We start from the raw sequence: 433,461 nt of genomic DNA on the forward strand, positions 1-433,461 counted from the left end.
TTGCCAAGGAAGATGTAGGTCTGTAAATATTGGGTTTAAACTGTGATGGCTTCCTAGAAGTAATGCATTTTGCATTTTAATAAATACATACATAAATACAATCGTAATCGTAGTACATAGTCAGTTATATTTTTATTATTCTTGCTCTTCGCTTTAAATGCAGCCGAAAACAGATACTTTTCTCCACTCTTCGCTCGATCGCAAATGATTGTTATTAATGTTCATTGTTGGTTATAAATTTTTGCTATAATTAAAAGGTTTGTTTATATGCATTGGTTTTGTTTACTACAATTGGCTATATAATTTCGTCATTTTGCAAGCATTCAATGTTCTTTTTTTTTGTTTACTCCACGCTCAAAAATGTGTGTTTAAAACTCCAAATTTCACATCCGGAAATATCAAAAGAGCGGAATTAAAAAACAAAAAAAAACAGGGATGAGCTACGGTTCGACGATCTGCTATTTGCTGCCACTTAATTATGCTTCTTATATACTTACACGGTAAACATATTATATATTTATTCATATATGCATGTATAAGCGAATTGCCATTTATCGAATCTCTTGCCGAGTCCTTTCCTTACGTTAATATCGTATGTCCTACGAGTGTGTGGAAACTTTAATCTTAGCTCCAAGATCATGGAGTGCTCAATGGAGAGTGGGTGTGTTTACGTAAAAGCAGGTGCTGAGTTTCTTTCTTGCCCTGGCAGGTGCTGATACAAACGACGTTTAGCCGACGTTGACAAAGCCTTGCAAGCGCCGGATCTCTCACTATTTATCTGGTAAGTAACACTAAATGAACGCGGTTATGTTTCGTACATATGCAACTATGAGTCTGCCACATTTCCACCAAAATTTCCCACTCCGATTACTTGCGTTTTGGCCACACGTTCCTGTGTCTCCACCGAATCCATCCAACGGCTATGAACTCCTACGACCCTAAGATCCTACGATGCCAAGAGAATAAGATCCACAGATCCTGAGATCCTACGATTCAAAGATTCCATGTCGCTTGGATCCTAGGCTCCTAAGATCCCAAGATCCTAATTTCCTACGATCCTGAGATCCCCACATCCTAAGACCTTAAGATCCAGCGATCCTGTATCCTTCGATCCTGCCATCCTTTGATCCTGAGGGCCCTGGACTCGCAGCTAGCAGATGGACAGTTGCCTTCCTCGTTCGTACTCTCATTCATTTCAAAAACTTATCACATAAATTTTAATATATTTTTTGTTTGGGCGGAATTCTTAGCGTGTGTTGTGTGTCGCGAAAGCAGAGAAGGACATGTGTATGAGTGGATCTAGTTCTGCTGCGAAAGGCCAAAATAGACGGATTACTGGCTATAACTGAGGTCACCCATCCGTGCAAACGACAGTGATAACAAAGGCGAAATCGTGGCTGGCTGGGCTGTGCTGATTGACCGAAAAAAGGGGGAAAAATAACATGAGCCTGCGATGGGTGAGTATGTTCTCTGTTTTTCTTTTTTTTTTTGATTTTTTTTCTACTGCTGGCATCAGCGGTTTGCCAATTTGCGTGCGATGCGCCTTCAACTATGCTACAGTTTCGTCCTGCTCTCTCGTCCTGGCTCCTTTTAGTTATCCTTGATGGCGTGATGTGTGAGAGTGTGAGTGAGTTTTGCTGCTTCTGCTGTTTGCTATTCGTAGTTCTATTCAAAAACGCTTACTTGGCTACTGCACATTTATGTTTCTGTTTTTGGGGTTTTTCGCTGCTGCGTTCGCTTTTACTTCCACTTTTCTCGGGTTTGTTTGCAATCATAATAATAATAATAATATTAATTTTCTGTTATAACGCTAGCTCGCTGATTGGATGATGCGCCAGGGCCCAGGGCTATCGCCATCGGTTGCCCCAGCTGCTGGAGGAGCTGTGGGTTCGCTTAGAAGACCAGCATCTGATCGGCACTGCCCTCCGCGCTGTCCTCGTCATCGGCGCCCTCGTCCTCGTCGTCGGATGTGAGCGATGCGGCGTTATTAACCACGGACTCTGTTTGGATTGAACATGAAATTAGAATGTGTGCTCGGATTTATGTGGCCACTTTCCCCCGATTCCGCCATTTCCCCGCCACTAATCTAACCCATCGCCATCGCCATTGCCATGCATGTCTAATGGCGGTGAGCCGCAGAGCGTCCTTCTTCGTTATTTTTGTGCAGGAAGAACGGAAACCCCTTTGCAGCCATTTCATGTGTTATGCATGGCGTATGTGCGATATTAATAGGAAAACTCAATTACCGATCCCCTGGCAAATGTCCGCGCTGTTGGTCAGCACAACTTGTCCGTGTGCTCCTGACAACTTTAACAACCTTAAGTGCTCGGTTAAATCAGCTCGGCCGGAAAACCGGAATACCGGTTATACAGGCAGTATAGGCCAAGTAAACGGGACGGCAGAGATAAGCAGATTACGTATACGCACCGGAGTGCGAGGTGTTCTCGATGCCGTTAGGCGGCAACGCATAACTCAGCACTGGGCCATAAAAGCTGGCTTAAAGGCTGATATTTCAATCCGGTTGGATGGGCCAGGACTCAGGTGGGCTAACCGTGGGTGGGCCCGACACAGTTCGATTGCCACGAAAATCGGTTAAGGAAGCAAGAGTATCCAGCTGGACTATTTCATCCAAGGGGATTCCGCATTAATTGGCAGCGGCTACCAATTGCAGTGAATGCAAAACCACTGAGCATTTATTCCGCATAATCGGTGGTCTTAGTGCTCTGCATTAGGGTGTATCGGTTTGAAAGTAATATTTAAATATATGAATGTGGTTCTTTTGATTAAATTTGATGTTTTCTTTTATTTTGGACCTCAACTTTAAGCCTTCTGCTTTAAATAGCCTTTTGTTGTGAGTCTTTTGCTAAATGGTTTGGTCGGATTGCTAGAGAACTGTGTGTGAACTGTGTTTCTCTCCAGAAACATCAGTTGTGTGCAAACAGAGGTCCAAGTGCGGCAACTGACCAGCTTAACCCATTTCCACTGTTTCTCCCCCGCTGATTATGGCCTTTTGAAAGTTTGCGGGCCCTTTGTTATGACCCCCGCCAAATGGTTGGGTTAAGTGTTTGCATCCTGCTCCCGTATCCTGCCCCTCATCGCAAGCGAATCCGAAATCCCATCTCGCCAGGTACTCACCGCAATTGGGTTTGCCGCGTGTGCGTGTGTTGGCGAACTCCACTCCGTGCTTGTCCACGCACCAGCAAACTCCCACGGAATTGTGGCACTGGGTGGGCTTGTAGAATCCCTGGATGTCGCAGTCCGGTGCGTAGGCTCCTAATTAGTTAACAAACGCCGGAGAGAAAGAGAAAAGCGCAACGTTTTAGTGGGGCAACTTGATGGGGCACAAATGGGTGGGTTAGTTTTTAGATTTGGTGAGAAGCGGCACAAGCAAGTTGTTGCTGGATCTATTTTGTTTCGGGTTTCGGGTTTTTTGGGGTTTCGGGTCGTGTGGCGGGCGAACAAAGTAAGAAATTATATAGTTGGTATATATATATAGTACTGTATAGAGGGGGTCTTCCAAAAAGGCAAACACAGAAAGCATTGGACAGTGGCGGTTTCTACAGCGGGGAGCAAGAAAAGGGGGTTCAGAGGTTACGGAAAAGTTCTGTGTGGCTGTTAAAAGTGTTAAATTTGCTGGCTTAAAAGTTGAAGATATAGAAAAAACGGGGTAGCGAGCACAAAACGAAAGTTGGCAACGAAAGCGGCGCGAAAAAAAAAGGTTACTTCTGTTAACTGCTGTGTGTCAGTGTGTGTGTGTGTGTTAGGGTGTTTGTTCACAAAAGTGTATAAGTGTAAGTGTGTCAGGGTTTCTATTTAGCTGTCAGGCGCTTAATTATAGTTTGAAAAAGGTTTCCAACGCGTGTAAAATAGGAGCAAAGAGTGTCAGACAAACAAACACTAAGCGGGCAACAAAGCGCCGTCCGAAAGAGATGGCAGATAGCACGACAGAAAGAGACGGAAACAGAGGCAGCGATAGAGATGGCAATAGAGGCGGCTGAGTGAAAGTGAAAGTAACGAAAACCCAATGAAACCAAATTACTCTTCGCGCGATTACTATCGCTTTACGTTTGGTTTCTCGTTTTCGGTCTTTGGGTTTCTTTCAATTTGATTTCAATGTAATTTTTTTTTCTTTTTTTGTTTGTTTACTATAGGTTGATGTTTGTTCGGGGGTAGAGGGGATATACATAAATAAGGCCCAGGACCCCAGCACAACTCATACGAATATAGAGAGAACATAGAAGTATTAGTGTTATGTAGCCAGAGAAATGTCCACCTGTACCTATCTCACCTGCAAAGTCGCCGGCGATTCTCCGGCGCACAGCGGCACATGGGCGATCCGTCTTCTCGAAGCACCGGCACCATTCCCGTGTGTTGATCGAGCTATCCGTGTCCAAGTCGCAGGTGTCGATGAACGGCTTGATGCAGCGCTCGTTCTGGTCGTGCTCCAGGTCGTACATCTCCTGCAGCGACAGCTGTCCGTCGTTGTTCAAATCCAGGTGGCCGAACATCCACTTGGCCTCCGTCTTGCAGGCGGGCGGGAAGTGGGCCTTCGACTTTTGGCTGTGCTGGCGCCGCTTCTTGCTGTCCGCCATGATCACCGAGAACCAGTCCAGCAGCCGGTTGCCAATCGCCGTCAGTTGCTGCGGCTTGCACTCCGCCGATTTCGAGGGATAGGCTGTGGCAACAAAAGGATGCATCCATGTATCATGAATATTATAAATGTATTTATGAAATTAGAGTTAGCTATTCACTTCAGACCCGCTCAAGTCTGCCAACTTGGAATAGCTTAAATATTTGATAATACCACAAATCAAAGCCAAACTGCAAGTGCCAGCCAAAATGTGCTCTACATAGATACACTCTGTGTTAATTGGCAATGTCTCACCATTCAAGTTGCTGTTCTTATTGAACTTCTGCTGCTGCTTCTCGACCACCTCGTTGTAGTTGCGCATCTTGTGCTTGTCCTCCTGGTACTTGGAGTCCTGCCAATTGCCAAATAATTCGATATGTGAGCTGATGCCACTGGATATTCCGGCTAACCCACTCACCTTCTTGTAGGCCGTGTACTTGAGGTACTTGTAGTGCTTGTTGTCATATTTGATCTCCTCGGGCGTGAAAGTGTACTGGGCATTGATGTGGTTGTTGTGCCGGTTATTGTCCTCTTTGTCCTGCAATACCAATACCAAAATGAAGCTATGTTGCATGTCTATAGTATGTGTATGTTTGCCATTAACTTACATTCATGATCGTGTTGAAGTCGTTGTTGTTGCCGCCCATTATGTTGCCGCTGTTCATCATGATGTTGTTGTTGTTGCTGTCCTTGTAGGCCTGCTGCTGCTGCTGTTGTTGCTGCTGCTGCTGCTGGTCCAGGCTGATCTTCTTGTTGTACTTGTTGTTGTAGCCCGAGATGCGCTGCAGCCGCTTTCCGTCGACAATCTCTGCGAAAAGCGTGGGCAAAATGGCGGTCAGAAAATCGCTGGAGCAGACCAACTTTTTGCAGCACCAAACAAGGCATATTTTTGCTTTATTTTCCGGCCAACACAAAATTGAAAATTAACGTGGCTGGTTGACTGACTGAGTGGTTTTTCGGGCCCCCTTTTGTGCAATGGGCGGTGGAACAATGGCGTCGGCTACTTGTTAGCCGGCCTATTAAATATTTAACAAGTGATGTGCCGGGGCGGAAATATATTTAAAGCCAAAAGCCATTGTTTGGTAATTGGAATTTTTAATTGCCAAGAGTATGAGCAGGAGGAGGAGGAGGAGGAAGGAATGCTAAATCCCCTCGAACAAATCGCGTTTAGCCGCTGGCTCAGTTTTTGCAGCATACTTTCATGGGCAAACAACTGGCGGCGAGTAAGACTGTCACAAAATATGCATGCAATTTATTTTGTAGTCACGGGTGGTGGGAGGTCCTTCGTTTTTCGTCGTCCTGCGACTCTGGCCGACTGCCAGGCTGGAGCTCATTATGCGGAGCATTTGATTCTGCTCCCAGGAAGGCCGTACTATTTGTCTTAGTCCGTTTGTTATGGCCGTGGAATGGAGGATATGGGATAGACTCACCCTTGCAGGGACAGAATCCTTTGCAGGCGATCCGTATGGACGTCGAATGTATGCAATTGTGATAATCCAATCTGCATAGTGATGAGTAGGTCCTGTTGTCGGCTCCGCACAGGAACGTCGGCTTGGCCACAGGACACGGCTTGCAGTTGCTACAAGGAAGAATGAGGGAAAAAAATCAGACGAAACAGGAGCGCAGTTAGAATGCCGTCTGAAATCAGAAAAGTAAAACTCAAGGGGCGCAACGACAACAAATAGATGACATGCAAAATTAATTTTTATGCAAATGAAGTCTGTGTTCTTCCCCTCTTTCTACATTTTTTTTATATTTTTTTTTTTGTTGTAGTGCCTTTGTCCACACATCCCTCCGCAAACTCCGGCGGACAACTTGTTGGTCAGGTGAGCGGAGGAAGGAGGAGCTTGCTTATACATTTATTTAAATATTTATTTAAAATGCGCTGCACGCACGCCCAGGCAAACAGTCGAGCCATGAGATTGGCCAGAGGATTGGGGCAAGGACGAAAGGCGCAGGACGAAAGTTTATTTAATAATTTGAGCAAATATTTAAACTGCCAGCGAACTCAAACGAAAAGGACTTGGGCAAGGCATATAATTTAGCGTTTCGTATATATGACTCCATTTCAGCAATGAATGTGTACGTGACCCATTAGAAGGGGGATATTATCATTATCCCTGTGATTCGTGAAATTCATACCCTTTTAATTGACATGACCCTTAATCTGGTGTCAATCAATCATCTCTTAAACTCTAAAGAACAGCTCAACCCTTCCTTCAATTTAGCGATTCTTTCTTTTTCCACTTAATAAATAAAACCAACAAAACGATTACTCCAATTAATGGTTGCTACTGTCAGAAGCCATCCATTCAATAAAAAAGGCTTCCGCGTGAATTTTTTATCCTTTTCGATGTCACTTTAATTGGCCTGCCACGGGTTCGCTGCCACTCTCTTTCCCTATATCATAATTTTATTCATATATATATATATATATTCATATATATTGGTATATATATGTATTCTCCCTTGTTTGGGCTCTGTTGTTTGAACTTTTTTGTTTGGCTTCAAATAAAATTTGCACATTTATTTTTGGTTGTACAACGCCGACTGCAGATGAATGGAAAGCAATTTGCCTAATTGCCCCAATTTGGCATTCTTAATTAGTGGATTTCGTCGGGTTTTCAGTTTTATAATTTAAGGAAATATTAATTGAAAATTGGCCAATTATTCGGGTCAAGCTCGGCTTTGCAACACTTTTGGCTCGACACTTTTCCTTTGAGCCTGCCACTTGTGTGCATTTGCTAAATAAATTTCATCAAGACTTGACTAAAAAATTGTTTAGTAGAAAAATAATTTAGAATTCAATAAAATATAAGCATATAAAGCTTCACATGCATCTGCATATGTGCCTCTTAAGTTGGCCAATTCCATTGCAGAGCCAATGTAAACGAACCAATGGCCAAAACCAAAGTAAATATATTCTCGGATATGCATATCCTTTACTTCCCGTTGTGTGTGCAAGTAAGTGTGTGTTTGTGTGTGTGTTTTCACTGCTTTTAATTAAAAATTCTCTCGCATGTTCTCTTGCACGCTTCCGGTTCGCTTTTGTTTGCCCTTCTTCGCCGGATTGTTTATACAAATTTAATGAAAATTCTTAGGACCAACAGTAAATAGTGAGCCGAATAAATTTGATAATGCGATCCTTGGCCAATGACAACGCCAACGTCGTTGTCCCGATGACGATGACTATGCCGATGGCGATGGCATCTTGCCCAGCATCTGCGGTTGCTTTGACCAAATTGCCCATCAAATGCCGCCTCCGTGTCTCTGTGAAAAATGTGTAAATTTTTACTCAAATATTTGCTTTCAATTTTGCAACCGAATTTTCGGCGTCCTGTTGGTCTTCCTTTGAGCGGTTGCTCCACCTGCTAAAATGGCTGGAGCCGACAGCTTCATGAGCACAGACCACAAAACAGCTCAGTGGTTTCGAATAACTGACAGGAACAGGCCATCACATCCGCACCCATACACACCCCCACACTAACACACACATAGCTGAGTTGTGGCAGCTTCAGGTGCGATCTGAACCATGGTATGTGCCCCATCCGAGCGGAATCTTTGAATCCTTTTGTAGGGAGTTTCATACAGAAGGCAGCTAAAGCCAATTAAGCATCGTCGTATTTTTAAAGATAGTACATTAAAAATATATTATGATTATGGATTAGTACTTTATCTTTAGTAGTTCTAACTCATCTCCTAACTAAGGAAAAAAAACCAAGGGAGTGTAAATACTTCAGATAATATTCTTCAACGAGTCATTACAATACATAACTATTTTTATAAATAGTAATAGTAATAGTAATATATTTCAAGGCAGATGCCCCCTTTATTCTCACATTTTAGCCACTGTGCGATGGCATATTGTTGCAACAAACAATGAGCGTCTCACACATGAGTTATGGCCCGAACTCGGTCTCCATCTCCAGCCAGCTGGGTGGGTGGGTTTTTCGGGGGACATTGGGTATTGTGGAGGTTGCCTCGCATTTTGGTCTATTAGAAGTGCCCCCCCTATGACGATGACGACCCTTTTACTGGGGCAGGTCTTTTGTTTGAGTTGCGCCTGAATGGGAAAGACGAGAACTGGAACAGCTCCTGCTGCCACGATGAGTGGCAAGTGCTCTGGCTGTGGCTATATGGGTATATGGCTATGGCTCAAACTATTGATTTTGCCAACGGCTTCGTGACACATTCATATTTCATGCCATTGACATAGATACACATGTGGGTATGCAAAGCGTCGAATATACATATACATATTCGTGAAAGCAAATTTGAAAAGGAAAATTCGTAAACATAAAAGTAGAGGGAAAATATGTCAAAAGCCATTGTTAATGTCATCGCTGGGAGCTGGGGTGCCAAATGGAGAATGTGGTCGGGCGCGTGATTTGCCTATAGATTGATTTTTACACTCAAACACCCACCACTCGCAGTTGTTTGCCAAGTGGATTTTAATTCAATTACAGGCGCCTGGGGAAACACACAAAAAACCAGCATGAAAGCATGAAATCCAACGCCTTACTAGTACAATTTTTTCGAAATTTTCCCGATAATTCAGTTTTCATTTCAGATGTCAAAGGTTCCAAATGAAAACTTTGCGTCATTCCAATATATACATACATTTTCTGAAAATGTCGGGCATAAAATTGAACTTTTTGCAAACAAAAACACAACCGATAAACTGGACGAACATAAACAAGAAGCGAAAACATTTTTATAACACTCGGATGAAGGATGCATTTCAAAGGATTTCGATGTGGCCCAAAAGTCCAAGAAGTTGGCTAGTGGTTGCACTTTTGGGGTAAACAAAATTGGAGGAACTTTGCAGTTTTAAATGGTACTCACAAAAAAACATTTTCATTATAGCCTTAAAACGTACACATTTACTAATTTAATAGGAAGAAGATAATTACAAAATGAAATATCATTAAATGCGTAAAAAAAAGGTAATTTAGTTTTTTTTATTAAAACATTTATACGTATTTATTTTTTCACCTGAAGTTCATGGAAATATTAGCAATAAAAGCCTTGCAAATGTGCGAGAAATATTATGAAATATTACCCAATATTTTTCAAAAGGAAATCGACTGTTTGTTGCCAACAACTTCCGCTCACAACCCTTTTCCCGTGAAAACCCAGGCCAATCAAGCCTTGACACCGACTCGACTTTGACTTCATTTTCCGGACTCTGCCGCTGGCACACCTGATCCAGCTCCGGCTTCTGCTCCCACTCCGTCGCCCAAGGCACTGCCCCTTTTGGGGCCCATTCTTGGAGGCACTGCTCGCGTGCCAGTCCACAATTTGGGTTAGGGTCAAAGCGATAACACGGAACAAGTCAAGGGATCCGACGACGGCACGCGTCAAAGGGTAAAGGCCGTAAAGCTGTCGTTGCGGCCCATTGAACCATTCAGCCAGAAGTGTGCCACCAGCTACATCCAAACATCCAAACAACCAAACAGCCAAACACCAAAAAAGCCAACGACGATAACAACGCAAAAACAGGCCAAAGGCTGCGTGCTAAAAATTGTAGCACTGTGAATTTATTGCGGAATTTTTATACACGATAAAACAATTTGTTATTAGCATGGCGACCGTGGAAATCAGGCGGATTTCGGAGCACGGGTGGCCCGGATGCCAAAGGTGACCCTCTGCCCCGCGTCGCCATCACATCAACCCTTTTTGTGGACGCGAATTTGCCTAATGAAATGTAAAATCCCACTCAAAGGCAGGCACAAAAAGATCGACACAAAAGTTAAACACTCGAATGTGCAGAGCGAGAAATAAATTGTTTGGAACATATCTTAAATGTTAAGTCATGAACTGAGATAGGGAAATGAACTGGGGTCACAATAAACAGTATTATATTATATTTCCAAGTGTACTCACTCCAATTCCTCGTCGTCGTCCTGCTGAATAACGGAAGGTCCTGCAGCAGGCTGGGATTGCTGCTGCTGCTTATCGCCAGCGGCGATACTGTTCTCGTAGAAGACATCATCCTCCTTGGACTCGTCGTCGTCGCCCAGACTCAGGCTCTTATCTTCGTCGTCGGTCTCCTCATTTCCCTGGACACTGGCCTGGACATTGTTGGTGCCTGTGGGACTGGAGTTGCTGCTGCCGCCATCGCTGCTGTTATCCTCGTCGTCATTGTTGATGTCCTCCGCGTCCTGGCTGTCCTGGTTGTCCTGCTGGTTGACACGCCGCTTGGCCTCCTCCTCCAAATACTTGGCCTTGGTGATTATCTCATCACTGGAATGTGTAATGGTTTAAGTTTAGATGGCCTTCGGCTCGGAACGCGCAATTTAATTGGCTCATCGGGACGAAAAATGAAAGCGACCCCATCTCACTTACCGATTCTTGTGGAGCTCCTTCTTCGACACGCAAACGGCACTGAACTCGTCCTCCAGCAGGCAGATTTCACGCTTCTTGCAGTTCAGCGGTCGGCAAAGGTCACCTGCAGGCGTGCGAACATAATTTATTAATAGGTCATACCATATTGTGCATATACACGTATGTATATATAGTTCTCATGTGACAACTTAATTGACCGAAGCCAGGGGCCAAATGGTGCGCAAATCCTTTGCTTGGCTTGGCTTGGCTTTGCTTTGCTCTACTCACTCGAGGGATCGTGTATCCAGCGCTTGTGCTCGCCCAGATTCTTGTTGCTCTGCGTGTTTTTGTTTATCTGGAAGAGCGAGAGAGAGGAAAGAAGGAACAATAAATTGTATGCGAAACATTTGCTAGTTTAATTTTGTTATTTAAATGCATAAAAAATGCAAAGCGCACACAAGCCAAACGGAACTGAACTGAACTGACGTCTGTCAAAATGCACACATGCACACAAACGCAAACCATTCAGACTCACTGAGCCATCCACACACTCACTCGCACACACACACACACACACAGCAAGCACACGGGGCGTATGCGTAATGGCAGTTCAAATGGACTTTTAGGACACAATGCTATTGCTTACAGCACTGCAGGGGGAAAGTTGCAAAGCAAACAGTATCGAGTCATAGGAGAAAAATAGTTACGTGATGGGAGGGTTTCACATGTGTGTGTGCCTTTCTAATGATGATCAATAGTTCATCTGTTATGACAACAAATGGAGCCGACTGGCATGGGATTCACAGATTAAAGCATGCAAAAAATTCAAATCCATCTCGAATAAAACATAAATTGCGTTGTATAATACGAAGAGGCCTCTCTGCCTGCCATAGAAATTCATGTCCAAATGAACATATGCAAATCGGATTGCAAGCTAAAAAAAATGGCATATTCTTGACTTGCTTAGTTATGCGACACTTTGCAGATTTATTTTAATTTAATTCAATTCAGCACGCAGCTTAAGCAGTGTGTGTGTGCACGTGTGGGTGTATGTCAAAGCACACACACCATTACACTGGACCTTGTGAGGCGAACCGAAATGTTATTAAGTGCAATGGTGCGTATGCATAATATTTAACTTGTCTATAAAATTTATATTCCACTAACAGCAGCTGCGACAAGAACAACAACAGCGGCTACAGCTGCAAAATAGGCAGTGAAAAATGGCAAAAATAAGTGGAAAAAAACACAACGCGCACTTGACAGTTTAGCCCTGGCGTTTGCCACTGGCCGTTTTATTTGGGCTTCACTGTAGCGGCGGAAACTGCAATCGCCGCTGTCAGTTGGCTTAATGAAAGCGACAGGAGCGGCAGAAACTGAACTGAAACAGCTGAAAGCTTCCAACATGTCCGGCTGGCACACACATTCTGCCCAGATGCACCCAAACACACACAAATACACACACACTAGCCACCGATTCGAGCGCGAAATCGCTCAAGTGCGAAGTGGCAATTGCGGGACACACATCTACTGCCAACAAAACGCCCAGCTCCGCCCTCCAAAGACCACGCCCCAAACTCCGCCCAGCCAGCCCAGCGCCCTTCGCCCAACTGTAATGCAATAAACTCGTCCAGGACGTGGACGCAGGCAATTTGCATGCGTTAAAACGCAATTTGTGCGCGTTTCCTGGCCGCGGCCGCAACGTTACTCTGCCCCGGTTACACCAACCTGCCTCATCACCCATTCCATTCTGCTGGCCGAGATGCCTCTTCCCAGCCACTCTGGTCCACAGCCCTTGCCCACACGTCCTCCGGCACGTTCCGCTGGGTCTCTTCAACGCAACGGGATCTCCTGCAGCTTTAATACGCCCGCCCTTGATTGCACGGCCTAAATGCACTGAGAAAAATCAGGTAAATGCTGCCGCAAGAACTAAGCAGTGTTTAATCAAATTCAATAGTACCTGTATTGGTTGCCTTTAACTTTATTTGCATTTGATTGTGAGAAGGAAAGCTTCCGTGTACTAATTCATATTTACTTAAGTAACTATCTACGATTTTTCTGTCTGTATGGACATGTGGATCTGCGGCTGGTTCCGCTGATTGGCCTGGCCGGCAATCTGTGCGGCCAGCTTCTGTGTCGCTCTGTTTGTTGGCTTTAATTGCGCTGTGTTTGCTGCGGTGGTGCTGGTGGTTCTGGTGGTGCTAGTGGTGCTGTAGGAGCTGGTGGTGCTGAAATCGGTGGTTTCGTATGCCGGGTGGTGCCGCTATCCCCTCTCGTTGACCATGCGATTGACCTTATTGTGGCTTTTCTACGGGGTCGCGTGATAAACTTGCACACACAGCTGCGTTGTGCAAAAGGCAGCACGGTGACAGGAGCCACCAGCATGGCATTTTAAAAATGCCCCACTGAACTGGGTCAAAGCACCAGCTGCAAGTGAAACATAATGCAACACAGCCAGCCGGGCGGATAAGTCAAGCACCAGCCACAGATGCACCACCCACGGGGCAAGCAACCAGCACCACCCACAAAGTTTGCCAGCCGTTTAACCTCTTTGCCAGATTTCTGGCTGTTTAAGTGGCTGAGCTTATTAAAGCCCATTTAATTGGTGGTGCTCTCCAGCGGCGCCTTCCAGCGAAAACTTGACCCTAATTTGGGTGGCAGTTCCCCCGGAGAAATGGGAGAACTAGGACTTGAGTGGGAGTCCTGCGAGTGGAGCACTCCCTTTTTGCACTGAGGGAAACATTTTGCGCGGCTTGCTGGGAGAAAGATAAAGGCGGCATTGTTACTGACGCCATTTTTGTGTTGTTGCCACCACTGCAGCCAGCTGCATTGTTCCGACCAGCTGCCACGCCCCTTTAGACCCTGGTGGTCGCCCCCCTTTTCGCCGCATTGTGGCAATCTGTCAAGCTTTAAATTGAATTTACGACTTTGTTTTCGTTGCGGGCTTATTTCATCTTCTTTTGTTTTCTTGTAGCCGCTGCCTCTGCAATTTCTAGCGATTTCTTTATTGTTTTTTTCTCCTATTTTTTATTATTTGCTAAGGGAAGAATAACAAACATTTTAGTGGTTGCTTGGGCTTGCTGCTTTTCCAGCTGCGCGGGATTTCGGTTGCATTATGTAAATGTAATTTTTAAGTTGGGTGTGCCCCCGAAATCGATATCCTTTCCACCGTACGTATGTATGTACATCTCCGTTTGACGGCTTAAGCCCGGACCCAAATCCTTTGTGCTCCATTTAACTTGCACTCATGCATTAATTCAAACCGATTCCAGCCCGAATCGATCGATGGCCATATATTTTCTATCCCCTGGCACATAACTCATTGCGGCATTCGGCAATCAGCGCGGCCCAAAAGGAGCAAGAATTCGCATTAAAACGCAAATTTCGCCTTTTTGCAGCCGAATCTGAATTGGAATTGGAATTGGGATTGCAACTGGGCGTTGCTCGTACCAAAATTGTTGTAAATTATTCAGCGGACATCGAATGACTGGCAATGATGCGGTGATGCTCAACCTCCTCCAGTTCCATCTCCTCCGATCAGCCATCTCCCTGCTCAATCAATAAAATATGAACGTGGTCGGGACTGCGGGAATCTGCGGCAATTATGTTGTGTGCAAGAGATCAGGGTTGAACGAGCCACTGTATCCATTGATATGCTAAATGCAGGCCACCGAAAAATTACCAACTGACTGACTGACTGACTGACTTCGCTCCTAAATTATGCACTTCACTTGAAAAATGCATTAGCCCGTTCACCCAGTCGCCCGGTTGCCCGGATTTATGTGTCCGCCTGGATACGGGTGTATATATGTACATGTATGTATACAGTGGGGTACGTGGCTTGTGTGTCCCCAATCCGGCCGAGCTATTATCTATGCTGAGTCAGATGGGGGACTGAGCACATAAATTGCACATTTTCGTGCACACAAAATGGTAAATCAATTCCTATTACTATTACAGCCCAGCGGATGGCTATAAGCCGCCTGTCCGGACTTTGGGCTGGCACATTTCCGTAGCCGGATCCGGCTGTTCCCTGGCAGGCAGCGGGCCGAATCCATCAATATATAGCTGTGGCCAAAACTTTTGAAGTGGCCTAAGCCAAGTGCAGATGGAGCGGACTTTGCGCACGGAAATTGCATTCTTTGGCTGGGCGAAAAGTGTCACCAGGAGTCAGGAAAAAATCCGCCTGGCTTTGCAATCAGCATTGTGATTTGGGTACTGGGAATGGGCAAGTTAATTGCTCATATGTCCCATTCTGCTCCAATGAAATGGACTTATTAGTTATGGGCGAGTCATTAAAAGCGCTGTCACTGCCGCTGTCACATGCATAAATTACACCATAATCTCATTTTAATGGTTAATTAAATTACCATAACGGTCAGCTGTCAAAACTGATGTCGCACCGATTTCTGGGAGGAAAATTGGAAAATTGCAACAGCAATAAAAAGAATTATGCGATTCGTGCATTAAATAAACCATGGCAAGCAGCATTTTGCACGGAGCATCAGGCTTCAGGTTTCTGGTTTCTCTTTTCATGTTTCATGGCGGCAGGACAATAAACCCGGGGCCACCTGGAATGGAACGTGATCCCCGGAAAGGCCTAGCCTGCCCGTTATGTTTATGCATCATAAATGCATTTTGCAGCTGGCAGCCAACCGCAGTGCAGTCATAATACATTTGCAACAGCAGCAGCAGCAGCGAGGCTGCAACAAATTGGAACTAGTGCAAGGACTACGGCGCCATCCTGGCCAACAAAGGCCACTAAAATGTGCTTACCTATGTGGAAGAGATACACTCGGTTACATGGTTGCAATTCCTATTTATAAACAAAGGGCAGACCAAGTCGAGCACTCTTAAACAAAAAAAGAAAAGCCACACTCTGGAGGATTGTTTGGTGGCGGAGTGGTAACCATCTGATTGCTGGCATTTTTTATGTCCTGCATTTGGTAACCGGAAACGTGCATCTGTGGTTGTGGCTCAGAGATTGGAACAAGTTTATTACAAATCCCGGCACATAAACACGGCCCAAGGTGAGTGAGAGATCCTGGTGCCCGATAAAGGTGGAAAGTTATGCCCGGGATGCTGAAGGGATTCCGGATATGAAGGAAGCCAACGGGTCTAAATGCATTACGGAAAATCGATTATGTGCCATTCGGCAGCTGCAACTGCTTCTGCATTCTGCTCCTCTTCTGTGGCCATTAATCAGTCAGTCAGGCATTACTTGGCCAGAAATAGGAACTCAACTGAACCGGACTCACTGTGTTATGCGGGCAGAGCCACGCCCCTCCTCTCGCCTCCCCATCCCTTGCCCTGACCTAATGGGGGCAGTTAAAAGCTTTCAACTCCCAGTGAGCAATGTGCTCCGGCCACGCCACAAAGGCCACAGATATGGCACTGAATGCAGTCGACGATGAGCGTTAAATGCTCGCTTCGTAAACGCCAATCCTTTAATAAGCCGGCCACGCCCAGTCACACGCTCCCGCCCCCAAAGTGGCGTGCATTTTCACCGATTGAATAGTTCAATCAATTAGTTAATTGCAGTTCTGCTCGACCGGAGTGCACTGCACAAATCGAGGCACTTAGCAGCGGTCATTAGCAGGGCGAGTCCAGAGTCCTTCTGCGGATCCCCATTCCGGATATGAATGTGGGTGTGATGTGATTGCCAGGAAGGAGCCGAGTTTGCCAGCTGCCAGTTTGCCAGCTTACCAGTTGGCCAGTTTGCAGCTATTCAAGCTGGCCAGGAAACCAGATAGCTGGAAATGACACTGGCCAACTCCGAATCCGACGGTCTGACTCACGTGGTTTGTGGGGAGATGGGGAGAGTTCAATGGTCAAGACATTAGGAAATCCTTTTCATTTAAATAAATACCATGGAAATTTTATATATCTGATTTTATATAATGATAAAATAAAGTCACTAAGCTAGATATTCTGCAATTTGCTTAGTTTCCTTCTCTCTAAAATAGTTTAATTCTTTCATGAATACCACATTTTAGCCACGGTACTTAAAGAATTTAAAATTAATTTCAGCTTTGCTACATATTGCAACTTTTGTTGATTTAAGCGTGCTGTTTTTTTTTCGCTGTGCAGTTACAATTAAAAATCCTTTAGCTTTGGCAGGGAAAAGCTGGCAAACTGGCACTGCAATTCATTGCCACACATCACGACCAGCTGTCCGCCTTTCGAGGAGAAAGTGCAAAAGCGGGAGTGGCAGACAAGAAATTGTCAACCCATCCAACCCAACCCACTGCCCCCCACAGCCAGCAGCAGCAGGAGCAGCTAGCACACAGAGACCCCGAATGAAGTAGCGGAAAATGAAGTTTTTCCGAGTTACATCAGCAACTCCCAGACAGAGCAAACAAAAACTTAGCAAATTGCAATTCATCGCTCACGCAAAAGGGGCTAAACTGGTGGTGGTGGTGCTGTTCGCTGTGCCGCGCTCTTAATAGAAAATAAAAGCAAGGCAAAAATCATGTTTTATTTTCCGCTTTACCCGCTCTCCACGCGCCCGACATTCCCATTCCCACTGCCATTCCCTTTCCCATTTTCATTACAAGCCATTCAGACGGCGCACCCTGGATTTTCCTGGCAGCCATTACAGCCCAGCAAAATGGCGGCGGCACCCGGAAGTCGGCTGTTGCTCCTGCCCTCTCTGTCTATCCGCTGTGTGTGACTCTCGCTCGCACTCCCTTGCCCACTTTCTTATCCTGTCGAACTGCGCTGATGAGAAATGACAGGCAATAACGCCGTTAGCCGTGCTCCATCTGCATTTATCATAACTTTTGTGTGTTCCTTGCTTTGATGGCGCTGCTTTGGCCCGCGGTTATTGTTGCTGTTTGTGTTGTTGTTCGTGTCGTTGGGTTTTGTAATCTCTGTTCCCTGTAATTGCCCAGTGCGCTCTGCCTGTTGCCTCCTTATCAGTCTTACCACGCTTAGCTCTTCGTATTCATAGAGATTCAGCACTTCCCGGCGGCTTCAGCGCTCGTAAGTATGCAATGATTTCTGGCTCGTCTGTTTTCCTTTCCACTAGTTAGACTGCACTTTCAACAAGGAACATAACACTACTTTGGACCATAAATAATGCTTAATCTAAGCCTCTTAGACTTTAATGGCAGCAGTCATATGACTGAGTTACTTGCCACTTGACTTATTATGACTTATTGTGCCCTTTAGATTATACATCTATTTATTCGCACAAAATGCATAAAACAGAAGTTATAGGAAGTTATAATCATTTATTATTTGCATGCTTCTATTATTTAACCATTACTTTTAAGTAAGCGTAATAGTTTACTGCTCCTGAATCGAAATAAATTAAATATTCAATCGAGTAGTTTCTCAGCATACTGAATTTGCTTGTAATCTCCAACTGGGCCACACTTTCCATGCTGTGCAGTTCAGTACCAATTTTGAATGTAATGTAATTTATGCAGCAGCAAAGCCGATTATTTGCACCGGTCCAAAATGCATGCGAACAAAATTGTAATATATACACCCACAAACGAACAGCTAAATAAATATTTGATTTGCTTTATTGCATCTGGCTATTGGTAGCTGCATAATTGAACGACGAATGCGATTAATTGGCAAAGCAAACAGCATTCGAGGCCATCGAATTATGGGAATGCTAGGCTTAACAATCAAAATTAAAGCCGGGGGATTTTTAATGCGAGTACGTGTAATAATTATCCTTAACGAAGCGATAAATGTCGATCAATTAAATTATGACTGCTAATTAAGTAAGCATACAATTTTTACCGACGCACTTGCATTGCAGCAGCTTTATGGTTGTGCATCCAATTTGCAGGCCGAGTGGTCCACAATTTTGATGACATTCGCACAAGTTGTGAATAAAAACCGTTTCGAGTGCTTTCGCCTTGTGCAGGCAGTAAGCAGCACGCATACGCACTGTTGGCCAGCACTTTTTGTATATCGATGTCGACTGTGAGTGCAGTTTGCTAAAGTGCTTGCCAAGAGCTGAGCTCCTTTTTTCGTTCCACCTAATGCCTGGCGCACACACACACACACAAATTGAACCTCTCCAGGCGATGCAAACGCATGCCCTCCGGATTGTCCTTGAGCTGTCAGTCCGCCAGCAACCCAATTCCCATTCCATATTTCCATACTACCGAAACTTTGCCATGGGCTCTGAAAAAAGCTCGAACAAAAGAAAATGTTCGCTCTGGGCCGAGGGATATGGTAAATGGTAAATGGCAGAGGAGGATTATATCAGTTCTCTCGCTTTTTTTTTGTTCAGGTAATGCGCCCATAACGGATTAGGAGATATCCTCGGGCTTCCATTTCTGCAGTTCTGCAGGTTTTGGCTGCTCAACGCAAACAGTTTCCGGCGTTGCCCGGATAATTGTTACAATATACAAAATTTTCATTTAGTTTATTTGCCCAGCGACAACATGTCAGCTCAGCAGCAACATCGGCAAACAACAAACAGGCGCGCCCCCAAGTCACCATGGGCGAAAAGTGAATAATTTGGCATCAGATAAGTAGATTCGTGTTTTACTCGACTAAGAATGATCTACTTTAGCCTCTGTACAGACCCATAGACTCTATTCAAGTGACATTACTTTCGAATTATGCCGAAAACTTGCCATTTTTGGCCCATTGTGCAGCTGAACGAGTGTTTGTGCGCAGGAAACTTGTGTATTTATTTGACTTATGTGACGCTGTAAATGGGGGGAGCACGAGTTTGTACGACTGTGGGACTTGGATGTTATTTAAAATGCAGACATGTGTAGCCTGTAGTTGCTGCTATTGCTGCTGGTGCGCCATTAAAATCCCAGCAACATTGTTAATGAACTTTTAATGACTTTTTGTGAGTACACACACTAAAACAATATCAACTTTGGCCTAGCAGGGCGTGTATGCGACACAAATCAGAGGGCTTTGGTTTTGTGTATTTTTTCTCCCCAACTCCCTTTTTTTCTGTATGGAAACAAGCGTGAAATCTAAATGCGAAACAAACTTTTGACACACTACTGGGACAACAGACGCAGTGCAGCAGGAACACTATTAATATGCGAAATTTGAATTGGATTCGAGTGGCTGAAAGGCCCGAGGAGGTGCAACTTGTTTACCCGGAAGCCCACTGGGCGTGTGGGTGCCAACGTGTGCAGTGCATCTTGATTAACAAATCAACTGGAATTGGAATGCGATTGCATGCGATTCATCAGTAATCGGAAATCTTGGCTGCGGGCCAAATGGGGCCACCATCAATCCAGCCATCCAGCAATCCTGCAGTCCTGTTGCCCCCAAAGCAATGCGAAGCACTTTCGCCTCCATTTAAGGCAAATAAATCCATCAGCCAGGGGGAATCCCAAGTAAATGAGCCTTAAAGTGGGTTCACATGTACTGGAAAGTGATGGTAGATTGTTCACCAGTGCATGGAGTGGAATCCCTACCAATTTGGATGGCACAGAAATAGATTTCCACTCATTGTGCTATGAGCTGCAAAATTCAGTTTAATTTATAAATAATGCAGTGCAAGATAGAATTTACTATTAAGGGATGTCTCTTATGATTATTAAATTTATTAAATTCATCAAATTTGTTTCTCTTATAGAAATGTGGAGACATGAATATTATTATTGGCGGAAGCAATTGTAAACTGCAAGTCATATGTACTGAAATGTAGATAAGCCACCTTAAAAGTAAACAAATGCTTCTGATAAAACAGTTTATAGGCAAAACCGCATGATAAGAAATTAGGTTTAATTCCTGCTCGGATTTATTATCATGCCCTCTCTTTCGCTCGCTTATCGCTGATATTTAAACGCGCGCTTCTCACCACGATCGCACAGTCGACGAGGAGCCAGTGTTGCGAAAGGTGTGTTGTGCGTCTGCTCTCCGCAGTGGTGAACTACCGATCAGCTGATTGCAGCAAACAATTTAATTGATTTGTTATCAGCCGGCTAATTATTTACATTTTATAGAGTGCAAAATGAGTACCGCCAAGTGGGAGAACAACGAGGAGATTAAGATCTTTCGCGAATACCTTCGCATACCAACGGTGCATCCAAATGTGGATTACAGTGAGTTCCAATGGGCGTATATCTTTATGAGGCTACGATAAGAGTACCCTGATCTTTATGACCTTGCTATAAAATGTGTCTGCTATTTATAGCCGCCTGCACGGAATTCTTGAAACGCCAGGCTGCCAGCTTGGACCTGCCCGTGGAGGTTATCTATCCGGCGAACGAGCAGAATCCCGTGGTGGTGCTGAAATGGCAGGGTTCCCAGCCGGAACTGCCCTCCATCATCCTCAATTCGCACACGGATGTGGTGCCCGTCTTTGAGGAGAAGTGGACACACGGTCCCTTCAGCGCGGATCTGGATGCAGAGGGTCGCATCTTCGCCCGCGGATCGCAGGACATGAAGTGCGTGGGCACCCAATATCTGGGAGCAGTGCGAGCCCTTAAGGCCAGTGGCTATCAACCCAAGAGGACCATCTATCTGACTTATGTCCCAGACGAGGAGGTTGGTGGCCACCTGGGCATGCGGGAGCTGGTGAAGAGCGACTACTTTAAGAAGCTAAATGTGGGATTCAGTTTCGACGAGGGTATCTCCAGTGCGGATGAAACCTACGCTCTGTACTACGCTGAACGGACTCTTTGGCGTGAGTAGGCTCCCGCATACAAACAATTTAAGCTAGTCATGTTTTCCTGCAGATCTTCGATTCAAATTCAGTGGAACTGCTGGTCACGGATCGCTGTTACTTCCGAATACTGCTGGCGAGAAGCTGAACTATGTGGTAGGCAAAATGATGGAGTTCCGCAAATCGCAAGTGCAAAAACTGGCTGACGACTCATCCCTCGAAATTGGCGATGTGACCACTGTGAATCTCACCCAACTGAGGGGCGGCGTCCAGAGCAATGTGGTTCCCCCACTGCTGGAAGCTGTGTTTGATATCCGCATTGCCGTCACCGTGGACATCCCTGCCTTTGAGAAGCAGATTCGCGACTGGTGCGAGGAGGCTGGCGGCGGCATCGAGCTGGAGTTCGAGATGAAAAACCCCTTTGTGGAGCCAACAAAGATTGACTCGTCGAATGCCTACTGGCTGGCCTTTAAGAAGACTCTCGATGACCTGTAAGGATGAGAAGCTCTGACAAAAGGCATGGCTCTGATATCCTTTCTCGTTGTTTCTTTCAGTGGCCTCAAGACACGGGTTCGAGTTTTCCCCGGCGCCACGGACAGTCGTTATATTCGGTACGCAGGCATTCCAGCTCTAGGATTCTCGCCCATTAACAACACGCCCATCCTGCTGCACGACCACGATGAATTCCTGAAAGCCGATACCTATTTGCACGGCATTGAGGTGTACAAGAAGCTCATTCCCGCCGTTGCTGATGCTTAGCGAACTCAATTCAATTATGATATAATGCATTTAATGCTTCCTTGTCGATGTTTATTGTAATAACTTTACACAAGCAGGCTTATAAAAACCCACTTAAATAAACAATGTATGAATAAATAAGCCAGTCCGTGTTCCATTAGTGGTGAGCAAAAAAGAGGAAATTTAAATTTAAATGAATAAGTTTACGGTTTACTTCATGGCTTTGCTAGATAACATTAAGCTCTTAGCGCAAAGATGAAAACCCGCAAATTGCGGGCTCTTCTAATCAAGTAGCTTAAAGTCAACAACTGATAATGCCATTAAGTCAATCCACACTCAGACTTCAAACCAAACAATACGGTGGATTACAAGTCAGTACCTTTAGAACCGCGGAGCATTCAACTCAAAATGTGCACTTGCCCGGAACAATGGAAGAACGACGAGGAAATAATCATTTTCCAGGAGTATTTGCGCATTCCCTCGGTGCATCCAGATGTGGACTACAGTAAGGATTTGTTTTTTCGCTCCTTGGATTTTGTTATCCCTATTTCCCCTGCAGCTGCGTGCGTGGAGTTCCTAAAACGCCAGGCTAGCAACCTTAATCTTCCCGTGGACGTGGTGTATCCGGTTGTGCCTTCGAAACCGGTGGTGATTATGAAGTGGCTGGGCAAGCATCCCGAGCTGAAATCCATTATATTGAACTCGCACATGGACGTGGTGCCCGTGTTTCCCGAAAAGTGGACCCATGAGCCGTTTGGTGCCCACATAGACGCCCAAGGCCGGATTTATGCACGCGGTGCCCAGGACATGAAGTCTGTGGGATGTCAGTACATGGCTGCAGTCCGCGCACTCAAAGCCAGTGGCTATCAGCCAAAAAGGACCGTATATTTGACTTTTGTGCCCGACGAGGAAACTGGCGGACACATGGGCATGGCTGAATTCGTGAAAGGTGATTACTTCAAAGCCATGAATGTGGGCTTTAGCCTGGACGAGGGCATCGCCAGTGAAGATGACACTTATCCTGTATTTTACGCCGAGCGTACATTGTGGCGTAAGTCTTCCATTTGCATGAGGAGCAATATATTCTGATTCATTGTATACCCCTGCAGAACTTCGATTTAAATTCAGTGGCACTTCAGGCCATGGATCGCTGCTGCACAAGAGCACGGCTGGCGAAAAGTTTCACCATGTGATGGATAAGCTGATGAAGTTCCGAGAAACCCAGGTCAAGCTACTGGCCGAGGACTCCACTTTGCAGTCCGGTGATGTAACCACTTTGAACCTGACCCAACTCAACGGTGGCGTCCAAAGCAATGTGGTTCCCCCCGTACTGGAAGGCACTTTCGATATTCGCATAGCCATCAACCAGAATGCCGATGCAATGGAGCACCAGATTCGTGAGTGGTGCAACGAAGTCGGCGGTGGAGTGGAACTGGATTTCACGCTGAAGTGCCCCTCGGTGGTGACCAAGTTAGACGACTCCAATCCCTACTGGCTGGGCTTCAAAAAGGGACTGGATGAACTGTAGGTAAACAGAGATTGTGTAGTTTTCACTTCATAACTTGTTGAAATTTGGCAGAGGTTTGCGCACCCATACAAGAGTTTTCCCCGGCGCCACCGATAGCTTCTACGTCCGGCAGGTGGGGATTCCCGCTCTGGGATTTTCACCCATCAACAACACCCCGGTGCTGCTGCACAATCATGATGAATATTTGGGCGCCGACACCTATCTGCACGGAATTCAGGTGTACAGGAAGCTCATCCCCTCGATTGCTGATTCATAAAATGTTCAAGCGTAGTTCCACTCATACCATAAATGGAAATCAATATGCTACAAATGGTCTTATCGCTTATGAGTAATGTTTTTGGCTCGATGAGTGTAGGACCAAAATTAAATGTTTAAATGGTGTGACTACTTCAAATCATATCTACTTCACACACTGATAACAGGAATTTCAGACGAGAATTTGTTGTCATGGACTTTGCCCTCATGTAATATCCAACAAATCGTCACAACTATTGATATCGTTCTCAAAAACCAACATTCACGTAAAGGGGTTGTATTTTATATATACATCATAATTAGAAATAATTACACTAATATGTACTCTATTATCCTATCTAACCAAATACAAATTATAATAACCTATTTTTTCACAGACCATAATCGACGATGGTTGAGTTTTATTGGTATTATGTGAACTTTATCAAATTGGGCTACCGTTTGCTATCAGACATTTATTTTGGTAGAGTTTTGTACAAGAATATGCGCTGTTATCAATTCTATAACAACCGAGTTTGATAACAAACTCATTATTTGATAATAATTCGCAGCCAAGGCCACAAAACCAAAATCAGCCAACACAAAAATTTCGGTATAAGTTCATTTTTTGCCAACTAGCCGACATTCGAGTTTGGTGACTGGCAGCGAAAACATATCCACAAAATGAGCACCGAAAAGTGGGAGGACAACGAGGAAATCAAAATATTCCGCGAATATTTGCGCATTGCTACAGTGCAACCAAATGTGGATTACAGTAAGGATACCCAAAGGAATTCCCAGAAGAGCACAACTCACGTACATCTTAACTTCTAGCCGAATGCGTGGAGTTCCTGAAGAGGCAGGCCCACAGCCTGGATCTTCCCGTGGATGTCATTTATCCAGTGGAGAAGAAGCCCGTGGTGATCATCAAGTGGTTGGGCACCGAACCGGAGCTGCCCTCCGTCATACTGAACTCACACATGGATGTGGTGCCCGTGTTCCGTGACAAGTGGACCCACGATCCCTTCGCTGCCGATATCGATGAGGAGGGCAGGATCTTTGCGCGCGGTACTCAGGACATGAAGTCGGTGGGCACGGGATATCTGGGTGCCATCCGCCTGCTTAAGGCCAGTGGTGTCCAGCCCAAGCGCAACTTCTTCGTGACCTTTGTACCCGATGAGGAGATCGGCGGCGAGCTGGGCATGCAGGAGTTCGTCAAAACGGAATACTACAGCAACATGAATGTGGGTTTCAGTCTGGACGAGGGCGGCACCAGTGAAATAGATCTGTTCTATGTCTTCTATGCGGAGCGTATGCGATGGGGTAAGTAGTCCTTGAGCCCCAACTAGGACTAGAACTTGAACTATATCCCCTTTTTGGCAGGTCTTAAGCTGAACTTCAGTGGAACCTCTGGACACGGCTCCATGTTGCTGCCCAGCACTGCCGGCGTAAAACTGAACTATGTGCTCAACAAGCTGACGGAGTTCCGCGAATCGCAAGTTCAGCGGCTGGCCAGCGATCAGACAATCAACATCGGTGATGTGACTACCATCAATCTCACCCAGCTGAGCGGCGGAGTCCAGAGCAACGTGGTGCCTCCTCATTTCGAGGCTGTCTTCGATATGCGTCTGTCCATCACCCTGGATGTGGTTGCCTTTGAGAAACAGATCCACGATTGGTGCGAGGAGGCAGGTGGCGGCATCGAGATCTCCTTCGACGAGAAGGAACCCTACGTGGCACCCACAAAGATCGACGACTCCAATCCATTCTGGCTGGCCTTCAAGGCTGCCACCGATGAGCTGTAAGTCTAAATCGAATGTCCTATAATGCCTGTTCCTAATACGATTATTATGTTTACAGTGGCCTTAAGATCTACCCCATTGTCTGCCCCGGTGCCACCGACAGCAGGAACATTCGAGCTCAGGGCATTCCAGCCTTGGGATTCTCACCCATCAAAAATACCACCATGCGCATCCATGATCACGATGAGTTCTTGGGCGCCGAAACTTATTTGAAGGGCATTCAAATATACAAGAAGATTTTGGGCAACCTGGCCAATGTCTGAAAACTAAATCGAAATAATACATGAAAACCTTATCAAAATAAAGATTGATGATTTTGTTATAAGTTAGTACAAAACTTCCTGGCCTTTTATCTTATCTTAACGAATACTTTAATCAACTTGTATCTGAAGAATACAAGTTGCTATCCTTGCGACGGCAAGCAGATAATGAATGTATCTATATTTTGCTATATCATTTATAGATAGCAAGTTGGAAGACTCGGAAGCCCATTAAGTCCAAAATAATCACTTATTTTTTTCAAAGCGAAGGTTATCAATCAAAGCTTCGTCATTTTAATTGAATTTGTCATACTTTTACGATATGATGAAGATATTGATATTGATAATTGATTGCATAGATAATACTTAATGAACTACTTTCTGTTTAGTAAAGTTACTTATTCGGATAATAGACGTGTGGTTTTTGCAGATAAGCGCGTTACTATCGCAACCACATTCACTTTTGATAAGCATTTAAATTCCTTGACCATAAACATGAAAACAAACAGTGTGATTATAAAAGCGCAGACGATCTTTGTTGCAGCTCAGTTGCTGATGACAGAAGAGTGTCGAAATGAGCTCGGAAAAGTGGGAAAACAATGAGGAAATCAAGATTTTCCGGGAATACTTGCGTATACCCACGGTGCATCCAGATGTTGACTACAGTGAGGACTTAATTTATATTAATTCTTTAAAGTATCTGTTATAACTTTAAATGTCTAGCTGCCTGTGTGGAGTTCCTGAAACGTCAGGCTAGCTCCCTAAATCTTCCTGTTGAAGTGGTTTATCCTGCTGTTCAAACGAAGCCCGTTGTGATCATCAAATGGGAAGGAAGTCAGCCCGAACTATCGTCCATTGTCCTCAACTCCCACTCGGATGTGGTGCCAGTTTTTCGGGAGAAGTGGACCCATGAACCCTTCTCCGCTGATATTGATGAAGAGGGCAGAATCTTTGCACGGGGTACTCAGGACATGAAATCGGTGGGCACTCAGTATCTAGGAGCGATTCGCCTGCTGAAAGCTAGTGGCTTCCAACCAAAAAGGACTTTGTATGTAACCTTTGTTCCCGACGAAGAGACTGGTGGCCAGCTGGGCATGGCGGAGTTTGTTAAGACGGATTACTACAAGAAAATGAACGTGGGATTCAGTCTGGACGAAGGCGGCACCAGTGAAAGTGACGTTCATCATTTGTTCTATGCCGAACGTTTGCGATGGGGTAAGTTCCTCTAGGATGATGATGATGGATTTGGGACATTACCGTTTCGCTTTATGCAGGACTCAAACTGAAAGTCAGTGGAACTTCTGGTCATGGTTCCCTTTTGCTGCCCAACACGGCAGGAGTAAAACTGAATTATCTGGTCAACAAACTGACTGAATTCCGCACCTCGCAAGTGGAGAACCTTGCGAGGGATTCCAGCCTCAGCAAGGGCGATGTGACCACCGTGAATCTTACCCAGTTAAGTGGCGGAGTCCAGAGCAATGTGGTTCCGCCGCTGTTCGAGGCGGTCTTCGACATACGGATTGCCATTACTGTGGATGTGGTTGCCTTTGAGAAACAGATTCGTGACTGGTGCGAGGAGGCTGGTGGCGGCATTGAAATTGATTTCTTCCAGAAGGAACCTTATGTGGGACCCACCAAGCTGGACAATTCCAATCCCTACTGGTTAGCTGTCAAGGCCGCAATCGATGAACTGTAAGTACCTACTTAATAGTAACTATAATAGCTAATCGAAATCCTCCTGTGTTTTAGTGGATTGAAGGTTCATCCCATTGTTTGTCCTGGCGCCACCGACAGTCGTTTCATTCGAGAGAAGGGTACCCCGGCCATTGGATTCTCACCCATTATAAACACCACCATGCGGATCCATGACCACGACGAGTTTCTGCAGGCTGATGTGTATCTTAATGGCATTGATGTGTACAAGAAGATTATTCGCAATCTGGCTCAAGTCTAAACAAAATGTTTGAACTCCATGGATCGTTGTTATAATAAAGATGGGCTAATTACTTAATTGTGCCTCTTATCTTCATTTTAAAGAGTAATCTTATCAAACGAAATAGGTTCAAGAGTTCGGGGGGGAATTTTCTTGAAATGGGTTATGTATTTAACAAAAATGGTAAACTGATATTCGCAAATCCAGAACACCTGGGAGCTGGAGAGCAATCTCAACCGTGAGGATCTCATCCAGAAATAAAAGCCGATCCAAAAGTGATCATTACAAGTCCATTTCAATTTGAAATTCCGTGTTTATCTCAATATTGGTTGTTGATTCTTTGACCTTTGCTTCCTGATCAAGATATAAATCATTCTGATGGAAATTCCGTAGCAGATTATCAATTATACTGCTTGTTGTCACTACGTCGACTGCCATCCAAAGTGACTTGCAATTTATTCCGAATTGGAAGAGATCTGCCGCTCTTTGATAACGATTTTGTTATCATATACGCATAATCACTTTTGTGGAACGATCCAAATGCATATAAAGACGGCGGATGCCTTTAGCTGCTTATTTCTACTTTATCACCCTAACGTTTCATATTCAAGATGAGTGCCGAAAAATGGGAAAAGAACGAGGAAATTCAAATATTCCGGGAGTATTTGCGAATTCCATCTGTACACCCAAATATTGACTATAGTAAGGTCCTTATTTTAATATGTCCTTAAATGCATTAGCACTTTAAATTTTCAGCTGCTTGTGTGGAGTTTATTAAGCGTCAGGCAGATTCACTCAATCTCCCCGTGGAAGTAGTTTATCCAGCTGTTAAATCAAAACCTGTGGTGATCATTAAATGGGAAGGAAGCCAGCCAAAGTTGCCCTCAATCATTGTGAGCTCGCACATGGATGTGGTTCCTGTATTCCCGGAAATGTGGACCCATGAACCCTTCTCCGCCGACATCGATGAGGAGGGCAGGATCTTTGCACGAGGTGCTCAGGACATGAAATCGGTGGGCACTCAGTATCTCGGAGCTATTCGCCAGCTGAAGGCTGATAGCTTTCAGCCGAAGAGGACGCTTTATGTGACCTTTGTGCCTGACGAGGAGATTGGAGGCATCCATGGTATGGCAGCGTTCGTTGAAACTGACTTTTACAAACAAATGAATGTGGGATTCTGCTTGGACGAGGGTGGAACCAGTGCTTCTAATGTTCATCACTTGTTCTACGCCGAGCGTATACGATGGAGTGAGTAGCCCGTTCAGCTTTCACATCAGTTGATTGAACTTCCCATTATTCAGTTCTCAAATTGAAAGTTGCTGGAACCGCCGGTCATGGTTCTCTATTGTTGCCCGATACAGCCGGAGTTAAGTTGAACTATGTGTTGAACAAGCTGACGGAGTTCCGTGAATCGCAAATCCAGCGACTGAAAAACGACCAAAGTCTGAGCATCGGGGATGTGACCACGGTGAATCTCACCCAGTTGAGTGGCGGAGTGCAGAGCAATGTGGTTCCACCGCTTTTTGAGGCCATTTTCGACATGCGTCTAGCCATAACCCTGGATTTGGGTGCCTTCGAGCGACAAATTCGGGATTGGTGCGAGGAGGCAGGTGGCGGCATTGACATCGAGTTCCCACTGAAAGAGGCCTATGTGGCGCCCACCAGGCTGGATGCCTCAAACCCGTATTGGTTAGCTTTGAAAGCCGCACTGGATGAACTGTGAGTATATGTCAGATCCAACAGAGAATCTTTAATAATGTATCCTTTTTCAGAGAGCTGAAAGTTAAGCCGATAGTATGTTTTGCAGTCACCGATTGTCGTTTTATTCGAAAGCAGGGAACTCCAGCAATTGGTTTCTCACCCATCATAAACACTACAGTACTTATCCATGACCATGATGAATTTTTGAGGGCTGATGATTATTTGAATGGCATACAAGTGTACAAGAAGATTATTCCTAATCTCACTGAAGTCTTGTCAATGTCATCTCTCTGTCCAATAAAACTGTGTTGATATACCGAAATTTTAATGTTCTTAATTTAACATTTATTAGTCAAGCAATTCAGGTAATGTTGAGTGTACATAAAGATAAATCTGTCGTAACAATACACCTTGTTTAACCAAACACTTTAACGATATTAACACCGCCTTGGCTTTGATAAGCTTCTGAGGTAACAGATAAAAATGTAAAACCAAGTACGAAACCAACCCAGTTGCCATCAAATTTGTACTTCACCTTGGGGAAAATTGCATCATTGCTTTGTCTAGACGAAGGAGTGGTTGCTTCCAATAAGAACCAGCTAAACGGACCCTTCGGGCTGGGTAATATCTACTTAGTGCATAGATTGGAATTTCCTCCCAAATGGGCAACCAAACTGGTGTCTCTACTTCACAAAGGACTAAAAGTTCAAGCCTGTGTTTGTCCTGTCATGTGACAACTTTGGATCCCTGCCCTCGGGTTCGTCTCCATCAACTCAACTATACACTGATACTACTGGTGCTCGACCACAACGAGTGTGTCCGTCCAGGCGGTCTCCCTAAAACGAACTCATTTCGGCTTCATCCAGTGGCGTCGCATCGCGCATACGCCCCGTTTGCCCGCCGAACTAAGGGCTGTCATCGATGTGACAGCCAACGTATAGCGAGTTTGCGAGACACAACTGGCAAGCGGACGAGACAGGTGGTAGTGAGTTTTGTCAGTTAGTCAAACAAAATAAATTTTAAAGCCCCCATCACCTGGGAGCGCAGCGAGGGGTCGGGGTTAAGTTAAACTGCTGCATGTCAGTCTCTGCAAATTGTCAGTTGGGCAGCACTTCGGAATGTCTGACATGTGAGTGGTGCCAAGGGCAATAAATTATGCTGGGGCCGCAGAATGAATAATGGCAACATGCTCACGAAAGGACCCTCTCGTATCATACCCACTCCCCACCACATGCTGCACCCCTGCTTTTTGGCCATTTGTGTCCTGGCTGCAACTGTGACCCGTGCGTGCCGATTAGACATGTTAATGCATGTGTCAGGGCAATGAAATATGTATTGAAGGCAGTCCTGGGGGAGATGACCCCATCCTTGTCCTTTTGTGTGACCACCGCCCGGAATTATGACAATTTATCAGGCGAATGTCAGTTTTGAGGGGGGCTTAGGTGGCGGCTGGGCGGGTGTGCATTCCAAATGCTTTCCACGCAATTAACACTGACCATTAGTGGCGCCAGTTTGGCATAATGAGTGCAGTCGACGAGGTCCAGCCCTTTAACGCTCGCGTTACCGCTGGCAACTTAATGCATATCATTTTTACTTTTAATGAGCCGGTGGCAGTTGGCAGCACAGCGCAACTCACCTTCGTCCGTAGTCCTTCGTCCTTTCAACCATTTTTATTTTCTATTTTCGTCCTCCATCGCCTGCTGTCTGGTCCTCGCAGAGTGCACTTAATGCAGCAAGTTTTCGCAGCCCACCTGCCACGGACCACTTGAGAGCAAGTTCTGGGTTCCTGGTTCTGGTTTTTGGGTATCGCAGCTTCGAAGCTCTGGGCTCACACTCTTTTTCGCCGCTTTCTACTTTGCATTTTAAATTTCCGCCAACTTCCATAGGGTTTGTGCGGAGTGGAGGGGGGGCGAGCGGAAAGTTTGGCAACTTTTACATTTCAATTTTAATTTCTTTGGCCCACACTCGATGCAAACCTTAAGCCGAACCTGAGCGAAATTCTTAATGGCCCACTCACACTAATTAGGGCATCCAGAAGTTTCAGAGCCTTTAAAGATCTCCTCATGTTCTTGTTCTTTTCTTCGCGGCAAGTGCTTCACATTTGCATTTATTTCGGCAGCAGCCTCGATTTTTTTTTTTATTGCCATCCGAAGTTTATGACGAATAAAACCCAACAATCACAATGAAAAACTCGTTCCTAATTAAATTCAATTTACTTGTGACTGCTGCGGCTCGATGTCCCGAAATGGCAGGCTCTCAACATTATGGCCGTGCAATTAAAATCGCAGACTAAACGAGCTAAGGCGGGTATCTGTATTGTGTGTCTTTCTTCCAAACAGCAGGAGATACAATAAAAGCAATGTTTTCTAATATGCAATTAAATAAAACGTACATTGAACAGCCATTACATATTAATACTGCAATAAGTTAAATGCATTTTGGTAGTTGGTTTCATTTCTAAGATATTTGAGTGCCTATTTTTTCGACCTGAGCTGTATGGCTATATCCTATATGTACAACATATATTTCGCTGGGGACAGCAAAGTGTTCTAATGCGACACAAAGGAAATTGCCGCCGCCTTGTTTCCCAATGTTGCCACAGCTGCACAGTGGACCACACAGGTGACCGTTGCCGCATGAAAATTAATTTTAAATGAAGAAAAAAAGAGTGGAGGATATATAAGGCGCTCCAAGTGGAGTTTAATATGCCGTAGATCAAAGTCAGGCCGTAAACGAGATCCCATTTTCCACACACACCAACACACAGATATCCTGCCATTGTGACGCTCCAGAAGGAAGAAAGAGAACGAGCATCCGCATCCTGTGGCTGGGATAATAAACGTGGTTTAGGAGTTAGGACCACGTCCTGTAGCGACAGCAGCTGACTGAAAAGTGTCATTAAGGCGCAGGCACGCCCACACGCACTCACACGCTTAATAAAGTCAATTGAAGTCTGTGTGTGTGTGTGTGCGTGTGGCAAATAATTTATTTTGTCGTTAAGCTTAACTCCAGCCATTGCGGAAAAAAGAGAGGCAAACTAATTAACTTGTTTAGCGCCAAAGCTGCGCAATTTCTACGCTCGCAGCTTAAGCTTAAGCGCCACTGCCGCCCAACTAATGAGCTCCTGTGCGCCACACAGCCATATCTATATATATATACTATACTATATACTAGAATACAGTACAGCACTCGGTTGTGTGGGTGCGACATTAGGAGAGCGGGTTTTCCCGGCAAAATTCTTCTTAAAAGTTGCGCCTGATTAAGCCCTTGCGGCTGCATGGGTGAAAGTGGGTTTTTGGCTCTTGGGAGTCAAGCGTCTAGTTTTGCCACACGGTCTCTTCAGCCAAATGCCAACTTCCACTTGTGGAAATTTATTCAACTACTAGTAGTTGCTGGAACTGCAGTTGGGCGACTAATTGTTTATAATTTGTCTTCAAATTGCACAAAATAACTTAAATTTTTAAAAGAAAATTGTGATATATAAGTGTGTAGTGTATAATACTTTACTACAAAATGAGTAACAAAGTGAAATTTGTTGGGTAGTAAAATGTGTTAGAATTTAGTTCTTCGTACTTCTGGTTTATTTAACTCGGAAAGGTAATGCAAACTAGTAACAATCGTTAGAGACGAGCAATGTGGTAAGTATTTGTATTTGTTACCCGTCAAATGGTCCTTCCTTCGAAAGCAGGAATTTCGACAGCAGCATCTTTTCTTTCGTGGCAGAGCAAACTTTATTGCATACGCCAGGGCGCAATATGAGCCCGTTGCGGAAATGGCGTTGCAAGTTAAGCCAAAGGGGGCAGGCGAGGCAACAGAAACAGAACCCGAAACAGAAACAGCTCACAACATGCAAAAGCAGTGCAAACTTGGCTTTCTGCGTCCCTCGGCTGCGCTTCAACGCTTCGCGACTCGACGTCGTCGTCGTCGTCGGCCAGCAATTGCAATTTCATTTCCGTTCGCTGGCATTTTATTCCCTTTTTTGGCCGTGTTTGCAGTCGCCGTTTCGTTTATTTTCGTTATTTTCGAGAATAAGTATTTTCGACTGCTGTTTCAGCGGCAGCCTCGGCTTCAGTTTCTGTTTTTGTTTGGTCTTGTTTTTCATACTTGGCTGCTGCACAGACTTTCGCGCAGATACGTTGAAATTCTTGCATAAACTTTGTGCCGAGTAGCTATCTAATTGAAACGGAGCAAAGGAATGCAGTTCCCCAGTTGCACGGCTTGGAGTTGCACTTGCCGCGTGGTAACAAAGTGCAACAGGAAGTGGGAGCGGCGGCAGCTGCAATTGAATTGGCCACGAATATGCAAAATGAAGCTAAAATAAAAATTTAATATTCCCTTCCTGTGTGATTGGACTGAAGCTGAGTGTGGCACTGTTTTTTTTTCTCGCAACAAAAAATAAAACCAATAAAAGCAGAAAAACAAAAACAAGGAAGCAGTGCCTTCAGCTCGGCTTGCTGCCAACAGAAAGTCAATCAGCCAAGATTCTGTTCAGGCTGTCAAAGTTTAGACCCTGTTTTTCCACTTGTCATTGTCTGTTTCCGGTTTTCTAAGGCTCCTCGGCCCAGCCAGCTAATTGCAACTTGAATGGAAAACTTTTGGCCCGCCCGTGTGCCATTCAGTATGGGCTTTATTTTCATAGCCGTTTCACTAACAGTGTTTGCTTTTTTAGCCCCAAAGGCAGCAGTTCGTCATTGGCAAGCGCTGCGTATACGCAATATTATTTTTACAACTGTCAGCAGTTAGCCTGCAAAAACTTTGCCAAGAGCCAACTTTGCGGAGCGAGTATAAACTTTCGTTGACAATTTGTCAGGGATTTTTGACTATTTCGCAGGAACTCGAGACTCCAGTCCCGAGAAACTCAATGCTGACTTGGCGGCAGAGACAATTTTCTGAATTTGATAACTGGCGGAAAAACTTTGGGCTGAGCTTTTAGTTTTTAAGTTTTTTAAGAACATAATATCCGTCTTGGCCTCAATTTTCGCCGTTCACGTAGCCCGCCGCCTAATTGCATAATTTGTATGCGGGATTTTGCGGCTGACTGCAATTTTGTTGGAATAAAAAGTTTTATGCACTTCATGTCCCCGTAGTCGACGTTTCGTATTTGGCATTGTGTTTTGCTTTTGTGCCGTAAATTATTATCGCCTGTATCCCTCTGCCTGCTTTTGGGCCAAAGGATGTAACATCCTGCTCAGCTCTTCGTTACCAACTTGCCAACTGTTATTATCTGTCTCCCTGCTCGTTCGTACATTCACGGCTCCTTACTCGCTCGCTCTCTCTCTCTCTTTCTTTGTGTCTTTCTCTCTCGCCAGGATCCTAAATTCCGTGTGTGTGTGTGTGTGAGTGAGAGTTATCGCATACAAGCTATAAACTCACAGTCGAAGTAGCGAACGTTATAATTTATTTATGGTAATGCGTGCGCACACACACACACGCTGAAAATGTCTCTGGCAGAAAGTTTTATGTGCGCCATACCTCAGGACAGGACCTCGCACCACACCCAAAAAGTCGTTTCGTTTAACGTCCATGCCGAATCCCTTTATCTCGCTTTTAATTTTTCCGTGGCACCTTGCAGCTGAAATATTAAATCAACCTTTTTTTCCTCGCAAGATTCTCGGCTTTTTGGCACCGGAAAAATCCGCAAGCGCGACGCGACATGAGTTTCATTTTGGCCATGTCAAATGCCAATCACAACATGAAGAGAAATTTAATATAGCAAATTGTAATGTCAGGAATGTTCGTCAACAAAGTCAATATCAAGATGAGTTCTTTGTGCAAATTTGTGTAAGGGCAAGGGCAAACCAAAGCCAATGGCCGACGGCAGAAAGTCTGCGAGAAATGAGTGAAAAGCAAGGTCGCCAGCATCACGCATTACGTATACGCTGTGTGGGCCCGCAGGATATCTTTTGACTTCGTTTTTCGAGTGGAAAGCATTTTCATTTTAATACTTTTCATTGCGAAAGCTTATTGAATTTGCGAAAAACCAACCAAAATCAACGACAAAGTGAATTTTACAGGACCAACTAAGCTTTAAATGGGGAAGAAAGGACATAGTCAATTTTATAGTAAGTTCTTGCTGTTCAGACACTGAAATTACATCTAATTTTGTTACTGGAAGCCCCTATGGCGCACCACTTAGTTATACACTTTGAGGACATTTTTTGCTAGGCTTTTGTGTCAACCGCAGACAAACAATTAATATGCATAATTTGTAACGGTTTTCTTCGTCTCGAAATCTCAGCGAGACGGCTGTCAGCAAACCCACGCCGAGTCCTTGAATCCTGGGGCCATAAATAATGACAGCTGAACAGGCTGGCTGACGACACTCAACCGACCGCCAGACCATGCGACATACCATTTGACATGTGCTTAGCTGCCATAAAGCCCCACCAATGCCTCTGCTCCCCGATTGGGTTTGTGCCGAATATCTGGCCATTGTTTCGACTCGTAATTGATAGGCCAGGCGACAGATTCGCATCTTCAACTTGGTTTCGGGTATGGGACAAGCAGGCGGGCAGCCTCACCTCTCGAAAACTCATTAGTTGCAATATGTGGCCAGATATCGTAACTGGACCAACTCGTTCGGCCATCATCCTGCAGCTATTAATTAAAATTGCACAATTCTGTCTCAGGCATCCTTGGCTCTATGACTCTATGGCTCCATGGCTCCTTCGTTTCATGGCTATGAAAATGTAATATTTGCCCGGCAGTAAATACAGATGTTGCTGGAGCAAACAAGAACTGACAACCACACACACATACTAACACACGAGCAGAAAGCTCGTCTTACATAATCAGTTAAGTGGCACACACATATGTACGAGGATCTCAATGGCCGGTTGTAGTAGTTTCCTGCTGCAAATCCTCCAGCTGTTTGGGGCCTGCCACACAACAATATGAAAGTGAAAAATGAGTTTGCTCAAGTTTAGCTCCCTTCTCCACCGTTCGGTGGAAAAATATTTTAGTTTCGCCTTAGCTGACATCGAAGTTTTGTTGTCTCAAAACCAATTTGTCTTATTGGTGGGGTTCGCAGAGCAAGATTTATGAAACATGGTGCTCTGCTGCAGAAGAAACCATGTGGAGTAGCTCTTGGGCGGAACAAATACGTTTGCCCCGAATTCGAGTTAAGCGGTTAATTAGCGTTGATCAAAGGAAAAAACCAGACTCGCATCCTGCGGCCGTTCTATCGCATTACGTGTTCATGATTGCTCATTACAGGCGCAGAAAAGAGGTGAGCTTTTAATACCATAAATGATTCAAAAAACAAAAAACTATTATGCAAGTTAACAATTATCGGTCATTTAAAAGGGCAAGATAAACAGGGTATTAATCAATTGTTAATCTCCATGGTTTATAAATCACAATTTGTATGGGAGAAGAGTAATTGTATGCTAATTCCTCAGTTATAACAATTGATATTTAATTTTTTTTGTGTGTGTAAGCGATTGCAGTACTCTTTAACCTTAGCTGCCAGCCATTTGCCATTCGCAGGCAGTCCTTGTATTCGCTCGCACACATGCAGGCAATTTGCTAATGTGTACGTGCAGCAGGAGTCCGACTCCTGCCACAAAGAAATTAAGGAAGGGGTTGCGATTGGCAAGGACGCAGGCCACAATGCGATAAGGGAGACCATAAAGCAGACGAGAGCGGAATGCACAACAAGCCTGTTAAGTGGGCGTGGATGTGGGCGTGGGCCGGTGAATAAACGAGTAAAGTGAGTAAAGTTTGCAGCGGATTCATAAGTTTTCCTGCTCGTTTCGGTCGATTTTTTTCTTTTTTTTGGTTGGTTGAGAACAGGGAAATTGGTATGTCTAGTTCGAGTCATATTTTCTTCAGAGCAGTAGCTGTGTCACTCCTGGGAAATTTTGCATCGCACAAAAGGCAAGAAAATTGCTGGCTGCAGACATTTTTTGGAGCTGCCAGTTGCTCTGTTCCCTTGCTGTTTTTTCGGTTTGCTGGCATGCAATATGCAAATCTCTTTAGCCGGGCAACCGTGGGAATGGTCCTGCAAATTGCAATGCTAATGAAAGCCCAACGAAACGAAGTGCCCACCGAATGAGAACTTGTAGTCCGCACCTGAACTGAACTGTACTACTGAACTGCGCTAAGCGCCGGCTGAGAGCTCCTCCATTTGGACCGATTCCGGGCACCCTAAATAGGTGCTAATGCCGGGCCCAAATAGCCAGACAGCCGAATACTTATGTCGTTAGCTTTTACAGCCGTTTTTATAACTCCTCGGGCCATGATGTCCCTGCTGGCACACACACACACCACCACACAAACTGGCACCCAGAGATCCTATTTAGCATGATGCAAAGTTTCGCCTGCGTGCTGGCAATTTATGCAACAGTTTGACAACATAAAAGTTTATTACATAACTTGCACTACACACGGGTGGGTCAAACGGATGCTGAGACCAGACATTATCCATCTAGTGCCCATAAAAATGGATTTTAAGCCACTGACCAGAGGGAGGTGTTGGATCTACAAGTAAAGCTGTAATTTTGCCACATTCTGATTTAGTTTTTTCCCCCGTTTGTTGTTTTCCTGTTGGGCACAGGAGAGGTGTGTCTGCGAATTATATGTATGTAGTACAGTGTCTGCAGCACTAAGTGGCGCTTATACAAAATTATGCATATCAACTTTATGCGCCTGGCAGCTATTTCACACACACACAACAGCTGAGATGTTTGCACACAGAGCAGTGCAAAGGGAGCTATGTTTTGCATACATTACGCATACGCAGTGTGTGCGTCCATTGTGTGAGATACGATGCTAAAGTCTAAGGCCCCGGGCCGCAGCTTATTTCCAGTTTATTCCCCATTTTATTGGCATTTTATTTTATGCTGCAGCTACACAATTTCCCAGCGCTCAAATCGCAAAATGCACAATGCAAAGATTTATTCTGTGCTGACAAACAGAGCATCATTTGCTGGTAATCGATGGATGAGAGCAACTGACTTTCAGACTCCAGAGCCAGTTCTGTGGAATTTGTCTGGCTGATTATCCATATGGATGATGGGCTGGAGAACTATGAATGAGTGCGGATTATTGCTTGGTCGACAGGCAGGCGGACGGAAATGTGCGCAAATCAAGCGAATTCCAAGCTTGCTAAGCTAATTTATTATCATTTTTACGACTAATGCAAGGCTTACAAAACGAATCCGAATTGGACCGGGAAATGGAAATGTATACCATGCATAAATCATAACGAAATTCTATGGCATCCTTCGGCCAATCTTCCAGACTGCCTGTGTATCTGTGAGCCATCGCCTTTTTTGCCTGATTAACGTCAACTGTTTATGGTTATTTATTTTGCTTTCATACTTTCAGGCCATTTCCTACTGGCGGGGATTACTTCCGCCTTCTGCCAGATAAGCAAGCAAATTACCCTGGGATACGAAAAATATGATTTCATTTATTTATACGCCTGTTTCGGCAAGGTTTCCCCGAGGATGTTTGCCTAAATCTTAGGCTCAAAACGATTCCTGACCCACAATTTGTCTTGAACTCGTGGCAAGTAAACTCTGACTTTTGCCACAAACTTTTCAATTAAAAAGAAAATCGAGGGGGCTAACAAAACTCCTCAGCCGTTTGTCGAAAATTTCAGTGTCGCAGAAATCTGTGAAATTTGCATGCCACCCAAAAATGTGCAGACAATTCGGTTATATAAACTTTTCAAATAATTTATTCCATTTTGCAAATACTTGAGAAGCCAGAAGTTGGTGAAATAAAAAGTCTAATTTATTGCGAGAAAATGAAAATGTGCGATTAGACCATATAAAAACTAAGCGCGTGGAGTAAAAAATGGCAGCACAACGAGATTTTGAGGACATCAAAGTGAAATTTATGCGAAAACAAAAGCTGAGACTGTAAATTGCTGGGTTCTTTGTATGGGTGACACGCACGAAAAACACAAATACAAGGACACATGTGTGGATTCGTTTTGGAAACTGTTTAAAATTCTGCGTATGTGGTGCCTGCCAAAAAATTTGGAATGCCTTGTTTCGTGAGTTTTTTCTTCCTTCTTTTGCTATGGAAACTTTTGCGATTCGCAATAATTTAGCTTGAAGGCCGCTAGACTGAGTGTATATGTGCGTGTGTGTGTGTGCCAGGGAACACACACTTGCTCAGCAGACTATTAGCACATACACACACTCACACACACAAACGCATTTGGTGAGCACAAAAGGCATGGCAAGGGGTTGGGGGACGGAAACGCAGGAAAATAAAACCAAAATGGCAAACAAAACAAACACAGCACAACACACAAAACGAAATAGAAGAAGGAAAAATAAAGGAAAAAAAGGAGGGGAAGACAGATTCTAGGAATTCTACCGAAAATTGAACACCCTACACCTTGGTAGCTCAAATTTGTGCGAAGAACGTATTCAATTTCCTTCAGATGAAGAATAGACTTATTAACCAGCCTAAAAGTATGCAGTGAAGTGGAGATCGTATTTTGTTGGGGAAAATGTTATTGCATACTTTAAGACACCTTGAGAAAGCAATTTCAACTTCACAGATATAAGTGATCAAATATCAGCTTAAAGAGTACAATTACTAAAAAATTTAGCAAGCTCATAAGAAAGTTACAAACTAAGCACCAATATTCAAATACCCACTTGAAGTGTATGGCAAAGAAACTAGTCCAAAGCGAAGAAAAGCTGGAGAGAAAGCAAAGCAAATAATACAGGCAAATGGGCGAGAAAACAAAGCGACGACGTTGCGTCTGTGACTAACAGTCATCGATGAGCGGGCGGTTGGGGTGGTTTCTGGGCGGGATTGGGTGGTATTTGGGTGGCTTTTGGCTGGGTGGGCGGGTCTTGTGGTGCGTGTGGGCAGAGCGACTGAAAGCAGCTTAGCGCTTACTTCATAGTTTACGCGCAACCAAACGACAACAGAAATGCCAAAAGCTATTGATTTTCCCATGTTGCCTGGCACTCGTCGTACACATGGTATCTTGCAGTGGGCCTGCTTTTGGATATCGGCTCCGATATCCGGGACAGGTGCGTGCTAAAGACCCGAACAAGAAGCGAGTCACCGATAGCCCGGCTCAGCCGGGTCAGCTCCTCGGAGACGGAAGCCCAGGGCCCACTCTACTCTATATGGCTACTGCAAATCGGATTTGCGTGAGTAATTGGCACGTCGCATTCTCTTTTTCGGGCCAGGGAAAACGTAGAGCCGTAAAAAACAAACAACACGACCGGAAGTTGTTGGTGTGAAACCTCAGCAACGACGACCTGCGACAAAAAGTTGGGCAAATAAAAGCGCAATTGCGTTATATATGTCTTCGAACACATCGAAAAAAATGGGCTTTTTTTCTGCTCATAATATCTATGATTTCATCCATTTAAGGCGATCAGATTTAATTGTAAACAATTAACCAATTTGTATTTAAGCGTGTTTATTCACATGGGTTTCCTGTAGTTTCGAGACATAGATTTTCATGTTCAGGGCTATAGATACTCTTCAATACTCTTCAAGAGGTATTAAAGCGCCTAATATCAGTGGACATCAAGTTGGAATTTATGAGTTTTTCTCGGTGCATTCCGCACACTTGCGCCTCGGAGCTTTGGCAAATGTCAGCAGTCAGCTTAAGGCGTATTAAGTAGGAGACAGACAGGAAGAGTGGCAAACTGGGAGGCGGAGACGAATCCGAGACTCAGACGGGGAATCCGAGACGTTGCGAAGCGGAGACAGTGAATCAATGGGGGGCTGGATAGCCGTAAAGCCATTTGGAACTTACCTCATCGATAAACTCGAAATCGCCGCCCGTCTCGCCGACGTACTTCTTCTTGTTTCTGGCCTCGGTGCTGCCAATCAGGCTGGATGACATCAACACCAGCGCCAGACAAGCGCTGGCAATCAGCGGCGAGTGCTTCATGGTCGACGTCCGGGAACGGGAACGGGAACAGGAACAGGAGATGTCAGCGGTGGCTATGGAGGAAGTGCTTCAAGCGATGCGCCCGCTCTCGCTAGTCCAAATCGCTGGTGCGATGTCCTGTGGAAAACTACAGACGCCTCCGGTTTTACGCACTCACGCACACTCACTGCCGCTATCCACGCACACACAATCTCACGCAGCAACTATGCTAAGCTATGAACGACAATGAGTTGGCTCTGGGATCCAGTTTCTGTTTCTGTTTGAGAATCTGTTTCTGTGCTTGCTCTTGCAATCGCAGGCGCCTCCGCGGATGAAGTGCAGCCTGGTCACGAAACACTGGGGAACTGAAGGCGACGCGGCCGAAACGTAAACTGAGCGCCTACGAGACGAGCTGCTAAGTGACAGCCACCATTGGAATTTTGCGACACCAGCTCCCGAGGGCTAAGAGCGCGGAAGGATGCGCTAAGAGAGTCACTGGAAGGCCTGGACAACAGCAGGGTTGTCACATCGCATTTGGCGAAAGTGAATCATTTGAATCAAGTTTCAAAATAGTTTAGAATCAAAGTAATAACACATATTAAACTAACTATTACTTTTTAATATTTTTAAACACCTTAAAGTAAATTCCATACTGGTCGTTTCTTCCAGTGTAACCCACTGCGTATGCGCAATGTGTGCTCGCTCTCACTTGGCCACCATCCCCTTGCCGTTGGCGCAACAACTGCCAGGCCCTTCCAGAATGCCACCACCAACAAGGCGGACAGCGACTAGAAATGCCTTAAAATCGATTTTTGTGGACTCTCTTAGGGCCGCCAACATGGCCAGTGCTCTGGAATGCGGATTCGCAATGCTCTTAGGCGATAATTGCTGGAGCCAAGGCAGCGGGTCGTGAACCTGCCACTGGCGCCCAATGCGACTTCGCATCCCAAATGGACTTGAGTCCTTGCTTTTTTGCCGAGTGTCGATGGCTGTTGATTTTTATGTATTGGCGCTTGGCACACTTGGACCAGGCCAGCGCGGCTGCTGTTGGCCGGGAAACCCCAAAACCATTTAACGCGTCAGCATCAGCATCGGAGCGTCTCAAAGGCTGGCCAACGCTGGCGCGGCCCTGTAGTTGTTGCGGAATCCCAGCCACGTTGTAGCCGGAATGGGGACCCGTAGGCTCTGTCAGTTTCAAATTAATAGCCACGCACACACACACACTCACTCTGTGCCGCTGTGGGGTGTGCATTTATTATGTGAGTGAGCCTGTGCTTGCCTTCTTTCGTCCTCGTCGCCGTCGCCATTTCCGCGCTGCTCCTCCGTCGTTTCTCTATTATAATGGCATCATTGACTTGTGCTTTGATGGCTGCTTTGGCCAGGACAGGGCATCGGTTGGCCCTCCACCCTAGTGTGTGTATGTGTGTGGGGGCTGGAGGTCCACCTTCACTTGATCCCCATTTGGGCACGGACGGCTGGCGCCGGTTGCTGCCTTTTTTGAATATTCGGCTCACACTTGCTGCTACTGCTGCCGCCTTCAGGTCCGCCCTTTTGCACTAGGGACGCGTTACTTGCCGGAATTTGTTGGCGACCATGGAGCCTTAAACTCCGCTTGGCTGGTCACCGAAAGAGGCGGCGATTCTGTTGTAAAATTTTCATTTTATTGGATTTCCAAATGATTTTCAATCAACAAGTCCATGTTATGCAATATGTAGTATGTGCACAGTTATTGTTATTGTTTCGCAGGCATTGCGATTGCTAATCAAATTGATTTTCACACATTTGTTCAATGACTCGATAAAATGGCTTTCGACTACACGCTACTAGCAGGACCTGTGCTCCATGTCACGGCTTAAAAGCTAAACATTGTACAATAGATACATGACACCGCTTTTAACGTGACTGCATAAAGCACATGCTTTGATTATTAACATAAAACAAAAACTGTATGGTAATGTGGTGGATTAATAATTATTTTTTGGTTAGTTACAAGTCTTAAACGCTTTCTAAACGAATGGAAATGCCTGGAATTGATTGTTAGTTTCGGCTGGGAAGAATCGAACCCTAAACGTAATTTATATATGTATTTTGCGACGAGCAGCAGCTGCTTTTTTTTTTTTGTTCACTGGGCGCCTAATGTTTGCTAGTTCGTAATTTTCTCTAGATTCTACATAAAAATATATATCTCGTATAAAAACGTGAATACTATTAGCTGTGCTGCTGCCGACACTTCTTTTTGGCCGCATTCATGTTATGGCTAATAAAAAATTGCTCTTATGCCAGAGATTTCGTTTACGTTTTACAAATGCACTTTAAGAGATTCCATGCGACTGACAATACGACGACGCAATTCGGCATATCTGCAGAAAAGTAATACATTTAATGCAAAGTCTTGGAATGTAAATTATTTAATAGAACCCACCGTTCCTTTATTTTGGCCACTTCGCGGGCCACTTCCTGATCGTAGCGCTCCAGTATAGCACGGCACTCGGGCAAAGATAAATTCAAAAATTGAGCAACTTCATTACTGAAACGCAGTAAAAGAATCGTAAGCAAACTTCAATGGAAAAGGAGTGTGATAACTTGCCTGATTTCATCAGTTTTGCGAGAATCCACTAAAAATATACGAGCCACATCCTCATGAGGTCCCAAAGTGACGCGCGTTATCAAAGGATATTCGTCGTCCTTGAGGCGCTTCTGTTCACCATTGTCGCGAACAATGAAGAGTGAAAAGTTGCCCGGCGAACTGTCCACCTTGTATTTCTCCAGCACCAAGTTAATGACCTCAGTGGTGGTCACCATCGAGGAGACCCACACTGACATTTGAGAACCATAGGGCGGCGTGAAAAACGACGTCTCCCGATTGTAGTAGTGACCATTGATAGAGCACCGACGTTTCAGCTTGGTACGAGAACTATTGATAAAGAAACTGGAATTACAACCCAATTTCTTCATAAAAAGTTTAAATAGCTTACCGACGATTGCCACTTCGTCGCTTGATGGCAGAAGCTCCTGTGCGTGGAGGTCTTCTCAGCACGACTCCATCTTCCGTCACATGCAACCCAGCCGATCCATCTCCGTCTGGACCATCAACGCCCTCGCTTGCAGTATACAAATCCTCGGTTTGCGTAAGCTCATCGCCGGCCGCTGCACCACTGGTTATGGATGGAGCATCGGCCCGACTTGACTCACCTTCGCTGGCAGCAGCCACATTCTCTTTGGGATAACAGTCCATCTGGATTTGTATGTACCGCGGTGGTATGTCGCTGCGTCTAATGGTGGCCAAACGTTGGGGACGCAGCGTGGCCTCGTCGTCGTCATCGCTGTCGGAGTACACAAAACAGCTGGGTCCCGATTTGGAGCGGTTGATGCCCTTTTCGAACAACTGCCGCCCCTGCTGATATGGCTTCTTTTGATCCCTGCTGGTTACTGTGGCCGATCCACTCTTTTGTAAGGCGTACTGACGCTGTGCGGAGTGGGGAGAGCCCACACTACTGCGCAGATTCATGGTGTCGTTGATTAAAGTGGGATCTATTGAGCGCAACGCATGCTCACAATTAAAGCTTTTGCTCATCGCTGAATTCTCGCCGTAGAGCTTAAGGGAGTCGTGAATGCGAGAGGGATCAATAGGTTGATTACGCTTAAGGGTGCCATCATTGGGCTCCGTAAAGGAGTTGGCCCCATTTACATAGTCCTGGTGCACACTACGTTTAAAGTCCTCAAAATCAATGGGCTTCAGGGTAGCGTCATCGCAAGTCTCGAAATTATCCAGGGAGGTCTCAGTAGTAGACACCGTTGTGGTATTCTGCGTATTGGTGTTGGCGGTCAACGAGCCCGTGGCGGTCATAAAATCATCCGTGCTGCTGGTGTTTGTTGATGCCGATTGAGTCGAGCTCGATTCAGTGGTTGTAGTGGTCTCCGTGGATGTTTTGCTAGGCGAACTATCGCTGGAGGATTGCGACGATGGCAGTTTTACAGGCATGGTTTCATAAATGCGATCCTTGTCGTTGTGACGTCTCTTTACCTGCAGCAAATCGTCTATGTCGTCCCAATCCAGTTTCTCCAGACGGTCCAACTTCGAAGGCAGTGTGCTGGACACACAACTTGTGCTGGCCGTAGGAGCCTCCACCAGGGTGCCAGATGAGTCCGTCGTGGTCGTATCCTCGTCGTCGTTGCAAACATTACCATTGGTCTGCTCTTTGCCGTTGGCTGTGGTGTTGGCCGAGGCATCTTCTGGAGTTGTGGGCAGCTCGGAGATCTCGTTCAGGCTACAGGAGTCGAAGGTCATGCTCTCGGATAGAGAAACATCCGTGGATAATTGATCAACCTCGGCTGTGGTGGTGGTGGGCGGAGCCACCGATTCGCTAGCTTCGTTTTCCTTATCCGAACTGCTTTCCTGTGGGAACAATTGCATGAATTACGTCGTGTTATGTTATAGATTCAATTACATTGGCAGCCTTGGACACACGGCAAGAGTTCCTCTTGCGCACTAAGATGCGCTGATCATCGTCCTCCTTGAGATGAATCACTCCCTGCACGCCCCAGTAAACTCGAAGCGCGCCTTCCAGCACCAACCGGTTGTTGACCTCGCGGCTGCGTATCTCCAGGCTTTTGTTGTCGTAGAATTGGTTGTAGACCTGCCCATTAAAAGGGAATTTGGTGAGTCATGAGATATGGATATGTCTGCGTATTGCGTGCTGCACCTTAAGCTTGGACTCCAGGTGATCACGTGGGAGTGGCGGGCCATTGGCCTGAGCTCCGGTTGGCTTCTGGGCTCCCTTCACCCCGTAACTTTTGTGCGATTCCACCCGGGTGCCGTGGCCAAACAACTGCGGTCCAAACAGGGCGCCATAACAGGGCACATGGCAGTAGGGCACACTTTTGTGCTGAAAGGAAAATAATGGGTTTATCTTGATCACATGATCGTCTGACTAACAGGTGATCCTCCTACCTCAGCATGCTGGCCGGGATTCAAGCGTTTGCCGCATTCCTCGCAGCGCAAACATTCCGGATGCCAATCGTAGCCGATCGATTGTTTACGTTCCGCTGTGCGGGGCATAAATAAATATAATTTACAAGTTATTTACGGATCGCCGTGCGCTCGTGTGTGGGTGCATTACCGAAGTAAACGGGTTTGCCGCACTTGTGGCACTTCCACATTCTGGATTCCAAACAGGTCGGGGTCTTATGTTTCCTCCGGGAATGGGCGTGTTTCACTCCTCCTCCTCTCCTTCTCCGATTTTAGAGAGTTGTGACGTAAAGCCGTCGAGTTGTATGCAAATGAGGCGATTTAAAGCGGACACGAAACGCAAATAGAACGCTGGACAAGGGGTAAACACATGAGGCGGGGGGCGTGAGACTCTGATCGGTCAGTCGGTCAGCTGCGCTGGTAGCCGTGCGAAACTCATAGTTTTATAAATGAAACTGGCACTGGGCACTCCCACACTTGGTGCACGGGGCAGGTGCATCGGGTTTCGGTGCGTTCTTGTGTGGATAATTGCACTTAAACCAAAACAGCACCAGCAGAAAGAGAACAGAACAATGAAATGAAAAATGGCACTTGTGCAGCACTGGCCGCGGAATCTTGTCGCAAAAGGCGGGCACCCTGAAATCACCAGCGGTGCTGTCAGCTGATCCGTTTTGTAGCTAGACATAGCTTGGCAATTGGTATCTTCAAACAAATTTGGTTGTTTTAGGGTTTTAAAAACTTCATCATTTGTACTTTAAATACAACTACATTAATTATGTTTGAAAAACAAATCTATTTTATGGTGTATCTTCTTTTAGTGAATTTAAGTTTCTATTTAACTACTTCTTAGCTTCAAAAGTTCCCAACACTGATAATCAGTGCTGACCATGTCAAAATGCGTTTTTTTATGTTTTTGAATTGAAATCTTCCTAACCAATGTGGTTTTCAAACGAAAATCAGCACAAACAGAACACTGAACATTAAATTTAACAACATAAATTTGAAATATATTCCGAAATCAGCACAAACAAATAAGCCCGCCAAAGTGTGTGACCATTTGCAGCTGCTAGATTTGTTTTCGCTGCGAGTGCGGGCACACCGATCTGCTCGAGTAGAAAGTGAGACGTTTTAATTTGTTGTCTCTGCGCGCTGTGTAAATTTGGTTAATTCGGCCCCGAATCGCGTAAATTGGCGAGTTTCGCTAATTAGGGCCAGTGCTCAACGTGTGTGGCCGTCGATTGCCAAGGATGCGACTCATCCCCTTATCTCCGGCTGAACGCAATTAGCTTCTCCCAGAGCCGCCCTTCGAAAATCGCGCATCGAAATCCCCACTTCAGCCAGGAAAGCGAAGCAAAGCAAAGCAGAGCAGCAGCAGCAACAGGCCAACAAAGATTCACGGGCCTCAATTAGCGTAGCGAAATAGCCAGCAGTGCAGTCCAGTTGCTGCGTGCGTGGTGGCCAAAATGCGCGCCACCATCGAGTTCGAGGAGTGCCTGAAGGATTCTCCCAGATTCAGGTGGATATAAGCTGCAGCCCCGCCCCCACTGAATGCCCATCCTCTGCCGCTTTTGGCCTGAGATTCGAATTGATTCATGTAGCGTGACTGGTTACTATCCAAAACCAGATGCAGCCCATCACCGCCCCACCTGCTCCACCTGAAAACGCGGCTTAATCATCCATCGAACAAACTTTGTCCCGTCAGCAGTGTGGAATGTGCCTGCCTGCCCCTTTATTTCCGCAATTAAATTGCCGATGCTCTCGTCTCCGTCCGCGAACGCTTCAATGCCCGCCGCTGATTGATAAGATTTCACCCAAATTGCCGCTTCTCCACTAATCGTGTCCAAAGACAAAAGCTTTCCCTCGTAAAACGGTGCACAAACGCGGCGATAACTTGTTTGCCCAGCAGCCCCATCACATCTTCCCCACTTTTTAGCACCTGCAGCAGCTTCTCTTGAAAGAAAACAGGAAATCAAGACTATCTTGGGTTCTCCTGCACTTCGGTTCTTTTATCAACTGTAGAAGTGCCAACACGACCTTGGCGATTCGAAACAAAAGTGCACTAGAATAAATTATGTGAATCATATTGTATATGTGAACTTTTCTGCCATGCATATAACAAATAAGGAATCTAAGGATAAGGATCTGTAAAGTAGGGCATTTGTATTCAGAACTAGGCATATATTATCGAAATAATAATGAAATAGAGAAATTGTATGCACGCTTTAAAACTAGAATAAACTAGTTTCCAGTTTTTAGTATAATTAATTAAACGATATAATTTTTATCAAAAACTTTAACTAATTGCGCATTTGGCTCAAACGTTTGAATGACGAACACATATTTGAAGATATATGAAGCTTTCGAAAGCAATTTGTTTAAAATAAAAACTGTATACGATAGCAATATTATCATAGAATAGACTTTTCAAAGCCACTCTCAGAATGAATAGACAGACCTCCATTTAAAATTACCATGTAGCTAGCCTCTGGAACGAGTACGTCCAAGAAAATAAACACAAAGTTAAAACAAAAGCAATGCCCGACAAATCGATGGATGACACAGGGGAAAAAGACGAGAAAAACCCGAAGAAGACGCAACAGAGTGATACAAAAACTTGTCCCCGGAGATGGGGTATCCTCCTCCTCCACTTTGTGGCGACTCGTCTTCAATTGGAAGAGCAAACAGCGCTTTAATAAGTCCGCATAAATTAAAAGTGTCAACATAAACAGAGGCTGAGTGAGAGTGTCGGATCATCCGCTGCCCCCGCGATAACTACTTTGATTAAGCTGGCTGATTATGTTTACTCTGCTCAGCCAGTCAAAGACGATTTTAATCATCAGCTCACTCACAACCCGATGCCCATATTTTGTTTACATCTCGACGATATTGTGCTAACGTTTTCGATTTGTTTTTTTGCTTTTCGCCCCGCAGACAATTTGTTTCCAAGGAGGAGAGCGACATCGAGCACTTGGAGCAGCGCTTGGAGAAAATCATCAAGCTGTGCAATGTGGCCGTGGACTCGGGCAAGGAGTATGTCAAGAACCAGAGGTAAACAACACACTGCGTCATTATCCTAGCTTATGCATATTCATTGGCATCGATTCTCCATATTTACGTCTTTTTAGCGCCTTTGCCATGTCCCTGTGGGATCTACAGCAGCACTTTCTCGACAACAAGAACGCGCACAACGCGCTGGGCAAGCTGATTCACTGCTTCCAGGTGAGCGCTTCAGTGGGATCCTGTATGGGCTATATAAACCTCGTGTCCTGTTTGTTTTCCAGGAGATGAACAAGTTCCACACCATTCTTTTGGATCAGGCTAGTCGCACGGTGCTTAAAAATCTCAGTGTGTTCGTGAAGGACGACATTAACCAGGTGAAGGACTACAAGGGACATTTTCTCAAGGTTTCCGAAGGCTATGACAATGCGCTGATTAAAAACGCTCAGGTAAGTTGGACTTAGACAGTAAAGGAGATATGATTCCTGTAGCCTTATCCTTGATTTCTGCATTGCAGGCCAGCAAAAACCGACCGCAGGAGATGCAGGAGGCTGCCAATATCCTTTCTGCCTCCAAATCGTGCTTCCAACACACCGCTCTGGATTATGTCAACTATATAACGCTAGCGCAGGCTCGCAAGGTCCCATCAATACTATCCACGGTAAGGAAAGGGCAAGGTGCCAATAAAGTATTGCTTATCGGCGTTCGACTGCCATGAATGAAGTGCTTCACTTCCACTAAGTAAATAACTTTCAGTGGTTTGTTATTGCTATGACGTCACTGTTGTGATATCAACATGAGCATGTATGGGTTTCATATCTAAAACCAATGATCAGCATGTTGAGTCAGTCGGTGCGCTGGCCAATTCGCTCAGTTGTCTATCGGGAGTGCGCGGAGCTGGATTGCCGCTGTCGGAGAAGGCTGGAGAACAATAGCCGCTATTCTTTGCATTTGGCACGTTTTCATGCTGGTCTCCTCTGCTCTTTTTTTCGGCAGCTGTTGGATTACTATCAGGCGTGCGTGACCTATTACCACCAGGGTTTCGATCTGTGCAACGACTTCGACGAGTTCTTCAAGAATATCAGCGAGGATTTGAACGCTCTGCGCGGTGACTATCAGCAGCTGGAGAAGGCCATGCAGAATCGCCATATGAGCGTGAATCGCTACTGCGACTCGAACACCAACAGCACATCCAACAAGATCGAGGGCTACCTATTCAAGAAGAAGTCCAAGGGCTTCAAAACCTGGTGCCGACGATGGTTCTACCTTAGCGACAACCAGCTCGTATATAGGTGGGTGCACGCTCCCTTACAACTGCTATTCACGTAGTCCATCCAGATACATACGTATGCCATCCCATCTGCTTGCTTAGTTAATCAATCGTCTTCTTTTCGTTTGCAACTTTTGATTTTTGTGATGTTTTTGTTGTGTGGTGTAATGTGATGTGTTGTGGCCGTACGCTGAAGTGATTTGGATTCGCATTGCAGAAAACGCAGCAACGAGGACTCGTTCTCGGTCATGGAGGAGGATCTGCGCATCTGCAGCGTGCGCCCGGTGAACGAGGGTGACCGCCGTTTCTGCTTCGAGGTCATCTCGCCGACCAAGTGAGTATTTCATGTTTGATTTGTCATTTGTCAGACAAAGGAATTCATTTGTTCCCCTTTTTTCTTTAGATCTCACATCCTGCAGGCTGACTCCGCTGACATGCTTTCCCTGTGGATTTCCGCGCTACAGCACAGCATCGGTGCTGCCATCCAGCATGACTCCACGCATCACTCGCGACCACAATCGACGAACGCACCCAACAATTCGCTGCCCGCAAAGCGTAGAATGTATGTTTGAATCACTCGTATTATCCAGTTTTATAATATTTCCCATTTCTCAGCCACTGGGAAGAGTTCCTGAAAATACCGGGCAACGCATACTGCTGCGATTGCAGGAGCCCCGAACCACGCTGGGCCTCCATCAACCTGGGCATCACACTGTGCATCGAGTGCTCCGGTGTGCACAGGAGCCTGGGCGTGCACTACAGCAAGGTGCGCTCCCTGACGCTGGATGCCTGGGAGTCGGAGAACGTGAAAGTAATGATGGAACTCGGCAACGAAGTAGTTAACCGCATCTATGAAGCACGCATCGGCGATGACTGTGGGCTCAAAAAGCCCACGGAGCAGTGCGAGATTGGAGTGCGCGAGGCTTGGATCAAGGCAAAGTACGTGGAGCGGCGGTTCGTGTGCGGTATGCCCAAACCGCAGGAGCTGCTGGCCAGCGAGACAGCCGAAGTGCTCAGCATAGACAGTGGTGGCGTGGTAGAGGACGGCGAGAGTGGAGGCAGTGGAATCGCTAAGCGAGCCACTCTGTCGCTGGGCGGCACTCGAAAGTGGGCGGTGAAGAAACTTCGACGAAGGCAGAAGCAGCGCCCGATCCCAAAAACGTTGAGCGATGATCCGAGCATCTATAACACAGCCAAGACCGGCGACGAGTTGGAAGATGACGATGATGATGAATCCATCAACATTCCCTCGATGTCACTGAGCATTTCGCGCGACGATTTGCTTGTGATCGGCGATGACCTGGCTCTTGACAGATTAGAGACTCCCGGCATTCTAGGCAGCGATCAAGAGAGCACCGATGGCGAATCGGATGCGGAGTCGCCAGAGGAACTGCCCTTCTCGCAGCTGGACGCCAACCAATTGCTGTACATGGCTTCGGTGGTGCACAATCTACCAGTGATGTGCATGGCCTTCGCGCTGGGTGCCGACAAGATGTGGAAAAATCCCCAGGACCGGCAACGATCGTTTCTGCACCAGGCCGTGATCTCCGGCTCCGTGATGGCCTGCGAGTTTTTGCTACTAAACGGAGCCGCCATCGATGCTGTGGACGAGATGGGCTACAGCGCCCTGCACATATCTACGGCCAAGGGCCACATCGCCCAGGTTTATTTGCTATTGAAGCATAAAGCTGCTTACGACCTCTCCTCCAGTGACGGAAAGAAGGCTCTGGACATTGCAGTGGACCAGGAAAACGCCGACATTGTAACGCTGTGAGTAGCATAGCCTAGCTTCAATCCGGCAAATACATAACCATCCTTGTTTCAGACTCCGATTGACACAACTGAATGACGAGATTGGACCCAACGACGAGTACAATGGCGAAGATGAGACGTACAAGAACGTGATGAAGGACTTCTCCAAGTTACCAGCCAGCCAGACGCGCGTTCTGCGCCAGCGGCACGACTCAAATACACTCGAATCGCAGCGCAGCTCGCTCACAAACTCCGACTAGCAGTGGCAGAAGGGACGCAAGAGTTAGGACCTTACTGGATATTATGGAATATTATGTTCCGACTATTAGGCTAGCGTGATATTGGATTGTTATTGGCTTTATAACGCATTAACCAGGAATGTTAAACGGTTTCGACCTCTAAGGATGTCGTTGCGGGCTTGTTTCCCTTGGTAATCTCATTTGAAAAGCGCTTCCGATTATACAAGAAAATATTATTCATTGCATTTGGCATTCGAATGGCAGGCACGACCGTTCGTTTTCTCTTAGGCGCATTTCGAATCCGTTTTTGGCGATTAGCTTAAGTTTAAAGTATTCGTAGAGCAGTTGAGTTTATTAAAAATACGTATATTTGCCTATAAAATTGTACATCGTCTTATGTGGTATTTATTAAACGATATTGTAAAATGTACGTCTAGCTATATGGTATCTTGTTACAGAGCTGTTCCAAATGTTCCGATTTGTATTTGTTTGCTAAACTGTTTAACGCTGCATGTTTCTAAATGTTTTGGTGCCAACTGTTGTGAGCACTCTAAGTTCGCGAATAAAGTTGTAAAATATTCAGATCAAACAATGTTGGTCTCTTTAGGTGTAACATTGTGTTCCAACCTTCGGTGTATTGGTCAAACATGTCCAGGGACTATTCTAGGCCACAGCTTGAAACTCGTTCGTCTCGGATATGTAGTCTGTGAGCTTGTTCTTCACCTTGTGCATCGTGGTCACATGTCTCTGGACTGCACTGCGATCGTTAAACTGACGGCCGCACTGTTTGCAGGAGAACATGACGCCAGCGTGGGTGACCAGGTGGCGGCTTAGGCCCGAAACATGATTGAAGCTACGATGACACAGATGACACTTGTGCGTCCGAGAGTTGCCCATGTGCACGCGGCCAATGTGCTGCTGCAGGTTGGACTTCTGTGCGAAGCAGCTGGAGCATTGGGGGCACTGATGGCGCTTTACACCCGTATGGGTGTCCATGTGACGCTTGAGCACTTCGCGCTGGGAGAAGGACAGTTCGCACTCGCTGCACTTGAAGGGTTTCAGGCCAGTGTGAATGATCATGTGGCGTTTGAGGGAGCTGGCGCACGACAGTTGCAGTGCGCAGCTGGGACACTTGAGCGTGCCGCCCTTCCCACTTTTCAGTCCCTTAATGTGGGTGTTGTGGTGGCGCGTCAGAAGTTTCTGCGTAGGAAATGCCACCGGGCACAAATGGCACTGAAACGACTTCACCGTGTCCGTAATTCGCCCGGTTTTCGGTTGAGGACAACTGGACTCCTGCTTGAACACCAACTCACTCGACCTCTTTCGTTTGAGGGGCGTCTGCTCATCTCTATCGTTCTGTTCTTTTTCCTACAGATAATAAGATTCAAATTAAATTTGAGTTCCATTTAAAATCACACGGTTAGTTACCACTATAATGACATTTTCGTGGAAGCTGAACACCTGTTGCTCCTGAGATATTTCTTCGCCCAAGTTAAACACGACCACGTCTTCGATTTCCTCTGGCTTTTCGCCACTGAACTGAATTTCGCCGTCTTCCTTGACTAAGCAAAGAGTTTAATGAAATAAGAATTTATTCACTTTTTTGCCAATTATACCCACTTACTGTTATAGGAGGTGATTCCGTTGTCCTGGTCAAATTCGGGGGTGGAGTCCTGGTTTTGATCCTCTGAGCTGGCAGAGTTTATGATGTAGATCTCTCCATTGTCTGTGTGCACTACATCGCCTGATCCAACCATGTTGATATCCCTGAAGTCTTCACCGCTTTCCGCTGGCACTTCCTCGTCCAGTTCAAGGCCATCTATGTTTACATCGCCATTATTTGCGGGGTCGGTATTGCAGCCCAATATGAATTCCTCTTCTTTTGCATCCTTCGTGGCCTCTGTCACCTTTTGATTGTCGACGACCAAGCTGGGGTGTCGCTTTGGAAGAGCTTTAATTTTTGACCTAGAAGGGGATGCATCTTCCTTGACTTGCGGCTTGGACTCTGGCTCAGACCCATCCAAAGACTCCCACCGACCGGCCTTTTTCTCGGTGAGATACACCTCCAATTCGCCCAACAGCATGGCCAGCTGCTCCTTTCTGATGTCCTCGCTCACCTCGATTCGCAGGTCATCCCTAACCTGGCTCCGCACCTCCTCGGCCAACTCTTTGCGAACCTCACAGCGCACCTCCTCCGCTAATTCCTTGCGCAGTTCGGTGGTCAGTTTCGCTCGAAGTTCTAGACGAGATTTGACCAGCCGTTTGTGCATTTCCGCCGCCTGTTCTTCCTTAAAATCTTCTCGCCACTTTTCGTCCTCCAGCTTGCGCACTTTGTCCTGCACCTGGATGAAGGTGATTGAGTCCTCGAACTCCAGCTCGTCCTCGTCATAATCGTCCGGATCCTTGGAGAAGACGCGGCTTCGCTTCCCGAGACCCAGAAGTCGGATATGCTTGCGAAGCTTCTTCTCCGCCCACTGGCAGCGCTGCCGGAAGAGGAATGACTTCTCCAGCTGGTAGCGGCACTCCTGGCAGATCCTCTTCGGCAGAGTATCCGTCGCCTTGGCGTCCACTGCGACGCAGGCCATCAGGCGCACGGGAATCGAGAGCTGGGTGTCGTCCTCATCGAAGATCGCGTACGCATCCTGGTGCTCCTTCAGGCAAAGGCGGCACAGGGTCGCCAAATCGGGATACGACGGCTGTGCGTCCATGAAGGCGTCTATTTTTGGTTAATCAACGTATTTACTCGGTGGCGTCTCTGCATCGCAAGCAATGTGACCGCAGACAGGATCGCAAAAAATACCTCCTTTCGAAACTAAAGCAATACTGTCACACTGTTCGTAAATAAGCAATTTGAAATATAAATTGTAACGCCTTTAATTTGATTACAAAACATATAATACGGCTATTCTTGTTTTATTAATGAAAGGTTTAAAGGTATTTATTGATATACACGCCAAAAATCACCTTTAAGGGTATTTTAAAGGAGTTATATTTATAAAAATCCAATGCATAACGTACGGCATATGCATATTTAAAGTTTTATAGAATACGAAGACAATTCAAATAGGTGATGTTTTGGTCAAATTAGCCTTAACGATTATACGTGCACAAAAAAAAGGTACTGTTCTTATAATTTAGAGGGTTAAACTAAATTAGTGACGCAGTGACTCATAGAACACTTCCAAAACATATTGTTGTAAATTCGTTGAAGGCCTTTTTCTGGCTACGTCACGGTGCTATTTAGCTTATCCGCTCCTCTGAGACGACAGCGCACACAACTATTGAAATCGGCGTACGAACTGGGGCATCTTTTCTTGAAGGAACTGTGCTTCCGGCACAGGTTCTCGGTTTTCTGTTTGGGGCTCATAAGGCGCACTTTCTTTCGACACGGCGATGGGGTTTTTACATCCTTTAAGGCAGTTGTGTTGGCACCTAGAAAGGTTTCCTTGCTAAAGTCGTTGCGCAGATGACTCAGCTGCGGGTCGTTCATGTTGATCTCAACCATGGGCACGGCAACTAGTGGCGTTGCAGCTGGCTGCCTGCTGGCTTCTGGTTCATCGTCTGTTAAATAAGTGGTACGTTTTGATAGATATATAAGTCGTGGAATTGCGAAGGAAGTGGGCTGATCATACCCAGTAGCTCCACCACGCTGTTATCGGTCTGCTCCCTTAGCTCCTCGCCAATGTCTGCTTCGTAAAAGCCAGCGGACTGTTCGACAGGCAGCGGACTGCTTGAGTTCATCTTCATCTCGTAGGTCACCTCGTTGCGTTTGCGGACAAAGTAGCGTTCCAGTTCGACGAACACGTCGTCCAGAACGCTCAGACGCAACTGCTGCTTGGCCTCGGGTATGATGACCTCCTCGAGTTCCGCCCGCAGCTCCAGCTCGATATCCGCCCGCACAGCTTGCTTGCAAGTGCTGAGCAGCTCCTTTTTATACGCGTCGATCTCGCTGCTAATGAGCTGGGCGGCCTGCTGGCGCCACTGGGCATTGTTCTCCGAGCAGGCAGTGGGCGTGCATCCTTCCACATCGCACAGCGAGCCCCGCTCCTCCTCCACTTCGCTCAGCTGCGACTTGACACCCTGTAGTTGCAACGCCTTGTGGCGTCTCAATTTGCGATCGGCTGCGAGGCAGCGTCGTCGGAAGCAGTGCATCTCCTCCAGTCGCAGCCGGCACATGGTGCATATGTGCTGCGGCAGACCGTCGCCGGGCTCAATCTCCAGTGATGTGCAGACCATTATCCGCAGAGCAGTTGATCCATTTGCACCGAAAACCGCAAAGTTGGCTTCCTTCGACAAGCACAGGCGACAAACATTCATGTTGAATTTGGAGGCAAATCGGAGCGTGCAGCCGGACACCCGATTAGGCACGATTCGGAATAATGGATAATCTAGCAATCTTTCCAAGCAGCCAGTTTAGAACATGAAACATAAAACCATTTCAAGAAAAACAAACTGAAATTGGGAACGTAGCAAACATCAACAAGCTTAGCCGATGTGTTATCGATGTTTTTGGTGTGGCCATGCGGTTGAGCGAATGCATTTTAGTATTTAAAGGCTGACGGCTCTGCCATTGATGTGGCCGTATTTCAGCAAGCCACTTGGCGGGAGAATTTCAAATATTTAAAATTTTACAAAGATACTATAGCGCTCATTTGAACAACCTGAAATATAACAACAACACACATTCATTTATCAAACAATTTCTTTATATTTCATTAAATATTAAGTATAAATACGCAGTTAACTATTAAGTATTATATACACAATTACAATAAGATATTCAGTCACTATAATGCTTCTTCTATATACAAAGTACGATTTATATTATATCAAAGGGCTTGAACTCGCCGCCGCACCTCAATAAATTATGCAATTCAATTCCATGATAATATACAGTAACAGTCATCTGTGTTCTCCGGGAGTGTGCCGATTGATTTTCTCAGGATGATTTAGGATCTGCGCCGAGGATTGCCTACTTACAGCTAAAATGTTTGCAAAAACAATAAGTCAAGGACATTTAACAGTGTTTTCATTTCGTTTCGCATCGTTTTGATTTCATACTCATTTGCTCTTTGCTTTATCGCTTGGGTGGGGTGTTTTGTGTGTGGGTTTTTGATTTTTTGTGGTAAATAAATAGTATCGATCGATTATTAACGATATTCAACATTGAAATACATCAATCATTAGGCATATACATAACTACAGGATATAATACAATACAGGATCGTTGGGATCAGGATCGGTCTTCCTGGATTCCATCTCAATCGTGGCGCCAGCTCTGCGGCAGCACGTAGTCCTTGACCTTGTAGAGCGCGTTGGCATACCAATGGATGCCATTCTGCTGCTGCGCCGAGCTCACCGCCTTCGGCGAACTGTGCAACTGCTCCTTGGCGGGCAGCCACGCCTCCAGCGTGGACAGCAGGCGCATGGGAGCCAGTCCCCAGTGGGCCAGCGACTGGCTGTTGATCACCGCATAGCAACTGGCGGCCACCGAGTTGACCACAATGGTGCCCTCGCGGGTCAGCGGCGCCACCACGCCCTTACTGCGCACACTGCCCACTTTGACGACTCGCTGGGGCCTCAGCTCGCCCGTCTCCACATCCCGTACGAGCACCTGGTTCTTCTCCTCGATGCGATCGGCAAACACAAACGTGAGCTTCTGGCTCTCCGGCTGCCAAACGCTAACCAAGTGAGCCGGCGTCACTGTGAGCACAGCTCCACCGTCCGTGTGCAGCTGCACAAAGTTCTGCATCTGCTCGAGGTTGCGGTCCATGAAGAGGATCACTTCGCTGTAGACGGCCTGTCCGTTGGCGGTCATGCTCAGGACACGGTCTCCGATGGAGAGCTCGCCGAGCGGCTTCCGGACTCCACTCTCCAGCAGCGCTGTGCTCTCCGGCGTGAAGCAGCCGTGCACGTGGGAACTGATCGACGAATCTGCAAGTAGGAGAGGAAAGGATTCGGTTAGAAAATCGGATTTTAAATATTAATAAGGTACTATTAAATATTCCTAGAAAGTTCTAATAAATATTCATATCCAGAGTGGTTACATGATCACTTTAAAGGCTTGCATGGGTGTTCATGTATTTTACACAATCTAAAATCTGATCTGCAGATTGCTTGTTTGGTTACTGAGGGCCGCCCAGGTAATGGCATTAGTTTGCTAATCTAATTTGGCGTTAAGCATCCAATTGCCAAGCCCAACAAGTCAAAAAGGTTTTCACAGATCCGGGGCTGGCCCGTTGCAGCCCAATGTGAAACAATGGGCACGAAAGGACTGAAAGGACTGCCTTTTGCGGCTCGCCAACAAGCCAGCAACCTAATGCGATCGTTGAACAGAGATCCGAGATCGGAGATCAGCAATCTGCGATCTGCCAGGCATATCAATAACAAGCGGCCGACGTGTTTTTGTTTCGGCTTGCACAAAAATTGTGATCTTGTTTTCCCTGCAAGATTAGCCGTGGGATCAGCATCAGCCGCATGCGAAGCCGAACTCGAGCCAAAGCCGCTTAGAAAACCCAGGGAAAAAATGCAAAGGAATAAAATGAGAAGAAACAAAAAGGGGGATGTGCCAGGTAGCAGCTTGTGGTTTGTTTTCCCAACCTTTTTGGCAACCTGTTGGCAATTACCGAACATGCTGCAACCCACCTAAACAATAATCGAAGTGCAGGCCACATTAATCATCATTAATGGGTATCGGATTGCAGGGCCCAGGCCCACCCAGATGCATCTGGAATATATATCGGGATGCACTTTATAGAACTTTCTCTGGGGGCCTTCACACTCCACACTCGAAGCGCCGATGCTGCTTGTAAAATTCAAATTAAAAATTCCAGACCAAATGCGACCACTAACCGCGCGCTTTATTATAATGAGCGGCCATAAAGTGGCCTTGTTGCCGATGCCGCTGATGCCGCTGCCGCTGCTGCTGCTGCTGCATGGAATTCCAAAGAAAATGCACCTTCCCAGTGGCCAGCCCGAAATTCCCATTGATGCATTTTGGTAAACAGAGACAGGCGGACACACAAAAGTGTAGAAACAATAAAAATCGGATTAAATACATATGGCTGGCGGTCTATAAAACCCATAATCGATGTGGATGGACGAAAGGGGAATGGGATCGGAATGGGAGTTGGAATCGGAATCTAAATCGGGCCCAAAAGAACACACGAAATGGACAAAAGATTCTGGGGAGATGGAGAGAAGGAAGCGCGGTAGTAACAAGAAAAATTGGTGTGAAATCTACCTTCTACCAAAACACGGCACTGAAACCGAAACAGAAACAGAAACCAAAAAAATAAAAAATAAAAACGAGGGACAAGAAAAATCTCAGGCCGTCTTCGTTGTTGGCGGTGAGTGGAAAGTGAAGAACTTGAAGGGTCATAAATTAATAAACCATTAAAGTGGTTAAAATTATCGTTATTTTATCTTTGTTGTGAAGACTAAACTGATAAATTATTACAAAACAGAGGACAGCCGAGCTGGTGCTGTTGTTGTTGTTGTTGTTGTTGCCTTGGTGACTGATCGTTTGGACAGCATTAACATGAACATGCAACAACAGCAACAACAACAACACGCGCTTGGGGGCTTTAATGCGCGCGCGCGACACACCAGCAACAACAACAACAAAAGACAGCAGCAGCATTGGTAAGAGCGAAACAAAAAAAAAACTGAAAAAAAAATTAGTGTCGACAAAAAGGTTTACAGCCATTACTCTTCGTCGTCGTGCTGCTGCTGTTGTTGCTTTTGCTTTTGCTGTTGCTGCTGCTGCTGCCGTTTGGGCCCCTGCAAACGAAAGACTTAGGCAGCGAACTCGAGGCGCAGCGAATGCTGTGCCAAAACTGTCATAAGCCCGTGGTTTATGTGCAGCGGCCTATCAGCAATCAATCGCCCCGTAATTTATTGATAGCTAGCAGCAGCACTAGCACCACTAGCACCACTGGCAACACATGGCATTCAGGACCCGCTGGACCACACACATACACATGTTGCCGGACGGGCAATGGGATGACCTGCTTGCCACTTGTTGTGCGTCGGCTGACCTTTTGATATTGCCCAAGGAGAGCGAGTTGGAGTGGGGGAGGATGACAGCAGGATCAAGGCTCATAGCCTGGCGGCTCCTTTCATAAGCAATTAGAATCAATGAGCAAGGACACTCGGCTCCGTTTCCTTTCCCTCGCCCTTTTGTCCTGCCGCAATCTTTATGGGCCGCCACCAAAAGTCACAATATTGTGACTCGACTGCGTGTGTGGGAAAGAGGCGTGGCATCTTGTAATTGTAGATGGAAATTAAATGAACAACTGACAGCCGGTCGCACCCAAAGTGTCTATCTGTCCGTATGTGTGGGAAACTTGAAAGGGAAAATCCCTCTAGAGCCGCTAAAGAAATGCAAAAAACATGAAGGAAATGAAGTATGAAAGAGGAACCGAAGAGAGAGAGCAAATCTTGGCAAGAAAACTTAATTGTCTTGGCCCGTTTTGGTTGGCTGATCGGGCCAAAAGCATTTTCTTCTCGGTCTTTGGGGCAGTTTCGTTATGTTTCGGGGAAAACTGGTTGCTGGCCATAATGGCAGCTCACGGATACACACTTCGACGGCCAGGCTTGTCTTAACTGATGATGCTAACTTGCTGGCCGTTCGGTGTATTTTGTTGTTGTTGTTTTTTCCTCTTTTTTTCAATTAGGCTCGCGCTCAGGTTTTAGCCCGGCATTTAATTCATCTTTGCCTCTTTGCCAGTTTGCCAGTTTGCCTGTTGCCCGTTTGCCTGCTTCTCCAACCGTCTTGGCCAGTTTGTGCTGCCTGAGAAACGCTTTGGGTGTCGTATCATCAATTCGTTTAATTTGACAGGCGCAAACCTAAACATGTCAAAACAACAGCCATGCGGTTAGTAGTGGTGGTTGCCGCCTCTGGAGCCGACTTTTCGGGTTCCAGCCCAGTCCACAGTCCTCAGTCCTCCGTCCCCAGTTCCCAGTTCCCAGTCCTCGTACCCTCAGACCATCCACATGCACAGTCCGGTTTTCGGACTTTGTTGCCGTTTTTCTTCCTCTTTCGGATCTTGAGAGTCGTGTCTTTTGACTGGCACTGGTACTGGGCACTGCAGCCGTGGCCAATTCGGCGGATGCGAAGTGCAGGGCGAGCTGCGAGCGGCTGAAATTTGCCAACGCCTGTCAGCTTAGCGATCGCCAGTACGAAACATGCGAAATTACGCTTGTTAGTGTCACTTCTGGCTAACTGACCAGGCCCACCCATCACCCAGCACCTCGGCCAGCACTTTTTACTTCCTACGGACTGCACTAGCTTACAACAATCTTAAGTTTTAGGGGAACTTAATTTAAACTATACTATAACATTATGAGTCATAGTTTGATAATATTCATGATTCATGCTTTTGATATTTACCCTGCCTAAAATGTTACCTAACTTATGCATAAGCCGTAAAACCGGAAAACTACGAGTATTCATTATGAAAAATGACCAAATAATGAATATAAAAACAGCGATTAAGTAAACTATGTATGTGGATAATTACCTGACTTGACGGAGCAGTAGATGTGGCGCCTGCTGACGTAGGAGACCCAATCGAATCCGGCCTCGACGGCCAGGCGGGCGAGCATGCCGTACTTGGACTGGTCGCGATCGGAGGTGGCGATGGTCACCGCTCGGCCCTCGTAGTGGAGCGACTCCTGGCCGTGGTGGTAGTCCTCGTCCCAGCTCTCGGTGACCAGCAGCCGGATGCCGGGCCATTCGTTCATCACCGAGTAGGCCAGCACGTTCAGCTTCTCCTTGCAGCGCTGCAAAAGGGGGCAGAGAACGGAGAGATCGATTAGGTATTGTTAATAGCCAGACGCCATGTTTTAAGTCACGCAGCACGCACGAGGGAGCGGGATGGCTACACTGCTGTCGGCGGGGGCGTGGCATGCGGGCGTTCATTTCGGTGGCCCAAAGGGCCCAATGCGTTCATTTTGCCCACTTAGTGCACTCAACAAAATCATTGAGCATGTTGATGTGGAGATGATGTAATTTTTTAGACAAGTAGTGAGGGAATATTATCAATCAAATTCTCTATGAAAATCATCAACTTTATAATTAACAAGACAAAAAAATAACTAGCTAGAGGATGTACTATTTTTTCCGAGTGCTTCTACCTTTTTCGCTCTGTGAGTCTGCCCTTTTTGGCCGCATCCTTTGAACCTGTTGCTGCAACCTCAACAAACAGGCGATCTTGTTTGCCCAGTTCCCTTTTGGCCAAAGGCTTATTTGCCCATGCTTACGCGCAGTTCAAACACTGACCCTCGACGATGGCGATGGCGATGGTGACCCTAACCCACGCTCGCAGATAGACCTTTTATTTTCTCCCTTTTCACTCTTTGTTTTTCCTGTCGATAATATGAAAATGCTTACGCTTTGTTTGCCAATGTGGTGGGTGCTCATCCGTTTGTCGGCTCGTTTTCATTTGATTTTTTTAGTGGATAGAACTGGCCGGCCGGGAGAAATGCCAGCCAAGCAGAAAAGGATTCGAGCAAGTCTATGCAAATATTTGAGATCCCAAAATTCAAAATTCGAAATACGAAAAGGAAAAAAAAGAAACGTGTAGACTCAGGCGGGGCAACAAGAGAGTGTCTTAAAGATTGAGCCAGCCACAAAATCAATTATCAACGGACTGAGTCCGGGGGTGACAGGATGTTGCCTTTGTGGGCAAACAGAATGCGAGCCGTAAAATCAATTTGCGACACGAAGATCCTTTTCTTCTTTTTTTACTCGATGGCAAACCAAACCACAGCGATCAGTTGCAGTTGCCTTTTCGGGCTTATGTTTTGATGAGGTGTGGATCTGTAGCGGTCACTGTTTGCTATTATTTGGCCAAAACAGGACTGCCAAATTTGTCACACAGTCGTGGCCCTGTGGCAAATTGCGGTGGCAGGCCGCATTCCGAGAAGAGTTCAATGATATTTGCCCAACGCGCTGCAACTTTGCTTTATTAAAAGGCTTAACCAGTCGAGAGTTGAGACTTAAGAGGCGAGAGCCAAGTCGTGCTAATGAGCACAAAAGCGTAACGACAAACAGAGGATCGCTGCCAACGAGTGTGTATATCCATAGCCATGGAGCCATGGTTGGGGTAAAGACAAACGCTTTTGTCTTAAGCACTGCCAACGATGTTTACCCAACATGCTAATGCATTGAGCTCGAATTCGAATCGATGCGCTGGACGCGCAATGTACAAACAACGGCCCGTCTCAGATCTCGGATCTGGGATCTGGGAACTGGGTTCGGGGATCTCTCGAGACTGGGATCTCGCCTCGCAGATCCCATATTCCACTGCACTCCGCCCAACTTCGTTTGCCGACGGGTGCGTAAGGTAAACATTTACGGATACACGGCGTCGGCGGCCCAAAAAGATGGCTAAATAATGTGTGTGCCTTGTAAGTGGCCGTTAGACAACAGCGTCAAGTGTAAATAAGCCCGTGCCCTGGCAACTCGGTGTATCGGAAAATCCCAATACCCATATTAATACCTATGCCCATAGCCATACCCATACCATCTCCCCCTAGGAAAGCTGCATTAATTAGACATTCAACAAGGTGTGAACTTTGCCTTTTCTTCAGCCATTACCCCGAAAAAGGGGAAAAAACTCAGATCCCCGAAAAATCCGACCACGCCCCATTGTGCATTTTTGTTTATATGCGTGGATGGGGGGAGCAACTGCATTTGATTTTGGCTATTTCGGTTTCTGGTTTTTTATTCCTCACCCATTTTATTCGCCTCTGATGCGTTTTTAATGGACGCGCGACTGCAGTTTTATTGATTTAAATTGTCTGACTGGCTGGCTGCCAATTTGACGCTCTTAATGGTCGGGCGAAATTATTATGGCACGAAGATTATTAGGCACTCATCATCATTAGCCAAGTCAGGACGCGAGTTGGCCGAGTCAGTTCGAGTTAATAGCCCGCTCTCGACCAGAGACAAGTTCGGGGGCTTTGTTTGTTTTGCCCATCCCAAACCCAAGTCCACCATACCAGGCCATACCATACCATACCATATACCATCTCCCATCTGTGGGCTTTTTTGCGAGGGTCTCGGATTACTTGTCTTGGGTACCCCAGGGAAACCGACGATTAGGAAACGACACAATTTAACGACATAATTCAAGTGCGCATTAAGTTACGGCTGCCAGGGGAGTCACCCCTTTTTTTATACACATATATACAGCATATATGTGCATATATATGCAGATGCACGTGCTCTATGGTGTAAGCAGATATGGCATATCCTTTGATTCCCGGCACTGATTGAGATCGCAGAGGAAGCGAAAACTTACAACTGAGGAAGCGACACAGGATATAGTCGAAAAAATACGAGTTGAAACACTGAAGAAATCACGTCACCCACCTAAACGATGCACACATACGTTCTATATGCGATATGTGTGTCAACGGGGTCTGAGGTGGGCCACTTGAGGGCCGGCACTTAGGTGGCAACTTAGGGTTTCTCAGTTTCTGGAGTTTGGAGTCTTGAATCCCAGAATCCCTTGCCATCAGTCAGCGGGCCTTTTAGCGCCCTGTGTGGCCCACTCGAGCGCACAGTTTTCCACACTTAATTGGCAAACTGTTATGGATCCCCTGATTGATTCAAGTGCAATGCCAATCCGCAGCTCCAGCTGGAATCTGTTTATTTGTGTTGCCAATCTATTCACAGCTCGTCATCGCTTCATTAGAATTAGCGGCGGTCTTTGATTTGTTTACGATGCGCTGGCAGCGCAATTATTACAGCGCAAAAATCAATCGGCCAGCAGAAAAATCTGAAGTTTTAATTAATTGGAAACGAATGGCACTGTGTTTACGGAATCTGAGGAAATCATCTGGGGTCCGAGGTCTGCTCCTGTCTGTTTGTTTTATAAATGGCAGAGCATAAAGAAGTTGAAACCTTTATTGGATTAATGGGGGATTAAGGGTGCTGTATCGCGGCTAATTGAATTTTTACCACTTTGAAAGATGGCATATAGCAGTGGTTAAAGTCAACTGGCAGATAAGCCAAGTTTCGCAAGTAATTGAATTTCCCACTGTTAAAAGTGCAAATTAAAATTTCCCATTTACTAGACCTTAAATCCACTCGCCACAAAAAAAACCCAAACGCATTACAAATGCTCGTAAATCACGCGTCAAATAAATGTCCATAAGGGGAAGGCGTCATTTTATTGTTATTAATTAAATGCTATTAATTTGCAGAAATCGTAAATTAAATCTCAGCTGTGGCCTATTGCCCGCTGCCCCACCTGCCTGCCACATTTAATGTCCCCCCGGCGATCAGCAAAAGTCATTTGGAGCTCGAGCTTGGAGCTGGCAGTTGGCGGTTGGAGTAGCCAAGAGTCAGGTAAGAGCCGAGTTCGGGCCGGGTCTTAAATGATAAGCGCCATAATCCCTGATGTGTGATTAACTTTGATGATGAGTTATGAGCCGCACACTGGCACCGCTGGAGCAGCGGACAGCGGGCAGCGGGCAGCGAGGGGGTGGCGGCTGCCTTGGGGTCTTCCATTCGATCCCCGGATCCCCTGGATCTGGGATGACTTGCAGGAATGGATGCGGAGCAGAAGAGGAGCCATGTGAAATGTGAGTCACTCGCCCAGCAGTAATGTGATAGCCGCGACGCGATCTCTGATCGCGATCTTCTTATTCTCTCCCGGCGCAAGTTCATAAAAGTTTTATGCAAATAAAGCAAAAGCCAGAGAACCAAAAAGGCAAATATCGATGGCATTTTGGGGCAACAAATCCTTGAACATTCGCGCCTGAGTGCCCTCGTAAAAGTATCAAATTGATTAATAATAATAATATAAAAGCATCTCGCACAAAAGCAAAACAAACAAACAAACAGTGCGAATCCGCATCGGCGATATATACATATACAACATATATGGGCTTTATATGGAGGGGCTCTTTTTTTGGAGGAGACGATTTGTCCACTTTGCCTGACTGATGTTTGTTTGATAAGTTTGATTACTTTGTTGGCCGCAGGAATGTTCCCACGAAATTGGCTGATGTTTGCTTATCGCAGCATTTGACGTGATTTGATTTGAGTTCCTTTTCTTTTTTTTGGCAAAGGGAAAATGAAACTGAAGCTCTGACATCATCCCACCCAGCGATTTGTGTTCTTTCTCTTAGGTTTTAGTTCTTTTTTATGTCATAATAGGATCAATTTTGAGTCATAATGCTCTATTAGAATGGCTCGGCTGAGGGCTTACTTTGATTTGATTTGAGTGGAGTTGATTTGATGGTGATGTGCATGTCTGGAAGATCAGGGATGGAGGAGCTGGGGTCTGGAGTTTGAGGACTGGCACTGCTGCATGCATGTCAATAATCATATCGGATTACCCATTGGCTTTGCCCTCAGCCCCATTGTTGCTACAATTTATGAAATTTTAGAACTTATGCTGCGGCTTTTGACGCATTCTTTTGTCCACATCCATATCCATCTGTCCGCTGCGGTTTCTGCTGCTCTGCTGCTCGTCTAATCCCGTGGCATTCCAGATTCAACTTCAGATACCGCAGATACATCAGTTCAGGCTGAAGAAAAGTGTTGCCCTAGACACATTCGCCGGTAATTACCTGAGCCAATGACTTGTCATAAGCTCCCAGCACTTTACGATGCATTTGTTCGTTTCGGTTAGGAGCTGCATTGTATGCCGCGACTGCTGAAATTTCGCAATTTGTTTATGCAACCGGCGGGAAGCGGAGGGAAGTGCAACACACCCATAGTCAGGGCCACGCAGCTAGCAGTCCGTCTTTCGAGCCTTTTAAATGGCCACAACGAATTGTTTAGCAGCTGAAATTCACGCACAGCGGCCAGTCACTCGGTCTGATAGCCAGATCCAAATCCACATAAAATGCGTTTTAGTTGCGCTCTGCTGGCACTCCACGGTGCTCCTTGCAGCTCCTTGAGGAATGGGAAAGATCTCAATGTCATCGGATATAGACACTACGACTTCGGTAGCGGAACAGTTGCCGTTGTAAATATTTGTCCCGCGAACAACAGGATTTTTATGTGCGCCGAGTGTCCTTGGCCGTTTAGTCAATCGCCCGAAGGACCTTGGCCTTCGGTGTGTCACTGCGATTGTGCTGCCGTGCGAGCAACTGTTAATTGTTCGCCAGTTTCTGGAAAGGCTGCAATACCTTTTGATTGCATATCAAATTCAAGGTAACATCTGAAATGGCAGCAACCATTTAGAATCCCCCGATGGGCGCGTGGCAGTTGCCAAATGCCATTTGGAATTGGTTTTCAAGTGAAACTCTAGCCGGCGAACAACTGGTTCGATAATACGATTTTACTTCACAGTACAGTAAAATCAGATTTTAAGGTTCTAAGGAGAAACTCTAACCGCTGACTAATAAATCAACAAATCGAAAGTCATGCTAAACCCTTTAAATCAACTATATTAGTCGGATGGCAGGCGTAATCTGTCTTCCCACAATTCTGATTATTGGTTTGTTGTTCAATAGCACCAAATCGCCCAAGGAAAATGGAAGTCCGCCATAAAAGCCATAATAGCTCGTTTATGGCGCTAATCAATAACAAGGCTATTTTTACACATCGACACTTAAAATTTCATTAAAGTAACACGAAGATAAGCTGGTGGTGCGCCCATGGGAAGCGTGCCGATTATATATATCAGCAACTTCAATGTCGGCCCTCTTAGGGGGTCTTGACTGTGCTGATCCGACTTCTGGCCGCAATGCAACCACCCCACTCATTGCTGGCTAATTGGAAATGTTGTCGCTGGTGCTTGAATTGAGCACTTGTTTTAGCTGTTTCGCACTTTGAAACCCAACCACCGCTCATCCCCCCCACCAACTGGTTGGTCATCCCACCGCCACCCACTCCACTTTCACTGCCCCTGCCCCTTTTTTTATGGCGATAAGATACTGCTGTTCTTTGCCGTAGCTGGTGTCTTAGCACACATTTTGTTCTGGCACCGATATAGCACAACTAGCAACCTATAAGTACTTGCACCTAAAGTAATTTTCACATTTTTTAGAATGAACCACAAGAGAAGCGGCAAGCGATGCAATTTCTTTCAGTGCCAGCATGTAGCTACACATGTTGGCAAATATAGAGTCACCATCTGGGGGGATAGGTAACCGTGTGTATTGGCGAACGGGCTACTTGGCTGCAGTCCGCTTATCAGACAATCGCCGGCGATAAGCGGCAAATGCTCGCGTGCCTCCACTTTTGGGGCGCGGACAGGTGGGCGGTGGGCGGGGTTTGGCTGAGTAAAACCTGATAAATACCGGGACTTGTAATCTCCCCTATTCGATACCCTGTTTGTTGTTCAGCGCGAAATCGAAAACGCATTTGCGAAGCGTACACACACAATGTTGAGTAAACTATGTATTTGCAATGATGATCCGGGGATCGATTGGGATCGAGGTTGTTGAACGCGCTGGCGCGGTTTGTTTGGATTTCGGGCCGCTTTGCAGCTTTATGGCTTAGTTCGATGGAATTCAGGCGCTATCTACCGTTCTGCCGTCGAGTATCGGGCTTCCTGTTTTTTTGCACTTGCGAAACAAGTGCAGTGCGGCGATAAGATGCATAATTAATCATATAAATGGCCAATGCTCAAAACTAATGCGATATTTCAGCCCAGTTTTATGGCCGCCACCGCCACCATAAAGTTGGTGAAATAGCCAATGCTCGATCAAGTCAATGATTGGGCACTTTTCCGCCACGTAGCGTTTATCAATGGGAACTGAGTGGCACAATCTCGTGCCATCGGGCGATCGCTAGATACGGGCTATAAAACAGCGCCAGCGATAAGCGATCGCTAATTTGACAATTGAATTTGGTGACCACGACGGGTGGCAAAATGTGTGTGCAGTGCGCAATGAGCACGGAATTAGCCTAGCCGCAAATCGGAACCCAGCTGTCTGATATAGAAGACGAATCCGGAACAATATGAGCAATCAAATGTCATCTAAATGGTGTGTGTTTGACTTCCCTACCTCAGATTTAGCATACACTCATTGTGTTACCATATCAAAGTAGGCTTACTTCTATCACAAAATAATACCTAGATCAAATATTAAGTGTACTATTTAAGGCAATACAAGTTCCGTTTTGGTATTGTTATCTCACATGAATTTTCCTAGAATTAGTAATTTATTTGGCGTAAGACTGGGTTTTTACTACATTTCCGTTGGTAACAATGCTAAATGTTTAAAGCATGTTTTGCTTAATCATGACTAGATTAGTCAGTCAATATTTTGAAGTTTACAAATTATTTTCAAGTCACTATGTCACAATGATTCCGATAAGCGAAACTTTCCCAATGATGTATTACAAATTTTGCTACTAGCAAGGGGTTGGGGTTTTCCTTACCTTGCTCATCAAGCGATCCGCTCCGGTGCCTTCCTCGTCGCGGAAAAGTATGTCCCTGTTGTAGTTGGGCACGAGGTCCTTGAATTTGGGCGAGTCCCGACGGATCACACCCTCCAGAGGTCCGGAGGCGCTGTTCGTGTACTCGGATAGATTGGGAATCGTCTGCTTGAGGACCAGCGGGTACAGGTTGCGCGCCCTATGACGACCCAGTCCTCGGCCAGGACCGCAGCTGTGAGCCGGGCTAAACATCATTGGCAAGACGATCAGCAGCAGGGCCACCAGAGAGGTCAGCCTGCTGAGGCAACGCTGCGTATGCGCAATGTGGCGCATCGTTTGCGTTTCTGGGCTTGCGGAGATGGAGCTCGCTGTGGATTTGGAGCTGCAGTTGGAACTGTGGCATTTGGCATCCAGGGAGAGACAGGTGACACTGGCGGCACTGGCCCAAGGCACTGAGCTGTGGTTATCCATGATTTATCTAAGACTCGTTGTTTGCTGTTTCTCTTGATTGGATTTTGTATCTCCTTATTTTTTTTTTTTTGGTTATTTAGCACTTCACTTTTGGCACACAGACACGCTTATTTGGCGACACGTTTGTTATTTAGATTTATGGTATTATTTGGATTTAACCTGGCTAAATCGAAATACTTGAGTCGGCGGAATCGCAGATCCTAACTGACTTAACTGTTCTCCGCTGAACTGGCAGTTAGCTCTCGGATCGGACAACCGTTGCGCTCGCACTGTGATTGACAAATGACATTTCCGAGCGGAGTATCGTGCGCGCAGAGTGTTCGAGTGCGAGTACGAGTACGGCGGCGAATACGAATGCGAGCATGAGTACGAGTACGAGGGTGCTTTCAAGAACCCTAGGCCTTTCAGCTCACACAAACACGCACACTACCGCCTCGAGTTCATTCCGAGTTGTGATTGTGTGCGCAGGCCACTCGACGATCGATCGGCTGTGGTGTTCATTTTTATGCTGCCTTGTCGCGAGGAAAGTGGGAGCGGGACAACCGGATGATGCAGCATACTCACAAGACTGGTTTGCAAGTGTTAGTGCCTGAGTCTTCGGCTCCTTATGTACCAGCGATGTTGGCAACAGATGTTGGATGGCATGCATGGCATAGTGTGCTGCGGTCCATTATGGCCATGGATGAAAGTGTGTGCCTGTTGCCAATTGGATGTGTGATGGTGTGCGTTGCTGGCGGAGAAGAGCTGCAGCATCCCATCCTCGACTGCAACTGCAATTTCTCTTAACACTTGCACTACTCGACCCGACTCGACTCGACTCTTGTGGCTTGTTAGCCGCTTCTGGCCCTGCAACTCCTCCATCTCAGCCAACTACGGCACTCATTGTTCACTTTTTTCCGTTGCCTTTCTTCGTTTTGTTGTTCGTTTCGCTTTATTGCTTGTAAATTAATAATGTTCCGGTTTTTTGTGTATTGTGTGACTCCTGGGCAGCCTTATATATATATATACATATATATTGTATATGGTATGGTATGTGGAGTACATATGGGTTCAATGCTGCTTCCGTTTGCCAGTCTTCACGGCACGGAAAGAGTGCTTAAGACTCTAAAGTAGTTTATGATCATCGAAGGCTCCGAGCTTATGTCACCCAGTGAGTCATTCGTATGCCCCTCAGGAAGTGGTCATGTTCCGATTAGATATCGCCTTAGGACCTGCAAATTACTGGTTAATTCAACGAAGGAAATTAATCTCCGCCAGAGGTTCCGTTCAACGCCATGTCAATAATCGCAAATATGTCTATATATATTGCAAAAACCGATAACGATTTTGGCAAATACAATTTGCAATTAGGTACCTTATATTTATGCACAGCAAATAACTAAGTTGCGGATTGATGCCGCTCTCTGGAAATCAATAAATTTCCAGTTTTATCTCTGTTGACATCGGCTAATAAAGAATTCCCCACAGCTGGGAAATCTCCAATTTAACTTTAGCTTTTTCGCACATCCAGAACGTATATCTGTGGCAAGCGCTAATCTTTTGTTTTGGCTCTTTTTCCAGACCTTATTTTTTTTGCGGTTGCACCAGGTCTATTTGCACTGTCACTTGGCAAGCGCGAATCGTGGAATACGCCCGTCAATGTGTGCCCAAGAAATTGTCACTTTCCAACGGGGTAGAACCAAGGGCCAAGGTGCACCTGCCCATGTAACGGATTCCATGGCGGGAAGGTGCACATCATTATTCTTTTTTTGGTAACGCTCTGGAATGCAAAGCATAGCATAATAATTTCGACAAAAACCGAAATGAATCGAAGTAAAAAAAAAACGAATCGAAAGAGGAGAAATACAATAGCTGGTCGTGGCGGCAAAAGATATAAGAGAAGGCAAAACGCCATCAACAAGATACACGGAACCAAATTAAAGATGAAGAAGCTGAAGTGGGAGGGGGTATGGGCTATACGAGTCTTGGATGCTGGGGCATCGGGCATCCGAGTGTCTGTGTGTGTCGGTGTGCGAGAGTCTATGTGGCTGCCACATAAATTTCTGGCTTCTTTGTGTGCGCACCGAACTCATTACGTTCGTCGCTGTGTGTATCTGTGTGAGTTTCGAAAAGCCCGTGTGTGTCTTTGGGCCTCCGCATCTGTATATCTGTATCTGTGTCTGTGGGGCGGAGCTGCTTAAGGCGCTCATTTGTGAATGAACACACAACACACCGTGAACAAGCCAGATACAGATGCGAAGACCATCCCGGGCCCATGGGCAGACAACAATCGCTCCAGCACTTAATGAGCATGAATAAATGGCATCGCAGACCGTGGAGCAAGCGAGACGGCCAGCGGGCCTCATAATCACGATCATATAGATCGCGCTCTTAGCCGAAACGGCTCACAAAAAAATACAGAAAAGAGCTAAACAAAAAAAAGCACACACTAAATAAATAAACTAACAAAAATGCCTTTCCAGGCCCTTCGAGATAAAAAGCCGCAGATTAGTTTCTGTAATTAGATTTGGTCCAGCATTGATTTATGTGAATATTAATGGGGCGACAGCTATAAGTCGAAATTGAATTTTAATGGCAACCTGTAATGCTGTAATAGGAATTCTTAATGTCAAAACATTAAAGAAAAATGTTTTTTTTTTATGGGTATTTATCTCTTTCTTTTAAGTTAAGTTAAGTCATCTACCAAGTTAAGATTAATATTTTCCCTCAAATAGACGAACCGGAAATATCCAGACCATTCGCTGGCCAACTGGAATGCTCGAGAGCCCAGCAAGCTGCTCCTTTCTACCAACTCCGCATGGAATCCATGGACAGATGCCAAAGAGCAGATGGAACGCCATTTTCTGTGCGCCATGGCGCGTCCGCATCCAACGGCGTCTCCGTCTGCTTTTAATTTCTTTTAATGGAAGTTGTTAACATGGCTGCTGCTGCCTCGTCCGGATCACCTCGATCTCCACCTCCACCGTCCTCGTCGATCCCTTCCTGCTGGTCTGGGGCTGATTTTCGGCTTGGATCCCACCATTCCCACCAACGCCATGGGTTGCGGCTGATTTGCTCTTTTTCTTCTCTTACTTTTCGTTGGTGTTTCGATCATAAAACTTCGATATGAAACTTGAATTTTTGTTTCTTTTTTAATGCGCTTCCCCGTGGTGTGGGTATGTGGCTTATGTAATGCGGATTGGGGTGAATGAAGGGGGAAAAGCCATATTGTAACTATTTAATTTAAAATATAAAACAACCATCTTGGCTGTAAGTAATTTAAGTTACTTTAAGGGAAATAACATGTTAGTAGGTTAGTAGTTTCGTAACTGAAAAGCAAACTAAACTTTTGTTATATAGAGTATCTAAAATCCAATTTCGATTGTGACTCTCCAACTATGCCGCTCTCGCTTGGGGTTCATTGAATTTTAGAAGTGCTTTATGATCACTGAGCTAGCTGTGGCTGCTGCTGGCAAGTTTGTTGCCAAAGTCTTTTGTTTTGGCTGCACAAGTCGCGCGGCTCTGGCATTAGAGAGAACCATGAGCGGCCACATAATTAACAAATAATAATGGCCATAACGCGTGCTTTGGCCCCGTCGCACCGGTTTGCTCGGTTATCTGCTGTGAAGGTCGCGGTAATTTAATAACTGATACCAACTAATATTTACGAGAATATTAATATTGTTTATAGCCAAATTTTAATGGCAGCTAAAATGGTTCGTATACTCATAACAGCAGCAAACTAAAAACGATCGAAACAGCCACAGTTCTCATATCAAGTCAATGCTGATTTCGATTTGATTCCGAGAATCAGGCACTCAATCATGCTGCGAGTTGTGGGACTCTTGTGTTGTGACTGCGGCGGTTGCTTTCGGCCTGCCTCATAGCGTGCGACAAATGCCACTAACGGTTTGAGGTCTCTAATGGATGTTGACATTTACGGCTACCAGGGATTGGGTCGTGGAAGGGAAAGGGGAAGGGGAAGGGGAAGTGACTGTGTCCAGGCTGTTTAATTCACATAAATCTAAGTGAAATGCCATTGGGGAATTGCTGCCGAGATAGAAATTAGGCAAATGGATGGATGTGCCTCCGGTATTCTGGTGAATTTGCCACCACAAAGGCACGAACAGCCACTGAATGGTTTCAGTCCAGGAGCAAAATGAGCAGAGGCAGGGGCAGTTTCAGTGGCAGGGGCAAGGGCCGGGGGCTTGTAACATAAACATTCACAGCCAGCGTCCAAGTAACTGGGCATAAAAAGGGTCTCATCCCAAGTGTCTCGGTGTGTGCGTGTATACAAACATTTGTCAACCGGGCTCCTTTTGATCCTGACCGGCACGAGAGTCAAAAAGTCGTAAGCGGCATAGTTATCATTGTGCAGTGGGTCCATTGTGCTATCAGCTGGCAGCGATCGATGCGGTTTAAACAGCAGTCGAACGGCCGAGCAGTCGAGAACACGGTGAGTAAGCAATGCCCGTTGGCCCAAAGGAGGGCCGAACAGGAAAGGCATTTCGGCCACATGCGGCGCGTATTTGGCCAACAGTTTTTGCACGAGACAAACCACAAAAATGCAGCTAAATGTGCGGAATGTTTCTGCCAAATCAGTACACAAATCAAATGTCGGCAGATATGGAAACATATGTCACTTATTCGGTGGAAAAAAAAATTGAACTATGATAACTGACATCATTTTCTGGGAATAAGATTGGTGACATACCATACGGTAATCAACTTTTTATAAAACTACAAAAACATCATATATTGCAACGATTAAACTTATTTTAACTTGTTTAAGTTGTTAAATACTAATCTTATGTATATATAATCTTAGATTACTTAAAAGAAAGTAACGTTTTTGTTTATTAAAGGGTATAGCCCACTTCGACCTAAGGGCCCGCACTTCTCATTCGTTGTTAACAAATTGGACTGCATCATAGAAGGAATAGCGATCCCATCGAGCTTCACCCATGCTCACCACAAACCAAGCGGCAGCACTTACTTAAAATATTAAACAACGCTGAGCCGTTGTTGCCCTCTCGAACATCGAGCATCGAGCATCTGTAGATCCACAATCGAGGCGAGCGGTGTTGGAGGAGCTGCATAGATCCAGTCCAGACGCAGACGAGTCACATGGATGCCCTCTCAAGTGGCCGTGCAGGCGACAGCCCAACAGTCCACAGGGGGATTTTCTTGAGGGGCAATGGGCTCTCGTATTTAAATGTGTATCATGGCGGTGGTCAAGTGAAGCGCATGCGTTGATGGACTTGAATTATATGCGACTTAAGCTCTCCGGCTGCTGTTGTTGCATCGGCATCCTCGGCAGCCAGTGCCATAAAAATTAAAAGTCATTATGGCCTGGAACAGCATTTAAGCCGTGGCAAGGCGAGTGTCTTTCTGAATGTGGGGAAACGACGGCGACGCAGGCCGTGGCACATTCCCACAGTCCCAGAGTCCCAGACTCAGTGAAAGATCCCGGGCTGGGATGGGATCGGTTCGGATCGGAACGGAACGGCTCGAGTGTCGCTGGGCTGTCAGAAAGTGCCATGAGACGGCAGCCACATGAGTCCACTTGGAGTGGGTTAATATTTGTTTGCTTTATCATTTTGAATTGACAGCAAAGTGGCGCTTGTTGCTCTTGTTGTTGTTGTTCTTTTTGTTGTTAGTATCGTTGTTGTTGTTGGACGGACACAGCGGGCGGGCCGCGTCGAAGGCTCAAGTTGTTTGTTGTCTGCGCGCCGATTATGGAAAGTTGATGACCAGCAACAGCACGTAAAACACCATCATAGCTGAAACATCGAAAGCTGTTCCTTCTCAAGTGCCTAAGGGGTCTTAGAAAATTGCACATTTTTATCTTCGCAGGGTTTTCAATTTCGAAATGCCAATACAGACAGCCGCCAACCAGCCATACAGTACTCCCTTTTTGTTATGCGCCGCTCGTGGCCAAATGCCGCCCGGCCACAAAAACCGCACGCGGAATGCAGAGACCGCCGGCAGCCAGGGGTTAAAGGGAGGGCCGGAGGGCGGGGACCGGCGAGCAACACTTCGTTAAGTTGGGGCCAGCATCAACATCAACGCCTGTGCCGGTTAAATAGATTTTCGATACTCTATTTAAGTGGTATGTACACTTTAGTGGGTTGCTAAGTCTACTTAATGCTTAAATTGATTATGAAGTTTCCTACTATTATTGTGCTCAGCATCCTTCATATCTATTTGACCTTTTCAATTACTATAATTAGTATTAATTTAGGCCCCAAACTACACTTTCAAAGGGTGTCCATCACTTCGTTGTCCCACTAATAAGCCAGTCCCCTTGTCATTCGATTTCGGGGTCGCCTTGCGCACTCCATCGCTTGGCTTTGATCTGCGGATGTTGCAGGCAGGACGGCAGGCAGTCAGTCAGTCAGTCCGGGCCCAGAGGTAGTCACACGAGCCCCATTCCGTCTCGTCCGGTCCCTTTTGCCCTCCTTCCAACACAAGCCATCCCGACCAACTGCAGCAAATTGAAAATTGATTTTTGAGCAGAGCTTGGCGCGCCAAGTTCGCTGCCTAAGTCTTTCGTTTCGTTCCGACTCTTTTGGATGAGTCAAAGTACACGCCGTGAAATTCCCACATAAATTGCGCGCGTTGTCAAATTAAAAATGCCTAATGAGCTGATCTCGGACCCAGTCGCGATGCAAAAGAGCTGAAAAATGCATTAGAAGCAGCAGGGATCGGATCGGATCGGATCGTAGGTCCTATATATACACCCTTACTCCTCCGGTCGGCGGCGGCGAAATGTATCGTGTTACAAATCACGGCGGGGGAAGCGATGGCAGCGGCAGGAGAACAAGTTTCGAGTGGAAATGCGTGTAGCGTGCAGCGTGCGAAACACTGCAGAACATGGACACGAATCGGGATCGAGGCGAAAGCCTGACGCTGATGCAGATCTCCTCCCCGTGCTGCCCTTGTAAATGTCCATCTAAAAATAGTTGGGGCAATGGTGGTGGTGGCGCGGGTCGGAGGCATGGATTTGCCAGCATGAAAAATGGCAACACTTTTGCGCTCATAAAACCTATTTATAAGCCAGCCAGCCAGCTACCAGCCAAGTTGGGTCACATCATCTGCACATCCACCGATATGCCCGCCAGTTTGCACTGCAGTGTGCTCCAATGCTGCTCGGCGCAGGCGCAAGCGCGTGAGATCGCCACGCAAGATCAGAAGGCAGAGCAGAGGATGGAGGTGGAGGTGGCAGGAATGGTAAGGATGGCAGGCAGCAGGCAGCAGGAGCCCATGGAGCCACGGTCCAGTCCAGTTTGAGGCCGGGACCACACAAATACAGGCACGCGTTCGCTGACAGAATAAAAATTGTTGCGCTTGTGTTTAACGCGCGAACGCGGCGATATCGCAGCAACAGCAACGGCAGCATCCTACCTTGTTTCAAACTGGCTCCCTGGACCTCGGTGGCTCAGGTTAAAGTGGCAGTGGCAGAGATGAGATGATGCACTGAAAAAAACAAAGTTGTAAGGGGAGACCACCCAGAATGTATGGATTAACTAAGCTGCTAACAAAATAATATGGTTATAAAATATGTAATAAAGTGTAAAAGCATTTTGCAAATATTTAAGGATATCTTCGCAGATAAAGATACTTATTTTTGAAGAGAAGCTGCTTGAAATCGAATGCGTTGATTGATTTTTTATCAGTGCAAGGGCAGGGCAGGCAGGCAGCCGGGGCATTGTCGGCTTGCTTAGCTATCACTGAACGATTATCGTGCATTTTAAAATTCTTACGAGTTTTGTGCTGCTGATGCCGATGTTGCGCGCTGCCTTTACCTTTTATATTGCCCTTTTCTCTGCTGCTCTTTGTTGTGGCTGTGTGGCTGGGCCAGATTGAAATCACGCATGGGAACCAAGCGCCTTGGCTTTGTCTTGTCTGCAGACTGCAAATAAAAAAAATCAAAAAAAAAAAAAAAATGGGAAGAGAACTGGGCAAAAATTGCGGCATTCTCATCAGCAAATTAGGAAAGGAAGGCGGAGATGGGGAAGTTGCTTTAAACACGGTTTTATTAATCATTCTTTTAAATAGTAATTTGTATTTATCAATTTGTTAATTGCATAGTTTACATAGTAGTAACTCTCCATAGCAAATGCCTATATAGAAACTCCTGCTGTCCGCTCGATTATTGCCAACACTTAGGTTCGTAAATATATATAGAGGTGTGTACATTCGGATTGAGGCAGATGCTTTTGTTGCTTTTGTGGTCGCCTTGGACAAACATTTGTTCTCGATTTCGAAATACATAACTAAATTGCTACACAATTTGCTTGATAATAATTTGATAATGCTATCCGTAGGTAATATGTAATATGTGTACATAAATATTCAAATATTTGTGTTCATATCCTCTGTGGGGCATAACTAGTTCAATAATTGATTTGTTAAGGTTGCATTCTCTACAATGTGGAAGGGTGTTTTTGAATCCGAGTCTATTGTTTGTATCTTTTGTCATTTCAAAACATTACAATACTAATTTTCTTGATTCTGTCTCTCTCTAAATATACTCGTATATAATTATTCACTCTTGACAATAACTTTAGCAATAACACACAACATTGCCCGGTGAGGCGAGGAAATAAAGCGAGTCTCTACAAAATGGAAATAATGAAGCAAAATATCATCGTTTAGCAAATATTGTTTTTGGTCTTTTAGTTTTACAACATTAGGGGATGTACTTTAATTTATACAGCAAGTGATAAAATTGATTGCTATGACCGCGTTTCCGCGCCAATAAATCCCCGATAAGAAATTGTATAAGCCAAGAGCTTTATTGCATCTGACCAGTATCGGCGCATCGGTATTAATATCATTCGACCCCATATAATCGGAGGTAAACAAAGAAAACATATATAAGCTTAAACTGAACTGATCAAAACTGAAGTAAGATTTAGCCGAGACATGAACCGCAAATTAGGCATACAATTTTCATAGATATTCTATATATGGATTAATATATTTGTCATATTTTCTATAGCCTAGGCTAGTTGTAAGTTGTAACTTATACAGAGCTGATGAATTTGTTCGAATCTAGTTCAGCGGTTATTTCTAGTAAAAGTTTCAAATTCTGCTTATTTCATTTAGGTCTTGACACACATTTGTAGTATTCTAGAAAAAAAAACTAAATTATTTAAATTGATTCCACTTAGTTCGTCGAGTTTTCACTTATTGTGTGTGTCTGTGTGGGCTTGGTTCGCACAAAACTGCATAAATCCATTTGATTCATAATTGTTGTAGACAAGTTTAAAATACTAGACAGTACTTTCGGTTGCAAATTGCTCGGTCTCCGCGATTTCATATTTAAAATTCCTGTTCGGTGTTCAGAGTTGTCATGTTTTTGTTTTTTTTTTTTGTTGCCATGCTTGTTAAACCTTCAGTTACAGTTTTCTACAATTTGTTAATTTATTATGAATTAACTAGTTGAAACAATTGGTAGCAAACATTTGTTCTTAGTTCTAGAGCTAGAGAAGTAATTGCCTTTGCTTTTGTTACTCGTTTGTATTTCCATTGGTAAATTTTCACTTGAGAACTCTATAAGCTAGCTACTAATTCAATTTGATAATTTAGACATTTATTTACTTGTTCTTTTTTTGTATCCTTAAGGTTTTGATGTTTTTGTGGTCTACGTGTTTTTTTTTTTTGACAATTTGTTAAGTATGCTATGTGTGTCCATATCTCTTCCACTACCAAAATCGTTCTTCTCTTGCCTTTTGTTTTCTAAATGGAGCTGGAGCTGTACAACATATTCTTTGTCGTCATTGTTGTTGTACATAAAGTCAAGTTGGTTTACAATTTGATTTGTTTTATTGCTGTTTACTGTCGCGAGCTTGCATTTATATATATAAATATTATTTTGTATTTTTTTTGTTCTTTTTTTGTTTTTTATATATTTCTGGATCACATATTCAAGTAGTTTCAAAATCACATAAAAATCACTCTTACAGTAGCGTATACAAAATACATGTGTCATCTATAAATATATATGTATGTAACGTACATATACTTTTCGATCTGGTTTCTGTTTGATTCTTCACAGTTGAGATGGCGTGAAATGGATTTCTTGACATGTTGTAAAATTGCTTTGCATTGGTTTTTGCTGGAATGGGGTTGAAAAACGCGTAGGTCGCTAGACATCCCATGTATATCGTGGAGATTCATAAAGTAAATTAGCAAATCTTTCAAACTGTGCCCGGTGATGAGAGTCAGGGATATTCTGAGAGAGGTATGCATTCAGTTTTCAGTTTAGTTTGGTACTACACACAATAGATTTGCGACTCAACAGCTCCATTATAAAACCAATTTTCTCATTGTTTGTTCTCGTGATTTTTAGTTTTTTTGTGTACACTTGTATCATAAACTATTAAAGCATTTATAAGTTAACACACAATTGTTTATTGTTATATTTATTAATTATTTGTATTCCTTGCTGATTTGGCTTCTACAAAACACAGTACAAACACACACAGAGATAAGAGCCTTTGCGCTGCCTTTCCTAGTTAGCTTTGTAATAATATAATTCAGTTTTTCATTTGTATATATTCATAGTGTTGCTTTTGTTTCCAATAAATGCCTAAGTTCATATTTCATGTTCATATTCAATTCATTCCCAGAACAGTTTCATTTTGATTACATCTTTATCAATTCAACTCAACTAGCTAACAACACGTTTCAGTTTCATTCAACATTGTCCAATTGATTACGTTTGATAATTTTAATTCGCAGAAAAATACAATGGTTTTTGAAGACGGTTTTACATTTTCATTAAACTCTGTTCATTTCGCTGTATCGAGTTACTTTTATTGTTTATGCTTTCTACATCGCACTCATCGAATCTGCGTTCAAATTTTCCATAAATATATATCTATTCATATTCGTTCTTGTACCATCAGCCAAATGCTGGATTTTATATGACTTAAATACTACGTTTTGACATTGACGATTCATTTTTTTTTGCTTTTACTAAATTGGAAGCGTCCAGTTGAGACTATGAAAGTAAAATGAAAATTGAAGTCAGCTGCAAAGTAAGTACTTAAAGCACTATTCAAATCACAAAGTAACCTAATAGATTATATACGTAAGTTGATAATTTTGTGACTGGTTAATTGGCATTGGCTTACATGAGCTGCACCAAAGCCTAAATAAAAGCAAAGTGTCTTAATACATTCAACTTGGTTTTCAAAAAGACAAAATGAACTTTCGATAAGGAAAAGCGTTGTCGCATTTAGTTACTTCTCGTTTCAACATCTATAATTACTTTTTGTGCATTTGGAAAAGGAAAATAAAAGCTGAGTACTGACTAAGATTGATTTGCCGTCAGTTACATTGATTTTATGACCATTGTCTTGGCTTTTAGTTGTAGTTTGCATTCACAAGTTTGAAACACATACATAAAAAATACAGTTTGAAAAGTTTCGGCTTATATAAAATCACTGGTGGTATTTGTTTGTTTGTGGTTGTTTTCTGCTCTTCTATGCGACAATATATTGTTAAATTTGTTGGTTTCTATAAATTTGTTAATAGTCAATTGCTAAAAGTGTCTAGAAAAATTAATATATTTTATATTTATATATCTTTCATCCAATTACATCTTGTATGTAATTGTTTAGTTTTCATAATTTCTTATGTAATACTAGTGAAAAGTACAATATGACTGAAAGTTTAGCATATTTAAATACAAATATAGAGATACACAAATATATGTGGTTAAAAAAAAAAAATAAATGAGACATTGCAAATTCGTGCAGTAGATTAGATTATATGTATGCCTAAACACTGAATATTAAACAAAATTAAAAAAGGTGGTTACATAAAGCATAGTACAAAATCAATTTAAAATGTTTTTTCCTGTATTCGATTCGATTTGAGAAAAAATAAACAAAAATAAAATTACATACTTATTCGTTTAGAGCTGCTAGCTAATTCAATTAATAGTTTGTGCCTAGTAATTGCTAATATTCATGACGATAATTTGCATATTTTGCGTAGATTGAAAACATAAATTATATATTCCCTGCCACATGCACAAGTAGTAGGCATGTGTCAAATCCTAACTGTTCAAAAGTTTCAACGTTTCGCTTAAGACTAAAGTTTGCTTTGTGAGTACCACATTGTCATGCTGTTCGCGGTCTTGATCCCCATGATCCATTCATATACCATCGGAATCCCCTTTCCCTTTCCTATCCGATTTTCAGCCAAAGGGCCACTTGTGGTCCTGTTGCTGATAAAACATGTTCTAGGTGTGGGTGGTTATTACCGGCACCTGACAGTAGGGACACTCGGTGACCGATTCAGCGCATGTATTGCAGATAGACAGGTGGTTGCACGGCTCCAGAGTAACCGTACGATTGTTCTCCTCGCACTTCATGCACTTCTTGGCATTTTCTAGATATAATACTTTGTCGACCTCCTCCAAGTCGGTGCGCAGCTTGGCCTAAAATGGTAGCAGGTTAAATCCATTGAATTGGGAAATTAATTAAGTGACTAACCTGCAATTGCTTCAATTTCTGTATGGACAAGTCCCGAAGCTCTGCTGGCAAATTTAGCTGTATCTGTGCTAGGTCATAACGTTCCTTCCACTCCTGCGCCTCCTGCTTGGCCTTGTCCCGATGCAGCTCCGCGATCTTTAGCTTGCATGACATGTCCTCGAAGCGTCCGTTCAACTTGTGAATTTGCGCATTCTTCGTGAGCAGTTCATTGGTGATGCGACCCAAGTCGGTGTTGTTTTGCGACTGCAGAGATTGAAGGCTGAACGCATTCTTGGCCGTATTAAGAGTGTTCTCGAACAGACTATTTCCCACTGAGCTGCTGTTGATGTCGTCGCGTATGGTATTCAATTCGGATATCCTCACCGAAGGACTAATCGACAAGCCATCGCCAAAGCCAGGCGATATGATGCGCGACGGAAAGAAGAGACTGCTATCGTTCTGGGTGGCCGTAAGGGAATTGCTGAGTTTGTTTGAGCCGCCATAGTTGAAGGCGTCCACGTTGAAGAGATTGGCATGGTTGGTGGGACTGTAGGTGAGCGAGCTGCTGGGAATGTTGACGGCGAAGCCACCTGAGTTAAAATCTGTGCAAATGGAATTAGCTTTACCAATTAGTTTGCACTCGTAGCCCATTGATGACTTACCGTTAATTGAGTTACTTAGAGTCGTATTAGGAATGTTAATTGGCGCCGAGGAACGTGTTAATAAGCTAGTATTGGCCAGACTCGCCGACAATGAGTTCTCGCGCGGATCGTCCATTGAGCAAGCTGCTTGCAAAGAGTGAAGACAAAAAATTATTGATTTTCGGTTAGGCAAGTGGGTAAGGCATTTGCTATCTAAGCGCTGACATTCTTTGTCTACAACCAACACGGAGAACTGATTTCTAGTGTATAACTTAGGCGTACGCATGTCAGGACTATGGGATACTCACTGTCCAGGGGTCGTGAGAAACTTAAAATTTTGCTGAAATTTGTTGTGTTTTCCAAAGCGTCTACCAACATTTTATTGGTGCTATTACCATCAATGTTCAACAACTAAGAGAACAAAACGAAAAGAAAAACATCGAGGAGAGCAGGACACATGATTAAATGGCTTATTGAAAGTGTTAAGCAGTTAGTTGATGATGGTTAGCTGGATTAGAGCGGCAAACGATGTGTGGTAGTACGTTTGGGTTTAGGCGATGCAAATCGATGGCGTTATTTGGATGAGTGTTATTGCTTCGGTAATACGTACATTATCGACCCCTTGAAACGCATCCTGAGCTTTTAAATCAGGAAAGGCATTGGAAATAAGCTCGATTAGGGATACCGTGTGATCCCGCTTCTTCTCGTCAATTGAGCATGCTTTATTTGGATTGGGAGTAGTTACATGGACAAGCAACACCGAGCGGCAAAGCAAACATTTTTTGATGCACATGTTTTCAAAGGATTTGAATGATAGTTGGAAACAGATTTGCGGTTTGATGGATGAGGCGAGTAAAAGACAAACATAACGTTAGAACTGTAATATCATAACTTGGCCCTAAACAAATCCCTACAACTGGTTGTGGAGCACAGCGCCTAGGCTGAGTCCTATCTATTAGCTCATCGAATCCTCTATACTTACGTTCCACATGGGCAAAGGCGCAGAAGACGCTGCGCGGACAGTATCCGGCCTGCTGGACATCGTTGCACTTGGTCGACTTGTAGATCTCCGGGTGGAACTGCTGCTCGGTGCGTGTGTGGCAGTACTGGCAGTTATCGCCGGCCTCGCAGTTGCCCGGTTCTCCCCATTCCTCGCCGTGCTTGACATTGGGGCAAGGAGTGGACCTAAAAAAATGGTACATTGTGGTTTCAAACTGACTTTAAGATTAATTCAAGGGTAAATCTTACCTGTACTTGTATTTTCTGGGCGAGCGACGTTTGTCCTTGCTATTGTGGTACTGTGGACAAGCGTATCCTTGGCGGCACAGGCGCGGTGGGCGCTTGCAGGGCTCTGTCTTGTAGTTGGCCAGCACGTAGTTGGTGTCCTGCCACTTGGGATCCTCGTTCATCAAATTGCGCTCCTTGTCCAGGGCATTCAGAGCATTAGTGCTGTCCAGTGTGGTCTCTGCGTTCTGCAGGGTCTCCAGCTCTTTGATGTCATAAACCGGTGGGCGCTGGTCCTGCATGCCATGGGCGAAAGCGCAGTGTAGTCCATTCTTGACGCAGTATCCACGGCTGTCGGTGTCGTGGACGCACATGCATGTCTTGTAGTAGCGCAGATGGTATCGCCTTTCGGTGTCGCCAGCAGTGCGGTGTAAGTAGGGGCATCTAAACGGGAAGAAAGGGAGTTTTAGTGACGTCAAAGCAGGCGACAAACCCAAGTGAATGGACTGTTTGATACCCATTAATTAAAAAGAAGAGAAAGAAAAAACAACAGAGTTGTAAATTTGCATGGGAAGAATCATCATTTTAATACATGATTTAGTTTAGTCTTTTAATAAGTAAAAGGAATTCATCTTTCTCAACTAAAACCGCTTTCTTTTCACTTTCTACGAACTTTGAACTAATGATTACAGTATACCCGTTTATACCCTGTAAGGAGACTACAACACTAAATGGATTGAATGGGGGTCGGGGTCAGAGGTCGGACCTCGAGTCTGGGTCATAAAAACAGATATTGTTGTTGTCTCTCACAAAGCGTAATTGCGTTTTACTTTTAGCCCGTTCTTACACTTCGCAGAGCTTTTCTCCAAAGCTCGCCAGCCACAATAACTGTACATTTCGAAGCTGCCGGGGGAAAATCAAAATAAACGAAGAAGAAAACACGCAAAAGCGAAACGCAATAAAAACAATGACGCACACACTTGTAGCGATGCCGTTCGTCTGCGCGTGTGTGTGTTTGTGCTTGCCTGTGTGTGTGTTAGCGTCTGTGCATGTACAGAGGTGGTCAAAAGTATTTACACAACGAGCTTTTTTTTCAATTGTTGACAAATTGAAAAAAAAGCTCGTTGTGTAAATACTTTTGACCACCTCTGTATACATGCGACAAGAGAGCAACAACCACCACAAAACGGATGCTGATAAGAATTTGCTAGCCCACTTGAGCTGGAATCACTTTCACTTTTGCACGGTGGTGACCTCGCCTGCACACACACATACACATGCACAGAGATACAGCCAGCAGTACGCCCACATACGCACTTACAATTTCACTTTTAGCTTACCAGGCCCCTGCCACCGCCCCCACCTCTCCCCCCTGCATACAACCGCACTATGGTTTTTGTTTGTAAACACGAAGACAAGAGATACACACACATCGCGAAGGAAGGAGAGCGCAAAGAGGAAACAAAAAAAATACTACGTCGTTCGCTATTGCTGTCTCATCCATCCTCCGCCACTGCAATCGTCCGTCCCAGCGAGTTCACGGGCCATCGGAAACTATGAATTTCACAACATTTCTACTCACTCGTCGCCCTCGGGACATATCCCAGTGGTCTCGTCGTATTTGGTGCAATAGTTATCCGCACTGTAGTTGAAGGTGCCATCGCGTTTTCGCACTGGACGACGCCGACGCTGGTTTTGAAAATGCCAATTGAAACAGACGAAGGGGCGATGCTGGTTGCACTTGTGCTGCAAAAACGACTGGCACTGCTCCACGCGGAACTCCTTCAGGTAGCTGAAACGGTTGGCGGAAAGGTTGCACGTCACTTTAACTATCGTTTGTATTATTTTGCATCTATTTACGTGTAGTGATTTGGCTTTTCCTGCTGCGAGGAAAGCAGCAGCTTGTTCGTTTCATTTGCCAACATCGTTGTTAGTGATGTGCAAAAAACATCGGTGCGTCGGGCATCCATGGCCTTAAGTCGATTATTATCGATAATTTTCGTGGGCGTCGTTGATATCGATTGGTTAGCAAGTGCACACACCGCAGTTGGTGGGTGGTTAGCCGGGACGCAAGCAAACTAAATTTGGCGCCAAAATTAATGCGAAATTGTTATGCTTTGTTTTATTTAAAACTACGCCCATTTAAGAATTATAACAGAAAGGAAGGAAAAACATTTCACAGCGAAGAAGGAAAGTAAATACGTTTTTAGTCCAAGGGTATGGGAATGAAGGCGTTGATTCTGTCCGTCTGTCGCTGCGCTATGCACTCGCTGATCCAGACGATATTGCGGACCTCCAACTGTTTAAGCTTGATGAACGAGTAGAAGATCCCGAAGTGGTACTGCTGCAGGAAGGTCTGCACATTCTTCTTGGCCTCCATCATGAGAAAGCGGTCCTCCAGCGTAATCATGCCGTCCGAGTCGCGCTCCAAGTTGTCGAACATTTTGCCATAGCCATCGAACACATTGCACACATCCCTTATTTTATCAGTTTCATTCAAATTGGACATGGAGGCCAAGGCTATCTTGGGCAGGTAGCCACAGGTGGGGAACATCTTTAGACGATCCTTCGGACTGCGTGTTTGTTGGGCATTATCAGTGAATGAATTTTATAGCTACACCGATATATATACCTGATATCACTACCAATAGCGTTCACGGCTATTGTGATGGTCCGACGATCCGCCTCGAAGGACAACAGATTGGTCATCACGTTGGCGGTGTTGCCGCCCAGTTGGCTGCAATAGGCGTAGAATTTCTCCAGATAAGCGCGGTACAGATGGGCTCGCACAATCTCCACGTCGAGGTAACGCAGTGACTCCATGGGCAAATCGCGTGGCACAAAACGCGCAATGGGCGTATCAATTAGAACAGCGTCGAAGAGCTCCGCGGAGTTCGAGGCCACTTCGATGGCGCCCAGTTGGTCGAACTCGCCCAGCGGATGGCACATTCTTAGCAGACGCTTCATGGATCGATGGTTGTTCAGGCCAGCGACCAGAAGCGCCACGTTGTCGATCATAAACGGATATCGTATAAACTCCATGAAGGTGGTCAGCGGCTCCGTCGAATGACTGCGTATGTAGTAGTACTGCTGCAGCAGACGGTCCCTAAGGCACCTCTCGATCCTCTCAACGGACGGCGCTGATTGTTCGCCGCCGAAGATGAGACCGTAATCCGTGCCCTGGATGCTGATCATCACGTCCTCGAGGGATTCGCACTGGGTCAGATTTAGATAGTCCGAGTGCTTCAGCATGCCGTTCTTGAATCCACGCGTTAGGGCCTCCAGGTAGCCGTACTCCGTATTGAATATCATCGACATTTTGGCTTATTATTTTTTTAGAGCTATTACTAATAAGGAATTCAGACACCAGGCAACTTTTGAGTGAGAGCAGAAATCGATCTATGAAACATGCAGTGATAGGTATTTCTCGGACAAACTGATTCTTATGTAAATACTAAGAATTCTAGGTGCTAAAATAATAATTATTTAGCTATAAATATGTATGCTACGATAATAGCATTATAATTTGAATTTTGGCTAGCGTCATCTACCGGATTATGCGCTGTAGTTCACCTTAAGCACGCTAGACGGCGCAACCGATGTTGTAAGGCTGCCATTCGTTTATCCTTTTTGACAATATGGCAGCGCTCTAACGGCTTATAAATTTTAAATTTAAATTTGAAAGGATGTTATTTGTTTGATTATTTAAGATGTGCATCCAATTAGATTATTTTAGTAATAAGAAAACGCACCTAGTTAGAGCTTGCTTTTTGAATTTCAGATAGCTATTTTTCGGCCTATTCTCGCGCATTTTCCGCACATGCGCCTGGAGGATGCTGGACGGAAATTACCTGTTGCTCTTGGCCATTTGTTTACTTGCTGCTTGCTGTTTGTTTACTCAGTCAACTAGCTGCGCTCGTGCCAATAGCATTCCAACTGCAAGTTGTTACAATATACTCGGCCATTCATCTAGAACAAATAAACAAATTTCTCGCGTGGCCTTTGTTTTTGATATTTCTTTGCCTTGTTAGTGTCGCCGCGTGTGCATCGCATAAATGTGGCAATAAAGCGACATTTATTATTGCCACCGAAGCATTTAATTGCCCATCACAGGGGGGTGTCAATGCGAGTAAAGACACCTCCTCACGTTGCATTATCATCAAATTGAACTAATTCCTTCTGGCAGATGAAAAATGGAACTGTCACCAAAGAAATTCTGCCTTCTGGAGTTGTGAATGTGCTGGAAAAAAATGGTAAGAGTTGAAGTATTGAACTTGAATCATGAGATCCACCTGTTGCCTTTCAACGTTGTCAAAGACTTTAAAGATATTTGGACAAAGTCATGGCAGCTGACAAAACTTGGCCGATATGGGCAATAAATAAGATCACGTTGTTCGGTTCAAAGTTGGCATTGGCCATGTCGAGGGCTCGTCACTACCGCAAACTTTCCATGCGGAAAGTCTTAGGCTGCAGTCGTTCTTTGTCCAACGACAAAAAATCCCTGGACATGTGCCCGTCAAGAAGTCCGAATCGCGGGATGGACAAGTGACGGCTGAAATGCGCTTCCAACTCATATTGCTTTCAGCCAAAAACAGAAATCATCGCGTGGGTAGCATTTTTGCATTGGCGATTTTCACGGAAATATGTCAGCCACATGATGAAAGCAGGAAGTGTTTCAGATATATACAAAATCATTGTGGGAGGAGAAAGTATTGTGATGTATTTGGTATAACTAAGATAGTCGAAAGGTAGAGATACAATTATTTTACAGCGATATTTTGGCGCTTTTGGCCGTGGCACTCTTTGCATAGATGGCTCGGTAGATGTAGAAGCCAACTGCTGCATGAACGGCAACTACGGTGCAAATGGCCGAAATAATATCGGCATTGATGTGGGCATAGCTCTTGAGCACCACGAATTTCAGGGCAAAGAAGGTGGCTATGGGAAAGCCAATGATCAGGCAGCAGTAGGACATCAGCAGCAGGACAATGAACACGGATCCATGAAACTGGGTGTTTGGCGGCACCAGAACTTCCCACTCCAGCTTCTCCATGCTCGAAATCTCCTGAACGAAGATCAGGCGCAGGATATAGCCCGTGGCCAGGACATGCATCACAATCACAGTGGCTAGGCCAGATCCAATGCCCACATTGTAATCGCTGTTCCCATAGAGCGGCTCCATTATCAAGAACTTGAAGATGACGAAGATCACCACGGGAAAAAGGAGGAAGACGGTCAGGAAGAGCAGCAGCCGCTGCATTCGCTCGACGAGATATTCGGCTCGCCTTTTCTGGGAGGGAATTTAGCGGACTTGGAATAAGGATTTCGATTCGCCTACCTTGACATTGGAATCCTTTTCTGCATCGTTCAGGTCCGTTGTGGAGCATGGAGCGGGGCAATGTCTAACCGCCTTTCCACTGGGATAAATCTTGCGCAGCTTGGCAATCATTTTGTCTATATTATATTTGACTTGGGATAATCAACTCAATGCCTACTTAAATTATTGTCTAGGATACAGATAGTCAGCTAATAATAGCACACATATTTTAATTCAATAAACTTTAATCATTTTATTAACAAATATGATGGGCATACAAAAACAAGCCCAAGAGTCATTTTGGGGCTTTAAGAGATCAGCAAACATCCAATTTTAGCTGGACATAAAGATTGCCACCACGCGAGGCAGAAATATCTGGTCGCATGACTGGGGCGACATGACTATATAGTAATTAGTCTAAACCCAACCACACCAGTAGCCAGAAAAAGAACTGCGTCAGATTAGATATGTGCAATTAGCCAGACGGTGGAATTCGGGGAGAGCTATCTGACCGATAAAGCCCTCCAATCAACGTCGTGATTTTTATAGACACACTTGACTGAAAAACCGCGCCCTCGATTTATAGCCAAAGATTATTTGTGGGTCAGCTGACTGCAAGGGGATCGGTTGTTTCCCCAGCGAAATTAATTTGCGGGCAATTCATAAATTTAGAATACTACAAATCAATCGTTGGAATTTTCATTGACATTCACGATTCGGTTGTCAATTTTTCACAATTATATTGCGCATTTCATTGGGTGTGTATTTTTTTAGAGATATGAGCAAATTTTGAGGTCACTAAAAATTATTGTGAAAGATTAACATTCGTTTCAAAATTCCAGTTATTTCTCAGTTATTCATAAGAAAAGCATTTAATAAAGATTTAACAAGCACACAATTACCATACATCTTTGACGTTACAATCGCTTTAAATTATTAATCTTATCTAACTTTGCCCGCACGTTACTCATACGCAACGTTGGCCCATTGATTTGAATGTAGAGCAGACTTCCTGGCTAAAAATAAAGCAATAGAAGGGGAATTTTGTGAATACGCTTATCCAATATTTTTAACTGCTATATCTGTGAATCATGCAAATTTTAGACCAGCCTCTGTTATCACTCAAAAGCCAGCTGCTCTATAAATAATTCCGAGCGATAAAGAGACGCCATATTTGTGTTTTGGTTATTCGTATGTTGGTTATTCGATCAGTTTGGCCTGATGCCGTTGCCAAGGGCTACCGCGGCATCCGAAAATAGCCAGCTTTGGTCTTGTTCTAGCCATTCTATATGGTCCGCCAGAGAACTGGCCACCATCCAAATGGCCAACAGCTGCTAGAACAGCGGGAATGGCGTGAAAATAATGCAAATAATGAATATAATGAGAATTATGCCAAGTTCGCGATGGGAATCGGGTCAATATACCATCCACATCCACTTCGACAGGTTGACAAGTGGGTCTCGGGTAGCTCATTAGTGTGGGTATGCTGGTCATGCAAATTGCACGACAACTAATGGCGCAACTATTTGCAATTCAACTCCCGCGGGGTACTCCGCTCGCCCAAACCCCAATCCTTCCGGTTCCATTCGAAGAGTGTCCTTGGAGCGAACCGAAGCTGCTGTACTTATGTACGCATGCATATCATCGGCTTGCAGCTCAGTTGTACGCACATGTGTACGGCAATTATGGTAATTGCCTTGTCTGGGCATCCGCTTCCGTTTGTTTGCTTGCCTCCAAAGCCACCCAACCCAACCACCCATCCTGCCTGACCTTGACTGCAGTTTCCCCCAACGCTGCTGGTTTGAGAGGCAATTGGACTCGCTTTAACCTTGACAAACACGTTGTCCGTCACTTGAGAGTTGACCAAGTTTTATTGGTTTCCTTTGAGTGCAGCTGGTGAAAGTTTCCCCCTTGATGCGTTTCCAGGAAAATGCCAGAGAATTCTATGCTTTTGTGGCCTTCGATTCCCAATTATAAGTCGCTGGCCAGGGGCGCTTTTATCGGAATCTCTTAAATGCTGCGCATACTGTTTATATTGTAATTCAGTTGTTGGTGCTGCCATTAGCCATTATCCGATTTGCATACAAGGGAATTGTTCGAATGGGCGATGCAAGGAATGTAGAGGGATTTAAGTGGATTTAAATTCACATCCATCAGCCAGGAGGAGCGGCGGTCAAAGACACGAGGTGGGTTTAACGCACTGTCTGTCTCCCTCGAATCACGGGTATCCTTCGGTGTATCCTTCGCATGTTGCGGCAGGTCGGTTACATCAGTTTCGGGCAATCAACGCAGATTTATTTCCACGCCCTGGGAGCACTCAACTTTGAACCGAATTCGACTGTAAACTATTTGCTGACCTCTGCTCCTGACCCTGGAAAATCTTGCAGTTTTCCCCAGAAAATGCCGGTCAACAGTCGAGCTCGAAATAACTTTGGTGACATGTGATGGATTATTGCCTGTCCCCACTTTGATTGCCATTGTTCTCCGTCCGGGGTCAAAGTGGGCCGTAAAACAACAGGATGGCCTCCCCTAATGAGTGTGTGTTAATGAGCTGAAGAGGACAATAGATGGCTGAAATTGCTGCCGGGTTCAACTTCCTACGAGGAATGGCTGAGCACATCAAGTAAAAACGGTCATAAATAAGATAAACTAACTTAATTAAAGATACCAACGAATAACGAATGGCTAGCCATAAAGCTAGCCAAGCTGTTATATTATCTTCACTTTATGGGTAGTCACTTCCATTTTAAATATTTATTTTATATATTTATATTTGATTTTTTATAGCAGTTAGGTGCTCCTTGTATAATCATCTAATATTGCCTTTTCCTGGCTAATAGAACCCCGTTTTAGATAAACCATCCCAAACTGTCGCAGTCTAATGTCTAGACTTGACCAAATACATCCAGCTTAACCCAAGTCGCAGGTGGATACCACCCCACATAGTAGCTATAGTTATATGGAACCCCTTTTGGAGCAGATAAGTCACTGTCGTAAATTTGTGGCCGCACTGGTTGCTAATATTTGCGCACGAATCCGTCAGCGAAAGTAGCGCTGAGTCAACAGGAGTCATGCGCCGGCCAAGATCCAGATTCGAATACAGATACAGATACAGGTGAAGGTGCAGATACAGATACTGCTCCAGATACAGCTACCAGATACGGCTAGGACTGTGACAGCGAAAAACCCCAGTACGGTCGCGAGACAGAATTTATGGATAGCTTTGTTGACCAGCGTGACAGGGAAGCCATCAGATGTCTCCACACTGGAGTTTTGCCATAAGCTAAAACAGCGCCGATGTCATAATCGTTTAAACATTTCCTGAGCTTATCCTCCCATTTCAGCTGATTATATTTATATTCATTCGTGAATGGAACTCTGAGCGAACTGGGCGCCTTGTGCCACTAACATTTCAAAGTCAGCTATAGTAGATTTTCACATCATAAAAGTGCACTAAGATCTTAATGCCACCCACTTGATGGCTAATTAACATTAAAGTGACCGCTAAGTCACAAGGGGAAATTGCACACTCCAGATAAGTTTCGGATTAGGCGACTTGTGATTTGGGCCGGTCTGGCGCCCATTGGCAGCTAATTAGGCACAGTTCGTCGACTCATAGGGACTGGCCATTAACGTCACACAATATCAGCTACTATCAGCTGATATCAGTCGAAAGGACTTGAGATTCGAAGACTAAAGGGTAATAAACGAAAGTACCTTCGACGGAAGTTGCTAATCGGACACAAGACTTTGTCTTTGATTGCAGAACTTTGTAACGTTATAAACTCATTTTATTTAAAGTCATTAATTTCTTATTACTAAATATAAAAGTATTATCAAAATCTATTGCCTACTTCAAGGCGAAACATAATTTATATGCTTAGTATAGAATATAAACAAATATGTTTCCCCACAACAAAAATGTATCACGATTTTTTGTGCGCAATTAATTTTGTTGGCTTAGTCTTTTGTTTGGCCAATAAATCTTTCGACTTCTCAGGGAGTAAGAAGTCTTTCAAAAGCGCAAGCTATTTATATACTTTTATTTATTTCTGGCCGAGGTGAGCCTTGTGCGATTTCCTTGCAGCTGCGGCACGTACCGACTGCAGAAGGATTTTCTTCGTGGCTCCAAATGCATCCTAGGTCACTTCTGCCCAGGTTGGCATGCAAATGGCGGTTAGCCCACTTTCGTCCTGCCACTGTGTCATGCAATCCTGGAGTTCACTGCCCGGCCAGAGGTCATCCAAGGACGTCAGCAGGTTGACCCCCGACCCAAACCACTTTTCCATGCTGGGCACGCAATGACATTGACATGCGTTGGTGAACTTCCCCCAGCTCCACCCTTAATCAAGCAGATCCGCTCTACGTGCCCGTAATTATTTATTGGCCAGTGGCAAATGCAGTTAGCCAAGGCCTGAATGCACCTGCAACTTGGCTAAAAATAAACGCAATAGGTCCTCGCAACTGGGTCGTTGGTGCATATGCCACACTTGGCCATTTAGAACGGAACAACATGAAAATCGAGAGGCTCGTGTCGAGGGATTACTTTAAATTGGAAGGACCTAAGGGAGGACTCTCATGCTCACATTATCCCCAAGCACAGCCACGTGTGCCAGCCACGTGTGTCTGTCGCCGCTCATGCAAATAATTCAATCTAGCTGATGGTTTCGTTCGAGAGCGATTTGCCAAAACAACAGCTCATGAATTTCAACGCCCTTTAATCACGACCTTGGGAAATAAGAAGATGCAGGCGAATAGATGTACAAGATTTACACAGCAAGAATTGGGTGTTAATTGTTGCAACAAAGATAAGCTTTCAATTCATATTAAATATGCTTAAATATGTCATTATGATTTAGCAATGTAATATGATTTGCTACGACTTTTAAGTACTATTCAAAACCCATTTCTTATTTAATTTGTTTACAATTCTTTGCACAATATAATTTAATGCCCAGTGTGCAGAGTCACAAATGGAATACCCAGATCTTGGAGGAGTCGAGACTTTAGATGGAATACCTAATTGGCACACTTGAAACTGGTTCGTGTTCTTTGGCCTCCCACACACACACACACACACACAGGCACATGAAATACTGATTTTGCGGCTGTAAGTGTCCCTTCCCTTTCTTCGCAATTATATAACAAGATTTATAACTAAGGCAATTGAGCATTTATTCACCGCAATGTGCCAGTTATTAGACGGGGCAGTTTCAGTGGCATTCCAAAAAAAAATGTATATATACACATATAATCTCGTGCGTGGGATTCAATTCCATAAACGCATATGAATGAAAAAATTTGGGGTAAATATATCAAGCAATTGACGTCAGAGGTCATCCATGCATTAGGATGCAGCCCGAAATGGATTTCGTGGTTTAGTAACTAAATATAAATAAAGCCGCTTTCAAGGAATTTCGGCATCTATATTTGTAAAGGGTTAAAAACCCAAAAATGCACAGAGACAAAATAACATTAAGTTGTGTTGCAATGGGTAAATATTATCCAAAGTGTTGCGTTTAATTTGTTTTCATTGCATTGCACTTGCCGTAACAAAAAGTCATTATTCTGTTTAAATTTCCATTTGCTTTTCGAAAATTTCATTGTGTTTACCGCAAAGCGTTAATGATCTCTGAGCCACGTGCTGTGTGAGCCAAAATTGGTCGTAAATCAAATACTATAGGACTAACAAGTACCATTCTATTGGGCTAAATTAGGCACGGCCAAATTATTACATTACACTCGACCCAAGCCCGAAATTGCAAACGTGATTCTCCGGACACCTATTCAATTACCCATTTATCGTAATGGCCGCTTTACATCTGCAGTGAGCACTTTGAATAGATAGCCAAAGTGAATACACAATGATTCACTGGCTATTTCCATTCGTATTCATACCCATTGTGGGCATGTGACACCGTGCACTTTGCACTGATTGTGTTTGCATTCGCTCAACTTGGAGCACAATTGCACAGGTGTAAGAGTGTTCAGATACATTTACATCCTACAGATGCTCACTTGAGGCGAACAAAAAAAAACATGGGAAAACCCAAGCGTTTTTACAAGAAAGAAAATGTAATATGTAATAGTTGTGTAGAAATGGTTGTTGTGGTATATGAAAATCATTATAAATTTATATGAAAAATTTAAAATGATTCATTAAACTAGTTAAGTATCATACTATCTAGTCCTGCTTAAAATAGCGAATGAAAGGTTAAACCCGAGAAAAAGGTGCTGGCTAAAGTGATGGATTTATGATGTAAATTGTGTGCGACACCATCAGCTGACATTGTTTTATCACTGGGCCATATATCACGAAGAACTTCGCCAAGGGGGTGTTACTATGGTCGAAACCATTGTTGTCAATTTACGATACTGTTACTGCTGCCATTTGATTGATTGGCAGCAGGCAGGGGCTCACGAAAGGGGATTGAACTAAGTTCAAGCTACTTTACTTTTTAGCAGTTTTTACTAATTAGCAATATTCAAAAATATTCCAAAATATCCTTAATCTATAAACCCCCTTTAAGAAATCCGGACTACGCCCCTGTTGCCGATGGGAATCTCCTTTTGCGCACTTCCAGCAAAGCAGACATCCTTAATTCCCTCAAACGTGCTTTAAAGGATTCCCCAACAGGTGGCGCCACACCGCCCACTTCACCACCGCTTTCTCTGTGAAACTTCTGCCGGCAATCACATGGCGCCAACATCTGTTCGGCAGCAGCGCAGCGACAGCGCCGCCGGCGACCTTATGACAGATTTGGCAATGCTGTAAAGCAAAGCAAAGGCACGCCGGCAGCGCCAAAAGCAACAGCAACAAGCAGGCAAACGCCGACGCAGCAGCGACGCCTCGTTTGGCCAACACGATAAAACAAAACAACACAAAAAAAAAAACAACAGAATTGTGTGTGCTAGATGACGCTACCGGTTGCTCGTGTTTGTTGTAGTTGTTCCTGCTGCTGCTGCTGCGACTGTTACTGCTGCTGCGGCGGCGGCTGCTGCTGCTGCGGCGTCTGTTGTTGCTGCTCGCTTTTGGATAATAAAACGGGCAACGCGCACTCGAGCGCCAAGTCAATTTGCGAACGCCGCTCGCTCACAACGGTGGCGCAAAAAACAAAAGCAAAGCAATAATAATTTGAATAAAAACAAACGGTAATAGCTCTTCTTCAGTTACTAACCCTCTCCCACCCACCGCCCATCCCGCTCGCACTTTTGTTCCCACGTTCTGCGCGTGCGTGCGCGAGCAGAGCAGAGCAAACGAGACGAGTCCGAAATCAGAAATCCGAAATCCAAAACCAAAACCAAAATAAGTCGCCAGTCTCCAACGCGTCTCGTCCACGGCAGGTCCACTTTGAAAATCGCGCGTTTCGCGGTTGGCAGTTCGAAATTTCCAAAAGTTTCGAACGAAAGTCGCGGGCGTATTGTGGTTACTCAAGAATTCGCGTGAAATTTGGAAAAAACCAAATAACTGTGTGGGTTTAGTTTTGAAAAATTAATTAGAAAACATATATCCAATTTTCTGGGGAAACTCTCGAGTGAAAACGGTTTGTGTGTTGTCATTGTTATTATTTTATGTGTTTCCCGTTTATGGTCGCTCGCACCAGAGAACCCCAAAATAAAATGTTGACTTCATATAATTTGCATAAAAAAAAAACTAAAAAAAAAAAATAAACGCTTAGCGCTGAAATATGAAATTATGGAAATATTCCAACAAAAACATACAACAAATTATCGCTCATACATTTTATGAGCTTAAGCTCCGGTCGCCATCGCATTTGGCTAAAAATTTATAAACAATACGAGACAGTATAATTTGAAATTGTTTATTAAATTCAAGAAATTGCAAGTCAAAATTGTTCTAAGCATTTTTGAACGCAGTTGGGAAAACAGCAGGATAATCAGTGCAAACAAAATATGAAATATAAATATAGAGAAATATTAAGGTATAAATTACTTGAAGTGAACTCAATGATTCATAGAAAAATTAAGGTATAAATTACTTGAAGTGAATTTGTGCTTAGATTAAGCAAATATTTATGCTGATTACTTTATGAATGTGTCATGAGCTCAAACTGATTAAACAGTACATACATAACTAAGTGATAAAAGTATTTCTTTTAAATATTATTTGAAGCTTATCAAAAACATATATGAAATGTGCGAAACATGAGTTATTATATATAGTTTCAAAAGTTTGTGTGCAAAATTTTTTAGCTAATTTCTTTTTGGATAGTAACAGATGTGAATAGTTTTATGTTATGTTAAACTCATAAACTTATTATGACCCTCTGCAAAAAATGTTAACACTCAAAATATTCTGTTAAAAAATAGATTGATTTAGTAGAATTTTATAGGACCACAAAATCGCAAGTTGGTCCCCATTCGAGATGAGCACCACAAGACGCGACGATAATAATGATAACGATAATGAATGAAAACCGCAGTTTGTACAATTCACGAGTTTTCTAACCACAAAATGAATCTAACCCGCATATGAATCTAACCCGCATTCGTGTTCCATTTCGGTTGCAGAGAACAACGTGGCCGCCAGCAAAGAACCATCCATGATTGGCTCGCACTTTTCCAGACTGCAAAAGAAACGCGCCCTCAACAGCTATTCAAATTTTCCCTTATAACGAATAATTCTCCCCCAAGTCGGCGACTAATCGAGATATATACCAAAGATATCGCAGTGCAGCCAGTTAGTTTAAACATTTAGCCGTAACTAGTCAATGCCAAAAATGATAGTGGATAAATCGGAACTGGTGGGCGAGAATGCCTGGGCAAAGCTACTGCCCGAGGAGAAGGAGAAGGCCATCATAGTGAAGATGAGCAACAGTAGTAGCAATAACAACGACTCCAAGGAGACGACGCCCCTCAATGTGGATCAACTGGTGGCAGCCAGCAATCCGGCAGTTGCCAGCGAGCAGAGCGCCGTCTGCCTGGAGGATACCTACAAGCGTACCTCAACCTATGCCTCCAACATCAATTCCACCGGCGGCGAGTCCAGCGGCAGTGGAACTCAACTTTCCCGCAAGGAGTCCATCTTGGGCAGCTTCCATCGGCAAATCCGGCGATCCATAAAAGCGGTTAGCGAATCGCCCGGCCCACTAACGAGGTGAGTGAGATAAGATCTTTCATGTTTTGACCAACATGGCGTATGAGTAATATTCCATTACTCATACGCCCCGTTGAGTGCTATGTTATAAAACAAGGGGGTTTCTTTCACTTGCTCTTGGTAACAAGAGCTACGCTATTTTGACGCCAATACTAAGAGGTATTTTTACTAGCAAACTTCATTAGCGAACAATGAAATTTTTATTTTATCTGCCACATTTTTCCCAATATTTATTTGCTTTCTTTTAATCCCAAAATATTTTGAACTCAAGCGTCTAACAATGAAATGAAATGTTTTTGAGTATTTCGTCGTGGTTTATTTGTAGTTATCCTTTGTGGATTAAACGCCTCATTTATCTGTGTAAATTTGTTGTGTAACTGATTCCAAGAAGCTCTTTGTGATGCAAAATCATAGCAATGCTCTAAATAAGTAAGCTATCGGCAATATTTAGAATTTAACTGGAAATTTCCAAGAACTTGCAGTCGTGCAAGACCACAAATTCGAATATATCCACTTAATCGGTGCCCACACACCTCGATGGCAATGTGTTGTCGGTAAACAAACAGCATTTGCTGCACTTCCCCCTGACTGCATTTTGTGGCCTTTTACTCAAGACTCTTTTTCATATGTTACTCTGATATGCAAATGGAGGTGACGTCTGTTGGTCAGTTTAGAATGGAGAACTGAGAACGGAGAACCGAGAATCGAGTCACTAGAGCGAGATAAACCTTTTGACTTGATTGCCTGAAATGACAAAATTGAATTATTTTGATTTGAGCACCGACAGTGGGTGGACAATTAAATATTATTTCCGCCTGTTGATTCTGGCTCAGCGTGTGATTTAGATCCAGATATATGTACATACATGTGTGGAGATACTGATTCAGATGCTGGCTGCCTTAATTGGGAATAGAGACTCGGCGGTACCCGTGCCGAAATGAACGCCCCTGACATTACGCATGTGTCTGTTTACCGAGCATTAATGCCGCGGCAAACTCCGCGCTGTTTATAAGAACGTTCTCCCAGAGAACCGATAACCGAGTGCCCAGAGTCAACGACTTGCACCTGCCCCTGCCTTGACATAAATTTGCATAATGCGCCGCCGCGGAGCCTCGAATTCTCGATTTTCGGTTTGGCAATCCACTAATTCACTTGCACATAAGTTAATTAAAAACGTGTTAACTGCTCGGCGGCCGGCCGCTGTTGGCTTACACTAATTTTCTGGCATTTGGCCAGAATCAAGAATCCGCGGGAATTTCCTGTGTGGATGCCGAGAATTATGCTTGCTACTCACGGACACACCGCCCATAAATAGATATTGAGTGCTTTCGATGCTGATATATTGTGCCCTGCGGCACAATTCGACACACTTTCTTTTGAAGAGCGCAATCTTTGTCAGCGGCGCACGGTGCGTATGATTGATTTTTGCCTCATTTCCGCCAACAATTGATTTGGCCAATATTGGCCAATAGTAGTCGCCGATCGTGCGCCACTCGAGCCTGTCCGAGCGAATATAGCCGATTGCTCACGATTCAGGGAAATTAATTATTTTTATTATGATAGATCCATTCGATAAGTCGATGTGGAATCACCGCTCAACGACCCGATGATTGTGACCACTTGGCAGTGGGTTGGGCAAGATTCGAACGGTCAATTATCGCACATACGTTGTAAATTGATTTGTGGAAAGAACTGGAATTATTTAATCGTTTTACAAGCGGTACTAAGTACAGACATTTAACATTTAGGTGTTGGCAACCCGCTACAATTAGCAAAATGAGGGGTAACTTGAACAATCATTATTTTGCCTAACACACAGACTGTACTTTGACAATATTGCTAACATGTTTTTTCATGATGACCGCAAACTTGTGCAATTTACCACGTGCAATTTATTATCTTAAATTTCTATAATCTTTAACTAGCTAGTATTTCAATTCATTTGATTAACTTTTGGTGCTTTTGGGTCTAAAAACTTAAGAACCATGTCATGTTGTTTTTAATACTTTACAGCAGACTATTTAAAAAGTGTTTGAAGTGGAATGATGGGTTGGCTGATGAATTGATCCATATTTGACATTTCCATCATGTGATGGAAAGAATAGTTACATTTTCTGAAAAATTTACTAAGCCTCAAGACGTAACTGCTGTCTGAATGGGAATACTATGAAATGATAACTGCTCAAAGGATTACCATTCACAATCAGCACTACTTGATCCTTGAGCTTAACTGAAGAGAGTAAGAGTGTGCTTGATGGCTTGATCCATCTGTTAACTTGTCCATGAGTCCATCAGGTGATTATGAAGCCTACAAGTTGGTCGTGTGCAAAGTCGTACCGCTGATATCAAATATCAGGGCAATCGAGAGCCGACAATAAATTAGTCGCAATGCAAACGTAACTTTTCAACGGGATGTCCGTCAGGAGTCACATGCACCACGGAATCTATTTTGGGTGATACGGAGATACGGATTCTTTTCCATTGGCCGCTAATCACCTAATGAATTGTGATTGAATAAGCAGATTATCGCATATCGTGGCTAATATACAAATATGTGTATAGAGACGTGCAGATATTAGTATTTCACTGTCTGATGGTATGCATAAATATTTACACACATGTCCACATTGATGACACTAATGAAACTGCAGTTATAAATTGAGTTTTATGCGCGCTAATTGGCGAAAATCTTTAAACTTGATTTGCACTCGTACTCGGCTTGCTTTGCCCGCCAGTTTCCGACTTATGAATATTGTTTAAGTGTCTTTTGTCTCTGGCGATTTATTAAAACGATCGGCTGTCAGGCGATGTAACTGTTTATGGACACGCGGCGAATTCGGGACATTAATTGCCTGATTTAAGGGCGAATTAAAGTGGTACAGAGAGAGAAAAGTATAATAATAGCTTATCTGAATTTCAAAAACTCGAAATATCCCATATTTATATTATAAAGGATATAATTTATCAGATATAGATCCAAAATATCAAGAAAATGATGTTATGCGAATATAGTAATTAGATTCTGAGTTCTTGTTTTTCTCTGTGCATAAGGAGAGTTCTTCCTGTTTCGCTCTCCTCTTCCCCTCTTGCGCACTCCTTCCCTTAATCTCTCACAACAAAAGAAATTAACTGAATTTATCAGCTGTTGTATTTCATGCTTGAGAGTGTTTGCCAACGGGGCGTATGTGTGATTTTAGCAACGCGCGGTTGTCACTCTGTGTGTTTGCTTTGCCTTTGCTTTTGCCGCTGCTTTTGCTCTGCTGCGGCTGTGCTGCCGCATTGCTGCTATCGCGTCTTCCACTTTAAACTCAAAATAATAAAAAGCAACAAAGCTGTCAACCGAACGTTTCAGTTTGAGTTCAGCCGTCTTCGCAGAAAGTTATACACCTGCGCCGCGCTCTCGCTCGCTCTCCATCGCTGTCCTCTCTCTCACTCTCTCGTTGCAAGATCCCCAAAAGAGAGGCAGCACGGAGCTACTTAAAACGCATTTCGTGCCACAATTGGCCCAGTGGCAGCAAAGACACCGTTAGAAACAGTTCTGTCATCGCTAACAGTTCACCGTTAGCCACAAAGTGTCACTTTTAACAAAAAACTAACTGTGCAACCGCTCTCTGCAGCGATTCGTTCGGAAAACAAATTATGCTCGCCTTTGTTTACTTCAAAATAAAAACCATATTTGCCTTTCCCACCACAAAAAGAACGCATTTGTGATAAAGAGCACCCAACAAAAAAAAGGGAGAGAAGCACCTCATAAATATCGAAAATACATAAAAAAGTTCGCAAAAATAAAAACCCGCAACCGAAACCTGCCTCACACACGAGTTTATCCAACGATAACGTCATCCGCTTTGCCGACAGTATTAAAGTTAATCTGAAAAGTGCTCGAATCTTTTGTTTTCAATCGTCATAATTGTAATAGCAACTACAACTATAAAACCAAATTATAAATAATAATACCAACAACAAAGTGTAGCCAAGGTTGCCGCGAACTGTTTCGTTTCGTTGTTGTTTTGCCCGGTGGAGGAGCTGTCAACTCAACATCTCTGCCGACGTCGCTGTTGCCGTTACATTTCAGTTGCTGCCATCGCATAAAAACCAAACAGAGATCCCCAAACGGCGACAGAAACAGCAAATTTACATAGCAATATACACGTTACACAACGCAGCAGCGCGTGCCAGTGCAAAATCCCGAAAACCCGTAGCCAAATCGGAATCGGAATCCTTGAGTCCATACAAAACACCACGAAATTCCTTTTGGCCAAAATGAAGCGTCTGATGACCTGGGAGCGCGATCTGGTGGATGCCATGTATGAGTAAGTTGGTAGTGCCACAAGTACACTCACCAAAAAATATACACATTAATATAAGAATAGTTTGTACAAAGGGGCAATCTTTAGGTTTGCAGCATATCGTTTTAGGCTTTAATTTTAGTATATTTTAAATGGTGACCAATTACTATGAATAGTTTAAGATGACTAATCTGTTAGTCACTGAAATATTGCCACATATGTATCAGTTCGAAGTAAAAACCACTTCGTTTTTGCTCCGTGTAAAATCCTGGCTTAAATGCCCCCAGCTAAACGATTTCATTTATCGCATGCGGCTTTTAAGTTTATGGACGGGTTTCCAAATGCATTGTTTGCAAGCGAGAAGAAGCAGCACGTGCTAGCCGCCACAAGAGAAAAACATAACAAATGGCAGCAAAACTAGTTTGTTTTCATTGAACTCGCGAGCAGAGTGAACTTGTGACAGAGAGCAAGGCGACGCATCGTGCACATGGGTATGAGATATAGTGTGTGGCATATAGGGTACAGTACGAACAAAAAAAACCAAAACAAAACAAAACAAGGCGTATATAATGAGCATGGCATGGCAACCGAACTCTTATAATGAAATGCTGCATCAGCTGCTGCTGTCGGCGTATAAGAGTGGCACATGTGTTTGAGATCCATCTACCCCCCAACCCCAAGGGAACTCTCTCTCTCGGCATCCCTCTATCTCTCTCCTACACAGGAAGCCGGGTGACGTGACCCTGTCTGCCTCACATCAATCTACACAGAGAGAAAAAGAAGCAAATTGAAGTTAGGTTGTTTGTATGTTACTAATAATTTATCACCTTAATCGTATCATAAATGTTTTATTTAAACTATCTGTTTATATGTTCAATATAGGTTGCTATATGACCTACTAACTAGTTCATCAGCTCATCTCCATTTTTCTTCCTGTGTAAGTGCTGCCTGTGGAATTTAAACGCCGGCATTTACCTTTATGAATAAAATGGAGGCCGGGTGAGAAATGCTTAACGTGCATTTACTTACCAATTTGGCGATATGCCACAGACACAGACCCAAAAAAAAAATAAACACACTTGGGGCTTGCCAAAGGATTTTTACCTGCTTAAAGCCTTAAGATATTCGAGTTCGCTGCACGCTTCTTTGTTTGCTCAATTTATAAAGCTTCAAGTCTATTTGTGTTGGCCGAAATTTATAACTATTAGGTCTTAACCGCCAAAGATAAACAACATTAAAAAAGATACCAGGAAATTGCTTATCTGGGGATTTTAGGGTGTTACCGCGAAGAAGGTCAAGACTTAGGGCGTTATGCAAATTTTATTTAAATAAATATTTGACTGTAGATTTCCTTTAATGAGCAACAGCTTTGATAGGTAGAGCAATTAACAGTTACAACGATCTCCTGGAAAAAAGAAGATAAACAATTTGAATAGACTGTACTTGAAGTAAATACAAGTACGCCTTTGCGAAAACTCTGTTTTTGGAGTAAAAGTAAAAGTCGGCAGCGTTGCGTTTTAACTCCCTGCCATAAATTGGCAATAAATGTTCCACCAGTTTCGGAACTTTCAACAATAAAACCCACTTTCCAGTGCCATAACTGATGATCGCGTCGCACCTTTTGCGCAGACTGTACACCGAGCATTTTTGGGATGCAGAAAGCGTGTAATCATTAGCTTAACAAGCGGCGCATGCTGATGGTTTCTAGCCATTTTTTTTTTTGGGATTTCTTGGGCAACATTTTCGAAGTAAGCTGCTGACAAGCGGGTTCCGTTTGTCACATGGCCATAATATTTACACAGTTTATTTCTTGTGTACTCTCTTCTTGGCATTATTTACAAGTGTGCCGCCGCAGGCCACAAGTACGGCAGATAAACGGAACTGCGAATGATAAGGCCCCTCCCCGCCGAATGTCCGCCAATTAGCACGTGGAATCGAGGTTGTATCTTTGGCGTTGGATTCGGAATTTTTACACAACTCGAGTTGTGCCAAATGACTCACTTGAGACACGCTTGCCGACCATGACAGCCGGAGATGCCGATACACAGCCGATACTTTTCCAGTTAATGATGAATATTTCACCGATAACTTCAAATGCAAATATCCGCCGGGTTCGCATTTCGCGCTAATATTTACACTGAGACATCTGTTTGGTATTTACTGTGAGCGGAGGAAGGAAAGGAGTGCTTAATTTCTTTATTTGCACACTAATTGAGATCGCAATTCAAGGTGGAAACTTACTAGACGCCATCGGCGGCAATATCTTAACAAAATGCGGTTGATAAATAGACTTGCTAATTGGTTGCTCAATTTATTTGCTCTGGTTTACCGATGAAGACACACGATCCCGGCGTGACTACAAAGCTAATAATATCCCAGCGGGCGCTAAAATTAATGTTTTCGTTTAAGATTTAGCTGGGGAAATTCTGCAGATAATGAGGCTTATAAACGTTTAGCGATCGATTGCGAGCCACGAGATTATTATTGGTTTTTCATATCAAATTGTGGCGTGACTGATCAGAAACATTTTATCATTTTATCATTTTATCATATTTTATCATATAAAAAAGTACAAAGATCTTCGACCAGACTTTGCATGGATTAAGTTTATCTTTTCAGTTTAGTTCAGTTCTAGTTTCAAGGTATTATAAACTCAAGAAAGCCTTTCGAGGTTAAGTCAGTGAACTTTCCAGTCCCACAAGGTTCGGCCTATCTCAACTCATAACTAAGTCACTTGGACTTATATGATCTTTCCATAAGTTTATGAAATCTTCTGCTGACTACTTGCTACCAAAAATAGCCGAACTTCGTTTGGACTGTCAACCGTTTAGTCATAGTTATGGTCGCCACTAAATAAGACCGGCCATATTTATAAGATTGTATATCTTTACACCGATATCAACACTTGACTACAAATGCTGCGATTACTGGCAAAATGCGTCACATCCTTGACGTCACTGGATAGTGGTTAATAACCAGTGGAAGTGGCTTGGAGAATCTTAGTTGGCGCTCTTTCCCTGTAAGAAATTACTCATGGGTCTTATGGGCTCAGACGGGTTCTTTCCGTTTCGGTCAGCAATATTTTCCTTTTTGGCTGGGCTATTTTTTGTTATTGTTTTTATTTTTTCGGCTGTGATTAGATAGATGACAGTGGGCACTCGAGATAGCAGACCAACTTTAAAAAGAGCTAGCTGTTTTAGCCCAAAATTGGTTCATTCAACTTTCGAACGATCTGTATTGGTATTTCCCATGCGGGAAATTCTGGCTATTTTCGAACGAGCAAAGTGCGAGGCGGTGGCAGAACGAACCGGTTCATGGGGGATAAGTCGGAGCGTATTCTATATGCCATATATATCTGGCACTGGCGATCCTGCGTCTTCTGCGTTTCCAAATTAAATCGCCCCAACTAAGAAAAACAAATTCACATCATCGAATTGACGCACAATATTGAAATAATTATATATTATATGTGAGCATAATGCAAATATGTGATCAATTGGGATCCATCAGGTGTGGCATGTGTCAATCGCGGGCAAACACCGTTAATGAGGCAAACAGATAGCCACGTGTGGCTGTGTATTGGTGCGGGGTATCTGATAAATAGGAACTGGCATTCCAATTGTTTATAGATACCAGGCATACATGCATGTGTAATTAGGTGAAATGAGTAAATGAGGCGGCGGTCCAACAACAAAAAATACAATCCGCTGTCAGTGAGCGTAGAACATGTACATACATATATCGACGAGGGGGGGCGGGGGAGCGGTGCGGACAGCGGGACGACTAATATCAACACTGAATTTTGTTTGCAGCGACGAGGGCGAATTTCAATTTGCTCGTCGAGCAGTTGGCAAAAAGTTGTTCGATCGCACAGTTCACACAACCGATACAAAACGTTAAAAAAAAGAACTAAGAACTATACAACAAAAAGCGCAAAAGGCGTGAAATTCTACGCGACATACAAGTTAATTAACCGGCTGAAAAGTGGCGCAATTTGAAAGTTTGACAAACGAGATCATTGCAACTCGCTCGAAATGCTGAGATCTCGCTACTGTGATTTACTAGCCTCTTCGGCACGTCGTCGTCTTCGGCTGAAATATTGCCTGTGCTTTATTTTTATAACAATGACAAACTAGAGCAAGAGAAAACCCTTGATTGTGTTTTTTATATTCGCTAAAAAAAAAAAAGCAGAGCAACAGCACAGACACTCAATTAATCGCAACCAACAGTATTGCCTTGTTCGCTCGAACAAGTCGCGTGATCCCAGGACAATCCATCCATCAAAGGCACCAAGATGTCTGAGCTGCGTCGCAGTTTAAGTCGACTCTCGATGATCGTCTACAGAGCCACCCATTCCAGCGAACAGTCGTGGCGGGAGGAGCTTCTCAGGTAAATCCCAGGTGGACAAGATCGATCATCGAATCGGGGTATCAATCGAAAGATGATCATTTAGCTGCTTGGAGTGTTAATCAAAGTGAGAGTGAAATTTGGGAACTCTGAGAGATCATTGATCTTCAAGCTATTACAGGGTAGAAAGGCTTGTTGTACTGCTTATAGTTATTATTTGATTGATAATTAATTACTAATTCTATATCCATATTCTGGTAAAATCCAGTTAGCACACCGGTTCTACAGAGACCTATGCACTCCACAGATCACATTCCATAACTTTACTTGGTTTTATAATGGCTTACGTGTTCACCCTTGAAGGTTATTTAAACAGCTGAACTCGCCACGATCTCCGTACTATACATAAGAACATGTGTACAGCTGCACATAGATACAGATACATATGTATCTATACTATATATGCATCTGCGCAATCGGATCTATAATGTTTAATCGAATGCGGCATAAATATTTGCCCGAAAGGCGTTTCCATTCGATTCTGGGCGTTATGCCCATTATATTCATTATATATATGTTTTTTCTGATCAAAGTTCATATAAAATATAGAAAAGGATGTTTTCTTCGCCACCAATCCTTTGTTTTTTCCTCTTTGGTAAGCAATGTTCACGAATTCGCTGAGTGGCCAAATTGTCTGTTGACATCTTATGTATATTTATATGCAAATTCATAATTATACTTTTCACTTTTGCCATTTGAAATTTGGCAAAGCGAAAGAATTCAGCAGAACTGCAGGTACAGTACGTTTTGTAAACGTAAATCATTGTCAAATAAATCTATCTACGTTATCGTAACGTTAAAGCATTAAATAGATTAGTTGGAAAATTGAATCATCATTAGTTAAGGTTATAGGGGCTTCCGGAATAAGTTTGTTTTCAACACGGCTTTTTACTACGAAACGTGCTGTAAATTTGTCTGACTGTCTCAGCATGATTTATGGACAGCAATTGCAGGCAGTTGTCTGTATGCACTATATATACTCTAAAGTACTCCACTGAATGCATTTCCTCTGGGCCAGAAAGCGATCCAAGCCAGATCAATGACGTCAGCTGCTGTTGCTATACGAGCTCAACAATTCAGTTTCGATTATGATCATGACCATGGTCAACTTATTTGCACCTTCGATATATAAAACTGCATTAGCAGATGGCCCAATTGCATTAGCCCGTCAAACAATTTGTTGGCCATTAGCCAGGTGATTGAACAACTATTTGAAATGCTATTTAAGCAACCTAAAAGGGGCTTCACCTCCAGCCCTCCCACCTTTCGGCGAGTTCATCTTGTCCAAGGTTAGTTCTGTTTTGACGTCTTTGTTTCAATTGCCTCGATTAGCGCACAGGCTGAGCTTTAATTGCGGGCCTTAACCCAAGGAGCGCTTATCTGGCCTCCAGTTAGTTAGATTCCCCCTGAATATAATACACCTTTGATGGCTCGTCATTTTCCCACTCACTTCCCTATCTCGGAAATCTTGAATACGAGCTGATATCATATTAGTTCATATGTGTCGCCTGTTCCATTGAACTTGTTTTGCACACTTTACTCCCTGGTCGTCAACCGGTTATTGCATTTGGCAAACCAAAATAAAAGTCACAAAAAAAAGCGATTATAAACAAAATAATAACAATAACAATAACAATGGTGGGGCACTCGGTCTGAGCCGGTTTATTTGCATGAGCAAAACATCAGATTTAAACTAACGAACTCTAATGGCACTGTTGTCGCCCGGAGATTTCTACGAATTTTGGCTGAGTTTCACCTGGCAGGTAACATTGTTCTGAGAATTTCTCTCACATTTATGTTTTTATCGATTTTATTTAATTTTAATGAGGTTGTACATGTACATGTTAAATCTCTCACATTTCGATGACTCATAGCGACAGCGTTTTTTTATTTTAATACGAACTTTTAAGCAATCTAAAGCATTCAAAATAATAAGTATTTATTGTTTAGAGATTATGTTTGTTATTGGCCATTTAAATGATTCAGATAGATTTCTTATCAGCACGATGGAATAATATTTACTATAAGCTAATAGTAAGCACTGGTCGTATTGCGTCTAACAATTAACATAATAATTAGTAACGAAGTCTATAAAATAATAATCTTTGAAATATTTATGAGTCTTGTTTACAAACTAAAATATCGTCCAAATATTTGTTCAAATATTTAAGTTCATAGGTTTTTTTTTTGTTTAAAAATTCAAAATCCGATTTAAATACACATACAAATCGGTAATGATAGATGGATGACATGCAAACAACCATTCCGAAACCAATCGTCTCAACCAGCTCAATTAGTTTCCGATTCCATCGTGCCATTAGTTCCTCCTTATCGCCACCTCTCACCCTGGAATTAAAATGGATTTTACCTCCTCCGTTCTACACTCAAGCTCCACTTGGAACAATTGATAATCGCTTTAAAGCTCAGTTCCCCAAAGAGAGTGGGCAGATTTGCATGTATGTACTATGTACATTTGTATATTCTAGTGGATTTCAGTGCACAAAGCAGAAGCAGAGCGGACTGATAAACTGAGTAAATGAGACGAATACGAAATATGTATAAATGGACATGTAAATATCAAAGTAAAGGAAAGTGAAACGCAAACTGCAAAAGTCAGCTGCTTGGGGAAGAGTGCCTTACAGTTAGCGATTACTACAAAATACAGTTAGAGCCGATCGTCCAGAGCTCGCCAAATGGTCCACTCAGTACTAATTCGACTACGGTCTCTTAATAATCATTCCATGTGGCTCCAGTGGATCCCTGGTACTCGTAGTATCAGCAACTTATTAAACATAAAGTGCTCGGTCAAGTGATCGCGGGGATCTTGCGAATATACCTGGTGTACTCGCAGTATCAGCAACTGATAATCGCCAAAGTTTCCATGGTTATAACTAAAATCCTGCACAAATTCCAGGGTATTAAAAGTGATCGTGGCGGATGCGTAACCCTGGTACCCGAAATCTCATCAATTGATCATCGCCAAATGCTCCTCATGCTGCTTTTTTTTATCGGTCTTGTGTTTGTAGTGTGCTTCTCGAGCATATTGCTCCAAGCTATGATTTGGTAAATAAATCAGACATTCGCATAATACCCCGCACTACTGATAACTATAGATTTGTATTATCGGTGAGAGCGACAAGCATCAGTAGTTTTTTGTCTTCTGACTTCCTGTTGTTGCCATCCTTTATCAATCCGAACAAAGGCCGGCTATAATGGACTGATATGATATATTTTTGCATTGTGCTGAACTGAACTTCTTCTTATTGTTATAGAGGGTGTGTTCCACAATTAAAACATCCAGGGTTTTTATATTATTTTCCTTACATATTATCAAATAAGTTACTACGTTAAAAATAAGTGCAATTGACTATATATAGAATACCTTACATCGATAAGGAATTGTTCACCAGACACAAATAAGTGGTCTCTTATCAAAAATGCAAATAGACTAGGTACGCAAATATAGCTTTTGTGAGCCCCTTTGAAGATTGTGTAAATGCCTCCGCAGTGGATAAGAGCCATCCGCTGCACTTGAAAGTGAAATGCCCAATCGAAGCCTTACCCAATAGATCATCCCTAGCATCTATTTCCGTGCCACACTAATGTGTCAATCTATCTACATCTTGTTGTTCCGTTTCAGGTACCGGCAGACACGCTTCAGTTCGCGGCGTGTTCGAAAACGTGTGGTCTTCAAGCACGGCGAGTGCAACGTTGTGCAGGGAAATGTGGCCAAGAGACGGCGTCGCTATCTGCAGGTGAGCGGTGGGCGATGGGCGGCGGTTGTTACGGGGCGTGGCAGTGCGTGGCTATATCTAGTTGCCGGCCCACTTGCGTTCGATTTGTGGGGTATATTTAGACTTCCTTCGCGGGTTTGCATAACGCCAGTCACCGCGAGACTTGGGCGACAATTATGTAAATTGATTTGTGCTTCGCACGCGGAATTCCAAAATTAAATATATGTCGAAAGTATACAAAGAATTTATGGAACATAACCATCTAGTATAATATATTATATACCTAAAGCAAATGTTGTTTGTTTTCATCCAACTTCCAACTTTCCATACTAACCTTTAACCCTTTTTCCTTTTCCAGGACATCTTCACCACCCTGGTCGACGCCCAGTGGCGCTGGACGCTGCTCGTCTTCGCCGCCAGCTTCGTGTTCTCGTGGGCCTTCTTTGGATTCATCTGGTGGATCATCGCCTATGCACACAATGATCTGGAGTACACCAATCTCAAGAACCAGTCACCCGATCTGGTGGCCAACATGACGCACACGGTGTGCGTAACACAGGTCTCCAATATGATGTCCGCCTTCCTGTACTCGGTGGAAACCCAGACGACGATAGGCTATGGTAATCGCTATGTGACGGAGGAGTGCCCGGAGGCGATATTCACGATGTGTATCCAGTGCATCACGGGTGTCTTCATCCAGGCGTTCATGGTGGGCATTGTGTTTGCCAAGCTGTCGCGTCCCAAGAAGCGTGCCCAGACGCTGCTCTTCTCGCGCAATGCTGTGATCTGCCACCGGGATGGAGTTCCATGCCTGATGTTCCGTGTGGGAGACATGCGCAAGTCGCACATCATCGAGGCCCATGTGCGGGCCCAGATCATCCGCAAGAAGGTGACGAAGGAGGGCGAGGTGCTGCCCTTCTACCAGCAGGAGTTGCACATCGGAGCCGATGGTGGAGAGGATCGGCTGATGTTCATCTGGCCCACGACCATAGTGCACAAGATTGATAGGAACAGTCCACTGTACATGCTCTCCGCCTCCGATATGCTAAAGGAACGCTTCGAAGTGGTGGTTATGCTTGGTGCGTTTTATCATATTCACTTCCTAGAAATGTAAACTAATAGCTTATCGATTTCAGAGGGTGTCATTGAGTCCACAGGCATGACCACACAGGCCAGAAGCAGCTACTTGCCCTCGGAGGTGCTGTGGGGCCATCGCTTCGTGAATGTGGTGTCCTTCCGCAAGGAGACCGGCGAGTACGAGGTGGACTACACGCTATTCAACAACACCTACGACGTGGACACTCCGCTGTGCAGCGCCAAGCAGCTGGACGAGCTTAAGTCGGAGTACTCGAAGAGCGCCAAGTGTGTGAATGCACCCTTTGCGGATCGCACGCTCTCGGCCAGCTTGTTCCAGCGCATTGCCTCCGCCGCCTCGGTGGATCATCTGGATCCGGCGAGCGACGAATCGCTGGACTCTGGCCGCCTGCAGATACGCTCCCATTCCATACCCAACGGCGTGCTGGCCAGCGAGCTGGAGCCGCTGAATAACAACAAGCATGGCGCTTCGTTCACCATGGGTGGCCTGACCATCACGACAACGGCGCCCAGCATCCCCAACCTATCCAGTATTAACGAGAAGACCAACTCCGGAAATTCCATAAACAGCAGCAACTACAGCAATAACAATAGCCTGAGCACGCTGACCGGAGGAGGAAGTGCTGCCAGCGGACCCGGAGGAGGCATCACCATTGTGGCCGGTTCTGGTGGTGGAGGAGGAGGCGGTGGTAGACACAAGTCGAATCCCCGCCGTCTTAGCATCAAGCAGGATCAGCTGCCCATCGATTCCATTTGTTGATATTATTAATTGAGTGGCTTCCCCGCCCTGTCCGTCAGTTATCTGATGTTGTATTCTAGTTAAGCATAGGCTCCCACTATACATAATTCTAACTCAAACTAAGCTAAGCGAAATTCCATGGAGAGCTCATCTGTCATAGCCATAGAGCTGCTGCAGCTGTGAACGCCCCTCAAAAATCCCCCTTTCCTGCTGAAGTGGAGACAATCTGATTGTTACCCACCTACTCTACTCTACTTACTACTAACCCTGAAACGATTGTACATGTATATGTCTAGGCTAAGCTGATGAATGATTCACGTTGTTAGCTTTACTTGTGTTGAATTTACTATAGTTAAGTTACAAATTGATATTAACGCAAAGTAAGATGTGAGACCCAGAAACCAAAATGCTGCAACTTAGACAACTAGATAAATCTTTAAACGGCTCACTTAACATGAAATTTATGCGAAGACGCAGCGGAATTGAAAATTCCCTTTAAACCGATTATTCTATAATATTACTCACTTCAATGAGATAGAGAATGTACATTTTAATCCATATACTGTTTCAAAAACAAAAGCTTCAATTATCATAAAGAGTGGACAATAAAATTGTATGCGTATGTGAGAGTGATTGATAAATGAATTTTAATTTTAAGCTTCGCCCAGATTGTGCAAATGAAAGACGGTGAATATAACCATAAGATGGAATGAAAAGAATCTAACCGATGCGTTTTATTTGGGATATTCAGGGTAGTGCATAATATCAATCAAATGAAAGACAGTTCATATATTTTTGTAGTGTTTTTTCTTTAATTTTGACGTTCTTTGTTTAGCTGAGGAAAAGTTTATCATTTTTAAAGCATACAAATTTCTCATATGAAACATACACAAATATATAGCGACATACAAGTACAGGGATTGGTCAAAGGTGCTCAGAGATCCTTGGAAGCTGTTGATAGCACAACAAGGACATTCTTGGTATCTAAACACTCCTCATACCAAAATTTATGTTAATAGAATACGCGAAGGGTTTGTTTTTATGTATTTTTTATGTCCGTAGGCGTAGTAGTACAATAGTAGGTAATAATTAGTTCAATTTCAATTTACAACAAATAATCTTTTTATTAAAGTTGCGCTTTTTTATTGAATTTCGTACTTTTCGATTTCGACTTGCAACAATCGATTTTCAAATGTGCGCGAAATTCATTACAACAATTAAAATACATATGCCTATATTAACAATATATTTATGTTTTGTTTTCGTATGGGATTTCCTTAAGTTGATATCGTATCTGTAGCTGTGGCTTAGTTTAAAGTTTAACTCTTTATGCTGTAGGACATTTTTAAGAATATTAAATATTAATATCTCTTAATCGCTTATCTACTAAACCGTTTCAAGGACAGTTAACGGGACGCTCTAGCAAGAGCAATTATTTTTGTTTAAATTTTTTCGATTCTTTCCCTTTTTTTTTAGTATTTTCTTTAGTTTCTTTGAGGTGTGTTAGCACACTCATTGTTGCTTTAGCCTAGCGCTGGTTGATTAAATGTTAGCTACGTTTAAATTATGTATTTACAGATGCTGTGTGCTATAGCTCGAAAGTGAGGCTAATTTGTGTTATTTTTTGTGTATGGGATTTTGATAAATGCCTTATGAGTTTAGAACGATTTACAACTATTCACCGCTGTGGTAGATCTTTCACTAGATTATAGCTTACAAGTATATGTCATACGCCCGTAATTCATGAAATGTCCAGCAATATTTCCAACCTTTACAATCGTTTTGTGTGTGTGTGTATTTCCTATCGTCTATTTTATACATTTTTCTTTTCATCCATCTTTGTGTTTTCATATTTTACAAGCTAATGTTATAGAGATGTAAACGGTTTCACCATCAAATATTGTTGGACGACGTGACGATGAGAAATGGATGAGTGGGATTGGTTCTGAATGTGAGTTGTTTACTGATTTACAAATTCATGTGAAGCATATTTAATTACATTCTTTCGGATCTGTTTTTGCACGTTTTTCTGTCAGCTTGCCCTTCGGGGCGCAAAGATTTCGGAGTAAAAGAGCTGTTTTATCACAAGTTTTGTTTTTCATTAATTGCAATTAAGTAAAAGGCTTCGCATGCGCTGTCCAGAAGGGACAACAGCATGCAAGACGAACTTGGACGAGTCCAAATAATCAATTAATTAAAAAATAAATAACAATCATGCTGACTAAATGAGTAAACCATTAATGGGAGGATTGGTGCGATAAATGAAACAGCTCCAATGGGCAGATTAGCAGCAGGTGCATCAGATGTTGCCAGCAACATGAGGCATCTAAAACAAGAAGTAGAATATCCAAATCGCCGCTCAGTAGTACAGATAACTGTTATTCATCATGTCGTAGCGGTAATCAAACTGTTGCTGTTGCTGCTGCTCGGATCGATGCTGCTGCCCGCGCTGGAAACTAGTGAACCAACTCTTAGTTGCGGCAATTCGCAACAGGTACTTTCATTCCTTGCGGTGCTGCTGTTGCTGCTGACCTCCCGGCTGCTGTTGCTGCGACTGCAGATGATGCTGCTGTTGCAGGTGTGGAGGCAGCCTCGACTGCTGTTGCTGCTGCTGCGACATCCCACCGACCACATGTTGCGCCTGCATTCCGTGGCTCTGATGGCTATGCATCGGAGCCTGAGTGGGCACGTGGCCATTCAGACTTCCTCCACTGGCCGACGAAACAGCATTTGAGGCAGCCGTAGCCGTGTTGTTACCCTCGGACTTTTCCCGGGGCAGCAAGTAGACAGAGCCATCGGCAGCCTGTTGCAAACTGTAGTCCGCCGGCGAGCAGGGATTTCCCTCGGGATCCCGTAGGTACTGCAAGATAAAGAAATTAATTAGTTTATTAATATTAAGTCTGTGCATTTCCGCATTTGAGTGACACCTACCTGGAAGACATGACGATGCAGCATGGCAAACTTGTTCGAGATGCGCTTGCGTTCGCTCTCCAAATGATCCCGGTCCTGGTTGAGTTGGGTCTTGCGCTTAACCACCGCATTCACCTCGTCCTCGAGAGTCAGGATCTGGTCCAATTTGCGTTTCCTGCAATTCTGGGCAGCGACCTTGTTCTTTCCACGCCGACGAATGTCGCGAATCAGCGACAACTGGTTCTCGCTAAGGTCGTACTTCGACAAGCGCTCGTTGAACTCGTCCATGGGCAGGTTGATGATGTCCGGCACTGAAATGGGTATGTTCAGGGATCGGGCGCGCTTTTCATCGCGTGTCAGATGCTCTTCCTCCAGGCTGCTGCTGTTTCCGCCAACACTGCTGCTGTTGCCGGCACTCGTTCCCTTCGATGCGGTTTTAGTGGCAACCAGAGGCTTCTTATCGCGTGCCTGGGGTCTGGGAAGGGATCCACTTCCCTGGGGTAGCGAGTAGGTATGATTTAGTTGCACCAAATTCTGCGAAGTCCTGGGCGATGGTCGTACTGTATAGTCGCCGGAAAAGGCGCTGCCACTGGCTCCCATGCCGTAAGCCTGATGATGATGATAGTCCTTGGATAAAGCGGGCCCCATCGCTCCTGGCTCACTGATTCCACCGCTGGCCATTCCCGAGGAGGCGTATCCAGCATCGTACTCGTACTTGATACTCTGCGATTGGACTGCAGTCGCGGCTGCTGGTGGAGCTGTTGGTGGCAGAGCCGAAGGTGTCTGCTTATGGGGATCCCTCTTGCCGTACAGTTGATGCTTCTTCTGCGCCACCGGCGGCTGACGTGTGGCGGTGCTAAGCCGCGAATTGTTGTTGTAGCTGAAGTCGTAGGGGCCTCCATACTTGCCCTGATGGTAATCCTGGGCGGAGTCACTGCCCTCACCCCACTCGCCGTCGGAGAGGGACGGCACTCGCTCGGAACCCATCGAACTGACAGCACTGTCGCTGGACGCGTCCAAGCGATCCGCACCGCCCTGTGCTCCTGCACCGCCGCTGGCCAAGAGATCGGCGGTCATTCCTGTTGCTCCAGCTCCCACGGCCGAGCCACTCATTGGGCCCACACCGCCGGACGCTCCGTTGGCCTGGTTACCGTGCGGATTTCCCGCCCCAAGTTGTGCCGAGCTACCGGAGCCGTTGCTAACATGTCCACTGCTGGGCAAGCCCAGAACCGAGGAGTTGTTGCTAGTGCTGTTGTCAACCATGCGACAGAAGCCTGCAATGAAAGATAGTAGGTTAGTTAGTAGAGTACATTAATGGATCAGTAGTTAAACCTTAGTATAATCACTTACTACTACTTGAACCCAAGTATATATTTTAGGTGTTATCAGCTGACAAGTTTTCCATTGAACTTCATATTGTGCGATGGAAATATTTACACTTGCAAATGCAATATTATTTTAAACTATCTTCCCAATTGATCGAAAACGAACTAGTTTCCCAACTGGTGCTACTGCTTTCGGCCTGACCCACTTCAAGTAGACGGTCTTGATTGGGGAGGATCGCCCTTATCGCAAGAAACGTCTTGAGTCACTCGCAGCTTCGATTATTCAGCACAAATTTACGACTAGCATTCAGTTTCGCTGTTCGAAGTGAGGAGAAATACTAAAAACTGTGCAGTCATTTTCCATATTTCACTGGACTTATCTTATCTCGGTCGATAAGGAATGAGTGTGTGCGTGTGTGGGGAAGAGCTCGTGTGCGTCTCCCAGTTATTTTTTGCTGTTTCGCAAATACCTGGCCACCTTTCCACATCGTTCTGGCCCCGCCGCCTGCTGATAAGAAGGAGTCAGATCTGCTGCCCCCTGTGTATCTAATCACAGTCTAAACGGAGAACAAACGACACGGCCAAGGGGCATATTTTTTGGTTTTCTGGTCTAACCAAAAACACATAATCTCCATGTGCAATCTGGCATTATTGCGCGCCTGCAGTTAATTAGACAAATCAATTCGTAAGCTGATTGGGACAAGCTCTCGTGTATTTATACCCTCTGTGGGCAAGGTCAAAGCTTAAACCATAAACATTGATGACTTGACAAAATGCGATACTTTGTATGAGCACGTATACGATTACGGGGCACTCTCTTTATAACGAAAGCTCTGTTTTATGAACCTTTAACAACGTACAAACTTTATTTTTAGACATAATGTTTATAATGCTCTTTGCTTCCAGTTTCTCATATGCAATATCAACTTGATCAAAATAATATTTTCCTACTGAAGCTAGTCGTATAAATAACAGTAATGCTCGTATTTATGGGTTCTCCATATCGATAGTGCACTGTAACTGTGCAGGAGAGTTATCAGCGACGAACTGAGCGCAAGACATAACGGAAACCATAAAGATAACCGTTAAAGCCAGTGACACGTTTCATGATGTGCAGAAAAAAAAAGCTTAATAACAATATGAAAATCCAAATTGAGACCGTCTTTGTTTCGTTAGGACGTAACCCACTTACGTTATAATTTTTATGCCGATCTCAAGAACGTGAACTCCACAGCAACTCCTTTGGAATTCCGCGTCAAGAGATTAGCAACTACTCATGTGCCTCTACTCTCCTATGCTCTTCCGAGCTTTTTTTAACGTTATTGTTTCGAATAGCGATGACTCAGCAGTTTAAAAATAGTAAACAGCAAACAGGCGGGCAAATAATAAAATAAGCGAAATGAAAAAAAAAACTTGCTGAGCGGGCATTAGGCAGCGGTGGCGGGAGAGGCTAGGAAAGCGCTCGAGAGAGGGAGAGCGAAGAACGTTCCGCTGATATCAGAAACAGCAAAAAGATCGCCGTGCGGCATGACTAATGAAAAAATTGTTACGCGGTCACAAGTAAAATATTTTTGAGGGCTTTCGCTCTTATTCTTTTTTGGCAACACCGAAAATAACACCATGCAAAGCATTTTCCATTTTCCCCGATCTCACTCACTCTCACCTGTTGGATTGCCCCGTTCACCGTTTTTGGGATGCTGCTACAGAACGCTCGAAATTCGCCGAATTAGAACTCACTGAGCTAAATTATATAGCTATGTACATTAATACATAGGTACGTCGATCGTATATCAGCTACACTGAATCGAAATGCGTCATTATTTTATTAAATTGGTTATGCTAATTACATTAACTCTACGGCACGTTGCGCGTTGCGATCTTTACCGCATATAGGTATGTGTGTGTGCATATATATGGCTATATGGATTTTCGAGTCGCGTCGGTTCTAATATTTACTTTACTATCGTATTCGATTGTTCGTGTTCGACTGATTTGCCTCTGACTCGCGCTCTGTTCTTTTCGCTTTGCTTTCCGCCCTGCTTTTGAGTGCTTTTTTTTCGTCGTTTGTTGTTGTTGGTATTTTCGCTTTTTTATTTGTCGTTTGAATCGCAAGTGAGTGGCAATCGCGAAACCTGAGCGCCCGCTCCCTTCTACACACGATCACTCGGGCAAACTGTGAACTAATTGTACAAAATTTTGTATGCTAATCGCGCAAGAACGATAAACTGTAAAAAAAGCTCATGGGCCGAGTGGACTTGTGCTTGAGTCGCTTGTGCGCGCGCTTTTCGCTCGGTTCTGAGTCAAAGCTTGCGGTTAGTGGGTGGGGAATTCGGCAACGATGCGCAATCCACTTAACGGACCAAAAGCTCGTTCATCACTTAAGGGAACTTTTTGGCAAGCAGAAAGCTCACACTGAGAGAAACTTATTCTTTCACTTTGTCTAGATTACTTTGGCTATCTACTAACAAACTTGATACAGGTTCAAATATTTACAACTTTTTTTTCAATTAGTTGACATTGAAAAAAAAGCTCGTTGTGTAAATACTTTTGACCACTCTGTATAACTTTTCGTAGTTTTTAGTTGTAAATAAACATAGTACTCACTCTCATTCATGTCCATCAAGTGCAGATCCTCGTCGGTGAAAATGGAGTTGATAAAGCCATCCGTCTGGTTAATGTCCGATGAGGTGTTCTAAGGATATCATCGTTTATAAAAGCTGCATTGAGAGATGAGGTTGATCCAACTTACCCCGTAGTACATCAGATCGTGCTCCACTTTGTAGGCGGCAGCAGCAGCAGCAGCTCCATCGGCCTCGTGACTGGAGTTGGTCAGATGCATGCTGGAGGTCACAGCCGATCCCAGATTGTGCCCGTAGTGGGGCTGCCCGGTGGGGCAGATGTCGCCCAAGGCGGCGGCATTCGGGTGGTGCAACATGGCGGCGTGGTGCGGCGGCGGTGGTGGTGGTGGCTGCAAGGAAGCATTGGCGCCACTGCCATACTGACCATGCTGGCCAGGAGTGCCGGGTGCTACGTTCGAGGGACTCGCCTGGTAGGAGTAGCCGGGATAGTGGTGCGGATACGGCGACATATCGGATACCCCGCCCACCATGCTCGGAATGGGACTGAAGTAGGTGGCAAAGTCCTGAAGGCGCTCCATCGAAACGCTGCGATTCAGACGCGGCATGCGGCTCTGCAAGTGGAGAAGAGTGGGGTAAAGACATTGATTAATACGGCGCTCGTCGCTTAGCCGCGTTGATGTATTAACAAGGTGAGAAGGGTTCGGAATTACGAAACTTATAACTCAATAACCGATCAATCATCCGCCAGGGGAATTCTCTAGAAACGCGGCCAGACAATAAACCGAATTCAAATTGCGCTACAAGTAACAATCTCCTGGCTGTCAGAGTCTCCATCTCCGACTCCAACTCCAAACTCGGAATCAGACTCACTGTGTAAGCCAAAAAACGTGCACAATGTATCGGTCTGGCGATTTGACTGCCAGGCCAGATCGATCAATGTGGAATTGAAATGAAATTCGTATCTTTCAAATTGACAAGTGCTCGGGGTTCGCAGCTCAGCCAGCGGTCTTGGCCAGTTTTATTTTTGTATCAGTCTTTTTTTTCTCCCCCCGTCTTATTTGTTATTTTCCTAAGACTCTTCCTCTGTAAAAAGCTGGGTCTGTAAGTCGTGGCATCTGGGGATCTTGGCATCTCGGGCTGGCTGGGCTGACTGATGGCCGGAGATCGTGAGACTACCACTACGACTTCATTAGGCCGCCTTTTGTTATTGTTAATTACCGGTGGGTTTATTTATTTGTTCAACTAATTCCGCAGCCACCGCGTGGGCGAATGGCCAGGGTATTATTTCATATTCGACTCCCATCTGAATCACACTCACACTCGAATATAATAATCAATATTTCCTCGAACTGCGATCCTTTATCGTCTCGCTTTTGGCGGCACCAATTTGTTCTTAATGCTAAATGCCGCCGCCGCGTGCAATTAAGATCTTTCAGATGCGATGGACACCTATATCTGGCTGACGTTGACGCTGATGCACTTTGACACTGACATTGCCGATACGGATCGAAAACGAGAAATCGAGAAACGATTATTCCGACAAAAGAATCCGAATACTGGATTCGGATCGAACTCCTTTGCGCGTTGACGTTGAGTTGTCGTTTGACCAGCATCAACTGACTGACTGACGGAATGACAGTAGCCAAGGCAACTCACACAGATACTCCGAGGAGATGGATGCATTCCCAGCTGAGTGTGTGTGTGTGTGAGTCAGTGAGGGCTGAGCAAACAACCTGTATCCCCCGAGTATCTCACCATTCCACTCGCATGTGTATCTAATGAATGCCTCAACACGCTCCTGAACGCAAACAGGTATGTGTGGCAGACCAAAAACGGCAGGTAGGAGCCATTGGGCGTTCACTTCAGCCAGTTGCAGTCGCTCTGTTCGTATCTTTGTATCTTTGTATCTGTGAGTGCGCAACGCGCATGTGTAATTTGAATTGTCACTGTCTTGTCATTAACTTCTGGTGTTGGCCATTGTTTGTTACGCTTCACACGCAAACAAATCCAACCGCCGACTTAGACACGGTAGCCGATCTCCTTACTGCACACATGTATCGATCTGGAGAGTGCGATCGTCCAGGGGTTTTTTGTGGGCACAAGAATCTATTCTTCGGAACCTCTAATTCAACCTCAACCGTTACGGAGGCGAAGAAATGGGAGGAAGGTGCATTAGATTGCATATTTGATAGGGGAATTACTATCATTTAAGAGTTTTTCATTATTGCCGATCCCATTAACGGTTGTCATGCACGTTTCGCTAGATTAGGATTATAATCTCGAAGCGGCTTTTCTTTAGAATCAAGAAAGTACACTTTCTAGTTCCTCTTCAATTTCTTCAATATTTATTCCACTAGCTAGCAATTGCGTAAATCTTTTTATAATACAAATAACTATTTTTAAATGAACCGTAAATTAACCCAATGCTCATTGATCATTTTTGATGAATTCATACAAAACATGATGCAAGTTCATAAACAATTATTATTAATGGCAAGCAATTTTTCAAAAACATGAATGCTCAAAATAAAGCAAAGTACAAGTGCATTTAGTAAGAAAACCGTATTTTTAATTGAACGAATTCCCAAAATCGTCGTTTAATCTCCAAAACAAACAAATTTTTTTTCGATATTTGTTGAACATATTTCCGCGAAATCCGCAATCCATCAATGGTCAGCCGGGATTCACCAATATTCAGCGACGTCAGCCGACTTGAACTACTATATTCTATGGATTTCACTTAGTCCCTGTTGCCAACGACCGGCAAATCCCCTCCAGAGCCCAGCCAACACACCTGAGCGGTAGTTTCGTGTGTTTTTTTGTCATTAACTTGATTTATGTGTGTGCACAAATCGAGTCCCATGACAGCCGCAGTCTGAGTTTCGCAGTTCGAGGCGCAACTTAAGCCTCCGCAGCCATCAAACTGTTTACATAAATTGAATTAAAATCGTACAGCTCAAAAAAAAAAATAGGGGGGGGGGGGGGGGGGGGAACTACAGCCAAGAAAAACAACGAAGCGAGGCAAAGCAAAACAGAGATGCTGTAAAATAATTAATAAAGTTTTTTTTTCACTCTGCGCTGATTTTTCAGCGCTAAGCTTTTTGCAAATATTTAAAATTCACATAATTAAAGCCGCGAAATGGGCGATTAGGGGGCATGGGGGGAAGGCGGTAAAGGGACGGACATTAAGAGATACATTTTTTTGTAATTCGCGCGCGCTAAATGGGGATTTAATTGCAGGGGCTACCGCCGAGCTGAAAAGATGCAATCAAGCTGGGAGGGGAACAAATTGGAGGGCAGCCACCGCGGCAAAGTGCCACCGAATTCAATAAACACTTCGGTCCCATGCGGAAAAGTCAAGTGGCACATTGCAAGCGAGACAAAAAACCAAAAAAACAATGAAAATATTCAGGCCCCAAGCAAAAAGTCAACGGCAAAGTGTTCGTAATGAACGCAGGCGCCTCCCAGGCAGCAAAACAACGCCCCACTTCACACTTCTCACATCCAGAGAGTTTAGCTTAGTGATTGCAACTAGCAGAGGATGCACACTAATCATTTTATTAAGTATAAGTTATAAAATGAAAATAAATAATTGTGATAAATTCAAAAATATCAATCATACTTATAGTTCTCTTTGTGTAACTTAATTTCAAGCAGTCTAATGATTTCCCTATGAAATCCAGTATTATTTTTCTCAGTGCATAGATAGACACTTTAGGACAGGTAGCCACCGCATCACCGGGACACATCATCAATGAATGCAAATGCAAGTGGCAAATTAAATGTGATCAGGAAGTTGCATAATGATGATTCGCACTAGGATCAAGCGAAGAAGTGCTGGAATAACAAAGCTCAAAGCCGCCTAATGACACTTTCCGTTTAAGGGCATCGATGGCAAATCTCCCCAGAGAGTCGGCAAAGGATTTTGGGCCGACAGTAGTTCTGCAGAATCCTGCGAATAACCGATCATCTGGCTCATTAAATGGCTTTGCCAAGTGCCGAGCCGACAACCCGCTGGCATTCACAAAAACCGTTAGTAAAACTGAACGGACCACATCAAACACGCCGGACTTAGCCTAATCCACCAACTCAGGCTGACCACTGTGGTTTTCCTTTTATGCGAGGTGTGGTGTACGGTTTATGAGTTTGCTACCGGCGAAAAGGCTTTACGGTAATTGCCGCTGACTTCGTGACTGTTTCGCTTGTGCTGCTGCTCTGCTGTCTCTTTTGTCAACTCTATGTCCGTCTCTTTCTCACGGGAAGACCAGGCAGGTCAAAGGTTGAGCACAGGTTTGCGCTTCATTCAGGAAGCACTTGTGCGACTCAGACGTGCGGGGGATTAGTTTTATTGGCCCGAAGACGGAAGCATTTATATTGCTAAACATCAAGCAATAATAACAGGAACTATATCTAACTTTAACTGAAATTAACCTCAAATTTGTAGAATTCGAAGCTAGCAAGAAAAGACCAAAACTCCCGGAGATATTAAAAAAGAATCGAGTCAAGTAAAATCTTTAGAAAACTTAACAAATTTCAAGAGCAAACCAGTCGAGGTATAAAACCAAGATGGAAGACTATGTATATATGTATATTATCTCAACATTGCTCGCATTCGCCTCACTTCCATAATTTTATAGCTCTCCCCGTACATTTTTGATGAGCGTTTACAACAAAAGCCAAAAAAATAATAATACAAGAAATCGTCCGACAAGAAACGGCTGAAAAGCTGCTGAAGATTGAAGAGTTCAGGGGAGAGAGGCCCAGAAGACTGGGAACTTGATTGACGAACTTGTGGCTGGAAACGGAATAAAAGCGTTTGACTTTTGGGCCAGGAGAGACATTGTGGAGGCAAGGTGGGGAGCATGTACAACCAGATTTGAAGCTTTGTACAAACACAGCAACAACACACAGCGCTCCTCTTGAAGAGAGCAGCCCCAAGATCAAGTGCTTCAGAACACCCCACGAGGAAGGAGAGGTCGGGAGACGAGGCCATACCACGTGAAGAGCCAGAAGAAATGGAAGGCAGATCACGAAAAACGAAAAATAGAACCGAACAGTGAAAAGAGCCACTCCAGAACGAGAAGCAGCCCAAGAATAACGAAAGCGACGTGCAAATGATCCTTAAATGAATACATATGTATATGTATATATAGCATATACAACTAAGGTCAATTTGTGACTCATGTGGCATTTGGAATGCAATAAATTTAACTTTTAGTTTTAAAATCATATAAAACAGTTTTGACTCTCATTTCAACAGTTTGCAAAATGCAATGATCGGTTAAGATTTTTACATTTCAAAGTAAAATAAAACCAAAATTCTAACTGAACAAATAAATTATCTAATATATTTGTTTTAGAACCTTAAACCTTATTCGAGACCCCTATTATTTCGACCGCAGCTGTACATACACTCACGTTCGGCCGAGTATGTACATGTGTACGCTTGTAAGTATGTGGAGCGCTCGACGGATGGCAGCACTTGAACCGAGCATCCGCATCAAATTATAAATAAATATACCTTTTTGTCTGTGAGGAGGATTACAATCGATGCACACATACCTGGTGATGCCCATGATGGAATCCGCCGGCAGCTGGCTGCCTCTGGAAGGCGCTGCCCGTGCCGCTGCCCACGCCCACACCGACGCCAACGCCCACGCCGACTCCACCACCATAGTTGGCCTGCTGCACCGCACGCTGGTGGGCGGCAGCTGCAGCGGCAGCATGGTGGGCATGGGCGTGGTGCATCGACGCATGGTGGTGGCTATGGGGATGAGCATGAGGGTGGCCGTGGTGCGGATGGGGGTGGTGGTATGGCGGAGCCGTTGATTGCAACATCTCGTCTAGTTCCTTCTTGGCGTCCTCATCTAAGTCAAACAGGGGCGAGCCCACAGAGTTTTGGAGGTCCTCGAAGTCGCTCACCGAGAAGCTATCGCCGTCAGCCTTCTCCGGATCGTTGTCCTTATTCTTCGCTTCTCCGCTGGATATTCCTTCGCCACTGAGGAAATCCTCACCAGTTTCCGAAACAATCCGTTGAGCTTGGTTCTCGTTGAAAGCGGCAGCTGCCTGCGAAGTGGAGGCCACCGGATCGTTGGATAACTAGGTGGTTGGGAAGAAGTCGATAAGGGATTTTCTACGGTGCAAATGGGACATCGAACTTACCTCGTCTTCAAGCGGAAATTCAGTGAGTTTGAGTACGTCGTTCAACAACTCATCCAGGGGCAAGCGAATGTATTCACCTGAATAAAAAAGAGAAAGGCATTTAATAAAAAAATCCAACTCCTTGCGATTTGTTCTTAGTTCTGTTTAAAATGGTCTTTATTATATGTATATACACTACCAAGAATTAGAAGAATACAATCTTTTGATCGCCCACTGTATACATAATAAATAAACTGCATTCCCTTTGGAGTAAAACCTTCCCCAGAGTTAATATCTTTGTGACTGTATCAAAGCATGGAAAATATAGGAAAATATTTTGATCATTTGAATGGAATAGTTGAATCTCGTATTATACTCGCCCACTTTGAATCGAAACTCCCCAGAGAGTGATCAATTTTCTGCTACAAAAACAGTTGGAAGGTTCAAATCTGTGGGGGGCACAGGAAAGTAGGTATATAAGGAGCGTCCCAAACAGTAGCACTTTCCTGTGGGAGACTGACTGAGTTCGTAAGATCCGCGGAGAGATCAGAGTGGACAGTAACTAGAGTCAGTCGAATCATTAATCATAATCATAAAAACGTGATCTTTGAGAGATCTCCGTCACTCAAACCCCGTCTGACGGAAGCAGCTGAAAAATATTGCAATAAATGAACGATTTCCCAAGCTCCCTGCGGTCTCACCCACATCTTCACTTAATTAATGATCAGTTTTGACAGCTCCCAGATATCGAAACTAAACACAAACTAAACTCGGGGAACAACAATACGAAAGCTTCCCTCAAGTGTATCGCTTACAATTGACTCGCAGACAATTGATTCCTGGTCAAATATTGATGGCGGCCAAATATTTGCATTGGAAATTCTCGGGAAAAACCAAGTCAAGAACTGAGTGGGGGTATTGGATATTATCAGAAAATTACTACTTAAGATCAACTCGAGTTCCACGAACAGGGAAACGCAGAGAACCCGAAGGTGGGCAAACATCTAGATAACGCCAAAACGAAAACCCGAAAAAATAAAGGCTAAAACGAGGGCGCAACTTGGTCGAAAGACAGGAGAGAAGAGGATAGACTCAAGTGGTGTGACGACGACGACCTTTACCGGGGCACTTGAGTCGGGTCAAAAAATTAGAATAAACATCACAGATGGAAGCGTTTGGTGGTTCTCTTTGGGTCCGGCCAACACAATTCGACCAAATGCTTTGTTATTCTTACGATTGGTTACAAAACAACTCATTCCCCCGCCGCCAGCTTTTCCAATTTCCATCGCACCCATTTTGGGCCCGTTCTGTTCTCTTCTGTTCTGGCCATGTTTTTTTTTCGGCTTGCTGGCTTATAGCCTGTTATTTTAGGGTTCTCCCTTCTTTGCTTAACTTCTTTTTTTTTTTTTTTGGTAACAATTCCGTGGTCCGTTAATTTTGGAATGCGTTCGTGTGGGTTTCGAATTGTTTACTTATCGTTTTTGGTCTTTGGGTCGATTGTTTGCCTCTCGTTTCGTGGGTTTTCAGCTCGCATTGTGGCCGAAACGACAACGAAAATATTAGTAGATTCGGGTTCGTGTGCTTGCCTTTGTTTTGTCGTCCGGTTGGTCAGGAGCAACTGTCAACTGTCACCAGCAATTAGGCGACAAGGCTCACAGAAGGCGTTGATGGGGCCAACCATTGTTTGACCATATTGGTATGGGAGTGGGTACTTCAATTTTCGGTTTCCTTTCAGGAAGTTCGCTCGGAAGGAAGGAAGGAATACTGTGGGAGCGTTCCGTAATGGAGCCGCTAATGGGGTTGATTGAGCACTAAACACCGACGGCTACTTGATATTTTCACAGGGGTGACAACGAAGTAGTTTTGGGGTGGCATTGGGCGGTACACTTTTCTGTGTTTGTACAGATTATAAGCCTAATCGAAGAGGTAAATAAGGCTTGACTTGTCCCAATAATTGTATAGTAGAGATTGAAAACAAATAAAAAAAACAGTTTTTAGGAATTTTTGTTTGATTTAGAACGAAAAATAAAGATCATTTTCATCAATTTTTTAAAATCAAATATAACAATTTAATACCGAGTTTTTACTCAATTACTGCCCCACGTTGGGCGCCAAGTTACTGTGTTATACGCCCATACTAAAAACCCTATATTCAGCAATATGTTCGAACAAAGAGTGAAGTATTACGAACCTTTATTAGTTCAAGGGATGCTGCAATGATGACACAGTTGATATCTGTGAACAATTCGTGTTTATAATCCAAGAAATACAAACGTCTGTAGAGCCAAAGTCAAATCTGTCTTGACTGTTTTAGTTTTTTTCGCGTTGATTGTCGTAAAGATCGGTGTAGTTGGCTTTTGTGAACCGATTGAATACAAATCGTTGCAATAAAGCGCTGATTGTTGTTGATATTTGGCCAAACACTTTGACAATTATGTAACGTTTTGACAGCCAAAATGTTGCAGAATCAACAATGGCGTGCCGACTAAAAGCAGCCAAAGCAAAAGCAATCCAATCGCAACTTCGATATTGCCGTTTCCGTTGCAGACAGACTTTGTATTGTGTTGTCTTTATTTTTGATTTTTTTGTGCTTTGCACAATTCGATTGTATATGTGTGGAAAATGGGTTTAAGTTATTTTGCAATGCCTTTGGTTATTGTAGGGGGCTTTTTTTTTAGAATCGCACAATGGTCACTTGAGTATGGGGAGCTTGGTATGTATTTTTGATTTGGTAACTTTCACTTTTTTTTATTGTATATCTTTTGCACAAATGCAGACGCGTAATAGTTTACAAATTTGTTAATGTTTGACACAGTTTGGTGATTATTTTTTACAGTCGAACAGAATTTTTCCAAATCATCTAATTGGCATGGCATATAAAAAGAGCCGAAACACTTGACTTGGCCAGAACGAGCGATTTGAACTGTCGATTCGGAATGCCGCGTCACCTTGCCGGGCTCACAGTGTTGTTAACGAATTTTCGCCGGAGCAGAGTCCTTTTTGCTTGTCCACGCCCACGAGAATTCGGTGGCGTTATATTCCATCCACATATATTTTTACCCTTATGCGATTTTCTGCGCGCGCGTCAAGCGTCCAACGTTTCTCGAGCGTTTATAAAAATTCAAATACGATTCTAAAACGCTGCTCAAGCCTCTGCCGCGGTCGCTGCTCCGCCATCGCTGTCGACGTCGACGTAGGCAGTGCCGCAAGAGAAATGGCGCTCTCAGCTCGTACTCAGACAATGGGTGCGAGTGAGACAACCATATGCACTTCCTCCCCGTTTTGAGCTGACTTTGTTCATGCGCACTCGCACTCGCACTGCTTGCGTGTGTGTGTGTGTGAGCAAGGGGCGGAGCTTAGAGTTCAGCTTGGCCTGTTTGTATCTGTTGTACTTTTGCTTTTGGCCGCTTCAATATGGACGCTTTGTTTAAGCCCGATGTCTTCTACAATAAAAAAAAGGCCAAAACTGGTTCTCTTGTTCTTATTCCCAGCATGTGCATGTTCCACAGCCAGAAACTGTGTGTGTGTGAGCCATTAGGAGGAAGGAAAAACAATCTAATCAAGTAATTTAAACAGTCAACAGCAATAAAAACTGCTTAAATTTGCATGGCTTAGACTCTCGTGCTATGAAGTAACTTTAAAGTAGTAAAGACCAAACGTTTAATATTTTAAAATATTCAACCAAATACATACAAATTTCTAAGTAACAAAACCAAAACGAAGGTAACCAAAGAAATTAAAACTATTAAGAACGTTTAGAATTTGCTGTAACCCTCTCATAATTGTCAGCTCTTGGTCAAGTAGGTCTCTTGAAAGTCCCCCAATCGACAGGCCAGCAGCTGTCCCTTGTCCCGAAACTTCTTTAGGCTCAGCTGCAACACCTCCATCGATTGTATTTGTTTGGTCAGCTCCGCGGTCCTCACGGTCAGGTCATTCAGAGTCTCATTGGACTGGGCTTCCCAGCAATTTCGGACTTTTGCCAGGTGCTGTCGCAACTGGAGCTCAAACCCGCTGACAGTTTGCTGCACATCCGTCCGCAGACGTTGTTGCAAGAGTCTGGAGTACTGGCTCTTGAAACTTCGCTCTTGGGCGGCAGTCGTCCAAGCGGCGTACTCGTAGATGTAAAAGGATCCGACGAGCCCACCAAGGATCATTACAATTGGCCAGTTGAACGAACGGATGGCCATGGCGCCCAGCAAAACGGTTCCAAGGCTGCCTTTGGACTTAACCAAAGATTCCAGCATCTGCCAATGGTTTCCGTGAACTAAAGGAGGCAGGGGCAAACATTTCTTGTGACCATTTCGTAACTTTTGAGTTCGGAATGGACTTGCGTGCAATGGTAGGTTTCCTTCAAGACGATGCCACAGGGCAGTAAAGCCCAAGGAAAACCGAAACCTAAGATCTGGCTGAAAGTCACTCATATAGGATTGGCAATCCAGGCCGTAGATTAGTTGCCAATCGCAAGATTTCTCGGTGATCTGAAGTCCCATTTCTTTCTCCATATCTAATATTTTTCTCTGTAGCGGTATGGAAAGACATTGGAGGACTCGATCTTCAAGAAGATTATCCAAATGGGCACATAAAGAGCGTTGGTACTGGCTTATTTGTGCTGGGAACTCCGGGTGAAATGGATGCGAGAATGATAGCACAGCCGAGGGCATTAACGTTTTTATCTGGTCGTTTAATACGCACCGACCTAATCTTTGTGTCATTTCAGTCAGTTCTTCGAAGCAATATTGAAGGTCTTCTCTTTCACCTTGCATTTCTAATTCCCACTCTTCTATTTCCGCATTCAAGTTTGCTCTTCTCTCCTTATTTTCATCTATAAGACGACTTACTTTCTCTATGAAAGGGCTTATCAGCGTGGATTTTAACTGGTTTAAAATCTTCTGCGCACTGAGCAAGTGTGGCCCAAACTTGGTTTTTAACGCTGACACCGCAAGGCAATTCGAAAAATCATTTTCGAAACGCAGGAACTCCTGATATCGCTCTTTTGTTTGTGCCGAGGGATTCTTAATGTGACCATTCCTTATATGCAACGCCTCCAGTGCTGACACATGATAGATCCTTTCCCAGGCTTCCTGCGCCGTGGAATAAACACCTAACTCATCCACTAGCAGATTAACGCAGCGTTCCATATGCTGATCCTTTACCTTCTGCTCCATTTCCGGCTCCATACTGCTGGCCTTATCCCATCGATTGTTGAGTATAAAGAGATTTGGACGCGAGAGTTTGGATGCCACGTCCTTGAAGAACTGCCTTTCCACGCGCGAAACAGTGGACTCGGCATTGAGAACTAGGATGAAAACATCCGCATCCATGCAGTAGCTATCTAGGCAGTCGTCCAGTTGCGCTGTTACATCCACTCCAGGTGTATCCATCAGAACCACGTCGTAGTCCAAGATCGAGCATCGGTTCTTGGCCATATTGACCTGCAGCAGAGTTGAGGGTTTCAGGGCACCTGGCGAATGTGCACTGGCCAGTTCCCTTAGGGCACTCAGTTCCATATGCTCATCCTCCTGCTCGACCTTTACGTGCTCGGTTTCATCCGAGCCATTAGCCTGCACTTGGCAAAAACAACTGGTGGTGTGGCCCATGGCGCTGGGCAGGATTTTTTCATGCAAAAGGGCATTGATCACGGCACTTTTTCCGTTTGAGGTGCGTCCAAAAAATGCCACCTTCATTCGATCACGCGAAAGTACCTTTGCAATGGCCTCCACTCTGCTTGAGAAGGCGCACAGGTGCTCCAGCATTTGCCGATCTCTTAACAGGACACTGTCCTCCAAAATGGTTAGGAAATTGGACAGGTAGTTACTCAAATCGTGATATATATCCTGCAGCTCTGTCTTGGCGTCCACAAACTCACTCAATCGCGAAGACGACGATGAGCGGGATATAAACGAGGACACCGACGAAGTACTTTCTCCCGAATCAGATTCCGCCATTTCGCTTCGATATTACAAAAATGTGAACAATTATTTATGAAATATATGCAACTTTAGATGTTGTTTTGCTCGCTTTTTGAGGAGTTGTGACATATTATTTGATAAGCTGCTTTGAAAAAAGAAGCTGGGGTAAGTGTTTCACAATGATATCTAGATTTGTGTTTACAAAATGCCATTTAATAGCTACATAAAAAAGAGATTACCTTAGTTCCATGAACATGTAAATTGTGTTAAATCAAATAGTAAACCCGATTCCTGAATAATTTGGCACAACTTAGGTGCAATTTTGAACTGACCCCAATACCTTTCAACTAAATGCACAGCCTTTTTAATGCCCCACGATTTCCAGCTCGCAGCCCAATAGAAATACACACTTATTTACCCAAAAAATTAACACAATTATCGCAATCATGGAATCACCCAAAAGAGAGTCGGAAAAAGAGCAGGCAATATGCACATTAATGGGCCACTGAACTAATAGACCGGGCCAAGACCATAGAGCCCAAAAAACGCTTTTGGTGAACTTCAAAAATACCAAAAATACAGTAAATAGAAAAAAGTCAAATTGGTTGGTTGGCTGATGCTCGGTGCGGGCTGAAAAATTAGCAGCATCATCAACAAGGTGAGGAGGGGGCATTTCGATTGGATGCTTGTATAATTTTTTTCATCGCTGCTAGAAAACAGTAGGAAAAAGAGCACAGAAATATTGAACAAGCAAAACTCGCCTGGTTAATCATTTTTTTTTCTCTTCAATGTTTTTTGAGCGTTTTCTTGAGTGCTTTATTACAACTTAATTAGTTTAAATTGTTGCCGGCGCAAAAAAAGGGGAACAATAATAAAGAAGCCGATGCTGATTGAGAAAATAATGATGGGCGATTAGAGGGGTTTAGAGGGAAGCAGGTTTGTATCCGGTGAAAGACAATCAAAAGCTGTTTCCGAAACATTTTTGGTAACAAAGCATATTTAAATTTTAAATTAAATTCGCTTTCCCCAGATAGAAACCTTGCTACAAGGAAACGGGCATTATCATTTCTTCATTTGACTGGCTTTTAAAACCGTTTTCCAACACTTCAACGACCAGCACGAGTACAGTTTACACGAATGCATCGCGCATTTGTGCAGGCTTACTGGTATTGAATTCAAATTCACCAATGACTTTTCACTATCCTCGAAAGAAGAGCAAAAGCTGTTACAGAAAACCAGTGAGCAACAATTATGACAGGACAGATCCGCGTCAGCGGATAGTGTCAACAATGAAATTGCTAAAAGAAGCCAAGTCAGATTTTAGGACAGAAGGGGGCACACTATTGTTAACAGACATGTGTATATGGTAGATGGCGGTAGGCAACATTATCTGAACTTTACGCCACTTTTTGTTGTTAATGAGTTGCCACAAAATCCGAAGAAGCTGAATGAACCTTATGAATGAGTACGCTGGCTGCTCATTTGAATAGCCTCATTTGAATGCCACAACACATTGGAAATTCAATTGGAGTAGGGAAACAAGCGTTGAAAATGAGTAACTTTCATAATCCTTAAAGCCACATGAGTACTCAATGGGTCAAGTATAGTTTAACCACTACGCTGGCTAATTAAACGACGAACTTATTATGCAATTCTCAGTTAGTTTTGGCAATACTGAGACATAGAAAGGTGCCGGGTGAGGTTGCGCAAGACGAAAACACTTGAAAGTGATACGATTATGCAGCAAAAAACCGTTGACCAGGCCAGGCCAGACTAGACCAGACCAAAAATAAAGCCGGTCAGGACTGCAGCCCCTCGCATCTATACCGATGCCCCTCTTCCCTGTCTGTTTGTTATTTTGTCAGCATGTAAATTTTCATTTTTTTTTCTCATTTTGTAAATTTGTAGCGTAATGCTGACCACGTAGAATTTGAACAATTTCTACGGTCCGCACCGTCTCCTCTGGCCACTCTTCACCAGCACTCCCTCGCTTTTCCAGACAACAGCAGGGCGCAGAGTGGAAGAGGCGGGTCAAGGAAGGCCACCAGACAGTTGAAAAAGATGAGGAATAGAGATCTTCAATAGGTGCACCGCTGCACCAGATGTGCCCATCGAAGGGCAGGAAATTAAATAATAACTCTAGTTTCCATGCCGTATGAAGAAGAACAGGCAAAGGACAGAGTTAACTTCAATTAATTAATACCTTTGTAGAAGATTCTCCCAATTGTCTAACTATTTTTATATCAGATAGAAAAACACTTTAGAATGGACATTTTTAAGCCCTAGTTCCTTAACGGTTTCTTTCCAATCTATAAAACTATCAACGCAAGAATTCATCGAACGTGTTTCTAGAGTCTTTCGAAAACTTAAAAGAATTCAGTTTCATGTTCCCACCAAAAATCCCCTCTCCACAAAACCAGTGGTCAATAAACTTGCGTAGCTTGGCAGCAACAAGAGCGGCCTAACTGATTGCATAATGAAATTTAAGCCACCGAAAAAGAAACCAAAACCGAAATATCTATAACATAATTGAGAATAAGAGCATTTCTCGACGATACCACGCAGAACTTCTGGCCAAGTCATGATCTTAAAAGTTGTCAACGATCTGAGAAAAAATAAATAAAAAAATAAAAAAAGGTGGAAAAAGAACAAACCCAATCGAATTGAAAGGCAGCAAATGTAATCAGATTTGTGATTCATTGGGAGATGTATATATAACGTACAGATAGATATCGAGAATCAGAACTGTTGAAAACAAACGAAGCTGATTGGAGGACAGGCGACAAAAAGCGAGACGAAAGAATAACCGAGCGCTACTTGCAACTTAATTGCCATGATTCGGATCCTAGAAGGGCAATGAGTAACATATGCCCCCATGACAAGGCAACCTTGACAGGACAATGGCCGGAAAATGTCGCCCAATGGTTACTACTTCATTTCGAAGGCTCAAAACTAACGAGGAATAACTCGTGAGAAGCCAGGAACAACGGGTCTAAACTCACCTGAACGTGTGCGGACGATGGAATTTATGAACTTTTCGTTTAAAACTCAGTTCAATAGTTTCAATAGTATAGGCAATGAAATACCATTTACTGAAACAGCAACCGAAAAATGACTTTCATTTTAGTCGTTTTATTTCGGAGGGCGAACAATGGTGGATAATGCCGCCAAAGGCTGCGGACTTTAGAAAATCGTTGGGTTCGATCCGTGGGGAATTTGGATACGCACAAATCCGAGATCGAGGCCCAAACCCGGGCTCAAACAAAGGCGAGTGTGCGTGTGAATGCGATATGAATCTATCTATCGGACTTGGGTGCGCATCAATGGGTTTTTAATAAATGGCCAAACGAAGCAATCAATATGAGCAGCATAAATGCTCGTGAATAGGAACATATATATCCAATATGGTGGCTGCTGTGCTGCTGCTGCTGCCCCTTCCACTCCACTACTTCTGTCCCTTATCCCATGGCACACAAAATGGTGGCCAGCGATTTGCGACTTTCCGTTCTCGAGGGAAAGGACGGATGAAATCCCATTCAGAAGCTACTTTCCCTCCCCCTCCCACTTCGATGCCCAGCTCAATGAGCCAGTTCGACAGGGGATGAGGCAGGAAGTGCCCGACAGCGGCCCAGTTGCAAGGGGGTAGCAATCTAAACCCTTAAATTATAAATTTGAATCAATTTAGTCAATTGAATATATGTGAAGGTAACATACAAGTTGGGGTTATATTGAGGGTTCGAGAAAAATCTGCATGATTTTCCATAGCCAATGGTTTTGAATATCAATCAACTGTCAAAGTTTCCAATTGCACACTTTTGAAGTACAACTATTTTAAATATTCACAGGCAATTATTTTGCAAAACTTTTTTCTTCAACAACTCCGCTTCAACAACTCCGCTTCGAAAAATAAAAATAGGTATCGATACCAAGTAGAATTTGTGATTAGTCACTTTAGTATGGCCGTCTCTAATATAAGACTAAATATGGTATGCTAATTTAAAATCACAGTGATAAATATCGATATTTTTTGGGTTCAAAAATGTCGGTTTTTTTTTAAATTGATAACATTGATAACATGCGCCTAATCCCTTTACCGACTCCTTCACTGTTTTCGCTTTGATCAGCCTATGTACAGCTTATAGGCCAAAGTTGAGACCTTGCAGCTTGTACCACCCCGCGTTTGCTGCCCCACCGGAACTCAAGTTCCATACCATATGGTGTACATAGCACTTCTTTCTCTATACATATATTATTTCTATATATATTTATGTGAGTTCGTGTGTATGTATAGCTCTTGCTATTTTGGCGAATCATGTTTCGTTCATTTTTCAAAAGAAAAATGTTGCATGCGAGGCGACGCGACGCGCGGTGGCTGCTACTTTTACTGCCACTGCCACCGCCTCGGATTTGGATTCGGTATCGTATCTGCCCCGCCTTCCCCCTTTCGACCCAAAGGCTCAGTAGTCGTGGTCTCATTCCGTCGAGAAAAGGCGGCACGACCCAGTCTCAGAGGCCCAGACGAGCTTGTGCCCCCCACCCACTCAAAGCCATGACTTCTCCTCCTCCTCCCCCACGGTTAATAATAAAAGTTCGTGTGCGTGTCAAAGTTTGTTTGAAAGGCTGCCGCTTGCTGATGCCTGGGAAATGGGAGACGAGAAGCGGGACGCGGTTTGCGGCAGATTAGCAGCAGCCATCGGTTCTGGCCTTTGTGGTGGTGGCTCTGGTGGGGCGGGTGTTTTGCTGCCACACAACTCAAGCGGAAAAAAAAGCTCATTTTTCTTTTAATTTTCGTGCCTGTCAACTCAAAATGCCTACATTCATTTATAAACGTCTCGAAAATACACGCACACCAATGCCAACAATATGTTTTAGTATGCCACCCCCCAGGACCCTAAGAACTCCATCCCCCCAACAAATCCAGGATAATCAATTTTCGTTTATATTAGAGCAGCCGCCATCTTTTTGGCAGGCCATTTTCTTTTGACTTATTTCGTTATTTCCCTTTCTTATCAGCAAATAACTTTGATAAATTTTGGTATTATTAAAAACGATATAGTATACATAAACGTTAACTTCATTTTAATATTGCAAAATTAATAAGTTAGCAACTCCTTTTAATCAATTACAATTAGGTGAATAAGTTAAATAAACAGGCGACCAGACATTTAAAGTACGCCAACCTAATCCACCAATTTAGTTTTATCTAGCAACGAAACGTGCCATTTTATACATATCTATAACTACTTCTTGTCCCCCAAGAGATCTCCTGCTTCTGTAGAGCTTATCTCTGGTTATTTTTGAAAGTGAAATTATATTATCCTAGATAAGATACGGACGGACCAAATGTAACCAGAACAAGATCGCAGATGTACTAGTTTATTGGAGCGGCGACTCACCAGTTTCGTTATCGATGGTAAAGGGTATTCCGTTCCATTCATTGGAAATGTCCTCCAGGGGGTTCTCATTGTCCTTGTCCTGTTTGTGGGGAAAAAAACGCCATTAGTTTGGATGAAATGGATATGGGAGGGGTGCAGAGCTACCGACCACTTTTGATGGCTGTTAGATAACCATCACCGATTCGACTTTAGCTTTATCTCTTTGTAAATATTGTGAAATTCCGTATGTAAATCGTGGTCGAAACTTTGCTTTACTTTACCTTATCTTGCTGAAGCTCCTCCAGAGCTTTCAACTTCTCAATATCGTCGGCAGAGGCGGCACTGGCCTCGTTCTCGGCGTTCACATCGGTGTCCTTGAAGCCGCTGGACTCCGACATCGAGGGATCCGAGGACTTGGTCTCATCCTCCGGCTTCGACTTGGCATTGCTCGCCGCACTATTGCCGCTGGCGTAGGAGGCATTGATGATAGCCTCCTGGTCCAAACTGAAGCCCAAATCCACATCCTGCTTGTAGAGCACCTCAGCGATCTCACTCTCCTGCAAGGGAAAATTCCAGTCAGTAAGGTAGCACATTGATATCCCCATAGATAACATAGTTTAATCAATTGCTAGCACAAATGCCTGACCATTAAGTTCGTATGGATGAACACTCGCATATTCACAGCTCCTTTGCAAGGATTACAATTCAGTTCATCAGTAGATCTGCACTATTTGGATTATCTCGGTTGCACTTTCAGTCTATGTATCAGGTGTTTTGTTTATATTATTCACGATCTCGATCACGACGTCATCCGCATTTGCTAGTTTCCAAAGAGAGACTGAAGGCTCCAAGAGCCCGACGAGTCATAGTCCATAATGGGGACCTCGTCCGCTCTTCATAGCTCTTCCTCACTTCGCGCCGCTTTACTTAATGTGATAATGTCGATTTACATTTCGCCCCTGCTGATAAAGTCGTTTTTGCATAGATAAAACGACGTCAGAGCTTTATGGATAGCGAAGAATGGTGGATACTCTATGAATTTAACTTATCACAAGGACTTATATATACGCTTATAACACTTATATTTTTAAATTCAATTAACAAGTGTTTAAAGTTCGTTTGCTTATAGTGCTTATATAGTAATAATTAGTCTATTGTAAAGTCATCGTGCTGCTAGCAACTTTGGATCTTTCGCAGCCTGAAAATTGAAGGACTATTGTAGAAGGGTAGCTAGTTTCCTAAGAGTTATAATCCATTTCTAACTGAGCTCTCTTAAGATACCACCTTTGGACAATTGTAAGACATAATGCCACTTAAAAGATTATATCTGACTGGCTGTCACGTTCGAATTGATAGTGCTGTAAAGTTGGGTACTAAACATAAGCCGAGGTGTACTATAGGTTGGCAAGTGGTAAGTGCCCCCTACATATAGATTCTCTTATTTCACAATTCTTATCGGCTCTGCGCCATAACTCATTGCCCATCGAGCGCTCCCTTAACCCGCGGAAACCTCTCGAAGAGTGCTCGCTCTGTGGACAGCGCTGATCGATAGTGGCGAATCTTATCAATGGAACGCCGCAGAGAGCCAAGTCCGTGGGCCCAACGCTGGGGCTATATAGTAATTATCAGGCCGATTCCAGGGGGGCGTATGCGGAACTTGGACGGGGGGCCGGCTGGAGCACTCTCTTACGGCGTGCTTTGTGGCCCGGGACTTGTTTACGCCGTAGCGAACGAACGCCAGACCGGATCTCTTATCAACCGCCGCCTGCTACGCCACACTGTAAACAATATTCTGCGGCTATAAATTTAGCACCTAAGAGCGGGCCATACACTTGGCGAAAACTTTGAAAGAGAATTGAATCGAAATATTGTAGATCGCTTGTGGGTTTGCCAATGAAGATGTTTGCTCGAATTCTGCCAATTCATGCGGTGGAAGAGAGTGACCAAGAAGAGGAATTCGAGCTCAAATTATAGCGTTAATGATGCATTATTAACGCTGCTGGCCGAAACCACTTTAATCCTTTTCTTTTTTGGCCAAGTCAAGTCGGGCTTGGCCAGGGAACGGGGGCGTTGTCGCCCACACTTAAGTCCGGGCAAAACCGTTTTTGGTTTTAACAAACAGGTAAAATTCGAAGTTCTCTATGGTGAGGCATAATATCCATTGAACTGAAGGATAATCACAGGATAATGGTCGACATTAGCAGTACAATTGCAGTTCCGACCATACAACTTTCTGATGTTTTAATTGAAATCTTTTTGCTGCTACGTTTTCATTTTTAAGGTTTTTGTTTCGTGTGACATTTTCCCGTAGCGTACATTTTCTTTGCCCGTTTCATGCTCGTCGGCCCTTCGTGAGGCTTTCTTGGACTTTTCCACAGTGGCAACAAAAAGTAATCAATCATTGTGGCCACGCCTATCTCCTGGATTAGTCAGCAGAATATGGCGGCGGCATCATTGGTCTCCGCTCTGCTGCCATCTCCCTCGCTCTCCTGACCCCTGAGAACCGTCGGGAAAATTAAGGGCCACTGTGTTGAGCCCAATCAATTGCTGCCGCGCCAACGCCGACAGCGACGACGACTGAGCAGCTGGCGGAGCGGCGGCAGAGCCAATTCCCCAGGGACCAAGTGCGCGTAAATACAGTAAAGCATCTATAAATCAAATCATCCAATTCAGAATTATAGAAAGAAGGAATAGAAAGAAAGGTAAAATAAAGTTAATGGCAACCATACACGATTTTATAATTAATATTTTCAATTGCAATTGGTTAAAAACAATATTAACATGGTATTCATTCTTAAATGATTTAAAGTTTCATAGTTCAGCCTCTAGAGGTTTCACTGTAGTTGAAAGTGTGCTGCTGTGCGTTGCGCATGTTCGGTAGAAATGAGCAATTAAATTGAGCGGAGCAAAGAAGAAGGTTTTGGGATCCCAACAAAAATCCAAAAAGCCGAATCCTCCCCTGCTGGCATTTCATTATTACAATTTTTTCTTCATTTCGGAGGGTTGTTTGAAACACGCACATACATATATATATATTTGTACATAGCTATTTATAGCTCTTGATTGGAAACTTCGTTTTTAATTAAACTTTAAAGCAAAGTTGAATCGAATTTTCAACTTTAAAACAAAGACGAATTGAGTTTTCTTTTCTTTTCCAAAGCGAGTAGAGCAAAAGGTAAACCAGAAAGAAGTTCCATATATCCGACTTCTTACAGTGTAGCCAGTTACAGTTCTTATCGGTTAGGGTCGAAAATACGACCTTATCTTGTACTTATAGAATTTCGCGCAATACGTGACATTTTAACAGTTCGAGAAGCACAGGCGAATATAAAGATATATAACTTGGAAATTCCCGAAATGAGATAATAAGGAAAAGGAGCGTCTCAGACCAAACTAGATGAGGACTTGGCAACATGATCGCAAAGTTCAATGATCTACTACTAAACGCGGAACCCTTTCTTAGATTTTGGAACTACTCCAATGCCTTGATCCACATACATAAACCGACTTATTTATGGGCCAATTCTTATCGCTAGGGCCGGGAAAAGTCTCTCCACGACCTTGTAGTGTTCGCTGAACCTTTAAGTTCCGCAAGCGGCACGTGGGCCGCTCTCGAGACAGCGATTTGAATGAGCAACCAAACCGGGCGACTGACGAATTCAAGCATTGATAAGTGGCAGATAAGAGGCGGGAATTCTAAGCACATATACCCGAGCTATTTAGTTCTCTATAAAACTGAGTAATGCTTTAATTCGAGCCAGCCACCAGCGATCAGTGACAATCAATCAAGTTGCTGTTGTGCCCCCCATGTAGCATCAAAATATTGACACTTGTAGCCGCTTGTGGCGGCAATTAGTCCGCTTAACTGAGCCGATTTTTACCATTAACTTGACCACAGAACGCCGACGCAGAATGGACAAAATGCTATAGCAAGATAAATGAGTTTCTGATCCTGCAGGGGCGGCAAATGATGAAAGTCGAGTGAAAGCAAAAGAAAGTAAGCGAGCGGAAAGAACAGGGACGGGGGCCTCAAAAAGAAGCCTGCACGAAGGGAAGGGAAATGCTCGGGTTAGCAAGAGTCATTAATAAAGCCTCGGCGAAAAGATTTTTCTGATGACACCTGAACTGACAGCGCAGCACGAACGGAGCGATCACTTCAGCATCGCATCTGTGGGATACAATCCCAGATACAAGATGCAAGATACAAGAGAAGTAAGTAGATTTGAGATCCCAATGCGGCCGGCAAGTGTGGCGCATATTAATCATGAGCTCGTCAAGCCCTCAGAAGACTTGGCCGGATTGTGGATTGTATACCACCAACAAAGCCGACCGATGTATCCATGTATCTACACATGCCTGTGTTCACTTGTATCTGACGGATTGCTTAAGCCCCGTTTCGAGTGTCCTGTTTTGCGGTTTGCGTTTTCAACAACCCCACAATGGCGAGCTATTAGGCCTTAATAACAGTTCATTTGTGTCATCCAAACGGTTTTCCCTGCAATTATCAATTTCAATTGAAACTCAGGTCGATTTGGCCGCTCTGTTCACCTTATAATCAATTTGACATCTGAACTTTTTGCTCGCTGCACACTTGAATAAACCATAGGCAATCATAAACTTCTTTAATCATTTTCTAGTGTTTCTAGTTTGTTCTTTTTGAAATGTGTATGACACGGCACTTGTCAGAAGTTCGCGAACCATAATTAACTGTATTTAATTATGGCAGTTAAACAACAAAATTGGTGGGAAATAAAATTTTAGGCAAAAATAATAGAAACAAAACGTATATGTAGAAACTCTTGTATCCAAGTGAACGCTTCTTCATTGCTTCTTTGGCTCAGGGTAATTAAGTGGGAAAATGCAACGTAATTACAGGCAAATTATTTTTCAATTTGCAGCCTTTACATATATTTGCTTTTTTCTTTCGTATTTTTTTTTTTTTGCCAACACTTTGCACTACGGCCGGCCATGTGAATAGAAAGTTTATTCACAGTAAACGGAGATTAATGGCTAAATATAGGAAGTTGGGGACGGACCGCTAGGTAAATGTGCATATATTTGTACTCCTCGTTGAGACACATTTTGGTAGGCGATTGAAAATTGATTTCCGCTCGATACGATTTTGCTGTTAGGACGATACACACGATTCGGGTAAACGTATTCACTGTAAATCGGCATAACGCAGACTGAAACTTTCGTTTGGCTGCGCTCGAGAATGTCTGCTGATTAGCAGTTTGAAGGGGCTCATAAAAATATATATTTTTTTTCTTTTGATTAATTTCAATTGATAAAGTTTGTTTTGCACGAATTTCGAAAAGTTCGAACCAGCAACCACAGACTGATAAGCCCTAAGCAACCGACACCAAGTGGCAGACAACAAGTACAACCTTAAAAGTGGATTACCTACTCGACCTTATCAGTAATTTAAAATTTTCATTTCTCAGCCTACTGCTACGTTATCAATTTTCAAATTTCGATTGAAAATTCTCGATTGCAGCATTAGTTGACATTGGTGTGCAAAGCACTTGGTTGGTAACTCAGCTAGTCGTTGGTTAATGTCTTTGCTGAGTAGCTTTCGAGTCAGTGGTGAATTTTCTTAGCGGTGAATTTTGCTGACTGATTGGTGAGGTGAAGAGAGAACAAGCTGAATGTAAAGTGAAATGAAAAAAGTGTGGTGTGTAAAAAATGCCGGCAAATCAGCTGTTTTTCCTCTTTGCTTTTGTTTTCAAGTTTTCCTTCCACCCCTTTTACAGCAACACAAATACACTGAGATTAGAAGTGCTTTACCGAATGACTTTATACTGGGAAAATTGTTAATAGAGAGCGAAAGGGACGGCAAGAGTCGGAGGCACGACACCTGAGATGCCGTGACTCAGTCGAAAGAGATATTTCATTTGGCTAAGCAGTCTTTGTTATGCTCTAAAACATTATATACACAAATTGTAGATTGTGTATTATCGATGTGTATCATCATAACGTGTCAATTTATATCGCATATTATATATATTGCATATACTGCACCATAACTCCATAACACCCACTGGCAGGGCAGCAGAACCGAAGTTCAACGAATCTTTGTGCTCGCTTTTGGCGAGTTTTATTCCATTCCTCCGAATCTCAAACAAAATGCGAGACCGAGACCCCAAAAATAACACCCAACCAAAACAACAACAAAAAATCGCTGACCGAGTGTATACATACATATACTATAAACGAATGAGTTAAAGCGAAACGTAAAAAGCTACCAAGCTCGGTGTAGATTTGCAATTAGTGGAAAGACAGCGAGGTAGACGACATTCAACAAAGTGGAGTTTTGTGTTTTGAGCTTCATTATTTGCTGCTGCGCCAGTCTGCGTGTTGAGGTCACACATGTACGCAATGTGGCGACCTCTCTCACCTGAGAGAACATAAAGACCAGGTAGAAATCTACCTGATCTCTGCGGAGAGAAGGTGACACATTAACTGGTACACCTGTCCAAGATGGAGGGTTCTTTGTGGGGGGAACCAACGAGCTAGTTACCATATTCGTTAATGGAATAATGGCGAGCAGCTGGAACTATAGTTGCAATTAACAAACGAGAAATTATGCAATTGATACCTTAAGACCAGGAGATTCTCAGTATTTGTAGATACAAAACTCATAAATCGCAGTCTGTTGGTAGAAACTTTCCAAGTCAATTTAACCAAATTGAGAAGAGAAACTCATTCCTGAGATGAGTTAAAAGTATCTTTCCACACCTGATCAATACAACCCATAATAAATTATAATAAAATGACGGAAGTTCTGGGCCAGCCACTCAATCGTTTTCATCGCAGCTAAAGAACAAAGGAAAAAATGAAGCGCTCCGATGATTATGCAATGCGAATGCAGCTAATTAGATCATATGCAATGCACATCATACTTATGTCTTCTGTACGCTGCATCTCAAGAACATACAGTCAGTCGGAGTGAAAAAATAAAACCGTCATCGGTCGAAATGGAAAACATTCGTGACATGTTGGAAGAAAACAACAAAAAATCAAGAAAATTAATTGCAGGCGGCAACTCGAGTGAGCAACAACAACAAAGAATGTATCGAAAATAACAGCGAGTTAGTCATCACGCTCCTGTCTCGGCCATATCTCCCCATATCTGTTCGCTATTGGCCAGGCCAAGTATAAATATTTATGCATATTTAAATTGCAATACGCAAAACGCACAACCAGCACCGGAGTGCTGCAAAAAAAGCAAATAATGAAATCGCCGCGCACTTGTCGCCGACATTCAATTCGATTTTTAAATATAAATACAAATCGAGCACAATCTGATTCATATCTATCTATAAAGTCGCATGCACATAAATGGCGATTGGATTGCCATTAAAGCGATTTAACAAATGTTTTAACCCCTAAATGGAAAACGTATCCCTAATTTAAAATCTGATTTATCAGATACTCATTAATAAGCAGTCGTCTCATTTACAAATTTAATAAATTGCCCATTAACTTCTTGTTTATTTGATTATTCAATTTCGGCACAAAAATCCCTTTACACATTACTCGAATTTATCATCTTTGTTTTATTTTTTCGCAGTTAAAATGGTTTTTGCGCAGTCGAAGCGTTTAACGACCTAATTGCCGCTTGTTTTGTGTGTTTGCATATATAATATGTAAACTTTGGGCACGAAAGACGGTGAAAGTTGTTGCGTCAAACAAAAGATAAGTTATTGTATTATGAAAAATACTTCTTGAAGATTAACGCACATATCAGATATAAATCAAACATAAGTTCTCTATCGATTACTACTAATCTCCCAATTAGATGAATCAACTGATATAGAAACCCTGTACAGATAACAATTACAATCCTACAGATGGACACTGTATGAGTATAACCGTGGCAATAGTCATGCTGATGTGTAAACAAAGTTGAAACCCTTATCTGCTGATAAGGTGAAAAAGTATCCGACTCGCACGCAAGGTGACCACCAATCATAACAGAAAGCCACATTTGAATATATCGATTGACGGCGGGGAAACCTACAAACTATAATTATAAAGAAAGCTGAACGGTCAGAAATGGAGAGGCAGCCAAGGGAGACCATAGTTCTCTGGAATGGGTCAAGCGATGGGTTCGCAAATCTTCATTAGCAATGCAAAATGCTTTGTTACTTTTTTAGCAACACTGCTTGATAATGGGCACAAGCACAGGTCTGCTGGTGGTGTCATTTGAGTGCCTTCTAATCAGTCAAATCAAAGTCACTACTACACTCGAAGAAACCGACAGTCAATTGAATTTGTTAACCAGACGGGATGCTTCCATCTAGAGCGCACCTTTGCTTTGGACACTCTTCGTAAAAGATAAAGTTTCATTCATTTTTTTCAAGTGTATTGGCGTTACCTCCTCGACATCTCCGATTTCCACCTCGTTGGCGAAGCAGTTACTGCCAAAGGGCTCATCGGTGGTCAGACCTTCCACCTCGCAGGCGTTTGCCACTCCACCGACCATCTCGCCCTCGTAATCTTCGTCCTCGTCCTCTCCGAACAGTCGACCCAAATAGAGACTCTCCTCGCCATCATCGCTCCTTCCAGCCGAGTTATTTGTGACACTACCCAGATTACTGGGATGTGGGGTGCTATCATTGAGGGCGGCGGTGCTGAGCGGTGCGGCATTCCCGCTGGTGAAACCATGTAGCAGCGCCGCCAAGCTGAGATCCAGGTGCGAACTGTTTGATGGCTGAGGCTGGCCATCCTTAAGAGGTAGATTTGCATAGGGACTGGTTTGTAGACTCAGATCATTGTAGTCATAGAGATCCGCTAGATTCTGTTCCCAAATGGAACGCTGATCCTGCAGCGCATGTGGCGTGAGGAAAGTGTCCAATTCTGATGTCGGATGCAGCGGCGAATGGTTGGCATTTCCAGGGTCCAGCGAGGCGGTATCAATGTGGATTTCTCCCAGTGCAGAACCACTGGTTTGACCACCAGCGGTGGGTGCACCACCAGTACCAACCCCCATTGAACCGCCAGTGGCTGCAGCACTAGTGCTCTGCACATCCTGCAGAGCTGCCGTTTGGACACTGCTATTCCCGGTGGTGTTGTGCAGATTCATTACAAAAGTGCTGCCATTGAATCTCGGCGGAAGCTTGTACTCGCCCATGCCATTGGCCATGCCCCCTAACGAAGGATCGTCGAAGTTTAGGAGATCCTCAATCCGGGGACTCAGTCCTTTACGATTTCCATACGGATTGTGATCCATATCCATGCGGTGTACCGTCCGCAGCATCTCCAGCTCCCATCCATCGCCATGGGTGCCCAGTTCCAGCTGCGAGTCCCAGCGATGGAGCAGGTAATCCGGATTATAATGCAGCAGACTCAAGGCCAAAGCCAGCTGCAGCATTTTCATAGCGTACGATTTTTTGTTTGAGATCATTTTGTTGCTTCAAGAGGTTTCGAAACGTGGAAAAATGGGTGCGTGGGTGACTCTTGTCGTCCGTAGTCCACCTCCGCCCGCCTCCTCCTCCTTCTCCGCCGCTGTTGTTGTTCTTGTTGTTCTCCGTCCCGGACAACAGCTCTACGGCTGCGTCGTCCGGGATCTATGCGTTCAATGACGTCGCCTTGCCCCGCCTTCCGGCCTCCTTCTCCTCCTCCTCGGCGTTCCGAAATCTGCGCAAAAAGCTGCAAATTCGCAGTTTCCACCGCCGTTCCCCGATTTTCCAATGCTCTTCGCTTTTAATTGATGGCTGTCCTCGGGTTCGTTCTGTAAGCAAATCAAGATGTGACAACAAATAGAATGGAATTAGTAAGCATAACGATTTGCTAACTATATGTACATATGTATGTTGATATGTAGTGTAATATTCATACATTGCCGCATGGCCATATATGCAGTTTGAATGTTAAATGAAAATGCTTTTGTTTCGAGTGGTGCAGCCTTTGTTTTGTTTGCCATTCGATTTTATAGATCGCTAAGCACGAGGAAGTGCACCAAAGAAAGTTCAACTTCCGGGTCGATAACGTCTTTTATTAAAAACATATCTCATAATTTAAGATTTCCCACATCGCGATTATATTAGGATTCATATTTATTTAGTTCTTCGATTGGCAAGGTCATTTTATAGTTAAGGTACATAAGTAATACTTTAGATAGTAAGAGAAATGAAAGATTGTCGTAAGGGAACTCCCCTTATCTCTATTACTTAAACTTAATATGATAAATGTGCACACTGACCTATTCTTTAGTTAGATACAGAAGGTTTTGCTACAAAAACGTATAGTTTGTTTTCATAGTCACTAAGCACAAAAACAACTGAGTATCAGGAAACCCAAGTGGATAGCCTAGACAGGCTGTTATGATGATGACCTTGCGCATTTCAGCATAGTTAATTTCATATTCAGGGACAATTAAGCAGGTCAAGAATCGAAATATCCGAAATATGTGTGTATACATGCATACATATACATATGCATGTATCCTTCTTTGGTTGTTGTTTTGTCCGAATTCAGCTTGATATCCACAACGCATTTAATATGCCCATCCTGTAGAGCCACCCCCTTGCCCCCCCTTCGACTGGGTTAACAGACAACCGCCCACCCGAAAAAGTGGGGGCGTGAGGCGGAAGGAATGACCCAGACCCAGACGAAATGGCTTTGAACTTGAACTTGTTCAAGGTCTTTCGCGAGCGTTTGAAATGTGCGCAATGCGAAGTGAAGCACCCGATTCAAGGACGGTCGAAAAAATTGTGTGCAAAATTCTTTCAAGGTTCGATATAAACTTTCTTTGTTTAAAGTCATTTTAACAAAAATCCAAACTTTGTTTGCCTCAATTCTCAATGAAAAGGTGTGCGCTGCGAGAGAGAGAAAGAGATGGGTAGAGATGACGTGTACATGTGCGTGCAAGAGAGGGTTCTTGTGTGGGTGTGTGTGATTGTGGGTGTATTGCAGTGCACTCACCTCAAATATTTTTTGGATGATGAGACCCGACTACAACGGTAAAAAAGCTGCGGCGCAGTAAATGTTCGCCTTGTTGTTGCTGCTGCTGCTTGATCTCCTTTTCCTCTTCGCTGCTTCTTCTTCCTTGCTGCACACACAATGGTTTTTTGTTTACCGTTCACTTTTCTTTTTCTTTGCAAGACCTTATTTGTTTATGTTTCACTTTCTACGATTTTTACTTTTAATTGCTGGAAAACACGCGTTTTATTTATTTAACAACTTAAAATATATATTAAGCTTTTCTGCGTCCTTGAACTTTCTCTTTTGCGGCCAATTTACATTCAAGCGCCATTAAATATTTATAACAATTGGTATTTGATTATATGACACCTGCTGCTTCTTTCTCGCCGTCTGGTACGCACTTTTGTGTGAGTGTGTGTGTGGTGCCGTTTTGCGTGGTGAAATCGCCACTTATTTGTTAACCCCATAATGGATCTACTTAATTTTTATATTTTCATGACACTAACCAATAGTTTAGCCGATAAGTTAAGTCAGGTTATTGTTTATTAATGCTGATATACTTTGTAAGCTTCAATGACACAAAAATACGCATATTAGAACTTGAACTCACTTGTATGTTAAGACTTTTAAGACAGCTGTAAAATTATTTAACTACGTTAAGGTTAAAAAAATTGTCTAGTCCATCAAGGGTTAAAACAATAATATTTTCGCTTCGTTTGTTGTTTTTGCACTGCCTAATATTTTCATGTGTTTTGCCTGCACATCGCTTTGTATTTCTTTGTTTGCTTTTATCGCCCGATTCTCATGTCTCTCTCTGACTCACACACCAAAAAAAAATACACGCACACGTTGAAGCATAAAACTGCTGTTTTTCTTGCCAATTCCAATTCCGCCTGTGCCCACAATTAATGCAATTAATTAAATGCAAAACGATTTAGTTTTTGCTGAGAATCGCGGATAGCAAAACAAATGGGAAAAATGGAATATGGAAGCTTCGAGAATGAGCAGAGAATAACCGGCAACGGCAGCATTTCAACCTTCGCTCTGCACTTTGCATCAACAAATTATTTATCAAATTGCTAGTTCCTTTTCGTTTTATTTTCCCTACTCTTTCTAACTCGATGTTTTTCTCGATTGCATTCTGTCAGCTGAGCGGCGGAGAGTGAGCGAGAGAGGGAGACTGCGCGCGAGAGCGAGAGGGGGCGATTGCTGAATAACTGTTGTTGCTAGCCTGTTGGTCGTTGTTGTTTTGATTGCCTTTAAACCACCACCCCCACCGTCAGCAGCACCACCACGCAATGAGTTGCACTTATTTAGTGGGGCATGCAACATTTCGCAACTGTAGTTCTTAAACGCGCAGCCGAAACTTTTTCATTTGTTGTTCCGGCACACAAGCACACGCAGCCAGACACGCACTCACACAAACACACTTAAGCGGCGTGTACTTCGCACCTTTACGCGTCTTCTTTCACTGTTATTTGGCAAATTATCGCCGCGTCCGCTTTGCTACTCTCTTTCGCCAACCGCCGTACCTACGTGGTGAGCTTGAAAACGTGTTTTGTTTGTTACGCCGCGTTTGGCAATTTCTCCGCCGTCAAAATTAGTCGCGATTTTCGATTGCGGCCTCAAAACATTTGAGGCAAAAAACGTCTGTCCAGCGCGGTGCTTTTATCAAGTGTGCCCAGTTGGAGCTCTTCGGAGACGATTTTGTTGAGTTTTGTGCTTTTGCGATATTTTTCGGTTCCGCCAAATGCGGTCTCACCATATACAGTGTGCTTTTAACGGAAATGTTAAATGTAGCTTAAACTAACAGAGGCAGAAAGAGCTTTTTAAAGGAGTGCTAGAAATGTAGATTTCGGTTACAAATGTATCTTTATTACCTACCTTTTATTTCTAGCTGGTAAAGCCATTTTGTTTTTAGAAAAAATATCTTACGAATATGAAGAACATATTTATATTCCCTATAAGTAACTTATGTAGACATAGTGGCGATTACTATTTTATGTAGATATGGTGTAAGCTTATAAGCTTTTGACACGTGTCCATGCAAATTTTTCAATTAATTTGCATAGTAATTTGTTAACTAGTTGTACATAACAAACATTTGAAATTGGTATTAAAAAAAAATTAAAAGGAGATATATATTTTTATATTTCCTTAGTATTATTTTTAAAAAATATTTTTATATGATATTGAAATTAGTCGTTACTAACCTTTTATCAAGTCAAATTTCTACATGCATGCAAACATACAAATATCGTAACAATAACATAGATATTCTTATCTTTAGCTATTGATATCACAAAAGGACACGAATATGTGAATGTTTCATAAATTCTATTGAACTTTCTTAATAAAACACTATTCAGTACGTGCTATTCAAAACACAGCTTGAAACCTATCAACAAAGACACTAGAATTATTCTAGTGTCTTTACTATCAATCTATCTAAAAGACCTGCACATAAAAATTAATTTAGATTGATGAGGGTAATTTATAGATATGACGCGTTCTGAAAGATATTTTTTATGCCTGACCTGGGAGCATTTGTGCTGGCATTTGGATAAAGTAATTAAGCCCGAAACCTTTCAATACTTACCAGAGTGGTAAAATGGAAGCCACCTCGCCAACTGTTGGTCTTGGCGTTACCTGGTGTCGTCGATTGGGGAGTGGGCGGTGTCTCCAGAGAGGTTGGCGTGGGCGTGGCCAGTACAGCGGGCGTGGAAGCCACCGTGGGCTTAATCAACTTGGCCAACTTCGAGGGTGGTCCAATGGGCACCCGCACGGTGACCTTCTTCTTTGGATTCGGCTGCAATAGGGTTTGGTGGTAGGCATCTTCGATGTCCTTCGCCGGGGACAAGGATTGCAGCCGAGGCAGGTCCTCTAAGTCGATCATGATTGCTTATCAGCTGGCACAAATGGCGATGAGTCAATATGTCAACTGGAATGAAAGCGAGCACACAGATAAGGATGGGTCACTAGGTCGACTAGGCTTTTTTTAGGATGGTGGTTTTGAACTCAATAAATCTGTACCGACATGAAACATAAACAGTACTTACCGAAAGTTTTCGACTTATCAAAGGTATTCAAGTCAAGAAACATGAAGGTGAAAAAATGCAATAACCTAACCAATAACCTTGTTATTTGGAAGATATAATAAATATATATTATATTACTCATACTCGTGTGATTTTATTTTAAATTTCTTCGAATTCGCTGCTAGTCCTAGTTCCTTAATCGAACTTTCACTGTAAGCGAGCTATAAATACTGATAAGCGAACTTCGACTGAATTCAAAAATGAGATATAGCCAACCTAATGGTTTGTTTTATTTGCCATTTATTGGGAAGATTACACACATTCACATAAGTTCAAACGTAGATAAGTACAGTGGATGCCCAACAACAATACCAACTCCCACGAGAATACAGAAAGATAACCATGTGGAAGTGGCACTCATTATCTATCAATTGATTTGGGAACAAAGTATTAGGTATCAGTAACCATAGAGGGATTTCTCCATGGTTAGTTATCACTGTACGCAGTACAGTGGGCCCTGCCTTGGAAGCATGCAAATTACATCAGCCAATGTTCCACAGGGGGATTTTCCGATTAGATTGCGACCATAAATGAATCATAAAATAAATGAAATTGGTCGCACTTCTAAATTGTGGGAACCTGCCATTAGTCCCTGCTATAAATTTGATCGACAGGTTCGTTATAGAAATGGTCAAAAGATTCGTACTTATTAGTTAATCTTTTCTTCTTTAATTTTTTATATCTATGCAATGTACTTCATTTTTTTTATAGACCAATCAATATTATAATCTATTTGCTCTATTTTATAGCAGCTATCATTTTGACCTTTAACGGTCTGGTTCTCTATATGAGCATATTATCTATTATCTATTATCTAAACAAATACTTTTTTATCAGCCCAACTAGAAGCAACCCACCAAATCGTATTTACTATTGTTTAAACAATACGTGGTTTAAGGGTATTATGGCTAAATTTAAGGATTTCTGGGAATCCCTTTACGACGCTTTGAATAATGGCCAAAGTAAGCAAATCGGAAACTTTGTGATCTTCGCTTTCTTGCTATGACTCAACCAGATGTGCGAAAAAAATAAACAATTACAATGGCAAGTAAAAAACAAGTGAAGTCGAATACGAATTCGACGGCTTTTTCGAAGATGAGATACTGAAAGAAGTGGGGGAGAGAGAATGATGGTCAAGAGCAGTGGATAAAGATGTCTGGGTTGGTAACAAAATCAGTCTGGCTAAAATAAAACTGGAAATGAAAGTTGTAAGATACAAAGTGCGTTTTAGAACCGCTAGTTTTGGGAATCAAAAGAAAAGTTTGGGGAAGACGTCATAGAGTTTATAAAAACCAAGGTAGTTATAAGCAATCCACTGATCAATTTGTACTAACTACTTAATTGGGTTGTCAAGTGAGATTGTTATCGCCTATAGCCAATCAATAGAAACTTGATCTTACGAGAATTCATCGCATCAAAAAATTTTGCTAAATTTTCAAACCATGTAATCAGATTTCGTACTTTGCACCTGCGCAAAGATAAATGATATGGGCAGTACCTTAAGCATATTTCATTATGCAAATCCAGGTATATTCATATTTATAAACAGTGAAATCACAATACAAACTTTGTTAATATCGAACGGTTTTTTCCCCGAATCCAAGTCAACATTGCAAATCGGTTCGAGTCAAGAAAAATAAAAACAAAACCAGTTTCTTTAGTTTTTTATCTGTGGCTATACTCTTGAAATGGAAAAGATGCGCTTTTCGAAACATTTTGTCAAAAGAAGAAAAGCTACTTTATTTTAGAATACAAAATATGAAAAATAATTAAGAAATACGCTTGTTCTATCAAGGCAGTATTGTTTATTGTAATTGAAATTATATTAAAATATGATTTGTGGCATATGTTTAAGTTAGTGTAAAATGGATCTGATAGGGAATAGGCATAATTAGGTTACGCCCAGTATTCATTTTCCTAGTAAGATTTTACAATCTCTGAAGAGAAAAGCTTTCTTTGTCAGACAAAGCAAGAGTATTACCGATTTCACGTGTGTAAGTCGATTTGCCCGTGTTGATTTTAATAAATACCCTCAGTTTGTTGTTTTCGCAGTCGTCTGAGGCAGTCGCTTGATGCCTTGACGCAGCTTATAATTCCGAATCAACTCTGGGCATAATTAAAAGTTGGGAAAAAAATGCGAGAAAAAATGTGAGAAACAAGCTAACAGCAAGCAGGCAAAGTTCAAAACAAGCCTTGCCCGGCTGATCTCGAGTATTCTTTGCCCCGAACACAGGGTACATATTGATTTTAGCAATTACCTGACAATCTCGCCTCAACAGGTGGGTGAGCGAAAGAGAGAGGGGTCGAGAAAGAGAGAGACAGCCAGTCCGTTTCTAGGGATCGTCATGCAGTTTGAGTTTTTAATTCGCGTGGGGGTATATAGTTAATAATAAACTAAAACGAAAATGTCGTGACAAAGTCTTTAGAAGCTGCCGAAAATAATAATAGATGGGTGGCGTCTCAATTGGGGGTTTGTTTGTCCAGGTAGCTATATGTTTTCGGTACACACACTTGTATATAGCTGGGAATCTTTGAAGCGTATCGCATTTGATTGTTTTCAATATTATTGTTGGGGAACAAGTGGAACTTTCGTTATCATTATCATTAGCAAAAACACACACACATCCAGGCAATTAATGTAAATACGCACATAAGAAGGAGACACTCAGTCCATAGGTTTTAGCTATTAAAGAGTTTGATGAAGAGAGCTTAAGAGAACGAGCACCGATGACCACATGCCGGTAAATTTATGCGGAATACTTTTTGTGCGCAAAATTTCCGCAGAAATATTCTATATATGTAAACTATTATTTGCAATGTGGGCGAATGAGAGGGAAAGCCAAAAGTTTACTATTAAATTGAACTTGTTGATTGGGTCGAATGCCTAGAATGCCAAAACACACACACACACACACACAGACTCAGGCAAACACGCGCACTCACACTGCGGCACTAACAACTCATTTCCACGGCGGGTGTGGTGGCGGTTAAATTAACTTGACGGGCTTAACGACGCAATTGTTGTGGCCCTTTGGTAATTATTTCGCACCCGTAATTGTAATTTATTTAACTATTGTATTTCTTTACCTATGCAATATATCTGCAACTTTAGAACTTCGTATTTGTTTTGGTTTTATATGGATATTTTGTTTTGGAAAAGCGCGCCACGCTCAAAACACTTGCTCCGATACAAAAAGAGAGCTTTTTCGGATATTACGTATACGACGCGTAGTACACTTAAGAGTATCCACAATATCAGCTGGTTGGTGCAAACAGAGCGGCGGCAAGGGAGGTACGATAAGTGAGCGAGCGAGCGAATGGCTGGTCGATTGTTATTCACTGAACGGCTGTTCAAAAAACACTGACAAAACTCTGAAAAGCCGTTGGTCGCCGCTCGCCGATTCAGCTGTTTGCGTCGGCACTAAAACAGAGAGAGAGAGAAGACGAGGAAGCGACAAATCACGGAGAGTAAGAGTGGCAGAGAAGAGAGAGGGGACAATAGGCAAGCGATGGGGCTAGAGGCCCCAACTGGCTGATAAAATAATAGCGAGCAGATAGCGCAGGGCAAGTGCGCTGTCGAAGTCGGCGCCTCTGTCCACCTGCTGTGTTGTTGTTATTGATGTGAGCGCCAGCTTCTTAATTGATCCGCTAACACACCTGTGGTAATCAAACGACTTCTTCCGCTTGACGGCGCCAATTCGCTGAGAGCGAGACTGTTGGCACTGTAAATTGCGTCTATTGATCGGCGCTTATCACTGCGATTGGTGTAACCAAATCTGGTGGATTGTTTATTTATGTGGGGACTAATTTGCCAGGGGGTAAGTTTTCTTTAGGTATTTTATCTGGTGGATAGTTTGTCTAAAAAAATACTATTCGGTTTCGGTTTGTTGGATTTTTTCCCGAGGTTAATTTATCTGGACGTTAGTTTATCTGGAGGTTAGTTTATCTGGATGTTAATTTGACCGCCAGTTAATTTATCTGCAGGTTAAGTTACCAGGGGGTTAATTATCCGCATATTTTATATGGGCTTTAGTTTGTCAGTGCGTAGACTTATTTGGGGCAAGTTTTTCTGATTTATCTGAGGTAATTTTTATGAGAATTTTTGGTCTGGGGGTAATTGTTAGGAGGTCTGGGTCTAGAATTCTGAGATATATTTCATCTGATGGGTGTTCTATCTAGGTGTTATCTGCACCCCACACCTTACAACCTTTACTGTTTCCCGGACCACACACATAGGACCACGAACAACTAAAATTATATTACCATGATATTTACAGATTAGTTATCGTTTTTATTAATATTCCCATTTGACTTAAACTACATTATGTAAATATATATATTTATATATAGATGTGTATATATCATTAGCGTACAATTAGGTTTACGTCTTTAGAGTTGCTCTGCCTGCTTTCCATTGCATTCTAGATACACTTTGTATTTGCCATACGCGAAATTTTATATAAAACCTAATAGACAATGCATAATTACTAAATTTTTATAAACTGATGCCGATTGCCAAAAAATTTCTTCTAATAAAATTAACTAGAATTGATATTTGATCCTTGAATCTCGAAAAGGCCATTCTTCAACTCCAGGACAAAGCGGGAGTAGGAGTTCGGAACGGGTTGAGGATAGGTTGTGTGTTTGTTTTTAGAAAACTGAATGGAACTCAAATGAGGATAAATCAATCAAAGCTGTGGACGGATATGCATTGTACAATGCATTTAGACGATGAATGGGCTAAGAATTAAACAAAAGACATGTTGTAACCAAAAACCATAATCTCTTTAGTCCGTTGATCTGAATAACTTTCTTAATCTTCCCGAATTTTTGATTTTTTTCTTATTCTGGGCTTTGAGTTTCTCTGTTTTACTGTGTTCTTTTTGTATTATTTCTATTTCGGCTTGTTGCGTTTGTCATTTTTAGTTGCTTGTTTGGCTTATACATTTTTCAAAAATCCGTAAAATCGCTCCAAAACTTGTTTTTGTGTTTTCTCTGTGATCTAACTTTGTCGCTAATAAAGTTGTTTTTGTTTTCATTTTGTGTTTATCTCTCCCTCTCCCTCTCTATCTCTCTCCTTCTCTCTCTCTTATCTCTCCGACTGTGTTTCGACAGTTTTAAATTTAAATCGGGGTATCTGAGCGATTGACTTCGAGTATCATTGAGTTAGTCTTAGTGTGTCTTAGCCAAGCAAATCAAACTATTCCTCCCAAAACGAAATCAAAGATCTCATATGACCTAATGCAAATACACATTTACGAATTAGCATAGCCAAATGCGGTTGAAGGTTTAACTTTGAAACTGCTTGACCATTTCCATCGGTTGATATATCAATTGGATTTCAAAAGTTAGATTCTCTCTGACTCAAAAATGTTGCCCCTCGAAAACTGGCCCATCTACGCTCATGTCTCCCACTAAGCTAATCTAGTCGCATGGCACTTTCTTATCGCGGGTGGCTAGAATGGCACAACTAATACATGTTTCTATGGTTTATAATGACAAAACCGGCGTGCCATAGGACCGAAGTTTTAAGTTGACGGATTCCCTCGGTTTGCACAAACACCTCGGGCTTTATTAGCTGGCTATCTTTGGGGCTGGCGTTCCGAACACCAATCAAATGATAAGCAGCGATATGGTAAAATAGTAAATTAGATGGTAAAATGTCTTTAGTAAGACACTTGTCGGAACGTTGTAATCTGATACACAGTTTAAGTGACCATAGGCGAGTGCGTAAATAAAAAGTGTTGAACATGTCTTGTATTCTAGCAAACTACAGCATGTATGCCATGTATGTACATAAGGGATGTCGATTTGGTATTTCCTATCTCGATTTCCTAAGTTATCTGCCTGCCTGACCTTAGACCTTAGAGCTTGAAAGACGAGAACTTTACATTCATGATGTAGTTCATGGCACCATACTGATATTTTGACCAGTTAATAACTATGGCAGCCATACGATATCGTTAACAGATTTTAAGCTAATTATGCTAGCGATTCATATTTCGGATGTTCTTTTTATTCGCAAAACTTATCTTTTTGATTAAACTGATTTGGATTCGAAATTCATGTATTATTTCAAGTTATAGTTATTACTAGCATTTCGAGAAAATATATTTCATGTACCTTCAACATACATAATAATTATATTGATTGGAAGCTAACATTTAGAAATCAAAAGATATTTAAAACTTGGTCATGGTTATTTCCTTTTTGGTTTTGGTCAGGCAGCATAGGGTATATATGGTTACCTAAGTACATTATCTTTGGGCAAAAGGAAGATTTCTGTGATATTTTTTCGATGCGCACATACACGGACACACACACGAGCGCAATGCTCACTAAAACTAATATACATATGCTATACAGTACTAGAATGCATTCATAAGCGATTTCGTTTATCGATTCTTGGGGATCCTTTTGTTAGGTTTTAGATTTTATGAAAAAATATGTTGTTCTTTGTTCTTCGCTTACAATCTACAATTATCCATTGCTCTAAATATGTTTGGTTTTGTTTGGTTTGTAAAATATACATACATATACAATATACATATATAGATATATCCTTATGTTCAGTTGTAGATATACACGTTCGTATGTGCTAGAAAAGGTTTTCTCCACTTGGATAGATATACACATATATAAGAGCTGCTTGATCATAGCAATCGTATTTTACAGTTGAGTGGGCTAACTTTAAGTACTAAAATCATAGTTTAGCTACAGAGAAAATCAAGGAGATCGATCGAACTGGCAATGATATGGTAAAGAGTACATAGATCCATTGTGTTAGTTAACTCGGCGAAATCAAAGCTCACTTAAGATTCGTGTCTGAGAGAGGAACATAATTACAAATGAGTGTGAAGAGAGAACTGTGACTGTGACCTCCGTGTCCCCATCTCCTCTATCGGTGCGAGTGCAGGTTGCCCTCCACCCACTTGTAGAGCGACGTCTGTGACCGGGCCACCCACTCTACGTTGGAGGCCACGCTGCTCAAGGTCATATTCAGCACAGACATCCCATGACCCCGGCCAAATCGATGGACCAGCGATTTGAGCTGAAAAGGAAATTGAAGTTATTGGAATAAGTTTTCAGATTATATATCTATGATTTTCAAAGGTCAAACTTACCTCATCGTAATCGAACTTAGTGGCCCCGTACTGGGTGATGGCCGATATGACCTTGGCGAAGCTGATTGTTCCAGGTCCCAGCCGCTTCTCCAGCTCGAACCACTTGGCTTGGAGGAAGCGACAGGCCATGGCTCCGCCCGTCGGCGTTCCTGCAATGGCCTTGAGCACCTGCACCACCTCTTCGGTGGGCAGCATTGTAACGTGGGATAACAGGCGATTCTGCAGCCAAGCATCCTTGGTTCTGCCCAAGGCTCGGAGCAACTGCATCCGCTCTACGAAGGTCTCTGATGTTCGCTGCAGGTTAACAAAGCGTTCCCAGCAATGCTGCCAGTAAATGTATTCGCCGGATAGAATGGAGCCCGTGTAAACCACCTAGTTGTTAAATATTTTAAGTATTATTAATAAGTTTTAAAACAATAGGTTTGTGGCATAACTAACTTCTCTAAGATTTGGTGGAATGGCGGTGCCATTGTAGTATAGATACTGGTTTAGCATGTTCTTCGCCTTGGTGATGCTATCGATGTCTTCCCACAAAACCGATGCCAAAAGCACTTCGGGACGCAGTAACCTGGTGGCCACATCGCCGTCGTCCGACCAGCCGACCTTCTCCATCACCGTGGATATCTTCATCTTAATGAACTCGCTAAGCATAAGGAAGCACTCCGAGTACTTAAGGATGCGTCGCCACTTTTCCAAATGCCTCAATGCTAAGGCCATTGGACCGTAGTGCGTCTCACTGGGCAGATATTGAATCATGTTCATGGTGATCTCACAGGGCAGCAGATTCGCATGACAGAGTGTAAAGGCATCCGACAACATTCCCAGGCGATCCTGAAATGTAAAGTAGTCATTTCATTATTGGTTGTTCCCACTTTAGGATTTTAGGCAACTTACCTCGCTGGTAAAGCGGTTGGGATTTGCGGCCAACTCTTCGATTAGACTTGCCCAGTTATCATCATTGTAGACCACACGATAATAACCATTTTGTATTGCATTCACTTTGATCCACTTTACGTTCTCCGGCACATTGAAGGTTACTGAAGAAAGATTAAATGTATTTCTTTAATTTATATAGAAGTATTTGAGCTCACCATCCACATTCTGCATCCAGAGGGATTCGCTGACATTGTTGATATCTGTCACATAGGTGACTGGAAAGATCCACTTCATGTGCGGCGCCACCTTATGCTTGCTGCCCTGTGTTGTGGGTGCCACTGTGCTGGGCATATCGGTGGCATTCAGCGTCGTTTTATTGTAGTTATTCCCATCGTAGGAGTCGTCATGGATGGCCAGAAATTCCGCCGGTCGAAAAGGTCTCTGCGAGATGGAAATACTGTTGCCCATTTTGGTGACCGTAAGGAGGGGAAAGCCCGGCTGGTGCGTCCACAGTGTCATCATGTCCTTGATATTCTTCGAACCGTTGGCTTTCTTCGTGCAAATGGTCCACAGATCAGTGGGTTCAGCAGTCCTAAATCGATTCACCTTGAGGAACGAGCCCAGGCAGCCCCTGAACCGATCCTCACCGATGGCCGTGTGCAACATGGAGAATATGGCCGCTGTTTTTTGAACAAAGAAGTCCTCATTGTTGCCATCGTGACTGGTGCCGTTCATGATGCTATCCCATCCTTGGATGGCATCGATATCCAACGCAGCTGTGGCCATCTTCAAGAGGTACATTTCTCTCAAGGGCCAGGTTTCCTGGAGGGGAGCCAAGGCGTGGATGCCCAAATACTGGATTAACCCCTCCCACAACCAGACATCCTTGAGCACCTTGCGCGAAGTGATTCCTCCAAAGAATTGCCTAACCATTGCCTCGGCTATTCGTAATGCACTAAACTGATATTGCTCGGAGGTTATGGAGCTTGGATCCGTTAAGAACGAGGTTTTCAAAGTGACCAATCCCAGCGAGGAGATCATATTACGATCCAGAGAAGGCAAAGCCACAAAGTCCACTTTTGTGAGCGGATAACTAATATCCAACCAGGTCTGCAAATACTCCAGAACGTCTCTTGAAGTATGCAGAATGAATGAAGATCGAATCAGCAGATCCCTGGGTGCATAGAAGGTGTACGACGGAGCTCTCTTGATCGAAGATCCCGTGGACTGGGAAAGTGATGTTAGATTCGTTGGCTTTCCGTTCCCATTGAGATTAACTGGCCAAGCTGTCGTCGTCGTGGGTTGGACCACTGTCAGGTTTTGGCGTGGCGTCAGGTTGACATTCAATGAATGCGTCAGGGCAGTGATGTTTCGTACCGGCGGGTTTTTGCCCTTAAGCTGAGTATAATTGTTTAGCTGGGCGGACTTTTTGCCACCCACTCCGGAACCCGGTGGCGCTGGTGTCGTGGGTATATATGCCGCTGAGGGCTGCAGGGATTCGCGCTGGAAGTCACTAACCACCCAGGCCACCGCATCGGCTGGCAGTGGCGGAGTCTCTATGAAGTCATCGCGGAGCTGTGGAGGGCACATAATTAAATATCTTTCGGTTAAGCACGTTTCGATTCGTACGCACCAATCCTGTGCCCATGTAAAAGCCTACGTCCTCGGTGGTGTGCACTATGGAGTTGGACAGGCCGATGTGAAAACGATCTCGGAACACGGAGATCCGGAAAGGTGCTCGAACGTGCGGCTCATCGAAGCAGGGAAATGCTCTTCTTGCACCATTCGGTCGGAAAACTGTGGCAGCTAATAGCCTGAAATGATGAGAATACATGAGTCGAATATTCATATTCAGTATGACCTCTTACCTTTCAACGCCATTGGAGCTCTCGTACTGGTCCACATAGAAGCCCTCTGGCTCCGGATTGAGTTTGGAGTACCAGCGAAGGTTGAGGGTGTAATTGGACTTCTTTTTGAGTCTCTCCTTCACCTCGATGTAGAGCTGCTGCCGGGGCGGAAACTCCAGCACCTTAACAATCTTGAGGGCGTAGCCTTTGGGACCCGGGGTCACGATGGCCTGCAATCGAAACGGGAATGCAATCAATGGACGCACTGGAGCCAGACGCTAATTGGCTTGATTTGCATTCCACCGGAACAGATCCGGTAATGACTTACCTTCTCGGTGACGTTGAGGTCCTGGATGTGCAGCACAATGAAGTTGGTCTCCTTCTCCACATGCAAATCGATGGTGACTTGGCCTGGCCAGACGGAAATATAAAAGTGGAAAGTATACGAATTAAATGTCAGACAATTCAATTATAATTTCATCATTGAGCGAAATGAACATAATGATTGTGCAGCACTTTTTCGAGTGTGAACCCACCTTTGACGTCCAGTGTCGTCAGATTGGGATGGATGGTGACCATGTACCGCAGCGGTCGCGCACTGGTGGGCAGCATCTTCTCCAGCCAGGGAAAGGGCTCCCCGTTGGTGGCAATCGGATTGAAGGGCTGCGTGTTGTTCTCTTCATCCGTTTCGTAACCGGACACAGTTTTCGATCCGCAGGAGCAGTCTGCAAGGATAGTCAAGGTGCGTAATCAGTATCGGTTGCATTTCAGGGCTCGTTACTCTTCTTATTCGCGGACGACTCTTTCGGGGATTCGCAGCTAAGTTCGTTAAAGCAAATGGCATTATACACAATCAACAGAGAGAGAGTTAGGGGGTATATCATCTAAGACGGGGTGGGGGGTTAGCATAAAGAAAATCTAGCAGTAAATCGGTTTAATAATTGGATTCGGTTCAAGTCATTAGCACATCTAGTGGGGTGAACGGAACTCAAATGGGGTGGGTCACAAATGAGATTTCTTTCTAGCTGAATGTCGCGATTAATCGAATGAAGTCATATCAATAGCTATGGAAGTGATGGAAGATCTAACAATCACATTTCATAAGCCATTAGAAGTAAAACTCAAAAATCTACAACATTATCAACTGTAATGTTTGTTAAGTAGAATAGAGAAGTAAGTTCATATAACCAACAGAGAAACCAAAAATTATAGATAAACCCGAAAATATTTAGTCTATTTATATAAAGTTTTCTGTGTGTATAGATTGTACTTTAACATGTCCTTCAAAAATGTAGTATCAGTGCAAGTTCTCCACGCTTTTCTAGCTTAAAGTATATAACTCAACCATCGGAATGACGAAAACCTAATGATCTGTGATATTTCGTATTTACAATGGCCACTAAAATTGAAACAATCTAACCCTTCTTCCACGAGCGAAATAAAACCAATAAAAGATCTAACATCTAGATATAAAGAATAAAAATGATAAAACAGAAAAGGATAAGTAAGGAACAACGGATGATCAATGACATCAACATGCCGAAGGATTATATAGAGTGTCATTGCTATTTACCAGTTCAGAAGTATTCAGGTTTGGCATAATTGTTACTCACATTTTAACCAATCAATCAAACAAGCATTTAAGAGAAATATTTCATATTTTTTCAAAGATTCATATATATAATAAACATTTGGTGTCAAAAGTCGAAGGCAAACGGAAACGAAAATGGGAAACAAACAAACGGATGATCAGAAAATCAAATAGATATATTAATGGATATATATATACTGTATAGGAGGGTCGCGTGGCAAATGTGTAAAGCTGGTCAAATTGTCTAATTGGATCGGCGGAAGCAGAAGTTAAAGCTACATGGTGGAAAATGTTGATTGATATTCGACCTCGCGTAGGGGAAAATTAACTTTCCACCAGACATGTGTCCGTCCGTCCACATTTCCCTCCCCAATCCGCAAACACGCTTTCGTGCGGCTTGTTGTCCCTTTCCCTTGACAGTTAATGCAATTATCCCCCAATGCATTTAGCCCCATTAAGTATGCAACAGAAACTTCCAGCGAGCATGTGAGTGTTTGCACTTTGCATAATTCCGCTATTCAATATGGCCAGGCGGCACATAGAATATCAGGTCGAGGCCTGTGGATCCATTGGGCACAACGGGGTGGGGTCAGGTGCTGCAGTTGCATCTATTTATAAGCGAAATGCGGCTGATTCCCTTACGGCACCACTTAATATGGTTAAGAGCATATTACTCGGCTCTAAATGGATTGCTTGGCCCACGTGGTTTATGACCCGCTTCGAACGCCGCCGGTCAAGGAATTCAATTACCATTTATACGGATTTATTGGGCTCCAACTTTGAACCTTGAGGCGGCTTTAGTCATAGATGATACTTGGCTGGGTCCGAGAATGGGCTACATTATTCATGATTCCCTTGGACATGTTGATTTATGACTCAATCGTATGTGCACCCATTCTATTTGAAACGAGTCTGTGTGAGGTAACTGCCCCCCCATCAATACTTTCCCTTTAAAGGTCCTTTTGAAGTTTTGTACTGCTAAGGGATTCTTTTATGCTATATGTGGCTGATTACTTGATCCATTTGAGTATTTTTCATTAAAGACTTTGTATTGCACCCAACCGCATTCTTTAAAAGCAAGTATTAACCCTTTTTCCCTATGCTAGAGAAGTCTATTCAGGAAACTTAAATATATTACTCTATTGTTCCATTCACGTCAAACTGAATGCCTCTCTTACAAAATACCATTTTTAAAGCTGTCATATTTCGGCGACCCTTTTTCCGTCCCGTCCAATTGACTACATATCCTGTCGCCCCCAATAAAGGAATAATCAAGTAACAACAACAAGAACAACAAACACAAAGGGTGACCCCAAACCCAAACTTGATGTTTTCTGTTTCTGTGGGCGAAAACGAAAAACGAACGAGGTGAACATGGTCGAAAAAAGTCTCGTGAAAAGGAAGTAAAAATGAAAAGAACGTAACGGTGTGAGAATGGCGCCGCCTTTGGGGCACGGAACTGGTGGCATGGGTCATGGGGCACGGGGCAAACCTACCGTTCTGCGGTCCGGCGTAGGCGATGATGATGGCCGTCAGCAGCAGTGAGCCGAGCACGATTCCGGCCACAAGTAGAGCCCGGCGCTGTGAGCAGACGGCCACTCCGGTGCGCGTCTGCCGTCCGCCGCTCGATTCGCCACCTGTCGAAATGAAACGGATGGAGAACGGGCAAAATGTAATTAAACTCCGCATAAAAGTCATAGTGGGGCTGTGCAAATATTTCATCTGGATGGGTTGCATTGCAATTGCCACTGGAGTTGAGTGCAGCTCCACAAAAATAACACAAAATAAGGGTCAGTTTACCAAGAAAAAAACGAAAGACTCAAGATTGAGTGCTTGGTTTCCGCATGAAAAAGCCACGAAGTGCAGGGTTAACAAATATAATAAAAGGTATTTATAAAGTTAATAAAAGTTATATTTATTACACTTAGGTTCCCTCATTTCTAGTAACATATAATTATCATATCTTGTTTTATAACCACACAATTTCATTTATGTAAATCATCCTTTTTACTTGGCTCATAACTATGAACATACTAAAACATCTTAAAAGTATAAGTGAAATCCTTGTCGCATCCTTGACATTCAACTTACCGGATAGAAAGGCACAGTCATCGAGGTCCGGATCATTTGTCATCTCGATGCGCTCGCGACGCCAAATCTTCGAGCCTCTCTGACCACCGCCGACGACCGAAATCTTAACGGGGCCGGTGTCTCTGTGTCTTCCGGCCAATACGTACGCTTGCTAACCCGTGGCCGTAAACGAATTGGATTTCGAAATCGCAATTGAAACCGCAGCGAACCGTTTGAATCACACACTTGAAAATCTGGTACACCGCAAATAATTGACGGCTTATTTGCTCTAAAAGGGGAAATCACAATCACTTTATGGCCAATACAGGTCGAACACTTTTGCCAGAACCCCCATTCATTTTTTCTGGTCACGTGCTCTTCATAGCTTATTCACCACGAATGGCCGAAATCGGTTTTGGATTTCTTCGCTTACGGATTTTTACGTGTTCACCCCTTTACCAATAAATTCACTGCCAAAAACTAAAGCCCCTTTGATAGAAAAAATTATGAAATACTTTTTTTTTAATATTAAGGTATTAAGTGTTTTAATAGAACCGTGAACAGAACGATGAATATTTTATGAGAAAGTGTACTTTCATGCTGATGGAATTTTCATTTTGCACCCTTTAGCTACTAAATCGACTGCCAAAAATGAGACGCCTTTGACGAGTTGATAATCGGGCGACCAGAAATATACATACATAATTTATGCAGATAGCACTTTCGTTTGGCTTTTCCTCAGCCGGCTTTTCCTTTGCCATCCCCATCCCCAAACCAAAGTTGGCCGAAAGCCAGACGCTGACGCCCTTCCGGTTTCGTCTAGTCAGACTACGGCTGTCCGCCCCCGTCCGTAATTCCATGTCCATGGCGATGGGTCCCTTTTCTGAGAGTCTGCACTTCTCGCATTCAAGCTCACTGTTTTCAATGTCGCATTGAATTAGTGAAAAGCGCTTTCAACGCCCGAAAATCAACCCCCCAAAAAATATGCTTTCGTCTCTTTTTCTCAACTTATCTCCGTCTCTCTCTTCTTCGGTGCAGCCGGCTTTTGTGAGGATGCTGTATATTTGTATATAATGTCTAATGTCCGCGCTGCTGTCTGCCATTGAGGAGCTCTTGAATCTGAAGTTGGCCGCCTGTAGCATCATTCAGGCATAATTTGTGGCTACGGTCTGTTAGGCGTAGCAACGGTAATTTTGACTTGCCCCATGGGTAAGATTTGGTTAAAGCCAACACCTTTAAGGTTTCTGTTTTGCAGGGTTATTATCTTATTGGTGCAACTAAATTCCATCGAAATATAAGCTGATATTAATATTAATATATTTCAGTATCACTTCAGTACACTTTCAGCACCTAAAATAGTTTCGTTTAATAAAAAAAAAAATAAATAAATAAAAAACCCACCCCTGAGGTAGACTATAGACTTCACATTCTAAATGCATCAAATCACGTATACGTAGATTTGCAAAGGAAAAAAAAAAAAAAATGGAAATCGTTAAATCTGCCATAAAACGTTATGACATGTATACTTGTTTTTCGCAAGCATAGTAGTCAAATAATACAGACAAAACTATGGACATAAAAGTTCTATTTACGGGTGTCAACAACATTTGCTAACCATTCAATTCCCGTCAGCCAGTTGTAGTTGCCCAAATTGGTCTTTAATGAGGTTTCGCATTCTGTTTGCCTTTGGCTTTCCTCTTTGTTTAATGTCAATGTCAAAACGAGGCCTAATCCTAATTTCCAAGTAGAACGAATGCGATTGTTGTGCCTGCCGCTTTGTTTGTCTTCGTGACTGCACCCATGTAACTACTCTCTCCTCTACCTCCTTCACTACTCAATTGTGTATTCCACATGCCACGCAAGAAACGTGTTAATGCATATATCACAATTCCATTTCATTTTTGTTTAACGCGGCCGCCATTTGGCATTTGTTTACATTCCCATTTGCTCAGCGAATATAAAGAAAAAATAAAAAAAAAAATCGGAAGAATTCGGGTAGGAGAGAGGGAGAGCATAATGGGAGTAAGAGAGCGAGAGCTTGGAAGTGAGAGTGGAGAGTGTGAGTGAGTGGCTGGAGCGCTCTCACTGGAACCTGTGTTTTGAAATGAAATGTCAAAATGCAAAGCTCAACAGCGCGAATTTCCTTTCCTTGTGCGCGTGTATAAGTGAATTTCCTGTTTTGTCTTATGCGGCGATTTTCTTCTTCTCTTTCGCTCCAATCTGCGCGTATATACAGAGGTGGTCAAAAGTATTTACACAACGAGCTTTTTTTTCAATTAGTTGACAATTGAAAAAAAAGCTCGTTGTGTAAATACTTTTGACCACCTCTGTATGTCAATAGTGCGCTTTCCAGCTGTCCCCGCTCTCCTTTTCTTCACCACCCCGCTCACACCTATTCCCCTTTTTTTCGCACTTTTTCGCCTTCAGCTGCTCCCTTTTTCCCTTTTTTCGCTTTGTTGCCACTTGACTGAATTGCGGTTCTCAGCTGCAGTTGCATTTTACTTGGCGACAGAGCATAACGGTTCATTATTTCATTCCAGTTAGCTAATTAATGAAAAATCTAGGGCTTGTTGCTGTTTCTTTTTCTTTTTTTTCGAAGTGGGTTCTGGTCAAAAAGGTCAATTTAAAGATCAATAAAGAAGTGCATACACTAATTACTCGGAGCTTTGACTTGAAATTGAACACTTTAATTGGCTGCTTTATTATATAGAGCCACCAATTGATTTCCTTCACTACACTTTCTTGCTGTTTTATATATGTATATATATATTTTTTGGCAATTTCCGCTTTTTTTCTCAGACACGCACAGCGGGAGAGGAAGGTGGGGGTTATGGGGGCAGCACGCGACGCATTCGCTTGCGTATATGTGTGTGTATGAGAGTTTAGTCAACACCGAATTCCTAGTGTCCTTTCTTTTTTGCGAACGCCGCTTTTTGTCACGCGCTTTTCGTTGCGTTTGAGTGCGCGTACATTTTCCAACTGGATGCTGCCGCAGCGAAACGGCGTGCAGCAACCCTGCGAGATGGGAGGTGGCAACCCCGAGAGAGTCCTGCGCATGTCCACCCGCTCTTTATTTGCTCTCTCGCGCTCTCCCTCTCTGCGTATGAGCTTTGCTCACCTGCAAAAGTGAAAATGAAATTTCTTTGGAGAGCCCTTGTGTTTGATGTTACACCAACCCCACCCCGCCCTCTATAACCACCCACTGATTGGATTTTTGTTTTGATACAACCAAAAACAAATACAAGGAGAAAAGCTAAGGACATTCTAAATACCCTATAAGTAAATAGTTTTGGTTAAATGGTCAAGGGTTTAAAAAGGATAAATCAAAAATGGGTTTCCTTTGAATAGAATGTGGACAAACTTTTCCAAAACTATACTTATCAAATTAAAGGATTTAATCGCTAAAACTATTTCCACGATTTCAGCATACCCTTGAACTCCACGAGTGCCGGGTACAAAAAGAAAAGCTTATGGTGAAGTGTTGCCAGGCGAATCAATAGCGCAGCAACCCTTAAAAGACCCCCCTGCAACACCCCCTCATTTCGCCCACATGCAATCATTTGTTGTTGTTCTTGTTGTACCACTCCATGTTGTGTTGTTTATCATGTGTTGGCCAAATAGTTCCAATCTGGCAGGGGCTCATCATTAGATGTTCCTGCTTAAGGGATGAGTTCCCTGTGCTTTAACATTTGATTTACTCCCGTCTTCGTACGAAACGGAATTATAATTATTTCGTTGACGTGTTAGAGAATTTGTCATAAAAATCATTAGAATTTACCATCAGGGGGTGCGATTTTTATGATTAAAATTTCGTCTTTTTCCCGATCTGCGTTCCATTTGGGATTTACGATGTCCTGATGCTGTGCGGTATTGCCTACTTTTAGGTCGACATGGCAACCGGGCGAAACAATCAACAAATGGAGCACAAAGCCGAAACGTAAATGGTAATTCGCTTTTGGAAGTTTGCCGGCAAATGAAATCTCATTTTTCCCTTTTTCGCCTCTTTGTTCCGGCAATGCGACGAAAGTTTTTTTTTTTTTTTTTTTTGGTGGGGAGGGGGGGATACAAATACACATATTCGTACAAAGAAAACGAAACACACCACCGGTTCGCGGTGACTTGCCGGAAAAATTGGGGATGCTCCTCGCGAACTCATCCCTTCCATTTTCTTAGCAGTTTTCCCAATTTCCCAAACCACTGACTTCGAAGCTGGGGCAACGCGGTCTGAACTCAATAAATTCGCCGTCACGTTAGTGTAAAGTTTTCCCTTCGCGGCTTGTCGACCGAATTGAGCTGAATCGTGTTCATTAGGCGGTGCCACGCCTATTCCAACGCCCTCTTTTCGGTTGTCGCATAGCGTTGAATATGCAGAAAAAAACTTTCCGTTCGATTATAACGAAGATAAATACTCTTAAAAATAAATTTTTGCTTCAATATAAAGTATTATTACCGCTGATCTTTTACAAGCGGACTTTCTATTTTTTAATCTTAGGACAAAACTTGGGATAAACTGGTATACCCTTAAGCAGTGTAGGGCTTCAAAAGTGCAACCGTTGCAGAATTGGACTTCTTTGCGACGAAAAGTCGCTGCACCCATTGCCCGAACGTTAAGTTCGATTCTCCTGCTTTCCCTTTTCAACTCTGACCCTCGCAGAGCAACACCCCATGCTAACTGAGTTAGTCAACACCATATCCCCCCGCTCATTGTGCCCATTGAGTATTTGCTGTCGCATGCAAATTTACTGGCCGCACTTGTGACTTGTCATGTGCTACACAATCACCACCCACCCATCTGCACCCACCACATACACGACACACAGACATACATACAGACGGGCACATATTGATCCCATTGAGCATCTGGAGGAAGTGCCCCCGCTTGGGTTCCTAACTGGTTGAAGATGGCCACAAGTGTTCGCCAGACTGTCGATTGGGGGATTGGTCAAGGGAAAATGGGGGTCATTGCAGTACGGATCGAAATGCGGTGGTTAAATAATCGCTGTTTATGAAGCAATCAATAAATTTAAGCTGTTACTGCCACTGCGGCAGAGCAAACACTTGGCCAAGAGTCCGTGGAGGGTTGCTCTTGTAATCGATGCTTGTAATTGCGTTATTTAGGTCTTGTTGACTTCGAGTAGGGAAATCAAAGTATTTATAATCGTATGCACAGATGGAGATAAATCCCAGTTATTAATTTCTGAACTTTCAATATTAAGGCATAAAGTGGAGGACGAGCCCAACGATGACCTGACCCTGCGCGAGTTGGAGAGCCAGAACGGACTTACATGGCGGCAGTACCTCGGCATCGTTTTCGGTCGCACCTTTCCCGAAAACTTCGTAGTGCAAATCCATAATGTTGACTACTTTGTGGAGCTTAAGAATCTGTTGGAATTGTACGATTCCTCGGAGATTGCTATCTACATGATGGCCAAGTTTGCCCGCTTCATGAAGGACACACTGAAAAGCGAGGAGGATAACGAAGCTCGTGAATGTGTCAGGGATGTGCGCGTCTACATGGATTTCGGCACCGATTTTCTTTACGAGAGCAAGTACCCTACAAACCTTGATGCAGAAGTCCAGTATCTTTTCAGTGCGTTGCGAGGTGCACTACTGGACAGGATCGACGCGAACAGATTGAAACTGAGCCCAAAGCAGGGCGCTCTGGTCATGGAGAAAATCCAGGGCATGAAGCTCAATTTGGGAAACAAGCCCCAAAATCAAAATCATCGCACCTTTGTGAGCAACTTCTACAGAGACTTGCAGTTGGCCAAGGATCAGGACTTCGCAGCTGCCCAGCTGAAGGTTTTGGAAGTCGGCACTCGTCGTAACTTAGAGCTGTTGAACCAGCCACCGGCCAAGGGTGATGCTTACTACTTCTTGGAGGACACCTTGACTAGCTCCTCTCCGGAGCCATTTTACGTGGGAAGGGAAAACATTATTGTGCTGCCCACTGACATTCTGCAGAGCCCCTTCTTTGTGCCTCAAGGTCACGGTGTCTTTAAGGTGAGCTTATTAGGATTTATGATCGCCCAGCAGATGATGGCGGCACTGCTGCCCGAGGCACTGGCATACGATGTCGTTGGAAATCCGAACCCAAATCTCTTCGACTTCGATGATAACAAGAATTATGTTCTGGCCCTAAACTGCCTCAATAGAAACGCCACGGACTATCTGAACGTGCGAGTGGTGGATGTGACAGCCCTTCAACTGGCCTATGACGCCTACTTCGGAATGGGCTCCAAGTTCAGTCAGTGGCAACACAGCTTCACCAGGATGCCCCTACAGCAACTATTCTTCCTAAACTACGCCCAGTATCTGATTGGAGGTGAGGAGTACGTCGCCTTCGGAGAGATAGATACGGATAAGGTTCGTCTCCATCAAGCGCTTGCCAATTCGCGGGGCTTTGGACAGTCCTTTAGCTGCCCCCAATCTTCCGGGGGATTGAATCCCATAATCAAATGCGATGTCTGGTAATCTTAATCCTCAAAGAAATGATTCAATCGAACTGCGTTTAAAATATGAAAGCATTCAGCACTAGCTAATGAATTTGCTATGTTTTGGGGTCATTGTCCCCGTCGAGGATGCAGTTCCTATCGAAGCAAATCCGACTTCCGATTCCACAGACAGCGATAAGAAAAGTCCGGACTGCTGGTCTGAGGAGGTCCGGCTGGGGTTATTTGCGCACTCAATTTGAGCCATTTGCTATGATTTAATTAATTGGCAGACCGTGTTCGAGGACCACTTGCAGACTCATTGCTGGCGCAAATAATGCAAATCGAAAGAGTTGGGCCCAAGTGCTCGATAAGTGGGTCTTGGGATTGGCATGTAGGGTTACCGCTGCCATCGATTTCAATGGCATTGGGTTCAACTGAAGCGGATCAAACACGCTGGCGAACTAATTGTGCAGAAAGGAGGAACACTCAGCGCAGCTAGCACACATGGAATACTCTTTTCGGAAGGATATTTTCTATTTCTTTCAAGTTAGTTTTAAGTTCTCCAGTAATGCAGACACGCACTTTCCCCATTTCCATTCCATTGCATTATATAAGTGTCAGAACCTAAAGTTGCAACTGTGATATGTTGCATGAAGTTCCCTCTAGGATGGAAACTGCAAGTCCTCGCTGCTTGATTCCCTCGCTGTGCAGGACTATAAATAGAAACCCTTCTGGGCAAGGGTATGCTATATAGCACAAATGCAACCAAATGCACGCGGCTTGGCAGGGCTTCAAGTGCCTCAACAAGTACGAGTTGGTTGTGTTGCAAAGAGGGACCGCGGGCAATATTTTCCATTTCCATTTAATTACGCGCCCAGTGGGCGGTGGGTAAACGGCTGAAGTGGGTGGTCGGTTCAAAATGCTGGTGGGGGAGAAGGGAAGGAGGTAGATGGATCTGGTTGCTTGTGTCCTTTGTAGTTGCATTTAATTGTGTTTCGCCTGCGCCATTTCGCTACAATAAATTGTTGCTCGCCCGGACGTTTTGACGGGTTGACTTGGCCCGCTCGCTTGTCAGTTACTCATTTTCCATTTGCCAGTCGCACTTCTCATCCGCTCCATCTTTCCTTTTGAGGCCCACTTCCTGTGCGCCCGCTAGTCGCTTCCACTTTTCTGGTTGAGTTTGAAGTTGCCTGACCCAAAAACACATTTCATTTCTATGTATCCTTTACTTTCACTCACCCACAAACATATAGGCAAGGGGTGGGGGGGTGGCGGATGGTGATGCACAAACTCGGTTGCCATACTGTGGCATGCAGCGCAAGGCTCTTGCCGCTTCAATTGTTTCTTGTGGACCCATTTTATCTCGCTGATGCAGTCCAGGATAGGCAGGATTTCTTTATTTGAGTCAAGCCTCGGCCCAAGTGCTCGTGTGCGTGTGTGTGAGGGTGTGTGTGTGAGCCCATTCAGCCTGCAATCAACACAACGCATCCTGCAATTATCAACATCAGCCGCCTACGTCGAGGTTCCACCATTAACCCTTTGACGCGCGTCAGTCTCAAATGCATTAAGTCGCTTGGGGTTAAAAGGTTCTCAGGCTTCAGGAAGTAATAAATTTCTCTAGCTTTTAGATAGAATTGCCTATGGCACTTTCCCTAGCTTATATTGAAATATTACACACTAACTTATTCTGAAAATATCCCAAATATAACCATCGTTGGGATTGCATGCCCCTGATGGCGCCAGGAGGTTAAGCTGGCTTCCCTTAAAGTAAACACCGCTGCAGCTGCCGTGAGTCAAGTGGTTACTCCACTTTATGCATCCTTAATTGCTCGACTGGCTGCTGGGACACGAGCACACGTCCACGTCCTGTTCCCATGACACTGATTTGAAAGTGATGATGCGGAGGGAATGCATGTGAAGAAATATTTGTCACCCAAGTAGCTTAGTTCTTATTTATGTACTAATAGTTACTTGTTCTGCCTTGAGCAGCGATTAAACAAAGGATAATGAGAAGTCCTGTTTTAAATTTTAGTTTCCCATAACTTCCTATTTATTGCCGCTAATTCTTCTATTTTATAGTTGTACAAAACATTGTGAAAAATTATAGCATACTTTTTTGGATTCAACATCAACTGAGTAAAACTTTCTTTATCTTTTAAATATCGCTTTTAAAGATAAGGTAAGAGTATTTTCATATCCCTATCAATTCGTTGCCCGAATTCAGAATTGATTTCGCAGACAAATCCTGTATTGAAATCCCATTACCACAATCAATGGCTCCAAGGGATTACTGCTCCCGCCACTGCCAAACTCCGGACGAGCGTAAAATTCTAGAAAATCGGCGACAGCTTAAGGAGCACTCGGAAACATTTGCGGCGCCTAACCTCCGCCAATCCGTCTGTCTCTCCGTTCGGAGCAGCCCGCCGGATCCGGTGGACATCTGTCAGGGCGGAAAATTCCGCAAAACTTGACTGCCGGCGGAAAGGAAATGCAAAAACATGTTGAAAATGAGAGGGGGACAGGCTGGGCCAGTAACGAGGGTTGGATGCTGCCGCTGACATTCATTTACTTTGCCTTGGGCCAACGAGGCGTATGAGTAACGGCCGCAAGACGTGGCATTTTTAATGCTTTTGTTTTGCATTCGGCGTAATTAAGAAAACAACTTGATGCATAAATCCCAGAGGAGCGAATGGGTACGCCAAAATTGGCAGGAAGGCAGGCAGTGTTTAAATTGCGTGAAGCGTCGGATTATGCACAAGTGCAATTATGCACTTTTGTTTTCCCCACCGCCCTTTGATTATTTATGATGCTCTAGGCAATTGCAAATGCAACACACCTGCTGCTCGAGGGAGATTTTTGCAAGGATACTCACCAAAAGTGACGCCATTCGTCTGCTTCTCCTTGTCCTTGTCCTTATCCTTGTCGCACTTTTCGCCGCCCAACGGCTCCAGCTCGATGCCATCCGTGGTGGCCACTTTGTAATCGCGCTTCGACATATTGCCACAGCAGAAGCCACAACATAACATTCGGCCAATTTTGTAGGCTTGCGGTTTAAGTGGCGCCGTCGTGGATTCCTTTGCCTCAGGGCACGAACCGGTTAAATGGTTATTAATTTATGGAGGGGCAAAAGGATCGGGAGGATGGGTCCGGGCTTGGGGCACTAACTCCTTCGGTTTCTTCGCTAGCGATATGTTTATCCAAAAAGTGGTCGGTACAAAAGGTCCTTCGAGTGTAAACGGGTATGTAGAAGACTAGAAAGGTCGGTGAGTAAAGTTGATTGTTGTGTTTGATTATTCGTATTTTTTCGGTCTAAAATTGGTCCAGTTCCTGGTGTTAATGTCCTTCTGTAATTTACTAAGAAGAACGTCAAATTATTCAACATATGTATTTAAAATGATAGAAGAGAAAGAAGAAAGTTATCTATGTCAAGCAAACAATGCAATGTAAGTAGTTTTTTGAGTATGCCAGACAAAAGAAACCATCAGTCCCAGTTTCAGGAGATCTATTTGCAGACTCCACTTGGCTGCGCAAAAATTATTAAGAAATAGCTTGAAACATATATATTCGAAATGTTTCCAGCATTTACAATTCTTCGACTTATTGTTAGACTGCAACTTCCGGTGCTGGAAGTAAGGCCTCTAAAGTGGGGCAGATGGCGGAGCAGTTGGAACCTGCAACTGATGTCGCCACTTGTGGGCGGGTGTCGCTGCCAGGACATTGTTGTGCCAGTCAAACAAAACGAAACTTTAATAAAAGCCCTCGCACTTCAGCACTCCCCCGGCTGCACTCCAGTGTCCTTTGTGGCCCAGGAAAAAGGAGTAATAGAAGAAAAAGGCAAGCTGCAACAATGACAATGTCGTGGGCTAAAAAGCATTCGATAGCCGGAGGGCCACGAATGCAAATGCACATCAAATGTGAACAGTGGCCCAGTGGTGGGCGGTGGGCTGTGGGCGGGGCTTGGTTGCCTAGTCGACAGTAATTGCAAGAGGCATCCACCGGCACGGAGCAGCCAAAGGAGCCGCCCGGTCAGGGACTTCCCATCGCTCTCTTTTAGCGAGAAAATATCGAAGAGGTGCGCCGCAGCAGTTCAATGCACGAGTACACTGAGGAAAATGCTATGGTATTTAAGGTCAAATTTAATTGAATATTTCAACTGCAATGGATTTCACTTGATTATAATTTGTAGGTGTTAAAAACGAGTCTTGTCTCATTTATTCGCATTTTAGTATTTAAAGTAACAATATATGATTCAGTTTTAGAAATATTCCCTTCAAACATTGATACAACTTTCTAAATGTATTATTACCTATTTTCCCCAAGTGCAGCTTACTTTTAAGAGGTCTGAGGATTAGGACCCAGCACTAGACCCAGTTAAATCGAGCAGGGAATACGCGGATGCGAATGCGGATCCGGGGACCGAGTGATGGCCACTCCATTTGATGGGGCGGCACTTGAAACAAAACTCGAGGCGGGGCTGGGCAATTGTGTTTGCTGTTGGTAAAACACACAACGTAATAAAGAACTATAGGAGGGGCTGTAACTGCGACCTGGTAAACGGGTACCGGGAACTCGGAACTGGACGGGCCATAAACCTTTCAGCCATTCGAAGCACTTGCAACCAGCGCTGGCCACAAAACGCTCCTGCCATTAGCAAATCCTCCATTCCGGGGGCTGGTCCGACTCAAAAAATAAGCATGGCGCAACAAAGTACCATAAAGCACAAAGGACGAAAAACAAAAGGCAAAAAAGCCGAAATGAATAGAGCAAACAAAGAAATACATATGATATGTAAGCCGAAGTCAAGTAAGGTTACGTACTCTCTATACCCTAATTCTGAATTTTAAGGGGAAAACAGTGAATGAATGCAATTTTCATAAGGTATTCAGTCTGAAAGTTGATGATTTGAACTTAACCCACTTGATATCTGCACTATTAATTTAAAGAACATCTCAAAAGTGTACCAAAGTACCCCGCAATTGATAGGGTATAACCGGAAAGGGGAAAGTTTGCTTGGTGGCCTGGCCATAAAGTGGTCGGGATTAATGGCAAAATGGCGTCAGTTTGTTTTGTGATTTCTCTTTTTTGCGCTTGTTGCGCCCGTTGCATACAAAGCAGCCAAAAAATAAAGGAGCGGCCAGGACATACTGTGTACATAGCCTGGCCAAAAGGACACGCTGCAGCCAAAAATAGCCAACTGTGCGTGTGTGTGTGTGTAATGTTGCGCATACGACACGTGTGCAAATTGTGCCCCAATGTGTCGTTTGTTACGTTTTACGTTACTTCCGGTCTGTCGCACGGTGCTAAATATAAATAAAAATGGCCAAGCGAATTTTTTATGACAGTACACCATCCCATATCCTCCACCTCCCCAATGCTCATCAGCCACCTTTTTATGCAGCTGCATTTGTGCAGCTTTTGTGCAAAGCTTTTAGGTGAATCTGGCATTATTAATTTCGACCATATGCAAGGCAAATTGAAGGTCATTCGGCTGGGTGGACGCTGCGAGTGGGTGGCGCACAGTCGATTGCCGACTAAAGCAATCAGTGCCGAATCGAGAGCCCTCCGAGTCCCATTTGAAGCCAGTAACAGGCAGCGTCCACAGTCACAGCTCAGTCCCAAGGCCATTAGGCTGGGCGGTTCTCGAAAGGGTGGCTGTACGCTCGCTGGACGGTGGACGGTGGAGCGTTTTTGCAGGTGTCACGTTTTATTTTTAGCACCAGGCCATACGAACTGGTGTACCTATGTGAGGAGTGTGCGATCTTCTAGCTCATAAGCAGGACATAGCTTCAATATTTAATGCCCACAATCAGGCTGAATAATTGATGGACACATGTAGAGCCGGAAGGAGTTGGCTGCTTCATGTGTACTGTTGGTTTTTGTGTCTGGCGCACGGCAATTAACTTGTTTAAGCCACAAGGTAAACATGACAAACACATTTGTCAGAGTCAGTCGTCACTGTCAATGCCAGCGGTTTGATGGATAGATGGATGGCTGGATGTTTGGATATCCTGGCTGGAGTGAGCAAATGCCTCCGAGGACTCGGGTTGTCTACGCAAAGCGGCAATGCAAACAACACGAGTCGGAGGATGTGTTTTACCTAGAGCTGATGATTTAAGCCACGAGTATCCTTCCGTTTTTAGGCGCCAAATAGAGAAGCACTGTTGGTAACCACATATAATATATATGCACGAGTTGGTTGTACGTTTCACTTGATATTCACTGCATTCGTTACAAAAACACACAACGAGCGTCGGAATCGGGGTTAAACAAATTGGAAAACAAGCGGAGTTCAATAACAATGAGTTTCATGCGATTGAAAATTACTTTTTTGGTTTTCTTTGTTTTACAGAAAAAGCGCGAATTAAATGTTGCGTCCATCAAGCACGAAGGATAAACTCTTTCTGATTGAAAAGTAAGCGAAATGAGGAAATTCCCTTCAGCTGGCGAGAGCTTTTCCCACCAGAGCTTTCCTCTCTCAGTTGCTCTCAGTTGAGAGAGATTATTATCCTGGTGTGTCAGAATTTTTGCAGTGAAATTCCAAGGAAAGCCGCACAACGATAAGGAACAGAGAGCAACGAGAGCGCGAGAGAGCGAGCAAAGCCGGTGGAAGGAGGCCACTACTGAACCCACCCCAAACCATCCCCCTCAGCAGCATCCGCTCTCCTCCTGTCAATATAAACAACCATTTGGGATCTGTTTCCAGCTCTGTGTGAGTGCGCTATATGCTAGATAAACAAAATATTAGGGGTGTATAATGAATGCTTGAGGGTTTTTGGAAGTTGCCCGCTGCTCCACTTGGCGACAAATTGCTAAATTCTAGTCGAAGTGCGAATACGCTTGTGTTGTTTTTGAATGCAATGCAATGGAATTTTGTGACTGCAATGTAGCAAAACAAATAGTATATTCCAAAAATCATCCCAAATAAAACAAAGAAAATTTGAAACATTCAATCATACATAGAAACAATTCGATAATAAAATAAATCTTGCACAGCAATTAACTAATCGTAAACAAAACATTAATATAATTTTTTTCAAATATTTTTGGCTTAATAGATAGGTTTGCTCAAAATTTAAGCCTTTATTTTAAGATCTATAACTTCGTTGCCCTCCATATCCTGGTTATTGGGCGTATCATTCGGATCCAGCAAGTCACCGTCAAAACTGAAAGAAACTCAAATTCAGTGGATTGTCTCTACTTTTCCCAGCTTATAGTACTTACAACAATTTAATGGACCGGGGATCACAGTTCAACTCTTCAGCACACTTAATAAATAGGATTTTAAAATTATCAGTTTTCTTCATGGGTATCACCAAAGGATACTTCCATTTATCCGCCTGGACTTTAACTTGAAACTTCTTAGGTTTCCGGCAAAGAGCTTCTGGATTGTAGTCATTCTTGGCAGACACGTGGTTATTATTCTGGCTCTTTGTTAGATGGCCAGCTGTTGAATAGGTGTGTAATTTACAAATAAAAATATATATTTCTAAATAGTGAACACCTACTGAGCGTATGAAATGATTTGAGACCAATGCTGTGCGGCGTATCCTCCGGTCCAACGAAGTTATAGTACATATCCACCGTTATATCATTCTCATCTAACCCATTGCGTGATGCTAACTCCTTGAACAGATGCTTAAACTTTTGGTGCTGCCGCAATTTATAAATCTGGATCTCGCCAAGCCTGCATACAAATTTTATATTAATCACGAAAAAAGACAAATATATTATAACTTACCACGACAAAGCTACTTCTATTGTGGGATTATCGTTATCAAAAATATTTTCTTCCTCTACGACAGGAGGAGCCTCTTCTTCACCCTCGTCTTCAGAGTCTAGATTAAACTATGAAGAAATAAGTATAATATTAGCCTTATTGAATAGTACAACTATTTTCTAGGGACTTACAAAGCCCTCCACTCGGGGAGCCACCGCAGATACCAGATCAATACTGTCCACCACTTTGGAACGCGCTGCAACTTCGGCCACTGTCTGCCGTCTGCTAGTGTGGTCCTTGTTCTGATATAAGTGCTAAGAATATGAAGAGATTAGAAAATACTATTCTCTATTCGAAATATTAAACTTACACCCACAATGCTTGGCAATGAGGCCTCCACCGAAACAGAGTTGTTGGTTGTGGTTGTCAGCGGTGTTCTCTTCTTTTTGCCGCGCTTCTTAGGTTTCACCTGTGTGGGCACCTCCACAGTGGCTGAAACAGGTGGTGGTGATGGTGGCGCAATTCCTGTCTTATTTAACGATGACCGTGTGCGTCTGGCCACGGGACCAACGTCATATTCTTTGGCGTCCATCTCCAGTATCAACAGGGATACCGGTGATAGGGAGCGCTCTTTCCTCGCATCCTTTTCTTGCTCCCCAGCCTGTTTTGGGGGCGAAGCATCCTCCTGACTTTTCGGTGGATTTTCCCGCGTCGCTGCATGGTTCTTTCGTTTGCCAGTTTTAGTTGATTTCTTGGGGAGGTCTTCAATGAAATCGTAATCCACCTCCTTGGAGAAGGAATCATTGCCAAGATTGTAAGATTCTTTGGGCAAAGCTGACAAAGGAAACGGCAGAAGGAAAGGTATGAGGAAAGTCTTGGACTTCTTCAGTTTAAAGCAAACCTATTTCGGGTATCCGCTTGCGAGCAGCACTGAATATATCGCAGTCGTCGTCGGACATCGTGGGCAATCAATAATAGTCAGTAATAAACAAATAACGGCGCCAAACAATAATCACAAACACAAGACCAAACAGACGCCTTGAAGAAACAGCGGTCGCAAGTAAAATCGATATCCGATAACTATTGTGGCCAGCGTAGCCACACGACACGAGACCACGATCAAAGTATTTGCTGGTGGTCAAACGTAATTAACAAGTTTTTTGATTTTATTTAAAGTTTGTATAAATGATTTGGACATGATAATTATTTGTACTATCACGGTTGAATTATTATTAATGTTATTCTAGTGTCTTTGGTAAAAGCCTACTGTGACGTAGAGCAACTCTGGCCGACAGCTGTTTGGCCAGTGTTGACAAACGCCACGCCGTCAAAGCAAATCTCATTTAGTTTCCAACGCTGCTAGCCTGGCAAAAGCAAAAATCGAATGTATTATTATAAAGGCCCGTAATGCTGTTGAAAAGAACTTAAAGCCCCACGACCAGAGGCTTCTCCGCGTGTGTGTGTGCACTTGTGCCTGTGCGTGTGTGTGCCCTTGCGTGCGTGTGTTTACCTGGATTCCCTAAAAAATCAGTAAACTGAAAGTGAAAAAGAAAACGGGAAGAGACGACAAAGTCTGCCTGCGTGCCATTTTTTTCATTTCATTTCGCGTGGAATACTTTGGGACGACGCGATGGCCTCCACTAGCAATCTGCTGGACGTGGTACGCCACTACCAGCGCAGCATTGAGAAGCACGGCGAGGACGAACAACGGGTGAGCTATTCCCTCACCTCGCACCGCCATCGCATCCCTTTTGATCCGCTGCTTACTCTACTTTTCATTCAAGTCCCTCATTTTCCTAACCATGTAATCACCCCTATGTACCTGACCTGGCTGAATTTCCCTCGCTTAACCTTGTGAAATTCGCATACATATTCACGTCCGCCAAGGTCACTTTTCTCGACTTCAAGTCGCTCTTCTTTTCTGCTGACCTTTCACTCACACGGTCTTTTGCTAATCTTTCTTAATCACCTCTTTCGCTACCTGAACTCCCGCCTAGCAGCTGCTGCACTGCATCACCAAGCTGTTCAACCTGCCGATCAAATTCGAGCACCTGCAGGAAACTGGAATTGGCAAGACGGTGAATGCCCTGCGCAAGATCAGCGGGGAAGTTGGCGTGGCGGCCAAGACGCTGGTAACCAAGTGGAAGGCTATGGTGGCAAAGGAGGACCCTTCGATCGCATCTACGCCCACAGCCAGACACAACGAAGAGGACTCAGTCAAGACCAAGTCCAGCGACGAGGATCCCGACCAGGAAAACAAGGGCGGCAACTCATCCAGCGGCGAGGACTTGAACACCAGCAAGCACAAGTCAAAGCATGCCAAGAGCTCCAAGCATGAGCGTAGCAGCAGCAGCCGATCTCACTCCAAGAGTAGGTCTGACTCGGATAAGAAGCACAAGAGCACTCGTCACGACAAGTCCAAGGATAGGGATAAAGATCGGGAGGGCCAGAAGGAAACTAAGGAGCACAGAGAAAGGAAGTCAAATGGCGAGCACAAGCCAAAGGATTCCAGCAAATCCAGTAGCAGTCACAAGAGCAGCAAATCCGAGAGCCACAAGAGCGAACACACCAAAAGCAAGCACGAAAAGGTAAGCTTTCCTCTTGGTCAAAACTGGTTGATGTTTTTATGCGTTATTTTTCAGGACAAGACTTCGCTCAGCGAATCAAAGGAAGTCAAAGACAAGTCAAGCAAACACAAATCATCGTCCTCCAAGTCATCAAAGCGCTCCCATAGTCCCCCACGCCACGAGGAGGTGTCCCAAAAGACAAAAATACCAAAAGTTAAGTCGAAATCTGAGGAAGATTCCGCTGATGGTTTTGACTCCAGCATGGGCGCAAATTTTGACGATGTTCTTGGTCTGCTAAACATACCCATAAGTAGCAAGAAGAGCAGCAGCAACAGCAAGAGCAAGTTTGTCGCCAAGCCAACTGCAGCCCCTTCCTCGTCAGCTCTTTCAGCACCTACGACGCCTGGGTCATCCAAAGAGGCCCTCTCGACCAGCAGTCGACCGACCTCCAAAGTAATTATTAGATATTCATTTTTATAAGTTGTGGTAACATATGATTATCCTTTAGAAACCCGAACTGTTGGCATCCACAGCTAAGCTGGAGCCCTTGGATCCAAACATTGCACTAGAACTTCCCACCATATCCAATAACTACAAGCCCTTGCCATTAAATCAGACAGTTATGGACGTTGTCTTTAACCAGGGTGGCACACAAAAGGCGCAAGCATCACGATACTTTAATGAGTCAGAAGCTCTAGCGCAGGGCATCTCCTCCAAAACTATGCGGTGAGCTAGGATATTATAATGCTATGCACAAAGTATAACAACTTTCTATACTTTGTAGTACCAAGATCTATTCGGGTGTGAGAACTGGTCAGATCCTGCAGGTCCCTTCCCTTTTTGATCTCTGCATCCGCGTGCTGCAAAAGAACATTGATGGTAAGACCTTACTAATGGTCATATCGAATGTAAATAACCATCTTAACTATTTTTCAGCACTGGAGTACACGGGTGGCGTTCCGTTTGAGGTCCTACGTCCCGTTTTGGAGCGCGCTACCCCCCAGCAGCTGCTTAACTTTGAGGAGTACAATCCTTATTTGATGGATGACAGTGATGTCCTATGGCAACAACATGTCCAACGTCACTGTCGCAGTCAACGGCGTGAAGAGATGGAAACGTGGCGCGAAATGTTTTTGGTAGGGACGTAGACCTTAAGCTAATGCACAAACTAAGCTGACACAAAAATTTCGTTCTAGCGCTGCCAAGAGGAAAAGGATCGCAAACTTAGCATTCTGGCCGAGAGCATTAAGGCATCGCAAAAGATAAGCGAGGCGCCTGTACGCAAAACGCAATTGGCCTTTGTGGACTCAATGGTGAAGCCGCCGCGCAGTGTGCAGCGCAAGCAAGAGCAATATGGCACCAAGGGCAAGCTCATTGCCACTCCAGCCGCCCGAGTGGCCGCCTTGTCCAGCGTAACGCCAAATGCAGCCAAGGTGGGCGATGCCCGACTACGTGTGTTGGCCGCTGCCAGGGACACGGCCCAAGTGGGTAAGTATTGTAATGATAGTGGTTGAGAATGATATTTACCTATCATTTTTATTGAAAAGGGGCTGGACCAGCGCGATCCAAGAAGGCACCTTTAATGGCAAAGACCTTGCAGTTTATGCGCGGACGTCTTAAACGATAGATGCTTTTACGCATTATAGCTACAATCTTATACTCAACTTCTTCAGCAACAACTTAAGCAGCAGCAGTAGCAGCAACCTCGATCTGTTAGGCATTCACGGTGGGATTACCTCCCAAATTTATTGGCATGGACTTTCAGGTCTGCATAAAGTGACCATGTGATACTAGACCTTCTGCTTCCCAGTGCGCTGTGGAATCAGACTGCTGCTGTCGACATGCGTACGATATGCATGCTATTTATTATTTATTCATGTTCTGCCCTCTTTCATTACGCTGTATAAGTCATAATATTTAAGCCAACCGGATAAAGATAAAGCGTTTGTTGCATCCCGCTGGGTCGTAGATAAGCTCATTTACATAAGTTAAGATATTTGATTATAGTGGTTCAATTGATTCATTGCATGTAACTTACGATCAGAAGGCTGATCACTCCAACACTATTTTAAAAATAAGTTCAATGTTTTTTGTTCAAAAGGGCTGTGCGTATGTCCAAAATCATAGAGGTTCCAAGCTAAATAACTGTATATAAATGTATTTACACAATCCTAAACCTATATGAAACTACCTAAATTATTGAAGAACAGTAAAATGTCTCTCGATGCATCGCTAAATTAAATTCAATCAAAAAATTCTATATTTTATTGATACCTTTAGATTTATTTAGTTATGCACATTTTTAGGTTTTGGGTAAAATGTTATTATATTTAAAAAAAATCACTTCAACTGGTATAATACATAATTGAAAATCGATTACTCTGGACTGTAATGCTCGTCTTATTTTTAATATTTACACATTTTTTAACTTTTATGGAAATTGGTCACTCATTACTTATGCCATGCCACTTCGTTTTGAAAGAAATTTTTTAGCTGTAGCCGATGCAGGTAAAGGCATTACACTGTAACCAACTCGTTTTATTTCACAAGAAAGCTAACAGCTTTCAAAGATCAATCTTGTTTAACAACACCACGGATTGTTGAATCGAAAGAATTATTTATATAAAGAATTGTTTCACACGATAGTAACAATAATATTATACAACTTATTACAAATAAATTATTTTCAAACATAAGTCGTCACTAGAAAGTCAAAATTCGGGCTGGACCTTCAACCGTTTTCTTCAAGTGCCGATGCAGTAGAGCGTCTTGCTGGTCCCGTAAAAAACATCGACCAAGCGCTGGCAGGAACTATTGAGAGTAAGCACACGATTCGTTGTAGCCGATGATGAGCTTCCAGCACTACTGTTGTCGCTGTGGAGCAACCAAAATAAATCATCAATAATATTAACAAATTACTCCGTTTCCATTCCACAAATATAACTAACCTCATGGGCGATAGTTTCTTGATGTCCCACAATCGCAGTGTACCATCGTTGCATGCTGTGGCCAGGTGCCTATTGTGCGTGCTCCAGGAAAGAGAACTAATGCTCGCCGAGTGATCCTTGAGCTCAGCCAGCTGTGCTCCGGCAGCCAAGTCGAATATCCGCACCTTCGTTTCCTCTCCGGCGGCAGCCAACATCTTTCCATCTGGGCTAAAGGCCAGCTGGGTCACCGCCTGACGGCAGTCGGCAAAGACACGCATCAGTTTTCCGCTGGTGGCACACCATAGGCGAACGGAGTGATCTGCCGATCCTGTGGCTATGTAGTTGCCATTCGGATGGAACGCAACGCACTGTCAAAAAAATCTAAATAACTAAAAGTTCTAAAACATTTTTGGTTAAACAAACCTCAACATCCTGTGTATGGCCGGCATAAATTATGAGCGCATGTTCCTTCTCTAGCGACCAGAGGCGCGCACTCAAATCCTTGGAGCCCGTTACCACGTATTGACCCGCTGGACTTTCGTCCAAGCACCAAATTGGGTAGTTGTGACTTCTGTATATGGCGGCGCAGTGCAGGTTGTGTGCACGCCAGCACCGCATGGTTGCGTCTTTGGACACACTATACATGAGTGGGTAGTGGGCGGAGAAGCGCACATCGGTGACTCCTTTTGTGTGACCTCGCAGCTGAAATCCGCCGTATTCGTTGCTAATTAAAAATAACTTTAGTTGATTAAAAATTGAAAAAGAAAACCAATTCTAAACCTGGAAGATGAACTTACTAGGAGTTATCAGCATACTTGCAATGTCGGGCCCTGTTGCGTTCCCGTCTCTCCTCCTCAGAGCATTTGACATCCTCATCGCTGCTGTCCTCATCCGCCTCCTCCTCCTCTTGATTCGCGCAATTGTTCAGCTCCCAGGGACACCGCACTTGCGGATAGCGTCTGTAGAAGCTCTTGCCGCGGTAGTTGCTCTGGTTTAACTGCCACAGCTGTACGGCAGAATTGTCGAACCCGGCTAACATGTGGCACTCACTGGGATCCAGATGGGCGGAGGTGAGGCCCCGAGAACGTTCGCTGATTCTGAGAAATCGCGGCAACTCCACCTGAGACTTGAGTATCTGTTCAGTGGCCGATTTAAGGGTGTCCAAGCTGGCGTCTATATTCAGTTGTATTTTGCTAAGCTCTGCAGATTCATCCGGATCTACCTCCTGTTTGATTTCTGTTTCTAGCTTAATGTTTGGCTCCTCGGCGGGTCGTTTTCGGTTCGACTTTTCAGTGAGTGACTTGCTTGGTCTTATGTCTCCGCGGGTATTAAGGGTTACTGGTGGTTTGGGAACAACATCGTCCTCTGCATCCTCACCTTCCAGGTCATCCGTCAAGCCAAGCAGGTGATCTTCACTAAAGGCGCGCTGCTCATTCTCCACTATATGGACATGCAGCCAGGTGTAGAGTAGGTTCATAATTAAAACGTGGCCCCGTCGTTGGAGATAAGCGCATATCCTATAAACAACTAGGGCTGTAGTATGTAGTTCGTACTTCGAAGATCGAAAATGGGCCACTGTGTCATCCGACTCTGCTGCCTCCAGCCGTGTGTAGCCACTCAGGGTCTGCACCAGGCGCATAAAGTAGTCCAGTTCCGTGTCCCCAGTGTCCTGGGCTTCCTTGGCGAAGCGTATGTTAAAAGTGGACTCATTGGCCGTAGTGGAGCAGCCGTTGATCTTGGTGGGTGGTGGAGCATCGTACATATCCACGGGGGCCACCAAGTGAGCATATTTACGCAACAACTCCACAGCGCCACGCGGTTCGCGAGCCTTGAGCAGATCCAGATAGAAGTGGCACAGCATGGGTCCATAAAACCGCTTCATCTCCAGACGCAGCGGTTCGGCCTGGGCCTCCACGAACTGCGAAAACCGCCCAAACTGCTGGTCCACGGTGTGTTGGTTGTTGGTGATAACCTGGACATTTGAAAAAGTGAAGCTATTGCCACCGTGCAGATCCGTGTCCAGCATTTTGTTGACAGCAAACTGCTGTTTGTTTTGCAGCAACAGAAAATCCGACCGCCGAAATCGTTCGTTGCTCTACGGGTGTTAATATTTAAACACTCTGAGGAATTTTATATTTGGAGATCCTTCACTTACCACATAGTTTTTCTGCTTCAGCAAGAGTCCCACGGCGCAGCGTAGCAAATCGTTTTTGGAGGAGGTCTTTTTGCTGCTCGCACTCGACTTGTTGTTATTGCTGTTGCTGTAGACGGGCGATGCAGCATGTGCGTGGTTGCTGGCGCTGGGCAGGCTCATCGTTGCGTGTTAGCCTCGCTGAAACCTGTCTTTGTATCCGTATCCTGATCCCGTCCTGCAGTGCGTCCGATATGCGTTCGATTATAGTGCTGAGAGCGGAGATGGGTTGTCCTATCGATGTGCATTCATCGATTTTAAGCGGCTGCAACAGCTGTTCTTTCAAAATTGTTTTCGCCAGTGATGGCTATTTGGCTTCTCTTTTAGCTACCAGTTTGATAAAACCATTGATATTGAAATATATTAATTTTAAACTTATATTTATATTATATTGTATTTCAACTAATTAGGTTTTTATTTTTAGCTTTATTCTTTAACATGGAAGTATTAGCTAGTTCATTTGGCTATGGTCATCACTGAAGAAAGTCAGCTGTTTGTGTTGTTGGATTCCCGACCGCGCTCGACAATTTCTTGAGTTTTCGCTGCGGTATCTCAGTTCGAGTTTTTACCTGATATAAAACAGTACCTGGTCTTGAAAAAACGAGCCATTATGGGCAGCACGACAAAGTTTGTGAACGAGTTCTGTGATATTATCGATTCCTATGGCGGGCGAGATAAGGTAAAAAAGAAGAGTGGAAACCCCGCCCGCACAACCGAGTAAATTTCCAATTAATTGGAAACACACCTGTTTGTTTACGTTTGCAAACGAGTGTTTTTCCCAATTTGTATGCGCAAATTTAAAAAATGCATCGTGGCATTTTGACTGGTTTCTATTTCCTTTTTGGACTGGTCCATCGAGGGGCTCGCTTGAAATCGAAACTGAACCAACAGGTTTCCATGTTGTTACTGCATCGATGGTGGCATTGGTCTGGGGGTCTCGAACAAGGAAGCCAACAGCAGTTTGGACCTTGCCTTACTTCTTTCTGATTCGCAATGGATTATGTGTTTCGCTTTCCGCTTATCAGTCGCAGTTCGGCGGCGATCGAGTCAAGATAATGCTCAATACTATAGCCGGCAAACCCTTAAGCCGCTGCCAGATAAAGCGGATAATTCGTTATGAACGAAAGGTTTGTTTGGACTGCCGCCCATCAGGAGACACGCGATCCACCCATTTCCACAGCCGCGAGATTATATAGATTATATACAAGGAGTGTATACAGTACAGGGAAAGAGGGGATCTTGTATAGTGTATCTATGTTCTGGTATCTAATAGAAAAATCGAACCTATTGTTCAAAGTTATGTGTATATTTCAGATTTATGTATTAGAACAAACAATTTTTTTATGCTTGAGATAACAATTTGTAAATATAATTTAATATATTATGTGGCTGTATACAGCGAATGGGCTGGTCACGAACTTTTGTAAATACTATAGGATATTTACATAAATTAGTCATATAGCGACATTAGTATTTCTCCGAATTGCATAACTAATTCATTGATGACAAAGCAAGCAACCTTAATGGGTAAACAATGAAACCACCCACAACCCATTCCGGCGACAGGACGCCCAGGAGCACTCCACTGGCGGCCATCGAACGAGATGATTGTGGCATTCGTTGTATTCTTTTTATCGCTGATAGTATTTTATCTGTTTGTGACAACCAAGCAATTCCACAAATTGCAGGGCTGACTGGCGATTGGGGTCACGTAGAGGCAAAGGTAAACAGCGATGCCAACTCTCGTGATAGAGCAAACACCCGGCTTAACGAATTGCTCAGAACAATTATTACATATATGAAATTAAACACCCATTTCAGGTGATGAAGGCATTGTGCTACAGTGCCAAACTGGTGGCTGGCTACCATGCCAAGAGGAATCCGGATCTAGCCAAGCGATACGCCACCGCCAGCTCGAGGATCTCAGGTGCGAGAGCCACCCTGCGACTCATCGACGACATACCCATGATCCAATATGCTTTGGAGTATGGCTTGGGCGAGAATGAGCCCGATCGCGTCATGCAAGTGCTGGGAGTGACGGCCAACATCGTGGATTTTCTCTACTATCCCATCGAGAAGGTGTGCTGGCTGGCCGAGCACAAGATTGTGGATGTCAAGAATGCGGATAACTGGGACAATGTCAACTCCATATTCTGGGTGCTTTCGGTGTACCTGAATCTCATGAGGTACAGAAGAATTATTTAACTCTTCAGTTTTGAGTTTTCAATTTAAATTGTATCTTTTAGAACAATGCGGAATTTTTCACTGAATCAGGAAAAGCTGAACCGAACGAATAATATAAACGAGTAAGTGATCGCCACCCGAAAACAATCAATAAAAACTAAGAAACCTCCAAAATCCATAGATTGGACGTGAAAACGTTGACCAAGCACCGCCTGGAAATGGTGTCCATCGTTCGCATCTCACTCGACTTTGTCCACGCCGTCAGCACGCTGCCGAAGGGATATTTGTGGGGCGGAAAGCTGTCCACCCTGCAGGTGGGTGCTATTGGCACCTTATCCGCTGGCCTGGGCATCTACCAGATCTTTGCCAAGAGAAGACTGAACAAGTAGTCGGTCCGCCGTTGTATTTGCAATCCGTGTACTCGTATTTGTTGAACAGAATTTTAAGCTAGTCGGTAATCGTTTTTGTACGTTGAGTTTTTTGTACGGCACTCGAAAGTGTGTTTAGCGAGTAAGTCCTTTAAAGTAGCACAAAATACACGCTGAATAATTGTAAAACAGGAGTTTTTGGTCTGTGTGTCCTTTATTATCTGTTACTTCTTTTATTGTGTGTTTTTAGATTCCCATACATGTATATGATGTCAGTTTGTGTATTGTTTGTTAATTCCCTTCGTAGCCAGCAGAATGTTTAACTTAATGTACATATATTGTCAGCCCTCTGGCGAGAGGGTTCATTTACCAGAGTTATTCGTATTATTTGTCGTTCACGCGAACGATTTGTCTTGTCGGTTTAGCAGTCATTGTATACAATGTGTCCTAGGCATATTTAAAATACTCATATGTCTGATATTATACTTGTTATGCATGGTTTCAGTTTAAATATTTGGGTTTATAGATTACATGAGGGACCGGTTCAGTTACTCGGGCAGGAGCCCAAGATCTAACCACTGTGGCTTTGGTTAAAAATAACATTTGTTAGTAAATATATTTTCATTGTGTCGTCGCAAGCGCATAAATATTAACAATTACTTTTTTTTAGTTATTATCATTTTTAGTTTGCTCTGCTTGACTGCTTCCATTGGTAAGCTCTTTAGATGTACGAAGTAGAATGAATGTTTATCATTTTATTTTAGCCTTTATGTTTGCTGTTTATGTAACGGGGTTCATTAAAATTCTTGTTATTTTGATATAGATATTTTTGGGATTTATTAATTTTCGATAATATACCTAGCTACATGAGTTTATATACTTTTGTTATTGTTATTAGTATCATTGGATATTCGATCGAAGTTTGTTCGCTTCACTTACAAAAAAAAGCCTCAAAAAGTTCCCAAAAAGAGTTCATGCACTCAAAATATGTTCAACTTTGTTCCATTTGCTTTTTATAGTTGTGTATCTGTCTGTATTCTTTATAACCATAATGCAATTTGAACTCTTGCTCATAACAATATATAATAATTATTTAGTACATAAATAGGTATATATTTATATTTGTATGTATTTATATTGCATGAACAGTGGCCAAAGTTAAAGGATGGGCTACCAAATGTTTGTTCCAACTCTTTTCTACAGTAAAACTGTACGATCTTCCATGTTGGGTATACTGTATATGCTGTAATCCCTCGATATGGTGTACGGTTTTCACATAAAAAAGCAGTCAGGACTTTTGTAGGTGCCTCCAAAAACAAATAGCCACCTGTATTAGGTCTTTATGTACCAATTTACGTCTTGCGTTATATATTTATGTATATATTTATTCTTATCGGAAGCTATTTAAAATGGCACTGCAGTAATTTTTGTTTATATTCCTATATAAGGTGGGAAAATCAATTAGTCGGACCCCCGCCAACCCCCTAATATTGGGCGAAAGGACGAGGGCCGTTACTAAATATTCTTCTAAATATCCTTTCCTCTCATCCTCTGCTATAACAGTATACGAATTCGGGGCTCTTAACTCAATTTGGTTGCCCCGCAAGTAATTATTAAAATATATATTTATATGTACGTGTATGTATATAGTATATGTGGTATTTGATTATTGCATTAAAAGCTTAGTATTCCGTTCTGAATTATTATTTAATATTCATTGGTGTATATATATATATGTATATATATATAGGTTGTATAATAGTCTTTTTAAAAACCGTTCTTATTGCATTCTTATGCTTACTCGCTAGTTTTACGCTTAATTTTAACATATTTGCCGGGCAAATATTGTTGGTTTAAAATTCAATTTGCAATGTTCTTGCTAATGTTCCCCCAAAATGTGTCTCACATGTTCGCTTGTGTCTTTGAATACAGTTGACAGTACATCAGTAATACGATAGTAAAAATATCTGGTATAGGGTTTCGAATACGAGTAGTATGGAGTTAGTTTTGAGTACAGAATAGGTAAGTTAATGCGTGCTAAAGATATCGGCATAAGTAAAGATATTCCATCGATAGAACTTTCTCATCATTGATTTGCACCTTAGCTGAGTTTAAAAATAATTACTCTGTATATAGTGTAGAATGGCTTAAAAGTAGACGTATGGATAATCAGATGACTTGCGTCAGTAAAATATGTTTATTTTTGGAAATATATGTATTTGGATTTGGATTGTTAATTATTTTATATATATATATTGTTACCTAAGTTCGCTTTGCATATTTTCTTAATGTTCCATTTTTGTTTTTACTTTGCTAAAATTTAATATTATCGGTTTTGCGTGGGAAGCGTTCGATTTTGGTTCCTTTACATTTCGTTTAAACTTTATTTTCTTATGTTTCTTCACATATTGGATTTAATCTTTGATACATTTGTTCAATCTCCCTAATCTGCTCTTTAGTTTTAGTTTTATTTCGATAGGAAAAAAACTGTAATTTTAAATAAATCGAAAAGCCAGTATGGAAAAGTTTAAAACTGTTTGCCTCACACATGCCTGTGTTAATTTAAAATTCACGTTATCTTTGGCTCTTAAGCTTGTAAAAGCGTTAAAAACGTTAAAGTAAAACTGTGTAACATACGATCGAGATTGGGTCGCCAATTAATTCTTGCCGAAATAGCCTTAAAAAGTTCCATTTAAAAGTCGCCCTGTTTGGGCGTATCTTCATTTGTTCATTTGTTTGCTTAATAAAAATATGGTAAATTTTATAGTTATTTAAAATTGTTCACGAATATGTACGCGTGTGTGTGTATATTTGTGTGCTAGTGTAGGTATTTAAGTGTATGTATGTATTTGAAATGTGTGAGCATGATTTTTGCGAGCTAAAAACACTTTGTTTCCAATAGGTTTTAAACGTTTTGCTGGTTCTATCAATAAAATAATGTTACTGCTTTATCAACACCCACCTAATAAACATTAAGGCTAAAAAATGTGAATCTATCCAATGAGTGAGAAGTGAAATAAGGTCTTCTTTTACTGTTGCAGTTAGAGCATTTATGTTTTCCCTATCAAGGTAAGTCTTACGATTACTAATAATTCAGCTAAAGCACCATTTTATCTGTATAATCTATACAGCTTTTCTAGCTTAGGTTAAGATATATCCCCCTCATTCATAACTTGTCTTTAAAATATATGTGGTTCATATTGGGATGTGTGGAGCTTATGTTGATCTTTAATGCCACGCGACCCCTGATATCAATTACAATCTATGATCTATACTTATTTCCAGGCTGGTTTCGCTTGGTAGGCAAAGGATGTGGAATATACAGTACATTCATTGCGTTAAAAGTAGTCAATAAGCTTTTTGATTTGTGGTTGGCATTAAAGCGATTTAAGTGGGTGATTTGCTTGGGTTCTCCCTCCTCTTTCCTCTCTCCTAATCGAAGGCAATATGTATGTGAGTATAGCTAGGTAAATGGTAAATGGTTAGTAACAATGCACTTGTCCAGCACTTGTGGGTTGGGGTTTATTGCTACTTATACACACCGACCAGCTGCTGGCCAGAGTTTCCGGGGATTTTCTGGCCTGGCCAGGCCAAAGAAAACTAAGCTAGGTAGGCGCTACAACAGAAACCGTTACACTAAGAGGCATCCATGTTTACCCTAGACCCGCAATCCCTCCACAGTTCTCGTATCGGTTAATTAAAAATTGCTTATTCTCGCAAATCTATATCAATAACTAAACAAATTCAACTAGTCTCTGCAGCTGTCTAGCCATCTGTGCTAACACTCGCCATTCAATTATTGTTATTATTACTTGGTTTCGTATTTGATTCTTTCGAAGACTACCATAAAATCCCTGTAGGTTCATCGTAATGCCTGTGTGAGTGTGTGATGTTTGAGATAATGCTAAAAACAATTTATGCCTAGAGAGTAGTAATGCGTTAAAATGTCACATAACACCCGCAGCGTTAGTTTCGTAAAGTCTGAACTACTCGATTACATTGGTTGCTTTTGGTTTTTGGAGTATTTCAGTTGCTTGGTAAAGTAATTTGATTGTTTTTATGCTTAAATTCGTTTGAATTTAACTTTTGATATTCGACTAAGTATCTTAACATCGTTTTATTCTTAAGACTAACAATTAGCATGGGAAGCGCAGGTTAGTGTTTAGTTGGGTTGAGCTTGGATTAGGAAATGCCAAATGAAACCAAGGCGAATTCAATAGCTATTTTGTATATTTGTTTGGTTGGTGAATACGTGTGTGCGTTATTTATCGTTTAGTGATCAATTCGTGTTTAAGATATAGACTTAGGTTTTTTTTCCTATTCTGTGTAGGTTTTACAAACTTATAAAGTTTTAAATGATATAAAGCCTTGTAATGTACAATATGTAATATTTTTGTATATGTACAACATATGTGTGTTTTCTATAGATAAGCGCTGGAGAGATCCTTTCTCAAAATACATGAAAAATAATGGGGACATAAATTATATGCTTATTGCCCAAGAGCTCTAAAACTGTAACAGCCAAAAAAGCCAAAGAATGATAAATGCTTAAAACAAAGTTCAACAATCAATCAGGCATCGCCGTAATGTTCACAAGGATAATGCTTAAAGCTAATCCAAAACAAAAAAAAACTAAACAGTATATTTATAATAACTCATGTGTGTAACAATTCAATGAAAAACAAAAATGGGAGACTGGTGAGTTAAACGAATTTACAATTTTTAAAATGTTTCTTAAAAATTGAAATTCCTGATAAACGCTTAACGGACAATCCAAATAATATAATATCATATTAACTCGAGTCGGGGGCTTGGCTATGTAAAAAGAAACTACATAAAATTCCTCAGTAATAGCACAAAACATAACAAAAATTGTGATTCTAATCTCGCAGCGCGGCAAATTGGTCGTGACATTTCAAGTAGCCATTTGTCGCGCGGTTTCGTTTCCTTAAAATTAAACATACAAATTAGGAATTAATAACTGCTTTCTTAGCCAAAAAGTAACTTGAGTAGTATTTGTATGAGGGTTATGAGTAAATGAAATTGCTCATTTCATGTATCATTCACTTAGCATTCGAATGCCAGCTCCAAATGCTGATATGTAAGCATGATTATCAAAAAATAGTATGAATGGGGGTCTTTTGTTTCGATTCGAGGATGTTCGTTTTGGGGAAGTCGTCTAACACTAATTACCTTAAAGGAAACTCAAAGTGTAAGCTTCATATTGTACCGATCTAATATACACATCAATAAAACTGTGTTTACAATGATAATGACGATGATGAGCCCGGGTCTCCATCGGCAGCAAGAAAACTATCTCCGCCATATTACTACGTCGCCTATAAGTCCAAAGTTTCGCACATTATATTGCGGAAACATCCGTTAAAACGGTGTGGATAAAAGCCGTAACAGTCTAGATCGCCGGATGCTGTTGACGCTGTATTCGCACCTTTTGAAGTTGCCGCTGCTGAAGTGTTAACATTGAGGTGGCAGCGGCATTGGTAGCTCCTGAGTTTCCCATCACGTTAAGATTGTGGGGCTGCGAGTATTCTTGCAGCTGATGCTGTTTCTGCTGTTGGTACTGATGCTGCTGGTGCTGATGCTGCTGACCATTCCCCATTTTGTTGTCCCTATTACTTCTGTGGCCAGAGAAGGGTAACGAAACATTCGACGAAGATGGTCCGATGCCAACCAGGTTCTGCGACTTGGAGTTGCGCGTCAAGGGCTTGTGATTTTTGACGATGTCACAGCTGTGCTGCCATTGCCAGCAGCTGCGGCAGAAGTATCTGTAAACAGAATATAGGAAATAAAATATTACAATATAAATTAATAAAACTTACCGGAAGCACGATAATTCCCGACAATAGTAGGGACCGTGCTGCACTCCGCATATTGAACACAAGGCATCCTCCAAGTAGGGATCCACCTGCACCTTCTTGGTGAACTTCGTGGTCCTAATCTCGATAAATGCGGCCGAAACGGCTTTCATGTAGGAGCGAAAGTTGCTAAAAGTCACGCGTCCCGATCCGATCGGGTACTTGTACTTGTCCGTATCTATACCCGCATACAGCACGCCGTCGAAAAGATCATCCATGATATTTCCCAAGCCCTCGGCAGTCAGTTTTCCATGCAGTGCGCCCACAAACACGGTCTTCGTTGGGTCAAGTTTCTGGGAGCTGGATCGCACAAAATTTGAATCAGCGATAATCCAAGGAATGACTTCAACCTAGTAAATATGGAAGTATTAAATATGGATAGCTTGGTATTATTGTTTGCACTTACATCCTTGGACTTAATACGCCGCGAAGAGATTTTGAAGAAGTAGTTACTACCACAATGAGAATCATCCACCTGAACCACACAGGCCGAAAGTAATGCCTTGACCTGCTTGTCCGATTCAAAGATTATGTAAACATAGCCCTTGGGCTGAGCCGCCTGCTGCTCCTTGCCGGGCCACTCCACTCTGAGGATATAAATATTTTCAGTTACTCACAAGAAGTGTTAGCTTTACTTAAGGATAGACTTACTTAATAGATCCAAATGGCTTGAAGATCTGGATGAGCGACTGCTCACTAATATCCCAGGGAATCCCGCCGAGGAAGACCTTGGGAGAATAGTTGAGCATACGGTGCGAACGCGGCGGCAGCTGTCCACTCCATGTGCATGTGGCATCGCACAGGGCAGCCGAACTCCTATAGAACTTAGCTACGCGATCCAGGTGGCTATCGTTGGTGGTTCCAATGCCGCCAACGTTTCCCGCCATTTCTGTCATCAGTGGCGATCCACCTGAGCTCATCAGGTTACTGAGATTGCTTCCACCGACGCTGCCCATGGCGTTGCCGGCATAGCTCTGCAGGAGCTGGTTGATCAGCGGCATTTGTTGAGTTTGGGCCTGCAGGAGCTTTAGGGTGTTGATGCGTTGCAAATTCTGCAGTTTGGCCAGCTCCATGTCCACACTGGTGATGTTCTCCAGATTATACTGGCTGAAGCAGTTCTCGTTCCCGCTACTGGAAGCTCCCACACCCACGCCGTTGTGCTCGAAGCCATGTTGTTGGGTACCCAAATTGGCAGATATCTGCTGCTCGTAGTTTCTGTTAAGGTTGACAAACTGTTGCTGCAACTGATGTTGTTGCTGAACCTGCAAATGCTTCTGATTCTGTTGTTGTTGTTGCTGCTGTTGTTGTTGCTGTTGTTGTTGATGTGGTATTTTGTTGCTATTTACAGACAGCAAATTCTAAAAGATAGTAGTAAGCAACATTTCACTCATTAGGTAAAATAGGACGAATGATTTAGAGGATAAACTATAGGATAAGTTGGCCATTATTATTAAGCAAAATCATCAGGTTCGCTCGCTACCAAATTGACCTTACCCATGTAAAACATTAGCCATTATACCTATTGTTAACTGCAATTTTGAAGAAACAAAACTTTAAAAATATAAATTGTAATAAAGCCTTCGAATATTATTTGTAAAGTGAACGAAAAATCGATGGTGTCTTTTTTAAGTTGGGCAATAAAAGCAATTAATAATAATCTAAGAACATAATAATCCCCTAAGGCTAAATCAAAATTTCATTAGTAATATTTCCCCCTTGTTACATTCGAATCACTTACAATCATGTCCAGTAGATTTTGTTCAGTGGTTGAATTGCTGCTGTTCTGACTCTCTGGCGAGTTCGAGCGCGTGGAGGCGTTTGCCAAACTAAGTCCCAAACCGCTGCCCATGGAGTTGCCCAGACTGGAGTAACCTTGCTGCTCTGGCTGTTGCTGTTGTTGCTGCTGGTTGTAGAACATGTTGATGGAGTCCATGGAGACGCCAATGCCGCTGGACGAGTTGCTGCTGTCGCTGCAAGGGTCGAGTGAAGGAGTCGATTAATCACAGTGTTCAATCATGGAGAGAGTGCCACATTATCATATTTCGGTTATTACCTGACTAAAGGTGAACTGTGAAAGGAGCGATTGTAAATAGATGTAGGCGTACTTGGCGATAAGGGTGCAGAGCAATCGAAGCTGATGTTTGTTCTTTGGAAAGCCTTAAGTGGGTTACTTTGTGCAACATTTTCAAACTAAGTTCGCCAATTCACCCAAAAAGAAAGAAAGAATGGAAACAAACGAATAAATTAAAATGAGGAAAGGAAACGGTAACGACAACAGGTAACTTCGCTAAAGCGAAGTTGGCATACCTTGAAGGACTCTTATATTTACGATTTTATTGTTTATAGTAAAGATTTTTCGCATGCTCAAGTCCTTGCAAGATTTATTTATATGACAAACACAGAGTGGGTCGATTATTTTAAGAAATATTTACAAATGCGGAGTACCACTGATTTAACTAACTCGGTTAACATTATTATTCTATGAAGTATAGTCTTTTCCGTAAACTATCAATACTTTTGGAACTTGTATAACTTTAGTCAGCTAAAGCCCCACCTGGCTTTTGATTTAAATAAATTACTTATTTATCGACCCACCCATTAACACACAGAGACATAGACAGAGGGAAAAGTTTGAAAATCATAAGACGGTTACGGACACCGTGCCAGAAATACAGGTTGGATTTTCGGGGGATAGATACGAGTACAAGCAAGAAGTTAGGAGAATTCGGTGCAAGTTGAGTGCAGTTAGAGAGAAGTTGAAGGTCACAGCCCGTGGGTAGCATCAACCGGGCGGGCGGACATCGCAAGTCGACACCTGGCCTTACCTGGAAGTAGTCAAAATTGGACTTAGTCCCCGGCGAGGCCGACGAATGGGTGGAGCTGGGCGTCAGCGGAGCGTAGGCCGCCGCATTGGAGGACAGTTGAGCGCCATCACCGGCAGCCGCGGCGGCAGCGGCAGCAGCACTGGCGAGCAGCAGATTATTGACGTCGCTGCTGCTGCCGTTGCCACCGAAGCTGGCGGATGGGTTAGCCGCTGAGGTGTTGCACCTGGCATTGGTTTGCCCCACGACTCCTCCTCCTCCACCTCCCTGTATCGATGCAACTCCTGGCCCAGGTAATGTCCCTCCAGCTCCAACTCCCACTCCTGTTGCCGTTGCTGCGCCGGCTGTAGCTCCATTTGCTCTTCCGCCTCCTCCTGCTCCCAGTATCGGCGCTGATGTCGAGGGGTTCTGGCCAGTACCGACCACTTCATTGGCAGTGCTGGCACCGCACAAGCCGAGTAGATCGTTCAGTGTGATTGGATCTGCAGGCAGTAAAAGAAGGATGATGGTGGGGTAAGTACAATGTCAACAATTATCGCACAGTTTGTCCAGCCCTCAATAAATCAAAACTATTGCCCCTCAAGCACTTTGCAAATATTCGACAAAACTGCTAATAAATTAAGCGTACTGCAGTTGCTGTTTGTGTTGTCCGTGCTGTCCTGGTCATTGCTGTCTTGGGCCAAGTTCTGGGCTCCGTCGCCAGTAGTCAGTCTGCCAAGGTCCTTGGAGCTGGCGTTGCTTGTGTGGCTGTTGGTGGAGCTCCCAACGCCGTTGCTGCCAAATTCAAACGAGTCCTGCGCTACGGCCATCGCTGGCTCTACCACATATGGCTTCTCGACTCCCAACATGTGTGTGTACTGATCCTGATGGAATCCTTTCTGGCCTTCGATTTCGGCCTTTGTAACGGACTGCTTCTGCGTCTGCGCTTTCTTATTGAACGAAAACAATTTGGGGCCCTTTTTTATTTAAAATTTTGAATGGTACTGTAAAATTTAATTAGCGCTTCTTGCTGGCACCGTTGCAACAATTTGAAATGGAAATGAAAATGAAAATTTATGGCTGCGGACGGCGGCGGTGCAGTCCGACTTGAAAAAGATGCGTATGATTAAATTAAGTTAATAACAATAATGACAGTGTCTACGAATTATGTGTGCCGACTTCTAAAAGTAAAAAACTATTGAAATATTTTCTATTGTGTTCTGACATTCCTGTGTCCAGCAATTTTGACAACAAAGTAAAAGAACAACCCACTGTTTTTCAGCACGCATTCGAAAATTGATGGTCTTGCGATGATGGTTCTCAATTAAATTCAACTAATTCTAGAGCTCACCGTTTATAAAAGATATCAATCCATCGTCGTTGCATCTCTCCAACAGACTGTGCTGCAGTTGCTGCTGTTGGTGTTGCTGCAGTTGCAACTGATGCTGCTGTTGCTGCTGCTGCTGGTGGTGATCCAGGTAGGAGCTTATCGAGTGTTTCTGCAGCAGCTCCGTTGTGGAGCCTCCGCTCAGGGCACGCATGTTGCCACCAGAACCGGAGCAATCAGGGGTGTCGTACTGGAAATGAAAAGATGGTGAAGCTTGTTGTAGAAACGATGACATCAAGCAAGCGATTTGAACTGCAATCGTAATAAAAACGGTCGACAGTTGCTGAAACTTTTATTGTCTCGCTGTCTACTTCTTTTCTGGGTGTGTCTCATGCGGATGGAAGGAGTTCCTGGTGCGCCCACCCACCCAACAGCAGCAACTAATGAATCGTTTATCTTTCACATTTCTTGCCACACGCCAGGCAACGTCGAGCGGAGAAGGGGCAAGAACGTGGCAACCGCACGAGGCCAGCCACAAGGAGACAATGCCGCCGCACCGCAGCACTCCCAGCCCTCAGTTTTTGCCACCCACTTTTCACCAGTTTGCAGCACCCACAGCAGCCGACCCGACCCTTGTGTCGCACTTTCCTCCGAATCTTCCTCGCTCTCCTCTGAAGCACTCTCGAGCGCCTGGGCGCAATTAAAAGCGCATCAAGTGTCAGTGGAGCACACTTAAAAATGCCAAATTAGTGCAAATATTGTTATCAGGCACTCACCAAACAATTTAGCGCAAAATGGCGTACAACTCATTACGCCGGATTAATGCAGCCCACGAAACGGAACGAAAGCCAACGAATCGAGACGAGTGACAGCAATCGGAAACGGGAAAAAGGAAGTGTGTCTATGCGGGGATGGATGACGAGGACTCAGATGAGGATAAAGCGAAATGTGCCAAAGCCAAGGCAACAAGTAACTGTCGGTGGACGACGGTCGATGGTCAGCTGATGAGTGGGTGCGAAAGAGTTGTTCTAGTTACCTAAAAAAGGATTCGGACAAGTCCTTGACTTTCTATGGCAGGCAGGCAGTAGGTTAGCCAAATGGATGTGACTTTAGGAGGAGGTAAGTATTTCACAGAATGTATTTTACGATAAACACACCGATCTGCAGCGCCACTATGTTATCAAGTGATCTATTGCAGACAAAGAATTCCATAGGAACTTAAATTAACTTGCGAAAACTCATTTGCTCATATGTTCAGCAAGTGGAAATGATGCGCTTTTCCTGGTCGAAATGGAACCAGTAAACAGTATGGGGCACAAGTTAAAGATCTATCGCAGCATAAAGGACTGACACAAGTGGCGGGGGAACGAAAAGAACTTCCATTCGCCGGCAAGTTTTGAATGCCGGGAACGGAGCGACAGTCGACGGCTTCCTTAGTCTTTGTCAAGATGTCACAACTATGTTAAGTACAAAACTTGCTATGGATTTAAAAATTGAATGACAACTTGATGAAGGTACGTGCAAAGTCGGAAATGGCACGAACATCCGAACACACGCACGGCAATCACACATCCTCCTATCCTCCATGAAAGGATGCGGGGATGTGCCGGACAACTCGGCTCCGTTGAGAGGCGGCATTGTGGCCCATATATGTGTGTGTTTTTGTGCGGGATTTCAGACTTTGTTTCTAGCCTACATACGTCACGCCCCCGTCCGCCCACAGTTACAACTTGTGGCAGGCGATAAAAAATGGCGTCAATGAATGCAAATTACAAATAGTCTTCTAGCTATTTTGTAATGCCGAGGCCGCGTCCGTATCCGCATCCGCAACCGCATCCTCCCCAGATCCGTCGTCCAAAAAAAAACCAGTAAGACGCTAAAAGCTTTCGCTGGCGGAAATAGAAAAGGCGTCAAAGAGGCTAACGAGAATTCTAAGGCCACCGCCATTTAAAGAAAGCGGATATACTCTTTTCAAGGACCAGATGGTTAAGCAGGTCGTAAAATATATATAATTTAGGATTATGAATTCAAATCGATTGTCTTGCATCTTCAATGTAAATGTCTTAATATTGGTATTGTTCACATATTGTTGCACTATTGTAAAGTTCCGCGTAAAAGTGAAATTATCAATTTCTTACTTTAGAATTTAAACAGCTCAATCCAGCGACAATACCCGGCCAACTACTCTACTCTCTCGTCCCGGGAAAATCCCATAAACAACGAAATTGAATACGACAAAAAATCTTAACCACCCGTTCACGCGTAGATTGCACCCTGGCCTATTGACTTCTCTATTCCGTGCGCCCCACGTCCTAAGATCGCCCCTGGTTTGCAGGACCTCCCCTTATATCGTAGCTCCAGTTTCATTTTCAGCTCCTTCTCCTCCTGCTGCTGCTTGTCTTTTGCCGTCGAGGATTTGCAAAATTTGATTCAATGGCGTTGCTGTGTCCGAGCATCCTTCTCTCACTGTCCACATCCCCATCCACACTCGCCGCCAGCTGATGGCTACATGGAGATATTCGGCATCTCTCTGCGTCCGATCCGAAAATGTCAGCCAAGGGGCCAAGGAGCCGTTCCACCCATAACTCAGTAGTTATTTATCCTATGTCCATTCGACTTGGCTTTTGTGTTCCCACTTCTCCTGCCCTGCTACCCCGCCCGTTGGCCATTTTCTTGGGCTTTTCTTGCATTTCATTTTTGGCAAGCGATTTGCCTCGGCTGCTTTTCGGTCTGGCTGGGATTTCGTCCTGGGCCTGGCCTGCATTTTAGCGGATACACTCATACACATGATGTGGCATGGTGGTGGTCGACGGTGGGGGGAAGTGGGTTTGAAAGCGTTTCCGGGGCCAGAGCCTCTGTAAAATTACATGTTTCTGCTTTCAGAAGTCATACAAATTATTATGTTTGCATCGCTTACAACACTTATTAGATGTCCTGCTCATGTTTGCCATCTTTTTCCAATGCTTCTCGTGCTCCGGCCCAAAGGGGTTTTCGGCATTAAAATTTGATAGCATGTAGTGATAAGCGTTCAATAACGACGTTGTCCTTGTCGACGCCATTGCCCTTCCTGTCCCTTTCCAACCCTTCCGCTGCCCACCGCCTCCTCCTTTCCACAAGGGCCACTTCATTCGATTCGTTTCGTTTCGATTTCCCTTTGCCCACCGCCCGTTTCCCGCTCCCAGTGACCGCAGCCAGAGGTTAATGCACAGTTGTAATTTTTTATGGCCGATTACATGTTGCCAACTTGTGGGCGAAAACGGAATCGCAAGGCGGGCAGCGGGAACAGCGACGTTGGCAAGTCCATAAAGGATAAGAGTTATGGCCGAATGCATTTGAATTTGCCAGCGGTAATAGAGTGTTTGCATATTACGTGGCGAGTGCTTAAATCCCCTGAAAGGATTCGGGATGCACAATTTATGGAGCTCTGATCTATAAGCTGCAGGCGTGGCTGCAAAACGATTGCCGCCGACTGCCAAGGGGGAAATCAAGTAAAAGCAACTCAATTTACGACAAAGTTTTTATTTCGCCGAAAAAACAATTGGCAAATTACGAGGACATTCCAAAACCAATGCCATGTTGCTAGTTTTTATTAAAAAGTTAACTTGGAAGTAATATTTTCAATTAACTTTCAATTAAAAGACCTTAAGATCTTAACTTACAGTTCAGAAACTGAGGATCTAAGATATAGGAATATCTGGTATTGCGCACCATTAACCCGTGCTAATGTTTACAAGTTTAATTCGTTTTATACCTGTAGTTAAAGTTCAACAAAGTGGATTCACCAAGAATGCAGTGGCGGCGTATAACGAAAGCGTTTAATGTTTGCAAATTAAAAAGCATTCACCGGAGTCGAGACCTCTTTGACTTCGAACTTTGTCCGCAGGCCGGCGGAGTCGTGGATGGCACAAGGATTCGATAAGATGCAAATGCCTGCAGGACAGCAAGCAGAGCCTGGCGTTGGTTTCCGATATAGTGGCACGTAATTGCTGCGCCTACATATCCAGCATCCTGAAGCCCAATCCTCCGCCTCCGCCTCCTACTCGTCCTCATCCTCTGCCACCTCCTCCATGGCCAACCTCCTACTCATCCTACTTCGTTCTGCAGATGCTGCCTTGTTTGTGTTGTTTTGTGTTGTACTGAACTGAGCTGTGCTGTGCTGTGCTGTGCATTTCATTAAATGCCAATGGCTGGGCAAATTAAATTGAGTTTTGAGCATGTCGTGGAGTGCCATTTCATCAGCTTTGACTACGCGATGTGTCGCCATCATATTTACATAACTGCATGCCTTCCATGGATGCTTGCTTGCGTGCTTGTTTTTGTGTCCTCTGTTTTGTGCAATATGAAAACAAGACATTAAATGCCTTTCTGGATCAGAACTCAACTATCAAAGCGCATGCAGACGTCTTCGCAGGCTGCAGGACCTCCACCACCACCACCTCCGTTGCCACCAGCATCGCCACCACCTCATCCTCCATTCAGCGGAGTCAGTCGCAGTTGCAGTTTCCTTTCGCATGCAGCCCATCCATTTAATAATAACAATATCGTAATTCAGGCAAGTCACTGACAGCACCAGCCTTTACATGGGCGTAGCCAGCCCCTCCTCCGTTCGGCGAACAAACGAGAGAAGCGTAGCGACATTTCAGTTTCAACGGCAACATTTCCGATTCTCGGAGCATTGTTGCCGTTGTTATTGTTTCTCTGGGGCGCCAGTGGGTGGGTGAGGAGTGGGCACACGGCCAGGCGTGGGCTCCATAGGAGGCGGTATTGGTGGGCCAAGCAGCCGTCAACAGGCATTCAATACATGCACGTTTGTATGAGTGCTAAGTGGAAATAAAACACGCGCTTTTTCCGCACTGTATTATCTGCTACTGCCGCTGGATCTGTGGATCTGTTTCTGGTGATGGTGGGTGCCTCTGGTGCTCTCCTCCAGCTCCAACCGAATGAAGGTGGCGGTGCAAGCAGCAGCAGAAGCAGCCACCAACGGGGGGTGCTGCATGCTGCACATTTTTTAGGCAGCCCACGACGAGGCGAAAAGGCACAACTTTTCCGGGCCTATTTAAAAACAGAAATACAACACAGTTTCAAAAGTGCCGCGATAAGATCTCGAATGGCTGATGCCTTAGAATTAAAAATATAATTTTAATTAATTCATATTTCTTCATCGTGCCCTTATAAGTATGCTACGCTTTAATAGATAACAAGTACAATTATTCAACAAGTATATAAAGTATTTTATGCAAACTCATCGAATCGAATGTTAATTGCTCTGTTGTAATGATTTAATTTTCATATAGATAAGATAAATTAGTCACCCTTATTTCATGACAAGTTTTGACGACAGAGGTTACCTGAAGGCTGAAGGTTCGCAAGTACAAAACTGCTCCATCACGGGCATTTCAAAAACGCTCCACAAAGTTGCTGGATATAGAAAACAAGAGGCGACTCCAACTGGATGCTGCCCTTTTGTGGTTTGCCTTTTATTGTTGTTGTTGCTTGTTGCTGGTGTTGTTGGTGCTCCGACTGGATGTTGCTGTTGCTCATTGCTGTTTGCTTCTATTTTCTTTTGCCGCATTTTTGTTCGCTTTTAATGATAACGCAACAGCATTGTGTGTATGCCACCGCCACCGCCAACCCAGCCCTCCTGGCCCCTCCATCCGCATCCTCGGGCTCATTCCATTGGCCAAAAGGCCTGATACCCTCTCGACCAGGCCACCTTTCGTCATCCGCTCAACCACAATAATGGTGTGCATCAGCCGGAGTTCAGGGGGTCACGGGTGGGTGGGTTGGTTGTTTGGTGTTGGACGATGGGCGGTGTCGGCGGTGCCGCATCACAACCACGCATGCCGCACCACCAATGCCAATGCATTAAATGCTAGTTGAGCCCAGTAGTGTGTGCAACGTCTGGCGAAGTAAATTCAATTGAATTTTGCACTCGTTTTCTGTTTTCAGTTCAGTTTTCCATTTTTTCTGCCATTTTCCGCACTCTTTCTTTATTTTTTTCATTTTTGTATTATTCCTTTCTCATTTTTGTTAAATGCCAGAGGCTCATATTGCAATGGGCTACGCCCTAATACCAAACACCACTACCCAATCCACAAAATGCGGCAGTGCAACAAACGCAACGCACCCTGGTTGATATTTTCTTGGTTGTTATCCTTCTCGCTGGCGGCGGGCGTGTGATTTGCTTGGTATCGACATTTTAATGATGTGCCCTGGGGCTGCTGCCACCGCATTGTTGGAGGACGCCTTGGCCGCCTTGTACTTTTGGCATTTGCGCGAAATGTCGAGACATTCCAATAGTCTGCCAAGGATCAGAACCAGAACCAAAAGCAGTAGCCGGAGTATTGGGGGGAGTGGGAGTGGAAATGGCAGGCTATGGCCGCCTGGACATACCAAGCTGGCCTGCGGCATATACTTAAGTGTACATAACCAACTGTTAATGCCGCCATCGCCCAGCACAATGATTTGCTCGAAATGATTGCCGCCCCCTCTTGAGCATTCACTCGAGTTTGGGTTTGAATAATGCCAATGATTTGCCCGCTGGCAATCAAATTTGAGCCGGCTAATAACTGGCATTTGCAGGCAGTCGTTTAGGAAAAGTGGCCCAGCATTCACTTAATTATACTATTAGTGTAATATTTATGGGCGTGCGCAATCAACAGGTAAAGCAGATAGGTTAGTTTGCTTTAAGACTAGTAATAGTAAAGTTCTTTTAAAATACACCATTAAATATTACAGCATTGTACCCTCAATTTTCCATTCGTAATTTTAAATGATTTATGCAAAATACAGTAATGTTGGCATCTTGCTACACAGAATCTTCTGATGTCTTAGGCCAAAAGATCCTTTTAACAGCACCCCGGAGTCATTGATGGACTGACCTGCACTTGGACAGTGAATCAAGACGTTGGTCCAAGGACAATAGAGGAAAATTCTGTACGAAACGATGTCACAGCAGGATATGGACGTATGCAGAGCAGGACATCACACATCCTACGGCTTAAAATGGCAAATAAAATGTACAGCACTTCTTATGACCGACAAATTTTCCGCTGTGGCCCCCACTATTATTTATAGGCATTTTAAACAGCAGGCAATGGCGCAATGGAAATGAATGCAAAAAATATATAAATAATACGAAAGGCAGAAGGACATTAAGTACACGCCACGTTGGCATGAAGTAGACGCATTTTAGACATTACCAGCAAATAAATATGAATGCATAGTAATACGGCAAGGGGGTGTGGGGGTATAGACACTGCTTACACGACGAAATTGACATTTTGCATTTAGTTATTCAGTTGGGTCTATTTTGATCTTTTTTCTACCATTTTGCTGCCGCTGCTGGCAGCCACAATAAAATGAGAAGAAAAATTGCATAATAACCCCTTTGAAATCGTCGGATTATCCTTAAATATTTGTGTAAACATTGTAACAAATGCGCAGCTCCATTGTCAGCCAACTCGGGCCATGGATGCTGCACAGAACCAACCTCCATCCTTCATCCTCCACCTTCGTTTCCATCTCCGCCTCCTTGAAAGCCATCCCCCAATCCATTGACGTAGTCAAGGCGGCTTTTCCTCAACCCCTGTGCGTCGTCTGTCGTCAAATGCCTGAATGATGAGCAATAGACGGGTCCGGGTCTCCTGTCACAGTCGACAATGAGCAACTTTTTCCAAAGGCGGAAGACGTGGCAAGGATACAAACGGGCCGCGTAGCCAACAATGGGACCAAGTGCTCCGCCGAGGGAAAGCGTCTTAAAAAACCTGTCACACATATTGACAGTCGCTTTAGGATCGCTTAAATCAAGTCCGGGGTCGGCGGGGGCATGAGCCGAGTCGTCGGGTTTGGTTAGCATGTGCGTATCAGCATAAAGGATATTGTAATCATTACATGTAATTCATATTTGGGGGTGAAGGGCAATTGCCGTATCTGACATAATTTGATGTGTATTGATATGAAGCGGATTGTCAGGCAGGATAATTAATTTTCCAGAGGATAAAGAAAAATGTAGGAAGGGACATGTAATATTTTGAGCCATAAGAGGCTAATAGCTGCCATGCATGTACTGTCACTTTAAGATTATTAAACCAACTTTTACGCATCCTTAAAGACATAAAAATCTGGATACTAATGGCAGTTGTAAAGCGTGTCCAACAACTTTGGCTCTGTTTTTTATCCGCTTTTCCAGTGCTTCCATTTGCTCTCTGCGCTTTTTCTGTACCGCTGAGTGTCCTAATCGAATCATCTCATTTAAGTGAATTAAAAAACATATAAAGGCGAGCGAAATTAAATCACGCAACTATTTTGCGCAACAAAGAGTACAATTAAACGCCCACCCGGCGGCAAAAAAGGACGAAAAGGAGGCGCAGTGGTGTCTGGCGCAGAAAACGCCGCAAGTTTAATCGAATTTAACTACTCATAATGTGCAACAGACGTTGGCGGATGGGGCTGTTTCAGTGGGTGGTGTGGTGGGGGCGAAAAACTCTCAGAAGTGTAGGCGTAAAGTTGGGCACTAATCTTATTAGGATCATCCCGGGCGAGCCACTCATGAATCCCAATTGGGAAGGTAAACTGAAAAAGCCAGCTGATGTAGAGCTCTCTCACTCGCACGCTCGTTCTCTCGTTCTCCCTCTTACTCTCTAGCCGACTTTATTCGTACGTGAGCGTTTCAATTACCGCTCTGGAGTGCGAATGGGTTTTATTATTATTTACATACCTGTTGCAGCAGGGGCATTGTTTTGAATAAAAATTCCAATTTCCACACTTGTTCACGTTGCGCTCCTTGTTCGTTCGTGCTCGTTCGCGTTCGTTCGTGTTCGGCAGGAGCAGCATCCGCCAACTGACAAAGCGGCAAAACAGATGTCACCACTTCCGCCTCTCGTCCCTTCCCTTTCTTACTTCCACTGCCGGCGGAGAGCCCGTTCGCGCACCGATTCTCTCTCCCTCTCTCTTTCACTCCTGCGCAGGCTTTGCGGTTGGAGTTCGCTGCGGTTCGAGTTCGATCTGGTTGGAGTTTGAATTGGATGCCGAGCCTCGGGCAAGGAATCTGTTTTTTGTTGTTGTTTTTTGGAGCTCCACAGGATAACGCGACTGAGCGAGCGAGAGGGGGCGAAGGCGAACCAAGACAGCTGGCAGATGTGGCCGTATCAGCAGCAAATAGTCATCGATTCATTCCGCCTCGTCAACGATGCAAATTTCCAAAGGCCTGAAATATCGTAAGCATGAATTAATTATAAGAGTACTCTTCTTTGTAGTTTCCAAATCACTGGAGTTTAAAGAAAACACACGCGTACGCACTTGAGCGTTAAATGCCGTAAATCGATCAAGGCGTATCCCTCTCTCTCTCCCTCTCTCTATCGCACTGGCCCCGGCTAACTGTAATTAACTGTAATCCAGGGTCGTTTACTTTAAAAGTCCCCCTTTTATGGCCGCCAATAACACAAACTATGCATTATCCTTTTGGGTGGTAATCCTTTCGGAAGCTGTGTGTTGAGCGAACCTATTATTAGAGCCATAAATCAGCATGAAATGAGCAGTGGCAGCGAAGTTGGAGTTGTAAAATGGAGATGGGGCCAAGCCCTGTCTCGCCCTTTCTCTACTCTCTCCATCTCACTCTCGCGCTCTGTGCGTAGAATAATGGGTAGTAAGAATAAGTGTGCACACAGAAAGAAAAGTTGCTATACTTCCACAAATTGCACTGTTATTTATATTTCTTTTCTATTGATACTGGTCAATCAAAAAATCTATTAGTATGCACACCTTACATTTTATTAACGAAAACCCCGCGAAATTCCAGCTTCTTTTTCTCTGTGTGGCTAAGGCGGCGATTGATTGTTGTAGTTTTTGGAGAGATGACGTGAGCCAATGGCAACAGAAAAAAACAGGACCAACGGCACATAATAGTAGTGTGTAGTTGTAAAGTTGTAAAATACGCACGGCGAGAATGAGAGAACGAAAAATGAGCCGCTGCCCTGTTTTTCTTTTACTTCTTGTTACCAACTAATTTGAACTGCACCATTTTTCGGTCAACAATTTGTAGTGCCGGCTAACACTGATACACCAATACATACCCAGGGCTCGCAAAAACACGCGGCTGGCGCATAAATTCGTGTGAATTTTATTTTAATTTCGCACTCGCAATCGCATCCCGTTTCTTTTGTCGTCCGCCAAGCACATTTTTACACACACTCGCCCACACTCCGCCAGGAACCGTTACTTCTGCCTTGCACGCCCTTCGCCGTTTTCCGCTTCTCCTTCCGATGCTGTTTCGCCAAAACTCCTCACTCACGGATGCATTTTTTACTATTAAACAACTATTTTGATTGTTGAAAATCTTTGCGACTCTTGAATGGCACCACTTTAACTTGAATTTAAAATTGAGCCTTAAATTTCAGCGGACCCTGCCGCGGCAATACAAATTAATAGAACAAACTAAATATCATCCCGTGATATCTTTTATTTTGGAATTTTAGTCGGGATTTTTTGATATTATGGGCACGCCACGGCCTGCAACGCTGCTTAAATAACGTTTTTCGCCTGGCTCTGTCGAACCAACCGCATGCAACCGCTCTCTTGAACCAAAAAGCTCTCATTTGTTTGACACCACTTGTGTTCGACGATTCCTCTACAGTCATTAAAGTTGGGACAAATGGCTGAATTTAAATTTAAATAAATAATTTATTTAATTTGTATTTCATTTAAAGTTTTGGTTTTAAATAATATTTATATATCAATTATTATTATTGTTTATTTGTATAGAAACTTAATTTCTCTCAGTACCTCAAACAACTGTTTCCAGTGAATGGCAACAATACAGCTGTTTTGTACAGCGTTGCCAGTATGTTCAAATAAGTAATTACAAGCGGCGGCAAACTTGCATTAAATTTCTAACAAAAATACAATACTAAGTTAATAAAAATGCCCGGGGACACGGAAAACACAAGTAATGACACCACAAATGAACACATCGACCTGGCCTTGTACCGGCAGCTGGTCAAACAATTCATAGACATGGTAAGACAAAAAACCAAAAGCCGGCAAGCGGAGCCTGAGTGAAAATTCAATTGCATTTTTAGCGTCGCTACGCCACAGCGCTTTTTTGGGCAGAAAAAGTGGCCGTGCTTGGTGGCCAGGAACCCAGGGATATTTACTACCAGGCGCAGTGCATGTACCTACTGGGGGAATACCATCGTGCTGCTCACACAATACAGCACCACAAGCTAGAGAAGAACTCACTGCCGTGTTTTAACCTACTCCTGGAAAGTCTCTATGCGGCCAAAGAGTTTACCGAGGCGGCCAATGTCATCCAGAATGTGGAGGTGGAAGTCATGACCACATCGCTGATCAACCAGCCCGTGGATGCGAGCAGTGGCTGCTATCTGGAAAGCAACAGTGTCTTTGGGGGCGAGGAGAATCACAGAAATGAACTCCTTTCATCCATTTACCTAATGAAGGGCAAGGTTTATGAGGCCCTGGACAATCGCGGCATGGCAATGGACTTTTATGTTCAGGCTCTTCACAAATCCATATACTGTTTTGAGGCTCTGGAGGCGCTGGTTCAGCACGAAATGCTGATGGCTTGGGAAGGTGAGCATACACCTTTTCTCTGAATACATTATAATCACTTTATTTATTGCAGAGTTTGAGCTAATGCACCATTTACCGCTGGCACAACAATCCAGCGAAGCTGATGCCAAGTTTATATTAAAACTTTATGAATCTCGCCTGAAGAAGTACTATGAGTTGATTTCCGCACGCAATGCTGAGGAGATGTCCCCCATTGTTAATCCCGACATACTGCAGTTTATCAAGGAATTTACAGCTCGAGTGCAGCAGAGCGGGACGTCAGACACACAAATGCCCAAGGTGAGCGCCGTTAAGGTGCCGCTTACTCCCAGCCAGTTCATGTCGCCCGCACAGAAGTCAGTTCAAATGATATTTCTAGTATATAGCCCATTCTTATTGATGTTTTATTTTAGAGTCCTGGAAGATCTAAAGGCGCCCACATTTTCCCTACAAACTAGTCTCTCCAAGGCTTCTTCCCTCATTGATGCTTCTCACCGGTCCATGTTCGACTCCTCCAGTAGAAGGCGATCGCGTGATCACGACACGGACACATTAATTCCTATCGCTGAATGTCTTGATCGGGTACAACGTAGTACTGACATAATGGCCGCTGAGGCGGAAAAGTGTTTCTACGACTGCGACTACAAACAGTGCCTGAAAATACTCAATGAGTAAGTGTAGAACGGCATAAAATACTTATATTGATCAAAAATATATTTGGTTTTGCTTATCATATAGACTCCTTAAGGTGGATCCCTTCCATAACACTGCACTGACCATTCAGATTGCCTGTCTGGTGGAAAACGGCGACTTTAACCGGCTCTTTTACGTTGCCCATAAGCTGGTGGATCGTTATCCGGACAAAGCGATCTCTTGGTACGCCGTGGGCTGCTACTACGACATGATTGGCAAAAGTGATCCTGCCCGGCGTTATCTCTCCAAGGCAACTGCTTTGGATCGACTTTATGGTCCCGCTTGGTTAGCTTATGGTCACAGCTTTGCCAATGAGAATGAGCACGAACAGGCAATGGCAGCCTATTTTAAGGCCACACAGCTGATGCGAGGTTGTCATCTCCCATTGCTTTACATAGGTGTGGAGTGTGGGCTAACCAAAAACCTTGAGCTAGCTGAGAAATTTTTCCTACAGGCTATGAATATTGCGCCGCTGGATGTATATGTACTTCATGAGCTCGGTGTGATTAAGTACGAGTATGAGTTTTTTGACGGTGCCGCCACCATTTTCCAGTGCACCGTGGACATTGTGAAACAGCGGGCCAAGAGCAACAACGAGGAGATCTCGTCCCGATGGGAACCGCTTTTTATAAACCTCGGTCATTCGCTGCGAAAGGTTCATAAGTACGAGGAAGCTCTATACAACTTTCAATATGTGAGTATATTATTGTACTGTAGGTAGTTTATCCATGATACTCAACGTTTGACTTTCAGGCACTTCTATTAAAGCCGCAAAGTCCTACTACTTACACTTCAATAGGATTTATACATGCTTTACTAGGAAACCTAGACCCCGCCATCGAAGCTTTCCACAAGAGCTTGGCCCTGAACAGAGACTGCATAGTGACGTCTACAATCCTTAAGAATTGTATCGAAGACCTTATGGACGACTCGGCTACTATTGATGAGATCTGCAGCGCGGCCTTGCGAGACGTGGCCAAGAATATCACGGCCAACAGTCGCCGGGTGTTGAACTCGGACAAGTTTAATGGAATGAAGCTAAAGTTCGACGAAGAAGAGGAGTTTGCCAACTCCGATTCCAACATGGTAGTGGAAATGAGCTTCGATACCTAGAAATGTATACTAACTTATGTCAATCATTAATGTTAGCTCCGATTGTTAGCCAGACAAACATATGCCATGCACTTGAACTTAATTCGTGGCCAGAACAAATACAGATGTTTATGCTTGTATATTGTCGTCTGGCTAATGAGCGAAGTCTTGGGATTTTTCAGTTCTGTTTTTCCCACTATCAATCGAAGTCGCCGCCATGTGAATAACATTAAGTATTTAAGAAAACGCAAAAGTCTCATTTGAACCATAATTGTACGGCCAGCCAAGAGTGGTCCTAGCCGCGTTCTCTCAATCATTCTGTAACTTGAATACAATTAAATTAAGCTTAGCATATTGCAAGGAACTAAAGTTGTAATCAAAAGAGTTAGCTTCCTGTAATAAGCACGTACCCCAAAGTTACTTGGCAACCAAAACTTGAACTTTTTCAATGCCATTTGGTAAGATTTCTTTGGAGTGGCACAAAGTTCCGTAGATACAAATTATACAAGTGTTTCGCGTGTCTTTCCACTCCAAATAGCCGGCAAATTATTCCGGAATATCTTCCAACAGCAGGCGGTATAAATCCATAAAGGCAAGAGGTCGCCGCGATAGTGCTTATCGGTTATCGCTTTGGGGGCGACAAATTACGTATAAAGTCGTTAAACTTTGGATATGCAAACAAACTACTGATACACTTTATGGCAAAAGCGAAGCAGACACAGTCCCATATGTATAGCCGCTTAACGAGAGTGCTGGCCAAATATTTACCAGGCCATAAAGCGTGTGACAAACCAAGAAGCCAGCGATGACGATTGCAGCTCCGTTGAAGGTTTCCTCGTGGAAAACATGTTTATGCATATGAAAGCCACCGCCACCGGCAATGTTTGATAAAGCGTTGGCGGCGAGATTATGCTGGAAAATATATAAATCCCGACCGGGCCAGAACTCAGCACAGTTTCATTCTAGCCATTCAGCAAAGAGGCAATCCAATCAAACAATCAAAAGCAATTATAATATATAACAATGAGCCAGCAAATATTTCTCGTCCTAGCTTTGGCTCTAACGGCCTGCCAAGCGCTGCCCTATGTATCCTACGACGATGTTGACGATACGGAGGTCATCGAGCTGCCTGGAAATGGAATCGAGGAGGTACCACCCACTCTTGGCAAGGACATCATCGACCTGACACCATTGGGAACGGCGCTCTTCGGCAAACCGGATGAGGAGATAACGGCGAATCGTGTGGGTAACTTCAGTGCCGATGCTGATGAGATGAATCCTGAGGAACTGGGCAGCTACCTGGAGGGCGATATGCTGGTGCCGCAAACGGATCTGATCATGAAAAACGGCCTGCCCACTCAGTCCTCCCGTTGGCTAAACGGTGTAGTGCCCTATGAAATCCGAGGAAACTTCAATGCCAGAGATATGGCCACAATCGAAAATGCCATTGGTGAGTACCATCGTCGGACGTGCATTCGGTTTGTGAAGCGCAGCTCTGAGCGTGACTACATCTCCATCCGTGGCGACAACTCCGGCTGCTGGTCCTCCGTTGGTAGAGTGGGTGGCAAGCAGGAGGTGAACCTACAGTCTCCCGGCTGTCTCAGTCGTCCAGGAACCGCCATGCACGAGCTGATGCACGCCCTGGGTTTCCTCCATGAACAGAACCGCATGGAGCGCGATGGTTATGTGGCCATTCAGTACAACAATGTCCAGTCCTCGGCGATGAACAACTTCGAAAAGGCCGCCCGCACGGAGGCCTTTGGGGTGCCCTACGACTATGGCAGCGTGATGCACTATTCCAAGAACGCCTTCTCCATCAACGGACAGCCCACCATTCTGGCCATGGTGAGTACAATGGTACCAAAAGTCTCCTGGGTTTAACTTAACACTCTTAATTTCTGCATCCGCAGCAAGCCAACGGCGCCGAGAAAATGGGCCAGAGGAATGGTTTCTCCGACTACGATATCCAGAAACTGAATCGGATGTACGATTGTGGCACTGTCAACGCTGTTCCAGTTTCCCCAGGATTACCCGCTCCTGTTCCCGCTCCTGGCACCCCTGCTGGCAGTGGCAATCCCATTGTAGATAGCTTCATCGGCGGCCTGATCAGCGGATTGGGATTGGGCGATGAGAAGAAGGAGACCAGTTCATAGACAGAACCTAGCCGCAGAATCTACTAGCTCGTACCATCACCAACGCTCGAAAGTATTTAACGCATTCCACATACCAAAAATTTAGCACCATTACTTGAACCTGTAGCTAATATGTTTAGTTGATAATTATTAAAATTTAGCATGAATTGAATCAAAGGATTTTAATATTCATAAGATGGAATCAACCAATTTTAGGCTGTAGGTTAACTTGGGAATTTATTATAATTGCAACCGAAACATGAGGATCAGACGATTCTAGTCCTAGATATCTAACCGGAAAATGTTGCACATATGCATATTTGAAACCGAAACTAAAGGGAATGTGATTTGTGACATGTATTCCAGGACTACATGTTGCGCTTGGCGGCCAGGAGGCGGGATCGAGGCAGACGACACTGGCTGATGCTGTGCAGGCGGTACTGCATCTCCGGCTGCGTGACCTTCTCGTACAGCTTCTTCTTGGCCTCGGCGACCGTGTGGACAAGCACACCATCGCCGCCCTCATCCATGTTGAAGGCTTCGCCCTCGGCGCACTCGGGACACTGTTGGGTGAGCACAATGTCATTGAGATCGGTGGGCAGCTCGCAGATCTTCTCGATCTGCTTGACCACATAGTCGAAGCGACCCTCCTCCTGGCGCTCCATCACATAAACACTAGCCGTCAGCTCCTGGACCCTTGTCTCGAGCAGCTTAAGGAAGCGATTGACATTAACCAGATTGACGTGGGTGTGGTCACCAAGGAGCTTGGTCAGCGGACTGGCGTCAATGGAACACATCTCGCAGACCGTCTCCACGCCCTGCAGAAGATTCTCCAAACGTGCATCGTTGTTCTCCCGCGCCTTGTGCAGTTCCATGTTGGATTCCTGTTTGGTACGCACCTTGTTCTCCAGGCTGGATATCTGATCCAGTTGGTCCTGCAGTGTGTTGGAGTTATCCTTTTTCAGGTTGACTATATCCTCAAACAGTCGATTCACCGAATTATTCAGCATAGTTATGTGGTAGCTCATTTCGTTGGCATAGTTGAAGAACGAGTAATAGAGACTCTCCTGCTGCTGAAACTTATCGATCACCTCGTCCATATTGCTGGAGTCTGTGTACTGGAGGATCTTCTGCAGCACCGAGTTGTAGAGATTGATCTTTTTGTTGTGCACCCGTCGGAACTCATCCCTTCGCTTGTACTCCTTGGGCTGCAAATCGGCCAGCTCTCGAGGCTTAGACTTGCAATTCAGGAAGGCGGTGTTGTCACCATCGGCTGCCACCTTTCGCATAATGCCCTGCATCTCCACACGTCTCATGTCGCGCTCCTTGGCCTCCCTTTTGGCCAGCAAATCAATTTTCTCGTACACCTCAATGCAGCCATCGAAGGTATTCAGTGCGTACTCGATCAGATCTATGAGATACTTTTTCTCGCTGTTCAGCTTCTGCACCATTTTGGTGTATGAATCATTGAAGAAGGTGCGGTGATTCAGGATGCGGATGAGCTGCTCTCGCAGATCCGCATTGGCTGCCGTGAAACCGCACTCCTGACGCACTCCCACCTCCAGGGAATTCTCCAAAATGGTCATCCTTTTCCGGGCCCGCATTACATACGCCTGATGTTGCTGATCCGGAATGGTTAAACGATTCAGGTTGTATATTTGCTTGGACATGCGACTTATCTCCTTCTCCATGTTGGAAATCGATGTCTTCAGCGAGTTAATATCCTGCGACAGGTTCTCCTGGCACTCGACATGGCAGCGGATCAGTTCCAGCCAGCGATTGTTCTGTTTTTTGTGGGTAGTGCCACTGGCCACCCAGATCTGGGCCCGCAGATCGTTCTTCTCCTCCTCCAGCTGGTCGATGGCCGTCTCAAAGCTGGCCTCGATGATAGTCTCCTTGCGGGTCTTGAGTTTGCTGGACAGGATCTTCTTGTACTCGCGCTGTCGCTTGCCCAGTTCCTTGTGCTTCAGCAGGTAGCTTTCCAGGAAGGCAAGCTTGTCAAACTTCTTGATTTCCTCCATGGCGAATGCTTTCTTCTATAGGTAACCCAAAACGGAGTTCCACCTTATATAAGTGGGGACTTTACTAACGCAAATCAAGCAGAATATTCGTGTTTGTATGTTGGCTTTAATCTCTAAACTCTAAACTCTCTATCTAAACTCTAAATAAGATGAATTGTATGTCAAGGCGTATGTGGCGTATATTTTAGATAAAAACATAAAAATTAAAAATAATATATTGCATAACTAGATCGAGCATTTAAGCCAATATAATTTGTTGGTTGATTTAAATTAGGCATATTTCATGTTTTAATTAAGTAGTAACTCTTTTATTAAGCTTAAGAATTAAGAATTAACCAATTAAAAACTGTGAATTTCTTGTGTAAACCACTACTGTTGCGAAATTCCGGAGCTTTCCATGGCTTGGAAAATTTTGAATGATGACCAGACGTAAGCGGCCCTCCGCAGATCGTTGCACAATTCAAATTTGTGGGCCATCTCCTTGATGCCACGTGCTGCAGATTCCATAACTGTTTGGAGAGCCGAGTCCACGATATCCGCCTCTGTGGTGCATTGTTGTATCCTCTTAAGTTTCTTATTGGGGCATATGTTCGGCTGAAGGAGAAAAGTAAGGGGTTTTCAAAGAGAATACTACTAAGGCTAAGGATGGACGTACTAGATTACTATCGGGGCATTCATGCAAAGACTCATTGATGGAGTTCATCAGTTCGATAATAAGCTCGGATGTTGATTTAGAGTTCATTTTGCCATATGACACGTGGTTTATGTTTTTGAGGTACTCAAAGTAGGACACTGTTACGCCGCCCGCATTGCAATAGAGATCGGGAACTAGGAGCACACCCTTATCCAATAGGATCTTCTCGCCAGATGGTGTGGTCGGTCCGTTGGCGCCTTCCAGGATCAGCTTGGCCTTGATGTCCTTGGCATTGTCGATGGTTATCACTTTTTGGGTGGCACACGGCATTAGGATATCGGTTTCGGCTATCAGCAAGTCATCCTTAGACTCCTGAGCTTTCGGATATCCCTTAATCGTCTTCTTTTCCTCCGTGTATTCGAAAAGATCCTATAACGTAATGCGTTTCTTTAGAAAATTACCTAGAAAATGGGTGGAGCCACTTACATTGATATCAATGCCATCCTTATTGACGAGAGAAACATCAAACTCTTTTATCCCGATGACTTTGGCGCCCGCCTCATGCACATACTTAGCGGCAAAGGAGCCCACATTGCCGAATCCCTGCACTATGACCGTCTTGTCCTTCCAACCCGTCTTCCACTTGAGCAGATCCATCCATTCCTTATCCTTCAGGAAGAGATCGCCCGCCTTCCAAACGCCTCTGCCCGTTGCCGAATGGCGCCCATTAATGCCGCCGTTGTGAACGGGCTTCCCGGTGACAATAGCCGAGGAATTGATGTCCTTGTAGCCAAATGTCTTCTGGTACTGATCCACAATCCAGCTCATCTCACGCGGACCAGTGTTTACATCGGGCGCAGGCACATCGATGCCTGGGCCAATCATATTACGCTTGAGCAACTCCATCGTGTATCGCCGCGTGATCGTCTGCAGCTCATCCACTGTATACTTCTTTGGATCGATACAAATGCCACCCTTCGATCCACCATAAGGTACATTCACACATGCGCACTTGAACGTCATAATGGCGGCAAGGGCTTTGACTTCGCTCTCGTTCACGTCCAGAGCGTATCGGATTCCTGTAAGAGATCCGATGCTAAAGAATTCGCGGATAGACGACACACTTACCGCCCTTGAGAGGCAATCGATGGCGGACATGATGCGAACGATAACCGCTGATGATCTCGTAGGTGCCGTTTTTGCGAACGATGGGAAAATTGACCTCCACCGAGGTGGAGACGCTGCCCAGCAGATTCAGTATAGCGGTGACTCGAGCCTGACGCTCCTCCGGCTTCATATGCGGATACTTTTCCATTTCCTTGAGCAATGCGGGCTCCATCGTCTGCGCCGCCTTGTGGTAATAATATAGCACCATTTCCGAGAATTCCGGGTCCTTGTCCGTCTCAACTTTTTTCAGCTTCTCGGGCACCTGGTGTGCGGAACGTTTTAATACTTGCCTTGGCATTAGAGGGTAAATCCCATTCAAAATCCGTGCCGTATAACGAAGCATTTTGCAAAAACACAACAATCTAGAAAGTTAATTCGAATTTGGATAAAAATCAACTGATAAGAGAAATACTTGATATTTTGAGCAACTTGATATATTTCCCAGAGAGAACTACGATTTCTCTTGTTGTATTTTCATATTGGTTTTCTTTTATTGTTTTTATCTTAGCATTGTTAATGGTAGCTTTAATATTACGATGTACGCTTGTATAAATACAATATTTTAGAATTGCTCTACAAATGTATGTGTATCTATGTAATCAATATAACGTTATGTTTATGGGTGTAATACGTGGCTATGCATCTACGAGCTAGACTTAAGTAGTTAATAGCTATACACACACATACTAGGTAATAAACACTTCTTGAACTGTCGATTAACGCACTAGGGAAACTATGGATCCTATGTATCTAGGATTAGCCTATAAGTATACAGATAGCAGACGATAACAAGGGCTCATCATAAATACATGATAAGCTGTTGTGCCGTTTTGCGTTTAAAACTTTTGGGATCGCACGGAAGCGCACAGAAGTACGGAAAAAAACGGGGGCGTTTTGGAGTGGAAAACTTAGTTGTACCAGTAGCACAGATTACAGGTTAGACATACATAAATACTAGAGACCTACTTATATGCCATTCACATCTTCATCGCTATGTACATGCATGATTTTGAAATGTTTGTGGTGGTGCCCCGTGCGGGTAAAATGATTATGTAAGTATAACAAAATGTTGCGCTCTAATATCACTTTTGGGACACATGCTTTATGGCCTCTATCAACGTTCGATCCTTGCAGCTGACATCTTCTACGGACTATGTGAGAACGCAGAAGCAACATCGCATTGCACACAGAATTTCAAATTTAATTCGGTTTATCTTCAACTGGTTCTCTTGCTATAAGATCGGCTTACAACTAAATCTGAAGTATTTTAAATTAATTTCAAATTAATTCAAAAGTCTAATTTATACACGGTAATTACAAGCAAATCGGTTTGACAGGTTGGTGGGTGGGGTATTTTTTTTTGTTTCTTTGTGTTTTGTGGGGGGGTCAGGACTTTGGGGATTTGATTTGGGAGTTGGCCAACACTTTAATCTCGTTGCAAGATCGCAGATCGGGGATTGCTGCTTAAAAGCTAACATCACGCTTGGTAAACAATAACGCTCGAAAGTATTTTGCGGCTGGTTGAGTACAATCCGTGGCTGGGAGCAGGTCTCCTGGAGCTGTTCCCATTTTTAGGCAGCTTCTCCGCTGCTCCGCTGCTAATCCACATCTTTTTTCTCAATCTTAAGATCGTACTTGGCCACCAGCTCCTCGGGGGTGTGTCTGTAAATTAAAATAGTTTTTATTAATAAAGATTCGATAGTCTTCTTCCATGTGTCGACTACTTACCCAACTAGATTCTGGAGATCACAGACAAAGCGGTAGACATATCGTTTGCCTGCCGTCTTGTGGATGATGTTTTTGTCATAATAGTAGCGCAGTCCGCGACTCAGCTTCTCGTAGTTCATCTTGGGTTTGTTCTTGCGGATTCCCCAACGACGAGCCACCTGATGAAGATAGATGGATGTAAGTTAGGGATTCACTAATACTTATATTACCAATGGACTTACCTCATCAGGATCTGTTAGCTTGAACTCCCAGCCATCGCCGGTCCACGAGATGAAGCTCTGGCACGTCTTGTCCAGCAGCAACTCGAGCAGGAATTGCCACAGTTGAATGGGACCCGATCCTGTGAAGCAGGGCACTCCGCCCTGCGTCGTGTAGCCACCCAGCAGACCCTTGTCCAGACCCAAGGTGCTCATATACGCTGCCGGATGCTGGTGGGCATGGGCTGCTCCCCACTGATCCATGGCCGTGGACTGGGGGCCCATCGACTGGAAGGATTGGGCATCGTAGGGCGTAAATTCCGGCGGATAACCATCGTGGAATCGACCCCTGCCCGCGTAACTGCCATAGAACTCCGAGCTGCTGTCCATGTAACCGTTGCTGTTTCCGGTGCTTCCGCCGCTGGCTCCACCACTGCCATTTCCCCCACTCGATTGCTGACTCTGGTGATCCTGCGCCGAGATCGTGCTGTGATAATCGCTTTCATCGCCACCGCCTCCGGAGCTCCTGCCGCCGGTTGGCCCACTGCCACTCCCGCCACCGTAGGCGGCCAGGTGGGCGGGCAATCCATAACTACTGAGATCCGTGGGATCGTTCTGGCTATTGCTGCCGCCATAGCCACCGATATTACCATTCTGGGTGCCCGGCTCCTCTTTGAGGTGATGTTGGAAGATCGCCGCCGCCATAAAGTTAATATTATTGTTGTTATTATTGTTGTTATTGCTGCCCGCATTCGCATTGTTGCTGCCACCGCTGTTGTTGTTGTTGCTACTGCTGTTTGTGTTGCTGCTGCTGGTGTTGTTGTTTTCGTTGTTGCTGTTGTTGCTTTGCTGGACAGCGGGCGGCAGCATGGAGTTATTGTTGTTGCTGCTGGCGCTACCGCTGCCATTGACAGTCGGCTGCTGCGATTGCTGCTGCTGCGGGGGCGTGCTGTTGTTGATGCGGTCGTGTGTGTTGCTGGTGTTGTAGCCTGTAAGCGATACGAAACATGAGATGGTAATTGGATTAGACAATGTTATAGATATGGGTATGGGCAGAGTATAATCTGTGGCCGTCAATCAATCCACTTAAAGACGAAATAAGTATTTAGGAAATGAAAGCAGTTCAGCTAGAAAACGATTTGAAAATCAGCGTTCAATTATTTTAAGTTAATTTAAACTTATTATTATCGCTACTGGTTAAAAATGACATATGCAAATATAAAATGTTTGTATGTTACTCATATGATAATTACATTGATGTGATCGAAATTTTGAGAACTTATGAATGAAACGTTCAATTTCTAAGAAATTAAATTTATATTTCTATTAAATTCTCTTTTTTATATCAGAGAAAGAAGTCTTGTCATAAGTTCAAATATAAAATAAAATTTCTATAAAAATCTTAGAAAGCCATGTATTTATCGTGGGAAATTCGCGTCGCTTAAATCTGCAGATACATTTTTCACACGCCAAAACACATTGATTACGGATTGTTCGCAATTTTAATTAAATGCTGTTCATAGAAATGGGGCGTCTCTCAAGCGAGCGAAAGACTTCGAAAACCAATCAAAATCACAGCGCACACACACACAAGCACAGGCCACAAGCACACAGATACCCACGCACACAGACACAACCACCCCGATCTAATGGTGTGCACGCTACATTAATTGCGAATACAGTGAAATTTAACACATTTCGATGTACACTCGTCGTGTATCTGTGGGATACGAAAACCTGTTGGCACATACCCACATACACACGCGCAGCCCTCTAGCTGTCCCACTCGCACACGGCAAAGACATAAAAAGCTTTCCCAGCGCTTCGTTTCGATTCCCATTCGCTCGCAGATACAGAGACACAAAGATACAGATACAGCCCCTCGTTGGCTGGCCAAAGAGTTGGCAGCGCCTCTTTAGGTGCCGCCTCCAGAGAGCGCAAGAGCATCCGTATCTGCCAGGTACATCTGTATCTGAGGCCGGCCACAGGGGCATCTTCTAGCGCTCAACAAGCCACTTATCACCCAGCGCAATCGGATGCACGCAGCGAAAAATGTGATGGCAGTGTGTTTGAAGTATATTTAATATTGTAACTATATGCAGATATAATTAAATTTAAATTTGACTTTGTGAAGTGAAAACTAAACGTAGTGTATGTTGAATATCCTTAGTTAGTTAGAACTTAGTTACAACATTTTTTCTCTGCGTGTATGTAACAGTCCTCCCCCCTTAGCCACCGCGACTTGTTGCGTGTCAAACACTTAAAAACAAATTACGAATTTAATTATGCCACCGCAAGGCGTCTTCTTCTGGTTTGCTGCCTTTTCACACCCCAGCAATCGTAATTAAAAGCACCGTTTTTGATGTCGGTAAATATTTGCTGACCTGTACCTGAACTAAAGAAGTTGACATCCGAGTCCGTGTAGTAGGCATTCGCATCGCCCACAAAGGGCGCCATATCATTGAAGTAGCCCAGTCCCAGCGAAGCAGCCGTGGAGCTGCTCAACGCCCCCACCAGGTTGTTCGCAGTCGCGCTCCCGGTGGCGAATCCCTGCGATGAGGCACTCGACGAGGAGCCACTCGAACTGGAGCCGGAGGAGGTGGTGGTGGTGCTGCCCGTACTGCCGCCGGATAAACGATGATGGGGCAGCTGGGCTGATGATCCGTATCCGTGTTGCTGCTGCTGCTGCGACTGGTGGCTGTGCTGCTGCTGCTGCTGCTGTTGCGGGTGTTGCAGGAGTAGGGATTGCTGCTGCTGCTGCAGCTGCTGTTGCATCGTGTGATGGCTGTGCAGTCCTGTCTGCTGCGCCAATTGGTGATGCGGATGGCTGTGATGGCTGTGGTGATGATGATGATGATGCTGAGCCAGGTGGTAGCTGGGATAGTTCTCATAGCTTTGCAGGACCATGTTGTAGTTGGGCGCCGTGTGGCAATTGTTATTGTTGTTGCTGCTGCTGCTGCTGGTGGTGGTGGTGTTGAAGTGACTCTGATTGAGATGCTCCTGGAGCTGCTGCTCCTTATCGCTGTCCAAGGCGTTGGTGGCACTGATTATGCTGGCATTCACTAAAAACGCAGAGGGCGGCATTTCTTCGCTTCAAAATGATCGGTACTCAAAAACGGAAACTCCACCTCGCTGGTCAAAGTGCACGTCATTGACTCTGAACTAGGCAAATCTGCGGGATCAGCTCTCAATTGATTAGAATGGATTGTCCCCTTATGCTGGTGGTACTTGCAGTTGTATTAAAATTGATTTCACTTCACTTTCGTTTCTCTGGTTTTGTGATGTTTTGGGGGTATATTTTAATTTTTGCACTGTCAGTTGTTGTTTTGTGTGGTTTATGAATTTGGTTTTTTTTGGATGCGGGTCCTAATCAATTGGATGGCCCGCTGGACAATTGATAAGTTTTAGGTATGAGGGTGTGATATTACCAAATCCCTGCTTTCTTTTAATTGGTATGTGTATCTACGATCGCACTTGTTCAGATACATATATGTATTTGCGGCATTCGCAGTTCACACACCGTCGCGAATTCTTAGCACTTTTGCGAATTAATGGCAATTAATTGTGAGCACTTCACGATCGTCGCTCTGGCACGGGCGATAAATTAATGCGCATATCGTAACTATATGTACATTGTTTTCATTCCGCGCTACAATCAGTATGTTTGCTGTTGTTTTTCTTTCGTTCCTTAAATTCACATTTAATTTTTTCCTTTATCGTTATTGTGTATTTTGCGCGCCTTTTCCCCGATAAAAAACAGAACGGGACGTAAGATCAAGTTGGGACCACTATATAGATGATGGGCTACTATATACACAAAGAGCATGCGACGTCAGCTCCGCCACCTTCGACATCCGTTCAAGAACTGAAGTTGCTCTGAAGTTGCACTCGGGTTGTTGGCTGTTCGTCGGCCAGCTCGGCACTGGCTCTCTCTGTCTGGCCGCGTCGCCTCTCGCTCGCACACAAACGACCGTGTGTGGGAGAGAATGCTTCGTGTGCGCTTCGGCTCGACGACTTCGTCTCGCATTCCGAGATACCGAGATACAGATACGAATGTGCCAATGGCAAATAATAATAATGGAATACTTTCACAGGGTGTTTCTCACACGCTCTCGGCACAATCAGCCATCCATCGACTGCTCTCTTAGTTAGTGGCAGTGACTAAAAAAAGCCACAGCGACTAAAATTAAATGGCCCGCCGCTGCGCATTTAAGGCAAACGTTTGCTAAAAGAGTTTCGTAGTTCTAATTGTTGAATTGGAACCTTTAGCGCATCTTAAATTATCTGAATATTTTTTGTTTGTTTCATATCAGCTAGATAGAGTTTTTAAGAAAAGCTTAAACACAATGTTATCATTACCCGAAAGTTACTCATTTCACAGAAAATATTCTTTATAAAATTGTTATCTGTATTTCGTAAGACTAAAACTATTGTTTGATATCATTTTCTTAAACGGATGTTTCTGCGGAATTTTAGCTCTTATCCATTGCAATTAGCTTTTTCTTTTACGAATTATTCATCATTTAAATGTTTTTTTAGCAAAAGTACAGTTGCTAGTCGAAATTGGGTTTTTTGTAATCATTAACAACGCCAACTCGCTAGACCCGTCAAAATGGCCCTCAGCAAATCAGAAGACAGCGAGGCAGCGACGAACGGAATAAACAGATACAAAAGTATCTCGGCCCACTGGTCAGTTGGCTGGGCTCTTGGCGATCATTACCATGATGATCGAGTGGGCAGCACATCATCAGCGAGCTCCACACAGCAAATGTATCTCACAGATACTCGCATAATGAGCCAAAGTGGGATTGGCTGCCGCCTCTCACAAACACATTCGTTCGATGAGATCATGCCAAAAAAAAAGGAAAACGAAAAACAGAGCAGCAAGAAATTAAAAATTAGTTAACTATTCCAAACCGAAGGCGTACGTGTCTTTGACTTGGCCCCACTTTCAGATACACATATGTATTATATAAATAACTTTTTGTTTTGGCTAATGAACAGCAAAAAATAAATAAAAATGGTGGCCATAGCTCTGGAAACGTGTTTTGGGGCATTTTTTCCGCTGTCCGTTAGCCAATGACAATTTGCTTTGGATTTTCGGGCTAAATACGAGTCCGAAACGTGAAATCCAGAATGACACGTTTTAACTTCGAAAAGATAGATCCATGGCTGAGTGGTTAGAGATATCGAACGCCATGAAGAAGCTATAGGTGAGGTGGATTTTTCGCTTATCAGGCTTTGGGGGCAGCTGCTCTTATCGGCGGGGGAATCGCTTGTTGATTCTCAACCCACTGATACAAATTGCAATGGCCTCAAGTGGTCGTCTTTTCTTGGAAATCCCCAATGCACCTCGAGCTGATAAAGCACAAAAGTTATGCGCTGGGGTTATTACACGAAACAAAGTTGCCAATTTAACGGCATACATAATAAATACGCATAAGGAAGCCCCAAAACTAAACAGCTGTTGACCATATTTGGTTGTGGCCACAAAAGGATGGCTTGCTTACTTTTTTGGCCACTTAAGAATTCTTGCAGCACAATCATATTTATAATGTAAAATATATTTATAAAAAAAATTTATTTTTTCGTTAGCTTCTTGTTTTTTCCTCTTTGATTTGCTGCGCTAAGTGCTGAAGAACAATAGAGACACACAAAAAACACAAGCGGAAATACAAAAAACGCAGTGAAAGAAGCAGAGCTACCTCGCTGGGAGCAAGGGAGAGGGGCTGCCGCCGAGAGCGAGATAGATGATGCGCCTCGCTTACGACCATTTCCGGTTGAAGCACGTGCGCACATTTTGAAGAGGAGCGTAACCATCGAACCCCAGCTACTCCTCCCATTTTGCCTCCTCCCAAAGACTGCACATAACCCGATGAAGAGCCACCACCAAAGCAGAAAACCAATCACAATCTCATAAAACCGGCGACACTTCCACCAAAAAGGGATAAAGAAAACAAAACAAGCCCCGAGTCTTCGTTTTCGTCTTCAGGGGAGTAAATGTAGATCCTACTTGCCGAAAACGCACACGTTCGCAGCCAAGGGTTAACATAATAATTGTCGTTGTCTTGAATAAATGCACACACAAAAAAATCAGATCAAGCTTAATTAAATAAGTGATAACTATAATCATAAAGCGGGAAAACCAAGAAACCATAAAGTTTAAGCTACAAAAGCATTTAATCCTTAAGCTTATATTAATTTTTTCTAATTTGTTTCCTTTAATTGCATTACCCCAAAACGTTTCTTTCTGTGTACCAAATAATAAGATGGTGTGTGCCAAAAACAAAAAAAAAAAGGATAAAATGGAATAAGCATACTTTCAGTTGAATTTCAATTAAAACTCGTTCTGTTCGCACAAAAGGATTACACATTTAATGCAATAAGGATCTCAGGGAGGAGGCGGAGTTGCAGGAAGCGCCTACGGGAAGAACAAAGGCAATGGGCAAGGTACTCCCGAATCTAGGGATTCCTTTCGGATGAGCCTGCCTGCCAACAGCTGTCGACTGACACTCGAGATCATCAGCCATTCAATTGATATCAAACTGGAGTAGGATCCCTGCCAGGATCTCGCTTACCCAGTGCACGTGTGCAAATTGCACTCTCTGCGCTCTGTCTTTTGTACCATATACACAGCACTGCAAGCACTTCCGGCCCCATCCCGCTAATGTAAATCGGATGTCAATGCATTGCGCGTGAGGCATATCAATTAAAAAAGACGAGGCAACCGAGAGAGCGAGTGAGTGCGAGGCAAAACGCCAGAGAGAACCTGTTAGAAGACAAGCCGCATAAATAAATAAACTGTTAGGCTGGAAAACGGAAGGAAATCGTAAACACAAGCCAGTAGTTGTTGCTGCTGCTGATGTTTTGACACGCATACTATCATAATTACAGCTCCCAGTAATGCCCATTTCCCCCACCGACGCCCCTTTTGGAGCAACACCATCCAGCCCACCTTGCCCACCTGTTCTTTTCTGTTCTGAAGCTGATGCTTCCGTGCAGCGGCCAAGAATAATATCAATTTTCTATGTAAACTCACCCCCAACCCCCTCGGCGGGCCCCCCATCTTTCGACTGCAATTTCAGGTTGGGAAGAATACCTGCATTTTGACAACAAAATAAACACTGATCCCAGCAGCAGCTATAGCTATAGCTATAGCTACCTCTGATTGTTGGGAGCCGTAAACAACACACACTAAATACAAACAACAATAATCATAATAACGCTGGACTCTTACGATCTTACGATCTTGAGATCCGCATGCGTTTCACAGCTCCTGGCTGCGAAGAGCGGAAATGAAACCAGATACTTTGATAGCAACATGGCAACGCATGCGCAGCTGGGCCACAAGATCTTCACTCGTACACATGTACGTACATACGAGTTTGAGTATGTACGTATGTACTGGATATGTACTTATCGATCTTGATTAAGCAAAACGCTGCCAAGTGCTCTTGATCTTGATTTAGATTTCGATTGAGACTGCTGAAGTAGGATATGATCCTGCAGTTGCTAAATGCCGCGGATGTCATTGATCTGGCATCGGATCGGATCGGATCTGAACTGAACTGAGATCGATCAAAATGCCGTCTGAAAACTGAGAAGTTGGCTGACTTTTGTGCGAAAATGAGACACTAACCGATGCTGCCTGGGAAATGGTCGAGGAAACCGGAGCTTCACGACAGGTGGATCAAGATTGTGGGTCAGGTTCTAAGATTTGGGTGCGCAAATTAGGCGATCATGCTGCGAAAGATATTTGCCAGCAGATAGTATATTTTAACTGAAGATCTTATCACAGACCAATATCCAGGTAATATAGCAGATCAAGTGCACACATTCTGGAACCCTATCAGGTTTGAGTGATCGTGAGAAACTGATTTCTAATGTGACAGATGTGTATCTGTTTAGTATGTTAATGCTGTCACTCTTTAAAGACATGCAACCTGTAAAGCATAGATTAGTTAGTCTCCATTTAACACTAAGAACAGGAATCAGTTTATTCTTTAATATTCAGATACTTTTTTCTGCAATTCCAATCCAACATGAATTGATGGTAAAGTGATCGTGAGAGTGCCGGACATTCAATCAATATTTGTTTTACATCATTAATATCATTTTACAAAACCGGAAATGGTGCTGCTGGCTATTTAGGTCATAAATCAGGGGTGCTTTGTATCAGGATCCTTTTTATAATGCGTGTGTTCCTCATATGATGATAAAATATACAATAGCTATTTGAAAATGTTTTTCATCTAGAGACCTCAATATTGGCACATAAATTCCTAGGTGTCCTAATTCTCCGCCACAAGCTGATCGCTTGGGGGACCTTTGGCTGTAATTAGATCTAAGATCAATAGCAACACTTTCCGTTAAACCGGAAATGATCATGTTGGCCATCAAGTGATCTTCAATCAGGACTCCTACCATTCAGGATACTCTATCTGCGTGCTCGTGTGTGTGTATGTTTCTTCAGTTCGTCAGATGTGCAGCCAAGGAAACAGTTGGCCAGAAGACAGAGAGTGACTCGCTAAATGGCTCATTTATGGCCATTTCCCACTGCGCGGCAACAACGCACCCAAAATGTGGCATGCGGTCACCTTCGACAACTACAACAACAACGGCAACATCGAAGCGGTACGACAACAACAGCTAGAGTACCGCAAAGCACAAACGAATGAACCTGAACCTGAATATGAACCTGAATGTGAAAAGAGCTGCGGGGGTGGGGCAGTTGCAACTCAAGCGGCTGACTAAATGTCAGGGTATTCTGCACCTGTCCGACTATCGCCATGCCAACAAAAACAACAACACACGAACATCAGGGGCGAGGGAGAAATGCTCATATATATACGTATATATACGGAAAAAGACATAATGAAAAAACTGCGTGCGTCGACAGAATTTTGGACAGCGACAACATGTGTTGCTGCTGTAGCGAGGGACAACTGTTGTGCACCGCTGACTGCGTTTGCTCTTTTTTCCAGTTTCATAATGCACTAAAAACCATCATGCAGTTCCGATATTAAATTCTATATAGAATAATTTAATTTACAGACTATACAATTAGTACTATTAATACTAGTAAAACCAATATTAAACATTTATATAATTTCCCTTTTAGTTTTCTAAGAAGAAATGTATCTTGAACAGCTGTCACATGTTTAGTTTCTTAACCCATATTCATATTTTTCTCGCCGTGTACTTTCGCCCTGGTCAGATTGTGCACACAGATGCAGGTATCGCCCACACAATAACCATGAGAGTGTGAGAAACTGCAGGCAGCCTGTTCCTCCTGCGCCCGCTCCTGCTCCCTTTCCATGATCCTGCCTCCTGCCCTTTTCCTGGTTCCTTCTTCCTTGTTCCTTATTCCACGATCTGCCCCCCACTCCTCCACTTGCTGTATGTGTGCCTACTACTTCGGGCGAACAAGATGCAGTCAAGCGATATTAGAATGCCCGAAATGCGGAGCCAGGGGATCTATGGATCTCAAGATCCGAAGAACCGAAGGGCAGAGGAGGGAATCTACCTGCCATCAGGCCACTTTGGGCTTGCCTAATTTACTTGTGCCCTCGCCGCATTGTTCTTGCAGTTTTCATTCATAAAATCTGAAATCTCTACCCTGGCGAGGCATTGAACTTGGTCGGGAAGGAGCAGCATAAAGGAATCTCAAGGTGCATCGATTCGGAACTAAAGGAAGTAAATTACCGGATGTTGTCTACTCATTTGCTTGTTGTTCTTTTCGTATTCCCTTTGCCCTTTTGCTTTGATTCATCGAAATGTCCTGCGGGCAGTCCTTTGTGGACGACCTTGCTGCGCTGCTGCTTGTTGCTCATTTTTCACTTGAAACCGAAACCAAAGCGAACAAAACGAGCTGAATGCAAGCCAATAAAACATTTTGCCAATCCCTGGGATACACCTTTCTTATTTTTTTTTTTTTTTGCGTCGGTGGGTAGTGGATATCGAATGGCATGATATCCTGGCAGCCCCTTTAATTGCACACCTCGTATGCAATGAGTTTTTAATTGCCATTCAACTGTTGGCCAACTCGGTAGTTGACGCTTTCCCACGCTACCCAACTAACTTTTTATAGTTTTGTGCGTTTTTTTTTTCTTTCTTTAATTTTTGATAAATTACACAACAAATGCAGGAGCGATGTTACGGCTGATTGCGCCGCAATTTCTCGTTAAAGGACACGTACAATTGGCTGAGGGTGCAGAGCGTGGGAGAGCTGCGCGGGGGTGGTGGCAATGTTTATTGCTTTATGGCCCATAACTTTTAAACGGTGGACTAATTATGAAACAAGTTGAGTCGATCATGGCGATAAGAGGTGGCAAATGTGTTGCTATTAACTTACTGAATGTGTAATTTATGAAAACTCTCGTTATATCATCTTTTAGACATGCACATTTCAATTGCTTGTACTGCTTTCATTAGTTCCTTTAAGTTATTTACAATTTGAGTTTTATTTTTTATTGCCATTTTTAACAACCGATCAAACAAAACTAAAAACAAAAACTCCGCCCCAACACTTTCATCTGTTATCATCTATGGGCATTGAGTGGACAACTTTGGGGCATTACAGATACTTACTAGGGACTAAGCAAATAGAGTAGAAACCTCTCAGGTAAACAACTACAACGAGGGCTGGCTGGCAAATAGCAGCGAATGAAACAATGAGAAAACAACATGGACAGAAAAAATATAAACAAATCAGCTGCGCAAGCGCACAGATCAAACGCCGAAAGGCCGACAGCTCAGAAAAAAAACAAAAAAAAACAACAAAAGCGGCTCGACACTTTTAAAATTGCAAGAAGACTGCGGCGAGGAGACGAGGAGAGTGCGGAGGGGGTCTCGAAAATTAAAGCTAAAGCAAGCTGAAAATTCAAATTTATTTACACTTTGACGCATTTAAAACAAAGAGAGCGGGAGATACAACAACAAAAAAAAAACCACAACAACAGTCTGGTAAAAAACATAAAATAACGAAAAAAGAGAACAGTCAAATGTAGGCAAATAAATGACACAACAACAATGGCTATAACGATGTGAAAATTAAATGAAAATGAATAAAAGCCCAAGACAGAGACAGGGAGAGGAGAGAGCGAGAGAGATGGAGCCACTAAGCAGGGCAGGCAGGTCTCAAACTGATAAAGATCAGAAAATACGGAAAATAGTTAAAGCCGAAAGAGAAACATTAACGGAGACTGAGAAATGTTCAAGTTTTGCACAGAATTTACGAGTTCGCTTCGAGCCCGGCCAAATTGCATTAGCAGCGGCCACAGGGAGGAAAACGGGGCTGGGGAAATGAGAATTTTCCCACGTTCCGACTTTGGAAACTCAGGTGTTCGAGTTGGACAAATTATTGCCGCAAATGTGGGCAAAACACACGGACTACACGGCCCAGCTAGCCAGCCAGCCGAACAACCAGCACAAGGAGCCGCCAACACGAAGGACACATTCACACACACAGGTCCTGTGCACGGTGGTTGCATCCACTGATAGCCATCGCAGCACCAGCACCACCAGCACCACTTGCACCCCCTATCATCAGAGTCCCAGCATTAAACTGCACTTGCTGCTGCACTCTGACGGAATTTTGCTCACCCCTCTGTAAAATAGAGTTTTCACTATTACACTGAAAACTATTTTTTAATATATTCATTTTTAAGCATTATAGAACACTACACTTAAAATGTGAAATATTTTAAATGCTCAAAATTCCAGTTAGCTACAAAATTTATATTTTTTTTAAAGAATTTAACAAACGTTTCTCTCTGTGCACACACCCTTATATGCCACATCCCTTTCCGATTTGTTGCATTTCCCATCTACCAATTGCATTTCTATATAATTTTGTTATTTGTCTGCGCGGCGACAAGTGCTGCAACCAAAATGTTTTTGTTGTTTTCCCCTGTCAGTTCCCAAGGTTTTGGGTTAGTAGAGCTATGCTTTTCCACATAGAGCAGGGTGGTTTTAAGGCAACTACGAGTATTTTCCCTGCCTGGGATTTATCTTGTTTTCGAGTATTTGTTTGTTGATTTTAGCATCATAATTTCGTGTCGCATTGTGGTTTTTCAAGTGGGGAGAGACAGTTTACCGGAAGTGAACAGGTTGGAAAAATGTTTTTAGGAATTTTTAAGTGTTGAAAAGTTATCCATTTTAAAAAAGTAAAAAGTATTCATATTTAGAAACTAAAATCAATGTAGAATATTCATCGAATTAAGCCATGACCCATTCTCACTTACAATGAGTAGATTTCTTTGCAGTTCTATCCCCCATTGATTTTCCCATCAATCGCGCGTGATTCCCCCTTCACGATTCGAAAAGAGAAAACAAATTTTCAACACAATTCAATTAGCGCACACGCGGCCGCAAAAGTCCAAATCAAAAACCGAAATTTTTAATGAAAATTGCAAAATGACCCCCTGTTCACCGCGCGCCAATGTAAATAAACACGAACTGCAATGCTGCGGAGAAAACGCGAAGAAAAGCTGATGGAAAAACGCCTCAAAACGGAAATATGCAAGGAAATTGCCAAGGCGCTGACAGCCGATTAATCGCGATGAGGTCGCTCTGAGACTAAGAAATCGATGGATGGCTAGATGGATGAAAGGATGAGGTCAAAGGTTAGGCAGGCGGATATTTTCAAGCAAATGCAACGGAAATTGCGGCAACAAAATGTCCTCAAAACGCTGAAAAGGCACAAGCCATAAAATAGCTATAGACGGTGGAAAAAAAAGAGCAGCCACAGACTGAGACATAATTTCATCAGAGTTATTAATTTTAGCGCTGAAATTTGCTTTAATAATATAATTAAGCGCGAGCGAGACAGACGAAGGAGCGACAAGGCGGGCAGATAGGAAAAAACGCAGCCTCACATCCGGTCAACATTTTGTCGCTCATGTGAACTCTTTTCAAAAGGCGAACGAAATAAATAATAATAATAAAAAAAAGAGAGGTAAACCAAATTACAGATGGGGTCTCTTGGCGTCTTGGTGGCTTGGAGTCTTCAAGTCTTCGCAGATTGTCTGCAAATCCAAAAACAAGTTACAGTTCATTCATTCGCCACTCATTCATTGATTCATTCGCTGGGCCATTCATTCAGTCGATCGCCAACCGGCTTTGGCCTGGCTTTTCGGATTTCCTACACTTGTACGTATGTAAACCCAACTCAACTCCGCTCCATTCATCCAACGGATGTTGGTTCAGTTCGGTTCTTTACATGGCTGGCCCCTTACCCCTTTCCCACCAGCTGCCCGATAGACGAACAACAAGCTGCGAGATTTGATTTGACTTTATTTATTTGATTCGTTTGTTTGCCGTTTGCAGCGGCGAGTTAATAATTATGAATTGGCGTTCGCTCGTTGGGCAAGCCGGCTGGCTGTTGGCACAGCCTCTAGATACAAAGATACTTTTGTATCTATGTGGCTGTTTCTCCATTTTGTCGTTCGCCTTTTTGTTTGCCTAATTCTTAATGATGCATAAAGTGCTTTGCCTCGTCGCCGCTTTGCAAACAGAGTTTTGAAAGTTGATTGCAAATTAATTGCCCATACCCGCTAACCTCTGGCCTAAGTTTAAGAGTTCTTAAATGTATTATTACCTTTTAATTATGGCTTTTTGTTGCGATTTGTGGTCTAATTGGCAAGCCATACCCAAAGTATATAGTCAAATTAGTGGTTTGATAAAAAATAAATCATTAGGCACTTGGAAATCAATTTTATTATTTTTCACCTTTAGGATACATATTTTAATTTCTGTATCGATAAACCCAATAATTAGTGGTTACTTTAATGTCTCACTTTACATATTGCAAACTTGTTAAACATTTTCGGTTTCTAAATATATTTATGGGTCCACAGATTGACTAACACCGATATATACGCATTCTCACACGGTTTAAGACCATAAGTCAGCCCAAGCTTTATAGTTCAAGGTAGTGCACCCACCCACCCCAAAGTGCACAGATGCATATATCATTCTATATGGCCTGCATTTGCATCTGAAATCAAATGCGATTCGTCTCTTTCATTTTTACGTTTCGTTCGTTGCCTTTTCGGGCCTCCAAATCGACCGCTTCTCTCTCTCTCACTCACTCCCCCATACTATTAGCGGCTTTTGCATTATACAAATTTAATGTTTAATTTTTTTCTCCCTCTACATATACACCTCGCTTGTTGTTGTTCTTTTGAGCGTTCTTTGTTTTAAGTGAACTCGACCGTAACGCTTTTCTATGGCGTAAATTTACATCTACGTACGTAACGAAATAAAATGGAAATACATCAGAGTCAGATACGAAAACAAAAAAAAACAGAAAACAGAAAAGAACAGAACTGAAACGTAAAAAATTAAAGTTCGAGGAGACGCCGCCGTCGACAGGCGGCAACAATGGTGTTGTTGTTGATGTGCCTGCAGCAACATCAGCGGCAACATCGGCAACAGTTCCAATCCGCGGATCCACTCCGCCCTGGAATCCCATTTGAATTTCAGGTGAGCCGGCGCGGTGGGCGGGGGCAGAAAAGGGGTTAAGTGCAGGCCGCATTAGAACCAATGTCGGTTGGTTGGCTGCGCGTCGGACTCAGCTGAATATGGTAATAAATTAAACGAAATCCGCGCAAGATAGATAAATGTATGCATACATAGGCCGCACCACCCGCTGCAACCACCCACCGACTGATGTGGTGCACTGGTGTGTGGTGTTATGCAAGCCACTCAGCGGACCAACCGCAGAATGCAGTCAACGCACACAGAAGTAGAAACGAAGCTATAGAATGCAGATACTAGGCAGTTTTGCAAGGGGGAATCGACCTTAAAGATACTTTGGATACTTAGATATCCATTGAAATGTACTTATATTCGAAAGTTAGCATTAGTTTGTTGTAGTTACTTTCATATATATATGTTATCAATATAGTTAGCATTATAAACTCCGCTAAATGCGCAAAACTGCGTATAAAAACGAGTGCGAAATAGCAGAAAACTGAAAACGTTGACTTGACTTTTCACAGCTCTCTGCGCTCTGGCACCCACGGAACGCACCCGTCCCCAAAAAGCGGTTCCTAGATCATCATCACCACCACCACCACCGTTCGGTTTAACCATCAGCATACAACACTGTATTATAACTTCGCCATAAAGCCGGGCTCCAGTAGCAGTTGCTCTGAGCAGCGAAGCGCGCAGGCGCGTAGTCGTAGTCCAAAAACTCCCAACGGCGTCGACTATGTTAATTAGTGACAATGTGATTTCTGGCCCTGAAGGCGCTGCGCCCCCTCCACCGGCCACGCCCCCTCCCGCGCCAGCTGCCAACGGGGCGAATGATTAATTTGCTAGCACTGAAAGCGGACTACAGACTGAAGTGGGTTGCCTTAAATTCCGCTAAATGCTTTAATAATATGCTTCTTTTTCTTCTGATTCTTCTTCGCCAGTGCATTTGCAAAACAATGGCGTTGAAATTAAAAATGAAATTCCACTTTATGACCTTAACAAATTTGCAATCAACATAATTCCCCATGTTATGACTCTTTAGGTTTTATGTTGCGTATCGAAACAGATTTCCTTACCACCCGAAAAACGAAGAGCATTAAACTATAGTTCTAATTTCTTTGTTCTGCTCCGTTGGCCCCAACAATTTGTCGGAGGTGAAAACTATCTTGCGTTAATGGCTGAATTTAGCGTAATTAATACGAAGGAGCCGCAAATGAAGTCGAAGTAGAAACATCAAGCCGAAAGGTGATCATATTTCCCATTTGGCCTCACATTGTATGGTAATTGGCTTCGAATCGCTGCCTTCTTCTCGTTTGATTTTTAATTTCATATATGAACTGGATTCCCGATAATTCTGTGGCCTTATATATTCGATTTTTTTTTTGTGTTTTAGGCTACTGTATAATTATATCAGTGTTTTAAATTCCAAGAAACATCGAAAATTGCTTCTTTTTGTTTGCTTATCTTTTTTTTTAATTTCTAGGCAAGAAATTACTGGTTTAAAATTGCTAAATTTTCGTATGAACAAATCAATCATGACTTTACTATTTTTTAATATGAAAATTTATGATAGAAGTGAAAAGAAAGTTGGCGTAGAAAGATATTCTTACTATCTTTATTATTTGATATGGAAATTCCCTATTAATAATTTCCAATTAATTTGCAATCAAAGCCACTGCCAAATGAAAGTGAAAACACCACTCACCACGATGACTGTCTGCCACATGTCTGTCTTGGCGAGAACTGAAAGATTGTCATTCCATTGTCATTTTCAAAACCAACAAACTGTAACTAAACCTGACGGAGGGCGGCTAGTGAGATTGGAGAATTTACGAACTGTCACATGCGAGAACTCCAGAGACATGTGACTTGCTGATCGGTGGACGCATGGAGGTGCTTTGTTCACTCGGATGGATCTACAAGTCAAATGTGCATTAAATGTGTCATTCTGTGAAGCAACCGACAACGTTCGGTCTGGCGGAGATCGGGGTATCCAAAGAGGTTCAAAACAGAAACAGTTCTATGGTCGGTTGATCGGTCGGTTGCCTGGGCTGAGGTTATATGGAGCTATATTGCGACGATGATCATGATGATGATGATCGTGATGATGATGATGACGATGATGAATCAACAGCCGGCAAGAGGCAACAATGGCAACTCTTCAAGCTTGGACAAACATTTCACGCATCAGGCATTTTATTATGTAGAAATAAAAACACAGAGAAAACAAATAAAAAAAAAGCAACAGCGGAATAAAAGCAAATACGAATACTAAAACTTCATGAATGGCAAATCATAGAATAGGAACAGACATATAGCCATATAGCTCGGTGATTTTCGCAAATCTAAATTTAGTGGAACAATGGACGGCAGACTCGGAATGCCGACTGAAAATGGATTTTCACCGCAGAGCTCCCAGAGGTAAATAAACTTGATTTCTCTCCACTTGGACTTGGGTTTCATTAAGGGTTTGTTCCACACACACACACCGCCTAATGACATCATACGTTTGTAAAACAAAAAATAAATCAAATTTGAACAGATTCATACGATCCGATCGTTGTTTTAGAGGAGGAGGCGCAGAACAATGAATAAAGGAGACGCTACAAAAAACAACCAAAAAAGGCAGCGGCAATTTTGCGTGCAAATATCTAAGATACACTAGCCCAGATACGCTCTCAACCAAAACATCGAAAGACCCTGGTCATGATGGGGTCTATAGTCCGTCGAACAATCCGCCAGCCAGGCAGCCAGCTCACATTTGTATCTGTGCACCATTGTATCTGCGATGTGTGCAAAGATTTTTAACCCGCTGACTAAGCGTTAGATACTGCAAATTGATCGAATGCGTATGAAAATAATTGTGAGTGGGGGCATCATTATTCATTAAAGTAAAACGAAACACACTTTCCATATGAATGGATGAATATTTAGAATGCCAACCCGACTTATGTATGAATAAATTCCGGCTGTGTTAAAGTGCAACACCGTAAATCATTCAACTACCACATTCAACTCCCCTCCTGAATCTTCAAGCGATGACGATGATGATGATGAAACTTTGAAACATTTTCAGCCTTTTTGCGCTTCGTTGATTTCGCTTGTAGGTGTTGCACCAGTGGGAGGGTCAAATTAAATGAAGAATACACAGTAAAAATGAGAAAAGACTCAGTTCGTTGGCCATAGCAAAAGTGAAGCGTGTTCATGACACTGTTTTTATTATTTGAAGATTTGGAAACTCGTTTGCCAAAGGCATGAACTCGATTCTTAATGTGTGTAATTAATCATAATTTGTTTTTAGTTTTAATTACTGACTTTTAAGGCCCAGTTGTGAAGGCTTTGGGATATCTGTTCGTTTGTTTGTTTGTTTTTAAGCCAAGCAGGCACACCTGGATGCCATAAACGCAGGGCACTCATCTGCATAATTACCTATCACTGGGAGCCTAGGAGTTAAGTGCCAGGAGCCAGGTTAAAAGTGTCAACAAGTCACGCACTTAGGATCCCAGATACTCGAAGACCCTTCTCGGAATCTCCTTTAGTAATCCTCGCCAGCTGGGGTCAATCAATTTTTCACACAGCCCTCGTCGCAAGAGAGAGTAAGCCACACTTCTTGTATGCAAATGATCGGGGAGGGCAAAAAACATCAATAATATGCAAATGCAGCAAATTAATGACTGACAAAAAGACAATCGAAACGAATTAAGAAAACCAGCCTACAAACCACTGGACGCCACACACACAAACGAGCCGATCCGATCCGATCCGAGTCGCATAATTTCCGTAGATGCGGGCCAAGCAGGGACAATGACTATCCGACTTTGGTGGATGGGGTCCGGTGCCCAGACGACGGTGGCTTATCCGCAAGATTGAAATAATAACAATGCTGACAACAGGGGCTGATTCCACAACAACCACGCAAATGATTGAATCAATTTGATGACCAGAACTTAGCCACTGAAACGATCGTGATGGACTTACATGTGTGTCCAATCACACTATGACATTGATGATGACGTTTAAGTTGAGTTAAGAACTAGGGAATATCGTAGGGATTTTACAAGAAATTGAGCGAATTAAGCTCTTTAAAATATAAAGATAAAGAGTAAAATATTTCAACATGTTTAAACATTTATCATTAAGTACTTTAAGGCAAACAACAAAAAGAAAGAGTATTTAAAAGTCCCAAAAAATAGGCAGTCCCTCTTTTTGTTTTGTTTGACTTAGCCAATGAATTGATTGTTTCATTAGCCGCGCACACGTCTGCGACTGGGTATATGTAAATTTGTATATGTTTTAACATTTATGGTCATAATGTGTCAAAGACCATAAATTCAATTAATTTATTATAATGGCAGGAGTGGGCCTGTCTTGGCTGGAGCATCGACAAAGTGCAGACGACGATGTGTCCATGCTGGGGGTCAGTTGATTAATAATAAGAGGAAATTTGTATCGCATACTACATCATCTTGACACTGCAACTCTGTTGGAGAAACCAAAATCGGGCACAATGCAGCCTGATGACGATGCTGATGGTGATGATGTTGCTGCTGTGTTCCAATTTGTACGGCGACGCATTAAATAAATGTATCTCAATCTCAAGCTGTGCCCTGGCGTCGACTCCGCCCCTCCTCTCCGCCAAGTCCCCCTCGTGCCACCGAATATGTAAACAATTTAAATAGATATTTAGATATGCTGCCTACGCTGGCGCCAAGCTCACACCGTCCGACAGCCCGCTATTTGTTTTAAAATTTAATTTCCGTTTCAATTTCACATAAATAAATTAAAATCACAGAAATATAACTCAGATAAACTCAAGGCATGGGCTGCATTCGCCACTACACAGATATCATCGCAAAGGAAGCGATATAACGATATAATAAAAACATTGTATCTGTGCAAATGAATTGTTTAAATTGGCTCTCAATTTGAATTTAGTTATGGATCTGCTCGTGATTTAGACTCTTTTGCCGGATGCACTAAACACATGCCAAACAACTGTTCATCATTTGGCCAAATCGGTGCGGAGGATGTGCAATAAATAAAAGTGATAGCTTAATGAGCTCCAATATCCATCTCCCATCGATCGTTGTAATTTCAATATCACAATCGATTGTGTGTAATTTTACGGGGGATTACGTTGAGGAATGCTGAATGATTTGGGCCATTCATTGAGTCTTTAGCCAAGGCAAAAGTGAATGAAATCTGCTACGAATAGTTTTCCTAGCTTACGGGGCCAGCTAAGATATTTTCTTATCAATTGTTTTCTATTTTTAGTTTGCAAAACCAAGCCCCTCATCGTATCTTTATAGGTCATGCATTTGTAAAGTTTATGGCTTTGCAGTTCTAGGAAATTTCAATGAAATAATAAGTATCATTTGCTTAGCTTATGATAAGATGTTTAGCACTGGCGAACCTTTGTTGGTATTACGGAATTTTAATAACTTGAATTGATTCCTCAATGGGGTAATTAACTGCATAGACGACAATGTGAATGGCTTGATAAGAAGCTCGTCAGAATGGCTGAAGTCTCCCTTCAAGTTGTGAATTTTTACGCATTTGATCTGATTATAAAAGGAAATGACACGTCTTGATTGATAAGACCACATTTTCAGGATGTACTGCTAAAAAATCGGAAACGGAAGTTATATACAACTCAAACCTTTTTCCGTCCGAAAACCTTTCACCCACTCATCACTGAAGGACATTCACTTTCGATTCAATTTAATATATGTATTTATGAATGAGCCCCTAAATTACTATCTTTCAGATTGGTTCACTTACCGTTGTGGGAGTGGGGCGTGGCGCGATGGAAGTTTTTATTATCACTATTCCCCGTCGACGTCACATAATCCATGGACAGGCGGCTGTTTATGCTGCTGTTGTTGCTGTTGGCGGGCGGCTCGGTGGGGTAATTGGCCACCTGGTGGTCCGATCCACAGACCGAGGCCGTGGTGGCCGACTCAAAGGAATTGCCGTGCACAATGTCCTCATTTGGTTTCTCGCAATCTGAAAATGTTGAAATGCCGAAGGGGTTCGGTGAAAAGGTGGGCAACAAATTGAATTAGTTGCATAAAAATACTAATAGGGTTTTACCCAAACTAAGAGCTAGCCAAACTCAATAAATTATAAAAATTAAACTGTCCCAATGAGTTTATTTTTTACAGGTATCGCCAAACGTACACTTGAGTTTCAACTGCAAACTTTATAGTGCATAAATAAACAGATACAAATATATTGGGTTGCATTTCTACAATCTCTTCTATAAATCTGCTTATCTTGGTGCAAAACCAAGAAAAGTTTTCTTTTTTCTATTTGAGTTCACTAAAAACATACATTTTTTTCAAGTGCTTGTGCGACCTCTAATTCAAAACAAATTTCACCCTGGACAGGAAGCTTCAGGATTGGAAAAAAAAAGTTGAATATAAAGGGTATGGGACTGCTCAACAGGTCAGAGAACCGGTTCACACCGCCACCCATTCCATTCCGACCCAATAGAGCCACCAACCACCCAACCATCATGACGGACTCCTTGACTTTGTTAGACAGGCTTCCGTTTTGGGTTTGCCTCGGTTTGCTTTGGTTCTCTTTGGGGCAGGTAAATTTCGTTACTGGCGCCAGTCGTGTCCATGTTTATGGCTTACTCTTATGCCGTCGGCGCACTGGCATTCGGCTCACGTACTCACCTTTTTGCAGGATGTCCAAGTGCTCCCACAGTATGTCGCCGGTGAAGGGCGGCGTGATGGCCAGGAACTTCTCCTTGCCCAGATCCACCATGGCGCGGCCCTTCATCTTGTAGAAGGGGTCCAGGTTCATGGAGACCAATGAGAACTCATTTTTGGCCCAGTTGAGCCAGTAGATGACATGCTCCTCCGTCCATTCACGCGGATCTGCATGGGAAATAATAGAAAGAAAGCATTGAGGGGGAGTGCAAATAGGAATATAAATATAAATATAAATAGCGATGGAAATTAATCGTTTTCTAATGCCTCTAGCTCGGTGGCGACTTAATTAGGCGTGGGAGCGCACTTTGTTATTGCTGTGGGAAACTATTAATATTCATTGGTACTCGGGCCGGAACTCCAATTGATAGTTCACGGTTAGTTAGGATAATTAAGATAATCTATCTCAAGTTGGAAGTTTCAGCATGGATAACTCATTTGCAACAAAGATGCGAATTCTTTAGGTTTTTAGTCCTATTAAAACATCTTCTACGCATTCTCTTACCTTTGGTTATGTTGCATTTTTGGACCTCTTTTTCCCAGGAGGAGAAGGAAGCCTTCAGTACCTCGTTGACCTTGCGATTGGTGCCCGGCGTGAGGGGTGGCAAGGCGTTGGGAACTTCTGTAAAACACGAAGAGAATCAAAACATTAGATACATTGTAATACAACATTAAACTTGCTTCAAAAAGAAACTACGAAAATGCAAACTGTAACTATTGTCGAACCTTTGAGCTTGCTATGATTGGTGGTTAGCTGCTGCAGCTTTTGTCCCTTCAGGTGGAATTTTCCAGTAAAGCACTGATAATTATTGGGCAAGAAGGTCTGAGGGTGGTAGTTATAGTTTGCCGACCGCAGCGGCGGTAGCATCCGACTGTCATTCCAATCGATCCACTCATTGGTCATAATCAGGCCAATTGAGATCTTGCCGACTGTATTTGTTTACGCACTGGGTGTCAGGGGTTAAAAAGGGGGACGACGATCGTACAATTGATCTTAATTGATTGGTGCGGCACAATCTTGACCCGAAATGTCAGTGAAAGTCGCGACCCTTTCACAGCGCTCGAATCCGTCAGATACAAATGTATCTTGGGCGTGCAATTGTCGCGCCTTAATTGTGGTAATTGAACGTTAATTGCATATATCACAGCACCATTTAGCCATTAACAGATTGTCAGCATTAGCAAACGGGTTTACAGAACACACAGATGTACTCAGGCACACACACGCGAACTCCTTTCTCGAGATTTATTCAAATTTGTTCTTATTTTTAATGCGTTCGATAAAAACAACACACGAAACGGAAAAATATATTTTGTAATTCGCTCGTCGTTCGTTCTGTGTATCTATCGGATAGCTGGATTTGTGAAACCAAACTGAAACGAAACGATCGTATCCGTAGCTATAGCTGCATATCCTAAGCAAAGCGAGCGAAGCGAAGAGAGAGAGCGCCGGAGAGCGCAACAAGTGGGAACGGAACTCGTAAATCTCGAAACGGAACGAACTGGAATTCATTCATAAAACGATGCGAGTGCGTGTGTGTGCGTGCGCTCTCTCGGCTGCGTCTCTGTGTGTGTGTGTGTGCGTGTGTGCTTGGAACGGAAACGGCCATCATCAGAGCAACAACAACTACAGCTAGTAAAACAACAACGCCAGGTTGTTTGTTTAGCCGAGAGTAGAAGGCAAAAGGCAAGGAAAAAACAAAAAATAAAACAAAACACACAGACACACGAAAAAATGAAAGCAAAAAACTGCAAGAAAGAGAACAAACACAAATAAAACAGTTTTTTTTTTTTGGGAACATTAGCAACAGGTGACCAAATTTGCGATTATACAGGGTGTAACAGGTGCACAAAATAGAAGTGTTTTAAAAGGTCAACATTACAAATAATTATGCATATTTGATAGTTAAGTAATTTCAAGCTTAAAAAAGCAAGGACTCAAATTAGTTTGATGAAAATAATAATTTGATAACTGTGAAATTTCCCTAGCAACAAATCTCCTTAAGTACTTATCCTAAAAATAAGTCATTTTTAAAAAACATTATTTTTCTATTGGTCCCATTACATTTAGTGAAATGCTCTTTGAATTTCTGGTACACTTCCTATCTCCCAGTTTGATCATAATTTGTAAATTTTCTTTTTTAATTTTTTAACCAGATTGTGCAGCACATATGGCAAAATCTACTCATGTTACCCCTCCCCCCTGCAATGACTCGAAAAAAATGCCCAGGCACACAGGCAATTTATGAATGAATTTCTTGTGTTGCCTCACACGCGCATTCTTCTTAAAAGAAACTCCAGACAACGAAAACAACAAAAACAACAACTTAAAAGAAGAAGACACCGATATTGTTGTAGTAAGGGAACGCTTCGTATTTCGAAGATACAATACCTCCAGGCGATAGAAGCAACAACAACAATCGATCGAGACGTCGACGTCGACAGCGGCCGCTTCCGCTGCTTCCGTTCGATGTATTGATATAGGGTGCAAGCGAGATGGCTAGATGCAGAACGGCCAGCGAGGAAAAGAGAGAAGAAAGTGGCCAGGGCAAAGGAGAGGAGGATAAGATAAAGCTATTATTATGATGACTACGCGACCAGGTAAATTTATGAATGGGATACGAAACGAAACGAGACGCGAAACATTGACTCCGCCGGCTTTGCGTCTATGAATGAATTGAAATTACGTGCGACGGCGACGGAGACGCAAGGGAGATCATTTGGTCATTATCACAAAACCGCATAATTGGCGACAAATGCAGGGGAAACCCTTTGGCTTTATCTTCGCCACGACGTTTACCTGCAAGGCATCGGAAAAAATAACTAAGCTGCTTGAAAGATTGCTAGGTATTTCAAAGTAAGCTATTTCATAAGTCAGGATAATAAGTGATATTTATGCATTACTATTAGAATCAGACTAAGTATCTTTAATTTAACTCTCCTCCCTATTTTCATAGCTTTTCTTATCATGTCAAATGAACTTCTCTCAGTGTATGTTTTAGTCCCAAGGTGGTGGGCTGCGTGTTAAAGAAATTACTTCTCATAGCCATGACTATGGGCCCCGTACATATTTGGCATTGCATACGTATGTATTATAACAATTATTATGACTTGTAGTCGCTTGAAGACGAAGTAGACGCGAGGCACTTCAAAGCCCAGCACTTACAACTCGAAATTACAAAACGTCTGTGCGTGTTCGAAATTCATTATGCGATCCGTCTAAAGTCGAATGGAGGGATCCAACCATCCAACTGGGAGCACCTTTGTGGACCTGTGTGGGCCACACACATGGCCAGGGATCATTCAATTGGAGCCACGCCACTCCAGCCGATGCGCTGCGGTTGGTAATCATACGAGGTGTTCATTGTTCGCTCCTAGTTGCCTCACTTTTTGCAGCTCCACTTGGAAATGGGTCAATCACGCCGACGGACCACCGGCCAGCAAGCACCAAGCACCGCCCGTCTGTCTGCTGTCTTCTTAGATCACGAGATGGACCCATCCACATCCACGTCACGGTGGCTTAGTTCTTACTGAGTCTCCTTCTGGATTACTTCAGTTATGATTAATTTCATTTAGTTTATTTAATATTTATTTTTGCACTGGGTGGCATTTGATTAAGCTGATAATTATGCATCTGTGCAGTAGAGGTAGGGATTATCCATGAGGCAAGTGCCAAGCTTGACTTACGTTCTAGTAAGCTTTATATGCAACTATTTGTAACATTACTAACCACTTGTTTTCAACTTTACCAACTAGGAAACTGAGAAAATCGAGAGCTATGCCGGTCAACTTTGCAGCGATTGTTTTTTACATCTGCAGCCGTTACTCAGGCTCAACTGCGATATTGAAGTCACGTAGGCACACGAAAGGGAGGCGATTGCATTGGATGTAACGATCTTTTCAATGCTAGACTTTATGGCTACAAAATGGCAATCTCTAGGCAAAGCCCTTTCGTACCAGGCACCCGCTTCGGTCTTATTTAATCTTATTTGTTTTCGTGGGTGGACTAGTGCCAATCTTAAAGTGTGAGTAATTGCGCAATTAGCACACGAGTCTGGAGAAATCTTATCGCAATTCCCAGAAATGGGACTCGAACGAAGTACTAGCTGAAATTTATTAGTGCAGGTTATTTTTGAACCGTCTAACATCTTATCAGCTGAAGACCTGCCTTCCGATAACATGAGCATCGTCGAGTGTTCGTTCATTCATAAAAAAAAGTCGGAAAGCGATCGGCGTATTTCTGCGCGTAACCGTGGACAATGAAGTTCTATTTCCGTTTCCTGTTGTGATCAGATCGTTATCGAGCGATAACCGGAGAAATTTCAAATTTAATGGAGTGTCTGATTGTCGAATCGAATCAAAGGCAATTGAAGCGCACACTTAGCGTTCACGTTCCCACCTTGCCGCAGTTCACCTGATGGCGCAACAAGCTGCACGCAATTTCATCCGAGGGAAATTGCACCGCAAAAACTGACAAGAAATAAGTGCGAGTTTAGTTGTGAACTTGTATCAAATGAAGGTGTCTTTAAAAGAAGTGTCTGTATGTGTTAAATAATATTTAATTATATATATATCTATATTTGCAAACATTAAGTATTTTGAATATCTAGTTTTCCCAAGTGTAATAAAAGCCAAAAGGCAGACATCGAAACTCAGCCAACAACTGACAACAGGCAACCACAAAGGCAGCGAACAACATTATTAAGTATTTGCCATTGACTTCCGGTCGTTAGATATTTCATTACCAACTTCGACTTCAACTTTGGATCCCTGGAGTCGGGGTCCCAGTCCCAAGCTCCTCTATTAAATTGTATAATATTCCGCCTTGCACTAGCCTGGGCGGTCCCGATGATGGGCTGTGCCAGGGAAAAGAGATACGGGATGCAATCGAGACCAGATGGGCAGGCAGATCCCAGTGATGGCGGTGTAATTATGGCAAAATATATAGTGCAATCAATAGCTGTACTGTAGCTATCTATAATGAAAGCGTTTGTGGTATATGTAGGTCTTCGAAGGAGTCCTCTGTCCTCTCTACGATTAGTGCCATCTTTTGAAGGTCCTTTGACATTCAGTCGGCCATAAACGATTCGCGCCTCGGGGCAAAACAAGGCAACTAATTTGATTGAAATTTCAACAGTTTAACATCGATTGGCAGACTTTTGTATGTTAATATATGTATGTAGTTGTATGTATGTTGTTGTTTGTTCGGGTTTGATGAACGCTTCTCATTTAGTGCTTAAATCGTAAATTAAGTCAATAAAAGGGGCGTCATAAGAGGAATTAAATAAATACAAATTCAAACAGAGGCAAAATGTGAAAAGTTCTTGGAAAATGTTGTCAACATAAAAAAAAGCATAGCCGCAAAATGCATTGGATTGATTTTAGACCAGCAAATACCCTGCTACATAAAATATATATAAAATGTAAAGGCCTAACAAAAATATTTTAATATATACAATCAATGTTTGCCCAGTTATTTATTGTTAAATTATTCAAAATTTATAAAGTATCTAAGTATATTTACTTGATCTTTAAAAGTATATTTTTTAATATTTAAAACACTTTTTGATTAAGAGTTTTTAAAGGGTACATATGTTATTCTCTACAAACTCGAGATCTCAACATTTCTTCGAATTCCGTAAATGCACCTTAAGTTTCCTTAATATCGGAAAAAAACGAGGAAAACAAACTTAAAATTCTGGATAAAAAATGGAAAGAGAATGGTGGACGGACAGGCCAACTGAAAATTATATTGAAAGCAAATAAATCAAATAATGTGCAGCCAAATTACGACAAAATACACATTCGAGTATAAATAAATACGTATGCATGACAGGAGGCGTTGGAGTTGGGGTCTTGAAAAAGGGGAGTGAGTGTGTGAGTGAGTGTGTGTGTATCGTGTGTGTGCGGGGAGTTTTCGATATAAAAATAATTGCAGGAATTGTGTGCTGTCGACGACGTTCGAAAAAAAAAAATACAACAAAAAATAAAAGGCCATATAGGAAAAAATCAGCGAGACGATCGGCTTCTTCTTGTTGCACTTTTGCAGCTGAAACAGCAAAAGTAGAAAGAGAGGGGGCGCGAAGCAAGTGTAAAAGAGAAGTGCGCTGGCTAACAAGAAGAAGAGGGAGCTGCGACCCTGGTGAAAAATAAAAAAAAAATGGGGGGAAAAAAGAAAGAACCGAGGAGTTGTCGTACGAAACTTACTACACCGGAAATATAAAATTACACACTCAACACTTAAATGGCATGCGAGTGTGTGTGTGTGTGTGTGTGTGCGAGTGAGTTGCATGCTGCAGTTGAGATTCTTCGAGATTCGTGGAGATGCAGTGCGTCACGTCTACAGGGTGCAAAGCGATCGAACCCAATTTGACCGATTCCCCCCATCCCTTCCACCTTATCCCCTTGTTCCGTCGACGAAGGGCAGGGAAACGCAAATTAATTGCCCAATTTGAAAGGTAGGTAGTAGCCCCCATTCGACAATCAATGGACATGAAAAGTGTTGCACCTCAGGTGTGTTCCATAATTATGGGAATATTTATTTAGCCAACGCACGAAGTGCGTATAAAACGGATTATATTTATGGCATTTGATGGGGATTAAGGGTGCAAATATGGCGTAGAAAATCCAAAAATTAGGAAAGTGAAATTTTGAGAAGGATATGAAACTGAAGGGTCCTCAATTGGTTTAGCTGGTCTTTATAAGAAGCTACAATATCAATTAAAAGATGATACATTGCACTCAAAACAATAACGATCAAAAGGAAAGTGTTTGATTTAACAGCTTAAAACGTTTAATTAAATTAAAATTCCTTGAACATTTCTAATTTTACTTGCTGTACCACATTTAAAACCCCTTATGAACTTCTTTTGTGTTCCATTCTCACAGAAAGCGAAATTCGCAGAAAATAAAATTCCCACGCACTTGAACTTGAATTGTTTGCTGTGTTATTTTGACAGATTCCAATACAACTTCATATGCAAACATATATATTAATGCTTTGCGCTTAAATGGGATGTTAAAAAGACTCAAATTACACAGATACTCACTCGCACACACAAGCACAAGCGATGGCGAGGACTGGCGAGGAAAGATTAACACACAATATGTCTGTGTCCTGCAGCTTTTACCTGCTAATGATCCTCGAAAAGACCGCATACCCTCTCTTTTTGGCCGGGGTCATGTCCGACTTGTTGAGTCCTTTGGCGGCTTTTGATCCCCGCCACTCCCCCCAACCTGCAGACGATCAAGGACTCTGCTTGCTTGGCGTCTGTGGCGTGGGAAAAATCGGGCTAAAATTCGCTCCTTCTGTTCTTTTTCTCCTTTTTCCCCCATTTAATATTTCTCTTTTTTGTGTTTTTTGGTAAAAAAAAATATATTTCTCAAGCCGCGCCGAGATCTTGTCTCCCCCTTCAATAATTTCTGTGCTGATTTTTCGCAGGGGACTCAGTCTGGATTTTTCGAACTGGACTGAGTCACACTGCAACAGGTAGTGAAATTCAATGGCCGATTACAAAGGCAACCCGCTGTCTAGTGGCCCTCAAAAGACCTCAGACAGCTTGACCCTGCGCGATAGTTATGTTTATAGTATATACTCACTAACACTAGATAGGCCATGGTTGCTGGCAAACATTCCTGACTCATTGCCGATAAAGCCCGAGATTCTAGGAAACATTTCCAGCTGGCTCCCCTCTCTCGATTTGTGTCGCCAAGTGCTGTCTTTAATTTGGTTCTTTCATTTTTAATTCCATTCAATTAGCCCATGGAAATCTCACAACACACACACAAAAACCAATTCACCAGCCTTCTTTTCGAGATCTCTTGTTTAATTGTTCCTAAATTGATGGTGGGCGGACATGGACGGACACTTTGTCTAATTGCATTTATTCATAATGGTACAGACATCAGCTTTCGTAGTTTACAACAATTCCAGCAAATTGAACGAGCTTTAAGTGTGCGAAAGCGATTTTGATCGGCAAGATCAGTGTAAGTAAAGATCTTTTGAATCTCGAAGGGCTTAGATTAGTATTGCATTCTAGAGTTCTCTTCGTGATGCAGTAAATTCAATTGTAAATTTTTTTATTTAAATTTGTTTTTTATTAAACGTGTTTTTGTGCCAACTTGATTATCTGCAGCCGAAAAACCCAGAAGTGCATTGCATACTCTTACACTGTAACTTGATTTAACCAAAAAATCTGCTGATAAAAATGTATGTTTTACACAATATTCTACGAAATTTCCAGCTTGAAATGCACTTCCAAGAACATGAAAATTTCCATCAGAAAATATATATGTTTCCGACATAATTTTATCGCCGCGATTATTTGACTCGAAAGTGAGAAACGTTTGGCAGCTATCGCCGCCTGTTGTTGTTTTTTCCATCCACACTAGCAGCGTGTAAAAATGTTTATTTAGCAAACGATCAACAGGAGAATACAAATTTATATGGACAGGCCAAAGTCAATCGGTGGAAATCCCCAATAACAATTGCAAGCCATAAACTTGATGATCAAACGAAAACTCTCACATTCGGGGGAGTGCGACAGGGAAGGCACTATGGCGGCGCGAAAGAGAGGCAAGACAATGCCAAACGGAACTGAGATCAATCGTATGTCCCAGATACCCGAATTGGTTGGTTGCCTCGCCTCACCGCTGCGATATTCTGGCTAAAAGCAAATAAATTCATTTTTAATATGCCCAAGGAAACCAAATTCAAGGCAACAAAAAAAAGAAGAAGAAGGAAAAAGTGGTGTTTTTCAAATTTTTATGGGTATTTTGTTTCAACAAAAAAAACAACGCCTAGACATTAAAGAACATAAACAGCAAAACAGCAGATATACCGAGCTGCAAAGCTGGTAAAAGCTGAGAAAAACCGAAACAGACAGCGCGGCATTTTCGATTTTCCAAATTTTCCAACTACTGCAATCGCAACTTCAACGGAACTTGTCAATGTTTACAAACAAACAAACACAGTACCAATATCTATGTAGTACTACATCCAATACGATAATATCTAAACCGATTTATATGAACGCTGTTCTTATTTTTTTGGCACAATAAATTCCAGTTGCAAACATTGTTTATTTTCCGTTTTGGGGGAAAACATCAAACGACAAAAAGGGAAAAAGCCCCAATGAAATTTTTGAAAAAATATCCCACAAAAACTAAAGTTTATGATCTGTGTGGGTTATCTATATGCTATCGATTGTTCTTCCTGCCCGCTCTTCCAGTAATTATGAGTTGTCTTGGGGGTTGGGGATTTTCATTGGTGGGGGGTTGTGTTTCTTTTAGGATCAAAGAGCTCGACTGCCGTGTTTGTTGCCATTGCACTCGGTGGTGTTATTGGTGGGTGGTGTTACGGGGTCGGGATAATGCCCACAAGGTGTGAAACAAGCTGAGGATCGGGGAGAACGTGCAACATGCCGCCTGCAACGGAAGGCATCGCCGAATGTCTGATATCAAACAGACACTTTGGCAACTGTTTGAAGTGCAATCGACATACTAGCGATCGGCGTTCTATATATAGGAATCTAAAACGCTTCGGAAAGATATGTTATGAGTGTTTTATGAAAGGAAATGTTTAGGCAAGTGATTGCAGATCTGAGCCGATCATTAAGTATAGGTTATATGGCATATTTGTGGCATGTATGACGTAGAAACTAAATTTAAGGTTAACCATATATGTTTACATTTTGCTTTCATCTTTTCAATCATGCCAATTATTGCAAAGCGCTTGCAGTGATGCCAATTTTTTTCCACTTTCAATGATGCCAGTTCATATACTAAGCAGTACCATTGCAATGGTAATGCAATGCATTGTTAAGAAATTTTGAATCATTTCTATGCTTAAAAATACATAAAAATCATAAGTTAGCTTTACATATCAACAACTCTGTAATTAATTATGCCCCTCCCAGTAATTTGGCCATCAAAAAGGTGTAATACTGAACGGATTGATTGATTAATTGACTGGCCAACGGACCAGGTCTTTCCGTAACGAACTCCCATAAAATCTTTGCTAAATCTAAACAACGGCCAAAACTATCAATTGACAGCGAAGGAAATCACAAATAAATCTATGGCCATCCATGGCTATACATAGTATATATAAATCTTTATATGCATGGCCATAAATCTCGGGCCAGATCATGGGGAAACAACAACAACAGCAACAGCGAAATTTTAATCAACACTCATTAAGTCTGTAAGATCGCTGGCAATATAATTAAGAGAAATTAGATTTCCATCGGCGCTACGTTGACGTCGACCACAGATGATGCTGATGATTATGATCATTGCGATCGTGATGATCGCTTGCGATGCGATGCGATGCGATGGACGACCTGTTGGATCAATGGACACCCAGAGAAGCAACAAATATCCATAGCGTCGATAGCTTTTCGTTGTTTAACGATTTTGCAATTCAGCTGTCGATCATTTCATTCATAAAATCTTGGCACGCTCGCACACACACTCACGGTTCCATTCACACAGAGGGAGATCCGCTGATCTGGAAAACTCGCACATCCACATCCACATCCACATCGACATCCGCACATGCTGGGTTAATGCCAGTCCGTGAAGTCCACAAGACCAGCCACCCGCCTCTGCTCCGCTCGCTGGGATCGGTTTGGTTTGCTTTGGTTTGGATTGGATCTCCCCATCGGTCCACTACAAACGAAGTGATTAATTCATGCAGTGGCCGGTGGAGCCCCCTGATCTCCACCAGCCACCACCTCCTTTGGCCCCCTAGGCCATTCGCCGTTTTCTCAATGGGAACTGGTTTCGTCAGTTTGGTCGTTCGTTCGGTTCGTTCGTTCATTCGATCGATCGGCCGTCGCTGCCGTTGTTGATATTGGGGTTTATGTTATTATATTCATCCTCACCTGATCCCCAGCAGCTGCTCATCCGGTCAATGTGAGAAAAAACTTAAAACAAACGCAACAAATTTCCATGCAGGCGGAAAAGTTGCGAAGTGGGAATACCCTATCAACGCATTTCACTATCATTGGTAGCATTTTTAAGGGTGTAATACTTTCAATATTTCAGTAAAGATGTATAAGATATGAATCTACATTTCATTGATACTCAATCTGAACCCTCATCGTACATTTCATCTTGTAAACTGAGTAGCTACGCTATTTAAACAAATAATATCTAACATGTTAATAATATGTTCCTTCATAAAATCGTCATTCATGTCGCCCAAAAATAGTTTAGGGTATCCAATGATAAGGAAACAAGCCATGCTAAAAAAAAAGTCATTGCAAAAACGCATGCAACTTTTTCTTTTCGGGTTTGTTAGCAGTTTCTATTCGTACTTTAGCTGCAACACGGAGTTTGGAGCTGGGTGTTTGGAGTTCGGAGTATGGACCATGGAGCTGGGGTAGCCGATCAACTGGCCAGATATTGAGCAGTGCAAAGCGAGGCTAAGTGAATGATGTGGTGGCGGTGGGGAGCTCGGGACCGTGCCAAATGAAATGCGAAAGTTGCTGGCCGGCAATACGAACATGCATCTATCTGACATTCAAATCAGCTTAGAAAACTGCAACTGCAGTGGTCAAGTGGGGTGTTCGACGGCAGACGGGACAGACCAGGCCCAGGTCCAACCTATTTGCAGCATCCGCAGCAGCAGCAGCAACTGCAACTGCAGCAGCAGCAGCAAAGGAAGCCGAGTGGGTTTAGAAAAAACTAAAGCAAACTCTTTTTTTTCCCACTGCGGAAGTTTGTCAAGCACGTAAAACAGTTAATGGACACAGGATATGTTTCCGGGGCAAACTAGTTTCTCCGTCTCCGCTCGTTTTTAGTTTCGTTGTTTTTTCTTCTTACCTGTCTGCACCCATCGAAGTTATTAATTATCAATTTGTTTTAAACAATGAATGTGTAGAAAACTGGCAGACCCAAACCGACTTGTAAGTGAGAAATCGAAAAATGAAAATGGAAACAAAACTAGTTCGTTCTGCGTGTATTGGCAAATGTTTGCCTCGATTATGATGGGATGATATCGTCTTAATTGGCTTTTAATTGCTATGGGAAGTTCGGTTTGATGTTTTCACAAGTTCCTCTTAATCAAATCAGTAGTTAACGCATAAATTAGATATGCAGATATCAATGGGAAGCGGCATTTGGGGTTATTTCAAGCATTTTTAATAGGGTCACTCACCCAATCATAGGGGCAAAAAATAAAACGGTTCACAATCGGAAATACACATGGATTATAAAGTTTAAAATTCTAGTCAGCGATTTGGCAAAGTAACGGATCTTAGTTAAACTTAATGAATGAAATTAGAACAAACGGAAGAAGATTTCATTTGCAAACTAAGCTGTGAGAATGTAATTTTAAACCAAGTTAATCAGATACAATCAACGAAGTTAATCATCGTAAAATTGAGTAACTACTTATTTAGAAAAATATAAATAGACATAAGGACCCCAAGGAGCATTAATCTCCTGCAGCTGAAGCGAGTTCCTTAAGCTCTCTCAACTTCAATTTAATTTAATTTACCAATATGAATATCAATAATTGAGCGTAACCAATGAAAATTCCCCCATAGCCCATAGCTTTAATGAAGCACCGAAAGGAAGCGGCTGCACGTTAAATCCATGGGGGCAGGAGTCCCAGATGGAGAGACTCCACATTTTAAAGCGCAAGATAAACACGAACGATTGGATGCCGATCGGATCAGTTGTGGCTGGCTATCCCCAAAGAGAAGCCCCGAAGAGAAGACTTAAGCTGAGCTGAAGCGGCCGTCGATTGTCGCGGCTTACAACAAACAAAGAGCCCCCCAACTCCAGAGCCCCCTCCTGCTCTTGAGTTCCCCATAGCCAGCCCCATCTCCCGATCTCGAAATGATCGTGTAGAGATGTTCGAGCGCTGGATGCGTTGGAAAATACAGTAGCCGAGCAGTAGCCAGCAAACAAATTACACACAATTCAAACTCCAAACAGAAGATTTCACAGCATCCAGAGCCGAACAACAAGAACAACATTATTATCTGCTTTATGTCCAGAACTGAGACTGAAGAGGCTTGGCCTCGACGGATGGCGCTTCCAGTGTCCAACGGCGGCACCCCATCCAGAATCTCCAGCTCCAGCTCCACGTTCACCATCTCAGCAGTTGAAGTTGATGATGATGCTGCGGATGATCATCAGGTTGCTTCTGTTGTTGATGATGACGGTGGCGTAGACATATGCTCGTAAGAACGAATCAAGTTGAATGGGACTAGTGTCGTTGCTGTTGTCGCAAAAGCACTGAGAGAAAATATAGGTCTATACTAAAAAATCGTATTCATTACAGATACACCTCATTGGATCTTTAAATTGACTAATATGATAAAAATCCTTGTATGGACTTTTTACCCTATTAATTGCTACCTTTGCAATGTAAGTTCATACTTTTTCTAGCAGTGCAGCTACTGTTCAATGGGGAATGGAACAGCCTGGACAGCCCGGCTTGGATTCGTTGGCTCCGCTGATTCGTTTGCTCGGTTGTTCGGTTGGTTTTTCGGTTAGTAAACCGGATGTTCCTAATCATTGCTAGTTTGCCTCAAATTAAATATGCTCCGTGTGTGTGTGTGCCAGCGAGTATCTTTTGTTTGTGTGCCTGCCTAGGCCTGTATGCCATGCCATGCCATGCAGATAGATTATAGTCCATATACACAAGTCCCGCACTCGGAGATACTCACTCGCAAATGCGAAGCCTTCGCTACAACGTCCTATCTTGAATCATGAATGAAATTTGTTTTTGCTTCTATATCGGACAACAACTGGCTCAGTTCAGTGACGCATCTCGGTACACAAATATCGTATATTATTCGAGAGTTGGCCCAACCAGATAACCACGGGCAATTGCTCGCCCGTTTGGCAAGGCCAAATTAGCCACTACTCATGGCCACGTATGAAAATTCGCATCTTTGATAAACTGGTCGAACCAATTAAATTGATAGAAGAGTGACCGCAACGGCGACTGAAACACATTCATAAATTCATTTTTATCAGCATCAATTAGAAATAATTATTCATTACGCGTAGCGCGACCAGAATGATAATAAAAGCGAAGTAAAGAACGCTGGCCTGCATTGCAAAAGGGGGAAAAATGTCCATTGAAATTGCACTGCAGCTCAATTGAATCCAGATTATGGAGCATGGGGATAACCAGAGTGATATAGAACTTAAAACAAACTATAAAATAACTCTTTTCAAATAAGAGCTATTAAACTAAACCCATTTCCCCAGCTATAATTTTAATAGCTTTCACACACTCCAGGGGGAAACGATCAAACCTGAGTGAAACCCCAAACTCAAGACCCCGATCAGAAAGAACTCCCATAAGACGCTACTATCCCAATCGTGTGGTGGCCTTAAGTATCCATTTGGTAACGGCTTTGAATAAATTAAGATGCCAAAAAACGTAATGAATTGAAATTAAATGTATCAGAGGCTGTAAAAACATTTTGTCTCGACGTTTGCGGCATTTTGTTGTTTCATTTTAACAAATATATTTGGCCATTAATTGATAACCGAATTTCGAAAATGGACCCGGAACGTGTGACGGAAGGCACTTTTAGCCATCCCGCTGCGTGGCAGATGATAAAAACCGAATTAAATTACCCAAAAGAGGCAAAATATTAATTGTTTTTTAAATAAGATGGCCCAAAAGAGTGGCGCCACGATGAAGCCCACACGGCATTAACTTAATTGTTGGCAACATAATTGGTTAGATACGAGTATCTGCTGCCAGGGGTCATGGTGATAACTCTTCTCTTCCTTCGATTGCCGTTCGAAATGAAGATGCAATTTGTTGCTGGTAATAAGCCCACGCCGTGGCGATACAACTGGATTGACTTCCCGATCTGCAGCTTCCCCTGGCACCCCCTATTCGCCCTAGGTTTCTTTTAGCACCTGGCCTGCCAACCCTAGGACCACAAAGATCATCGGGAGGATGCTCAAACTGGACCCTAGACTTGCCTGGCTGCTCCGACATTTGCATAAAGTACAGTGAGCAAAAATGCAACTACTAATACCAAGAATCAAAGTTAAATAAACACTAGTAATGTAAAGACACTAGAATAGGTTGTGATCTATTCGTTTCACTTGTTTTATGGCCATTCATTTCTAGATTTAAGAACCTCGCTTGATTTTAGTGTAGCGACTATAGGCTTATAGCATAGATCATTAGACTATTTTTAATAGAGAGATACTGGAGAATAAGGTGGGGAGAAATGTCGGAATTCCGAGTGGGGATGGACCCCAACCGAAAGCAGGACCCAATAGTGACTATAGTCAACCAGTTTTGTGTTTTACTGCCGCCGCAAAAGCGGTTTGGTCAGCTGTTCAAACTGCTACCAACCAGCCGCCTGCCCACTCCCCCAAATGGAGTCCTACCCCCCACCCCCTCACACGCCCGACTCCCCACCAACCCCCGTTCGACTGTGAATCGGCAAAAGTTTCACCTGCTCGCAGTTGCAGCTTGCGTGCGATCGAGTCGAGTGTTTGTTGGCATTAGCCATGGCTAAAATAAGCGGACCAAGTACAGACCGCTGATATTCCCCCTTCATTTTTGCTGATTGTTGTTGCAGCAGTTGCAGTGCAGCCGCACAATTTTCACACTCCTTCAGAGCGATGCTGTGGCTACCTAAACAACCGAACCTAGCGCAATTAAAATATATAACTAAATGTATTTCAACAGGCTAAAATATAAGAAAAAAAGTACATATATTTGTGGAGAGGGGAGGCGGTGTGGCTGCATTGACAAACAAATTTATGTGGAGAGCCACAAATCTTGCGGGTTTCAAATAAACAAAACTAAATGCTTAACCCTCGAATAAATTAACTTCCGATTTAAGGCGCACCATATACAAAGTCAAGTAGTACAGTGCGCGGCATGACTATGGTTCTATTATACCAAATAATTGAGGCAGAATTCTAAAAGAAGCTATATGAATTTCAAAGACCTTAAAGATACTTTCCTCTTTCCTTTTACGTTAATTTTCCATATGAATATGCTTGAATATAAGCCAAATTATAGATAAAATCCTAACCAAATGAGCAGCTTTCTTTCACCATTCCGCACTGTACCTACTTATATAAATATATTCCCGCTTGTATATACAAATTGTAGTGCCAGTCACCGATTCTCGCACAAATTCCGATTCAGATCCGATTCAGTGCGAAGCGATTCGAATCGATTGTGGGTGTTATGGTCAGCATCAGGCGGCGAGGATTTCGAATGCAGGCGTTCAACGAAAACACTCAATAAAATCCGTTGATAAATTGCGCCGGGCATCAAAGGTAACCCACTGTGCGAATGGCGCTACAAGCAACCGCTCATTCCCGCTACCCAAATCCCAGCCACCGGGCCACTTGCAGCAATCTTCTATGGAAATTTATCGATTGTTTTTGTTTAGAGAATTTTCGGTTGGAATAGACACAAAAGCGCCAGTGCCGACATTGTTCAGATATAAAGTTGATCTGGGGGGGAGCCAAAGAGTTGGGGATCTACATAGATGTTACTTATGGACCTCTCCATTCGAACAGACTTTGATTAGCTGCGGCCAGTGCACAAATCAGAAAATCTACTTCTTCGAAAGTTATGGGATGATAGCCGAAATAAAGCTGTACAATTTTGGCAGTTACATAAATTTAACTTGGAAATAAATTGATAGAACAATCAATTGATCTGCCTAGTCCAAAATTGCTCTATTAAAGGCCTAATTCCACTTCCGACTTTGTCTTTAGATCGGCTTTCAATAAAAAACTGTTCCACTTGATAAACTTTGCCACTTCATGGCTCTATCATAAAAAACCCAGTTAATAGGATAGGATCTGCCAATGGACTTAGTTAAAAGTTCCATTATTCGGGCTAAGAGTGGCGCAACGAAACGGCTTTTAATTCAAATGACAATTGCAGAAAAGGCATTAAGACACAAAAAACCCATTATGTGAGCCGACAGAAGAGTGTAAACTTGAATTTAAAACGCTGAACAAATTATGACATGGCAGAAAATAGGAAGTACGACATACCAAAGGGCAATGGGCCAATTCACATATGTATGTGTATGGCTCTTTGTTTTAGGCAGCTCGCTTCTTTTTCGGCCAATTGAAGCGTTAAATTATCAATTGGCCAAAGGGGTAGCAGCAGCGTTAAATTGGCCAAGAGAATGACTATAAAAAGTGAGCGGGCGATATGGATAGCCAGAGAGCCCAGGTGGACACGCTTGAATTGATGATCATCGGGCTTCGATCGATAGAACCAAAACGCACTTCTCCTGCTGGAAAATTGTGCAACGCGGGCCGGGGGCAGGCAACTGGAAAATTGTGCAGACACAATCATTATGACAAGGCAGGTGTTCCCAATCGACAGCGCCCCCTCATCCGCGCCACCTCCTCCTCCTCTGCTGCTGCTGCCAAAAAGATATTTATATGGATCGAGATCCTGTATGATTCAATTTTTCATCGATTGCATTATCAATTGAGCTCCAGTACGGCTGTTCGTTCGTTCGTTCGGTTGGCTGGTTGGTAAATCATAAAATGCAATTGAAGCTGTCCCAAGAACGGGTTTCCATTGCCGCAATTTGTTGCCCCAACATCCACACATCTAATCTGGATGCAAGTGCATCCGTGTGAGTTAGTTGGTAGTTGTGCGTGGACAGGTTGCCTTTTGTTGCATTAATTGATTCATATTTGTTAGTCGCGTCTTGCAGCATTTCCTAATGGGATTTCGGTTTCCTTTTCTCCACTGATATATGTATTTTTGCTCCATATTTGGCATTTATGATTAATTGAGTTGCGACCAAAATGGGCATAAGTGGATTTCAAAAATTCGCTTTTTATTCATTTGGCTAAATTATACAAATAATTAGTTTGCGGCACGCGCTGAAGTTTCTATTTAATCCGATAGACTTTAAAGGCAATGCTTAAAATTGCGCAGATTTTTTGTTGTAGCCGGTTATTAAATAAAATTCGTATTTTAGATTCAAGGCTACATTTAGTCTGTCATTGTTATTTCGTTTCTTATTATTATGGCTGATATATTAGGCATTTTAAGCTGGGTCCTAAAACGGATTTTTTTAAGTTACTCGAAAAAAAATAATATATATATTATATATAAGCATTAAAAAATACATTTATTTTATATTTATCTAATTAAATTCTCCGCATGGTATGCAATTGTTTTTGGATATTCCGTTTCCAATTGGCGCTTAAAAGTAGGCAATATTTTATTACACTCTTTGCTTGCTACTGTCCGATAGGTGACGCCACTAAGTCATGTAGAAATCATGTATATAACAAAGAGAAGAATACTAATACTTGTTGATAACCTAATTAAAATATGACAGTTTTAAAATAAAACCAACAAAAGTTATTAATTTAGGTCCAAATCCGCCATGTTTATTATATTTTAAAACCATTAATTTAAATGTTCATATGTATACTGCATATTGTTTATTTGATAAGGAACTGATATTCCGGTTATTCCAATAGTTTTACGGCACAAGCAAATCCCAAAATAGAAATTATTGAAAATAAAGCTGATAACAAAAGAATTTATTTTACTGTGCTGCTATTTTCTAATGAAACGTGTTATTCAATATGTAAGTTAGGCAAATACCCTTACCTTAGTTCTTTTGTAAAGTTAATTTAATGCAACCAATTTGTGTAAGTTTACATTCCCCTATCATCTTGTTAACTTGCTAACCAACAATTGAGAAGTGCTTCTTGTGTCTTTTTAGTTCCCGATACTTCAAGGTGTAGGCTAAGTGCATTATAATATTAGAGTGTCTGCTTCCCCCCTATCCCTCCTTTGCCCTTTGCTGCCCAAAAACACCCACCTTCACCGATAACGAGCACTTCTTATCAGCCAGCCACAAATATTTGTTCTTCGTCCACCTCATTGGTTATTTCATAAACTCCAAGTTGGTTTGGAGCGACGGAAAGTGAGTTTCGCGTTTGGTAAAGTTCAAATAGCTGAAGGTCGCACGCGTGAGAGGGTTGCCTGATAAGTTTTGTCACCCTGATTATTGTGCTGGGTCAGTTGTTTATGGCTTTATTAACGCTTCTGCTGCTGCTTCTTTTTTTATGCTCGCCCTTTCACATTGCAACATTTCGGAGCGTGCTGATTAGCCATGGACTGGGCTTTTATGCGGCTCGGAAAATCCCAAAAAGCAACAACTACAACTATTACAATAAATGCTGCTAATTTGTCCATGGGATGCACTCAATTTAGACACATCCGTTCTACACAGCCAGAAAAAAATGGGTACATTTATGTACATACATATGTGTGTAATAGAAAGAGAGGAACGCGCTTTTGTTTTGATAACATTGTTTTCGCCGTGAATGAATGGGTATGGAAATAGAAACGTTGAGGGAACGTGATTAGATAAAGTCTCTATGTCTTTTGTAAGCTATTTACATATTTGAAAACCAACACAGAGAAAAATTAGGCACACGTATATGTACTATGTATAATATGCTTAATTTACAACTTGAATTGTAAAAATTGTAATTGTTTCGTATTACCTTACTAATAAATGGCATAATTTTAACACTGAGCGCAACTTTATTCATCATTTTGCATTCATAAATCAGCAATAAGCTCGAATACTAATTATCCAAGCATTAGCTGCATAAAATTTAAAAAAAAATATGGAATTATACCGTCATAAAGGCCTCAATTCAAATGAATCAAAAAAGTTCTCGCGCGATTAATTCCAGGCGAAACAACAACAAAAATCAACGTCGGGCTATCAAAATTTATGAATGAATAAAGCAGAATCAGGCGAAAACCCGACAAAAGGCAAGACAGAGGAAAATACAAAACAAAAAAAAAGTATTAATAAAAAGGCAAGTAAAATAAGCAAACAAAACGAAAATCACAAATAGTAAGTGAGTACAAAGTGGCGTGCATATGAAATATAAAACAGGCGATATATCCCACTACAAACGCACAAATCCACACACTCACACACACACACATATGTACGTACATATATGTACCTCTGAATATGAATGAATGAAAAATTGTAGAAGCAGCACAACCGCAACACCAACAACATAAGTTGTTAACGCAGCAGTTCCACGAACCAAAAAAAAAAAATAACCGAAACCCAAAAAAAAAAACACCAACGACAACCACAGAAGACGGAAAAAAAAGATCTGTGAACAAGAAATTTGAAAGGTAACAAAAAACTGAAATTAAAACAAAAACTTAAAATCAGAAACACGAGCAGCAAGTGTGTGTTGGCAACTCGTTTTCCAGTTTTCCATTTTTCCACATGCAGCAGCTGCCCACAAATTGTGCGTGGAGTGATGGCGAAGGGAAGGGGAGCGGAGTGGAGGGTTGGGGTCTGGAAGGGGGTGGTGCCTGGAATGGGGGAAGGGAGGGGAGTTCAAATTATGAATAAATAAGAAGTTGGTCCAAGAGCAAACAGCTAAAAATCAAAGCAAATACACAAAAACAATGAAAACAAAACTGGGATGGCGAAGAACATTTTGTAGTTGAAGTTTAGATACCCTTGTTGGTGTTAAAAAATTAAACAAAATTAGGCAATTCGATTTTTGGAAGTATAAAAACAAAGGCCTTTTGTTTAATATGCATTTGGTTTAAACATTCTTTAAAGTATAGTTAAAGCCTACGTTAAGGTTAGATTTCAAGATTTTAAGAATCTCAGCGACTAATACTTGATCGCAAAAACCCAACTGAACCATAATACCCTACACTACACTGCAGGGTATAAAAAGGCAACGACGACTGCAGTTGGATTTCGAGCCAAAGTCGACGCGCCCACGGGCAGCGACAGCAGAAGAAGAAGAGAAGCTGGAGCAGCGATAAAAGAGGAGCCCCAAAGACAAAGCTGGAGAACAAGAAGAAGAGGAAGAAGCCGGTTTGCAGGAACAAGCCTAGAAGAAGAGGAAGAAGGAAGAGGAGCAATGGAGGAGGGGAGGGGGGACGACGACGGGGCAATGCAGGCACACGCAAAAAAGGAAGGAAACAAACATCAAGCCCCAATGACAGAGGAAGCAACCACAACAACAACAAATGGCCGTGGAAGAAAGGGAGACAGCGGCAACAAGATCCACTCGTCGCTGGCTCTTATCCCCACTCCCATTCCCAATTCCATTTCCATTCCCCCATTCATCAACTGCATTTTAATTCTTTTTTGGTTGTCTTTGCGTTTTGTTTTTTTTTTCTTCTTTTTATTATTCGAGAACCAACTAGTTTTGTTGTTTTTTGCTGCCTGGCGAGTATGAATGAAAACGAACGTGTTTCTTGGAGAGCGAGAGCCCCCAAAAAGAGAGCGGGAGAGCGCTGGGGAGCAGCGGCGCCGGCAGCGACGTCGACAGCGCGGGGATGAATGAAATGAGCAGCAAAATGAATGAAAGTTGTGGGGCTCGCGCAGTCGACGTCGCTGCCAGCGTCGACGTCAGGCTCTCCCGATCTCTCGCTCTCCCACTCTCCTTGTGGAGAGCATTTGTATATTTTTTATACTTTTTATACAAATCATAGCGCACATATTTAATAAGCGAAAATATAATTTGCTTTATTTATTGTTTCGTTTGGTTCGTTTCGTTTCGTTTTGTTTCTTGTTATTTTCAAAGTTTATGATTAATGAGAGATGATTACGGCGTGTGAGTGTGCGTGCGTGAGTGTACTTTTGTATCTGTGTGCGCGTATAATTAAAATAAGGGCAGCCTTTTGCATACACTTGCGAAAATTGAAATCTTTTTATATTCTCTAACATTTCTGCTAAGAAAAAAATCGTTTTTGAACCTATTTAGTCATTCCAATTGCAGGAATCTGAAATGGTGCTAAACGTACAATATGATTACGTTATAATATTTTTAATAAAAAATTTCCCACGGTTTTATGCATTTTGAGTACATTTCGATTTTAGGGCGATCCTTATGCTAAGTGTATGGTATCTTTCGTCCGCATAATGTAAACTAAATTTACGTGCCTGGCTCTCGATCTTTTTCTGCTTCTTCTGGCCCGCGATGTTCCCCCTTTTTTTATGTGCCATCCCCATTTTCCATTCAGCATCTGCGCAGTTGTCGCCGTTTTTGCATGTTTTTTTCCCCCGATTTTTTTCCGCCTTTCTGTTTCTGTTTTAGTTTTTGTGATTTTATATTTATTTTTTGTTTCTGTTGCCATTTTATGGCCGCGATCTTCTAGCGACGAGCGAAAAGTTCAGGCTGCCAGTTGTTTTCGCTAAGGGACTCGCCTGGGTCCCACATACATATGTACATTTGTACATGTGCCTAAATACATTTACAGTGATGTAGGGTTGTATGTGCCACTATATAGGCGCAATGGGGTGGACCTTTCCAGAAACTTAAACTTAACTGTCAAATTAATTACCCAATATATTACGGATGTTCAGCCAAGTAGTACCACACTGCGTATGAGCAATGCTTTTTCAAAAAGTTTTCCCACTCAGTCAAGCTGCTTATTCAATTCAGTATGCTAATGCAATACTTTATTTAAATGTATTTATAATTTAAATGAATAGCATCAGCTTAGCCACGGCACCACTGCGTATGAGTGATAATCTAAAAGACCATCTTACACATTTACAATCCCCATTCTCACAGCGAACTGAGGTCCACCCTTCGTACACTACACATTTGTATATTTAGTTGGGCACTGACTTTAGTCTTGGGTTTGCGTTGACATTGAAATTGTTTGCGCTTTGTTGATCTCTACGCAGCGATAAGACTTAAATACATAAATACTTTTTACGTTTTCGGGTTCCTTTTCTTTCGGTAACTGCCTCGATTTTTGGGCCACGGCAAAAAAGAAACACCAAGAGGATTTGTATTATTTGTTTTTATAAACATTGAACGCCTTTCAAATCGTTTCAATCCCACCGATTTGGACAGATGGCAGTGCATTGAGATATTTTTAAAAGATTAATATGGCTCAACGGTGCTGCAAAATCAAATTCAAAATTAAAGTATTATAGAACACTGTTTGAAAATGGTCTCTAATCTTTGAAAATTCACAAAAATAAGAGCTTTTAATATAAATTAAAAATCCAATAAATGCCGTACTCCCCAGAGATATTTAACTTGGGCTTAAGTTTCGTCATCGGGCTCCAACTGACATTATCGTCATACCCCAAAAGCTAAGTACTATCGGAAAAAATAAAACCGAGAAATTCCCATTATTAACACATATTCTGTACATTGTTCTCGCTTCGCAAACAACGGGGCAAAAGATGCATAACAAATTACCATAAAACGTTGTCCGATACATGAAATCTCTTTCTGCCCCGAAGACTGTGTGTGAAATAATAGATAAAGTATACTAGACACATGCCATGGGGGAAGCAACAACAACGACAATGATATTTTGTCACATTACGTATACGAAGAGTTGGCATAGTGAGTGAGTGAGTGAATGACTGACATATTGCCTGATTGACAGCGGCAGCAGCAGCAGCAGCGGGGAAGGAAAAAGGTAGCGCTGCACATATTTTGAGATATATTTATTTTGAGAGTATTTCAAATGCAAATGTATTCCGCGCGCAGAGATCTCGCTTCGTTTTCCATTTGTTGGAGCATTTAAAGGAGCAAATTGAGTGAATGAATGGGTGAATGAAAAAGTGAGGGAGTGACTGTCTGAATGAATATGTGTCCGCAAGTTAACTTGGCACTTCGCCGGGGGGATTTGGGTGGAGATCAGAGAGTGGGGATCAGGGAGTGGGGATCAGGGATCGGGGATCGGGGAGTGGGAGTTCAGGAACAGGGGGCTGGGCCCACCGGAAACAAACGACGTGACTTTTCACTGAAATATTAAACCAACTATGCGAATGCTTGGGTATTATGTTTGTTTCATCGACTACATTATAATAATCGCATATCTTCCTTTGGCATTATTTCTTTTTCTTTTCGAGCTTTTTTTACCAGTAACACACGCTTTTGTGCGCTTATCTTATCGCCAAATTATTTGGCCCGCTCTTTCGTTCGACGCTCAGTGTGTTTTCGCCATTTTATCGCTCGGTTCAAAAGGCAAAAAAAAATTAATAATAAAGTCGCAAAAGCAACTGAACATATATTGATAGGTTGCGACGACTGCCACATATCCTTCTGTTTTCCTTCTATAAACAATTTAATAAGCTTCTAATGTAATTGTTCACCTTCTTGCGAAGACTAAGTTTAAAGTAAATAAACCTTAATAATTATTGAATTTAATAAGCTATGAAGACCCCAGTCAGAATTCCCAATAATTGCGTTTCTGTTGAATATCTGCCTTCACATATAAACAAAGCTAATCTAACTGACTAATATAACATAAGATATACAAACAGCACGTATGTGAGTCAAGATAGGACCATAACGCTTCGCAACTATATAATTGTTGAACATTTGCTCATCAACAACATTTTGCTCTTCAATTATTTCCATTTCTTGGAAATCTGTTATCAAAAGCTCGCCAGACCTCGAAATGCCATTCAACAAACAAAATATGAAGTGAAGGAGCAAGAAAAACGATTCACAGAGGCCATACGAAACCGATATAGGAAATGGGTTAGCACTTGGCCAAAGTAAATATAATATGATAAAATATATGGGAATCCAGTTATGATGCATTTTTACTCACCTAATGAGGCCTCATGATCTGAAATATCCGACAAGCTGCACAGATCCTTGCATCCATGGATCGGCTCCTCCTTGATGAAAATATTCTTCGACTGCAAGCAACATGAAATAATTTCGTATTAGTTTAGGGTTTCAACTAATATTTCAAGGCTGATTCATTTACTGACTAATTTGTTTAAAGATAGTTAAGTCATCATATGTTACTATATTACTTAAATTTACAAGTAGAACATTATTGTGTCATATTAGAGGTTAGAGGTCAACTGTTGGCATTCCATTTGCATTACTTTTCGATGCTATTTGGTTCAAAGATTCTATTCCAATTTCTGAGCTAATTTGAATGCAGTAAGGATCTGCTGCTTTGATTGACATTGGTTCTTAATTAGAAGGCAATAAATTAGGCACGCTCAATTCATCAGCTTTGTTTGTTTTTCCTGGCCAAAACAGCAATTCCCCCGCTGCCACTTGCATGTTTTTTTTTAAATCATTCCCCAAGAGGTGTGCTCCACCTGCTACCCCCATTATCACCACCCCCATTTGCAGCACAATGAGCAACAGTCAACACAAGAGGCATCCATGATTGTGTGTTGTACATATTTATAAACAAGCCACTTTTACCCAATTACAATTACAAAATGCATGTGTGTGTGTGTGCATTATAATCAGAGATACAATAGCGCAGAGTCGTGGCATAGATTGCTGCGGCAATTGACAGTGGCTGGCTGGCGGCGGACTGCCCCAATGTTGTCCCATGGGTCCATCGGATCGTGTTGAACGCGTTCTAATAAATTGAATTGTACGTTTGACTTGCTCAAACGAGGGGACTACTTCGTCTGCGGGAACGCCATTAATGATAATGGAGGTCACAGTAGTCAAACGAAATGCTCCGTAAATATCGTAATCAATTGCTGAGCGAATTCCAGCTGAATTCACATACTCAATTGGAATCCAATTTTTTGGAGCTCTGCGATCCACAAGGCTTCAGTTACTGGTCAGACTGGACTGGATGGAAACCCAAAACTTGGCTCCTTCTAAAGGCCAGACACTGCGGATCGGATTACCTGGCTGCATTTTCCAAGCGACTGCGCATGCGCATGTCCTTTTTTTTGGGGGGGATCTGGCAGGGATCAGCTGGGGTCAGGCTGTTGGCCCCGAAAGACCGGATGAAAGTGGTCAACGGCTCGTCGGGCCAACGGATATGCTTACCGCAGGCGATGTGTCAAATGCCTTCACTCGGTCGTCAATTTCTTGGGGACACAAAGAATCCAAGGGAGTGGGAAAATAAAGGAATGTCTGGTTTGCATAGCCGAAGATGTGGATACTCTTGGAATTTGAGGAGGCAGCTCTATTAAGACGGGTTAACACCTAACTATACCAAAGTTGGTTTAACTGATACTACTTAAGAAGCATACAACTTAAAATACTTAAAACTTATCTATTAAAATCCAGTTTAATACTCGTATGCCATGAATTTGAAGGGTATCTATCACAAAGGATATTCTTTTTTTTTAAGAACAAGCTGGCTGTTATAAAGGGAAGCCCTACGATCCTGGATCCCATTGTTGCCTGTTTCACTTTCTTTGGTCGTCTTCGCATTGAGGTCCCTATATTTTAAGGCGTTACCCAGCAAATCCAAATTTTGATCAGGCCTTTTGTCTATGCAGATGCGTCATGAGCCAAGTGGCACGCTTATGGCTTATATGGCGAATAAACAAAAGATGGCCAACACAAAAGATACCAATGGAATGCACACGAATTTGGCACACCCTCACTTTGGTTATACACCGTATGATCATCAGTGATCAGCGAAAGATTATTCCATAAAATATACTTAATTGCAAAGTCTCCGCCGAAAAGCAGGGTGTTGCAAATTAAAGCCCAGCAACAAAGCATAATACATAATAATTGCGTTTTGTTTGGTCTACCAAATTTAGAATGCGATCTACGTGTTCTGCATTCGCAATGGGGATCACTCTGTCATTGGAGCTCCGCCACTGCAGTGCCTGTCAAAGTGGCATAGAAAACGATGGACAGCCTATCGATCACTTGATCAGCAAATTCACTTATTCGTAGTTATATATAGAAATTATAGATTTATGCAGCCATCGATCAACGACGTGCAGTCATTGCTACCTAGTTTTGAATGAGCCAAGTGTCTAGCTTATGCCTAAACTCAGTTAAGCGGCTTCTAGTGATCATTAAGATGACCTAGTTTAAGTATTTTAAATATAATTATAATTAAAGCAAGCAATAGCTTTACTCCTACTTTTTGCTTAGTTAACAAAGTAATTTAATACGATTGGTAAATTCCTTGACTCACCTCAACTAGGCTGGACAGAAAGGTGACTTTGCGGTTCTTCTTGAGCCTCATGGTGCTAACTTGGCCCGAATGGTTGCCGCTGTTGCCAATGCCGTTCAGTTGGCTAAGTATCGACGGACTGCCGATCGAATTGAGATGGCTGCTGGCCGGCGACTTGAACAGGTGTCCGTTGATGGCGTTCAGATGGAAGAGCTCGTGGGCCGCCTTGTCCAGGAAATGGGAGGCCGTGGAGGCGATCGCCGACGAGGAACCAATGGCCGCTGAGGAGGGCAAAGCGGGCGGCAGCATAAATTTCGTGGCAGACAGATCTGTTTTACAAATCGCCAGTTCCATATTGCGCAGGCATCTGCAAAAGAGAAGATACAATCGAATTAATAAAGCAAACAATTAGCTGGCTGGCACAATAAACAAATCGCTGCAATTATTGCTGCGTCTGGGCGTGAGGTGTTTTAATTATCGCTCAATTATTGGCATTATTAGACCTCGTTGGCACCTCCCACTCTGGCGTTCGCACCTCATTCTTGGCTCAATCCAGCTCTATTGACTCTAGAAATTATGACACTTTTTCTTAACAACCCAACCGACCAGCCAACCAACAAACGGGGCAACATCAAATGAGTCCGCCACCTTCGAGAGGGACCACAACAAAAGGAGCCGACGGGGCACAGTTTGCATATGAGCACGCTTTTATTTTGTTTACACAGCATCCATCATATGGGGCGGATGGTATAGGATGTACCAGGTCCCAAAGCCAACTCAAAGGGTTTCAATTTTCTAATGGGTTTCGTTGCGTTTCGTTCTCTTTGGAGTTCTCAAATATTTGCCCTGGCCAAGCAGCGGTTGATGATCACGGAGCTATGGATGCGATGCTAGTTTCAAAGAAAACACGAAAAGTTACTTTGAAGTGTCGCCACAAAGAGATTGGGCAGGAAGATCACACGGATTGCATGCGGTTCTTCCCCTGAATGTTTCCCAATTAGTGACATTGGTTTCCCATGTGCCCATGTCTTTATAGCTTAAACTATATTCCATAGTTTCTTAAATTGTGCGTTGTATTACAAGAAATTACTTGAATACAAACCACATTCAAATCTAAAGCGAATAACAATAAATCTTAGAAAATGTTATCACCGGAAGAGCAGTTCCAGAAATCTGAAACGTCTCTTCTCATGAGGGCTTTCCACAATTGCCCAGCCAGAAGCCACTATAAATAACGCAGACTTGCGATAATGTCCAGAAATTACGCATTAAATATATCATATTTATGTACATTAAATGCACTTTTAAAAATAAAAGCTGTTTAGTGGTAAATGAAGACAAAATGTTTAATCCAAAGGGCGATTATCCAATGGCATGAAATAAACTCAACATGAAACTTGAAATTCATGGCCTAATTATCATAATGTTAATATATATATATATATATGTATATATAGCTAATAAGATAATTTAATATAGTATAATACTACGACTTTTATAGCACAAGATTGATTAGCTTCTTGATACGCACATGCTATTCTTGGCTACGGTAAACGCCCCCAAGTCACCAGATACACCATATATATACATACTGTATATGTATCTCGAGCTACATCTGAGGAGTATCTTTGAGCACTGGCTGCCTAATTAGATACGTTATGCAAATGTGTAGATACTGTAGACGCTGTCGTCGCATCGGTGACGATTCCAACCAAGTCCGTCTCCCTCTCGTGCGTTCTTTGGCACTCGGTGAATGTGTGGCCAACAGTTATCTACCCGTCTTATCAGCCGTGTACGTACACATACATATGTAAATCGGCGCTATATATGTACATAGATAAATATATGCATGTATCTACAAGTGGGTATGGATCGAAGCAATTCACGCTGATCTAACTGAACCAAAAATAACGAATGGAAAAGGGGGAAGAACGAATATATATTTAACAAAAGCTCTTAGGGGATTTTTCGAATGATAATGGCGGTTATATCGCATTTGATTTGATTTCTTTGAGTAATGAAATGAATAATAAAATGATTTTGATTTGCATAAAGGAATACCCCTTTGCCTAGGCCAATATCGTCATGAAAAACCGTTGCATAAATTTCAGCTCGGGCTGTTGCGAAATCAATTTCGATTTGATTTGCTGATTTTCGTCCGTGGTCGTTGCCGATCAACTGAAACGCCCAGCTGGGGCAGTTATGTATTCACGTTCACAAGAACCAGATATATGTATAAATATATATGTATATGAATGTTTGTAAAGTGAGTGCACTAAAAACGAATTTAAGTTAATCAACATTTAAATGGATAATAAAAATCAGCGAATGCAGTCCACAAAAAGTTGATTTATTTCGCGCCTCCTAGTTTTTCTGGCCGCCCCAAGTGCAATCAATTCAATGTAGAGCAGCAATAACAGAAACCACAGCAGCATTACTAAATCTGCACACAATCTATATGCATTTTCAGCTATATATATGCATATATATATAGATCGCGACTGCATATGATTTTGTATATGCCAGCAGTACTGAGTGCACTTTTCACACGAAAATAATTCATTGACGCATAAAAGTGGCCAAGATAATTGGCAACTTTTGGCAAGTCCAATTGATTTCTGGCTTTGGCAAAAGGCAAATGCGAATATTTCCGTTCCGAGAGTCACTCAAAATGTTGGCTATAAAAAGTTAGCTAACATAATTGTGAATGAAATTAGTTTATTTTCCGAAGACAAAGAAAATAAGCTATCGTCGCAGCAATTGCAGTAATCGTAAAAGCACATACTACGTAGATTAAGTAAGTAAACAAGCCAGGGGGAATCACATTTTGGGCCTGCAAGTGGCAGAGATTAATTTGGGTTTATTTAGTCAATCAATTAAAAGTAGCTTGACAATTGTCCTTATCAACTCCCAAAATATTTCTTAAAAAAAAAAAAAAGAAAACAACAAATCGTTCAAATCAAAATAAATTCCTTAAATGCAGATAAGTGCAGAGCGAAATCGAACTCTAAATAAAATTGAAACAAGCGAGTAAGTTTGAAAGTGGCACATCTTTCAAAAACCGTTTTCGAATCGCAGCATTGCGAGCACCAAAAATCATTCGGCAGGGTGCCAAAAACGAGTCGCAATCGCTAAAACTATCTGAACAAAAAACCTTATCGCCCCGACACGTAGATAACCGAACAAAAAAAAAAAAAAAGAAAAAATAAAATTAAATATTATATATATACACATACATATGAGGGAGAGCGAGGGCGACAACAAAAAACCACACAAATCGAATTGAAACGAAAATCGGAGCATATGTTTTCCCTGGAAAAGAGCAAAATTTTTTGGGTTGGCCCATAGTAAGTGGACCAAAGGAGTAGAAGATGCCTGGGAGTCCGAGTTTTTGAGGTCTGGAGGAGAGTCTGGGCGCAGCAGATGCTTCAAGAACAGATTGTAAACGAATATGATCTTTTGATATGGTGCGCACTCCTCGGCCAGACGACAACAACAGCAACAACAACACCAGCGGCGGCAACAAATAGGGGTGCAATTTTTCGGTGTGTACGTAACGGTAGAATACACATTTAGTCGCTGCTCTTTTCTTTCCCAGCGCCTGGCCCTTTTTTCCTCGCGCTGGAAGGAGAGAAGGGATCTCCGATCCGCTGATGATCCTCGGGATGCCTGCCTGTGCACATGTGTTCTATCTGTCGCAGAACAGTCCAAACTGCATGTGTGCGGAGTATCTGTGTGTGTGTGGGGTATCTGTGTGTGTGTGTGTGGCGTATCTGTGCGAGTGTGTCGTCTTGTCTTGTCATGGGATCGATCTTGATCTCGGCCTGTCTGCAGCAGGTTGATACTTTTAGCATCGGTCCGGGGCACAGAATCCGAGTTTAACGTGGCATGGGGCAACGAACCAGCCCGACGAACATCCACTGAACTGTAATTGTCTGTGGGTATTTATGGAAAAGGATCTTGAACTGGTCTTTCATTTAGGGCCAGACGCTCGAGGAGGGAAAGGGAGAGGGAGAGGGGCGGGATCGGGTGGCGGTAGCTGGGCTCAATTATGATCCAACGATCGTCACACATCAAATTAGCGATTATGGCAATAATTTCTTATCATTCCCTTGTGTATTTTGCTCGCAAATTGGTATTTTTAAATACCCCGAGGGAATTTAAACATATCTTTAGAGTAGTTCAATGATCGTAACTCTTTAAATTATCGTTTGTTGGCTTTAAGATTGCGATAAGGACGTAAATCAAGTTTTAGATAATCATAAGAATAATCATAATTGATCTTAGCAAAATCTTATTGAAGATTACTTTGCAATGGTACCAATTTTGTATTTAAATATGATATCGGTTAAGTCTTTAACTATCCTTTGATCTTTTTTCTTTTTATAATTACTTTAATTTACATTCAAAATTGTAAGATCCTTTTGAAACCCTTTCAGGTAACCCAAAGTGCAGACAGGAAAGCCCCAATTATACATACTTTAAACGTGAAAGGTCAAAAGAGTAGCACTCCGGTATCAGTTTTATTGATACTTAATTGTCGAATGCGATCGCTGTGCTAGATTCTTGGCCCTAACCAAACACCGTTCACACATTCTCGATTACCAAACCCCTTGGATCGATGGCCCGAAACGCGATCGAGGGGCAGGCGAAGCTCATTTGCGGCACCGGAAGCTGTAAAAGGAACAGTAGTAATTTCGAGCGTGTTTCCCACAAGGGTTGTGGAAGTGCCCCACACACACACACAGGCACACACGCACGCACACTGGCGGCTAACTAGCTTGGCTATGATGCCAAGTAGAAAACCAATTCAAATTCTGTTGGCCTGGCCAACAACGAGTTTATAGAGGCAGCAATCCTGAATCGAGGCGAGATCGCGAGATCGGCGGATCTACCGAGCGGTAGCCAAACCAGTTTTCTCCTAGATTCATTCAAGAAAACAGGCAACACCAACACAAAAAGGGTTTACATACACTCGGAAGAAAGAGGCATGGCTCTATAAATAATTAAATGTTTCATGTTTTAAGATAAATATGATTTAAAAGTTCTATTTCAAAACTATATCTCAAAACCATGGTTATTATAATACAACAATTCAGAGATATATGGTTTGATATTTGTTTTAAATTCCATTTTCGTTTGGATTTTTATTCCGAGTGTAGGGAAAATAACAAAAACTAATACTTGAACTACTGTTTTTCAACACTTCACTTTTCTTACCGGTGCGGGGCAATAAAATAGCGCCCCTTCGTGAACAAGAAGGCGGGGGCTACTGGGCTCTTGATTTTTGGTTTGTGGGTTCTGGATTCTAAAGACCGTCTTTCGGTTGGCTTTTTATTAGGGTATCCAAATTAATTACAGCTTCAAATTAGGCGCACAATCTTGATGGACTCCGCAGCACCGATGACTATCTCTCGCTCGTTCTCTCTCTATATCTCACCGTACGTATATATGTATATACGTGTGTGTTTTAACCCTCCGGTGGGATCAGCAGGTTGATTAGGGGGAGAGAGAGAGGGATTACGTGCCGGGCACAAAGACAAACGAAAAACCGAAAGGAACAACTCAAGAAGAAATCGGGGACTCGGTTTAGCTCGGCTTATAAGACGCGAAAAGAAACAAACCGAAAAAAGGCCGACGGATCGCTGGCAAACACACATACACGCGCGCGCACAAACACACACACAGGCACTCACGCGATGTTTGAGGAGATTTTTGTGGTTTTATGATGGATTTCGTATATAGAAATTGGTTTGCTCTGTTTCTGAACCGTGTTTTTTTTTAGTTGTTGTTTGCCTTCTTTACTTTGCTGTATATTGCGCGCGCAGATCTTTTGATGTTTCGCTATTGCACTCACTCACTTACACACTGGGTTTTTGCTTGGCTTGCAAAGTGTTTTGCATTTGTTATTTATTTGTTATTTGATTCGTTTAATTCATTCAAATCGAATTTACCGTAGCGCAAGTGCACGCTTCCCGAAAGAAAGACAAAAACAGACTGACCGACTGGCAACAGGCGGCAGCGACGCCGACGTTGGCGCAGACGCAGCGCTGACGCCAACGCCGACGCACCTTCTCTCTCCTTCTCTCTCTCTCTTTCTCTCCGTAGCTAAGATTAATATTTTTTTTTGTTGCTCTGGCTAGTGATAACAAAAATCGCAAATAATATGAAAATCGAGAGTTATATCAATCTGACTTATAAACATTATTCGCTATTTGACTTGATCGCTGGAATGAAAACGAAAAGGCGTGGGCGATCCTCAATCTCGCCATCTCTTTCGCACTCGCACTAAAGCGTGCATCATGAGCGCAAGAAAAAAATGGAAATCAGAATTACATATTTTGAGCAGCAAAAACAAAGTGTTTGCAGCGACAAAAAAATAGCAACAATATATAAAAAAATCTGCTGGCTCAGAACTCAGTGTAAGTGCGAATATGCGAGAGAGTGTGTGGGTGCGTGTATGAGTGTGTGTGCGGGCGATCGTTTTTGGCAAGCATTTAAACAGTGCGCAAAAACACTAGTATATTTGAAATATTAAGTATGCAAAGGGGGCGGAATAATAAAGACAAATAATTTTAAATTTGGCAAACTCAGTCTTTCAATTGTGTACACTGATAGAAATTTATTTATTAATATTCTGGATTTTATAAAAATCTATGTTTTTTGAGAAATAAAGTAAATTGGTCAAAATAATAATATATAATATATACTAGTTTATAAAACTTTTATGAAAATTCGAAAATTTCGACAAATGAGATTAGATTATTAAATTATTATTAGTATTATTATTAAAGATTGTACACAATGTGAGAAAGCTGCAGCTTGGGAAAATACCTTTGGACACCCCAAAAAAAGTTAAGGGAGATATTTTCCCACCGTGACCATGACAACCACTGTGCGTTCGAAAGGCTCTCTCTCACCCTCTCTTTCGCACAAATCAAAAACACAAACAGGTTTATGTGTGCGGAGAGTGGGTGCGACAGAGAGCGGCGATATGGAACTGAAACGACAGCAATGTTTTTATATTCCGGCAACGCATTTCGCATAAATTACAAATTACACAGCATAAGTGAATGCAAGTGCAGGGGCGGCAGCCAAATGGCCAGCTGCACCCAGAAAAAGGGCAATAAGATTCGGGATAACAAAACTTGATGGCGTTCCCGATTTTCCCGGCCAAGGGATAGATATGTGCATACACATAAAAAAAAAACTTAACCAGCCTTGCATAACGAAACACGTGCAATAAAAATATGGCTGATTGTCAACCTCTGCTGCAACTTAATTGCTGCCGCAGAGGTAAAACTGAAAAACATAAAAGGGGGGCGACAAGTGCAGCAAGCGAAAAAAAGAACTCAAAGAGCGCATGCGCGCCGCTCTCCCTCCCTCTCTCACTCTCTCTGTCGCTCCTCTGCGCTGGAATCTTACAACTCGTGTAGGTGAGCCGGATTTTTATGAATGAATGCGCCTGTGTGCGTGACTGCATGATGCCATTGCAGCGGAGAACTAGTAGAAAAAAGTTCACATTTCAGCAGTTGGAAATGCGCACTGCGCACACATGGCCAACAGGCCGACTCAAGTGGCCAGCAGCTGTCCCTAAAGTGACAACAAATAGGGCATTTAATGCCCATTACACGAAAATTATAGCTAAAATGGTCAAGCTGTGATGAAATAAACATAAATATTATATTTTATGATTTCATCAGATTTTAGCAATGTAACTCTGTAACTACAGAGCTAAGAATAATTGAGAATTTCTCACTGCATTCATAACTTAAAATCTTTAAACCATTAATTAATTTTCTTGCTTTATTTATGCAACGTTTTAAAATTGGCGCCAAACGTGTAACTTCCCAGTGCTGTGCAACAGCTAAATGCCAGCGTTCTCTGCAACGCGTTAGCACATTTCTGAGACGTTGCAGATTTTTGGCGGCAACAAGTTATTTACATTTATTTATTTTATTTCTGCTAATCAGCACGGAAATGGCAGACTCCGGCAAAGGCAAAGTGCTGCAAAATACGGGTAAATTCGTCAGCGAGAATCGCACAGAAGGGTGAGTGGTCAAAGTTCGGGGATTTCACGCTAAACAAGGAAATTCCCAATTGCATCCACAGGGACGACTTCTTCAATGAGGCGGGCTATCGTCAATCCCGGGAGAACGACAAAATCGACTCGAAATATGGCTTCGATCGGGTTAAGGACAGTCAGGAGCGGACGGGCTACCTCATCAACATGCATTCGGTAAGTTAGGAAGTCCACAGAACCCAGAATATCATGTCCAATAACGACTATGCCCATTACAGAACGAGGTTTTGGATGAGGACAGAAGACTGATTGCTGCCTTGGACCTGTTCTTCATCCAAATGGATGGTTCCCGCTTCAAATGCACGGTGGCCTATCAGCCGTATTTGCTCATCCGACCGGAGGACAATATGCATCTGGAAGTGGCGCGATTTCTGGGCCGCAAGTATTCCGGACAGATTTCCGCACTGGAGCACATTACCAAGGAGGATTTGGATCTGCCTAATCATCTATCCGGCTTGCAGCAGCAGTACATTAAGCTATCGTTTCTCAATCAGACAGCAATGACCAAGGTTAGAAGGGAACTGATGTCCGCGGTGAAGAGAAATCAGGAGCGGCAGAAATCCAACACATACTACATGCAAATGCTGGCCACCTCGCTGGCCCAATCCTCCGCTGGTTCCGAGGATGCCACATTGGGCAAGAGGCAGCAGGATTATATGGATTGCATTGTGGACATCAGGGAGCACGATGTGCCCTACCACGTCAGAGTGTCCATCGATCTGCGCATCTTCTGTGGACAGTGGTACAATATCAGGTGCAGAAGTGGAGTGGAAATGCCCACCATCACCTGCCGACCGGATATCCTGGACAGACCCGAACCAGTTGTCCTGGCCTTCGATATAGAAACCACTAAGCTGCCCCTTAAGTTTCCCGATGCCCAGACGGATCAGGTTATGATGATCTCGTACATGATCGATGGTCAGGGTTACCTGATAACCAACCGCGAGATTATATCCTCCAATGTGGACGATTTTGAGTACACTCCCAAGCCGGAATTCGAGGGTAACTTTATAGTATTCAACGAAGAGAACGAGATGCAGCTGCTCCAGCGCTTCTTCGATCACATCATGGAGGTGCGTCCCCACATCATTGTTACATACAACGGCGACTTCTTCGACTGGCCCTTTGTGGAGACGCGTGCTGCGGTTTACGATCTGGACATGAAGCAAGAGATTGGCTTCTCCAAGCTCCGGGATGGCAACTACCTAAGTCGTCCGGCCATACACATGGATTGCCTTTGTTGGGTGAAGCGAGATTCATATTTGCCCGTTGGATCTCAAGGCTTGAAGGCGGTGGCCAAGGCTAAATTACGATATGATCCTGTGGAACTGGATCCGGAGGACATGTGCCGCATGGCCGTGGAACAGCCCCAAGTGCTGGCCAATTACTCTGTATCCGATGCGGTGGCCACATACTATCTGTACATGAAGTACGTGCATCCATTTATCTTCGCCCTGAATACGATTATTCCCATGGAACCCGATGAGATCCTAAGAAAGGGTTCCGGCACACTCTGTGAAACGTTGCTAATGGTGGAGGCTTACCACGCTCAGATTGTGTATCCCAACAAGCATCAGAGTGAGCTGAACAAGCTCTCCAACGAGGGACACGTCCTGGATTCGGAAACCTATGTGGGTGGTCATGTGGAGGCTTTGGAATCAGGCGTCTTCCGAGCGGACATCCCATGCCGTTTTCGTCTAGATCCTGCTATGGTTAAGCAACTGCAGGAGCAGGTTGATGCGGTGCTGCGCCATGCAATCGAAGTGGAGGAGGGCATTCCGCTCGAGAAGGTCTTGAATCTGGATGAAGTGCGGCAGGAGATTGTGCAGGGGCTACAGGGTCTGCATGATATACCCAATCGATTGGAGCAGCCGGTCATCTATCACTTGGATGTGGGTGCCATGTACCCCAATATTATCTTGACCAATCGCCTGCAGCCTTCGGCCATGGTTAGTGACCTAGATTGCGCCGCCTGTGACTTCAACAAGCCAGGAGTTCGGTGCAAACGTTCCATGGACTGGCTGTGGCGCGGCGAGATGTTGCCCGCCTCCAGGAACGAGTTCCAGCGCATTCAGCAGCAGCTGGAGACTGAGAAGTTTCCACCCCTTTTCCCTGGCGGACCACAGCGTGCCTTTCACGAGCTCTCCAAGGAGGATCAGGCGGCGTACGAGAAGAAACGTCTCACGGATTACTGCCGCAAGGCTTACAAGAAGACCAAGCTAACCAAATTGGAAACGCGCACTTCGACCATCTGCCAGAAGGAGAACAGCTTCTATGTGGACACGGTGCGAGCATTCCGCGATCGTCGCTACGAGTACAAAGGACTAACCAAAGTGGCCAAAGCATCGGTGAACGCTGCTGTGGCTTCGGGGGACGCGGCAGAGATCAAGGCAGCCAAGGGCAGGGAGGTGCTCTACGATTCCCTGCAGTTGGCCCACAAGTGCATCCTGAACTCCTTCTACGGCTACGTGATGAGGAGAGGAGCCCGTTGGCATTCCATGCCTATGGCCGGCATTGTGTGCCTCACTGGCTCGAATATCATCACCAAGGCGAGGGAAATCATCGAGCGAGTTGGCCGACCACTCGAATTGGACACTGATGGTATATGGTGCATATTGCCTGGCTCCTTTCCGCAGGAGTTTACCATTCACACGAGCCATGAGAAGAAAAAGAAGATCAACATATCATATCCGAATGCTGTGCTAAACACTATGGTTAAAGATCATTTTACCAACGATCAGTACCACGAGCTAAGGAAGGATAAGGAGAATAATCTACCCATGTACGATATTCGAGATGAGAACTCTATATTCTTCGAGGTGGATGGACCCTACCTTGCCATGGTGTTACCCGCTGCCAAAGAGGAGGGCAAGAAGCTGAAGAAAAGATATGCCGTCTTTAATTTCGATGGCTCACTGGCGGAGCTCAAGGGATTCGAGGTGAAGCGACGCGGTGAACTGCAGCTGATCAAAAATTTCCAGAGTTCCGTCTTCGAAGCTTTCCTCGCTGGCAGCACACTTGAGGAATGCTATGCATCCGTGGCCAAGGTGGCGGATTACTGGCTGGATGTACTCTACAGCAGAGGATCAAATCTGCCGGACTCGGAGCTATTCGAACTTATTTCGGAGAACAAGAGCATGTCCAAGAAGCTTGAGGAGTATGGCGCCCAAAAGAGTACGTCCATCTCCACGGCCAAGCGATTGGCTGAGTTCCTGGGCGAGCAGATGGTAAAGGATGCGGGTCTGGCTTGTAAGTATATTATTTCAAAGAAACCCGAAGGAGCACCCGTCACCGAGAGAGCTATTCCCTTGGCCATTTTCCAATCCGAACCGAGTGTGAGGCGTCATCACCTGCGTCGCTGGCTTAAGGACAACACCATGGGCGATGCGGACATACGCGATGTGCTCGACTGGAACTACTACATAGAGAGATTGGGTGGCACCATCCAGAAGATCATCACGATACCGGCGGCACTGCAGGGACTGGCAAATCCTGTGCCCAGGGTTCAACATCCGGATTGGTTGCACAAGAAAATGCTGGAGAAGAACGATGTGCTAAAGCAGCGGCGCATCAATGAGATGTTCACCAGCAGACCCAAGCCAAAACCTTTGGCTACAGAGGAGGACAAGCTAGCGGATATGGAAGATTTGGCTGGTAAAGATGGCGGTGAGGGTGCTGCAGGCTGTCCGATAGTCACCAAGAGAAAGAGGGTACAGCTGGAGGAGCACGATGAGGAGGAGGCACAGCCACAGGCCACGACTTGGCGTCAGGCCTTGGGCGCTCCACCGCCCATCGGAGAAACCAGAAAGACCATCGTGGAGTGGGTGAGATTTCAGAAGAAGAAATGGAAATGGCAGCAGGATCAGCGCCAGCGTAATCGCCAGGCGAGCAAGCGAACTCGAGGCGAGGATCCGCCAGTGGTCAGAGCCACAGGATCCACAGCTACACTGGGCGGATTCCTTAGACGAGCACAACGCACCCTGTTGGACCAGCCGTGGCAGATCGTGCAATTGGTACCCGTCGATGATCTGGGCCACTTCACAGTGTGGGCCTTAATCGGCGAAGAGTTGCACAAGATCAAGCTGACGGTACCGAGGATTTTCTATGTAAATCAGCGAAGTGCTGCTCCTCCAGAGGAGGGTCAACTTTGGCGCAAGGTCAACCGAGTTCTGCCACGCTCCAGACCTGTTTTCAATCTCTACCGATATAGTGTGCCCGAACAGCTCTTCCGGGATAACTCTCTGGGCATGCTGGCGGATTTGGCGACGCCCGACATCGAGGGCATATACGAAACGCAGATGACGTTGGAATTTCGCGCCCTCATGGACATGGGCTGCATTTGCGGCGTCCAGCGCGAGGAGGCACGTCGCTTGGCCCAATTGGCTACCAAGGATCTGGAAACCTTTAGCATCGAGCAGCTGGAGCAGCGGCCGCAGACTCAGGTCAAATATCTGGCGAGCGCCAACAACCGGTTGCGCAAGATCTACTTGTACCAGCATAACACGCCGACGGCCAAGAAGGAGATCTGGTCACTGATCCTGATGCCCAGCAAGAAGGCATATATTTTTGCCTTGGACACAGTGCGTGCCAATCAGATGCCCACCATGAGGCAACTGTATACCGCTGAGCGTTTGGCCCTGCTCAAGAATCTGACGGCAGAGGAGCAGGATAAGATTCCTGTGGAGGATTACACCTTTGAGGTTCTCATTGAGGTGGATGTCAAACAGATCTACCGGCACATACAGCGGGCTCTGACCACCTACAAACAGGAGCATCAGGGACCCACCATTCTGTGTCTTCAAACGGCGCTGGCCGCACGTAAACTCAGCCTGGCCATGCCGATCCTCCTGGAGTTTCCCCAGGCTCAGATTCACATCTCCGATGACGCTAGCTTGCTTTCTGGCCTGGATTGGCAGCGACAGGGCTCCAGGGCAGTGATACGTCACTTCCTAAATCTGAACAATGTTCTCGATTTGATGTTGGACCAGTGTCGCTACTTCCATGTGCCCATTGGCAATATGCCGCCGGATACTGTGCTGTTTGGAGCGGATCTTTTCTTCGCTCGCTTGCTGCAGCGGCACAACTTTGTGCTGTGGTGGTCGGCGAGTACCAGACCAGATTTGGGTGGCCGGGAGGCGGACGACAGCCGCCTGTTGGCGGAATTCGAGGAGAGCATTAGTGTGGTGCAGAACAAGGCCGGCTTCTATCCGGATGTTTGCGTGGAGCTGGCTCTGGACAGCCTGGCAGTGAGTGCCCTGCTTCAATCGATCAGGATTCAGGAAATGGAAGGCGCCTCCTCTGCCATTACCTTTGATGTGATGCCGCAGGTCTCGCTAGAGGAGATGATTGGCACAGTTCCGGCTGCCACCTTGCCGAGTTATGATGAAACTGCTCTCTGCTCCGCCGCCTTCCGCGTCATGCGCTCCATGGTGAATGGTTGGTTGCGAGAGGTATCCATCAATAGGAACATCTTCTCGGACTTCCAGATCGTGCACTTCTATCGATGGGTGCGCTCCAGCAATGCGCTACTCTATGATCCTGCTTTGCGAAGATCTCTGAATAATCTGATGAGAAAGATGTTCTTGCGCATTATAGCTGAGTTTAAGAGATTGGGCGCCACCATTATCTATGCGGACTTCAACAGGATTATCCTCAGTACGGGTAAGAAAACCGTCTCCGATGCCCTTGGCTACGTGGACTACATTGTGCAAAGCTTGAGGAACAAGGAGATGTTCCACTCCATCCAACTGAGCTTCGAACAATGCTGGAACTTTATGCTCTGGATGGACCAGGCAAATTTCTCGGGAATCAGGGGAAAGCTACCAAAGGGAATCGATGAGACAGTGTCGTCAATAGTTTCCACCACCATGATACGAGATTCAGAACGCAACCTAGACGACGAGGAGGATGAAGAAGAGGATTCGGAAAACCGAGACCCAGTGGAGGGCAACGAGGCTGAGCCGGATCAGGAGGACGAGCTGTCCCTGGAGCTCAACTGGACAATTGGCGAACACCTGCCCGATGAAAACGAGTGCCGCGAAAAGTTTGAATCCCTGCTGACGCTGTTCATGCAATCTTTGGCCGAAAAGAAGACCACCGAGCAGGCCATCAAGGATATCTCGCACTGCGCGTTCGACTTTATACTGAAGCTGCACAAGAACTACGGCAAGGGCAAGCCCAGCCCGGGCCTAGAACTTATCCGCACTCTGATCAAGGCGTTGAGTGTGGACAAGACGCTGGCGGAGCAAATCAACGAGTTGCGCCGAAATATGCTGCGTCTGGTGGGGATTGGCGAGTTCTCAGACTTGGCTGAGTGGGAGGATCCCTGCGACAGTCACATCATCAACGAGGTCATCTGCAAAGCGTGTAATCACTGCAGGGACCTGGATCTCTGCAAGGACAAGCATCGTGCCATGAAAGATGGAGTGTGAGTTACACAAACCAGTACACATAATTTACCACAAATAAGTCATTAATGTTGCATTTTTCAGACCCGTTTGGCTGTGTGCCCAGTGCTATGTGGCCTATGATAACGAGGAGATCGAGATGAGGATGCTGGATGCCCTGCAGCGCAAGATGATGTCCTATGTGCTGCAGGATCTGCGCTGCTCGCGCTGCAGCGAGATTAAGCGCGAGAATCTGGCAGAGTTCTGCACCTGCGCTGGCAACTTTGTGCCCCTCATCAGCGGGAAGGACATCCAGACGCTGCTGGGCACATTCAGCAAGGTGGCTGCCAACCACAAGATGCAGTTGCTCCAGCAGACTGTTCATCAGGCGTTGACCACGCCACGATAGGTCCTTTTGTTGTTGTTTTGTAGATCGTAGGGCTAATATCTAAGTTGCGATTAAATATATTGTATTTATAATGGAATTTCTATTGATTTTAATGAGCCAAATCAATACTACCATTAATTCATCGCTCTAAACACTTGTGAATGTTAATTTAATAACATGACAATACGATGGGATGGACGCGCTTATAATCCATTGAGATTCACACACTTTTAATGGCTTTCGCATACGAATCGCTTGTTGTTTTCCCGATTTTATTGGTTTCTTGTTGACGTGCCCGCGGTTTTGGGGGCGCACAGGCGAAATCAGCAGCTGAATTTAAAGCAATTAGACTAACTCATTCGCGAGGAGCGAATCTCTACTGGGGGGCCTGGGTGATGGGGTCCACCTTAACATCGGGGAACTGGAATTCGGGGAATTTCAGCATGTCGGTCTTGCCATCGCTGCCAAACTGCTTGGCCACACGGTCGAGTTCGGTCTTCAGCTCACGCTCAATATCGGGATTGGAGTCCACCAGCTTGCCACCGCTGCAGGCGAGCAAAACAAGGATTATGTCGAGGCACACCAACGGATGAAGGAGCCAGAACTTACGCGCTCTTCTGTTTGTACTCGCGCACTTTGTCCAGGAACAGCTGCTGGATGGGATCGGAGGCCTTGCTCAGGGCGGGAGCAACGATTCCGAAGTTACGGCGGGCCTCTGTGCGCAGGACGCGCATGCCACTCAGCAGGGATTGCGACAGCATCTGGAATTGATAGATTCTAGTTAGAATAGCATAAATCGGCCTTCTTCATATGTAACCTTAAAAAGGTTATGTAATACAATTGTTTGTTTCGACGTTTTCCAATCGGTTTTCAAGCCGACTTTGCTAACAACTGTATCTTGTATTTAATTTGAACTCCCTCAATCATTTTGTATGTATTTTAAGCCTTGTTTTCACCTTATTTTCCTTTGCAAATGCTAACTTTCGTGCGGAAAAGTGACAATTGTCAGTTCACAATGGCAGTTGGTGTTAGTGACGGGCGCGTGACGGGTTTATGTGATACTATCGTATGTAAGCTTTTGATATATTAAGGGTATTTGCTAAGCTGATGTTTGGCTTAATCTAGGCTGATTGTTTGTTAGCTGTATTAAATTTATTATATTCGTTGCGAACAAGAATTATAATCAGCAATCCGCTTAAAATTACTTGCTTCTAGCGGAATGCAACAAGCATTCTATAATAAAAATATTACAAATTATGAAAAGGTAATTTATACACTGTGTCTGTTTATGTATCTTACTACATATGTGCAACTTAAATCAAAACTGCTCCATAAATGTTCATATCAAAACACCACCTAAACTGTACCTAAAACCCCACGCAAGCCAAAACGGATCTATATTGAATATGAATAAAAATCTGTTGTATTTCTTTAATATTAATATAAACTTTAATTTCTAGGCCAACTTTGGACTAGAGTGACCATGTGATCAATTACAAGTGTGACCATCAGTCCCTGCGCCGCGCCCTGGCCACACTGCTCGTCCAGGTTCCACGTCAAGCGCCGGAAAAAAACACGACTTGCATTTAATCAATTTATCTGGCGACCGGACGAACGGATTTCGAGCAAGATGGTGAGCCTGCTGCAAGAGATCGACACCGAGCACGAGGACATGGTCCACCACGCAGCGCTGGACTTCTACGGCCTCCTGCTGGCCACCTGCTCCTCGGACGGCAGCGTCCGCATCTTCCACTCGCGCAAAAACAATAAGGCGCTCGCCGAGCTCAAGGGACACCAGGGACCAGTGTGGCAGGTGGCCTGGGCACATCCCAAGTTCGGCAACATCCTGGCATCGTGCTCCTACGACCGCAAGGTGATCGTCTGGAAGTCCACAACGCCCCGGGATTGGACTAAGCTGTAAGTAAACGGGCACACCCATACCAGCAAAGTGATGTTTGTTTTGGGAATCGACTAGGGGATACCCAGTGTTAGGTCCTTGATTAATAATAATAATACTTTAATAGCTTAGGAAATCATTACATTAATATTTATGCTTGAACGTCTTTTATCAAATGTAATTTATTTTTTATAATTGTTTACATCATGGCATTGAAAACATTTCAGAACGATAATCAGATCTTGTTATAATATATATACATATGTATATATCTTTGTATCCTTTAAGTTGTTCCCTCTGTCATAAGACACTTAAATACTCTCTTATTGGCGAGATCACAGGGTAGCAATGCGCCATGTCATACATATGTTTAGATTTCTGTTATCATTTAAAGAGTGCCACATCTAACCTCCGTGCTTGCAACATTTCAGCTACGAATACAGCAACCACGACTCCTCGGTGAACTCGGTGGACTTCGCGCCATCCGAGTACGGATTGGTGCTGGCCTGCGCCAGTTCGGATGGCTCGGTATCGGTGCTCACCTGCAACACGGAGTACGGTGTGTGGGATGCCAAGAAGATACCGAATGCGCACACGATCGGAGTGAATGCCATCTCGTGGTGCCCTGCCCAGGCACCAGATCCAGCATTTGACCAGCGCGTAACGTCGCGATCGGCGGCCGTGAAGCGCCTAGTGAGCGGTGGTTGCGATAATTTGGTGAAGATTTGGCGCGAGGAGAACGACCGCTGGGTGGAGGAGCACCGACTGGAGGCGCACTCGGATTGGGTGCGCGACGTGGCCTGGGCGCCGTCGATCGGACTGCCCCGCTCGCAGATTGCCACGGCTTCGCAGGATCGCCATGTGATCGTGTGGAGCAGCAACGCAGATCTGACCGAGTGGACCTCGACTGTGCTGCATACATTCGATGATGCCGTGTGGAGCATCTCGTGGTCAACCACCGGCAACATTCTTGCCGTCACCGGTGGGGACAACAATGTCACATTGTGGAAGGAGAACACGGAGGGCCAATGGATCCGCATCAACTACGAGTCGGGCACGGCCATCCAATCGAAGCAGCCCTCGCACCTTCCCCATTCCCACTCCCAGCAGCAGCAGGCGCTACAACAGCACCAACAGCAGGCGCCATCGCATCCAGGTCCTTCCTCCGATTCGGAGCACAGCTCGAACCTGTCCAACTCGCAACTATCCAACTGAGCCAGCCCAGAAATATTGTGCTAAAGTCGTGGTTAAAAGTGTTATTTTACAAATATATATATACGAAATACAATTTAATGTGCCCCTTTAAACGCTGCTTAGTTTGTTGGCTTCTTTTATTTTATTAAGTTGGACTTCATATAGGATCCCTATTTGTATCTTCTGAAATTATAATGAATTTTAAAAACAAGTTATTGTCGAAATTGTATCATTTTTGTAACGTTACATTTAATAGATTGGCAAATTGTAACTAGTATGTATTTATAAAATAATAATAGTACAATAAGATTTGAATAATAAACCAAATTGGAGTCAAACTTATTATTTTGAACAAAACTTATAAAATCCAAAAAATTACAATTTATACACATTTTTTGAATGTCACATTATAGGTTTGTGAACAAACTAATTGCAATCTAGTTTACGAACCATGTCGCATATGCCAAGTAATACTGTGAATCCATGTCAGAAAATATGAGGCAGAAACAGCTTATAGTTAGATAACATTTTAAATTAATTAAAATTAAAAGTAATTCAAATAAATTTTTAAATTCAGAAGTGCATAACTGTTACATTTTTAAGCCGAAATGGTATATTGTGGTATTTATTTGCAGGCCCGGTGGTATTTTTTACCCTCTCTCGCGCGGTCACACTGGCCTCTTTCTTTTCTGCGCACCACGTTTCCGATTCGACGTCAAAATGAATGCGAACCTTCCGATTTCCAAGAAACGCAAGGTAATTGGGGAAAAACGAGCCAGGATCACCTCCGGCATGTAATGCAGTGTCCGTACGTTCGTTGTTTCATCGGAGTTGTGTGAAAAACCCGGCCGGAAAGCGCGAAAACCCATCGGCTTCGGAGTTAACCTCAAAGCAGATGGGCGTCCAAAAAACTTTGGAGCTCAACAACGCGTGGTGAAACAACAACAACAAAGAGGAGGATTGCTAGGTGTGCAAGTGGAATGCGGATTATAATGGTTTCTTTTTGCTCCCCAGTTCGTTTCCGATGGCATCTTCAAGGCTGAATTGAACGAGTTCCTGACTCGCGAACTCGCCGAGGATGGCTACTCCGGCGTGGAGGTCCGTGTGACCCCCTCCCGCACTGAGATCATCATCATGGCCACCAAGACCCAGCAGGTGCTGGGCGAGAAGGGTCGTCGCATTCGGGAGCTGACCGCCATGGTGCAGAAGCGTTTCAACTTCGAGACCGGACGCATTGAGCTGTACGCCGAGAAGGTCGCCGCTCGTGGTCTGTGCGCCATTGCCCAGGCTGAGTCGCTGAGGTACAAGCTCACCGGAGGACTGGCCGTCCGTCGTGCTTGCTATGGTGTGCTCCGCTACATCATGGAGTCGGGAGCCAAGGGCTGCGAGGTCGTTGTGTCCGGCAAACTGCGTGGTCAGCGTGCCAAGTCGATGAAATTCGTCGATGGCCTGATGATCCACTCGGGAGATCCGTGCAACGACTACGTCGAGACCGCCACCCGTCATGTGCTCCTGCGCCAGGGAGTGCTCGGTATCAAGGTCAAGGTCATGTTGCCCTACGACCCCAAGAACAAGATCGGCCCCAAGAAGCCGCTGCCCGACAATGTGTCCGTTGTGGAGCCCAAGGAGGAGAAGATCTACGAGACGCCCGAGACCGAGTACAAGATCCCCCCGCCCAGCAAGCCACTGGACGATCTGTCCGAGGCGAAAGTTTTGTAAATCTAGTTTTACTGTTCATCCAATGAGCGACTAGCTGAAAGAGTTGCCCTCAAATACAACAAAACGACAGAAACAAAACAAAAACACATAATAATTCAATAAACAAAATCAATAAGTAATAATCCACTTGTGCAGTGCAGTGTAGAGTGCGAGGGTCGATCCTAAAGTTGTGTCTGTCCGATATGCAAACCTGTTTTCCAAAAGCCTTTGGAACACAGGCTAAAAATCGTTTTAGTCACTTTTGCTACTATATGAATAATAAATATGAAACATTTTGGCCACAAGAGTCGCTTAGCTTCCCATTTCATCTGAATAAAAATTGTAAAATTAGATGAGAAGTCCAATAGCATTTAGAAATAGTTTGATATAAAATTCAATGTCTGAAGAGTAGAGATCTAGAGTTTTATTAGCATCTGTCTTAAAACCTGTCAGGGTATCATGAGTTCGGCTTGCCGAATGCATCTCACATTCTTGTTTCGCATCGCCTTGGTGCATTTTATTTCCATTTCTTGTGAAGCGGAAATCAGCGATTAAAACGGCTCACATTTTGTCCAGTTGCCCGCTGATTTATGAGGCTGTCCTTCGGGCAACATGAGTGTGTGTCCGGTGTGTCCGCGCGTTTCTGGGACCGCTGATGATAACCCGCTCCTCTTATTTATCATGTTGATATGTTTATTTCCCAGCTGGCACAGTGACATGGCCGCAGGGCAATTGCAGCGTGAAAATCAGCAATCGTTCAATTTATCAACATTTGCGAGATTATAACAGCCAGCGCGGGAGAAAGAGTACTTTTTTTTTTCTGTATCTTTTGCACTCGAACTCGAGTTCGTGCCCGTTTGGAGCGGCCTGAAATCGCAGCTGCAGCACACGATCCTCGATCCCGATGACAAATGGCCACATGCAACACTCGTCCGTGCCCGCTGCCTCCACCTTGGGCCAGATGATGAGGAGGTGGAGCAAATTTAGGAGGAGGAACTGGCGGCTTGTCTCGGCGGCATCACGCATCAAGTTGCGATTTGCGCCATAAATCTAAATTAGCTGGCTGGTGGTAGGAACCGGCGCAGTTCCTGGTTGCACTATGGCACTATTGCTATGCATTGCCTGGCTCCTCCACTTGCCCCAATCAATTAGGTGCACATAAAAGCAGACGAAACAAATTTTGCGGGCCATCTCTCGCGTCTGTCTGTGCGCGACTGTGAGAAATATTTTCCCAGCCGCAATTGTTCTGTCCATTGTTGTAGTTGCGGTTCATTTCAACGCTGGCATAAATCATACAGAACCTTTTAAACACGACTTTGAACGTATGATTTCAACACAATTTGTAAATAAATTAGATCGTGATTATGGCAACATCAATATCGCCAGCAACATCAGCATCTGCAGCAGCAGCAGCAGCGGCAGCAACAGCAACAACGGGCATCCCCGCAGCAGCAACATTATTAACCGGCCAGTGTGTTGTGGCATGTGTGGCAGGCATAGCTCTCCTACTAACTATATATATATTATAATGGCCATAACAACAAAGCGAAACCAAAACAAAAACCCGACAATTGCCGTCAACAAGTCTGCAACGGTCGGCGGCAATGTGTTGCTGGTGTTGCCGCCAGTCCATGTTGCAGTTGTGCGCCAGAGTGCAACATGCATATTGTCTGTAGAGGCTGCGCAGGTTCATAACTCGCCTGTCAGCTGCCAGGCTCCGTTCTGACAAATCCAACAAGATCTGGTAGGTCAACAGCTTTAATACTCTAGATGACTTCCTTTTAAACTGAATACAAATCAAAGTGCTAGCTCAGTGAAGTGCTAGCAAGATTTGCATTCAAGCCCTGAAGAATTAGCGTTTCCCACTTCCAGTTCGAAAGCTTTTGAACCATTTTGTGAAATAAACATAAGGATAGTTTAAAGATGTTATTTTCCCAAAAAAACCTCTATATTACCCCGATTAAATACTGAAATTACAAAACCCATCGCCAAGTCCATATGCTCCTCTGCCAAACGCAGTGTATAATAACAATGCATCGTAACTGTAATGGTTGCAACTATTTCTGTAAGGTTGTTCGAGTCTGACTATATTTGCTTTGATTTACCAACATTATTATGAGGTTTTGTGTCATGATTTTGCCATCATTATTTAGCATTAAGAAACGATGGCGCGTAATGTGTTTTTCATGTGAACTGCCACGGCCAGACGACATTTATCATCATCATCCCCATCAGATGGTGCTGCATGGCTGCGGATTCGGATTCGGATTTGTAGTTAGTTGATGCTGGAATTTCAGTTGGAGCCGGAGCCCCTGATCACTGGTAATAGCCACGTTTGCCTGCCTCCCGCACGATCGTTTGGATGGATGTGAAGGCCTCGGCAGCGGTGGGTTCGATCTCCTTGGCGGACAGAATGAACAGATCCTCGCTGTCCGCGGGTCCACGGAGCTCGTAGGAGAAGGTAATCGGTATCTTGAGCTGACCATGAGCCCAGTCCTTTGAGCCACCCGAAGAGGGATAGATGGTCTCGTAGATGCTGCCACTCTTGTAGATCCTGCCGCTCACTTCCTTAATCTTCTTGGCCGCCAGCCTACCAATATCAGTCAGATCGTGATAGTTGTCCACACGCTCGGCACTGTGTCCGTAGGGAAACATGATCATCTGGGAGTAGCTGTGCAGCGATATAAAGGTACGTATGCGCTCCATTTCGACGCGATACTTTATGAACTCGATCATCCGTCGGGTTTCCAGCTCACTTGCAGCCGATGGTCCCGAGTAGTCATAGCGGCAGGGATCTCCGCTGGCTCCGGTGACGTTCCAGTGGAATGGGAAGTTCCGGTTGAGATCCACACCACGGCAAATGCCAAAGGAAGCACGATTTTTGCGCCACATGCGATCGCCCTTGAAGGTATACTGATATCCATCTGGGTTAACGGTTGGGAAGATGTACCACCTATGGGAGCGAGCCAGTGCCTGGACAGCTGGATCCTTGGAGTTCACCAGCTGGTCGATGATGTATGTAGCCGTGGCCGGAGCAATCCATTCGCGTGCATGGATACCACTCTCCACGAAGACAGTGGTGCGATTCTCATAGTCGAAGGAGATTTGCACACCTAGGATGGGTCTTCCCTGGGCGCTGACGCCCAATTCCACTAAAAGCACTTCGGGATGCGTTTCCGCTAGTTTCTTCAGCCAGGCGTTGATACTCTCCAGCGGATGATAGCGTTTCCAGTCGAATTCCTCGGGCTTTGTATCTTCTGGGGCCACCTCGAGATAGTTGGCATCGATCAGAGCCTGGAAGTTGTAGTTCAGCACCCGGTGGGTCACATTGTAAGTGTGCACCAGGTCATCGAAGTCGGCCACCTTGGCACCCGTTACCATAATGGTAAGCTTTTGATCCGGTTGTCGGGCATGACCCATGAAGGAGCAGGAATCGCTAGCCTGCTCAAGAGCCTGAAAGAGACGCACATGCTCCTCAGTGGCTAGTTCAACTTGGTAGATGCAGGTGTGATCGTAGCGGGCTTGAACCGTATCCGCCACTTTCTTGATCTCCTCATCCAAAGCACATTGATCAGCCTTGGTGCAGAAACTGGCTGCCTTGGATTCCTGGATGACACAGATGCAGGAAACGAGCAGGAGGAGCAGCCAATGCTTGGGTGTCCATCCTTTGGGTAACATCTTTATTCGCCGAGGGTAGAAATCGGTATAAAATTTTTCCATTTTGTTCTCTTGCATCGCTGATTGAAATCCGTACATACAGAGGTGGTCAAAAGTATTTACACAACGAGCTTTTTTTTCAATTAGTTGACAATTGAAAAAAAAGCTCGTTGTGTAAATACTTTTGACCACCTCTGTATATTAGCACACAAAAGGAAGTGGCGATAAGAAAAAGTTTATACCATACCATATAGTAGTAGACTAATTGATACCTTGGAATGTATTGCATGTGCTATATGGTTTTGCAAAGCAAGTTTATATATTCCTTTTTGTTAACAAAATATTTAGTGTTTTAGTTTTCCAAGTGTTTTATTACTGCTGTGCCTATGAAGTACTAAAATGCCCTTGCTAATTCCAGGGTATGAGTAAAAATCATTGAACTTAATACGTGTCGTATTTGATAAGCTTCAAACGCCTCAGCTTCTTCGTCGAGCTTTCGATTCTCATCTCGTTTCTGTTCTGAGCCGGTCTGTATGAGCTTCGGATCCCCTGCATCTCGCCGATGGGCAATTGAACTCAACGATTTATGATCACCTTTCATAACACTTCATTAGTTACATTTTTGGTAGAATTTATAGCGCAATTGCAATAGGAAAACGTTTAACGAGCTTGTTCTCGAGCGGGGAAAACGCAGAGCGAACCAAATGTGGACGGCCAATCGCCTCGATGATGGCAACAACAAGTGGATGGCGCAACATGGTTCCAAGTCCAGTGGTTGCCAAGATGTTACCACGTTACCATGTCGCCGAGTTGCATCTTCGAATCAACGTGCCACCAGCTCGGGAACCAATTAAACTCATCGTGCTCAAATATTTGGCGCTGCTAATGGAGCTTAAATGGTAATGTGGTCCAAGGTTTCTCCGCCGAAATCTTCTAGACCAAGAAGTTGCGTAAACTTGATGCCATTAAACCAATTTCAACGTTATCGAAAGACTGTCAAAGACTGGTCTATGCTACATAATAACTTGAACTAAGCTGAAATTAAAGTAAATTATAGAGCTGCAATTAATTATATCATCCTATTTACATATTATTATTATTAATATCTCCATTTAGTTACACGCTTCGCTTTGAAGAAGTTTTCTCGCTCAATTCACAAGTGCATAACATGGCATTATGCAACTGCTTAACCATTGCAATCCATCCAACCAATCCGTTCATATACGAAAATTCATTTCTCTTAATTGACTTAACGTGACTTGGACTTGAGAAAAACCAATTACAAAGCCACATTAATATCTGGCAACAATTTGCTGCTTTTTGAGCAACACAATTTTGCGCCTGGCATGCAACCAAAATTTTAATTAAGAAAATGATTTTCCTATTGGGGGTGGTTGTAGGTTTTTTTATTTTTATTTTTTTTTTGATTCGGCGTGGGCGGTTTATGCGCCGAAATAATCTTATCAAACATTTTGGCAATTAATTCGACAACTTGACAGCGGGGACACAAAAACGCGGGGAGGGGGCGAGGGTGCGGGGTATTTGAGCCGCATACAGAAGCTGCGGATCGGCCAGTTGGCCATAAAAGCATTTTAATTTCTTAATTTACCACAAACTATAAATCATGGCCTTAGGTGTTTTGGCCATATAATGTAAGCCACCTTGCAGTGGCATTCGCATTCGCACCATTTTCCAGCATTTCGCAGTGGCTATGGAAATGCCTTCCATCTTTTTCTCTGATTTGATACACTGGAAATTATCACACATAGTTTGATAGGCAAAATACAATGAAATAGAAATAGTATCCATTTAATAAATTTTAAATTTTGGTGATCATTTAAAGATACTAACTAGGCTCCTAATTGAATCCTTTAATAGCTTTTGCGCCTTTCAGCTGTTTAAACCCCCTGTTTTCTTTCAGTGCATCTGCAATGGCAGCTTGGGTGTTGTAAAAATACCAAAAATACTTGGCAGCCGTGTTGGTCACGTATTGCCCGGCTGTCTGGAGCAGCGGCTTCATTAGGTGATGCTTGTACATATTAATTAAAATGTGTATCCCGCAGATACACTTACTTGCTGGCACATTCGCATAGATACATAGAAATGGCCGTAGATGGCGGGGCACTAAATCATCTCCACGGGCACTTAGGCGATGCAAGGCGACTATTTGCACTGCTTTCGCATATGGAAATCGTTGCAACACGCCGAGTTTTCCAACTGGCCGCTATGTTTGCGTTAATTGGCAGCACTTTCCTGGCAGCCCGGCCTACCAAAAGAATGAAGCCAATTCAAATTGAACAATTACAATTACGAAAAAATCTCAATAGGTATTTGATTTAAATTTCCATTTGGTTTTAGATTTAGATTTAGGTTTGGCTTGTATTTATTTGGGAAAATAAATCAAGGAAATGTCAGAAATTTGCCATGACTTGTCGTGCGTCTGCGCTTTGGCCGCCAAATTAATGCAATTTTGTGTAAATTACTCATTAAAAACGAAATAAATTTGCAGGGGAAGGCATAAATCACGCCTTATAGAGCGTTACAAGCCACACGAACGGCGAACAAAAAATAAAAAAAAATATAAGCAACAGAAACCTCAACTAAACAAAAGTCTCGATTACCCCGGCCAGGTTGTAAATGAAATTTTCATTCGGCCCAGTCAATCCATGGAGGGGGGGAGAGGGGTGCTTCATGGGGGGAAAACTCCAATTAGATATTTTATTGCTAATGCGAGCTTGTCAGATCGACTGAGCCTGGCCAACTCGAGTGTCCAGCTCGGCTGTCCAATGTGTTCGGTGGCTGTCTACATCAATTAAAAGCGCATTTGACAATGATATTTATACTTGGGCTCGGTTTTCGGTCCTCGATCCTCGCTTTTCAGTTTTTGGTAATTATAGATTAACTTCCAGGCGATTGGAAAAGTGTGCTCTCTTGTATATATACTTGCATGTATATTGTTGCCAACAACTGGAATGATTGGGCAAATTTGTGTGCAAATGGTTTTGGGCCGACACAACATTGTTGCATTGCCAACCAGCTAGTCAGCAAATTATCAGCGGGCCAAAACAAATGTTAAAATGTTTGAATTCGTAACAAACACACACACACAGTGGCCATATTTGTTTGGGCCCAAACTAATGACGTGGCTAGCTGGCCGGTGTTTTAATTGTGAAATGCAGTGCAATAAATTGCAAGATGGCCAAAAAATCGAATGAGCCAACAATCGCACGGTGGCATAAAATTGAAGTTTTTGGAAATAATTCTAAATAAAATTAATAGGAATAAACTATATAAAAACATTGTAGTTTTTCAAAGTGTAATAAGTTTGATAAGGATTTTTAGAGAGTAAAGTTCATAAATTTTTATTTATATTGCAATCTATTACATAAAGATATATGAACCTCTTTTTTTGGGATTTAGATAGGAATTTTCACATTCTGAAATATTTTTTATTATTTTTTTTAATTTTCTTAGCAAAGGTAGTGTCCTAACCCATCGTATAACTGGCCCAATAGTGCATTGGAGTCCTGAGTGCAACTGCAATTCAATTACAGCTCAATTTCATGGCAGCGGCAGAGAGCCATGGCCATTTAGAGAGCACGGCGACAATTTGTTTATGGAACCGCCGCGGACTTTAAATGGTGCGGTGCATAAATCACTCGCTCTTGGCTGCGATCAACCCCGATTGTCAATTGGCAATAGGTATCGCCTGTAATTGGTAAGGCGGAGCTGGGTCCCCCAAAAAATAAAACATCACCCACCGCGACCGACCCACCAGCAGTGGTAACTTCCTCCATGTGGCAGCTACTTATGTAGGTTTCCTGAGTTCCCAGCCATTTTGCAGCGCAAAACAATTTGCATGGATCTCTGATCCAATTGCAATTAGACTGGCGTGCTGCCCTCGGGACAGTTGTGGCAACATCAAACCATTGTACAGCAGCAGCAACATGCCGCCGAGTTGCTAACTGTTGCCACTTAATTTCTTAATATGCCATTGCGTGTGCTGTATCTGCCACTAATGACATCATTTGTTGGGCTAGACACACACACTCTATGCTGTATAGGGTTGGGTTCTTTCGGAATTAGTCACTATGCAACATATTTGGCATTATCCTTTGGCCCGGCGACTGGCAGCAACAAGTGGCACGTTGCATGCTTGCCAGCCGCTTGCAACACACCAGCAACTGCAGGCCGTGAGCAACTCATAAATGTGGCCAACACAAGGCAAGGCAAACGCAAAATGACTTCCTGCTCCTCGAACATGTCATGCAACACAGGCACAAATGTGCCCCAAGTGCACTGCCAGAAAAATGTACAATTCAAGTTGCTTATAGTTAATTACTTTCCTATCTCTTTTTGAATTGGTAACAGGTATCTATGATTTTCTCTAGGTGTAGCACTATATTTCATGCACGCAGGCGCCTCTTCAAAAAGTCGGTTGCAGCATTTGCTGCTGCTGCTGCTGCTTAATTTCCAGCGGCCTCTTCAGTCAATAAAAATCGCTGGCAAAAATGTTGCTTGCGAAAAATACAACAACCACCGCATGCCAACATGAGTTTTCTTGCTTTTTCATTATTGTATTGCGACATTTTTGCGTTGGCTGCTGCTCTGCGAAATCAAAGCACGCCAGCAGCAATAGCAACTAGCAACAGCAGCAGCAGCAGATGCAGCAGCAGCAGCAGCAACATGCAGCAGCATCATCAGCGACATCGCAGCAGCAGCAGCAACACGAAGGCGACGCTTGCAACAAATCGTTGGCGAAAAATGTGCGCGCTATAAATTTATGTTGGCAACATCAAATCGACGTAAATTACGCGACGCCTGGTTACCAACCAGGCTGCCAGTTAGCCTGGCCAGGCGGCGCTTTGGCTGTTAAATTCTTGGCTCAAAAGGGGGCAGAGCGTTTGGCAATATCGTGGCCAGAACTGACTGGGGCAGATGCTGCCCGCGAGAGCAAAGACGTACTGACTCTGGCAACACATTAATTCACGCGTACTTAACACGACCAACAACGCACTGTGGGCAAACCAGTACAATTATGCCACAAAAAGTGGATTTATTATTTACTACATGGTCTATACACCTTTCTTCAGATTTTTTTAAATAACTTTTAGAATATTTCAGGAAAGCTAGACCAAATCAGTTGGCTATAAACCTTTTCGAGCGCTTTTAGTCTCGTAATTTGTCATAAAGGCATAGTTTTTAGCCCACTGTGCACTGTGGCCATTCAGGTTGTTTCTGGTTGTCATCCCATCTGTAATACAAACGCATGCCTTGATTGTGTGGGGAAGGGGAGTAGGGGGGATAGTTGGGGCTGCCGGCAAATTGCTGTTTGTAATTGATTTAAATACGTTGACGTTGCGTGGCAAATAACTCAGGCCGCCGCTGCTCGAGTCGAGTTGATTATATGGCCCGGACATTTGTGCTTAATTGTTGGCACACAACCCCCAGAACTTTCCCAAATGGCCAAGCACTTCGGGCAAAGCTGTGTGACTATGCCATCCGCAATTGGCCAATTGGCCTTATCATTATCCGATGGCGTGAAAGCAAACAACGGCGGAACAACAGTCGCCAATTATCGTTTTGATTAATGCGCGCTGCCAAAATGTATTTTCATAAGCGCTTTTCACCATTTCTTCCCATCAATTATCATAAATACAAACAAATTTGCAATAAACTGCACAGCACGCAGCGGTGAAGGCAATTTTCTTTCAGCCGGGTTAAAGGCAAACAACAGCCAACAACCAACACCGTGGGCCAACAACAACAACTTCAATTACAATCACGTCAACATCATTTTCAACGCAACGAGATATATTTCTATTAGCCGAATTAATGTCAGCATAATTAATCACATCCAATAATGTTCGCTGACTGCAATGCAACAACAGCAGCAAGCTGGCCAACTTGCAACATGCAACCGGGCAACATCCTCTCAGGGTCGCAAGTTCGTGTTGTGCACCAGCCTTTCCAAGGCGATTTCCGCGCGAACTTCACACTTTTGTTTATTGGCCACAATGCGTAGGTTGTAGCCAGGGGCATTTTATATGGCTTGCAACGGTGGAGAGATCAACTAGAGACTCCATGGCTAATGCAATTTGATTGTTGGCCCGGTGTGTTTCGCCTGACCAAGACGAATTTCTTGGCCAGATGATAACGCTGCAATGCCATGGAAATATAAATAATCCTGGGAAATTGCTGCAGTAAATGCCAAAGATTTTCCAACTTTTTTGCGGAACTTTTAGATTTGGTTGACTTTCAGAAGATGGTTACTTTCAATACTACTTCAAAAGTAATATTTTTAGTTGTTTTGCCTGTCTTATTGTAAATTTGTTTATCGAATCTTATGAATCTGATACCTTCTTAGATATCCTTTAATACGCTTACAGTCATTTAATAATTTGTATCCAGCTTAAAGGTGTTTCCATGCCAGATACCGAATCACGGGTTTTGTTTGGGTTTGGTGATTTATTTGGCATAATTTTCTTATTGGCGGTTTCAACACGTTGATGCCTATCAATTTGCACAAATTAAAAATTAATTGCAAATTTATGGCTTTTAATTTACTTATCGTTTGATTTATGCCCAGACCGCTGCAGCCGAAATACTTTTTTTGATTTAAAGCTCAGTCGTTGGCGTTTTGTTTTTTTTCTATTGATTTTATTTTACTTTTCGGTGGTCCAGTTGGCTGCACTTAGAATAGTTAAGAGCCAAGCAATTTAACTGAAATTAATTGCGAGCATTTTATATTTTCATACCGAGCATTTGAGAGCTGATAAAAAAGCAGTCCAACTTGAGCCCGATTAGATCAAGCGGAAGTGGCACGTCAACGTCACATTTAAGCCAATGGCTAGGAAAATAAGAAATAAATAAAAAGTGCACCAAATGTAAATGCAATTCGCAAATTTAACTTGCATTTTTTTTGTCTAACAATATTCCAATTTATACAAATGCCCTGGTTGCGAATTATTCAAAGGCGAAAACGATAAAAAGGCAAACCACCAACTGGCAAGCGGGCAAGGCAACGAGTTTTTCTGGCCAATTGTTTTGGGCCAGGCCCAGATCACCGGACCATTGCCACCAGTAGCAGAGAAAATGCAACAATAAATCTCATTTTATGCAGAGCGCACAGCGAACGGCCCTTTTATAGGTAACGCTAATGTGGCCCAAAATTGAACTTGACATTTGAATGCCCAATTAACCATGACGTCGTCTGGCCGAGCGACCATCGGCCAGGAGTCCTGGACATGGACATGCAACGGATTTTTCGTTACCAATGCCAATGGCCAGGCCATTCCACCAATGCCGCTTACAGTTTCAGTTTGGCGTTTTGGGCATTCCGATGCGTTATTGCCGCAATTCGTGGGGCACCACCTCCTCCTCCTCCACCACCTGCTTCCTGCTAATTAACCTACTGCTCTTCTCCCGGACTGGCTCTTTATCCTCGGCCATTCCAATCGCTGCTGTAAAAATTTGCCTGTCATAAAACGTATACGGAATTGGCCAAAGCTCAACTAAGTCAGATACTCTACTTCGGGGAACATTCTCTTAACCAACTGGCTAGTTTTATTGGTGTTTCAAAACAAGTTAGTGAAGTGTTAATTAATAGCTCTTATAAGCTAAACTATATGTTTATGTCATATTAAGAAACTCGGTTCCTAATTTCTGTTGCTGTTATAGTGAGGAATAAAGGGTATCTCGCGGATACATAACTCTTGTAGCCGAACTTTTTAACTATTCCTATGCGAGTGCACTTCTCACGCGCACTTATCTGACCAGTTCACGCAGAGTGGGCCTTTTTCGTTCGGTTTTGGCCAGGTCTCTGGCTGGGGGGATGATTATAAAATTGCGATAAACATTTATACCGCTCTTAGATTTATGGTGATTCATATCACTGGCCGGTGAAGCGGAGTCATCGCTGGCATCGGGTAACAGGTAACAGGTTCATAAACATTTTTATTAGCAATAATTGCACAATTTTCCATGTGGTTCATTTGCGTGTTAGCCCCAAAATAGCAGGAGAAACAGAAAAAGTAAAAAAATGCCAAAGCAAGCCAACTGTCATCAATCATAAAGTGGCGATAAGCCAACTTCCTGGCCTTGGCAGCCCCAAGGGTCACTTCCACAAATGACCATAATTGCAAGGTGGCAAGAAAAGTCAAATGCCACATTTAAATAATTCAAATTATGTGCAATCAATTCGGCTAAAGGTTTTAGCCTGATTTGCAGCGCAAATTGTCATGGCCCCCGGTCGCAATACCAAACTTAACTGTATTTATTTAATAATTTATATTATTTGTTTATAGAAGGCCGATACTCCGGCGAAGGCCAATGCTGCTCACTTGGCTAATGCTGTGCCATAACTTAATGGCCGATTTTTGCTTTCAAATCAGAACCCTAAGGAAAAACCATTTGCTGGCATTGAAAATAATTAAATGTTTTCATAATTTATTTGGCATTTCAACAATAATTCGTTTCGGAAATAAGAGCACAGATATATATTTTTCAGACACAGTTTTGTGCAAGTAAATAGTGATCAGGCGATTTGTTTCTTGGCCTAAAAGGTGGTAAATATTACTTACCAGATAGTTTGAAATTATTTCATAATGTATCTTTATCTTCTGAATGTGCTACATTTGGCCAGTAAAACATTTAAAATACCTTCCACTAAAGATTTCGTAACAGTTTATGGTTTTTTCTTTAGCTACTGTTCCCAGCATTGCCGTTAATAAATAAATTAAGTAAGCAAAAGTGCTCCACATTGGACTCCACGCTCTACAAGCACAAAAAAGTCAGATACATTTTCATGTGTAATTGGGTGCCGCGTGGCAGTGCAACCCAAATTTCTTGGCCGACTGCTAAGTGTTTTGTCTTGTAATTTACAAATGCAAAATGGCCAAATGTGACAAAATGCATTCGCCTGACAATTTATCGTGTTCGTTGTTCGACGCACTGCTTCCTTGGCGACTGGGCGAGGTGCCCCCAGTAATCCTCCCGCTCCATGGATCTCCTGGAGCCAAGCGCAAACTAGTTTACGCATTTTGCGTGTGCCAAACGTACATTGATGTGGATTTATGTTTATGGGCCTAGCCGGGCGTGGCCTTGATCTAGAATTTCAGCTGTGCGTCGTTTTTCCGATGTTTTCATTTTCATTTTCGTTTTTATTTTCATTTTCGCTTGCGTACAACGCGGCGTATGTGTGATGTGCGTACGTTGTGATCTCGGGCGATCTCAGGTGAGTTAAGGTGATGTTTTCGTGTGCACCGCACTTGCACTTGCGTAATCACAGATCACAGATCGCGGTGCTAAGTACCGGTTTAAATGCCGGCCCAGACCAGTTAGCTTGTTTTTTTTTTTTAGATTTTTACTAACTATATGCATCTGAACTGAAGCGCCTGTGGAAACGCGTGCGATTATTTTTACTCATTTTTTTTTTCTGTATTTATCTTTCTGCACTTGTAATTTATTGAGAAATTTAATTGAATTCGCATGCTCGCCAACCGGTCGCATAATTTTTGTCCACCCGATTACACATTGTGCAATTACTCGATCCCATACGTTTTTCCCACTTTTCGCACTTATCACCTGGTTTTCGCAAACAGTTGGTGGAAAAGCCATTCTGTGAAAACAATTGATCAAGTGATTTAATGATAGCACACTGAGAAAAACGCTTGAGTTGAATTCAATGCACCTTGTAAGTTGGTATTAACTACATATGCGGTTGAAACTTGTATTATTTTTCTGCAGTGTACTCGCTTGGCTATATAAAAAGCACCTGTTCAGATTTTTGTTCATATTCTTGGAATCCAAATGCGTTTGACAATCTTTTGTATTTTTTGCCTGGCAACTGTGATCCTGGCCATCGACATGGACTCGGATTCCCTACAGGAACAGTACGAAAAGGAGCAGTACAATATTCGCAAAAGTTTGTTGATTATATAAAATAGCTTAACCATAACCAACTGACAAATATAATTAATTGCAGAAATTTGCCTACAAAGTTCGGATTACGGAAAGTGCAGGGGTCGCCGGAAACTTTGGTTCTACAACCCCAAGAAATTCAAGTGCCAAGTTTTTATCTACTCCAATTGTGGTGGCAATGGCAACCTTTTCTATACCCAAGAAAGTTGCATAGAATTTTGTGGCAAATACGATTGGAAGAAGATTCGAAAGACAGGTCTTCCACGCTCAGCTTCTTATAGAAGAAAAGATGGGAATTAAATGAATATATACAGAAATTTTTTTTTTTTTAACAGAAATTATTTGTTCACAAATGTGTTCGATTTCAATTACCCGTGTAGATCAGAACACATTTTCATTAGCTGTAAAGAGTATAAATACCCAATGAAATACATTTTAGAATGCATTTTGAAATGAAACTGCTTACCGAGTTTTTGTGCCTTTTGGCGGTTTTGCTCTCAACAGTTGAGAGTGCAGAAAAACGAAAGGGTAAGTTTGAAGTATTTTATTCACAAAAGGCAATTAGTATTTCATTAATGAGTATCTTTCGGCAGCTTTTTGTTATCTGCCCTACGAATTTGGTAAATGCGGAGGTCATCGCGTTATGTGGGCTTTTTCGATTAAAGAACTAGAGTGTGTTCCATTCGTTTTCTCCAATTGTGGCGGCAATGAAAATCGCTTTCATACCAAGGAAAACTGCGAGAAAGCTTGCGCACCAATTCAATCTCGATTTGTTCTCGCTAATTAATATACAGATACAGATTTTTTTTTACCAAAACTCAAGGCAAATGCCCTACTTTACCCTACATTTGATTAAAGCGCATTGTGACCAAAAAATGCAATGAAAATTTCTTTGCTCTCCTTTCTCTCTTATTGGCTATTTTACTTGTATGGACTATACACTTTAAAATTATTTTTGACTTATACATTGTATAAAATAATTAAAAAAAAAATTAATATAATAAAAAAGTTTTTAGTGAACTGCAGTATTTTTTATTGCCTAGAAACAAATACCAGCTGTCGCACCGAAAACTTACAAGTCAAATGTTCACACCTAAAACGCTTTCGTTTTGACCACGTTTTGTTGGCGTCTGGCGGTTTTTTTGGTACAACTCGTAGCCGGCGCTCATGAAAAACTGGAGGGCAGAACAAGCAGTGGAAAGCTTCTCACCAGCTCGCCGCACTTCCACTTCCATGTATTGTTAATCCGCCCTGGTGAAAAAAAAGAAAAAACGCAAAACGAGAAGCACATACTTCCCCCCACAGGGGCGCAACTTTAGATTGTCAAGGGCTGGGCAAATATTCGTTGCTTGCTGGCATTTCGACCAGGCCAACAGCATTGGCAGTAGCGGAAGGAAAGCTCTCGCCGGTAAAGTTTGCTCGCCAGATGTTTGTTTTTTTTGTTTTGTTTTCTGTTCATTTCTCTGGGCTTTATTGTGCGCCGTTAGAGGCATAAATCACCGATGAGGGGCCAAAATGTGCAAGTTTACAGGTTGACTCGCCGCTCGTACGCAAAAAGCACATTATTATGGCCAGAATGGCAATCGCAATGGCCAATAGCGAAATCAAAGAATAAAGTCACGCAATTTCAATTACAAATAAACGCACAGACGGCGAAATGGCCATTGATGGGGATGAGGGGCATGAAATAAGCATCCCGATGCTGTCTGCACACACACACATATCCATGCCAATAGCGATAGTAATAATAATAATAAAAATAATAATGAAATTGTGATAAGCTGCGCGCCACAAATTGCACGCGAGTGAGACGGAGAGACAATAATTTAAAACGCTAAGCTCGAGATGAGGCATCAAATGCAGCCGACCAGTGATGCCAACGTGACACGATTTACAAAAGGAAGATAATGGATAATGCCTGAGCAGATATTTGTTTGATATCAAAATATTTAAAAAAAATGAAGTCTTAAAGTTTTGTTTAAAAGTATTTCTTCATCTGTGATGTTAAGATTCAATATTATGATGTACGGATTTTTCACTTAATAAAAAAAATAAAAAAAATGCTGTTCCATTCTTGCGTTTTAAAAACAAATCATTTTTTAAACGAAATATAATGAGATTGAAAATAATAATTCAAATCCAATCAATTGTTCATAAAAACACTTAAACACAACTTTGTATTTAGTACCTCTCTTATTAGTATGGAAATTAATAACTCATTAAGATGTAATCAAAAGCACATAGCCATGCTTAATACTTAATCGTTTACAGATTTTATGCGCGAATTCGTTTTAAAAAGATCTTATCTCAAATGGTAAAAGGTCTTGAATTTTCGTGGCTCATAACACTCGCATACACGACTTGGCTCTTTGGATGGCCCGATGTGAAGCTCACGTTCAAGACATTTCGACGTCATTCTGGCTGGAATTGGCTTGAATCTTCTTCATCTTCGCCTATTGAATGTCCAACAACATTAGGCCCGAGCTGCGCTTCCAATTAATATTCGCATGATCAAATGGTTAACGCATTTAGCCGGAGTGAAAAAAAAACCAACAAGACATCGAGCCGCTTCGCAAACCGGCTCACATTAAATTCGCATTTACGCGTTTGCCTTTGTGTAACTGATCGAGGTTTTCCCTCCCTGATTTTCCCCCTCGCAATCCTTTTCCACTTTCTGGAACCGAGGATACCGTGGCCTGTGGGAAAGTGGGCCTTAATTGACATCACGAGGCGTTTAAATTGCCGCCTGACCCCTCTAAAAAAAATAGAAAAGAGTTAAACAACTTGTGGCCTCAGTTAATTATGTATTTATTTTAGTATTTTTCCATCATTTTCAGTTTTTGCTCATTCTTTCGCTTCGGATAAACACTTAAAAATTTTGAATTTGCATTGTCACAACTTTGCCATCTGCAATCTGCATGCCGGTATATATGTGGGCTTTTTTAATTCTTGTATTAAATTTCTTTAGTTATGGGCTAGGCTGGTTGAGTACGATTTTTGTCTATATATAGTTTAATAAAATTGATTTATTTCCGTGTGCGCGTGTCTATGGCATAACAAACTGCTGCCCAGAGAAAGTTGGATTAAGATGAGTTCTTTATTTGTAATAATCTTCGATTTTGTATTGAGTAGGTAGGTACTTAATGGAATCTGTTGTACCACAAGCAGGCTAACATTTAAAGCGTTCGCATACATCGATAGAGAAGGGTCGAGAAAACGCCTCGTTTTGGTCTAAATCCAAAGACAAAGGTAGTATTCTACGTACATATGTAAATCAAGTCAAAATGAAAGCTATAACAACGAGGCCTGGCCTCAAACAAAAAACACATTTTACAATCGAATAAATGCAAATACACGTGTGGTTGGTTTGATTAATGCTTACGTAACAACTAAGGGACTAGTTAAAAGTTATTTTTAAAATTCGTAAAATATTCTCAAAAGCATATTTCAAATGCGGCTGCCTCGTCACATCGATGCAGTCAATTAATTCATTTATACCATTTTGTAAGCAACATGCTGCTTATAACTTGATGCGTTGTCTGTCCTTTGATTTGATTCGATTCGATTCGCTTACATATTCAATTAAAAATTATATAACAACACGCATACATATCAATATTAGAGTTAGTCATATGTATATATGTATAATATATAGTAAATGTGATTAGCCAATACGTTATAGATCTTCATGAATGCGGGATATGATTTTGCATTGCTCTTTCTGTGTCAATTTAATTATTTGCCTCTAGCATTCAACATTAATAAAATTGTTTAATAAGCCAATATTCTTTTCAATTTTCTCGCTCGTACGCCAAACGTGATTTTCCATTCTATTATATGTTAAAATTTGCTAAAACATTTTCATTTACTATTGTTTTATATCGTTTATCTTTTATACCACATAAATGCAATATGTTTTTTGTTTTTTTTTTTTAATCGGGATGCAATTGTTACCCCTGCAAAATGTTCTAATGATGTTTCTTCTTTGCAAAATGATCTATTATTAAAGTCAATTGGAAAGGAAAGCTTTCTGTTAAACTTGGAAGTTGTGAAGCTCTAATAAAGTCTTCATTCTTTTTTTTTGTATTTGGTGCATTTCTCTTAATTGGAAAAAAATTGTGCCTTTTGTTGATTGTGAGTCTTTTTTGTTCGTTTCGTTTGTAGTTTGTTCTTTGGCCATTTGAATAGTTAAATAATTAGAAAAAACCCCCTTTCCCGCTCGTATAAAAGTCAAATGCGCAAGGACTACAAACTACTAGTTGCCTTACAAAAATTCCCTCTAACTACAACTTGAACAGAGCCCCATAGTTTGTGAGGCAAAATAGTTTGGCGCATAGGCTGCGACTTCGACTGTGACTGCGACCGTGACTGTGACTGCGACTGAGACTGTGACTGAGACTGTGACCTGGCCTGTGTGGTGCCGATGATGTCGGCGGTGGTTGCTTTCCTGGGGCCAGGTCCTGGCTCTATTTCCCGCCACAATACTCGCCCTGCAGCATTCCATTGTCCAGGAGCAGTGCTGGCGTGGTCGTGATTCCATCGCGCAGTGCCAGTTGATAGGCCACCTCGAAGGCCTGTCCCAGAGTCAGGATGATCTCGCTGGCCAGGTCCTGCAAGAGGGTTTATCATTAAGATGTCTACCTTCCTCAGCATAAATGCATCAATACTCACAGTGCTTTCGACCAGGAAAACGTGGCAGTAGTGCAGATCCTGCTCCTTGGTTATGTAGGCAAAGTGCCTCAGGTCCTCCGAGTCCTGGCAAGCGCAATTGATGTTCTGAATCTCGTGCTCGCAAATGGTGCGCTGTAATGTACAAACTCTTATAAAGGCTTCCCCAAATTACATTAACATTGCAAATCACCCACCTTACTGCTCACGTCCTTGAACTCTACGCCACGGTGACAAATTGCCAGCGAGAGTGGTGACCCCGATTTGACCTCGCCATCAGCTGAGGTCTTCAGCTTTTGTATGGACTTCTTGGTGGACTCTGTGCCACGTAGTTCTTTCACAACCGTTGAGCCGAGGTACTGTCATGAAAAAGAATTAAAAAAGGTTTAGGTTAATTTGTAATGCAAGGGTAGCCAGTTGTGAACCGTAGGATCTACAATCGTTTGTCAACTTACTTGAACCTCGTAATTGATGTGCTCGTTGAGCAAAGTCTGCGCCGAGTGGCGCCATTCGGTGGTCCTAAGATTGGCCGGCAGGCCCAGCAGTAGCTCCGAAGGAGCCCGTATTTGCAGAGCGGCTGTCTTTCGCGCTGGTGGAGCCGGCGGTGGTGGAGCGGGTCTTGATGGTATGGAAAACAGCTGGCTTAGAGAAAGGTGTTTCCAAAATAGAGAGATCATATCATCTTACCGACTCTTGCGATAGCCAGTGATCGAGTTGCGATGATGTACGGGATTTGCGGGTATCCGGGGTGGAGCCTCACGGGCAGTTCCATTGCCATTCGTTGCTAGTTGATTGGTTTCATTGTTCTCGCCCAGCGGCGTCTTTTGCGACTTGGAGTCACTGTCGCGCATCTGGCGGATATAGGCCAGCGATTGCAGGATGCGTCTCCGGTGGCCCAGCTTGTTGATTTCCAGCACAGTTTGGAGCTCCACATCCCACACTCCGCACACGCTCTCAATGGTGTTGTAGAGATGCTTACTACAAGATATTGTAAACAGGAAAACCTTTGAAGTGGGGGTCATGGAGGTATTTATAGTGAATACCCACTTGAAAAACTCCAGGTACTCCGGCAGGGCAATGGTGTTGAGCCACTGCTGTAGGGTGGCCACACCCATTTGCTTGTTCTCCTGCTGCGTCTTGACTGGCACCTGTGGTTGGAATTCGGCCGGTGGTAGACTCTGTACGAAGCGCAGGAGTTTGGGGGCATCTCGTTCGGGAATGTGGAGTAGCGGAATATCGGGCTCCTCAAAGACATTGTGCTGGAAGAGCAAACAAAACCAATTAGCTCATCTTGCAACCAAATGAGTTCTGGTCAAGGCTCTTACCACAAACTTGTAGTTATCATAACCATTCTCGAACAGTATCCGCTCCAGATGAAGTAATCCTGCAGCGCGGAGACGTGTGGCCAATTCCCTTCGCTCATTGGGCACCTCCATGTCCTCAAAGTCCAGTTCAATGTCGTGGGTGGGCGTTATGCTGGTGTTGAGGATGCCGCTGCCAAAGTTCTCGATAATCTCAGAGATTTTCTTGCGCGCCTCTTCCGCATTAAAGGGACTGAGGAGATTTATGGAATTCCTTGCTGCCGAGTGACCACTTCCTGGGGATTTTGCTGGCGATTTACCTGGCGACTTGGCTGGGGATTTGTTGGAGGATTTGCTCGGTGACTTGGAAGGTGATCGTGGAGGTTTGATTACTACATCGCTTGAGGAATTCCCGTTGGCCTCCAGCGATTGATTGGTTGGCGTTGTTGGCGGCTTGGCGAACTTCTTTTCCGGAATCGCTGGCTTGGTGGGAATGGGAGGACGCACTCTTGGTAAAGTTTGTTGCGGCTTGCTCTCCTCCTGGATTTTTAACTTCACCTCGGGCTGCTCTTTGAGCTGCTGGGTGGCTCCTTTCAACAGACCGGCAAAGGGTACATCGCTGACAAACTCCTCCACGTAGTCCGTGGAATGGGAAAGACTGTGATCCGAGCACGAAATGCTGGAGCTCAACGATCCGGAGGATGGTGCCGGACAGCGGGGTACCACCGTAACCGTATCATCGTAATCATAGCCAGGAGTACTCAGCGTGGGCAGTAGTTTCGAAGGTGATGAGCCCGTTTCGATCATGAGTTGCTGGGCTGCTTGGAGCTGGAGCAGAGCAGATCTGCGCTTGTACTCCTGGCTGAGTGGCCTGATCCGCTCATGGATGGTCCGCTCCGCCTGGCTGGAGCTCGGCGGTGGATGATCCGGCGTGGGTGGCTGCTTGTAGTGCGTGGGGCTGCTGGGTATCTGCTGCTTGGCCTCGCAATTCTCGTCACCACCGTTGGATTTTGCAGCCCCATTTGCACCACTGAAATATATGGAAAAACTGCTTTAGTACCCGTTTTATACTAATAACCATAGTTAACACCTACCTGCTGTTCCGATTCCGTTTAAGTTTTCGATTGGGATTATACGACTTGAGGGTAGCGCTTTCGGCTGATTTGAGGAGCTCCTTGGACAGCTTGGTGGTTGAACTACGAGGAGCTGGAATAGGTCGCTTCATGGAGTTGGTAGCCGGGGAATCTCCACTAGAGTTGGGCACACTCGTCTCGCTATTCAGTTCCGAGCTGCTGCACTGACGGTCCAACATGTCATCTGCAAAAGGAAGTTATTAGATCCATCCGACTCTAAATCCTCTCCAGAACTTACTGCTTGAACTCAGACTCATTCCGCCGGCGATGGCGGATCTTGTGCTCTGCCTGGCACTTGCATAAAGACGATCATTCCGTTGGCGCTCCCTCAATTGAGTCTCATCGAAACTCATACCGCCAACACTTCCATGGCTCTGATGGGAGTAGGGACTTTCGGTGGCCGGCTGGCGGCGCACCTGGTTTTGACCATGTCCATGACCATGACTCTGACTTTGGCTCTGACTCGATGGGGAACTATAGCTAAACTGCTGGCCAGGTCCTGCGTGAGTTGGCGAAACAGAGAGGTTGCGTCTTGGTGGCTTCTTTGGAGGACCAGCCGGTGCAAATGTGCTCATATGCATGGGTTGGCCAAGGCCACCAGTGGAGCAGCGGGATCGGGGCGAAACCGAGGCCGGCTCAAAGCTGCTCAGCGATGAGGAGGGACTCACACTGTAGCCACCACCCATTTCACTAAGAATTGCATATATAAATATATAGTAATTTGTATTAAGATAGAATCCTACTTACTTCTGATTATGCAGAGGGGAGTGTGCGTTGAGATCCTGGTAGAAGCGATCCTCCGGCTGGAGGGCACTGTCCAAGGACTTGCCTCCGTTGTAGGGTCCACCGTTTCCGGCACTCAGGCGCTGTTTACTGTATCCGGATTGCTGCATGGAGTGCGAATGATTCAGCAAGTGGTTGTTGGAGTTGAAATGGTAGTGATTGCTAAGTGGAGGCTGTTGTTGCGAATGATGCTTGTTTTGGCCACGTCCGGAATTTGGTGGTCCGGAGTGTTGCCTGTAGATCACCTCGTCGCCCTCATCTGTATCCATTTGGTTACGGAAGTCTGTGGGAATGTGAAGAGAGATATTAGTTGATAATCTCATACAACCATAATGAATATATATATACACATGCATTCTTATGTGATGACTTCCAAGAAAACAAACAACAAAAGACCTGTCGTTATCTGCAATGCATTGTATAATTACTTAGGTATAAATCAGGTCAGCTTTGCTTATATATTACTTTGCATTAATACATAGTATTAATGCACTTATATGAAGTGAATATAGAACTTTTACTAGAATAAAACCATGGCATAAGAGCATGAGTATGAAAATTACGCATACGTACTGTTGATCACAGCCACAATGTGTTTGGTGACATGCGGTGGAAATTCGCGCAGAATGTCCAGGGCAGTGCGTCCTTCATTGTCTGTGGCATTCAAATTGATGCCAGCTTTCAGTAGTGTCCTGACCACATTCTCCTTGCCACACAGAGCTGCTTCATGCAGAGCTGTTCCCGAAGGAGTTAGCAAATTTACACTAACTCCGGCGGACAATAGGACCTCCACCACGCTTTTGTGCCCATTGCGACTGGCCAAATGCAGACAGGTGTGCGGAAAGATGGCTCTACTTGGCGATGCTGGCGACGATGGTGATGGTGTGCCCCGTTCCAAGGCCTCGTTGCCCAGATGTGCTATCAATTCCGGATGGGCACGTATAAGCATTTGAACCGCCTGCAGTCGGCCATATTGTGCGGCCAAATCCAGCGGGGTTTCTCCCCGGGAATTTCGCATGTTGGGATCGGCATCGTGATGCAACAGCAGGGCAAGTGCTCCCGTGTGACCATGTTGGGCCGCACAATGCAGTGGTGTCTCCTGCTCTATTGTCTGCAGATTGGCACTGGCCGGTCGATACGGATGCGTCAGCAGGAGCCGCACAATCTCCGTTTCTCCAGCCCAGGCGGCCAAGTGGAGTGGCGACGATCCCCGGGAGTCCGGCAAATTTGGCGAGGCCTCGTGTGCCAGCAACAGACGCACTATATCCTCATGGCCATTCAGGCAGGCATGATGCAGGGCGGAGTAGCCACCACTGTCCTGGACATTCACCCCGGTGCCACGACGCAGACTGGCCAGCGGTCCTGCCCTTTTCGCCTTCTGGGTTAGCACCTTCTCGATGTGCGAGATGTTGCCATTGCGCGCCGCCTCCAGGAACTCCTGATCCTTGCCCATTGTTAAAAAAAAGCTGAAACAAGAAACAATATATATATTAATAATATATATCCAAACATATCTTTTATATTTTTATTTAAATTTCATAAAACCAACAGTTGAAATATGATTTGTTTTGATGATAATAACTCCCGACAAGAAACACATCCTTTCAACTTGCAGGACAATGTTTTCTTCCTGTGTGCTAATGGGTTTCCATTAATGGACTTCCCTGCACTTCTAATCGCTAAAAGACGAGACCCAACCTCTTGGTAGGGGACTTGTCTGTCTGCCTGTCCTGAGTTGATTTGCTGCAAATGAATTATGACTGTCAAGTGTGCTTCATTAAAACGCCTACGGCTTTGTGGCTTCGCAGGCCTTTGCGGGTCGCCTTTTCTCCTCTTAGCCCTAATGACTTTTAGCCCGTCTTTCCATTTAAGCCTACCACCCAACCACCCATTCACGCGCAGCTCTCAATCGACGGAGGGCTTGCCATTAAAAATATTGCACAATAGGGATGGAGCAGGATGGTGGGTGGTGTGAAGTGGGTGGTCTGCTGGAGGGATTGGAAGTCAGAGGCTGTCGAGTGGAGCTTTGGCTCCTGATGAAGTGCTTTTCACGCGCTGGAATATCTTCGAGTATCTTTGATATGTACGTGACACATTTCACATTGCATCTGCGAGATGCAGATAAAGCCAGTAATGTCTGCTCACAATGTGACAGTGGAAAGCAAATAAATGGAATTTTATAAATTCTTAATATAAGCTATGAAATAAAATAAATTCCAAGCCATTACTCATTTTTAATAATTTCCTGCAACCATTGAAATATTACCTCATGTAAAGCTAAATAGTAAATATTTTTCCATAGTCACCATTCAAGTGTTTACTAATTATAGCTATTTCCGCTGGTTTACAGTTTTTGCAGCCTGTGAAATGTGAGATACAGATACGAATCAGTCACTTGTTGAATGATCCAATGACTGGGGTAAATATTGCGCAGAATTACTCAATATTATGCCCATAGTCCCGACTTTAAGGACTCGCCATATAACGTGATAAAGCACGTCGAAAGCGCCCAAAAGCGGTCTGCATTCCACTTTTGAATGCCTCAATGAGATAAATACACGACGGCAACAGATAATCACCTGCTTACACACACTCCCACAGCGGTTTTACACACACTCACACTGCTGCACACACCGTTTATCATACTACATACTATGAAATTCGACAAAAGGTAGGTTAGGCACATCCTTGGGCTTGGGGATTGGAGTCCTCGTCCAGAGAGAGTTTACGAGAGAGCGCGCGAGAGAGTTTGCGAGAGAGTTGCCAGGAGTGCGCCTGCTCTGCCGCGCCCACCACCAACTACACCCGCCCCCGCATATATCCTTCGCCCCCCAGAGTCCTTATCCCAAAGCCCCAAATGCCCTGCCCTCCTCCGCACCCCACAAGCTATTCATAATTTTTCGCTGGCAAAACTCTGAGGCGTGTCAGCAGCAAGGATAATAGCAAGGGGGAAGTAAGGGGGTTTATTACTGGGGATGCGTTTAGGCCAGGCCCAAAGAAAGGCAAACGGAAATTGAGGCGCATTATAAACGGCTTGACACCAGCCAACCAGACGGAACCACAACAAAACAGAAGGCAACATTGCCAATTGGCAGCAGAGATTGTGCAGTTCCTAAGCCATAATTGGGTCAAAGGATGTTGACCCTAGGCAAAGTTGGCCCAAAGCCCAGCGCTGCCACTTCTGATGACTGAAAAAAGAAAACCCAGTTGTCTGGCAAATCACACTTTCCGTCTTTCAGCTAAGTTTACCTTTCCCATATGCACATTCCCAATTCGTAGTTAGCATTTCACCTACGGTGCACCTAAAAGGCGTGTACTTCCCCCCATATATACACACATATACACACACATTTTCGCTTTTACCTTTTCGCTTAGTTTATACGGGATGTCGTAGATGGCAGACTCAATAAACGTATATATAGCACTTCCGTTGGTGGGCGGACTTTCTTCGTTGATTGAATAAAACTCATTTGATTCCGCTGCGATTTATGTACTCGAACACTCGCAGACGCGCACATCTTCTCTAGCACATTTTTCTTTCGGGGATTTCAGTTTCCGTCTGCGCTATATCTTCTCGTCTCGCCTACGATTTTTCCGATTCCCGATTCCGATTCCGAATTTTTCTCAGCTCCGCCCGTCAGCGACTCTCGCATGCGACTGACGCTGAAACTGAGTTCGAGGCCCCGGGGTCTGCGTTAGTTCCGTAAAATAATTTCCAGATACCACTTGGCACTTGGAACTTGGCACTTGGAACTCGGAGCTGCGAACACTCTCTCTCTCCGCCGTGCGCCGTGCACTTTGCTCTTGTGCAGCACACGGTATCGCAGTATCACAGTATCCGACGAAAGTTTTTCACCGACTTTGAGACTTCTTTTTTTTTGTTTTTCTCTGTTTATGAACTGGGCGCACCACAATACAATTTCAGCGCTTTCACTTGATTGTTTTGGCCACTCACAACACAATGCGGGCGAATGAGCGGAGAAAATTCGTAGTAAGTATTGAGTTCGTCTATAGGGCAGAAATTTCTCTCTAACTGAGAGAGTGCTGATTGGTGAGAACAAATACCTATTTGTTTGTTGTTTATCGGGGGCGAGAAGATACGCTTTTGTTTACGTATCTTCATGTGCGAAACCGAAAGACGCACAGTCAGATGAAATTAAGATACTCTCGTATGTGCACGGATATATTTGTTGACGGAGAGCGGAGTGTATTATAAATAGTTGCAATCACTGGGCGGGGAATGCAGCCTATAAGGGAACACGCCTTTAAATAAATACCAGAAATGCAGCGGATTGAGTTACCGATCGACTCGATCAGCTGATTAATGATCTGTGCAAGGAATGCACCCGACAAATGGGCTCGTGGGTCTGGTTTATATCTTTGGCAGATCTCGGGGCGCCGCAATTAGGAGTATTTAACGATGTGTAAACAGAAGCGATTAGATAAACTTATCTTGAAGAACTAGCTAAAAAACATATACAAATATTTATCTTTTCTTAACATTTATATTTACTCACTTAAATATTCGCGAATGTGGTCAAAGTAAATGTATCTTAGTAAAATTTATGTTTCTTACGGTCGTTAAATTTATTATATATGGTTAGTTTTGCTATTTTATGTCTTTGTGTTAAAATACTTATTATAGAACCCACATATTTAGTTATAACTAACCTATTTTAATAAATGTTGCTGTATTGTGAAATTATAGTTTGTTCTCTTATGATAGTTATTAGTTTATTTGAATTCCCCTCAATTCGTATTTTCATAATTTAATGAGCAAATAAACTATTTAATTGGGCGACCCAGTGCAATTTGAACACTTTCCTCCACGGAAATGTGACCAGTTCCCACAGTTACTAGCTCATATTTCGCACCACAAGTTTCCCAAACTCGACTAAAAAATTTCTCACGTAGTCGTTTCCCGACTATACACCAAACAGCAGAGAATAAACACGATTGTAACTACTCTCATGTAGTAAACAAAATATGAGTAACTTTTTGTGGAACCCCTTTCTCTGGCGCCCTTCAGCCCATCAACACTATCACTGGTTTGTTGTTAGTGAGCTTTCGCTGGCATTTCGCTCGCGCTCCGGATATTACGCATGCGCCCTGTTGAGCTTTCTTATCACACATTTGTTTTGGGTTAAAGCTTCGGTTGGTGTTCGGCTGACCAAAGCTTTGTCCATCAGCTGTTTTGATAAGCCCAGTTAACACCTTTTTGCCCGTTTTGTTGTAAAATGAGTGATAATAATGAACTGCATTTGAGTGAGTTCTTGTTTTTTTTCTCAGTAACCAGACACTTCCCCATATCATTTTCGTTTTAACGAGTAAAATTCTTTATCTGTTCTTATTACCTGTTTGAATAGAGATACCTCATTAACCCCTCAGTTGACCGTTGCTCTCGAGTTCGTTGTGCAACGACTGTGGGACATGAGTTATGGCTATATATAGCTGCATATATGTGGCTCGCCCCAACTGCCAACGTGACTCACTTGGTCAGCCCCGAAAAACCTCAGCATTCGGTGGGCGGACACATGCGGCGAGTTGTTGTGGCATGCCACATTCGCACACTGGCAAACAAACCCAGCCGCAAACAAATAAAATAGACAGACGGCCAACACCTACGACTGCGCTGCAACGACCCACCGCATGAGTTTTCATACTCAATTGCCGCAAATGCCACAAATATGTGTAATTGACTTGAAAATGCGCCAAGCAAATCAATCCGCACACAGTCGGTCCGCCAACTGCCCCAAGTCCCTCCCCCCCTCTTCCATCCGACGACCATTTTCGACCTCAAGTGCAGCGCGTGAACTCATTCTCATTCGCTGGCCAGCAGAGTGAGCCACGCTTCAAACAATCGACACTGAGAAAAATAACTTTTCAATATATATTTTTCAATTTCTTTCAGAGCATAGGATTTAAATTTTAAGCTATTTAACAACGAATAAAAGGAGTTTTAGGAGCAGGAAAAACTAAAACCATTCAAACCAATAATGTTGCAATTCTTTAGCTTCGACTTTAATACATTTTTTCCAGTGTACATCAGCTTAGGTCAGCTTGGCTTGCTTGCTGTGTGATTGATGAATGTTGCATATTTTGGACGCCGTTGGCTGCCACCATTGTGTGGCATTAATGAGACACCGGCCATTTGTTTTGCCATTTTTTAGCCATTGCTTGCTGACAATGAAACCGAACTTTGGTTGCCTTACAAATTGTGAACTGAACTGAACTGTTCCGCCCCCCGCACTTTGCATATATATTAATACCCCTCGTCGCCAGCGGATCATTTCAATTGTGGAAATCGTAAAGTTTTATGGATATTGTAACACATCGAGTTCGTAGCAATTAGAGGCGCATTATGTGGGCTTCGAATAAGTTCGGATCTTGGGATTTAGTGTCTGCGATAGAAGAGCCGAGTAGTGCCAGGCTTTAGCGGAACTGTTTATTACCATAAATAATTGTCAACGCCAGCCGAGAAACGTCAACTGATATACTGTCATGCCCTGATCTCGGTTTGGCGTTTGGGTTCGGTCTGTGCATTTGGCCCGGTATTCATTTCAGCTAACTGCACACTTGAAAGGCCCCAAGCCGCCAAACCGATCTGCGATGACTACGCCGCACCCTGACGTCACTTTTGGGTGGGTGCAGCAGTGCGGCAGTGGAGTAGTGCAACAGCGCAGCAGCCACAACTGGTGCAGCATCAACTGCAACAACTTATGACTACATGTTGCATTGCTCATAATAAAGTCATTAGAATGTACGAGCATCGAGCGTTTTTTAAGGCGTTAATGGTTTAGTTCCGCTGCATTGAGTATGCGACTTGTGGTCCCTCAACTTCCGCATAGAACAAATTGGTTGGAAATTGGGCATTAGCCATGCACTTATGTGTATATACACAACGCTAATCTGGAATACGAGTATCTTGCTGGGGTGGGGCCAGAAAAAATGTAACAATTTATTAATGCACTTAGAGGCATAGATTGCTTAACTTTGCCATTTGAAGTAATTCATGAGACCGATTTGATTAGGAGTGTTTTAGTGAAAATTCTTAAAATTTCAAAAGGTAGGCTGATCTATGACTATGACTTATGACTATGTAAAGTAAAACTCATAGTCATTACATGTGTAATGCTCAACATGCTTATATTTTTTGTATATGAACTCATGCACAGACTTACAAATTAGTAATCGTACGGCTCATCCTCTGGCATCGGTTCTGTGACATCGTCATCGGCATAATAGTCCGGTACTGAGACGGGTTTCCTCACTGGAACCACATAGCAAGTGTTTCGACACTGGCTATCGGTAGTAAAACGATTGGGATTCCCCCCGCAGCCACTATAGAGAAATTCTGAGCATCTATTGGTTACAATGTTGTAGCCATATACTACGATTTTTTTTTTGCAGGGTCCATAGCGGGTTAGGAACATGCATCTTTCTGCAAAATGAATGATATAATATTTGCGTAATCGGAAAATATCTGGCCTACCTTGGCGTACCTTGTAGTTTCCCAACTTTGTTATATGTCGTATATCGCTCTCTAACAGTTTAACCTTTCCAAATACTTCGGTTGTGCAGAAAAATGCCCAAAGGAGGGTGAAGTAGATAAGATTGAACCGCATGGCTTGAAACTTACATTCTAAATGCATTTTCGATAAGAGAATTAATACTAATGCCTCCATCAGCGCATCGAATTCGATTTTAATGCCAAACTAAACGAGTCACTTGATAGTTTACCAACCGTAAAATAAGGGTAGTTAAATAGGGAAGGGTATTTTCTAGTCCCTTATAAGATTTGTTGTGTTCTGAAAACAGGACGACTCACTTAATTGCCTTCTAATCCAAACTAATTAACCACTTAAGGCCATAAAAATGCATTGTGAAACATTAATTATTTTCAGTGCATTGGCTGTGCATGAGGCGCTTCTTCTGATTGGAAACTAATTTCGTTCTCACAGAACGTCAGCCCCAAAATGATGACGCTGAACCGAGGTGAACCGAGCCGAACTGATTGAAGTGCAGCTCAAATTGAAAGATTGAGTGCCCGGGCCGTCCAGTCTGTTTGTCAGTCCGTCCACGTGTCCAGGTGTCCATTGCTCCATCTGTCCATTTGGTTGGATGGCAAAGGGGCAAAAGGAGCACTCAGTCCGCCTGTGTCAGTCAGTCAGTCAGCCTGGTGGCAGACAAAATGTTGCTAACGATGCTGCTGACTTTGGGCCAACTCTACTCTTTGGGCTATCTCGTGTCATTGTCGCACGACTCACGACGGTGATAAATAATCATCAGTCAGTCAGCGGAGCAGTCAAGTGCTCCATGGCTCCTGCTTTTCTTCCGTTCGGGCTCTCTAATTAAGCTCGCCAGCAATTGCACGTACTTGTAATTGCATAAAGGGTAACGGGATATGGTATAAGCTTTATGGTATAAGGTATATGGTATATGGTATATGGTATATGTATGAATCCCTAGGACGTGGCCGTGCCCATCGATTTGCGATTACTATATGTATGTATGTATGTACTTGCCCACTGGTTATTATCGCCATCGGTCGGAGCGATGCTGTTTTTGGGTAGCTGCAAAGCGGCACCGACTGATAGCACAACTTGGCAATGACATTTCAATGCATTTATGATGTTTATCTTGCGGCGAGGAGACGTCGGGTGAAGTTAGGAGCAGTACCTAGTACCACAGATACCATGCCAATTGTCAAGTAGCAAGGATAGAAAGGGGGGCAAGAGTTCTCCTTTGCTGCACTGATTTAGATAAATTGCGCACGTTTTCTAAGGCAGGGCCGGGTTTTCGAGTTCGTTGTTGTTATCAAAACAACTTCATCAACGACTCATTGATCTTGCGGTCAGGTTCATTTCGTATATATTTTCCGTTGGCCAGCTTAATTGGCCCAAAACGGTGATGGCCATTTGATAGAGGCCACCATAAGCAGTTTTTAATTAGGATCGGCTGAGTTTCGAGATCCGGCCGGCTCTCTAACAAAGGATGCCGATGGAGCAGCAGCAGCAGCAGCTGCAAAAAGAAGAAAAAGCCTAGGAAATCCACGCTCATAACTCACTCAACTGGCTTTGATTTATTTGGGGCATGGCCGAATTAGCATACAATTAGAGCAAATGCGCGGCGGCTTATGCAATTTATGAAATATTTATGCGCCGGCTCAGGGATATTTCCCTAGGATTATGCAAATTGCTTTGCGGCAACAATGTAACTATGGTTTCTTTGCATTAAAATTATCCGTAAGCCAAGTCTTTGATGGCCACATAAATATATAGTTTTTCCTTTTGCGTTCGTTTTTCCTTATTTTCCTATTTTCTGCTATTTATCTATTATTATTATTGTGTTTTTTTTTTTTTGGGAAAGTTTACTGCTACACAGCGGGCATTTTGGTGACCGTTAAATGCCATTAACCAGACGATGCCGCGGCATTGGCAGTGGCATTGTTGTTGACCGCTTGCCGCTCGGCGGCCGCCGCTTGCCGCAAGAAAATGAAGCAGGTGCGCAATTGTCAATTTTCCTGCTTGCTGGCCGCCGAGGGATGGGGAGCGAGTGCGAGCGAGACGGCGGCAGCCGCAACAAAGAAAACAATCAATGCGATGGAAAACTAAATATATTTGGCTTATACAACGAATATAACATACCCTGGCTTTATTACTCATACTTAAGCTATATCCTTGTTAAAAAAAAGACAGACCAAAATTTGTATCTCCATCATCAAGGTTTTTATTTTATTTATGTTAGTTATTAAACCAAAATTTATCATTATCATATTTTTGAGCAGCAAACTGAAGCTCATCCCAGATATACCCCTTCCACTGCCTAGGGTATTTGGCCAACTTGGTTTGTCTCATTTTTTTTGTTGTATATTTTCCACACAGTTTTTCCTTTTATCAGTTGCATATCGGTTGACGCAGACATAGTAAGTAGCTTTTGTTGCTGCATTTTCCTGTTGCTGCTGCTGGTGGCGCGGCAGCCGGCTGTGATTATTATGATTGTCCAGTGAAGCATGGAGGATGGCAACTTGGCTACGTTGTGGAGCTATCGAGCTATGGAGCTATGTCGATGGGGTAGCCGGCTTTGGGGTATTGCCATGATTTATGGCCTTTTCCTTGAGAGCCGCCAGCCAGCTAGGCAGCGAAGGAGAGAGCGAGAGATCTGATGCTTGGCGCTTGTTCTACGATCTGTTGCTGGGAGATATATCTCTATATAGCTCGGTTCACATGTGTCCGAGATATGCTGGCCAATAATAATAATAATAATAATTTGCTTGATTTATGATTCGGTTTTGTGACACCAATTTGGCATGTGCCCCCCAGACCGAGGCGATGTCACCTCAGGGGATGCAGATTCATCGGCAAAAGAAGCTGGTCAAGTGCGGCTTTTCCTTTTGTCTGCAAGCTGCAAGCTTAAGAGATCTATGAGAAATTGGCCATACTTAAGCTGTCATTGGTGTGATATCCCATCTGCGGCAATCTGGTTAATTATGGACAAATTCTTTCATTATAAATATTGGCAAAAAATAGCGCGCTTAAGTCGCCGCTTATCGTCAGCTTTCTATGTCAACATTTCAGGGGGATCTCGAAAACGAGCAAAAAGCAAAACGCACATACGTATGCCATAAAAATATCAAATATAATTGCGTGTGTCGTGCCACTTGAGAAGCTGTCGCGGTTCCTAAGCGCTTTTTCACAATGCTCGTTATCGCAATGTCACCGATAAATTCCAATTCCCCAGCCCGTAATTTATGTTGACGCAGGCTTATGACGCAAATCGCAAAATGTTAACATCTAATGGAGGGGCTTGGATGGGGTTTTCTGGAGCTCCTTAGCCTGCGGCCAACAAAAATCGACAAATCTATTCGGTTCCCATTGCCTGGCATTGGCATTAAGCATTGGACTCGACTAATTTCCGCTGCATGCTAATTAAAAATGCCTTTGGCAACTCGGTTGCCACATGACTCCGGGCAATTTGCACGGCCGCCGCATCGATGGCGGTGCTCCATCTACAAGGAGAACCGAAGACAAGTGGCTGCACTGAGAGAAATCTGCAAGGTAAGTTAAGCTATCTCCGTTTGCCTCCAAGAAGCCAGCTGCATAAATTCTAAAAGCACTTGGGTATCCAAATGACTTGAAGGCTTGTGACACTTTGCTTTTGCTATTTATGTTACAGCCGCGTTGAAAGTGATCTGGTTTTGTTTCTCTGAGTGGGCTGGATTCTAGGAAGGCACATGCTCTGGAGCTGTCCCCAGGCACAGACCATTTCGTTATGGTTTAAATGAGCAATTTAACAAGCAGACAGCACCGGCTGCCCTGCCACATAATGCGGCAAATGCTCCACGTTGCTGCTGTTGCTGCTGCTGCTGCAGCTCCATGTGGAGTAAGAGATCAAAGATAGAAATCTCGGCTAGAAGCGGCAGACAGTGGCAGGCTAGCTGGGCTGGCGGCTCCATCGGTTAGGGTTATTGCTTGTTGTTGTCGTCGACTTAATAGCGGCGCTTGCCCCTTGTTGCCGCTGTTATTTTGCTATTGCTATTGCTGTGCTGCACTTGAAATTGAATCTGAAGGAAAATCGTGCACATTCTGAGGCGACACCGAGATGCGGAAACGGCAGCACAACAAGCACAGAAGCCGTTAGTTAAACTGCTGCTGCTGCTGCCGCTGCTGAAGCTGCCGGCGGAAAACGGCCAGCGTCCAAAGCTGCAGCTGCAATCCCGATTCAGATGCAGTTGCAGTTGCAGTTGCAATACGCTCCCTTCGACCACCGCCTGGCTGTCATAAAAGCTGGCCTGTATATTTTTGAGGCATATTAATTATTTCCATTTTTTTTTTGGCTCCTTCCATCTCGTTTTTGGTTTTGTTGCGGCCTTTTGTTGTCGCTGTTGTCGATGCTGTTGCCGCCGTGTTGCTGGTGTTGTTGCTCGTGAGGATGTGCTTGGGCTGGGCCCGCAGCTGCCCGCCAGCGATTTTTGACAGAGATTTTCTGTTGTTTTTGCTTTTGCTTTTCCTGCTGGCCCGGAATCGTGGTTTCGGCCATAGAGCAAAAAGCCCGGCCAGCCAGCGCACCAGCAATGAAATTTTTTCGTACATGTTATTGTCCATGTCCCAGGTTGAGATCCGCTGTTGTTGCCATGGCTTTGGCAAAAGCCAAAGCAAATCCACCGCCACCCATGGCGGGTTCAATCGGGTTTCGTTACAGTTTTACTATAAGCTCTATATTGCTGATCCGCTCTGCACAGGAAAAAATAATGTATTGATAATTTGCCGAATATATTGTAATATGACGAACACGTTGTGTGACGTATTCCATTTAAAAGAAACATAAACGAACTATAAAAAAGTATAGACATTTGCATGTAAATATATTTCCGTATTTTTTTAATGAAGCCTATTTAAGTTTTTTTTAAGTGCAGAGGAGGAGAAGGGTTGGGTACGGTCTGTCTAGTTGTCTTTTAGCGTTTGGCATTTTCAATTTCATGTTTTGTGGCCGCTGCTGTTGCCGTTGCCGTTCGTATTGCTGGATTTCTTTGAAGCACGATAAGCATTTCTCTTGAATTCGCTTCGTTGAGGGCGTGTGCGACCAACAAAATAAAATCTAGCAAAACAAAAAAAAAAAAAAGCCAAACGAAAAAATCACAGTTACATCAAATTGTTAATTCGTTTCATTTTGCACTGCCTACGAATCGGCGACTCCAGCATCTTGGCCACTCTTATAGCCCGGCTACCGTTGCTCCAAGCCAAAAAAAAAAGAAAAAAAAGGAAAAAAGCAAATCAACTGGCGCTGAGGTCAATTGAAATAGTGCAGAAAATCAATTGACAACGTTTTCTGTCGCTGTTGCCCCTTGTTGTTCGAATTATTTCCCCAACTTGTTGCCACCGAATTCGTTCTGGCCTGGATTAAAAAAATAAGAAAAAAAAAAAAAACCGAAAGCATTTCAATTGTCGCATTAACGATGGTCGATCTATTAGCCAGCATCTGACAAGATGATTGGAAGGGAAAAGTACACGAATCACGCCCACATCTTGCTCTATTTATAAAGTGGAGTAAATGCACTTGACAATTATGCATGTCATTTAAATGACTTCCTGAAAACTTTGTCTTTAGTATGACGAATTTATGATCATTTATTGTGATACATAACGAATTTGTAATAGCATAACTATTTTCAAGGTAGCTCATTTTATTCTTAGGAAATCTGATCGTGTCGTTTAAGTACCCTTCGCAACCTTTAGTAAAATTGATAACCGACTGGATCAAGAGTAATTTCACTAGAAAACCGACAAAGAAATCTAATCCTCTGATCTGCCAGCACTTCGTGTCACCACATCCATCGGAAGTCGAAGAGATCCGATAACCTAGTCAAATTAAATGCAGAAGATACACACATGCAAATTCAATTAATTTTGCCGAAGCCATTAACATTCTGATCGGTTGCAGCTGATAAAATAAACTTTCAGCATCGTCGGGATATTGCCGTGCTCAATCAGTCAGGTTGAGTCTGGGATTTTCTTCTTGTTGAAGATTCCGCTTTTCCCATGGCCAAAACCCAGTCTGCCCAGCCCGCCCACTCTTGCCACCGTTTTGGCCATGAAAGCTGCAGCCGTGGAGGTTATTGTTTTATTTATTTTTTTTTTTTGCTGTTTTCCTCCTGCCATTGACTAAATTATGAGCGAGTAAATTTTGCCGCTGACTAAATGGGAGCCGGCAGATGTGCCACGAATTTTTCTCATAAATAAGGCAAAAGTGTGTGTGTACGCGAAAGAGAGAAATTTGCGAAGGAAAGCGAGGCCGTATAGCTGATGGCCAAAACCACCAGCGAACGAAAAAACCAACGAACGAGCGAACGAAGACACCAAGCCAAGGCAACCACCCATCACCCACCCACAGACTGTTTTAATTAAGCCGCCATGCAAATGAGCTGCAACTGGTTTTCTGGCCAGGATGGTAGATGCCTCCAGATAGGTGGGAGTGGGAAGTGGGAGGCAGGTGGCGGCCTGGTAGTTTGTAGTCGGTAGGATGCAGGTTGGGGGCGTCTCTAGATCGGACGCGGCTGTGCGATTAATTGCGCTGAAATTGGCGCGGAATTTCCATGCAAATGCGGGACAAGTGAAAGCCACAGCCGGTGGCTTCTTTATATCCCCCTCTTTTGGATAATAACGATCGGCTGGGATCGGCTCCTACTCCTCCTCTTCCTCGTCCTCCTCCTCATCCCAATCACCATATCCATATCCATCTATCTCTGCGTTGGCAGGGCCCCATTCGGGACCCAGCAGTTCAGTAAACAATCAATAGCACAACGGGAACACCACAACCGCCATCTGCGACACTTTGCCAAACAAGTTCCTCAACAAGATGTGGGGAGTGCACTGAAAAAAACAGCTAGGATCAAATGTGATTATCTGTGAATAAATATGAAATCCATGAATATGTCAAGTCCTCATTATTTATAAGAGATATTCGCAAATCAACAATAAACCAAACTGCCAGAAATTTCACTTTACATCGTTATTATTATTAATTTATTATTATTATTTAATTAATGCAAGATGCAATTATTGCCCTCAGTGTTTCATAAGTGACTGGGCTAGTCAACGCTCTTCTGTTGGCTGGCGAACGCGTTAGATTAATTTCCAAAGGCTGTCATTAAAATTCCAGCGCAATGCAATTTATATGCCACACACATGCCAATACGGCTTAGGCCAAGACTCGGGCATCAGGCAATTTTTAATAAAAACAGCTTCATATTTATGATATCAGAATATGGCCGAGAAAAACGGGCTCGGAGACAGAGTCTTTTGGGCCAGACCACGCGCCGCTCGTTAGCGGTATGCATGAATGCGGATGGGGGATGGGGTTGTGGATACCTGGGTACCTGGCTATCGGGGTATATAGAAGTTGGCGACTCCAGGAGACAACATCATCATCATCGGCGGACCGACCGGCACTCCGTGGGCTGTTGAAATTTGCATGACAAACTCAAACTCATCCATCAATCACGCAGCGAAAACTCCAGTTCGAGTGCGGCTTACATTTTTGTTTGCCGTTGCAGTTAGCAGCTGCTGCAAACTCGTTAGGTCCACACAATTTCACTTTTAATTACACATACTACGGCCGGCTAATCCCTCAAGCCGATTTTATATAACGCAAAGGCTCCATTGACAGCGGGAGATGCTGGAGATTGCACCGAGAGAAATACTAATATTATTTATGGAAAATGAATTTGGGGATTACTAAAACTGAAGATGTTATGCACCATACGAAGGGCAGGTTTATAATAGAATATTTTAATCATTTTTAATAATTAATATATAACTGCATGATCGTTTTCTTTGGTGCTAACAAAAGCTCCGCTTAGCGCAAATTTTCACTTGTCTTTTGCATAATTTAGACAAGCTGAATGGGCTATCTAGCTAGCTATGTATGCTACGACTAGGTGCAGAGATGGGGCTGCTATGGAGCTATAGAGTGACTGCCTGGGGCATCAACACGGGCGGCGCCGTAAAATCAATTTACAGCCACGCACTGCGTTATCACAACGAGCGAGCGGGATGGGTTGTTTGGGTTGGAACGGGATGGCACCAGAGTGCGTAGCGCCACCTGTCGACGGTCGTTAGCGTCATCGTAAATAATTTGAATCCTCCGATTTTTTAGCCATTTTGCTCGCCTCTCAAGCATGTGTTTTCCCAAAGGGGGTGGGGGGAAATAGCTGTGGTGTGCAGTTTCTTAAGGCTATTGCAAAACCTATGCAAATTTATGACTGTCAGCGGATCACGGACGCCGTCTACGTTTCCTCGTTGGCCTGGCTCTGGGGGAAGTGATAACGAAATGACCATAATGGACATTAGGGGCTGTTGTCGTTTTGCCTTTTGTTGTTGGCGGGCACACGATGTATCCCCATATCCATACCCCACTGTGCCACGAAATGCATTTGCTGCTTTTCTATTTTCCAGCGTGGCCGAAACAAAACAAGGCACAAAAATAATTGTAAATCGCTAGATTTATGACCGAAAACATGGCCACGAATTATGACGCCGGCCACAGGTGGAAATCGCATGCTGATTTCAACTTGATTTGCTTGCCATATAATTGCAAATTGTATTTGTTTAAACACGTACACATGTTGGCCGTTGGCTGGATTTTTGTTTTTTTGTTTTCTCCACTTGTGAGCCCCAAGAAATCGGCGTCCAACCGAAGCGAGTGTTGCATGTTGCAAGTTGCTAGTGTGGTTCGTAGATCTTTTGTTGCCCCACGCCCACACAGCCAGCAACAATGCAGCAAAATGCTCCGAGACAACTTTGAACGATTGCTTGACGTGTTTTCTTTTGGCCAAGAGCATTCGAGGCGCATCTGCAAGTGTCCGTTGTTAACAAATTATTTTTTATTAATTGCGAGGTTGTCGGCATTGTAATGGAATAATCAACTAAAGTATATAATTTTAGACATTCGGTTATAAGCGCTGTCCTTATAAAGTGATTAAGGAAAATAGCCCAGGGTGTTTGTATGAATACAATTCAAATGCAAATAAATTATTTTTTGTCTGATTAGTTGCTTATGACATCCACAAGATAGTTATAATCTTGGTAATGTAATCTTTATCGTATCGCGTATGTCTGCAAATGAAGCCTTGACCCCTAGCTGTTATTAAGATTGAAAATAATATTGGACTTTCTAGCAATCTCGGGGGAATCTAAATCGCATAAGATATCCCATTACGAATTATTCGCTCGACTACCACACTTTAGCGCCGCATGGCATTCGCTCTTGAATGCGATCATAACTCGTGTTGGCCAAAAAGAGTCTTCAAATTATGATTGGATTCAGCTTCCGCATAACCGAACTGCAGCTGCGACCCCAAATGGAGGAGTCCCCAGGTCCATCCGATCGAGAATAGCATCCAATTTCGCCCCGGGGGCAGTTGCCACGTGCGTGCTCCATTTCTTCTGCTTTCGGCCAAAAGGTGCCAATGTGGCAAATGTTTTGTGCTTAACATTTTTATGGCTGCCATAAGTTGGCCGGAGTGTGGTAAATGCTGCTGCCACCACGGCCACTACTGCCACTGGCCAGAAGCCACTGACCGCAGGCCAAACCTATGGCAATTCGAACCGGATCGTGTCTTGACACTTGAGGTATCGGTTTCATTAGCGAAATGTTTCCGTAAGAATGCCAAAAGGTCGCAATTGATGCCATTTACAAGGCGATTGCCATGGCCATATAGGCCCACGTACGTACATATATGGTGCCATCTTGGTGGAGCTGGGTGCGGGCAGTTTCGGATCGTTTCGGTTATTACTCGTGTATTGGGTTTCCCCCAAAAAGCTTCCTTCTTATCCTCGGCAGGCATCGCTGGCGATTTGTTAACCCGCCGCGACTCAATAAATTTATCAAATTGAAAAATGCGCAATCGAAATCAAATCAAAGCGAACAGCGAACGGGCTCCAAAGGAGTGTGTTGATTTTTATGGAATTGTGGGGGAAACAATTCGGCAAATCGCTTTGCAATCAGCAGCAACGGATTTAGCCCAGCCCAGTAACAGTCCGCTAACCCTGGTGCTAAGCTACACTTGCAGAAAAATTGGTGACTAATTAGAGGAATTTTGTTGGTGAAAGTTGTCGGTCTTTTGGAAACTTTGAACCTCTTTTCCTTAGGCAGTTGATGCAGGAAACCACTTTCAATAAGTTTTCAGAAATTCTAGCTGTATTTTTCTAGGTGCAGCGGTATCGTACCACAAACGACTTGTGACAAAATGACGAAATTTATGTTACTTTTTTGCATCGGCAAAGTGCAAACCGTTGCCGCTTTTCCGCGGGGCGGGCAGGTGGGCAGTCTGTCAGCAACAAATGCAAAGCGCCAAAAACTGCGACACTTTGTATAAATTGTGTTGAAAACAGCAGCAACAGCAGGAGCAGCTCAGCTCCGAGTCAACTTGGTCGTCTGTCCAAGGCTTTTGGGGACTGAACTAAGCTGAACTGAACTGGGATCCAACTGGCGATCGGCGCTGGCCAGTGCCACACCCCCTCGGGCAAATGCAACAAATTATTGTCATCAATTTTTAGATGCAAAGCTTGAGGAGTGACATTTATTGAAGTTTGGCCGGAGTCCGGCGGTCGAGAGCAGGAGCCGCTGGCCAGGCTCAGTTTGGTGGCTCTGGTCCAGGACGTGATTGCTCCACATTGCAGGCGGCTGGTAATGTTGATGATGATTATAGGCTCGGTTCGGCATGGTTGCTCCAGTCTACACTGCCGATAATTATGAGTGCCACGAACTTAATCATAAACATATACATGAAATTAAATGTTTGGAGAGCTCCATTTCTGTTGGAACACCTAAGTGTTACAAAGAGGATTTTATCTATTGATCCATCATCTATTGATTAGTTCCTATAATTGTTTCCAGTGCATCCCGACTTGGCCTGTTCCTGGCCAGTTAGGAGTGACACGTTCACTGCTGATTGCTAGGAAACGATGGCAACAAGTGGCCATCGGCTGGCCATGCACTTAAATGAGTTTCGGCTGGAAGTTTTCTGTGCGCTTTTGTTTCGCCTCAACTGGCATTTTTTTTCCTTTTTTGCCAGATTTTGGTTTTCGGTTTCTGGCGGCGGATGGCGATGCCGCTTCATTAGCAGCTCCCTAGCCTCCAAAAAGTAAAAGCCAAAAAGTTATGACCATATTTGTGCTAAATTATGAGGCCCTTTCATAAATCAGGCACTCGGGCAGCTAGGCGACCTAGCGAAAAATGCCAAGATTATGGTTGTGGCAATGTTTAGTGTGGCACCATTAGCTTCAGCTGCGGAAAAACTGGCCCAAATGGTCAGCGGTCGGTGGAAATTTACATTGTGCTCGGGTACGTGGACAATTGCAAGTGCTCGACTTACTTTAAACTGTGCCATTTATCATATGCGAAAATATTTTGTCAGTCCGCTTTTGGCCTTTTGCCATTTTCACCATTTCCATTTGGCCATCTTTCGCTTTTCAATGAGTCCAGACCAGCGCAGGCCTGGTCTGAATCTCTGCTGTACGGTTGGTTATGTCGGGACCCGTCCCCCAAAAAGGCTACCGTTTTGGTTGAGTCTGTCTTTGTTTTTGGCTGTTGCTTATGAGGGAGTTGGGGGATTTTCCGCGTGAGCTACAGTTACAGTTGGCTCGTGCATGTCTCGTGGCCAGCAACAATAACTGTACAACTGAACAACTAGCTGGACAACAAAAGACCCCAAAGAGTCGGATGTACGATCACTTGCATTACGGTTCCAGTTGTGAATTTCTACAGCACATACCCGAATATGAGTTACTTTCCTGGGGCAGTGTCTCTGCCTCAATCCGAATGGAACGGGGCCGTGATCTCGGCCAGAGCGGACTAGGAAGTTTTCGGTTTTTGGGGGCTCAGAAACAATTACCAGGTTGCCGGTGTCAGGAGTAAGGACACTTGGGGCGATCTGTGCCGCGGAGTGGGTCGACTCACAATGCAAATGAGTTATCGCTTTTACGATGCCAACTAATCATAAAAACTTTTCCCTTGGCTCTTTGATGTATTCAACTGAAGCTGTTAAAATATTAACGATTGCAAGAAACTTTTAGTTTCTCTGCACTATTAGTTATTATATACAGAATAATACGAAAATCACAATAAAACTTCCTTCTTGTAGTAAATACATACACTTACAAGTAGTCGGCATGTTTTGCAAGTGGGTTAAGTGAAGTTTCTGCATTGCAAAAGATTACTATATAAGAATGCGCTGGGGCCACTTATGAACTTTGGGTCTCCGACTCTGCTCGCTAAATTGACATCGCATACGCAACCCAGGCCAGCCAATTAAAGACTCCACGTGACCTCCAAACAAAAAAAAAACTTAACATCAAAAAATGAGAAACCAACCCTGCCATGTTGAGCTTTCCACGCTGCCACTCTTTTTGTGCGAGATACGCGGAATGTGCAGCTAATTGACCAGCCCCAGACGATGATGCACTTCATCAAAAAAAAAAAAAAAAGAATACCAAAAAAGCAGAAGCAGCAACCAGAAATGACAAAAGCCAAAAAAAGGCCGAGTGAGTGAGTGAGTGAGACTTACTCAAGTGGCGGGGCATTACGTCAACGTCAACTCCATTTGGCGGACAACAGCAGGGGACAGAGTCTACGACTGGGAATCGGAGTATTGGAGCTGCGAGGTGGAGCAGTCGGAGGCTGAGGAGGCTGAGGACGATCCGAGGGGACTCAACCAGATGGGGCTGAGTGCGGGTCAAGTGCTGACGCATCAGCCAAATCCAGTGAAGTGCACCAAAACATATAACTGCTTGAAAAATATAATGAGCCGAGTGGATGCTGTTGTTGGCAGCATCATTAAGAGCGATCATCTGTCAGGCGGATCGCATATGAATGAGATTTGTGCTTCGATTTAGCCTCGCTATTGTTCGCTATTCAAGGGAATTAATTCTTTATGGATTTGTAAAAACTTCAATGATTGAAAAATTAATAGGGCTTAAGATAAGACTCGGAAGATATTATACTCTTAAAGTGCAATATGATATGCATTTAAGTATGGACTCAAAACAATCTGCGCTCTTCTTCTTATATCCACTTCACATAAATTCTTACTTTATAGTTTAAGGCTACTGTTTTCCTAGCACTCATCACACGCCACTGAAATAACTATACTTAATAACAGATATCAAATACCAGATACCAATAAATGAACGCAGATGGGAACTTAACACCCAATTGAGTCGTCTTTAAAAAACCAAATGGCTATGTGGGCGGTTTTCGTTTTTGTGTTTATTGAAGCCTGTGCGAAAACGTGTTCATCACAGGAGGAAAGGCTAGGAAATGGAGGAGTGCTACTAGTGGGATCGTTAGTCGGTTTAGTGGCCTTTTAAAATGACCACCAGGCTTATTGTAACATTTTCATGGCATAACCAATATTACGTGCCAAAAAGCTGTAGGCATAATTGTTTTTTTTTGTCGGCGATCAACGAGACTGGTACATTGAAATACCTAACCCAGTTCAGTTAATTAGAATGCATAAATTAAGCCCCATATGTATATTATTTAATTACTATAAGGTGTCAACTTAATTGCACTGTTAAATAAATCAAAAGTTGCTCGCGACACCTTTTCTCCCGTGGGTGCAGTTGATGGCAGTTGAAAGGACAACATATAAGTTGGAAGTGGAAAACCATTCCCACATTCAACATGGGTCAGTTGCACCTACTGTTAGTCGCCTTGGTTCTCCTTTGTCCCGGCGGGGATAGCTCCTATCATAGTTTACTTCATCAACTGAGGCGTGAACTTAACATTGAATATGTTCTGCTTTTGGGCAACTTCGATCCGACTTGGTTGGATATCTTGTGGCAACTTCCTGTTCCCGTGCTTCAAATTAAAGAGCACTCTAGGGAAACATATAACTTGCTCGAAAATCCGTCACATAATGTCCTTACAATAGCTTTTGTTAACGATTCAACGGAAGACATACTGGAAATTTTGTATCGCAATCTACGTATGCTAAACACACAACCAGTGCTGTTGGTTATAAGGAAATCGACAATTCGAGTAAATTCGTTGTTGGAATGGTGTTGGCACCATCAGCTACTTAATGTCGTGGCCATTGCTCAAGATTTTATGGTAAGTTGTAAATCATTACTTAAATAATAACCTCTTAATTAATGTTTTCTCTTTTCGTGTTAATTTCCGAACTTTCTGACAATGTGCTTATATTGAATGACGTCGTGTCATCTGTTATTTGTTGTTCATTTTTGTCAGTATTAACTAGAAAGTAGTCGTCTTCATCAGCTAAAGCATTACATAGAAGTATGCATTCCTCTTTAGTTTGAAAACGATTCGGGTTTCCGCCACAACCACCGTATATGAATTCTACGCACACATTGTTTTCCAAATCGTAGGCAAACATTTCAAAATTTCCCTTGCAAGGACCAGGATTTGCGATGAACGAACACCTCTCTTTAAATAAAGATTTACTACGTAGGACTCCTTAAACTATAAACATAACTTACCATGTCTGAGTGCCACAGAAGTCCCGAGGCCTATTAAGAAAAGTATAATGTGGTGAAGCAAATTCATGTCTGTGAAATAACTTATTGTTTGTATTTGATGTGTTGAAAACATACAAATGTCATTGTGAAATATTAATCACACGCCCTGTGGGATTTGTCTAATATTTTCAGGAGTCTTTGATTGTCTACAGCTACACTCCTTTTCCCGTCTTGCAGTTTATCGAGAGGCTTTTGGACAACATCACCACAATATTCGAAAAGCGATTGGAAAATCTTCATGGTTATGAGGTACCGATTGCCTTGGGTGGATCTTCACCCCGACTAATTGTCTATCGTGATTCGGAGGGAAAACTGATTTTCTCAGGACCTGTAGGTAACTTTATGAAGAGCTTTGAACAGCGTTATAATTGCAGATTGGTTCAACCATATCCTTTTGACGAGTCTGCCATTTCTCCGGCTCGTGATTTAATTGCTGCCGTGCAAAATGGTAGTGTCCAAATAGCTTTGGGCGCTATTTATCCCAAACTTCCATATACTGGATTTTCTTATCCCATCGAACTGATGAGCTGGTGCCTGATGATGCCAGTACCAGAGGAAGTACCTCACAGTCAGCTTTACAGCATGGTATTCAGTCCCATGGCATTTGGGGTCACAATTGTTGCCATGGTGTTGATTTCATTCACTTTATCCATGGCTCTGCGTCTTCACGGATATAGAGTCAGTTTTAGTGAGTACTTTCTTCATGACAGCTGTCTGAGAGGAGTCCTGTCTCAATCCTTCTACGAGGTCCTTCGAGCTCCAGCCTTGATAAAGGCCATTTATCTGCTGATCTGTTTGCTGGGACTGCTGATCACCTCATGGTACAACTCGTACTTCTCCACTTTTGTGACCAGTGCCCCCAGATTTCCGCAGCTCACCAGCTATGAGAGCATTAGGCATTCTAAATTAAAGATAGTGATTTGGAAGCCGGAGTACGAAATGCTTTTGTTCTTTTCGGAAAACATGAAGAAATACTCGTCGATCTTTCAGCTGGAAGAGGACTACAAAGAGTTCTTGCACTTGCGTGACTCTTTCGACACCAGATACGGCTACATGATGCCAATGGAAAAGTGGTCACTGATGAAGGAGCAACAGAGAGTATTCAGTTCGCCATTGTTCAGCCTGCAGGATGACCTCTGCGTCTTTCACACCGTTCCCATAGTTTTTCCCATGGTGAAAAATTCGATATTTAAGGAACCCTTCGATCGCCTTATTTTGGATGTGACTGCGACGGGACTTCTGAGTCGCTGGAGAGACATGAGCTTTACGGAAATGATCAAGGCAGGACAATTGGGACTCGAGGATCGAGGTCATCCAAAGGAATTTCGGGCCATGAAAGTGGAGGACTTAATACAGATTTGGCGCTTTGTGGGATGGATGCTTGGCTTGGCCACAATAGTGTTTCTTTTTGAGTTAATTTGTTTTTGGCGACATAAGATGAGGCAAAACATAAAAAATATATTTTGTTGCGTGAAAACCAAAATATTTAAATTAAGGAAATAACAAATTTGTCTCTTTAACTGATATGCTTATTAAAATAAAATCATTATCATTAGGTTGTTATAAAATTTTCTTTAGTAGGAACTTGTTATTGTTTTAATGATTAACCATTCCCTGAGTGTAGTGTTAATTTTCCAACCAAACTTGTCTGATTGAGGTGATTTCTGCTGTTTTTGTGTAATCCCCTGGGAAATGTTTTCTGGTTTTCTTTTTTCGCCCGCGACTTGTTAACGTGTGCTGCTAATTGGAATTAACCATTAGCCACGTCGTCGGCGGATTCATTAGCAACCCTTTAAATGTGCAGCGGCATCAATCAGTGTCATGCAGTTGTCCCTCGACCGTCGTGATGGATTGCCCAAAGTGGATCCTGGGCGGCCTTTGCCTGATTAGCCTGGTCAGTGGCGCAACGGTAATTGAATTACTGGGTACGATGAAACTGGAATCGGACTTTGAGTACGTGCTGCTCATGAAGAATAGGAACTTTAGTCTGTCGGATCAAGTTTGGAACGGCACTTCGTTGACGAAGGACATTATGGATGAAGTGCAAGTGCCAGTCCTTCGATTCAATGAAAATGTGAGCTACTTTTTGCACAACAGCATTAGCAGACGTCTGGTTACCCTAGTTTTTATGAGTGATGCAAATCTGGACGAACACAGAGGTCTGCTCACAGCTCTGGTCGCGAATCTTAGGCACATGACCACGTCTGGAGTGATTTTTCTAGTCCAATCGGAGGCGTCAACTGACTTTCTATACGAACTGTTTAGGAATTGCTGGCGTAAAAAACTATTGAATGTGATCGTTGTTTTCCAGGACTTTGAGGTGGGTGTAAAGAAGCTTAGAATTTATGAGTTTAATATTCTCTATTTTTGGATATCAGACTACCTCGACCTTCTACAGCTACTCACATTTTCCCATACTACAAATAGAAGAGCGCATCTATGAGCCCAGTTTGCAACCTCTACCCATCTTTCCCGATCGACTTAGGAATTTACATGGCTACGAGATGCCCGTGATTCTTGGAGGAACCGCACCGCGTATGATTGCCTACCGCAACAAGAAGGGTAATGTGGTCTATGATGGAACCGTGGGCCACTTTATGACTGCCTTTCAGCAAAAGTACAATGTAAAGTTTGTGCAGCCTTTGCAAGCGAAAAATCCTTTGGACTTTGCTCCATCGATGCAAACGGTTGGTGCAGTACGAAATGAGACCGTAGAGATATCCATATCCCTGACTTTTCCGACGATTCCCCCATTTGGATTTAGCTATCCGTACGAGCAAATGAACTGGTGCGTCATGCTGCCGGTGGAGGCCGATGTGCCACCATTTGAGTATTACACTAGGGTCTTTGAGCTGGCTGCTTTTCTGCTAACTCTGGGTACCCTGGTAATGATATCCTGTCTCCTGGCCAGCACTTTGCGTCTGCATGGCTATGCAACTAACATCAGTGAGTTCCTGCTCCACGACAGCTGCTTGCGAGGAGTACTGGGACAATCCTTCGTGGAAGTTTTCCGAGCTCCCACTCTTGTACGGGGTATTTATCTGGAGATTTGTGTGCTGGGCATCCTGATCACCGCCTGGTACAACTCCTATTTCTCCAGCTATGTGACCAGTGCACCAAAGCAGCCGCCTTTACGAACGTATGATGATATTTTGGCCTCAAAACTGAAAGTGGTAGCGTGGAAGCCCGAGTATGCAGAGCTTGTTGGTCGTCTCCTTGAGTTTCGGAAGTACGAGACCATGTTCCTGGTGGAACCCGACTTCAATCGATATTTGGCACTTCGTGACACGTTGGACACGAGATATGGTTACATGATAACCACTAATAGATGGGTTTTGATCAACGAACAGCAAAAGGTCTTCTCCAGACCACTTTTCCAAAAACGGGACGATTTTTGTTTTTTCAACAATATACCCTTCGGATTTCCCTTGCATGAAAACTCGGTTTTTATGGAGCCGGTGCAAAAGTTGATCATGGAATTGGCCGAAACAGGACTTTACTTTCACTGGATAACCACCGGTTTCTCGGAACTGATTGATGCGGGTGAGATGCACTTTGTGGACTTAAGTCCTCATCGTGAATTCAGGGCCATGCAGATCCAGGATCTGCAGTATGTGTGGTATGGATATGCTTTCATGGTAGTATTATCCTCGCTAGTTTGGCTGCTGGAAAACTTGGCGCACACGTTAAAAACTAAAACCATTTTCCCAACACATTTTATGCAACGAAACAAAAAATAAAAAGAGTTTCGTGGCAAAGCGTACGGCTTGTTTAAAAACCATAGTATGCGTAAAATTATCGTTTAAGACACTAAACACATAAATCGATTTACGTTAGTTGTAAAGGCCTGCTACCTAAACGAAGGGAGCTCGTAGTTGTAACGACTACGGCTCGTGTAGTTTCACAGCTCCAGCTGCTTTATGGTTATTTGTCTAGCCATCAAATATGACTTTCCTTTCGTTTCGCATACCCCACTCCGGGTATCGAATGTTCCCGATTTCCATTGTGCAAATATTTGCACTGCAGCTCGCCGGCTCAGAGTTCAACATCAAAAGCAATTAAGACGCGTGCTTGCCGCAGTGGCAGCTGAACACTGAACACTGAACACCGAATACCCAGTGTGTTTGAGCTCCCCCAAAGGTGCGCTGATGTTAGCCACCTGTGCGACGGCCACTGGCGCCTCTTGAAATTCCCTAATCGACATGTTTCGATCTCAAACGACGTGGCCGGCAGTGGAGGCATCACCATCAGCGGTACACGCGACGTAAAAATGGTTAACTATCATTTGGGCTTAAAGTGATCAAGATCTAGGGCACTATACGCTAATGACGCCTTTCAGTTTTGAGAGGATATGCCATTTTTGGTAAAACCAAATATTTTATTAACTATTTTATAACTTATTAATCATTTCAAAAATTGGTCGAAAAAATGATCGATATTCCGATGAATGCACTAAAGAATTCGCTCTTAAATTGATGATCTGCTACCGCATTTGTTTAGAGAATCCAATAGTTATGGAAATCCGAAAGTACCCACGCTTTTTTTTAAGTGAACAAGTCGTGTTTCACCGATCGTGAAGTGAAAAATTTTCTCTAATCTACGCTGATGGCACGCATTTGTAGCCCCCCGCCAAACGATGCCGGCAGTCTGGGGCCGGGTACTTTGATTTTGACTGACAAGTGCCGCCTGCCTGCTGATGCGCCTGCTGCTGCACTGATGCTGCTGTTGCAGTTGCCGCTGCTGCTGCAGTTGTTGCGATCCGTTGTTGACATGCGCAGCTGCATGCGCTTTCGTGTACACTCAGCTCCTTTATTGGAGAAAATCATTTCAGACCTCGGCCAGACCCATCTGCCATCTTCATCCGCCATCTGCGTAACGAGCTGAAACTAATTAACCCACGTCGGACCCAAACAGCGGACACGGGGCGCATCTTAATTGTCAATAAAACGTTTTAGATTTCTTTATTTTTAATGCTTGCAATACTAAAAAAATTAATGCAAAACTTAACTGCAGATGGATGGTGTGTGTGTGTATGTATGTGTGTTTCATGTTTGTGTGTGTGTGCATAAATAATAACTAACAAAGATTTAACTAAGATTTCAATGCGTGGCTTAGCCTAGGCTTGGATATAAACAAGGATCGTTCTCTATGTACATAAACTATGAAGTTCAATAAATTAGCAGAAAATACTCGTATTGCAAAGTGTACACAGTTTATAACAAATCGTTAAAAACGTTACATAACCCAAACACCATTGAAGATATTTCTTGCGTAATCTAAACTATTGTCCATTAAAAACTATCACAAAATAATTGGCAGTTTAATTAACCACTAACTACGGCTGATTTATCAGTTAGCTTAGCCTAAACAATACACTAGTTGGGTGAATGTGGTGTGTTATCTTTAATTATAGGGAATTTCGCCTTAGTAATGCGCCTTGTGTGTTGCGTTGTTTATCAAATACAAAAATAATGGCAAGTGCAAGCTGAGTTTGCTGAACATATGTTGTGTAAAAGTAAGTAGTTGGTAAGGTAATGCTTGTGCCCCCCTTTATTTATGCTGAATGCCTTCGAAGTTGGCTAACACTCGGCCCAAGAGATCAAAGAGATCCTTGAAGGAGAAAGGAGCGGGAAATTGCTGTAGGATGAGCTCCGGAGGATGCGTTTCGAATTTAGTGCCTCAGGTCAGTGTTCCTCCCTCAAATATTTGGCATTCCCTCTGTTAACAACTAATAAAATACTACTACTAAAATTATGAACGCGTTTATATAATATATACATTAACACTAGCAAACAAATTTATGCTAATTTGGGCAGAGCAACTTAGAAAACAAATACTTTTAATTTACAGCAAACACGCATCGGGCTGGGCAACTTGAAGACTCTGAAGAACTGCGGGTGATCAGGAAACTTGGCATATAAATCGAAAATTCAAAGGCGGTAATTATTCTAGTTGGGGGGATTTCTTTAAGGAATTGCCTTTATCGTTTTCCAAGGAAGCGTTTGGCCTCTTTTTGATATCACCACTCGTGGAATTGCTTCATTAGCTTCGTTACACTTCTATTTCTACGCGCCTAGCATAACTATTTATACTTTAGTTTAACTTTAGTTATTAAAATCTTCAAAATTTGGCACATTTAAATTTAATTTGTTTGAGTAAATGTACATTAAGTTGAGTATTGTATTTGGAAGTGCTTCGAGTGTGTGTTTGTCTGTCTGTCTGTTTGTCTGTGTGTGTGTGGGCATATAGGAATTGCACAGAAAGCTGAAATAGGAATTCATCAATGACGTAAATTCGAGTTTGGGAGTACGAGTATTTAGGTATTAACAGTAGTAATAGTTTCTCTACACTTTCATTTGTGTGTGTGTGTATCTGTGTATATTGTAATTTGTGAGTAAGGAACAAGAAATAGTTAAGTCGGGGGAATCCCCGCTGCCGGTGCTCACTACCGATTGGCAAGGAGTCCATTGGCAGGTGGCAGCACTCCTCCAGGTGGCGTATTGGGATTGCTGATCATCACGGGCAGCGAAGGAGGCACCACTCCTCCACCAAGTTGCTGTTGCCGCTGGTTGAGCGAGGCACTGGCCGATCCCGCCGAGGATCCACTCGATCGTTGGTGCTTGCCGGACCCTCCCTTGATTATGTTTCCATTGTTCTTCTGGGTCATGTGCGTCTGGTAGTGCTTGGCCAGATGAGCCTTCTGCCGAAAACTCTTGCCACAAAGCGAACAGGCGAAGGGCTTCTCACCCGTATGCGTGCGTATGTGCACATTCACCGAGTACTTATCCTTGAATCCCTTGGCGCAAATGGAGCAGTAGTGCAGGGAGCGTTCCTTTCGCTGCGTGCTGCCCGAGGAGGAGGATGAACTGCCGCCGGAATTGGCTGGCGGACTATTGCTGCTGCTACTGGCACTGCCACTCGACGAGGAGCTGCCACTTCCACTGCCTGCTATCAGCGGATTGCCACCAGTACTCTGGTTGTTGTTGGCCACATTCGGATTATTGTTATTACTACTGCTCCGTTTGTACGCCTTCTTGGGCTTGACAACACCTCCGCCGGAGCGGACATGGTTGCTGGCGGCGGAAGCCACCACCGCCGATGTGGGTGATGTGGAGGTGCTGACCTCCGGCTTCAAAGGTTGCGGTGGCTGCAATTGACCGGCCGATGCAACTGCCGGACTGGGTGAGATTTGCATCAGCACATCACTGGAGGGTACGTAATCCCCGGGAGTTGGTGTTCCTGCCGAACCAGCACTGCAAAACTGCTGCACTTCGTTGGCGATGCGCTTGATCTTCTCGAAATCATCGCTGAAGGCATTCTCCAGCGATAGGAACATATCGTCCACCAGAATATTGGCATTTCCATTATGTGCCTGCTGCTGCTGTTGTTGTTGCTGCTGCTGTTGGGAACTTAGATGGATGCCCTGGGCCTCGTCGAACATCTGGGCGGCACTTAAAGTGGAGTCCGCAAAGCCCAAAGCGGCTGCCTCATCGGCAAATAGCAAACGTCGCATGTCCTCATCCTTGACCACCGGCATGGTCAAACCGTTTTGCATGTGCAAACCCTTGGCGTAACCCTTTCCCTGCAGGGCACTCCGCAGCAGCGATTCCGCTGTGCTCTGTTCCGTTTCCGTATTGTGATCCGCCATGTGCCAGTCGTTGTTGTTATTCTGGAATTGAGCCAACTGCTGGCCCAAGTCATTACCACCCGCCAACGAGATGGCCGTGACCAGCGAGGGCAGCGTCTGTTGTGCCTGCTGACCCTGGTTTTGTGCCTGGGAAATACTGCTGAGACCATCCGTTCCATTGCCGATCACATCCTTGCCATCCGTACTAAAGCCACTATCGTCGTAGGGATACTCTGATTTGATGTAGCCCGGAAAACTGCCCAGCAGACTGTCCAGATCCAGCGAAGTGGGCAGCTGTTCCGCCTCCGAGCGCTTCAGCCAGGGCTCGCCTCCATTTAATACTGTCAGGGTGTAGATCTGGCCATCGGTGGTGTCCAGGCTGCTGATCGTGTCACTGCTGCTTCCCGCTCCACTAGAAGCCGCCGACGAGCTGTTCGCATTCGGTTGCTGCTGCTGTTGCTGCTGCAACTGCTGATGCTGCTGGTGTTGCTGCTGCTGCTGCTGCTGGAGGTGACCCTGCGGCGAGGTGGGACTGGGCTGATTGGTGCTGGCGGATCCACCATTGCTGGCGCTGGTTGTGACCGGCTGCTGTTGCCAGCAGTAGCGATCGAGGTCCTCGAAAATCGAGTTGGAGTCAAGGCGACTGTTGTCCTTGTCCTGGTGCCAAAACTGAAAAGAGTGAGAGATGATTTGGAGTGAATGTTGTAGTTGCAACTAGAACAATTTACTACTATCTGATAGTATCTAAAAATATATTTTTTAACGTTTTGTTTTTAAGAAGTGTTTGTATATGTGCAATTAAGTTAATAGCGTACCTCGTAGCCCTGTAACGTGGGATCGCCACCGTTGCTGGTGCCGTTGCGGTTGCCCACGGGCACCACGACTCCACCGCCACTGCCTGCACCACCGCCTCCGCCGTCGTGGATCATGTTGTTGCTGTTGGTTCTCGCACCACCGCAGAGGCTCTGCTGCTGGGATTGCGACGTAATGGGCTGGTGCACCACCTGGACGTGGTTGTTATTATTATTGTTGTTGTTGTGGCCGTTATGACTGTGGGGCGGCTGTTGGTGGTTCTGGTGGTGCTGTTGCTGCTGCTGATGCAGACTGACGCCCAACGACTCCACACCCACGCCCACGCCCACACCTATGCCGATGCCCATATCGGGACCGGTCACAAAGTCAAAGAAGTCCGCCTTCGAGAGATCCTCGGCACGAAAGGACTCGCTGATGTCCATGCCAGCCGCTGCGGACATATCCTCGGTGCCGATCATTTGCTGAGCTTGAAGCGCCAGAGTAGCGCCTTTAAGAACCAGGTACTGGTTAAATCCAAGTTAAGGGGTTTGCTGGATAAGAGAAGATTGCAAAATTAGTTATTGTATTCATAACGCGACTTTATCAGGACTTTGTATGCTACATTCTTCCCGCTCTTATTTTAAGTGAAAAATTCTTAAAATACCCATACACCTGTTTACAGCGGTTTCGATTTCGCTTCGGTTTCGCTTTCGGTTTTGGTTTCTCAATTTCTCCAACACACACACACGCGCATTGGGGCCTGGCCTGCATTAAAAGTCACACCAATTGATTAAAGCCACTTGTCAGTTGGCCACTTAAGTCAATCAGTCATTCGCATTCGCTCATTCTAGCCACATGGCCCGAGCCTGCATTCCGGCCATACTTGCATTTTAATTTGAGGCAGTCTCGGCCGGCTCTGCCTCTTAGCCAGTTAGCTGGCCAGCTAGCCGGCTATCTGCAAACAAATAAATCAAACTGACAGAAGGGTGACAAAGTGTAAACACATTTGGCGTGCTCGACTCGTAAATCTCTCGGACTTTTGGCTAATGCCAAATTCTGCCAACCTGTCGCTGCGACAGTTTTTTCCACAATTTGGCCAGCACTTTTTGTTTCACTCTCGACTTGTTTCATTTGCATAGATTCGGCAAGTGCTCGGCATTTAGAATAGTTTGCAAAAATATATATATATATATATTGGCTACCGTGTAGCCCATATCGGGCGTACCCCTAAGGTGATCGAACTGTATGTCTGTGGTTATTTCAGTTAGCGTATCGCAAACGTACCCCCCAGTCGTGTTCTGGCCAATGTGCCAAATGTTCAAATTGTCAAATTGATTCTACTCCTTTTTTTTGTTTGTTTGTTTTGTGGTTTGGTTACCCCAAAACACTGACACTGACACCGACATGGAAACCAACTGACTCCCAGTCGGTTGGGCTTATGTGTGCATGAAAAATGGACCTTACGGCCTGGCAGCGTGAGAACCACAAACAAAAATGACTTAACAAATTTGCATGGCTCGTAGAGCTGGCTTGCATACTTTAGATAAGGGCAGAGCAGCGTAGAGAAAATGCCGCTGTTGGAAAATATTTCAGATGCTGCTGCTGTAGAAACTTTTAAGTGCAATATCTGAGGGGAAATCAAACTGGCAGGGGAATCTGGAAATAGCGAAAACGGCAGCAGGCACTGAGAATAACATTCTGTTTTCGCTGAAAAATGCTCAACCAAAGGTTTCATAAGTTACATAAAATTGATTTTTTAAAATTAATTTAAAACTATTTAAAATAGTATAAGCCAAATTTTTGAATTTGTCCTGAAAAGTGGGTTTTTTTTAAACTAAATTAGGCATTATACATAATTGATTCTTTTTGGCTTAAAACGTGAAAAGCATAATGTATATTTGTGCAATATAGTCCTTTTTTTCTACGTGTTGGTGAGCAGCATCAACACCTGATCGGTGGGGCCACTTAAAGGAGGCAAAGGCTGGCCAACAAGTGCAGGCCATTTGGGAAGCGGTCAGTTAACATTTTTAAGGCTCTCGAGGTGAGCTCGTTTCCCGGCTTTTCCCTCGCCTTTATCGCTGCTCCAACGGCCAAGAAATAAGAAAAAAAAAACTGACAATAAAAAAAATGAAATTTCACCAAAACTGAAACGCTGCGTAATCATTTGTGGTCATTTGCCTGCCAACTGACAGCGGCACCGATGTCTGCCTAGTAGTTTACTTAATAATCATGTTTAAAATGCAGAAATTACTTTATATATACTTTATGGCCAGCAGCGGGGAAAAGCGCCAAACAGAACGGGCAAAAAATATGAAATAAAATAATAAGCCTTTGTTTGAGCATTTTGGCGCTCAAATATTGACTAATTTGAGCACGATTATTGTGATTTGGATGCGGGACCGAGTCGGGAAAGAAAGAAAGTTGGCCATCCAGCCATTCAGTCAGCTATAGAGCCAAAGGAGACGTGCTCATATAACTGGCGGCCAGCCAATCATGGACGTGGTCGCCATGGATATATCTTCGTATCTGCTGGATGTGGATGTGCATGTGCCGGGCACATGCATCTTCTCAGCCAAAGCCATGATGAAGATGCATGCGAATGCGAATTCGAATACGAATGGTGAATAGGATGGGTTGGGGGTCTGATGCTGCATGGTAATCGCAATCGTAATCGTAGAAATTGTTAGCGCATTTTGGCCAATGCAAACAGCCTGAGGCGGCATCATTTAAAAAACATGATAGCATGATGGGTTTTATGTTTCGGGTTGACTGTTGGAGCGGTGGGGGTATTCGATTATGGGCCATAAATAACAAACGATTCAATAACTTAAATGTTTTTAATTAACCTCGCTCTCTGGCATATTTATTCACACAATTTGGTAGCGAGGCAGCCCATGATTTATTCGACTATGTAAATTGCGGTAGACAAAGGCAAATGCTTAAGAAATATGTGCAAAAATGTGGCAATTTTCGGCACAATTTCTTTGGTCTAGCCCGGCCATGATTAGCGTCCCATAAGCTACGTCTTTGTTGCGGGCGTCAAGCAAAAAAAATAAATAAATGACAAGGAAAACAGCAGTAGTCAATAGGCAGCCATCGTCTGAGATTAGTTTATGTGCAGGAATTTTTATATTGCGGTTACACAATTTTCTCCAGCTTGCTTGGTTATAGTTAACCCCCACTCTTTCAAGACAATCAATGAAAATCACACGCTTTGGCTGCTTCTGCTTTGGCCGCTTTTTCTTGGCGATATTGTCGCTTTGACTGCACGATTTTCCACGCATTTTTAACCCAAATACCGTGCTAAACGATTTTTTAATGTCTTCACTAACAAGTTTCAATTACCAATCGTCAAATGCGTGCGCATAAAAACCGAAACCAGTTGTAGTTATACTTAAACCGCCTGGCCGGACCACCAGCACCCCCTCTAGCGGTGGCTCAATCAATTAAAATAATTCGCCTGATTTCATAAAAGAAGACCAAAGCGCAAAGGAAGACAATGTGGCTGTGGCTGGCGGTGGGGAAATGGAAAAACCTGCTGGTTGGCGACTTTGAGGCAAGTTGATTCACGTACCGCAATCAAATTGCACTTCGATTGGCCAAAATGGAGCCATCAGTGGAAAGCGGCAGTCGTCGTCTCATCGACTCGTAATCACTTTTATTGAGATAAACGATGGGGCGTTTCGCGTTGCGTATACGCGGTGTGTGCGCGTGCACAATGTGATAATTGTGCGGGTAAAAATGGGTTAATCACGTCTGGCACATATTTAATGATGAAGAAAGCAGCTTGAACTTGACTCTGCTGCATACTTTTGGGATTCACCTGCATGGCCTGTTGAGTAATCGTAATGTTGACTATCAATAATAAACGACTGTGCATATTCAAATTGCTAAATTCCCAAGCGACGCATAAATTACGAAACCCATTCGAAGACCGCTCGTAAAACGCATCAAAAACGCACGGGAGCTTGCAGCTGCAAATTTCTGCACCGCAAATTGTCATCGTTAGCCAAGTGAGACAAAGTTGGCCATAAGGCAGTCGATCATTTTTCAGCCAGATAATTATCGCCCACCAGTTGAGAGCCTGCCCCCAAAAAACCAAATAGAGCCGGATATGCCAGTAGTTGCTGTTGGTAGTCAGTTGCTGACCAATTGACCAATAGCTCAGCGAACTGGCGGCTGATAAGAAAATATGCCGGCTGCAGCTGGCATGGGGATGCCAGTGAATTGGGCTTATGCTTCAATTGCATGCAAATGCATAATTGAATCAAATGGTCCTCTCCCCGTTGCACTAGGCAACTTTCGAACCCCGCCTAATGAAGTAATCAACGGCCGGCATCTCAGGCTTTTTGCTGCCATTGTCAATCAAAAGTCGCGTTTTTATTGCGCCTGCGTTACAAACCAAATCGCATCAAGATGTATTAATCATTTTGGCCGCTGCCTGCGTTGGCGTTGAGGAACACTGAGCATAAAACTAGACAGTAATCAAAATTCATATTTGTTCTGCAGGATAAATTATCTATCTATTCATTTTAGAAATCTTTCTTAAAATATTGTTGGGAATACGTTTTCAATGCTTTGAGAATGTTTTAAGCGTAATGTGTTCGGATATAAAAGTATGTCAAATTTGGTACTAGTTTTTTCTGAGTGCATCGGCAACCAGCAACAGTTAGCAGCAACAACCAACAAGCAACAACCGGCAACGGCAATGCCATTGCTTTATCAGCTGGCGCAGATCTCTTTGGCATAGCCAGGCGTATAAAAAAACGCCAAATAACTACAGGCGAGACGGGCATGATTAAAATGCGCAAAAATGGCAAACTCCAAATGGGCGCTGCTCGGCGGTAACAGCAACAGCTACAACCACGGCGTGTGATGTACACGCGGCGCATTTCAATTCCATTTGATTAATGACAAAGCCGTAAAAGCAACTGCATGAAGGGGCAGCCAGCTAACGAAGATGTTGCTGATTGGCCCGCTGTCCGTCTTGCGTCTTGGCCACATTGGGACTTATGTACATTTGGACTCGCATGCGAAGTCTTCCGCCGCTGTTGTCAACTGTCGGATGCAATGATGCTGCTGCTTCAGGATCGTTTCCTTCATTTATATGTTTGACCATAAACATTATGCGAACATTAGGCAGCAAGCAGACAGCTCATAAGGCAATCAGAGCCACGAATCAATAGGGCAACCAGCTAGCAGCTAGCTGCCACGAACGCAAATTGGCAAGTGCAGGCTGGAAGTAGAAAGTGTTGTGCCACCCACGCGGCGAATCTGCATAAATACTGTCCGCCAAATAAGGCCAAGAGAGTGCCTAACGGCCTTGCGCCAGTGGGTGCTGCTCCCGCTGTTGCAACTGATGTTGCTGCTGCAGTTGCTGTTGCATCTGTTGCTGTCGTGCCTTGCAACGCCGCAACATGGCACAATAAATTTCAAATTTGCTATGAAACTTGTATCAGAACATGTCCATCTTGGCGGCCCACACTCTCGCGGCAGCCCCCTGCTGATGTTTTGGGTGAAAATTTTCGTGTGCCCGCCTGCGACTTTCACAGCGTCTTAAGTGCAACGCCAGCATTTACACTCAGCAAAATACATGGTTCCACCACGTTTTACACGTAAAATAAAATAGACATCAGTGCAGCAACTTTTCACAGTGTAGACCCACTTTTTGGCTTACAGTTAGCTCGTCATACATTCTCTTGGGCCACGTGATTAATGCCTTAATTAGTGCAGCGCTCAATCAATTTTGGGCCAGTTAGTCGGTTAGTCAGAACCCAACCCAGAAAAATATGATTGGCAATTGTTTGGAGCGGGGTCATTTATCAAAATCAATACGGGAACGAACGGTCTCAATGCCGATGCCAGAGTAATAACAAGGCTAAATGCCGAACTGAGCGGACGGACAGCCCCCCAAGTCACAGAAATTTGCATTTTAACAAGTTAATTTTTTCAGCTGCCGCCGCTGCTGCTGTTGCTGTTCTAAGTCATTGTAAAACGGTAGCGCACGAATTTTGGCAGCCTTTACTTTCAGTTGGCTTTTTGACTGGCGACATAATAATGACAAACCAGAAACAAAAAGCTTGAACACAAAATCTGGAAAGAAACACAGAACTGCATTCATTGCCCAAGCGTGACATGTTAATTGAGTTTAGATATATTTTCCTGAATTTTTGATTATGTCTTGGGGTGGGTGGGCGTTCACCCCGCCGAGTGAGCAAACATTTTTGACAGGCAAATTGGATTGATATGAAAATATATAGAAATTAAAGTATTAAAGCATTTACGTGGTGAGACGCCTCTGCCCGGAATCATGATAACTTTATTGATTTAGCCAAACGAGTAGAGTCGAGCCACCACCACCGACGCCGCCGTCGAAGACATTGAAACCAAATCGTGAGCTCTGGGCTAACAATCAAATTGGCGAAAAGAAAACCAACAATTGTGGCTGTTTTGTGTCGGAGAGTCTGTGACGTGATCGCTGCAGGCGCCACTTGGCAGCCAAACAAAGGAGACCGGGCCAGGAATGGCCAGAAATTCTGGCTAATCAGCACAGACAAAGGGTGACGCTCCCATGTATTTAGTTTGAAGGCTGACTGCCATTCATTATTGCCATTTAACCGGTCAGGCTGTTTGGCGGCATTCATAGGTGTGTGTACACACCAAAAGAGCCGTAATATCCTACCCAGTAATTTGTTTGGCTGTCATGTCAGAGTGCAATGAAAATATTTTCACTTGCCCATCAAACGACACAGCACTTGACATGAGACAGCCAACGTCAAACATTCCGCAATGCCACCCAAAAGGCATCTTCATAAATATTTTCCAAGCAACGGGAACGGCAGCAGCATCCAACACTCCCACTCCCACATCCCAAAATGCCTTCAACAAACATCGTGTGCTGTCTGTGGGCTCCTTGAAGTTTCTTCTTTTTCGCTTTATTTGCCTCGATCGAAATGATTTCTCCCTCTGTGGCGTCTTTTTCATCATCATCATTAAATTCGTCAAGATGCAAATTTCTAGCCCGTTGTTTGTTGTTCGCCAGTCGTGCTCATCTTCCCGGTGGCAACAAAAGCTAGAAAAAAAATATTTGTAAAAAAGGGGAGGAGTGGGTGTGGGAGTGGGAGTGGGCGAAATGGGTGGGAGGCCAGGCAGCCATCAGTCTGACATTTCTTGGCTCTGACATTATTCGCTGCCTTTTGGCTCTGCCACACGGCTAAGCACAATTTATTGTTATGGCCCGGCTCTTAGGGCCACCTGTGGGCGTTGCTCTGGCCATATATGTAAAGCCGATCCGATTTGATCCGATATAAATATATATAAATATAGCGGACATGGTGATATGTATAACTCATAGCTGAACGAGGTACATAAATTGCTCGTGACTGCAATTAGACAATTGTCGCCGTCATACGAACTCACTCAGCTCAGAAGCTAATGAATTTTTATTTCTATATGTCTTACAAGACAACAGCAGTAGGGCAATGGCAACAGCAACAACAGGTACTGAGAGCAGAGGCTTCAGTGTGTTGGTGTTGCTCTTGTTGCCGCTGCTTGTATAAATTACCATAATAACAAATTACGGATCATTAAGATTGTCAGCTACTTCGTTTCAATTAATTAACCATTAATTACAAACCGCCTGAGCTGCAGAATGTGGTAACCAACGACAAATGCTGCACATGAGCAATAAAAGAGCAGCACTGCCTGCTGCAGCAGCAACGGCATCAGCAACATCAGTGCAACATTTGCAGCAGCAACCATATTAGCCACGACGAAGACAACAACGACAACGGCAACAAGAAGCCAAAATTAATGCAATAGAAGAGACAGCCAGCGGCAAGTGAAGAAAAGCACCGGAGAAATAGAAAAAAGCAGCTGTGCGCAAATATGCAAATTTCACAGAGTAAAACAGCAGCTACAAACAGCAACAGAAAATGCTGCAAATATGCTAAGAGACTTCACTTTCAATATATAGCAAAGGATGCTTAGCCTGTTGTTGTTTGTCGCTTTTGCCAGTTGCACAAATTGTATTTTACCATATAAAACAATTTCAGCTGCTAGACAAAAGAAACTCAACTCAACGCGAAGCGAATCGAGCCAAACACATTGTCATATACCCCGAACCAAACATACAATACACAATGCACCTACAGAAACGAAACGAAACTGTGACAAAAGCACCAAAAACCATACAAATACAAATTGAAAGTGAAACTCCAGGAAAAAATCCAAATGGAAACTAGAAATTTGCATAGAAATGAATTTGCAAGAGTTTGTCGCGTCTGGTAAGTATGGTTATAGCTGGATTATGTTGGATTAAGTGCTTGGGAATGGGAAAGAAGGCCTAAGAAAATGATTGCGTTAGCCAGACCGCTTAATTAAGGGAAATATCCCACGGGCCGCATAGTCATATCCATAAGTTCTACGGAAATTAAACTGGGCAATATACTTTTCATAAACTTATAGTCGATATTTAGAACGAGCAAGCGAGAATTTTAAGCAAACTTATTATAAGCAAGCTTAAGTCAAGGGTGCTGACAGAATCTTTTCTCAAGATCAATCTATAATCGATTTAATAACTTTGCACTTGATTTTATTATAATGGTTCTATAATATACTCCCATATTTTTTCCCGACTTTGCCTTATTAAATGTAAAGCTTAATGGGTTCTGTTATTTGTATCTATTTAGCACGTTATATTAGTTGGCAAAGTCAATTGAAAGTCAATTAAATAATTTGCCTAAGCCACTACCGAACACCTTATAATTCCATTCATCAAGTAAAACAAATCGTTAATTTTATAGATTTACCAATTTATTTTATTCGCTTTGCCAGACACCGTGCAAATCGGCCATAACTCTGCGGTCCCCAACTTATTGATTGCATGTACTTGATCTATAAAGAATATGGTCTTAGTGCGCTGTGCTGCTCGCACTTCTTTTGCCGCATGACTTTATGACAAGCGGTCTAGGTAGCCAAGTTCGTTGCCTAAGTCTTTTGTATTGCGACTGGGCATGCAAATATTTGCATATAGATTTACACACCCACGGGCCGAGTCGCAGAATGCCTTGGCAACAATGGGCTGCCAGAGCCTCCTTTACTTGTTTAATATATGTAGCTATATAGATACGATGCCAAACTTTAAATATATTACACTCTAATGCCTTTTAAGCCGAAACTATAAATTTCTTATCGCCGATCGAAAATCAAGCGTGTTCACCGCAAGTCACAGTCAAAAAGCAAAGCCAGGTTTTTGCTTTTGGCCACTGGCACTGGGTCTTTGGCTGCTGCGGATAGTTGCCTGTAACTGAGGCACACACCCTAGTTGGCTCACTCGTGCGTCATATTCAAATGCGGCCAGATCCAGGTTTTCAGCTCCGGCTCCAGGTCGCAGATTGCGTCCGCAAGATAAGCCAATGCCAGCGCCACTGTTTCGATGACTACGGGAGTATGGAAGCACGGGAGTACGGGACTAACTGCGACTACTTGGACTACCATCGAGTATCTATCGCATATGGCATTCTTTCAAAGGCCGTTGGCCAGAGACTAGCAACGCTAACGGATCGGGCAAGCAGGAACCGAGGCGGCCATAAATGGCCAAAATGCATGCGCTGCCTTAAAAAGTCAAATGTGTGGATAATAATTTTGATTTATTGCCACAGCATCGCGGCCAACGAGCCACCGCAATCGGCAATCTGGGCTAGATAACTCTATATAACTATGTTGGGGCATTTTGGGCATTATCAGGGGGAGGCTCAACCTGCTGTTTGATATTTTCCTTCCCTCGGTTTTTTTTTTTGGGGCGTGTGTTGCGGTGTGGGGCGTGTGCCTAACATGCTAATGAGCCAACTTTCAGTGGACCAATCGCGGTGCGGCTAGGCGTCTAACAATGCCCACGTTTGCTAACAATATGAATTTTAAGGTCTCGGTGTTTTTTTATTTTGTTTCTCTCGTTCGAATACCTTTTTTGCATAATTTATACATTTTGCGGTAGCCCAGACTGACCGCAACTCTTTCCCGTTTTGCCTGCATTTTAATTATAAAAGCAACTCGTGCCAGACGCCAAATCGAAACGAATCGAATCGATAATTTGCATGAGCAACGCCCGAATGCCCGAATTTTGCACAATCAATACAATAATTACAATTGAGATGTGTTTTTTTGCTGTTTTCGGCTAGTCCAAGAAGTTTACATCTGGCTGAAAAGAAAAGAAAGTCGCCAGCCTTACTTTCTCGACGTTTATCAGCCAATTCGGCTTTCGTGTTCGCTTATCGCCAGCAGCTGCAGAGTCATTCATCTTGTGGCCAGCAAATGAATCTGCAAATAAAGCTGTTGCCCCGGTGATCTGTCAGTCGTGCTACCCCATCCGCTTTTAATTGCAGTCCAAATTGAAGCTGACATTTATGCCTGCACTCCATTTCCATTGCGAAACCCCTCCCAATCCTCTCCTGGCCAGACTAATTGCCCAGAATGCGGAGACTCGCAAGATGCTGAAATGCTGAAATCCCCCTCTTGAATATGTCCTCCTCTAACGGGAGTGCACCTCAGACGATCAAATGCAGACGATCAGATGCAAATTGAGCTGTTCGGGGGACTTGTAGTTGCAGTTGTACGCACAATTAGTGTTAGTCGTTTGCCCGGGACAACACTCAATGGCAATTAGGGTCGGCTGGCGTACAAATCCATTGCAAAATGCCAACAGCTGTCAGTGTGTTTGTTGGCCAGCGTATCTGTGTGTGACAAGTGTGCGCCTTCTTGTTGTTGGCCACTCGACAGGGGCACGCAAATTGTAATTTATGTGACAAATTTTTATGTACCACTAGCGAAAATTTATTGGCAACGCTTGCCGAGATTCTCGGGTGGCTCGATATCGAGAGGAGATCTTCAGTTTATGATGAGCCCCCTTAGACTCCTCGGTCGGTCGTTAAATGACCAAATTGTTTCGGAAGTAAAGCCACTCGATTGTCAGGGGCCCTTATCAGGGACTTTAATAACGATAAACTTTTATGGCTCATTTTCTATTCTAATGCTGATTTTCTGGGACATATGATAAATATTGCTGTACAATAAAGGAAAAAATATTAGATTATTGGTGGTTGGATTTGAATTTTTTTTACAGAATATTCGTAGTCGTTTGTCAAACCTTCTTAGAGGATTAATATAAAGAAGGCATACTATTTGCATAGCTTTTAATCTTTTCTTACTACTACCAAACTGAGTTCGAAGCATTTAAGACGTCAGTCAAGTTCTGGGAAATCTATAAAATATCCGCCAATTGGATCCCTGTTGTTCGTTTCTGATACAAATCTTCCTGGAAACAAACGCCGTCGATTGCACTCGAGAACAAAAAAAAAAAAGATGGACCAGCACTCGAGGCTGGCATGATCGCCAAACGGCAGGCCAAGATTCCAATCCATTCATGCCGGAAGCGATTCATTCACAACGTGTTGACTCCAAACAGGTGTACGCAGGCCATAAGCCAAGTCACATTCGACTATCATTTATCACTTGAGAAGCGGCAGCGACTTAAGCCAAATCTACGAGTATTTAAGCTGGTAAAGTGTTCGAAGAGTCTTTGTCCGGCGATTTGTCAATGATGCAAGCTTATGGATTTGGCTTCAACTTCGACTACTGCCGATAGAATTTCCCAAGCGAACCCATTCATTAAGTGGTGTCCGTCCCTCGCAGCGGGACGGCAACCAAATAGAAATCAATATAAATATTTCGGATTTCGTGCTTAAGACAAAACAAAACGAATTAGACGCATTTAAATACACCGATCGAAATCGATTTGCATTTAAAATCGAATCAAAGATTTCTAATTTCGTGCTACCACCACTGGCTAAGATAATAAAACGCCCACGCTTGGGCAATAGATGCGAACCAGTTTATAGAGCTGGCTCATCAGTCATTTTGATTACCACAAATAACCGGAGCTAGGCAGCCTTTTATTTGCCCCTGCCATTGATGTCAAATAAATTGATCGCCACCGAATGCCTTTTTAAATTCCTCAACTTACAGTTTGTGTGGCTGCTACTGTGGCTTTCAGCTCTGGCTTGGCATGATGGTCCAGTTTGGGGCACTGACTCTGACATATTGCCTGACAATCTCGGTGAAGCAATAAACACACCACAGCTCTAGAATCATGCATAGCATTAAGTCAAAGTATAACCAGCAAAAGGTCAAGACTGAGAACTTGTTTTGTCATTTGCCAAAAATACAGACACATCACCGAGGCACAGGCAGATAAAATAAATTGCTTCAATATCGAATTAATAAAATTCAAATTATTAAAACTGACCATTTCCTGTTCGAACTTTAAACGGAACGGAACGAAACCAAAACAAAACAAACACGCATGTGGTATAAAGGAAAAATAAGGCGAATTCCTCAAAAATATGTGACCTAATTAGTTGAAAGGAGGAAAATGAAATAAATAAAATTCATTTGTTCGCCAGTGTATGGTAATTTATTGCATGTTTTGCTCATTAAATTGATTTTTCTCCTTTGATTTTGAGTGCCAGTGTCATTGTCAGAAAACAGGGGACACCGACTTCCATCCGATGATACTTGGGGAAACTTGCAAACTGGGCAGCCAAGGAGTCGAGAAGAGCACGAATGTTTGTTTGTTTGTACGGCGACCGCTGCTGTTGCACTTTTCAGCACGCTCGAGTTTCATAAAAAATGCCAATTAAGCGTGAATATAAGTGCCAGATAATTTTTCAGACAGCAGCCAATGTAACCCAAATTGCCAAAAAACGCGAAAGAGTTACAACAAAGCCAAAACAAGCAACAGGAGCAGCAGAAAGGTAAAAAGTAAAACCAAAAAGTAAAACTCATTTTTCAGGGGTAAGATTCACTAACCAAGTGGAGTCGATGGGCAAATATTCTTCGAAATACAATGTTTTCAACTAATGTAATTTTGTATAAAACGATCACCGCAGACGTTTCTATTAAATGATCAGTTTTAGATATCTGCTGTTTTTCGTAGAATCCCAAGCCAACCCAGAAATATTTTGGCTTTCCCCTGGCCAACATTGTCAATAGATATCGATGTGAAGTGACCTGCTGACAGGCGGCAATGAGAACTTCAAAAGCCCGCCGCTGACCTCATAATAAGCCAGGCTCATCTCCACTCAGTTTTCGGAGCTCATCTGCCTTCAGGGAGGGCATTCGAGATTCGTTTCGGTTTCAAGTCTCCTGGCTGGCAGCCTTAAAAAATATTTACAGCACTCAAGTGCAATTCAAGTGCTGGGCCAAGTCGAGCGATATGCCCAACAACATCCAAGCAATCCACATCCACATCCACGTCCGCGTCCAAGTCCGAATTCGTATCAGGCAAAAACGAGAGCCCCGAAAAAAAGTAAAACTCAGGCCAAGAATAACGAGCCAAAGTGTTTCTTCGTTTTTTGTGTCGGATTTTGAGCATTTTTCATTTCGGAACGACAGGCGAACTGATGTTGACGTCCACGTCTGTATCAGAAGTCGCAGCTTGGAATTGAAATTGGAATTTGTGGCATCGTTTTCGGTTTCGTTTACGATTTCGGCCAAGAGACTCTCAGTGCGGCGGCATTGGTACTTTGACTAGTACAATGACAAGAGTTAAGCGATCCCCGAAAGCCAGAAACAATGGTGGTCATGCTCATAAAATGCCCAAATGTCATCGAGCTTTGGCGGTACGAGTAAACACATATATTCGAATATATTCAGATCTTCGCTGTTATCGCGGAGAGGCCCTGAGAGGCGGCGTTGATTTTGATAAATGTTTAATTAATTTTGTGCCTCGCTCGAACATTAAACCTGGCTATTTTCTGACTTAATGAACAGAAATTAACAACACACTGAGATCACTCTCCGAGGGGTAGAGTTGTGTTGTATGTTGGACCCAAGCCAAGGGGAGACAGAAGCCAACCATGCGGAAGATCTTCAAAGTCTGCGCTTTTTTGGTAAAGTTTCTTCTCGTCTCGTCGGGCTTTTCTCATTTACATTACATTATGCTGGCTCTGGCTACATATTATGAATGAATGTTTACCTACACACATGTGAAAAATGTTGTAATTAGTTTTTTACCAGTTATTTTTTTCCCTTCTTCGCTCAGTGAGTGATTTTCAACAACGACTGCAAATTACAAGTTATTATTAATGTTAACAAGCGAAATCTCCGCGTACTTATGTGTTTATATATGACCGCTCGTATACATATATATATATAGTGAAAACTAATTTAGCATGGGTTCGTCCCCCCGGAATCCCCTTGATTTGTTTCGAAAACCCCCACTTTATATCTGTTGTACATTAATGACTGTTCTTGATTTATGTGCGGCGATCAGTGCGGAGCAGGAGGCACCTTCCCCGGCAAGTGGGTCACATGTCCCGTGGGTATTTGTACTTACAGATGCCCCGAACACGAGGGGCACTAAATGCGGTCATAAAAAAGACAAGCTCCCCGGTAGCGCTGACATTACATAGAACCCCCGAATCACAACCAAAAGCACAAAACACATTCCACAATAATTATGCAAAGAGCCGCAGTGAAGAACAAAAAGCTCGTTGCACAAACGACATCGACACGAACTCATAAAATATGCAAAATGTGTGCCAGCCAGCCAGTCAGCCAGCCAGCAGAAGTCGGCACTCTGCACTCGTCCGACAGCCAGCAACTTGTGTCAATAAAAATCAAGCCAAGCACTGCAAGTGCATCCTCTAACTCCGAGTCCAAGTCCAAATGCAATCCGCTGCACTTGTTCCTGCATGCAGCTGGAAAGCTGTGAGTGTGTCTCAAGTCTAGACAGCAGACAGCCAAAGTCACTTCACATTGCACATTGCGCTTCCTGACTCGGCTGCCTCCAGATTCAATGAGCCATGGCCGCAAAGGATGGTGCACTGAGTTTTTACGACCCACCGATATATATATTTGTATATATCTATGTATAGGATGAACGTGTGGGACTGGCTTGCTCTACTATTCCACTATTCGGAGGGGGGAAACAATAAAAAATGCATCTCTGCCATGAAAACGGTAGAGTCCAGAGCTAATCAGGGGCTCAATTTATGGTAAGTCCTCGGGGAATTTGCATACTCCCGCGGCGATAGGATACTATGATCACATAGCATCAACGGTCGGGATCAATGGACAAATCGGTTTGTGTACTAGATTCACAAATTGGTAGGAGCAGGAAGCGGCAAAATTCTGGACAGCTTTATGGGGATCGTAAAAAAGGAGAAGTGTTTCGGGCAACATTACTCAAATTAAATCGAAGATCCGGCAGAAGCACATAAAATCGAGTAGATAACTAACACTTTAGAAAAATGTTCCTTTTAAGCTTTTTTTGTTGAGTTTTAAGCCGTATTTCATTAAACCGAAAATTGTGGAATTTCGAAATACGAGCTAATGACTATGGAAAGCTGTTGTACCTTTATTAGAAAATAAATTCATTTGTAGTAAACACATTTTTATGGGAAAATCTCCCTTTGGTAACTATTTTAATGCAGATAAATTCCCTGGCATTTATAGCTGGTAGTAAATAAATAAATAAATACCGCAAATGAAAATCAAACGGGAAAATGTCAGAGGCAAAAGTTCTCAGCGCGGGCCGCAGACAAATAAATTTATGACACATGACGTTGTGGAGTACAAGTACGGAATACAACAACATCGACATCGAACGAACTGAACTGAAGTCGACTGAAGTGTAACTTCCCACTGACCCAATTTACAAGCACTTAATGCCAAAAAGGAGAAGTCGTAGAAGAAATAAACAAAGACGAAAGCCAGGCCGGGGTAATGCATATCAAATAAAGTTCAAGCGACAGCGGCAACACCAACAAGACGACAAAAATTATGACCAAAATAGACAGCGCTGCCACCAACAACAACAGGAACAACAACAAAGAAATTTAAATTAAAATCCAAAAACTCCCACACATAAAAAGTCGAGAAAGAAACGCCAAAATGAAAAAAATGTACACACATACTACACAACTACCGGAGCAGAGGAGAAAAAAAAGGTCTGTCAAAATTAAATCATTTCGGTGGCAAACAACATAAACCGATGGTTAAAAGTTGATAATGATGATGCTTGGATAACGCTCGTTATTACTATGGTTGTTGTTTTTGCCGGCGTTGCTACCTTTGCTACCTTTGTGGCTGTCCAGTGCGTTGGTGGCTGGCACTGACAGCGTAACAAATGCTATTTTGACAAAGTGTCTGACATGAGGAGCGTGGAAGCGCAGACCCAGAAAGAGACAAGCGAAACACCGAGGTTCCACAATTATGCGAAAGTGAAAAAAAATATATAAAAATCCAGTGCGAAACGGTTGCTGCGTGCCTGGTACACACACACACCTCCTATATAGTTATAAGTATCCCCAAGAGCAGAAGAAATGTATGAAATCTTATTTTTTTTAGCGCTGATAAACACCCGCTAAAGTTAAGCGGACAAGCGACCCAGAGTCCATTCCACTTGACGGCCAAGCTTCCGGTTTCTTTTTGGGTGAAATTTTCTATGCGCCTGTGGCATATTTATGTGAGAAAAAATAACAACAGCGGCACAACATTTTTCATAGAAAATTATAAACACCGATAGCGAACTTTGGAATTTGCATATTCCTCCCTTTTGGCGCTTTAACACATACGATGGTGTTGTTGGCTGCACGGCACGGGCAACAGACTTTTAATTATTAATATTAGACATTAGAAAATGAATACCAACAAAAAAAGATAAACAAAATCAATCAGTCGGTGGTTTCACAACCCACGGGGGCTTCACATACAAATTAACAGCTTTTATTTCATTCATTTGTCACCGTGTTTCTGGGCAAACATACTAGATTTGCCGTTAATTGAAGAAAATCTTTGACTGTGATTGTGGTCGTGTTAAATGGACAAATGAGTGACTAATTTAACGTCAAATAAGTAAACAAAAAGCGCTAAGAAAATTATATAAGTTTATAAACAGTTAAAAAAAGAGAAAATTGCTAGAAATATATTATATTTTTTTCAGTCAAAAAAAAAAAATAAATAAATAAAACTGGCTATAAATGAAAACTTCACAAAACTCGTTCTATTAATATATTTATAGTTTTTAACTCTATATTTAGCGAAGCGATTATGACGGTTCTACTTGTATTCAGAACTGAAACTCAATAATGAACTACGTAATCAGATTATCGTTTCATTCATAATTTTTTACCCGAATGCGTTAACAAGTTCGTTGCCTAAGTCTTTTGTTCCTGCTCACCAAAAGCAGTGATCAAGAGTTAATACCAAGTTATTCACGAGTGTAGTTAAGTAAAGCTTATCTTCGCCATGAGTTCGTTGCTTCAGTCTTTTGTTTGCATTGCTGAATGCGGCGTTGATTTGGAATTGCTTTTTATTAGTTTTATTTTCCGTTTTTGTCGTTTTTAATTTAAACTGGCGACGTTTCACTTTAATAATTTTAATACCTTGAGTTGTTTATTGCCTTCGTTTTAATTAAATGCCATTAAGGTGCTTCTCTTTCCCTCAGCTTAAAGCCAATTGTATTTTTTGCTGTATGAGCCATCGGATTGTTTTTAGGCAGTTCAGTGAAAAATAGTGTTGCTCCCATTTTGGATCTTATCTAAAATTGATTTCGCTTTAATTTACTACCTGCACACACTTAAGTTTCGTTTTATGGGTTTTTCCTTACTTCTATCATCAGCGACCGCTTGTTATTGATTAAAGTTTTAAACAATTTAAATAAATAAAACTGATTAATATTCATTGATGGCTAATATATGAGGCTTGTATGTGCCAGTGAAGCTGTGAGCTAAAGCAGCTGCTACTGTCAAGATCGACTAACTTTCTTCCAGCAACTCGCAAAATTATCAATTATGAAGTCATTATTATTTACAGCAAGCCACACATGCGGCTAGCCGCTTTTGATTAATAGCTTTTCAAGCTTGTCAAGGGTTTGCCGTTTTCTATTTTCGCAAGCTTAGATTTTGGCAAATTTTTCTTTTTTGCACAGAAGATGTTGCCGGAACATTTTTTTTGCGTTTGCCTTTTTTTGTTTTTGAGGCAGTCGCTGCGCAGTTCTAATTAGCTAATTATACGCTTAATTAGTATATAATTATTGCTGCCCAAGCGCTTGGCCTGCTCACGGAATTTACTAATTTAAGCAGGCCAAAAGCGAGATGATTGGCACTATTCAAATGTGTGCAGAAAAACATACACTCAAATGGTAGATAAGGCTTAAATGCCGTTGAGATGCGCTATCAGCGTTTTGTGAAATTTTTGTTAACAATTTGCCAGCTTTTGGCACAAAAGAACCCAGATCAGAAAAGACAAAGAACTCCTCATTAATGGTTACTAGTCCGGTCAAAATCCTTTTTTATTTTATTTTAATTCTGCTTTGTTTCGCGCTTTTCTGCTCATGATAACTTGCTGGGAATTTCTATAGTCTGTGCGTCATGACTTTCCAAATACAAAACACCAGCGATAAAACTAGAATTTATACGCCTGCGATAAGACAGAGCGGCTTTGTATCCCGCCACGAAGACTATGATAAAACTATTAAAAAATACACAAATTTCTATCTATATATATATTAAAAAAAAACTACCGACATTTGATTTTAATATGGTTCTGCTTTGCATAGATGTGCGACAGGCAAGAATTATAGAAATATCTATGAAATAAACTAAAAACTTGGACAACGAAGTTGACAACCAAACTTGCACTTACCGGTTTCGAATTGGTCAACGTGGTCGGAAAGTTTATCCAATTTTAACAGCTTAATAAATCCACATAAATATGTACGTTTATAGTATATGATACTTTTGTATTCGTATTAAATTGGTTGGGCTACACAAAGATTATTAGTTTTTCCCATGCCTCAGCCCATTATGAGCATTATTTATGGCAACCGATTGTTGAAGACACTCTCACACACATATATCATCGGATCGTCTTATCAGACGAAACATAATTCTTGGCCTGCATTCATAAATTTGCCAGCCACATTTTCATTTGCATTTGTCGGAGGTGCGGGAAATATTCTTGAACAAAACTAATTTGGTCGGGTTAATTAAAAACTGAGGTCCGTATCGCAGTTTCCGTTGGCGGTGGTTTCCGTTTCGGTGTGATCTTGTGTTGGGTGGGCGACAGGAATCGCGACGACTACAACGGCAACAAGCGATGGAAATTTTCAACGTTTGGCCCGTCGGCAAATGAACTTATACGGAAGTCGCACAGACGAGAGGCGAGAAAACCGAAACAGACGAAAGACGCAACCAAACGGCTCAAAAGTCGAACTCTCCGCTCAAAGCTTTGAAACGCACGCAACGCTCAAACACTTGAAACTGAACTGAACTAAATCTGGCTCTTGGCCAGCATGTCCAAGAAGTTGCTGGCCAAAAGCAGCAGCGGCAGCGACGCCGCCGTCGACTTCGGCCGATCTGCTGAGAGCGTGACGACAACGCCGGCAGAGCTGATCTTTATTGTGTGTTTTTTTTTTGGGGGGGTTTTCGATTTTTGTTTCTGCTATTATAAGATTTGTTTGTTGTGGCCGGAGCCGAAGCGGTAAATGATAATAAGAGTTAGCAGCCTAGCTTTTTGGCCGGGCCAAAATCGATTCAATGAAGACGCTCTGCTGCTCTTCGCGCTATATGAGCGATTCTGATGCTGATTTATGCTATTAATATATTTGTCAATTATTTTTAAGATCGCCTGACGCTTATGTCTTTTGTCTTTTGTCCGATCGGTGTTTTCTATGGGCGGTTGGGATTATTTTTAGAATTTGCAAAGACTGGCATGGCATTGAACATTAAACTGTCAGCATTTTGATATCGTTTCGCCCCATAAATTGTTAGCTTTACGAGCGTTTTTTCTCAATGGAGAATTGTGCGAAAAAAAAGGCCTTTTGACCCCTGTCTGGTAGAATCTGGTCTGATTTGGGGAAAGGCTGTGACGGACACGCCCAGTCTATTGAACTTTTTCCCATAAATAAGCAAGATGTTTTCTCACAACAATTATGCTGCTGCCGCTGCTTTTTCTAGCCATTGATAGAAACGCGCTCATTCACATCCCTGGCACATGGTTTAATAATTTATCAAAAAGCTTTTAGTCAATGATTTCGAATTTACGATTTCGATTCGCCTCAATGGCCCCAAACTGCGACTGTTTCTTTTAAAAGCCTTTCCACTGTCTTGCAGTAAACAGCCGATTCAGTGGAGTGCCACAACGACCTGACCCCCATAAGCGTTTCACTAATTCATGCCACTTATTAGCCACAAAACACAAAATACAAAGCACATAACAGCCACGGCCGACTTGCACCTGCCTCTTGGACGCGAACTCGGAACCGTGCTCCATTTGGGGCATTTCAACGTCAATCAATATGCATTTGAACTCCATCAATCGTTTCTTCAGCTGTGGGATTTGGACTGGCTTTGAGCATTTCTTTTGGCTCTTTCTCTTTCGATACGATTTTATGGCTTAATGCCGTTTTCTGGCCATTGAGCACTTAACGCTACATTTTCGGGCAGGACGGTTGGCAGCATAAAGAGTGAGGAGGGGTTGGAGGGGCATATTACCCGGGCTTATTGGCTGTCTTGTATCTTGTATCTGGCTATCATCTATGTTCATCTGTTTTGCATTTTATGGTGTTCCTGCTGACTTTTCTCACATTTCTACGCCCGAATTTCAATTTCGTTCACATCTATTTTCAGGTTAATATATTTTCGAATACTGTGGCTTTTATGAATTTTTAATAATTTCTTTTTATGTTTGATTTGACACCCGGTTCCGATGAGAGCGGTTCCAATATTAACGGTTTTTTAATTACCCACTGTCGGTGGCTGAAAAACAAGTTCGCTGCCCAAGTCTTTTGTTCTCCGCTCGGCCAGCATGACGGCCTGACAACACCAGGCTCCGCATCCAGGTCGGAAAAGTGAAATTGAAGTCGAAGTCATATTCGTGGTTGTTGGGGGAAAAACGGGAGGCGGGCACTACATACGTATAATAATGTAAAAAACCTAGTAATCAGGGGAGCCACAAAGATCGGGGCAGCTCATTAACTTGCCGCTTTCGTCAACCAGCCACAGATGCCTAAAAATAGCGCCACGTCATGAGGCAGTCTGGGTTTTATTTTTTATATTTTTTTTTATATTCGGCTTGAAGTCAATCTCAAGGTGTTGCAGCTACCAGAGCTACCTGCAGACTCCCCCCATCTGAAGCTCCGGAATGCAGCGCCCACTCGGCCAGTTTTTATTTTTTCATCTTCTCGGAGCCTGTTCACCGCCCCGCTTGACCCATATTCTTTATGAATATTATGGATCATACATATATAGGTACATAAATCTGTTCGCGGCTCCACTGTCCCCTGATCCCATTGTTAAGTGTAACTATTAGTTTGCTACGTTTCCAGGTCAACGGGGCAATCAATCATATAATATACAGAAGGAAATTTGTATAGTTGGGCGGCACAAGGAATGGAATTTGATTTCTTTCTTTTTTTTTGGCACTTTACATGCCCTTGCGGCAGACTTTGTATTGTGAAACGGACATTTAATGGCGGAAACACCACAAACGGCATAGTTTCTTGTCAACTGTAACGAATCGCTGTATATTAGGCCAAGAAAAGTATATCATTACATTCTATTTGTCGATAACAATTTACAACAAAGAGGTTACAAATTATATGACTAAAAATAAACTAACAATATTGTTTTTTCGGTCTATAGTAGTACCAAAATATTAAAAAAGAATATAAATCGCATAGATGATAAGCAACGCATAAATCACTCATGAATAAATCACTGTTGCTCTTAAACGACATTCGTCAAGAAAACTCACAAACGGAAGTCCAAACGCTAGAACTGAAGATGACTAAAGCCAAACACAACAATCGGCAAATAAATTATGGCTATGCACTAAGCAAATATAACTTAGAAATTATGGCTCCGGTTTCTCGTCTTCCTTATTTACCTACGACAGCTCATTTGCCGCAGATTTGTTATAAATTTTTTCGAAATTCCTTTCGGCCAATGGCTTCTGCGGGTCGGATATTTTCACCACTTGGCGCTAGATTTCCCAGCATATTTCTACACAGAAATCGGCGCAGGAAGCGCATACCAGACTCTGGCATGGAAAGATAAATAAAAAGCTGCACATTCACGGTGCTGACCGGTGGCCCGGTGGCTGTTATGAAAATGAGTTTAAGTTTTTGTTTGTTTATTCTCTAAATGAACTTTTCACCAACCGGCGGATGTCGAGTGCTTAGCGGAAAGTGAAAAGTGCTGCTTAAAATGACTTAATTTGCAGGTTTCGCCTCGCCTTTTGCGGAAGTCGCAGCGGCGGCAGCCACAGTCGGTATACTAACAAGTTGTCTATCATGGAAAAGCAATTTCCATGCCAATGATTTATGAGCCGCTTAACCGGCCCATTACAATCTTATCTCTGGGCTATTATGTACACCGTTTGAGCTGACAAAATATATTGTGCTCGAAATCTAAAGCTGCCACGCTAAACTTCAAGTTGAATCTGAATCTCGAGCTTTAGCTGACGCTGACATGTCGCGCTTATCGCTGCCAAACTATCAAGAGAGACCATAGCCAGACAAAAGCCGTATAGACCTGGCCAAAATCCCAAGCCGAGCCAAGCCAAAACAAAACAAAGCGAAACCCCGGGCCCAGAGTGTCTCAATTGTTTGCCACCACGCACGCGCGCAATTACTTAAACATGTCCAAGTCCGCGTCCACGAGTGGAGCCCACATTTGCCAGCCAGCTAGCAGCCAGCTAGCCAGGTGCACTTTGGAGTACGGAGAGTGTGGAGTATTTGTGTGGGTATCCTATGCAAATGCGAATGCAGTCTCAACTCATTGAATGACCCTCGTTAGGCGCCCCTGCCCCTGTCCCTGCCACAGCCGCTCGCTCACCCTAATCCCTCCCTGACTCCGTCACGCTTTGTTTGGCCTGTCAAGATGACAAGTGTTTGCTTTGCTTTTGCCTGCTCCTCGACGCAGCTGGCGCTCCGCGGCCATGTAAACTTGACATTTGATAGCATTTTAATTAAAAAGAAGTCGAACGGAGTTGCAGGAAAATTTATGACGCCGCACTAAATCCCAAAAGCCATGTGCGTGGTCACAGTGCACTGGACCAAATGTGTGCTTTTTGGTCCACTCTAGCGCGCGATCTGTCTGTAGATCTTAGAAATTATATCACGCAGCGTTCGTTATATCTGTGGAGGTGGTGGCGGCTATATTTATATAGGTATATATTTTGAAGCTGTTGGCGGGGGTCTGTGGGGCGTTGTCCGTGACCGTGTGGCGAGCCCACCGAAATGAGGTCGAAATTATTTGCAATTTATTGAAGGCAATCACAATGCCTATGAACTATATTTCTAAGTCATGGCTTGGCTCTTGTGGTTGTTGTTTATTAGTTCTTCAGCTGGTCTTTTCATTGAGCCATGAAATTCCGTTTTTTTTTCTCGCCCCTCCTAACCCACCACTGCTCCTTTTCTACCAATATAATTTTTATGTTTACTCTTTTTTCCGCAAGACATTTCTGCAGATCGTGTTGGCCTGGTCCGGAGGAGCTGTAACAGAAGAAGTGCCGCGGAGATTGATAGGAATGCAGCTGGATGTTCGGTTGATTGGAATAATGGCATGGCCGAGAGTTATGTGGGCAAATCTATGTGCTTTGATTGCCTTTATAAAATATTTTACGGCGAAATGTGTAAAGTTAACTTTATGCAGTGGCCAGGATTTATCGCTCTGCAGGAAAATCGCATAGAGGATGCAAAGTCTCTACTCTAGAAAATAAATATTTTAAAAGAAAGTCCCCAAATGAAGTAATAAAAAAAGTCACAAAATCATAAATAACTAGTTTCGCAAAAAGCTTAAGTTTGTTTTGATTCCAAGCTGTACACTTCTCAAAAGAGCATTTGTAAATTGGAAATCCCAAAAATATTTGCGGTTCACGACTTCCAGTCAATCCGTTTGTTTTTCTCCCTTTGCTGTCATTCTTTATTTTTTGGCTACTTTTGTGAATTGAGTTAATTTCGCTGGTAGCGGGTGGTTGATTAAAACGGAAATGTCGTGCGTTTAGCTTAATGATCTCAAGCGCCTCGCCTTTAACTCATTCGTTTTCAAGTGCAAAACAATTTGCATCCCCTGAGGGCCAAAAATCTGCAGTCCAAATAGAAAAAAAAGCCTCACCCATATTCCGTGCGAACCCTTGAATTTTATTTCTGTGGCATTTCTGGCGAACTGCAAAACGCTTTTCATGCTTTTCATGTTCAACGTGATCTGCGCTGATCTCTTCGCATCTCCATCTCCATTTTCATTTCAATTGGCTGGCTTTTGAGCTATTTTCCGTTTATTTTTTTGCGCAGGTGTTGGCTGCTTGGATTTGGAAAATAGTGCAAAATCGTGCTGAAGATATTTGTACGTGATGCCATGTTGTAGGTGTCGGATCAGGATTTCGTCTGGGTTTCAGTTTCAGTTTGGCAGGCACTAATTTTGGTGAAGAAAACTAAGCCAGCCAGCAAGGTTTCGTTGTGGATAAGGCCAGACGCCAAAAAAATGCGTGGTTGGGCCTATTCAAATTGCCCAATTCTGGCTTACTCACACTGAAACAATTGCAAACTCATTGACGTCATTAAAAAACGTTTAAAATAAAGTTTTGCGCCTTTATTAAGACTGACATTCGAACAAAGGCTCTTGTCAGCTTTTTGTGGCTCTTGTCTATTATTATGATTAAAATATCCCAAAGAGTGGCTTATTTTTGTTCGACTTGATGCCGCTATTTTTCATTATCTACACCACCTACCCCTCGGCCACTTCAGTCCCGAGATATCTGTTTATTTAAGTAGCCACCTCAGCCGAAAAAATGATTGTTGATCTTTTTTAGGCCGCTTCATTGTTGTCTTTTCGAAGCGGGGCGTTTCACAAAATCAAACTGCTCCACATACACGGCATTTAACGCATAGCCCAGCATTGATATATGTCTCTGTCTCTGTGCATTGTTGTTTATTTTTATAAGGTCTCCGGCCGGGACACACCTCAAAAAACGAGCCACCGAATGCCACCGATAGATAGCCACTGTATGCCATTGGGCAATGTCCCGCGATCCCAACTACCAAACTGCCAAACTTCCAAGTTACCAGCAACTTCAAAAAGCTAGAGGCGGCATTTAAACATTTTCGATTTGTTTTAAATAAAAGCAATGACATGCCGCAAAAGTATTAACAACAATCAATGCAGCACATAATCACAAAGGCGCAGCAATGTGTCTGATCGATATTGGTTTTTGGCTTAGGAGGTGTTGGTATTGGCTTGCCATTAAAATCGGTAAATAATTCACGCCATTAAGCGTGCGACGATCTGTACGATCCCGATCCGTTGATATATCATACGATACGATTAGGCTGAATCGGAATCGGAATCGGACTGGGTATCTGAATCTCGTTTGGATCTTGGGCTGAATTGATGTTCATAATTTTTACATTTCGATTGGCTTATTTATGGTGCAATTTCGTTTTGATAATTTGCTGCCTTAAATGTGTCCACACTCGATCTTTGTACGTCATTCCGATAATCGAATGTAAATTATATATATCACCATATTTATGCATGGAAATAAACTAGAGGTTATTTACATATGTTTATTTTGATTGGCAGCCTATAAAGATAGCCAACGAACTAATTTCCCTGCGCAGCAGGCGTTTCTCCTTCTATCAATTATCAAATCAACCTATTCGATGGTTATCTTAGTTATTGTGAGTTATATATACATATATGTAAAAGAAATCCCAGTCACAATGCTTAGAAATCTCATGCCCTTGGCCAGTTACACCAACGTTAATTTGTTAAGTGCAAAGGAATTAATCAATGTGACATTTATGGTCAGTATGCTTAGTTTTCCCCACCGTTCGATTTCCCAAATAACTTAGATAAAGTCGTTAGGGCTCGTTAATTGAATTAGCTATCTGAGCATGCATATTCATACTCAATCAAAACGAACACCGGACTAGTTTTGGATCGCCATTAGCTATGCCCCATAGACCAAAAGCGGAAAAATATAATTTCTTGTTTTAGTTTAAATGCTTATTTTCTTGTTGTTATATGGCTCGCTAGGAATGAGTTTCAAAATTTGGCCTGCAAGCGGCCATAAAATCTGAAAAACAACAACGTGAATGCCCGAATTTAAAATCAATTAAAACAAATTTATGCTGACATGAGACAAATCTGAAGCAGCATCAGATTTTGCGTAGGCGATCATTAAACGAAACTGACTACAAGGTATATCGAGGGTTGGGGGGAAAATGGGTCTTCGATGCTGTAACCCAACCGTTTTTGGTAGCCCAATTTCAGGGTCCAAAACAAATCATTAGGTGATGTCGTTTTTTGGCTGCCAGTCTTTGGCCGATTCTGATTTCTGATTAATGCGACATCAGCACGCGATATAGAACAGCTCCCCAAAGGCGACCGATATGTTGGGGTGGTGGTGGTTATATATTGGATGGTGATGAGGCCACCTACGGTGCGATGAATAACAATTAGAGGCATAAATCAATGACAATCCTCTATTGGTTTGTGTGATTGTGTGTGTACGGGGAAGGCAAACAGGCGCATAAATAACGCCAATACGATACATCGGTAATACCTATGGCCAGATAGCTCTTGGCCAGATCGACTGCTCTTGGCCAGTAGACTCTCTTCCACTTGCCAGCTTGTCTCGGGGCTCTAATTGCTCCGCGTCAGTGTTTATCCAACTGTGGGTGTTCCACACGCACTCGCTCGTTGACCGCTATACGATTTATGCCACATAAGATACTTCTCTGCCCGCGAATGTTTGCTTATTCTAATGAACCCACACGATACCGCTGAAGTAGTGTGCAGAGGAAAAAACCAACTCTTAGTTTTCATTTCAATTTTTGCACTTAACAACAAATAATTTCTGTGTAAAATTAAATTTTAGTTCAGTCGGGGACTTTTTATATAGTTACTCATTTCCAAGAATATTAAAGTGCGTCAACAGACTAACAAAACTAGTAACCAGCCGAATATTATAATAAATGCCTACAATTTCCTAACTGGTTTTCAGATGATCTATTAGCTTTCCATATTATGGTTATTTATGCCGTTGGTAATAGGCGTTCCATGTTTGTTTAAATAGAGATTTGTCAAAAAGGACTTTTTAATAATCAAAATAGTCGTTGTTTTCCCTTGTTATGTTATGTTAAGTGAAAGCAAACGTGTAAATCGAAAAAGTTATTACCAATTTCAATAACAAATTTTCTCTGTGCAAATATAAATGAGACGGCATAAGCTGTGCAGTTTCTCTATTATCGATGAAAATTGCGGATTCCCGAATGATGTCATGTTGATCATGTAACTCAATTTCAATTTACATGATCGATGCTCGCATGCCAACGGGTAGCTGTGAGAAAAATTGATTGAATTAAAAGATACACTCTTTCGGAGGGAAGTGGTGCAGTGGTGCATGGGCGCGCGGATGCAGTGGCTCCGAGTGGTGCGGATTGGTAGGCAGGTGCCGCGGGGCCAAATGTGTAACTGTGCAGGCGTTCGATTTTAATCGCTTCATTTAAAATGCCGCTCGATACGCATCAGTTGGCTCCTTGGCAGCTGCTGAAGCAGCAGTTACTGCAGTTGGCCACTGCAGCAACAGCATCAGCAGCAGCATTGCGTGCCACTTGCTGCGATCTTGTTTTGACCAAAAACCGACTGAAAAAACCGCCGAGCGCTTGTGGCCAAAATCGAAACACAAATGGCCGCCGTTTGGCAGCAACTGCCACTGTCAGATCGGCTGACCATTTTCATGCTGTGGGGAAAATCAAACGAAATTTTTAATTAAATTGTTGCCGCACTTGGCCATTCGGCCGTAGGCATACGAAAAATCCTTTCAATTTTAATTAAATGCTGGGCGCATTTGGTTATCGCTGACGGATATGCATATATACTCATACGCCAACCTCATCCGCTGGACCGCTCCCGATCGCCTTCTCGCACAGCGAAACACGTGTGCCGTAAATCAAACCGGCTAATGATGCATTTAGCGCATGAAATATGCCAATGCAGCCACGCCGGGTCACTAACTGCGGCTAATTTACGGGCACATGGACACACTGCAGTGTACCGGCTCACTCACACAAACGCCGCTTATGGCCTATCAAAGTCAAGGTGCTTATTAAGTGCAGCGGAATACATGCTTGGCCACATCCACAAGCATCTTCCACTCCACTCGGCCGTATTTACAAGCGCATTTAGTGATTCTCACAGTCGGCAACACTCACATCGACTCGCGAATCTGAAATCAGCACCCATACAGCCACACATATCATACTAATGATGCGAAATGACTTTAACGGTTTCTTTCTATTCTGCAGGTGTGATCAGGTGTGTGGGGTGTACCCAACTGCATATGGAGAGCATCGTCCAATAGATATGTTATAAGCTGTTTTAATAATCAAGAGGCTAGAAATAATCTAACTTCTATGAGAAGTTTTACATTTTTTATAAAATCTAAAAACAATCTTCAACTATTTAGTAAATTTTTTAAATAAACGCTAAAATAGGATTATCAACCAGAAAAAGTTGTTTTAAATTACAGGGTAATCCTTTATTTAGGCCTAGTTAACACCACCATTGCAGGCAACTGCAACAAGGCCAGCCATGACAGGCAATGGCCTGAACACTATGCCGGTGTTGGAATCAATGGTTTAGGCTCTTGGCAACATTGTTAGGATGGAATGGGAAAGGGGGTTTGGGGGCGGCTTGGGATGATCAATGGCCAACTGGTTCTCTTTGCTCTCTCCCGCAATTGCAGACGGCAAATGCAGACATCGACTGTTTTTTTTCTATGAAATAAAGGTCAAATGAGCCAACAAGTCAGTCGACGGCCACAAAAACAGCAACAAGTGTTATTTTTTGTTGTACCAAAGCCCGGCTTGCCGTATAAATAAAGATTTATTGTATAAAGATTCTCAAGTGTTTTTATACCTTTTGTATGGCTGCTGCTTTGGCCTGACATTTGTTAAACTTATTTGGTATTTTTGACTGTTAGTGGCAAAAACGATTTCATCGCTTTAATTACGTGTGTAAGATGTTGCTGTTTAATTAAGCCGTTTCTGGGGAATTGTCCATTGCGAAAAGGTGAAATTTGGAGTATCTAGATGTATCTAGCCCTCAATTAATGCCAGAAAAATGCGAAAACACACCCAATAGAAAGCTGACCCAAGTCCATTTCCGTCGTGGACAGCACATTCCATTCCCGTACGATTTCTCGATTTCATTCACAGAAGTACCAGGGAATCTTAATTCGAATCGTTTAGCAACGGAAGCATCGAGTTGCCAGCCAAATCTTTTCTGCTCCACTTAAACATTTGCAACAACAGATCGTTCAGCAAAAAAAGCACCAAAATTTAATCAAAACAAACAATAAAGAAATGGTCAAAAGCAAATAAAAAGTGCTGGTACAGAAATTGGGTCCAAGACGTTTGCCCCTTGGGCAATTTTCGGCAATTTGAATGATTCAAAAGAGGAGCAGCAGCAGCAGCAGCTGGAGAATATTGCTCATTTCGCCATGTAATCTTGGGGTGGCCCAGAAAGTAGAACAATCCATTGAACCCGCATAAGGCCCGAAAGCCAAAGAAACCGAACCAAATATTCAAAGCTATGAAAAGGCCAATTAATATGAAACTCGTTTCGATGGAATGCCGGGGTCTTATTATTAATACACTTATTTTGCCGTTTGTATTTGTGTTTTCGGTTTTCTTCCTCGCCTCATTGTATTTGCACTTGAGCACATTACTCATACGCCCGGTTAGCCGGGTTAAACATTTCTGCTGCCCTCGGTGGTTGGTGTATGACGGTGGTGTATCGTGTATATGTGGCTTATGGTCAGGTAGAAGCCACCGTAGCCGCAAATGCCACACGTTACGCATACGCCAGGTAGGCCCGGCTTGATTCGCCTGTGTCGTGTTCGTGATTGATATGCGCTCGCACAATATGATCGATCTCTTTTCTTCATCATCAATTACAGTTTGCGTAGCTTTTGGCCCGCGCCGATACCCATTGTCCGCCGGCTCTCAACCGTTGTTGGTTTTATAATCACTCTTTTTTTTTTTGCCTTGGTCATAATAGCTGGTGTTGTCTTGGCCGTTTTTCTCTTGGCCCGGCATTTGTGGGTTAACTGCATATTAGACGCTGCTTGGCGGGCCACACACAGTCATGTGATTAGCCGGTGCTCCTGGTAGTGAGTCATTAGCAGTTTTCAAACAAAAATTCGCAAATTACGATTGGCCAGTAAAAAAAAAAACAAGAAACGCAAGCCTTTTATGCAAATGGTGTGGAAATTTTTTGGTGGCCCGAAATAGTTGATCCCTGAAACTATCGGTCCGCCTCTCTAAAACGCTCGTTTCGATTTTGTCAAAGCTGTCAGGGAAATTTGCATAAATGATAACTTTATCGAACTAACCCAATGAATTGGATAGTTCGGCTTAGGGGGCGTGGCCACTGAGCCGCTGAGTGACTGGCCTGCGTGCGTGTCACCTGCGAGTCTGTTTCGCTATCCCGCTCTGTCTTCTGGGCCTGTAAAAATTAACATGTCACTTCGCACAGGTGGAGACTTGGCTGAAAAAGCCTCGATTGGCATGCCATCCAAGTGCGTTTGCAATGGGTAGAGGCGTGGCAAAAATGTGGTGCCATTTAGTAAATGGAAACAAACTATAATGTTTTTTATGCTTATGACATTTTTACGAGGCATCAACATTAATATGAATTATTTATTTAATTATAATAATCTTGTAATTAAATATTAAAAAAATTGCAACCATCGCATTTGGCGGCTTATCAGTTAATGGAAAGCACGGTTATTATATAATACACTTATTCTTAGTACGACTCCGCGTCTGGCAATCATTGTCCCGATCTACAAGTGAACCCGAACCCAGCCTTTTCCTGTCGTTTGTCATCCCTCCCCGCTCGATATTGTTTCGAATCAAGGCAATGTTCGTGGCCTAAACAAGCGCTTAAACAACGACGGCAATGGCTAACAGCCAGCCAATGGACTGTGGACTACATGAAGTGCCAAATTTATATAACCATTAGATACGGCAGTGGCTTAGCCGCTAGAGCACTGCTATATAGTGGTCTATGCTATACCCTAACCCCATTTGCATGCGCCGCCTTCGACGACGACTGACATCGCAACATTTTGTTGCAGCGGCTACCAATTCCGCAGTCTGCCTGCCTGCCTGCCGTCCGTCCACTTAGTCGCAGCTCGGGCTCAATTTTGTGGCAGCCACTACTAAGCCAACTACTAGTGCTCCTGAGCCACAAGTTGCTGCAGGTTGTTCTTGTTGCCCGTTGTCGGCTGTTGGCCGATGGTTGTTGGTTGTCATGTACGAAAATTGTAGCGCGCATTGCTGCAGGAAATAGTTCAAACATATCAATTTTATTTTTATTTATGCTAATAAACCGTTAGGCCAGCCGAGTGAATTATTGGCCATATACATAAAATCCAACAAAAATATAGAAAAACATAAAACCAAAAGCAAAACCAAAAAAGAACCCACAACGCATAGGCGAAACCACGACCCGGCGGCACATGTCGAATCTCTGTTGCCGAGCACCTCGATCTCGGGTGAAATCTGTGCATGCACTTTGATTAATCAAATCAAATTAACGCCGCATTCCCACACAAATCAATGCAATTTGCGGTGCAGCCTGCCAAAAGAGCCAATTGACATCGGGAAATCGACTAGGCAGTATGGGTTTTCTGGTGCTGGCGAAAGTGTTGAGAGCACAACACCCACCCAAAATGGCAGCCGTGCCCATTTCGACGCCTTGTGGGCGTGTGGGCGGGTGGTGCCGGTGGTGCTGGTGGTTTTAGGAGGTTTGTAGTGGTTTTTGCCCGTGATGGGCGAGGCTCCTATGCAAAACAAGTGCTATCCGAAATAGCACCGTATCGAAGCTAGAAGACAACTGCACACACTTGCCGCCCAAATTTTTAGGTTATTGAAAAAGGTACATAATTATTTATAATATAATAATATTCAAGTTAGAATAGGAATATTAGCCAATTTGTAACTTATTCACATTTAATTATGCAGTAGAATTTCCCCAGCAAGAGTATGACAAAACGTATTGCATTCGAGTTTAGCTGGCTTTTTGGGGCTTTCCAGCTGCAGACTCTTAAGGCGATTTGACAAACGATAGACAGGACTGTGGCCCGAAGCACAAAAAGCCACTAAAAAGTGTACACCGAAGTGCTCTGGCCATGTTGTCTCTGCCATTTTTGGGCAACCCCCGACGTCATTATTTGCGGCCTGCGAGCGCACATAATTAAAATTGACTCAAGTGTCGCTGCTGTCGTCACACCCAGTTGGATACGTTCTGGCTGAGATGGATGGGAATTTGGTGGGCCGAAAGGGGGGTTGAGGCGGTTTGGCTGCATAAATTTCAATTGGCCATTGACAGCCGTTTGTTGTTGCCACAAATCTCTGTCAGCTGCATAGTAAAATGAATGTTTATTGTTCGGTAAGTGCCGCAGCCCCGCTGTTCAGTCCAAAAACGAAAAAATAAAAAAAAAATAGTCACATTTAATGCATGGGCCGCAATTTATAGGAGCCATTTTCGGCCATTTGATTGAAAGACCCGCAATGGGCGTTCACCCATTGCCAAAGTGCTCCATCTGTTGTTGTCTCTCTGTTTCTGTGTTTGTGTCGAGATTTCGCGAATTTTCGCCTATTAATTTACAACTTTTTTGAAGCCATCGCCTTAGCAGTAGCGGCCAACAACTGGGCAAACAATTTGCCATGGCCAAAAATGGCAAGCAGCTGAAAAATTTCGCATTTCCCATTTAGCTTTTTGTGTATCTTTTGCATAATTTCCTTCTCTTGTTTGGAATGGCGCATGCCATGGACACAAAGACTCCTCTGGCAAAAAGTGAAACTTTCATAATTACTTGAGAATTTCTGGCAAGCCGTATCTTGCATGCCCACTAACTCTCTTTTTAGCTTATTTGCTGCTGCTTTCTGGCCAATTAGCCGGTGGCTAACGGTAGCCTCTAGCTTCAGCAACCAAGTCTAACTCCAACTTCAACTTCGAATACGAACTTAGCTCCTGCTTTTTGCTGCCGGTGGTCCACGCGACTGTTTGCCGTACGCATTAACGCCGTTTAGGCCCAAAAGACAAACGGCAAACAGCGAACAACAAACAGAGAAACAACAAGGGGTAAACAAAGCGACAAACTGGCCAAGAAGCCAGGGGACAGCTGTCCGCAGCTGGTGACCAGCTATTAGCCGGGGGCTATCTCGTGGATCGCCTCTTGTTGACTCTGGTCAAAGATCTATTGCCTGCACTCACAGAAAATTATTGCCAAAGTTTTGTTATTCTTAATACTATAATTTAGTTTTAAGAAAAACAGTTTTTTTTTTACCAATTTGTGAAAAGCAAACCTAGCTTGCAATAAGAATCTTTTATGTTCATACAAATTAGGTTTTTAACTTTTTACCAATTAAACATTTGCCTCCTTTAATAGGAGGCATACAGGGCATCTGAGCTTCGACTTGACCCGCCTCAATGCTGTTTGCCCAATGCCAATGTGGCATTTAAAACTAATACGAGCGAGACAACAGCGCCTGTGCTGACTGCCACCAAATTGGTATTGAAAACAGTCAACAGACTGCTTGGCGGCAGTCGCTGTTCGCTGTTGGCCTATAGCAACTTGGCTCAGACTTCACAGCCAGGCTCAAAGTCAAAGTTAGTTGTTTGCGCTGGGCAAACAATCGACCTGAACGATAGACTCTCGGAAGCGACTTGAGGAACATTCTTGAATGTGTCAGGGGCGCAACCGAACAGCAAATGGGCTGCCACATCCACTGGACTGGCAGGGCATTTATTTATGCAGACTGCACATTTGGCCCACTCCTCCAAATTGCAATTGCAGACACTCAAGCTCATCGCTCAGCCCACATGTGGTCCAGTCCGAAAGCGTTTTGGCCTTCCCAACTGTTTATCTGCATGAGCGCGTTACCATTTTGCTAAAACTCCCATTTTTCGTTACCGCAGCGCACCTGTCCGCAGCAAAAATGCAGGTTTATTTATGCGAATTTTCGCAGACCATATTTTCGTTAGGCAAATTCATTTCTGCGCCTCTGCCTTCATTAGTTGGCGCTCAGGTGAAAATCTCTGGGAAAATCTGCCGTATCAGCAATCCTCGCATCATGATCTCCTTGTCAGATGACGGCTCGTTTTCGTTTTCGCACTGGCTTTTGCTTTTGCACACTCTGCGAAGTTTGCCAAATGTGACGTCTAATGAAGCATGAGCTCTGAGCCAGTTGTCGTTGGGATTTTGTGGCTGCGAGAGTCGCCAACCGGTTGGCGGATTTGAAAATCTGGTAGTCATAAGGCGATGCAGCCTTGATAGCCGGCCAGCGGATACAAATGTGAGATAACTGGCCGCAGATCCGATGACAGCGAGAGAAAACACAGGTAGCCACTGGGAGGCAAACGCAATGGCACCGATGACAGCCAAATGCCTGAGAATCGCATAGAAGATCCATGGGATACATTTGGAATCAGCAAATAGAAATATATCTTCTCCATAACCGGGCGAAAAGAAACTAACTTAGTTCGGGGACTATGGTTTTATTACAAATCAATCATTCTTAAACTAAACGTTAAATTTAAATCGTTTATCTAACTTTATCCATAAATTTATTAATGAGAACAAAATTATATGTGCAAGTTAAGATACCATACAGTAGCTTAAAAATTGGTGGTAGATAAAAATTTAGTGACAAGTATATGGTGTTCATAGTGGCAGGAAAACCCGATGAACGTTTAATGGGTATGGAAAACCGGAAAAATTATTCTGCTGATGCCCTGTTCTGTAAAGCGGATTCAATTTGGGTTTTCTCACTCTCCCAGCTCGCCAGTCGTCTGCAGTTGCCAGAGAGCATATAATTCTTATTCTGAATAGCTAACAAGCAATTATACGTATTTAATAGCTGAATCCTAACGATTTCCTCCATTACCAGAAATCGCATTCGAGCAAACCTGCCTTAATTTACAGCATGCAAAATGAAATGGAAGTAGAACCGCTGCACAACCAGCAAAAATAGAAAAAATCACCATCAAACACAACCACTGTAGCCTGGTCGCCTGCTGTGCGCAGGCAATTTATTGTGTGTTTGTTTTAGGCTCACATATGAGGAACAGTACGAGTATCTCACAGATACACAACGGTGCCTAACTGCAAATGTGAGAAAAACACAATTAGCTTTTGGCGGCGGTGCAGCGGGGACCACCTGCTGATACCCAGCTCGCCACGAAATCCGAAATATGAAAAGCCCCCGACTTTCCACGCAGCCAGAAAAAAATGGAAAAAAAAAATAAAAAAGGGAGAGATATAGAGACAGATACACGGGAAAACTAATTGCACATAGAAGTTGACCGCTGCATGGTTTATTTAAATTCTCCACAACAAAAGCGGACCGGCAAGTTTAAGGTCAGCTTATCTCTTGTGATATGCAAGTGCCCCCAACCTTAAGACCAAGTATCTCGAAGTCAGGGGTTCCATTAAACAGCATGCAGATGTATAAAATATATATACACACAGAATCAGGCCAACAATAGTCATAAAGCATACTACCACCACACAAACGGCAAATTCAAATTAATCGAGTTTTGGCCAAAAGGCAGCTGCCATAAACATAAAAGAGAAAAATAAATAAGTCAGAATCTAAACAACGTTTGCAGAGCTTGCGATTGTAATAAAAATCACTTTGAATATGGCATAGGTGTGGTCCTAATTACCGATATTAAAGCGGATCTATTTCATCTGGTCGGCTTGTGGGTCTGGCTGCTATTCGATTCGATTCGATTCGATGCCGTTTGGTTCGATTCAATTTTGGTTTGCCACGCGCGGACAGGGAAATCAATATGTTCGAGTCGTGGGCTTAGCAATTGCAGATGCCTAAATTTGTGCTAATGGCGTCAAATGTCAGTAATTTCACTGCGCTTCGAAAGGAGCGCCCTGACCAGAGGTCTTGCAGTGGGTAAGGTAACCAGATAACCAAGCCCTTGTTTTAATTAAAATGGGCGCACATTAAACCCAATACACTTAAGCGCGACTTAAAATAGAAGCTGTGCGAAGCAGGAAGTGGTGGCCATCAAAGTAGTTGGCTTAGTTAGCGCTTGCCTACTTTCATTGCGGCCCATTGTATCAATTTCACTGGGCCAAAAGCGTAGCCATACACCACAACTGCTTTTGGCCCATCAGTGTCAGGCTGTCAGTCAGTCAGCACAAAAAAAAAAATCAGAGAGCAAACCATTCGGGTAGTCAGTCAATCTGACTGTCAAAACGCACGCCCATTCACGGGGCCAGCTTTAGCATTAAAGGCTCAATTATGGCACACTTAATGAACTCATCACTTGGACAGCGCATCAAACAATAACTGCAGACTGTCAAAACAGTCCAAATCGAATTGGAGCACCGAGCACCGAGAGCTTTGCTATCTGGCATTTTCTGGTGGGGGCGTGGGCGGCACTTGATCTCGACACCGGCGGACCACGAAACACTGGCATTAAAGAAAGCAATTAACAATTACAATGAGCACTAGCATCTGGCAACGGACAATAGTGGGCCAACTGGTGGCCATTAGCTAAGGCGACACTAATCCAACTATCGAAAACGCTTTCGAATGGCCATCAATTGGGGAATTTACGGTTTCAATTTCTTGGAAAACATTATGGATTGACCACAGGTACTTGAATACAGACCTGACTTCTGCAAATTGTCCTCCCTAAAAAGTCTTGCAATAAAAATCAACTTGAACAAGTAGCTTGATTTTCTGCTAAATGATTTCCTATTATAAATCCTGACTCATAAATTTGTATAAAAATCACTTAACAATACACAAATGTTCCTAAAATCCATAATTAAGATAATAAGTGTTATTACTGCAAAACTTATGTTTGCATAAAGTGTTAGTCGTGATTTATGGGTATATCAAAGGTAAGTACTTATCACTGGAATTATTTGTCACAATAGTTTTAAATAAAACTGGCAATTCAAGTAAGTTATCTGTTCCGGAACTTCCAGAACTCTCATGCGTAATCTAAAACCTGCGCATAAATTAAACTCCCTTGCTTTTTTTACACGACTCCCAGTCCAGTCTCACCTTGATCTTGAGGCCCAGACTGGAAACAGATCGCGGTGCGCCGACACACCCATATATATTCCAGATCGACAGCTATGTATGTTGAGCTGTGTGCATGGCATTACCTATTACCATTACGTACTATCTGGTGCACAGTGCACATATGGATTTTACCGTTTTAGGCATTCAGTCTAATTGATTGTTTGCAGTTTCTGGTTGCTGGCCGCCACCTACTGACCTTCACATTGAGCGGTGGCAGTATCCGCAAGTCGATCGATCCAAGCCGATCCGATCCGATCGGCCAACAGCCGGACAAACGTCTCGGCGTCTAGCTCGTGCGCTATAGCTTTGGCTATATAACGCTTCGATCGTACGGAATACGAAATAAAAAAGAGATCCGATACGACCACACAATGGGCGCGTTAGATCGCTAATCGATTTGCTGCTCATTCGATTTTATTACGTATTCAAATTGGTGCAATTACCACTTGGAACTCGTATGGCATAAAGTGGGTGTGGCAGCCCCAACATTGATTTTTCTTATTTTTGCTAAATTGTTTTGTGATAATTATAAATGCTGCCACAATGTATACACGACCACAAGATTTTGCATCTATTGGACTATGGGCAAAACATATAATGCTGTTTGTTTACAAGATTCGCGTGTCTCATTGTATCTTGTCACTAGCAGTTTTTAAATAGATTTCTGTAGTGTTTTAATGTAAGATTTCAACATGTCATTTAAAAATTTGTGACAAAAGAGCTGACATTTCGCCCATAGTTGCATGGAACTGTTTCTTGTTGTTGTGGCGATGGAAATTTCTCCCGAGCTTGAATTACGTGCCGGATTTGGAGTGCGACAGCAACCTGCAGCGGATCGCTGTCGAGGGTAATCCGAGACCTTCTTTCACAACGATTTTCATTCAGTTATTCCAGTGGCCAGAGCCTGGTATGCAGATATTTGCAACCATCGCATCGGATTGGCATGGAACAGAGCGGTGGAGTAGTGAGGTAGCAGACCGCAGTGGGCAAACACTTGCTGCCTGGTTGGCTACCGGGTCCAAAAAGCGACCCAGTCGGCTGAAGACCACGTCTTGTTGCCAATCACTCAATCAAAACGTCACTTGGCGTGGCAGTTTTGCGTGGCGTTTGTTGGAAAATTGAAATAGAAACGTCAGAATTTCTGCTCTAATTATAAGGCGGTATGTTTTACGTACTAGCCAAGTTTCTTGACTCCTCGGTTTTTCTGTCTGTCTGTCTGTCTGTTGGCTGGCTTTTTTCTTCAATGAATATTTTTCTGTGTTTTGTTTTACAGTCTGCGCTTTGGCTTCCATCCGTCTGCAGTCGTATCTGTATCTGTATCTATATATCTATATCTATATCGTTGTATCCGTATCTGTGTCTCTGTTGCAAGAGAGATTATGCTTTGATGCACTCACGTTAAGCTCACTTTACAGTTACAATTATTGTTTAATATCGTGTGGCCGGCGAAGACCCTAGAGACTTGCCCGCTTGCATTCGCAACACTTGCCGCATTTTGTGGCAACTCGATTCGCTGACTCGACTCGGTTTTCGTTTGCAATTATTATGCATTAATTGCGGGTGGGACAACGTGGCTCAGATGTCTCCCAGTCCGGCGAAAACGAAATAAATAATGAATACAAAAAGCCGCTGCACTGCACCCACTGACCACCAGGCAATTGCCCAATCTCACAGCACGCAAAATGCTGAGACCCAAACGGCCAAACTGCAATCGTTTCTCGTACTTTTTCGGTGTTTCCCTGTCCGATACACAAAACGCAAATTGTTTTAGATTGCCCAAAGCGGCGAATTATTTGCAGTATGTTGCCACGTTTTGTGTCGCTGCTGATTATATAAATCGGTCCACATACCCCCGCCTCTTCTTTCCTCAATCCCAAATCTAATGCACGACACGTCGGTGGCAGCCGCTGGTCAATTGTCTGCCGCACATTTGCTGGGCACGTGATTGTTGTCAGGTGGAAGCTGCGATATCCCCCTCATCTTGTCGCCAGCCCCACCGATTGTTGGCCATTTAGCCATGTAGCATGTGAACATGCGCTTTTCGGGAGATTTGGCTATTTAAAATGTAAGCTTTTGAGAATTTTGGTTGTTGATCTAAGTAAAAGAAGTATTAGATGTATGAGTAGTAGCTAATAGCTTTTTGTTTCATTACAACAAATTGTAATTTAGTTCATTCCTATAAATACTGCTAAGTTGCAAGAAATAATGTACTTGATCATGTAAAAATCAAGTCCCTAGGGCAACAATTCATTTCGTTTAGCATAAAGTTTACAACCACAGACAATTCAAGTAAACTTTTCCTCTATTCTGTAGCCAAAACTGATTAAACATGCATCAACTGCCGACCAGGCACAAATCAGCGTTTTGCGCCGCTGCAGTTGCTGTTGCACTTGCTGCGGCAATGTTGCTGCTGGCCGCTGTTGTTGTTGCCGCTTGCTGCCGCAGGTTGCCGCTGGTTAAAATCAAAAAAATTTTGCGCGCTTTGCAAGCGTGTCAAAAAATTGGTCATTGTTTGTAATTATGAAAATTGCTTAATTGTTGCCTAACCCCAGTGGCAGCAGTAAATGCAGCAACAATTGCAGTTGCTAATGCGGCGGCCGGAAAATTTGGACAGACATTTTTTGCCATTGCTTGTAGTTTTTTGTAAGAATTATTACTGTTTTTTTGCTGTTGGCATCTGCCTAAGTGGCAAGACTTAATTGTTAATAGCCGCTGTTATAATTCCAGTCCAGGGTGCTAAATTTTATTGCTAAATTATTAATTGCAATAATATTTAGCTGCAATCTGTTTCGCAGATCTATATGTTTTTAATTTTCTGTTTGGCTCTGGGGCAAAGTGCTGCGCCCAGTTTATTATTATATATATATTTTTTTTTGGATTTCGGGCGCCGTTTATGGTCGCTTGACTAAGCAAATTCGTATAATAGGCGCCTACCTACACACATATGTATGTGGCATGTGTTTATAGCCCAGTTAGTTGTTGTTTAACGGCCCAGTCGAACCAACAAACGAAGCGAAAAAGTAAGAAAAAATTGGTTTTTAATTATTATTATTGTTATTGTTATGGCGGCCAGCTACTGTGAGCTATTTCCGAGGAATGGCCCGTTCGTAATGAGCAATTCCAGCTGAAATTCTTGCGACTCGGCTGGCCGCCTTTGTTTTGGCCTGCAATTAAACGTTACTCATACGACCCTGTGGCCGCCCGCAAATTAAGCCAAATTAAGGCGGCTTATTAAGCTAGCTAGTTCAGTGTGGCAAAACAGGTAATTAAAATGCCCGCTCGCAGTTTGTCATATGATTTATAATAAGTTTTGCATAGATTTATTGACTTACTTTGGCTGCCCCAGCGGAGCAGGAAGAATGTGTTCGCGCAGGAAATGCCAATGAGTAGTAGTTGTAGAGCACTGCAAATAGTTTCAAGCGAAGCCACATTAAAGCGTTATAATTAATACAAATCAGCACACTTAACATATAAGTACATATAAGTACACCCCGTTCCAGAGACAAAAAAAAAACAGCACCAGTTTAGCGTTTGGCACGCCCGGCACGCAGAGCAATTTTAATTAGACATAAACGACGAGCCACTTTTGAAATGGGGCGTAGAGGGGACATTAAGCCCGAAAGTGTTTAGTTGGCAATTACATAAAATAAGGAGCAGCTTCCAGCTCTCAGATCTCAGCTCCCAACTCGCAGCTTCCAACGGTCTGCCATGTAGCGTTACTCCGATTTTCCCCGTTTTTCCCCCTTATGCAACACTCGAATTAACATGTTCCACAGGCAAAGCCAACGCACAAGTCGCTGTCATCACATAGATACACGCTGCCTGAGTGTAGATGTATATATACACTCCATGGAGCGGACTTGCAGCAGATATACAAAGTGTGTGTCTTGCCTTGCTCTGATTTCATCGGGCGACAAGAGCAAGTGCCTCCGCTGCAATAGGTGCCCGGCGACGCCCATTGCGTGTGTTGTGTCGCGGCTAGAAAATGGCCAAGTCCGCCAGATAAGCAATAGACCAGGCTAGCTGAATGAATGGATGGAGGATGGCGGCTGGATGGATGGCCAAAAGAAGCTGGCCAGTGCGTGAGCAGGCCCAAAGCATGGGCGTGCCGTAGAGGGGGTATCACATTATCCGTCAGTAGATAGCCAATGTTGCAACATAAGTAAAATATATCCTACTATTTGATACAAAAATATTTCAATCATATGCCGAACAAACGAAATATTCATTTCATCAAGCGTTGTAAACAATTTCACTTTGTTTCCAGGAGATTATATGGGATTCCCCGAATTTTATAATGACTTTTCAAAGTATATTTATTTTGGACATACAAAATCCGTGGTCATCTTGTTCTTATTAAAATGAGCTGTTTGCTTAACGAATACGTCTTGGCTGTTATATGATTTTAATAATTTAACTTTTCCCCATTCATATTAAATTGCGATAATCGAAACTTTTAGTGAGTGTATTTATTGTTGCTAAAAGAAAATGTGTTGATGGGATGTGTTGGGGGATTCACCAAAGTTTTGCTCATGGTTAATGCCCCCTTTTGCCACACCCCTGATTTACTGCTACTGGTGGCGCCAAAAAGAAGCGTCAACGACAACGATGCTGGCGCTAAATGGCTTTTGCCATATAAATGTCTTCATTGCGTATGAGTGATGAGGCAGCCATGGCCATGGCCACGTCCCAGCCGAATCCCCGCCAAAAACGCCATGAAACTCTGCCACACGCAGCTCGCGAGACGCCTGTTGACGCATTTGGGTGTTGATTTTTAATTTATGCGCTTTTAATGCGCGAGAAAACATGCATTTAAAGTGAATTTATTATGAATAAAAGTGCGGCATTAATTACAGGAACAAAAAAGTGTGGCAGTGTGGGGATCGCTTCCGATCAGAAGTGTTTTTTGTTTGTTTTGGGATATTGCTCAACATGATCTGGATCTCGATCCCACATCCTGCCGAAGGGAGCGGGGCAAGTTCGAGTCACTTGGTGACTTGGCTGACTGACGTTGCAACACTTTGGCACGCATGCGCGGCATTTTAATGCGCAAAGTGCGCTGCCAACAACGAAACACGCAGCACGCCCACTTTTTGCGAATACCTGTGAATACGAATACCTGCGAATATCGGCGAGTATTGGCGCACAAGTGCACTCACACATCGAATGGGTCTTTGCGACTGGGTCTCGGAGATTTATTATTGTATAATGCGCCGTACGCAGTTTTATTTATTGCTCTGCACGCCAAAAACTTTAAAATCAATTGAAAAGCTATAAAAACGTTCGTTTATTTTTTATTGTTGTCGTTACTTGTGGATTTTGTTAAGTATTTCAACATTTCTTGCAGCCTGCTCTGCTCCAAATTGCCAAAATGGTCGGAGCGCTTATTTTTTGCTTGGGTTTTTACATTTTCCTTATGGGTTTCCCAATGGGTGGGGTCTCTGCCTTTGAAATGGGCGCAAGTCATTTTGTAAGGTGCTTGAATTTCTTACCGGTATAGTTTGCTCAAGATGGAGAGAAAATTTTAGAGCTTAGTGAATGAACTCTAGGTAGTAAAAGTATTCACAATAGCAGTATTCATTCATGACTTCTGTTCGAACGAATTCATTCACGATTTCACCGCAAGCCCACTCAAATCGCCATATAATAATCGTATGCAGATCTTTCACATACCAGCCGAGAACAAGACCCAACTAATGCTTAATCCCCTGACAATACTTAAGTCGGTTCACGAGCTTGGTCCCTTTTGTGGACCGTCTTCGCACAGCATTAACAAGATGCCAGCTCTTAGATTCCTTTAGACGAGAAACGGAAATGAAATGAACAGACCCAGATCGTTTAGATTTGATTTTTTGGCATATTCTTTGGGGGGCTTACGTTTTACGAGCATTTATTGATATTTTGGCTTAAAAAAGAGGGTCTCGAGTAAAGTGTCAACACTTTTTCAAAGCTAACAGCCATTAGCCGGGCCTAAACGATGAGCCATAAAACGCTGACCGCCGGATCGTAAACCACCCAAAAGGTGGCACAAAGTGTAAAGTCATAATTGTATGGGATGGCACCACTCGACGGAGCAACTGACGTATAGCTAGCTCAGCATAAAAAACATTCACTTTTTGTTGCCTACTATACGGTTTTTTTTGCTATATTTTTGGAGGGCTGGGCAATCAGTGACCATAAATAGATATAAATAAGTGTGATTAACGCATCTCTTAACAACGCATCGAAAGCGATGCAAACCTGAAGCACTTTTTGTGGTTGATTGTTTGTTGTTGACTTTTTATTATGGCCACTGTTATTGTGCCTTTGCGCTTGTTAAGTGGCCTGCTGATGGCTCATAAATTGTGGCCAACTGTCAGGTGTATGACGAATAACTTGTCCATCGGCTGGCTGATTGATTTGCATGCGCCGCTGATTGACACACGGCATCGATATCCACATCTCAGCATCGACTTCAAGTGGCTTAATTTATGCAAATGCGCCACTCACACACTCAGTCATTCATTCTCAAGAAAGACTGCATTTAGCTCGATTTTTGCATCACAATAGGTTATGTTCCAGCCACATATATCGGGCAATTAGGCCCCGCCATATACGCCCTCTGACATCCACTGCGACATGTTGGGCGTGTTCGGTTTTTGTGGCATTTGACGTGGCGTATTTGCATAAACGACACCTCCAAATGTTGGGGCAGATCTGAACAATCCACGCATGAATGAATGAAATGCCGCCCCTCGGGCTCAATTGTGTGTGGGGTCTCCTTTCAGCCGTCTGATTTATGCCTGGGAGCCTGAGACCTGGCTGCATTTGCTCCGCTTTGTATTTGGGAAAATTATGAAGCTGGGAAAGCTCGGGCTGGACCAATCTCAAAGAGCAGACGCATAATTTAATTAAGGAGAAAACTCAGCTGAAAAGGGGAACCGGAATGGAGCATCTTTGTAAATGAAATGGGAGGTAATTTGTTTTTGATTATAAATACGGAGTTCAATTCAAGAACTTTTCCTATAATTAAATGTATTATTATTATAAATAAACAATTGGAAAGATCGAATAAAAATTGATCAACAATTGAATTATTACTCTCAACTTTAATATGTTTCCTAGTTACATTCCTCCATCTTGAGATACGTTAATAAGATTTTTGTTTTAATTTAAGTTAAATGTTTTGCGCATAGCCTGTGGCATTGCCAAGCCTGCAAGTAGAAATCCATTTGCGCCTTATTTAGCTTCGGGTAAACATATTAAATTCATATTCACCAATCCAAATATTTACCCTAGGAACCATTAATAATTTATTTTTGTTTAAGCATTGCGGAAGCCGTATTTTTCGAACCAAGGACATGGCTCGCACGGCGAATTAACGGTTAATAAAGCAATCAGCAATTGGCCCGCAAATCAAATTGGCGGCAGCAGTGCTAAAATCCAGCAAAATGCGCTAAATTAACTAATTTTTGTTTAGGCAATGGCAGTCGCAGCGTCAGTAAAAACCAAGCTCCAGTCGAGAGTGGGAAAATAAATTTGTTGCGCTAACAATGGCAAGACCTAAAGAAAAAAAGGCACTACGAAGTTGGCCTGCAATGACTGCAGATTGTGGTACTGAGCCAAGTTTTGTGGGCGCAGCCGGGCTTTTGAGTTGAGTTTTTAGCTCAAATGCCCGGCTGACCGACCGTGTATGCCATAACTATTTATGAACAGTTAGTTAACTTAAATGCTAGGTGGCAATTAAAGGGGCGTGGCTGACGCTGGAGGAGCATAGAAAGAGACGCGAATGCGAAATCATAACCTTGCCCAGCGTCGAGAATCAATAAGAGCTTCGTTTCGTAGGGGAAACGTACTCGGTAGCCATATAATTAGCATTTGTTTCTCGGCAGAGCCTGGGACTCGCCCTGGTCCACACCCCGAAAATAAAGCCTCTAAAGAAAACAAAATACAAAATACGAAATACAATAACAGTCCGGTCAATTTGTGGTTTCTTTGTTTCCTGACTGCGTCCCAAATGGCCATGCTAGTTGGCCGCTAATTTGGCCAGCATTTAAGCCGGTCAGTCTTTAATTAACAAAGGCCACACTCTAATTGATAAATTAAACAAGAAATTCAATTAAAAGAGGAACACCCTCCGCCAGCTCCCGCGGCCATCCAAAAGGTGCCAAGTTGTTAACATAAACATTGAACTTCGCCGCGCAGCCGCAGCTGCCAAAATGCTGAATGAATCCATTAATTTGCACCAGCGCCCCCAAACTGCGGGCCGCAATTGAAGTGCAAAGTTGAACCGCAGAGCTATCACTCAGAAAAAAATTTGGTAATCTAGAAAATAGTTGTAAAGCCTAATGAACCCATATTTATAGACAGATAGGTCAACAAATTAAATCAAAATACAGACAATAAAACTCAAACGGATTCTTAAGCACTTATGTAAACTTATTTATATTCCTTATTCTATTTAATGATCTTTACATGCGAATTTTATGTAAATTGTGTTTTGTTTTTTTCATTTTTTGTGAGTGCACATGTGGGCAGTACTTGGTCGAGTACTTGGAAAAGCCAGTCTGGGCCATGGGTTGGACCTGGTCCTGGCTGCTATCTTGATCGCATTTTTTACGGCACATAAATATATGCCAAAACACTACAATGAAAATATTGTGCTATACCAAAATGTGGCCACAACAACCACAGCAATCGAGTCCGGGGCAACGACGAGAAAACTGAAAACTGTGGCAAAATATGAAAACGTTTTCAATGAAAATTAATGGGCAAACGCTGCAAAATTTTGGGGTGCGCACTGCGCATGCTCAAAAATGTTAAAATCGTGACCAGAGCTCTAGCTTTGGTCCCAGCATTGATACCCCTTATTCCCCTGACCTCCTGGAATACCACAAAGATTGCTCTGCACCAAACTGGACGACGACGGCATTGTCTTTGGGGGACTGTGTGGCGTGTGATTTGGCAAATACTTAGACCTTATATGGAGCGGCTGCGATGGAAACTATTTCCTGCGTTGCGAAAAGCCGCCGAAAAAGACCAAAAGCGGCAGTTGACCAGTAACAGTTCACATTTTGTGTCATCCGCGGGGCGGCGGCTCCATATTGATAATTCATAAAGTGCGCGAAAATAAAAAAGAAAACGCCTGCCTGCCCAAAAATGGTGAGCCATTTGAAATTAACGCGGCGGAGTTGGAGCTGTTCAAATGTCAATTTTAATTTGCCGCGCCGCAAGCGATTTGACAGAGAGGTAGATTGCCTCAAAAAAGCTAAGCTATGGAAAAAATGATCGAAAAAAATGTATAAAAGCGGTGCTGCCAATCTTCGCTGCAACATGTTGGGGCAATTAAAAATGCGCATACGCCGCGTTGCCGCCGCATTTGCACGCAGTTAGCGACGCGTCGGCGGCAATGGCGGCTTACTTGAAAGCCAACAATTTGGCAATAAGGAAATCGAAATCAGTCATCAGCCGGCAGTGCAGAAATATATTGCATCTCTCACACCACGAGATGCACTCGAAAAGAGGTGAGCTGCGAGATAAAAACCGAAAATTCGTGTGGTAACTTAAATTGACTGGGATTAAGCGAGGTTTGGATTCGAGATCATTGAATGGTTTGATTGTGCTGACTGTTTTAATTACTTAATCTGGATTTTGGCTCAAAGGCGATAGAACAAGTTTGGGATTTTGTTTAAATAGATTGAAATTTATTGATTTGATTTCTCAATAAAAAGCTTTTTCATTTAAATGTGGAAATTTCCATAGAATGAGGTTAACATGTTATGAACTCTTTCATCTGATTATTGTTGTTATTATTAAAGTGACATTGTATTCTTTAATACTACAAAATATTTTACAAATAATTTAGTATATATCTAAACGATATCTTTCATTGGTGTGCATTTCAGTTGTAAAGCCCATATGAAGTTTAATTGAATTTCTTGCTGGAACAAGCATAATGCAATCGAATTTGCACTACATCACGCCCACAGCTCAAGGAGTTGAAGAATTAGCCAACAGCTCGATATATAAAAAAAAAACGATTTTGGCAAGTCACGCAAATCTTTTCGGTCCGCTCATTAGACTAATGCACCTCGAATGCAAACCCAAACTCAATCTCGAATCCTATTCGCATTCATAATCGTGTTTAGAGCAGGGAGCCATGAGCTTTATTATTCAACTCGCGTTCCGCTAGAGCAGATCCCGACCGAATCACGCACTTTATGAAGCCATTATATAAAAATATTTATTAGCAACACTTTTGCTTTTAATTAGCCAGCAACGGCTGGTTTCCTTTGATTCAATCAATGTCGCTTGCGTGCCGAATGCGACCCCAGATCACCAGACCGACATGCCGCCATATCGATATTCAAATGTATTTCTGTTAATTAGAGTTCGGTTAATTTCGATGTTTATTAATGCCCTGGCCAGGTGTGAACAAAGTTTTGGGTTGGGTTGCTTAGGAAACGCTAAAAACATTACATTACAAATGCCAGTTGGCCAGTGAGCATAATCAATCAGCGTTGCAGCATTCCCACACACGCCCCACAAAAAACAAAAAAGAAAAAAAAATCTGCAGAAAAGGAGTAGATTTGGATTGTGGACTCCCTCGAACAACCAAACGACCCCAGCCGATGGCGTTAATAATGCCAATTGCATGTTTTATGTGCCGCAACGATGCCAATAACAATAATAAACTGCATATTATTAAGCGCTTTAAAATATTTGTAACAAGCATCGCCCAGTCGCAGTTGCAGTCGCGGAGTCTGGGCCAAAACCCGAGCCGGATCTCTCTGGCTGACTGGACGACCTCTCGCGGGGGCACACACTCTGGCCAACATCATGGAGCGCAGCCGCAACTTATGGCCAAGTCAGGACAGACACGACGACGTGGTCAAGACTTCAAGACTGGTCGACTGCTAGAGTCGCTGTCGCAGTTTGCAGCCTCTAATCATTGCTCTCTTTTATATGGTTTATGGCATTTCCGTTGCTGTTTCTTTTGGGTGTCCAGCTATTGCCAAATTCATTGCGATTGCGATTGCATTCGCAGTTTAGTCGGGACAGGCGTTTTTTTTTCTATATTTTATTTTTCTGTCTTACTTTTAGCTACGCAATCGGGGAAATACATCTCGGCGTGGCTAATTGATTGATGAAGCTGTTGGCACCTTGGCGAGCCTTGGCTAATCACTAATCACCAATCAATTCATAAAACGGAATAATAACAAACGCCTGCAACAAATCAATTAGCCGCTTAATTATGACACTAAGCCCAGCTGGCCAGAAACGGAATGAACAAATTACCACCGGCGACATTAGCATAATAAAGCGATGCAACCACGGGCTGTGCCTCATAAATTATGCATACTATTTTGGGGACAAAAGACCCGAAAACCGTTCCGTTGATGTTCACTATAACAAAGCGTAATGGGGCGAGGGGAAATCGGCGTATGGGGGAAACTCCGAGAAATACAGGCGGCTGATAACGGGGCAAAGTCTTTAGTTTGATTTTTTGCATATATGTATTTCATTAGTTGGCGAAAACTGCACGCCAGTTGGGGCTCTGTAAAGGGGCTTTTGGGTGGGGGGAACGGAGATCCGATCTTAGCTGCCACAAAACTGGTTCGCATTCCACTTTCAGTGGTAGACACACGATCCCGAATCCAATCCGGGGACAGGATGATGCAGCAGCAGCATGCGGCGGCAGCAGCAGCAGCTGATGACGATGATGATGATGGAAATCGTTATTGACAACGGAAGACGACGAGGCGATTTCCATGCAAATGGCCATGAAATGGAATTTGCCCGACGTCAACGAAGGAAACGTACTTGAACCAGAAAACCAGGCCGACACATTAATGCAGCCTGACACCGCAGCCTTGGCCGATCGGCCCGAAAGATAGGGGAAGAGTAAAACGGACGCAGCTCCGGTAGAAAAAATAAAACATTTTTGGGCGGTTGCTCCGGTTTCAATTAAACTGCAACTAATTGCAACGGACAGCGTCGGCAAACACAAGCCAAAATAAATCATTTATTACCCGCGCTGAAATATCAAACAAAAAAAAAAAAAAAACATAACACATTGCACCAGGTTTGTTGCCTAAGTCTTTTGTTGGGGCGACGGCAATTTTGAAAAAAATTAAATTTATAATAATCATAAAATAAAAACCAGACATGAGCCGAACAAACAACAATGCTTAGCAAACAACTCTTGAGCGATAAAAAAGAAATCTTTTATTCGATTTCGCAAACGAAAAACGTTGAGAAAAAGTAGCCAAAGCCAGAGCGAAATCAAAGCAGCCAAAACCGTAAAACTCCCCAGAGATTTTAATGACATTTTCGCAGGCTGGAGGAGCAGAGAACCACCGAACCACCGAGCCACTGAGCCACCGAACCACATAGCCACTGGGTGTGGGAGCGGGCAGAGGGTGCCTACTCGACTACATGGCAGCCGTCTGACAGACGCGTCACTACGTGAGCGACGTGTTTAAAACTTTAATGAGCCGCAAAATAATTGCAAATGCGACTCATGTCGCCCAAACAAACGTATTGCGGTGAGAAAATACAGATCCAGCAGGGGTCTGCTGGCAAAGAAGGAGGAAGCCAACACCCCTTCGGTTTCATTGGTTCCATTCCGAACGAAAGGAGCAGGGCAGCACCTGTCTAAGGAGGCCACACTGCCTGCACTCGGTCGGTTCGGTGTTGAGGCACTTAATTGCCTAAAGCGTGACTTAAATTTTTAAAAATCATAAAAGCCACGAGACCAGCATCGGCGCGATAAGCTGGCACTCAAAGAAAAGCTGGAAAACGTTGGCTCTTAGCACATTCCTGGCCGAAATCAGGAAGCACTCAAGCCACAATCCCTTCTGCCAGTGTACGAGATGTTTGGCAATTTGGCAAATTAACAAGCCAAAGGCTTAGGACGAGCTTCTCGTTCAGTGGCACTTGGCATGTGGCCAATTAGGAGCACTTGCCGTCACTTAGTCATGGCTCTAAGCCCGCCGGATGAGTCGTCAGGTGGCTGAGTTCGGCTGCCTGTATTTTTATTGCCTTTTAATTATCAGAGCTTAAAGCTGGAAAAAAAGCTAAAGTGAAATAAAAGAAAACAACAAAAGGAAGCGATAAAACTCTGCGAATTTCTTTGAGTCAGTCTCAAAAATGTGGGAATTTCCGTACGAATTACGACTCAAATGCGCTGCCAATATCATCGAAATCGAAAATCAGTTTGTGGGCGTAATTGCCTCAGAAAAAGGCACCCACACGCTTACATGCGTTAAATGCCTGCCAACGACAACGAAAAGTATTTAAATACGCATAAATCATGGAGCCGAGTGTCGCCGGGCTGACAACACGGCAATCGATTGCCAGATCCAGATTGGGATTCGGAATCCGATTCAGATCCAGATCTGGAGCAGCAGATAGGCGATATGAGCAAGTACGAGTACGAGTATGAGTATGCGGCATGACTCCAGCCCACAAATATTCAATAAGCACTCAGATATCGGGGGCGGTGGCAAAAAGGGGCTTACACGCTCAGATGGCGCGTTGATTGAACTCGGCTCAGATCGATCGATTTATCAACGTTTTCGGTTTCCAAACGTTTTAGCGCGTGCCCAGCGCCGTGTCAGCTTAGCGCTCTCTCCATCTCCATCTCCATCCCCATTCATCCATCCATCCATCTATCTATCTATCGTAATCCCATGGCAAACATTTTTATTACACTCAAGCTGAGTGAATAATACCTTGGCACTGCGCAGATCTCTGTAACCCACTAAAAGATGTTTTTCCCCCGTTATGCTCCATAAAAATTCTTGGTAAGAATGACATGCAAGTTTTGGTAGTCAATTACAGTTTAACTTTTGCACAATTTGTATCATCCTGTACTTAAGATTTTAAACAGTAAAGGAGGTCTAACACAAAGAAAAGTTGTATATCTTAAGAAATAATTACAGTGAAATAATGAAATATAATTTATACCCAAACATCTTGTTTTACACTGCGATCATTTCGTCTTGAACCGAATGCGTATTCAGATATCATCGTTTATAAGTGACTACCAATAACTTAATCCGCACCTTTTGTATTTTTGGAGATTAGCGTATTATTGACATCTTTGTGGCTGCCCTGGCCCAGCAGGTGATGTGCTAACGAAGCGGGCGGAGTTTGCTTGGGCCCATTTAGCGTAATCAAGTGGTGGGTCTCGGAGCTAGTTTTTGATTTATTTGCTGGGCATTTTAATGACTCCCCCGCCGCCTGGAGGCCCCGAAACGAATGGAAAACACGATTGAACCGCTTTTTCATTAAACAATCATTGACTTCTAGACTCGACTTTTATATGACCGTCATATAAACATGCATAAAAATTCATCAGCGGTGGACTGTTGTTATTTCCATCGCTATCAGCTCAATTTTTATGGCCTTACATTTCTGGTCTCGGGTCGGTGGTGGTGTCTTGGTGTTCATTTTATTGGCCCAATTTGTAAATATAGCGCAAAAGTGTCGAGCATAACAATGAGACTCCAGCCATGGATCAGCGGATCGGCGGGAAAAGGAACGAACCGAGTGCGGGTGGACTGCGTGGTGGCGGAGGGGGGATCAGCCAGCCATTGTGGACTTCTTGATCATGCCATCAAGTTCGTTGCCTTAGTCATTCGTTTCGTGCCGCATGATTTGTTGTTTATTTGTCATTCCTAATCGGAGGCAAATCAAACACGCACCTTTGAGTCAAAAGTGTGTAGAAATGTTTATAAATTACAACGAATCTAAAATGCACCCAAAATTGATAGGAAAATAGAAAAAAAGAGAATAAAAAACGCCAACTGCAGCAGCAATCAAAATTTATGCATCAATAGCTTTTGGGTTTTTTCTGGGTACTTTTTGCGTTTTCTAGTTGATTTCTGCCTCCTGCTTGAAACACGCATTATTTATGATTGCAAGGCATGTAATTCGTATGCTAATTGATAAGTATCGCGAAATTTATTAACCAGCCGTGCTGGACAACAACAAATAAATGCGTGCTAGCCGTGCGGCGTCAGTTTTCAAGTACACAAAACTTACACACAAGCCTCTAATGCAAAAATCTCAAATCTTGATATATATAAGGCAGCTCGCTGTTGTTGTTATTGTTGTTTCCCCAGCTAGTTCTCACGCACAGGCGCAGCTGCATTTGGTCAGCGGGTTGTACTTGACCCCGCGCCCGCCCCCTCGCTCTGCAGGCCATGGCCCGTGACTTTTGTTATGCCGCCGCCACAAAATCAAGTTCAAAAGCTCGAACGCTTGAACATATATAAAATGCGATTTGCAAGGCAAATTTGTGTAGCTGCTGCTCCGTTTTTAATAGCGTATAGCAAATATTTGTGTGTAACATAAAACCGCCAACAACTGTGTACATAGCACAAGTGCGGCCAACGCCAAAATCGAGCAACTTTGTAACATCGAATCGAAGCAATATCCACAAACAGCAAAACAAACAGCCCGGCCAACAACATTTCGCGTATCAGCAACATTAATTATAACAGCCACAACAGCATCAGCGGCAGCCACAGCAATATAAGGCGGTGAAAAAATGCGTTTATTTTAAATTGAAAATAAATTTACTGTGCACTGGGAAAAATGGAAAAACACCAATGAGGACGGCTTAAGATCAAGGGTGCATAAAATACAAGAAAGCAAAACAGGACCAATATAAAGTTAGTACTGGTGTACCTTAAGCTATAAAGATTTGAGTTTTATTTAATGGTGAAAGCGTATAGTTTATGCGTGAAGCTTAACTGACTACTAAAAATGAATAGATATTAGCTGCGTGTATTTGGGAAGGATGATTGATGTGTGGCCACTCAATTTGCCTTCGTTATTGCAGCTGTCGGCTATTGCGATGATGTAATAATTCTCGTTAACGTCGTGCTGTCTGCGGCAATAGATCCGCGTACTACGTATGGGATTCGGATTGGAAAAATCCCGGGTCCATATCTACGGTGTGTCGATCAATAACAACACGCACGCGTTTGCTGTGCGACATTTTTGTCGATTCTCGCCTTGATCTAGAATTTTGTTCCTATTAATTGATCTCATAATGACAGACACTTCAAAAGCGACATCACGACGTTTATTAATTAATGCAAGACCAAGATCGAGCAACGTAGTCAGCCTCCTGCGTATGTAAAGTGCGTGCAAAAAGCACAAGGTATGCTAAGCAACCAAACAAATGCCGGCAGCTTAATTAGCATTCTAGATTACACACAAACAAGTGCGTAACAAGAATTGAGGCAGTTGCGGGCTATAATGGATTTATGGGGTTAGCGCGAAGGCTGCCCGGTAGATAGACGGTTATAGACAGCTAGATGGATATGTATATAGATAAATGGCTATGAGTTAGGTGGCTCTGGGTAATAATGGGTTTGGGTCAGAGCGACCCAAGTCGGTCATTAGCGAGCAATGCTAAACGGAGGCAAATTGCTGTCAGAGCATTTCCCGCTTGCCAATATCTCAATCAGTGGCCAAAGTTTGTTGGCATCAAGTGCATAAATTAATGAAATTATCAATTAGCCAAGATACTCTCCCAGCTGCCGTTTGCAGTTTGGTGCCACTGCTACCGCTAGCTACTGTTGTGCTTCCCATGGATGTTGCTGACTATCGGGAAAATCATTGCGCAAATGCACGCAGTTCATGTCGAAACTCAATTGCAATTAAAACCTTTAAACTAAAGTCTATGAAGCCAGGCAAAGGAAGTCCCCAGACTGTCCCAACTCGTTAGGCGAGTGGAAAATGCTTTAATAGAAATTACCGGGCTGGCAAAATGTTTGCAATTGTTGTCTGCCTGCCGACTGCCCAAATTGACATTATCAATGGCTTCGCAAATGCGTTATTTATTTAATGCCACATCCAGCAACTTCTCGATTGTGCAATCCGATTGTTACCCTGCATATTTATGGGAATGTTCATAAAAAATTTAAAACATTTTTATTCATTACATTTCCAGCAGCGTTTTCAAAACATAATTGGAATTCTCAAATAGCAGACTTGTGAATATTAAATTTGGTTATTACTGATTTGGTGAGTTAAGAATGTGTTAATTATAAAAGCTGTTTAAAAAAGATTTATTAAATACATATTCTAGTAGGGTATTTTTTGTTTTATAGAAAAAATTTACTTTGTTTGATTTTGATTTTGCTTTGGTTTCGTTTCGTTTCTCATTTCATGCAAATATTTGCAAATTTCTCAAATTAACGCGTAGGCGAGCCAAATCAAGCCGAAAGCGCTGGAAGTGTCGCCGGCTCAGCACCACCAACAGCACCACCAGCTCCACCACAGCCGCCTCATCTAACGACGCCCCCACCGGGCACACTTCTCACCCGCGGATCCACAGCAAGTTCATTGAACCACCTACGAGAAATATGCAAATCGCAGCGACGTGGATGCAGGGAAAATAAATCAAATGAAATGGACTAACTGACTGGCAAAAACAAAAGGAAAACTAATTTCAATTCGATCTTTTGTGGCCTTTGTCTGGAGTTGCTCGTAAGATCTAATAAACAGAAACACGAAGCAATAATTGTATATTTTTTTTTTGTTTTTGCGAGTTTTGCTGCAAGCCCATTAAAGTGAAATTAATGGCTGTCGCCTGCTGCGGAATTTTGGCCAAAAGCTGTCGCGAAGATTAATGCGGCCCAAACTTCCTCACAAGGGACATTCGATATTGAGCGTTTCGACTTTGAAGCGTCGAACTGCGTTTTTTCCTAATTAATAGCTCACATATTTTTATTGCCGCACATCTTTGTCAAATCAATATTTATAAATTATTTATAAACGCACAGGCTTGAACCCAAACATGCGGCTAATTAAATTGATGAATGCGAAGCTTTTCAACTCGAAAATTAATTAAGCAAATTATCCATTTAAATAAACATAGAATGTGCCGCTCGCCTGCTCGATGGCTTTGCGCTGATAAAGTCGAAAAAATAGTCGATTTGGGGAGCCAGCGGAATTCGTTGGACAAGTTCGCGGCTGCCAATTAGGGGAAGTGGAAAAAGGAGCATTCTTAATTGCAATTAATTAGCGCTGTCAGTGTTCCCCATTGTCAGGGTGTGAGTGACAAAATAGTTGCCAAAATGCAATTGCTGATGACCTGCTTTCATAGACAACATTAGCGCTTAATATTTAAATAAATTTGATTTTTCTTGAGAGCCAGACGAATATAAAATGATCACGCCCAGTTTTCTGCTCGATTAAAAATATTCATTAGGCCTTTTGGAAATTTTTCACTTGATTACAGACCAAAACCGATTTCAAAGGGCTGCCCCTGCCACATGCGGCGTAATTAAATTTCCTTTGTTGCCTGGGAATTCGCTACGATTATAATTGTGGCGGCCCAGGGCGTTTTTCTGCCTATATTTCTAAGTATATATCTGTTAATATATTTTTTTTTATAGATATAGGCTGGGCCCTTCATTCACACAATTAGCGATTTCATGCGTCTTTGTGTCTGGCTTGAAGTATGAATTTTCGTGGCCTTTATTCCGTTTCGTTTCGATCTGTTTCTGTTGTAATGTGTGAAATTGATTTTCGCTTGGCAATTGGGCTTGTAATGGCCAAAAAGTTTTCTCACCCTGCGGAGGTCTCCGTTCGAAGGCAATTAAGCGAAATAGATGGGAACTCAGTGCTTCCTGCAGTTCAATTTGAACTTGTGAAGATTAGGCTTAGTCAGTGTAAACTGGGTCAATTTTTAATGTATGTATGAGTTTTGATGTCATCGGTTATCCTCTACCAAATAACCTGCAGTTTGGACATGTCGGCTCTTTCAAAGCCTGTTTCTGGCGGCGATTTATGGAAGTGGGGACACCTTCCCTGACAGCATCATCACCTGGCGTTGCCAGGCACTCGTAACATTTGCAACATTCGCATTCAAATGACACTAACGGCTTTGTCATGTACTGGGCCACATGTAACTGTACGGTTTGTCTTTTCTGGAGAGCCAGTAATCATGCTCTAACGACACAGGCAAACACGTATATAATTTGTATAAGGCGCTGCTATGCGGTGAATCGTCAGCGGGTTCATATAGAAATCTTGTAATCTGATAGGCATGACAAGAAATATTTTGCTTGTCATTAAATTTACTTTTATTTATGCAGCACTGTCTATCATTGTTGATGTTGTTGTTGCTGCCGCTGCCGTTGCTTTTCGATTCGCGTGTTTTGTTTCGGCGGCGGCTTGAAATTAGTGAAAACTCTTCACATCGAGAAGACTGACTGACTGAATGGATGGTATGGTTTGGTATGGTATGGGGGAAACTTGAAAACGTATGCATGCATAAGTTGGCGCCTGCTAACGTCTTATAGTCATCGATTTTCGACCATTGTGCTGTTTGCTTGGCTGGTTTGGAGTTGAGTAATAGGCGAAATATTTGCGCATGCCTCATTACGGCTGCTTTTTGGGTTGCGGTAATCGATGGCAGTGTAAGCCAGAAATGCGCGGGAGTGGCGAAACAAAAGACTTAGGCAACGAACTCGGTGCAGCTAGAACGATAGCAGCAGATTCCATGAGATGCGTGACATTTCCAGTTATGACATCACATCGCTGTGGCAACAGCACGCAAATGTCAACCAAGTGCGTCATCGATGACAATCAATCGTGTGGACAAAGGGCAGCAAGTGGTGGCTAATCGGTAGCCAACTAGATTGACAGCTTCACTGACTAAACGACAGTCAAACAGACAGACAGATCGACAGACATTCGGTCTAGACGACATGTGTAATGACGCGTTCGTTGGGGAAAAAAACCTCAATAGCAACAACAATGGCCTAGCATAATGAGTACAATTACTGGCCAAGCAAATCAAATGCAACGCGCTACCAACGCTTTGAATCAGTCACAATTAATTGCAGCCAGCAGCAGCAGTCCGCAAAAAACGTTCATAAATTATAGCAGCGGCGGCAGAAAAAAGTATAAATTAAAAAAGAAGGAAAAAGCTGCAACGGTAACAACAGCTATTAAGAAAATTTCTTGTTGACTCATCCGAGTCCACAATTAACAACTCGCAGACTACCAAGAATCGTTGAGGCTGCGACTTTGGCCAGCATTTCTTGCACTCATTTGTCGCATTTTGTCCCAGCCACTTGGCGATTTCTTTGTCAGAGCTCGGCAATTAAACAATTGTTGTTATCGTAGTTGCTTCGTATTTTTTTTTTTAGTTTTGTGTCTGAGATGCAGCTGTTGTTGTTGCCGTCATCATTGCAGGCCATAAATTTTATTTAATTTCTTGGCCCCTGCCCCTTAAAAGCACACGCCCTGGTGGCTGGGGATCTCGTGACTTGCGTTTCGCAATTGTGAGAATCGAGTATTAAATAATTCTTTGCATATTTATTTATAAACATTATTCCTGCCTCTTCTTCACTCTTGGAATGCGATTTCCTCAAAGCTGATTAGGCGTTTTAAATTGCGATGTTCCAGGCTTAAGCCTCAACAGGTTAAAATTCATACTCTACCTTTTATATTTAAAAATATTGATTTTCCGATAAATAAAATTGAATCATCATTATATGAGCAAGTAAACTAATAGACTTCATAATTTTGTACACCGCATACTTTAGAATTTACGGATAATTTTCTATGCCCCCATCAAACCACAAATAAAAATCTGTAATTACTAACATTAAGCATCGTTTAGTCAAAGCGAGACATATACCTGTGTTTGATTAATCATTAAAAGCCCCAGTATTTGCCAAACATCAGCAATGACCAACATACCCAGTTCCTCTCCAAAAGCGAAGCACTAATGCCTCATGCAATTGTAATTATCAATATAAAATGAAACAAGCAAAAAAACTCCGTTTGCTCACAGCTGTATTTCCTCTTAATTGTACAGGAGGAAGAAAATTAAATCGCTTTTCCAATAAATTGCATCACAAGACTCTTAACAATCCCACCAGCACCACCGACCATATGGACGCGTCAATTGTTAAAGTGTTGAAGTGTTTTTATTTAAATTGCTCAACTGAACTTGTAATTATGGCTCACTCTGATTATTGCTATTGCTGTTGTTGCTGCACTCTGGGTTTAGCATAAGCCAGACTGGATATAAATTATTTTTAGAGCCATGCTGGAGTTTTCACTCGCACAGTTTCTCACTGCTCGAAAAACATAGCAATTAATCGTAGTTAAAAATGCTTTAACTAACGGTTTTATGGTCAAACAACAAAAGCGGCAGTTGACTTGTCAGTTAATTGTATTTGAAATCGCTGTCTCTGCTAATTGATAAATCTCCATTGGCCAAAAGGCAAAAGCCAAGCTCTCGATGGGCGGCAGTTGCACATAAAATGCAATTACAAACGCGTAAAACCGAAGCAAACGGTTCGACTTAAGCTCCGGTTCAACACAACTCACCTGCGGCAGGGCAAATACGATTTTGACGGCTCTTTGCTCCGAATTGGAATCGGAATCTCCCCCAGAATCTCCTTGTGATCGCTGCTCGCAGTAGTAAGGCCACAAAAACACACGCGATACCACACTCACACACTCGGATATCTTAGCCAGGCTCAATCTATAAAACGCGGATGTGGTTGGCAGCAAAAACTGGCAAGTGAAATATTTATGCAAATTTATTTCAGCTTCTTTTTTCGTTGTTGTGCAGCAGCAGCAGCCAGGCTGTGTTGGTGAAATGCATTTGAAGACATTAAGCGGCACACTTGGCAATTGTCGTCGTTTGGGGCAGCGAAGCGATTTGATTGAAGTGGGGCTGCCGACCAGGTCCACAAACCGACAAGCCGACAAACCGACAGTCCGAGTGGCAGGCGAAACGTTGTTTAACAATTGTTTCTCTTAAACTTTTTTTTATTTTGTGTTGTATTTTAGTTTATTTTTTTTTTTTTTGTGCGGTCCAGCAGGATTTGAGTTGTCAATTAGTTTGTTACGGCTGCTATCACTTGGCAATTCGGAGGCGCCCGAAGCGCCGTTATCTGCTGCAAACAACTGACACCACAAAATGGCAGCGCGTTTGTTGCCTAAGTCTTTCGTTTTTTGGCCCGGCGAGAAGATTGAAGTGAAGCTGAATCGGAGACTTAGTTAGAGCCTCTGTTTCTTTATTTGTGTGTCATTAAAAGACCGCTTTATTGCAACATGTTTTTCTATATACAATATAATTAATTTACTGATACAAATATTTTATTGCACGCTCTTTATGTGATCTTTTGGCCAGCGAGTAATTAAAAATAAATTTAATTTAATTTGCCTTTTTATTTATTTATACTCTCGTATATTTTTGTTTTTTGTCGGCGATCGAAACGAGTTTGGTCTTTTGTTAATATTACTTTATATGTATGCTAGTCTTGTCTTGGCATAGGGCATATGAGGCTACAAACTGGCATATATGTTTTGATTTGGTTTTATGGCCGCACTGAATGGCTTTTTACTGTTGGCCAGACTTTTACGAGCACTATTTTCAGTAGGCCACAGTAGGCCACAGTAGCCACACAGTAACAAATTAAGTTTGAGTGCCAGCTGCAGGCGGGATTTTCATTTTCATTCGGCCCCCAAACGAAAAAAGCATTTCCATTTCGATATCCGCGCAGTTCATTGGCCAGGTCCACAATAGCGACGAAAATCGCACGCAAAACGCCCTGGAAACGCGCGCACGCGACAACAAAAAACGCGCACGCGATTCGCCAGCGAAACGAGAAAACTCAATACAAACTCAGCTAAAATCGCGAACGTATTTTAGCGCGCAGTCGCAACCAGCTTAAACAGTCCCGCAAGAAAGTCGCACAGAAACTGCAAGAGGATAAAAATTGCAATCGGCTCACAGCCCGACTGCAGTAGCAGCAACGGCAGCAGCGGCGCAGCAGCGACAGCAACACGTTGCAGTGCCGGTGCAGCAGCAACATCGGCAGGAGAAGCAGCAGCAGCAACAGCAACAGCAGAGTTGCAAAACGTTAAGATCTCTCGGCAAAAACAGGCAACAACCTCTCGAAGACCGACTGACCGAGTAATACAGTCCAGCACCCCAACAACCACAACCTCAGCCACAACAACAACAACAGCAACAAGGCCCGAACTCTCTGGCTGGAAAAAAAGCCGCTAAAAGCGCTAAGCCATGAAAACCTGTTGTGCACCGATCGCTGCCAGCGTCGTTCGTTGCTTCGTGTTTATCGCGAATCTCGCTCTCTTAGCCCATTCTCTGTGCGGCCTTCCAGTGGAGAGCGACTGGCTTAGCGGTTAATTTCCAGTTGGCTGCAATATCAGTTGCCGATCTGCTTTTGACCAATAAAAAAGGGGGTTTCAAGTCAGGCGTCTGGAACGACGTCGGCTGCGAAGTCAGCCGCGTCTTAGTGATCAAAGAGAAGTAAAGTTAAGAGAGCTCGTATGCTCTTTCGGGCCACTTGCTTAGGGCCAAAACGGACTGATAAGAAATTGAATAAAATTATATGAATTTCATTAAGCCGCAACAGAAAAGAGCACACACATTTCCTGGTCGGCCACGCCTGGATATTACGGCTATCGAGGCTCATTTATCGCGGCAAAAAGGAAGCGAAAAGTGCTTGTGAGAATATATTTTCATTTTCAAACTTCAGATACAAATCATAATTGAAAGGGGCTCAAAAACCATACAAAAAAGAGAGAGGGGCAGGATGAGCTGTTTCAGCGGACAGGCGACACTTGCCACACGTCCAAAGGTTGCGACTTTGACAATTTAATTGTCACACGCCCGCCACTTTTGGTCAGCCTCCCGGCAGCACGAACTTGCCGCCTCGAACTCTATTAACGAAGCCAATTGACGGACACATGAATGGCCAGCCGCTGTCACTAGACAGGGGGTCCCAAAAAAGGGGGGAATAGGGTGTGCAGGGGGAGGTAGTTGGAGAGGTGAGACCCCAATGGACCACCGAACGGCATTAACATAAACAAGTGTTGCAGGAGTCGCGAGCTGCAAAAGGGTAACAGAAACATCCCGAACATTGTCATAAATAACGCGACAATGACAACTTGTTTGCGCGGATTCGGAATTGGAGCTGCGATTGGGATGGGTGATAGTGCACTTAGAAAAAATAATTACCCTACATAGATTGCATCAGAGAAGACATATAAAATGTTTCATTAAATATTCCGACACACCAGTTAAGAGATTAACTCTGGTTTCCAAAGTTCAAGTATTGCTTGTAAAAGTCATTACAAATTTCTGCTAAAAATATTGACTCAATATACCGACGCATTTTTCCATGGACTTTTTGAATTTGTTGAGTGTAGCGGTACTGCTATCGCAGTCGGAATCGGAATTGCGGCCTAATGCAGCAATTGACGTGCGGCGTTTGCACCTAGCTGAGTATTTGATCCGTCCGCAGGTCCCAGAGGCGGAGGCCACATAAAAGTGGCGCGGCAATTGCCAACTTTGGTCACTGCCGGCGACAAGTGTAAAACGACTGTCTCCAGGAGTCGGCGCTGGGATCTCGGATATTATGGCTGGATCTTGGGCATTCGACTTGGCCAAGTGGTGCTCCTGGCACAGAATCGCCATTCGCGACAGTGTGTTTGTGTGTTTATGGCAGCTGCCGTTTGATACTCATTCAAGTGCCGCCTAACATGATTTCGGTGTCATCTGCTTTTCAGCTTTAATATTGCCTGTTTAATGTGACATTTGCTGTAGATGTTGCTGGTGCTGTTGCCTCTGCTGCTGGGCTATTGCATTATTTATGAGCCTCGGATCGGTCGGATCGGATCGGATAGGATAGGATAGGATCGAATTCGGATTCGATCCCCACATTCACCTCCCATTCGCTCTCACCGCCTCTATGGCCCATGGATGGCATCTTAAACGTTTCCCATTTTTAATTTAGTGATGATTGATGTCTTGTCCACGTCGCCTTGACAACGACACACTTGACTCAGCAGTGCCTCCACAATATCCACGATATCCACTGTATCCATCTACCCGTCCCGTCGGATTCGCATTTGGCTCGCCTGTGGGGATACGCAGCTGTGTCTTTGGCACAAAAGTCAATTAAGCCGCGATTTAAATGCTGCCAGGGTCATGCCTTGGGAAAGGAGTGTCCAACCATGGGAAGCTGGGATTAGTGGCTCTGCTCCCAACTGGCCAGCAAATGGTCCTCGGGTACGTGCGGTTGCCTGGCCCCGAAATGGAGCCCAGTGAGCGCCATTTGACCTGATTTTATTTGCACTATTTTACTTTTATTGCTCACTGTTATGGTTGCACTGAGTGAAATTCAACGCTAGAGTTCCAGGCTTTAAGAAAAATTCTGAATGAACTCAGTTAGTATACATTTTACATTTATATAAGCTAGTAAATATATATTTGATAGTGCTGTGATTATGCAAAGAAGCTTATAATGTAAACAAAAGACTTTAAAATTATTCAAAAATATTTTACAATTGTTCCTTTAAATATTTATCATACTATTCTATCTGGGAGTTTCTTGTGCGACTTCGCAAATTCGGTAGTGCAATTATCAAAAATTTGTCCAAGTGTTTGAGTGCCTTTGGAATGAATGGGAAGCCATTGTGGGCTTCTCCCGGTGCATGGCAATGATGCGGAACCGAGTATAAAATGAAATTGCATCCACAAATTGCCAGGGCGACGGCCATCGACAATTTCATTTCTTTACCATCGAGTGCCGGTGCTCCTGCTCCTTACTGCTTCCATTTGAAAGCCGAAGAGCGGTTCAAAAGGTTTGCCAAATTATAAATTAAAAGTAAATCGAATCGAATGCTTAGCCATTTGTCTGTGAACTTGAAAGTGCTGGCGTTGTGAAAGCCGGCTGAGCCGACTAGGGGCTCAGGGGTCAGTTCCAAATACAAATACCCATCGAAATCCCCAACCGGAGCGTTGCAGGTGCATGCCAAATCCGTTTGTCAGCGTCAGCATCTCGGTCGTGTGTTTTTCCAGCTTGTTCTAATTTGCATGCAAACGGATCTGTAGACCGGACCGGAATGGAATGGACCGGACTAAACGCTGAACTGGACGGCGCGGCGGCGACCTGCCACAAGCCATGACGAATTACTTGACACCTGGACGGGCCATAAAACGGCGATCGTTTTGGCGGGGGCGTTCCGTTTGGCCTCACTTCTTTAGTCTTTGCTCTTCGGTCATGGCCAGAATCGGGTTCTGCGGCCAATTTCAATTGGTATCGATGGGGCCGAGTGGGGCCGGCAGGTTCCTGGCTAATTGCAATCGTCGTTGATGGCCAAGACATCTCTCTTTTGGCTGATTTACGGCCGAACAGCGCCGTTTGATGAGCTGGTCGTCAGCTTTTAGTGCGTGCATCACTCATTGTTACAGTTAGAGAGCTGGCAGCTCTAATTTAATTTAAATGCAGCCCGCCACAGCGACACCCGCCGCTGTCGCTCGTTTGTCTGCCTGCAGCGGCTTCGGTTACCATTACTACCATTACTACCACCTCCAAGTCCATGTCCAAGCGGATCTTGCTCCACATCCACATCCACTTGGCTGCAGGTTTTCTCGTGTGTTTGCCTTGGTGGCGGTGAAATTTCGCCCGCCTGGCGTGGGCGTTTTGGCTCAAATGCCTTCAGCCGGTCTTTACGGCCGCCGTTTCAATGCGCTTTAATTTCTATGGCCGCGGACGAGATTGCAATTCATTTCCCTGCCATTTGGGGGCCTGCTCTGACACACAATTAAATCCTCAAACACAACAAGAAATTGGGAATAGCAATATAGGATTAGTTGGGATTTTCTCCTACACCCTAGGAACAACCAATTTACTTTGTTATTTTAGTAACCTAATTCAACTGCTTTTAAAAGCAGTACAGTAAATCTTATAGATTAGTTAAGCATTTGGAAAGATTTTTTCCCAGTGCATACAACTTTTGGAACACTATAAAATCAACATTTGTTAGTCGTGGCAAACAAACTCTCATCATCATCATAATTCGTGCGGGGGCATTATCAATTGTCGTCGCTTGATCGCGGTTGTCATCGGACCGGCTTATTGCTGTTAATCCATTCTGCCCGCTCTTATCAACATCGCCATCAGCGCAAAAGCGAACATTTGTTAAACACTAAATGCACTTATTTGTTTTGCGGCAGCGGCAGCCCCAAGAATGCAATCAACGTTGGCCACACAGCAACTGCTGCAACTGCAACTGCGGCAACTGCAACTGCAACTGCAGCACCCTGGTTGACTGCCTGACTGACTGACTGACAGTGGTTTTGGCCCGGCTGCTCAGTGGGGAAGCTACTAAAATGTGGCAGTCTCCGGAGCTCCAGAGCCAGGTTTTTTTGTTTTTCATTTGACTCCCACGTTTGCGATGGCGCATTGCACAAATTGCATTATTTGCACGCCGCGCAGTTGCAGTCTGGCTGACTGTTGTTGTTAGTATTATCATCAACATTGTTCTTGTTTTTCGGCCTCTTCCTGCGGCACTTGACGCCACGAGAACATAAAAATGCTTTTCAGCACTCGAAATGATGATGACTGTCCTCCGCCCCCTTGTTCGGCTAAACTACTCCAGTCAAAATAGCATTTTAATAGACGCAACAGCTACAGCAACAGCAACAGCAACCAAAGCCCGACAAGACGAAACGACCCAGAGCCAAAGTTGCGGCCAAGTCAGTGAACATGTGAAAATACTTTGGCCTGAACCGCAACGAAAAGGGGGTACGGGGTGGCCGAAGTCACAGGAATTGCCAGCACACGCTTTTCTAATTTAAGAACCTTTCGCTGCATGTCCAGAAATTTGACATCAACTTGCCGCTTGCTTGCCAAATGTTATCTAAGCCACAAACGGAATCCAGTTAGCTGCGTCAGTCGGAAGAGCAAACAAAAGCGTTTGAAAAACGGCAAGGCAAAAAGGGGGTATGTGGATCTCAAAAACGGCTAGACGCCCTGTTTGCCTGAGCACTTGACTTGCCCCATTTGCTGCCGGGGTGGTGGGTGTTGCTATTGCAGTTGATGTTGCTGCTGTTGCTGCTCTTGATGTTGCTGGTGTAATGAGCAACCACTGCAACTGTAGCTGAGGTGGCAAGTGAAGTGCCCATCATGACAGCTGCAAAATGCGAGGCGAAGATGATTTATAATTGTCATAGACTTCCTGGTTTTGTTGTTCAAGCGGGCGATGAGCTAAAAGCCGAGCACTGCCAACACGAATCATATCCATGGCAGATACATTTCAGCACCTGCTGCGAACAGTGATCATGGTCTTCATTGAGTGAAAAAATATCAGATGGATTCAGATGAATACGACTTAGACTTAAGAATTTTTTATGGAACAATTTGTGTAAACAATCGATGTGTTAATTCTTTGTCTTATTGTGAGCTAAAATAAAAAAATTTTTTTATATTTGCAGAAACCAATTTGAGTTTGTTCACTCAGGCTTTTAACGAGTTCAAGTTATTATGGCAAATTCAAGTTTTCACCTAATGTTTATATTCATCAAATGCTGCTCTGATTTCGTATGCTTATGTCGATATAAACATTTTATTGCCGCTTTTATGAATGCTTTTATATTGAGATTAAGGTTGGATATACAAAACTCTTAAAAAATATTTATTAAAGCCATATAAGGTAATTTAACAGAATTATGACCATAAGTTAGCATATGGTAAATAAATTTAAAATAGACAGTTTATGGTGAAACTGTCTTCGTTTTCAATCAAATCCATTTGCTTGTTAAATATGAGGCGCACATTTAGAAAAATTAATGCTACAAATACTGTAATTTTAATGTCTCATTCCCGGATTCATTTGAAGCTGGACCAGTGGCTCATATTCCGTTTCCTTTACCTGGTAGCCGCAGTTCCGCATCCAACAATAGCCACCACAAATGGCCAAGAGGCAGCCGACTTATGCAACTCCAGTCAGCCGACGACGGCTAGGCAATGGCGAGCAATTTATTTAATTGCAAACGGCATGAGAGCTCGCCACGCCCTGAATTTATTTTAATTAGCCCGATATTCGCTTCATTATATTTACATACATCAACTGCAGCAGCGGCGATCTGGAGATCCGGCGAAGCGAAGCGCTGCCCAGAAATAGTTCGGTCTAATAAGTGGCATTTATAATTTTATTGACTGCCAGGCCAACCCAGCGAACTATGGCAGCATGAGATTGTGGATCGATCGATTGATGTCGAGTTCTGAGATTCAGTTTTGAAATCCGCTGCAGCAGAAGCGCTCGAGGCTATGAAAATTTGGACATATGCCTGGTCTGGCTTTTTGGACGGGTGGATACAAAATTTTTCGACATTAGTTGGCAATTTTTCGTGGCCCAAAGCTGTCACGCCGACAGAACGTCAAGGAGAGATCACAAAAACGGGCAAGACTGTGCATTCAATCAGGAACTTTGGGTGCTCTAATATAAAATTCCTCAGAGATAATAAAATCTTCTAATTAAAAAACTTTAAATTATGACATTTCAATTGCATTTTCCAACTTAAAAAAAGTTAAGTTTCATTTATGTTGGATTACATTGTATATGACATCGTAACCAATAACTAAGTATTGAGAGTTTTTACTTCATCTGGCTGCATCTAATATATAAAGAGGACCGCAAGTGACTGGGATTAAGCCCTTTTGGTAAGAGTACAATCACCTTAGAGCCACAACACATTTGCCACATTTTGACTTCTCGTCAGACGGCGATTTTGTTCCGCTGGCCGCGGCAGTGTTTGCTAAACAGGCACACTTTGAGCCGGATCGGATCTAGTCGGAACGGAACGGAATAAAGCTGGCTGGCTGGATTGGCCCCAGACCCTGACATATTCCTCGTTGACGGAGCACGACTTGGTCGGAGGAGTAGCGAGGACAGAGGGGCAAGCTCCAACGCCCTACAGCTAAGCCAAGGCAGATCGGGGGCATCATTATGATGTGGCTGTGACGGGCGGGCAACCTTTCGGGAGGGGCTGTGCTCGCCCTGCATTTGCAACATTTTCATTTTCGTTTGGTGGCTCGATTCGCTGCCATGTGGCACATTTATCAGAAAATGCCCACTGACATTTGGCCAGCCACTTGAACTGGGTTAGCAGTGCAGCTACAGCTATGCGCTCATTAATTTTATTTGTTGCCAAAAGAAAAAAGACCGAAAAATAAGATTGTTTCGTTTGACCTCGGGGCATCACTACAATCCGGATTTCTCAATACGCAATTTCCGTACAAGACTTACCAAATTGAATTGGCCAACAGATCCGATCGGATTGGATCGGAACGGATCGATCAGAATGTGTAATTAAAGGGCGATCGAGAGCCGAAGGGCGGTCCGAGCCCTAATGAATGGCGGCAGCTAATTAAGTTTTTAATGATCCACATTTGGCGCACACAAGCTGGCAAATCAATTAGCGCCCGCAGCCAGTTAACAATATGGCTAACAAATGAGTTCGGCCCAGACCAGAGCAAATGGTTTTGACAATTGCAGCCGAACTACGCCCAAACGCGGAGCGCAATCTCTGATGTAATCTGGATCCAATTGGCGTCGTTGGCCTGAAATATGTTTTATCGCATTTATTATCAGCTGCACCAAATCGTCTATAATTGAAAAACTGTTAACTAGATTAGCTGCCATTAGATCGAGCGATCGAGGGGGCCAGCCAGGCCAAGTGGGTCTCGAGTCCAGACCGATTCATATCCAGTTTATGGCCATTTAGTTGAGTCCGCAGTGGGAGATAAGTCTGTAAGTCTGTAATCGACTTGGCCAAAATGGCGCTGACCACGTTCATAAATAAGCTGCGGCTGCCCCAAAGGGACATGCCATCCATTCTCCGTTTTTCGAATTTTCTTTATTTATTTAAGTGCCTCCAAATCAGCCTTTTGCTGGCTGCTCTTTGAAATCTAATTAAGTTGTTTAAGTGGAATTTGTGGCCATAAAATTATGCAAATATCGGTGCGCCACCGCACTTCTGCCCCACTCGATTGGCACTCTGCGGATGCATATTTGCATTGGTAATTTGCACGCCAAAAGCCCACAAAGCCTCGGGGCCTCAGCTCTTGGCTCGTAAATCATAAGTGGGTGAGTTACGGTTCGAATTTGTTTTTTTTTGTTTTTTGTGTTTCCTAAGCGCCACTAAAATATTGGGCTACGTATTAGGCGGAAAAAATTTCATATCATTGCACAATTTAAGGGTGTGATCTAGCCAACTGAAAAGTTCTCAGGCTCTGTGGAAAGCCATTATTTCGGGACATAAAGTTCGACTTTTATTCACCATTTCACATGATTTCTTGATGCCGCAGTACGCCTGCAGATACATATGCCCACACAGGTGCATAAAGATGTCAACGCTTAACTTATCAAGGCAGACGAACACGAACAACAAAAAAACGCCAACGACGATGATGCGACAACGTTGTTAATACAATAAAACCGCTGTGATTCCTGCTTTGGGTTTATTTGCGTGTCGCTGCTGGTCACAAAATACAAGTAGCGCCCACCGCTGACCGTTTATCAAACAACAATAAACTGTAATTTATGAAAAATGCCTGTAAAATGACGATAAAACAAGTGCCACGACCACGAGACGACACCACCACCGAAAGCCAAAGCCAAAGCAACAAAATGCTGCTGTGCAGACGATGATGATGATGACATGGACATGGCTGCCAGTCTTGGTCTTGTGCGCATCCAGCCGGCAACTGCAACCTGCAGTGGGAGTGTATGATTGGGCTGCATGGTGCATTGCTGGCCAAGAAGACAACAATTCGCTTGGCCGGGATGCCACTCGGGGGGGCAGGGGTCGTGGGTTAGCGGGTTCGGCGATCCCCAGCTGCATCTTCACATTTGGCCCGAGCATTTGACCATTGTCAACACGCTGGTTTGTTGTTTGTTGGTTTGCTCAAAAGCAATTGTCTCTCTACACTGTTTGGTGTAGCTGCACTGGGGTATACTACTTATATATATTCTTTCATTTCCTTAAACTTAAATTGCGGAAAACATTTTCATCCAAACTAACAAAATTGTTTAGCAACACTTAACCCAAAAAAATAAAACTTCTTGAAAAGAAGCCTGCTTGGCATTCTATTCTTTCTAAACTCCAGGGAATCTGCGGTTCGAATATACCCATCGCAAGCATTCTCCACCGCTTATTTGGGTCACTTTGGTGACAGGTCAGACAAGCCACAATTTTATGCGTCGCAACTTTTGCTTTCGAGCGTTGGCGCAAGCTCCTTTGCATTCTTTGTAATGCATTGTCTTCGAAACTTGCCTGCACTTGCATTCGAAATCAGTGGCCAAAAGGGTTCTGCAAGTCAGCCCTTAAAAATGCTGACTCCTTCAGTTTGGACAGAACAATGCGAGCTGGGCCTTAAAAGCCGAGCCCAATCCTTCAATGGGTCACTAGTCTAAAAGTCGGGCATGTGGCAACAAGTGCTGTTGGCCGAGACCTCTAATTGGTCTCGTTCAGACGTTCTCCAGCGGTTCTGGACACATTTGAGGGTGGAGATACGATTCCGGACCATGCTCAATTATCGATTGGAGTCCTGTGATTGCTGGTTTGACGATGTTTTGGGCTCTGATAATTCAACGGCTTTATTGTGGAATGATCAAACATACCCACATTATCTCAGACACCGGCAGGATACCGACATATTGGCAGTGTCCTGCCTGAGATTTCACCAATACCAGGAAGTACTCCTAGCATTAAGCTTAATGTTGGATCAAATGCGTAGCATGCCCGTGGTATTGCAACTTTGTGGAGATGAAGATTCCATCCAGGAGCTAAACTCAGCTCGGCTACTATTGAAACATAGTCAAGACTTAAAAATGCCGAATGTTGTGTTGCTCTCGTGGACATTTTTTAACTCTGCAACGTTGTACTCCTACGAAATGTTTCCAGAATTTAACGTTCAAAAACTGGTTTATCAAGCATACCTGACCCTGTTTCCTTATAAGCTGGGAAACCTGAAAGGACATCCTATACGTACAGTACCAGATAATTCGGAGCCCCATACGATTGTGCGAAAAACATTGAATGGTTCCATTTCCATTGATGGTCCTGTATGGCAATTCATGATTGAGTTCGCCAAACATATTAATGCCACTCTTCAGCTTCCCATAGAGCTGCATCCGGAAAGAACCTTTAAGCTGGTCCAGATCCTTGATTTGGTAAGAAATCAAACCGTGGATATAGCAGCCAGTTTGAGACCCTATAGCGTTAACGTGCAGCGCAGCAGCACGCACATTTATGGCTCCCCGATGATGGTGGGAAATTGGTGTATGATGTTACCGACGGAGAGGGTAATAGGCAGCCATGAGGCACTGACCAGATTGATGAAATCTCCTTGGATGTGGTTAATCTTGCTACTTTTCTACAGTGTGCACAGATTTTTGGCCCAAAAAACACGTTTAAAGAGTTCACTCATTCATCTGATAAAACTTCTGATTAACCTGGCCCTTATCTGCTTTCTGCAAGCTCAACTTTCGGCCTATTTTATTGGACCCCAGAAGGTGAATCACATATCCAACATGCAACAAATAGAGGAATCGGGTCTAAAAATCAGAGGAATGCGAGGGGAGTTCATGGAGTACCCCATCGATATGAGGAGTCGGTATGCATCCTCCTTTCTCCTGCATGAGCTTTTCTTTGAATTGGCTCAATATCGTAATAGCTTCAATACTTCATATGGCTATACGGTAACCTCAGTTAAGTGGCAGCTATACAAAGAAGCCCAGCGACATTTCCGGCGACCTTTGTTTCGCTACTCGGAGGAAATTTGTGTCCAGAAGCTGTCACTTTTCTCACTGATCCAGCAAAGCAACTGCATATATTGCTACAGAAGCGCAATCTTCATCTTACGAATGCACGAAGCCGGACTCTTTCGAATGTGGTATCAGAGATCCTATTACTTAATGGTTACAGCAGGACGCTTTCCGATTGGGGACTTAAGCACAGTTCATCGGGCGCAACCAATTCGTTGGACGGAGTGGCAGTATGTTGTATTGCTGCATGGGGTTGGACTTCTATTTTCTGTGGTTGTTTTCGTCATCGAGCTCACTGTTCACTATGCAAATGTTTGCCTAAACAACTTGTAAGCTGAGTACATAAGTCCCAGGAGTAAATAAAAAAGCATTAAAGGATATTGTGGGGTGTATTGGTTTTACGAGAAATAACCTTCTTATAGATAATACAAGACCTTGTATTTTATAAAGTTTATTAATTTGTACATTTCTTCAATAGTAACATTTCGTAAATTTCGATATTAGCAGCATTATGTTATTAATGGGTATGTCAGATGTATGGATTTAACCGTGTTATTTTTACGCCAAGGAGAAATGTATTCCATAAATAGTTTTCCACCGATTAGGCAAATAAGACCAATTATATTATATAGGACCATCCTTAGAAAGTAGTCAGTATTCTAAGATGTCTACCGCCGTTAATAGCGTTCACTCCAAGCTCGTGTCGCTATTAAGCCGTGGTCAAGAGCTGACCAGCATTTTCTTCTATGCTCCTGCGAAAGAAAAATGCCACCTCGAAGATACAATCTCATCAGCCACTTGGGGATTGCCTTTGGTGATTTGGCGAACGGATAGAACTGTGATCCTGAATGGATTCATCGGTGAGGGACTCTTGGTGCTAGCCTGTCTTCCCGGATTTCATTGGAGAGCTCTGCTTGGCAGCCTATCAAGGAGTTTGAAATACCTTAGACAGGCGAGGATACTCATTGAACTAATGGAGGACAGAGATGAATTTCTAGTCAGTGAAGTGTTGCAGTTTTGCCTCAGTCAGGATATGATTAATGTCAATGCTATTTTTGACGATTTTCCGGAAACTGAAAATCTTTCCAGCTTTGAGGCCTATCCCAGTTTTGAAGTGGTAAACCAAACATTTACAGCTGACACACAAGTATCTGACTTGTACCCAAATAAGATGTTGAACCTTCGTGGAGGTGTAATTCGAACAATGCCAGACTACTCGGAGCCAAATACCATTCTTTATCAAGACAAGGAGGGCAATAAGGAGATCCTTGGATATTTGTGGGACTTATTGGAGGCCTATGCTCACAAACACAATGCCCAACTGCAGGTGGTCAATAAGTATGCGGATGATAGGCCTCTTAACTTCATCGAACTCCTGGACGCAGCCCAAAGTGGAATTATAGACGTGGGTGCCAGCATACAGCCAATGTCGATGGGTTCCCTAAGTCGCATGCACGAGATATCCTATCCGGTTAATCAGGCCAGTTGGTGCACCATGTTGCCGGTGGAAAGGCAGCTCCATGTGTCCGAGTTGCTTACGCGGGTGATGCCATATCCCACACTTATCCTACTACTACTCCTCTGGATTTTCTACGAGGTGCTTCGTGGACGCTGGCGTCGTCATCCGAAGCTCCAAAGTATTGGCTGGCTGGTGCTGGCCACTTTGGTCAGCTCAAACTACGTAGGAAGACTACTCAATCTATTTACAGACCCACCATCTCTGCCACCAGTCAACAGTCTATCAGCTTTGATGGAATCGCCTGTGCGCATCATCTCTATAAGATCTGAATACTCGTCCATAGAATTTACGCAGCGCACCAAATACTCGGCTGCATTCCATCTGGCATTGCAGGCATCGATACTGATAGGATTGCGAAATGCCTTTAATACATCCTACGGCTATACTATCACCAGCGAAAAGTGGAAGATTTATGAGGAGCAACAGAAGCGCAGCTCAAAGCCAGTGTTTCGGTATTCCAAGGACCTGTGCTTCTATGAGATGATACCATTTGGACTGGTCATTCCGGAGAACTCGCCCCATAGAGCTCCATTGCATAGTTACACCCTGCTTCTCAGACAGGCTGGTCTGCATGATTTCTGGGTGAATAGGGGCTTTTCCTATATGGTTAAGGCGGGTAAGATCAACTTTACAGCCGTCGGGGAACGGTATCAGGCAAAAACTCTCACTATTACGGATCTGAGAAATGTCTTTATCATTTACGCTTCTGTATTGCTAATTAGCCTGGTTCTGTTTACCTGTGAGCTTTTTGTCAGCTGGGTAAACTACTGGCTGGGCTTTTAATTGTTCACGCGGCAATTACGGCGATGGCGTCCGATAAGCCAGACTGTTCCGGAAAGACCTCTACCCACCTCCACCCAACTACTCAGTAAATAATAGAGACAAGACAGGATAAAAACAAATGCAAACTTTTGTGTGTTTACTTCGTGACGGTGACAAGGGTTCCTGTAGTTAACAATGCTGTTGAATGGTTTCCTACCGTCTTACACCTTCGAGCTGCGAGGGCAAATGAAATAAATGCAAATTGCCTCCTACGAAGTCACCGCAGCGACACGACGGGCACCACGAAATGAGACCCCAATCGAGGGGAAGATGAACCACTGAACCACCGAACCCGAGAACCACTAAGCCACCATCAGACAACCGCAGCAGATCCGCCAAATTATGTAAAAACCTTGGCAGCAAACACCAGCAAATTGTGGCCTAGTGCCGAAGTTGTCTGTTTCTTGCATTTTGGTAGGACAACGCAAGATCTGAGTTGCCGAGTCTGAGTTGCTGGCCCGTTTTGATTAACATAAAGCGAATAATAGACATCGACTGGCAGCAACGTGTACAAATTTGATTTCACGATTTTGCACTATTTAGCCAAAGAAGCCAAACCAAACCAACACCTGCAGCATTGCCAACATCAGCAGCATTGGCAACAGCAAGCTTTTTTTTGGGTAATTTTGACAGCTGAAGATGCATTTTCGCTTCGTTTCCACGGCTGTCAATGATGTGTCGCAACATGCATATCTCAATTTTAAATGAAGTCTAGTTAGGCAAATGAACCCACTCTTTTGGGACTACAGATTGGCCCAGTTACCTTTACTTGGCTTCAGAATTTTCTAGCTTCATGGAGCATCGGTGTCTAGATGTGGTATTTTTTTTTTTTTTTGATTAGACAATTGCTTCGCCAAGGGCAATTTATGATACACAAGATGTGCCACGATTTGGTTGACAAATTTCCCCAACACACGATGTCTGGAAAATGAATTATGTGGCCGTGATCGGCGGGAAAATCAAGCCAAAAGCGCTGATCGAGCAGGCCAAGACCCTCACGACATGTGAGACAATTTCCAGCCGTCGTGGCCAACAATCGACTCGCGATTCGAGATTTGCTGCAAATTATTAAACGATCTGTCCCAGCGAAGGTCAGCGGAGTGGAAAACACGCGTGTGCAGCCAGAAATTCGCAGACCGCGAAACTTTCTCCGCAAGACGGATGCGAGGGTGTTGTCAGCTGCCAAGAAGGATCAGGCTTAAGTCAGACCCGGCCATAAAACCTCATGGTTGGCCAAAGAGACGCCGCCTGAACTTTGAATGGCAGCCGAAACAAGTCGGGAGCCCGATGGTCAGCACCGAATACTTGAGACCCTTTCCTCAAATGGGAAATTATGCGAATCAATTGACTCAGTTCAGATTTGTTAACTTTCCACTATTATTAAAATACTCTAATATCACTCCTTGATTACATTTTAAGCACCAATGTTAAACTGCATTTTAAGCTGTGCCCTTTAATAAAACCAAAACTCCCTTTGAACGTGCAACCATGTGAAGCCAAAAAATATTTCGGCTTAAAAATTCTACAGCTGCAGCTGGCCCTCTGGGTTCGGCCTGTCGTATTTTCTCTCTGGCTCTTTGTTTTGTTTCGCTGCATTTTGTTTTGTTTTCGACTGCGTTGCGGTTGCCTTGCCCACAAGTTGAAAGGTCAGGAATTTATGGATTTTACATAGCTGCAGAGACATTTCCAGATACGAGTAATCGTAACTTTAACAAACTGGGAGCTTGCCTTGAACTCATACTCCTCCATGGCGAAGTCACTTTGATTATCGCTGGACAAACTCTTAATTTCCATATTGCAGTTGTCCCCGGATAATAACGTGCGATAAGCATTTGATTTCCAAAGCAAACATTGTATCAAAATACAAATGCTTCCAGTAGCTAGTCAAGTCTTTGTCCTTCAGTCCTCGTCGGTTTCGGTATAAGTCATGTTGTCCAACATCAGTTTGAGTTCTGCTCCTGAACTGGTCGATTTATACGGCTTGGTTCTGAAGTTTTTGGTGTCCTCGGAGACCACATTGTTTTACTTTAACCCCACTGGACAGAAGTGCAGCTGGGAAACACTTCCGAGGACTGTTTTATCCAACCATCCCCAGATCATCTGGTTTCGCGAAGAAACTTATCCAGGATTGTACAAGCGGCACAGCAGTAACCTGTTTGTAATGACCTGTCTATCCTCGACATCTTATGGTGGTCAGCTCCAGCTTTTGGCCGAGAGTTTGACCAGATACCGGTCAGTAAGGGTGCTTATCGAGGTGCAGGATAAAGAAGGCTCCTTTTTGGCCTCTCAAATCCTTTTGCTTTGCCAACAACACAGCATGCTGAATGTGGTACTGTACTTTTCACGTTGGACCCGCAATCTGAATGTCTTCAGTTACCTGGCTTTTCCATATTTTAAGCTCTTGAAACAGCGCTTATTAGGATCATTACGACCCAGAATTTTTATCAACCAGCTTAAGGATCTCCAAGGTTACAAAATTAGGGTTCAACCCGACCTGTCGCCACCCAATTCCTTTTCCTATCGCGATCGACATGGTGAATATCAAGTGGGTGGATTTTTGTGGAGAATTGTAGAGAACTTTTCCAAAAGTTTGAACGGCGACACCCAGGTTCTGTATCCGACATGGGTAAAAGCCAAGGTATCAGCTGCGGAATATATGATCCAGTTTACACGGAATGGAAGTTCGGATATCGGAGTGACTACCACGATGGTACCGTTTAAGCACGAGGAAAGGTATCGCGACTATAGCTACCCTATTTTTGACATCAGCTGGTGTACCATGTTGCCGGTGGAGAAGCCTTTAAGTGTGGAAATCTTATTTTTGCATGTACTAAGTCCTGGAGCAACACTTCTTCTAATCTTGGCTTTTATACTGTGCTTCTTAATAGTTCCCCAACTGATTAAATGTTGGGGTATCACTTTTCGTGGAAAATTAATTCGAATAGCTTCAAGGATATTTGCTTTGGTGATGCTTTGCTCCAGTTCTGCCCAACTGCTCTCTCTTCTAATGTCGCCACCGCTTCACACACGAATCAAAAGCTTTGATGACCTGGTAACCTCTGGCTTGAAGATATTTGGAGTAAGCAGTGAGTTCTATTTTCTGGATGGTGGTTTTCGGGCAAAGTACGCATCAGTTTTTCACCTAACTGAAAACCCCAATGAGCTTTATGATAACCGAAATTATTTCAATACAAGTTGGGCCTATACCATCACGTCAGTTAAGTGGAATGTGATCGAGGCCCAACAGCGACACTTTGCCCATCCAGTATTCCGATACTCGACGGACTTGTGTTTCAGCTCGGAGACACCCTGGGGCTTGCTGATCGCTCCGGAGTCCTTCTATCGGGAACCGCTTCAGCATTTCACCCTAAAAATGAACCAAGCTGGATTGATTACCCACTGGATGACCCAAAGTTTCTATGAAATGGTGAGGGCTGGACGCATGACCATCAAGGACTACAGCCGAACAAATCTAATGAAACCGCTGCGCATCCAGGACCTTCGCAAGTGCTGGCTCATCTTAGCAGTGGGTCTGGGCACTTCGACCGTCGTATTCACCATCGAATTGCTTCTTATCTACACCAACGTATTTCTCAATAGCTTGTAGTGTCTGGCTTTGTCATTTTCCCCTGCAAATAAAATAAATGCAAATTGCTCACCAGGAAGACACCGCAAAGACACGACCGGAGCCACGAAATAAGACTCCAAGTGCGAAGCGAGAAACAAGGCAACCACAACAGATCCACCAAATTATGTAAAGCCCCAACACCAAAGAAGCAGTCTAAAACCAACAATTTGTGGCCTACTGACAGAGAGGGGGTGTACACTGGAAATAAGCACTTTACAACTAAGTCAACTTTGCCATACAAAATAAAATTTTAAAAACGAAAAATATTTAATTTATTTTATTATTGTAAATTGTAATATAATATTTATTTTAATATTATATTACAAATGTGCTTAATCATATTTTTGGTTTAAATTAATATTTTATTTTCCGAAAAAATAGAGCGTTATGTTTTCAGTGCTGCTGTCTGTTTTTCATTTTGGTGGGACAACGCAGAATCCGTCTGAGTCTTAGTTGCTGGCCCGTTTTGATTAACATAAAGCGAATAATAGACATCGACTGCCAACAACGTGAACAAATTTGATTTCACGACTTTGCACTATTTACCCAAAGAAGCCAAACCAAACCAACACCTGCAGCATTGCCAACAACAAGGGACTTTTGGTAATTTTTGACAGCCGAAGATGCATTTTCGCTTCGTTCCGTCTGTTGTCATTGATGTGTTGCAATATCGCACATCTCAATTACAAATTATGTCTACCACCATTTGAATGAAGGCTTCACAGCTTTTTTGCGGTGTTACATTTTTGAAGAAGGCTTTGAGATTATCGAGTAGCTAGCTGCAAGTAGACGTAACAGCGATTTATTTACACATTTAGTATTATGTTATGTTTGATTAACAACTTTACTATTACTTATTAGCGAATTAGAGTCTCGGAAGCAGTGGTAAGGAATTGATTTAGTTTTCCTTTATTTATGTCTGTGTTATTCGTGCCAATCAGATTTATTTGGAAATGGAAATAATTCTGCCTTTACCTTGGGTCCGTCTTATGACTCACCTTGCAGACCTGCTGACCCGCCATCGCCGTGGTGGTTTCGACCGTCCAGGTGTTCAATTAAGCACTGACGTTGACCTTAATACTCAGGCCGCTGAAAACGGATTGAAAAAGTGCCAGAATTTCTGACAAATTGTCGCCGAATGTGCGCAGAAATCAAGTTTATGGTCAATGGGAATGGTTGGCAAAAATACAGAACGGTGGTGTGGATGTCAATAGATTCTGTTTTGACCGCTTAGAAAGTAGGTGGCATTAAAATGCCTAAAAAATTCCGATATCGAGGTGCTAAAATATGCATTAAAATTGCTGATGAAGCGGCTTGTTTGCTAGCAGGATTACCAAATATTTGCGGCTGCCAAAAGTCAAAAGAAATCAATCAAAATGCCACAATCAACAACGACCAACCGCTAGGCGCCAAAAGGCAACAAAAGGCAATAAAAGCCAAAGAGACAAGGAGACGAAGAGGCCGACGGAAGCGACAGACTGACGTGTGCCCAAGACGCTTAGTGGCTGCTGCAAGATTTTCCTTCTTGCAACTGCAGCATCCAGCGGCAGACGGACGGCCCCACATCTCTAAGTGGACAACAAAACGCCTCCAACACTTTTGGGGCGCGAAAAATGTGTTTGCCGAGCCAAGCACAGCGAAGCCAAGCCAAGTCAAGTCGGAGTTGCTGTTTCCCCAGCCAAGTGCTTGCCGTTCGCGCCAAGAGTGTTTGCGTGAATGCCTAATGCTGCAGCAGTTGCAGTTGCATTTGCAGGGGGCGGGAACTCGCAGGAACCGAGGAGCATAGGACCTCTGGCACTCCGATGTATTCACAAGTGTACATAAAAATAAAATAAATAAGCCCGCGCTGATCTTCATTTGTTGTTGTCGCTCAGTTGACATCGCCTTTGGCATGGCATCGTCATCTACATCTCCCTGACATATATTTGCATAGTTTTGTCGAGAACAAAATGGCAGCAGCAGAACAAAAAGAAATCCGTTGACAAGTGTCTGTCAGGGACATCGTGCCGGGCAAATTTGCATGTGGTCGCATCTCACGCTTTGGACATATCCAAAAAAAGTTGGAAAAGGCTAAGACTCTAAGGACATCGACACATGGAGCACCCTTCTACGGTTGGGAGCTATTTATATTTCATCCCTTGTCTAAAATTTCAAAAAAAAGTTATAAATAATAAGGTATTATAATAATAATAAATACATTCATTCGGTTAAAGTATATCTATGACGGAGTTGTGGTCTGAAACCCAAGTTTGGTAGGGCACAACAATAAGAGAAGCTAAAAGCGTACCGGAAATTAACTGATATATGGAACACCAAAGAGGTTCATCATTATGATTGTACCATTTTCAAATACCTTCTTCAAGGGTATATGCCGAAAGCAAAGATTCGACTTGTCTTATATATTGTGGTGAAAATGTTGTTGCTGTATTTCCTCGTCTTTATTTTTACCATCTTGTGTTTTGTGTGTCGATCTCAAGCGCACCTTTATGGTCTATTATACTAACGGGAATGCCCCGAGAGCAACGACAATAATAAGCAAATTGATTGAAATATGCGATATCATGGTAACCGCAACTCAAACGGAAACGGCCGCTCCCTCCCACCGCCAAAAGCCCACTTCCCTCCACTGACCGCCCACCAACCCACCTCCTCCACCGCTGCCAATTGTGTGGTAGCGCATTAAATGTCGATTTCGTTTTGCACCCGCGGCGCAGATACGCAACTTGTGATACGGGAAGTACGCAGTGGTGCCGGTGGTGCTATAGCACTATAGTGGTGCAGCAGCAGTGGTTCAGTGGTGCTGGGTCACTGCCAATGCCATGCGAACGATGAAGCAGGGGTGCGGCCTCAAAATCCCAAATCCCAGCGATGACGCCCACCCAGCCGGCCCAGTGGGCAATCTTGGATGACTCTCCACCGCTTGCCTTTCGGTTGCCGAGTTGCTGAATGCCGAATTCCGATACCGATACCAATGTTAATGTGCTTTAAATAAATCATTAGCGAATTGTTTGGGGCCATAAAGAGCAATGAGGATTATGGCCAGTTCGATTGCAAGTGTTGGCCAGGCAGTTTGCATTTAATGGCCTGAACGGAACCGGGCATTCCAGTCTAGAAAGGGGAAGTGAATGCAGCTATTGCGAAAAATAGATACATGATTCGATCTTCTTACAGTTCGGTATGTACAATTCTTCAGCATTTAAGGCGCTAATTGCAATCACCATCTAGTGAAAAGCGGCTAATTAGCCTCCAAGAAGCTAGAATCTAGGTGCAACCTCATCTCATAAAAAAACACGTTGCCATGCTGACCACAAATTTAAGACTGGGCCGTATTGATAACTGTTTTAGCTCGTGTGCGTTTGTCTGGCGGTTTTTATTGAATTTTCATTGATTGCCGATATACAGATACCGAAACCAAAGGCAGAATTCTTTTTCAATTGCCGACTGTTTTTGGGCGTTGCGCGTAATTAAAACGCTGTAAAAACAGCAAAATGTGTTAACCAGTTAAGACCGTTTTTAGTATATATTTTTTTGCTCCCTTGGCAATTTTTTTGTGGTCAGTCCCCTTGGTGATGCAATGCCTTTAATGTCCCCACAGAGTTTTATATATCCATATATCTGGCTGTTCGGTGCCGTCTAATAGATACTTTCCATTCGGCACATGCAAATGTATGATTTCCTGGCCATGCCATGCCGCAGCGGTCATAAATAGGCAATTTGGCGCTCTAGCCGTTTAACGCCAACATCATCAGACCGGGCTCGCAACGAATCGAATCGAATTGATTATCGTGCACTTAACACCAACAGGTCTTTAACCCGCAACGAGCTGGTATACCCTTAAAGGTTTTCTGTGCAACAATTTGGGGAAAATGTTTTCAATCAGAAACGAGGCGGTAAGTGCCGCAGGAACAGGGGTACTTCATAGCCTTGCAAGAAGCCACTTCCAATCAAGGCCAGCTCCCAGCTAGAGTTTGAGCCACAGCATCATTATCAGCCTCCGTGCTGATTATCAACATGTGCACTGGCTGCTCAACAGCGCCGCATGTGCTTTTGCCCTCGATCCATAGATCAAGATCATAAATAGCAATAAGCCAGCCAGACAATGTCTGCTAACTGTTTCAGGCAATCAATCAATCCATCTGCCGCAGCAGCAACCGCTGCAACTTCACTGCGATTTCAGCGAAACGCGAGTGCTGCTGCTGCCTGTTTGGAAAGTTCATTCAGTTGCGCTTCAGTTTCTAACTTCCTTGGCTAAGGGGAAAGGGTATCATGGCATCTTGGTGTCTTGGTAACTGCGGCCCGGTCGAAGCATACAGGGTACCAGCCAGTTGATTGCGGCAAGTGCTGGTCTCAAAACGTGATCGATTGATTCGCGCGATCGCTGCAAGAGCCACGGCAACGGCAACGTCAATATGGCAAACGGCAAGTTCAACTAGCCCGTTTGACTGACTGACTGACTGACTGCTTGCTGACTAGATAATTGTGGCATTCTGCGGCTGATGCCACTTTTTGCACTAAACAGCTGGGGCAGACCGCATAGCTGCATTCCAGATCCCGAGCCCGGGATCTGTGGGCCAAACTAGCTGGCAATCTGTCAGCCTGACAGTTGGCCCAGTCGCGCACAGCTCTGCCGGCTTTGATGATTGATGATTGTTGAAACGCGAACAAAATTATGATTAAATAAGTAATTGTAGCTAAACAAAAAGCAGCAGCGATGAAGACCACGATCGGCTAAATGCTAAGCGGCTTGGCAGTTTGCTTCTATGTTTTTACAATTTTTTATTTTTTGGCATTGGCCAAGTGCAGTTAGCCGGCAGCATCGGCGATCATAGCTTGGCTCGGCTTGGCTTCGCAAAAACGTCAATGTCAAAGACGGCGACTCTTGGACGACGATGACAAGGTCTAGTTCAGAGTAGTTGTCGATATTTCTCCGCTAGCTAAGGTTAAAGGCCAAAATGCCAATTACAATCTGGACCACTCATACTCACACACACAACATATAAAGCGTGAAATGTTAGCGTAGACTAACTCCAACTTAGCACCCGTAATAAATTCAAAAGCGTTCGGCAATTAAATCGTAAATTTTTACAACTACAAATTTACAGTTATTAAAAACATAATTTGTTGTTGTTGTCCGCCGTTATTAATTACTACAACAGTCGGGTGTCACGCTGTAAAACAACAGGTGGGCAGTCGGTGAGGCGGGGAGTCGGCCCAAACGAAAGACTTAGGCAACGAACTTGAGTTCAATCAACATTTTCAATTAAAATGCAATTGTTGTTGCTGCAGTACGGCTACTGCTGCTGCAAGGCAAGTCATGGGTGTAGTGGCACGTTTTTGTGCACATTATGCTGCGGCCAGGTGCGAGGGTCGCCGCACAAGTTGATGAGAAGGGGCCCCTCTTGATGGAGCCGATCCCTCAAGACAACCGCCTCCGTTTCCCGTGGAGACTGAGCACGTGTTCCAGCGTGGTCTTAGATTTTTTGTGTTTTGCTATGTCAACCCTGTTGCTAATCGTCCATATTTGCCAATGTCGTTCGATCGCCTGCTCGCTGGTTAAACTGAACCATTTGCTCGACCGATGCTTATCGCCAAATGTGTTGAGTGTGCACTGGAATAACAAAAACCATAACAAAGCCAAAAACGAAACTGAACAGATGAAAAAATTAATTAGAACAAAATGCTCAACGAAAAGTTATTTACAAACAATGGGCGTGTCGCGTCGAAGCAAAAAGCATTTAGAGCTCGTATTTGTTTTTGGCCAGCACAACAATTGGCCAACAATTTGTGGCAGTCTGCAAGTCACAACTGCAGCCGCAATCGCAGCCACAATGGCAGGGCCTATCGCGATTTGTGTTCCTATGAATTATTTGCTAAATTGGCTGGCCAACAATTGACGAAATGGTTTTCCATCTGCACGGACGAACCGGTTCCTGTAAAACACACACTCGTAAACCAATGGCAGACAGTTTCCAACTAATTAGGCGTGGTGCCTTTTAATCAAAACGATTAAAATGCTTTCGGACAATATTTTTCCACGCCTAATCAAAGACTTTATGCCATTTTCTGCCTGACAGCTGTGGCCACTTGTGGCCAAAGCGAAGTGGAGACCCAACGAATCTGGACTCGGAAATGGGTGGCCGCCGAAGGGGGCTGTGGAGGCGGGGCGTGGCCATATCAAATTGTGGTACAATTTATTAAAAACGAAATATGTGTGAGCCGGGCTAAGTCGGGCCAAGTCGAGCCGGGCAGCCCGCAGACGATAACAAGTTGTCGAACCAGATGTCAAAGCGATTTGCAAATATTTGACAAGCGCAAAACAACAAAATAAGCCAACGGGTTTGCGGAAGATCGCGAGATCTGTAATAAAAACAGGAGACGGGAATTCTTGGTGGGAAAATGATGTTGTTTGAAAATAAGTTTTAGATACCGAGTATTTTGAATGTTCCGACCTATCGTACTTTTCAAGCACAGCTTCATCCAGTGTTTCGAAAACATATGAATATCTTGAATAGTCTTGCAATTAAGGAAACGTAAGAATCAGAGCAATAAAATATATTCAACGAACAATAAAAGAGAATATCTTATGTTAATGCCAATAAAGACATAAAATAAATTCCCATCCGAATACGCATGTTCAACCACGTGGGCCATTAAGATCGAAATCCCTGCGTTGAATGCATTTTTGTCCGCTTATCGCGCGACCACAATCTTCCTTCGAGGGCCACAATTTCGCCGAGGCAGCGTCAAAATAATAATAACATAAAATTTTATTTTATTTTTATTTTCAATTTAATTTTATTGAAAATCATCGCGAAACAAAATCGAACCGAGAGGCAAAGCATAAAGTGGAAAAAACAAGAAAATAAAACCGTATTAAATATCCAGTCGCGTGGCCGGAGAGGGGCCCTTAAAAAACGAAAAGAAAATTTAATACAACAAGCAGCAGCAGCGCACGCATTAAAACCGCAAAAGCCTCCCCCTGTCACTCACCTTCACGGCCATTGCCATCGGCTGGAAATGGAGATGGAGATGGGGATCCTGGAGCCCGGTCCACTGGCCACTTTTCGGCCATTGTCAGCTTCGCAAAAATCTGATAAGTCGCATTATAAGAACATAAAAACACCCAAAACCAAAAACCAAAAAACCCAAAAACAAAACAAACCCAAAAACGAAACATGCACGAGGGAGAGAAAATAATTTCAGTCGAGCATCGATCCCACAACGAAAAGGAGCGCAGGGCGGGGCTGGATCCCCATCCACATCCCCGGTATTAACAACTGCAGCAGCAACAACAAGGCCAGGCCAAAATATGCAACATGCATGTTGCGGCTGCTCTTGTTGTTTTTGTTGCTGGTGTGGTTGCCACTGCAAACCCAAGGGGGGAAACTGCATCCAAGATTTTGACACAACGAGATAGACATATACTTGTTATCAGTTGTACAAAAATATTCAAGTCATTTTACATTTATAACATATTAAAAAATGGTTAAATTTTTAAAATTTTGGAATATTATTAATGAATTTATGTATCCGTATAGTTTTAAATAATCTTCCACTATAGTTTCATATAGTATCTAAAAATCTGCTTATACCCTTTTCAAGGGTATTCGACGGGAAAAAAAAGAAAAAGGCGAAAACGAAGCGAAAATATTTGGGGGCCATGCAACGAAATGAAGTTGCAACAAGATACTTTACTTTACTTAAGGGCAAGTAGATGCACAACTGATACTCGGACATGGGAGAGACTTGATTTCGGCCCCACTCCCCGTTTAATTTCTTGTGCAAACTTCGGGCCACTTGATGTGGGGCGTGTTAAGGCGGCATTGCATGCAGCATCTCTCGGCCGTCTCTCTTGGCCAGCATCTGCCCTCATTTGGCCAACATCGCTGGCATCGCGAGGACATGGGGTATTGGCATTGTTTTTACGGCCTCATTGGAGTCGTTAAGCTGCGTTACGTGCGCATCATTTTGAGGTGTTCAATTAAAGTTTTGCAGTTCCCGGCTCGTGCTTGCTTTGTGCTTTGCTTTTAATTACTTCGACTTCACGTTGAACACCAGCTCTGGGTTGGAATATGGAATATGGGTTGGGATGGGATCAGATCGTCCATCCATCTTGGCCTGGTGTGGCAATCAAGGTTCGGCCAGGCCGAAATGCCGACAACAAATTTAATTGTAAATAGCAATTCCGACAACTACGGACAGCGAGGAAAACGATCTGCCAGGGGGGTCTCAAAAGTATACACACGTTCGGGTATACATATTAACTTAGCCATGAAGAATAATAAGCAATAGTATATGAAGAAAGAGTAACCAAACTTCGGGGGTTTTCTTTGCCACCAACTATACCATATTGATTCTCTTGGGCGCTCATTTTGTGGCTCATTCACTTGACTCTTCGCCTATTTATAGCCGATTTCATTTGGTGAAACTGTAAAACGCCTTTGGCCTTGCCAACTGATTGATGGCGTCGACATCGCATCGCTATAACATTTTGTTAGATTTATTTTCGGCTTATTTATTATTACGCGTACCCAGATAGTTGCTTTGATGGCGCGGCGGCAGCGTGATGGGGCAGTTTGAAGTGCATTTTTGAATCTCTTCTTTTCGTTTCGTTTGGCATTTCTCGGCTGAGTAACTGAATAGCCGAATGTTTCGGGGGTCCATGGGGGTCTATCGTAGGCCTAATAAACGGCCAATGCGGAACCGCAAGCCTGCCCAAATTATTCGCCATCAGACTAATTACTTTGGCACTCGCTCGGCTGGCTTTCATCTCGTGTGGCATGCAACTTGAAGTCGAGTCTCGCGGCCAAATGCAGTCAACACTTTGGGACTGGATGTGCGGCACTCTGTGGGTCAGATTGACCGCTGGCCATGGAGGACTTGCTGAATTCGCTAGCTTCACTGGCCACCGGTCAACACAACCTACTTACCGCGCTGGCACACGGAGTAAAAAGCCACAAAAGGTGATGATGGGGTTGATTACTCCGCGCGACTTTCCTTCTAACTCAACAACTGTACAAATAATCAAAAAATTTTTGGCGCATTTAATTTGATCGCCAGCACGTTTTGCTCCATTCGGTTGCGACTTTAATTGAAAACGATTTTCGGGGCGCCGTTTCGAGAGCAGAGAGCACAAGAAACTGACTGACTGCAGTCCCAATCCCAATCCAAATCCAAATGCGAGGGTCCACTATTACCCATTACCCAGTGTCAAAATCGGTGCACGTTTTCGATCGGCTTTCACCCATTTCGGTGGGCGTTGGCAAGGGCGAGAGTCTCATTTCGCTGGGGGATTTTACTGCGGCTTTCCGACTTGATGACCAACATTAGATTAGACATTAGATGGAGCAAATTATAATCGTATTTTGGGGTTGAGTTCGGTTCAATTACTGATTAAATTAGGGGCAAGGCTGGAGCAAAAGTGTTTGACAATGGGCCAATATCACAAATGGATCATCGACTTGAAAGAACCTGGCAGACTATTCAGGAAATGAAGCCCCATCTGCGAAGGCCATAATATTTTGGTTGAATTCCATTCCTTAATATTCAGTTTTTGCAAACTTTTTACGAGTAAGACCCCCCATAAAAATCGGTGTGAAAATAGCTAAGCTCTGAGCACGCGCCCCGTCCATAAAGTCCGGCATCTCTGCCAGCGTCTCAGCCAGCACTTGACCCAATGCACAGACAATAGATTTAATTTCCATTCGTCCGATCCTCAGCTTGGAGCGCGATGCGGGTGTGGCGCATCTCCGGCCACGTTTTCTTTCTCGTTTTTGATCTCTGCGCCTCGATTAGGGCGACTCATCGCCAAACTCAGCAGACAACAGACGGCAACAACGGCAACTGGCACAAAGGGTAATAATAGAAACAGAAATCGGGCAAACAAATTGACTGATGCCAGCCCCGCCACCAAATCTGGACCTCTGTCGCCCCCAGTGCCCAATGCCCGATGCCCTCCCATAAGGTGCCCTTCCAATTCATTTTATGCCCTGTTAAAAAGTACCATAACTTTTGGATCATGATTACAAATGTTATGTGGATTAAATAAAGTGATAACGATATTTTTCATTTTATTTAATTTTATCTTGTATTTAATGTTTTTTAGTTGCATCCCCATTCGTCATAAGTTGTGTAGATAATCTTTCAAAATTATATTATTGTAAGCGATTTTATAAATAATTCAGAAATTATTTCAATCAGCGTCTAAATTAAGCCATTTAGATAATGGTATAATTTAACAACGGCACAAAATAATAGTGGTAATAGTGGTATTACAACGTAAAGGGTAAATAAAACTTCGCTGTGCCGCGCCTGTCGCACATGAAATTTGATTATTTTTTTGTTTTCTGGTTACTTTTGATTCAGTTTTCATTTTCATTTGGGGAGGGGTCAGCGTTTGGGGCGTCTTGACCCGGCTTAAATGAAAAGCCATATTTCTGCGGATGCCTGGCCCCAGTTTCTGACGTGCGATCGATTGCGCCTGTCCGAAAGCGAAGCCCTCGCAAATTTGTAGCTGTCCGTTGTAGCCAAGATTTCGGTTCAGTTGGGTTTTGGCCTGATTTCGATTTTCGGATTTCGGATTTCGGGGTTAGGCAGCACAGCAAAAGTCATGCACTTGCCGTGCGGCCAACGGTCGATGAGAGCGGCTTGGCATTGCCATTGCCGGAATGGGAATCGGAATTGTCTTCTAATTAAGTGCATTTCGTTTAATTAATTTAAACTAACTGTAAATTGAGAGTTTGACTGCGAGTTTTGGGCGCGGTGGCGTCGTCTGCAAAAGTCAAAAAAAAAAAAAAATAGCACTGGCTTTTGCCTCCTTCGATTCCAGAAGGTGGCTTTCAGGGGATTAGGCCCAGCATTTGAGCTTGTTAAGGCTGCCGACCGGGGACGACCAAGTTTATTAGTTCGTGCCTTCATTTCGTAATTACTTCAATTGATTCTGCACTGCTGATGGCAACGGTACTGCAACTGCGACTCTGAGGACTTTTGGCCAGCGAATCGAACTGAGCCCGGCTCAAACCGAGACTTCATTGCAGCTCTTTGCGCGCTTCGTTGCCTTTGATTGTAAATCAGTTTACTTTGCCATTTAGAAGCCTTTGTGTGGCTGCAGTTGTTGCTTTTGCTGCTGGCTGGCTGTTTGGGCTGGATCTTTTGGTAGTTTGGTACAAAAGGTGAAATCACGATTTTCAAGTGCATCGCCATCGATACAACAGCGACTCCGTCTCGCTTGGGCCGTTGCAAATTGTAACTCTAACTGTACAACAGGTTCAAAGTATCTCCTAACAGGTACGCCTGCCCCGAAAAGGAGATCGGATTTGGACTGCAACTGCAACTGCAACTGCAACTGCGACGGGGACTACTCTACGAAGTCTTTAATTATCGCCCAGCTATGCCAGCGATTCGCCCCCAGCGTGGATAGCACTAAGCAAATAAACATACCATGGGGTAAAAAGTTAATTAGGCTTTCCTTATTTTCCCATTTGGCATTCCAGAAATCACTCAATTAGATCGCGACCGGGGCAGGCGAAAGGCCGGCAAATTGTGGCCATAAACCAGGGCCATGGTCATTCCGGCTCACGTGATAATAATCATGTGCGGAGTTTGATTTAATAAAGTAGCTGGCAGCCCTGGCGGGCAACTATAACAATAACTTTGGGGCCTTAATCGCGCCTAAACGATGGAGGAGGATCTCTTTTTTTCCGATTTCTGTGGAGGGGCAGATGGCTGTGAGCCGGGTCAGGAGGCTTCAACACCTAGCTGGCTGACCCATGGCCAGCTAATTGACAGTATCGTGACTAAAATCAATTTGTTGTAAGCAGGCACAGCAACAAATTTTCACGGAGGGGAGGCCCATAGTCCATAGCCCCGAGTCGGGATAACCAACTGCTCCCTCTATGAATGATTTACGATGCGTCGTTGCCGCGTTGACCCCGGAGTTCGACGTTGTTGAAACATCAAAAACACAGAAACAAAGACCCCGGCGACCATCAGCGACGCCCGCTCATAATCAGCAGCACATAAACAACATTTCGTCGACCACCGATCGCCGAAGATCGTCGGTGATTTCCTTCCAAAAAGCTAAGGCCCCAAAACCCCAAAAGCCTCGGTCCCCTTACCCATTCCGATGTGTATCCCATCATCCCATCCTATACAGACATTGGCCAGACGAACATAATCAGCCGGGGCAGTGGGTGTCCAACAGAGAGCCAAACCGAACCGATCAGCATCTTCAACATGATCATTACGTTTGTTTATTGGCGAAAATTTAGAAATTTATTGCTCATTCGTTACGATACCGAAATGTGCGTTTTGTTGTGGCATTATGGAAAGCCAGCTCTGTTCTCACACTTTGGGGCCATTGACAGGTAAATACTTATAACTTATAACTAGCCACACTTTTTCTCTCTTTGTTAAATGTGCATTTAGACAACATTATCGTCAATCAACTGCTGGATATGGTATGGCTATCTCTCCGGGCAAGATTAGGCCGAATTACGAGGACTCAAACACAGGGTTAACAGGGGGTTTCCACCTTGGCGTTTCTGCTGATTGCAGACAAAAATAGACGCACAATTGTGGTCAGGGGTCGTATGTTAATTACCCCAAATCACCGATCAATAATGAAAACGCTTGAATTTATTTTTGGCCAAAAAGAAAAATAATAAAACTTTATGGGTCAAGTGCCATAGCCGTTTGGCTTGTTAAATGACCTGATTAGCCAATTAGAGAGTCATCATATATGCGCATACCGAAATCCAAAGTCGATAAATTTGAATGCAGAATTTAGTTTAGAGTCTATATAAATTTGAATACCCCACAAGTGGACTTCCGTATCGGTGCCAGAAACCGGAGATTAATCGCCTTGCATCCGCTGGGCCTTCAGAATGGCCCGTAACTGGAGCAGCCACCCTGCAATGACGTGATAAAGCCGCGTAATTAAAATATGAACAGCGTTCATCTGTTGGCCCAAACATCATGGCCTGGCGGTGGAGAAACGCTGCTGCTCCATTTTAAATAAATGTTTTATGGCAACAGAAAGCACACAAAGCCAAGAAAAATGCCAGTCGCATTAGCCGAGGCTCAAGGATAGAAAACCGGGCACGAAGAGCGCTTGGCTCTCACGCGGATATGGTTTAGATTGGGTATATATGTGAGGGGATAGATATGTGTGTGTTGCCAAAAGGCCAACACATGGCCAAGATTCGATGCTATAGCTGTACTGAAGCTGAAGCTGCGGGAGCTAATAAATTTTCCGATGTCTGTTGTCGGCTCGCTGCCTGCCAGCCAGGCTGCCTGCCGTTTGACGCTATTGATCGTTAAGTAAATTGTCTGCAATTATGCCAAAAGGGAAAATAATAGAAATTATAACGAAACCGCTCTGCTGGCTGTTGACTTTTGTGTGGGGAGCCCGGTGAGAAGTTTCCGATTCGGCTTCGGATTCGAATTCAGATTCGTATACCTATTCGAATTCAGGCAGTGACAGCTGGATTTGCGCATTAGTTGTGCCGCCTTATCTGGCCCGGAAAATGCTGGCGATCATAATTCTCGCTTAGGTGGCAAATTGCTGGCAGTTGCCAATTGCATGTGGGTCAGGCCACTCACGAATCCCAGGGCTCCAGACGTCCTGACATTTATATATATTTATAGCTCGTGCAGCGGCCGTTAATTGTTGCACTCTTGATAAGTGAAATTTACCAAGTTTGCCATTGTGGCTTATACGACACCAGCCATCGCATAAGCCTTCGCATGGAGCACTCTTTGGCTGCCTGGCCAGCTGAATGACAACTGACTGACTGGCCAACTAACTGGGCCTGTGTAGGCCTGTGTCGACGACTATCGCAATGTTACATCCGTGCGTGCTGTCAATTAACATGGCCAACAACCGAATCAATTAAGCACTGGCCGGCGATGCTAATAATGGCCACGCCCCAAATGGCCAGAAGCCTGTCATAAGCCAACCGACAGACAATCTGCATTCCGAGGGCGATTCCAACAGAAGTCTGAGTAGTCTAGCCAAAAGCAAAACCAAAACCAAAATCCGTTTGATTGATGCTTGTTGCCGGCTAGCAGACAAACTGCTTAATTGGTAAAATAAAAAAGTGAAATAAAATCGAAAATCTGCATTGTTGATTATATAAGCGCCGCTGGGTTGACAAATGTTTAGGCAGGACTCTGATCCTGTTTTCACACATTGTGCAACACGATTGGGCAAAGACAGTTGAGCCGTGTTTTCTTGGTCTCTTGGAGACTTGCTATTTTTTTGCTTTTTTTTGTTTTGCGTTGCCCCGCCCGCGCATTGTCACTTTCCGTTGAATGTTCGATTTCAATTGGAAATCGGTGGTACGTGTAAAAATATTTGTGCAACTGACTGCGTTTTTCTTTTGGGCAGTTTCTGTGTCTGTAACTGTTACTGTTTCTGTTTCTGATTGCTGCCTTTGATGCATTTCAAATGAGTTGATTTATGGCAAGTTTTTGGCTGACTGAATGACTGCCTCACCGACTGACTGACGGACTGACAGACTGCCATACTGACTGAATGACGGACCTCTGCTAACTGGCTGGCTTGTGGCTGTCGCAGAGCATGCATGAATGAAGGCTTGTTGATGTTGTGACAGCTCCAAAAACTGGCCAAACTCACAGACATGTTAAACTGCTTTAATTACTCCAGCCAGCATATGTATATACCTATCTACATATGTACATATGGCTGATTTTTGGGCCATAGATTTATGAGAATTTATGCCGCACCCAGTCGCAGTCGAAATGGAAGTTGAAGTTGCAGTTACAGATACATTTTGTGTCCCACTTTATGCTGAGCTGCCCTTAGCCAAAAGGAAAGTTGGACAGGGACACAGCGGAACCTATCTTAACTGACCTGCAAATAGTTTTATTTCGAGCACAGGAAAACAGCATTTGACGCCCACGCGAACACACGCCATATACAACTGGCCCACATGCTAACCTTAGCCTGCATTTTCCTAGTCTATTTTTTGTTTTTCTTTTAATTTACCAGCATCTGTGGCTGCGGGAGGACTTTGATAAATTCCGCACAAACACACAAGTAATTTGAATAATGAAGCGGGGGCCTTAACTGAGTTAGGGGGCATCAATCTGTCAACGCCGCGACGTCGCATTCTGTTGCATGCGCATGCGCACAGTTTGAGTTCGATGGGCTGCCTGCCACCGGCGGTCGGCCGCCAAAGAGCGCAGCAGTCAAGACATCGCGTGCCGCCGGTTTCGCTCCTCCTGGCCTGGAAGCCAAATCCGCAGCAGATCCGCGGATCCGCAGCTCCGCAGACGACCGCGTGGGTCGTCGCAGTCATCGTCGTCTATCAATTAAACAAAGCGGCGCGGCGGCAGCAACATCGACATCAAATGCAAGGCCGGCACGGCTGCCAGGTACTATGTTGAGTAGGACTCCAACTCCAGACTCGACTCCTCGACGCGGGGACCCGGGTATCGAGACCCCAGTCTTGGACCCAATCCCGATCCCGATCCGTCCGGCCACCCAAAACGCTGCTCCAGTTGCCATTTGAGCAGCGCTTCCGCGCTCTCGGCCAACCAGTTTCGTTTTGCTTGTTTGTCGGCACTTCAAAAATTAACGTAAGACATTTCATTTAATAGCTAAATTGATAAAAAATAAATTTGAAAAACAAGTGAATATTTTCATAAGGTTTTAACAGTTCAATACTGCTTGGTCGAATTTATAAAGTCAATAATCTTTTTTGGCACTGCAAACTATTTCTTTAAGTGCAACCATTTTGTTTGACTTGGTTTGGTTTCGTTTCGTTTTGTGTGTTTCGCGGGTCTCGTGCAGGACAAACATGGAGCATTATTTAACTACACAATTCGTGCAACTCCCACGCATGCAAACGGCAAACTCCAAACAAAACAA

General features: G+C 43.5%; 45 protein-coding genes and 1 long non-coding RNA gene across 69 annotated transcripts; 22 read left to right on the top strand and 24 right to left on the bottom strand.

The window, feature by feature from the left end:
• Positions 1–1,493: 1,493 nt before the first annotated feature.
• LOC117145908 (proteoglycan Cow) lies at positions 1,494–42,030 on the bottom strand. Of its 2 annotated transcripts, none has more exons than XM_033311763.1 (11): positions 41,509–42,030; positions 11,246–11,312; positions 10,979–11,081; positions 10,517–10,876; positions 6,061–6,209; positions 5,239–5,438; positions 5,049–5,168; positions 4,886–4,982; positions 4,289–4,675; positions 3,136–3,273; positions 1,494–2,000 (listed from the first exon to the last, which is right to left on the bottom strand). In XM_033311763.1, the coding sequence occupies exons 1-11, from the start codon at positions 41,644–41,646 to the stop codon at positions 1,894–1,896; spliced, it is 1,866 nt and encodes a 621-aa protein (XP_033167654.1). In that variant the 5' UTR covers positions 41,647–42,030; the 3' UTR covers positions 1,494–1,893. The 2 variants fall into 2 exon arrangements, with proteins under 2 accessions (XP_033167654.1, XP_033167653.1); XM_033311762.1 differs by having other exon boundaries at positions 4,280–4,675.
• Positions 20,780–22,445, top strand: LOC117145913 (aminoacylase-1). Its single transcript, XM_033311767.1, has 5 exons — positions 20,780–20,798; positions 20,905–21,003; positions 21,096–21,587; positions 21,640–22,057; positions 22,121–22,445. Exons 2-5 carry the CDS (start codon positions 20,913–20,915, stop codon positions 22,323–22,325), a joined length of 1,206 nt encoding a protein of 401 aa, XP_033167658.1. The 5' UTR covers positions 20,780–20,798; positions 20,905–20,912; the 3' UTR covers positions 22,326–22,445.
• On the top strand, positions 22,632–24,441 carry LOC117145909 (aminoacylase-1). The gene is made up of 4 exons (XM_033311764.1): positions 22,632–22,809; positions 22,864–23,355; positions 23,414–23,828; positions 23,884–24,441. Exons 1-4 carry the CDS (start codon positions 22,713–22,715, stop codon positions 24,086–24,088), a joined length of 1,209 nt encoding a protein of 402 aa, XP_033167655.1. The 5' UTR covers positions 22,632–22,712; the 3' UTR covers positions 24,089–24,441.
• Positions 24,718–26,150, top strand: LOC117145912 (aminoacylase-1). Its single transcript, XM_033311766.1, has 4 exons — positions 24,718–24,841; positions 24,901–25,389; positions 25,450–25,867; positions 25,927–26,150. Exons 1-4 carry the CDS (start codon positions 24,751–24,753, stop codon positions 26,129–26,131), a joined length of 1,203 nt encoding a protein of 400 aa, XP_033167657.1. The 5' UTR covers positions 24,718–24,750; the 3' UTR covers positions 26,132–26,150.
• Positions 26,695–28,139, top strand: LOC117145911 (aminoacylase-1A). Its single transcript, XM_033311765.1, has 4 exons — positions 26,695–26,793; positions 26,852–27,343; positions 27,403–27,820; positions 27,878–28,139. The coding sequence occupies exons 1-4, from the start codon at positions 26,703–26,705 to the stop codon at positions 28,080–28,082; spliced, it is 1,206 nt and encodes a 401-aa protein (XP_033167656.1). The 5' UTR covers positions 26,695–26,702; the 3' UTR covers positions 28,083–28,139.
• LOC117144981 (aminoacylase-1) lies at positions 28,673–30,074 on the top strand. Its single transcript, XM_033310450.1, has 4 exons — positions 28,673–28,763; positions 28,818–29,309; positions 29,363–29,780; positions 29,834–30,074. Exons 1-4 carry the CDS (start codon positions 28,673–28,675, stop codon positions 30,072–30,074), a joined length of 1,242 nt encoding a protein of 413 aa, XP_033166341.1.
• A 1,234-nt stretch (positions 42,031–43,264) lies between the features above and the next one.
• LOC117145907 (serine-rich adhesin for platelets) lies at positions 43,265–47,170 on the bottom strand. 3 transcript variants are annotated; one of them, XM_033311760.1, is made up of 8 exons: positions 46,746–47,169; positions 46,577–46,671; positions 46,329–46,511; positions 46,074–46,262; positions 44,601–46,021; positions 44,213–44,539; positions 44,051–44,152; positions 43,265–43,988 (listed from the first exon to the last, which is right to left on the bottom strand). In XM_033311760.1, exons 1-8 carry the CDS (start codon positions 46,783–46,785, stop codon positions 43,925–43,927), a joined length of 2,421 nt encoding a protein of 806 aa, XP_033167651.1. In that variant the 5' UTR covers positions 46,786–47,169; the 3' UTR covers positions 43,265–43,924. The 3 variants fall into 3 exon arrangements, with proteins under 3 accessions (XP_033167651.1, XP_033167650.1, XP_033167652.1); XM_033311759.1 differs by having other exon boundaries at positions 43,265–43,985; positions 44,048–44,152; XM_033311761.1 differs by lacking the exons at positions 43,265–43,988; positions 44,051–44,152; positions 44,213–44,539 and having other exon boundaries at positions 45,481–45,572; positions 45,650–46,021; positions 46,746–47,170.
• A 514-nt stretch (positions 47,171–47,684) lies between these two features.
• On the top strand, positions 47,685–53,282 carry LOC117142824 (arf-GAP with coiled-coil, ANK repeat and PH domain-containing protein 2). Of its 2 annotated transcripts, none has more exons than XM_033307044.1 (10): positions 47,685–48,110; positions 49,526–49,642; positions 49,720–49,813; positions 49,876–50,040; positions 50,109–50,252; positions 50,588–50,883; positions 51,058–51,195; positions 51,265–51,423; positions 51,477–52,631; positions 52,687–53,282. In XM_033307044.1, the coding sequence occupies exons 1-10, from the start codon at positions 48,058–48,060 to the stop codon at positions 52,871–52,873; spliced, it is 2,508 nt and encodes an 835-aa protein (XP_033162935.1). In that variant the 5' UTR covers positions 47,685–48,057; the 3' UTR covers positions 52,874–53,282. The 2 variants fall into 2 exon arrangements, with proteins under 2 accessions (XP_033162935.1, XP_033162936.1); XM_033307045.1 differs by having other exon boundaries at positions 51,079–51,195.
• LOC117142825 (zinc finger protein 480) lies at positions 53,198–55,638 on the bottom strand. Of its 2 annotated transcripts, XM_033307047.1 has the most exons (3): positions 54,477–55,637; positions 54,281–54,414; positions 53,198–54,220 (listed from the first exon to the last, which is right to left on the bottom strand). In XM_033307047.1, the coding sequence occupies exons 1-3, from the start codon at positions 55,558–55,560 to the stop codon at positions 53,516–53,518; spliced, it is 1,923 nt and encodes a 640-aa protein (XP_033162938.1). In that variant the 5' UTR covers positions 55,561–55,637; the 3' UTR covers positions 53,198–53,515. The 2 variants fall into 2 exon arrangements, with proteins under 2 accessions (XP_033162938.1, XP_033162939.1); XM_033307048.1 differs by lacking the exon at positions 53,198–54,220 and having other exon boundaries at positions 54,280–54,414; positions 54,473–55,638.
• Positions 55,639–55,788: 150 nt separating this feature from the next.
• LOC117145083 lies at positions 55,789–57,347 on the bottom strand. The gene is made up of 2 exons (XM_033310600.1): positions 56,485–57,347; positions 55,789–56,413 (listed from the first exon to the last, which is right to left on the bottom strand). The coding sequence occupies exons 1-2, from the start codon at positions 57,167–57,169 to the stop codon at positions 56,076–56,078; spliced, it is 1,023 nt and encodes a 340-aa protein (XP_033166491.1). The 5' UTR covers positions 57,170–57,347; the 3' UTR covers positions 55,789–56,075.
• Positions 57,348–57,536: 189 nt separating this feature from the next.
• Positions 57,537–71,030, bottom strand: LOC117143858 (protein hedgehog). Its single transcript, XM_033308722.1, has 3 exons — positions 70,212–71,030; positions 62,377–62,638; positions 57,537–58,786 (listed from the first exon to the last, which is right to left on the bottom strand). The coding sequence occupies exons 1-3, from the start codon at positions 70,677–70,679 to the stop codon at positions 58,113–58,115; spliced, it is 1,404 nt and encodes a 467-aa protein (XP_033164613.1). The 5' UTR covers positions 70,680–71,030; the 3' UTR covers positions 57,537–58,112.
• Positions 71,031–79,623: 8,593 nt separating this feature from the next.
• On the bottom strand, positions 79,624–86,969 carry LOC117142881 (RING finger protein unkempt). 2 transcript variants are annotated; one of them, XM_033307153.1, is made up of 9 exons: positions 86,878–86,967; positions 86,600–86,809; positions 85,042–85,461; positions 84,776–84,978; positions 84,404–84,513; positions 84,102–84,204; positions 83,815–83,937; positions 83,174–83,754; positions 79,624–83,118 (listed from the first exon to the last, which is right to left on the bottom strand). In XM_033307153.1, exons 1-9 carry the CDS (start codon positions 86,940–86,942, stop codon positions 82,921–82,923), a joined length of 2,013 nt encoding a protein of 670 aa, XP_033163044.1. In that variant the 5' UTR covers positions 86,943–86,967; the 3' UTR covers positions 79,624–82,920. The 2 variants fall into 2 exon arrangements, with proteins under 2 accessions (XP_033163044.1, XP_033163045.1); XM_033307154.1 differs by lacking the exons at positions 84,102–84,204; positions 84,404–84,513 and having other exon boundaries at positions 86,878–86,969.
• An 83-nt stretch (positions 86,970–87,052) lies between these two features.
• LOC117142882 (probable V-type proton ATPase subunit d 2) lies at positions 87,053–88,404 on the bottom strand. The gene is made up of 2 exons (XM_033307155.1): positions 87,650–88,404; positions 87,053–87,590 (listed from the first exon to the last, which is right to left on the bottom strand). Exons 1-2 carry the CDS (start codon positions 88,333–88,335, stop codon positions 87,224–87,226), a joined length of 1,053 nt encoding a protein of 350 aa, XP_033163046.1. The 5' UTR covers positions 88,336–88,404; the 3' UTR covers positions 87,053–87,223.
• A 1,318-nt stretch (positions 88,405–89,722) lies between these two features.
• LOC117144545 lies at positions 89,723–90,486 on the bottom strand. Its single transcript, XM_033309781.1, has 2 exons — positions 90,356–90,486; positions 89,723–90,307 (listed from the first exon to the last, which is right to left on the bottom strand). Exons 1-2 carry the CDS (start codon positions 90,464–90,466, stop codon positions 89,783–89,785), a joined length of 636 nt encoding a protein of 211 aa, XP_033165672.1. The 5' UTR covers positions 90,467–90,486; the 3' UTR covers positions 89,723–89,782.
• Positions 90,487–98,866: 8,380 nt separating this feature from the next.
• On the top strand, positions 98,867–114,440 carry LOC117144477 (G protein-activated inward rectifier potassium channel 3). 5 transcript variants are annotated; one of them, XM_033309653.1, is made up of 4 exons: positions 98,867–99,452; positions 111,789–111,903; positions 112,241–112,961; positions 113,019–114,440. In XM_033309653.1, exons 1-4 carry the CDS (start codon positions 99,067–99,069, stop codon positions 113,735–113,737), a joined length of 1,941 nt encoding a protein of 646 aa, XP_033165544.1. In that variant the 5' UTR covers positions 98,867–99,066; the 3' UTR covers positions 113,738–114,440. The 5 variants fall into 5 exon arrangements, with proteins under 5 accessions (XP_033165544.1, XP_033165547.1, XP_033165548.1 ...); XM_033309656.1 differs by lacking the exon at positions 98,867–99,452 and adding an exon at positions 102,816–103,765; XM_033309657.1 differs by lacking the exon at positions 98,867–99,452 and adding an exon at positions 102,816–103,759.
• A 66-nt stretch (positions 114,441–114,506) lies between these two features.
• On the bottom strand, positions 114,507–151,817 carry LOC117144475 (segmentation protein cap'n'collar). 4 transcript variants are annotated; one of them, XM_033309647.1, is made up of 11 exons: positions 150,337–150,561; positions 148,885–149,111; positions 146,336–147,691; positions 138,237–138,512; positions 137,977–138,055; positions 126,693–126,769; positions 126,093–126,629; positions 120,701–121,141; positions 120,556–120,643; positions 116,648–117,900; positions 114,507–116,576 (listed from the first exon to the last, which is right to left on the bottom strand). In XM_033309647.1, exons 3-11 carry the CDS (start codon positions 147,362–147,364, stop codon positions 116,217–116,219), a joined length of 4,140 nt encoding a protein of 1,379 aa, XP_033165538.1. In that variant the 5' UTR covers positions 147,365–147,691; positions 148,885–149,111; positions 150,337–150,561; the 3' UTR covers positions 114,507–116,216. The 4 variants fall into 4 exon arrangements, with proteins under 4 accessions (XP_033165538.1, XP_033165539.1, XP_033165540.1 ...); XM_033309648.1 differs by lacking the exons at positions 146,336–147,691; positions 148,885–149,111; positions 150,337–150,561 and adding an exon at positions 151,484–151,817; XM_033309649.1 differs by lacking the exons at positions 146,336–147,691; positions 148,885–149,111; positions 150,337–150,561 and adding an exon at positions 142,992–143,024.
• LOC117144476 (transmembrane GTPase fzo) lies at positions 130,335–132,690 on the bottom strand. The gene has a single exon (XM_033309652.1). It carries the CDS (start codon positions 132,614–132,616, stop codon positions 130,457–130,459), a length of 2,160 nt encoding a protein of 719 aa, XP_033165543.1. The 5' UTR covers positions 132,617–132,690; the 3' UTR covers positions 130,335–130,456.
• Positions 151,818–156,252: 4,435 nt separating the features above from the next.
• On the bottom strand, positions 156,253–178,292 carry LOC117144521 (endoplasmic reticulum aminopeptidase 2). 3 transcript variants are annotated; one of them, XM_033309741.1, is made up of 12 exons: positions 178,022–178,292; positions 174,797–175,278; positions 164,917–165,057; positions 162,366–162,506; positions 162,158–162,240; positions 161,851–162,059; positions 161,616–161,796; positions 160,198–161,557; positions 160,001–160,143; positions 159,545–159,937; positions 159,107–159,478; positions 156,253–159,033 (listed from the first exon to the last, which is right to left on the bottom strand). In XM_033309741.1, the coding sequence occupies exons 2-12, from the start codon at positions 174,948–174,950 to the stop codon at positions 158,881–158,883; spliced, it is 3,330 nt and encodes a 1,109-aa protein (XP_033165632.1). In that variant the 5' UTR covers positions 174,951–175,278; positions 178,022–178,292; the 3' UTR covers positions 156,253–158,880. The 3 variants fall into 3 exon arrangements, with proteins under 3 accessions (XP_033165632.1, XP_033165631.1, XP_033165633.1); XM_033309740.1 differs by having other exon boundaries at positions 162,366–162,554; XM_033309742.1 differs by lacking the exons at positions 174,797–175,278; positions 178,022–178,292 and adding exons at positions 165,512–165,779; positions 168,140–168,451 and having other exon boundaries at positions 162,366–162,554.
• A 628-nt stretch (positions 178,293–178,920) lies between these two features.
• LOC117145676 (uncharacterized protein CG4449) lies at positions 178,921–180,867 on the bottom strand. 2 transcript variants are annotated; one of them, XM_033311411.1, is made up of 7 exons: positions 180,543–180,867; positions 180,018–180,475; positions 179,833–179,955; positions 179,663–179,769; positions 179,430–179,608; positions 179,146–179,368; positions 178,921–179,087 (listed from the first exon to the last, which is right to left on the bottom strand). In XM_033311411.1, the coding sequence occupies exons 1-7, from the start codon at positions 180,598–180,600 to the stop codon at positions 178,997–178,999; spliced, it is 1,239 nt and encodes a 412-aa protein (XP_033167302.1). In that variant the 5' UTR covers positions 180,601–180,867; the 3' UTR covers positions 178,921–178,996. The 2 variants fall into 2 exon arrangements, with proteins under 2 accessions (XP_033167302.1, XP_033167301.1); XM_033311410.1 differs by having other exon boundaries at positions 180,012–180,475; positions 180,543–180,865.
• A 95-nt stretch (positions 180,868–180,962) lies between these two features.
• On the top strand, positions 180,963–184,801 carry LOC117145675 (transcription elongation factor B polypeptide 3). Its single transcript, XM_033311409.1, has 8 exons — positions 180,963–181,352; positions 181,642–182,229; positions 182,284–182,661; positions 182,717–182,934; positions 182,993–183,087; positions 183,145–183,344; positions 183,405–183,696; positions 183,756–184,801. The coding sequence occupies exons 1-8, from the start codon at positions 181,272–181,274 to the stop codon at positions 183,833–183,835; spliced, it is 1,932 nt and encodes a 643-aa protein (XP_033167300.1). The 5' UTR covers positions 180,963–181,271; the 3' UTR covers positions 183,836–184,801.
• Positions 184,802–184,931: 130 nt separating this feature from the next.
• LOC117145674 (transcription initiation factor TFIID subunit 5) lies at positions 184,932–187,548 on the bottom strand. The gene is made up of 5 exons (XM_033311407.1): positions 187,291–187,548; positions 185,933–187,230; positions 185,559–185,859; positions 185,157–185,503; positions 184,932–185,082 (listed from the first exon to the last, which is right to left on the bottom strand). Exons 1-5 carry the CDS (start codon positions 187,447–187,449, stop codon positions 184,953–184,955), a joined length of 2,235 nt encoding a protein of 744 aa, XP_033167298.1. The 5' UTR covers positions 187,450–187,548; the 3' UTR covers positions 184,932–184,952.
• Positions 187,549–187,815: 267 nt separating this feature from the next.
• Positions 187,816–190,072, top strand: LOC117145677 (peroxisomal membrane protein 11C). Of its 3 annotated transcripts, none has more exons than XM_033311414.1 (4): positions 187,816–188,005; positions 189,148–189,512; positions 189,573–189,632; positions 189,692–190,072. In XM_033311414.1, the coding sequence occupies exons 1-4, from the start codon at positions 187,937–187,939 to the stop codon at positions 189,897–189,899; spliced, it is 702 nt and encodes a 233-aa protein (XP_033167305.1). In that variant the 5' UTR covers positions 187,816–187,936; the 3' UTR covers positions 189,900–190,072. The 3 variants fall into 3 exon arrangements, with proteins under 3 accessions (XP_033167305.1, XP_033167303.1, XP_033167304.1); XM_033311412.1 differs by lacking the exon at positions 187,816–188,005 and adding an exon at positions 188,043–188,453; XM_033311413.1 differs by lacking the exon at positions 187,816–188,005 and adding an exon at positions 188,481–189,049.
• A 4,018-nt stretch (positions 190,073–194,090) lies between these two features.
• Positions 194,091–210,370, bottom strand: LOC117145673. Of its 2 annotated transcripts, XM_033311405.1 has the most exons (10): positions 209,956–210,370; positions 208,602–209,090; positions 199,907–200,132; positions 198,580–199,058; positions 197,808–197,944; positions 197,493–197,724; positions 196,406–197,112; positions 196,161–196,341; positions 195,719–196,104; positions 194,091–195,664 (listed from the first exon to the last, which is right to left on the bottom strand). In XM_033311405.1, exons 2-10 carry the CDS (start codon positions 208,617–208,619, stop codon positions 195,292–195,294), a joined length of 2,739 nt encoding a protein of 912 aa, XP_033167296.1. In that variant the 5' UTR covers positions 208,620–209,090; positions 209,956–210,370; the 3' UTR covers positions 194,091–195,291. The 2 variants fall into 2 exon arrangements, with proteins under 2 accessions (XP_033167296.1, XP_033167297.1); XM_033311406.1 differs by lacking the exons at positions 199,907–200,132; positions 208,602–209,090; positions 209,956–210,370 and adding an exon at positions 199,205–199,750.
• Positions 210,371–210,719: 349 nt separating this feature from the next.
• LOC117143474 (cell division cycle protein 16 homolog) lies at positions 210,720–213,619 on the top strand. Its single transcript, XM_033308188.1, has 6 exons — positions 210,720–210,898; positions 210,961–211,471; positions 211,524–211,806; positions 211,864–212,121; positions 212,189–212,837; positions 212,897–213,619. The coding sequence occupies exons 1-6, from the start codon at positions 210,803–210,805 to the stop codon at positions 213,254–213,256; spliced, it is 2,157 nt and encodes a 718-aa protein (XP_033164079.1). The 5' UTR covers positions 210,720–210,802; the 3' UTR covers positions 213,257–213,619.
• Positions 213,620–213,722: 103 nt separating this feature from the next.
• On the top strand, positions 213,723–215,533 carry LOC117143476 (low choriolytic enzyme). Its single transcript, XM_033308190.1, has 2 exons — positions 213,723–215,080; positions 215,146–215,533. Exons 1-2 carry the CDS (start codon positions 214,259–214,261, stop codon positions 215,386–215,388), a joined length of 1,065 nt encoding a protein of 354 aa, XP_033164081.1. The 5' UTR covers positions 213,723–214,258; the 3' UTR covers positions 215,389–215,533.
• Positions 215,534–215,551: 18 nt separating this feature from the next.
• On the bottom strand, positions 215,552–217,529 carry LOC117143475. The gene has a single exon (XM_033308189.1). It carries the CDS (start codon positions 217,386–217,388, stop codon positions 215,736–215,738), a length of 1,653 nt encoding a protein of 550 aa, XP_033164080.1. The 5' UTR covers positions 217,389–217,529; the 3' UTR covers positions 215,552–215,735.
• Positions 217,530–217,670: 141 nt separating this feature from the next.
• LOC117142256 (glutamate dehydrogenase, mitochondrial) lies at positions 217,671–219,627 on the bottom strand. Its single transcript, XM_033306118.1, has 4 exons — positions 219,151–219,627; positions 218,509–219,101; positions 218,044–218,451; positions 217,671–217,982 (listed from the first exon to the last, which is right to left on the bottom strand). The coding sequence occupies exons 1-4, from the start codon at positions 219,530–219,532 to the stop codon at positions 217,758–217,760; spliced, it is 1,608 nt and encodes a 535-aa protein (XP_033162009.1). The 5' UTR covers positions 219,533–219,627; the 3' UTR covers positions 217,671–217,757.
• An 886-nt stretch (positions 219,628–220,513) lies between these two features.
• On the bottom strand, positions 220,514–275,208 carry LOC117142255 (ETS-like protein pointed). 4 transcript variants are annotated; one of them, XM_033306114.1, is made up of 9 exons: positions 274,437–275,208; positions 269,238–269,583; positions 266,919–267,009; positions 242,820–242,936; positions 242,279–242,482; positions 241,377–241,601; positions 221,139–222,103; positions 220,918–221,075; positions 220,514–220,851 (listed from the first exon to the last, which is right to left on the bottom strand). In XM_033306114.1, exons 2-9 carry the CDS (start codon positions 269,568–269,570, stop codon positions 220,788–220,790), a joined length of 2,157 nt encoding a protein of 718 aa, XP_033162005.1. In that variant the 5' UTR covers positions 269,571–269,583; positions 274,437–275,208; the 3' UTR covers positions 220,514–220,787. The 4 variants fall into 4 exon arrangements, with proteins under 4 accessions (XP_033162005.1, XP_033162006.1, XP_033162008.1 ...); XM_033306115.1 differs by lacking the exons at positions 266,919–267,009; positions 269,238–269,583; positions 274,437–275,208 and adding an exon at positions 243,041–243,662; XM_033306117.1 differs by lacking the exons at positions 241,377–241,601; positions 242,279–242,482; positions 242,820–242,936; ... (1 more) ...; positions 269,238–269,583; positions 274,437–275,208 and adding an exon at positions 223,505–224,984.
• Positions 245,566–246,840, top strand: LOC117142257. The gene is made up of 3 exons (XR_004459552.1): positions 245,566–245,654; positions 245,711–245,961; positions 246,071–246,840. It is a non-coding gene; the product is annotated as an uncharacterized LOC117142257 (long non-coding RNA).
• A 1,928-nt stretch (positions 275,209–277,136) lies between the features above and the next one.
• LOC117145533 (DNA polymerase epsilon catalytic subunit A) lies at positions 277,137–284,170 on the top strand. Its single transcript, XM_033311227.1, has 4 exons — positions 277,137–277,267; positions 277,329–277,455; positions 277,518–283,726; positions 283,791–284,170. The coding sequence occupies exons 1-4, from the start codon at positions 277,197–277,199 to the stop codon at positions 284,092–284,094; spliced, it is 6,711 nt and encodes a 2,236-aa protein (XP_033167118.1). The 5' UTR covers positions 277,137–277,196; the 3' UTR covers positions 284,095–284,170.
• Positions 284,171–284,301: 131 nt separating this feature from the next.
• LOC117145537 (ATP synthase-coupling factor 6, mitochondrial) lies at positions 284,302–285,131 on the bottom strand. Its single transcript, XM_033311232.1, has 3 exons — positions 285,030–285,131; positions 284,683–284,834; positions 284,302–284,618 (listed from the first exon to the last, which is right to left on the bottom strand). The coding sequence occupies exons 2-3, from the start codon at positions 284,832–284,834 to the stop codon at positions 284,450–284,452; spliced, it is 321 nt and encodes a 106-aa protein (XP_033167123.1). The 5' UTR covers positions 285,030–285,131; the 3' UTR covers positions 284,302–284,449.
• A 461-nt stretch (positions 285,132–285,592) lies between these two features.
• On the top strand, positions 285,593–287,277 carry LOC117145536 (protein SEC13 homolog). The gene is made up of 2 exons (XM_033311231.1): positions 285,593–285,990; positions 286,402–287,277. The coding sequence occupies exons 1-2, from the start codon at positions 285,704–285,706 to the stop codon at positions 287,183–287,185; spliced, it is 1,071 nt and encodes a 356-aa protein (XP_033167122.1). The 5' UTR covers positions 285,593–285,703; the 3' UTR covers positions 287,186–287,277.
• A 533-nt stretch (positions 287,278–287,810) lies between these two features.
• Positions 287,811–288,982, top strand: LOC117145535 (40S ribosomal protein S3). The gene is made up of 2 exons (XM_033311229.1): positions 287,811–287,920; positions 288,179–288,982. Exons 1-2 carry the CDS (start codon positions 287,885–287,887, stop codon positions 288,881–288,883), a joined length of 741 nt encoding a protein of 246 aa, XP_033167120.1. The 5' UTR covers positions 287,811–287,884; the 3' UTR covers positions 288,884–288,982.
• A 1,923-nt stretch (positions 288,983–290,905) lies between these two features.
• On the bottom strand, positions 290,906–292,632 carry LOC117145534 (zinc carboxypeptidase). The gene has a single exon (XM_033311228.1). The coding sequence runs from the start codon at positions 292,616–292,618 to the stop codon at positions 291,179–291,181; it is 1,440 nt and encodes a 479-aa protein (XP_033167119.1). The 5' UTR covers positions 292,619–292,632; the 3' UTR covers positions 290,906–291,178.
• Positions 292,633–302,329: 9,697 nt separating this feature from the next.
• On the top strand, positions 302,330–302,768 carry LOC117144093 (amyloid-beta A4 protein). Its single transcript, XM_033309109.1, has 2 exons — positions 302,330–302,444; positions 302,505–302,768. Exons 1-2 carry the CDS (start codon positions 302,330–302,332, stop codon positions 302,738–302,740), a joined length of 351 nt encoding a protein of 116 aa, XP_033165000.1. The 3' UTR covers positions 302,741–302,768.
• A 108-nt stretch (positions 302,769–302,876) lies between these two features.
• LOC117144095 (kunitz-type serine protease inhibitor microlepidin-3) lies at positions 302,877–303,404 on the top strand. Its single transcript, XM_033309110.1, has 2 exons — positions 302,877–302,968; positions 303,034–303,404. The coding sequence occupies exons 1-2, from the start codon at positions 302,881–302,883 to the stop codon at positions 303,225–303,227; spliced, it is 282 nt and encodes a 93-aa protein (XP_033165001.1). The 5' UTR covers positions 302,877–302,880; the 3' UTR covers positions 303,228–303,404.
• A 1,831-nt stretch (positions 303,405–305,235) lies between these two features.
• LOC117144777 (ankyrin repeat and SAM domain-containing protein 1A) lies at positions 305,236–313,994 on the bottom strand. The gene is made up of 12 exons (XM_033310145.1): positions 313,689–313,994; positions 310,899–311,791; positions 310,290–310,608; positions 309,781–310,232; positions 309,504–309,726; positions 308,434–309,439; positions 308,156–308,367; positions 307,796–308,086; positions 307,564–307,726; positions 307,306–307,467; positions 307,112–307,243; positions 305,236–307,050 (listed from the first exon to the last, which is right to left on the bottom strand). The coding sequence occupies exons 2-12, from the start codon at positions 311,776–311,778 to the stop codon at positions 306,907–306,909; spliced, it is 3,984 nt and encodes a 1,327-aa protein (XP_033166036.1). The 5' UTR covers positions 311,779–311,791; positions 313,689–313,994; the 3' UTR covers positions 305,236–306,906.
• Positions 313,995–317,454: 3,460 nt separating this feature from the next.
• LOC117144591 (kunitz-type serine protease inhibitor homolog beta-bungarotoxin B6 chain) lies at positions 317,455–317,977 on the bottom strand. The gene is made up of 2 exons (XM_033309869.1): positions 317,818–317,977; positions 317,455–317,766 (listed from the first exon to the last, which is right to left on the bottom strand). The coding sequence occupies exons 1-2, from the start codon at positions 317,975–317,977 to the stop codon at positions 317,510–317,512; spliced, it is 417 nt and encodes a 138-aa protein (XP_033165760.1). The 3' UTR covers positions 317,455–317,509.
• Positions 317,978–331,324: 13,347 nt separating this feature from the next.
• LOC117145640 lies at positions 331,325–334,161 on the top strand. The gene is made up of 3 exons (XM_033311360.1): positions 331,325–331,937; positions 332,498–333,830; positions 334,127–334,161. Exons 1-3 carry the CDS (start codon positions 331,509–331,511, stop codon positions 334,159–334,161), a joined length of 1,797 nt encoding a protein of 598 aa, XP_033167251.1. The 5' UTR covers positions 331,325–331,508.
• Positions 331,730–332,430, bottom strand: LOC117143666 (kunitz-type serine protease inhibitor nigrescinin-4). Its single transcript, XM_033308447.1, has 2 exons — positions 332,327–332,430; positions 331,730–332,273 (listed from the first exon to the last, which is right to left on the bottom strand). Exons 1-2 carry the CDS (start codon positions 332,391–332,393, stop codon positions 331,972–331,974), a joined length of 369 nt encoding a protein of 122 aa, XP_033164338.1. The 5' UTR covers positions 332,394–332,430; the 3' UTR covers positions 331,730–331,971.
• A 50-nt stretch (positions 334,162–334,211) lies between the features above and the next one.
• On the top strand, positions 334,212–336,105 carry LOC117145500. The gene is made up of 2 exons (XM_033311181.1): positions 334,212–334,685; positions 334,744–336,105. The coding sequence occupies exons 1-2, from the start codon at positions 334,212–334,214 to the stop codon at positions 336,103–336,105; spliced, it is 1,836 nt and encodes a 611-aa protein (XP_033167072.1).
• Positions 336,106–337,296: 1,191 nt separating this feature from the next.
• Positions 337,297–400,705, bottom strand: LOC117143240 (myb-like protein AA). Of its 2 annotated transcripts, XM_033307791.1 has the most exons (4): positions 399,334–400,705; positions 381,312–381,382; positions 340,808–341,335; positions 337,297–340,661 (listed from the first exon to the last, which is right to left on the bottom strand). In XM_033307791.1, the coding sequence occupies exons 3-4, from the start codon at positions 341,261–341,263 to the stop codon at positions 338,811–338,813; spliced, it is 2,307 nt and encodes a 768-aa protein (XP_033163682.1). In that variant the 5' UTR covers positions 341,264–341,335; positions 381,312–381,382; positions 399,334–400,705; the 3' UTR covers positions 337,297–338,810. The 2 variants fall into 2 exon arrangements, with proteins under 2 accessions (XP_033163682.1, XP_033163683.1); XM_033307792.1 differs by lacking the exons at positions 381,312–381,382; positions 399,334–400,705 and adding an exon at positions 359,490–360,079.
• On the bottom strand, positions 353,730–354,743 carry LOC117143241. Its single transcript, XM_033307793.1, has one exon. It carries the CDS (start codon positions 354,446–354,448, stop codon positions 354,320–354,322), a length of 129 nt encoding a protein of 42 aa, XP_033163684.1. The 5' UTR covers positions 354,449–354,743; the 3' UTR covers positions 353,730–354,319.
• A 9,548-nt stretch (positions 400,706–410,253) lies between the features above and the next one.
• On the top strand, positions 410,254–411,930 carry LOC117146047. Its single transcript, XM_033311987.1, has one exon. The coding sequence runs from the start codon at positions 410,254–410,256 to the stop codon at positions 411,928–411,930; it is 1,677 nt and encodes a 558-aa protein (XP_033167878.1).
• A 331-nt stretch (positions 411,931–412,261) lies between these two features.
• Positions 412,262–413,899, top strand: LOC117146049. Its single transcript, XM_033311989.1, has one exon. The coding sequence runs from the start codon at positions 412,262–412,264 to the stop codon at positions 413,897–413,899; it is 1,638 nt and encodes a 545-aa protein (XP_033167880.1).
• Positions 413,900–415,865: 1,966 nt separating this feature from the next.
• LOC117146046 lies at positions 415,866–417,545 on the top strand. The gene has a single exon (XM_033311986.1). It carries the CDS (start codon positions 415,866–415,868, stop codon positions 417,543–417,545), a length of 1,680 nt encoding a protein of 559 aa, XP_033167877.1.
• The last annotated feature ends 15,916 nt before the right edge of the window (positions 417,546–433,461 follow it).

Source organism: Drosophila mauritiana, chromosome 3R (genome assembly GCF_004382145.1).
Source record: "Drosophila mauritiana strain mau12 chromosome 3R, ASM438214v1, whole genome shotgun sequence".
Taxonomy (NCBI): domain Eukaryota; kingdom Metazoa; phylum Arthropoda; class Insecta; order Diptera; family Drosophilidae; genus Drosophila; species Drosophila mauritiana.

Bases quoted from the DNA above. Each gene is read 5' to 3' on its own strand.
- LOC117145913 (XM_033311767.1), top strand. From the start codon at position 20,913: ATGAGTACCGCCAAGTGGGAGAACAACGAGGAGATTAAGATCTTTCGC. The intron at 21,004-21,095 runs GTGAGTTCCAAT...TGCTATTTATAG, and splicing joins GCATCCAAATGTGGATTACA to CCGCCTGCACGGAATTCTTG. The intron at 22,058-22,120 runs GTAAGGATGAGA...TGTTTCTTTCAG, and splicing joins AAGAAGACTCTCGATGACCT to TGGCCTCAAGACACGGGTTC.
- LOC117145909 (XM_033311764.1), top strand. From the start codon at position 22,713: ATGTGCACTTGCCCGGAACAATGGAAGAACGACGAGGAAATAATCATT. The intron at 22,810-22,863 runs GTAAGGATTTGT...TTTCCCCTGCAG, and splicing joins GCATCCAGATGTGGACTACA to CTGCGTGCGTGGAGTTCCTA. The intron at 23,829-23,883 runs GTAGGTAAACAG...GAAATTTGGCAG, and splicing joins AAAAAGGGACTGGATGAACT to AGGTTTGCGCACCCATACAA.
- LOC117145912 (XM_033311766.1), top strand. From the start codon at position 24,751: ATGAGCACCGAAAAGTGGGAGGACAACGAGGAAATCAAAATATTCCGC. The intron at 24,842-24,900 runs GTAAGGATACCC...CTTAACTTCTAG, and splicing joins GCAACCAAATGTGGATTACA to CCGAATGCGTGGAGTTCCTG. The intron at 25,868-25,926 runs GTAAGTCTAAAT...TTATGTTTACAG, and splicing joins AAGGCTGCCACCGATGAGCT to TGGCCTTAAGATCTACCCCA.
- LOC117145911 (XM_033311765.1), top strand. From the start codon at position 26,703: ATGAGCTCGGAAAAGTGGGAAAACAATGAGGAAATCAAGATTTTCCGG. The intron at 27,344-27,402 runs GTAAGTTCCTCT...CGCTTTATGCAG, and splicing joins TGCCGAACGTTTGCGATGGG to GACTCAAACTGAAAGTCAGT. The intron at 27,821-27,877 runs GTAAGTACCTAC...CCTGTGTTTTAG, and splicing joins AAGGCCGCAATCGATGAACT to TGGATTGAAGGTTCATCCCA.
- LOC117144981 (XM_033310450.1), top strand. From the start codon at position 28,673: ATGAGTGCCGAAAAATGGGAAAAGAACGAGGAAATTCAAATATTCCGG. The intron at 28,764-28,817 runs GTAAGGTCCTTA...TTAAATTTTCAG, and splicing joins ACACCCAAATATTGACTATA to CTGCTTGTGTGGAGTTTATT. The intron at 29,781-29,833 runs GTGAGTATATGT...ATCCTTTTTCAG, and splicing joins AAAGCCGCACTGGATGAACT to AGAGCTGAAAGTTAAGCCGA.
- LOC117145908 (XM_033311762.1), bottom strand. From the start codon at position 41,646: ATGAAGCACTCGCCGCTGATTGCCAGCGCTTGTCTGGCGCTGGTGTTG. The intron at 11,082-11,245 runs GTGAGTAGAGCA...GCACGCCTGCAG, and splicing joins CTGGATACACGATCCCTCGA to GTGACCTTTGCCGACCGCTG. The intron at 6,210-10,516 runs GTGAGTACACTT...TCTTCCTTGTAG, and splicing joins GACGACGACGAGGAATTGGA to CAACTGCAAGCCGTGTCCTG.
- LOC117145907 (XM_033311760.1), bottom strand. From the start codon at position 46,785: ATGTGGAAGTGCCACAAGTGCGGCAAACCCGTTTACTTCG. The intron at 46,512-46,576 runs GTAGGAGGATCA...TTTTCCTTTCAG, and splicing joins ATCCCGGCCAGCATGCTGAG to CACAAAAGTGTGCCCTACTG. The intron at 44,153-44,212 runs GCAAGTTATCAC...ACTGCGTTTCAG, and splicing joins CGCAAAACTGATGAAATCAG to TAATGAAGTTGCTCAATTTT.
- LOC117142824 (XM_033307044.1), top strand. From the start codon at position 48,058: ATGCGCGCCACCATCGAGTTCGAGGAGTGCCTGAAGGATTCTCCCAGA. The intron at 50,884-51,057 runs GTGGGTGCACGC...CGTACGCTGAAG, and splicing joins GACAACCAGCTCGTATATAG to TGATTTGGATTCGCATTGCA. The intron at 52,632-52,686 runs GTGAGTAGCATA...TCCTTGTTTCAG, and splicing joins AACGCCGACATTGTAACGCT to ACTCCGATTGACACAACTGA.
- LOC117142825 (XM_033307047.1), bottom strand. From the start codon at position 55,560: ATGGACGCACAGCCGTCGTATCCCGATTTGGCGACCCTGTGCCGCCTT. The intron at 54,415-54,476 runs GTAAGTGGGTAT...CTCTTTGCTTAG, and splicing joins CGGAATCACCTCCTATAACA to TCAAGGAAGACGGCGAAATT. The intron at 54,221-54,280 runs GTAACTAACCGT...TATTATCTGTAG, and splicing joins ACGAAAATGTCATTATAGTG to GAAAAAGAACAGAACGATAG.
- LOC117145083 (XM_033310600.1), bottom strand. From the start codon at position 57,169: ATGAATGTTTGTCGCCTGTGCTTGTCGAAGGAAGCCAACTTTGCGGTT. The intron at 56,414-56,484 runs GTATGATCAGCC...CTTATTTAACAG, and splicing joins CAGCGTGGTGGAGCTACTGG to ACGATGAACCAGAAGCCAGC.
- LOC117143858 (XM_033308722.1), bottom strand. From the start codon at position 70,679: ATGGATAACCACAGCTCAGTGCCTTGGGCCAGTGCCGCCAGTGTCACC. The intron at 62,639-70,211 runs GTAAGGAAAACC...CCCCTTTTGCAG, and splicing joins CGGATCGCTTGATGAGCAAG to CGCTGCAAGGAGAAGCTGAA. The intron at 58,787-62,376 runs GTAATTATCCAC...TCCTACTTGCAG, and splicing joins CTACTGCTCCGTCAAGTCAG to ATTCGTCGATCAGTTCCCAC.
- LOC117142881 (XM_033307153.1), bottom strand. From the start codon at position 86,942: ATGTTGGCAAATGAAACGAACAAGCTGCTGCTTTCCTCGCAGCAGGAA. The intron at 86,810-86,877 runs GTAAATAGATGC...CAACCGTTTCAG, and splicing joins GAAAAGCCAAATCACTACAC to CTACCTGAAGGAGTTCCGCG. The intron at 83,119-83,173 runs GTTAGTCACTTA...CTACCATTTTAG, and splicing joins AGAAATTGAAGCAATTGCAG to GCCAAGCTGCGCACCGACTT.
- LOC117142882 (XM_033307155.1), bottom strand. From the start codon at position 88,335: ATGTCGATGATATTCAATACGGAGTACGGCTACCTGGAGGCCCTAACG. The intron at 87,591-87,649 runs GTATATATATCG...ACAAACACGCAG, and splicing joins GCTATTGGTAGTGATATCAG to TCCGAAGGATCGTCTAAAGA.
- LOC117144545 (XM_033309781.1), bottom strand. From the start codon at position 90,466: ATGATTGCCAAGCTGCGCAAGATTTATCCCAGTGGAAAGGCGGTTAGA. The intron at 90,308-90,355 runs GTAGGCGAATCG...ATTCCCTCCCAG, and splicing joins AAAAGGATTCCAATGTCAAG to AAAAGGCGAGCCGAATATCT.
- LOC117144477 (XM_033309653.1), top strand. From the start codon at position 99,067: ATGCCAAAAATGATAGTGGATAAATCGGAACTGGTGGGCGAGAATGCC. The intron at 99,453-111,788 runs GTGAGTGAGATA...GTTCCGTTTCAG, and splicing joins TCGCCCGGCCCACTAACGAG to GTACCGGCAGACACGCTTCA. The intron at 111,904-112,240 runs GTGAGCGGTGGG...TTCCTTTTCCAG, and splicing joins GACGGCGTCGCTATCTGCAG to GACATCTTCACCACCCTGGT.
- LOC117144476 (XM_033309652.1), bottom strand. From the start codon at position 132,616: ATGGCGGAATCTGATTCGGGAGAAAGTACTTCGTCGGTGTCCTCGTTT.
- LOC117144475 (XM_033309647.1), bottom strand. From the start codon at position 147,364: ATGATCTCAAACAAAAAATCGTACGCTATGAAAATGCTGCAGCTGGCT. The intron at 126,630-126,692 runs GTAAGTTCGATG...CCAACCACCTAG, and splicing joins AATTTCCGCTTGAAGACGAG to TTATCCAACGATCCGGTGGC. The intron at 116,577-116,647 runs GTAGGTGTCACT...TTTATCTTGCAG, and splicing joins TGCATCGTCATGTCTTCCAG to TACCTACGGGATCCCGAGGG.
- LOC117144521 (XM_033309740.1), bottom strand. From the start codon at position 174,950: ATGTTATGTTGTGGCTTCTGCTGTGGCAATATGTCGAAGCGCGATTAC. The intron at 162,241-162,365 runs GTGGGTTCACAC...CCGTCTGGCCAG, and splicing joins GACGACACTGGACGTCAAAG to GCCAAGTCACCATCGATTTG. The intron at 161,797-161,850 runs GTAAGAGGTCAT...TCATCATTTCAG, and splicing joins AGCTCCAATGGCGTTGAAAG to GCTATTAGCTGCCACAGTTT.
- LOC117145676 (XM_033311410.1), bottom strand. From the start codon at position 180,600: ATGTCCGACGACGACTGCGATATATTCAGTGCTGCTCGCAAGCGGATA. The intron at 179,956-180,011 runs GTAAGTTTAATA...TCATATTCTTAG, and splicing joins CATTGCCAAGCATTGTGGGT to CACTTATATCAGAACAAGGA. The intron at 179,770-179,832 runs GTAAGTCCCTAG...ATTTCTTCATAG, and splicing joins CTCCCCGAGTGGAGGGCTTT to TTTAATCTAGACTCTGAAGA.
- LOC117145675 (XM_033311409.1), top strand. From the start codon at position 181,272: ATGGCCTCCACTAGCAATCTGCTGGACGTGGTACGCCACTACCAGCGC. The intron at 182,230-182,283 runs GTAAGCTTTCCT...GTTATTTTTCAG, and splicing joins CCAAAAGCAAGCACGAAAAG to GACAAGACTTCGCTCAGCGA. The intron at 183,345-183,404 runs GTAGGGACGTAG...ATTTCGTTCTAG, and splicing joins CGTGGCGCGAAATGTTTTTG to CGCTGCCAAGAGGAAAAGGA.
- LOC117145674 (XM_033311407.1), bottom strand. From the start codon at position 187,449: ATGAGCCTGCCCAGCGCCAGCAACCACGCACATGCTGCATCGCCCGTC. The intron at 187,231-187,290 runs GTAAGTGAAGGA...TAACACCCGTAG, and splicing joins TGAAGCAGAAAAACTATGTG to AGCAACGAACGATTTCGGCG. The intron at 185,083-185,156 runs GTTAGTTATATT...GTTGCTCCACAG, and splicing joins AAGAAACTATCGCCCATGAG to CGACAACAGTAGTGCTGGAA.
- LOC117145677 (XM_033311412.1), top strand. From the start codon at position 188,241: ATGGTGGCATTGGTCTGGGGGTCTCGAACAAGGAAGCCAACAGCAGTT. The intron at 188,454-189,147 runs GTTTGTTTGGAC...CACCCATTTCAG, and splicing joins TAATTCGTTATGAACGAAAG to GTGATGAAGGCATTGTGCTA. The intron at 189,633-189,691 runs GTAAGTGATCGC...CAAAATCCATAG, and splicing joins CGAACGAATAATATAAACGA to ATTGGACGTGAAAACGTTGA.
- LOC117145673 (XM_033311405.1), bottom strand. The intron at 197,725-197,807 runs GTAATAACCGAA...CGACCCTTGCAG, and splicing joins CACAGTTCACCTTTAGTCAG to CGACAGCAGCAACTCGTCCA. The intron at 195,665-195,718 runs GTAAGTTTTATT...TTCTGTTTACAG, and splicing joins CGGGAATTATCGTGCTTCCG to ATACTTCTGCCGCAGCTGCT.
- LOC117143474 (XM_033308188.1), top strand. From the start codon at position 210,803: ATGCCCGGGGACACGGAAAACACAAGTAATGACACCACAAATGAACAC. The intron at 211,807-211,863 runs GTCAGTTCAAAT...GTTTTATTTTAG, and splicing joins TTCATGTCGCCCGCACAGAA to AGTCCTGGAAGATCTAAAGG. The intron at 212,838-212,896 runs GTGAGTATATTA...TTTGACTTTCAG, and splicing joins CTCTATACAACTTTCAATAT to GCACTTCTATTAAAGCCGCA.
- LOC117143476 (XM_033308190.1), top strand. From the start codon at position 214,259: ATGAGCCAGCAAATATTTCTCGTCCTAGCTTTGGCTCTAACGGCCTGC. The intron at 215,081-215,145 runs GTGAGTACAATG...CTGCATCCGCAG, and splicing joins AGCCCACCATTCTGGCCATG to CAAGCCAACGGCGCCGAGAA.
- LOC117143475 (XM_033308189.1), bottom strand. From the start codon at position 217,388: ATGGAGGAAATCAAGAAGTTTGACAAGCTTGCCTTCCTGGAAAGCTAC.
- LOC117142256 (XM_033306118.1), bottom strand. From the start codon at position 219,532: ATGCTTCGTTATACGGCACGGATTTTGAATGGGATTTACCCTCTAATG. The intron at 218,452-218,508 runs GTAAGTGGCTCC...ATTACGTTATAG, and splicing joins AGGATGGCATTGATATCAAT to GATCTTTTCGAATACACGGA. The intron at 217,983-218,043 runs GTACGTCCATCC...TTTCTCCTTCAG, and splicing joins AATGCCCCGATAGTAATCTA to CCGAACATATGCCCCAATAA.
- LOC117142255 (XM_033306114.1), bottom strand. From the start codon at position 269,570: ATGGAACTGGCGATTTGTAAAACAGATCTGTCTGCCACGAAATTTATG. The intron at 267,010-269,237 runs GTGAGTCAAGGA...TGTTGCTTGCAG, and splicing joins TTCTGTCCAGCCTAGTTGAG to TCGAAGAATATTTTCATCAA. The intron at 242,937-266,918 runs GTGAGTAAAAAT...CGTGTTTTACAG, and splicing joins AGATCATGAGGCCTCATTAG to AAGTTCCCAACGCCTTGCCA.
- LOC117145533 (XM_033311227.1), top strand. From the start codon at position 277,197: ATGGCAGACTCCGGCAAAGGCAAAGTGCTGCAAAATACGGGTAAATTC. The intron at 277,268-277,328 runs GTGAGTGGTCAA...TTGCATCCACAG, and splicing joins AGCGAGAATCGCACAGAAGG to GGACGACTTCTTCAATGAGG. The intron at 277,456-277,517 runs GTAAGTTAGGAA...TGCCCATTACAG, and splicing joins ACCTCATCAACATGCATTCG to AACGAGGTTTTGGATGAGGA.
- LOC117145537 (XM_033311232.1), bottom strand. From the start codon at position 284,834: ATGCTGTCGCAATCCCTGCTGAGTGGCATGCGCGTCCTGCGCACAGAG. The intron at 284,619-284,682 runs GTAAGTTCTGGC...GCTCGCCTGCAG, and splicing joins GAGTACAAACAGAAGAGCGC to CGGTGGCAAGCTGGTGGACT.
- LOC117145536 (XM_033311231.1), top strand. From the start codon at position 285,704: ATGGTGAGCCTGCTGCAAGAGATCGACACCGAGCACGAGGACATGGTC. The intron at 285,991-286,401 runs GTAAGTAAACGG...GCAACATTTCAG, and splicing joins CCCCGGGATTGGACTAAGCT to CTACGAATACAGCAACCACG.
- LOC117145535 (XM_033311229.1), top strand. From the start codon at position 287,885: ATGAATGCGAACCTTCCGATTTCCAAGAAACGCAAG. The intron at 287,921-288,178 runs GTAATTGGGGAA...TTTGCTCCCCAG, and splicing joins CGATTTCCAAGAAACGCAAG to TTCGTTTCCGATGGCATCTT.
- LOC117145534 (XM_033311228.1), bottom strand. From the start codon at position 292,618: ATGTACGGATTTCAATCAGCGATGCAAGAGAACAAAATGGAAAAATTT.
- LOC117144093 (XM_033309109.1), top strand. From the start codon at position 302,330: ATGCGTTTGACAATCTTTTGTATTTTTTGCCTGGCAACTGTGATCCTG. The intron at 302,445-302,504 runs GTTTGTTGATTA...AATTAATTGCAG, and splicing joins GCAGTACAATATTCGCAAAA to AAATTTGCCTACAAAGTTCG.
- LOC117144095 (XM_033309110.1), top strand. From the start codon at position 302,881: ATGCATTTTGAAATGAAACTGCTTACCGAGTTTTTGTGCCTTTTGGCG. The intron at 302,969-303,033 runs GTAAGTTTGAAG...ATCTTTCGGCAG, and splicing joins GAGTGCAGAAAAACGAAAGG to CTTTTTGTTATCTGCCCTAC.
- LOC117144777 (XM_033310145.1), bottom strand. From the start codon at position 311,778: ATGGGCAAGGATCAGGAGTTCCTGGAGGCGGCGCGCAATGGCAACATC. The intron at 310,233-310,289 runs GTAAGTAGGATT...TGCAATTCTTAG, and splicing joins TCCCCTCTGCATAATCAGAA to TGAAATGGGTGGTGGCTACA. The intron at 307,727-307,795 runs GTAAGATGATAT...CATACCATCAAG, and splicing joins ACTGGCTATCGCAAGAGTCG to ACCCGCTCCACCACCGCCGG.
- LOC117144591 (XM_033309869.1), bottom strand. From the start codon at position 317,977: ATGCATTTAGAATGTAAGTTTCAAGCCATGCGGTTCAATCTTATCTAC. The intron at 317,767-317,817 runs GTAGGCCAGATA...TTCATTTTGCAG, and splicing joins AAACTACAAGGTACGCCAAG to AAAGATGCATGTTCCTAACC.
- LOC117145640 (XM_033311360.1), top strand. From the start codon at position 331,509: ATGGGTCAGTTGCACCTACTGTTAGTCGCCTTGGTTCTCCTTTGTCCC. The intron at 331,938-332,497 runs GTAAGTTGTAAA...TAATATTTTCAG, and splicing joins CCATTGCTCAAGATTTTATG to GAGTCTTTGATTGTCTACAG. The intron at 333,831-334,126 runs GTTGCGTGAAAA...ATTAACCATTAG, and splicing joins AAACATAAAAAATATATTTT to CCACGTCGTCGGCGGATTCA.
- LOC117143666 (XM_033308447.1), bottom strand. From the start codon at position 332,393: ATGAATTTGCTTCACCACATTATACTTTTCTTAATAGGCCTCGGGACT. The intron at 332,274-332,326 runs GTAAGTTATGTT...CTTTATTTAAAG, and splicing joins TTCTGTGGCACTCAGACATG to AGAGGTGTTCGTTCATCGCA.
- LOC117145500 (XM_033311181.1), top strand. From the start codon at position 334,212: ATGGATTGCCCAAAGTGGATCCTGGGCGGCCTTTGCCTGATTAGCCTG. The intron at 334,686-334,743 runs GTGGGTGTAAAG...TTTGGATATCAG, and splicing joins TTGTTTTCCAGGACTTTGAG to ACTACCTCGACCTTCTACAG.
- LOC117143240 (XM_033307791.1), bottom strand. From the start codon at position 341,263: ATGATCGGCACCGAGGATATGTCCGCAGCGGCTGGCATGGACATCAGC. The intron at 340,662-340,807 runs GTACGCTATTAA...CACTCTTTTCAG, and splicing joins CCACGTTACAGGGCTACGAG to TTTTGGCACCAGGACAAGGA.
- LOC117143241 (XM_033307793.1), bottom strand. From the start codon at position 354,448: ATGACATTTGGGCATTTTATGAGCATGACCACCATTGTTTCTGGCTTT.
- LOC117146047 (XM_033311987.1), top strand. From the start codon at position 410,254: ATGTGGCAACAAGTGCTGTTGGCCGAGACCTCTAATTGGTCTCGTTCA.
- LOC117146049 (XM_033311989.1), top strand. From the start codon at position 412,262: ATGTCTACCGCCGTTAATAGCGTTCACTCCAAGCTCGTGTCGCTATTA.
- LOC117146046 (XM_033311986.1), top strand. From the start codon at position 415,866: ATGTTGTCCAACATCAGTTTGAGTTCTGCTCCTGAACTGGTCGATTTA.